At 39.8% G+C, this 576,716-nt stretch overlaps 8 protein-coding genes, 1 long non-coding RNA gene and 1 other non-coding gene across 29 annotated transcripts in view; 4 read left to right on the top strand and 6 right to left on the bottom strand.

Moving 5' to 3' along the window:
- Window positions 1-21,340, bottom strand: part of LOC133457864 (ephrin type-B receptor 1-like) — a 122,934-nt gene extending 101,594 nt beyond the window's left edge. The window contains exon 1 of the mRNA XM_061737233.1: window positions 21,247-21,340. Within this exon, the coding sequence (XP_061593217.1) occupies window positions 21,247-21,340 (94 nt within the window). The remainder of the gene's footprint in view (window positions 1-21,246) is intronic.
- Window positions 21,341-30,838: 9,498 nt separating this feature from the next.
- Window positions 30,839-80,653, bottom strand: LOC133457863 (glypican-1-like). Its single transcript, XM_061737232.1, has 10 exons — window positions 79,998-80,653; window positions 44,383-44,541; window positions 41,092-41,309; window positions 39,623-39,796; window positions 38,045-38,210; window positions 37,635-37,765; window positions 37,023-37,160; window positions 36,700-36,824; window positions 33,250-33,425; window positions 30,839-32,453 (listed from the first exon to the last, which is right to left on the bottom strand). The coding sequence occupies exons 1-10, from the start codon at window positions 80,143-80,145 to the stop codon at window positions 32,272-32,274; spliced, it is 1,617 nt and encodes a 538-aa protein (XP_061593216.1). The 5' UTR covers window positions 80,146-80,653; the 3' UTR covers window positions 30,839-32,271.
- A 21,782-nt stretch (window positions 80,654-102,435) lies between these two features.
- Window positions 102,436-177,654, bottom strand: LOC133457862 (glypican-5-like). The gene is made up of 11 exons (XM_061737230.1): window positions 177,412-177,654; window positions 175,350-175,511; window positions 170,211-170,758; window positions 168,306-168,488; window positions 167,064-167,224; window positions 166,369-166,428; window positions 163,849-163,971; window positions 149,696-149,816; window positions 133,102-133,243; window positions 113,225-113,322; window positions 102,436-105,015 (listed from the first exon to the last, which is right to left on the bottom strand). Exons 1-11 carry the CDS (start codon window positions 177,587-177,589, stop codon window positions 104,911-104,913), a joined length of 1,881 nt encoding a protein of 626 aa, XP_061593214.1. The 5' UTR covers window positions 177,590-177,654; the 3' UTR covers window positions 102,436-104,910.
- A 1,539-nt stretch (window positions 177,655-179,193) lies between these two features.
- trnar-acg (transfer RNA arginine (anticodon ACG)) lies at window positions 179,194-179,266 on the bottom strand. The gene has a single exon. It is a non-coding gene; the product is annotated as a tRNA-Arg (tRNA).
- Window positions 179,267-183,625: 4,359 nt separating this feature from the next.
- nasp (nuclear autoantigenic sperm protein (histone-binding)) lies at window positions 183,626-189,582 on the top strand. Of its 2 annotated transcripts, XM_061737228.1 has the most exons (14): window positions 183,627-183,786; window positions 184,129-184,179; window positions 184,272-184,385; window positions 185,799-185,879; window positions 186,271-186,374; window positions 187,077-187,135; window positions 187,202-187,272; window positions 187,347-187,420; window positions 187,519-187,707; window positions 187,891-188,063; window positions 188,193-188,273; window positions 188,351-188,422; window positions 188,794-188,919; window positions 189,413-189,582. In XM_061737228.1, the coding sequence occupies exons 1-14, from the start codon at window positions 183,749-183,751 to the stop codon at window positions 189,449-189,451; spliced, it is 1,272 nt and encodes a 423-aa protein (XP_061593212.1). In that variant the 5' UTR covers window positions 183,627-183,748; the 3' UTR covers window positions 189,452-189,582. The 2 variants fall into 2 exon arrangements, with proteins under 2 accessions (XP_061593213.1, XP_061593212.1); XM_061737229.1 differs by lacking the exon at window positions 188,794-188,919 and having other exon boundaries at window positions 183,626-183,786.
- A 66,961-nt stretch (window positions 189,583-256,543) lies between these two features.
- lrrc7 (leucine rich repeat containing 7) lies at window positions 256,544-374,227 on the top strand. Of its 11 annotated transcripts, none has more exons than XM_061738644.1 (33): window positions 256,544-257,043; window positions 315,160-315,362; window positions 323,880-323,997; window positions 324,265-324,343; window positions 325,060-325,149; window positions 326,162-326,218; window positions 326,939-327,002; window positions 329,696-329,770; window positions 329,886-330,030; window positions 331,605-331,677; window positions 331,940-331,957; window positions 335,926-336,055; window positions 337,516-337,631; window positions 337,889-337,958; window positions 338,987-339,086; window positions 339,306-339,430; window positions 340,998-341,216; window positions 344,203-344,314; window positions 347,172-347,373; window positions 351,699-352,202; window positions 353,035-353,259; window positions 353,344-353,572; window positions 353,974-354,324; window positions 354,792-355,028; window positions 356,102-356,173; window positions 356,427-356,639; window positions 360,068-360,235; window positions 362,360-362,476; window positions 362,664-362,865; window positions 363,752-364,011; window positions 364,470-364,562; window positions 368,294-368,368; window positions 370,939-374,227. In XM_061738644.1, exons 1-33 carry the CDS (start codon window positions 257,019-257,021, stop codon window positions 371,053-371,055), a joined length of 4,884 nt encoding a protein of 1,627 aa, XP_061594628.1. In that variant the 5' UTR covers window positions 256,544-257,018; the 3' UTR covers window positions 371,056-374,227. The 11 variants fall into 11 exon arrangements, with proteins under 11 accessions (XP_061594628.1, XP_061594627.1, XP_061594630.1 ...); XM_061738643.1 differs by having other exon boundaries at window positions 353,971-354,324; XM_061738646.1 differs by having other exon boundaries at window positions 353,971-354,324; window positions 370,748-371,033.
- Window positions 372,536-378,780, bottom strand: LOC133458597 (uncharacterized). Its single transcript, XR_009783959.1, has 3 exons — window positions 378,571-378,780; window positions 374,642-374,772; window positions 372,536-372,604 (listed from the first exon to the last, which is right to left on the bottom strand). It is a non-coding gene; the product is annotated as an uncharacterized LOC133458597 (long non-coding RNA).
- A 121-nt stretch (window positions 378,781-378,901) lies between these two features.
- LOC133458595 (disks large homolog 1-like) lies at window positions 378,902-520,328 on the top strand. 3 transcript variants are annotated; one of them, XM_061738656.1, is made up of 24 exons: window positions 378,902-379,113; window positions 381,515-381,685; window positions 383,768-384,599; window positions 385,458-385,554; window positions 462,080-462,133; window positions 466,485-466,535; window positions 468,607-468,731; window positions 469,446-469,615; window positions 469,968-470,104; window positions 470,500-470,644; window positions 471,997-472,129; window positions 474,131-474,287; window positions 475,021-475,123; window positions 494,180-494,294; window positions 502,668-502,850; window positions 506,816-506,879; window positions 508,063-508,078; window positions 508,970-509,011; window positions 509,364-509,414; window positions 510,133-510,234; window positions 510,650-510,822; window positions 510,916-511,025; window positions 511,311-511,402; window positions 517,156-520,328. In XM_061738656.1, the coding sequence occupies exons 1-24, from the start codon at window positions 379,095-379,097 to the stop codon at window positions 517,260-517,262; spliced, it is 3,249 nt and encodes a 1,082-aa protein (XP_061594640.1). In that variant the 5' UTR covers window positions 378,902-379,094; the 3' UTR covers window positions 517,263-520,328. The 3 variants fall into 3 exon arrangements, with proteins under 3 accessions (XP_061594640.1, XP_061594642.1, XP_061594641.1); XM_061738658.1 differs by lacking the exon at window positions 462,080-462,133; XM_061738657.1 differs by lacking the exon at window positions 508,970-509,011 and having other exon boundaries at window positions 378,904-379,113.
- Window positions 520,329-554,372: 34,044 nt separating this feature from the next.
- Window positions 554,373-566,420, top strand: meltf (melanotransferrin). Of its 3 annotated transcripts, XR_009783958.1 has the most exons (18): window positions 554,373-554,494; window positions 554,591-554,779; window positions 555,244-555,398; window positions 556,046-556,148; window positions 556,768-556,950; window positions 557,521-557,677; window positions 558,172-558,239; window positions 558,345-558,529; window positions 559,338-559,503; window positions 559,775-559,926; window positions 560,050-560,146; window positions 560,224-560,418; window positions 561,261-561,414; window positions 562,150-562,217; window positions 562,302-562,489; window positions 563,202-563,394; window positions 564,446-565,561; window positions 565,595-566,420. XR_009783958.1 is itself a non-coding variant. In XM_061738659.1 (17 exons), exons 2-17 carry the CDS (start codon window positions 554,731-554,733, stop codon window positions 564,511-564,513), a joined length of 2,181 nt encoding a protein of 726 aa, XP_061594643.1. In that variant the 5' UTR covers window positions 554,373-554,494; window positions 554,591-554,730; the 3' UTR covers window positions 564,514-566,420. The 3 variants fall into 3 exon arrangements, 2 of the variants coding, with proteins under 2 accessions (XP_061594643.1, XP_061594644.1); XM_061738659.1 differs by having other exon boundaries at window positions 564,446-566,420; XM_061738660.1 differs by lacking the exon at window positions 554,373-554,494 and having other exon boundaries at window positions 554,570-554,779; window positions 564,446-566,420.
- A 2,086-nt stretch (window positions 566,421-568,506) lies between these two features.
- Window positions 568,507-576,288, bottom strand: ncbp2as2 (NCBP2 antisense 2 (head to head)). Of its 5 annotated transcripts, none has more exons than XM_061737224.1 (2): window positions 576,237-576,288; window positions 568,507-569,422 (listed from the first exon to the last, which is right to left on the bottom strand). In XM_061737224.1, exon 2 carries the CDS (start codon window positions 569,352-569,354, stop codon window positions 569,049-569,051), a length of 306 nt encoding a protein of 101 aa, XP_061593208.1. In that variant the 5' UTR covers window positions 569,355-569,422; window positions 576,237-576,288; the 3' UTR covers window positions 568,507-569,048. The 5 variants fall into 5 exon arrangements, with proteins under 5 accessions (XP_061593208.1, XP_061593207.1, XP_061593211.1 ...); XM_061737223.1 differs by having other exon boundaries at window positions 568,507-569,388; window positions 576,241-576,286; XM_061737227.1 differs by having other exon boundaries at window positions 568,507-569,388; window positions 576,237-576,276.
- Window positions 576,289-576,716: the final 428 nt, after the last annotated feature.

Below are 576,716 nucleotides of genomic sequence, written 5' to 3'. Positions count from 1 at the left end.
ATTTTCCGCCGCTTATCCGGAACCGGGTCGCAGGGGGCAGCAGTCTCAGCAGTCTCAGCAGTCTCAGCAGAGATGCCCAGACTTCCTTCATCCCAGACACTTCCTCCAGCTCTTCCGAGGGGAGTCCGAGGCGTTCCCAGGCCAGCCGAGAGACATAGTCTCTCCAGCGTGTCCTGGGTCTTCCCTGGGGTCTCCTCCCGGTGGGACATGCCTGGAACACCTCCCTAGGGAGGCATCCAATACAGATGCCCAAGCCCCCTCAGCTGACTCCTCTCAATGTGGAGGAGCAGCGGCTCGACTCCGAGCTCCTCCCGGGTGACCGAACTCCTCACCTTATCTCTAAGGGAGCATCCAGCCACCCTGCGGAGGAAACTCATCTCGGCCGCTTGTATCCGAGATCTTGTCCTTTCGGTCACTACCCAAAGTTCATGACCATAGGTGATGGTAGGTGCGTAGATTGACCGGTAAATCGAGAGCTTCGCCTTTCGACTCAGCTCCTTCTTCACCACGATGGTCCGGTACACCGACCGCATAACTGCGGATGCTGCACTGATCCGTCTGTCAATCTCACGCTCCATTGTTCCCTCACTCATGAACAACATCCCGAGATACTTGAACTCCTCCACCTGAGGCAGGACTTCTCCACCCACCTGGAGAAGGCACGCCACCCTTTCCCAGTGGAGAACCATGGCCTCGGTCTTGGAGGTGCTGATTCTCATCCAGGTCTCAAACCGCCCCAGCACATGCTGAAGGTCCCGGTCCGATGAAGCCAACAGGACAACATCATCCACAAAAAGCAGAGACGAAATCCTGAGGTCCCCAAACCGGATCCCCTCCGGCCCCTGGCTACGCCTAGAAATCCTGTCCATAAAAATTATGAACAGGACCCGTGACAAAGGGCACCCCTGTCGGAGTCCAACATGCACCGGGAACAAGTCTGATCTACTGCCGGCAATGCGAACCAAACTCCTGCTCCGATCATACAGAGACCGGACAGCCTTAGCAGAGGGCCCCGGACCCCATACTCACTGAGCCCCCACAGAATAGCACGAGGGACACGGTCAAATGCCTTCTCCAGATCCACAAAGCACATGTAGACTGGTTGGGCAAATTCCCATGAACCCTCGAGCACCCTGCGGAGGGTATAGAGCTGGTCCAGTGTTCCACGACCAGGAAGAAAACCGCATTGTTCCTTCTGGTCCGAGGTTCAACTATCAGCCGTATTCTCCTCTCCAGTACCCTGGCGTAGACTTTCCCGGGGAGGCTGAGAAGTGTGATCCCCCTATAGTTGGAGCACACTCTCCGGTCCCCCTTTTTAAACAGAGGGACCACCACCCCGGTTTGCCACTCCAGCGGCACTGTCCCCTTCCTCCATGCAATGTCGCAGAGGCGTGTCAGCCAAGACAGCCCTACGACATCCAGAGACTTGAGGTACTCAGGGCACCTCCCGGTGCCCTGCCACTGAGGAGCTTACGGACCACCTCAGTGACCTCGGCTTGGGTGATGGATGAGCACGTCCCCGAGTCCACACTCTCTGCTTCCTCAATGGAAGGCATGTCAGTCGGATTGAGGAGATCCTCGAAGTATTCCTTCCACCGTCCAACAATATCCCCAGTCGAGGTCAACAGCTCCCCACCCGCACCGTAAATGGTGCCGGCAGAGTACTGCTTCCCCCTCCTGAGGCGGCGAACAGCCCGCCCGAATTTCCTCGAGGCCGACCAAAAGTCTTCCTCCATGGCCTCACCGAACTCCTCCCAGACCCGAGTTTTTGCCTCCAGGACTGCCCGAGCTGCGGCTTGCTAAGGCATCCTTTACTTCCGGTGTCCACCACCGGGTTCTAGGGTTGCCGCCACGAGTTATATCCTTTCACAAAAGTTTCATATTTCCTCAACGCTTAAGTATTAAGGAGACTGTGCTTATGGATGCCGGTTATTCCAGGACATTTCGCTCACCTTCCCTTTTTCCAAAGCAAAGAAGACTAATGTTCTGGGCTCAAAGAGTGCCTGTGTGGGTCACGGCCTGATCTGGCTTCATGGGCTATAGGTGCGAGGAGGTGGATGAGGCACGTGTTGAGAGGCTTGAGGCTTATCACCATGTTCCTGTTGTTTGTATTGGTTTTACCCAGACTTCGAACCTTTTTGTTAGTTTCAAAGTAAAATCAATATTCTTATAATTATGTGTTCAGCCTCCATTTAAGTTGTGACATGATTTCTGGATGAGGACACCTGTACTTTTTCATTTAAAAGGTTCTGATCTTAAATGCCACATCATGTGATATTTATATATGGCTTTTAATACTGCGTAAGCCTGAAATGAATGCAGTCAAATGACCAAAGCAACACATATACAGTAAGTAACTGCCAGTTAACGTGGCATGTGACCTGCTTTTTAGAGATCATGTCATTAAAAAAAGAAATATCAGCAACTTCCTCTGTCCATGACTGTCCCAACGCTTGGGTAAATTGAAAGAGAAGCACTGTTCTAGGGTCGACAGTAAGTATTTCTCCTTACTGTGTGTGCACATTTGTAATAAACCAACCTGAGTTCTTCATCTCGCTTAAGCACAAGTAATATTATCCACCTTCATTATGTTCTACATGAGTATTAGACTCTGTTAGAGTGCTAATGCAAAAGTAGCACTTTAAATTTGATCTTTTTGCACGTAGTGCACAACATGATTGAACATGTACTATTATAGATCCAATGTTCAATAAAATACTGAGAGGCCAATTTTGTACATATTTTTAATGAGTTGCCATGCAATAATACATGAACACCCATAAAAACCATTTAAGATGAGAGGTTTAACGTCAGCACCTGAGTTCAATAATTAGTCACTTGTTCTGTTAACAGGTAGAGCAATTTTCTGAGCTAATGAGGATAACTATATATATTTTGCATGCAAGCCGAGGTGAGCCAAGCATTCCCAAACACGTTCTGCTATGAAACTGATATATTTAGACTTGAGAGTGAAGTCTTTTGCTTGTTGTTCTCTTTGAAATAGGAACCTGAAGATCAGTGACTGAAGGGGTAATAAAAGCACAGGCAAACTTTTTAATTAAGTTTATTTAAACAATTCAAAAAGACAGAATTTTCAGGAAAATTTTCCCGATTTCATCTTCAGTTCCCGCCTCTCCTCCATAGCTTTAGCTGTAGCGTCATGTCATTTTGATCGCTGACGCACGTGTCATCTGTGACCTGAAGTTGCCGTTTGCCAAATTGTGAAGTGCTGGGCACTGTGTGTGCCATTGTGTGTGTGCATGAGGGTCATCGAAGTCAAGTGCTGGTGTCCAGTCAAGTGTATTGCTTCGCTCGAGCGCATTCACACACAAACAGTTTGGCCGGCTGTCACAAAGATGTTCCCACGTCTTCTCCCAAAGCGGCCCTGAGGACTTAAATACAACAGCTGCATCCATCTCCACTCCTCCTCTGCGAAACCCTTTTTCTCGCTCATTTATCTCATTCTCTCATATATTTGATCCTGAAACACAATTTATCAGTGTTCAAGCATAAATTCTGTCCCCAGCTGACTTTTACTCCTTGCTGTGGCCTTCTGGAATCATTTAAGTCTGAAAGAGCAGTGGCGAATATGTGAGAAGACTCAGGAGAAATATATCAGCAGACAACATCAAGCCAAGGAAACTTTTTTATGAAGCACTTTAGAAACCACCACCATTGACCAAAATGCGGTACATAATGACTAGGGGTGGGCAAAAATATCGATATGGAAATATATTGCGATACTTTGCTGGCTGATTCGAAATCGATATTCAGAATGTGAATATCGATTTTTTTTTTTTTTATAATAATAAATCATGTTTCAGATGAGTTGTAAATCCAGTACAACACTACTGTATACATGGGCTTAAATAATTTTGTTAATGTTAATTTCATAATATGTAATTAATATAAAAAACATGTGCAAATATGTTTTAACTTTAGTTTGTATAGTTAAAATAAAACAGCATGGATCATTTGAATTACATTGTTTTGACTCAGTTTGTCCCATGAATTATCACTATAATCGGATCTAAGTGCAACTCGAATTTTAAGATGTATAATGCCTTTTACAGTTTTCAGCGAACTATGTATTACATCACAATATATCACAAAATATGGATATCGCAATATCGTATTGTGACTCAAGTATCGTGATGTGTATCTGAGGTCCTTGGCAATACCCACCCCTATGAATGACATCCATTTAAAATAAAATATAGTATGTAAAAATAACTGACACAAATAAAACATGAATAAAAAAACTACGAAATCGAATTAAAATAAAATCAACATCTCAAGTGCTGGAGCTTGGTAAGGTAGGGCGTGGCAAGACAATTTAAAGATTTAAAAACAAATAAAAGGATTTTTAAAGGAACTCTAAAAAATTATATAAGTTTGCCTTTAACATTGCTGAGGCCATAACCATCCACCCTGATTTTTCTGTATAATTTACTTCTTGAAACATCAACATATTAAACAAGCCTCTTTATCCTTGCACTGAATAGCACCATGTTGGATATAACCAATAGACCTAGGAAGACGGCTTGAACACATCAACGTCGTTTCAGTGACAAAATCAGAAATGGCAGCTGTATTTAGCTTCATCATCAGACCCTTCCAGGCCAACCACGGCCAGTCAACAAAAACATATCCTCTTCATAATAACGCTTTAGGTCCTCATTCAGAGCTCAGATGATATGCTCAGAGGGTTCTACAGTGCTACAGGCTAATGACCAAAGGTTATGACAGCTAGTCATGGGCTATGCTCCCTGACAATCAAAAGACCATACCCCTTATTATACACACATGAATTGCTTTTATATACATTTACCTGATGTGGTACAAAAAAAAACAAACCTTGTAAAGTTTTTACAGATGTAAAGTCTAGCTATGAAAGCCAACACCGCATATTAGACCAGGTTGTAAATATATCCATTTCTGCTGCAAAGTTGAACATTTTAACAAGGGGGTCAATACAGATTTATCCTTTTTTGGAGTCAGACCCTAATGGTTAGTCGATTAACCGCAATTGTTCCTAATTCCTGGATGGATTCATCCCAGAAGTTAGAATATCGGTCTTTGTGTATTGCACATATTTTCTAATATTGCACTGAATTGTATGTATTTTATTTGATTAAATACATTTTTGACCAACAAGAATTAGTAGTTCAGCAAAGCCACTCTCCTGTATCTCCTCACATCAGCTGTGTCTGTGTCTGATCTAACTGCTGACACAACATCCAATTATCCAATCTATACCCTCATTAGGTGACATTACTTTTTATTGTAGAAGGCAGCAGCATTTGTACATTAATCATTAAGAGAACTAAGATATTGTATACTATACACACGAAAAAGAAAGCAATGTTTGCCAGACACTTTGGTCATTTTATCCTTTCTGACAGAGTTCTAGCTGAGTTAAATGTGTCAAGACAAAAAAAAACTGTTTCAATTTACACTAACAGATCATATGGGTTGATTTACACATTTCTGCTTATATGTACCACACATGGGGTTAAGGTGATTAAGGATAGAGATGGAAATGTGTTTCAAAATGAGGAGAGTATAGGGACAAGATGGAAAGAGTACTATAGAGATCAGATGACTGAAGAAAAAAGGAGAGAGGCATGGAAGGTGCAGCACCTTTAGAACAAGAAGTGCCGAGAATCAATAAGATTGAAAAAGGAGCAGATATAGAGAGTGGAAAGGCAGTTGGTGCTGATGATATACTGGGTGGAGGTACGGAAGTGTCTAAAAGAGACATGACAAGAGGGTAGCTTTTAACTCAATCAATTATATTTTCATATCAAAAATCATGGAGACTGAAAGAATGAATCAAATTTCAAGAATAAGATTTATAATATAGCAGCGGCTACATTATTAATTGTTATAATTAATGGGCAGCAGTACGGTTTCATCCCAGGAAAGGATACTATCGTTGGACTGTTTGTTTTAAAAGCATTATGACAGTGCTAGGCTAGGCTAGGCTAATTATGGTATTGCATGAAGTGGTAGAAATGTATGTTAGATTGGTACAGGACATGAATGAAGGTAACTTAACAGCAGGGAGGTGTGCAGTAGGAGTGAAAGACAGGCTTCCGGTGAAAGTGGGACTGCATCAAGGAGCCCCTTCTTCTTGCCATGGTGATGGATACGTTGACAGATGAGGTCAGATGGTATTCTCTATGGACTATGATGTTTGCAGATAGGTCAGTCACATCAAGACAGAACAAGTATCTGTAAATGATGGGAACCAGGTGGAATAGTGAGGGGAGAGGGAAAAGGTGTCGGAGTTTAAATACTTGCGGCTCAAATGTTCAGAGCAAGAGTGTGGGGAGTGTGGAAAAGAGCCAGTGAAGAGCGTGCAGAGAGAGATAGAGAGAGAGAGAGAGAGAGAAAGAAAGAAAGAGAGAAAGAAAGAGAAAAAAGTTTTAAAAGATGGTAGTGTGACCTGGCCTTCTCTTTGGCTTGGAGACAGCAACGCTGACGAAGAGAGAGGAAATGCAGTTGGTGGTGGCAGAGTTAGTCGTTTGGGAGTTGCAAATAATGACTGAGTTAAGAACAAATACATCAGAGGAACAGCTAGAGTTGGCCTTCTTGAAGGTAAAGTAGAAGAAGCTGGACTGAGATGGTTTGGACACGTAAAGAGGAGGGATAGTGAATATACTGGTAGAAAGATGTTGAGGATGAGAGTTCTGGAAGTGGGGAAAGAGCATCAATAGTTGGCCAGTGCAACATTAACATTAAGGTTGTGCATTGAAGTGGTTGCAATGGACATGGACACGACCAAACAGGTTTGTTTTCCTTTGCGTGTATGTTACAATAAAGAATAATTTACTCTTTACTCGACTAAAACTGAACATCACTTATGACCTGAATCTGAATGCTTTTTTTCTTCTTCTTCAGATTATTTAGAGACTATACTCAGTAACGATTCTCAAAGGACACTTTAAGCATACCTAATTGCCCTAATACAAGATTGTACACTTGTGATAATGAAAAAAGAAGTTTGGCACCTTTTTAGCCTATTTACTCGTGAAAAGGATGCCTATATCAGCTTTTAATTCAAATTCTAAACACTAAACTTTTTTCCGGCTGGATAACAAGCCTGCTAATGGCTATTCAGAATTCCATTAGGTAGTTAAGGTTTGTCCCAGCAGGAAAGACCTGACACTTATTGGCTTTTTCCAAACAGCACTGAACTGAACAATGGTTTAATCGTCTCTTTTATGTTTCTTTCTTGCTTTAACAAATCATCCATATTTCTCCCCAACCGTTCACTCTTACCATTTGTCAGGAGATTTTCTATTATGATAGTTGTCAAGCAGAATAAAACAGTCATTGATAGAATAAATAAAACCACCCACACCCACAACTCATCCCCCCCATCGCCAACTCTGCCATCGTTCCCCATAATATGTTACAAATTACAAATTTCCTTAACAATGAAAGCACAAAAAGGGTCGTAACACAGACACGGCTGATATGGGTGTGACATTTTGCCAGACACAGGCAGTATACGTGTCGGACCTGAACAATAGTCCCTCTTTCCTGCAGTCACTCTCCTTCTGTTCCTGAGCAGAAGCATTGAATGCCCCACTGCTCCAGCAGGGCGGCTTAAAAGCCAACAGAACAGACGCCTGTGGCTGTAAAAGGCCAGTGCGGACGAAACTGAACAAGTGTGAAGCCACAATAAATGAGCACAGATGCTTGGTTAATCTACAATAAATTCTGGTTTTAGAGGAACCGAAGACCATACAATTGGAGCACTGAAGCTATGACATTACACAGTTTGTTTGTTTTCTTTCAACAATACAGAGAATTAAGATTTGTCCAGAACCAAATTCAACACATATTGAAAGCAAAATAAGATTTAACTAAAATACTGATGTACAGTAGTTTATCTTTAACTATATGCTTCATATTAATATTATTATTCAAAAACTTAAACTTGCATTCCATTTGGTTACAACAGATATATTTTTAGCCTCTTAACATCTGCCAAATTCATGACAAGATGCTTTTTAAAGTACTGGTCATAAGATCAACTGGACAAAAGAAAGGCATATGTCCACTTTCTAATCACCAGTCAATCAACCAGAGCAGGTCTCATTTAATTACTTTCACTATCAGAACAAGTGATTGAAACCGGGCTTTAAAGCTGACAATTAGTCCACCAGTTGTACTAAAGTAGCTTCTGTGCAACTGAATCATCCAAAAACTAGCTGGGCCAGTCATACCAGTGAAATGGTTCCGGTACCGCAGCTAGTCAGAGCTATTTCCCCCGATAAAGAAAGCACCGAGCCAGGAGGAACGGGGCGGGGTTGGGATTTACGCAGTGAATCATACAGGAGTGTCCAAACAACTAATATGGCTGCAGAATTACTAACAACACATTGAATCAGCAAGTCTTTATTGCAAACCCCCCCCCCCCAAAAAAAAAACCACGGTCATCGATCAGCATTCCTTCATCACTGCACGACATTTTGGATGTCTTTTGCTGACTTGTTGTTACTCTGCCTACGTTACATACTCCACATGTCTAATTTGACTAATGAGTTGTGTGCCGGTCTAATAATGCAGCTTCTTTTGCATCCGTTGCTATTGCCGCCTGGAAATCAAAGTTGAATCTCGAGGAACCAGACTAATTCTTTGTATTGGGAAGGGAAATAATTAGTATTGCTGGTAAAAGGATCCAAACCCGTGGATTTATCCGAATAACAGCTTTTGAAAAGCTGTTCACTGTAGTGACCAGGTTAAAGAGGTTAGGTACCTTGATCGCCTGTCAGCGTCAATTGTGTTATGCAAGTTCTGCTTCTGCGTTACATGCATCCAATTACTTTCCTATAACACATGTGATCTGCCTGCCCCCTGAACCTAGCCATAAGGTTTTTTCACACAGGTGTTGACTATATCCGCATGACTTAGACATCCTCATTAAGCTGCCTTTAGCCTCTGGTCATTTAAATAGCACAAACAGAGGCGGCTTGCTACTGCATCAGTATGCACTATAAGTCATAACTGAACTTCGATTTACATGATGACATGTCAGCAATGGGCTGTATTCAAAGTACTTAAAATGCTACAGCCATGCTAATAATCAATAACTAACAGCTTAGTGAGTCTGGAGCAAGGTGGTGCTATGAGCTGGTTATTTTTCAAGTGCTTTAATAATCTTGTTGGCTGTGTCCAGTGGTGGACAGTAACGGAGTAAATTTACTTGAGTACTGTACTTAAGTACATATCCAGAGGATTTGTACTTTACTTGAGTATTAGATTTCTTTGGTACTTATTACTCTTACTTGAATACATTTCCAAGACAAATATTTTTACTTTTACTCTAGTAAATTTCTAGGAAGGCTGAAAAGTACTCGTTACTTTCAGGTCTGCTCTTTTTTCTTCTTCCCTAAAATCCTATTGGACACAAGCTGTTTTTGTCAAAGGAGGAGACCTATCACAGTGCACGCTCTCCACTGGGATGTACGTAAAGCGGAAATACGTCAAGCCTCCTCAAAACGATACCGCCAAAGTAGCCTGCGTTTGTCAAGACAGAGCCGCAACAAGTCAAGACAGAGCCGCAACAATGGCTACGCCTCAGGAGAAAAAAAGACAATCCGCTGAGTCATCTGAGTCTGATAATGAGCCGTACTCGGAGCAGGGACTTTCACAAAATCCTTGGCCGTATCTTAACTGGATGTTTGAGTTCGACCGAGTAAAAAACGAGGGCACGAAAAAACCAAAGACATTTATTTTCAAATGTTTATTGTGTCTGCCGAAGCAGAACTACCTCTCTGCTTCAACAACTCAACATTGAATTCTCAGAAACAAGAGTTAAAAGATCCTTAAATGAATTTAGAAAAAATATAGTAATTTACTGATGTGGAAAATAAGAAATGTACTCTTACTCTAACTCTTACTTTTACTTAAAGTAAAAGCATTTACTTTTGGATACTTAAGTACCTTTAAAAGCAAGTACTTTTCTAATATTTTGACTGAGCTACTTTTACTTGTAACGGAGTAAATTTTGACCAGTAGTATTTGTACTCTTACTCAAGTACTGGGGTCGAGTACTCTGTCCACCTCTGGCTGTGTCTAAAGTCATCCCCATACTCACTGTGTTGTTCACTGCCCTCTTGTCCCTATAAAGGGGAGTCCTTTTGTGGACAGTGAAGTTATCTCATCATGATGATGAGAGCGTGTTCTGCCGGTATTAACTATTAAACATGTTTTCCTCCTTTTTTACCTTGTGACATTGCAAAACTAAAACTCATCTAAACTGCAGTGTCATTTTCTTGCAGAAAGATGCAATTTAAGACCCCATTTTGGCTTTTGAGGACAATTAAATGAATATCTTTGAATATAAACTGGAAAAAAAGAACTGAGTCATTCATTGATAACCTTTGTCGTGTGGTCGCGCCATATCAGCACCAAAGCGATGCCTTTGTTAAGCTGCCATGGTTGCCCTTTGGTAATTCATGCAAACCAAAGAGCTCAGCACGAGCTCAGCACTGTATGAACGTTTGCTTGCAAGTAGCAAACCGCAGTCCTGGAATCAGCTAAGTAATGATGCCAATCAGTAACAGCAGTACACCGCACCACCTTCTACCTCACACAAACATGCCAGTTTGGGTCCATGACAAGCCATCATTCCCTATTCAGAGGTGGGTCGAGTGTGACCCCGTCATTCCTCCTCTGTGACTTATAAACAGGATGGCAATGAGCAATGGAGGCCCATCCGTTCCGCTCTGAACAGACGGAATAAAAATGTCTGACAATAAAAGTACTTCAAGCTTGCATCGTTAGTCCCACAACTCTGTCAGCATTTTTTTACTACTCGAAATTTAATCAAAAACACGAAAGTGGATTAAATTCTTGATGAGACACTAGGAGCTCGACACCTTTTCTGAGGTGAAATAACTGATGTGCCTTGTCCTCCCTGCATTTCTTTTTGCTCCAACTGTGATACAGTCCTTAATTTCCAGCACGGCTATGAGAGACCATATGCCAACGGCAGGGACCCTGAAGAGGCTGGCAGAGGGCCCACTCAAAACCAGCAACTAAATAATAGACCATTATGTTCAATCATATGCTGAGCTATAAAGGTATGAAGCTTAAAGCTGCAGTGTGCAACATGCAGTGAGGAAAAATGGAAGAGAATATAATCCTTCTTTATGGACAAAACCTGTTATTATCTGTATGCAGGTGGTCGGTGTGACTAAGGAAGATGCAGAAGACTGTAAGAGACAGATGTTAACAGATGATCTTGAAACCCCTAAGAGGAAAAGACCAAAGAAGAAAATTGAGTGAGGAGCAAGACAATGACTGATAAAATGAAGCATGATTTACCAACTACTTTTTTTATGTTACTGCAAGTGCAATAAAACCAGGTGCTCGTCCATCAAAGAGGAAACAAACATGTTGACCTCCAGGGTATGAAATACAGACCAAAAGCTTCAAGAGTCTCTGCTGCCGATGGTGGTGCTTTCATTACCCTAAAACTATCGATTCAAAGCAAGAAAATAAAATGAAACCTGATGATGAAGATTCTGACGTGGAAATATTCTCAAGATATATAACTAAAGCCACAAAATTAAACTGAAGTTTGTCAAGTATTCTAAATTTAGTTCCTCGAGATGAATAATTGTTTGCTATTTAACACTGGTAAAGTACGGTGATGCAACTGATGGAAAACATTGTTGAAATGAGCTGAAAATGTTCCCGTTTGAGCCTGGGTCAACATAACCACTGCCAGGTAATTAAGGATCCAATGTGGACTTTTGAAAGGCTCAAACATATGTTTGTGACGGATAAGGAAATCATAATTTGAATATCTTAAGTACCGGGTATTGGGTACACGTGATAACCCCATATCTTTATTTCTCAATAATTGCCTAATATAATTAGAAAGATATTAAAAACATGAAGCTGGATGTAATAATGAATCATTTGCAGTCAAGGTTTAAATCCGTCAGTCTCGCCTTGAATTTTTAATTGCACATCAGCATTACACGAAAACAATACGTTTTTTGGTGGCTTGTCATCACTTTAAATCTTCAAAAACATTTCTGCTACCTTGAGCAATCTCATATATTGTATTACTAAATTTGCTTGTGTGTGTGTATATGTGCATTTTCTTTTTTTAATTACTGAAGTCTCCCTCAAGAATGTCGAAAAAATATTCAGCTTTTGCATAAAACAAAGGGTAATTGAAGCCACTGCTTTCTGAAAAAAGAGAATCAATACGAAATATAACAGAGCTCAAGGAGTATTTCATTGTTGTCTGTCTGACACGGCTCAGTATTGATGTGACTCTTTGAGCTGCAAATTAGTTGGAGTGACAGTATAATGGCCCCCCGTGAAAGGAAAGAGAAATTTAGATAAAAACAAAGGATTCTTTCATTCCTTTATGCCCACCGGCTCACTGCTCCGAGTATCAATTATTGTTTCATATCAAAGAAATATGATTATTTAGAATGGTTTGTTGTGCGAGGAGTTAGGAAATACTGAGAAATTTGATGATCCATATGTTTTTCTGCAGCTAAAAAACAGTTTATGCTTTTTCAGATATGTCAGCTAAAAATATATATGGTGATCATAATTAAACATCAATACTGAAGGTGTTTTAGCTGCTGACCGTCCTATTTGAAATGGTATATTATCATCCATACAAGTATTGTGCTTTGATCCAAAGGACTATTTAGATTATACATTGCTAAATGTATATATTTATTTACAATTAAATGATAAAGGTTTATAATATTCTGAAAACCCTACAGTCTTGTGACTTTCAGGTTATTCATAGTACATCTCTTTACTTTGCTTTGATATTGACAGATTTTTTACATTTTTCCAAAAGAGATACTATGAATAACAATGTTATGTATTGATAATCCTGACATTTTAAACTAGTGAAATACTTTCCGAAACAGCTGCTGTGGAGTAAAGTGACCGACAGCAGCCAGGTTATTTTAGAAATCGATAAATGTTCTCATACAAAAATGAAATAAAGGGTTTGAAGTTGACATCAAAGTTGATATTATGAGCCTGCCTTTTAGCCTAAATCATTGAATAATGCGCCTTCAGCGATTAGTCAAAAATTGAATTGAAGGCAGCAAGAGGGTTCCTGGTTCAAATCCTGGCCTTTGAGTTTGCATGTTGTCCTTGTGCTTGCATTGGTTTTGTCCGGGCAGTCCTGCTTTCTCTCACCGTCCAGAAACATGAATGTGAGGTTGAGCGGTGGTTCTAAATTGCCCACAGGAGTGTCAGCATGTGTGGTAGGGCGTACCACTACCATTCGCCTGAAGATAGATGAGACTGACTCCAGCTTATCCCTGTGGCCCTGAATAGCACGAAGTAGGTATAGATTTCAAATGAATGAACTTCATTTTTCTGTATTTAGTCCTCAAATAGGAAGGGCAGCAGGTCGATACCCTGCCCCATCACATCACGTGTCCTTGAATGTAACACTGAACCCAATGTTGCCCTCATTGTCACTAATAGCGCCGTCATAATTGACGAGATATTCTATTCATCAATGTTTCTTTCGCAACATTAACCCGGATTTGTTTTCTTTCACCTTCACCTCTTGATTATTTTCTTTCCTGCTGGTAGGCGGAGCATCCAGTTAATCTGCAGGCACACACCTGACCCTAATCCTCTTCATTGTCTGCCCTACCAGTTGATATCTGAGCTCTCCACTCCCTGTCAGCCTGTTAAACTTCCTACTGGAAGCTCAGAGGAATCCACCAAGCCCTGAAATGTTCTAATCCTTGCTTCTTTTTTTATTTTCTTTAGCTCACACTTTGCCAGTGGCTGCCGTATGACTACCCTGTTTTTATGTTATTATTTTCTTTCAGTTTTTTGGAGTCATAAAATTGGCCTTTGAGCCCTGCATCGAACCCATCCTGCTCTTGAGTCTTCTAACCGTCTGAGCCCTCACGACACCACGTTTGACGAGGAACGCCTATCATTTCATAGCATTAAAATGGGTTTCTTACAAACATTGAGATCTGATGGATTTTTCGATGTTCATTGACTGATCATGAAAAGTGTTTTGTGCTAGAAGTCACTTAGCATGACCATGTAACTTGTAAGCTGGGTCATAAACTGGGAATAAAAACCACCTTTAGAGAATGTGTTAAAAATATATTTAGCTTTTCTCAGAAACAGTCATGTCTTATAAAGCAGACAAACAAGTTGTATCGTTTAGCTTATTGCATGAAAATTCACACTGTGTGAAGATTTATACTCAAGGGTGTATCTTTAGCATAATTTAAGTTACCCATCAAATCCCAGTAAATAATTGTATGTTTTGTTAAATATTCTATAACCACAAGAAACTGCAAGTGTCCAAGTGTCATAGCCTGCTGCCGTGGAGTGTCATGTCTTAATACCACCGTATGGGTGCTGTGAGTATGGGGTACTCAGTGGCACTATGGCACAAGTAAAAGCAACTTTCATCAAATCAAAAATAAAAGCAGCATCTTTAAAACAGGAACTGACGGAATATGTACCAGGCAAAAGTGTGTGAATATGCCTGCTGGCAGTTCTCTGTGTCATCCATCATCTGCATATCCATTCACATTAAGAGTGTGAAGGACTTCCCCAGTCAAGATCATTTCTACACTTGTTACAAACACATGCACACGCACTGTTAACATCCACGTTTAAAGCCAGATCTACGATGTTTAACCTTCAGCGTGGTTGACGTATGCAACGTGACATGTTTGTTATGCTGCAGATATAAAGGCCCGAGATAGTTCAGCCCTGAAAACAAAATAATGCGGTCACGTGTCACATGCATCACGGGTATGGAAGCATGAGATCAGTCTGATTTCTGAATGAAGTTTCATCTGGCAGCTATTGAATAGAAAAAAATGGCTCTCTGACCCTCGAACAGTAAATATCAACACGAATCAGGAGTTTCAGTGGTAGAGTCTGCACCTGACTAGATGTTTGGTTAAAACGCAGCTGACTTTTCCACCTCTCGCAGGGTTTGTTTATGAGATACGCAGCGTTAATACCAAACAGTATCCGCTGTGCCAGAATTTTCTTTGACTTTCATAATAACAGGGTCAAACGCTGCTTTATTGCTCTGCCTTCTGAGCTCTCTGAATAGGTAAAAATCCTGGGAGAACATAAAGGTCACGGAACAATGCAGCATTATAACAGCCAGCAGCAAAAGCCTACTTCCAGTTTTGTTTTGTTAACAGAGTTTCCAAGCATGCTCCCTTAACTCTGCATCCCCAGTCTTGTCTAAATCTGCAAAGCCTGCATGACTTCACACTTTCAAAAGAATGTTTGTGCCTTCCTTTGCAAACAAGAGATATGATCTTTTAGATCTTGAAGCGTACTGAAATTTAAAAAAAAAAAGAGTTTCAGGAAAACAAAACAAAAATATTTCAAGGGAATCATGCAAAACAGCTAATTATTAAGCTTTTTATAGAATTTCGTAGATTAAAAGCAATGACGGGTGAGCTCAATAATGCTGATCATCTTATCACACTGCGATGTTCTGCAGCCTTTGAGCTCAGCGTTCTCATGAATCTTCCTTTGACAAGGAACATCAGTAGACGGAGCAAACAGTCCAATAATCTGCAGTATTTAGTGATGGATGGACAAGACATACAATAATAAGACGCCGATAAGAGAGACAATAAGTCTGGGGAGCCACAAGTCTATAATGAAAGTTTGGGTTAAGATCAGATTGAAAAGCGTACTATTTTATTATCATGAATTTTTTCTTCTTTTAGCTGCTGTTTTTGTTGGTGTTTCTTTTTTTGGGGGGGGGGGGGGGGGTGCTCTCTGTTAGGTAGCATTTAGCTTCTTGGTTATGTTTAGGAAAAGTGACGGTGATGTGTTTTAAAACATGTACACTTCCGACAGTAAGCTACAGTGTTGGACAATGACATTGAGGAAAAATAAAAATATAAATAAGTGAATAAATGACCCCACTACCAAAATCATCCCAAGAGCACAATATGTTTCCAAAAAGAGACGTAATGTGCCTTTTTTTTCTTTTTTTTTCAAAAAGCTAATATTATTTCCTAAGTATCTGTGTCTTGCTGTGTTTAATTACAGTCCAACACTTTCCATTTCAACCATGTCTTTGTTCCTGTGTTCATAACGGCCATTTTTGAGGGGTGAAGTGAATCGGTCCAGCAAACCACCTCAGGAGTTTCCTTACAGAGAGGATGTGATTAGAGCACAAGTCAAAAACCCCCGAAACAATTAATGAAAATAAAGCCAACAAATATATTTACCAACGAGCCGATTAGGATCCGTCTTAGCTGATTAAAATATTTAGAAGAAAGCGAGCCTATTTTAATAGGATTTGAGCTGTGAGAACTGTGTAATGTTGGGCGAGGGCATGCCTCCAGCTGCCTCACACACTGCACGATCTGAAACTGGGTGGAGACGAGCACGGGAGGTTGGATAATTTTACTCTGATCTGGATCAGTAATGTCACAAAGCCCTGCAAATCTGAAACACTCACTGAATGATGAATTATCAGGCTCTGGCAGCACCAAAGGGCCATGGTGGTGGTTATTTTTCCAGCCAGTTCAAGACACTGAACTAAATAACCAGTTTTCTACTTTTCTATCAAAAGTCAACATTATAACTCTTATTACTATAAACTCTCTAAGAAATGTTGAGCTCAAAAATCATCTGACAAATGGAGTCATTTTCCCAGAGACTTACTGGAGTTACCTTATTCTGGTGTGACTTTTGAAACAGGAGACTGCGCATACAGTACATCCTTTTTTCTACACTATGTAGGGATTGTTGTCTTATATATACATATTTTGTGTCTTTACGATCCAAAGTGATAGCATTGTTTGTTGTCAGTTGTTTAATGTGAATCAATGAATAAAATTAAAAATTAAAAGAAGAATCGTGACACTACGTATAAAATACCATTTTCCTTGTCTTCCATCACTCAGGATGCGTTGGTTGCAACAAAGCACTTGCCAATAACTGAGCATGTTCCTGAATTTTGATTTCAGTTAAAAAACGTGATTAGAGGATTGTGATTTCATTTATATTTAGTTTGGGCACTTGACTGTTTTGAATTTCTGTCCCTTTTTTCATGAGTTTAAAAAAAAAAGCAATACAGTTCCCTGTGGTCTGGACATGAACACAGGCAGGAGCGCTGCAGGAACACTTGACAAAAAAAAAAAAAACATTTTTCTTTCACTTATCACACAAAAGAGCCTTAGTCCTGCACCCATGTACGACTTCACTGGGTAGCACTAGCTGTGGAGCTGCAATTTGGTTGGCTTTTCTCATCTCTGATATGGAAAAAAGACTCACACTAAATCCATAACATACTCAAGTTTGGTATCTGACCAGAAAAACTAAAAAATGCCACATAGTCAAGGGACCACTAAGAGAAGCTATGGGGTTGGCACGAATAATTTGGGGGCAAAGCTGAGCAAAACAGCTTGCAGCAGTTATCTTCTCCCCTGGTTAAAGGCTGATAGCCTGGGCCAACCAGGGGATATGAGCTCGACTGCCTCTAACTCATCGCTCTCATCTCTAACAGAAGCCGGGTCCTGCAGCTGAGCGACCTTCACCTCAGATTATTCTAGGACCCTTCAAAGTGCACGAAGCGGACCACCAGCCATCGGGTACAGGTTGCTCGGTCACTAGTCCTGGTCCCCCCCGAGCAGCAGCAACCCGCCCAGGTGCTGAGTCGAGCAACAGTGACTCCCAGCAGAGGTCCACTTGGCCTTCCTTCAGCTCTCATTTCAGATATTCAGGTAGCAACACCTGAGATGAGGATGTTTGAACAGCTTTGATCAGAGTGGATGTGAGCTTATATTAATTGGCATCAAAGGCTAAACATGAGCAAAGCCAATCAAGCTATAGCAGCTAAGTTGTGGTTACTGAGCTGAGGTGGGTGTGTCCCATCCATCAAAGCCTGCTCGTTACTCTCTTTTAGATTATAACTGTGGTTAAAAGGCATCTGGTTTCACCACCATGGTTGCATACAGTAAAATAAAAAAGTGGCTTCAAAGGCACTCTTCAGAAAATCTGTGGGTGACGTCACAGCGGTTTGTCCAACTCTTTTTATGCAGTCTGTATCCATCGCCAGTTTTAACGGATAGAGTATGCAACCCCTTATTCTATGTGTATATGAGCTTTTGGAGGGCTGGATCATTCTAACTTAGGCCACGTTTACACATAGCCGGGTATTTACAAAAACGGATATTTTCCCCTCTACGTTTTCAAAAATATCCTTGTTTACACGAACCCGCATGAAAACGCTGTTAAGGTGCTATGAGCAGCCAAACCTGCAGGGGGCAGTGTAACGAGAAGCGTAATGTCATGCAAGCCAATCGGAATCCTGGAAAAAAACGTCAACAAATGACACGTGTGAAGCCTGAATAATATGGTTCTGCGTTAAATCGACGGCGTAGCCTACGTACAGGGCGCGTCACCGCGTACCCTACGCCGTAGGTTCTGCGTTGGTGTAACGCGGAACCATAAATCAGCTTTGACTGCCAGTTACTTCCAAGATGGAACGAGAGTCTTTTGTTTGGAGTGACAGAGAAGTGGAGTTACTTTTAAGTGTGACTTTAGAATATAAAACAGGTAAATATTGACGGTGGCCAAACAAATTGTAAATACAGGTCGCACAAATGATGCTGGTGACGTTTCTATTGCATAATGTGACGATCTTAGCCTAAATCTCCGTTTTCCTCCGTTTACAAGCAAACGTGAAAACTGAGTTTTTGAAAATCTCCACTTTGGCTGGAGTTTTCAGAAATTATCGTTTTTGGGGGCTTTGAGCTCCGTTTTCGTGTAAACGAACGGTCAAAACGCATGAAAACGCCTCCGTTTTTGCTCCGTGTAAACGGGGCCTCAGTAGCTATATAGGAGTTTTTTTAATTGGTTGTGACTCCAGATGTCCAAATACATTATCTCAAGCACAATTAGATCATGTCACATCATGTTGTGATACTTTGAGAAAGAACTCTCTGATAAAAGTGAGATAGAGAAATGTGAATATCTTAGATCATGCACATTATTTGTGTCAACCAAAGAACCCGCTCCACACCAACAGACTGATTAGCTCATGAAATAGCTCATTAGGCACCTACTTACCATGAAAAAGCCACCACAACCACAAAACAACCCACCACCCACACTCTAGTTTACCTTTAATTGTTTCACCTAAGCCACCTACTTCTCTGCCTGCCAAAACACACACACACACACACACACAAACAAAACCCACACAAAATCTCAACAACATTTTGTTTAATCAAAATAGAACTGCCCTTCAACACATTTACATGTCTCATAACCGGCAAGACTCGGCACGGAGCCCATCATTTCACGCACCATTAAAACACAGCAGTGGACTAATCTAGCGCTCCCATAAGCAGCTACAGGAGGGGAGGCAGCACGGGGCTGGAGGAGAACATAGGAGGAGCCGGAGAGCAAGCAAAATAATGAAAAGGACAGATACTTGTTTGAAAAGTGGCAAAGAAAATGCTAATGTAGGCTGACGCTTGGGGTAAGGACTAGGCTGCAACAAGAGGTCACACTTAAGGAGAGGGAGACGTGGGTGATGTTTGAGCAAAACTGCAGGAGTAAGAGCAAGAAAATAATGTGTAGGTAGATACATCAACAACAAGGGATGCTCAAAGAGGCGAGGCAGGTAATATTTAGGGACAAATGAGGAGGATTGTCGTGGAGGAGCATCTGTATTTCGAATGTTTCAAGAGGTATAGGAAACAGACAAGACGCTCACTCCCTGAGGAGAATAAGAAGTGGATATATTTTAGATGAAAAAATAAGTGGGAAGGAACAGGCATAGCAGGAGAAAAGAAGGGGCAAGAGGTGGAACAGCAGGTGAAAAACTCAACAAGCCGAAGGTAATGTTGGAGGGATAAAACCGTAAGCAGCAGATGAGGAAATATAGGAAGAGGAAAAAAGGAGGTCATCCTTGAAGAAAAGGAGCAGGGTTAGGAGCAGATGAAGGATGGCTAAGCAGAATAAGCTCAGAGAGGAGCAGTGGCTGCAGGAGATGCTTGCAGAGTAGTAAAACAAAAAAACAAAACGGGAAGCAAGGGATGCATAGGGAGAGGGAGCAACAATAACACGCTTAAGGAGCAGAAGCAGCAGTTCCAGCACTGATAAGGGATCCAGCAGCAGCAGGAGCGTCGGTGTGCTGAGCTATGAGAATAGCAGGAGATCATAGTCGGAGGGGTGCAACCAAAGAGGCAGAAGGTGATGTTAGGTTAGGAGGGGCTGGGGGAGATGATGCTTCTGGGGAAACAGCAGGTGGAGCAAGAGGTGATGTTGATGGGAGGGGGATCAGTGGGGGAGGTGGGACCACCGAGCACCTGTGAGCCATAATTATGCTTCACTTTGCTGCTCCAGCAAACTGTGTGATAACAGAGCTGCATGCAGTGCAATCAGGAGAGGGAAACATGGAAACATGAAACATGCGGTACACACCACACGTTTTTATTAACCAAATCCACATCACGAGGACATTAAAGCACTGTGGGAACAGTTCCACAGGATTTATGGCCCAACATCACATCATGATATAAAACAGTAGTCAAGGATCGCCCAGGCTATTGAAATGAAATTGAAAGAAAGTATTTTCAGGCAAAATGTGCACAAGGATGTAGGCCAATAAACTATCACAACAGTATATCCAATAAGTGTCAATTTGGTTTAGTGGGCCTTCATATTATAACCCCCCAAACAACAGCTGGAAAACTTGTAGTAAATTACAAAAGGAAGATCACATGATCTCAGTAGCCAGTGGACAATAATATGTGCAATAATATCACATGTGCAATAATATATATAAGATGTGCAATATCTGTCAATCTACCTCACAACACTCCACCTGCTTTTCTGCACTGTTTAACTGTATATACTGTTCATATCCTGTGTTTATACATATTTTATACGTATCTTTTTGTATTTTTTATATATTTTTTATTTCTGACTTTTCAGTCTTTTTACCCCTCCCCTATATGTGTGTACTGCTGACGACAAATAAGTTTCCCCACTGAGGGAGAAAATAATGGATATCTTATCTTATCTTATCTTATCTTATATAACAACTTAAGTTTATCCAGAAGGAGATCTCAATTCAAAGTTAAAGCAACTACGTAAAAATAACTCAAATTGAAATCCTCTGAACCCCCCAGCTTTATCCAGTGTGTGCGTAAATGAATGCAAGGCTTCAGCTCCACAACCAACATGCCCACCTACCTTCCACTGCGCACACACCAGTAATCACACAGAGAAGCAACGCAGTCCAAGTGGCCGGCATGGCCAAAGTGACTCCCCGCCTGTCCTCTGCCATGATCCCACCGACAGAAAAATAAATATATGTAGACTATATATCTCTCTCTATATATATTTAAAAAGAAAAAGCCAAAGAATCACAGCGTGCCCCCTCCCCTCCAGGCGAACAGTCACATATCACTTTGCGTGTGCAGGACCGGCAGAGTCAGCGGGGACTGACGGGGAGATAAACTGCTGCCGGATGCTCTCTCGCAGCTCAGCGTCTTTTCTCCAACACCTCTCTGTCCAATCAGGAGGGAAGATGTCAGCTCGAAAACCAATCAGCCAGCCTTCCCCACCTGACCTGAAGCTGCGCGCCTGATGGCGAGGTGTCCCCGGCCGCGGCGCGGAGCCTTCACACGTGACGGAACAGCGACACCCAGTGGCTGGAAAAAGCGGCACAGCAATCAAACCCATCAGTACAGTATGTTAAAGGGGACCTATTATGAAAAACACCATGTCCTAACTGCATGCGAGCGTCCGACTATCGCGTCGCACTGCGTGACATCAGATGCTCTCTGTCCATCTCCCTCCAGCAGCTGCCACTTTATTGAGGTTTTTGTAGTGAAATGAGGAGGTATCATAGAGATAACTTCTCATTTCAACTAACTGGATCAGCCCCGGTCTGACCTCACCCCTCATTGCAATACATGAACTACCAATTCTAACTCTAATAATCATCCCTGGCATTATCATGATGTATTGTTTCATAGGGTATTATTATATTAAGTTATGAAATCTCATGGTTGTGGATGTTAAACTATAGTATTATTATATTGTTATATATAATAGTATGGTAATATCATTTGGTTATATGTTATAATATTTTATGAAAATTATGTTATATTAGGATATTACTATATTATTATGCTATATTATATTATATTTATATTTATATATTTACGATTATATCGTGCTACACCACTCTATATGATAATTATTTATTTGCTTAACTTATTTACTCTTGAAATAATATTGTCAATTTATGTATCTACTTTCATCACCTTATTTACACAAACACACACACACACACACACACACACACACACACACACACACACACAAACTGATGAAAAAAAAAAATAACTGGATCAGCCGTTTCTCATCATGACTGTTTCCTACAGCGCTGTCAACCGGCTTTCAACGCGAACGACAGGAAGAAAATAGAAGCAGGGCGTCCGACAAATGTTCAGCTCAAAACGACGCGGCGCAGCACCGTGTCGCACTGCGCAGCGCTGCAGCCAGTTATGACAGTCCAATAGAAAATAAAGCAATGGAATTGATTTTGTCGCTGATGCTCGCTCGCATCGCATGCAGTTAGGACACGGTAACTCCGCCGGCCGGAGCTTCCACCATTTTTTCGTAGCGGTGTATCGCGTCATTCAGGCAGCCAATCAGCACAGTGCCTGATTATCATAGCCCCACCCATTCAGAATCCCTCATAGAGAAGGAGGTTAGAGAATGGGAAGATAAAGACATGGCTCAGAGGCTGAATTTCTAATTTATTTAGCAAAAACAATCAAAAGCTTGTTTTTAAGACATTCAATGCCTGTTTAAAATAGGTATTAGATGCCATAATAGGTCCCCTTTAACTGGCCAGAGCGACATGTTTATGGTATGTGAGAGGAATAAAATGATGATTGACTGTTTGCGCAATCCTATTTTATCAGTTTCAATCTTTTCCACTTGATTGTACTTGTCTCACTGAGAAATGATTTCATTATAACAGTACATCGGTAAGAAAAACAACTGTGAGTAAGATAAATGATATAGCCCCAAACAAAATATTTGAAAATATTTGATGAATATAAGAACGAAGAACAAATGAGAATTCCAAGAAATTCAAAATGCTTACACGTGAACCTCCAGCTGACTCTAGAATACTGTTGATGTTGTTGATCAATATGTTTGTCTCTGCAGTGCTGGGCATCTTTAGATCGTTTTTATGGTTAGATTGCACAATGAATTTTAAATCTGACAGGGTCCTTTCATTCTATGTCTGAGTTTATGTTAAACAATAACAATAATATGAAAAAAATATCTTATTCTACACATATCTACCATGACTACATCATGGAGAACAATGAAGCTGTTTTTTTTTTTTTTTTATCTGTCCTGATTGACTTAATCAATATGATTAATTTCAATAAGGATTAAAAACAGTGGCTTTTATTAGTATATCTGTATGAGATCAGTTGTGCTGAAGGCCAGAGGTGTAATTGAGATTTACTGAGGCTTATAATCAACAGCTACCTGAACTCCATGGTTGTAGAAGTTCTTGTTGAAATAAAGAAACATCAGTTTGACACCCTGTAAATAATCAAACCTTTGTTAACCAGGCTTGACCTGACTTCCTCAGGGGTGCCATCAAAGAAATATTCTGGCATAATAAAATGACCTAAAGTAACCCATGCAAATCATTACTGCTCTCATACATCATTAACATTTACTTCCCATACTCCTCACTATATCGCAACGTCAACGCCGGGTTCAGTATGACTGCACACGACATAAATGGCCTATTACCATGAGTTTCTTTTTCATTATGGCGCAAGCTACCATGGAAAGGTTTTTGAAAAGAAAACCTACAAAATCTGATAACTCTGAATGTGAGACATCCACTTCTTCTTCCAGTGAAAGCTCAGCTGCAGCAAAACAAAAAAAAGAAATTTCGGTCACAGCTCCTTATTGTATGGTTTCTTCTTCCCCGGGGATCCATCATCTCTCCCTGTACGCCTGGTTTGTAGCATGAAATTGTCAAATTAAGCAACAGTTTCAAGCAAACTTAAAAAAAAATGCCTGACAACAAATCAGCAATCACTAACCAGTAAGGATACAGAATACTTAATTTGTTCTTAATTCTCAAGTGATGATAAATTGCAAAAGTGTGGGAGAAAGTGCCGGAGGTTAGCTATCTTGTGTCTGAGAAGCCACATACGATTGCTGAGTCTTATTCCCAGCATGCACGGCAACTGTCAACAAACTACTATGGCCACAGGCACCAAAATACATCGCAAAGCTTCCGCTGCCGGACTGCAAATTAATATGTCTGCAGATACCGAAGACGTGGTTTTGGGGGAAAAACATCAGATTTTCTTTACAATTTGATGACTGAACCGACATGAGTGGACTTGTTCATCTCTTGGCCAGTGTTCGATTTGTAGATGGGGACTTTGTCTGAGAAAATGTTTTTACTTTGCAAATAAACCCAAGAGAAGAGAAGATTAGTCGTGTGTCAACTGAGAGTAGCGAACGGGCAGGATTAAGTCGGAAGAAGTGTGTCAGCATCTGCACGCTGGAGGGGGTGGGTGGGGCGGGGGGTGATCTCGGGTGACCCCACAGTTTTCATACTCTTCAAAGGCTGCCATGACTCAAACACATTTGAGAAATGCTGGATTAATCAGATATTCACAGTCGGTCAGTGTTCTACCGATCCGTCAGGGGGTCGGGCCCTTTGGAAGATTTACTGTTACACAATAAGATGCAGCAAAGTACGTAAATATTTAGCACAACCTCATTTCCTTGGACATTTCTACTACTGAGACTTGGCCTGATACTGAAAAAATTAATCATTTATAACATTTTGTACTTTTCAACACAGTGAAAAACCTTGACTGTGTGCCTCATCCCTCCGTTTTGTAGCTTAAGAACTAAGACTAAAAAGGAAGAGTTGATAGTCTCTCCAGGAGAGACCTCCAGGGTTAATTTGATACATGGAGAAAAAAGGTTTTGCAGCATAAGAGAAAATGCCAAGACTATACCAGAGTATACAGCCTTGTGTTGCAGGGGATGAAGAGGATTAAGAGGATAACACCTACACAGGCATTTTCACTCATGTTTACTCACCTCTCAGGACTGTGTGGAGTAACATTTGCCTAAATATTCTCCTAGCACCCTTTAGCTTGGAACAATTTTCGTAACTCTCACTGGTACGAGCTGAAGCTGAACACGAGTTTAATCTGCCAGAGTGAAAATTCCCGTATCACTTACTGAGCTGTCGCCGGGACTTAAGCTTCAACCAGAAGAAACGAAATGCATTTTCATGGAATATGAAACCTTCAGATAAACTTAGAAATAATGTTTTGAGGGGTTTAATACTCTCTGGGATTGCAAACATGTTTTTGTTTTTTGTTGTTATTTAAAAAAAAAGGTTTTGTGATTTAATGCAAGAATACATCTGCATTTGCATGTACGCTCTCTTTATGTTCAGCTTTCTGCACATGCACAATGTGCACAAAAGTGTTTTGATGATTTGACGGAAGATGATTTACTGACTAGGCTTTGTTTCTGTTTTTCAGAATGTGCACACACAGCAGCAGGGGCCGTTTCAAGCCCTTGTCACATTAATGCTTTTTTTTCTAGCTTTTCATTGCCTTGCCTCTCAGCATGAGATCTCAAAAGAGTCCACAGCACCAATTTTATTCAATATTTGCTGGTGTGCATGCCGTATGCATTGACAGCTTTCTGAGAGTAGAAGCTCATTTAAGGAATTGCTTCTTATAAAAATGGGTTGCTGGAGGCTGTTAAAATATCCCCCCGGCTTCAAATGGACACCGGAACATTGATCTCAGTCCTTCTGGTTGCTGCACCAGTCTCTAAAATTAAGTTTACTCTTTTGAATTGCACCACAGGAGTTGAAGAAACACTTTGATAAGATATAACTCTGCCATGGGGGACTCAAGGAAAAAATTTCCACCACAGACAGATGGGTCAGACACAGTGCTGAGCGTCGTTTAATCGTCTTTATGGCAAGACCGAACGGTGCAAAAGTCGACTGTGCAGTGATAGGTAGCTGCTTCAATGTGCAGTCCTACACCTAAAAAATAATCAGCTCCGTTTATGCTTTAAAAGGAACCCTGGCTATTAAGACATGTAGGTCTTAAAAGATAAATGTTGGTATCAATTATAACAATGTGATATAAAAAACCTTGTTGATGTCTTCGTGATGTTCTTGCCTATTTGACGCGAAGTCTGCGCCTCCCGTTTCGTCAAAGTCCCGGGCCAGTCCCCTCAGCCTCTGGTCTGTCATCAAACGGTGGACCCAGCACCGAGGCTACGCCGGCTACGCAGGAGCCCACGCCGTACCCTACGCCGCACCCTACGCCGGCTACGCCGTAGGGTACGGCGTAGACGGCGTAGCCGTGGCTCTACAGCCTGCAGCGCACCGCCATCCGCTCTCGCCGCCACCGGTGTGCAGGAGGCACGTTTGGGTGGGCATAGCCCACCCCTCTCCCCCCCCTAAAACCGGCTTCGGTGCTGTGTCCACCGTTTGATGACAGACCAGAAGCTGAGGGGACTGGCCCGGGACTTTGACGAAACGGGAGGCGCAGACTTCACGTCAAATAGGCAAGAAAATCTTTATTTAATTTAATGACGCCAGATCTGGCTGGGGTTTTTATTGTAGCATCGGCTATCTGCTAGTTGAAACGTGTGGTCTGTTAGTCTATCTGGGTTTTATGGTGTTTTTATAGTTCATGCTGTATGGTGCTGTACTTTTTTTTTTTTTTACTTTTTTGTAGGTGCGCCGTCACCTTAATGTTTAGCTGTGTTTTGATCTGTGTTTCTGGTGCGCCGTCACCTGTTTAGCTGTGTTTTCATCTGTTTCTGGGTGTCAAAACAGTGGACGGGGGTTGGCAGGAGCCACCGTGTGACGTCACTACCCAGAATGTAAACAACAATGGCGACCTACGAGTTAAATTATATTTTCAAATTTTATAAAAACGGAGACATCAAAAAGGTTTTTTATATCACATTGTTATAATTGATACCAACATTTATCTTTTAAGACCTACATGTCTTAATAGCCAGGGTTCCTTTTAAGTTCCACACCCATCACAATTACAAGACATGTTTCAAAACAGACATGCAATGCAGAAAAGACGTCAGATATTTGCTTCCGGCTACCTCGGTCACAGTTTCCTAAGGCGATGATGCTCAGAAATTAAATGTGAACCCTATGAACCAAAACACCCAGCACTTCTTTATAACCTTAAGGCACCGGCACCAGGAAAATAAATCATTTATTAAATTCAAAACCCTGACTGGTGCTGTGTGGATTCTCAGTCATCCGGGTCATGGTAATCCTCAAAGGCAACTGGAATACTTTTTTTTTCTCAGTTCAAGAGAATGAATCCCAGTTGTTTTGGATTCAAGCTCTCGAGGATTACCTGACAAGTGATGAAGAGTAAGATGAGGCATGTCTGACTGTCACAGAGAGCTGTATTTTTATTCATAGCTGTGACATAGATAGATAACAAGCCAGTGCTTTTTATAGAAATAGTGTAACCTACTTTTATAGCATCTTGATTGGAGTGGAGTGATATGTGGGAGTAGATTAGGCTCCCGGTCCATCCTGCAGTTGAAAGTATCAGGTATCTGAATCTGGCTGAGCTGTCATTCAAAGCTGCTGTGGAAAGAAGTAAATGCTCTTGCTGTGTTATGTGGCCTGGAATAAAATTCTGCATCTGGACAGATTTGTTGGTGCTGACATCAGCAGATGTGCTTTTAGTGGGACGTGACCGTTAAAAGCTGCGGTTAAACATTTTGGAAAAGCTATTTATTTACTTTTTCTCTTGGTGAAGCTGTATCTAGTGCAAGGACTGGAAACAGAAGAAAATAGGAATCCTGGCTCCATTAAATCTTCTAAAGATCCACTTTTCATCAACTGATCAAACACTTTTGTACTTTTAAAAGATAAAGAAATGTATAGTTTTTCCTGTCATTCAGGTCAAAATGACCGATTCTTCGATTTGAAAATCCCAATCTTAATGCAAATCTAAAGTTACTCATCAGGAATTTTGCTTCAATTAAAAAAATACAATTTTAAAAAGAATTATAATTGTTCTTCCTTTAACTCAGATTTATTTTCAGATTTAACCACATTTTTTGAACTGTGGCTTTTTCTAAAGGGACCAGTTGTGCTGTCTTTTTAATGTATTTTTCTTTCTTTTTGTATTTTCAGTTTTTGGACCCCACTAAAGTAACTTTGCATGCATTAAAAGCATGCATTTAAAAAAAAAAAACCTATATTTGTCTCATACTGGTCATTTATGCAGCCATTCAGTTCATCCTCTAAGTCAAGCTGATTTATTTCCCAGTCCTTTAACCTCTCTGGACAGATGACAGAGAGATCAATCGCTTTTTTCTTTTCCACACAAAGCAAAACTCACTGAGCTCCCTGAGCCAGCAGCCAAAGGGACGACAAAACACAACTACTTTCAATCTTACCTTTGGTGTTTTGCCTCCATAAATCATATTCTAGTGCAAAACTCTATGCAATCTCAGGTCTGTGTCAAATCAAAATAATGTTCTTTTTCCCTCTGATAGTTTCTGCTACTGGCAAGAGGGTATGAACGCTGGGCTATGGAGAACTATGATGAGAGAAAAATAAAATCTATGTTCTGATTAAAAGAAGTCACGTGGATTTGGGAATTGCATATTAATTCTATTGGGTGTGAGGATTCCACAAAGTTCTAAATCCACTGATTCTGTCAAGCAATTCCTGATATATGGCCTTGAGATATACCTACAGGTAGATGTACCAAAATGTTTCATTTGACCATGTAAACATTCTTGGAATCTTGGTGTATGGTTCAGGAAGATTAGCTGTTATCTAAGAGACAGCTGAGGGTAACGAGTTGAGGAATCCCACCGTCACAGTGAATTGTAAAAGACACCAAAGAGTATGAAATCCCGTTCAAGCAGCCAGATGGTTTGGACCGGGATAAATCTGTGTAAATCTAATTGGATTTGCATTTGAAATCATGTCTGTGTGTGGTTTAAATCCAGTGCAGAAAGAAAAAAAAAAGCATTTCATATGATTTTTGGCATTTTAAATTGTCACATCTGTCTGGATATGCTGAAAACAGGGTTTTGGTTGGCAGTGTGAATATAGCCTTATAGGCCCTCCTGCCTGAGAGCTCACTTTTTTCTTATTCACTAGTTTTTGGAATCACCCAGTGGTGGACAGCTATGCTGCCTGTGTGGGCTGCCAGTGGCAGATAACTGTGTGAGGAGATAATTGATAAAAGCAGTAGGGAACCAAAGGGAAGCGCAATGAAACCTGATCTCACAATAGCTGCTAGTCCATAGCAATATAAATGCTCAAAAACTCCTTGGTGGCTACAATTTCCTGAAAATTAAACTTATAAATGTAGAGATGGAGCTTATGGGTCTTAGAAAGTAGAGATGGGCGGTATGGACTAAAAAATGTATCACGATAATTTCTGGCATTTATCCCGATAACGATAAAAAAATACAAATGATAAAAATACCAATACAAAAAGTGTCATCAACGGGAATTTTTCTTTCTTTCTTTCTTTCTTTCTTTCTTTCTTTCTTTCTTTCTTTCTTTCTTTCTTTCTTTCTTTCTTTCTTTCTTTCTTTCTTTCTTTCTTTCTTTCTTTTTTCAGGCTCATTTCTTTCTTTCTTTCTTTTTTCAGGCTCATTTCTTTCTTTCTTTCTTTCTTTCTTTCTTCCTTTCTTTCTTTCTGTCTTTCAGGCTCATTTCTTTCTTTCTTTCTTTCTTTCTTTCTTTCTTTCTTTCTTTCTTTCTTTCTTTCTTTCTTTCTTTCTTTCTTTCAGGCTCATTTCTTTCTTTCTTTCTTTCTTTTTTCAGGCTCATTTCTTTCTTTCTTTCTTTCTTTCTTTCTTTCCTTTCTCAATTTATCGTTTTTGCCGCGAGATGACAAATTCTTCCCGTGGGGAATTTTTTTGACGGTTTATCGTGAACGGTAAGATATCGCCCATTCCTATTAGAAAGTCTAAATTATTGTATGTTACTATCTATCTATCCATCCATCCATCCATCCATCCATCCATCCATCCATCCATCCATCCATCCATCCATCCATCCATCCATCCACTTCCACTTATCTTAAGTTTGGGTCATGGGGGCAGCATCCTAAGCAAAGAGGCTTAATCCATCCTGTATCCAGCCACTCCCTCTAGCTGTTCTGGGGAATACCAAAGTTTTCCCAAGCCAGATGAGAGATACATAGTCTCTCCACCATTTCCTAGGTCTGCCCTGGGACCTCTGTCTCGTTGGACTTGCCTAAACACCTCCCTCGGGTCCTTATCAGATGCCTGTACCACCTCAACTGGTTATGTGACCATGTCTACGTTCAATAACTGGAGTCTTTCAATCTTGATCTTTACATACAACACTTTCCTACGTGAGAATAAATCTATGTTTGGACAGTTATAAGAGGATATAGAGCAGAAGGGAATATCATTAAAACTGCTGTGGACCAGTCATGCAGGTATGAGACCAACAGTCCTTTTGTGTTCAGCACCTTAGTTTGTTTTTCTTCTTTGTTCATTTCCTTTGTACTTATGTCAGGGAATTAAAAGTCCAGAGATTTAAAAAATTACAAATGTAAGATTTTCTTTTTTTCCATTGTAGAAAGCTTTAGGGAGGGTCCCGAAAATTGAAAAAGAGAAGGGAAAAGAGAAAAGACAGAAGGCATTCCCTATCAAATTAAACCATTAATGGAAATAATCCTCTTTTACAATCAAACAGAGTTTAATGGATGAAATGCATCATTAAATACACTGATGATTAGAAACCAGCTTAATACACAGTCCCCGAGTGTGTAAATGTGTTTGCATGTACTACTTCTGCCATTTGTGTAAATCAGGATGTTGGTGTGTACCAGTTTAGTGTTGAAGACATACAGAGAGAGAGGCATGCTAGTTTAAACAACACATCACTCAGCAAATGTCGATGGAATTTTGAAAATACCTCCATATGTACAAAAACAGAGCATTTTCAGAGCTGATCATGTTTGGTATTCCAGTGATGCCTTTGCTTTAACACGACAACGTAAAACAAAACGAGTGGGTTTCACATGTTCAACATACCTTGGGCATTTTCTGCTGTGAGAACAAATGTGTAGAGTGTAGTAGCTTTGGTTTAACCTACAGTCATTGTCTGTTGATTTTACTTAACAGAAATGTGCATTTATCAGGCAGTCTTCGCTCACATTAGCGTTTTGAAATGTGTTCTATGTAGTGAGTACCTCCCTTAAGTCACTTTTAATGGTTGCAACCAGGCGTGTCAAAGTATTGTCAATTTCTGCCTTCATAAGACAGAACTAAAGACAGAAAAAAAATGTTTGTATGTGCTTGTTTTTTCGGCGCTTTGATAATACTTTTTCAATTTGTTTTACAAAAAGGTGATGAGTCTCGAAAAATGTGAACATTTCTTATTCTCACAAAATAAAAGTGAGGTGAAATCTTGCAATCACAATGTTTTCATATATTTTAGAAGTGTGATATTTTGTTTGCAATACTTCAAAAAGTTAATTACGACTGTATTTGTTTCTTGCCACCACGCCTGGACGACTACATCACAGATTAATTGGGGATTAATTGCCAACAGAGTATCATATTGTACATTCATGGCTCAATACTGTGCCAGTCTTTAAGGTTATGTACATAAAGATTTACAGCGTATGCAATGTTTGTTAAAGTAGCCAACCTTGACTCAAGTTACAAAATAAAATACAAAAAAAATAATAATACAAAAAAAAAAACAAAAGAAAAACTTAGAGTCTTGTTGAATGCATCACCGATAAGGGCACCTGGACACTGGAGCTAATTAGACATTAATTATCTTCATAATCAGACCCACTTACATCATCATTCCTGCTCTGTATTTCCTGACAGCATCTTCCACCAGCCATCAGTCATCGTCCACTCAAACCAGCTGAACAAACTAAATCACAGTCCAACTAAGACATATTCAAACTCAGCAAAATAAAGACTGCACTTAGTTGTTTTTTTTCTTTAGTTAAAGAAAAATGTCCACTTAGTGTCCAAAATGTCTTTTTTTTTTCTTTTTGGCAAAGTTCTGTTCCAGTCTTCCACCAGACAAGCCCCACCCTCCCTTCTCCCATTGTTCAGTCCCGCGCTGGCCCCCAGGGCCCGACAGGAGGCAGCGGCCGTCCATCATCGCTGGAGCAGCAGGACGGTCAGCGGGAGCAGCAGTAGGAGGCTGCAGATGGCGGGCTGAGGTGCGGCTGCAGCGCGGACTCGGTTGTTGTCTGGTGAGTAGGCGTACAATCCCGGTCTGCTCCGAGAACACTGACCACCGAGACACATCCCGCTTCCTGAGCCACTGATGTCATCGCCTGGAAGGATAACAGACGGATAATTAAAAACATACCTTCTTAAAAAAGAGATTTTCTTTTTTCCATTTCAGTTGCTCTTTACAGAAATAGACTGGCTTAAAAGTAACCAACTTATGCTTTTCGTCCATTTTTAAACAAGATTAAGCAAATACATATAGTCTGACTTCCAATAAAACTTACTGCAGAAGTGAGGTGTGTCAAATTAAATGTCAGTGTGGATCTAGATCAATTTAAAAACTATATTATTGGGCTTGGAGGAGACCACAATGATCTGAGCCCTCAGATTCAGAATTTTACTGTGACATTCAAGACTAGAATGAATATTTTAAAAGGTCCATGTGTAGGATTTAGTGTTATCTAAAGGTAGTAACCATATGATATATAAAAAAAAACGCAAAGGCTGCATAAACTGTAAAAAAAATAAAATGAAACATGGAACGAGGTTTTCTCCCTTCTGGTCAACTGTCGTCGCATGAGGACTCGACTTCCACAACCGACAAGAAAGACCCTTTGTGTTTTGACAAATGAGTTGCTCTCTAATGGAATAAACTCCTAAACATAGGTATGGAAATGATTCTGTTTTTACCATTAGATTGATATAAATGTTACGGAAAAACTATAATCAGACCTCTATTGTTTTTGGGCAGTATTTTGCCCTCAAATTCCAGTAATCAGCCGTGGCTGAAGTCCCGTAATCAGCCCCCTTCCAATGTTAGAGCATTCAGAAGAGTCCTACAAGAGATATTATAGACACAAAGTCCCTGAAATGTACACTACAAATGTTTGAAAGACCCACTTGCATCCTGGAAGTCCACATCATTGCCATCCAGGGCATTTTTCAGCCTGTTGCTCATTATTTTCAGTTGCATGATCTGCTGCCGGATGGTCATGTCTGGCTTCGTGATGTCGAGTTCCACCTCCGGGTTGTTGATCTGATTGGCCAAGCCATCACCCATCACCCCAGGAAGGTACCTAATTGCAGAGGAGAAGGAGAATTATTTTGTTATTTACGTCATGGGTCCAGTATATCATACGCATTTACAGTTCATGACTCTTTAATTACACAACATAGCTGGACTGGTGAGGATTAAAGTTGTGTGGACTGACAAAGGAAAATATTTGTGGCTCTCATGCATGTTAAAATCCACACTGTTTAGGGGCTGAGATGCAGTATATTTCCTCATGTGGATACCTTTGGCTGATTGACAGGGTACAACATATTTGTTGAAGGAAACCGTGATTATGATGTCACAAAAAGGTGAGGCAACTATGGTGCTGATTCATTGTTCAGCTCAGCTCTTTATGTGTGAAAACCCGTTGCCAACACTTCCCATAGTCGGCGTGTTTCATAGATGCGTTGAACATGCATAATGTATGATAATGTAACCGCAAATTAACATCACACGAGTTAACTGCCTCAGAAATTAGACGGGGGTGGGGGCTATAAAGCTCAGTTGTTTCTTTCTCCCGACCCACATATTTAAAAAAAAAAAAAATATTTTTCAATTTTTGTTTTCAAAACCAGCAAGACTTCCCCTCAGGCCGTTTTTAAGTATTTGAGAAGTACTAATGGATATTTAAAAAGGAAGTCATGAAACCTTCTGTAGTTCCAGAGGCAACCCTGCACAGTCTGATAAAACTGTTGTTACACTTCAACCAAATGTTGCTTTCAGGCCATCACCCCACTCACTGTGTTGGTCAATTACATATATGCAGCACTCGAGTTGTTAAAAAAAATCAGGGGGGATGGGGGATTTTATCACATGGGGACAGATAATTTGTGCAGATTACAAATACTATAATATATTACAAATAATAGCACTGACCAAAACACCTGCAGAAATACAGCAGGAATGACATGGCAGCACTTAAATGCAGCCTTCTGTAAGCTTTAAATATCCACTGGGCTTACATCAAATACATCAACACAAAAATAAAAAACAGTTTTCTGAACTTATCAATATGACTCTGTCCTTCACAGGAAAAGTAAAATGGATCACTGCAAAAACTCTAAATCTTAACAAGAATATTTGTCTTATTTCTAGTTAAAATGTCTCATTTTAGTAAAAGAAAAATCTCATTACACTTAAAACAAGACTCACCACTGGAAAAAACAACAATTTTCACCTGTTTCAGGTAGATTTTCACTTGAAATAAGTAGGAAAATCTGCCAGTGGAACAAGATTTTTTTGCTTGTAATGAGAAGATAAATCTTGTCCCACTGGCAGATTTTCCTACTTATTTCAAGTGAAAATGTACTTGAAACAGGTGAAAATTGTCAAATATGTTTAAATAGCAGTAAAACCACATTCATTGATGAAATGGCATAAGGGAAAAGGAGGGATGGCAGTTTTACAGGGGGGATGATTTTGACCGTTTTTATTTCAGGAGGGATGCCATCCCCCCTCATCCCCCCTCAACTCCAGTACTGCATATATGAGAAGTCAGCACCCCTTAAATGCCCCTCCTATCATGGTGGAGGAATCTACATGCCTTGTTGTCTGGTCCATTGGCCCTGGAGGTAGAGTATCTTCCTCAGGAAAACTGGTCCCGGGGGACAGGTGAAACTCAGTGCGACTCCCATGGAAAATAAAAGTTGAATGTTTCTTGCCAAGACTGGGTATAGCAAGGCGGTATCCTGGAGCTAAGGACGAGGGGAAGGGCTCGTCAGCAGTGCCTGGAGGCCAGGCCTTCATCAACAGAGTACAGCCGGGCTCCGCCCAAACCGGCTCAGCACCTGCAGGAGATTGCCTCCGGGGTTGTCTTCGTTGTAAAGCTGAGGCCAAAATTCTTTTCCGATATAACTGGGCAAAATTCCATAAGAAATTTGAATAATGTTGTAGGTTTTTCGCCCCTGCTGCACCTCTGCTTTGTGAACATGGGAGCAAACCGCGCTTTTTTTAGGAGGAGGGCCTGAGAAAGTTCAAATGTCTGGCTTTAAATCGGTAATGTGTTGCTCTTTTACGTGAAGGCCTGCAAGTGTATTTCAATACATCCTGAAACTAAAAGTCTTACCTTGAAAGGAGCATCATATGGGGTCTTTAAATGACAGTTTATGTAGGCTACTTGTCATATCAATTAAAGCTTTGAAGGCTGAATAAAATCTTTACGGACACTATACACTTTACACCACACTTACATTCAATATAAATAATTTTAAATTGTTATGGAATTTACCTAATGTTTCCATGCAGATACAAAGATCACAATACTAATTGATTATTTGCCGCACAAAGACACAAAGTTCATATTTTCTTATTCTCTCACACAATTAGCGATTCATCTGTATTTGATAGGGAATCACACACATTCATATTCCACATTTTCAGCATAGCAATAATTTTCTGACCATTCTGCTCAGGACAAATCTCATCTCTTGGTAGTAATGTAAACACTTTAAAGACAGAGATGTGGAGTGTGTGAGGTGTGGGGTGGGGGGGCTGTCAGGCTCCAGACTGACAAATGATCTTAGCAAAACAATCGTCACTGCACATCAATGTGGGAAAGGTTATGAAGTCAGTTCCAAACAATGTGGAGTCTATCAACCTGAAGCCTGAAAGCCTATTCACGGATGGAAAACATTCAAGGAAGGTGCCAAACTTCCAAGGAGTGGACATCTCAGGAATCTGACACCACTCAATGTTGAGGAAAAAAAAGAAAAAGAGAGAGGTCTCAAACTCTACAGGGCTCAATGAGCACGAGTTGGCAAAGTTGCATATGAATTAACCTCGGCACATCGAGGACAACGTCCTTTTGTCAGATGGAACCAGAGTGGAAACAAGTCCACATTGCACGGCACCACATTTAATAAAAACACATTTGTGTCTGACAGCTCCTAAACTATGGTGGTGCTGAGATAGTTTTGCTAAGAAAATGTCAGATTAGGGGAAAAAGGTAGGGAAAAAAAGTGTTGCAGTGCCTAATCAAGGTCAGGATCTCAACACCACTGAAATGATAACAAATCTTAAAACTGTAGTAAAAAACACCAGAATAAGGACAAAAACTGAGATTATTACTTCAAAATTTGTTTTAAAAGCTTTTAAATCATATGATACACTTAGTTTTTGTCATCTAAGAATGTATTTACTACATTGTAACAGCTATGATAATAAAAATAGCAGTTAACTAGTTTTTTAAATCACATCCTGTTATGTCACTTTAGGTTTTAAAGACAGAAAGCAGGCAGAATTTTGGATCATTTTTAAAACTGGCGACGATCATTAGTACGTAGTGTTCTTTTTCTCACCTGGCCTTCGTCATGCCGTTCCAGCATTTATCCTGACCTCCTACTGCTAGTTTGTCACAGAGAGCCAAAGGCAGCTGGATCCAATAGTGACGCATGTCCCCAAGTTTACTAGTAAGATCTGACACCTGGAAACAAAATACAGAAACATTTCATATTGTGCTTTAATTATCATCGATATCTTGATTTCAAATTTATTTTCTTTCATCTCTGGAAACAACGGACACATAAAATGTCAAAAACAGTTCATAAAGGCCAGATGTTTGCCCCGGGACATTTTCTGTGCTAACCAAAATCCGTAGCGGACACGTAGAGGAGGAACGCACCTGCATTTCCAGCCTGAGTCCAGTTGTCGGGGAAGGTTTGTATTCCAGCGCTGTCAAGGAGCCGCTCTTCCTCTTCTGCTCATGGGGGGTGGGACTTCCTGTTGCCAGTTCACCTGGCGTACCACACATCTGGTACACCTGCACACACCCAGATACAAGTACACATCAACACCAATGTGCACCAGCTGCTGTGAGAGAGTTCCAGGTTTGTAGGAGATTTTGAAGTCCACTAGATGTCACCACAGACAAGCCTTTCTTTTTAAAGCGTGGGGATGTTCGGGAGTTTTCTCGCCCTGCAATGCCAGATTCAGTTCTATTATCCTATTATACTCTTCTATTATCACCAGAGTCAGAATGTCTTTGTTGCAACTTACATGTTCAATTAAAACTGAATGCCATCATTAGTGCAAATGCATCTAAAATATAACAAAGAAAGACAAGGAAGAGAATAAATAGTTGTATATGTGGGCAACCAGTCAAACTAAGATAAATGATCCGATGAAGATTTACATTTTATCTAAATGTGATCTTGAATTTTTTTATAAAAATATGTATCCAAATGAAAGGTGTAAACTGGGTGATGGGCTGAATGGACAGAAAGAAGCGTCTTACTTTAGTTGTGAAAGCGTCCATATTCTCCTGCAGGTAGTGCACGGCCTCGTAGATCCGAGCAGGGATGGAGGACAGAACCACGTCCAGACTGGGCTCCATGCTGAAACTGGACGCCACCTGGATCATTGTGTCTGAGCAGGAGAACGAAGACAGAAACACTTTTCAAATGCATGAAGAGTGGCTTTTAAAGCTCTGGCCAGCATTTGGGTTGACTTTAAAATCTCAGAAATTATAAAAACGTCTCCTGACATAAATTATTGTAGATTCTGAAGATTGAATATTCTCTTCATGCTATTAACAGATCTGGAAGACTTTTTAAATTTCTGTTATATCATTTTTCTATGAAGTTAAGATAACTTTCACCAACCAAAGCAGCTGAGGCGTTACTCAGTTACTCTGACTTATCTCACCTATAAGGTTCTGCCACTCTGGATCCAGGTCGGCCTGGTTGGCCAAGCAGCCCTTCATGACATTGGAGCAGTAGTTGGAGCAGGGTTTGACGGAGGCCATGCCGTGACAGTGGGGGCAGTAAACCAGCTTCATCAGCGCTTTCAGGCACTCGGGACCCAGAGGAACCTGGAATTGGTACAATCACAAAACATGGGTTTCAGTCATGAAAGACACATATTTACGAGGTGTTTACAGGATGTTGCTGTTGAAAATGTTTCCCGATGAAGTTTACTTCTGTCCATCCCCATTTTCCTTCTACTCTAAAGGGTGACAAAGAAGACGGTAGATGGCAGTATGGCCACATTACTGCAAAAGAGACACAGGCTTAACAAGAAAGCGATGCCAGCCCAGCTTCCCAGTCTTTAAACTGTAAACAGGTTGTGTTTGAGGAGCAGAAGAGCTCATTTAACACTGACGCTGAGAAATCTGATAGATGGAGGCTCTGAACAAAGAGATGTTTGAGTCATTTATATCAGGAAATTAGAAATATTCAGGGTGTGTTTGAAAATGGTCCGCAAGAACAATACAAATATTTCAGTGAATCGTCCCACCAGTCAGACTAAGTTACATAAACCCAAACTGGTGTGAATACATTTAACGATAATGATAATGATAACGATACGATACGATATTATAGCAGTATTTTTTTAACAACCTTGAATGAGGAACATATGACTGGAAAAAATTGTCTTTTATTTGAAAGACACGAAATACAAAATGCTGTGCATTACAGTTTGTAATGCTTTATAACTGTTTAAGTTTTAAAGAGAAAGCCAGGCCAACCATTTTCCACAAACTGAACTAAAAGTAAATGTCAGGTTTGCATTATGATCTTCAGTTTCATGTATATGACTATTTATGAATAAGGTTTAAAACTTTGCACAAGCTTAAAGCTGTGTAAATCGGGTTCAACCATCAACGTGACAGGGGATCTATAAACTGGAGATTCGATAATATAATAATAGCTAAAGGTCATAAATTACCAGAAACAAAAAGAGAGAGGAAAAAAAAAAAAAGAAAATGTATCTTGGGACCACCAGCCAAGGTAAACAATTTTTTTTCTAAAGCTTTATAATAAGAAATGTGGGGGAAAAAAACAACAAACATGGTCACACCCCAGAATGTGACATCAGTATTGTCATCTCTCCAAATGAGAGCTTTTTTTCTGCTGGCAGAGTCTGGAGCTTGATTTGTGATGATCTTTGTGCTTCTCATTTGTAGGGTGGAGACATCCACTCAGGCAGTTAGGGCGTGACAACCACGCAGCTATCATATCTGAGTTCCTGGGAATCAGCCAGTGGATTTATACACATATACATACTGTACTGTTATCTTCCCATTACTTTAGAGGACTTACAATTAACTCCTGGAGACTTAACAGAAAGCGAACCATAAAAACTGCTTTGCAAAGCATGGAAAGTATTAATTTAGCACCAGGGACTCCATGTTTGTCTTTATAAGGAAGCAGCGTTACATCCCAACCACGTAAGTGTATAAATATGCCCCACAACTTGAGGACCATGAGTACACACACTCACCTGAGAGACCTTCCGTATTACATCTGCGCTGACTAACAGCCCCTGGACAAACGACCTGGCTGTCACAAAAGCCCGGATCACCTTCGCCTTCATGTCCCGAGGGATGTCCCCAAATGGCCGCAGCGTCTCGTGTTGCTTGGCAACACATTCAAGATAATCCTCCGATAAGCTGACCTGTCAGACGGAGGTGACAGGAAGAAACCCAGATGTGTTACTCCATATGCTAGTAAAAAGACATGAAAGGAACTTCTCAGCCGAGTCAAACAAATGCAAACCGGGTTGCATCTCTGACTAACATCATGTTTAATAACAAACTGTAAGTGCATGTTTTGCCTCTTTTTGTCTATTTACAGTATGAACCAGATCAGAAGGGACCCTAGACGGATCTGCTAGTTTACACGAACGCCCACCTTCTGGTTTGACTCACTGTAAATTGGTCATTATTATATTACCGTTGCCACTCCTGTCCTACCCCCGGGATCAGATTTTTTGCTTCTGTTTTCAATGTATTTGTGTACCTAGGGCTGGGCGATATGGACCAAAAGTCATATCTCGATATTTTCTAGCTGAATGGCGATACTCGATATATATCTCGATATTTTTTCTGTGCCTTAATTGGGGTTTCCACCAAAGCATTATAGCATAGCATCTCTGTTAGCTTCATTTTTTTCTGAGGCAAACCCTTAAAAAAACAGTCAGTTTTAATACAAAGCCTCGTGCCAAATGTCACACAGGTACCTTTGTTAACAGAGGTCTGCACAATATCAAAATGTATAAAACAAATGAAATAAAAATAAACTGCCTGCATATATAGAATAAAAATGCTTCTTGAATAAAGTAAAACAAATATCCCTTTCCTGCATAACAATTAAATTAAAATACACTGTGCAATTAATACAATGTAGACAGTAACAGGCAGACTTTTCCACTGAGGTTGACAGTTGTGCAAATAAGAAAACATTTGTGCAAATCTCAAATAAAACATTCAAGTCAATTTGTCACAAAATAAGCTATATCAAAATCATTTTAAAAAAAAATGTAAAAAAAAAAAAAAAAAAAAAAAAAAAACGCAGACCACTGTAAGTACCACCTGTGAAACTGTATCATCTCATCTGTGAATTCCTAATAAACAAAGTTGGAAAAAAAAAAAAAAAAAAGTAAAAAAAAAAAAAAAAAAATTATTTTTTTTTTTTTTTTAAATCGATATAAACGATATTGTCTCGTACCATATCGTGTTTGAAAATATATGGATATATATTAAAATCTCGATATATCGCCCAGCCCTAGACCCTAGACAGATCTGCTAGTTTACACGAACGCCCACCTTCTGGTTTGACTCACTGTAAATTGGTCATTATTATATTACAGTTGCCACTCCTGTCCTACCCCCGGATCAGATTTTTTTGCTTCTGTTTTCAATGTATTTGTGTACCTCACAAATCTAGCACGTTTAATCCAGCTTTACTCACATCTGTGGGAGCAGAGGTCTTAAAGGTTCGCTCCAGCAGGCGGGACCAGAAGTCAGACAGGTTCTCATCCAGGTTGAGAGCAGAGCCCCGATAGTACTGGCGCAGGTCGGCGTACAGATCTCCATAGAGACGGGTGTTCTGCAAGTACAGGGGACCGAGTGGAGCGAGAACCTCCTGCAGGGAGCGCTCCGACCGACCATGCAGCTCTGTGAAATAGGCTGGAAGAAGTGGATAAAGAGACAGTGAGAAAAGAAAAACACTCAGGGCCAAGCTGGCATGGCGCGACCTTATAAAGCTGACACAGATCCCAGCTGACAGTTGCCTCCTTATGTGCGGTCAACTGCGGTCACTGCAGGTAGCGACACAGACAAAAATATGCATCATGATATTTAAAAAGAATATTTAAACACAATTTTATGTGGCATATAAAAATGCAAACGTCGTAAGTCGTAAATACTAAGACACCCTTGGCTGATACATCAAGATGCAGCACGAGCTTTCAGCACAGGTGTAGACGTGCGTGGCACAAGGCAGGTGATGGAGAGGCTCCCGTCGTTACGTAACGAAAATGCGATTTACATAGGTTGGCCTCCAATGCGTGAAACCTCGCCCACAACTAACTCTGGCCGGAACAACTAAACACCATGTCCTAACTATCGCGTCGCACTGCGTGACATCTGATGCTCTCTGTCCATCTCCCTCCAGCAGCTGCCACTTTATTGAGGTTTTTGTAGTGAAATGAGGAAGTATCATAGAGATAACTTGATCAGCCGTTCCTCATCATGACTGTTTCCTACAGCGCTTTCGACCGGCTTTCAACGTGAGTGACAGGAAGAAAATAGAGGCAGGGCGTCCGACAAATGTTCAGCTCAAAACGACGCGCCGCATCGCACCGCGTCGCTGCGGCGCGTCGCTGCAGCCAGTTAGGACAGTCCAATAGAAAATAAAGCAATGGAATTGATTTTGTCGTTGACGCTCGCATCGCATGCAGTTAGGACACAGTAACTCCGCCGGCCGGAGCTTCCGCCATTTTTTCGTAGCGGTGTATCGCGTCATTCAGGCAGTCAATCAGCACAGTATCATTATCATATTATAAAAACGTTATCATAGCCTCCCCGCCCACTCAGAATCCCGCATAGATAATGAGGTTAGAGAATGGGAAGATAAAGACATGGTTTAGAGGTTGAATTTCTGATTTATTTCGCAAAAACAATCAAAAGCTTGTTTTTAAGACATTCAAGGCCTGTTTAAAATAGATATTAGATGCCATAATAGGTCCCCTTTAAGGTTAAGATGGATCATTCCTAGTGCAGGGAAGTTTTTTTTCTTTTCTTTTAAAATGAAATGTCAATATATGCCATGCCATATGTTTCAGATATTTCCAAGAACTGGTCACAGAAAGCCCTTTATAAGTCCAGGCAATAGGCCATAGCTCTATAATAATGCTGGCGCAAGACGTAAGCTAATGTCTTATGACATCGACACTTGTTTATGCTATTACTATAACCTATAAACTGCGGGTTGCGTATTATTTCCAGTATATCAAAATTTGCGGTTCCAGTCGCGGTCGGGTTGGCTGAACATGGGTCGTTCCTGCCTGAACGTCACTGATGGAATGACAACATAATTGGGAAGTGTCAGTTAACCAAGACCTGGTGTACCAATATGTGGACGTCACTTGTTTTGTTTTTTTTCATCTGTCGTGACGTTTACTTTAAGAGGGTATTTGTCAGTTGTGTGTGGAAGTAAGTTCCCAGCTGACTGTGTGCACTTGTGAACTCTTAGGCTAATGCTATTTATTTAGTTCTGCAAAGCTTTAAAGTCTTTAAAGCTTTGTTATAGATCATTTGTCCCAACAACATTTCAGCACTACTGTAAAATGCAAATCTGGTCAAGGTTATCAAGAACAGCAGCTTTTTCCAGGACACTGTTCTCCTTTACTGCTTTGTAGGGCTGGGCGATTTTGGACAAAAATAAAATCCCGATTTTTTTTCTCTGAAAACCAGATTTTCGATTTCGATTTCAATTTTTTTGGTAAAACTACAAAAGACAATGGAATAAATTGTTTCAAATATTTTATCTTTATTTTTAAAGAAAAATAGCAAACAAATTTCCCTATTGGGAATGAAGTGCAATTGAAAGATACTGTAAATCCTCCTTGAGTTTAGTAAAGTGACAACATTTACAATTTTCTTGACCAAACAAAGATGACTAGACCAGCTCCGTCTGTAATGCAGCCAGCTGCAAAAAAGGAAAATCGATTTTCCGATTTTCCTTTTTTTTAACATCGTCTTGATTAATAAATCCGATTTAGATTTAAAATCGATTAATCGCACAGCCCTACTGCTTTGTATGTTCATCATCCATTGTAATATCTGAATTGGTTTTACTGTTTTTAAACATGTTTTATCAGCTCCTTTGAAATGTCCTCTGCAGCTACATGGAAGCAAAGTGACGGAGAGGTCATACTGAGAGAATAAGGGAGTCAGAGAGCCGTCGCCGCAGAATAATGGTCTGGTTTTAGCCTCGTGCTTCAAAGGCTGCGGGCCGGAGCCAGATCGTTCTAAACCAAAACCAGATGGAAGGCCGTATTTCTGACACCGAGGTGGCCTGTTACCTTCAGACTAATAACGCCGTCCTCCTATTCCCACGGTCATTCTCCTGCCCTCCATTTGTCTTTTTCAGTGTGGGATTCTGACTCACTGTTTCCTCTCAGTACTGATGACACGTCGTCACTTGCTGCGTTTGTCTCTTTCCATGTTGTACGGAGTGGCACTTTTTCAGTCCTCTTCCTCCCTCGGCCCCGCTCTGTCTCTGATGTGCAGTGATCTGCAGGCTCAGCTCCTCAGTGGGTCAACTGCTCATTAGCTGGACTAGCCTTTGCCCCAAGGGACACCCCTCTGTTTACGTGTGTGTGGGAGTGAATTATTGCAAGTGTGTGTATGTGTGTGTGCGTGTGTGTGTGTTAATGTGTGTGTCTCTCGAGATCAGGGAATCGGCTTATCACGTTTCATTGTGTCTGGCTGACTCCGCTCTCATTATAACACCCAGTCAGGGGTCCCCTGGTCGCACAGGGCACACACAAACGTGTGTTCATCGACACACATTTCTGAAGCCACAATATTAAAGGCTGAGTGCAGGGAGGGCAGGTAGAAACCACAACCTGGCTAACACTAACATAAAACTGCCATGCCCCTTCCAGGACCACTTCTGAAGCTTTGCAGCTGAGCTAAAGCAGCAGTGTCTGTCTCCAGTATTTTGTGCCCACACACTGATAAAAAGCACGCTTACTGTCGAAGCTCCTGTGGAGAGCGTTGAAGGAAGCTTGCAGGGACCTGCCGGCCTCTCTGATCAGTCCCTCTGTCTCGCGGGCGCTCAAACCCGCCAAGTTCTCCTCCATGGTGGTGGTACAGCAGGTCGGACCCTGAGGACACGTCCGCAGATGTTCACCTGGAAAAGTGGGGGAGACACAGAATCTTTAATAATATTTCATTCTTATATGACCTGTCGATTTAGTAATTTATTGACTGACAAAATAGATTTGCTGGAAATCAAACGCACATCAACATACTGCTAAAGCAAAAAAAAAAGAAAAGTTTAAGACAATGGAAATGTAACTCCATATATTTAAGGATCATTTGTGTGACTTTATCACTTCGGTTGGATATTAAATGCCTCAAAAACCAATTAAAAGTCTTGAATGTAATTTATTTCATCTTTTGTGATAACTTCTTTTTTGTTTTAATTCAAATTTGGTGCCATTACCATTTTTTTTAATCTTTTTGTATTAACTTAAGATTACTTGGAGTGTATTTTAATCTCACAGGTAGAATTTACATGAAAAGAGAAATCAAAGAAAAGAAAAATCAAGGGCATTTGTTTGATGAATACTATTCAGGTTTGGATACAAGTTCAGGTCATTTTGTTGTCATCATTAAACTTTAAAGGTATTTTTATCCAACAAAAACAAGAGTGTAGAATTTATAATTAACACCAAGAAAACTATTTTACTTATAAATGTTTGTGCCTTAAAGACAGAGGAGGGAATTTCTGGATAACATTATCTCCATTGGAGCAAAAAAAACATCAATAAAACATGGAGTTTGTTCTAGCCCCCACCTCCCTCCCTCCCCTTCATTTTTCAAAATAAGGAAAACCTCTACATACTGCTCTTGATAAAGGCAGGGATAGTTACGGTGCGCTTTATTGTGTCTCACACAAGCAGCTGACAAATGTACATTCTCACAATGTGCTGCCCATAAGTGGTCTGAAGTGATGCGACTACATAATGTGCCTTTAAAACAAATGTATCCAAAATGTAATTTAAAAGAAATGCATCTCCATGAAATATATCAATTTGAAGGGTATTTTTTCAATCAGTGCAACAAAAACAAAGACACACTGCTGTTTTTTTTTTTTGCCAACAGCTACCGCCCACACACACACACACCTTATTTTCTTTATTTTTTTCATTTTAGTTTATGCTTTTGGGAATTCTCATACCCACCAGACAGGGTAAGAATGAAGATCTTTTACACACAAATATGGAGCAGACATACTTGAACACACACGCACCATGTCTGTCAGACAGCCAAGAGAGAAGTCTGCAGCATCAGTGTGTTGACAGACCGGAGCCCTCAGGATGTGTGCGTGTCTGTGTTTGCCCCCGTCTGAGAGGGTTAAGGGTGAGCGAGTACCCCACAGCTCTGTGCTTCACTTCCTACTTTTTAACAGGTCCTGGGCTGATGCCTACATACGTGCATGTGTGTGTATGTGTGGTTGTGTATGCGGGTTGCAGGGCAGAATGTGTCCACCGTGGCAAGTGGAGCAGAAGAGGAGACGCCTTCATCGTTGCTGCTCCATGAATCTTTCATTGGCACTTGATGTTGTGCGTGGAGTGTGTGATAACGGGGAGAAGGAGGAAACACTGGCAGCTTTATTACTGACAACCGCACATGATGTACCAATTGCTAGGTTGTTCATAGCTCCTTTTAGGAAATGATGATTACATTTCTCCTCACAAATTTAGAGAGAAGGTTTATTTTAAAATCTATGTTTCGGCTTGGAGTTTGAAGGCTCACAGATAGGTTCATCTGATAATTTGAGTAGGAAACTCATCTTATAAACTATTCTTTATTGAATAGTAGTTGGGTCTCACTGCAGGTCATTCAGTCTGAGAGGAGGTTCTTCATTTCTCTGATCTCAAACTCATAAAAGAAGGAGAAGAAAGGGATCTTTCTTATGATAACATCTTCCTCTTACAAGGCAGTGTGTCTCATTATTTAAAGTTAAAAAGACTTTCAAGCCCAAAAGAACCCAGACCCATTTCTCCTTGAACGCCTGCAGCAAGTGGTCGGGGCGGCAGAACGGACCACTGGCTCATCACCGCTCCGCCCCAGAGACATTTACACTGGACGACTACAAAAGAGAGCCAGCTACATCTCCAAAGACTTTGCTCACCCTGGACACGCGCTGTTCACCCCACCGCTTTCTGGTAAAAGATATAGACTGATCAAATCCAGAACCAATAGACAGTAAACAGTTTTTACCTCCCCCTTAGGTCAACTGCAATTTCTTCCCCACTAATGCACCTGAACATTATAAGAAACTGGCAAATCTGTTCACTGATGCACTAACCAACACTACGCTGCAATCTTATCCTGTTTTAACTTTATTGTAGTTTTAAATTCATTGTTTTTTTTTTTACTTTTTGCAGCTTAATTTATGAGTTAACAGTAGTCATTCTACAAAAGTATAAAAATATATCAAATGTTTTTACATTCATATTTGCAAACATACAAGAAAATGTTTCTTTTATTTCTGGATTAAGTTTTGCAAAAGGAATGTGTGTTAAATTTTGCAAAAATAAATGATTTCAGATGCTCAACGGTCTGTCTGACATCAACAATGTCTGATTCCCCCTTTCTTCATATAGAAACTCAAACATGAAGGGATGTGACTGCAGCATATGTCTTTCGGTACACCTGAGGCGAGCTTGAGAACAAATAATCTTTCTGTGCAGTTCATATATGGTTTATGTCTTGTATAATACAGTTAAGGTTACATTCGGAGGTGCAGTGGTGGGTGAAAATGGTTTTCCAAAATACAACTGAGCTCATATGTCTCATGCATAGGATGCATGCTAATGAAGTTGTTCACTGCCAACACTTTGTACTTGTATCCCTTAAATAAAGATTCACACACATTTGACTCGACTTTGACTAAAAAAGTTTGGAAGGTGAGTGAAATGGGAAAGCAGTTCAAAGCAGCTCAAAGAAAACATGTAAAATTCAAAAGAAAAGTACTTTTTTTTTAAGAATAAATGAATATGAATGATATTAACATCTACAGTGGTTAAGAAATTTAACATGATATCAAATAAGTCACAGTAATAACCACATTATATTTGTCTAAGCTGATAAAGATTCATGCAAACTACTACAATTTCTTGTCTCTTTATGAAGTATACACATTAAAACATTCACAGTGCTGTGAAATAGGTGAACTAACTGGAGTTAGAAAGTGGTCAAACCCCTTGAGCTGCGAGCTTAAGCATCAAACCTTCACAACGTTCAGGAGCAATTTCTGACCATTCCCCTGATTCAGCTCAGACACATTTATAAAATAGCTGGTGTGAACGATTCCCCTGAGGTCATTTCACAAAATCTCTGTCGGTGTAAGGTCTGGGCTCTGACTGGACCACTCCAGTAAAGTAGATTTCTTTCCCCTGAAGCCTTTTTCTTTGGTGGATTTACTTTGGAGGTGGTACCTCGGTAATTTTCCTGCTGTATCACCCAACGAATCCTCGGGCAGTAAAAAACCACTTTGACATTATCCAAAAAGATATTTTACTAACCTTGGGAATTAATTTTCCCCTTAACGATGGCAAGTGTTCCAGGCCCGGACTATGACCAAGACCAATTTGCTTCATGCAAAGTGTTGAGTTTTGTTCCTAAACAATTCAGCTTTTGCTTCACCAGTCAACAAAACACGTCCCCAACAAAGTTGCGGGTTGCCAGTTGCTTCCTGCATGGTGCTTTGTGGTTAATTAACTTAGACTCATGAGCAGAGACGTTTGCGACTCCTAGTGATGTCGTGAAGCATGTGGGTTGTGTCAGTAACAACTGTCAAGAAAAACAAACTAACAAACAAACAGCAATTAATGCTGCTTGGCAACATGTTTTGGAGAAACATACTGCAAGTTGCCATCTGGACAAGAGAAGGCCTTTCTTATTTTGACAAGACAATATTATGTTCGGCACTTAATATAAGAGCATGGTTCAAAACCATCACAAAACTGTCATCTTCTTGCTTGGAAATTCTTTCCACTAAAATCCTTTCTTCTCTTATACACTCATGCCCCATTTCAGAATCACTAAGGCAGCACGAAACTGGGCAACTTTCTCATACTTGGGAAGGCTGTAATTTGGCTTTTAATGTCATGGAAATCTGGACTTGAGACTTAAGAGATTTTTCTACACCTCTTTCACATATTACCGTATGTGCATCTTTGAGGGCTCATGTGCTCGAGCTAACGTCACCATTGTGTTGTTGGCTTTCTTTCCAACAAAGACAACATGGGTCATTTAAAGCAAACACATATGCTTTCCTGCATTCTTGGGTTTCTGGGTAATGGAAACAGCTGGCATCCTGCTATAAAACAGTAATTTATTTGGAGAGACAGAAGCAAGAACATTGGTGACTTACTAACACATGTTTCCAAAAAGGCAAGTTTGCAAATGTGCTCACGCAAGCATTAAAGTGCTTTACAGTAGCGGAAACAGCAGAGTCCAGCGTAGTGTTGCTGATGTGGGACGACAAAATGCATTTCCCAACGCTCGCATGACAGGAGTTGGGGAAGGTTCGTGCGTCCATGTGTTTGTAACTAAAATAAATACGTTACGAAGGAAATCACACTCCTGAGAGAGGTGAGATTGGTTATACTATAAAAGGAGCTCTGCTTCAAATAAGAGTCAACCTCAACATTGGATTTGGTTACTCAGAGTGTGTTTGCCCTTGGGCTTCGGCATATATTTTGTACACCCCACATCCCAAAGGATCAAAAAGACACACACAGATTTGCACTAAAAGGGACAAATCATCAACATAATTCATTCTCTAATGCCTGAGGCGTTTTTTTTCAGATAAGAAGTCAGTATAGTACAAAATAAGGAATCTGAATATCAGGAATAAAAAAAGTTAAAGTGCTTTTTTGTATTTTTTTTCTCTAATCACTTATTTGTTTTGTAGCCACCCCATGCTTAATCTCTGTGATGCTTGGAATATGTACTTTCATCACTTTAACAAGACATCAGGCCTTTCAAAATGTCTTTACCAAGGAAAAATCTGCAAACCAGACCTAAAATCAACTAATTTGTACAAAAAGAGATCTAACTGTCGAAGTCATAGACATAGACACACACCTCACACACCTCACACACCTAACCTCAGGGTCTACTTCTTCTCTGGTGTTGTTCGTGGTTCATGGATGGCTCAAGGCCCTACTCAGCCAAGATGTGGAATCACATCCATTCAAAGATACATTGTGATATAGATGTGGATGATACTCCAGTGAGAGAATCACATTTACACAAAATATCCACAAAAATAGTGCATACAATGTTCAAAAAAGGATTCTCTGCCCTCAGGATCAGTTAGATTGCATTATTACATCATGTTACACTCAGCTGCTCTCTAACGCTCTCTAACGCTCTCTAACGCTCTCTAGCGCTCTAGCGCTCTCTAACGTTTATTCAAATTCCAATGAGGAAAAAAAAGAAGTTCTTAACTCTTCTGTTTCTTTGGTGCTGTTCAAAAGTATATATTTATGCTGTAACTGCAAAATCCAAAAAACAAACTATGTCAAATGTGTACAAAATCAGCCATGCAAAAAGTAATATGCATTTGTGATACAGCTTAAAATAAGAAAAATAAAAACATGCAAGCCGGGTTCCCCCTTCTGGACCCACAAGGAGCACAGCCAGCCCGACTAATCAGTCAATAATCAATAAGGTGCTGTTGATGCACTAAGTCTCAGAAAAGAGGAGTAACTCCAAAAGTGTGTCAGCCTTCATGTACAAGGATAAATTGATTCCTTTGGTTTCTCCCAGCTGCTTCAGCGAGATGAAAGACCAGGTGAAGGACTTGGTGAGGCAAGTGAATCAAGAAGCCATAAAAACATGTCGATTCATGACTTCTGTGGCGATGGATTCACATGAAACAAGTACACGTACACAGTACTGATGCTGGCTTTTTCTTTTTCTTTCAGACAGCTCGAATGATAAAAAAGGACGGCCAGCCCAGACTGATCTGACTGCATGTATTTCCTAAACAAAAATGTAGCCACGTAGACAGTAATATGAGTAAGCAGGACATTGAGATACTCTGAGAGGCTTCATTAACACATGAATCAAGAACGAGGCTAACAAAGATTCACACCTCTGCTAAGCAGGGTGTAAAACAGCACTTTCAAACTCCAGCTGCTGTTTACTGGTGACATTATTAATAAATCATCAGCGAGGAAGAAAAATAGTGACATCACAGACTTCCAGCTCAGCTGTGTTGCAGATTAAAAAACAAAAAAGGCTGACTATCTACACTCAGCTGCTTTCTACAGTTTGGTTACGTGAGATGCAGAAAAAGAAAAAAGAAAAACCGACGGCCTGTTGTTGACAGCATTACTTTGTTGTTAAACTGCCAGCCCACCAATTCCTCCTCTCACCCGACATTTGGCCGGCATCTCCTGGAGCCAAACTGACAGTATCACCCACAACCGCTCCAGACTGTGCAGTCAAACATGCTGTCAGTGCCAAAGCCATTAAAACTGCTTATTAGAGGAACAACGCTTATTCATCTTGTTAGACTGGCATCAGCTCAGTTTGGGTAAATCCTTTACTATTGATTATGTAGAAGTGTGTGATGTTAAATTTATGAGAATAAACTCGTTTAATGGTGCTTACTATGCCAAGTTTCCACACAGAGTCCCACAATCCACCCGGGGCCAAGTGCTGCGTTAGAAAACCTGACGCTCATTCTGCCGCAGGGTATTTTGCACTTAATTATTAGTGAAAGCATTTAACTCAAAACTTGTTTTCGGGTTTTGCCTGCAGATGCATAACAGCCACCCTGGTTACTATGGAGAACACTTCAAAAGCACACACTGCTTAGCAACTCATTTCCTTTCTCCATCAAGAGCATCTGGCTCTCCCTTCCATCTCTGCGTCACATTGCTGCTCCGTCAACCCCCCCAACCCCCCCCCCCGACATTACCACCGGCAGCTCCAACATACCTGCGTCTATGTTGAGAACTTAGCTAACCACAGCACATGTGCGAGCAGGCCAAGTGATAACTTCCACCGCTCTGCAGGCTCACAGGAAGTCAACCAGTCAGGCAACAAAGAGCTAAATCAAGGCTGTGGCAGGAAATGTGGCGTGGCACAGTTTGATCTAAAATGAACTACACAAGCAGTCAATCCAAATGATACCGTTTAGATAATCCTGTCACAAGACAAGGAACTATTTAATTGAAAATGGATAAATAAATCAGATTTAGTCTGTTTACTGGTGGATTAATTTTACACGGCCTTCTGAGTGATCCATGAGAATATTTATTGGTTTGGCTTGTGGCTACAATCATAGAACTGGTATTCATCCTCTGCAGCCCAACAACAGCAATAAAAACAAACAGATGACAGCGAGAAAAATCAGATTTTTCTGCTTTATGCGTTGTTTACTTCTGCCTCATGGAAAATTAATTACACATATTGTAGATGTGAATCCATTATCCGACAGTTCACATGTACATTTTACTACTTTTTTTAAATATGCAATGTTATATTTTTGAATTACTTCAAATGATTGAAAAAAAAATGTACTTAGGTGGGATGTTTGGCTGTTTTCCTTTGTCCTCGCCATAACTGTGAAGGAAAATCCATGCAGACAAAGAAAAAGTGGACTATCATGATGTGGTCAGGACTCACTTGGGCCATGCTGCAGTGGTCCTGATGCTGAGCACATCACAACTCTCTCCTAATCTTCAGTTTATCCTCAGGAGGTCAATTAAATCTATCTTCCATCTCTCAAGCTTGTATGGAGAATTAATTGATTGTCTGAGTCTCCATTTTAATGGTGATTCATTGATCTTAAATATGTTTTTTTTTTCATGGAGTCACTATTAAACCCTTTCTAAACTAAACAGTAGAATAAATTATTTAGCTGTACAGAACAAAGCAAACATCTTGTTTTTTTCCAGCTCTGGGAGATCAACATGCAGCGCTTCAGATAATAAAGGAGATTTAGATAGAAACAATCTCAGCACTCAAGTTATTACTTGTTGACACAAAACAGCTAAATAGATGTTTTGTGTTATGGATTAGCTGAACATAATTGTTTGCTGTGTGTGCTGTACTAAACATAGTTTACAGCAGTGCGGTACAAAGTAGGATTAATAAATGCACAAGAACCAATTGTCCTCATTGTATGGGAGCTAAACAGAGCAAATCATAAATACACGGATATCCCCCCACGTGTGACCTGGATAAGGTGGATAAGAGAGATTTTCCAGGGAAGAGGCTTTCTTTCAGCAACCTTTTCCAAACAAGCCATAGTTACGGTTTTCAGTCTTTTTCTACGATACTAGCTGAGGCCAGTCGAGTCTGAGATAGGGCTGTTCGATTTTGCCCAAAAATAAAATCTCGATTTTTTTCTCTCAAAATCCGATTTTCGATTACGATTACGATTATTTTGTGAATTGACAAAAGGCAAAGAAATGATTTCAAATATGCTGTTTTTTTATTGAACATTTGCCCCATTGGGCTTTAAGTGCAAACTTTGCTCTTATTAGACCAAAAATGAATGAATAAAGTGCAAAACTCTGTAAAATAAGTTGAAAAAAAGTTTTAAAAAATATAATAAAATATAAAGTTTTATCTCTGAAAAAAAAAATCAGCAAATCAGCCCTTGCAAACATACAGTAAGTTATATGTCCAATTAAATAAAACGAGACATTTTCTAATTAAACTAAACTGGGTCTTTGCATGCTAAATAATAATGCAACCCATGAAGGAGGTAGAGGTGTGTAATGTCAGTCATTACATTTGCTATTCACATTTGCAACCACATCTGGTTTGAGGGATGCCCGGTGGCATGTTACAACGCCCCCTCCTACACTAAAGAGCCTCTCCGATGGGGAACTTGTCGCAGGTATTGAGAGGTATTTCCATCAATCATTAATATGTGTGCAGACAAGGTAAAAAAAAAAAAAAGTGAAAAATCGATTTTACGATTTTCACGTTTTAACATCGTTCTAATTACATAATCGCGATTACGATTTAAAATCGATTAATCGAACAGCCCTAGTCTGAGATCCAACTTCTGGGTTTTGAACAATTTCCTTGTGCATTGCACAGTCTGACCACGAGGAGAACTTGCTGGAGGTTCATTCTTGGGGAAAATTGGCAGCTGCATTGATTGTTTTCCACTTGTGAATATTTCTCATTGCATAATGATGGACTCCAAACGGCTTAGAAACTGTCTTCTAATCCCTCCCAGGTGACACAGCAATATCCTCCGCATGTTTGTTTACTCACAATGCTCCAGAGGAAGAAACTGCCAAAACTTCTGCTTTTATAGAAGCACTTACTCCACTGAGCTGCTGCTCATTAATTAATCAAGTGAATTTGAGGAGCAGCATGTGGCTGTCAGTTACTCCCCTTCAAGTGTATGGAAGCCCGCACACTTCCCACACTCAATCTGGCCTAGTTTTTGATCTATATATACATAAACGGTGTAATGTGTCATGTCACATGGGGCTTACGATCCATGTCTGTGGAAAAGCATTTTAATGTGTTAGTCATTATATGTCCCTTTTATAACTACATAAAGAAGACAGGTACTGTCACATTAATGTACAGATCATTCACGACGCTGAACAGTCAACCAGCATGATCACACACCTGTCAGTGAATAAATGAAAAATGGGGTCTGACAGCTGCCCGTGATGTATGCACATAGCACTGCAAGAGAGACAGACATTGATTGTTTAAGGTTTGGCAGAAAAGAAAAATTGTTTGCAGAATAGGTTTTTTATGCATCAAAAACATAGGCAGACAAAAGAGTTTATAAATGAGACCAAAAAAAAAGGCAACCAGTCTTTTTAATTACATGTCTTTAATCAAATATCTGAGTGTTGCTGGGCTTGAATTTCAGCTTAAACCAGTTTCCGCACCATTAAAAATACCAGATCACTTTCATTTTACTTGAGAAAGTAAAGGAAAGCTTTAAATGTCTGAGATTGTCGAGGCATCCAGCAGGTTAAATGAGATGTGAACATTTAATTACACCCTCGGCCGCAGCAGAAGTGCTCCATCACACATCCCACCTGCAACACGGCAAACTAATCTTTCTCAATAGTCGGGACGGTATACACCGAAGCTGAATAAGCACATTGTAAAGCAAAACTAAATCACAAGCGTTGAGGTGTTAGATCATATTTCAACCTGTTTTTGCTGCGCACAAAGGGATATAATTTGACAGCGCTGCCTGGAGCATTGCTCATGTCCACAGTGGCTGCTAGAACGTTTGCTTTGAGTATTTTCTAAGAGAAAGAGGGCAAACAATCGAATGAATTTTACACAAAATGATCAGAAACAGTTATGTTTCATCAGTCCGGGCACATGTTCACTCCCCCTGTGTCAGCTTATGTTGGAGGATTCTTCCATTTAAAACTAGGTTTCCACAATAAATGCAGCAGCAACAAGTAGGAATGGGCGATATTTTACCGTTCACGATAAACCGTCAAAAAAAGTCCCCACGGTAAGAATTTGTCATCTCGCGGTAAAAAAGATAAATTCCCATTAGGGATGGGCGGTATGGACTAAAAAATGTATCACGATAATTTCTGGCATTTATCCCGATAACGATAAAAATGACGATAAAAAAAATACCAATTCAATTCTACCTTTTTAACTAAAAAACTATCACCACATTCAGTCTTTGGAGCCCCCAAAACACTGCTCTAAAAGATACTAAATGATACTAAACTACACCAATTAAATTGAATTAATAAAAACCAAATTAAATTCCTTCCTTCCTTCCTTCCTTCCTTCCTTCCTTCCTTCCTTCCTTCCTTCCTTCCTTCCTTCCTTCCTTCCTTCCTTCCTTCCTTCCTTCCTTCCTTCCTTCCTTCCTTCCTTCCTTCCTTCCTTCCTTCCTTCCTTCCTTCACGTTGTGCGTGGATTTAACGCAGAACCATAAATCATCTTTACACAAAAACGTCATCAACGGGAATTTATCGTTTTTACCGCGAGATGACAAATTCTTACCGTGGGGAATTTTTTTGACGGTTTATCGTGAACGGTAAAATATCGCCCATTCCTAATTCCCGTTGATGACGTTTTTGTGTAAAGCCTGAATTATGGTTCTGCTTTAAATCGACGCACAGCGTACGTGAAAGAAGGAAGGAAGAAAGGAAGGAGCCTAAAAGAAAGAAAGAAAGAAATTAAGAAAGAAAGAAAGGAGCCTGAAAGAAAAAAAAGAAAGAAATGAGCCTGAAAGAAAGAAAGAAAGAAATGAGCCTGAAAGAAAGAAAGAAAGAAAGAAAGAAAGAAAGAAAGAAAGAAAGAAAGAAAGAAAGAAAGAAATGAGCCTGAAAGAAAGAAAGAAAGAAAGAAAGAAAGAAAGAAAGAAAGAAAGAAAGAAAGAAAGAAAGAAAGAAAGAAAGAAAGAAAGAAAGAAAGAAAGAAAGAAAGAAAGAAAGAAAGAAAGAAAGAAAGAAAGACATTTAGTGGCATTTAGTATCTTTTAGAGCAGTGTTTTGGGGGCTCCAAAACTGAATGTGGTGATAGATTTATAGTTACAAAGGTGGAGTTGAATTGGTATTTTTTTATCGTCATTCTTATCGTTATGGGGATAAATGCCAGAAATTATTGTGATACATTTTTTAGTCCATACCGCCCATCCCTAGCAACAAGTAGGTGACTGATGATTGTGTAATCATATTTTACTTTGCCAACTTCCTGCTGCAATGATGGTGGGAACCATTGAAAATAACACCAGAGCTAATTGCACATTGTTCTGCATTAGCTGAGTGCACACCTCTGAAGGACTGTCAGTCCAGGGAAACGGGATTCAAGCACCATCACCTGCATTTGCTTAACTATCTGCATGCTATTAAGGACTATTTTCTCTAACAGCTTCCTAGTGGTCATCTGCACAGAGATTTGAGACAACTTCAACGGCTGATTAACCCAGTGACATCAGCTGCTCTCTCAGAGAGTTTACCCAAACCACTGCTGAGCTAATCAGTGATTTTTCTCTTTTAAAGAATATACCAAACTGTTGATTAGGTCATACAAAAGGCTTTGGTATTCGTTTTTCCCTTCACTTGCACTGAGATCTCCCTGGACTTCATATTTGTGGCTCCAGTCAAACAGCTGCCAAATGCCAACTAGATTGGTTTCAATTATATTGAAACATTTTGCTTAAAATAGCAGTAATTCCTGAATGGTAAATGTCATATTTCTGTTAAAATTTGAAGTTAACCCTGAAAGTCTTGATGTGATTTAGTCAATGGTTTTCTTTTCTGGCCAATATATTGGTTATGAAGCCAGAGACAAAAACCAGACTTAAGATTGTGTTCAGTTAAGGATTTAAAGCGTATTGTCTCAACGTTTTTCGTGCTTAAAAACTTTCATTTGTTTTTTTATTAAAGAATGACAGTGAAGTTTTGTCAGTTCATGAACCCAAACATTAAAACATTTAAGGCAACATAGCTGCTTCTAAATAAAAGATCACACTTAAATATGTGCCTTTGCCTGCTGGGATAACAGTTTGTTTGCTTATATAATATTAAAGACAGAAAACATTGTGAAGTGTGACAAATCAACATTAAAGATGTAAAGATGTTGATGACTCGAATAAAGGAGAAGGGGAGGCAGCAGCATTGAGCATTGAACTATTGTATAATTTAAAACGGAAAAAACTGCACACAGCAGGATAAACAAGCAAGGAAAGCATGACCGGTGTTGCAAGGTGTGGCAAATTATGGGAGCAAGAAGGGACAAGACTATATATAGTCACAGTGACAGAAAATCAAGGGCAAACAAGACAGAAGTCTTAATAATTAGGACAGAAGAAAAGAAAAACCCATTTTCAAACAGGAAGTTGACAAAACAGGAGTCTAGCTTTCTTTTGTTTCAAGCAAACAAGATTCAAACGTCACCAGTGCCATCTGACCTCTGACAGACAATATCCATACCAGACCCAAATGCATGAAAAAGTTAAACTAATGTCAAATACAATGATACGTATTTGAAGATAGGTTAGTGACTGAGATGAAAGACAACCTGACTTATTTTCCTGGTTGATTCAGTAAGTCAGATGGTTTGAGAGGTGAATGAAAGGAGGAATCTATGTTAAATAGGAAAAGAAACCAACATTAAAGAGACGAGGTGGGCTCAGTTTCATCAGGCCAAACCTCATAACTCCTGAACTTGCCTGCCCAGGCCTTTTCACAGCCAGGTAAACCTTGAAACATATGACTCCGGTAAAGCACATCCAGTAAGATGAAGCACTCTTCTGAAGGACAGGTGAAACATCTTCAAGAATCAGGAAAAGAAGTGAACTTGGTTCCTATTAAAGCACCAAGGACGACCATGACCTAGAAGACATCTATTTGATGCTCCTCTTTCTAAACATTTTCACCTAAAACTGTTTAATAAAAACCTAAATTGTGAACAGCTGACTTAAATACACAACCAGCAAGCTGAGTCCTCAGTCTGCAGTTTTGTCTCACCCTCTCTCCCTCTCAGTAATTTCTCCGTCCTTTCATCCACTGTGCTTTCCTTTTAACTTTTTCCCTTAAATCAGTTTAACTTCTTCCATTTCTTACTCTGTCACGGCCTCATTCCCTTCATTCGCCCATCCCTCCCTCCCTCCTTCCCTCCCTCCCTTGTTACTTCCTTCTCCCCCGCTGAGATGAAAGTTTGTCACGGGAAGTGACCTCGCATCCTGCTATCGTGGCAGAAGCCCATCTCACTGTAACCGAACTGACCTCCGACCCTTTGGAGTTGTAACGGCAGATGCAAACAACCGGTACAGTGCACCCAAAACATGACACATTCCTCCGTGACGGCCCTCCAAATAAAATGTAAAATCAGCGATATAAGAACCTTGACTGCAACGCACGCCCTGAGCCTGCCCTCGCTCTGCCATCCCACACCACATCAAAGCCTCTTATTGCTGAGCAGTAAAAGTGGCGCAGTGGTTTGAATTTATTCCCTTCAGTCAGACATTTATTCGCTGTTTCCCTTTCTTAATGAGCGTCTTACAATAACCCTGTCACTTACTGCGGCAAATTACTGCTACCTAAATGAGGGGCTGATGGTGCGTCAGGGCACGTGTGTGTGTGTGCGTGTGTGTGTTTCCATCTCGCACTCCCTTCACCATTTAAGACCACCTGTATGTGATTTAACGTCCCACATGGCCTTCCTCCCAAAGTACACTTTTGCCTTTTTTTACTATCCGCTGAAAAGCAAAGGAGGGCAGAGGAGTGGAGCGGTAATGATGGGAGAGCAGAGGGAGATGGAGGGATGAGAAAGCGATAAAATGGAAATAAAAGGCCGAGGCGGAGTGACAGTTGATGGCGAAAGACGCAGGAGCAGAGAAGAGGGGCAAAAGAGCAAATGTAAAAGCAGCAATCAATTTCTGAGTCTAATAAATCTATAGTTTATTATCTTTTTCTTATTATTTTTGAATGTTATAGTTCAGGGGTCAGCAACCCGTGGGTCTAGAGCCGCATGCGGCTCTTTAGCGCCGCCCTAGTGGCTCCTGGAGCTTTTCAAAAATGTTTGACCTTTTTTTCCTTTTTTTCTTCTTTTTTTTCCCTTTTTTCTCTTTATTTTCTCTTTTTTTCTTTTTTTTTCTTGTTTTTTTTTCTTTTTTCTCTTTTTTTTCTTCCTTTTTCCTTTACTTTTTAATCTCGACATTTCGACTTTTTCTCGAAATTTTGACTTTTTTCTCAACATTTCGACTTTTTTCTCGACATTTCGACTTTTTTCTCGACATTTCCACTTTTTTCTCAACATTTCCACTTTTTTCTCAACATTTCCACTTTTTTCTCGAGATTGTACTTCAACATTATTCTCGAAATTTTGACTTTTTTCTCGAAATTTTGACTTTTTTCTCCACATTTCTCCTTTCACCATTTGCCTTCATTCTAAGGCTTATACAAGACCTTTCATTTTTTGTGGCTCCAGACATATTTGTTTTTTGTGTTTTTGGTCCAATATGGCTCTTTCAACATTTTGGGTTGCCGACCCCTGTTATAGTGGAATCCTTCTTGGTTTGATTAAAAAAAAGTTGCAGCAATTCAAAACAAATTTACCACAGTAAAACATGCAAACTGCCGTTCTGCTCATCTAAAAAAAAAATAACAAGGTTGTCTTATTCCTGCATTTTTTTTACAGCGAGCTTTTAATGGATTTGATCCTGAGAGAAGCCGTGGATGTCTTTATTAAATTCATGTCAAGCCCTCTGATGTGTATTAAGGGCCTGGCTCCTTTTTATATTGAAGACCTGACAGTTTCATGTTATTCCAACAGAGCACTTCGCTCTCAGACTGTAGATGTAATATAACTTGTGGTCCCTAAATTCAATGGGATTCTGACCTCCGGGTCTCACAGGGAGCAGAAGTGCTGCGCTCCTGGTTTGTTGCGGTGTTGCGCCGTCGTCAGCACGACTCCAGCTCCCACTGGGAACGTTTCAATAGTGGCGCACTTGCGAGCGCCGCACATTCAGCTGGATTTATAAGATGACAAGTTTACCCGAAGCTTCTGAGTTCACGGCAAGGTTTTCTCACCTAGTAATCTTCATTTTAAAAATCTATATCCCACCATGTACTGCCCTTTTGGGAATTACACCTATAAAAGGGATGAGTGGGCTTTTCAAGTTCAAGTTTGAACCTTTCCCCCTATGTAGTTCAAATCTTTTCTGAAACCATCTGAACTGACTGCACAGGGCCTCCAGAAGTTCATGTCCTCCTGGTTATCCCTGTCACAATGTTAGCGATTGAGACAATGCTGTCATTTTTTATTATAAAACCACATGTCTTCCTGCCAGTTTAATCTGCTGTGTGTGAACTGACGGCCAAAATAAACTACAAGTCTTTCTTCGCCCCGCTGACACCCTCTCAATCTTCAAGCTCAGGCTTTAAATTTTCCTTTTGATCTAGTTTACAGATAGGGTTGGCTCAAGTGACCCTAGTCATCCCTTTAGATATGCTGCCATAGCTTCTTTTTGATCCATTGCATCAAAATAGCAAAGTTAAAAACTGGATTTGGCTGAAATATTAAAGTACTCGCCTCCACATGGCAAAATAGGGGGAGTGATACAACAGCACGCAGATTTCTGGGAGTCCCGACCATGATGCACTGGACACTTTCTTCATTCTGCTGTGGATGCTCTGCTTATATGTATAAGCCATTATCACAGTTGTTACTTTTTTATTTCTCTTTGTGTTTGCGGTCTCTTTTCTTCTAGTCATTCCTTTCCCTTGTCACCTTGTGCATGTTTAGAACGGGGGGAATATACATTTAACTGAATTGCAAGGAAATAAAAATCCCTTGAAATGCCTTCATATCGCAACACCGACTATATTCATGTGGTAATTCCCCTTATTCTCTGCTGCGCCTTTTCAGGACACTAACACTTTTTAAGAATGAATACTGTGTGAATGTGAAATACTGTAATTACTGTCACCATAGCAGATATGGTTGTTAAGCAAATTTGACTTGAGGCAGAGCAAATTATTATAAAATGACAAGATGTAAAAAAATAAGAGGTAAAACAGAAAAAGAAGGCAGGGGGCCATGCAGTCATGGTTTGTTTCGTGTAATTCTTTCCCAAACTAAAATTACCTCACCAGCTGCAGCCCAGAGTGAGCATGCATGTGTTTGCGTGTGTTCACATGGCACCAGCTCCACCGCATAATACTTTAATTCTATGTCATTTCCATGGGTAGTTAAAGACTTTTAAACTACTACTTTCACTCTCATATACTGCAGAAAAAAATCTCCAAACGCGCCAACTAGTGCGTGCCGGGCACGGTGTAAAGGAGCAGGCATCTGTTTGTGTGAGTGTGCTCATTTGTGCAAGTATGTGGATAATTTTGGTAGAGGCAAAGGTCACGTCAGTTATCTGTAACTTCAGGGATTAGCCCGTTTCTGCAGCTGACTGCAGAGAGGAGCCCGCTTTGTTGTCCCGTGAAGAATCTAGAGGAGACTTCATGGAATAGTGATCGTTTCTGGACAAGTCAACAAGTAATGAGAGCTGGGGCTGCAAAGACAGGAACAAATATAGAATAAACCAAGAAAAAGCATGTGGTCTCTATGGCAAATAAGTGCATTAGAAAGCATGCTGTGAGGTAAGCACTGCTAACACATAGATTAACTGGCCAGGATAAGCAGGAGCTTAGACATCAGCCCTAATCCAGCAGTACAGTGGTAACAAGGTGGTACGTATGAATGTTGCCGTGTATGAAAAAGGGGGCAAACGGGGGCACATCAGTCACGGATCCTCCCGTCCCTGCCCTCTAGCAGCGGGAGGCATCAAATCCCTGCAGCCGGGCGAATATTAGGTCGCAGCCTGAGGTCGGTCGTTTTCAGGTCAAGTCTTCTGAATCAGAAGAAACTGAATGAGTCTGACATTGCCTGATTATGGCTGCGAGGTGAACGGCCACGTGGTTTTCCTCCTGAAGCCTCAAGGCAGGTGGGAAATTGAATGAAGCAAGTGCAGCTATAAGTCGGATATCCCTGCTGCCGCTGCTGCTGCTGCTTAAAGCAAGGAAGTCTTGTACCCTGGTGCATTTATTGAAATAAATAAATCAAGTCATGGGTACTCTCCTAGGGGAAACTAATTAAAATTGAATAAGTCAGCCACACAGGCTGTAACCCCAAAATATGTCACACTACACAGAAAATATATCCCAGAATGACCGAAGCTAGCAGACACATCAGCGATTACATACTGTATCGTTGACATTTAATAATGTCTTTAAGAAAAGATCAAGAGCATCTTCCCCGTATGCCGCCCTGCAGTCTGTGATGCTCTTTGTACTAAACCTGATTTCTGGTATCTTGACTGCCAGCTTGCACTGTTTATCATAGCTATAGTCATTTTGCAAAGATTAACTTGCCAGTTGTCCTTTTACCCTTGCGAGCTGGAAAGAAGTAGATGGCAACCCAGTCTGATTATCAAGCCAGAGGCACTTTTCACTCTCCGCATATTACATAAGTCAAAGCAACATAAAGGAACTTTTAGCTCAAGTTTTAGTCCCCGGTTGTACAGTGACATCCAAAAAACACTGATTTACTCGTGTTTGGTCTTTTGCTCGGTCACTCTCTCATTTTCTTGTCAGTCCTACTTATTTCAGTCTCTTATTCGTCTCTGCTGTGATGTCTACTGTGGGTCTGCTTTTAGTCTGATTCGATTTTTTTCCTCCATTTTATCTTAAAGGAGCTTGAGGCTCCTTTTAAAAAATGAGACTCTCTAGCGCCACCCTTCACCACGACGGCCGTTGGGGGTACTGCAGCCAACAGTGAAGCCGGCACGGGAGAACGGGGAGAACGCACATGCAGCGTCATGTGACGTCACATCTGCAGCCCAGCGCGGGAAATTCGGGACCGAATTGCAGCACATTTTGCAGCACACAGCCTGTTCAAGGCAAAGGAGAGATACACTAGAGGGCTCATTCTTTTGGGTTTGGAACGCTTCATCTGACATTATTACTAGAAAACTTAAAATGTATACGGATTTTTTTCATAAATCTTGCCACAATCCGGCCTCAAGCTCCTTTAAATGTTGCTACCAACAACTGCAGTACTAATGATGGAGCATAAACAAGGACTTGGGTTGTGACCAGGCTCTCCCAGGACTCATTGATACTTGGTTCACCGGGTCATCCGGGTCTAGCCGTCCTGTTAGCTTCATTTCTATTAGCGGGGTCTGAGGCTGGAATTGTAACAACAGGTCACTTTTCGGTCTTTTCACATGTTGTGTCTCCAATTACAGTGATAGAGATAGGGCTGGGAGATATGGACCAAAAGTCATATCTCGATATTTTCTAGCTGAATGGCGATACTCGATATATATCGATACTTTTTCCGTGACATAATTGGCGTTTCCCCCAAAGCATTATAGCATAGCATCTCTGTTAGCATCTCTGTTAGCATCTCTGTTAGCTTCATTTTTTTCTGAGGGAAACCCTTAAAAAAACAGTCAGTTTTAATACAAAGCCTCGTGCCAAATGTCACACAGGTTCCTTTATTAACAGAGGTCTGCACAATATCAAAATGTATAAAACAAATTAAATAAAAATAAACTGCCTGCACATATAGAATAAAAATGCTTCTTGAATAAAATAAAACAAATATCCCTTTCCTGCATAACAATTAAATTAAAATACACTGTGCAATTAATACAATGTAGACAGTAACAGGCAGACTTTTCCACTGAGGTTGACAGTTGTGCAAATAAAAAACATTTGTGCAAATCTCAAATAAAACATGTAAACAGATATTGCATCTCTTTGAGCAAATCTCAAATAATTACAACGAGTCAACTACTGTACATTTTACAGATTTTGTGCCAGGAAAACTAACCTGTCAACACTGTCAGGTTTCAGCACACAAAGGTATTTGTTGCCAGCGAGGGGTCAGCGTTGATGTACAGTCAATTTGTCACAAAATAAGCTATATATCGATATAAACGATATTGTCTTGTACCATATCGGGTTTGAAAATATATCGATATATATTAAAATCTCGATATATCGCCCAGCCCTAGATAGAGATATGATGGCAGTGAATGAGAAGAGAGGACTAATAATCGAAGGGGACAATCAGCACTGAGTCAACACCACCCCTCTTCCAGAAGTTTTTCAGGGCGGTTCTGTGAGTACCTAACCCAAGGCATGTACATGTTTTGGCTCTGTAAAGGTTCTTGGAAATTCTATAGGTGATGGAGACACATGTTGATGATTCAGCTTACCTAAAGCTACCCCAGACCCTTTAAGACCCTTTTAAAAGGCCTTAAATCCACATGGAAAGGTCTAAGACAAGAGTGGATGCACTGCTGCAAGGGGTAGAAGCCAATAAACTAAAGACCATTGGGCTGGATGTCCTCCTTGTTATCCCTGACAGGCTTCCTTTGACTGAGTGTGAAGATTAAATAAGCTAAGCCCCCCCCAAACCAAAGCCAGTTGTAGTGGGAGAAGTGGGAACGTGATCGGGAGTCAGTCTTTAATTTGAGGGATGGTTGCTTTGCTTCTTGAGCTACAGCTGCCCAATAATGAGTAATAAATCAAAGCATCCCTCTAATAATCATTTCTTACTTCTTCCGTACTTCTTCAAGTTAATGTCAGAAGCATGTCTGGGCCACTTAATCATTTACAAAGGTTACGCTGTTCTGTAGCTACCTAACAAGACAAAAACAAGTCATTTTAAAATATAATTTAAAATTGAACAGTAGGAGGCAAAAGCGTTGGTCTAACTTTGCTTATATTTTTGTTTGTCTGCTTTCTGTTTTATGTATCTACTGAAAACAAGGACAAGCCATCAGTGAAGTGTCTAAATTCAAATTAAGGCTGAACAAATGAACAACCAAACAAACAAATGAATACGTGTGATTGTATGAAGTAATCAGCCCACCAAGGACACCAAAAAGAAAAAAAGAAGAAAAAAACAAAAGTGTTCATCATTTTCTCTAAAATGGAGTTTGTCAAGGTCAGAAAAGACTGAAAATATTCAGTCAGGTATGTGTCAATCTGAATGGAGCCTCTGTGAAGCCGATGTATAAAAGGATTTTAATGAAAAGTGAAGAAAATGCAAAGAATCTGTTTTAATGTCACAAAGAGCAGTTCCTCCAACTTGAGAGATGATTCACAGAGGTTAATGTGTTTGTCTCTCATAGTACTTTGAGGGTAAAAAGCTGCTTCACAAAGTGCAGTAATGTATTGTAATGTTTTATTTTGTTAGATGCGCTTTTGTGCGTAGGGCAGTTTTAAGTCAACCGTGACCAACAGTATAAAAGGGAATCTTCAGACAGGGCTATAACTCGCTTCTCTAAAAGTCTCACGGAGGGGGTTCATTTGAGTCAGTATGGTACAGATTTTCATTTTTTTTTTAAATTATTCTTAGGAGAGGAAGTGCAAATGGACCTTGTTCGTTCTGGGAAGAAAGTATTCAGTCTTCACAGAAAATACGACTGAGAGGTTTACCTGAGCTCCGCTGGAGTAAATATAAGCAGCTGTTGAGCGAGTAAAATGAAATGTCCCGGTAGTCAGAAAGCTACAAAGCAGAAAAAAAGGAAAGTGGTTTGATTTTATGCTTGTCATCAACGGTCACAGACCGGTAAAAGAAAGAGAGAGAGCAATCGATAAGGCCACCTCTGCTAAAGACGGCGATGAGTTTGTCAATACGTTTTTATTGCCAGAGTGTTGGTGACCTGGCTTAACTAATCACTCATTCTCTGTTTCAATTTACTTTGTTTGTCCAATATTTATATTAAAAAGGAGTTGACATTGAAAGTTTAATTATTTTAGTGATGGGGACACCCCGTGGCAGTGGAAATACAATTGAAACTTCACATGAACTTCCCACCCAACATTATCACGGCTTTTAAACTTAATATATACATGCACCATCACTTTTTTATATACTTTAATGTTATGCTCAACAAAGACATTATAAATTATGGGAAAAAAGTGAATTTTTAAATGTAGCAATTTTACATTTGTGTACATTTCCAACAGCGTTATGTGATTCAAAATATAATCTCAAAAGTCACACGACACCATGCTAGATCTTTGTGTTATAGACTAACGACGGATGTCAATTGCACGCAACAAATTGCTCACATCACATGCATCCCATTTACTTTCTATTAAATGCAATGAGGCATGTTTATCGCATGTGCAAGGAATCCATGGCCAGTATGGGCAGCGTGTCAAAAAGCTGATGCTATTTACTCAACTTTATGCAAATGAGGGCACTTTATTCATAAAGTGCTTTAACGTGCCATAAGGCAACCAGAGTGCTGTACAAGTGAATAAATCCCCCAAAATAAAACCATAAAAGCAGTAAGCAATGACAATAAAATAAAAAATAAAAGGCAAAAGAAAATGCAAGGCCGACTGGTCTACTGATCACGCTTGCTGGAGTTAAAAGCCAGAGTAAAAATACGGGTTTTAAAGATTTAAAATCGTTGAGAATTCTAGCAGACCTCACAGGAAGCAGGAGACCGATCCGGAGCTTCCACAAACTTTCCAGAAGAATTCCAGAACCATTCCACAACAACTTGAAGTTTTTATCAAAAATAACGCTAAGATTCCTAATAAAAGGGTAGTTACCGTAGTTGATTTCATTTAAGCTAAGGAAGTTTGGCTCCATCCATGTTTTAACATCTTGTTGACTCTTTTGCCATTTCTCTATATACTGGCTCCACCAGATTTTACACATTAATTTTTTTGTTTTAATTGAGCCTAGTGGAAGCAGGTAGAGAGTAAATAAAACAAGGCTTAAAATAGAGCCTTGAGGTACCTCACGTCTAAGTGGGGCCTCTGTAGAAGAAAACTCTCCAAGTTGGACAGAATGACTCCTGTCAAATAAATCGGACTTGACCCATTTAAGTGCCGTGACCATCACACCACCGGAGTCTTCCAATCGTGATAACAAAATGTCATGACCCACTGTGGCGAAGGCAGCAGGGAAATCAAGAAGAAATAAAACAGTGGAAGCTCCAGAATCATTGGTTGCATTGAAACGGGCTGTTTCAGTGCCGTGAGGAGTTAAAGCCAGACTGAAACTTCTCAGGCCAGTCGGATATCCAATCAAAGTTGACATCAGCGTGTGGCTGTAGCAGGTTTCCCTCTGTTCTATGATCCTTCACCGCCTGCCGGCCTGCTGGTGCAGTGGGCAGATGGAAGAGGTTGTTGGGCTTTTCTCTTAAAAACTATAATCAAAGTGAGAATATTCGTGGTTGGTCACAGTTACGGTATGTGTTATTATGATTCCCAACTATTTTAACCATTAAAGGAGCATGAGGCAGGATTGAGGCAGGATTTATGAAAAAAATTTGTATACGTTTTAAGTTTTCGAGTAATAATGTCAGATGAAGCGTTCCAAACCAAAAAGAATGAGTCCTCTAGCGTATCTCTCCGTTGCCTTGAACAGGCTGTGTGCTGCAAAATGTGCTGCAATTCCGGACCAGAATTTCCCGCGCTGTCCTGCGGATGTGACGTCACATGACGCTGCATGCGCGTTCTCCCCGTTCTCCCGTGCCGGCTTCGCTGTTGACTGCAGTACCCCCGACGGCCGTCGTGGCGAAGGGTGGCGCTAGAAAGTCTAATTTCTTAAAAGGAGCCTCATGCTCCTTTAGGTATTTGCTTTATCTAGCCCAGGTTGCATATTTCAATATGATTAAAAGTGTGTTATTTTTCTGGTGTGTTTCTGTGCTTCTCGCCTGTAATGAGCTGGGATTGGCCCCGGCAGATAGATGGATGGATGGATGGATGGATGGATGGATGGATGGATGGATGGATGGATGGATGGATGGATGGAGTCTCTTTGATCCATTGCATCAAAATAGCAAAGTTAAAACCTGTATTTGGCTGAAATATTAAGGCACTCGCCTCCACAGGCAAAACAGGGGGAGCGATACGTGAAATCGCTCAAGTACAGTGGACATGCGGCCTAATGATGTATTATATATTCAGGAGGGAGACTGCATTGCTTTTCATCTAAACAGGATGTGACACAACATATCCTCAAAATGTCACGAGTCAAAGGTTGTTTTTATTTAGTTCACCGACTCTATCAAATAAACTTCTCTGTCATGTCCAGTGGCAACGTAGATAATAAAGCAAGAATCCTATGCAATAAAAAGTAAATGAATTAATAAAATGAAATGACTTCCGATCTGATACTCAGGAGGTTAAAGTGATTTCACACACAAAAAAAAGAAAAAGACTTGCTTTTTCTGGGCACAAAGAAGTAAACCTACTGTACAAGTGCACAGGGTTGGGATTTTCACAGAAGCAGGTCTAATTACAGGCCTGAGTCTTGGTCTCTCGCATGTACAAACACAAATGAAAATCCTAACTCGCACAGCGAGGGATCCTTTAGGTTCTTCTCGCCATATGTTTGAACGTATGTCTTAATTTTTTCTACTAAATGACAAGCTGTTCCTGTTGTGAAACACCAGGATCCCTGGAGAGTGAATGTAGCAGCATTACCTCTTAAAGATCTGACCCTTTTTAACCCCTCCCTCATTGTTTCACTCCACAGGCAAGTATCAAAGATGATCAAATCCCTCAGTTGAAGTACTGGAACCTGCTGCCAAGTCTGTCTATTCTACCTTGTACCATGACAGAAAAACAAGCCAGGGACAGCCAGTCACACACAATGAGATTGGCTCTGATAATGCTCTCCGCCGCTGATCCTATCAGCGGTGTGGATGTGAAGGCATGTGCGGGTACAACCTCTGTCAGGAAGCACTGGCAGCAGCCCAGTATCCTAACAAGTGAAGTAACAACACTGTGATTACACCTAACTCAGTGTAATTGTTTCTTTTTAAATACCACTCTTCCCTTGTTTTCCACTTATAGTCTGTCTGAACCGCCAGCTGCGCAGGCGGCACCAAAACAAAGTCATCTCATAAATCATTTATATCTATTATTTATATATAATATATGATGAGAAAGGGGATTTGAAGAAATGTTTCCCTTGACAAATAGTTGTTTTCTCTGCACAGGTCAACAAGTTAAATGTTTTACTTTTTTCATCAGGTTCTTTCTAAAGTTAATCTATATGACTTAAAATATTAAACGCCTTTTGTCTGGTCCCATGGCTGGGAAAAGTATTAACATGAGAAGCTGATTCAGGAGACCATATTTAATTAGCCCCTCTAAGGGAAAACAGTGTTTTTGCGTAGTAGGTAGGAATGGGCGATATTTTACCGTTCACGATAAACCGTCAAAAAAATTCCCCACGGTAAGAATTTGTCATCTCGGGGTAAAAACGATAAATTCCCGTTGATGACGTTTTTGTGTAAAGGAAGGAAGGAAGGAAGGAAGGAAGGAAGGAAGGAAGGAAGGAAGGAAGGAAGGAAGGAAGGAAGGAAGGAAGGAAGGAAGGGAGATATGAGCCTGAAAGAAAGAAAGAAAGAAAGAAAGAAAGAAAGGAGCCTAAAAGAAAGAAAGAAAGAAAGAAAGAAAGAAAGAAAGAAAGAAAGAAAGAAAGAAAGAAAGAAAGAAAGAAAGAAAGAAAGAAAGAAAGAAAGAAAGAAAGAAAGAAATGAGCCTAAAAAGAAAGAAAGAAAGAAATATATGAGCCTGAAAGAAAGAAAGAAAGAAAGAAAGAAAGAAAGAAAGAAAGAAAGAAAGAAAGAAAGAAAGAAAGAAAGAAAGAAAGAAAGAAAGAAAGAAAGAAAGAAAGAAATGAGCCTAAAAAGAAAGAAAGAAAGAAATATATGAGCCTGAAAGAAAGAAAGAAAGAAAGAAAGAAAGAAAGAAAGAAAGAAAGAAAGAAAGAAAGAAAGAAAGAAAGAAAGAAAGAAAGAAAGAAAGAAAGAAAGATAAATTCCTGTTGATGACGTTTTTGTGTAAAGGAAGGAAGGAAGGAAGGAAGGAAGGAAGGAAGGAAGGAGCCTAAAAAGAAAGAAAGAAAGAAATGAGCCTAAAAAGAAAGAAAGAAATATATGAGCCTGAAAGAAAGAAAGAAAGAAAGAAAGAAAGAAAGAAAGAAAGAAAGAAAGAAAGAAAGAAAGAAAGAAAGAAAGAAAGAAAGAAAGAAAGAAAGAAAGAAAGAAAGAAAGAAAGAAAGAAAGAAAGAAAAATTCCCGTTGATGACGTTTTTGTGTGAAGGAAGGAAGGAAGGAAGGAAGGAAGGAAGGAAGGAAGGAAGGAAGGAAGGAAGGAAGGAAGGAATATATGAGCCTGAAAGAAAGAAAGAAAGAAAGAAAGAAAGAAAGAAAGAAAGAAAGAAAGAAAGAAAGAAAGAAAGAAAGAAAGAAAGAAAGGAGCCTAAAAAGAAAGAAAGAAAGAAAGAAAGAAAGAAAGAAATTACCCTAAAAAGAAAGAAAGAAAGAAAGAAAGAAAGAAAGAAAGAAAGAAAGAAAGAAAGAAAGAAAGAAAGAAAGAAAGAAAGAAAGAAAGAAAGAAAGAAAGAAAGAAAGAAAGAAAGAAAGAAAGAAAGAAAGGACCCTAAAAAGAAAGAAAGAAACAAAGAAAGATAAATTCCCGTTGATGACGTTTTTGTATTGGTATTTATCGGGATAAATGCCAGAAATTATCGTGATACATTTTTTAGTCCATACCGCCCATCCCTAGTAGTAGGACATGAAAAAATGTTCTCTACAACTGATTACATACACTAGACGACTTTTTTTAAACAGCCCACCAATAATAGCAGTCTGCGCTGCGCATGCACCATCTAACACACACAGACAAATACAAGGTTAACATCCAAAAACAATTTACTTTATGCAAATATAAGCACATGGTGGTCATAAACACCTGCTTGTGCTGCAAAGCTGTTGAAAGACCTACGGTAATATTGCAACAGAGGATTTTTATGCTGCTGGAAGACTTCTTGTCTATTGAACTCTCAATCTTTTCCATATCATACCCACACAGACCCACACATACACACACGCTGTCTACACACCTCCACGGAGCATTAAGAGCGTCGACTCATGAAGGAGCCGAGCAACCGCAGAGTCCACCACATCAGACAAACGGCTCATCTTTTCATTTGGAAAACAGATGGATGCTCAACTCTTGGAGAGGAGGAGGGGAAGATCAACAGAGGGCCGGGAGGAGGAGGAGAAAGTAAAAATAGTCTGATAAGGTGGAGGAAGTGCACATTAAAAGGATGGGAGAGAACAAGGAGAAGAGGTGTGAACTGGAGCGTGGGGGGGAAGAGAGCAGGACGGCGCCGAGGAAGAAAGAGGCAGAGGTTACTGAGCAGCAGTACTGGTTTGTACCACATTGATTTTAGGTGCAAAGATTGATGCTAAAGTATCGAGCAGCTTCTGCTCTTGCCTCAAAGCTGTCTTTTCTCTTCTCCAACCACTCCCTTGATACGTGATCATCATAGAGATGCATGAGGGCTGTACGACTCTGACCTTTGCATCTATCAGCTTGACTTGATTATAAGCAAACACTGGAGGAATTTAATCTTCCCAAGCTTTACCTCACATTTGTTTTGCATAATTTGACTCCACGCCAAGAATATAAATGTGCATAATCAAGGTAGCTAAGTCCTCAACAAATCTTCCAATATTAATAGAAATAAAAGTTCTTGTCTCTCCTCTGTGATGGGACACACACAACTGTAATCCTATTCAGACATGTTTTTGGCTCAGGATGGTAATGTTCTGACAAATAAACAAGTGGAACATCAGGGTCAGGGTTAAAAACAAGGCCCATTATTATCATAGTATAATAATAATAATCATATTGCTAACTACTATTTTTTCCATATGACCTTATGTTAACAGAAAATTTTGGGGGCTTTGTTTTACTCCTTTAACAAACCATGAGGTAAATTTTTGTACCATTTAGAATAAAGAATATTCATAAAATGGGCATGGTTTGAGTGGTATGTTGTGATTGACAAGCCCTCTATCTCATATATATACGGAAGAGTATTAGGGCCATGCAGGAGAAAAAATATTTGAGAGGGGAAGATTTTTTTTTTATTGTGCACTTCGAGAAAAAAGTCGAAATTTCGTGAATAAAGTCGAAATGTCGAGATTAATGTTGAAATACAATTTCGAGAAAAAAGTCGAAATGTGGAGATTGATGTTGAAATACACTTTCAAGAATAAAGTTGAAATTTCGTGTATAAAGTCGAAATTTCGTGTATAAAGTTGAAATACATTTCGACTTTTTTTTCGAAATTGTACTTCAACATTAATGTCAACATTTCGACTTTTTTCTCGACATTTCGACTTTTTTCTTGACATTTCGACTTTTTTCTCAACATTTCGACTTTTTTCCAGACATTTCGACTTTTTTCTCGACATTTTGACTTTTTTCTCAAAGTGCATAATGAAAAAAAAATCTTCCTCCTCTAAAATATTATTTTTATTTTTCTCCTGCCTGGCCCTAATACTCTTCCGTATATATATATGCATAGTTTTCATGATTTAGAATCAAATCCATTGAACACTATTGGCACCCAGTTTTAGAAAATCAAAATACTGCACTTTTGAATATAAATTAGGTTATTATAGTAACCAGCTTTTGGAGAAAAAAAGAAATAAAGGAGGAAATAGATAAAATAACAGAAAGAAGATTGGCCATGAATGTTCTTTTGTATTTCAAAGTTCAGTCATCAATAGGATTTGATTATTCTTCTGTTTCCAGGGTCTTGTGTGCCATAATGGGAACATGACAACCTGCCTCTCTTTGGGTTAGGGATGTGAAATAATCTCAACAACACTCCCCAATACAGTTTCAGGACAAAATGAAGTAGCTTGAAGAGGAGAACATTCAAAGAAAATACACCAACCAGCACCTGACTAAATCAGGACTTGTAGACTTGAGTAGGTTAAAAGCATGTCCTTTGATTGACGTATTTACAGTTACACATTTAAAACAAGAGGTTGGGGTTATTCTAATCGATAACCCAAGGGATTAGGTTTTAAAAAACTCCCCAGAGCACAATCATGGAGGGAAGCCAAAACAGAGCAGACATAGCGTGAGCAAGCGATTCTTTAAAGACCTGATTCAATATTATTTATAAAATGATCTGTTCTGTGAATTTTTATGTTCCCTATTTTTATGACAATGTTGAGCTGGTGAGACCCTTACATTTACATAAAATCAGAGTGAATTGCAGGCCATATGGGAACGCTGTGCAGTAGTAGGAGGGGGCTGAGATGGGGCACCAGTTGGTCCAATGTGTGGGCTGAAAATGGTGAAGACAAAAAAAGCACTGGTCTTACTGTGGGATGGCTTAATTCCTAACAGCAAAACTGCTGAGGGGGCCCTCTGTTGATTCCCTGTGGACAGATCTACCGTACATGTGGGTTTCCCAGTTTTGTGGTGTTTATGGCTATGAAAACTCAACTTAGGACCCAAAAGGGCAAAAAGCTGCAGTGGGCTCTGCTTGGACAAACCCACAAGAGGCTCTTTCTTTCATTTTTTTTTTAGGATTATTAAGTACGGATTGCCCTGCCCATATAACTAACCCCAAGTGTAGGGGACTGCGCTGGTATATTTGCCAGATTTTAACATTGACCATGGCCTCTAAGGACTAGAAAGGTGAATCTATGGGTTACTAAACCTCCACTACAGAGCTGCGAACATTTCAGACAAAATTTAATAGCATTGAAGGTAGGGCTGCACGATTAATCGTTAAAAAATCGCGATCTCGATTCATGCTTGAACGCAATCTCATTTCCAAATGACGACGATTTATAAAAAAAAAAAAAAAAAAAAAAAAAAAAAAAAAAAAAAAAAAAATTTTTTAAAGATGGCTGCATGAAAAAAGGACTAGGCCTATGTTCTAGGTTGTTGTAGTCCTGTCATGGTCAACTATCATGTTGTCATGTTTGTTATATTTTGTTAATGATTGTGGATTACATTTGGAGAAACATCTACCTTTCTCATCACCTGACACATATTGCACATAAATATTGTTAAAATTGTTATTGTTAAAATTATTTAAAGACAAGAGAGATCTTTATTGTTTTTATGTTCAATGTCAGCTGTTACAGCAAAAAGCAGCCAGAGGAATAATTTGTTGCCTCAGAACTACAGGATCTGTTACAAGTCCCCTTTCTGAAAGGGTGTTCAACTCAGGGAGGAACAAATATTGTTCAAAATTGTTATTATTGTTTAAATTATTCAAGGTTTGTGTAAAGAAGACAAGAGATGTTTATTGTTATTATATTTTTGTTCAGCTGTTGCAAAGTTAAAGTAATAAGTGCAATAAATTTTATATTGGAAAAAAATCGTGAGAGAATCGTGATCTCAATTCTAAGCAAAAAAATCGTGATTCTCATTTTGTCCAGAATCGTGCAGCCCTAATTGAAGGACATATGAGACATCAGATGGGACATGTAAGATGTTTCAGTCATGAAACAGGGCTTTTCTTGTGTAACCTGTAATATATTCAGAGTATGACTCATACTACTGGAATATTGCTAGTCAGATGTTTTTCCTTCCCTGAAAAGTTATTTGCTCTCTTGCATAATGGGTTATCTTTAGGCATTTTAATAAGAAGCACCACCGAAGGATCAACTGCAGAACACAGGAGCCGGTATCAGCATCAGACTAGCTGTAGAACTTCTTATGCTTAGAGAAGTGAGGATGAAGGAGAAATGACAAAAAAGATATCAGCCAGAACAGACGCTCCCCTCTTCCTCTCATCCTCCTTCTTGTCTCACCCTCTCTCCCTCCACATCACCTCTTTCTCCTCGAGTCTGTCTCTGCTTCATGTTGCTGCATCAGACATCATGAAAGATTCACAGCTCTGCTTTTAAAAGCCAACCTAGACCTTCCCCTCACACACAAAAAGCTCACGCAAGGCTTCACATCATAGATCTGAGCCTGTCTGGAAAAACAGTGAAGAGGTGGTACTGAGAAGCAGACAGGCACCAGGCGAGAGAGACGGGGGGCAAGAAGGAGCAGAAGATTTATAGAGGATCCCAGCGACCCGATGGGTGTTTGCATGTGTTCGCCAAAGTGTACCCTGGGTATTCAGCGTTCTGCTTGGTGGCACATACTGCGAATGCTCGAGTGAGCATGTGATGTGTGGCAGATGACGGACAGTAACAGTTTCTTCCTACACGTCCAGTGATGAAACCATCTAAAGTGGCCCACTTCTTCTTGATGAATGTCCCCAAGGAGCATCAAATGAGTCTAGCATGAGATCAAATCAGATTTATAGTTTTGTAGGAGTATTAAGCCACCATTTGTGGTAAGGTACAAGGTTCCAGTAAGATGTGCCATTTGTACAATTAAAATGAACTACATCATAATAATTCTGTCTAAACGAGTCACAGATCATCTGGAAAATTAATGAAATAAAATAGCCAATATCCATCAGAAAGCCTGTTATTTTTTTGTTTCATAAACTTAATTTGTGTTCAGTGACATTTCCTCCGTCACATCAGCTTAGCTCTTGATATCTCTGATGTGCGCTGCCATCCACACAACCTCAGACCGATAAAAATGGTACTTGTAAAAGAAAGAAAAAGCAAGAATCTCAGTTGACGTGATTGGCAGGAACATTTTAAAGATCTATGATGCTCCAAACTTTGTTTGGAGCACCTTAGGTGATGGCCCATTTTAACAGTTTTAACTCTGCATACTTAGTCTCTGTTAGCGTATGACTCTGTTAAAATGAAAAAAATAAAATATTGAGGATTAGAACTATTTTTGTTGAGGAACCAAAACATTATTTTTACATACCAACAATGGATAGAAACACATATTCAAGATTGCCTTTGGGCTAAATGTGGATAACAACAGAAAAATGATAATGATAATGAAAGAATAATCATAGTATTGAAATACCGGTTGCTGCTTAACAAAGGCTCTATACATGATAATGAATGGTGCCTTGTTAAAGAGTTTCTGGCTCGTAACCAAACCTGTATTTTGTCTGTATCTGATGATAACTTGGTCTAAACTATAATATACAGCATAAACCAGCTTTCAAATCTCTCTGCTCTCTTCTATGTTCCTTCAATAAGAATGAATGTGATGGTGGATCAATAAGAGGCAACATAACACACACACACACACACACCTCCACGTAGACGTCCCAACCTCCCTATAAAGAACATGGAGTGTGCAGGTTATGTAGTCTGCTTCTGTTTCAAGGTGTCACTCGATCACATGGGTGTGTGCTGCTCCACACGGACAAAGCATGTGTGAATGAAGCTGAATGTCTTCCCTGGAGAAGGTGTTGGCTTTCACTGACTTTTAAACACAAACACACACACACACTCACACACACACACACACACACACTTCAGGATGAGCTAGTCTTTAACTATTGACCAGGCGAAGGCTACAATGTGTGTTAAAAATGCTTGCAGGCACAAAGTCAGATGGGTAGACAGCAGAAAAGATAGCTTCTATTCTCATATTCACATGCTTTCAGACCTATAGGACAAAGGATGTGAGCCAGGATTGAAAAGGAGAGGCTTTTTTTTAATAATTCTGGAATTTGGAGCAACTTCTTTTACATTATTTTCAGAAGTTTATATCTGCTGAAAATAAAGCATAATGCCCTTTAGATTATCAATATAAACTTAAAATTGCATTGTCATAGAATATGTTTTCTCCCTTAGCAGGTTGGTGCATTCAATGCCTTGCCTTTTAAATGTTTAATCCAGCCTATGTGTGGCATTGACCCGCCTCGACTGTAATGCAGTCTTGTTGAAGTCTGGATTTCTACAAATCTATATGTGCAGTGATTAGGAAAAAAACAAAAAATAGAAAAGCACATTGTGAGGATACATGACAAAGCTAACAGCATGTTTGGCCTGTAGGAGAAAAATTAAAAACTGGAGATCATCGTGTGGAGTTTATGGGCCATAACCATCCATCCATTATCTCTACCCGCTTGCTCCTGTTCAGGGCTGCAGGGGCTTACTGCAGCACTCTTCAGGAGAAAGACAAGGGTATACATTCGTCAGGTGGCCAGTCCATCGTAAGGAAGAAGACAAGCTAATAAATAAAACTTATAAGAAAAACAAGCACACACACGCTCGCTTCTACAGGCAATTTTCAAATGACAATGCATCAATATAAACATGGCAACTCAACATAGAAAGGCTTCACTTCATTAAGCTTCTAGCTGTGAGGCAACAAATGCCTTGTTCCAACCCAGGACCACGACCGTCTGTTATAGAAAACAATATGATAATACTTCAAATAAAGCCATCCCTTATAGGAAGGACATAAAGAAAGAGAAGGCAAAGAAAAGCTGTAAAATGGGAGGAAGACGTGACTCCCTTCGCCCCCTTACTCTCTTATCCTTACACTCTGAGCTGATGGGCTGGGGAATCCCTCTTCAATCTCAACCTTAAATCTAATTTCATTTTCAAAACAGTGAACCTCTGTGACGGTATTGCACAGATGTAATCTACCCACAGACAGACGTATAAACACTTCAAGGTATTTCAGTTGCACTGTGGATGGGTCTAGTATCAGCTAGCGAACAAAAGTCAGGTACTTACTAACCAACAAGCAGCTCGGCCTCCGGGCTTAAACATGTTATTCCCCATCAACTAACAGAAAAGAAAAACAGCCAGAACTTACTCTGAAGATATTTTGAACAGCTCCTGACTGGCAACAGATGGTTTTGTTTCTTGGGTTTTTTTTGTTGTTTTTTTTTATCAAATGATAAGTGTTTGGTCCTGCATTAGCCTGCTCCACGAACATGAACGATGCATGGCTGAAACAACTGGTCATGTACTTACTGCATTCAGACAATGCATGCATTCAGAGGTCAAGCACAGCTGGATGTTATTTATTTGCTTCTTTATTAACCTTTGAAAAACGGAGACCCAAGCAGCATGGTGGCTCGGTGGTTGGCACTGATCCCTATAAAAAATATAAAGTAAGAAGCATCCTGGTTCAAAGAGTGGGTGGATGGATGGATGGATGGATGGATGGATGGATGGATGGATGGATGGATGGATGGATGGATGGATGGATGGATGGATGGATGGATGGATGGATGGATGGATGGATGGATGGATGGATGGATGGATGGCCTTTTCAAATAGTTTCCAGCTCACATTTATGAGAAATGTTCTTGTAATAATCGATCATATTTCATGTTACATTAAAATCGACTTTAAGTTGTTGGTGTGTCTTTTTTTTTTTTACAGTTTTTAAAAGATGTCTGAGAGCAGAGAATTTTATTTTTAATTCAGTTGTCAGTGCAGTGTGACATGTATCATTTGCCGCTATTGAAACTTTGCTTTCAAAAAGAATGGCGGCTGCAAACACTCGAGCCAATAATGAAAGTTACAGTTTCATCCAAGCAATTTACATTCCATCTGGTGTCCATAACTGTGCAGAAGAGGCATCCCAGCAAATGAGTGAACTCGTAACTCTGTATGCAGGGGATTTCTCCAATTACATGTACTTTTACCAAAGTTTTTTTATAAATCAGAAACTCTACCCACTCTCCAGATCCAGGTAGAGGCAGAGCAGTCTTTACTAACCCGCCTGAGGTTTCTGAAAAGATTGAGGAGCTCCTTCTCTGAGGAATTCAGCTGCTGGTCTTTCTGTTCCTATCTTGGCATACACTTTAATGAGTTCTGGGAACTTCTGCTCAAACAACTAGAGGAAATCACAGTCCGAGTGGCTGAGGACCTGTGCTTTTGATCTGCCAATAAAAGATGAGGTTTTAATGGAAAGAGAGGAGCAGAGCTGTGCCAGGTCTCTTCAACAGTTGTTGAGGTCCCGACTGAGGGCTCTGTCTCTGTTAACCCGCCTCGCTGTCCACCTCCTTCTTTCACCACCTCGCCTGCCTCACAATTATATCCTTTATTTGCCGGCGTCTGTCTCATTCACACATCCACCCCTACACACACATCCAACATTAATAACTCGCTTGCCCAGACGGGAGCATTTTCATTGACACAACGTGAAATGACCTTCAGATTGTACACAGCTCATTCTCGCCTCACTTTCATCTCCGGCTCTGTGAGGCCCCTGCCTTCTGTCCATCTTTAGGTAATAACAGGAAGAGACAGTGAACGACTGATGATTGCCTTAAAGGAGGGAAGCGAGTTGATTTATTTTCCCCTTAAAACCAAGACAGTGTAACCACAGTTTGTGGACAGCGGTGGAGAGATAGAAGAGAGACGTTTATGTGTGAAGTGTGACTGACTGGATTCCAGGCTGACTGATTGCTTAACTGGCTGTAATTGACTGACTGATTGAATGTGAGATTACTTGTCTGGTTAGATAGCCGACTGACTGACAGGTCAGGACTCAGGAATAAAACAAAAGAGTGATTGTAAACCACTCCTATCCTTGTTGAAATCAACTGCGGCTTATGTTGGCGACATATCTGAGCATTAATGGATGTTGCTCCAGGCAAGATCAAAGTATTACTATATGCAAATGACCCAAAGGGCCAATTCAGCACCTCCTGAGTCGCACAAACACACACCGCACCTGCAGTCCCCATAAAGCAGACAATGAAGGGTCCAGGGAGGCATTACAGCAGCTTTTCAACACCCTGGAGCAGAAGGCAAGTCTTTCCTCCTGTATTCTATTTTTTTTTAATACAAATATGTTAACATATACAGTGCAAAAAATAGTAAATAAACATAAGTGCAACAAATAGCCCCAGAGCCTCCACCTGCAATTCTGCCATCAGACAATAAGAAAGCCCCAGTAATAGCCTGAGAAACACTGGGCTTGGGGTGCTCAGGAAGGGAAATGCATAATAGTGAAAGGAAAGGCTGAACAAACGCACAAAAGGACACGTGAACTGCAAACCAACAAGAGAAAATTAAAGCCAAAACTTGGCTTTTATACGCTCTCTTCATTTACTCTATAATTGAACAAAGCATTTTATATTTTGGTCAATGTCAAAAAATATATATGTGAATGTGTATATGAAAGGATTGCCACCATATAGGCAGCTACTGTAGATGCGTGAGATAAAGCCATGTGGACTGAGAGAATGAAAGAACAGTAGTCTATTTTAGAAACAAGGCAGGTGGTTGGTGCTTTAAAAAGTGACTTTAAAGGCTGATTTATGGTTCCTACGGCGTAGGCTCTGCGTCGATTTAACGCGGAACCATAAATCAGGGCTTAAATCCTGAGCAGCTGTTCAAGTGTGAGGTGATTTCTGCGGGCTCACCTGAGATCTCCGTCTGCGGGACCCCCACCAGGGTGAAGCCCTTCCCGGTGTAGAACTGCCGCAGATCGGCGCAGCTCCCGGCCGCCGCCGCGGCCACGGGGCTCGGCGCCGCGCACAGCAGCGCGCACAGCAGCACTGGGACACGCATCTTCTGGTCCTCCTCTTCCCAACAAAAACAAGATCCCGAGCACGAGTTCTCAAAAAAAAAGATACTTGTCTCACGGGCAGTTTTCTAGTATTTCAAGTAGTTTTTTTTCCCCCTGCAGCTCGTCCCGTGGAAAGTGTACAAAGAGCGGCTGAGGAGTGACAGCCACGCAGCGGCCACTTTCGGGTGCGACGCGCGGCTGTGGGTGGCAGGTACACCCCTCTCCTCCTCCTCCTTCTCCTCCTCTTCTTGTACTTCTTCCTCCTCCTCCTCCTCCTCCTGCTGCTGCTGCTGCTGCTCCCGTGGACTGCTGGCTGGGAGCTGCAGCGATGTGCGAGACAAAAGGCAGCGGGACGCGGACGGAGAGGGAGCGCAGGTGCCGCGGCACAAATCCGCGCTATCGCCTCATGGTGAGGAAAACCAGCCCCACAAAAAGTGGCAGCAGGGGAACCAAATGTGTCACTACAGACCGGAGAAGGGCTGTCCGGTGCCCCCCCAGTCTCTCCTCGGGCTTTGAGACAATGAAATGTGCGCTGGTAGGAGTGCGCGCAGCAGGGTGCTGATGCGCTCCCTCTCTTTGTGTTTGCGCGTGTGGGTGTCTTGTGCTGCAAGGAGAAAGCGCTGAACAACGCCGCCTGCAGATCTAAAACGTAGGACATCCCATATATACAGTATATATATATATATATATATATATATATATATATATATATATATATATATATATATATATATATATATATATATATATATATATTGCTCGAGGGTCATGTGGTCTCTGGAAAGCGCCTCAATCAATCAATCAATCAAATTTTATTTATATAGCACCTTTCATCCAGGTACATGAAATACAAGGTGCTTTGACATTTTGACTGAAAAATAAGCGTAATAAACAAAAAAATAAAAACTGGGAGACCAATGCACACTGACATACAATATAGTTAATTAAAATGAAAAAATGATAGAAGTTCAAGGATTAAGGCAAAAAAATAATCAGTCCACAACAATAAAATATAATAATAAAAACATTACAAGAAATAGATAAATAAATAAAACAAATACATTTAAAAAATGTTAAACAGAATAAAACTATCAAATTTGATGCTACATAAAAGCCAGACCAAAGAGATGAGTTTTTAGTCTACGGTACATTTAAAAATGTCCACATTTCCAGCTCCTCTCAGATCCTCCGGCAGGCTGTTCCACAGTTTTGGAGCATAGTGGCTAAAAGCAGCATCACCAAATCTCTATAGTTCTACTCTGTGGAACAGCTAAAAAGGAAGAGCCAGGATCTGAGGGGCCTTCCTGGTTCATAGAATAAAAACATCTCTGAGACAACTCCTCTTGTTATTGAATTGAGAGGATGATCTGGACCACACAAACTACTACTATAACTACTACTACTACTACTACGACTACGACTACTACTACTACTACTACTGCTACTGCTACTACTACTACTACTACTACTACTGTAATTTAGCAGACGCTTTTATCCAAAGGAACTTACATCTGAGAGAACAACACAAGCATGAAATCCCATGGTACAGCTGGATCAGTGCTGGTCAGACTGCTGTGAGGACACAGGTGCTGCCATGCCAGTGCTAGAATTTTATTTTATTTTTTTATTTTTTCCCTTCCCTCCCAACACAATAATCCCTTCATACAAGAAAGCTACGTCTAAAAAGACACCATCATGCGATCATCTTGTCATAAGTGCATGCAGCTTTCTCAGTGCTGCTCAAGACCTGTAGAAATCTTGTAACTAACAATAACAAACAATAGTTAAGGTCTGTCAGTCCTTTTTGTCAACTACTATCCTGACCATAGCACATGTGCGCCTTATTTCATCCTTTGAAAGACTTCGGTCTGAGTCACCTCAACTAGACGACAATGATCATCTTTATGCCATCTCTTTTAATAGTCTAATATTTCATTTACTTCTGTTTCGTTATAGTTTTTAATTTCTTCAAAAGTAAACTGCATTGGAGTGAGAGAAAATAGCTTGTATCAGGAAGGGCCTCTGATATGGGAAACAAATATATGAAGAAATAAAAAAATCTAATCAACATGCAGGTCATTCTTGACCAAAACCACAGTACAGAAACTGCCCTCGTCAGAATTATCAATGATCTGAAGATTAACAACGACAACCAAAAAGTCTCTATTCTGTTACCTCTCGACCTTAGTTCAGCTTTTGATACTGTGGACCATGTCATTCTATTTCAGCGCCTTAAACAGTGTTTGGGCCTCAGAGGCAACAGTTCTTAACTGGTTTTCATCATATCTAAGTGGTAGATCTTTCTCTCCCACAAGTGTCCCACAAGGGTCAATTCTAGGTCCCCTACTTTTCAATTTGTATATGTTACCACTTGGGTCCATCATTCGGCATCATTCAATGTCATTCTTATGCTGATGACACACAATTATATGTATCTGTTACTGCCAATCATTTGAGCCCAGTCGATGACCTCATTCAGTGCATTACAGATATCAAGTATTGGATGGAAACAAACTTTTTACAGCTGAATGAAGAAAAAACACAAATTACTTTAGTTGGTCCAAGTGCTCTGAGGCAACATATTCTCCCTTTATTAACTCCTCTGTCAGTAAAACCTTGTGAACTTGTCAAAAACTTGGGTGTTATGTTAGATGCTGATCTTAACTTCCAGAAAAAAATAGCCAATATGTCCAGGGCTGCCTTCTATCATTTTAGGAATATATCTAAAGTAAGATGCTTTCTGTCACAATCAGACTCTGAAAAGTTGGTTCACGCTTTTATCTCCAGTAGATTAGATTATTGCAATGCACTTTTTGCAGGACTAACAAAGCAGGTGTTGCATAAACTCTAGCTTGTTCAAAATGCTGCTGCCAGAATTCTAACAAAAACCAAGAGGTATGAACACATCACTCCTGTTTTATCCTCTCTTCACTGGCTCCCTGTTAAACAAAGAGTAGATTTTAAAGTACTTCTTATTGTCTTTAAATCTATGAATGGCTTAGCTCCCTCCTGCATGGTTGACATGCTCACTGAATACATACCCGACAGATCCCTTAGATCAGTGGTTCCCAAACTTTCTGTGCCCAAGGCACACCAAAGGACAAATAAAAATGTCAAGGCACACCTATTGTGCAAAATAGCCTTATAACACGTGTTATCACTAATATCATCTGTTTATCTGTTAAGTTTATTATTTACTAATGCCAAATAAGATATGACAAAGACAACTATTCTACTCATGAAATATTTATTAACAAAATACTTAAAATATTTAAACTTTATCAAATTGGGCTTCATCAAGCACACCCATTTCAGGAGGATTTTTTTAAATAGTTTTTAGATAAAGAGTTTGCCTCTGTATTATGGAATGAGTGCATTCAAAGTAGTATATAGTAAATTAAAATAATTATTTTTGTCTAGTTGTATACTATATTGCAGTAGGCTATGGTTGTCACAAAATCCCATGGCGCACTTGGACTTGCCTCAAGGCACACCAGTGTGCCGCGGCACACAGTTTGGGAACCACTGCCTTAGATCATCAAATAAGAGTCTTCTCATCATACCTAGAATTCACACTAGATCTGCTCATGGAGCTTTCAGTCACTACTACACTCTCTGGAATTCCTTGCCGCAGGAACTAAGGTCTGCTCCAACAGTGCCCTCTTTCAAAAGCAGACTAAAAACTTACCTTTTTGCACAGGCGTTTGAGTAAACTCTACATGGTTGGCTGGGTGATCACACTTTAGTTAAAATGGAATTATGGTTGTTATTGTTGTTTTTCTCTTGACATACCTTTGTCTGGACTATAAGCCGCACCTGTATATAAGCCGCATCCGCTCTATTTGTAAAAAAACAATAAAAAAAGATATACAAGCCGCACCTGTATATAAGCCGCATCCGCTCTATTTAAAAAAAAGGATATTTCAGCCGCAAATATTTATGTTGTTAGATTAGATATTTACTACATGTACAGAACCATTTTGAACTGTAAATGATGTACATGTTTGTACCTAAATAGATCCTTTCCTAACAGTGTCTTTTAACACGGCAGCAACTTTGCTGATTAAAACTGGACAGAACCAAGAGAAAATAACCAGTATTTATGTATCTATTTATCTGTTTGAAATCTGCTTCTACTTCTATCTGCTAAAGAAGAAGTAGCGTATTCTTCTTTGCATTTATTTTGTCTTAGTTTTTATTCTAATTCCGGTTAGAGCGCCCGAGCGGTGGAAGAAAAATCCACAGAATAGCCGCACATTTGTATAAGCCGCATGGTTCAAAACCTATGAAAAAAGTAGCGGCTTATAGTCCAGAAAATACGGTACTTTTGTCTGTTTCTGTTATTGTAAACCTGTAATTTTGTTTGTTTGTTTATGTATTTGAGCACATTGAGTCCATGCTCATCATGTGAAATGTGCTTTATAAATAAATTGCCTTGCCTTGCCTGGAAGGACACAACAACCAGATACCCATCTGATGGGACCTGATGGCATCTGTGGGAGGCAACCTAGCCGCACCGCACGACCCACAGCGTCCAAAGGGCCCATTGTTAACATCCAAGTATCAGACACTCCCGGACACCCTCAGATGTTTTGTCCTGACCCTGACTTGTCAGAGCTCTTGTGAGAGCGCAGGGATGGCGCCGTTGTGATAACAGTCTGGGTGGTTTATATCATATCTGCCATGTAGAACCCAACAACAGTTTTTTTTTTTTTTTTCCTGAAAGCAAACTGTAACTTTGACTCATTTGACCAACATGTGTCCGCTCCTCGTCTGAGATCAGCCCGTTTTCTACTGAGACTTGCTGTTTGGCCTCCATCTTGTGTAATACCGTCTCAGGTTACGTTTCTCCATGCAGTGGTGGACTGTGTTGAGCGACAATGGCTTTCAAAATTCTCCAAACGCAGCCTATGTGGCTGTATTTATCATTGTGGCGGGAGGGTTTCTCATGTGGTGTCGCCAGAGTGCTCAAAGGTCACGTGCACCCAGCAGCGGTTTCCAGCCTCGGACTTTACGCAGTGAGGTTTCCTCAGACACTGGGAATCTTTGTCATAGCAAATACGCACCGTGGTGTTGAAAGACAGGAGCTCATTCCCAGATTATTTTGAGAAGTATTGATTTCTTTGAACTGATTGATGATTCTTTTAAGCAGTTTTGAGCACCGTCTGACGAGAAAACATATCATAGATATGTGTGTCCACATCTACAAGTTACACAATCGAGGGTTTCAGATTTTGAGATGGCAATAGATCCTGGAGCTGTTGCTTTTGTTACAGCAGCTTCTTTGTGAGCCGACAAAAAGTTTACTGAAGAGCACTGGAATGTATTCAATTCAATTCAATTCAATTTTATTTATATAGAATCTATTGCAACACAAGTTGTAAGCGCTCTCCAGAGACCCATAACATGACCCCTGAGCAATTATTACATATACATAAACAATGGCAGGTAAAAACTCCCAGAGGGGGAGAAAAACCTTGAGCCAAACAGTGCCAAAGAAAAACTCCCCTTTAGAAGGGAAGAAAGTATGTAATGTATGATGTTTAATCACATTTCTTCTATTGCTATCCTTATATTTTGCAGCATCCAAACACAACTGTGTATTTTTAAACTGATACAGGACTCACAAGCGAGAATGGAGGGGAAATAAAGACCTGTAAAATGTGCTGAACATGTATGGAACGCATGCTGTGCTGCTTTAAAGCCTGCAGGATAACAGAAGGGAAGAAGGGAAAGTATGAAATGAATGTGAAATGTGTGATGTTGCTCAATGGACCGGCATACTTATGACATGTTACATTTAAAGTCTGGGTCTCAGTAAAGAGTCTTCCTTTCTGGGCAAAGACTGCGTTCACTCTGTGGGGTTGAAGTGATCCAACTCTGATTGTTTTTTTGTTGCTGTTGTTTTTCTCTCTTGGAAATTCTCAGATTGGTTTTAGGTGTCAGATGAGATATGAAGCAGATAGATGCATTTGCATTTGCTGTCTTAGCAGGAAAAACAAACACCATTTTCACTCTAAGAAGCAACTTCTACGCCCTTGAAAATGCAACAGTAGTAAACACGGGTGGACTGACTCTCCTTTTTGTTTTTCACATTAAAATGGGTTTTATTCTTTGGTGATCCTCAAGAATACCTCGAAAAGAGATGACTTGGATAATATGTCCTGTTGTGTCTCATGAAACTTTAAGAGGGCCACAACCTGCATTCATTTAAAACAGTTTTTCCAGGTCGGTAGCCAAGTCCATCTACTTTGTATGTTAATTCCCAGCTGATAACCGGTGTGCGCAGAGCCGGATTAAATAAATGGACTACACTAGGCAGACTGGGATTTTTGGGCCCCCCTCCATCGATGTTATTTATGAAACCTTAAACTTACCAAAGTTACTAATGAAACTTAATTCACATTTTACATAGCATAGTCATAGTCAAGTTGGTTCTTTGTATTCCAAAATAATTCATGTGTTGTATATTAGTCTATCAGACTATTTTTAGATTTTTATTATTTATACGTTATTACAACGCTCTATTAAATGCTATTAAATTATCCTTATCTTATCGATTGTGAGCATTTTGCAGAAAATCTTAATTAAATGTGTTGATTAAATTGAATAGTTAAATAAGAAGTCAAATCTACAAAGACCAATAAAATTTGCAGTAAGACAAAGTGTGCTGTAGTATGTATGTCTGTATGTGTATATGTATGTATGCGTATGCGTATGCAGAGCCGTTTGGGAGATTTGCGAGGCCCTGTGTGAAATGGCCGGGGGGGCCCTCGCGCGCTCGCTACGCTCACGCGCGCGAAATTTTTGGGTTTTTCGGGTCGGATCGGGTGTCTATATGCGCAATTTTAACTCTCCAATTAGCAAAATACTGGATACCTTCCCCTGCCTCATCATCATCTGGGCTTGCCTCGACGCGGGGCCCCACGGCTGCTTGAGACCCGGGCGGATCGGTGATTTTTGTAACAAATTTATCAAACGAGCCTTTCAGAGAGGCATTAAACTCTTCCATTTTCTTTTGTTTTTTCTTTTTTCATCCCCTGATGGAAATTTCCTGAATCTGTCTCGTTCTCTCGACATTGTGTGACAGTTTGTTCCAACTCCACCCGTCTGGATCAGAGCAGCTTGTGTCTGCGCTTGGTCTGATCAGTTGAACAACAGACACGCGTCATCATTGCACATATATTTATTGATATGCACAGACTAGTACACATTTAGGTCTGTAATGGAACGTGACTGTTGATATTTATAAGGGAAAAAAGGAAAAAAAAAACGAAAAAAAATTGGGGAAAAAAAAAAATGGCCCATAGCGCCAGGCCCCTTGGGGCGCGAGGCCCCTTGGGGCGCGAGGCCCCTTGGGGCGCGAGGCCCCTTGGGGCGCGAGGCCCCGTGCAGTCACACGGTTCGCACATCCCTTGCGGCGGCCCTGTGCGTATGTATGTATATATATATATATGTATTTATACTAAATATAGTAATAATGTACATATATATATGCCTTAGGTTTTTACCGGGATGTTATCAACCATTAATATGTGTGCAGACAAAAAAAAAAAAAAAAATTTTTTTTTTTTTTTTTTTTTTTGTCCCTCTGTCTGGGCCCCCCCTGTCAATCGGGCCCTAGGCACATGCCTAGTTTGCCTTTGCGTTAATCCGGCTCTGGGTGTGCGGTGTAAATGTAGGCATTAGATGGAGAACTATTAAAAATGTGATGCAAGCAATTCATTCAAAAAATGGATATAGGCATTAAATCAAGATCTGCTGTGCAACTACAGCTGATGGCTTAGGCGGATCATCCCTTTATATCCAATCCGGACGCCATCACCATCAGTTAATCTACTGGTTGCAAAATATTCCAGATGGTGTAATTTGTCCTTTTTATTTATCTCTCCATCAACTTTGAGTGTTTTGCTGACATCACATTCTAGATGTGTTTTAAAATATCAAAATCAATTGGTGTTGGTCTGAATAAATATCGTTATACTTGTTTTTCAATTTTTCAATAAATATCCAAAAAAAAATCAACAAATGTCAGATTAAATGTGTTTATAAATAAGTAAAAAAGTAAAAATCTGTGATCCAGTGGAGATGATTTTCATTGAAAATGATCAGACAACCTCTGGAAACGTCAAAGCCACAATGATCTGCATATATTTATTACCTTGCTGCAATAAAGTAATATATTGCAAATAATTTGTCTATAGCACACCTCTAAAACAGTTTAGAAAAAGGCTTTGATAAAAGATGGCTTTGATTGAAGGTATTGTCTCTCTAGACTTTGGATCCTCCAGCACAGAATTTCAAAGCTAAAAGGATTTTGTGGAATAATTCCTGACTGATGCAGAGCTGAGTCGGCCTGCAGCCCTCCAACATCAGACGAATCTCATTCTCTTCAAAGTTGAAACTGAGGTCATTTGTTGAGATTAATGGGCACTTCTTCTTCTCTGCAAGTAAATGCATGCAACACAGTGTGCACATATTCTAGGAGGTGATGGATGAAATAAGGTACCGTAATTGATCTAAAGCCAATATATCCCTGAAAGTGTTTTTATTAATGGGGGACAACATACAACAACAAAATTACTAGGTATTTTAGCTCACAGTCAGTTGCAATCATGTTTTCTATGGATTGAGTTTTCATTCATTTCAAAGTTATAATAATAATGACAGAATGGTTGCGACTTAATGGGTAGAGTGCATGAAAGAAATGTTCATAAAGCAAACCATTTAGTTTGAACATTAGACAATGTCAGAGGATTGTCATCTACAGAATTCAAATACATTCACTGGAACACAACTCTGCCTTTTGCAGGAGAGCAATAGCTCGGAATAGCTCGGAAAAGAAGTCTAAAATGTAATCATTTATAAGTTTAACAGTCGATAAATTCCAAGATTGTGCCAAAAGTTCAGTAGAGACTTTTTTTTAGTCTTTGCTGTATGAGAGCCAATATTTTTATGACTGCATTTGTTTATTTGTGAGAAGAACCTTAAAGTTATAAAAAAGATTAATTATAGCAGGTTTTTAGTTGCTGGCTAATTTTCATCTGTCATCCCAGAAAATATTATTCGATCTGAAACTCGTCTGGCTTCCATTAAGCACCAATTTCAAACCCATCCAGAACCTTTTAAGATGAATCTTCATGATCAGCCAACCACACTGAAGCTCTTTTGGCAGAATGGGAGCAAATCCCTGCAGACAGTTTATAAAGTCTTGTGGGGAAGTATCAAATCTGTGGTGCCAGATATCAGTTAAAGTGGCTTCAGAGTCGGATGCTAAACAAGCACATGTGGATGCTCACATCTGTGTCTGGGTGGAAACCGGTCTAATTAACAGAAAAATAAATAGCTACATCATTGCCTGAATTATCTTTGAGGAAAATGTTTTTCCAGTTTTCACTAAGTGTCTGTTAGTAATGGGGAATATTAGTGGGAAATCCCAGAGTGAAGTTGTTATGTATTTTAGTTCAAACGTGTCTGACCGCAGAGTTTAAAACCTCTCTTCCCAGTTGTCAGGCAGCCTTTTCTTTTTTAGTTATGGAAAAGAATTTGACTCGTCATCATAAAAAGTGTCTCAGTAAGCCCTGTGGTCATCCAACCAACTGGCATCACTTCATTTGTCTGGAATAACGACACGAACACCCAGTGCTATGAGTCAGATAGCCATTAATTTGAATGCACTGCACATGGACTCCACAACGTGGAGGTTTTCTCCCCTCCCAGCAGGAGTTTGCCAACATTTCCTACCTGAGAAGGACCTCGGTTCTGGGAGGAGATACAGATCACTCAAAACAAGGATAAATCATTCAATCATAGCTTTTCCCCTACAATTAAACACATTACGTATGACTGGCCTAAAATACACAGGATGAATACTGTTACTAATCATGTGCAATTGTTGTTAATTGGCGCCTTATTTAAAAAAAAAATGAAACGACTGTAAATAATAGTAATTTAGTGAGGCGTGATTGTATGTGGATGAATTTGACAACACATGCTCAAAGATATCTTTTTGAACGTATCACATTTAACTAGAATAGCACCCAGATATTGTAGTTTTATTTTTACACTGCAATGACTAAAAGGCTATTTTAAATTGGATTCAGAGGAAACATTTGTGAGTATATTATGGAGAACAGAATGTTAATTATAACCTAAACATCTGTGCCAGCTTACATTTCAATTAAATGGGGGAAACTTTGGCATGTGTGCCAACATAAATTTCAAACAGTCACCAGGAAACCGGCTTAAAGGGAAAATGTTTGCACTCCGCTTTTACCTAATCCTGCACACAGACACACAGTAATGCTCCGCTCCACACACTTAGAGTCATGTCAGGTTGAGTGTTAATCCGGCCAGTGACTTATTTCCTTAGTTGGATAAACGCTGCGAGGATTGTTGTTTTAGGAGAAGTTGGCACATGCCAGCCTGCTGAGTCCCGAGGAGAACTATGTCACCTTATATCAGTGAGGAAAATCTGACAAACATGCATACCAGACTCTCAGTGAAACACTGGTGTCTTTCTGTTTTTGAGATGTGTTGATACATCAACTTTCTGATGAGATTTTTTTTCTTTTTTCCTAAACAAACATTTCACCGTATAAAGGATCTATGAAGGAAATCAATGCCAGAAAGAAACACTGGAAACTGGTTTTAACTCATACGAGACATGTTTTCTTCTTTACAGGTTATGAATTCATTGCGAACAATGTGGATATTGTCTGTGAGCGAACACAAGTATCATCTTGACTGTCTCCTTGGCACCTCGAAAGAGCAAGATTTCAGTGTTGGCTAAAGCTACAGCGGCAGTTATTTCAAAACACTGTCAGACGCAGCAGGAAGCCAGCCTGTTTGCTACTTTTCATTCCCAGGTTACATAACAGAAGTAAATGAGACTTTTCTTCCAAATTCAGTCTTCAGCGAGTTTTGTATCTTTTGATTTTTATCTTCCGGAAGCATGGTGCGAAGTGAGCAAATGTCAAGTCCAGTTCAGGTAACTAAATTAGGCCAAATATTCATTTATCATACGAGGCCTCTTTTAACACCACCCGTCTAAATCTTGATGCTTTAATGCTCATTATTTTACAAAAATCTTCATCTTTGAGATCATTCTCACCTTACTCTCCATGCTCTCACACATCCAGTCTGCTCGTATCGTGCAGATACATCAAAAGGCTCTGCATTTTGAAGTGCATGCCTGTGATGCATTCAAGTGTGAAGATGTCAGAGAGAAAAATAATGAAAGACAAAGCAGCTTAGCCTGCTGCGACCTGTGTAGCGGCCTGTGAGCGTGTGCTGCATTGAAGTATTTTCTCTTCTGCTCGCTCTTACTTAAATCCCACATTTCCTTTTTTAGAAGATTTTAGACCATCTGTGCTCTTGAGTCACGCGTCAATCCGTCTGGGTGGCATCTGCGGCAACAAAGCTCAAATAAACTGCAACAGAGCAACACCAGTGTATTTTAGTTTCTTATACAGTCGACGATGCCACCCCGCTTGCTAGCAGATAGATTCTGTACTCACACAGGTACAAACACATAAAAAAGTGATGATTAAAATATAATGGTATACCTATTACTGTCAGTCTCAGATATCCATCATTAAACTTCTCAGCAATGACGAGGAAAGACAGGCATTATTGCATCCAGTTCAATGTAAACCTGCCACGACCTGAAAGCCCTCACATCAAAACTGATGGCCAATTTGTCATTTTTAAATTTAGACTGATAGAATATGTCGCTTTTGGAAATAGCTCGAGGAATGGCAATCTCTCTCTTTCGACATAATGGTCCAGACCGAAGCAGCTCAGCTACACGTCTGAACAAATCCCCCAGTCATAAATAATTATGCTGAGCTGTTAACCACACGAGAACTGAAGTGAACCTTTATAAAGATCTGTTGCTAAAGATTCTGCAGAACAGGTTCTTGTGGTGCATATCGGTCAGTGAATGCCCCCTTTGCCAGATTCTGATGTTGCTGTGTGACTTTGTTGAACTGTCGATGAACTGATAACTTCATAAAAGATCCCAAATTTAGACAAATCCGCTATCTTTTTAAAAATTTAACAAGATAGTTTTAGATTCAAAGCCCCAATCAAGTATTTATTTTGTTAGTTGTGCTTTCTTTTTACGTTTGCTTCCACATCTGGGCACAGTTAGTGATTGCCATACCTCCACCGCAGTTATCCCCTCCCTCAGTATCTAGTTATGATACTGACATGATCTAAATTATCTAGTCATAAATAAGTCTTAACATTTATTAGATACACACAGTGTCACTATTTTTTATTTTATTTTTTTTACAAAAACTAATAAAAAATGCAGAAGCTGTAGTGAAAGACTGAACATGCAACATCATTTATCAGCTTGTAGAAGCACCTTCAGCAGTAATAACTTGAGGTAATTATTTTCTGTGGGACATTTTCAGTTGCTGACATTGTTATGGAGGAATTTTGGCACAACCCTCTCTAAAACATTGCTTCAGTTTATTGAGGTTTGTGGGCAGCGGTTTTCTCCCCGGCGGCTCTCAGGTTCAGACCTAGATTTTGAATGTGAGATTGCGTCATCTTATTTTTAGTCATAATATCTTAGATTTGCATGGGATCATTATCCTGTCTCATGAAACAGTGCTTGTTAGACAGATAATCTCACAAATACTTTCGCATATCCAGAGGGGCCATCTTTGGTGGTTTGTACATCTGGTTAGAGTAATTTTGTGGAGCTTCTTTGGTTTGTTGTTGCTGTTATTTTTGGATTTCTGCCCTCGCAGTGTTTTTTGTTTAAATTGAAGGTCTTTGTAACTCGGATTCGGTCCAGTCCGGCCTCCCTCCTCACTGGGGAGACATGTGGACAGGTGAACAGACCGGATGGAGAGACGGAAGATGGACGGACAGACGGACAGCAGGGGAAAAGGAAAGACAAGACAAGGCATTCTCACAGGGCTGGTGAGACACAGGCACTAACAATCAGGATTGGCAGGAACAATGCAGTGTCAACAAGAAACTTAAAGGGGACCTATTATGGCATCTGATACCTATTTTAAACAGGCATTGAATGTCTTGAAAACAAGCTTTTGATTGTTTTTGCTAAATAAATTAGAAATTCAGTCTCTAAGCCATGTCTTTATCTTCCCCGTTTCTAACCTCCTTCTGCTTCTGAGGGATTCTGAGTGGGCGGGGCTATGATAATGAGGCACTGTGCTGATTGGCTGCCTGACGCGATACACCCATGGATGTATTAATAAAAACTGGATGGGAAATTGAAAATGGCCGCCCATTCATTTCAATGCAATTTGCTCTCTCAGCGCATACGCTGAAAAAGTTCCTGACTTCCAATGACGTGAATATTAATATAATATGTATTAATATAATATATTAATTAATGTATATTATTACATGTATAGTATTACATATATTATTAATGTATTAATATAATATAATTACATAATATATATTAATATAATACATCCGTGGAATGCACGGACACGCCCAGAAAGAGACTTTTCTTTGACTTTTCTGGCCGTTATATAACATTTTTGACGGATATAAAGTCCATGACTTAAAAATGTAGAATACAAAGATTAGTAATTAACTGTGATTACAGCTGGAGGTGTCCTGTGAACAGTTTTAGAGGCTTCTCTTTTACTATTGCGGTCTATGGGAAAAAAGCTTTCTGGGCCACATGGGATTTTTTGTTGCAGTACCGCGGCTGGCCACTGGGAAAAATCGGCGTGCCTTCTGAGTGCGAGATTCGGGGGCTGGATACACCGCTATGAAAAAATGGCGGAAGCTCCGGCTGGCGGAGTTAGTTGTTGGGGTGGTTTCACGCCTCGGCCAACCTATGGAAATTGCTCCGTCGTTACGTAACGACAGGAGCAGAATCTGAACGGCTCGTAGATCCACATCACACTGGACGGCTCATCCGGGCGGCTGTAGAGACACTGCAGAATTTGGTTGCTTTCCTCCTTCTCTGAGTTGGCAGGCTGAGGGGAGACCACTTTATATATGTTAAAGCAAGAAAAAATGTGTTTTTCATAATAGGTCCCCTTTAAGAAACCAAGAAATAGACTTTCAAAACATTCACTTTGATGTCATCTGTCGAACATAGCAAACCTAACCTATGCTGCTAAGCTCCCCACACCAGACACTTGCCCCCTCCATCGCCAATTTACATACATTTACAAGATGTTGGTTAGCAGATGCAAAGAAGCAGTAAACTGCAGCTTAATATGGCATGTGGGATTGCTAAATTATGGAGTATTGATAATAATTATAATGAGTTTAAAACAATGAGCGTGCTTTAGACAATTTGAACAGTCACACAATGGCACTTGTTTGGTATTATCACCCCGCCCTTTGTTTAACATGCTAAGCTAAAACATTATTAGAATAATCTGTCTCACAAGGGCTCATAATTATATGGAAATGTACAGTATTATATCCTTACTGAGATTGATAGGCAAGAGCAATTGTCTCTGTATAATGATTTTTGCTGTCTTTCCTCATTGGCATTTTGTTAACACAACCAGCAATGAGTGACGGCCAAACATCCTGCTTTTTTAAAGGTATTCAGTGCTTTTTTTACTACTGAAAAAAATAATAATGTGAATTTGACGATAAACACTTCTACTTAAGCTTTTGATTTATCTGAAAGCCCTGAGAGTTGAGTTAGTTCTTCAAAATCGTAAATACATTAGTAATATTTCATGTGTTGTTGTTCATCCGAAGTTCTATTGACCTCATTTTAAGACCTTGAAATAACCAAATTCTTTACAAATAATCCTGATGTGTAAAACATTAGAATGTGTAGGCTGCTCTTTTTTCTCCATGGATGAATTCTACCGTGTCTCTTTTGTTTCCTTCCACCTCGTTGTCTTTGTTTGGTACTGTTTATATAATTCAATATGTCAATAGTTCAGATATGTCCCAACCCGTTTCACATTTTGTTTTTACAAGTTAGTTTGATTTTGTGTTTTGGGACTTTGTTCAACTTTCTGCCAAGCAGCAATTTCTGTTTGTCAATATGTAAGTTAATAAATTTCATTTGAGTCCTTATCTGTCTGCTGCATGTGAATCTGGATTTGAGGCTGCGGCTTGTTCAAGTAAACAGCTTGTAATGACGTTTGCTTTGTCAATATGAATTGGCACGAACGGCCCGCTCACGGCAGATTAGATATGTTCCGGCAAAAACATGCGCTGATAACACCTATAGAATAGTATGGACACAGGAAGACTGGATGAAACAGGAGAGCTGATGAAGAAAAGAAAAGAACAGAATAGAAAGGAATAACATAGAATTTTAGTCATTTTGCTACGCAAGCACATTCTAAAGGCATTTCTAAGGTGTATTCTAACAAAAATGCTTATTGTGGCTATTTTTTTACGTTTTGGCTCTGGTAAACAATTGTTCAAAAGTGCGATGGATTGTGATAAGAAGCTGTAAAGCCTCCTGGAGGTTCTGCGCCTAAAGGTCTTATGCTGCGTTCCATTTACCTCGGAAGTCGGAATTTGGAACTGGGAATGACGTCACAGCCGAGCTATCAGCGTTCCAGTTACAAAGTCGGAAAACAAGTTTGTAGTTTGCATATACCACATGAAAAATGTGAAGTACACTATAGCAGCATATATACTGAACAATACTTGTATATGACTGATCTAGTGTGACCAAAACTAGAAAGAAGTGCTACTAATTTTTACAGAGCTCTCTTCTACTGTTTACAACCGGGGCAGCCATCTTGGAATGGTAACTCGGGGGTGGTGAAGACTCTCCCACTTTCCCAGTGGGAAATCCCACTTCGAGGGGCGTTCCAGTTGAAAAATCCGACTGGGAACTGGGAAATTCCCACTTCCGAGGACAAATGGAACGCGGCATTACTACATCTGCTTAATAGTGGCAGTTCAAACAGTCTGGACAGAATCGGAGGAGTCCACGACTGCAGCAGCGCTGAAGCAGCTCCCGGACCTGCCCGACCCCCATGGTGCTCTCACTGGTCCCTGCAGGGAGCCGTGCTCCACTGCAGTAGCACACTGTTTGATATGGTTTGTACCAATGTGCATATTAAGGGTCAGAAAAATACAAAGATGTTCCAGTTAGACTTACTTATTTCTCTCTCTGTGTTTACATCATGCTAAAAACTCTGCTTTACAGCAGATATTTCATATGCACCACCTTACAGTGTGCAGTATTTTTGCTGCTCTGTGCTCTTCTGGATGGAGATCTCGGATGTGGTTCCTAGGATCTGCTGGAGACACTGGCTCCCACTACCACCGCCACCACTGCTGTCTTCACCCTCCACATCTTCCCTATCTCTTTCTTCAACCCTTGTGACTTATTATCAAGATCCTTGCATCCCTTTGTCTTGATGTTGCTGCCACTTGGGATCGCGTCATCAATCACCAACGCTATCTTCTGGAGTTTGTTGACCATCACAATGTTGCGTTGTTTCTGGAGGTGTCTTGACTTTGAGACTTACAACCAGTACTCGAGTTGTAAAAACAATTCAGGGGGGATGGTGGATTTTATCATATGGGGACAGATAATTTGTGCTGATTACAAATAATATAATATATTACAAATAATAGCACTGACCAAAACACCTGCAGAAATACTGCAGGAATGACATAGCAGCAGTTAAATGCAGCCTTCTGTAAGCTTTAAATATCCACTGGGCTTACATCAAATACATCAAAACACAACAATAAAAAACAGTTTTCTGAACTTATCAATATGACTCTGTCCTTCACAGGATAAGTAAAATGGATCACTGCAAAAACTCAAAATCTTAACAAGAATATTTGTCTTATTTCTAGTTAAAATGTCTCATTTTAGTAAAAACATGTCATTACACTTAAAACAAGACTCATCACTGGAAAAAACAACAATTTTTTTGCTTGTAATAAGAAGATAAATCTTGTCCCACTGACAGATTTTCCTACTTATTTCAAGTGAAAATGTACTTGAAACAGGTGAAAATGTCAAATAAGTTATTTTTCTGGTGATGTTTCTAAATGTTGAAATAGCAGTAAAACCACATTCATTGATGAAATGACATAATGGATGGAAAGGACGGATGTCAGTTTTACAGGGGGGATGATTTTGACCGTTTTTATTTCAGGGGGGATGCCATCCCCCCTCATCCCCCATCAACTCGAGTCCTGCTTACAACCCATACTCAGTGCAGATGTTCGGTTACACTACAGCCGCTAACTTTGTTGTGTATCCTGTATAAGCTCTACCTGCCAGCGTCTTGCATCCCGCTATTATGTGCTAGTATGTCTCCAGGGCATCTTTGGACAGACTGTAGCTGGGGTCTTGTCTGGTGTGGTCAGCCCTGGCCTCTGTCGCTCTGCTGCTCATAGCCTGCTCTTGTGCTGCTGTGATTAATGTCTCCTGCTGTCCTTCAGGGCAGCCTTTTCCAGCCACTGGCAGGAGTTCTCAAAAAGTCACATGATCCCTAATATTCTGGTGAACCACCTTTCACTTTCAGTACACCATGGATGTGCTTAAGCACAGCTTCATTAACTTTATCCTATGACACAACTTTATTTTCCATCCATAATAAAAATAATTTCTCACCAAGATGTTGCTGAGGGGAAAAAACAGTCTTCTCCACAAGTATTTGCAGCGGGGTAAAGGTGGTGGCGACTCTGTGTGTGAAAATGATGTTTCATTCTCCTTAAACCACTGTTTCACAATTTTAACCACATGATAGGTGACATTGTCATTTCAGAATAAAAAAAACAACAACACTTTGTTGGAGAAATCTAGTAATTCAGTGTATTTGGACAGTAAACTCACCCCATTTTTACGGATATATAACACAGCAGAAACTAAATCTGAGCAACTGATGCAACCCCAGATCATAAACCCGCAGGCTCACATGGTAGACACTAGTCATGATGGATGAGTCACTCATCCTCCGCTCTTCTCACATTTTAGAACAGGGTAAATCTGACTCTTCTTCTTTGCCCCAGAGTTCAGTATTTATTCACTTATTAAAGACTTTTTTGTAATTTCCCCAACAATGAGTTTATTTTCAATACCAATTCATAAAAAAGGTATTTCAATACCTTTTGTTTTCTTCACATAGCATATGTGAAAACAGTTTACTCTGATCAAAAGGTGAAATGTTCTCTGAACACATTCATTCAAGATTATTTAATTCTTGCCACATATCTTCCTTGAAGATGATTGTTTGCCACTATTAATCCAAGTTCAAACAATACGTTGATTCTTTCCTCAATTTTCAAGGATTCAAGGATGCTTTATTGTCATACCAGTACATATGTGTGTTATGTGAGATGGTATACAGAATTTATTACTCAAGGTCCTTAGTTTCAGCCCAATATAAGAGAACAATTATATTAAATACAAAAATAGCACTTTCAGCAAATGTTGTTGTTTTTGTGTGATGCACACCAATAATAGAATAGAATAGAATAGAATAGAAGACTTTATTGATGTCCCAGAGGAGAAATGCAATCGTGCAGCAGCCAAACAAACACACACGCTCAACGGTTTATACAAAAAAAATTCAAAGAGAAATAACCAATAAATAGCTAAATAATAAAAAAAAAAGAGCAATATAAAATGTAGAAAAATTAGCAATGTACAAGAGATAAAATAGTAAACACAAAAAAACTGATAATATTTACATGTGCTAAAATACGTGAGGTATTTAGCGGGCAAAGCTATGCACTTTCAAAGAGACAGGTTATTGCACTCGGGTGGCTACAGTTGGTTATTGGTTATTATTGGCTGATTGAACCCTTATGAACCAGAGCAGAATCTCTTTCATAACCACTTAATGTGTCTTCTGATGTAATTGTTTAAGGAATTAAAAGTTGTGGGTTAAATAACTTGTTCCCTGCTGAAAAAAAAATTATCACAGAATGTTTTCAAATTGGAGGATCTTACCTATTTAATTGGTTAAATACAGGTAGTGATTCACTTATCTTTCTGTGCGAGACATTATTTACCCCCAAAACCGATATGATATCCTAGCTGTAGGCTCTTAGTCTCGCTGTCATGTCAGATAACGGAGACTGTGCTTTTGTTTATTATTCAGTAAATTAAAAAAAAAATGCAAGGGTGTTAAAATGACTTATATGATTCAGGTCTCTCCTTTCACACAGTAAATGAAGTTAAACCAGCCTTCAAGCAAGACACTTAATCCTTGATGGCCTCAGCAGAACTGCCCCGATGTTGCTATTAGAGACTGTGGACGAGGAAGCTGCCAACCGCTGAGGATGCTATCAGCTTTCCACATTAAATGAGTCCTAAACACCCGGTCCAAATTTAGACTACAATGTCATATTACTGACGTTTATCTATCAGCAACTGATATTCACGATTGTTTTATGTGACCAGAAGCATTCAGAAACAAAGGACTGTTCATATTCTCATGGATCAGATGCTGGGGTATCTAGGTAGTTTCCCTATTGTAGGATGCAGAGCTTTAATGTGCGTTTATTCATCATGCGCATGATAATAAATCATAGATTGCTGGATTTATCAACAAGATTGTTTACGTCAAGACTTATTTGTATGTAATCTGATGTGTCAGTAAATTGATGTGTGCCTTGAAAGCTGCAAATACTAGCTACATCAGATTATCAACTTAAACCTCCCTAATAACCCTGGGCAACATGCAAAACAATCAGAGCCCTGATTTTGTTAGTAGGGGCACAGAAGAAGGAAATTGTTCAGCAGAGAAAAAAAAAGTAAGCTTTTATGTAGAGGAGTCTGTAAATCTCCTTGTTGCTCTCTCTCTTTGCCTTAGATCATTCCTATATATTTTACTCAGCACTAGCTCACATCTAACCCCATCTGGCGTTAGATTTTCAGTCTTTGTGTTTGTACATTCAAGGATTTGTAGACTTTGCTGGCCCTTTGCCTTTTTGGATGAAATGCATCAAATAAATAATCAAATCAGGTCAGAGAGGTGGTAAGAAAAAAAAAAAGTGCTGAGGGTCGTGCAGAACATTCAGTATCGGTAAGTCCCAGATGTGCCAACGTAAGGATGAGGGATGGATGGGAACACTTTTCCCCAGTCTGTGTCATTTGAGCCTCCTCTCCCTCTTGCTGCATCTTCCTCTCTGTGGAAATTTGCATGCAGTTATGTCTTTATTTCCCATCATCCTGCGGCAGTTCTCTGAGCCAGCATAGCAGCCCGTGCCAAATTCCTGACCATGCCAATCCAATCACGGTAATCTCTCACAGGCCCAGAGGCCAAAGACCTGCAGCCACATTCCCATATAATATCTACTTAAGTTTCTCATCACTCCAGTCTCCTGCGTGTTGAAGCATGCTTTACCAGCACTCAGACAAAAAAAACTTGTGAAGAAATAAAACAAACAATGCATTACATCATTTTATGTTAAGATAAGCAGCATTTTTGTGTGGGACTCCAGTTCTATAAAAGTGCTGGGTGAAAATGTAAATGAAAACAGAATGCAATGATTTGTGTTGTTGAAAATGAAGAAATTTTCCATCTTAAGAAAATCATTTGAATTTGACAATCCTGAGCGAGCTTTGGAAAGATAAGGCATTTCTGGATCATGTTGAACTGTTGAGCTTCTTCTTTGCACAACAGAGCTCTAATCTACGTACCAATGTGAATTGCACACAACTGTTTTTAATGCAGTAATGCCTGATGTCTCTAAGATAACAGGTATCGACAGAAATTTCTCCAGATTCTTGTAATCTTGTCATTATATTATTCTCCATATGACCAGATGTTTAAAGTCTTCATGACTTTAAACTGAGGAACATCCAGCATCCTCTGAACATTGTTCTAATCCTGTTTCAAAATCTCTAAACAAAGTTGTTCACAGATTCACCAATCTCTGCCCATCTTTACTTCTCTAAGATGCTGTTTTATGAACCTAATCATATCACTGACCTGTGGCCAATTAACTAAACGACCGTAGTTGCAGCATACCCCTCCTGTGTTTTTATTTTAGCACCTCCAGCTGCCATTTTCCCAACTGTTTTGAGACATATTGCTTTCCTCAAGTTGAAAATGAGTTGATACTGTATTTTTCAAGGAATGGCATAAGATCTCAGTTTAAACATTTTATATGTTCAATTATGAATTTCATATTGATGTATGAGACTTGAAGATCATTGTATTCGGTTATCATGCATGTTTTAAACATCTCCCCAACTTTATAGGAATAGGGGTTGTTTATTTTATGCTCTCTGCTGTGGCCTGTGAGCAGATAAGTACAGCCAAAACTTTAATGAAGCCTGCAGCGCATCAATTCCTTTTTGTAGTATTATAATGCATTTTATTATGGTCTTTTATTAGTATTATATTTTAATGTATTCTGTCTACTTTATTCAAGATCTTAATAATGCAAAAGGTACCAAATGTGTTACTAAATTATAAGGAAAACATTTAAAAAGTGATGCTAAAGACATTTCCAGCTAGTACAATGGAATAAAAAAGATGGATCCTTGGATTTGATTATTTCAAACAGCATGAATATTTTGAAGCAACAATAAAGAGGTGGTAAAGTAGCCTATACATGAAACTATCAGATGGTAAGACATCTTCAATAATAATAAACCTACTTAAGGGAAAACACTGTATATGTCATAGTTAAAAATAGGACCACTTTTGAAACCCTTTTTTTTTCAACCATAGTATTTACTATTTCAAGTGTTTCCATATCATTAATAATTTGTGAACCCTGAAGTCCCGAGAAAGACAGATGATGTATATACAACCTGCTGCAGGCCTTCAGTGCAAAAAAACAGAACAGTAACCAGTTAAAAATGATGATTTATGAATGCAGTATTTCATATCTGAGGCATTAGAATCAAACAATATTAAAACAGGTTCCATAGCATAACTAATTGTTATCAGGCTGTTCTTAAACTATAACTGAAAGTTTCATTAGGCAGAAGCTCTTCCAGCCTCTTTTTAATGGTTTATTACAATAATTCCACTGAGTTGTTGGTCCATTTCAGGAGTAAAAGGTTCTCGTTTCTCACACATCGTCTGACGTGTCTCCTCCGCCAAGCTGCAGCTCCTAAAATGTCACATCCTCCCCAGCTTCCACCAGGCTCCAGCTCTATGGACTGGGGGTTAAGTTAAGTTCATCGCCCCCACTGTACGTCTGCGTATTCCTAGTGAGTAGGTTTTGATTAGATCATAGCCAACAAGCCAAAAGCCAAGCGTTTTATCATTAAGAAGGCACTAGCTGACTAAAACAGAGCTTCTAAAGTTCATTCCTACAGATTTTGACAAACACAAAGTGCCAAAGTTCAGTATCTTTTTAAAAACTGTTTATTTTTGGGTACAGAACAGGAATTATTAATGACAAAGCAGAGTAAAATGACACATTGTCATTGTAAGTGTAACATCAGTCATTGGTTTAATTTACACAAATCACAGATGTAGATATCAGGTAGTTTGTTGCATCCCGATGCTCCGCATGCTGCTGCACAACAATGACAATTAGGCTCACTAAACTAGCAGAGCTGTTAAACTGGGATAAAGCAAATTTAACGACTATTTACACAGCACGGGATGCTATCAGGCACACCAGTGTGCCTTCACAAACACACTCACAAATGTTGATCCAGTGTAGAGAAGGTAACAGAGAAAGTATTTAACAACCTGATATGGAAAGTGTGGCTCAAACTCGTGCAGATCCATTGCCACAAAAACCCCTGCATCTGAAAAGAGGATTTCTCAACAGACTGAACTTTAAACAACTAACTGTTAACTTTATTATCCAGTCCCATATAATCCAATGTGCTTTCTATATACTTGTAAGCTAAAAATACTTCTTGTTCAATGAAAATGTATTTATCTATAAAATGTGTATATGAAAAATATATATTTTTGCACTTTAAGATTTCTTTAAAAAGTTAGAACCTTACCTCGGCTTTACCACAGTCTGAGAAATGACAAAGTACTCTGCACTGATCGAATTTCTGTCTTCACTTATCTTGTTTGCGGTCTCTGTATGTGTGTGTGTGTGTTCTTTTTTGTTGTTGTATTTTTGCACACTGGACATTTTTGCACACTGGACGTACAAGGTTGTCCAACTTGAGCAGTGGAAATGGAAAAGTGGACCAAAACAGTACACAACAGCATCAATTTAGCACATTTGTGTAAAGATTGTACTGTAAAAACAATCGCTGACATGCGTGTTGCTTCAGCAAAAACCCGAATAACTCACACTCTTCAAATCTTAAGGTTATTTCATCTGTTGCTTTATATGTCAGTCAGTTCCTTCACAAAATCAGTTAGGTGAAGTGAGTAGTAGACACATTTTGAAAAATATTACAGTTCATATTCACAGACAAACATAAATGTGATTTACAATCTATGGCATTAAACCCCAGGTAACACATTTCCATATATATATGTGTATGTATGTGTGTGTGAGTGTGTGTGTGTGTTTGTGTTTGTGAGAGAGAGAAAGTTAATATATGCGGCACAGTGTGACAGACATTTAAGAGCCCCTTCAGTTGGTTCATTTACACCACTTTGAATGCATTTGATTAGTATTCCAGTTGTCTCTCTGGCTGCTGCGTGCATTCAGGAAGAATGATTCTAATAAATATGAATTACATTTGAGTCACATGTTTGGATCAGTTGTGCCCGAATCTCGCTCTTTTTACTCTCTTATTCTCTCTCTTTTTAATCTCTCATCCTCATTGGAGATATGCTAAAACTACAAGTCAGACATAGAAAAAATATTTCTGCATTTTTTAAAAATCTATTTATCTATTTACTGAGACGGAAGTCTCAAGTCACTCACATTTGGTAACTAGCAAGCCTTTGAAGGCACATGACAGTTCAACATTTGCATATGACTTGTTAAATTTTGCATTGTTCAAGTGGATAGTTGATGATCTTTTGTTCTCTCTTTTTTTTTTTTCTAGCCTTTTATTGTTAGGAACATTATTTTTAACCCCTGGGTGAAATGCAACTGAAGCTGAACTAAAAATCACTATGTCCCTCCTTGCATTGAATTTATAGTTTAATCCACTTGGGAAGTAGTCTTAAGATTCTGGGTTTTTTTTCCTCACAATTACCAAGACTGCATAATTTATTACAAACCTAGACATGGCAAAGAGCGAGGGCTGCAGTTTCCTGGGAGAATTTTGAGTGACTGTTAAACAGTTTAAACTCTCATCATAGTTGCTTCCGACTTAAAAAGAAACCACCCAGCTTGCATGAACAAAAGAATGTGCTTGTGTAGGGGGGAAAGACGGATGGTTACACTCTGCACCAGTCTGATTCAAAAGCAAAAAGTGTGGGCGTGTAAGCCCCTTCACTGCAGGAAACAACAAACTCTGAATAAGCAACCTACACTTAATCACAATCAAGTAAAGGTCGAACCGAATCAAATATCCCTTAACATCCAGGTGTTTTCTGTTCTATATTAATCTCTATGTACACAACAAGCCATTGTTATCTATATCTGAAATTCTTCTTATAAATATAAAATTTATATATATTTTTATTTACATCTGTCTTCAAAAAAAGTCAGTAGCGCTGTGCAATCTATCAGGTAGGAGTTAAATACAAATGAGGATGTGTAGAGGTCAGTACAGGTAACACAAAAAGACATATTATACAAAATCAGCAGCTTGTCGCATCAGGCCGGCCACCCAATGCAAAATCAATCAGAGCACTTGAGGTGCGCTCACTGAAACTCCAAGTATTCAACACCGCCACACCGCACACAGCTCGCGGCTGTCTTCACACATTTTCTGTCTTTCTGTCTATGGAGCTGTCTCTTCATGGTCAGCGCGGTTCCCATGGAGACAGCAGCATCAGCAGCATCAGCAGCAGGTTTACCAGGGTTAGAGGTTCAGAAGTCATCGTGTGGGCTGAGCCACGGACAGCCACCTGACAGAGGACATGGAATACGACATAAAATTATGTTATGGCTGCAAGTATAGCCCCAATATAAAAAAAAAGGGTTTTCTAAAGTGCACATAAAAAAAATCTTTAGTCTTTGAATTCATTCAATAAACCATATGACAGGTTCAAATAGAATTAAAGCTGCAAGCAGCGATGAACGGGCCCTCGCACTCACGGCCACCGCCCCCCATAAGCATATCAGAAATGACACCACCCACGACTCTCTATGTCAAACCATTCAAAAGTTATAGCAGAAAAAAGGAACAACCAATCAGAAGAAGGGGCGGGGCTAATTCAGGCCAATGAAGGTCAAGGATTCCATACAGAATCTGATGACACCACCCACGACTCTCTATGTCAAACCATTCAAAAGTTATAGTAGAAAATCGGGACAACCAATCAGAAGAAGGGGCGGGGCTAATTCAGGCCAAAGAAGGTCAAGGACTCAATACAGCGTCCAATGACACCACCCACGACTCTCTATGTCAAACCATTCAAAAGTTATAACAGAAAATAGGGAGAACCAATCAGAAGAAGAGGCGGGGCTAATTCAGGCCAATGAAGCTCAAGGACTCAATACTGATTCAGATGACATCACCCACGACTCTCTATGTCAAAACATTCAAAAATGTATAGCAGGAAATATGGACAACCAATCAGAAGAAGGGGCGGAGCTAATTTTCACCAATTATGGTCAAGGACTCAATATCGAGTCCCATGACACCACTCACAACTCTCTATGTCAAACCATTCAAAAGTTATGGCAGAGAATAGTATTCTAGGGGGCGCTGTTGAGCCGTTAGGCCACGCTCATTAATGCAAACCATGAAATATCAAATGTATCGCCAAGCCTGGCTTGCGAGCAAAATTTGGTGACTATCAAATATGGACCAATCACATGAAGGGGGGGCGCGCCTTTTGGTGTCTAGCGTCGCCACGGTAACACTTTTGAAAGAGAAAAGTAATGCGCGTAGTCGCAAGATGAAGACGCACATTTTGATGTATAACAAACCTGGGTGCACGTTACGGTTCGGTCCGTATTAATTGCCGAAGGAATGGCATAAATTGCGCCAAAATTACACAGTTAATTCAAAATGGCCGACATCCTGTTCGGTTTCGGCAATGGCGCCAAGAGACTTTTCTTTACGTTGCGACATGATACAGGTGTGTACCGATTTTCGTGCATGTACGTCAAACCGTATTGTGGGGCTTGAGGCACAAAGTTTTCCGGGGGGTGCTGTTGAGCCATTTTGCCACGACCATTAATGCAAACCATGAAATATCTAATTTATTGCCAGGCCTGGCTTGCGTGCCAAATTTGGTGCCTTTTGGGAACTATCAAATATGGACCAAACAGATGAAGAGGGGGTGCGCTTGTTGGCGTCTAGCATCGCCACGGTAACACTTTTGAAAGAGAAAAGTAATGCGTGGTGTCGCAGGATGGAGACACACATTTTGATGTATAACACATCTGGGTTCACGATACGGTTCGGGCCGTATTAATTCTCGAAGGAATGGCATATATTGCTCCAAAATTACGCGATTAATTCAGAATGTTCAAAATGGCCAACTTCCTGTTCGGTTTCGGCCATGGCGCCAAGAGACTTTTCTTTAAGTTGCGACATGATACAGGTGTGTACCGATTTTCGTTCATGTACGTCAAACCGTATTATGGGGCTTGAGGCGCAAAGTTTTTTCGGTCTGAACCAATCAGATGAAGGGTGGGTGCGCTTTTTGGCGTCTAGCGTCGCCACGGTAACGCTTTTGAAAGAGAAAAGTAATGCGTGGTGTCGCAGGATGGAGACGCACATTTTGATGTATAACACACTTGGGGGCACGTTACGGTTCAGGCCGTATTAACTGCCGAAGGAATGGCATAAATTGCGCCAAAGTGACACGATTAATTCAAAATGGCTGATTTCCTGTTGGGTCTCGGCCATGGCGCCAAGAGACTTTTCTTTAAGTTGTGTTCTGATACAGGTGTGTAGCGATTTTCGTGCATGTACGTCAAACCGTATCGTGGCGCTTGAGGAACAAAGTTTTCAAGGGGGCGCTGTTGCGCCATTTTGCCATGCCCATTAATGTAAACCATTAAATATCAAATTTTTCGCCAGGCCTGACTTGTATGCAAAATTTGGTGACTTTTTGGGCATGTTTAGGGGGGCAAAAAGGCCTTCCTTTTGTCAGAAGAAAAAGAAAAAGAAAAAGAAAAAAAATTCCTACAGATACAATAGGGCCTTCGCACTGAAGGTGCTCGGGCCCTAATTATTTTTTAACGTGTTTTCAATTTCCAGGTTCATTACACTTAGAAGTTTAAACAAATCTATACATACAAACGTATGTATGTGTGTCTCTCTCTCTATATATATATATAGATATATAGATATATATGTATATAAAATAAAAAGGTTCCAAAAAGACAAAGTACTAAAGAAAAAATTGGTTCTGCAAACAGCGTATTAAATGGTGCCAGGTGATGGTGTCAGGATCGCGTATGAAAAGAGTATCCAGTAAAGTCTAAGGGGTGGATATTTACTAGCGTGGGCCTACATGTGTGGTTGCAAATCATAGACAGTATCAATGAGTGTCCACTGCAGCAAAGAGCCAAAACCACTCTGCTCCGCTCTGCAAAAACAGTCCCCTAGAATGACGGCTAATAGTACTTACAGCTAGTGTCTTAAAATAGTGTCATATTTTAAGCAAAAATATCTAAAACTAGCAAAATAGTCTAAAATAGACTCTAATTTTCTCGACACTCGGAAATTAGCTTTTGCAGTGTAGAAGACATGTGAAACTAGTTAATTTCAGTAATGACCAACATAATGTACTCAAATTAGCAGTGAGTCACTAACAAGCCGATAATGAGCTGAAAATTAAAAATGGCACACTGTGTTTGTTTTGTCTCATTCAAATATAATTAAATAATAATAATAATTCTAAGTAAAATTTGTTTTAGGTTAGTTCCTCAATATATTCCATGATATTCTGTTTTATTCTAAGAACATACAGTATCTAGCTGCATATTTGAAGTAAGGTTGGGAATCAAGATAACATCTACTGATTCCAAGTAGGTTCACTCAAGTGCAAGGTTTCTTCTTTTGCACACTTGCTTCTCATAGTGGTGTTGAGCAACAACCGTGGTTCCTTCACGTGTCTTAAGCAGGGCAGTTAACAACAGACAGAGGATGGGCTTGACCCATCCACCTTTAATCCAGATCGCTCCCTTATTGACAACGGCCATGCCTCTAGGAGTAATTTTAGACTGTTGCAAAACTGCAACAAGTCATCTCCATTCCAAAGTGATTAAAAACTGTAAATAAAAGAAGATTGGCGTAAGACAATGGCTAACGTGCCTCTCTCTAAGGTTTATTGAGTGTGTTCTTGACATCTAATTCTTGATTTCTTCCTTAAATAAAATCTCATCATCTACATCAGAAAGCAAGAGAAAAGCATTTAGTCAGCGAGCAGAATCACTAAAATTGGCATCTAGAAACGACACTGATATGCTTCATCAGCATCAGTCTGATGGAGCGCAACATGTGACGGAGAAATCAATGAATTGCTTCAAAGTAATAAACGATGCCCTGTCGTCGCTATTTTGTAAAAACAAGAGACACAAAAAGTATTGAAAAACGGTGAAGTGGATGTGTTGGATCTGCCATTCAGACTCCTCCATCCATCCATTTTCCGCAGCAGCCTCAGCAGGGATGCCCAGACTTCCTTCACCCCAGACACTTCCTCCAGCTCTTCCGAGGGGAGTCCGAGACGTTCCCAGGCCAGCCGAGAGACATAGTCTCTCCAGCGTGTCCTGGGTCTTCCCCGGGGTCTCCTCTCAGTGGGACATGCCTGGAACACCTCCCTAGGGAGGCGTCCAGGAGGCATCCGATACTGATGCCCAAGCCACCTCAGCTGACTCCTCTCAATGTGAAGGAGCAGCGGCTCGACTCCGAGCTCCTCCCGGGTGACCGAACTCCTCACCCTATCTCTAAGGGAGCGTCCAGCCACCCTGCGGAGGAAACTCATCTTGGCCACTTGTATCCGCGATATTGTCCTTTCGGTCACTACCTAAAGTGCAGAGCTTTGCTTTTCGACTCAGCTCCTTCTTCACCACGACGGTCCGGTACACCAACCGCATAACTGCGGACGCTGCACCGATCCGTCTGTCAATCTCACGCTCCATCAGACCCCGAGATACTTGAACTCCTCCACCTGAGGCAGGACTTCTCCACCCACCCGGAGAAGGCACGCCACCCTTTCCTGATGGAGAACCATGGCCTTGGTCTTGGAGGTGCTGATTCTCATCCCTGCCGCTTCGCACTCAGCCTCAAACCGCCCCAGCACATGCTGAAGGTCCCGGTCCGATGAAGCCAACAGGACAACATCATCCGCAAAAAGCAGAGATGAAATCCTGTGGTTCCCAAACCGGATCCCCTCCGGTCCCTGGCTACGCCTAGAAATTCCGTCCATAAAAATTATGAACAGGACCGGTGACAAAGGGCAGCCCTGCCAGAGTCCAACATGCACCAGGAACAAGTCTGATCTACTGCCGGCAATGCGAACCAGACTCCTGCTCCGATCATACAGAGACTGGACAGCCCTTAGCAGAGGGCCCCGGACCCCATACTCACCGAGCACCCCCCACAGAATGGCACGAGGGACACGGTCGAATGCCTTCTCCGGATCCACAAAGCACATATTGGTTGGGCAAATTCCCATGAACCCTCGAGCACCCTGCGGAGGGTGTAGAGCTGGTCCAGTGTTCCACGACCGGGATGAAAACCGCATTGTTCCTCCTGAATCCGAGGTTCAACATAGATATAGCATAGACTTTCCCGGGGAGGCTGAGAAGTGTGATCCCCCCTCGCCCATGAACCTGAAGGTCAGTGGTTCGACCCTAGTTCCTCCTGTGTCCACCAAAGTGTCCTTGGGCAAGACACTGAATCCCCCAGTTGCTCCCGGTTGTCATGTGTCATGTGTGTCGTGTGGAAGCTACGCCGACAACCGGTGTATGAATGTGTGCGTGCGTGTGTGGGTGAATGTCTAGAGTGTAAAGCGCTTTGGGGCTGTAGGAGTACAGCTGGAAAGCGCTATATAAGTGTAAGCCATTTTTTTACTCTCCGGTCCCCCTTTTTAAAAAGAGGGACCACCACCCCGGTTTGCCACCCCAGCGGTACTGTCCCCTTCCTCCATGCAATGTCGCAGAGGCGTGTCAACCAAGACAGCCCTACGACATCCAGAGACTTGAGGTACTCAGGGCGAATCTCATCCACCCCTGGTGCCCTGCCACTGAGGAGCTTACGAAACACCTCAGTGACCTCGGCTTGGGTGATGGATGAGCACGTCCCCGAGTCCCAACTCTCTGCTTCGTCAGTGGAAGGTGTGTCAGTCGGATTGAGGAGATCCTCGAAGTATTCCTTCCACCGTTTGACGATGTCCCCAGTCGAGGTCAACAGCTCCCCACCCGCACCGTAAACGGTGCCGGCAGAGTACTGCTTCCCCCTTCTGAGGCGCCGGACAGTCCACCAGAATTTCCTCGAGGCCGACCGAAAGTCTTCTTCCATGGCCTCACCGAACTCCTCCCAGACCCGAGTTCTTGCCTCCAGGACTGCCCGAGCTTGCTTGGCCTGCCGGTACCCATCTACTGTGTCAGGAGTCCCAAAGTCCCATAGGCCAACATAGCCCGGTAGGACTCTTCTTCAGTCTGACGGCATCCTGTACTTCTGGTGTCCACCACCGGGTTCTAGGGTTGCCGCCACGACAGGTACCGGAGACCTTGCGTCCACAACTTCGAGCTGCCGCGTCTACAATGGAGGCAGAGAACAAGGTCCACTCGGACTCAATGTCCCAAGCCTCCCGCGGGATCTGAGAGAAGTTCTCTCGGAGGTGAGAGTTGAAGACGTCCCTGACCGAGGGCTCAGCCAGACGTTCCCAACAGACCCTCACAATCCGTTTGGGTCTGTCCAACTCCTCCTCCGCCAGCGCATCCAACTCACCACCAGGTGGTGATCAGTTGACAGCTCAGCCCCTCTCTTCACCCGAGTCCAAGACATGCGGCCGAAGGTCAGATGAAACGACAACAAAGTCGATCATTGACCTCCGGCCTAGGGTGTCCTGGTGCCACGTGCACTGATGGACACCCTTATGTTTGAACATGGTGTTCGTTATGGACAAACTGTGACTCGCACAGAAGTCCAACAACAAAACACCGCTCGGGTTCAGGTTGGGGAGGCCATTCCTCCCAATCACGCCTTTCCCGGTATCACTGTCATTGCCCACGTGAGCGTTGAAGTCCCCCAGTAGAACAATGGAGTCCCCAGTTGGAGCACCATCAAGTACCCCTCCCAGGGACTCCAAGAAGGCCGGGTACTCCGCACTGCTGTTCGGCCCGTAGGCACAAACAACAGTGAGAGACCTTTTCCCGACTCAAAGGCGCAGGGAAGCGACCTTCTCGTTCACCGGGGTGAACTCCAACTCTTTGCGACTGAGCTGGGGGGCTAAAAAGACTCCTGTACTTCTCTATTACTTCAAGCTTTTGAATCTTTTGAACCTTTAAGTGTACGAACGGCTGTATTGTTGAATGTTTGTTTACTACAGCGCTCAGAAATGCTCTCCTTTCCATTAATCTCCCTGCAGCCAAATGTCTCGCCTTTGTTTCTGACTTAGCATGTCTGTCATCATTCTGTAACAGTTGCAGACTTACACTGTTAGACCTTGTGATATTTCTACATCACATACAGCAGTCTGACCTGCATGCAGCTGCATTAAAAGGCGTCCAGGCTCAGCATTATAAAATGCTGATCAAAGAAGTTCTCGTTAAGTTGTATACCATGCACACACCCTGTAGGGCTCAACAACACGTCTGCATCTGTTGGTTACAGATGTGTGTAATACCGGAAGGTCCAGTTACCCAGATGAGACAAACCTGATCCGATCACCTGAAAAATATGCAGTATGAGCAAAGCAGTGGTTTTCTTTAATCTTAGGGATTTTATCGAAAATAAAAGACAAAAACTGTGGTAAAAAATATAGTTTTAATCTTGCTATTTAATGTCATGGAACAGTGGAACAAACTGGCAATGCCACTGGTAAATATGCCTACCAGTCTGAATTCAAAAGCCTAAATTCATTACCAAAAAAAACATCAGTCAGCGAGATTAGAGGGCAACAAAGAAGAATTCATTTTTATCATCAGATGGGGCCAAAAACACCCTGTGCATTTTGTTTTGATTACAACATAACAAGTGTCAACAGAGTAGTATCCATTTAAATTCTGTCAAACACTGAAAATTAAAGAGTCTGATGTTTTGAAAAAGCAAACAGAAAACGGGAAGAAGCCTTGCTCTTCAAATGCTGATGATGAATGTAAGAAGTGAAGTTATATATGTTTTATTGATTGTGTCCAATAGAACTTATTTTTATTTTATTCCTCTGTTCTCATTCGTTCATACTTTTATTTCTGATGCCTACCGTCTTATCTCTTTCTCTCTCTTTTTCTCTCCCTTCTCTGCCAACCTGTCTTTCTCTCACAAACAGCATTTTGACAAACTGTAGCCTTTTCAGTCTGATGGGACGTGTCCATCCTTGCAAGGAGTAAACATCAAAATTTGCCATCTCCTTATTTCAACACCATCGACATGCATTTCTTCAGCATTTTCCTTTAGAGCACTTTAGAGCTGGTGACTGGAACAAGGTTAATTTTGTTTCATCATTAAGAAGCACATTAATAGTTGTATCTTACTGTAATCAAATTAAAGCCTAATTTTACGTATGCCTCCTTGCTTTACTTCAGCTCACTGAGACAGTTTCTACTGCTTTGCCACCGACTGCTTGCGTTTTCCGGCTGGTAGACATATGCTGAAGGGATGTGAGGGTTTACAGCTGAAGTAAGTTAGTCAAGTATGTTGCCATGTACTGTCAGCCCGGCAGTTTGAGCAGCAAAATTACAACCCAAAATCAGTGGGTGTTGCTGGCGTGACTGCAGTGAGGCATTATTTTTGTAGACTTAAATTAAATCTCTTACATACTCTTTTTTATCAACTTTCTTACACTGACACTTCATGATTTAATATGCCACTGAAGAAGAAAACATATGACTGAACTGGCAGAATGTGACTTCTGTGATGAGAGCAGCAATGTTACTGTCCACATGTATGGAAAGGACCATAGCAGACCTTGTTCACTTGTTTTTACCAACCTGTGGAGGTGACCGCTGATGAGGAGGGAGTGGTTTATGATGATGATGAGGAGCAACAATCTTTGTTTCCGGACTGCGACCACTGGATGTCTCGTCCCCTGGATAATTGCAAAAACCATGAAAATAAAACAGTAAATAGGAAAGCAGATAATGTAAGCAATTAAGAAGCTGAAGGTTAAAACTGGCAGCCGCTCAAACTTGGTCCCAGTAGAGCTGTAAAAGCAGCACCACACACCGTATTTTATACGTTAAAAAAATGTGATACTTAGAGTTGAAATATAACTATGAACTTAAGATAGACGTAACAAAAAAATGTCACACCTGGCGGAGAAAACACACAATTCAATGCATGTATGGGTTATCCGTCAGGGTTTGCTTTCTGTCAACAAAGTCATTGTGTGTGTGTGTGTGTGTGTGTGTGTGTGTGTGTGTGTGTGTGTGTGTGTGTGTGTGTGTGTGTGTCTCTGAGACAGCAACTTGGGCCAATAGCATTTTTTAGCCCTCCAACACATGCGATCATTGGCTGATGTCTACACACCTGCTGCTCAAAGGTTTCCACCAAAAATGTGCTGAATGCAGTAGAGTAGTAAGAAGCCAGGGAATGTGTAGCAAAGTGCTGCTGCATCTCTACAGGGGAGTAAACACTCGCATTTACTTTATCTTATGATACGACTTACAGTAATTAATTCGGTAGGAGTTCACGAGGGTTTGTTTAGTTTTTTTCTTTTATGCTTAGCAAGGGCAGATAAATGAGCCCAAAAGATATTTCTGTTTTTATTCTCATGAATACATAGAAAAAAACGTTCATTATTTATGACTGTTTTGCTGCTGTTTAGACTTGAAAGATTTATGGATTTCAACCTACCCACCCACAGCTTTGCACAGAGCGCATAATATTACCTTACACGCAAACACACAGATATGTGCTAAATGTTGCTTCATTTAATGGGTATGTAGCCAGAATGAGCCAGCTGAATTATTATTCCCCGTACATGCACGCGTGTGCATGTGTTGTGTGTGGGGGGGGGGGGAGTTGACAGGAATCCATGTCCCTCCAGGGAGAAGCTCAGGTAAATGACTGGATTAGGACAGAAGGGAGATGGTGCTGCTGGCAAAATGCATTGACACACACAATAGCCGGAGACATCCTCATTTTCACCTGCGCCGTCACAAAAACACTCACAAAGCACTCTCTCTCTGTCTAATATCTTGGCACACACACACACACACACACACACACACACACACACACACACACACACACACACACACACACACACACACACACACACACACACACACACACACACACACACTCACGCAGGCATGCACGCACCTGCTCGCAAAGAAACCTGATTCTGTCTCTTACAATACATATTGTCCCGGAGTACAATAGACAAAGAGTCTTTTTCAGTCTCTGAGGAATGTGGCGAGTTTGTAAAATCTCAACTCACGCATATATTATATCTCATAATATCACAGGGAGAAAGCAGTAAAAACACCTTAAAAATAATATGAATGCACATGTACAGAATGGGGTAAAATCCAACAACACAGACATAACAATCTCCGGCATAAAGGCCGTCTGTACCGGCAGTTTTAGTGACTTCATCGGAGCAGAATGTTATCCAGTGAGCCATCTGTCCTTTATCGTGAAGGTCTGTGACCAATAGCAGCAAGGTGAAATATTGTGACACTGAGTTCATGGCTGACATTCACAGAGTTTGTGTATAATTCTCTGTGTTCGTGTGGGTGTGCGCTTGGTTCCATCTGTTCCCATCAGAACTGAAAACCTTGAGTCACATCTGGTTTGAACCTTTTTACAGATCATAACTGGGTTGCATAATTGCTGTTTATCCACAACAAGAGTAGTTTAATTCAATTTTAGTATGGTATTTGTTTGGCCTTCAACTGGCTGTAGGGAGGAACTGATGTTTTTTGTCCATTTCCATAAAATATACCCTATTCCCTGATATATGCAGATGTAATCTTGTTAAGGGCTTTACTGAAGGGTGAGTGCAGGAAAAAAACAAGCCTTTTTAGTTTCGCCATGTTGCATGCATGTAAACAATCAGATGTTTTGCTACTTTGTGGGGACATATCCATCTCTAACCACGGTGCTTCTCTCTCCCAGTCATGCCACTTCACAACACTCAAGAAATCAGACGGTACCTGATTCCATATAACATTCAACTCCTGGTTAAGGCCATCGTTTTAGTCGCCCTCAATCATTGCGATGCCCCCCTCAATGGCCCACTAGCTTGTGCAATAAAACATCTGCAAAAGTCCAGAACGCAGCAGTGTGTCCTGTCTTTAGTCAACCCAAAAGGCCACAGGTCACACCTCTTTCCTCTTAGGTACTTGTGGCTGCCCAAGTCAAACAAGAGAGACGGTAACTCAACACACTTGTTCATTTGAACTCCATGGTGAAGACTAGGGCTGGGCGATATATCGAGATTTTAATATATATCGATATATTTTCAATATTTTCAGTACGAGACAATATCGTTCATATCGATATAGCTTTTTTTTTTTTTTGATTTTGATATAGCTTATTTTGTGACAAATTGACTTGAATGTTTTATTTGAGATTTGCACAAATGTTTTGTTATTTGCACAACAGTCAACCTCAGTGGAAAAGTCTGCCTGTTACTGTCTACATTGTATTAATTGCACAGTGTATTTTAATTTAATTGTTATGCAGGAAAGGGATATTTGTTTTATTTTATTCAAGAAGCATTTTTATTCTATACTGTATATGCAGGCAGTTTATTTTTATTTCATTTGTTTTATACATTTTGATATTGTGCAGACCTCTGTTAATAAAGGTACCTGTGTGACATTGGGCACGATGCATTGTATTAAAACTGACTTTTGGGTTTGCCTCAGAAAAAAATGAAGCTAACAGAGATGCTATGCTATAATGCTTTGGGGGAAACCCCAATTAAGGCACAGAAAAAATATTGATATATATCGAGTATCGCCATTCAGCTAGAACATATCGAGATATGACTTTTGGTCCATATCGCCCAGCCCTAGTGAAGACTCATACCCCTGAACGAGCACTGAGCTTATCATAAGAACACCGACTGGCCGACTTACCTACGTTCAACAGTTACATGAACCTGGTCATTCCAAAAGCCGGCACCTCCTTTGGCCATAATTCATTTCAGTTCGCTGCTGCTAGTGAATGGAATCATCTGCAACAAACACTTAAACTTCACACATTCCTCCCATTCTCCTCCTTCAAAAACACACTCCCAACATTCATCTGTGATCATTGCACATGTTTTTACTCATATTTTTTATGTGTTGTGTGTTTTTTATATATGGTGTTTGATTGTTTCTTTCACTGTGATTGTATGTGTTTGACTCTTTGTGCTGCCTCTTGCCAATGTCGTCATTGTAAATGAGAAACTGACTTAAATAAAGGTTAAATAAATAATAATAAATAAAATAAAAAATAAATTGTTATCTCCATACACCAGGTGATCGAGTCAGTACTGTTCTCCTTTGTGGTTCCTCGAGCTACCAGTACCAAGAGAATTGTCACTCTGCTATCTGGTGAAATATGGGGTGTCGCCCAGGACAAGTGACCAGTCCATCATGAGGCCACGTGCCAACAAAGGAGACAAACAACCATGGACGCTCACTCCTGCAGTCATTTTACAATCAGGGATTAACCTAACACATGTTTTGTGGAATGATAAAGGGAGCCCGAGTACGTGGAGAAATCCCACGCAAGGACGAGGAGAACTTGCTGAAAAGCCCCTAGCAGGGATTTAACTATTTACTTCATTAATTTCATGATTACAATAAAGTGCTTAAGTCAGTGTAATCCAGCTGCTTTGTATGTACATGGTGCAAAGCTCCACCTACACGCACTTTGGGATGTGTGTCTCTTAGCAACAATCCACAGCAAGTGGCTGAATGGCTTGAAATATGTGCAATGGCACACGCTAAAACCTCAGACAGGTGAGTGATGAACAAGGCCGCTGAATGCATTCACGCAGTGCTTTTAACCTTTACTGCAAAGAGGTGTGTGACTGTTTACATGTCTGGGATAATAAGAAGTCAGGAGTGGCATTTGGAGGACCCTGTCAGTGAATTGATGTGGTAGCCTGCAGTATCCAGGTCAGGGCTATCACAGATAATACAAAGGTTTCAGCTTTGTTCTCGCCGTCCAGAACAGGAACGGCAAGCAACTCCATTCATGCGCGGATCGCATCCCCTTAGGAGCTGAGCTGACACTTTGCAGGGACTGACACAAATGGTCACCGACGTGGACTCTGAGGAAGACTGCCAAGAGGAAGCTGCTAAAAACATCCGGGCAGTTATCCGTCATTTCAACCATTTTCTACGCAGTTAAGTATGCCTGTTTCACCAGTGACTTGTTCATTTGGCTGTTTTTTGTAAAGCAATACGATAAAAATGGGACTGGAATGGAGGAAAGTGTACATCTGTAAGGGGTGACACTAAGCATCCTAATCAGGTGGAGCAGGCCCATAAATCAGAGCCGTGGTGACCCACAGGACACGAGCTGGCTGGCGAGCGACCAGACACACACACACACACACACACACCCAGACATGACTGCACCACACGCTGGGTTTCCATAATTTAAGAGGACATTTTATTGATCTACACTCATTTCATGTTGACTTCTAACCGTTTCACACAGACAGCAGAAGCTGCTAATATGGCGCTGCCTTGGTCTGTCTGGATGTGTCTAAAACATTAAAGCAATCCTTGAAAGCCTGTTGAGACGGAAACAAAGCAGATGTTTTTGGTGTGATGTGACCACATGGTGCGGTAAACATAAATGACAATATAGCCGTTGCGTGACATATCGCTGACACAGAACAGCACCACAGTTCATCTGAGCAGTCGTTGAGAGGAATGTCTCTGGAAAAACACATCACAAGAAACTGAAATGAAATGGAATAGGGTGCTGAAATCAAGTCTTTAAAGGATGACACTGTTGAAACACAGGTGATAAATCACAAGTGATTAATCAATGAAATCCCTTCAAAAAATAAATTGATGCCATAAATGATAATTACTGCTTTCCTGGCAGTGGGGCGGGAGAGCTGGACACATTTTGATGTGCATGTTCAAATGGTGCAACAGCCAGTCTGGAAGTCACAGCCACAGCTGGTCCAGAATGCTGCTGTCCAAGTCCTCACTAAGACTGATAAAGTGGACCACGTCGCTTCAGTTCTGAGCTCCTTACACTGGCTCCCTGTGCCGCAGAGAATAAACCTTAAAATACTTCTGGTAGTTTATAAATCACTGAATGGTTTAGGACCAAAATACACCAGAGACTTGTTGTTGCCATATCAACCATCCACACCTCTCAGGTCTTCTGTTTCAGGACCGCTGTGTGTCCCCAGCATCAGAACAAAACATGGAGAAGCAGCATTCAGCTTTTATGTTCCACAAAAAGCTGCAGGAATGCTGACATTCTCAGTTCCTTTAAATCAAGGTTAAAAACTCATTTGTTTACAGCTGCTTTTGACTCAAATATTTAAACCCTTCTGAATTTAAACAATGTTAATTGTCAGTAACTGTAACTCTACCGTTAGTCTTAGTTTAGTTTAGTTTATTTTCGGTCATGACACAAAAAAAAATAAATAAAAAACCAAGAGTAAAACTGACAACAAGAAAACGTTCAATTGTTCAAAGATAACATAACAAAAAAGTTTCCAGTATACAAATAAACAAATAACATCTAGACCGAAAAAGGGGTAGGCTGAAGCAAAGCTTCAGCTGACCCAGCGGTTCACTGGTTCAGGAATTATCTTACAGACAGGACCCAATGTGTAGCTACAGATGGGCACCAGTCAGACTTTATCACAATTTCCAATGGGGTCCCTCAAGGTTCTGTTTTGGCTCCTGTCCTATTTACAGTTTTTATTAATGACATTGGGAGGAATCTGAATAGTGCAAAAATCCATCTTTATGCAGATGACACAGTTATTCATTCGATCGCCCCCTCTCTTTCCCAAGCCATCAATGATCTCCAGTCTGCTTTTGAACAGCTCCAGACATCACTGACTGAACTAAAGTTGGTCCTCAACGCCAAAAAGACCAAATTTATGACTTTCACCAGAACCCGTTCAACCAACACCATCCATCCTGGTATACAAACTACAGGAGGAGAAACTATTGAAAGAGTACCATCATATAAATACCTGGGTATCTGGTTGGATGACAAACTGTCATTTTCAGAACATGTGTCTCATCTGGTAAAGAAACTGAGGGCTTTGCTGGGGTTTTATTATAGAAACAAAACCTGTTTTAACATTGTTGCCAAGAAAAAGCTGGTACAGGCAACTTTTTTAAGCACTCTGGACTACGGGGACATTATTTATATGCATGCTGCCTCCTCAAAACTTCATTACCTTGATACAGTTTATCACAGTGCTTTGCGTTTCATTACCAACTCAGCGTTTAGGACACATCACTGTGTTCTCTATTCTCTGGTCTCCTGGCCCTCACTGACCCTAAGGAGACAACAACATTGGATTATTTTTATTTACAAAGCCATTCTGAATAAACTCCCCACATATCTGTCCAACTTGTTGTCTCCAGTTCATAGTGTGTACAACTCCCGCTCTTCCACACGGAAGCTGTATAAAGTCCCCAGGATTCATACAGAACTTGGCAAAGCAGCCTTCTCCTACGCTGCTCCCTGGTCCTGGAACAACATTCAGAACTGTCTTAAACTTTCTGGACTCATCTCCTTGGGTGAATTCAAGGTTCTTCTCAAACAGAATCTAACAGAAATGTGCACCTGCTATTTTTAATGTAAGGTATTGTAATGTTGTTTGCACTGTTTGTTGTTGTTGTTGTTGTTAAATTGATTTTATTGTTGTTGCACCAGTTAAGCCTCTTGGCCAGGTCTCCCTCGTAAAAGAGATTCAGTCTCAAGGGATTTTCCTGGTAAAATAAAGGTTAAATAAATAAAAAATAAAATTATTATTTGCCTACCCTCAAAAAGATTAATTAAATTAATAAAATAAAAGCAAAAAGTAAGAGAAAGACTGCCCGTAAAACAAATTGCCTCTGTAGGGATAACAAACATTCCTCAAAAAAATAAAAGATTTTTAAAATAAAGGTGCAGTCTACATGTTACCTTCATCCTTAAAAAATCAAAGCAAATCACCAATTAAATAAATAAATACCCAAATCAACATCAAGCCACTCATTAATTTAATATAAGGAAATCATCCTTCTTTTCAATGATTTTTTAAATAAAGTTAAAGTTCTACATAATTTCAAATCTATATCTAATTTATTCCATACATCCACCGCTGCCACTGTAGTGCATCTTAGTATGGTGTTGGTTCTGATTGTTGATTTTCTGTATATACTCTCCCCTCTGAGGTTGTAATGGCTTTGTCTTAAATTGAACATATTTTGGATACAGTCTGGCAGCATGTTATTGTTGATTTTGAACATGAGCTGTGCAGTTTTGAAGTCCACCAGTTCATTGTCTAACTTTCTTTATTCTGCCATTGCTTTGTACCTTTTTATTTCTTTTCCTCTTTACTTTTTATGTTTTTAATACATAAAGCACCTTGAATTGCCTTGTTGCTGAGATGTGCGGTACAAATAACCTTGGCTTGCCTTGGTGAGCAGTTTGGAGATGGGATTAGCGGTGCAGAGACAGGTGACGGCCACTGAGAATGAAGAAAAAGCTAGAGTTTCTGAAGGATCCGGTTGAGTTCAAATGACTCTTCATGGCACATGGCATCATTTTTAATGGAATTTAAAGGTCTGTTTGAACAGTCACATTTTCTCTCTCCTGCTGAGCTGCAAACTAACAAAAGCACACAATCTGTGTGTGAAAGCAGCATTAGTGAAACTGTACCCATAAATAAATCCTAACAAACACTGACATGCACCAAGTGTTCCTGTAATAAAGCGTGCCACACTGAGCTTCCCTCCAGCTCAGTGTGGCACGCTTTATTACTGTTTGATTCTGAATTAATCCTCTCTGTTTTACTGGATCGTATGTATTCCTCATACTCGCATAGACTGTATAGCTAAAATACAGGTATTTCTCCTGCTCTTATAGACAGCTGCAATTGAGGTGATTAATGAAGCTGAGGATGAGTCGTTGGGTCACTGTAAAGTGCTATTAACAAAATATATTTTAAGCACTTATTGAATCAAAAGTCATTCAAAATCAAAATATTCTATTAGTCCCAGGAGGTAAATTAAGTAATGAATACTAAATTTGTGTTAAGTGTTATAACCAAGTCATTTTTAATGATAAAAGGAATATATTCATAAGAAAATTTAATTTTAAAGAGCTTTTTATTTTAGGAATTTTAATGTTTTGATTAATGTATATAAATAAATGCTTCTATATATGGCATTTAAATAATGTAGGCTACTTTATCTTTGTGACATAGAGACTTAAATATCCCCTTACAAAATTCTACTAATATCACATTTAGTGGTGCTTCAATTCTTGATGTTCTGACTTTGGCATTCCTGATCCATCCATCCATCCATCCATCCATCCATCCATCCATCCATCCATCCATCCATCCATCCATCCATCCATCCATCCATCCATCCATCCATCCATCCATCCATCCATCCATCCATCCATCCATCCATCCATCCATCCATCCATCCATCCATCCATCCATCCATCCATCAGGCATCAGAACGGCTTGTCCTAAAAAAAGAGGAAAATTCTCGACGTGGACGAGTGAGGGTGCAACGCGCCGGAACCCTCTAGCGGGGTCCGGGGGCATGCCCCCCCGGAAAATTTTGAAAAATAGACTCAAAATGGTGCATTCTGGTGGTCTCAAAGCTCCATAATCACATCTTTTATCAATGCAAGTATACACACAAAAAATCAGAATTTTTGCAAAGAATGATGCATTTTGATAACATAATAACACGCATTCATCATCATGGGTAATTCTTCATGCATGAATAAATCTTGAAATGAAGATAATTATATCTTAAACTTCTACAATGGCCAGAATCCCCCTTTCCCATCGAAAAAACTAGGGATGCACTGAAATTAAAATTGGAGGCCGAACCTGAAGCCGAATAAAATTGAAAGACTTGGCTGAATACTGAGTACCGAATAGCCTACAGAATGCGGTTGTTCACAGTTTTTCATTTACTTTGCCACCCTACGTACCCTAGGCCGTAGGCTCTGCGTCGATTTAACGCAGAACCATAATTCAGGCTTCACTCACTGCCGCAACGTGTTGCCTCCAGTCATTTCAATGAGAAGCACACCGCAAAACACTGCATTGCATATTCAGCGCCGCACAGAGGCTCCCAAATGGAAATGATTTTTGATTTCTGAATGAATGGATAGATACGTTGCTTATTTTTTGCATATAATTTTTTTCTTTTCTGTCCTGGCGCATCGCGTTTTCGAGTCCGTTGTTTGGGGAATTTTTTTTTTCTTTTTCCCCGTTCTGCGGAAACCGCAGAGCTGAGACCAAAATCCGCGGAATTCCGCGGATCCGCGGAAGATTCTGATGCCTGATCCATCCATCCATCCATCCATCCATCCATCCATCCATCCATCCATCCATCCATCCATCCATCCATCCATCCATCCATCCATCCATCCATCCATCCATCCGAGGACACCCGATATCATCACATCAGCATAACTGTTCTCTTCTCTTTCATGCATTCCTCTGTGCACATATGTGAAACGAAACCCCACTGGCAGCACAGCTTCTGGCTGATAAATGCAGACTGCTGTGTATGGGCTGCACATGTTTGTGTATAAGCAGATTGTGCACCACAAAAAAAATGTGAATTATGCTTTGATCAGTCCGTCTTCCAAGTGAAGAAGAAGAGTTGGCATCCATTTGGGTGTATAAAAAAACGGGTTTTCCACCATCTGTCTTGCTGCAGAAGGTAACTTAAGGTAAACTGAGTGTGTGTGTGTGTGTTTGTGTGTGAGGGTGGTGATGCTGTCCAGGAGACGTGATGATGAGCTAAACTGGAGAAGTGAACTGACAGTAAAGGTGGATATGTATGTACATGAGGTGTGTGTGAAACAGAGCGTGAAAGACAGAGTGTGTTAATGATCGTTTCTGACATCAGGCGTCCTGGGTTGTTTTGTACAGAACTGTCGATTCAAGGCCCCAATTATGACCAGGCTTGTTGGTCTCCAATTTGTATATACAACTGACATTTATTCAACCCCCCGATACCCCTACCGAACACACACACACACACACACACACACACACACACACACACACACACACACACACACACACGCATACATACACACACACACACACACACACACAGGCAAACAAATGATGCGAGGTGACCTTGAGAAGTGTCTAGTTATTGTGTGTGTAGGCGTGTAAATGTATCCCAAGCACTTCTAGCTGAATCAGTAATGAGCATTTCATTACTTCAGCCTCAGTTCCCCAGGGAGGAAATGCACACACTCACACACTCACACACTCACACACTCACACTAACAGAGCAGAGAGAGCCCACTCTCTGAAAGGCTGCTGCAGATTAAACCCTCAACAAGTACCTATCACAATCAAAGGATTTAATGATAGGAAAATAAGAAAAACAAATAGAAGTGAAAGAATGGTAACATACATTAAACTTGATGGTAACTAAACAATGAAATGGTCATCAGTTTGTATAATCATTTAACACATAACATATGTTAAGTGAAGCGATGAGTGAATGAGTCGACGCATTTTTCCTCTTTCACTTGATGGGAAATGATAATTGAGCTAATCTGGCCCTGCTTGGCATTTTTGTTTTTTGTGTAATTTATCATGAAGAATAAGTGGAAGAGCCAATTATACTGAAGTGCATGCAAAGGTAAAGGTCAGAATTGTAGTCTTTCCATGTTCTTGTTTTCAACAATATTACAAACCTTAACAGTAATGGATATTATGAGATCTCAGCTTCATGGTTTTATTAGCTGAGGACTGCGAGAGCTAAATCTTGCTCTCCAATATCAATCATTTGGCGGCTTACGTTGTGAAGACCACCTAATGTAAATTCTGATCGGCTGGTGACGAGGATCAATAATGCCAGAATTAATGTTCTGTGGAACATCTAAGTACAATTTATTGTCCAACTCATACTACTCCTGGTAGAAAGTACGGAGTCACCATTCCTGGAGCATGTTCACTCAGCTGTTTAATTTTGTTAAAAAAAGTAGCTTGACTAGGCTGACGGAACAGGTAGAAAGATGTAGGGTCTGAAAACCTTCCCTAGGGCCTTCCCATCTAGCCAACGGTTTCTTATCAGACAGCCTTTTGCACACAGTTGGTTAGCGGTACAAACAATCAGAGCAAAGAACAAGGTGACGTATGCAGAAAAGAGTCAACAGGAAAGTGAGATGTCTTTAAGAGTAATTTAAACATTTGCTGTAGCCTGTCTGTGAAACGACAAATACATCTACCTTGCTAAGGACGGAGCTGAGTGTTGTCTTTTGTTCAAGTTTTGTAGACAAAGACAATCTCTTCAAATGTTGATGCCAAAGCGGATTCAAAGGCCATTAATGCTCAGCTGCAGCTATCTATGCGGTGCAGACTGATTTGATTGGCTCTCCATGACTTCTGGGCATATTTAATGAGCTCCAACAGATGGTAACTAAACATACCTGCAAAGTCAATTCAAATTTGTTGAGGTACATCCAGATTTCTGGGCTGTAGCTTAAGATTGTTGCATAATTAAACATAAAAAAATAATAAATGCAAATAACAAGAATAATTCTATGTGATTGAACATTTGGACAATACTTTTCAGTCAATCAATTGAAAACACTTCACAGAGAGCCTTAATACCTTTCTTTTGGAAAGCTTTATTCACTCAAAGCCAACAAGAAAATATGGAACCTGATTCATGAACCTGTGAACTAATTAAAGGATTCTGAACCAAAGGCTGCGTCAGATTTCCCAGTTGCCGTCCAGCAGGTTCCCAGTTGGTCATAAATCATCTTTGCAGTCACAGCAAGGAGTAAAAATTAATATCTATCTGTATGACCTGTGTTTCCTTTAAATAAGCGATAAAAGCAATTGATGCTTTGACTTGCAGTGCCTTCCCAAGGTCACACTCTAAAAAGGCTAATCGTAGCCTCCGGAGAAATCATAAAACCTTTGGATACAATAATAAAAAAATAACTGTTTAGGCTGGAGCTTGATGGCAGCATAGGGACGTGTATGATTGGGGATGAATAAAGGATGATCCGAAGCTGAGTGACTCTTTGAAGGCGATACATCAACACAGCCAGTGAGTGTGTTGTGAGAAACTACAGCTAAACAAAGCAAGGACAGGATGTTTCTTTGAAAAGGTCAAATTTGGAAATAACGGCTTCCAGCGGAGAAGCAGGTTAATCAACAGATGATGTCTAATCAGTTTTGTGTGGGCAAACACGCTCAGGAGTGCAGGCAAACAGTGAATCTGACAGACAGGCGAGGATGAACAAGGATTAAAAGAGAGTAAACAGGAAGCAGTTGCATTTCATCCTTTTTCTCTCTGGACAAGACGGATGAAACAGGCGGCCATTATTCTTTCTCAGTGAGAGCAAAGTGAATGTATAATTCTTTAATGAGCATGCTCCCTGGGGATTCATAATTTGACTCTGCTGCTTATAAAGCACTGCAGCATCCTGAACGCGCACACACACACACGCACACACACACACACACACGCGCATACACACACACACGCACACGCACACACACACACACGCACACGCACACGCACACGCACACGCACACACACACGCACGCACACATACGCAGCGTGTGAGGATGTCATTTATGATTGATCCCCTCTCTCTCTGCACCTGCTGGTACCTTGTATTTCAGCTCCAATGCTCTTAATTTGTCTTGATGCTTTTGATAGAAGGCAGAACTGACAAAATCAAAATTAAATGTAAAAAAAAAAATACAAAAATGTCTCAGTAGTTAAATAACTATAAACATTTGTGCTACAAAAATCCATCTGTGCATCTTCGTCCGCTTATCCAGACCCGGGTAGCTTCCCTCAGCCCAGACTCTTCCTCCAGCTCTTCTGGGGGGGGGTTGCTCCGAGACGTTCCCAGGCCAGCCGAGAGACACAGTCTCTCCAGCGTGTCCTGGGTCTTCCCCGGGGTCTCCTCCCTAGGGAGGCGTCCAGGAGGCATCTGATACATACGCCCTAGCTACAGCAGTATGAAAACATGTTTTTAAGGCTATATAACTGTCAACTGTATTTATTTAATTTTGTATAACCCCTATTATTTTTTGGAATTCAATTTACAGTTTGACATTAATCTCGTCATGTTTACATTTTTATATATTTCAATATTTTTCTCTACATTCTTATATTTATTTCATCTAGATTTTTTCCAATATAATAACATTTTATTATCTTATTACTTTTATCTATTTTTAATATGTTCATTTATTCTGTCCATCATAAGAGTTACTACTTTTTTTAAATTTCTCAAAATATATTTATTGCCGTTTTCTTTTTACATTTCTCTTTCCATCTTACTTATTTATTTTTGAACATACATTTTTAATACATTTCTGCTTCATTATGCAAACGGGAGGCGGAGCAAGTGGGTACCTTCAAAGTAGTTAACGTCCCAGTAGAAAAGCACGTCTGCATAGACACTAAAGCAACTTTTAGAGCTCTTCTGACGTAACTGTTTTGAATTTTTTTAAATTTTCTTAATACCTGGGGACAAAAATATGTTAATGGCGTTGTTTGGGGGACAGCATGCTATGTCACAATAGCCCCATTTCACAATGCTAATTTGTTCCACCGCTGTAGCGCCTTTGTTCAAGCCCACTGTGCTGTGTGAATTGCACAGCAGCAGAATGGCAGAACGTTTCGTTCCACCACTGTTACAGCACCGGCGGTAACAAAGCCGTAACGGGGCAAAATGTCTCTGAGTTCAGGAACAGTTTTAAAAACGCCTGTGACAAGCAAGCAAGCTGACAAGCAAGCAAAAGATGCAGCGGGAACAAAGCAAAAAAAACCATCACGGAGCTCAGAGAAGCAGAAACTGGACTGACCATATTTCTAAGTTTGTCACCTGATTTGGGGCAACAGCTACAACAGCTACTCAGCAAACCCAAACGTTGCTGCTGTTGCAGCGTGGCCAAGCCCACACCAGCTGATCACGTCACAAACTGCAGAAGTGATGGTGAAACTGTAGCCAACACGGCTACGTCTCCCACAGGTTATGTTATTTCTTCATTAACCTTTTTTCAGCAGCATGTTAAATTCAGCACCGACTGAAATAATAATAACAAGCAGCCAGGGACCAATCATGTAAATTCCCATGTACAGGCCTGGACTGAAACATTTATCGATGCACATTTGCAAAACATATGATCTATATTCCTTGTGAATAAAAATTTGTAAATAAACAAACCCTGCAGGTTCAACTTTAAATTGTTTAACACGTCCAAACCAGCCAACATGTCTTTATTTCTGACCTGTCAACGTGAACGATTTATTCAAGACAGAATGCAGAAATGCAAACAAGCTGTTTATCATTTCATACTTATACAGCATATGGATTTTACTGTTTCCAACTGAAAAATGAGTAAATATAATCCAACTATTTGGAGTGAGGTAGAAAATATTTACAGAAGCAAAACAGTGGATGATGGTGGTACTTGAGTTTCATGTGCAAATGTTATTTTAACAATGGACCTCTAAACTGGAACATCAGATAGACACTTATTCGAAAAGAGAGATTTGCTTTGGGTGTAATTTTTCTATATACTTTTAAAGCATACGTCTGTTATTAGTTGTATGTGTATATGCTGTACTCTTACAGTAGTAAACTGTGCAGAAATAAAGCACAATGAAGAAAATGCTTCAGTCTGCATCGTCCAGCAGCTGCGTCGGTGGGAGAGTCTCTGCATTCATACAGTGTTTTACACCCAACTGCTCTCCAGTGCTGCTCGGACAAAGAGAGCACTTTCAGTTTATTGCACTGTTCAATTCAAACCTAAGGGATGACCCTACAAAGTTTTATAGCAACCAGTGAATATCAGAGGTCTTATTAGACATTTTAATGTTTTTTCGGTGTCTCTTCAAGCAGCTCTTGACTCCTATTCAAGTAGATCAGTCTGTTCTTATGTAGGAGGGGAAAAGACCCAAAAGACAAAATATCAACTAAAGGCTTTATAGATCTGGCCCCAGGGAGGTTTGCATGGAAGTAGGTCAATAAAGACAAATTGGTTTTGTCGTGTACAATATTCTCTTATAAGCCTATTATTTCTTGCATGTTCAGTGTGTCAACCTGACCCTATTTTACCCAGAAAGTGGCTGAACCTTTCCTAAAACAAAAGAATAAACCGGGTCATACTGAAAGCACAATGCACGCACTTAGTCAAGTGAGGTGGTATAAAACAAGCCCCTCCCTTCCTCTGGTTTTCCATCTCTTCCTCCTTTTATCTCCTCCTCTCTCTCCGCTGCCATGAAATAGGGACCCAAGGGAGAACAGACCACCTGGTAACCATGGTTGCAGGGATTGAGTGCCCCTTACAAGTACGCATTCAGACATTCTCTTACACACACACACACACACACACGCGCGCACACGCACACACACACAAATACCTCTTGTACTTGGTAGAGATTCAAAGAGTTTCTGAATATATTAGAAGTATGTAAAGGAAAAGAAACCAGCTTGCGGCTTTTCCGTGGAAAGGTTGAAAGCTTCCCAGACTGGCATTAGTGGTTTTAATATGACTCATGGACACCTGCAGGATATAGTTTAACACTCCCTTTACCCACCACCACATCACAGATTAAAGTTCAGCCGTTCTATTAACACAGGATTCCATTAGCTAAAGAGAAGAGAAATATAGAGAAAAACCAGAGGAGACCAACAGCTGTGATTACATTTACATTATTGACGTTATAGGACTCGGACATGTCAGGGCAAGAAGGAGAGATCGGAGGAGAGTTGAGGAGGGATCGCATCATTTGACGAGAAAAAAAAAAATCAATCGGTTTAATCTTCAAGAAAACATAAGGGAGGGAAAGAAATAAAAGAACTGTCTACAGGGAAAGAAAAAAAAACCTCCCCTGCAAAATGATAAATAAGTGATCCTTATACATAAATAAACTGAGAAGCGTATATAACTGTTGATGGTAAAACTCCATAGCAACTAAAGCATTCATTACTTCTGCCTGCTTATAAAAAAGCTTTTTTGTGTCTATGGGTATATATGGGTTTTTTTCTTTTCACGTGTAACTTTGAAAAATGGCACGTGTGTATGACCTTTTCTCTGAGTAACAATGCCTGTCAAACTACAACAGAGTGAGCGAATAATCTCCACCATTAGTTTCCAGCATATAAGTGAAACATGAATGCATAAAAAGCCTCAAATGCTTTTAACTGGTCCTAAGTTCAAATAACTGGATTTTTATTGTTATTATAATTTTTTTTTAAACAGATTTCAATCAAGAAACGGTGTTTGTCAAATGATTCTCTCGCTGTCTAGGATGAGATTAAGCTTAGCCTGATGTGGGAACTTAGATGAAAGAATAATAGGCTGCGTACTGACACTGCATGATAAAAATAACTTCTCACTATTAAATGCTTCTAATAAATAAAACAGAGAGGATTTCCACAAGCTTCGTTTCTCTTCCTGCCCGACATTCCACTTTCATCCAACATGTCTTCTCCATGTCCCATATTCAATAAAAACTAATTTGTCATGTTAAGTAATGACAATTTCCCCCCCTAATTTCTGTTCATATTTACAGGGCAGGAGTAGAAACAGAGATAACGCTTGTTCGAATGTTTGGTAAAGAAATTCCAGAAATACAGATATTTCTAAGTGGCTATTTTAAGCTTTTCCATCCTTTCTGACTTGTCTACAGTGTTGTTCAATGTAAAAAATACATAATTAAATCAATCTCTGCAGCAGTTAAGATTTAAGTCTCTTCAAAGAGTCATTGTGGAGGTTTATTTCCGTCAGAAGGAAGGATCTCCTGTAACGGATCTGAAGAAGCCTCTGACTGAATACACTGTGTTGTGAAGAGGATGCTCTGAGTTATCCACGATCTTCTTCAGTTTATGAAGTATCCTCCTTTACACAATCAGCTCCAGAGGCTCCAGAACAGTCCCCAGAACAGAGCCAGCCCTCTTTATCAGATTGTTCAGTTTCCTTAAGTCACTGGCTCTGATGCTACTCGCAACAGATGAATACTGATGTAGAACGCACCACAATAGACTTATAGAAGATAGTCAACATCTTGCTGCAAACACTAAAGGACCTAAGCTTCCTCAAGAAGTAAAGTTTGCTCTGTCGTTTCCTAAAAAACGGCATTAGGGTGAATTATCATTAAATCATCATCAACTTAGATGTGGCTGGAGTTAAAAGAAAAACAACAAATAAATTGTAATTGTTTGATCTAGTATTTGTATGTACAAGATACTTGGCCTTCAGGATGTGGAGAAAGTTTCTTTCTGGAGAGTTTTCACAACATAGACTCTCCAGAACATCATAGAGGGCAGAGCTACTTGTAAGGTCATATTCTCCAAGCAGCGGATACACACAACTGCAACAGCTTCAGCGATCTTTGTAAACTATAAAGTTCACAAATCCACAGCGAGAATCAATAATGTAAATCTATCCTGGTGGATCTGCAGCTACTTTACTAAGAATTTTGGTTTTGTTTCCATGAAGTCTCCACAGAAAATGTGTTTTTGGTTGTGAGGGAAGCTTGACCTGCCATGACTCAGTGGATGTTGTTTGTGTTTCTGAGGCGGCAATGGAGTGAATGTTGTCATTATTTTCTTTCCAGAGGACTCCTTTATTAACAGGTTCCAATGTGCCACTAGCTCTGCAGGAAGAGTAAATCTGAAAGTATGTGCTTTTACAAACTACACACTTATAGGCCTGATGCACAAGTGGTAAGTATACTGTATGTGTTGTGCTGGGAACAAACATCATGGGTATAGTGAGAATATTTGACAAGATTTACAGTTTTCTGCTCTGTCTCACGCTAGATAGAAAAAAAAACAACACTAATGCACTCTTATGCATCTTAATAAATGAAGATATCAATTGGTTATCATGCCAAAATGCCTCTACTGTTAGAAAATATGGACTTGTGATTTGTGGAATGAAGCTAGTTTTTTATTAGGCTGAGATTATTTTATGATATATATCTATATATATATGCAAATGGTGAATGACTCATAACAACATAATCAATGGTGTTGCACAATAGCAACTAATCCATGTACTGAATGTAATCTTTGTTGTTGCAGTTTGTTATTTCATCCAATTTCACATTTGGATCAGATTCTGGCTCAAACATACATGAAAGGAGTTGAAGCTTGGGTGTTATTTACAGGAAATCAACAACATGTATTATATTGTATATTGAAATCATGGCACAAGAAATGTGCACATTCAAGAGGCAATAGCATTGCCTATTACAAGCCTTTAGGAATTCAACCAATGAAAAAACTCTCGAGGCAAATGTGCTCATTTTCTCCCTGTTATTCTCAGTCCTTATGATTCTGAAACAGTTACGGGCTTTTGAATTTTGGTGGGTAAGAGGCTACTCTAAAAGTACCCGAGATTAAAATCTTACAGCTGAAAATGAGCATAACTGGGCTTTTTTCATACTTGCATGTAAAGACAGGCACATACACAATTAGAAGGCCATCAAAAATAATTTTCAATGTGCATCCACAACCCCACAACTGCAAACACACTCTCCTTTCATGCAAGAAGATATCTGTTTCTGTATTCCAAATGAAAACACAAGGTCTCTGTTTCAATGATTTAGAAGAAAAGAAGCCCCTGAAAGCAGAATGTTAAAGGGACATCACATATTTATGTGTCATATATTAAATATTGTCTGTACTTAATTAATTTTACTTCATTTTTTCTGAGACATGTAGCAGAGACAAAAAAGTTGTCTCTGTCGCCCTCGAACTGATAGCACAAGAAATATGATCCTAACATTGGCAACATCAATTTGATTGATGATAACCAACAACCTCTTCCAAAAATAGTCATAAAACATTTTTAGGCTCATTGAGAGATGCACGTTTCCACAGAAGTGTCATAGAAAGGTTAGGGTAAAGGGTGTAGCAGATGTAAATAGCAGAATTGGCCAGCAGATTGCATTAATTGGCAGTTTTGCCCCTCAGGAGTTTCTGTGGAGCAGCATGTTACACATATTTGATATCAACAACCAAGACATGCTTAAACTAACTAAAGTGATTCCAAAAAATAAAATAAATCCAAAACCAACCCATTCATCCATCTGTTTTATGTGCACCTGCTTTTTTTCAGTATGCAAGGGGGTCCGTCACTGCCACTGACCTGCAGTACAGCGTCATAAAGGACCCCCAAGTTACACCAGTCCCCGGCTCTCCCTATGACACCCATGTTTTTTTTTTCTACAAGAACCATGAGAAAGTCAAGAAAATAACTTATTTTTCAAACTCTGCTCTCTTGGTGACTTGGTTGTTCTTTATCTAGACTGAAAAGGAAATAAACTGCAGAAACAAGCAAAAGTTGGAGTGGAAAAAGTGAACGAGGAGGAGAGATGGACAACATATGGGAATATATTTCTCAGTACTATCCCTCCCTCTGGGCATGGTGCTGGTACAAGACATGTAGAGGCTGCAGCATCTTTAAACCTTCACATCCCCATGACCCATGTGTGCTCTTTTATTAATTCAATGAGTGTGTAGGAATACAGCATGAGAGAGCGTGTGGTGAGGAAACTATTTGATAAGACAAGGATGCTTTGGCGCATATGCGTCCGCTTGTGGGCGTATGTTTGCTCGTGTTTGTTCCTCTCTTTTTCTGTGCCAGTTTGGGTGTTTGCGAGCACATGTGACTCACCACTCTCTTCACCAGATGCTTCGCAGCCATCTTCATCATCGCAACTGTCGCCACTCCCTCCTTCAGTCTGTGCGCTTCCTCCATCCTCTTCCTCCCCCTTTCCTCTCACTTTGCTCACCCAGCCAAGTTCCACTAACAGCTCCTAAATGAAACGCACACATGCAATTATCCAAACACATAGAAACACTTACATTTGGAGTTCTAGCACAGCTTTTTATTTCCTGGGTGAATTTATTTGACAATGAGCCAGTTTTGAAAGACAGTTGCAGTCGCTTTAGGACAAAACCTACTGACTAACTTCTGAGCAGAAAGTCAAAGCCGCTGCGTGTATTATGATTCTTTATACCACGGTCTGTGTAAATACTCGATTCTGATTGGTTGGCAGGTGTAGGTTATAAATTATAATTTTTGTGATTTTGTAATTTCTTTTAATTTATTTGGTGAATTTAACAATTTTGATGACTGGGATGCAGAAGAGGAGAGAAAAGAAAATAGCCGAGTGGAGCTGAGCGGACTAGAATGTCTCCCGTTACCAAGGAAACTGAGTTATGGCTTGTTAAAAAACGTAATTTACCAGGTTACAACAGCTGCAGACGAGAGGTTAAATAGTCCGCTCAGCTGTGGCTTGTTATAAAACTTATGATTTCAACTGAAAACACATTAAAGCATGAATAACTTATTTAATATTTATGTTTTTTGGTAAATGACCGTGGTATAACCGGGATAATGGACTTCGCAGAGGCAAACCGTCCTCCGCAAACGCCCCCACGTCGTCCATATATTTCTGATAATGTACACCTCATCGGGCATTATTGCTTACATATGGAACACATGTTGAGCACCTTCATTAGTTGTTGTAATTTTGTTTCTTTCTTGGACTTTTCCCCTTGTGCATCAGATCAATATCGCCAATACCTAACATAACTGGGAAACCTCAATCGTAGTTGAAAAGTAAATTATTTGAACAAACACTTTTACGATGTTTAGTTCAGATTTTGAACTAAATACATTCAAGTAACTTTATGAATGTGAGGTTAAAGTGCCTACTCTGAGCTTTCATTTGAAGACAATCACATCCGGATTGTAATAACTATTTAGGGATAAACACAGCTCTTATTTGGAATTACACAAACACACATAACCAAGAATAAAACATTCATTTTGTGTATTCTGATGAGAATAGTTTGCAGTCAATCACCAGCTGAAGTCTGGAACCCATGGACATCACCAAAAGGGTCCCTCCTCTGTGATGATTTACCAGGACTTCATCTTTGAAAACATCTGGGATGCTTTTGCATTGGGTTGTGGGTCAGTGTCCATCTATACTGTGCAGGAATATCCAACCAGGTGCTGTATTTGGCTGAATCTGAGCAGACAGTATATCCTGATATGTCTCAAAGCTCAGCCGACTGCTTCTGCCTTCTATCTTGACCTTGAAGCCGGACATGCTCTGCTTCCGCATGGTGTACAAGTAACATTGTCTGCTTCATCATGAGCCAATATTTCCCAGTATTTTTTCACCCAACTTTATGTTACACTTTGATTTCACTGTCATTGGTCCTAAAGAATGCTGTTCCAGAACTGTTTTGGCTTTTTCTAGATGTTTTCTTGGCAAAGTGCAATCAGACATTAATGTGACCACTCCAAATGTTGCTACTATTTCTCTGACACATTTGATTTGCTTTTTCATCTAAAGCCGGGCATACACTGTGTGATTATCGGCTCGTTTTGAGACGATTTTCCAGTCGTGCGACTATTTTTTGGATCGGGACGGATTTCAACCCAATCGTTGGTCGTGCCTCGTGCAGTATACGTGGGGTAACGACGAGAGATTAACACCTCACGACGAGCTCCCGATCACGAATCGTGAGGTTGCAAGAAAATCTAGCATGTTTGAAATCCTGGTCGCTCCTCGTGAAGGTATCAACAGTTGAAGCAGCTACGACCCGATTTGCCTCATCCTTTCGCAGAGAGCATGCGCAATCTCTGATGTCACGTCAAAAACTATTATTTTTAGTTTAAGTGTTGCAAATTCACATTACAAATCATGTTTTAATAGCAGAAAAAAAAGACCGTATTTCCACGTACGGTGCGGGTCGCCGCGTCCCCTACGCCGTAGGCTCTGCGTTGGTGTAACGCGGAACCATAAATCAGCCTTTAGTGTGCGCTCTGTGCTGTTCTGAACACTTTATGATGCAACTTTTGCGGTATGCGTTCATTGTTGTGTCTAAAAATGATGCGCAGTGCCCACCCAATCAGAAACAGTACAGATATTTGGGGATTTTTTTATATATATAAAAAAATAAAGGATCCCCATAACCTTTGATCGGGTGGGCAGGACGCACGTTTGGAAAGAAAGCCCCAAAACCGGCCTCGAGTTCCAATACAGAGAGGTCCGGCGGGAGGATTATGATCGTATAGTGTGAGCAGACGGGTCGTACAGTGGGACACCATAAATCGTGGGCTGTGAACTTTTGAACTCCGCAATCTAGTCGTGCAGTGTGAGATGGGGCTGAATCAAACGATTTAAAATATTGCACAGTGTATGCCCAGCTTTAGGCATGGCATCTCTTGATTACAGATATCCTTCTTTTTTTTATTGATCTTTTTATAGGAAACAACATACAATGAAAACATGGAAATCTGTAGTCAAACACACGCATTATACATTGTCTCCTTTTTTTTTTTTTTTTTTTTAAAAAACACACAAAACCTAACTAAGGAACAGAGTCTCTGTAGCGTTAAATAATAAATAAACAGATGAGCAAGAAATGATCAAAGGAGGAAAGTAATGTATGAGCAAAAATGCATACAAAAAACAAATGCAGTGGTGAATGTAGATGCCCATAAGTGATATCCCATTAACTGGAAATAAATAAAACATGAAAAAAAAACAAATTAAGGAGATGAAAAGAAAATTAAGGGAGGGGGGGGTCAGTCGGTGGGTAGAGTCTTCAACGCGGTAAAGTGGTCTATGAAAGATTGCCATTTGCGAACGAATTTAGCTGCGTTGCCTTTTAAAGAGTATCTCACCTTCTCCAATTTAAGAAAAAACATAACATCACTAAGCCAAATAGAAATAGACGTGGACTTGGGGGATTTCCATAGAAGTAAGATACGACGTCTTGCTAAAAGGGATGTGAAAGCCAATACTTCTGACTGTGTGGGGCTGATATGTGAGGAGTCAACAGTGAGTCCGAATATTGCTAAGAGAGGGGCCATAACAACTTTTTTACCCAGAACTTTAGACATGATCACAGAATAATCACTCCAAAATTTCTGTAACCTAGGACAGGAGAAAAACATATGACTTAAATTGCATGGAGAACCCTGGCATCTGTTGCATAGGTCTGCAACATTCGGATATATTTCCGATAATCGGGATTTTGATAGGTGGGCTCTATGCAGCACCTTAAATTGAATAAGTTCAAATCTAGCGCAAGGCGTGCTAGATCGTATGCTACGGATAGCTTTATCCCACAGCTCCCCTGTGAAGTCAAGGCCCAACTCTCGTCCCCAACCCTCCCGAGCTTTATCTACAGAATGATCATCAAATGTCATACACAGTGCATATATCTTAGATATCAGAGACTTTTGACTGAGTTTCATTGTTAGAAGATCATCCCACGGTTGGTTAGCAGGAAGGGAAGGGAAGCATGGAAACAGAGCAGAGGCGCAGTGTCGAAGCTGGAAGTAGCGAAACAAATGGGAGGCAGGCAAATTGAACTTTGACCTCAGATCTGAAAATGTGGAAAAGACACCATCCTTATATAGATCCCTGAAGTGCTTAATGCCCCGGTTGTACCAAATCATAAAAGTGGTGTCTATTAGTGATGGAGGGAACAGATGATTCTTAGTAACAGGTGTATAGATGGATGGAGAAGCAAATTTAAAGTGGCGCCTAAACTGTGACCAAATCTTAAGGGAGGAAAGCACCACAGGGCTATTTGTAAACTTAGAGGGATTCAATGGTAAAGAGGAGGAGAGTAGGGCCGTTACAGAGGATGAAGAGAGTGACTGAGCCTCCAATCTGCACCATAATAACTCAGGAGACTGAAGCCAATAAATTTGTTTGTGAATATGCGCTGACCAATAGTAAAGCATAAAGTTTGGTAGTGCTAGACCCCCATTAAATTTAAATTTTTGGAGAAGCGAATACCTCACTCTGGGTGTCTTACCGGCCCATAAAAAGTTGGAAACAATTTGGTCAAGTGATTTAAAAAAAGATTTTGGTAGAAATAAAGGAGTGCATTGGAACAAAAAAAGAAATTTAGGCAATACAGTCATTTTCACTGTGTTAATTCTTCCTATCAGTGACAATGGTAGGGAGTTCCACCTCTGTAAGTCCGCCTTCACTCGAGTTACCAGTGAGGAAAAATTAGCGGTGAAAAGAGAGGGCAGAGTGCGGGTCACATTAATCCCTAAGTATCTAAAGCCTGACGGGCTGAGTTTAAAGGGGATATCAGATTGTTTGAGTTGTAAAGCAGAGGAGTTTATGGGGAAGCATTCACACTTGTGAAGATTGACCTTATAGCCGGAGAAGGATCCGTAATTCTTCAACAGAGATAATATTGGTGCGATGCTGGTTAAAGGGTCAGATACATATAAAAGGAGGTCGTCTGCATAAAGTGACAATTTAAGTTCCACATTGGACCTAGAGACTCCGCGAAATAGAGGAAGAGTTCTTAAAGCAATTGAAAGTGGTTCGACGGATAGAGCGAATAGCAAAGGGGAGAGAGGGCAGCCCTGTCTCGTGCCACGTGATAATGTAAAATAAGTGGAGTAGTTGTCATTGGTGTGAATGCTGGCCTGAGGGGAAGTGTAAAGAAGTCTAATCCACGATATAAACCTGTGTCCAAATCCGAATTTTTGAAGTGTTGCAAAAAGATAGTTAAATTCGACATGATCAAAAGCTTTCTCAGCATCAATTGCGATAACAACTTCAGGGAGTGGAGAAGAATCTTTAGAGAGAATCACATTAAGAAGTGTACGAACATTATAGAAGAGCTGGCGTCCCTTGATGAAACCATTCTGCTCCTCAGATATGATGCTAGGAAGGATCTTATCAAGACGAATTGCTAGTGCCTTGGCTAAAATTTTGACATCTACATTCAGTAAAGACAAGGGCCTATAAGAAGTGCATGATTCAGGGTCCTTGTCCTTCTTCAAAAGGAGGGCAATAGACGCCTGCATTAAAGAGGGAGGCAATGAGCCATAATCAAGGGACTCATTGTACATTGAAAGTAAAAGGGGGGCTAATTTGTCTTTGAATTTTTTGAAAAACTCAGCTCCGAACCCATCGGGACCAGGGGCCTTGTTGCTTTGCGTAGCTTCAATGGCGGCAGCAATTTCTTGCAAGCTGAAAGGAGCATCGAGGCCATTAGCCACATCCAAATTAATAGTAGGGACAGTGATATTATCAAGAAAGGAGGTCATTTCTGCTGTGTCAAGTGGAGATTCTGACTCATAGAGAGAGGAGTAGTATGATTTAAAAATTGTGTTGATGGCGATTGGATCGGTGGTAAGTGTGCCATTAGAATCTCTAATGCTGGGAATCAGTCTCGACGTTGCTTGCCTTTTTAATTGGTGAGCCAATAACCTGCTTGGTTTATCGCCGTGTTCATAATAGTTGGCATGAGCGCGTAATAGGAGCCGTTCAGAATCGGCTGTCGCTATAAGATCGAATTTTGACTGCAAATCAAGCCGTTGTTTCAGTAAACTCGGACTCGGGTTAACTGAGTTTAGTCTGTCTGTGTCCTGAATTTTAGATGTGAGCTCCTGTAATTTAGCCCTGCGGATTTTACTGTCGTATGCTGAATAAGAGATAATCTGTCCTCGCAAATATGCTTTGAGTGATTCCCATACTAGCGAAAAACTGGTAGAATCTGTTTTGTTTAATGCAATGAAATCATCTATTGAAGCAGATATAGAAACATTAAATGCATCGTCGGATAAAAGCAATGGATTAAACCTCCAGGGAGAAGAAAAACGGGGGCGCTCAGACCATGTTATATTCAAAGTTAGAGGGGCGTGATCCGAAATAACAATTGGGTGGTATACGACAGAAGTAACTTTGGGGAGAAGAGAGCCATCAACAAAAAAATAGTCAATACGTGAATATGACTGATGTACTTGTGAAAAAAAAGAGAATTCCTTATCTCCAGGATGTGAGACCCTCCACGGATCAACAAGCCCATTCTTGACTGTAAAATCGGTAATAGATTTTGACATAGAGGATTGAGTCAAAGTACGAGGATTCGAACGGTCCAAAGAAGGATTAATAACACAATTCAGATCACCACCCAGTATTGTAATATGCGTATTTAAGAAAGGGAGGTTGCCAAACAGCCTATCCGTAAAATTGGGGTCATCAAAATTAGGGGCATATATATTCACCAACAATACAGGGTTACAGTATAGAGTGCCCGCAACAATAAGATATCTACCATTCTTATCGGATATTGTCCTGGAGACGGAGAAATTGACTCTTTTGTTGATCAAAATTGCTACTCCTCTAGACCTAGAATCAAAATTTGAATGAAAAATATCACCCACCCAAGCTCGTTTGAGTCTGAAATGATCTTTATTTCGCAAATGAGTTTCCTGAAGGAAAGCTATGTCAGTGTCCAAGCGTTTCAAATGTGAAAAAATCTTTGATCGCTTAATTGGATTATTCACACCTTTCACATTCCAGCTAGTGAATGTAATGTTTGATCCAGTATCAGGCTTGCGCAGATTACGATCGTTCATAGGCATTCTCTGAGAGAAAATAAGACCGACTCACCCACCACCAGAGGAGATATAAGGAAAAGAGGTAAAAGGGAAAACCAAAACAAACAAAACTCAGGAGTATATACATACCTACAGAGACAAAAAGCCAACATCCCATAACCCCCGCCCACCCACCCAACGCACATTAGATGATCCCATCCCCAAACGAGGGAAACAGCCGTGCTGGCTTCAAAGGAAGCCATTCTCGAAAAGAGATGCTTTCGACTATAAAGCTAAATACAAAAACAAAAACAAAATTAGCTCCTGCAGAGTTAAAACCTTAAAAAAAATAAATAAATAAAATATGAGGCATATGAAACCATCAATCTGAGGCATTCTGACGATCGCTGTCTTGTCAGGGTAACAACAAACGGAAATTAAGGAGATCTTTGGCCTATAGAACAATAATATATACATATATGCACTCACACACCCACACAGACACGCACACACAAGCACACAATTTAAGAAAAGACAGGGGTGCGTGCATATTTTCTTATCAAGGCATCATACCAGAGAAATGATTAGGCCATCAATTTAAAACGGTGTTGTTCCCATTGATAGTTAGAAGAGAAAAGAAAAAAAATAAAATAAATAAATAAAAAATAAAAAATAAAAAATTACGACATAAAGTCCCATTTTCTGAATTGACTCAGTCACTCACCCCGGGCCAGAGTCCCGCACGGACATAAAGCTGGATAAATCGTCCCAGAAAACTAGCTGGTAGTCACTTTTTTTATTTTCCTGATGAATGCCAGGGCTTCATCTGGCGACGTGAAGTCCCGCTGCTGGCCGTCATGAGTTACACGCAGCCGGGCTGGATACAGCAATCCATACCGGACTCCTTCAATCTCCCGCAGCTGACGGCGCACGTCATTAAAGGCAGCGCGCGCCCGCGCTGTCTTGGCTGTGTGATCCGGGAACACGGAGATGCTCATACCCCGGACTTTGATCTGCTGCCGCTCTCTCGCCTTTCTCAGGATGTCAGCGCAGTCGGTGTAATAATGGAGCCTTGCCACTATTGCGCGGGGCCGCTCCCCGGGCTTCGGTCTCGGCATGAGGGTGCGGTGGGCTCTGTCCACCACCGGCTCTGCGTCGAGGGAGAAGGCTTCCGCCAATAGCCTGGAAACACCGGCTGCAGATGAAGAGTCAGGATCCTCCTCCGGGACGCCAATAATCCGTACGTTCTGCCGACGAGACCTTGACTCCAAATCCTCGCATCTGTCCTCCAGCCTCACATATTCTTTCGACAAGTGATCCACTTTTTTCTGGAGAGCAACGATGTCGTCTGAGCAGCTTGAGACGGACAGCTCCATCCCAGCGACCGTGGTCGCGAGACCCGCGACGTCCGCCTTCATGGATGAAATACTGCCAGAAAGATCGGCTTTAAGAGAAAGCAGCTCGGACTTAATGGACGTTAAATTCTCGGTAAGTGCTGCCTGAAGCTCTGACCGAAATATAGCTGCAACATCATTGCGGAGAGCGGAGAGGAGTTCGGTTTTAAGCCGGCTGAACTCCGCAGCTGGAACCTGCGCAGCGCAGGTGCTCTCCGGAGGAGGGGAATCACCGCGGGGCGAGGAGACAGCATGAGCAGCAGGCCGCGGGTTAGCTGGAGGGTTATTCCCCGCTTTGATGGACTTTGGAGGCATTTCCGTGGTAAGTTGTCGAAGTAACCGCGTTGAAAATAATTTAGTTAAAACCAAAGCCGTGGGAGTGATGCAAAAAGTGCCTATAAATGTTGAATTAAAATTAACTCTGCAGGAGCTCCGCTAATCACGTCTCACCCCATGTACAGCTAAGCCGGAAGCCCCCTGATTACAGATATCCTTCTGATGTATCTTACAGTATAGGTGCAGCAACAGCCTCCAAATCAACCCTGGATCTTTATCCTCTTTTAAAGACTTGTAATTCCTAAATTGTCTCTTAGATTTTGATATGAATACCCTAAAATTAATGCTGACTCTCTCAACTCAAAGCATTCATCTATTAAAGAATTTTAGCCTGAAATTGTTTTGGTAAACAACCAAAATAACAACATTGACCTAAAAAGCATCAGATATCATTTGTACACTGTTTGAGCTTGTTTGTGCACTGTTCTTTTACCATTTTAAGCCTTAAGGGCTGCTCACATGATGGCAGGCACTGAACTTGTTTTAACGGTATTTAAAAAGCTTTAGAATTACGTTTATTGAGTTCAAACGGTATTCAGCTTCAAAACTCACAAACATTGCAAATAAGTTACAGTACAAGTCAGCTATAGAGGCTTCTTTGATAAAAGATCAATAATAGTAATTGGTTACAGAAGCAATCACATAAAAATGCAAAATGTTGCAAATGGATGCCAAAAAAACAGAACAACAGGTTCATAAAAAGAAGCCAAGCTCATGTTGTCCCAGAATAATTCCACCTTTTTGTATGAATTTCCATGCTGATGCTGTTGCAACCTGATGTTTGTGAAAGCTCAGCTGCTGCGAGATCAGCATCCACTTAGTTTTTTTTTAATTCATTACTAGATTTGAATCTATTTCAGTGGAAGATTTTAGAACTTTATATCAAAGAAAAACAACACAAACTGTTGCTCCATGTCGGAAATGAAAAGGCCACAATATTTTTATAGCTGGTTTTCAACTCAACAAAACGCAGAGACAAGAAGAAAGCGTTATTGTCGTTTTATGTGCGTCGTATCTGATCTTTGTGTATTTTGAGATGGTTTAACTCTGCCCTGCAAAATGAATCATTTTAGCAATGAAACATTTGGTATAAGCTGTTAAATCTCTACAGTGATTCAAAATGTGATACATTTTGAGGAGACCTATAGATTTCTTTTCACAAAAGCAGTGCTTTAAATGTACAACAGTATGCATGCTTGCGACAGACTGGACAATAGAAATATAAATGTATACTGAATCACCTAAATAAAACTGGGGTACACCTTGATTTTATGATGTGCAACTGTGTTCAACAACAAAAAAGACAATGTTTTAAATGCAAATTGTGAGGATTCATCTGCGTTTTGGAGTGAGTTTTTTCTGCTAAGCACAGAAATTTGGGGGTAAACAAAAGGGACATCTGGCCTCCACTGTACAGTAGGTGTCAGGCAGTCGAGAAAACAAGGAGAACCAAGGTTAGTACATGACAGCATTTCCGACGGGACAGGAAGAGTGGTCAGACTGTGCAGTGCAGTGATTCACCACTGTGTCATCAGACTCTAAATGAGTGCTGAGAGAGGACAAAAATACATTACCTCAGTGTTTCCACCAAGAGTTTGACTAGTCATGTGGAAATTCAGAAATCCAAACAGAATTTTGTTTTGTGGAGTTGAAACTGCTCACTCAGACCATGAGGCCAACGAATGATATTATTCAAAAGTAATGACTCCATATGGTCAATCAGCTGAAGTCCTGTTTGTTTACAGGCCCCCTGAATACTGTGCAGATTTTTTTGATGATCTCAGTGAACTTCTGCCTCGGGGGCCGCTGTCCTGCATGTTTTTTGATGTTTCCCTGCATCAGCACCCCCTGATACAAATGACTGTGTCATTAACAGACTTGTGCAGACCCTGATTACATGCTGATGATGACCATTCATTTGAATCGGGTGGATTAAAGCAAGAGAAACATCTAAAACGTGCAGGACACCGGCCCTCGAGGACCAGGTCTATGGTCTGTGTTGATTTTAACATCCGTGCGGACAAGACAAGGGACTAAAGACCTGAGTAACACTCTGGACCACTTTGGGCTGACTCACCATGTAACAAAGGCCACCCACAATAGGGGGGACACTCTACATTTACTGATGTCTAAGGGTCTGAGCATTTCAAAGGTGACTGTGTCTGATGTGGGCCCGTCTGATCATCCCTGTGTTTTCTTTGAGTATAATTTCAGTGCACACAAATGTTTCAACAGCAGAGATAACAAAACGATGTACTGTATCACTGAAAACAGTAGTGAGATCTTTGATCTTTGAACAGGTCTTCTCTTTTAACACCTGCCCTGTCTGGGGGTTCAGTTAATGAGCTTGTCAATAGCTTCAATGCTAAAATGTGAAATGTCATTGTTGGATAAATTGCATTAAGATTTATTAACTCTTTTTGAAGCTTTCTCTGTTTGTATTCAATATGTAATTCATTCAAAGCAAAAGTCACCATGCACATCCTACTGTGTAATTCAATCACTCAAAGACAGAAGTCATCAACAGGATCTACCACAGGAGGGGGAGTTAACTCATTGATTTATCATTGATGGAGACTCACTGTTATCTGTTTGAGCTCCTTGTGCAAGTTAAGCTTTTACACCCTAAGTCTGTCGTTTCCTCTTTTTCATTGGTAAGAGTTTACAGAGAGCAACGTTCTCTAAGAGTTTGCAGAATGTTTCTTTGACACCTTTAAGAGATTTTGACAGAACATTTCTTTGAGCTTATTAGCAGAAACTTCTCCGACACTCATGGATACTATTGCTCCCACTAAAGCCGGGCATACACTGTGCGATATTTTAAATCGTATGAGACTGCCCCATCTCACACTGCACGACTAGATCGCGGAGTTCAAAAGTTCAGAGCCCACGATTTATGTTCTCACACTGTACGACCAGATGCTCGGATGCGACCCGTCTGCTCACACTATACGATCATAATCCTCCCGTCGGACCTCTGTTACTGGAACTCGAGGCCGGTTTTGGGGCAGGGGTGGGCTGTTCCAACCCAAACGTGCGTCCTGCCCACCTGATCAAAGGTTATGGGGATCCTTTATTTTTTTATAATTTTATATATATATATATATATATATATATATATATATATATATATATATATATATATATATATATATATATATATATATATATTTAAAAAATCCCAAAATATCTGTACCGTTTCTGATTGGGTGGGCACTGCGTATAATTTTTTGACACAACAAAGAACGCATACCGCAAAAGTTGTGTCTCGGCGGAGGAACCCGGCGTCCCAGCAAAATGAGAAGAGAAAAAGAGGTGTTCCGAACAGCAGACAGCGCACACACTAAAGGCTGATTTATGGTTCAGCGTTACACCAACGCAGAGCCTACGGTGCAGGGTACGCGGCGACCCGCACCGTACGTGGAAATGCGGTCTTTTTTTGCTATTAAAACATGATTTGTATTGTGAATTTGCAACACTTAAACTACAAATAATAGTTTTTGACGTGGCATCAGAGATTGCGCATGCTCTCTGTGAAAGGATGAGGCAAATCGGGTCGCAGCACTGCTTTAACTGTGCCTTCACGAGGAGCGACCAGGATTTCAAACATGCTTGATTTTCTTGCGACCTCACGATTCCTGATCGGGAGCTCGTCGTGAGGTGTTAATCTCTCGTCGTTACCCCACGTACACTGCACGAGGCATGAGCAACGATTGGGTCAAAATCGGGCCAGATCAAAAAAAAGTCGCACGACTGGAAAATAGGCTCAAAACGAGCCGATAATCGCACAGTGTATGCCCGGCTTAAGGTGAAGGTTATCTCTGGAAAGAGAAGGTCTCCATGCCAAAATTCTACACTGGTGAAAAATGAGAAAGGAGATGGTTGGAAGGCTGAGCGCTGATGGAGAAAAACAAAACTCCAGGTTTATTATGACATCTTTCGAGATGGGCAACTGAGGAATGCAAGAAAGCAACTGAACTTCATTCCACCGTGGCCTACAATGACTTTGTGACTTTCTTCACAGAGAAAATGTAAAATATTAGACAAACACATGCTACATCAGCATTAGCTTCAGGATATGTACTGTGCCCACTGAAAACCGGTTTAAATACCATGAACCACTTTTATCCCATTAACAGCAAAGACCTGGAGGATCTTACTTCAACTGAACTGACACCCTCTCAAAATGTTTTGTCAAAAAGGTCTCAAAGAATCTATCTTTACATATACATAATACATAATATCTATACATAATATCTTAATCTTTATATTGACTACCACTTTATACAATGTTTTTTTTTTTAGAAAAGAAACCAAAGGCGATAAACATGAAGAAAAAGTAAAAATTATGTTTTCAGTGATTTTATTTCTACCTTCAGCTGCCTTACACTGTCAAAAACATGTTATTATGTTTATGGAAAATCTTTCTAACGGTTCTGTTCATTACAGATCAGGTTCAATTGAGCTCTTTTTAAACTCTGGAGATAACCATTTGAAGCTAGTAGATAACCATGTGTTATCTACTAGCTTCTTGTGTGGCATCCTGGAGATCTCAGCATGAAGTGAAGTGATTTCCAATCTATAAAGTCAAGTCAGTGCCACTGGATGGCCAAGTTCCCATGGGAAGAGAAGCATAAAGAAAAAAGAAATTAATGAAGCCCCCCTTATCAATGCTGTCAACTGCTGTCACTTCATAAAAAAAAAGTCAATAAGATGAGAAGATGGAGGACTGGTGCATTTACGATGGAAAAACCCGCTCCCACAGGCTTGATTAGTCTAATCTTGATTGTCTGAGCATGTACACGCAAATGTTAATTGCAAAGATAAACGAGTGGCTACACTAATAAAATCCCAGTAGACGGGGACATCTTTGTAAAACACGAGCCGCTCCTGAAAAAGTCCCACAATGCAAATTGGTTCAGTGAAAGATAAGAGACCAGGGAAAAGAAAAGTAGAAAAAAATAAAAACATTGGCTGCTGAAATGATAAAAATTCTATGGGTGGTTCAGTGTCTTGTTTCATATCGTATTGCTCCTGTAATGCTTGTTGTGGGAATGTGTAAATTGAAAACATTACATTGCTAGAATTATGATTCACAAAGTGCATCCACTGATATGTGAGTGTTGGGTAAAGTGCCCAACCCCCACAGACAAAGCACTAAACTTGTTCATAAATAACCTACACATGCAGTTTGCTGCACAAATACAAAGAGATTGTCTTGTAATAAGCAAAAGACAAACCAATTACAAACCCTTTAGAAAGGATAATAGTTAAGCTTCATGTTGTGACCTCTGAGTCCAGCTGAAGGGCATTCAAAATCAAACAATCCTCATCAAACTGCTTTTTTTTAATCCATCCATCCATCCATCCATTTTCTATACCCGCTCTATCCTTTTGCAGGGTCACGGGGGTCTGCTGGAGCCTATCACAGCTAATTACCGGCGAGAGGCAGGGGTTCATCCTGGACAGGTCGCCAGTCTATTGAAGAATTTTTTTTTATCCTCAATGTGTTTTGGTCAGTCCTGACTCACACATGAATATTTAAAAAAAAAAATTAAATCCTCTTTAAATCACAGAAGACCATGACATTCATGAGCTACATTGAATTAATGAGCCTGAGAAATCTCATACATAAATTATCACATGGTGCGTGAGAGAGGTGCAACTGTGTGTATGGCGTGGAAGAAAGCTGACTTGGCATTTTCTCATTTAAACCAACAAGATTAATAGACCCAAGTCCAAAATCAGGCAGAGCAAAGAAAGGCCTTCAAAAGCAAGAGAAATAGAAATAAACCTTAGCATATCCTACCACCTGATTTTTCTGCATTTGAAGTAACAGAATTAATCAGGTTTTCATTACAAACTCCACTTATCGCTCTATGTCTAACCAACACTACAAGAAGAAAATATATTATGTTCTTTGTATTTTATATATTCTGGAAATACTTCTAAAGTCATTCATTTTGCAGGATTGTATGATTTTTATGAATCACCTATGCAAAGCATTCCAAAGGGCCAAATACTGTAAATCCAGTTTAACAGAGGAGTTGACCATTGTACTTCTTCCTACTTACATATTATAGTCTACATTTGTTTGAAATTCTGACATTTAACATTATTAGATTTGGCAGCCTCTTTCACCTCACCTCAAATAATGGTTGAATTGGTGTCATATGAATGTGAAGGCATATTGCAGTCATAAGGCGTTTTTAGATTGGATCCCGCTAATAACGCTGGATGATGAACGAGTGTTTAACGCGCATTGGCAATGTAAACGCAAGGCGTGTTATTTGTCACCTCGTGCCTGAAGCCGAGTCGAGGGGAAGGAAGCCGAGTCAGGAGGCGTTATCCACGAAACAAAACATAACCTGTGTGGGTGTGTAGAATGACGTATCATCCCGACATCACCAAGATTCATACACCGTCAGACGGGTGTCATTTTCTAAACGAGGATGGATGAACATTGGATAAGGCTGTTTTGCTTCTTGCAAACCCGGGGTTTGTCATTTTTGCGTCCAGTTATTCAAACAATGAACCATCTCCTGTTCTTCCGAACATGCACCGGTTTATGGCGTCCACGCCTCCGAGGCTGAGGAGCTCGCTGATCATCTTGTCTCCCCAGTTACTCATCTTGCAAATATAGATCCTACCTGTGACATCCTGCCGCTATTTTTACTTTCATCAGCTGTTTCCTTTTCCTATTTCCAACTTCTGACCAGAATAAAATGAAAGAAAATACCAAAATGAAGTAGATTTCTTTGTCTGGATATAAAACATTAGATAAGGTAATGGTGGAACATTATTAACTAATTTCTCTTAAGCGAGCAGCATAACCACTGATTGACGTGGGCTGTTAACCTCTTCCTCACGAGCACATCCACTACCAAATGAGATAAAGATCATTCCTGCCATTTTTAATCATACAAACCATGCTACAATATAAACCTGCAGCACAACAAACACAATGGAACGTGGCGTGCAGCTGCTACATGCTACAAACACCAGTCCGTTACTGGTTTCCACAGACTGAACTGTGTAAATATCACCAGTCTGCAACCAAACTCACTGACCCAGCAGTCAGAAAAAGAGTAGAAAACCACTTCACTTTCTACAGCCCCCCCTCTGGGGTGCTGCAGGGTTGCTGTGGTGCCCAGGGGTTTCACTTCTGATGTTTTTCCAGGATAAATCAAATTCCAGTCAAACCCTCCTTCTGTTCATGTAATCCAAAATTGTGACTATTCAAATTAATTTTTGCTCTCTCTGATCATTTGTGTTGTCAGTAGAAGTGTACAAAGGTCACACTATTAAGAACTATCCTGAAGAAACATACAATCTTGAATTAATTCTGATTAGATAATGACTGGAGTGATGTGTGTGATTCTAGAAATCAATCATCCAAATCTTTTGGTCAGCTCCTCAGAGCCAAAAAGAAACTTTTCAACCGAATCCTTTGAGGGTGAGTATCAGAGATAGTGATACAACTGAAGCCAAAAAGATTTATATTTAAAAAGAATTATTGAATTTAATAACATCTATAGCAAATAAAGTTCTATCATTTGGTACTTTAAAATCCTAAATGCTTACTACAAATAAAAAACTCTGAAAAACTCATATCCCTCACTTTTTTTTTGTAGTTGCTTTGACCTGAAAAATGTATTTAAGCGAGATATTCCAATTTGCAGGTCATTAAATGAGTATATGTTTAATATGTGCATATCTCAGCAACTAGAAGGTGTGTTTGAATAAACCAGGGATGAAAATAAAGGTAACAAATCTGAGATTCCAGATGTAAAAGTAAATGTACATACATATAACCAGGCAAGAGTACACAAAGATGTAACACAGCAGAAACTGAGAAAAAAATCAGAATCAGAAAAAAAAAACAGCTTCTTCTAAAAGACAATAAATTGAAATGTAATTGAGATGTTATCATTTTTAAACAGAACATATCATTGTACAAAAAGATGAACCTTTCAATGTGCAAAACAGAAAAACCCATGAAGTAGCTCAAGCAACATGAACATTCAAGCAACTGTCAGAATGTCTTCAACAGGGCAAAATGTCAACATCTGTGTGGGGAACATGCTGAATATTTTCATGAAAACATTAGAACTTGAAACAATGGGCTCTTCAAGGTGAGGCTGTGCATTTACCTTTGTTAGCTGCTCCAGTCTCTGCTTGGCCCCCTTCAGGACAGTGTCTGCATTACGGACAAGCATCTCTGGGTTCTCCCTCTGGGCCTCTAAAGAGCTGCCAACAACACGACCTGCATAGCTACAGACAGATGGAACATGAGATGGACATGCAGTGCTTCTGCTCCATTTTGTTACTGTGCACTTGTGCATTGCTCCAACACACGTTGTTACACAGACGTGATACTGCTGCGTTCAGGTAGAATGTTGAGATTCATGTCATGCGTTCGTTACTTTAGAGGTCTTTACTTTAAACAACTTCAAACACTTTATCCTGACACTATTCTATGCATAATCTTACATAACTTGCCCTTTCACATGCATTTAATTATTTACACGATGGAGACTTTCTTCTGAATCGCATGTCTCCACAATAGGCTCAACTAGGGTTGCCACCTTTCAGAAATAGAAATAAGGGACGCCCTGATTTCAGCAGCGCAGGAGCCAAAAAAAAAGCCCCAAAACTTCTAAACTGAATAAAAATGTGTTTATTTTATATGAAAAAACTAAATGCTTTGATTTAAAGTTTAAAGTGCTTTAATAGCATTGAACTTGCATGACTGTACAGACAGACAACCGTACTAGCAACTGAAATATCCTCCTATGCTATGTATGTCTACATCAGCCCAGATGTATAATATAGCCTACAGGTGAAGAATATGGTGTAAAAGTTAATTTATTTCAATAATTCAACTAGAATATGGTGTAAAGGTTAATTTATTTCAATAATTCAACTAGAATATGGTGTAAAAGTTAATGAAAATACGGTACAAATCGTGTCCCGTATTAGTTCAATACGGGACGCAACATTTTTTTCTCAAATAAAGGACAATTCCGTATTTTACGGGACGGGTGGCAACCCTAGGCTCAACACATCCATCCATCATCTGAACTTGGTCTTCATACTCCGTGTCCCGGGGGACTGCCGGAGCCTATCGCAGATCTCCATGGGGAAAAGGGAGGAGTCTCCCCTGGACATGTGAGCAGTGCATCACGAGGACCACAAGCAGACAACCAAATACACTCACACTCATTACTATGAGCAATTTGGAGTCATGTTTTTGCACTGTGGGGTCCCCCAGGGAAAACCTGTCCAAGCACAGGAGCACATGCAACTCCACACAGAAAGGCCCTCAGCCGGGATTCGAACCTGGACCTTCGAAAGAAAGTGAGTTTACCATGCTTTTATTATGGAAGATAAATACATTCACTGGAATGTGGATGAAGTCCAATCACATTCACTCACACATTTCAAATTCCTATGACTGTTTGTGTCCCCGAGGTTGTTTCTGATTAATTGGGTGGAGTACTCTGAAAGCAGATAGCACATAGCCTCGCAGACTGATACCTCTTTCTGTACTGGGCTGTGAGAAAGTATCACATCATTTCACTTGTTTGGGTTGTTGAGCTGATCAAAAGGAAGATTGATTGAGTGAAAAACTAAAAAAATGAGTCACATTTTCTCATGTTCCCAAACAGCTTTGCCCGCTAACACAATCAGCCACCAGCTCAGAAACCGCCACAGTCCACACCCTCACATGCACAACCGCACTCTGGCTATGGCGGCAGGGAAAAACGATTGTGGGAACCAAAGAGAAGACACACGGTGGATTAGTCTATAATGGCTCTACTGATGTTGAAAAGTTGTGTGGTGGTGACAATTCTGTCCCGTGGAGTCATTCTGACCCTGCTGGTCTGGGATCAGATCCCACCAGAATCATCGTAAAGCCCACGGAGCCTTTAATTATGCTTTCAAGTTCTTATTTTCTTACTCAGATCATGTGTTAAAACACATAATCCTAATGATAAACAGCAATGTTTTTGTAAAGGCCTTTTTTCCCCCTTATAAAATTAGGATTTCACCCATATCTGATTTTAATTTTGGGTTTATTGAATCTGACATCGATCTCTGACATCTAGTCTCAGATAAATGCTGATGGACTGGCTGTGTGAGATATGTCTGTCCAAAACAGTTTTTTGAAGGTTCACCAATTTATATATTAAATCTGCACACCAAGGGCCTGATTTACTAAGATCCTAAATAAAGAGTACTAAATTGCGTGTGCACTGAAAAAGTTTGCACGTGCTGTTGTTGTGTGTTTTGCGGGTGATCAACTAAGAATGCTTGCGCAATTGATAACAGGTGCAAACCGCAGTATTTAAATGAGGTGTTGCGTGTCTTCGGGTTTGCGCCATGGAGAGTCTGGATGGAAAGCAGGATAGTCGCAAGCGCAAAATGAAATTTGACGAGTTGGAGTTAGAGATATTAGTGGAAGAGGCAAATAAACACATTCATGAACTACAGCAAAGAAATTTAAACATTACCAAAAGAAACGCAATATGGGAGAAAATCTGCGATAGAATAAATGCAGTTGGTAAGACAAAAAGAACGGCAGATGAGGTTAAAAGAAGGTGGCAAGATATAAGGCGAAGATCTAAAGAAAAAGTGGCCTTTAATAAAACTTGTGCAACCATTTTTAAAATAGCATGCAGCAGAATAAAGACTCTCTCTCTGCGTATTCTTTGACCTTGGCGATGTCGCCTCCTTGCCACAATAACAGCAGCCATCGGTGCGTAATGCTGGGCAGATTAGCCCCTTCCTTTCGAACGTATTAAATACAGACGCAATCACAATCCCCGCAAAAACTTTCAGGCTTGGTAAATCTCATTGCGTGTGGTAAATGGACTTATTTGCATTTTCCCCTCCCAGTATTTAGCGCTTTCTGGCGGTTACGCCCCATATTGATTATTAATCAGGGCAAAAGTACTAAATGAACAGCGTGTGCTATTTTGCTCATTTGAGAGGCGCAGTCCTCTTTGCACGCTGTTAGTAGATCAGCTTGCACATTGGTTTGCGGGTGATGTCAAGTTTGCACACGTTTTTACGCACGCAAACCTTTAGTAAAATCAGGCCCCAAGAGTTGTATCTTTAATTTCAGTAAGGACAAGATTACAGATTCTCCTGGAAAAATGAGAGACGCAAAAACACCATGAAGAAGTGTGGAAATAAGCAAGCACTCTGGCAAATAAATTTTATCAGCTGAATAGTATAAATTTGGCATTATACTGGGGACAATTTTAACTATGACAAATAGAATTATCACCATCTTTGCTCTTGTGCTTTATAGTGAGATGTATTGCAGCAATGTTTTATGTTTTCCTGCCAATGTGAACTCACTGTTTGCTCTTTCTGATCACTGGTTATTACGTTACGCATGAAGTGAAGTTATCAGGCCACATGCAGTAGCTTGACTGGCACATGAATACATCTTACTTTATCATATGTGTTATCGCATGAATCTTTTTCAATATTGTAAATTAAACAAAGGATGTGACCACTTTCACCATGGAAAACGGTGAGACCGATTCTCAAGATGCATCAGTGAACAGCAAAAGATCAAAAGGTGAATTTCGGCTAATCTCTGTATATCTAAGGATTTGAATCTGCTTTTATTGTAACACGGGGATCAGAGAGAGCGACCGCCTGAGAAAAACAGGAAATGATTCAGGTATCAACATGTCCAGAACAGAGCTTTTCTACTTAATAACAGGATATTGGGCTGCGTGTAAACACATTAGCACATGTAATAAAAGATATACAACCCCCCGCTCCCCCCTGAAAGGACTTTCTAAAACCAAAAGCAGCAAACGTTGGAACACATGAGATGGCAGAGGAAGAGGAGGACATGAGAGAAGGATAGTGATGAGTGGGGATGAAAATAAGGAATAAATAAAGAGCCCAATTAAAAGCCGCAACCTCCTTCCCAACGGGGAAACCCCAACATTCCACAGACCCGAAGAATTCAGAGAACGGTTTCACCCCCACACATCTAAAGCATCTGTTGCTGTCAACACCTCACAAATATTGTGGCATATTTCATGTTTTCTTTTATCCTCATTAAAGCTTGAAATTTGCCCCTCTTCATTAATTACAGGGCTGCGTAGCGTGAAAGCGTGTGAATACAACTGCAGTACGAGGCCGTTATTGTAGCTTTGAAGCTACAAAAGAATACAAATCTTTTAAGGTTTTAGATGTGCTATGCAGATGATTTTAGGAATACACAAACCCTTAATGTGTTATTTATTCAAGGACATAGAAAGAAAGACACAATATGGCATTTTTTCCCAACATTCATCCGCAAACAAACACCCAGGGTTATTGTGTTTCGTAAGGGAAAAGTAACAGAGCTAATCATGAAAAATGTGGTGGTGAGTATTGCTATTATCTCCTCTAATGAATCTCGAAGCTTAGTGGTAAATATAAAACGGGAGACTGAAGACGGAAAAAGCAGAAAGTATGTAAATCGCATCCTCGTAATCAGGTAGTTGTAGGAAAACAACTTTAACAAAAGGATGGGTTTCATATTACGTGACCTTCTCAATATCAGTTTGAAATATGCAAATCAGTGTAATATATCTCTGTGTGGAAGAAGGGCTGAGACTTTTTTTGTGGTTTTGCATCATAGATCTTTAGGTCAAAGGGGCACGTTCAAAAATAACAAGTAAAAGTGGAGTCAGTTATCTTTCTGAAACAACTGAAGTCAGTAACATCTGGGTCAAATCTATGACAAAAATAAACACAAGCATGTAATCAATAATGTAAAATAAGGTAGCCTCTGAGCTGAAGCTACAGCACCAGGATGGTTTCTTTTTTGCCTCTAAAAGATATTGGTAATTCCAGATACATTGCCAGGTAATGCAACTTGGAGTTCATTCATGTGAGTATGACCATTTAATGTGTTAATTAATAATGTAGTCATGGGTCTTGAGCACAAAATCCACAGTGAACAGACTAAGAAGCAGACAGAGGCTCAGTGTGGGTTTTATGCACTTATCTGTAGTTTGTAACAAGACTGCGGCAGCTCCAGAAACAGCGACATATCTGCTGAAACCTCAACAGATATGTCCCTGTTTCTGCAGCCAATGCTTTTATAGAGACTGGAGGTGAGTGTTTCATTTAACATTCAACATGGATTACATTAAATGAGTAAAAATAAAAAAGAATGAATAAATACAAGTTCAGAATGGATGAACATCAAATCTCTGATTTTTCTTTTTAATCAACTTGCTTAACTTCTTTACTGCAGAAATAACATACGGTTCAACTGATGTATTAGAAACTTAAATTCAAGGCTTTTTGAAGTTACAGAGAATCATTTCCTCTCAGCTATTCATTATTTCCATTTGGTGAATGCAAAACCCTGTTTAAGCAGCAGAAGATGGTAATAACAGTATCTGCATATCTAAAGCGACTTCTTTTGTTGGCTATCTTCCGTCCCGGTGAATGTGCTGGAAACCGTCACTGCTCTGAGTGAGTTATTGAGAAGACTACAGACTGCCGGGCTGCTGTGTGCGCTTGACACCAGATGATAATATTGCAGAGTCTGTGCCACAAACGACTCGGAGAGGTGTGACTGAGTGACATTTAATAAGAGCTGGAGAGCGACAGACATAAATCACCAGCGCCGTACTGACAATGCTGCTCTGCTGTTGCCGTCGGTTACTGCGGGGCTGCCAATGGTAACACACACGGACTCGGCTGAGATTCATTCTTCCGTCTCTTGTCCATGCAGTTGAAAGAATCTCTGGTGTGACGCACACATGCAAACTTATCTCTGAGATGGATGGAAGAATTAAACTGTCTGCATTCCTGCGTCATTTTAACATCTCTTTCTCCTTCACACGGGCACATAATCACACCCATAATGACACTGACACCTGAGGCATATGCCTGCGCTGCTCGTTGTACAGGATGAGGGTGATGTATGCTGTGGTTTGGGTAGGTTTGCACCAGATGCACTTAGTTTCATGTTTTGAAGTCTCTGGTTTCATCTTCTCGCCCCCCAGGATAATGCAATCACTGACTTTGAACAGCATTCCCCTGACACCTCAAACAAAAGTGTCTGATGTAAATTGTAGTGTAAATTTTCACACATGAAAAGATACAAAAAAACATCAAAGATGGGGTGTGGCAGGTCTTTTGAAAAAGGAGCTGACGGTACGTCTGATCTCTTGGGATGACAATATGATGCTTCCCTCTTCTGGAGGTAACTAGCTATTACAGTACTAATGACTTCTACAGGTACAGATCAGTTTCTAACTTGTTCCTTTCCAGGCATTTATTAAATCCCTTTAAAAATTGTGGTTTTGTTTTCACCAAATATCATTCTTTTGTTGCTTCAAACAGCTTACATTAAGTCTTGATCCATTTTTATGCTAATTATTCCCTGAATTCATCCTTTCTCCTCCATGTCGACACCACTTACTGCTACATGTTGTAATAGTTGGAGTAATTTACGTTCAGCAGGAATCGTGTCTGAAGAAGACAAACCTATTTGTACACGGTTCCTTATGAGTCTGTGTATCAGAACATATAGATATTAGTCACGCCATTCAACTTTAACATTAAGATCAAACAGTTATTGAATAAAGATCACCCCCAACAAGTAAGCCCCACTCACACGGACAGTTTTTTCCACCTACTGTATGTAGCCCCAATGTCTCAATGACACAGAGGCAGAACAGCTGGTTCTGCAGATGTACCATTCAGTGAGGTGGTAACAGAAGAATAACGGGGGAAAAATAAGTGTTGCAGGAAGTGGCATTGTGGAAAGGTGTAACGTGGGCATGAGGATGGCTGAAAACTCCAGGCAGAAATCAGTCAGCCCAGGGGGTGTGTGCTGATGACACTCAGGCCCGGTGTCTGAAACTCCAGGTCCATTGATACGCAAGCTAAAGATGCAGTTACTAAATAAATGAATGAATTGAAACAAAAATACCAATGGGATTCTATCATAGTGGCTGGAGAAGAAGAGATTGGCTGCACTGCAAACCATCTCACTCAATTAGGGGCAGCAGGTGCTTTTTTACGCCACTGATATGGAGATGCAATCAAAGTGTAGACTTTCTTTAAGAGGTTTCACAGTAATATGGCATTCAGCATTTAGGAATTACAGCAATTTTCAAGGGGTCAAAGTATTTGGGCTATTGACCGAAAAGAAGTTGGCCAGGCGTGGTCCATTTCCTCATAACCTAAAGAGAAATGTAGCAGGTAAAAGAACTTGAGTTGATATCAAGTAATGAACTGGTATTATAAGAAAGGAAGAATAAAAGCACTGTTGAGCTCAACATCAAAAGGTCTGGAAGACCACAGAAGACTTGGATATTTATGAGATCCTTTCCTTGGTAAAGGAAAAGGCCTTTCACAACATCAATAGAAGTCAATATTACCTCAGAGGGGGTCGGTAGAGTATATCAGTGTCAATATCTACAATCAAGAGACGGCTTAATGAATGCAAGCACTGAAGGTTTAAAACAAGGTGAAACCCACTGCTAACATTTAAGAACAGGAAGAACATCACCCATGTGTAACCTGGACAACTTGTACCTAATTACACAAAATCTGTTCAAGTGTTAACATACCTAGAGGGATCTCTAAAAATCACTGCATTTCACATTCAGTTATAAGCCTTCCTTCCTGATTCTTCTTCTTGGTACCCCTTCATAAATTTCTTAGGCCCCCGGAGCCCCTCCCCTTTTGTGCAATTCTCCTGTAGGAGAGGTGGCTGCCATCATCATTTAATCCCTGTCATCCTATTATTTCTTATACTTTTTGTGTGAATCTTTCCTCCTATAATCGAACCATCTCGGTGATGATGTGATGATGGTAACATACTGATGGCTGTGGAGATATATTCCGGGCTTCACCGTTCATCTTCATTTTTGTTCTGTTTCATTTGTGCAGGAACTGGAGCGGGCAGATTTACATGGTGGTTGTTCTTTTTTTCTTTGTTGCTCTCAGGTATGTATAGATGAATGCAAGTGTACAATACTGTGAAGAAGATGTATATTGCTTCAGCGTAGCAAATATGGACTTTTTGTACAATTCTCCTGTAGGAGAGGAACTGGAGCGGGCAGATTTACATGGTGGTTTCTCTTTTTCTTTTTGTTGTTCTCTGCAAATAAACTGTTTCTCCGACAGATTACTGCGTCACGGCAAGTCAATAACCAGCACAGCGCAGAAACTCACCAGTTACACATGCTCCTGGATCAGGTCCTTTGGATCAGCAAAAACCAAGATAAACTTCCATCAGAATGATGGGAAAAGTATGACGAGGGAAAGGGACAACTCTTTCCACAGCATACCACATCATATTAGGGATGTTAACAATTAATCGATTTTCGATTAATTGCCGTTATGAAATTACCCGATTAAAATTAACGATTACAATTAATCTATTTATTTATTTATTTTTTTCGTTTAATTTCACCAGCTGGTATTACGCCCGGACCACATTTAATGCGACACAACGGCGCAGAGCCGCCGCCGTAGCCTACGGCGTAGGCTCTGCGTTGTTGTAACGCGGAACCATAAATCAGCCTTCACCCGGTACATACATAGGTTTCTCTAAACATCTGTCCCCGCTACAGTTTTAACTAAAAGAAAATGTGCTCCAATACAGCAGGTCTCATAACTTTATTTTGAACACTGCAGAAACTCTAACTTAAAACGTAACTAGAACTTAAAATTTGAAATTTCAAATGACACTATTATGGCTGCTGCTACTACTAATAGCCTTGAAGTGCACTTTATATTATATTCCTTGTGGTACAAAAATGTCTTTTTGTTACTTTTGTATCAAATAAATATTTGATTAAGGAATACATTAAAATGTCCTTTGTATTTTATATAAGCAAAAAAAATTATGTTTGTATCTCAGATGGGGGAAAAACGCCGCTTATCAACTAATCGATGATCGATCGATAAGGTTATCAACTGTCAATTAATGAAATAATCGATAATTTGCATCCCTACATCATATGTCAAACATGGTGGTGGCAGTGTCATGGTATAAGCATGTATGGCTGCCATTGGGACAGGTCCACTTGTGTTTATTGATGATGTGACTGCTGACATAAGTAGCAAGATGGATTCTGAGGCATATAGGGGGATATGCTCTGCTCATATTCAGCCGAACGTTACAAAACCAACCATTGCAGACAGATAAGGACGCTAAGCACACTGCAAAAGCAGCTCAAAACGTTTTGCAGGCAAAGAAATACGATATTCGTAGATGGACTGTCACCTGATCTTAACCTACAGGAGTACGGTTGACAGCACTCTGTGCTACTGCAGCACGGTCTGGTTTTCCAGTTGCACCGCTGGAAACTGAAGGGACTTGGCCCGCATTGTAAAGACTGCACAGTGGATTGTGGGTGCAAAACTTCCCAGCCTGGAGTCTGTCTATGCTAGCCAGCTGAGGAAAAAGGCCAGCAGCATCGCCAGAGATCCCACTCATCCAGGACACAGACTGTTTGTCCGCTTCCCATTAGGGAAAAGATTCCGAACATTAAAAACAAGAACCAGCAGACTGCGAAACAGCTTCTTTCCCAGAGCTGTTGCCCCCATCACGGCAGTTCAATTCAGTTCAGCTTTATTTATATATAACACCAAATCATGACAAATGTCATCTCAAGTAACTTCAAGAATATACTTAAGATTTCTGACAGTAACTGACTACAGAGGATTTTCAACCAAGTATTTAAAATTATGATTCTATTTATTTACCACTGTGTCCAAATGCTTTTGAACCTATTATATATAAATATTTTGCTTAAAAATAGCTATAATCATTACAAAAAATACAGTTTTTGTGAAATCACTTACATTAAAGTTGTAAGTTTACACTTTGATCACATTTTTATGGTTGTTTTTTTCTGTTTAAATCCATCGTGGTGGTGGATTTTGGCAAAAAAAATTAAAACCGAATCTGACGTAACTGTATAAGAAATAGATGCAACATTAATATTAAGCAAATATTAAACCTACTCCCCAGTTTCACTCTTATTCTCTATATAGATACATAATCATTTTCATTGCCTTGCCAGTTTGTAACCTCAAAAAAACTCATCTGCTCTCCTCTCCTCCATCATCCTGTCTCTCACTTTCTCATCACTCACTGCCTCTCACATACACACTCTCACCAGCGCAGACATTTGTAAGTGAAGTGGGTCAGAGGGCGGAGGAGATGAATGGAGATCTGAATAGAAGGATGGAGAGATGAATGGATGGCTGATTGAATCAGTGAATGGTTTGATGGATGGACGAACGAGAGAAGAAGATGTAAAGAGGTCAGAGAGGCTCAGACTGGCTGCAGTCCAACACAGGCCAAGGGCAACATCTCTTCAAGCCGTTTGAATGGAGCTTCGCTAAGCACTTTACAGAACATGAGAGGATTTATGAATATTTGATGTCTGACCTAACAAATTGAGATTGGGATTTGTAATTTCTAGCGGTGAAGAAGAGGACTCTTTGCATAAATTTTAGCTCCCCTAAGAAGCTTCTCAACTTCATTATACCACCTGGTATCTATAAACCATTTTTCCGTAGCAAAAAACAAGGTTTTTGACCAGAACTTTCCACAATGTACTGCACAATTGATAGAATTTTAATCACAGTTATTATCCCAGCTAAGAATTAATAAAGGGGCTTGGTCACGTTTCTTTTTAAAATACTGTTTCAAAATGAAACTAATGTGGATCAACATTATCATTTCAACCTGTCAAGAAAAATCCCCACTGTGTATGCATTTTACACAGCCATGCATGCTAACTGTCCTCCAGGTACAAACATCTGAAGACTCCACTGGAAATAACCAAGTTTGCATGTTTCTCTTATAATGTCTTCCTGCACATATGGGCAGTTGCAGTATCGTTATGTGAAAACTTTAGCTGCACAACAGCAAATATCAACAACAACAAAGTCAGCAGTGCGTGCTGCTTCGTCTCCCTGTCCTTTACACCATGTTGTCTCTTGCGCTGGTCCCACGGTAAAGGTTTGATGAATCAGGGAAGGAGGTGTAGTGACTCAGACAAGTAAATTACAGACACTTGCATACTGGCATTCTGTACACAAAAGCGTGCCACCAGTTTTATTCCATTGGCCTTCACATGCTGGCCCAAGCAAGATAGAAAAATCCCATACACAAGGTCTCTCCTTTTTTACGCCTTTTTGTCAACTCAAGGAAATGGACAAAAGAGGCGATCAGAATTTACACCCTTCTGGAAAGCACCTCTTACATACAGGCACCGATACCGGGGAAACGTTGTCCTTCCATAGTAAGACTGTGATGAACAGCATTTTCAAGCTGAAATCAGATCTGGATTGAATCAACATTTTTAAAATTTTGAGTTTAGTTTAGACTGAATTTCCCTGAGCACCGTAGATGCAATTCTTAACTGTAAGGGAAGGTCATAGTCTTAAATCTATTATTTCAATCGGTACCAAGGAAATAAAATAGGTTTTACCAAGTTAAGGTATTACGTTTCTTTTACATGATTGTTCATGATGAATGTTCCTCCAAAACCGGATGAAATGTTTTTAATCAAGAATTGGATCGACTGAATTGAACCCTTTTTTGAAATTGGTCCAATTCTGTTTTGATTTTTTTTAATATCAGCCGAGACCAAGAACTGGCAGAACCATTAAAAATGAAGTTTACTGGCCCTCACTGCAGATCTGATGGTGACAGGGCAGTGTGTGTGTGAGAGTCTTTTCGTTCAAAGTACTTGCAAGAATACATGGTCTGTTTCACATGGTTGGTACATGAATTATGATAAACTTCCCTCCTGAGGAGGATACACCAACACAGTCGTACATGTCCACTCGTGTGTGGTGTCTTCTAGTTACAGTAAGTATGTGCACAGTGAGATGTCAGATGAGCATTACCATCCCATGTTTTATGTGTATTGCAGGGGACGTGTTGGTATGTGTGCAGGAATGTGTGTGCGTGTGTGTGTGTGTGTGTGTGTGTGTGAGAGTACTGGAGTGGGATTGTGTGACCGTGTGTGTGTGTTCTCATTTGTCTTGTTACCAGTTTAAGCTGCCAATGTAATCACCATGAGAAAGACTCTGGAAACGAACTCTCTAACCTTAACAACCCTGTCAACCCCCCTACAACCCCCACCCCCCCATGACAACCACTGGGAGCGACAAAACCATACAGACATTTATCTCTTTTTTGCATCTGAAAACCAAACAGACTAATCATTCTTTTTTATTTATCTATGGAATCTTTGCCAGTTATTGTAACTCACTCAAAAACTCTGAAGACAACTGGGCCTGAAAAGGTCCATCATTCAGATTTATGAGGCTCCGTTTATGAGGCCTCGCTCAGGAAAGAATAATCCCATCTGTATTTCCCTCTACTGTCTCCACCTTCAAATTATGCTGAACTTAAAGTTGCCGTTGGTAAGTTTATTTTGTCATATTCGCTGAAGTTACCACGATTTTCTGATAATATTACATCAACTAGATAATCTGAGAAACAAATCCGCTCCATTGGAACCACCTGTAGCTGGCGATGCAGTTTACAAGTTTCCACCTGCCCCGTTGCAGCTCCTCCAATCACAGCCAGGGGGCGTGTTTGCCAAATGTCAATCACGTCCCACAAACACTCCAGACAATCCCCCTTCCCATCCCCTCCCCTGTGCCTCATGCGTCACATGCCATCGCTTGAGGAAAACTAGATCTGAAACGGTTGTAAGAGGTTTATTGAAACGGAGATCAAATAGCATCTCGGAAAAGTTGCCGATTTCTTCTTTGGTACTTATGCTTACACATGTAAACAAAGTAAGCAGAAGAAGACTGTTGCAGATAAGCAACACAAAAAGACAGAAACTGACTGTGCCGGACATGAAACTCGGGGATGAATACTGAAGTGGTGGAGGGAGATCCGGGACTTGAAAAGTTTGGATGTGGAACTAGCATTATTTCTTTTTGAATGGTAATAATTGATTTTTTTCTTGTCTCTTGACTAATTTTTGGGGCGTTTAGGAGCAGTCTTAGTGTAAGGTGTACAGTCATGCCTGCACATTGTAAAAGACGAAGATTGCGGTCAGAGCAAGGGCTAAGGTTAGTTTTATTATACCAATACGCTCTGTTGGCTTGCATTGATTTATTCAAACATTATTTGAATGTTACTTGTATATGTTGGTATGTGTCATATGTGTTGGTATGATATCCTTTAGTAGTATATATTAAAAGTGATGTTATGTAGATACAGTTTAGTCATATAAAACGTATTTACCTCCATTTGTTCTATTATTGCTTATTATAATACCCAGGTATCTGTTCTCTAATGCCACAGGTTTCCGTGGTAACGTAACTTCCTCATGCTCGTGCACTACAGCTCAGATGAAGGTTGGGAGAGGCTTGAATGTTGTGCGGTCATATTTTCTAGCCACTTAATGGATTTTTTTTTTTGTAAACAGGAAATTCTCATCAGTGCATATGTAGTTCACATATCTATTCCAACTTTGCACATCATAGCAATTTTACGATTTGTGAGGATTTATATATGATTTATAAATCCATTACATTCAACAGCAAAGCTGAATAAACTAAACCCTAAAATAGTTGTGATGACTTATTCTTTGCCAGGGGTTGCAGACTGACTGGTTAGATACCACCTAGTCTCTGCATGTCATTTCCTCTCTCCTTGATCCTGTTGCCTGTGACCTAGAAATGAATCTCAAAAGGACATACTGATGAATGTTTCAATTCCTGAAAAGTGGCTCTGGGAGGAGGGCAAAGATGGTTGCCTGTTTCTTTTTTTTTAACTTCCATTAAATATTGCAGACGACACAGGTTTTTCTAGACTCCTGCATACAAGTCATTTGTCTAGTATTCTTTCTCTGAGCGAAGGGACAGTAGAAACCTGAAATTCACCCATGAATCTTATGAGACCTGACAAATATCCATCCATCCATTTGACATACCTGCTTCAATCTTATTCAGGGTCATGGTGATGCATGTGAAGCACAAATCATCTGTAACTGATGTTTTGTCATTCCCTTTATTTCCCTATTTCTACTTCAACTGGAGTTCAGTGAAGAATTTGTGGAATATTTGTACTGTATAAAGACACACTGAAGATAATGAACTGTCTCTGAGAAAATGTCCCTCTCTGACTTTATCTAGTCTGGATCTTTGTAACAGTTAAATCTTGCATCACGACTGCCGATCAACATGCCTGGTTTTTGCAGGGTCAATGCTGCAAAAATATGCAAATGATATATCTTATTTCATTCATTCCATTCTTTATATTGCATACCTTTCCACAACATCTTGGCCACTCCAGCATGTGTGCTGCTCAACTTCCATTTCGCTTTCACAAAGCATCTCTGGCAGCTCGGAGAAAAACCGTTGGTACCGCTGGATAGAGCCCTCAAACTCCCTGAAAAAGGCAGAGAGAGATTCACAGCTGAATGCACGGGTTGCTTTTAGTAACAGTTTGAGAACTGTACCATACGCCCTTATTTTGTTTTAATTTAAACTTGTCGTGTCCAATTTCTCGTGAAATCCCTTCCAGCGGACTCCAGTGAGTTTCTGAAAGGTGTGAGCTCTCTGTATTAATCTGATAGTAGGATTTTCATTCAATGAGATGTTCTTTTTATCACCAATATATATATATATATATATATATATACATGTATTTATATTAGGGCTGTCAAACGATAAATTTTTTTAATCGCGATCAATCGCATGTTGTCCTTAGTTAACTCACGATTAATCGCATTTTAATCGCACATTTATTCACACATTTTTTTGCTGTTCTAAATTACCTTAAGGTATCTTTTTTATGTTTTTAATACTGTTAACAACATGAGAAAGGGAAAATATGCTTGCTTTATGTCAATGTTTATTCAGCTTTCCACAAAAAAAGCTTTTGACCTGAATGTAACATTCCTTCATAATAGGGCTGGGCGATATGGACCAAAAGTCATATCTCGATATTTTCTAGCTAAATGGCGATACTCGATATATATCTCGATATTTTTTCTGTGCCTTAATTGGGGTTTCCCCCAAAGCATTATAGCATAGCATATCTGTTAGCTTCATTTTTTTCTGAGGCAAACCCTTACAAAAACAGTCAGTTTTAATACAAAGCCTCGTGCCAAATGTCACACAGGTACATTTATTAACAGAGGTCTGCACAATATCAAAATGTATAAAACAAATTAAATAAAAATAAACTGCCTGCATATATAGAATAAAAATGCTTCTTGAATAAAATAAAACAAATATCCCTTTCCTGCATAACAATTAAATTAAAATAGACTGTGCAATTAATACAATGTAGACAGTAACAGGCAGACTTTTCCACTGAGGTTGCCAGTTGTGCAAATAACAAAACATTTGTGCAAATCTCAAATAAAACATTCAAGTCAATTTGTCACAAAATAAGCTATATCAAAATCATTAAAAAAAAAAAAAAAAAAAAAAAAAATGTAAATCGATATAAACGATATTGTCTCGTACCATATCGTGTTTGAAAATATATCGATATATATTAAAATCTCGATATATCGCCCAGCCCTACTTCATAAATACAAACACGATGTAGTCCCCAACTTTACACTTGTAAAGACTAACTTAAGATTCCTTGTTTTTTTAAGCAGCTCAATGTAAAACAACTAACCATATGCATCACAAACATTGTACAAGAAGTGCATTGGTCAGTTAAATTTTCCGTGTAATTATGTCTAACCTCATATGGAGGAAAATAAAAGGCTAAAAAAATATCCCCTTCTAAGTGGGATCAAAACAGGGGGATACAAAAAAAAATCACAAACAAATAAAGTGCACATGTAACAGCAGGGAGTGTAACTCAACCTATAAAGTGCAGTTAGCCTATAATAAGCTAATACTTCAGATTCTTTGTAACAGATCTCTCTTTGCTCATCTAATGTATTCAGGTGAGGAACCAGCCTCCTTCCCTCACATCTATCAGCGTTGTCTGCTTTTGACGGGCGGGGGACGGGGGGGGTGGGGGGACGGCTGCGCTGCACTGCGCTCTCTGCATCAGTCGTGTTTGGATGAGTGAGACTCGACGTACTTCGATCGTAATTCATTTCAAATCGACACTACATGCAAATAACTTTAGTCCAGCGAACCATCTGGGCATCTTTTTGAAAGTGAACTAGCCGTTCAAAAGTCCCTTTTCATTCTCCATCTTTCAGTTCACCATACTTTTCCTCAGGCTACGGGTGCCGTCGACGGCCAGAACTCATATAATGCGTTTTTTTTGTTGTTTTTTTTTAATCCTGCACGTTAATCACGCGTTAAAAAAATTGTCGGCGTTAAGAGGACGTTAAGTTAACGCGTAAATAGCACTTAAAGCAGCAGTACTATAGAAGAGAACCTGCACCACCATCGTATCAGTGGTGGAATTATTGAGCGACACAAACAACAAAGGACATGTATAAACAACTATGTAGGTCTCATACAAAGGGCAATTGTGTAAGCGCATCATAGAGCCATAAATAACATATTATGATTTATGGATCTATAAATCCTATTTTCCAAATCCTTGCGGGCAACTACATTAGCATCACCATCTGGTTGAGCTTTGATGTTGTCAGGGGTCACTCTGCTCTGTTATTCATTACGAAGGTGACTGCACAACGCTAAAATGGTCTTGATGAAACGACTAAAATCAGGGTATTTATTGACAGGCATAATGAAAACCTTTTTTTTTTTTCCTTTTCTTTTTTTAGATTCATTATATGTTTCGTTACATACATCTGTGTATCATCAAAAAATAACTTTTGGGGAAAAAAAGAAAATTCACCTTGACAGTTTTTTCAGGCTTCGACTCTTGTCTCCTTTGGAGCCTTTAAGAGGGAATGACCTGTGGACAAACACACGTTTCAAATAAATGGTGAAATATGCTTTTTTAAATAACATTAGTCGATACAACAGCTTTAAAAAGTTTTAAAAACAGATATTTTTGTCTCTGTTTCATTTTTACTTGTTTCCGACATGCTCTCTATCCTCTGGAGTGACTCACCTGTGAGCGCACGTAATGTGAGCACATCGGGGCAGAACTGCACCCAGAGTGATAAAGAGAGCAGAGAAAATTGTAAAAGTCTGAGACTAAGGCCCAAATAACTCAGAAAGTGCTCTCCAATACTCGATAAAACTCTTCATAACTCTCAATACTCAAAGCTGGTCACTCAGCGTCCATATACCATAGACTGTAAATATGTGTGTGAAACGCTGTGATTGTCTGTGGTCGTACTTTATACCGGTGCAAAGCTCTATTTCCCCTGCAGCTAAATAACATGGTTACGTTGTTGCACAATTCATAGTCCGATTAGTTGATTAACTGTTTCAATAATCAATATATCAATTGACTATTAAAATTGTTGTTAGTTGCCTAGTGATATAAAAAAAATACACTTTTATAACATCTTTAATAACCCGCCACAAATGTTACCAGCTGTGAAAAGGTTTGAGGACTATTATCAGGTGTATATAACTAACTTCCGAGGTTGCAACTGCAAATTCCGATGAAGCAGAGGAGGGGACGTCACAGTCGACCTCTTGGAGGCGGGTGAAGTCGCATGAGTGGACATATGCCAGTGGGAGGACCGTTCACTCGTAGTTATGGGACCAGGGGCCTGCGGACCGCACACCTTCTCCACCTGTGAGACAAAACAGTTGTTCTGGTGAATTTAAATGTACACTTCATGAAATGTCGGATAACCTCGAGTAAATGACTGATTGTTCATGTTCTGTGTCCCCAATCTGTTCATTTGAGCAGATTTGTAAACAAAGCACTGCATTAAAAGTCTCAGGAGTTTTAATGCACATGAGCAATTTTGTCAAAAATGTTTCTGGGTTTTCCAGATGTCAACTTGGCTTCCACACTTTATTCTAACTGTCATTTCTTTTTCCCATTATGAGAACAGTAAACAGTTACACTATCCATCAGGCAGATAGTCTGTTTGTTTTTGGTAGTTCTCAAGAGCAACAAGCAGGTATCACCGCAGCCATCACGCGGATGTTATAATCATCTTTTCACTTTAGACCTCGCATACATCGTTCACACAACTGTTGAAATTAAATGTAAGCCTGTTTGATGTTTCTAATGTTTAAAATGCAGCATAAAATATGTTCTTATAAGCCATAATTAGCAGTGCAGTTATGCTTATGATTGTTTGTTTACCTCTCAGGAATCTACTCCACTCAGTCCACAATGTTCCCTCAAAGTTGGACGGCGACTCTATCTCTTCCTCCAACGGTGTGTGCATGCATGCGTATGTGTGCCATCTGTTTGTCCACAGATTAGCCACGGAAACTTTCTCATCACTCTGAACCAAGCTGTATTCTGGGTATTGGTTGTCCCGCCAACCTCGCTCTTTGTCTGGCACTGGATCTGTATTCACGCTCACATACACGTTTGTGCGGACACACACAGACTCGGGGGAACCCCAGATTCTCTGGAGAATGAGGCTGTTTTTAGCCCATCTAGGTGCAAGGATTTTGTATCAACATCCCACCACCAGGCTTAAAGAAACCCACAGCGTTTCACACAGTCTTAATAAAAAATTGAAATGACTTTATTTTGAGGGAAATTAGTGGAGATGTTCTGTGTTTCTCATACATTTTTGTTTGTTTAATTGAATTAGTTGTATAGATACGATTATAAAGGGTTTTCAATCTCGAAGTAATTACATAGTTGATTGAAAGCAATCACCCGTTCAATGGTCGCATTTTGCTCACCGTGGCAGTGATGCGCGGCCCATGCAGCTGTGCGTGCAGTATGGCATCGTTCACGTGGTTTCGGACGGCTAAAAGAGCTAACTCCATGCTGTTCTGGTTGCTGCTGGTGGCTAAAGTAGCAGCTAACCGTTGGAGCAACACCACTGAACTTCCCCATGGGACTCCCAGCTCAGATACGCCGACCTAGAAGTAGAGAGATGAAGATGCAGCATAGGGGGTATATAAGATGACAGACAGATTAGATCCAGTAGGGCAGAAACATTTCCCCACAATCACACATACGGATATTTGATATTGACATTTGATCACATTTTGCCATCATTTTTTTTGTTGATGATGGGAAAGATGCACCACTGCATTAAGTCTTATCTAACTTATCCTCGGTATAAGTGATCTTTGACCACAGTTTATTCCCCGACCACATTTTTTTCCCCAAAGATAATCTATTTCCTATTCCTATTTTTTATTTCTTTTTGCTAGATGCATGAACAAATACTGTTCCCAGACAGAAAAAACCTCTTTATTTGCCAGTGTGAAAATGTGACCATTTAGACAGCCCTGTAAATACTATCAAAAAAGAACTCACCAGAATTCACTAATTTGTCCTAAACAAGAATACATGAAGTAGGCTCTTTTTCAATCCAATCTTTTTCAATCCCAACCAGCTTTCTGCTTCTGTAACTCGTCTCTTTCCTTCCCCGACTCTATGTCCAAACTGCTCACGGAGCTGCAGGCCTTGCCCACCGACTCTTGCCCCATATGGAACTGTGCATATTGAAATAAGTCCAGCCCTCTCGACCTACTATCCTGCCTCTGCAACAAGAGAGGCTGGGATAGAATCCACCTGGTGCTTTTCCTCCGACGATGACCGGTGGAACAGATCGGCAGCTCCTTTCTGAATGAGTGCTGTGGTTCATTGTTGTGCTTATTTGTTTTATTGATACATCATACGACCAGTGTTGTTATTAACGTTACCAGTGACAACATGCTAAACACTCAACTTTTCTCAATTGAAACATATTAATCACTACAGTACATACTGAATGGGAGGCCCTTACCTATTTGCTAAGATACCAAGACACAAATGACGGAGAATCTTCATCAGCATAACTTTCAAAGGCTTAAAAACAAGGAAACTGGACATCCTTTTCTTTTGTTTTTAAAGACGTTTCACCCTCTGCTGTGGAGGATTCGTCAACTTCGAACTAATGGAGCCTTCAGGACAGAAGGTGAAACATCTTCACGACCACAGTCTGATGTGGCAGTTATAGTTATATCCATGAGGTCTTTATGTTTATAAACACACACAGAAGCACACACATCTCAGTTTGATTTTTGTCTACTAAATTGTTTGTTCTGTGAAAATTAAAAGCTACGAATTTGCTGGTTATAAGCTACAGCTGATCAAGGTTAACAATCTGGAGATCCATTCAAACCATTTGAGTCCATCTATGTAGTTAGATCGTATGCAAATAAAAAAAACAAAAACAAAATAGTAAAGATTCTACATAGTGGCAGAAAATGTTACAGTTTTACGTTCTTTGTTCTAATTACAATTTTTCAAAAAACAAACGTGTAAATTATTGATCGTAGAAAGCGGTGGGTATTTTATTTTGCAAAGTTATACTAGATCATTCCACTTTTTTTTTAATTTGTATGATAAAAAAAACTCCAACTATTCGCCAACTTCTGTATATAACCAAGAAAATTGTTTTTACTAGTTTTTCATGAGATTTTATTTATTTTTAATGTTCTATCCAACTATTTTTGTTTTTAATAATGTAATGACAGACAAGCACATATCTTCATGGCATCCCATGCAAGCACAGTCCCGTGATGACATGTATCGGTGGCGATAGAACATTATACTAAAGCAAACATTCACACACAGATACAAAGACTTACCAGACATCCTCTCATAATGTTGACACACAGTCCGGTGCAGGGCCGTATCAGTGTTAGTCCTCTGCAGTGGGAACAGTACTGCATCTTCACCAAACCCCGCCCGCACTCTCGGGACAACGTCATCTTCTCTGTCGCATTCACGACGTCTCCGGCCAGTCGCAGTAGCCGGCTCAGCGCTCGACCAGGCCTGAGTGCGCGAGACAGGCTGCTGACGAGGAGGCGAGGATGGGGTCCGAACGGGACGACATCCTGCCGCGTCATCCGCAGACAATCATCGTGATTGGTGGAATGAACGGATTTGGACTGGGTTGACATGTGGCTGATCCCGGGATTGAGCAGACGGCGGTAGACTAGTGGGAAGAGATCATCGCAGAATCGTCGCACGGCGAGATCCAGAGAGGTATCGGGGTCTCCAGAAAGGTGCCGCTTGATGTCGCTGAACAGCTGAAACACAAGGGGGCGACAGTCGGATGCGAGGGCGGCGTAAGCGCTGTCAAATAGGGTGCTGGTCAAGTTAGATGTGAAGAAAACAAGTGACTCGAAGGTCTCTGAAACGAAAGAGAAAGACAAAGTTTGCAGTCTGGGCTAAGACAACACATCTATTCAGAATGTATCTGCATAAACACGGTCAATATCTGTTAGACCGCGCTTACTTATTCACTTCAGAATAAAAACTAAATATTTACGAAGGGATGGGAATTTACCAAGCAGATTAGCCAACACCATGTATCGTGGTAAGAAAGTTTGGTTCTATCTGCAAAAATGAAAAGCTTGCATAGTTGATTCAGTTCAACTGTATCTGTTCACTGTGCTCAGAATTTCAATATAGGGACAAAAAAGCATTTTTTGGCCTCACATCTACATTTAAACGTCCCATATTTCGTAATTCTGACCCCTATTCATATTGATGTTATTCCCAGTCATGTGTCACAGTGACAGAGACAACTGGGGGATTGTTTTTTTGGGGCTGAGCTTGGGGTTTAGAGGATCAATCATATGCAAATTCTGCTCATGTGGACAGAAAATCATTCAGGAAAAATAAAAAATTGCAAAAGCTCTAAAGAATCCTACTGCTAAATCAATCGTGTACCTTTTTAAATAAAATCTAGACAGTCTGTTAAAGCTTTAAATATCAGGAAAAGCATATTCTGGGACTTTTAAGCTAAGAACTTCCTTAATGTTTTGATTATTATTACTTTAAAAGATCTGCACCTATGATACAGTCATTTTTCTTACTTTACATGGTGACCTGCAGCACCAAAACAGAGGCTTGTGTTTAATATTCATGGAGATACATACAGTACATCTATATTCACGAAGATTCACATTTGTACTTGTATCTCCTTATTCCCCTGCCTTGCTCCGAGTGCTGTATATACTTTCAAATAAAAAATAATAATATATTGCAAAACATTAGGCCAGTGGTTTTCAGTGTTGTTGTCTTGTACCTCTTGTAAATAGTGTGACTTTGGCTCCATGTCTTATTTCAGAGTTGCAAGCAATTTCACGAAAAATTTCCCACCAAACCTTCTCACATGGTCAGAGTAAAAACACAAAAAAACTGAAACATATGTCCAACAGAACCTTTTCTTCTGTTCTGCATCATTAATCACAAATCAAAATATAAGCTTTTATAAAAATTCAAAAAACTGAAACAGATGTCCAACAGAACCTTTGCTTCTGTTCTGCATCATTAATCATCCCGTAAGATTCATGTGAAGCCCACTGGATTTAATTACAATAGGTAGTCTGTATTGAGTTTGTTACTATATTCTTATATGTAGTACAGAATACAGTATGCTCAGATAAAGCCACTTGTTTTTTATACAGGGCTACGTAACCCTTTTATAGTTTAAGTAAAACACTTTTGCTTTGCTTCAAACGCCCTGATTTTTGAATGTGCTTGACTGTGCGGACTAAATGTGTGAACTTAGTATGACAGAGCCGTTTTACATCCCAGCAAGGATGCACTTCACATTTGTTCATGGTGTTCATCCTTAAGACACTTAAAATAATAAGGCAAAATTAAGTAAATACATTAATAAACTAATTAATGATATCAGTGCTTTTGGGCGCTTTGCCTGCTGTTTATTTATTGAGTAAACTGCTTCATCCACCTACCCTAGAGAGACGTTGGATTCTGTAGATTAAACACACATGTAAGATACCTTCATATAGCACACATGTGCAGCAACTGCATAATACTGTTTAAGTTCTGAATATCAGAATATCAGTCATACGATCATGTCCTTAATGACCTTGGACTGACTTTGAATGACTGAATACAAATAAAAATAGCTCTAATTCAATTCATGCCAAGGCTCGTTTTCACTATCCTGTTATCTTTAGAGAGGTGATAATGAGAGGCCCAATCTCATGATCCACCGTGTTTCCTGCGTCAAACAACTCCAATAAAGAAGACAGCACCGTCCCTTTTCCAGAGGATATATGTCCACGATGAAAGACAACCTTTGTCTTTGAAAGATGCCAAATAAAAAAGGGTTATGTCAATCAGAAAGCATCCTGGCCCACACAGAAACCCTTTTACCTATGATTTTTCCAGGTCGGTCATGTTTGGACTGCACCATTTAAAGTTAAATCTCCAAGTGACGACAGCATTTAAGGGAATCTATTAATCACCAGTCAGCAAAGGTGATGATGGCTTTTGTGATGATGATTTTTGTGAGTTGTCTGAGGAGCTTGTTAGCTACTGGAAGTGGATGTTTTGCTGCAGTGGACTGAAACACTGACAGCGTATCACTTTTATGTGTTTGCATACCTACGTCCCGGCAATGGCAACCCAAATACAGACACAAGGGCAGAAGGGTCTTTGAATGCCATGAGTAACACATGCAGGCATGCAGGCATATTTAAACACACACACACAAGTAATCCAGCTGGTGTAAATAGAGCCTGACTATAACCACTCTGGGCTTGTCTCAGTTTAGGTAGTGGGTCATAATCACTGTGCTTAAGAGAGGGCATCCTTTGAGATCATGCTCAGCTGTTGAGGAATATCGGTGTCTTGCAAATAGTATTTAATTAATCAAAAAGCACTTCTCCCTCATTTGCTTGTAAGGCCTTTTCGTAAATACTAAAACATGATGATAATACATACTATTTCCGCACGCTGACAATTTGTCTGTTATTGAGAACATATTGTAGTGAGTCTGAAATGAAACTTTTGGACATATTGTCACCAAAGCATGTCACAGACATTTCTTACAGACCTTTTTTTTTACTATAAAAAAGTCTCTAGAAGAATCTGTCATTATGAATTGTTTGATTATTTTTTTTAAACTATTCCACTGTTTTGAGGAAGGCAACCCAAATGTAGGAGAAAAATAATAACAATATTGGAGAAGCAAGAGAAAAATAATCTTTTTTTTGCAAAAAAAAATGTTAACTGTATATTTAATAAACACTGCAAGTCACTACATGTTTTTTTCTTTAATTTCTGCAAAGTTAAAAAAAGGAGTGGAATATTAAGCACAACGTCTGTCCAAAACAAATAAAAATAAGTAAAGAAAAAGCCATATAAAAGAAAGGTGTGCAAATAATTAAACTCAAATTATTTGTTGTATTTTATGTACATTTAATAATCTAAAATGTGCTTGTATTTTCATCTAAATTCTAACTGTTTTCCACTGTTTTGAGGAAGGCAACCCAAATGTAATGTATCTCCTCTGAACTAAAATGCCTGATGCTTTTTCAGAAGATTATACTTAATTATAATTACATTCATTATAACATTTTTCAATGGTCACTTAAGTCAAGAAGTGACCTCTTTAATGATGAAATCACATAGTTTAATCCTGCAAAATTTCAAGCTCATGCAGGAAATTCTGGGCCCATCTCCCCTTCCTTTTTGTGGTCTTGGCCCCATTCCGCCCCTCTTTGTGTTATGGGTGTTTGGCATTAATTATACTCATGGATGATTTAGCCATCCATTCGGCTAAAATAGCAACTGAAACCGAGCCTCCGTGTATTCAGACGTAGCTCTGGCGGGGGGAGGATGGGGAAGGGCGTAGGATGGCAGCGAGACCAAAGAAAGTAAAATAGTGGTCCATGTTTGCCATGTCTGTCTGCTACGTTTCATCAACTCCACCAGGCTCATAATCTCTCCGCGCAGCAAGAGGAAGCCTCATGCGCTCAAACGCATACAAACCCAGGGTCTCACACACACTTTCTCACACACACTGGTGAATAGCGTTGAGAGACAAGTGGACAAGCAGAGTATTCTTCCTTCTATTCAGACCAGCCTGTTAGAGACCGGCTGTTGCCCAGGGCAACAACACTTTGCTGCGGATACGTACTGAATGTAAACATTCTTCATCCCTCGCTATCTCATTGGTCAAGAACAAAACCTGTTTATTGCAAACGACACAGACAGACAGAGAAAGAGAGCAGGGTGTTGTAACAACGTTTTCCGCTGCTCCCTCTGAGAGTTTGCTTCCTCAAAGACTCAATCGAACATCAGTTGTTTGTTTGGCTAGCCACTGCGGCGCCTCACAAAAAAAACTGGCCTCGCACCACCACCCTGACACAAACTAGCTATTTCATGATGAACACACAAAGTGAGAATGACAGAGGGGCCGCGGGCTCTTGACAGAACTGTTAAACCATCAAAATTGCCACTGCTATGAAAGCCAATTTGGTTAACGCTCTTGAATCGGCCTTTTGTATTTGACAGTTAGTGTTTGATGGTGATAAATCTAAGCGGCGAACTGTTGCTCATGTACGACTTCAAGAGAAAAAAAAACGGCTTTAATGAATGAAATTGGACTTGCATGTTTTTTGTTTGTTTTTACTATTTGTAAAAATGATGCAACATGAAATCGAAAATACACTTTTTTGAATTTCTAATTGCAGCTTCCTCAAAGTCAAGATGGTAAATGCAGAAACTTGTTCAAAAGCCTAAAAATACTGAGTTAAAATCATATTAAAAGAAAACAAAAAACTATTTGTGTACTTGAAATAGATTAAGATAAAAAAAGGAAACAAATAAAACATTTAAAAAGCAGTTTTAGCTTTCAGAGTGTTGTTCATGTGCATTTCTCCCTAAAACCAAAAATAATAAATTAATGTATGTATATATTCTTGCATTTTTAACTCGTTTACTTTTCTTTTCTTGCTTACCTTGGTAGGCTTTGCTGTTTCCAGCAATCAGGTACTTGAGTTCAAAGCTGTACGACCGCATCTTCTGCTGCGTCTCGCTGCGAACAGCAGCCATGTAGTTGTCCTCCATCTTACTGGTACAGCAGCTGGGCCCAGGATGTCCACACACTCGGAGAGACTCGCCTGACAAACAAGACATATTTGATTACCAACTTAATCACCACAGGGGAAGTTTTTCAATGAATCGCTCAGTGGCCGCCTGTAAGCTGCTATTCTAACTCTGTCCAAAGCTCACTCTTGTGAGTCTCTTCCTCACCTCTGCCATGATGTCAACTGTAGCTGTTTGAGCTAGTTTCATCAACAAACTGTCATTAAAGTGATAAAACGAGTCCAAGTATATGTTGGTGGCTTTTGCCAACACTAGGGATGGAAGATCATGAGAGCAAGGTAGTAAATATTCCCTCAAATAAAATCCCAAACTGACAAATTAATTGGGGAAGCAATCCTTTGTTAAGAGGACTCATTCTCGTTAGTTGGTGAGCTAACTCAAGAATCTGTGAGCCTTCATGGCCTCACAAAACTAAGATACAATGAGCCTTTTGGGCGCTGACAGCAAGACATGAGCAGTGGGCAACATTTCACACTCGCACCAACGTCTGTAGAGCAGTCTGATGTTGACAGACTCCCGTGAGCCTGGCTGCCGAGCAGCTGACTGGGATCAAGGGGAAGAGAGAAATGAGAGGAATGGATTTGCAGCTATGTGGCTCACATGAACACCAGACCTGTGGCACCTTGGCCTATTCTTATTATCACAATGGACAGCTTTACTGACATAGCTGTTCTTGGAAATGCTATGCTGCATTTCACATTCACATTTCAGACTGCAGGTTAGATTGAAAATGCACGTTTGAAGAAATTATATTAAAAAAATGTTTTATCAATACTAGTAAAATTATAATTAAATGATGATCCATTTTCATTGACAGAAAAGCCAGCCATCTATGTAGAAAATGTACGTAAAAGTTGTATCTTCCTCAGTCTTCTTCCTTGATAGAGGGTTTGATCCTTGATGACAATAAGAAACTACAAGAAGAATCCTTGTTGGCTTGAACTGGCAGAAACCCTTTTCGACACTGGTAAACTTAATATGGGAGTATATTTTAAACAATGACAAACATGACAAACTGCCAGTTTATGCAGTAATAACAGTTACATTTTGCAACTATTACAGTGCTTTAGCTGGTTACTTTGGCTACAGCAAATACAAAACCTGAGAAGTAATATAGTTACTGTTATTTGCTACATAAATTAATGAGGTAAGGAGTTTAAATATTTCAGTGTTGAATTAAAAGCCAATTCCTTTATCATCCATTCCACAAACTTTTAAGTCCCACAGGACAGACAAAACTCAAATCATGATGAGCCAAAGAGATTGATTAAACCGCTCTGGAATTAATCTCCCTGGCTATTTTAGGTGCAGTTTTTAGCAGAAATAGCCTTTCTCCCCCTTGTCTCATTAAATATCTATCTATGCAGCACAGAGATAATCCCTTCTTGGAATTTAGCCCCACATTTACAAAGCAAGTGGTCTAAGACATGCAAATGCGACAAGTCCAAACGAGGCTTTTCTTTTCTTCTTTTTTCTTAGCTGGATAAATTGAAAGCTGAATATTGCATCCTTGAACAGCAGTGTGGAGATAAAAACTGCAAATGAGTAGCATAAACTGTAGAACGTACTTGATAAGCTCATGTAAAAGGAGAAAAATAATAACAATATTGAAGAAGCAAGAGAAAAATAATCTTTTTTTTGCAAAAAAAAATGTTAACTGTATATTTAATAAACACTGCAAGTCACTACATGTTTTTTTCTTTAATTTCTGCAAAGTTAAAAAAAGGAGTGGAATATTAAGCACAACGTCTGTCCAAAACAAATAAAAATAAGTAAAGTAATAGCCATATAAAAGAAAGGTATGCAAATAATTAAACTCAAATTATTTTTTGTATTGTATGTACATTTAATAATCTAAAATGTGCTTGTATTTTCATCTCAATTCTAATATTATATTATTTAACAGATACTGACCTGTTCTTGGTCTTTCTGGCACCAGCTCCACTGGGCCTATTTGACGCATCATGTAAGCTGTCTTCACCTCATGGCAGCTGTCTGCGTTGGCTGATCTGGGGCCAGCCTCCGGCAGAGCAACGAAACACAGCAAAATTACCCAAAACAAGTCCACGTTTTGTAAAGTTGCGCGGAGCATCGCGTCATGTCAGTTGGACGGTAGAGACTGGGACGGGTAATAGGAATTCCTGAAAGTCCCACTGTGCAGTATCACTGAAAACTTCATCTGCAGCCACAAGCCTGTCTGGAGAACCACAGTCAGGCTGAAGGCTGATTTATGGTTCCGCGTTACACCAACGCAGAACCTACGGCGTAAGGTACGCGTCGACGCACACCGTACCTTTGCGCGTAGCCGCGTAACCTACGCCGTAGCCCTGCGTCAATTTAACGCGGAACCATAATTTAGGCTTGAGCGCCCTCCTCTCACCCACACTCCCGCCCTCGCTCATCTCAATTAGGCTGTTTAATTGGGGATATGCAATTAACATGCTTTTCGTTCCGCAATTTCTTCCATTAAAAAGTAAAATATGAAAATGAATATGGAAACGAAACAGGTGAAAATAATTGGATACACAATGTAAGCAGTACTCGAGTTGTAAAAAAAAATCAGGGGGGATGGTGGATTTCATCATATGGGGACAGATAATTTGTGCTGATTACAAATAATATAATATATTACAAATAATAGCACCGACCAAAACACCTGCAGAAATACTGCAGGAATGACAGCAGCAGTTAAATGCAGCCTTTTGTAAGCTTTAAATACCCACTGGGCTTACATCAAATACATCAAAACACAACAATAAAAAAACAGTTTTCTGAACTTATCAATATGACTCTGTCCTTCACAGGATAAGTAAAATGGATCACTGCAAAAACTTAAAATCTTAACAAGAATATTTGTCTTATTTCTAGTTAAAATGTCTCATTTTAATAAAATAAATCTCATTACACTTAAAACAAGACTCATGACTGGAAAAAACAACAATTTTCACCTGTTTTAAGTAGATTTTCACTTGAAATAAGTAGAAAGATCTGCCAGTGGAACAAGATTTTTTTGCTTGTAATAAGAAGATAAATCTTGTCCCACTGGCAGATTTTCCTACTAATTTGAAGTGAAAATTTACTTGAAACAGGTGAAAATTTTCAAATAAGTTTTTTTTCTGCTGTTATTTTCTGGTGATGACTCTAAATGTTGAAATAGCAGTAAAACCACATTCATTGATGAAATGACATAAGGGATGGAAAAGAGGGATGGCAGTTTTACAGGGGGGATGATTTTGACTGTTTTTATTTCAGGGGGGATGCCATCCCCCCTCATCCCCCCTCAACTCCAGTACTGAATGTAAGCAACCTCATATCAGGTTACACACTGTGATGAACTCGCATAGTGCGTAACAGATATTTTTTTCAAGTTGGATTCACCAAAACTTGACAACTCGGAGGCTTATCAGTCTAAACCAGGGCACTTGTGAATAATTTGAGGGAAACTATTTTTATTATCTTCACAAAGGTATATGTATACGTGCATGATCGAGGCTCGAACCCTCGGCGTTTGCATTGACGAAGCTCACATGATGCGTTCAGGCACCATTATTTTGTAATTAACATCGTTAAAATACTGATTAGCAAAGAAGTTATAATTTAATATAGTCATATTTGCGTACAGAGTCCAAACCGCGTACTTATTACGTAGTAAATAACGTTTTCTGACTTTTTTGAAATTAAAAGAAAAAAAAAATTCGAGCCAGCCAGGAGTCGAACCTAGAATCTTCTGATCCGTAGTCAGACGCGTTATCCATTGCGCCACTGGCCCGTACGGATCTATTTTTTTCGAGGTCTCTAAAAAAATTAAAACGAAAAAATGTTATAAACTTCTTCACATAGTTTTTATTTTGTGTCATTCGACTGAATTCACCACACAGAAAAATAGTAAACTCACTATTGACAAAGGGCGAAACGTTGTCGTTTTCTCCACGACTTCGTTTTGCACCGGCCATTCTTGACAAACTGAGTCGGTCCGCGCTGAATGTGCATGTAAATTGGAAAAAAGAAGAACGTATGATAAAGTCAGGAAACATTGTGCAGTATGAGTCAGCACGGACATGCTTTAAAAAAGAAAACTTAGTGGACATTTCCAGTCACTTTAGACGAAGTGCGTCAGAAGAAAATGTGTTAAAGTTTAACAAGGGCTCCACCTGCTGGGCATTCCGGGGATAGGAGTTTAGTTTAGTTTAGTTTATATGCACACAAAAATATACAAACGTTTTAAAAGTACAGACGAACAGTATGTAGAAAAAAAAGGAAATAAAAAAAGAAATACAATCTTCATATAAACATATGTTCGAAAAAAAGGAGTAGGAAGAAGTGTACACTTTTTCCTAGTTCCTACCCCTTTATAACACTATGGATTTACATTATTGCTATTACAGTATTATATCTACACAATATCCATATAAATATAATCTATATAAATACTCTGTAAACATGCATATTATTACATAATTATCCATATAAGTATATAGACAATATAAATATTACATAAATGTTATATCAATATCTAGAAAATACAACTATTATATACATCTATATAAATATACACTATATAAAACCTAGGACAACTAAGGAAAATAAGTTAAATTACTAGAAAAAAAAAGGAGGAATCTAATGAGGGTGTGCAGAGAAGTACTTAAATTGAATGGTTAAGCTTTGCTAAGTTGGGCTAGCAAAAATGTTGTGATTTGTTTTTTGAAATGATTTGTACTTGAGCATTCTCTAATATGGTGTGGTAAGGTGTTCCAATAAAGAGGACCTCTGAACCTAATTGAAAATTGGGAAAAAGCAGACCTGAAAAGGGTGGGATGGAGATTGTTTGCAGACCTAGTATTGAAGTGATGAATTTGGGAATTGAATTGAAATAAAGAATGAAAACAGTCAACAGTCATTTTTCATAGCCTCTGATTGTCTTATGCTTGCCATAATTATCTGGACTTAAAGTAGCCTAAAAGTGTCCTCTGTCGGGGCCAGAAATATACCATAATCTTTATTGCAAGCAATATAACATTACACAAAGGTAAAACGTTGTAATTTAACTTTTATTTCTAGTTCAATTCATACCTGATTGGTCAAATCCATGTTTGTTAGGGGTGATATGATCGCTGATTGGTGTTTGAACTCATATCCTGGTTGCATACGAGAACTTGGTTGGCTCTCACAACCACGAAAAACATTAACGTCGATTTAAAGGTTCTCAATTTGTTGCGGGTGAAGATTAATTTTCATGGAAAATGAAATTAAAATGAATAAATTAAAAATAAAACAATAGAAGGACACTTCTGCTCATGTAATGAGTTAGCCAGTATAACTCAAGGACCTAATCCATCTCCGGGAGTATTGTATCTTTTTATTGTTTGTTTTGTCTTTCTTTTCCTGAAAAGAAATACATCATATATCTTCGGTTTGGTCTACCATTCTGGTAATGATCCAGGTATCTGTACTCCTCCATCACCTCCACCTTTTAATTCAATTCAATTCAATTGTATTCATATAGCATCTATTACAACAGAAGTTATCTCTAGGCGCTTTCCAGAGATCCAGAACATGACCCCGACCAATTACTACATAAACAGAACATAAACAATGGCAGGTAAAAACTCCCCTAGTGGGAGAAAAACCTGAAGCCAAACAATGGCAAGGGAAAACCTTCCTATAGGAGGGTAGAAACTGTGAGCAGGACCTGGATTATAAGGAGGGACCTCCAGAGGTCAGCTGGTCAGAGCAAGAGAAGAGAAATCAGACTGAGAGAATGAACAACAGAGAAAGGAGAGACACAGACACAATGGCTAACTGGTGCACTACAGGGATGACTAGATGTAGACAGCAGACACTGAGGTGGTCAAGGGGAGGGACTGCAGGTCAGGATGTCAGTAGGTATCCAACAGAGACATCTATACAGACAGGTGGAAGCAAGCAGTGATCAGAGGGTGGAACTGCAGGGCAGCATGCAGCTCCTGAAGCTCTGGCTTGCAAACATGCATAGAAGAGAAAGGAGGGGGCAGGCCAGCACAACAAACTACAGGAACAATGGAAAATAATTATAGTAATGAGATACTCTAATTAATAACTGAGAAAGGAAAGAGAAAGAGGGGTGATGGGCACCGCTTAGCAGATTATGTTGGAGTCCCCCTGCAGCGTAGGAAAAGCTATGTTTGAGACGAACTGTTATTGTCTTGTCCTATGGCTGCAGCTATGACTACTGGCTCTAACACACTAAAGTTTACACAAACTATAGGCAGAAACGTCTTAAGTTTTAAAGGTTTTAGCTGGCTGGCTGGCTGGCTGGCTGGCTGGCTGGCTGGCTGGCTGGCTGGCTGGCTGGCTGGCTGGATGGCTGGATGGATGGATGGATGGATGGATGGATGGATGGATGGATGGATGGATGGATGGATGGATGATGGATGGATGGATGGATGGATGTATGGATAGATTTATTCATCCCTCATGGGGGAATTTCAGTTTCAGCATAGCTTCTCTTACAATAAAAGTTGTCTCTAGGCGATTTCAAGAAACCCAGAACAATTATTGCAATTAAAGCAATTATTAAATTTGTTGTTAATCAGAATCAGAAGACAAATGAAGACAATAAATGTGTATATAAACTGAAAATTTAGTGTGCTTTGTGTTTTCATTATAGGAATTACAAACATAGGAATGTCCACAGCATTTCAGTGTCAACAAAGGTCGGCCTATCAGGCTATGAGCACATAATTGTAGTTTGTAAGGGGTTGACAGGTAGTTATTTTTTCTCGTAAATCTGTCTTAAAATGTAACATACTGGTCCTCGGTTGGGCTGGTGGGACAGCGGGTGGCAGAAAATTTCCCGTATTTTTAAATCCGAAACTTGACAGGCACCCGCATGGCCCCAGAAACAGGACGAAAAACCCAAAATGCAGCTTCAAGTCAGCACACCGGCTGCAAAAGTGAGCGGATGAAAAAGGGGGACGTGAGCTGGAAAATAATATCCAACATTGAATGTGCATGCAAAACGCTGAAGTGGTGTTACCACATAAAGAGTCCGGAAAGGAGATTTGAGGATCTTAATTTGACTTTTATTAGTAACGTTGAGTTTTAACAATTTAAAAAAATCCAAATCGCAATTGCAAAACCTATGAGACTGTAAAACCAGAGAGCGAAAAATAACATTGTTTCAAATGTCAAACGTTTTATACATAATTTCAGAAGGTAAATAAGGTGTAAGTCACTTTGGATAAAAGCGTCTGGTACAGTATTATTATTATTAGTAGTAGTATTGTCATTATTATTATTATTAGTAGTAGTAGTAGTAGTAGTAATATTAGTATTATTATTATTATTATTAGTAGTAGTAGTAGTAGTAATATTATTATTATTAATATTATTATTATTATTATTATTATTATTAGTAGTAGTAGTAGTAGCAGCAGCAGTATTACTATTATTATTATTATTAGTAGTAGTAGTAGTAGTAATATTATTATTATTATTATTATTAGTAGTAGTAGTAGTAGTAGTAGTAGTAGCAGTATTATTATTATTATTATTATTATTATTATTATTAGTAGTAGTAGTAGTAGTAGTAGCAGCAGTATTACTATTATTATTATTATTATTAGTAGTAGTAGTAGTAGTATTATTATTATTGTTATTATTATTATTATTATTATTAGTAGTAGTAGTAGTAGTAGTAGTAGTAGTAGTAGCAGTATTATTATTATTATTATTTATTATTCATATTAGTAGTAGTAGTAGTAGTAGTAGTAGTAGTAATATTATTATTAGTAGTAGTATTATTATTATTATTACTAGTAGTAGTAGTAGTAGTAGTAGTAGTAATATTAGTAGTAGTATTATTATTAATATTAGTAGTAGTATTATTATTATTATTATTATTATTATTATTATTATTATTATTATTATTATTATTATTCATAGTAGTAGTATAAGTAGTAGTAGAAGTAGTAGTAGTAGTAGTAGTAATAATTATACATTTTTCTTCTAAATACATTTACCTTAAAAGAATGCATTATTGTTGTATTTTCTTTGTAACAATAAGTTAAAATAACATAAACAAATAAAAAGGGCTGCGGTCCCTTTAAGAGCAATCTCCCGCGTTCCAGCCACAGCGGAAGTGAGCGGAAGAAAGCGCTGTTTTTGGCGCTATTTAAGCGCGCCAACGAGACTGTTCAAGAGGTCTGTCTGTGCGGCGCTAACTGCAGAGCAGCTCATCCAGTCCGCGTCTTTCCCGTGATTTCTTGTCAAAATGCCTGAGGAGACATCCGCTGCATCGGGCTCTGCGAGGTAAGAGTCACTTATAATTTGTCTCTCTGGGGGAAAAACGCAGCTAACCGGGGTTTAGCTTAGCACCACGGTTATCGTCCGAGACTCTGCATTAAAGCGGCCAATTACACCAAATAGTGATAACTCGCACGTATAGACGGTGTAGCACTGTATAAACTGTCTGGGGTGTTGACGGTGTGGACTGATGCCAGCAGGATCTGTTATTACCACCACTGACCCCCTGGGAAGCTAACTGGCTAACATGCCCTAGAATGCTAACAACAGTCTTTCGCTACTTGTATAAACTCGAACTTCAAATTCACGGCTTGGGTTAAACTTGCTATAATCTGTATGTTTTTGCAGTGCGGAGGAGAAGCCGTGCTCGTCAGCAGCAGCTGCTGCAGAACCAAACAGGTGAGTGTCCATAACTTTTCTGCTTTCGTCAATGAATCCGAGCATCCACCAGTAACCTATTTATTTATGTCATATACTTGTTTCTCTTACAGCTCCGGGGATGTTATGGAGGAGGCAAAGAAACTGATCGGGACGGGGAAAAGGCACCTTGTGATGGGAGATGTGGTTTCTGCTGTCACTGTTTTCCAGGACGCCTGTGGCATGCTGTGAGTTCTGGGGGAATAAAAAAGAGAAAAGTGCCTAAAACAGTTCAACAGACAACCAGAGCTGGAATATTGGTCCCCTTTTGAAGCACAAGTGACACTAAATGGTTAAATTTGCTGCTGCTGCTTGCATTTTTAAAGATTTGTAAGGCAAGGCAAATGTATTTATATAGCACAATTCAACACAAGGTAATTCAAAGTGATTTACATTGTCATTAAAAGCAGCAAGACATAATTAGATGGTAAATAACAAATAAGATTGAAAAAATTAAGAATTAGATAAGTAAAATAATAAAAAGCACAAGCTCTTAAAAATAAGGGCAGTAGAGTACAGCAGGTAAGTATTTAATTTAAGAGTACACTTCAGTAAACAGTAATGTTTTTAACCCTGATTTAAAGGAGCTGACAGTTGGAGCAGACCTCAGGTCTACAGGAAGTTTGTTCCATCGGTGAGGAGCAGAATAACTGAACGCTGCCTCACCTTGCTTGGTTCCGGTTCTTGGGACACACAACAAACCAGATCCAGATGACTGGTACATTTTCGTCTACAAGGCCATACTTGGTCTGATTCCAATATATTTACAGTCATACATTGACCGTAAAGAATCAGGAGGCTACCATCTACGCTCCCAGGAGCGTCTACTACTATCTGTCCCTAGAGTGCATACTGAGCTGGGAAAGAAGGCCTTCAGGTATGCTGCGCCTTCCTCCTGGAACCAGCTGCAAAACACCTTGAATGTCAGAGAGCTGGTCTCACTTAATGCTTTTAAATCGCTCCTGAAAGATCTTGAAATGTCCAATTCTGCCTGCAAATGCTATGAGTAATGTCTACAGTGTTTTGTGTTTTGTTATGTGTCGTGTCATATGTCATGTTACTGTGTTGCTGCCTGTCTTGGCCAGGACCCTCTTGTAAAAGAGATTTTTAATCTCAACGAGTTTTTGTTTCCTGGTGAAATAAAGGTTAAATAAAAATAAAAAAAAAAAAATGAACCTCAGGGGTCTGGGAGCTTCATAGGAACTAACAGATCAACCATGTATTTTGGTCCAGGACCATTCAGGTCTTTGTAGACCAGCAGTGAGATTTTAAACTATCCTTTGACTCACTGGAAGCCATTGTAGTGATTTCATGACCGGTGTAATGTGGTCCAGTTTCCTGGTGTTTGTAAGGACTCTGGCGGCAGTGTTCTGGATCAGCTGCAAATGCCTGATTGATTTCTTGTTCAGGCCTGTAAAGATGCCATTGCAATAATCCAACCTACTGAAAATGAATGCATGAATGAGTTTTTCCATGTCTTGTTTAGACAGAATCCCCTTAATTCTAGCAATGTTCTGTAGGCCACTTCTACTTTGTATCCTATTATGTGGTTTATTTTTGCATTTTCTAATTTTCACCTTTGTTTCTGTTCAATATTAAAGGGCTGCGAAGTATGGAGACACTGCATACGAGTGTGGGGAGGCTGCCTTTCTTTGTGGGAAGTCTCTACTAGAGCTTGCAAGGTTTGTCATGTTTTTTTGTTTGTTTTACAATACAGGTAACTGAAAATGCATTGAGAAAATCCTCATGCAGATGAAGGAATGTAGTTTCTTCACTGCCCAAACACTTGCAAAGTTAACACATTTTTAAGTTCAACTGCAAACCTGAAAGTGGATGGCTGTATTAATGTTTGCCTTTAAAAGGTAAAAACCTTCAAATCCTTGGCAGACTGGTCTGTAATGCAAGTTTGAAGGTCAATGTTAACCTAAAAAAAAGTCACTACAACCTGGAAAAGTTGGTTTTCAAATGCCGCCCAATTGATCGGGTTTTATCTATAAGGAAGTATGCTGAAAACTAATGTTGCATCTTTCCGTAATATATGGACCTGACCTGTATCTGTCCTCGTTTTTATAGGATGGAAAACGGTGTCCTTGGTAATGCCCTGGAGGGAGTCCCAGAAGAATCAGAAGAGGACCAGCCCAGCAACCCAAATATTGAGAGTGCAGACAACCTTGATGGTGGGTATATGAAATGTTTGCCCAATTAACACATAATTCTGTTCAAGATGCAGATTTCTAACAGTTATCAACTGACTAAACTGGGGAATTCTGTGTTTTTTGTTTTTACTTTCTTGTGGCTGTAATCGCTCATTTATGCGTATTTAAATTATAAACGGTTTGCCGCTCTGGTGCAGAGAAAACTAGAGACGAGCTACGAAGGCAGGTGGTCGATGCAATGGCAGAGGAGAAAAAGGCTGAAACAGAGAAGCCGGAATCTAAAGATGAGATGAGTGGCGCAGAGGTGAAAGAAGAGAATGACGCAAAGGTCCCAGTCAAGCGTGCGGATGGTTCAGAGGAACCCTCTAATTTTCCTGGAAATGAGAAAGAGGGTTCAGTCCAGGAAGCCAAGATGAACAAAACTGAGGACCCAGATGTTCCTGTGCAAGCTGAGGCTGGAGGATCTCCAGGAAAAGAAGCAGTGGTGGAAGAGACAGAAGAGCAAAATGATGAAGAATCCAGCCCAGAGGCTGAACAAGACTCTGAGGGTAGAAGAGTTTTGGTTACAAAACACTACTGGTGTGTCTGGGCTTAGGAAAGTTTTGGTTAGACATCTGTTTCACAAGGTGAAGGGAGAAACTGGATTAAATGTATCTTGCACTTCTGGAACATTTTAGAGCGCTTTCATCAGGTTCCGCGTTCTTAGTATGTGTACTGTTTCAGGTGATGACGATTCTGATGATGATGACGAGGATGATGGGGATGGAAATGGCCAAGAGAAGGTAAGTCCCCATGTGAAGGTTTGCAGTGACTCAATCTCAGCATTTGACAACTTCTTTACCTTTCAGGAAGAGGATGATGTTGGGAATTTACAGTTGGCATGGGAAATGCTAGAAGTTGCCAAAGTCATCTATAAGAAGTAAGCATAGATAGGTATGTGTGAGAGAGAGGCTGGCCTTGTGTTATGGTTGTTAAATTTCTCCATCCCTACAGAAAAGAAGGTAAAGAAGACCAGCTGATGGCAGCCCAGGCATATCTGAAACTTGGAGAAGTCAGTGTTGAATCGGGTAAGTGACACAAAGCTCAGTCCCAAGTAAACTTTTAAATATAACTTAATCTCAACATTTTCACTTATTTTAAATTTCTCTTGCTTTTTAATCCTCAGGCAACTATCCACAGGCACTAGAAGACTTTCAGGAGTGTCTTGCCCTGCAGCTGAAGCACTTGCCTCCCCACAGCCGCCTGCTTGCTGAGACCCACTACCACGTTGCTACAACACTCGGCTACATGGACCAGTACAGCCAGGCCATACAGCACTTTAACAGATCGATAGAGGTGATCGAGGCCCGCCTAGGTAAGACTTTTTGGTGACTCCAGAGTTTCATTTTGTGAAAACGTATTATAAAACTTTTCAGTTGCAGCAGTTGGTGTGTGATTTTTTTTTTTTTTTTTTTTTTTTTGTTTTTCCTCATTACTCATGGTTGCCATCCAAGCAAGTGTAATTACCACATTCTATTATCTTGGCCACTTTGTGTAGCCAAACTACAGGAGGCTATAGAAGCGGCTGAAGGGGGTGATGGTGCAAAAGAGGAGAAAAATGAGGTTGAAGAGCTGAAGCTGCTCCTGCCTGACATCAAGGAAAAGGTGGAAGATGCAAAGGAGAGCCAGAAAATGGCCAATACTGCCTCGCAGGTTATCCAGCAGACACTAGTAAGTACATGACGGGATCATCATGGGTCTCCGAACATGGGAATGTAAAGCCGTGTTAACATCTATCAGAAGCTGTATAAGAAAGATTAATACAATTTCACTTCTGGGTAACCAACTCGTCTCTTGAAGGGTGGTGCCTCAACTTCATCATCAACATTCCTCCATGAAAATGGTGGTCCATCATCGGCTGCATTTGCCACAGCCAGCCAGGTAATGACTATGCTCACGCTATTGACTGTACATACAAAACAAATCTTGAGTAATCTAACGCAACATTCCTCTTTCAGAGCCCAGCTAAAGCATCTGAGAGCTCATCTTCAAAAGCGGTGTCTAACATTTCTCACCTGGTCAGGAAAAAGGTGAGACCCCCAAAATGGATGTCATTTTCTATTAATTGTAGTTTTTCTGCATTTTCTCAAATACTTTTTTAAACTACAATGGACAACATTGACTGGGCCATGTGTATTACTGGTCTCTGTAATGTTTGCTTCTCTGGTTCTAGGAATCTTGGCTTTTGCGTATTAGGTGATTTGTCAGTTTGTACTAGATTTGATTACAGGCTGACTTGTGCGCATGATTTGTGACATTAATATAACTGGCTCTGGCTGTTTCATTTAGAAAAATACACTTTTTTTTTTCTCTCCCTTCCCTTTTTTAAATACAAATTGAAATGTTTGCAGACGCATTCAGTCTCCTATTCTCCCCATGCCCTGGTTTTGTTTCCACACAGAGGAAACCAGACGAGGAGAGCCCAGTAAAGGACACAGATGCTAAACAAGCAAAACAGGAAACCACAGTTAATGGCAGCGGTGACTCTAGTGCCAGCAAAGGAGTTCAGGAGGGAAATTCACAGGAGGCGAGTGATAGGCCTGTTTCTGATTTTTATTTGAATCCTGCAATTGTGTTGTGATTCTGCTAATCTAGATGGACTGACTGCCCACCCAGTGCTTCATGTTAAGTTTCAGTCCTACAACAATCTTTAATGATGCACCATGGAACAGAATCCTTGTCTGTGAAGGTCTCGTCACAATCAGTTTTTCAGATTTTAATTTAAGGTGTGACCTGAACTGCTCATTTAGGCCGGCTACATAACTTCAAGACGGTGCTATACTCGGTGTGCTGAATTTTGCTCTATTGCAGTGTGCGTCAGTGGCTGGAGCAGACTGTTTTCCTGGAGAATCATGCTTGAATACGTTCGTTTTCAGACGAAACACGGAAATGTTTCTTGTGACTTAACAGCCAAGGAGGAATAACCTGCATTCAGCAGAATTCTTCTCCTGAAATTTAAACCTTTTCCTGGATCGTGGGTGTTCATTGAATACTTATATTTATTTTATTTCTCCCTGCAGCCTGCCAGCCAGTCGGCCTCTGTCGAGTCATCAGCGTGATCGTCTTGAACTTCTTCCTGAGCTCTGAAACCAGCAGTTTACCTGTCCAGACCTCCACAATTTTCTTTATGTAAATAACTTCTCCACATTTGTCAAGTTTTGTATACTTGTAGTAAAAATAAAAAATTTTGCAGGTGTATGCTTGTTTCAGTCTTGTGTTTTTTTTTTTTTGTTTTTTTTTGTCAGTTCTCATTTTATGGTAAATGCCTCGTTTGGGTGAAAGCAGAAACTTCAACTGCGGCCACGCAGTTTTCAGGGAATGGCAGACAGCATTATGGCAACCTCCAGTGGCCACTACAGAGCTTTGACATGGTGGCTGTTTTAAATTTATTTTGACAAATTTGACCCTTCAAAATGACTGCAGAAGTTATTTTGATTGCATCCAAAACAGACCACTATATTGTCCAAGAAGGATTTTAAACACACATGCACCAACAATATGTCTATAGTAACTTTAAATTTAGCCATTTGCAGCTGAAATGTGTTACAATCAATGCAATGAGTATTTCTGAATTTTTATCGGTACTCTAAAAAGTATTAACACTTTTGTTTTTAAAAGGTAGCCTGGCAATTTATTGGGTGTGTCCCAACATCATGGCTTTTTTTCCTTCGGGTCTAATTTATTTTGTTTACACCATTTTCCTTATGTTCCTGAACATAAAGCTAATGATCAATAGGCATAAAAATTGATAGCCTGGTATATTGCCATAGGAGAAAATCTTAATTTTAAATTGATTCAAACTGTATTGCTCACTAGTATGAGATTGATTAACTTTACTCATTAATTCTGTTACGTCTCCAGGGTAATGTACAGCCCTCCCTCCATATGCAGATTACAGTTTGAATAGCTCAAGTCTGGACATGTCTTAACTATATACAAGGAGACTCAAAGTAGGACAAGATGTGTGCATAATTTCAACTAAAGGCTATTTAAAATGGTATAAAACACAGCTTGTGTGTATTACAAAGTAATGACCACCAATATTAAATGTGCAAATAAAGACGGTTAGACTTTTAGACAGAGGCTGAAGCAGCTTGAGGCGTTTATTCCCCTCACCGTCTCTGCTGCTCCAGCTGTTAGAACGGATCGTGGCCTGTTGCTGCTCGTAGAGCGTTGTCCATTCTCAGTTCCTGTGACCCAGCTGATGCTCAGTCTCTAATGTGATCAAAATGGATTTTTACTTCCTGACACATTACACATCGACTGAATTTCCTTTGCCGCTCTTATGAAAATGTACCTGTATATTTTACCCGTCTTTTGTCAAAATGAGATATAACTCACACTGACATCAATCATTTGATTCCTGAGCCCATGATTAAAAACTGGCATTGTAGAATACAGAAGAGTAAATTCTTATGTATTTCATTGTAACGCATGCAGAAATGTATGCTTTTTCCAGTCTCACCCGATTATAATATTCAAGCATTAATATTTGATCAAAGGCCTTATAACGCTTGCAGTGCTTAAAATAAAAGGATATTAAAAAATGCAACAACTACATACAACTTCTTCCCTGATGTAATTGTAGGCATTATCGTTTTTTATATGTGGAAGGCTTGAATGTAGGAGGATGGAGAGATTCTCCTTGGGGCATGTACTCTAAGTGAGGTGGTGTAGAGCAGCACTGTCTCCAGCAGTTCACTGATTCTTCTACTGCTTTTTCCCAGCTTTGGCTCATTGACATTTCTCCGCCATTTGTTGTTCCTGACTTCTTACCTTACCACTTTGCATAATGGAGTTCATTTCACAACTTAAAAACAATTTATGTGGCAAATAAGGCTTTATACAACCTTATAAGAGCTCTACACAGCTTGCAAGCAAGAGCACTTTGTACTTTGTACTTAAAATTTGAAGTGTAGTTCCTCCTGTATTTTAAGTTTTTGTGTGCACTTTTTATTTTTTTATCTCTAACTCTGTGCAGATAATCAATTAATTAATTTACCCCTCTTTAACTGACCAAATAAACAAATTCTATGGTTCAGAGAGAAGTACGGTGGCCGACAAGGGCCAAACGCACTGCAACGGCCTAATGTGTCTCAGTTAAGGAAAACGGCTTCAAGTACAGAAACGAGACCGAACAGCTGACTGTAACGTTAAAATATAATAAACGTCTCGTAATGTACAGCGTTGTACAGTGATATAAACCACATTATATCACATTACCGTTCTCGCTGTATGTTTAAACCATGGATGTAAACACTGTGGTTCAGTCAGCTGTTCGGTCTCTCTCTACATCCCGTGTGTCTGTCCATTAAGCTGTTACGCTGAGAGCGCCCCCTGCAGGTTTGGTAACTGGTTATGAAGCGTTTTTCTTTTGAAGATGGTTCCTTGTTTTATATCGTTTTGTGCTTTGCATTGTTTCTCTATTTGCAGCGCGTTTGATGATGCTGCATTTGTCTTTGTTTTTTGCAGGACGTTTTTTCATTTGCACCACGTTCCTCTTTTTGTACCTCGTTTTGAGTTTATGAATTTGAATCGTTTCTGTACTTGAAGCCATTTTCCTTAACTGAGATGCATTAGGCCGTTGCAGTGTATTTGGCCCTTGTCGGCCACCGTAGAGAAGGGAGAGGAAGAATTCTTCTAACTGGCAATCTTGCACCAGGTTGTTAGTTTTTGGCTGTTTCATCTCCTCACCTGCAGCTTTGTCCCCCATGAGCTTCAGCTTTGCAATTGCAGGTGCTTTACCTCGTTCCCACCAGTGCTTTGTGTTTCTGAGTAACCTGGTGAGGTAAAACACAGTGGGGTTTTTTTCAAAGGGTGGGTGATTGCGCCAGATTGCTGTTATGTTACTCCACAAATGCACATGAGATCTGTGATACTCAGAAAAAAACCTTTATTATATTGTCTGCCCCAGTGCCCACAACACTTTTATTTTTTCCTTTACACATCCATAATACTTTTTTTAAAATTATTATTATTGTCGGACTGTGATGTTTTCCTATACTTGAGTGCAAATGACCAAATTGGACCTCTAAGCAAAATATTATTAATACATATTAAATAAAAAACTTCAAACTGAAATAAAGAAAAGAACAAATCCAAGTCACAAATGACCACTAACTAGGCCTACTCATCGTAAGAAAGTAACTTCCATCACATCAACCCCACACCAAAAACTATTATATTATAATATTATTATTATGACCATATATTGGCTAAAGTTTATCGCTTATATACGACCACCAACTGGTCATTTTACCCCTCTTTTTCAACAGAGGTGAAGCACAGGGTGAAAGCATAACAAGGTCTTTAATAAATGTTAATTAGGGCCGCTGGAAAAAAAAAAAAACGAATTCTCCGGTCTGAGATGGGAGACAGATTCCTGTCTAATGAGTGGTGGCTTAGTTGTTTGTGCCACAAAGTCATATTTCAAAAACATACCCACCTTCAAGTGAAGCACGAGTTTCCTCTTGTTTTGCCTTTTTTTTTTTTTTGCTTGCTCGCTCCTTATTCGTGTCGTCTTTTGGATTACATGTTGAACTCTCACCTTCTGCAGCTCTGCCAGAGCCTGCCCGCACGCGCGGCCGCCTGATTGGTCAGAGGTCGAGGGCTGTCAATCATTGCGCGGTCAGATCACAGGGACAAACGTAGACGCCTCATTGAGGAGTCGCGTGATGCGTCACCACGTCCGCCATATTGGATGTGGCAAATTTACCAGGACTGTCTCAGAAAATTAGAATATTGTGATTTTCTGTAATGCAATTACAGAAACAAAAATGTCATACATTCTGGATTCATTACAAATCAACTGAAATATTGCAAGCCTTTTATTATTTTAATATTGCTGACCATGGCTTACAGCTTAAGAAAACTCAAATATCCTATCTCAAAAAATTAGAATATTGTGAGAATCTTAATCTTAAACTGTAAACCATAATCAGCAATATTAAAATAATAAAAGGCTTGCAATATTTCAGTTGATTTGTAATGAATCCAGAATGTACGACATTTTTGTTTTTTTTAATTGCATTACAGAAAATAAAGAACTTTATCACAATATTCAAATTTTCTGAGACAGTCCTGTAGGCCTACATTGAAATGGACCGAACGTCATAGTGTTTTACAAAAAATGTTTTAAGCTAATTTCCGTCATTGATCCATTCACACACGAAAAATACTGTGTTTGGAAATCAAACAAGCACCAAAGACAACATTTCTATTCATTATTTTATGAAATATGATTATTGTTTTTGTTTTGCTCCCTTCTTTTTTTCTGCTCTTTGAGTCTTCTTTCTCCTTCCTTCTGTATTATTCTTCCTCTTTCATATCATGTAATTCCTGTATATAATATAACTAACTCAATTTAGTATATAAAAAAAAGTTTTAACTGTAGGAGTTTGGGAACAAAAGAGCTGAAGAACGCTTTTTGTGGACGAAGGAAAAACTTGTGTTGTTTATTTCCATCTCTCCTTTCAACTGCCCGTACCCAACAGTAACAGAACACTAACTGAAAGGTCATCATCATCGTTAATAACGGCTAGATCCTTCTGAATTCTAACCCACAGAAACTACAACAGTGTCCTGCTAGTGAGTGGTCACTACATAACTTTATTAATTGATCCTTTGTATGTCAGTGTTAATTTATTCAGTTTACCATAATTGCTTAAACTCTCTCTCTCTCTCTCTCTCTCTCTCTCTCTCTCTCTCTCTCTCTCTCTCTCTCTCTCTCTCTCTCTCTCTCTCTCTCTCTCTCTCTCTCTCTTTCAATTCAAATTGGCTTTATTGGCATGAATAATAATAATCTCTCTCTCTCTCCCTCTCTCTCTCTCCCTCTCTCTCTCTTTCTCTCTCTCTTTCAAATTCAAATTCGAATTCAAATTGGCTTTATTGGCATGAATGATAGTAATCATTGTTGTCGAAAGCATACATACAGCAAATCAAAAGACAATCAACATACGAAACACCAATAGAATTACAACAAATACCCAACACCAAATACCTAACACCTGCATACAATATATATATATATATATATATATATATATATATATATATATATATATATATATATATATATATATATATATATATATATATATATATACACATATATATACATATACATATACATACATATACATACACACACACACACACACACACACACACACACACACACACACACACACACACACACACACACACACACACACACACATATGTATACATATATATATATATATATATATATATATATATATATATATATATATATATATATATATATATATATATATATATATACATGGGAGGCAGGGAGACTAAGGATAAGGAGATTGAGTTGTCTGGTTGTGTTTCTCTCCATCTATGACATGCGCTGATGTATTTAGCGGCTTCTAAAGAACTTTCCTTTTTTTCTCCAATTAAATGTATGATTTTGTCCTGATCTGGAAGGGAATCAAAATCCTGGACTTGTTGTTTAATTTTAGGAAAGAACTTAGATCTAATGTTGTTGTAATGTTCACACTCTAACAGGAAGTGTTGTTCTGTTTCCAGCTGTCTGTGTGGACAGAGTCGACACAGCCGGTCCTCTCTGGGCTGCCAGGTCTGCCTGTGTTGACCCGTCTCTATGGCCAAGCTGTGAGTGAGTCTGTACATGGTCAAAGTCTTTCTGAGTGTCTGATCAGTCACGCTGGTCAGATAGGTCGCCATTGTATATTGTCATTTTAGAGCCAAATAGAATTGTAGTTTGCTTTGGGTTTTTGTGGTAGATGATCTCTCTCTTTCTCACACACACACACACACACACACACACACACACACACACACACACACACACACACACACACACACACACACACACACACACAAGCACACACGCACACGCACACAGTCATTAACATTCATTCATTAAACCACAGTATTTTTTTCTTCGTCTCACTAATGTAATGTACCGATGCTGTGGTAATAATTATTAAAAAGACAACATTTCTAACTTTTTTAATGTATTGTAACGAACTGTAATGTGTAATGTTTAACTGTTCAGTTTAGGAAGTGTTGTGTTGTCCAGGTGTCCGTGAACACCTTAGGTTACCGTGGTTACGGGTAATCAACGGAGGAGTAACAGGAGTGAGGAGTGAACAGTTTTTGTTGTTTGCCGTTGGTTACGGCCCACAGTAACCTGTGTAGTTATTTAATAAATAACTCTAAGCTGGGAATGTCTCGGTGAGTTTGTTCGAGACGCTATGTATTATTTGGAGTTTTCTGAATAAAGAGTACAAATATTTACATATAATGCAACTGATTCTGATAAATCGTTTTTATATTGACATTGATGAACATTTACAATGTGAACATGAACATACACACACACACACCTATACAGGGGTTATTTCTGAACATATGAAGACACACACACATATCAATTCCAAAATGTGTTTTGAAAGTGCTCCTCCAGAAAAAAAACACATCCTCAGACCCAATCTGGATTTCGTTTCTGATATAAAACGGTTGGTTGGTACAATTCCACGCAAAACATAATTGATGCATCTTCTCCTGTGGCTCCACTTTTTGCCCCATCCAAGATGGCGGCAGCGTTGACGTGTGATGCAGCGCTCAGTGAGGCATCTACGTGTATATATTTTTGATTACAGGTCTCTTTTCCGTCCTCCGCCTCATGGAAGCGCATGTGTTCAATATTATGGCAATATGTGGCCCCCGTTGGAAGAGGAGGCCCTATGCACCGCGCGTGTTCTGCGTTTAGGAGGGCTGGTGGAGAGCTGGTTGAGAGCTGACTGCAGCTGTGCTGCCTCCAGCAGAATCTACAGGGAATGCCTCCACCGACTAAATTCACTTTGACGGCCTCGTGAAAGGTACAGACTAAACCCTTACCTTAATCTGACTTTGACAATGATGGAGGTCAAGATGTGATCATCAAAGTTTAAACTTTCAGCTTTCTTTCAAGGTGTTTCACAGAAATTTTAACTTTCCCACTTAAGAATTCCAGTCCGCTTCAGCAAAGTACCTCAAATTCTATAAGGCTCAAAGACATTTGGACAGCTGACTAAAATGAAATTAGCTGCCCGGGTGTGGTCCATTTACTTTTTTTTTTTTTTTTTTTAATAACTTACATTTTTATTATAATTTCACATGTAAATTCAATTCAATTTTATTTAAAAAGGGACAGTGTACAGTTAAAACATAAATGTTGCCATCTGATGCACTGTACCAGATTATAGCTTTAAGCTAATTTGGATCTGAAGTCCCTTAGCAGGTCACAATAAAAAAATACAGTAACAAGTAATACAATAACAAGAGAAATACACGGATATTTAAAACACAATTTAAAACAACATGGCTGCACACATCTGCGTGCAATCCCCCACCCTGACACGCCCCCCACCCACCCATCCCTTATCCCACATACACACACCCAATAAATAAACAAAACAATACTGCAAACAAGTAACAGATTAGAATAACAATAATAGTAACATTAACAAACTGTCTGGAGATGATCCTCTATTCAGTCCACTGTTTCATTCTGCATTTGTTCAGTCGGTGTCACGTCTCATGTAAGTATTCCATTTTTCCCAGTTCTTTTTAAATACATTCTCTTTGATCCTTAAAAGATATGTCAATTTTTCCGTAACACAGATTTCCTGGACAATTTCCAACCACTGTTTCGGGGCATTTACAATGAGCCAGTTTCTTGTGGCTGCTTTTTTACTTGCTGCGAGGAACACTTTAGTCAAGTACAGATCTTCTCTCGTTACAACCTTTCCAATATTCCCAAGATACATTACTGGGCAAGTATTTGGGATTTCATATCCCAGAACATTTTTTACTACTAAATTTACATTTTGCCAGTATATCTTAATTTTTGAACAGTTCCAGAAGATGTGTGCATCGTCTGCCTCCACATTCCCGCACAGTCTCCAGCAATTTTGTTGTGTGGCGAGTTGCCTAGATTTTATTTTTGGTGTTATTAAATATCGAGTTAGATTTTTCCAGCACAACTCCCTCCATATTAATGAGTTTGTAGATGTACATTGTGTCTCGCACATGTGGTACCATTCATCCTCTTGTATTTGGATCTTTAGTTCTGCTTCCCATTTTGCTTTTATATGGAGGGTTGAGTCCCCTCTGCTCTCCCCCATAGCTTGGTAAAAAGCAGAGATGGACCGAGACCCCTTCTGTTTGTATGAATCCACAATGACTCCAATCACCTTGTTTATAGTTGCAACTGGCCTTATCTCTTTTGTGAAATAATCTCTTAACTGCATGTATCTATAGAAGTCTTTGTTTTCAAGGCCGTACTTTGTCTTTGTCAAATTCTATAAGGCTCAAAGACATTTGGACAGCTGACTAAAATGAAATTAGCTGTACGGGTGTGGTCCATTTACTTGTTTTTTAAGACAGTTGAAGCACCTTAAAAGTCTGGAGTTGATATAATTTGTTGGGTTGGCATCTGGCAGCTGTTTGGCTGGAGCTATTAATGTGAAGTTCAAGGATATCAGTGCAAGTGAATAGGGCCATGATTAGGCTTGGAAAAAACTAAGCAAAACAACAAAAACCTAAATCTATAGCCCCTTTCACACAGCCAGTTCGAGGCGGGAACGTTGCGCCTTTAAGCCGCCTCGCTGTTCTGTGTGAAAGTCACGGAGGCGGAATGGGGGGGCCAAGTGGCCCCACCAATAAGCCGGCAGCGGAGGTAGTCACAGAGCCGAAACGGGGTCTGTGTGAATGACACAGCCGGCATGCCGGCATGCCACTAGACGCTGACGCTGTCGTCACGCCTCTGATTGCGGAACGCCGGCATGCTGTGTGAATTTACAGACGGGAGCGGCGTTATGCCGGCGTTGTATGGTTCTGTGTGAACCAACAAAGGCGGCGTATTGGCAGGACTTCTTTACACCAATATTGCGGAATCTCTGTGTGAAAGGGGCTTATAAGAGGGAACAAAAGCGTTGCTATTTCTCTCATGTGTTGCCAAATCAACTGTGGACTCTTTTAAAAATGTTTTTGTGGCTCTAGTGGCCCTTTGTTAACATTATACAGAGAGGAAACAGGGGAGAGAGAGATGAAGACTGTGTACTATGTTATGCATCACAGGCTGGGACTTGGACTGCTGGAGTCCTCTGCGTATTGGCGTGGCTGCTTATCGTGGTGAGTTAAACAGCGTTCTAAAAAAAAAAGAAAGCAATATTGATCTCAAAAACATCCAAAGGTCTGGAGGCCCACACTCGAGTCCATAACTGGATGTTCACAGAATCTTTTCCCCACATATGGAACATTTTCCACATTCAACATAACATTTTCAGATACTCATTTTTATTCAGAATTGACCTTTTTAGCTTTTAGATTCACATGTAATTTGAAGCACTGTTATAAAAGTTTAAAAGCAGATGGTTTTTAGAACAGACATGTAGAGTGAAACGCCACGTTTGTTGTGTGCTTCTCTGAAGAACTAAATAAACTTTAACTGCCATCATAGAGTCAACCATTGGTGTGAATGTTTGAGAGCTGGGTTATTTCCATTAAATTATTATTTCATTAGCAAACAGGCCAACATACTATATGACTGCATGTGAATATTAAGTTATTGGCTCTAAATTAATCAGTACAAGCAATAAGCCTTTTTTTGTCTCAAACTGATCAAATGTATTTAAAATGTGTTTTACAAATACTCTGAACAAATCCATTTGAAAGGATTATTGGACACAAGAACATATAATAAAGGATAGGTAAATAGTCATTCTTTAAAAAAAAATGTACATGCATATTACGATGCAGGCTATATTCATTTAATTTCTCTGACAACCTTTAGCTGTCAATGCTGTCAATGATGAGTCTTAGAGCAGATTCACAATATTCAGTTATACTGTATTTAAAGCAGCACAACGTAACTTTCAGCTTTTCTGAGTTTGGCGGCATCTTCTGGACAAAAGCGGTAGTGTTTTACCAGAAAGAACACTACGTTTCCCATGAGTACCAGCGCATACTGCCGGAAAACTCCTGTCCCGTCGCTGCATTTGTTTTGATGAGAGGAGACTGGACGCTTTTCTGTTTCACCAAGTGAACAGACGGAACGCAAAAAAAAAGATGTTAAACTGCTGGAAAGGAACTGGAATTTACCGGGATACCTTAAACAAGGAAGCCAGGGAGCGGTATATGGAGAAAATAATGATTATTAACGGTCTGGATCCATATGAAATCTCTACTGAAGACCCATGTGTTTCAATAAATTCTTATAATAGTACAACATACAGTACATGTTTTGTATCCCTCTTACTTCTCTTTTCTTTTTTTTTGACTGCTATATTATGCTGAAGAGGCTCCGAGGCGTGAGCAATGTTTTTTTTTTCCTCGTGAGATTATTTTTTTCCTCTGCAGCTACAAATAAGAGTTAATATTTTTTCCTCAACAAACTAGTTTTATCTGAAGATTGGGGTTAATTGCACCGCAGAGAGCTGGCCAGCAACTGCGTTTAGCTCGAGAAGTGGGGAATAAAACCCGTGTTTTGATCCGAGCCGGTCTGTGTGAGTGTTTGTGGTTTAAGGCTGTTTATGGTTCTGCGTTAAATCGACGCAGAGCCTACGGCGTAGGGTACGCGGAGACACGCACCGTACGTTGCGCGTCGCCACGTACGACGCCGTAGGTCTGCGTCGATTTAACGCAGAACCATAATTCAGGCTTTACTGTGTGGAAGCCGGTGTTTGGTCGTTACAGCCGCGATCCAAAGCGAGCCGACGACTCTTTCACTCTTTTACTTTGTTATGTCAGATACTTGGTCTCCGTGGTTCTGCCTCCGAGCTGGAAACCGTTGAAAAGTTAAACCATTAGGATCTTTTCCCCACGACTGTTGTGTGGAGCTGCTGCATCCACAACGCAGCAACGGGTTACCAGGTTCTCCTGAGCTCTGCGCTCCACGCCCTGCCCATTTTCGTCTCGACTGCGAATCGGGAAGGAGGGGGAAGTGACGTATGCCGTAAAGCAGTCAAAGTCGTAACGATTTGTAGTTTTTTAGTGTGGCAGGGTTCCTACCATGCTCCTCAAAGTTACATAGTGCCAGTGAAGGTGATACAGACCCCTCAGACCATGACAGAGGTGTCATTAAACCTGTTGGAAGTTGATGTACCATCACAATGACTCTGGAAATATGATATTAAGGTGGAAAAGTTACGTAGTGTCTCTTTAAAACAATAATGTTTAAATGGATGTAATTGTAGGTCAACAAACAATCCATAAAAGTAAAGACTTCTGCATTTTGTTGTTCCTAGAAGAGTACATTACAATGTCGAAAAAAGTCTACCAATTGACGTATCTTATTGTTGTCAGTGTTTCATTCTGTGCATTTGCATTCAAGCACACACTTTTTAAACACTCATGTCGCTTCTTTAAGATGTTGACATATTTAAATTTGAGATTCTTTATATCCTGAAAAGACTTGCAAACATTGCACCAGTAAAGACAAACCACATGATTTTATATTTTCAAATTCCAACTTGCATCTTTTGCAAACTTTCCCTCTAACACAGCCAGGCATTTTAGTGTACATTCTTATGTGTGTGCAACAAATAAACTCCTTTGAGGGAATGTTGCTGCTGCTGCTGAGAGTTGAAATATTCAGCATCCATCCACACTTCTGACAGGCAGAGAGAAAGAGCAAGTTGAGGACTTGAACTCCTTTCTCTCCCTCACATCTCTTCTGCTCTGCAACACATACTCGTGCCAGTCTGTTGCTAAGCAACTGTAAAATAAAGCAGTAGGCTCTGAAGTCAGAGCGAGAGTGAGAGGAGATGAAGAGAGTTCACAAGTACTGCAATCCACTACTGTTTGTTTGGCTCTCTACATGATCCCACCACAGCTCTCGGTACCCATCTGTGGATCTGTGAGGACTTGTGACTTCTGGTTCTCCATCAGCCGTCCAATCAGGATGTGAGGCGGGCTCAGCAGTTCCCTAGGTTACCTATGTTGATTGACATCCAGGCTCCTGCAGCGGACCGCGCGGCAGCGTATCACTGATGCTCCTGCTCTCCTCCAGAGACAATGTAGAAATCTGGAAGATACAGAGAGACGGAGAGACATCACAAGAGCAAGTGGAATGCCAATTATTTAAAGTCCTTTTGCCGTTTACCTCCTGCTGTATTTACTGGAAAGATAAAAGCTGGAGTGCAGGAAGAAGCCGGCTGAAGGGAGAGGAAAGGAAGGATTCCTAAAGAAGGAGGATTTGTTGGTAAGAGAATCCCCACATCACTTTTCTCTGTCAGTTTCAGCTTTATCAGTCAGCTGCCCTAGTCATTGCTGAATTATGGGACAGCAGGTGAACATGGGGTCTTTTGGCTGTATTTTATGTGCGTGGGCAAGACAAGAGAGACAGATTTTCTGCATGCTGTATGCAGGAAAAAAAAAGGGTTAGATGTTGCTGTTTGAAACCTTCATCATATACGAAGCCTGTGTTACAGTCTCAGTTGTGCTCAGTGCTTTAGCTGACTCAAAGGCTGCTCCTCTTTATGAGGATATAGGAGCCAGAGGGATTCAAACGAGCTCTATCAGTCATTGCAGGGTTACAGTTACAGCTGAGGCCAGGATTTCTTAGGCTTGCCTACTGTATCTGCATAAGAGGAGGAGTATTAATTACATAACACTTCATCTATACTCTTGTGTCAAGGCTGTGCGGTATAATGCTGCCCCACTAGTCCAGAAAAGCTCCTCTGCTGTTTGACTTGTCTTCGTTTGCTTCTGTAACTTATAAAGGGAAGGGACTACCTCAATGACTGTACAGTACATACTGCAGCTTTATATCACAAGTCGGATGAAAAACAGTTTGGAAAGAGTACAGGCTTTCGGATCCACGGAGGTCGTCTTGCTCTAGGTGCTTGGCATGTGTTGCAGGGCCAGCTCTGCGTTACCAGGACACCATAAAATCTCTATTAGTTATTTCAGGTCAAAGCCAGTTCCCCTCTTCGCCCCCCCAGGATACGACTCCGCACCATTGGGAACACCATCGGACCGCTATCACACCCAGCATGCTCTCTCCAGCCACCTGGGGACACTTCAAGTGCTTTTAGTGCAAGCGCAGAAATGTTCTTCAACAAGCAAGCTTTACTTATTTATTTATTATTCATTTAGGGAGGGCTTTGGACCTGTTGAACTCTTCGATAATAGATTGAGTCTACAGGGAATAAGGCGTTTCAGTTGTAGACTGTTTACCTGACTGATGAGACCTTTTCCCAGGGACTGCGTGTGTGAGCAGACTCTGGTGAAGTTAGCCAGGATGAACTGCAGATAACCGGTTCACGATCAGAAACTGTGTCTTTGCCTGTTTGCGTCTGAAGTGTTAACACTACTTAAAGGAGTTGCTTAACTTTTTCACTTCATCGGTTTATTAAAGTGACATTATCAAGTCATTTAAATCACACAGATCTAAACTGGTACGCAAATATTTTTCAGACAGCATTTAAATGAAAATAATAATGGTATTACATTACAAATATATTTTGGACTTTACTTGAATTGTTTAGATCAGGGGTCAGCAACCCAAAATGTTGAAGGAGCTATATTGGACCAAAAACACAAAAAACAAATATGTCTGGAGCCGTAAAAAATGAAAAGTCTTGTATAAGCCTTAGAATGAAGGCAACACATGCTGCATGTTTCTATATTAGTTATAACTGGGGGAAGATTTTTTTTTTCATTATGCACTTCGAGAAAAAAGTCAAAATGTCGAGAAAAAAGTCGAAATGTTGAGAAAAAAGTTTAAATTTCGAGAAAAAAGTTGAAATGTCGAGATTAAAAAGGAAAGGAAATAGAAGAAAAAAAGAGAAAAAAAATAAGAAAAAAAAGGAAAAAGAAGAAAAAAAGAAGAAAAAAAAGGAAAAAAAAGAAGAAAAGGTCAAACATTTTTGAAAAAGCTCCAGGAGCCACTAGGGCTGCGCTAAAGAGCTGCATGCGGCTCTGGAGCCGCGGGTTGCCGACCCCTGGTTTAGATGGAAGACATTTGAGCAAAAACAAGAAGTAGAAGTCACTGTGCAGATACTGTATTGTCTCGTGGGACACACCTCCTCCTGAATGGAAACATTTCTGGTCCAACCACCTCTGTTATCTGACTCATGCTGCTCATAAAACTGCTCCATCCTTTCAATTCTCCAACATGGCAGTCCAACACATTTTTAAAATGTTTTTTCTGTATTCTGTTCCAGGCTTGACTTAAAAAATCTGTTAACTGTGTGGATTGAGTTCTGATATCAGTCCACCCAGTGCATTAAGATCAACACTGCAGATACCCAAATCATACAGACTAAATCTTAACAGCTACCGGCTCGGCTCGAGGCTGCAGGTTTCCTCTTTGCTGTCACGGAGAAATAATCAGATATTCCATGGCATTACCGTATCTACAGTTGGAGGTGTTTGGGTCTCTCAAGCTACTGCGTGTCTGCCAGCATGCGTAGGAGGAAACATTGCATCTTTACAGCTCTGTCTACTGCAGATATAAAGCTTGGGGATTTGTTCCTGCTTTATTAAGCTGTATATATACAGCAGTGCAGAGAAGGAGAGAGTGAGAGGAAGGGGAGATGAGTTAGTCCAGATTTCAGATTTTGAGCCCACATCATCGCAAGTATTTCACCACAGCCCAAGGATCCACTGGGATGGCCCAGAGCGGAGGGATGCAGTAACATCAGTAATCCTGCGATTACAGTTTGAGCTCTTCTAAACCTAAGACTTTCCCCTGACCGGGGCTGAGGGCTAAAATGTTGACAAGCCTGTTCACAAGATGACAACGTGTCAGCGACTGTGAGTGTGACAGTGTGGGAACAGGAGGCGTAAAGGTCGTTCCATTTTTAAAACTAAAATGTGCAGTGATGCGGTGGTTAGATTGCTGGTTTGAATCTCAGCGGAGGCCTCTTCTGTGTGGTGTTGCTCTGGCTACTTTCTGCATGGGTTTAGTCCAGATCCTCAGCTTCCTCCCACAGCCCAAAATCAAGCATGTGAGGCGATTGTTTATTCAAGGCTGTCGTAGGAGTGAGTGTGCACAGTTATGCGTTCGTCTGTGTGAGGCGCCGTGGTGGACTGGTGACCTGCGCAGGGTGTACCCCGCCTCTCCCCGCTGGGATAGGCTCCAGCCTTTCAATATCTCTTAACATGATGAAGCAAAAATAGACAAATGGATCTTCTTCTGTTCCTTTCAGCTGTTCCCTTCAGGGGTCGCCACAACGAATCATCCACCTCCATTTAACCCTATCCTCTGCATCCTCCTCTGTCACTAACTCCGTGTCCTCTTTCACTACATCCGTGTATTTCTTCTTTGGTCGCCTTCTTTCCGGCAGTTCCAACCTCATCATCCTTCTATGTTATATCCACTATCCCTCCTCTTTACATGTCCAAATAATCTCAGTCTGGCCTCTCTGACTTTCCTTCCCAATATTCTTACATGATGTGCCCAGTCCTGATCATATACAGCAGTGGTCCCCAACCCCCGGGCCGCGGCCCGGTACCGGGCCGTGGGTCATTTGGTACCGGGCCGCACAGAAAGAAAAAATAATTTCTGTAGCCCCGACTGATGATGGTTGACTCTCAAACTGATGGTTCACAATGTTTTTATTCCTTGGATGTAAATACACTGCAAACACACCTTAAGAGCTATAAAGGAATAAACTAAAATAGAGTTAGTCTTTCTCCATTCATATAAGTTTCATTTAACTTAAATACTGACCGACACAGCGGCTCGGTCGGTAATAACAGCTACCGTTAACCACAATACATGAGTAACCATGGCAACCAAACTCAATATGTACATAAATACGGCATAACATTTGCAAAGAAAACAAATCCTTATCAGCAGGTGCTTTTTGTGTCAGTTGGGCACCACTTCAGCATTCCTGACACTAGTTTAGTCTTTCAGACACACTTTCTGCAGCACTAAATAGCACTAAATATTGGTCTCCTTAATATATAACAAATAAAATAAAGGCCTGGCTTTAAATAACATTAATGAGACATAAAAACATAAAAACATTTTTTATAGAAATACTCATATTAAAGGTAATTTACAATTTCCAATATTTTATTTTATTTTTTTATTATTCATTATTATTATTATTATTATTATTATTATTATTATTATTATTATTATTATAGAGAAAATACCATTTTTAATGCCAATCTTGTCATTTTATTTAGTTTTTATCAACTACATCTTTAGATTGGGCCGTGAAAATATTGTCAGACATTAAACCGGTCCGCGGTACAGAAAAGGTTGGGGACCACTGATATACAGGACTGTCTCAGAAAATTTGAATATTGTGATAAAGTTCTTTATTTTCAGTAATGCAATTAAAAAAACAAAAACATACATTCTGGATTCATTACAAATCAACTGAAATATTGCAAGCATTTTATTATTTTAATATTGCTGATTATTGCTTACAGTTTAAGATTAAGATTCCCAGAATATTCACATTTTTTGAGATAGGATATTTGAGTTTTCTTAAGCTGTAAGCCATGATCAGCAATATTAAAATAATAAAAGGCTTGCAATATTTCAGTTGATTTGTAATGAATCCAGAATGTTTGACATTTTTGTTTTTGTAATTACAATACAGAAAATCACAATATTCTAATTTTCTGAGACAGTCCTGTACATCTTTGACGATCCCAAAGAGAAATTTTACCTTTTAACCTATGCTTCTTCCAACTCTGCCCTCTGTCTTTAATCAGTGCTACTGTTTTGTATATCTTTCCTTTCTTTTTATATAATCAGATGGATGATCTGAAGAAAAAAACTATAGTTTTTTTTTTGTCTATATTGCATCACAAAAGTGGGTCAGAAGATGCCACAACACACCCTGGAGTGAAGTCTTGTACAAAAGTTAATCTCACTGAATTGCTGACAGTGAGATTAGAGGATCCGTTCAACTTCTATCTCCACCTGATGATGAATAGCTAACATGCAGAAGTAGCTTAGCAGTTGTGGCTTGCACTTTGTATCCCACCGCCTCCAGTCTTGGAGGCGCTGGAACATCCAGTACATCCAGCGGGGACAGTTCAACAGAATCATTCATTTACAGGTATTGTTTCGATGTTGACTCGTTTTCACATCTCTTTTTTTTGCTATCCTCCGAGTTCTAACTAAAATATCTGGATATGCTTCACCTACTGGTTGCTACAGTTTCTCTCTCTGCGTGAAGTGTAAAGTGGGTCCCTCCTCTGAAACATGCTGCATGTTGCTGGCGAGCTTAACAGGGAAATTAATTTAAATGCAAGTGCAGGATCAGGCAATAATTGGCTCTACATGAATCAATACAAGCAAGCTTTTTCAGATTGTCACATATTACATTATTTATTTAAAAAAATCTGAATTTTTGTTGGTTGAGTGGATACATTTGGAAAGGGTATCAGTATTGTCAAAAATAAAAACAGAATTAAGTGTGATGTATTCCTTTTGAAATGATGACTTCACTCCTTAAGTAACACTCAGACAATGCAAGAAGAAACTAAACAGCCTTTAATTAAAATGGATGTGCAGCGTTCTTCTTAGTTATCGTCCCTCCATGGCTTAGTCGTGGTTCATGAACAAAACAAAATGCACGCCGCTCTTTATTAAGACAAAGTTAAGCTCCACATGGACTCCCACTCAATCTGAGGTGCCATGTAGATTAGGGAAAGACTGACAACATACACATTTCTAAGCATATAGATATTTTCAGAGCCAACCAGCTTGCTGCCAGGCCTCTAGTGGTGGTGAAGGGTTCCCTGAGCAGATTTGAGCCCGTTTATTAAAGGACAAAGAGCTTTGTGGGTAGTGAGACTACCTCAGAGGCCAAATAACATATATATGTGCGACTAGTGGATTTCCAAATGTCAGAGGGAGAAGTTGTTGGAGGTAACTAACTGTATACTAAACAAGGTAAAAACTATGACATGTTTTATAGGCCTTCTTCTCTCGAGGTCTTCATGCATCCTCTCACAGTCTGCAGACATGCATGTTCATTGACTGGCATTATAGGTGTGAGTATGAGGCTATACAGTTGCTTGTGTCCCCGTGTTAGTCCTGTAATGGACTGGTGACCAGTGATGGAGCCAGTTTCTCATGCAAAATCTTCAGGGAGAAACTCCAAAATAAAGCAGGTATACAAAATGAAAGAATGGTCTATAAAACCTAAAATGGACATACACATTTATTCTTAGCTGGTCATTTCTGCTGGACACGGGATCTGGGTGTTCTGTGCTGGTGAAAGTGCAGCAATGACTGAATTTTTAAGAACTGCTACTGCTGGTGAAATGCTGCTGTGTTTCAGCATAAACACATGACAGTAAATGGAGCTGTCTCTGGAAACATGAAAATATTTATTTAAATATTAAGCTGAGGGGGGAAATAAGGCAAAAACATTTGCATTTTTTTAAGTAAGATTGTCACTTCACTTATCAAGGAAAGCAGCAAATTCACTTCTGTTCCATTCAAAAATACTTTATTAATTCCCAGAGGGAAATAAGTGAAAAGAAAAAGTGGATTTATTTTTTTTTTTACATATCATTCATAAAATCTGATGTGATCTTCATCTAAGTCAGGGGTTCTTAACCTTTCTGACCTTGGGGCCCAATTTTTTCAGTACGGAGTGGCCCGAGGCCCGTTAAATATTAACACTGTATAGCAGCGAAGGTCCAGAACGTCATAATATATATATATATATATATATATATATATATATATATATATATATATATATATTCAAGTAGCCTCATAGTTGTATCAACATCTGCATCTGACTGTTATATTAAAAAAGTACATATTTGCCCATTAACATGTGTAACTTCAATTACACATTTTTTTCTCTTAAAAATAAAATAAATAAATAAGATTTTATTTTATTTTTCAAATGCTATCTTATTTTATTTCTTTACCAGCAGTTTGAATTTCCCCTTTTCTTTGTTAATTGTCTCAACACATTTTTATAATAAATTAATATAAACACATCTTAACAATTTAAAAGTTTTGCAGTTTTTCTTTCTTCCCTTAATCTTATGCCCTCACTTTCTGTCGTTCAGTGAGAGAACTGAGCTCTAATTTCTCCTGTCAGGACTTTAAATCTGGGCTCAATGGTGTCAGGTTCTCATGCACATGAGAAGGTGCTCATTGATGAACCTGGAACGATATTTAGTTTTAATTATGTTCACTGTGGAGAAAGCTGCTTCACAGCTGTATGTGGACCCAAATATGTTTAAGATGGTCAGCTTATTTTTCTGTGACTTCAGTTCAGACTTGAGTGGATATGTTTGATGAAAAACTTTGTGTTTTGTTTCAGTGGCGTTTCACTTTCGCACTTTGAACGCCACGGTCTCTGAACGCATGAGACACTGGTTTTGTCCCAGTGTGAAGACTGAACCAGGATGAATCTGTCCATTCCGGGTTGAACTTCCCTTTCCACCTGTTAGGTTTCTCATCTCTGTAAGAGTCAAGCTAATTACTTACTAAGTAACTTACTAAGTTTTATTTACATTAATAAGTTGTCAGGACTGCGCGTGTCGGATTTCATCCGAGCCTGATCAGCTGAGACGGCCGGGCAGAACCCGCAGCTCTCTGGCCGCTGCAGCAGAGTCACTTTCCGATGCTTTTGCGAGCCCGAACAACAGTCCAGTCCAGCAGACACATGTACAATCCTTCAGCAGTAACGACGGAGCCCACCGCCCGAGCGGCACCGACCTCCCCGGCCGCGGGGACGCGTCAGATAAATGATCACGCCGCGCTCGCTCACTCTGGACCCAAGTAATCGATCCCTGATCCTGGCGGATCTAAACCTACTCCGTGCAAAATGAAGGATTTTCTCTATAAATACACACCATTTCTCTTACTATTACACCTAGAGCTAGCTGAGGGTCTTCTTCTCCTCATTTGGTCGGGAGTTGCTATGCAGTCCCGCGGCCCCCGCGGCCCACATGTACAAAACAGATTTTTTTTCGCGGCCCACTAGATGGCGCTCGCGGCCCAAGTGTGGGCCGCGGCCCTATGGTTAAGAATCACTGATCTAAGTCACAATAATAGACAAATGCAGTGTGGTTAAACTGATAGAATAGAATGTCTTTTATTGTCATTTTACACATGTACAGTGAGCTATACATACATACAATGAAACCAAAAGCCTCTCACTCTTCAGTGCAACAACATAATTAAGTGATCTATTTACATTAGGTAATCTTTTTGCAAGGAGTAAGAGTAGAAAGAATACGTAATAAAATACTAGTGCAAATAGGAGTGATGTTAGTATGTAGATGAGACAGAGTTGCAAGGAGGTATTGTTATTGCACGTAAATTATTGCACGTTGACTGATGTTGCTGTTCCTGATATTGATAGTGGTATTTCTGATATTACACTGTGTGCTTGCCAGTGGTTAATAGCTGCTCTTACCATCACTCGCAGCAGGCGCTTCAACCAAGCACCTTCAGTAGCTCTGAATCAGACCTGCACAGCGTTCCCAAGGATTTTATTGACCATTCGTCTTTACTCAGACATGTTTGTAGGATCTCTGGCATGAACTGCTCTCTTCAGGTCATTCCCCAGTATCTCGGTCTGTGGTGTATTTACACTGTAATGTTGTAATGGTCATTGTTGTACTGGATAACCAAATATATGCTTCATTTGGTGAAGAGCCACCCCGACATTATCCTGTAGGATAACGATGATGTTACACTGGAATGATATTTTGGTGTTTTGAGGTGTGCTTTTTTTTTGTTGAGTTGTCTTCCTGAACAATTAAACTTGTATTTATCAGTCAATACAATTATTTCCTAGTAGTGTTTCAGATTGATGCTCTTTGGCGAACGTCAGGCACACAGCAATGCATTTTTTTAGAGCAGCAGCTTCCTCCATGGTGTTCTGGCATGGACACCCTGCCTGTTTAGTGATTTACATTCGGTAGACTCGTGAACAGAGACGTTTGCCGGTACAAGTGACGTCTTCGGTTCTTCTTTATCTCAGTGAGGATGCATTGTGCCTTTGGAGTCATCCTTGCTGGCCACCCACATTCACGAAGAGCACCCACAGTACTAAACTGTCTTTCTTTTCAACGTGTCCAGCTCTGGACATGTTGCCTGCCATTGTTTATGTAATAATTGCTCGGGGGTCATGTTCTGGGTCTCTGGAGAGCGTCTAGAGACAACATCTGTTTTATTAAACGCTATATAAATAAAATTGAATTGAATTGAATTGGACCAAAGGGTGCCTAAACACTTTGACATTACTTTGTATCAATTTTCGACCTTTTGAAGATCTAAATCTCATGATCATTTCAGAGATGTGTTTTCTTCTAAATATCAAGCGACATATTGAGCTATACCTCAAATCTTACTCATTAATTGGAGTCTAAATGTGCAAACTATTAATTCCAATTAGTTTTTATAGAAATAATTAGACTAAAGATTTGCTTACCTTTTCTTCCAGAACTGTGACTGTTTAACGGTGGTGTTCAATAAAGACATAATAGATGATAATTGTTTTATAATTGTATTGTGATTTAAATGGTCCCCTTTTTTATCTGCTGCAGACCCTATTTAAGTTTGTAAATGCAATTACTGCAGTATGATATGGATGAAAAAAACCAAAAGCATTTGGAGACAATGCTGCTGTTACACCAATTTTCTGCACGATTTTCACGTCTGGGTCATCGTGTATCCTTCCCTGATTCACCAAGCCCTCATCATATGATCGTCAGTGGGGGAAAACACAGAATTGTCTTAACAATTAGAGAACAACAACAACAACATGGAGACTGAAGAGCAAGCGTCGCTGACTTTGTTGTCCTTGGTATCAGCTGCTATGCAGCTAAAGTCTGCACTGCAACTTCCTACCTGCACACGATGAGAGCCATTGTAAGAGTAGTGTTCAAGGTTATTTCTAGCAGAGTTTTCAGCCTGTTTTTCAGTTGCGTGTTTGTCCAGTGAGAATCGACAATCGTGTGATATCTGTTCATGGTAGTGTAATGGGGATGGAAATGGGAATAGAGTTTTAATGATAATGTCGATGTGGATTTGATTCATTTTAAAATGGAAAATGCATTATATTGCAGTCTGTTTTCCCTGATTGCAGTTTTTTATATGATTGTGTGAGGAAGCATCCTCTGGTGGAGTTTAATAACAGTGTAAAAAAAGTATAATGTTTTTTTGAAAATAGTAGTTCAATCAAATATATAGGGATGCAGATTCAAAATAAGTTATTCAGAATAAGAATTATGACATGTTGCTATAGAAAAAAATATATCTTTGAGCCGCTGTCACACAGCCATGGGGTAAATGACAGTTGGCTCAACTTAAGGACTGATAAACAGATGCTTTGTCTCATTAAAGAGCTTCCCTGAGTCTGCTGTTAGAGTTGACCTGTTGGAGTGGAAATGATACATCATTGTGGTTGTTTTATACTTCATAAAGATTAGTGACTGACAGCAGAAAACACCCAGATACACTTCTCTTGTAATAAAAAACCAATAGAGCATGAGTATATCAATCAAGTTTAAGTCCTGACCAACATATACACACAGTAAAAAGGATTGCAATACAAGGAATGAGGGGAAAACCCACTGGAAAGGTGCTTTTTTGTGATTGATCTAATGCCGTGCAGATAAAGTATTTTCTAAGTAGTGTGATTTCAGATCCACTGTGCATCTGTACAGTTACTGGATAGTTGCATCATTCTCAGCAGAATTATGAAATGGTGAGAAATGAGCAAAGAGAGGAGAGAGACAAAAACACAAGGAGGTGGAGGACTAAGAAGGACAGATGAGAGAGACAGAGCTTGTCAAGCTTTGAAATATGATACAAATCCGTGAGACTTGAAGAGAATGACTCAAATTACAATTGTCAATTGTCCAACAATAAGCACTGAAGAAGGGAGAGGTCAAACTCAGTGTGTGTGACTGTCCTGCAGCTTCAGATAATCAGAATCTGTTGTTGTCCAACTGAATCAACCAGTGCGGTTACATCTAAAATACATCTAAATCGAGCTATTGGCAAGAATCTAGCTAAGGATTAAACTGGAGTTTCGGAGAATTAGTATACACACGCAGGAAGAGAATCGAATTATTGAGTGAGGTGCGTTTGACTCCGGGACGCCAGGTGGCGCTACACGCCCTTTAACATCTGCATTTTTCCGGTTAGTTAGAACAACAACACGTGACGATATGGACGCCAGCAATGCAGCAGCTCTTTTTCTTCTTCTTCTGCTACTGTGTTGTTGTCTTGCTGTGACTGCCGTTATTCTTGCTTCTGCAATCTCGTAATTTCTAGAAGCCGTGGTTTGCATATACTCAGGAAAAGTTCAATTTAGAACCACTTTATCAGGCTCTAATAGCTTGATTTCAAGAACTCCAGTTCGGTTCGACTACAGTCCGACTAAGGTGTATAGGCCTATATGACTTTTAAAACTTCAGTCGGATTAAAGCAATAATTCGAATTTCTGTTCTGTCATGGCACTGAAGACCACTCTGCTTTGGTTTTGATACTCGCTTTCAATAATCAGGCTTTCTGAATATCACTTCTTTATTCTGAGTTTCATGTGACCAAATCATCTTTTATAATTCTTTATAAACTGAGTTAACCTCAAAAGTAATCTGAAAGTCCCCAAAAAATACAAATGTAGTAAAGTTTAATGCTCATCCAACTAAACAGAGTCCACTTCAGTCCAATTATTATCCAATTGAGTCTTGGTCTGTAATAACTGTCCTCATAAAATACCATTCTTAGTTTACATGAAATCTTTTTAGCCACAAATTTAAATGCATGCATTGATTGCTTTACCTCTCACCTCTGCTTTTGTTGTTACTCGTAAGCAAAACTTCTTGCTTCTCCGTAATTCCAAGACTTTGCATCGCCATCCCTGAATATTTTCTAGCTAGAAAATATATCCTATATATAATAGGATATATAACCTATATACACCGCCCCCCTCCCCCCCACAAAAAAGAAAAGAAAAATGGATATGTATGTTGGTATATATTTATATATATATATTAATTAAATACATATATGTGACATATTTAAAAATATATCATATATATATATATATATATATATATATATATATATATATATATATATATATATATATATATATATATATATGCTTTAGGTTCTTACCAGTATGGTATAAACCATTAATATATATGCAGACAAGGGAGAAAAAAAAGAAATATATCCTAATTTTATTTTCAGATCCGTTCTCCATGCAAATCATATTACAGGCAAATTATTTGGACTGAGTGATGTTCCCTGGTATGCTTTGTGGCATGGTGGTTAAGACATGTTGCATATTCCACCACCGGTGGTTGGCTGATTAGAATTATAGATGACTGAAAAGGCCTGCTGAGAGCCCTTTGAGTCTGGTTTGATTTTACATAATATTTTACATCAGTCAACTAAACAGCCACACTGGTACAGCGGGGATGACAACAAACAACTGAAATAGCCACGAGAGACACTAACAACACAAAGGTAAAACCTAAAACGACTCCTCGATTACCACAAAGAGGAACTGGAACGAGCCACTAAATGACTACAAAGTGACGGCAGAAAAACAAAACTACAAAGATTGTCATAAATTGTCACAAAACAACAGAAAAACAGAGAGAAAAGGCAAAATAAAACGCATATATAGACAAATCGTAACACAAAGGAGAAACACTTAAAAAAACACTTTATAGACTTTTTTTTTAAAGTCTTACAGCATTTCAGTTTTGGTCAAAGTGTGCCTATAGAAAGCCAAGAAATCTACAGAAAACTACAGCGCAAACCCACGAAATAGCCATACATATGTATTTTTGTCACATGTAAAGATGCAAAAGAAAACAGACTAACTAGTACAGACACAAAACGACAATACAAACCACTTTCTTACTTACACTCAGACAAATCAGGCGACCAAAAACTCAGAATCAAGCCAATGTACGTGAGGCTGAACTGCTAAAATGCCTGACTGAACATCTAAAAATGTAGCTGCAGGGGTGGAAATCCACCTGATTTATGTGTGCGCCTCTGCATCTAATCTTATCCGCCAACATAAACTCAAAACCCACTTAGAGAGACTGCAGTTTAGAGAATAGAGAAACAACAAATGTCTTAACAGATGTTCGCTCAGTGTGATGTTTTATGGTCAATCTGGTAGGATGCTGCGCTGTTATTGTCTCATGTTTGTCATTTTGTCATGTTTGTCTCAGCAATGCAAAGCTAAGTACGAACATACTGGTAGAACGTTCACTGTTCAAACAGATAAGTTTGGAAGTCACCAGAAATCCTAAGTGTTTAAATACATTAATGAACAGCACAAATGTGAATAATCTATGGGGTTTAGGAATGTTTTTGTAAAATGTGATGGTCTTCACCTAAGAAGAGGATAGAACTCCAGTAATGAATATCCTAAATTAAGAAGTTTTGAGAAAAAAGTTTGACCTCCAAGTTCACTCTATCCTTGTTTTCAGTCTGTTAAATATTTATGCGTGCATTTTGACATACATTCTGCATGCATGCATTCTGAATATATTCAAGTATTTAAGTTGGAGGATTCTTCATTTCTTGCACTGTGTTTGTGTCTTTTGTAAAACAAAAGAATCTGTGATCTGCTAGATCAGAAGAAAGAATGCATGGTAAACAAAGCAAGATGATCAAGGCGTTGTGGATCAATGACCACGTAGCTCCCTAACCTAGGATTGTGGTTTGATGTATAAACTTAACCAAACAGTGAATTAAAGAACACACACAAAACAACAACATAAAAGTGTGTAAAACTAAACTTACACTATTTGTTTAATCTATAACGAAAGAAAAAGTACTGGAACATGCAGGAGACAAACTGGTTAACCAGTACCATCACCCAGCCTCAAAATATCATCCTTTTAAATTATTTTTTTTCATTTTTGTTTTCATGGTTCTCAAAATGCTATGGACTGTGCTTCTAGACCAGGGGTCGGCAAACCAAAATGTTGAAAGAGCCATATTGGACCAAAAACACAAAAAACTAATATGTCTGGAGCCGCAATGAATGAAAAATGAAAAGTCTTGTATCAGCCTTAGAATGAAGACAACACATGCTTAGTTATAACTTGGGGAAAATTTTTTTTTTCATTATGCACTTCGAGAAAAAAGTCGAAATGTCGAGAAAAAAGGCGAAATGTCAAGATTAATTTTGAAGTACAATCTTGAGAAAAAAGTCGAAATGTCAAGAAAAAAGTCGAAATGTTGAGAAAAAAGTCAAAATTTTGGGAAAAAAGTCGAAATGTCAAGAAAAAAGTCAAAATGTTGAGAAAAAAGCTGGAATGTCGAGAAAAAAGTCGAAATGTCGAGAAAAAAGTCAAAATTTCGAGAAAAAAGTTAAAAAGTCGAAATGTCGAGATTAAAAAGAAGAAAGAAAAGAAGAAAGAAATAAAGGAAAAAAAGAAGAAAAAAGGAAAAAAAGAAAAAATGAAGAAAAAAAGGGGAAAAAAAAAAGGTCAAACATTTTTGAAAAAGCTCCAGGAGCCACTAGGGCGGCGCTAAAGAGCCGCATGCGGCTCTAGAGCCGCGGGTTGCCGACCCCTGTTCTAGACCTAATAATATTCAGTCTGGATTGTTAAATAGCTAAGTAGGTGTTGAGCGCAAATTTTTTTAGTTTCACAATAAAGTTTTTCTCTAATCTGTTCCTTACACTTATGTGTGTGGCTCAGTTAAGTTTTTAATTTGTTAAAAGCGCAGTCACACATCTTTCTATGTCATCATATTCATTTTCCACATCCCATGAGTGTTTATTCTGGTTCAAATGCTTACATTAAAATACAGAAGAAGAGAATCTATGAACTTTCATGAAAGAGATTACTATTTCTTCTGTAATGCCGTGCTGCGTTTTTCCAGAGACATCATGGGAATGTGCTTTGTTAGGTCCATATATTAGTACATATTACATCGTTGTGGCTTCATCATTTGAAGCTTTTCTTTATGAGTTCATAATCCCTGTCATGCCCCACGATCCCTGCCTGAAAGAAAACAACAACCTTGGGATCCATTACCGTCTCACTCCTTATTGCAATGACACAACTACATTGTCGACTTGTTAGAAAAGCAGCTCTAACACATGTTCTGGTGAGATTAGTCTGATGTTACAGCCCAGCCTGACCTCGAAATCATGCCATGTCTACGTTTGCATTGTTTGAGACTGTGAGACTGAGATTGTTTGAGACTGTCATGCATGCTCAGATATTGCAATCGCCACACGTTATGTTTCCCTTTGGAAATCACAGTACAGAACATCTTTGTTTTTTGAAATAACACCAAATGTCACAAACCTGATATTGAACTACCGGTTTGAAATCCTAGAAGGAGTTAAGTGGCATTTCAACACGGACTGGAACGCCAGAGAGCCAGGTTTGGGCCTAATTTGACTCAAAATCGTTCAAGGACTTTTCATTTGGATTGAGTTGGAGGATTAGAGATGAAAAAAAAAAGGGTTTGTTTAAATATCATGAAATACTTGTTTCCAGGATGGCATAAAGAAATGCTCCTGTGACACTATGATGCTTTGAACATGTGGACAACCTTGCCAATTATATGTTTGTGTGAGGATGAGCAGTCATTTTTATGTCCATGTGCACTAAGAAGAAGAAAACAGTGGTATCCTGGAATAGGAGTCAATTGATTAAGCTTTGCGAGAGTTTTGTGAGCAGCCAAGAGACTGTGATATTTTAGTTTTCCTCTTCACGTCTCTTCCCGTGTTACCTTTTTATCTTCATTTCTTTCTCTCCTCTCCTCTGATGAGCTGCAGCTCTGCGGGTTACCATAGCACCCGGGAGAGAAAAAGTCAACCCACACAGAGTCTCCTGCCTACCACTCATTCTCGTCCTCTTTCTCTCTCTTACATTCTGCCGTCGTGTCTTCCCTCTTGCTCTCTCACTTTACCTCTTGCGGCCCGTTATCCCGTTATCATTTCTTAATAGTATTTACTTTGCTTGATAAATCTCTGCATGTGTGTTCACCTGAGTGAGGGGGAAGACTTGCAGAGGCTTGTTTAAGAATATGCAGATATGTCCTGCCAAACATGACAACTCAGCCTCACTTGTCCACCCCCACACACAGGATGCCCATGGACATTTTCACGGAGATCCGCCGGGAGAGACGGGGTTAGGATCGAGGCCTTCCAGACTCTTCAGTGTTGATGAGGGCTGCCCCACACACGAATACACACTCAGACCACAAACCGATGTCCGCTTTCACTGTAGTTTTCTTTATGTCTCTATCCCTGTCAAGTGTTTTCAAGTGCCTCTGTAATAATTGCATGGAAATATGTGTGCGTCATTGTTTGAAAATTTGTGCAAATGTATCTATTTATCAATTCTCTTTGCGAGAGAGAGATTGACTGAGTCATCTGGGAGCCTTCCAAACCACAATTTAGATAAATGGGGCTGTTTCCAATGAAGAAAAGCATCAGTGTCATCAAGCCTCAACCACATACCCCATCAGCCACAGCATGAAGAACAGTGATAGGTCAAAATGACTAAAATTGTTCATTTTGTTCCTCCAGCTGCTGCCGCTGCAGCGCTGACCCGGCAGGAAACCATTAGGGTATCAGAAAAAAGGGCTTAGAACAGGGGTCGGCAACCCAAAATGTTGAAAGAGCCATATTGGACCAAAAACACAAAAAACAAATATGTCTGGAGCCGCAAAAAATGAAAAGTCTTGTATGAATGAAGACAACACATGCTGCATGTTTCTATATTAGTTAGAACTGAGGGAAGACTTTTTTTTCCTCGAGAAAAAAGTCGAAATGTCGAGAAAAAAGTCGAAATGTCGAAAAAAAGTCGAAATGTCAAGATTAAAGTTGAAGTACAATCTTGAGAAAAAAGTATAAATGTTGAGAAAAAAGTCAAAATTTCGAGAAAAAAGTCGAAAAGTTGAGAAAAAAGTTGAAATGTCGAGGAAATAGTCAAAATTTCATGAAAAATTCGGAATGTAAAGAAAAAGTCGAAATGTTGAGAAAAAAGTCAAAATTTGGAGAAAAAAGTCTAAATGTTGAGAAAAAAATCAAAATGTTGAGAAAAAAGTCTAAATGTCAAGATTAAAAAGGAAAGGAAAAAGGAAGAAAAAAAAGAGGAAAAAAGGAAAAAAGAAAAAGGGAAAAAAAGAAGAAAAAAGAGAAAAAAAGGAAAAAAGACAAAGAAAAAAGAAAAAAAAAGAAGAAAGAAAGGAAAAAAAAGGTCAAACATTTTTGAAAAAGCTCCAGGAGCCACTAGGGCAGCGCTAAAGAGCCGCATGCGGCTCTAGAGCCGCGGGTTGCTGACCCCTGGCTTAGAAGAAGGTTTAAATGACACGTCAAAGAGTCTGTGAGCCCATAGAAGTGGGGTGTGGAGCCCGCCAGTCGCAATGCAGGTGTACACGCTGCTTTGGATCAATGGGGCTGCTAAGAAAGATCAAGTCAACTATGAAAGCAACAGAAAGGGCCTCCAGAGTGCTGTGGCTCAAGAGGAGGGAGTCTTGTGCCAGTGCTGCTGGGACACAAATCAGGGTTTAATCATCCCTGAGAGGGTGAATGATGTTTAAAGGCCCAAAATACCGATGACCACAGGAACGTCACTGAAGATGTGTATGAGGCTGCATTACTGGCATATTGGCACGGAGGTCTTCCCCCAGTTCGCTAAGTTCCCAGACACCAATCTGTGCAAGCACCAACTCAAAATCAACGCGGCTCAGAGAGTCAATTGGTGTCATGCCGGTACACAGTGTGGAGATCTCTGCAAGAGAGAAGGAGGCTGGATAGTTCTACGCAGCGATGAATTAGTAATTATTGCATTGGGTCCTCCATTGACATGCACCATGAATTAAGACTGAGCTCATGATGGGACTAAAGGAAATTTTTAATCGCTACAGTGATCTTATTTTGATATTTAATACGGGCTGGCTTTTCCTTGTTTTTGCATTGGTTTGCTCTGGGTGCTCAGCTTTCTTTCCACAAACTAAACACTTCCTTGTGGGGTTAATTTGGGATTTTAAATCATGTTGTAGCATGTCTATCGCACAGTTTTGATGAGCTCCAGGTTCCCCAAAAAGGATAAAGCAGGTCTTGCAAACGAATGGGGACATATTCTTTATTTTAAATAGTTAACACAATACACAAAATTATTATTTGCTGGACTTACCTTGTTTCATTTGTTTTGGAATATTGAGAAATGCAAATGTGAAGGTTTATTGCATTTTCTGAACACCTTTTATACATTAATGTTGACAACATCTACACATTTATCTAAAACAATAGTTATCTTAGTTTAACCAGCAATATTAAGGAAAATACACAAGAAGTTCTGCAGCACATTTTGACGTTCAGAAAAGATCAAAGAAAAAAAAAAGTAGTTTGAGTCATGCATCTCAGATTTCATAAATCTATGACTTAAGTGTATGCAGCTGGTCATGTGCACATGATATAAACACACGTGCAAAGGGCCTGAAGTAAACTCAGGTTGATGTTTTCCTGTTAGCTACCACTAGTCTTTTTGAGAGGAATCATTTAGGAAAGAAAATCAGATTTATGAAGGTCACAGAAATAATGGTTTAGGCTAAAAAGACGGCTGGAAACCAGGAGGGTTAGAATAATGAAGTTATTATTCTTATAATTTTAACTTCACAATAAAATCTAACTTAATCGTTTTTTTTCCAGGACAAAACCGAATTAATCAACACATGCTGGCATTTTTTGACACTCGTGGATACGCAGTTATAATGCCACTTGACTAGAACATTAGGGAAAGTTAATATAAAATGTTCCTGACATTTTTTAAACAGGATTTGGAAGGAGGTGAACAAATAATAACAATTGTGAGTGACCATAGCAGTGGAGAGAAACCATGATGTAAAAAAGATGAGACCAGCCTGCTTTGGCAGCTTTCATATTCTTGGAAACCATCTGCTGTCTGCTCCATTTACTATTAACTGTATTAAATAATCTATGTGGTCAGAGCAGAAACGTTCACCATGGTTGTAGAATTTACCCATTCCTGTAAATCAAACCAATCAATGAATTATCTATTTTGAACAGAAGATTATAAGATGCCTCTACGATTGCTCTTAATAAGCATTGTGTGAAGTCTCATCTTCTTCATGAATTATATTTGTCTTAGATTCTGTATTTCTTGCATCCAAATGTCTGTACTTTAGAAGGTTGACCTGAGAAAAAGCTTTGCTAAATGTGGCACATTTTCTTAATCTAGCTTGAAAATACAGAAACATGAACTGCTGTTTGTTTTTAGAAAGTTACTCGCATTGTCTTTAATCTTCTTGAAACATCCCTCATCCAATAATTCCAGAGGCTTCTCCTTAAGCAATACTATACTAATACGAGTTTTTCTTGGCACGAAAGTAAATTTCTGAGCGTCTCTGTTGCAAACACAAGCACTTTATTGTTTTCTGTAGATGATCATTTAATGTTATTACATCCCAGCTGTTTTGAAGTTGACAGTCATGGTGTTCGGGCTTAATGAAGGTGCAGTAAATATGTCCCTGTTTTTCAATACAACACATCCATACATAGAGGTAAAAAAAAAATCTCAGAATATTCCTATAAGCAGTTTCTTTATTCATAAAATGCTGAATGTGATGTTAATGCCTTTAGATGTGCAGACAGTGAGATGGTCATAGATTACACAGCACATAAAAAAGCAGTTTCTGTACATGCAGCCGAAATGAGCAGTGATCTGCATGGAGATTCATGAGTGACATGATGGAAATGACAGCTCTGAAGGGTTCATTTAAGTTTTACAATGTTGCAGGCTTCCATGTAAATGAGTCATTGAGATCCGATTTATGGAGAAACTTAAAACGTATATGGTTATGACAGACTGAAGGACTTTGTGTATCAGCTGTCACTACGGGGCTTTAACGACTCCAGCTTCTTGTAAGCTGACTTTTTCTCCTGTGAACAGGGAGGACGAGAGCCCTGACAGCAGTCTGTTTTTGTGTTGTTCCTGGTTGATCTTTGTGAAGAACAATGTGGGTTTCAAAGCACAATTGAGACAGCTCCTATTTGTCATGTACGTGTTATGTATTAGGTTTACAGTTCAGATTTGAATCAAGTTTAGCCTTGGGTCTGGCTCAGGCCTCACAATGATAGAAGTACGAGTGTGTATGTGTCCTTGGGCATGCAGCAGGTGGAGCCCTGATTCCAGATCTGGCCGTCACCAGTAGTGATCGCTGTGTGGTATCAATGAGTTTCTGGCTGAAAACTTAAGATTGAGGTTTCATACCATATAAAACACAATAAATCATGAAGTACTCTGTAAAATGGCATGAATATTTTAAAACTGTTTTAGTTGAAGTGTTGACAAAGGTTAGGTGGCATCCAGATTTTGTTGAAGTTGTTTTCCTTCAGTGTGCTTAATCCTGCAGCTGAGATTCTCTGCATAAAAGCTGAGAACTTTGTGAAGAAAGTGGTTCAAGTGGCAGATGGCGAGAAGAAAAGGACTGAAGCTGAATTTTAAAAATCACATGGGACGAGTCAAAAAAATATTTCAATTTATGTTTGAATTTTGGTCTTGCACAAATAATGCACATAACAGGTCTTGACAGGGATCAAATAGGAGCTAAATATATAAGTGAAAAAGATTTAAAAAAAATCAAGGTTATGCCAGCAGACATTGCACACATAACTGCTGCAAACAGTGCCATAGTTACAGTTCAGAATGGAATTTGCAGTTAAATGCGTTGTTTTGCTACAAAATGCTACAAAAACAGTCCGTCAATAATATAAGCACCTTTGCATATCCATCTATTTTCTGTATCTGCTCCATCCTATCAAAGAGTCTACTCCGTCTTCATACACCCTTGATAGGTCACTACTTCACCAGAAGGCCCCATAAAGACAGTTCTGAGCAACCATGGATGTTCACTCTCAATGTAAAACTACAAACCAAGATAGCCTACATCTACAGTCCGTGAGAGGAAGAACACACAGCATGATGAAAATCTAAAAGCAAATTTGTCAATGAATAAAGGAATGAATTACTTTACAACTATTCACGTCATTAATATTAAACCGCAGACAAAGACAAACAAACAGACAGATAAATAAATAGATGGACTCCATCGCTTCCTTGCTCTTCTCATTTGTTTCCATGGTAACAAAGCTGGTTGTTCAGCTGCCCACTCAACCTCCACTGCACTCAATCAGACCATCATGTTCACTTAGTTGTACGTATACACTCTCAATAACTCACATGATCACATTCAGACATATAGGCCACAGCTGGACTGAGGAATATTAGTGACAAAGTTACATTTAGACACATGCGCACACTGAGAGCGTGAAAATAAAGAAAGATCTGAAACCCCCCCCCCCCAAAACTGCACTCACGCACACCTTTCTGTTTATCTGGTCTCCATAAAGGTATAAATGCATGAGCACATGCATGCAGACTCATTGAGATATGGTGTGTATGGGGTGACTATAGCCCACTCAGAGCACCGCAGAGACAAAGACAGAAACAGAAATACCAAAGTAGGTTAGAGCACAGCATTCTGGGATAGCAGGATACCCCCTGGGCTTCTGCAAGAAGCTCTCTTCCTTTCTCCTTCTTGCTGTTTCTACTTTCTTTCTTTTGCTCTTTCTTTCTTCCATTACATTTCTTTCTTGTTGAGGTTTGTGTTATTTTTTGCTGTTTTCTCTTTTATTTGTTTAGCCTTTTGTTATTAAGATGGCGATATTTCAAAGATTCTTAGAGTTTCACAAGTTAATCTGTTTTGAACCCTGTTTAGCTGTGAGCTTTTATCTTCTTGCAGAGGTTTTATCTTGTCTTCAGCACTATCGCCTTCATTTTGATGTATTATAACAGATTCCTGTTCCACTTTCTGCCACTGTGTGGAGTCATAAGCAAACATCACTTCCTTGATCCATCCGGGATGGGGACCGCTAAGAGTTTGTTACCCCTAGAATTGAGAATTGATGTATGAAGGTAGAGTTAAATGTTAGATATTGCAGAAAGTGTAAACATAGGGTTTGACTTGAATCCATATATTATTTTGTCCTGGTATTTGCAGTCCATGTCACTTTTGAAAAAAAAACTTCCAGAACTGAATGAATGAAACTAATTAGCTATGATAATACTAATTGTTATCATAAATGCCATTATATAACTAACATTAAGTCAACAATACCTTTCACTCAACCTTCTGGCTGACAGCACCATCCCCTACAACTCATGACAAAATGGCAAGCATGCCATGTTATCATCGCAACTGTATAAACTGCAAGCTGTACAACAAAAGTAACTTTCATGAAAAATGAATGCACATTTGATCAAATAGGTGATCAGTTTTGAGGGAAGCAAAGTTAGTTTGTACACAGTCTTGATTTTTATTTGTAGTGCAACTGCACTTGATGTCAATGTGTCGGACACTCTGGGTTTCTGATTTATGCCACACATTTCTTTGGTTCAGAGAAGGTTGCTCAATCATGCAACCAGATGTTTAGTCTTGTGCCAAATTATACAGCATGTAGTTGCCAATTTACTGCTTTTGGATATGGTTCAGGTTTTTAGTGGCCCTGCCAACCGGACAAAGTGTAGTTTAATACAATGTTGTCTGTCCTATTTAAACTTTCTTAATACCATGTGTCAACGCCTATAAATCAGCACATGCCATTTAACAACAATGTTTTTATTTAAAAAAAAATCATCTGTCAGTTCCTGGTGGTACTTAATAGTTACTTACTTACAGATGTTACTGGAGGCAGCATTTAAGGAGTGAAATATGTCTCAGACATACAATGTAAATATAGATTTGGACACAAGTCACTGTATGAGGTTATATTCATGTCTGTGCATTTTTTGGCTACAAAACACTTATTCAAAACTAAACCGATCCAGATCCACACTAGAGTTTCAGGAAAAATCAGCCTCGCCAAGATCTGTGTCACAACAAAGGATACGTTGTGACACAGAAGGGGAAGTCATAAAGTTATTGGTTTGAACTACTTTATGATTTCCAAATGCATCAGGTTTAGTTAATCTACATTAGATCCAATAGCTGAATTTACAAACTGCTTCAACCATTTGGACTAAGTTTAAAAGAAAATCTGCACAGGAGGGGGTGGACTGTGGATTCAGTGTTGGTTGGTAAAACACAACTTGAAAACAAACATTACTATGTCAAGAGAGTTGGTAGTGCAATAAGGTTTCTCTAAAAGAGTTGGGGTTCCATGGGCTGCAGAAACTTTGGGACATGATGCAGCGGGTAGAGCTGGTGCGTTTACAAACTGGAACAGGAGCTGCAGCAGATCAAAATCTTTTTATTTAAATTTTTTGTTAAATTTGCCAGAATAAAGTTGATGCCAAGTGGAACTGTATGAGAAGTTTCATTTTTTGAAATTAAGTAATATTTATGTGGATGCAGCCTCAATAAAGGGGCCAGTTCGATCTGGAGCAAGAGAGGGCAATACTCTCTTAAATAAACATCCTGCCCCCTTTAATCAAACTTTTAGAAATTGACAAAATATTTGATTATCCACAAGCTGAATATAGACAATATTTACTACAGTAGCTGAAAAAAAATCTGCTGTAAAAGGCATAAAGGCGATGGTAGGTATCATCTCTTTTCTTCCATATTTGTGTGATTGTGTGCAGGTTAACGCAGCACCCTGCAGAGACCCGCCCCCTCAGCTAAACATCCAATCACTGTTAGTATGCAAATGAGCCAATTTCAGGTTTCCCAGTAGTTAGAAATGAGCTGAACAATAACTGGAGGATTTGAGGAAACAGCAAATCTATGTCTTTGTCTCTGTCGTCAAAATTAACAAAAAATAAATAAATCTGTATGTGTATATTCACCTGGGGAATAGTGCATTGTTCTTCTCAGTTTAGTCTGTTAGAGAAGTGTTTCTTTCTTAATTCCACTGGTACAACTATGAGCCTGTCTGCTGCAAAGAACTGTCCTCCACAGTTTTCTCCTTTCATATATTGATGAAATCACAGTAATTTTAGTAAAAATGATTCACTTTCCACTCTTTTAAACTGCAGCATCCAGCGGCTCACAAATGGAGAGTTGATGCTGTGAGGTGCATCCTTTTTCAAACTTTTAAACTGTGTTGCTGCTCCTGCTTGTACCAACAGCAGTAAAACAACAAGCACATCTTCTCCCAACAACTGCTGTCCCAAAGCAACCTGCTCACCTATCCAGTGTCTTCAATCCTGCCTGTAACATGCATGGCTGGCGTACATTTTTGTGCATGCTTCTATTTCAGCTGTCGGAAATATAGCAGCACTGTTAAGGAGAGGCATGTAGTTTTTACTTTAACTGGTTTTAACAACTGGAAAGCAGGACTTAATCAAGCCAAGGGGCTACAGTGGTATGTGTCCAGCCACATGAGCATAAAAGAAAGTCCACAGCAGAGGGAGGTGGACTGTGGATTCAGTGTTGGTTTGTAAAACACTACTTGAAAACAAACATGACTATGTCAAGAGAATTGGTAGTGCTATAAGCTTTCTCTGTGTAAAAGAGTTGGGTCTCCATGGGACTGCAGGAACTTTGAGAGATGATGCAGCGGGTCATGACGGTGACATTGCTTCAGGACTTTTTCTAAAACTGATCAAATATACCTCAAAGAAGGATGACATGCTAGCAAGCCCCACCCAAAATGCAAAACACAAAAATGCTAAATATACAGTTTACAGAGTTTGGTTTTATTAATTACCTAATTAATTCTAGTCCCATTCATTCACTTGCTTTGGTTGACATATTACATAGAAAAGAAAATAAAGTGACTGGCAGAGGGAGGGAGAGGGAAAATGGATGGAGCAGGAGGATGAAAAGCTTGCTGGCTGGAAGATCTGTTATGAACTCCAGAGAGAAGTTAAAGAGTTGCTGGCTTGATCCCCAGTGCTTGATTGTGTCCACTACAATGCTGTGAATTACAATAAAAGTACCAAGGGACTCTTCTCCCTCACTAAGGCATGCTTGATTGTTTCCAGGTTTTTATTTTTGTAAGTAATTAATACGCATACATCCCTTCCTGTTACTGAAGCAGTCGGCCATTTCAGTTAATTTATTTTAGTTTACATTTGGTGCTAAAGTGCTCAGTGTTTGACTTTTGAAGATGTTAGCAGGTGAAGATATTTAAAGATAATATTCAGGAAATCTATGAAGGATGGAGAATGAAGACAAGTGAAGTCAAGAAAGAAAGAAAAAACATGAAATAAATGTAAACAAAAAAGGCACAATAAGAAAGGGAAAAGAACTAATAATTGTAAATTGTGAGGAGGGGAAATCAAATGAAAGGAAGAAGAAATGAGAACGAGTTTGGGAAACAACAAAGTGGCAGAGAAAACAAAAGAAAAGAGAAAGAAAAACATACTGTAAGTGGAGGTAAAGGATGAGTAAAGGAAAAAATTAGCAGAAATGAGTGGAAAGGAGAAAGCAGGAAGGTAGAAAAGGTAGAAAGCAAAGAGGACATGATGTGTGAAGAATGGAAAAGGAAATTAATGGAAGACTAAGAATCAACAGAAATGGTAGACACTGAGATTCATGGCCTTGGGTGACACCCTAAAATCATTTCTTCTCATGTGGCTCATACCCTGCCTCTCCTTATTTCTTCACGTCCTCCCTCCATCCTCATCTTCCTTTTCATTTGCCGGCAGATGACGGTATGTATGGCTCGTTATCTGGTTGTCTCTCATCATCTTCCCCTTTCATCTCCACAATAACGCCACATAGGCGCTACATTTAAGAGCGAGTGCATGCGTCAGGGTCTTTATGTAGATTATGTTGTCGTCTGTGTGTCTGAATGTCGTTCTAATATGTGAGCGTCCCAGAAAAGGCGGACCTCGGGGAGTTGTGCTCCACTTTCACGCCTTTATTAATTCACCCTTCACTCCCACTCTGTTTGCCAGTGTTGGAGGAAGAGGGAGAGAGAAAGAGGGCATAAGAGGAACGAGAGGACAAACAAGTGATTGTATTCAAAGAGGACTCATCCTCGAGTTTGTTGTCTTGTTAGTGCTCACATTCAAAAGTTATACAACAGTAACTTGGATTAAAAAAAAACAAAAAAACAGGAGCAATTTGTGCACACTATACTGTATGTTGCCCATAAAAAGTGTCCAGTTTTCAACAATGATCCCTTAAGTCCTTGAAACCTGCAGCTCTTTTTCATACAGGAGGCAGAGGTTTGGTTTTCTCATACACCAGCCACACACATATATGTAAATATACAGTATATATATACATTGAAATATGTAAAAATATTAATTATTATGTTGTTTTTGCCTTTATCACTTTGAGCATCCAAGTGTTTTTAATCCAGATGATGCTGCAGGTTGCCATCCTTGTCCCTTGATGTTATCATGGTCCTCCAAAGGCCCAAATAAAGCAATGTCTTTATTCTTCAAAGTTTCTTTTTGTTTTATTTGTGGCCGGGTGGAGAGGTTGCCGGGACACGCACCTGTGTCCCATCCACCTGAGTGGCTGCCACGCCTCCACCCGGCCTGCCTTTATAACGCAGAGCTGGAGAGCAGGAAAAGGTCGGAGGAGCTGCTGTCATGGGGTGTGCTTGTGCACTGTGTGTGATTTGGGTGTAAATAAACAGGGTCTGCACTGAACTCCGTGTCTCTCCATCCTTCGGGCGGGCCCCCGTGGCACGCACCCTGCCACATCTGGCTCCCAACGTGGGGCGTTCGAAGGTGGACGAGAGAGGCATGGAGCGGGCCCTGGACGCGCTCGCCCAGGCCATGGCGGGCATGACGGCCATGTTCCGCGACCAGGGAGAGCGGCAGCTGGCCGCGATGGAGGCGCTCATGGCCGCGGGGAGACCCACCCCGGCGCCAGCAGCGCGGGAGGAGATGCCAGCGCCGCAGCTCAGCGGCCGGGAGGCAGGAGCTGCGGGCCGCCAGGCAACGGCTCCCGAGACGGCGGGACCGACGGAGCGACCCATCCCTGCACCCCGTCTGAGGTTCGCCGCGGCAGCGCTGGTGGCGGAGCTTAGGGGCCGCGAGGCAGAAGCTGCGGGCCACCAGACGACGGCTCCTGGGATGGAGTCAGCGGCGGAGACGGAGGGGGAGGCGGAGTTGGCTGGGGAGGCGGCTGCGGAGGCGCAGCCGCCAGCGACGGCGGGTCCCGCGGAGACGGGGCCGGACCTGCGGCCAGAGCAAGGTGTGGGGGAAGTGGCGGTCCTGGAGGCGGACCAGCAGCCGGCGCAGGGCTGCGTCACCAAGGAGGGCGTGGTCCGGGACGCACCAGCTCCAGGACGGGGCTGCGCCGTGAGGGACGCGGTCGTGGACGCACCGTGTGGCCCGAGGCCACCATGGGCCCGGCCCCGAGAGCGTCTTCCACGGCGGGCGGGCCGACGCCGGGGGCGACCCCCCCGGCCGTTGCGCTGGTCAGGCCGACGCCAGGGACGACCCCCCCGACCAGGAAGGCCCGGAGGGGTTCCGGGCTTCCTCTCCCGCTCCGAGGGGGCGGGGGGGAGTAGGCTCGTTCCGGACTGACCCCGGCTCGAGATTGGCGTTGGGGGTGTGTGGCCGGGTGGAGAGGTTGCCGGGACACGCACCTGTGTCCCATCCACCTGAGTGGCTGCCACGCCTCCACCCGGCCTGCCTTTATAACGCAGAGCTGGAGAGCAGGAAAAGGTCGGAGGAGCTGCTGTCATGGGGTGTGCTTGTGCACTGTGTGTGATTTGGGTGTAAATAAACAGGGTCTGCACTGAACTCCGTGTCTCTCCATCCTTCGGGCGGGCCCCCGTGGCACGCACCCTGCCACATCATTAAATACAGAAGTCATTATTTTGGCCTCACTGTGCTCCCAAACATACTTTCTGGCACCTGGATCAGTCTTTAGGTCTATGGACTGACTGAAGTGTGGTGGATTCTTTTTTTTAGGTTTATCTGCATCCATTGCTCAATAAAGTTGGGCTCCAGAAAGTTTGAAGGGCAGGTCAACTTCTTGGCTGTACATGAAAACAGACCATCCACATAAATGCCTGCACTCAAGGAGTCCTGTGAGAATATTGCACTGTAATAATGAATTATTACTGACTGAACCTGCCAGTGGTTTTAGTGGAGCTGATCGTATTTCTGAGTCTAAGTAATGAGTTATTCAACTTTCCTGATCTTTTTTATTTCTAAAATTTATTTTTTTATTTCATCGAGACAGATTTAAACACTTTGGTAGCCTATACTTAAGAGATGCTTGATAAACATTGTGTACACCACCTTTCATCCAGTTATAAATGGGACGGCAGACCGTGAATAGGAGGAACCAAGCACAAAGGATAGATAGATAGACAAATGGATAGATTTTAAAGTTTTATATGGATAAAAGTATAACAGTGAGAACATTTCTCAGTTGCAGAAGATACAGCAGATTTTTTCCATCTTACTCCTCATGAGTACACGCAAATGTGCTTTTTAGACTTTAGACAGGTTTTCTGAGCGGTAAGTAAAGAGCATGTTCACTAACAACTTAAGAAATTATTAAAATGTTATGAGGTACACAAGCTTGTTTAGCTTTGGGGAAAACAAGCAGTAGTGTTCAGTGAATATCACATATAGAGTGAGTCAGATGCCTTTTTTTTCTTCTCATGCCAGGAACTACATTCATAATGAGAAGAGGTGCGTTGGGACATGAATGATTCACTCCAGCAAAGACTGATTTACAGAATGATAGTTTGTAATGTTTTCTTTATGGTATGCAGTCTTTTAGTTCATAGTAAGAGCTCAGACAGCACACAGAAATGCTGAGAAATAATGTTCTTGGCCCCGCTAGATTGCTGCAAGCCTCTGTGTGCATAAATAACCCTCATATCACATTCACACATCATTGAATGTCAATGATTGCTTGGACAAACTGAGATTCAACAGGCTGTTGCTATTTCTGTTATCTCATTAGTTTGACTTATCATTCATTTCACTGGCAATAAAAAATTAATTTATACTTTGCCAAGCAGTACTGACAGTTCATTTGAGGATACTTTGGATTAATGAACTGCCTGTGAACAAGGAGGAATGCTGTTCAGGTTTGTGTTGAGGGCACAAGCAGTCATGTTTAATCATAAACTACAGCAAACCCATCAGATGGAACATGTTGTTGGATGTTAAGTTTGATTCAAGGGTAATACTTTTATGAAACAATAAGAAAAAGAGTTGTTCATCCAATACTATGAAAATATTTACCAGCCAAGAAAAAACAATGGGCAGTGAACTGCAAGACTACAAAAGACACTTTCGTAGTCTTGTTAATCTCCCAAAGTTTCTTCTAGAAAAACCATTTTCATATTTCAACACACACTCTATTTATGAAGCTCTATTTATGCAGCTCTTTTTAAAAATAAAAGAAAGATTTCCATGGTGGATCTGCCTTTTATTGTAAATTTGTATATAGGCAAGAAATTAAGATAGAAAGATGCAGCATGCAACGGTTAACGGGCCGGACTTGAACTTGGGTTTATTGAACGAGGGCTGCAGGCATCATGGGGTGCTGCTGTGCCACTCCGAGACAGTTTTCTGTGTGCAATTACTGTGATTACTGACCTTCAGGATTAGGTTTTAATGCAAACACTGTTAGGTTCACTTCTCAGTCAATGTCCATTTAGCAAAAGAGAATTATATTGATGATACTGTTCAATCCAATCAAAAAAATAATAATTCTATGAATAATAATTAAAAAAAATCTATACCTAATATGACAATTAAAAATAACCACAAACTATGACTCCATAAAATTGGTATAATTAGTTATTTTTTAAACGGACAAAAAGGGAAGTCAGATTTTGGTAAAACCCGTTCATTCACAGATCTTAGACCCAAATCACTGTCAAACTTCTTGTGAACTTCGTTGAGTTTGTAACTTTTAAACTAATGCAAATTACATTGATTCAGTCCAACTGCTTGCAGTGTGTAAGAACATGAGCAGAAGTAGGATCCCAGGGTCAGTCATGCGGTACAGCATATGGATCTGCGTGATGTGTTGCATTCATTGGCAGTGGGTTTTCATCTCTTGATGAGGCTCATTTCCCAACTCTTTTCTTTCCCCATTTCAACCTTTTCCAGATTTGACCATTTTTCTCCAACATTTATGTCAAGTTAACTCAAATGCAACAACTGTGGCAGTCTCGGATAACAGAAGGTCATTAATAGAGGGGATGGATTCAAACATGGCTCTCAATTTATCCCTGTGGACATTTCAGTCTGCAGGATATTGGTTTCAAAATGTAATGAGCATGTAAAACCTGTTGTGTACATAATTCCTAACGGTTGTAGGTGAATGGGTGAGGGTTGCAAACGATCAACTAAATAAGGATAAAGTACGGCAACTTGATTCTTTTTTTTTCTCTCTGTTCATGCAGGACCACCATATGAAGAAGACAACATCTAAAGAGTCCACTTTAGGGGACAGACTTGGAGTTTAACAGAGAGAAAGATTTTCCAGCTGAACGAAAAACACAAATATGGTCAACAGAGTCACGTACCCATAAGGCCTTGGAAGGGCCCGTGGGGTGGAGTTACTGGGAGGCAGCGATGAACCTGACCAACCACAGGCCGTCACCTGGGGATGTAAGCTCCACCTACCATTGATATCCAGGGTGACTGACAGGCGGACCAGCACCTCCTACACCGGCATCTGAACCCTCATTGGCCCACAGACCAGGTAGGAGTTGTATTTGTCAGTGTCAGACGCTTCTCTAATTGTCACATGACTTTTGAGCAAGAGGATGAAGTGCTGGAGAAAAGAAATGGAAAGGTGGTGTTAAAAGGGTTTAAAAAAAAAGAAAATCAGAAATATATCCTGAACATGTTTTCATGTCAGCCAACAGCCAGCAGTGTTGTGCATGAACGAGTTCTATATGAACGCATTCAATTCAACACGTTCATTTCTGTGAGAACGTTGAACTGAACGCAACATATTTGCAAATAAAGAACTTGAACGTGAACTTGTTCATTCTGAAGATCACGAACTGGAATTTGAACTTTTTAGATTATGTGAGTTTCAGCTTCACTGTTTAGGTCCAACTATTACGGAATAATCCTCCTTCTCATTTCAACAGCGGGCAGCGCACACATTTAAAATACTCGACGAGACAAGGACTTCACACTACATTACCCACAATGCAGCGCACACACTAGCATAACAACGGGCACCAGCTCCATGGCAACGGTGGGCCGAGCCCGGTGCAGTCTTTATAATGACCAGTGAAGAGAGAGACGTCCACCTGCGCTGAGAAAACAAGTCAGAGCATCTGCCTCGTCAACTTCACATTTGAAACGTCATGTGGAGTTAAAGCATCCGCCCAGTGTGAGAAAATATCTGCGAGTCCTGGACAATCAAAAAAAGTCATCAGGAAAGACCAAGAAGACCCAACAGCCCCAAACGACCCCAGTCCCACTGCTGCACCTTCAGAGGGTTGATTTCCCTGCAACAGGTAGACACACTGATACTGGACTACATTGTTGGAGATTTACAGCCTCTGAGTAAAGTTGAAAAGCCACTAGGACAATACATGATTGTATACAGTGAACGGTTTTAGGATCGGGGGGGCGTTTTATTCGTACTTCTCACCTAAAAATATTGAAATGAACTGAATTTGAACTAGTTCAAAATGAAAATGGTGAACTATGAACGTGAACTGTTCATTTTTAAACTATGTGAACTGAACTTTGAACTAGTTCATGTGAAGTATGAACTTGCACAACACTGACAGCCAGTTGCCAAAACTGTTAAGAGACCGTATTTCTGCTTTTAATAATAATGAATAATGACTTGGATTTATATAGCGCCCTTCAAGGCACCCAGAGCGCTTTACAGAGATCATTATTCATTCATACACATCCTCACTGGTGGTAAGCTACGTTTGTAGCCACAGCTGCCCTGGGGCAGACTGACAGAAGCGTGGCTGCCATATCGCGCCAAACGGCCCCTCCGACCACCACCAACATTCATACACATTCATACACATTCACACGGGGCAAGGTGGGTAAGGTGTCTTGCCCAAGGACACTACAACAGCAAACTGGTATAGAGCGGGATTCGAACCGCCGACCTTCCGATCATTGGACGACCCGCTCTATCACCTGAGCTACTGCCCTGACCTTTTGTGTTGGAATGACGTTACTAGTGAAAAAGCACCATCAAATCCTGTAAAGAACAACATATTCAACAATTAAAGCGTCCACACGTTTGTTGTGGCGGTACGTGCATAGCTGCCGTCAACCTGCAGGCTTCAAACTGAAAGCTTTTCTGACGCTTTTGAATCACATTCATAAAGCGGTTTGACAAACATTTTTGCAAAGAGCACCATTTAATTCTTAACTGAACTCACAGACCAGCAGCATAAAGTCCTTCTGCAGACTTTACACCCCACAAATTCATGGATGACACAACAAACCAAAAAAAAAGCCTTTCTGACCTGAAAGAAACAGCACTTATGGGGTACATTGTGGAAATGGATGTCTCATATGCCACATACTAGCAAGCACTCAGGATATTCAAATCTCACAAGTAAAAAATAGTAATGTGTTTCAATAAAATAAAAAGCTGTAGAGTAGCATGGTTTTACTTTCCTCACACCTATTCTGCATGTTGGAGTGTCTTGTTGCTTCGAAGTCATCCACTATAAACAAGAAAAAAAAGCAATTTATTTATCAGTAGTTAAAAAGAAAAAAAAAACAGCCATCTGGTTCTTACCAGGTTTTTCAAAATTGGGTAAAAACAACATTGGACGGACAACAACGCATGAAATAAGTGTCTGTATTTGATTATTAAAAAATAATTGAAAATTTAGAAGCAGTGTGTGAAAAATCTATGAACATCCTGATTGTCTCAGGAAAAATGGGGTAAATGGTCGGAGTCCATGTTTCTACAGGGAGAAGAATTATCCATCACAAAAAGAAAACATTTAAGACTGTTGCTAATCTTCCCAGGAGATGACATCGAATCAAGTTCACCCCTAAGACAGACTGTAAAAAGCTCAGAAGAATTTAAATAAAGAACCCAACATCAACATCTCAGACTGCATGACCTCAGTTTGTACGCTTGATTTTAAAAGTACAATTAGAAAAAGACTGAACCAGCTTTCACAATCACAGTAGAGGGAGATCCTGATTTCAGACCCACCGTAAAAGGTCCTGAACAGTAAATAAAACAAAAAAAAACTGTTTAAATGTGTAACTCAGTTGCTTAGATGTATTTTCTTTGTGTTAATACGAATTAAACACATTTCCAAATCACTTAATTTCTTTATTTCTGTGTACTTTTTTGGCAGGACTATACTTTACAATCAGTGGTGATTTGTCAGATCAAAAAGGGATCAGTCAGTAATTAATTCAAATAACTGCATCTCCAAAGCACCTAATAATAAAACTATGTAGACAAATGTCCTCAAATGCATTTCAAACTATTTCTTTTATAATGGTTTGAATAAGAATAACGTATTAACATGAGGAAAAATGTGTGTAGAAAGTATCATAGCAACACTCCAAAATTATGTTTTATGTTGTGAATTTTCAGAGTAGCCTTTTTATTTATTTCTTTATTTTTTTAGAGGTTCTCCACAAAACAGCTCTGAAATGTGGAGACATGAATACATGACCTCTTGTAGTTTTCCTGAAGTGTCAGACTATGGGTCATTTTAGAAGATCCCTTGGGTTCTGCCGATTGCAGGATTGGGCCCTTGTGGCTTGGCCTGGTTCTTTCACAGCCATTAGAGGTTGGAAGTGAGGAGAATAAGGACTGGGCCAGAAACCTCAGCTCTTTGTTGTGTTGCATGAGATGTTCCTGAGCAGGTCTGTTTGTGTGATGGAGTTCCCACTGTCCTGTTACCACGGTGGTGGGGATTTCTGATACACATATTGAACACATTTGCAAATATTACATGGTTACGTTAGACTAATGTTAAATTCACATTTCTTTATCTCCAGACTATATTTATTGGCATAGCAGCTGCTAGCTCTGTCTTGAAGACCATAGGACATGTTTTTATTCCAGTCGAAGGCTTTGATAGCTTTGCGACCTGCTGTTAATCTAGTGGTGGGGAAAAAAAATCGATATTGCAATATATTGTTGCGCTCTCTGTCGCAATAAATAATCGATAAACTGACGGCAAATATCAATATTTTATTACAACACACATAATGGATTTACGCGATGTCACCGCACTATTGTTCATGCACTTCAATTTGTCCAGCTGTACAGTGTTTACATTTACAAGACTAGGAGGCAGTGAGGTACTATGCAAAATTCAATTGCTTACTGACTTTTTCAGTATTAGAAACAAAGCAGTGCACTGTCCTGGTTTATATAAAAACATGTTATTAATGTTCATGCACTTTAATTTGTCCAGCTGTACAATGTTTACTATGGAGGATTTTTTGTGCCAAAATTAAATAAATAAATCATGAAATGTAAATGTAAAACTGTCAGTTTCACTCGTCAAACTTTTACAGTTTTACATTTACATTTCATGATTCAGCAACACGAAATCATTAATTAAATGTGTCATTAATTAATTAAATGCTGAAATAATAAATATATATTTTTACTTAAAATGTATTGTATTTTAATTAATTAATGACATATTTAATTCTAATTTTAATTAATTAATGACACATTTAATTAATTAATGATATATTTCATTCCCATTTTAATTAATTAATGATGTATTAATTTATTTAATTTTGGCACAAAAAATCCTCCATAGTTTACAAGCCTAGGAGGCAGTGAGGCTCTATACAAATGCACTTTCTTTGTACATTGTAAGTTTTGGCATTGAATAAATGCATAACTACAGACGTTTTCCTTTTTATGGGTATTTTTTCTTTTTCAGTCACATACTGTATATCGTAATATATCGTTGATGACATTTCTTACAAGTTACAATATATCGAATATTGTAGATATCGTGAATTGTGATATTATCGTTACCGTGGGCCACATATCGCCACAGTAATGAATCGTGAGTTACCCGTGTCGTCCCACCCCTATGTTAATCATTTATGTTTAATTTGTTAAATTATTGAAACTCAAAAATCGAAATTGTTTCAGTCCTAATATATAACATTTGTATATTTTTTAGTGGGTGTTTGTGTGGGCACACATGGGGCAAGTTAGGTTATCAGTTTCATTGTGTGTTTTCCACCCTCTGTCCTTCAATTCTCTTCTTCTCTCCTCTCTCTCTCTGTTTTTCTTTATCTCTGTCTGCTGTTGCTATGGAAACCCATTCTCCTCATACCTGTTTGCTCAGGCAGGAAAGGGAGGCAGCCATTTGACTTTTGACTCATGTGGTCCCATCAGAATCCCGAGAAGGCATCTCAGACCCATCAACATTTACCCGTTGCATGTCATAGCAGTTTGAAATTAATAACCCATTCTTCTTTTATTTCCACTTTTTTGTGGAATTTTGTGTACTTTTCATAGAAAGATGTTCTATGAACTCTACTGGCACTACCTTAACAACATGTTGTGTTTTACTTAAGATGTGCTGGCAGGTGTATTTTAAAGGCACCCCACTCCTGGAAAGACTAAAATACTTTTGGTTATACTCTCTCAGCCCTTGTGCTTGCTTTTAACCTGATATGAGCTTTTCCTATCATTTCTCTCTCTCTTTTACTTTCTCTCTGACACACACACACACACACACACACACACACACACACACACACACACACACACACACACACACACACACACACACACACTAATGCCTGTCAGTGTGCGGAAAGACCCAACACTGGGGATTAAAAATGGACAGCACAGCTGAAAAAGAGAACGTGTTCTGGGAGCAGAATAAAAGGGCAAACAGACCGGCGGAAAGTGCAGCTAAATGCTCCATAATAAAACATAATGTTTCTGTTTTTTGTTTTAAATTTAAAAAGAAAATTTCAATAAAGCACAAAAATTGTCTGCACATCAGTTACAACTATTCTTTCCAAGTAGAGTTTAAAACTCAGAAAATAGTTGAGGGGAGACAATACAGATCAAAAAGACAACATTTATATGATTAGATATAAATATAATACAGAAATTATGTTTAAATATACACAACGTATTGCATAAATTAAAAACCCTATGAAATATTCCTGATAAAGTAATGAAAAAAGAATCATAATGGGGAATTTAAGATCTCCTAGTTTATTTTCTTTATCTACTTATCATTATGTATAATTTATAATGTATAATGGGAAGTTACTGGACTGATGTTAAAGTCTTAGACAATTCCAACCTGATTCATGAGAAATTTGTGAAAAATTCAAGAAACCTTTTGGTTATAAATCATCCAGAGAAAAGTAAGAGTAGGTTGTCTAGATAAACTTTCTTTCCAAAAGATATCAGTATATCAAAGCCATCTGTGATATACTTGGCAGCAGTTATTATTTCCCCCCTTTCTTTTGCTAGAAAAAGGAAAAATAAGAACCTGATAACATAATCTTTTAGAAAATATTTTCCCCTCAGACGTAATTAATGCAAGAGATTAGAGTAGAGTGATTCACATAGAAAAAAATAAAATACTTTTAGATTTAAGATACAGTTTATGGTATTTGTGAAATTCTACATGTAATACTCAAGAATTTTGCCTGGCATTTGTTGGAATGAGTTCTTTTGTGATTTTATTTTCTTCTCTGTAGAAAAGGACAGAAGAACTACAGGGAAAGGTTCGGTAAGTCCACAGTAACTGGAGTAGTAGCAAATTAATCCAAAGGGGCTCAATCTTCTGCCTGAGCTAAACTGAGCAGAGGTAATGGTGTCTCCTTGCAACTCCTGCATGACTCACTACCGAAACATCTGAATGAGAAAACCCTATCTTAATCCCACTTAAGAAAGCAATTTAAAGTTTCTCCAAGCCAGGAGGAATGGTGCTGAAAGCAATTTATAAAAAGCTGTAATGTAAGAGTTTATAAATCAGCCTCAATATAGGACATACAAAATAATTTGATTCGATAAAATGATTCAGAGCTGTTTCTGTTCTTATGAACAACAAAGTCCTGAATGTGTGACTTATACTACGATCTCTTTGAGCCATTTCGGCACTGATTATTTCAGCCACCACAGACGTTTTATATGCATGACTTGCTCCATGACTAAATAATAATATGTAAAAAATACACCCAAACATTTTTGGTGCAGAAGAGTGGAGCACTCGCATATATAAACCACAGACATCTTCCAATCACATTCAAAATGAGCAAATATTTAAAGATTATTTATTTAAAATATTAGCTATCTTGTGTTTGTGGTGAAATTCAATTGAATCTAGGCTGAAAAAGATTTGCAGACAACTGTGTTCCTTTTTTTTCTACATTTTACACATCATCCCAACTGTGTCACAGACTTGTGCAGATCTTAATGACAAGCTTATGATGATGTTTTCATCTGAATCAGGACTGAAACATGGAGAGTAGCGGCCTTTGAGGACTGGCATTGGACAACCCTGACCTAGATGACAGATAAATCTTTGAGGCTCTATAATGAATCATTATGAGAATTTGTGTACATTACGGCAAAGAAAAATAATTTCCATGTGGGTTTCAAATATGTGTCAACAGTCTACTAAAGTGGACTATTATGCTTGTGTGTTGAGCAACAAGACAGATAATGATGAATGTCCATAGTGTCACAGAGCAATCATATAAGGTATGTGATTGTGATATGAATAATTTGTGCCATCCATTACAATTATCATATTTACACGGAATTTCTTTTTCTTCTTATCCTCTTGGCTGCTCCCTTCACGGTTGCCACAGTAAGGGCCAATCCCAATGTTCACCCTACTCACTACCACTAGCCCTCACCCACTACCACTTCACCCTCAAAATGAAGCCACAGGCGTGGGGCTTTGTAATCTTCCCTAGGGATCGGGACACCACTTGCTACATCACTGCGTGGTTTACGTTCGAGTACGTAAGCGATCCTGGGCATTTCACAGATTTTTGTGAGATCAGGTTGAAAACAATATTTTGAGTTAGTTTCTGCATACAAATGATTACATTTCTAGCAAGAAATATATATTTTACTTTCATAATATTCACTCAGTGAATGTACATAATCACTCGCTTGCTCGTTGTTGCGAAGTTTTTTCAGATCTCGCCAGAATAAAGGCTGATTTGTGGTTCCGTGTTAAATCGACGCAGAGCTTACGGCATAGCTTACGCGCCGCGTAGCCCTACGCTGTAGGCTCTGCGTTGGTGTAATTCACTAAAAAATTAGAAATGTCCGCCATGTTTTTTTGTTTGATTCAGTATGCAAATGATGACGTAAAACATTCTGGGAAATTTTCTCTGGCCCTCGGTCGGCGAGTCGGCATCTGAAATCCCTCGCTCTGAAGGGCTAGATTCATACCCCCTACCCCTCGTTATGCCCACTACCCCTACATGCAAAGAGGAATTGGGACACCACTACCCTCACAGGAACGCGCAAAATTTAGGGGTAGGGCGAGGGGGTGTATTGGGACTGGCCCCAAGTCATCCGTATCCATCTACACCCTATCCTCTGCATCCTCTTCTCTCACACCAACCAACCTCCTATCCTCCCTCACTACATCCATACATCTCCTCTTTGGTCTTCCTCTAGACCAGGGGTTGGCAACCCAAAATCTTGAAAGAGCCATATTGGACCAAAAACACAAAACACAAATATGTCTGGAGCCGCAAAAAATGAAAAGTCTTGTATAAGCCTTAGAATGAAGTCAACACATGCTGCATGTATCTATATTAGTTATTACTGGGGGAATGTTTTTTTTTTCATTATGCACTTCGAGAAAAAAGTCGAAATTTTGAGAAAAAAGTCGAAATGTCGAAATGTCGAGATTTAAAAAGGAAAGGAAAAAGGAAGAAAAAAAGGACAAAAAGAAGAAAAAAAAAGAGAAAAAAAGAAGAAAAAAAGAGAAGAAAAGGAAGAAAAAAAGAGGAAAAAAAGAAGAAAAAAAAGGAAGAAAAAAAGGTCAAATATTCTTGAAAAAGCTCCAGGAGCCACTACGGCGGCGCTAAAGAGCCGCATGCGGCTCTAGAGCCGCGGGTTGCCGACTCCTGCTCTAGACCTTCTGTCTTAGCATCCTTTTCCCAATAAACTCACTATCCTTCCTCTGTAGATGTCCAAACCATCTCAATCTGGCTTCTCTGACTTTCTCTCCAAATCATGACCGTCCCTCTGATGTGATCATTCCTGATCCTATCCATCCTTGTCACTCCCAAAGAGCCTTGATATTTTCATTTCTGCTACGTCTAGCTCTGTTCCTGTCCCTTCCTCAGTGCCACTGTCTCCAAACCATTCAACATCGCTGGTCTCACCACTGTCTCGTACACCTTTCCTCTCATTATTGCTTAATCAATTCCCCTTCGGGGATTAATAAAGTACTATGAATTGAATTGATACTCTTTTGTCACACATCACTCTCAACAGCTGTTCCAAACGGCCTGCACGCGTTTCTTTCATCTTTTTTCCACGCTCTCTGTTGCCATGGACTGTTGACCCCTACTCCTTAAAATCCTCCACCTTCTTTATCTTTTCTCCCTGTAACCTCACTGTTCCACTTGGGTTCCTCTCATTCACACACGTATTCTGTCTTGCTGCGGCTACCCTTCAGCCCTCTTCTCTCCAGTGCATAAGCTTTCTCTAGATCTACAAAGACACAAAGAAGTGCCCTCTGGCTTTCTCTGTACTTCTCCATCAGCATTCTCAAAACAAATACTGCATCCGTAGTACTCTTTTTTTTTTTTTGGCAGGAAGCCATACTGCTGTTCACAAATGCTCACTTCTGTCCTTAGTCTAGCTTCTATGACTCTTTCCCCCAGCTTCATTATATGGCACATCAACTTTAATTCTCTGCACTTGCCACATCTCTGCACGTCTCCCTTGTTCTTAAAGATCGGCACCATCACAATTCATCTCCATTCCTCAGGCAGCCTCTCACTCTAAGATCTTGTTGAACAACTGAGTCAAAAACTCTGCTTAGTTCCACCTCTCCCAGACATTACCATACCTCCACAGGTATATCATCAGAACCAACTGCCTTTCCACTTTAATTCTCTTCAATACTCTCCTAACTTCACCTTTTCTAATCTTTGATATGTTGGTGTCTACAGTGGCCACCTCATCTACTCTTTGTTCTCCCTCATTTTCCTCATTTATAAACTCTTCAAAGTACTCTTTCCATTTTCCTAACACACTTCTGGCTCCTGTTATTAAATTTCCATCTTTGTCCTTCACCACCCTAACATACTGAACATCATTCTCATCTCTGTCTTTCTACTTCACCCACCAGTAGAGATCAGTCTGTCTCTCCCTCCTTACTGTCCAGCCTAGCATACAAGTCATCATACGCCCTTTGTTTGGCCATTGCCTCCATTCTTATAAGTGACCCTGTATTCCTGCCTCCTCTGAAAGAAAGTGTTCACTACAGCCATCTCCATCTTTTTTTCAAAGTCTACCACCATCTGTACCTGTGTATTCTGGTCCTGGATACCAAACCTGCCAATCACTCCCTCATTCCCTCTGTAGTAGTAGTAGTAGTAGTGTTTATTTCGAATATGAATCATATAAAAAATGAAAGAAATAAGACAATCGTCTTAACATGAGACATAACAAAGTACATATTCGAAAGGGAGTGAGAAGAAGTAAAACTTATAAACTCTCACCCCCTCTCCTTAAATATGACTAGCTAACACATGCGAACATAACATTATGCAAACATAATAAAAAATAAAAATAAATAAAAAAAACAAAAACAATCAAAACAAGACAATAAAAACATTGTAGCAACATAAGCTACTGACTACTGTAAGAAAATAAGGATAAAAATAGATAAATAAAAAATAAACACTGTATCATTGCACCCAAGCATTTTGCTCATCCCTGTACCTCTGAAAAATAATATCTTTGTATTTTATTTTAAACGGTTTAATATTTGGACATTGCTTTAATTCCATTGAAAACTTGTTCCATAGCCTCACCCGGCTGACTGAAACACAAAAACCTTTCCTGTTTGTGCGTATTAATGTGACATTAAAATTACTTTTGCCCCTTAAACCATATCTTCCCTCATGAATACTAAATAATTTCTGTATATTTGTTGGTAACAGATCATTTTTTGCTTTGAACATTATTTGCGCTGTTTGATAGCCCACAATATCCATAAATTTGAGTATTTTGGACTTCAGGAATAATGGGTTTGTGTGTTCCTTGTAGTCAGCATTGTGGATTATTCTTATTGCTCTTTTTTGCATAATGGTTAATGGCTGTAGAGATGTTTTGTAATTGTTGCCCCAGATTTCTGCACAGTATTGAAAATATGTAGCCTGCACAGACATGTCCATTGACGTCTGCTCCAATCACCACTCCCTTTCACCTCTGGGGATACTCTGCATCACTTCATCTAACTCACTCCAGAATTTCTCCTTCTTTCCCAACTCACATCCTACCTTTGGGGCAGAACCGATCACAACATTAAACAACACACTTTCAATTTCCAGCTTTAGGCTCATCACTCTGACTCTTCTCCCCCTCCATAACATTCCTAACAAACTCCACTTTCAAGATAACTCCTACTCTATCCTCTTTCCATCAGCACCATGGTAGAACAGCTTAATTCCTACTGCTAGGCTCCTTGCCTTGCTAATGTCAACCACCTCTAGATTTTCTTGTCATAGTCCCTAGTTTCAAAATCCCCCACTCTCAGTCCTAGCCTCTTGACTTTCCTCTTCTCTCTCTGCCTATGAGCACACCTTCCTCCTGTCCTCCTTATTCGACCCACACTAGGGCTGGGCGATATGGACCAAAAGTCATATCTCGATATTTTCTAGCTAAATGGCGATACTCGATATATATCTCGATATTTTTTCTGTGCCTTAATTGGGGGTTTCCCCCAAAGCATTATAGCATAGCATCTCTGTTAGCATCTCTGTTAGCTTCATTTTTTTCTGAGGCAAACCCTTAAAAAAACAGTCAGTTTTAATACAAAGCCTCGTGCCAAATGTCACACAGGAACCTTTATTAACAGAGGTCTGCACAATATCAAAATGTATAAAACAAATTAAATAAAAATAAACTGCCTGCATATATAGAATAAAAATGCTTCTTGAATAAAATAAAACAAATATCCCTTTCCTGCATAACAATTAAATTAAAATACACTGTGCAATTAATACAATGTAGACAGTAACAGGCAGACTTTTCCACTGAGGTTGACAGTTGTGCAAATAACAAAACATTTGTGCAAATCTCAAATAAAACATTCAAGTCAATTTGTCACAAAATAAGCTATATCAAAATCATTAAAAAAAAATGTAAAAAAAAAAAAAAATTAAAACGATATAAACAATATTGTCTCGTACCATATCGTGTTTGAAAATATATCGATATATATTAAAATCTCGATATATCGCCCAGCCCTAACCCACACTAATCCAATTTCCACCAGCCCCCTGCATCGTTGTTTGTTTGGCGCACGTTTTACACTGGATACCGTACCTGACCTAACCCTCTGCATTTATCTGGGCTTGGGACTGGCACAAGGATGACACTGGCTTGTGCCCACCTTAGGCTGCGTTAATGTTACACGTAACATTACAACCTTTTAATCAACACTTCCTGGCTGTACCCCTTACTTTTGCCAAAGAGAGGTGGGATAGGCTCCAGCCCAGTGACCCTGAACAGAGAGAAGTGGGTGAATAATGGATAAATGGATTATAATGTTTAAAGCTTTCAGTGAATTTTCTGCTGCCAAAGTCAAATGAAACACTGCTGGAAACAGTTCAAACTCACAGGAAAAAGTTGGACTTCCAATGTTTGTTTAACAATGGGATGTACTTAATTGTAATCTCAGTTCTAACATCTCTAACATCCATTGTTGGACCAGAAACACACTCCGGATTTACCTTTTACCTCTCCCTTACCAGATTAGAACTGTGTTTAAATTATTGAAACATTATATTAGTCCTGAAGAAACCATGTTACATGTTCTGAAAACACACAGGTGTAGTCGAAACATGCCAATGTAAAGGAAAGGTATTAATTTCTCTGAAAAAGAATCATAAACAAGACTCAAAGAATATCAATGAATACTAAACAATGCATTCTTATTCTTTGGGGTGGTAAAAAGTGAGTTACTGAGTCTGCTTTAAATATTTTGCTACTTCCAATTTAAGATCAGTATGTTCAAGTGATGCCCCCCTTGGGGATGAATAAAGTATTTAGAATTGAAGTGAACTGAATGTAACTCCTCTTAGCCCACAGTCGTCTATCAGTGGCCTCATCAGTGAGAAAAGAAATTGTAAATTTCAACCTAAAAACTTCTTTATACATTTGAATTGAGAACATTTATCTAAAATAGGAAAACAAATCATAAAGTTATCTTTCCCAGTCTAAATACTTTCTTTATTTTGAACTGCTTAATATGATTTAACTATAGCCTGGAGCTCAACTCAGACTAATTGTGCTAATTTGTAAATAAAGATTTATTATTTAATACATTTCCCTTTGGGAAGTAATCAAGTATTTTGAATTGATCTCAATTTGAATAAAAAAGATTAGAATATAATAGAATAAGATCGAAGCACCGACAAGAAAAAGAAAGAGTCATTAGGTGACCTGTGTCAACAGCTCTACTGATTAAAACTTTATCGCGTCTGTTGTGTCAGACACAAGTGAGATGGATGAGTATAAAAAAAATCAGTTAAAACACTTTCTGTGTAGATACACTCTTACTGTTAAATTTCTCTCTGCATAGTTTAAATTGTATTGCACTAAGTGGGTGTTATTAAATTATTTAAAGTTATACTTCAGCGGATCTAGAAGTGGGCTAGCTTCTCCTGCACCCCAAATAAAGTACAACTTTTTACACTTCCGTGGATTTAACACTGGAGATAAATGTGTTAATAATTGAACTTCTGAGCTGTTTTCTCCTGTCTCCAGCACTTGTGCAAAGTTAGCCTATCCCTGTCACCTTCTACTTAATGTCAATATGAGAGTGCCACCAACTGTCTTATGTAACTTCAGAAGCAAAAAGGCATCTTTCCCAGACAATCTAGTGAATAAATACAGTCGGTAACAGTTGTATGCCTGTGCACTTAACCTGTGAAAACATTTTGGAAAAACATAGTTCCCCATCTCTTCTATTCCCATCTTCACCTATATGTGTTCTCTTCAGCTTTTCTCACTTCCTCCCTTCAGGTATCATGATTTCTTACTATGAAAGTGTAAGAAGGGTCTCCATAGAAACAGTAGAGCTTTGGTGAAATGAGAAAAAAAGAATGCGAGAAGCAAAAAAGAGATACTGAAGGCGTTTTAACCAAGAGAAGGATGGAAGGAAGGAAGCGTGAACCTCGAGGTTTCCAATTTACATCTCCCTATTGTTCTGTTCTTCCACCTGCTTTTTATTTTTTCTCGTTGAGTTTCTCTCTGTTCATGCGACCGGTCCTGCCTGTGTTATCTCTAATTCTTTAATTCTGTCTCTCTTTCCCAGAGTTGGGGGCCGGTAATATTTTAGGGCTCCAATAAGCATGATTTCTGTACTAAGCACGGGAAGATGGACGCTTGCTTGAGGTAAAAGTGCTTGTTGGCAGCGTTAATTACTTGGTAGAGCGAGTATCTCCTGACTGGAAAGCCATTAAGTAATTTCCATCCTGCAAATTCATAAAGACTGAATATTTTTAATTTTATTTCACCGGAAATGCTGAAAGTGCTGCAGATTTAAAGGACTTGGGATGTGGAGATGCACATCGCAGAACACCCAAAAAAAGAGAAGGAAACATATGCGGCTGTAAGGTACACTCTGGGAGGATGGGAAGGTGTGTGTTTGTGAAAGTGTATCTCTGTTAAGCTCATTCATGTATTCATCGGCAGGCAGAAGCGCTGACGTAAGTGAGAAGAAGCAGAGGCATTGAGAGAACGTGAGAGAGAACGTGTGAGATACAGAATGAAGAAAAAGAAAATCATAAATGAATTCCTAGAGGCTATTCTGTCCATCTTGAGCACTACAGTGACTTTTGATAAATCTATCAAACACACAGTAGAACGTATTAATAATGCATAAATAATAAAATGATTTATAAAAAAGAGAAGAAATAACAGAAGGAGATTGTCCTCAAAAACCTATAGAAAAGATAACGGGGAAGAAACAATTACTTTCGCTTATCTTCCCAGCAGTCCAATATTAACAGAAATTGTATTCTCAGACTGATATCTTTGCATTTAAACTCTGACATGCAGACTAAAGTAAGTAATTTACAGGAGAAAAAAAAAAAACTCTTACATCTTCTACTAAAGCCCTCTGTTTTTGTCTGGCTGTGCTGACAAATGAACGACAAAAAACTGAAAAAAGTGCAAATTTCACAAGCCACAGGGCAAGCAAATAATAATGAGGATAATGATAACGATAAAGATTGATTGGGAAAAATTTCTGACTTTGATCATGTCATTACTTGTAATCATTCAGGAGCTTGTCATCGCTGTGAACGGCTGGTGGTTCTCAGAGCCAATCAGCTGTAACGCATATATTTTCATAGCAGTGAATTGCTGTTAGACCACTGATCGGGGAAAAAAAAGAGTATTCTGGATGGAAAGTAAACGTTACCTGAGAATGGCTCTGTAAAACATGTTTCACTTGAGTGGGACTGTCCTTCAACGAACCAAAGCGTCAGTTGTGGCAGAAAGGTTTTGAAAGCAGCCCAGAGTATATCTGGAGGTCATGTAAGATGCACAATACCTGCATCTCTGTATGAGCTGATAAGGGTTTTAAGATGAAGCGACATGCAACAGACTGAATGGAACATGGAGGAAAGTCAGATATGCCCCAGTTGCACTTTTTGTTATGGTTATCATCTCTTAGAGTTTTCTCCAAGTCTGTTAAAGATGGAAAATGTAAATATCTGTTAAAACCCACTGAGCTTCATCGTTGAGATGGTTGTATGGTTGTATGGGGGTGTGAGCCTTTCTTTCAGGCACAGTTTACCTGGCAACACCTCAAGGGTTACATATAAAGGCTCTGCGTAGGCGTGGAATCCCTGATCAAACTGTTGTGAAGCAATGACGACATTTCAGGTAGCTACATTGGAAGTCTAGTTAGTGGAAATGTCTTTCATCAACATATTGGGTAAGGTCACAGGCCAGGTCAGTTTAAAGATCACTTAAACTCCTTTGAGACTAGATAAATAAAGGAAAACATTGTTCCATACACCAGGTATCTTTGTTCCATGTCGTTTGCACCATGCTGTGCTTCCAAGAGCTCTGCCAAGGTTGTTACCTTCTCAAAATGAGGATATTTAACTTCAGCATCACTTGAAAATGATGAAAATTGAAGATTCTGAAATACAGCCCTGTTAAAACTGCTCACTCACAGCTTGAAGGTTCCTGGTTCAGATCTAGGCTGGAGCCTTTCTGTTTGGAAATTACATGTTTTTTAGGTGTTTGTAAGGGTTTTCTCTGGGAACTCTGGCTCACTCCCACAGTCCAAACACATGTGTCAGCCTCATTGCGGACTCTTATTTGCCCACAGGAGTGAGTGTGCCTGTGTGGCTGTTTGTCGAAGCGTTTCCCTGTGATGGGTTGGCAACCTGTCCAGGTTGAGTCCGCCTTCCGTGCAAAGACAGCTGGGATAGGCTCGGCAGACCCCTGTGGCCCGGACTAGGATAAAACCGATAATAAAGAGGGAGACAAAAGGCTTGAGGCAGGAAAAGATGGAATACGGAAGATGAAAGTAGAAATGTATTTTCTGTTCAAGCACTAACTGGTCTCACACAACATGGGGATAGGAGTTGAAGAGACAAAACTATTATCACAAAGTAAGTTTAGGGCATACAGGCTTAAAAATGCATTGTGAATAAACATCAAAACTGGAACTGCAAATGGTGTAATGATGATGAAACAGAAAACCAGTTGTGAAATTTATAGAAAAGAGAAATCTTGAAAACAAATGTAGAATTCCTGAAAGTATTTGATTTGGTAAAATATAAGGAAAGCTTACCATTGCTTTTATTTGTCATTTTAGAAGAAATGGATTGATTTGCAATTTTTTCCTTGAACTGATTGAAAGTCTGTAAGCCCTATGCAGTGATCTTCCCAGACCTTAGGGTAGAGGGAATCCTTGGTTGTTCTCCCCCTAAGTCAGGCTGCAGGGTTTACCAAACAATGTTGTGATTTGTAGTGTATGAGTGTGAGATGCATGTACCGAAAATGTGTAAGTTAGAGTATCTGTATGGGCAACTTTTATAGTTTTCACTTCCCTTGCTTTCTTTCTTCTTTCATCTGCCTTGGTGGCTGAGATTTTGTTGTTTGCAGGTACATGTGTTGGTATGCCTGTTAGAATCATGCTAAGAAGGACTGAGAAAACTTTTTCCCATCTAGCCAAGCTGGGATCACTCTGTCTCCACTTTTTTTCCATGGTCCAGGGTGGTTGCAGCCCGTTGCTCGGGTATTGCTCAAAGTTACATGGGGTAACATATTCAGGGGATCCATGGTGGGAAGCAGCAGACAGTGGTGAGAAGGTTTCTTTCAGTCAAACGGAAGCAACAACATTCCTTTGTCCTTTAGGGCATATCCCATGGTCTTGCATCGTGACATGATAATGGGAGATGTGATACAGTAGACGTAATAGTCCACTGACAGCGGGGAAAGAGAGAAATGAGAACATGAACTGCAGAATTCTTATAATTTTAATTTTGGCATCAATAATTCAGCATTTCACAGTTAAAGTCTGACCTCACGCGCATAACTGGATCATGACATGGTAATAATGAATATGGCAAGCCAAGTGGCAAAGATAGCCAATGGGCATCGGGAAGATTGCCATGACAAGTGTGTTTTGTGTCTAGGCTATCACAACCCAATCCTAACCATAGATTACACACATTACATTAAGGCCCTGTTTACACGGAGCAAAAACTGTGGCGTTTTCATGCGTTTTGGCCGTTCGTTTACACGAAAACGAAGCTCAAAGTCACCAAAAACGATCATTTCTGAAAACTCCGGCCAAAGTGGAGATTTTCAAAAACTCAGTTTTCACGTTTGCTTGTAAACGGAGGGAAACGGAGATTTAGGCTTCACAACGTCACATTATGCAACAGAAACGTCACCAGTATCATTTGTGCGACCTGTGTTTACAATTTGTTTGGCCACCGTCAATATTTTCTTGTATTTTACCTGTTTTATATTCTAAAGTCACACTTAAAAGTAACTCCACTTCTCTGTCACTAACGAAAGACTCTCGTTCCGTCTTGGAAGTAACTGGCAGTCAAGGCTGATTTATGGTTCCTACGGCGTAGGGTACGCGGCGACGCGCACCATACATAGGCTACGCCGTCGTTTTAGCGCGGAACCATATTATTCAGGCTTCACACGTGTCATTTGTTGACGTTATTTTCCAGGATTCCGATTGGCTAGCATGACTTTACGCTTCTCGTTACACTGCAGGTTTGGCTGCTCATAGCACCATAAAAGCTACTTATGCAGGTTTGTGTAAACGAGGATATTTTTCAAAACGTAGAGGGGGAAATATCCGTTTTGGAAATACTATGTGTAAACATGGCCTAAGTTTTATCATACATGAAGAGATTGGTTCACTATCGACCTGAAAGACACACACTTTGATATATCCATTAGGCAGGGGCGCTAGCACTTTCTGAGGTTTGGTTTCAAAAATGTAATACTCAAGTTTTGGCTGCTGTATTTGATACATCTTTTCCAGACATTCACTTTGTCAGGTTTAGTGCTGACCCGGTGTTAAAGACACTAATAATGGCATCTACAAAAAAAGTACAGAGAGAATAGAGTAAGGAGAGATATTCATTGCATCCTACCCCATAAGTCTATGTAGCAGCACAACTAAAGGGTTAGCGAAGAGTCACCCAAGTCTTAAGTATAAGCCTAAACTCCGTGAACCACAAGCAAGCACAGTCTGAGAGCAACGTAATCTGTTGAAAATAGACTCCAGAATAGTGACTGTTGGCCTGACCTTGGAGAGGCAGCAGGTTTTCATGGCTTGCATCAGTCACTTTCAGCATTAGTCTTAAATTCCTACAACTTTACCAACACCAGCCCTCGAAGCTGGACTTTTGAAGGTTTCAGTTGAATGAGAAAATCCATGTTTTTATTTGTGTTTCTGCCATGAAAAAAGCCAAGAAAAAAAAGTTGGTACTGTAGCATCTGTGTTTAAAACTGTTGTTAATTTTTATTTTTTTCAAAATCTCACTAAACACATAAATCAAGCTGCCATGAGTTACTGCACGCTAGTTACCTAGCAACACCCATTCACAAAATACCATATTAGGCACAATGCAGCATTGAGATTCAGAAAGTCAGAGAGGATATTATCTACATTTTTAGAGAGAAAATAACTATCCAGGAAATATGCTGATGTGAGATTCAGAGGTTTGAAATCACACACGCAGGGGTTAGTTTGGTTACATTTAACAGCACATATGACTTTAAAGTTATCACTTACACTCACTTACATGCTACATTTTCTTGTAAACATGCATCATGTCCAAAGTTTCAATCAATAACTGTATTTACATCTGTTTCACGTACACTATATTCAGTACAGTATCCAACACTGATGCAGATCACTGTGCTGTTTAAATAACAGCGCTAACCCAACATGTAATCACATGTATTCCCAAACTTTCCTCAGTGTGTCTCTCCATCATCGGTGAATCACCTGGTGATCGTAAAAACTAGGCAACCAACTAGCGAATTAGTGGTTTCAGTGGGAGCAGGCTAAGACAGGGCCTCCTCTCACACCTAGTACATATCGGATTTTAATCCTTCCAATCCAGACAGTAATGCAATACAATGTAGTTGCTGTGCACAAGAAGGTTTTATGAGCTGCAGCTACTTATATCCCAGGGGGGATAGATAGATAAATAAATAAATAAGATAAAATAAATAAATCAATAAGCAGAGACTGATAAAACTGTTTCCATAGCAACCATGGATGTTTCATCTTGGCAGAAAGACAACTCTCTTCTGCTCTTGATGTGTCAGTTCCACTATAATCAGTTACAGTTTTATTCTTAGATCGTCATGGACTAGATACCCAGAGTAGCTGATAATACGATGCTTGAAATATAACATGGATCCCACAGTCTGACATTGCATTTTAAATATGAATAAAAATGGCCACATAAACAACGTTAATACTTCCTAATACTTGTTGATATTGTGAAAGTAATGCTTTCAATATTCTTGCTTTATTCTGGAACTTTTTAGAGGTTATTTATTCCTCAAATAAAAGTTTTAGATAATACAGTCACTTATATCAAAAGACTTGATAGCTGAACATTTTTACATTTTCCTGTTTGTGGCGCCTTCTGAATTGTGATCAAATTGATATGTTTTATTTATTGATTTATTTTTGATTACATGATTATTGTTCATGCTTATTTGTTATTTTTTCCTTTTTGTTGTCTGTTAACATTAGAGAAACCACATGCTCTCACCAACCACTTAATTAGGTTTATTGGTGGTACCAAATAAAGGTGCCGGTGACTGTGTAATGCTAATTGTGAGTCACCTTATTTGGGTCTTAAGCTCTGCACCCAGCACGTCTAAAGGACATAACTTTTTCAGACCAACAAAGGCCAACAATTACGAGACACTTCTGGAAGGGTGAAGGGCAGAGGGATGTGATCTCACAGAAATATGCACCGCCATTGCTTGTGTGACTGTTTCCATGCTCTGGGGCAGTTTTAAAAGGATCAGATCAGCACAGTTGGTGGCCCATTACATGAATGTATTTACACAAGTACTTTCAGCCCCATAGCAAACCTTTTATTCCATAGTTGCCAACTTTCAAAGCTCTTTTAGTCTGATAATCGCTTGTATGCTGTGGCTGCCACTATCAGTTAAAAAAAAAGAAAAACCTATTTACTTAAATGTATCTCAAACCAAAGTTTCTGTTTCATCAAATCTAATGGCAAGACAACTTGAATTGCTGGCTGCTGCGCTAAAATGCATGCACAATGCAATCGTTGAGTATAGTCTTTCAAAAAGCTTTGCTCCCATTTCAGATTTTCAGTCATTCAGGGTTGGAACTGCTCTTATTTTCAGATTTAGTCATCAATATATGTGTTAGTGCCTGTCCTTGCTAACCTGGTAAAGGGAACTGCCTCTGTGTCATAGTGATGGGTCTTAAGGGGAGTGCAAAAATCAAAACATATTCTTTAGAAGCCATCTTGGAAAGTTGGAGACCATAAGATTTTCAGGAAATACTGCTGTATTTACATGAGACAGTGACTTCAGAGAAAAGGGTTCTGCTACAACATGCTATATGTGCCTTTGATATCTTTGGTGAGACTCTGCTCTTCATCCCCCCAAAAAAATTTAAAATAATGAATTTCAACAATGTACCTATTGGGCATCATTAGCCCTCACATTTTATATCCTCAGTATTGAAATTAGATTATGCGCTCATTTTCTAGCATTTATACACGGTAGCTCGACATTTATGGTAATGTTTGAACATAGATGCATTTTTTCCGACAGTAAAATGAGCTTAATAGATATCTGCATGAATTATGTCACTATTTTTGTATTCTAGTTGTTGTTTATATATACATGTTATATTATAATCAATGCAGTGACGTCATAGTATTTGTGACTGATTGTCAGATAAGGACAGGGGTTCAGTGCTGCAGACCTTGCCCTGGAAATGATTTGAATCATTGATCACAGGCAGCATTTTTCTGAAATCCAAACCTCAAGATGTGATACGTTCTGATGTTACCAATCCTTCAGTGTGTCTCTTTATTCTCCTTGCAAAATCTTGTTGCCAAATGATTTTGGCTGAAGCTCCCCATTCTGGCTCAAATTGTATTTGTTGCTTGGCAACATTAACTTAGTGATCATATTCACATAAAGTTACAAAGGAAGCTTCAGGAATGTAATGACACAAATATTTATCCTAGCTCTGCACCAGGCTTTCAGTTCACTGTGGAACATCCTGCTACCTGCAGGGCCTCATCTCCTACGTTTATTGTCTCTCTGGAAAGCAATTGTGTGCACATGTGTCTGTGTGCATGCGTGTGTGTTAGAGATAGTCCTGTCTCAAGCTGCTTTTGACTAGAGCTGTAATGATTCAATTCGCTCAGCTTTCACACTGTGAGACACTTATATCTTCAATACCCAGGCAACGTAAATCATCACAAATGCAGGTTTAACAAATGTTAAACTTGCATTAATATAATCTATCCTTGACTCTTTAAGTAAGCTTGAAAATTGATCCTCACAATAATATAAAGCACGTAGATCTATAGTCAGGTGCAGATGTGACCCAGAGGGGTCTGAAGTACTACATGCCTCGTAAAAGTCACACAGAGTTTGGAGAGGGCTGCAAATTGGTCTCTGAAATGGATGACCTCGACAAATCAGCAGTTTTGTGACTTGTAGTAGATCTATGTTTGGCTCTCTTAACCAGATCAGCCCAAAATAGAGACTTTGGGCCAAACCTGACAATGCAGCACTGAAAGTAAAATACATTGTGTTGACTTTGCTTCGACACTTTCATGTGGACATTTGAATCCATGTATTGCAAGCATTGTGTGGTTGGGACACAAGTGGAGGCTAAAAATAAGAACAAATAAGAATTGCAGCTTACTGGTCTGTAACCAGGTTGTAATTCAAATGAACCGCACAACCAAGCATGCATGTAATTTCTGACAGCCGTGAATATTTAATGCTGGTGTTTGACAGTAACTGAAACAATGAAAAACTGCTTCCTAAGAAACCATCTGGTGCAGTTAATTTAAACCAGTTTGGGGTGTTTCACATGAGAATTTCATGTTCATGAATATTCATGTTCTGGATTCGTATTGTTGGGTAATAATAATATATATATTTTTTTAAAGCATTCTGGCTGAGGTCAAAAAGTTAAGCAGCGCTACCAATTCAGCATTTAAGAAGACAATTTGGGGAAAAGCATCTGTTTTTTCAGATATTGGTCGTATAATGTAGCACAGCAGCAAGTGTAGGACTGCACAGCTGCATTCAGTGTAGGAAAATCCAAAAGCTTATTTCATTGAAACGAGTCAATATCTCCCCAAAAACACAAAAGGTTTTAATGAAAAAAGTATAAATCCACAAGCCCTGAAAATGTGTTATTTGCAACCCTTTCAACAATTCATTTTTTTTTCAAATATATCTTTCCAGTTGTGCTGTCATCCATTGTTTCACAAGAGACTAGCTCACTGTGGGAAGTTTTTTTTTTTTTTTTTTTTTTTTTCGTTTTTGTTTTGAAAAACATAATTCATAGGCTAAAGAGCACCAATTCTCTAAAATTAGTGACTGCTTTTGCCAGGTAACAGATGCAGTTCTAGATACTGAAACTGAGGTGTATCTAATAGACTTTGATGTGACAAGGAAGGTAGCAACCAACTTGCAGAGGAAGAGGGATGACTTGCTGTGTGATACATTGAGGGACTGCCCAACGTCCTGTTTACTCACAGACTGTGTTTAAACTCTCAGTCAATCTTGGAAAATCCCAGTACTGCCATCTGGATCTAACTGGAGATTTATCCAGGCGATGCCAACTGGCACCAACAATACTATGTCACAGTTACAGCAGAATGAAGTAGAGCTACAGAGTTAGAGGTCTGTTTAGTCATAATTTACTAGCCACACTGAAATGACTGAAAACACGTTCTGAAAACTATCCAAGATTTAATCTGCATGCCAGATAATTTGCTAATAATTTAGAGAGAGCGGTGGCCAGAACTTGACAGGTCTTCATTTGGAATGGTCAAAGATCCCCATAGTTAATTGTTGCCTTATGAACGCGTGACAGTGTTGTGGTTATCACCGTTACTTCACAGATAAAGGGATTGTAGTTTTAATCTCAAATGCGGCGTTTGTGAATGGAGATATCATCTTCTCTGTGTGCTTGGTTTTTCTCTGGGAACTCCAACAACCTCACACACTCCAAAAATATGTATGTTAGGTTGACCAAGGACTAAACTGGCTGTAGTAGTGAGTGTGTGTGACTGTGCATGTTTGCTTTCCTATTATTGAGTTGAATGTCCAGATATGTGCAAGTCACTGCCAACTCCACTCCTTTCTCTTGATCTTCTTAAAATCAACATTCATATCCTTTTTCTTGTTCAAATTCAAGTTGAAGTGGTTGCTCCCATGGTATACAATGGAGCATGTTACCCAACTGACGCGTGGAGTGACTCAAATGTTTTGGTTTACTACTGAGCAGCTCGTTCAGTGGTATGAAAAAAGAACTGTTGTTGGACCAAGAACTAGATTAGCTCTCTGTTAGTAGACTTTATGTACTTTTTGTGCAAAAACTATTTGTGCCATCGCTCTGAAAATCCACAGGACTGTAGTTAAATTCAGGGCCTACAACTTTCTAAATCGGTTCAGAATTTTTCGAGTAAAGGTGTGCGAGTGGTGAGGCCCCAAAGTTCTCCCAATGCGTTCCGGATGGCGCTAAAAGCGCACGTTTTTGCATGTTGCGCAAAAACGTGCACACCAATCGCTAATAAAAGTCATAGCACACGATTCCCGCTTAAGGCGCACGTTTCTACGTTTTTACTTTTTGCGTTTTCTCTGCGGGACTGGTTACGCGCCGAAGTTTGTCCGGGAAATGAATAATAAGATGAAACGCACACAATAACAATAGTGCCTCTGGCTGCGCCAAGAGCTATTGCATAGCTATGGAGGGGACTTTCTGTGTGAAAACCTTGTCCAAAGATGCTCCAAACAAGGTTTTGGACAAATAAGGACGACTTTTCACCAAGGACCATTTAAAAGGGGATGGTACGTGATGTAAAAAAATATAAAGTTGTTAATAAGGTTCAGTTAGAGGAGAGGGTTTACAAATTACAGTGCATGTGGGGGAAAACCTCATTTTATGGTCATCCAGGATTAACACTGCTCATACACTGCAGGGTAAGATTAAATCAATCTACTTTTAATTAGTCTAATTTGAAAAGGCATAACTTCATATCTAGTTCACTTCCACATCTAGCTCTACACAGCAGACAGTTCATAACATAACTTCAGGTCTACTATTAGTTACCACTAATATGTTATGCCATAATAGGTCCCCTTTAAAAAGCACACAAACCTGCACGTCCGTGCGCAGGCGCAAACGCACCTTCCCAGGCGCCCTGGATCCATCTTCATCCATCTCTCTCCCTCCTCCCCTCCTCTCCTCTCTGTTCTCCCTCTCCTCTCTCCACGGGGGGGACAGATGGGAGGAGACGCTCCCGCTCAATGGGTTTTATTTGATTTCTCCCCTGCAGAAGGGTTTAACGGTGCCGGGGAAGGAAACGCGGGACGCACGGCCACGGCGCCGATCGCGGATCCTTCAGTCCGGTGTGATTTTTCTCTCAGCCCGCACGTTGACCTCCTCAGGCGTGCCCGAGTCTTATTTATGTATCTGTTTTGCATGGACCGCGGAGCTGTGGCTGGGGGGCAGCGGGTGTCTTGTGCGTAAGCGACTTGGATGTAAGTGGTCGTGAAATGAATCACGCCGCCTGGGTAGATGCGCTCATCTCCTCCGTCCTCTGTCCCCGGGGTTGTTAAAGATGCGGCTGGTCGCGCCGGTACCCGTCCTGCTCTCCCGCCGGCTGCTGGGCTCGTCCCTGTAGACTGATCTTGTCCGATTCCACAGGGACCACCAGGGTGAATATTACAAAAAAAAGGAACTGGATCCGACACCAGCACCCTGACAGATGGATAACTATTCCACTTTACCACGTAAGGCACCCCTGACAAACACACAACCCGCTGCAATATTTGTATTCAGTCTGTATCCTTTCATGGATTACCACATCAACTTGAAAGGATACGCTCCTCCTTGTGCACAAATGTTTGCTCAAAATTTAAAAGCTGGCTTTTCATGGTTTCCTCATGTATGGCATCATTTATAAGCACTGTGGCATTGTTTCCCCACTTATATCTCTATAATATCCATTCATCCCTTTTTTAAGACTCTCATCCAGGGCCTTTGAAGCTATGGTATGAGCTAATGAGGCAACCATGACTGCAGGAAGAGGGAATGTGTGGTTGTGTGTGTGTGTGTGTGTGTGTGTGTGTGTGTGTGTGTGTGTATGTATATATATTTATATATATGAGGATGATATATGATGCAGTGTCATATACCTTCCTGCCTTGGCATGTAGCTCCGAGCTGTTCTGCTGTCACACCATCATGCTTTTTGACATTATCACACACTCACACCTGTTAAATCCACCAGCCTGAGGTATTGTTGCATATTACCCTATCGTGCCCATTAGTTACCTCTACCAATTTGTCACACATGTCGAGGGTTGTAATGACACTGGCTTGTTAACCATCCAGTTAAGGGGTTTATTGCTGCACTTCTGCCTTGTATTATTTGAATCGTAATCTTCCCAGTTACAGTGTGTGCTGAGATGTGTTTGGTAGTATTCTCATTATGTATTTCTGAACTGCAGGGCACTAAGGCAACATGCAAAAAAAAGAAGCTCCTTTTAATCAAAGAGAATATTTAATTAAAATATTCAGTGCAACATATTTCAAAGCTTCTCTGTCTGTGATGCTCCAAAGATGACTCTATTAATACATTTTTCTTCTAAGAAGGGCTTTGCAGTCTCTGCTAATAGCCTTATTTTGTATAATTTTGCAAACATCAAATGTGTGTTGTCCTATTTGTCTTTTTTTGGGGGGGCTGTATAAACCTCAGCAGCTCAGGCTGTGTCTCTGTGTAAATCAGACATGTATGCTACTCGGCCTCATTTCTAGAACATATTGTGCTGTGCCTTCCCTTTATGGATATCTTTTCTGACGCTTTAAGGAGACTGTATATTGGTTCTAAGGTGGTTCTTTCTGTTAGAACAAGTATCAAAGCACCACTTTGTTACACAGGTGACACTGATGGTATTTAACGAAAAATACATTTTGCATAGGTTTGAAGGATTTTATTCATATCACTTTTATACTACTCCACTGCCTTTTTAAGGAGTTGTTCTTTCTCCTCCATTGCCTTTACTCGCCATCTCTGCTTAATTTGGAGAAAGTTTTCCAGATAACACATATGGTGTGGATTTGGAACATGATGCATGTTTAATTAAAGAAAATCATCAATGTTTCCCTGAGATGAATACCATAGAAATTCAACTTTCCGATCCATTTGTTTCAGGAATTTATTTAATCAGCTTTTTACAAGGCAACTTGCAGTTTGTGTTTTTCACAAATATATATTAGTATTTTACTGTTTGCAAAAATTAGCTGTCAATAGTGGACAAAAATGCAGAAATTCACAGAATGAAATACTGAGCACATCAAATTGTAAAGACTCTCTGTTTCAGCGATTACATGATTTAAGTAATCAGAAGTTTTCATACTTGTCAGTCGCTCTGTTTTTTTTCAATTACAGTATTATCAGAGGGAATATTGTGTTCGTGCATATGGCAGCTACTCAGAGTCGACAGTTTCCACGGCCTAACGAGCTAGCATTCCTCCCTGGTTTCATTTTGTAGCGGGAGAAGTCAGAGAAATTTACTGACACAGCTGTAACCAAACCTGCGTGCAGGGTTCATTTTATACAACAGGATTATGTGCTCGGAGATTTGATGGAGTTCCAGATGTGATGTTGAAGTCAAAGTCGTGCGAGGTTGATAGAAGTTTGCTAAGTGTAGCCAGCTCTGTGCTAAGATCAACAGAACCACATGCGAACAATGAGACATCCTGGTTGACAGTGGTCAAAATTATGTGACTGAAGTCTTGTTTTCAAGAATGTGCAGCTGTTTGTGATCTCTTTGAACATCTTCTTTTTCATTAACACTTGATTTCTGGCATCCTGAAATATGGCTTGGCAGGAAGTAAGAGCGTGACAAGATTGACAACCTACCACCTGATCCCTACGGATTAAGTCCTGCTTCTGTTCGGTGTGATGACTGATACAGTAGTTCTTTTAATCCTAGCCCTTTCCAGGCCTTTGCTATATGTGTCGGTCTGAAAATCCAAAGCCTGTGATTTGTCATGTTGGTTTGCAACTTTTTCAAAACCCATCTGTTTGAGACTGCTTTCTCTCTGACTGATGCATTGTCTCATTTGAACTTGTCTTCATATCTTGTATATTATGGTTTACTTTATGGCAATGTATGTCAGCGTACGATATTTTATTTTATTGTTGGTTTCTATCTTATGTACGGTGTCCTTGAGTGCTAGGAAGTGGCCATAAATGAAATGTATTATTATTGTTATTATCTTTAATTAAGCTCCATATTATTGTTGTACTGCAGACATTTATTTTCCCATAAACCTTATTCCTGGAATAGGTTTTTATATTCATGTGACGGGGGTTATTAACTGCTGTAGGGCAGAAATGTTGTTTTATGTTACCGTACATCTGTTATCTATAGCAGCTTGTTCTTATTCCGGATCACGAGGGTCTGCTGGAAGCTGTCCCAGCTCTCTTTGGGTGAAAAGCAGGGGAAACTCTGGACATGTCCCCAGTCCGCCACAAGGCCACGTTATACAAACTACTACACTTGCTCTCACTCACTTCTAAGGGCAATTTAGAAAAATCCACACTCTACAAAGAAAGACCCCTGCTGAAATCTTAACCAGGAACCTCATAGCTGTGAGGCAGCGGTAGTCACTAAGCCACAGTGCTGCCTGTATTATGTTCGCATATATGAATACAAAAACATATATTCAGATATCTACTATTTAAAAAGAAATCAATTTTTTAAACATAGAATTTTTTAAAATATTGATTTCTTTTTGTAGAATTCATCAAGGGAGTTAAATAATGATACAAAATAACATTGAAATATTGAGATTGTTGTAGACTCAAAGTACTTGCTGTATAATAAAAATACTTTAAGCGAAAGTTTTAAAAGAACGATTTTTAAACTGTTGACCAGATGTACTTGATTTATTCGATAATAGGAATATGATTTCCAAATTTTATCTGTGGCTTCTTTGATAACTGTATAATGTTGGATTATTTTCAGCCCAGGTTCCAGAAAATTCCATCACTATTTTACATTTTTGGGAACTTTTTCCTACACCGAAGAGCTGCAACCACATCATAAATTGCATTTGAATACTGCGTTCCAAGTGAATCCTTTCCAGAAACGTGTTGTAGTTCAAGGAAAGAAAACGTCAAATAATAACTCATAAAATGTATTCATTTTAAATTGTACTGCAAGTACAGGTGTTTTTAATGCAACATCCAAACGTCAGCCAATCATGCCTGGTTCAGTTAGTTGGAAAGACACGGGTACATGATGAGATGCGATGTTTGAGGACGCTCAAGAATAACTCAACAGAGATACTGGGATATTGACAGGATAGCGTTGAATTGAAAAAATAAAAGTTAATTTCTGATTGTTTCACATGTACGTTTTAAGTCTGAAATAACACCAGCAACCTGCAGGAATGTTTTTTACAGTTATACAGGTGGTTTAATTCCTGGTTTGACTGCTTTGTAGGCTAATCCACAAACAGAGAGAAGCAATGGAAAAAAAAAACATAAAAATCCAGCAAAAGACTCCGGAAGAAGTTCCTTGTGGGAACAAAAAATCCCTGGCCGGTTTAAGGTCTGTTTGCTGTTGGTCAGATTGTAGCAACAGCTGGCTTAGATAGTCGAGGTCATGAAAAAGCTGTATTGAACACTGAATCATTTTGTTTTCTTCAATCTTAACCCTAACCAGATATTTCACATTCTGAACTTAACGAGATATTTCATTTCACCTACGCGATCGGTGTTGCAGCAGACCTGGAGAAACCTTTGACTGAAGCCACTGTTGCTGCATCACTGTCTTGTGAAGATGCTCATTGTTGTTCTTTATGTTTCTTTCGTTTTGTGAAGCATCCTTCTGTTCACAATCACAGAGGCTCCAAAACAGTTCCCAAAACAGAGGCAGCTTTCTTTATAAGAAGGACTTCTCAGTGCTTACTCCATCTCAAACACAAAATACTGTAAATGTTTGAGAAGGAGAAGCAATGCTCATATTTGAACCATTTGTGGGATTGAAAGCTGAATAGATAGGACAAATATTACAAAGACAACTTGGGACACAAAATCCTATCACCAATCTCACTTTTCATTTTACTGTAGCTACATAGTGTACCCATTTTAGTCTAACAATAGAGCAAATAAGTTCTCTGATGACAGTCTAAATTAAGCATTCACGGGACAAGTGAAATATAAGAGGCTTCAGAGTCCAAGACATGATAAACGCATTAATGGTTCCTCCTCAAAGAACAAACGTGCAGGCAGACATAGTAGGAAGGTTTGCTCGGGTTCTCACTGCAACTCCACCAAATTTCTGACAGGACACTGCTGCTCCTGCTCCTGCTCCTGCTCCTGCTCCTTCTCCTGCTTCTGCTGCTGCTGCCGCCACTGCTCCTGCTCCTGCTGCTGCTGCTGCTGCTGCTGCTGCTGCTGCTGCTGCTGCTGCTGCTGCTGCTGCTGCTGCTGCTGCTGCTGCTGCTGCTGCTGCTGCTAGTTGCCTAGTGACTGTATCTATGTAACTCGCTTCCATCGTCATGGTGATGGGCCAAGGGAGAGAGACCCAGTGAGAAAGGGAGACAGAGATACCAGTACATCTGCAGTGTGCGCGATGATGAGGAGGAGGGACCATCACATTTTCAGGGGTGATGAAGAAGATTATGGTGCGCTGATTGTGACACAGTGGTGTTGTCAGATGTGCTGGCGGCACGATTCAGGGCGTAGAAAATCTTTGTTAAACTGGCTGCATTTCATGGAAAATTGTCTTTGTCAGACGTGCCGGAGTATTGCCAAAATATGAAGACAACAGCTGCACATGAAGGTTGTAGTTTCAGCCATGATTTTAAGAAAGGTTGATTGTTTTCATGATGGATGGATGGATGGATGGATGGATGGATGGATGGATGGATGGATCACTATAGATTTGTCCTAATTAACCTATTTAAGTAAAATACAACTTAGTTCATTTATTTCTCAAAGTGTTATGTTATGCTCATTTTTGGCAACCTAATTGTAATCTCTAGTAATTCTAGACTACCTTTGAACCCACCATAACTCTGTAAGCACTGAATTATTTCTCAAGCAAAAATCATAAGGAGAGGATTTTCCTGAAAATGGGCAGATCTGGCTCAAGTCTTTTTTTTTTTGGATTGATCGATATCGTGGAGGCTTCCCAAAGGGCAGAGCTAGTTAGTTTTGAATGCACCCAACTCCTGTTCCTGCCAGACACACACCAAATGAGATCATATGGTAGCAGGCAACACAATGAACTGTGACGGCAAAAATTACAGGTTTCTGTTCAGTAAGAACTCATCACCTGCTATTGTGTTACACTACAAGTTGTGTTATCTTTCACCCACTGTCCATATGTTTTTCATTATACACCTGTGGTAATCAGTGTAAGAAGTGTGGGAATTGCAGTATATGTCGACTGAGTCAGAAAAATTAAGCAAAAGAAATTAAAAATCTAATATTGCTGTTGCCATTGGACCTTTGACTCCATAGTTGCCTTCAAGTGGGTGGTGTATTATTGAGTAAAATTGATCCGTTTTTTGTGCATAACATGTAGTGCTCTCAATAGAATTTCTTTCTTCCTCATATTAAAAGTTCAAGACTCAGCAAATATGGATACAACACAACAAAGTTTACACTCAACCTGCGGTTTACATTCATGAGCTTTTTGGGTGGAAACAAGCACAACTTTCCAATTTCCATCCATCCATCCATCTTCTTCCGCTTATCCGTTCCCGGGTCGCAGGGGCAGCAGCCTCAACAGAGATGCCCAGACTTTCTTCACCCTAGACACTTCCTCCAGCTCCTCCGAGGGGAGTCCGAGGCGTTCCCAGGCCAGCCGAGAGACATAGTCTCTCTAGCGTGTCCTGGGTCTTCCCCGGGGTCTCCTCCCGGAGGGACCTGCCTGGAACATCTCCCTAGGGAGGAGGGACATGCCTGGAACACCTCCCTAGGGAGGAGGGACATGCCTGGAACACCTCCCTAGGGAGGTGTCCAGGAGGCATCCGGTACAGATGTCCAAGCCACCTCAGCTGACTCCTCTCAATGTGAATGAGCAGCGGCTGGACTCCGAGCTCCTCCCGGGTGACCGAACTCCTCACCCTATCTCTAAGGGAGCGTCCAGCCACCCTGCGGAGGAAACTCATCTCGGCCGCTTGTATCCGCGATCTTGTCCTTTCGGTCACTACCCAAAGTTCATGACCATAGGTGAGGGTAGGTGCGTAGATTGACCGGTAAATCGAGAGCTTCGCCTTTCGACTCAGCTCCTTCATCACCACGACGGTCCGGTACACCGACCGCATAACTGCGGACGCTGCACCGATCCGTCTATCAATCTCACGCTCCATCGTTCCCTCACTCGTGAACAAGACCCCGAGATACTTGAACTCCTCCACCTGAGGCAGGACTTCTCCACCCACCCGGAGAAGGCACGCCACCCTTTCCCGGTGGAGAACTATTGCCTCGGTTTTGGAGGTGCTGATTCTCATCCCTGCCGCGTCGCACTCGGCCTCAAACCGCCCCAGCACATGCTGGAGGTCCCGGCCCGATGAAGCCAACAGGACAACATCATCCGCAAAAAGCAGAGATGAAATCCTGTGGTTTCCAAACCGGATCCCCTCCGGCCCCTGGCTGTGCCTAGAAATCCTGTCCATAAAAATTATGAACAGGACCGATGACAAAGGGCAGCCCTGCCGGAGTCCAACATGCACCGGGAACAAGTTTGATCTACTGCCGGCAATGCGAACCAAACTCCTGCTCCGATCATACAGAGACCGGACAGCCCTTAGTAGAGGGCCCCGGACTCCATACTCACTGAGCACCCCCCACATATGGCACGAGGGACACGGTCAAATGCCTTCTCCAGATCCACAAAACACATGTAGACTGGTTGGGCAAATTCCCATGAACCCTCGAGCAACAACTTTCCGGTTTATTCCACCTAAAAGAAATCCAGTGCTTTACTGAACCGTTTTCATTCAACAGTATTCTGATATATAACAAACATATTTGCTATATTGCTGGCCCTAAAAAACTGATCCATGGTCAGTCAACTTGCCCAGAAAACCAAAAACACTGAGATACTTCATGAGAAGTACTAACCTCTGCCTCGACCTCTACCTCGATAAACATACCCTATAGTTGTAAATATCTACTTTTAAAATGTATGCTGAAACTCTTGTTCTCACAGATGTGAGAGAATAGAGAATTTGACCATATTAGGAAATTCAACCCTATATGACATAATACAGAGCCAATGTGAGAAAAACTTTCTAGAAGGAAGTGATCGTACCACCTTCAAAACTGGATGTTTTGAGCAAAAAAAATACTTCAACATATGGTTTACCTCAGATTTTTGTAGCTCCAGTCAAATTTGAGATGACAATTAACCAGAGCAACAGATGAGAGAAAAACATACCGTAGAGAAGCACAATTTTAAGTAAAAACAAAAAATCTGTGATTTTGACATTTCTGGTATTTGGATTAATATTAATTCATTATGAATTAAATTTGGTTTGGATGGATTATGTAAAGTAAGGGATTTTAAAACTACTTGGACTCTGCAAACCTTACACCTTGTTGTATCAGAACTCAAACCCCTTTTTCAGCAAGGTTTTGTGAGGTTAGAGCCTACATTCTGGTGTTAATATCTCGTGACATTTTACAGCCATCTTTTTTCCAGCTTGAAAAAGAAGATGTGAAGTAACCTCTGTGTTAAATCTTATGGCTAATACATTCCAGTTCTGCACACATTTCTTAACATGAGCAAATCCATGTTAAGAAACATTTGCAGGATTTTAGAGAAGTAAGGCGAAGAGGAGAGTAAAGCTGAGGGGGAGGGAGGAGGAACAGACAGAGACATTATCCTCTTCGTCACAGCACATACTGTACTGTAGGTTCACAGAGGCTGCATGAAGCTTCTCCAAACTCTTCTCTTAAAGGATAGCTTTATCCTTTACATTTTCTTCATTTATTGGGTCTAATGTGATTTATTTTTCCACAGCAAGTATATATTTATATCGGGAAAGCTTTTCTGTCCTCTCTCCAGTCATGGTGACAGCGTTGCCATGGCTGCATCATTCACATTGTTCACCTAAGGATGACATAATTATTTGGCTCAAGATTTTGGATCTTTCACAGTCTAACATAGAGATTAAATTTGATGTGGGTAGTTTTTTTTTTCTCTCCATTATAAGCTTTTTAAGAGAATTATAAGTATTATCTGTCAGATTTTAATTTCATGCAACAGTCAAATCAAAAATAATCAAGTATTTGAGTAAATTAAGAATAGCATAATTAGACACAAAATAATTCCAACCCAGGCCTTGACATTAAACCGGAGATAGTATTCATACAAAGTTTTTGTAGAGATCCTTTGAAAAATGCATCAGTGTAATTCTAGTTAATATAATGAAGCATGAAATTGATCTTTCCTATTCGCCAAAATTATATCCTTAATAACAGAATGCTTGCCGCAGCAATGTCATATCAGTCCTTAGGCTTCACTATGATGCAGTGTCCACAACTGTGATCCACCAGGCGGCATCTTATTTGCGATACATTGACTGGACAGACTGCGGTGCTTCTGGTGTGCTGCTGTCGCAACAAAAAGCCTCTCCACATCTAAAGTGACAGCGAGAAGAATACTCAAGAAGATGACCTGTCACACACGAGAAGGAAGGCAGGATACTGTAGCTGGGATGTTCCGAGTATTATGCCTGAATAATGCAGCTGTTCAGGAGTTTGGAAAGTAGGACAGGGGTATGGTAGGGCAGACACATAGCAGCCTCTCCGCCGGTTTACGTAAGGTACAGCTGTTTAGGTGAGAGTAATATGGGGGCAGTGTATTTTGTACAAAAAAGTCTGGCAAAAATCTTAGGACACTGTGCATTTATGAAACAACGTGGCAGGACTGCAGCGAGGTGTTTCACACTGCAGAACAAACTCGCTGTGATTGTGTACCTGGAAGTAGTGGAGTTTTTCACACTTGACCGATGTGACACATGGTGTGACCTCGAGCTTCTGCTGACTCAACAGGGTTGTGTGTGTGTTATCGTGTGTGTGTGTGTGTGTGGGTGTCTGTGTGTGTGTGAGTATTTCCATTCGCGACTGTTAACGACTTCAGGTTCAGGTTCGGCATGGTGATAAATCATTCTCACAACTGTATCATTTATACTTTTTAACACTTATGGTTCCGCCATTTTTAATCAGATTTTTACCAAATATGATAACATTATAACATGAACCAAATTTTGTAGAAAAGCTGCCACAGCTATAGGCCTTCTTGAGAATCAGTGGGTTAAATTTTATGTTCTCGGGTGATTGTTTCTTAAGATCAGCAACGAAAACAGCTGACCTAAACTAAGTGGTTCAACTTTCAATATTCCAGCAGAAAATCTGGCAAATGAAACATAAAAATTGGAATTATGTGGAATAAACTAGATTGCACTGTAAATGGGTGAAAATAATAATTTTAGTTGGAATAAAACAGATGATAGATCGACTGAGCGTTACTGTTTTTAATTGAACTGTATTTAACTTGTTCACGTTCACTGTAAAGTACTTAGAGAAAACTTTTGACACTATGAACTGTCACTATATTAATCAGAATAAAATAACAACAGGCATTGTCGTGAATGGAGTCAATGAAAATACATAGTTAAAATTCCACAAAATCGCAAATGATATAAATTTTTTTCACTTTGCAGATACAAAAAGCCCCAAAAATCCACTTTAGGAGTTAGGATTGTCAAATCTGGCACAAAGGCTGTGACAAAAATGGGAGACAGACGAGAGGATCTAGGTCAAAAAATAATTTATTGTAGAAAAATATGAATCTCTGAAGACAAACCACAGCCTGTCCGAGGGATGTGCGCACAAGCAGTGCTGCCCGCTCCCACCAAGTCTAATCTGGAGGCAAAACAAAAGCCCCACCTGTAACTGGCTGGAAACCGGGCTTTTAACACCAGCCAAGGTGTACTCAAACACAAAAGAGACACATGGTTTGTTTAGGTTTCGACACCAAAAACTTTAGAGCTTTAGATATACATGTAAATATGATTTGGGTTCAATTGAAGTTTTTAACAACATTCACGTTATGTTTTTACGGTAGACTGCAGTCCTCTGAAATATCCACATTGCATCTCCCTTCTGTAATAAAGGTTTTAGTGAAAAAAAAAAACAACCTGTGTCCAGTCTAACCAGCAATTATCCATGCTGGACCTTCCTATGTGATTTCTTGCGTGTGTTGTTCTCTCAGATGTAAGTCGCTCTGGATAAAAGCATCTTCTAAATGGTGGTAGTAGTGGTAGTGGTAGTGGTAGTAGTAGTAGTAGTAGTAGTAGTAGTAGTAGTAGTAGTAGTCGTAGTAGTGGGGTGAGTGCTGAAAGAGGGCAGATGAACTCATCACAAAGAGGAAGAATGACGATGCATTGATGAGAAACAGCAAATAGCAGCATGGGATATTTTTAGACTCAGTGTTACTCCAACCACAAAGCAGGTTTATGTGCACCATAACTTTAGTCTCTTCCAGCAGGACAGGAAGAGTCAACATTTTAGGTTGCTCCATGTATATTTGATGTGTTTGTTGCAGCAGAAAGCCACAAAGAGTATACCCAGTATCATGGCAGCAAATTCCCTAATTTATAGTTTCTTAGGGTGATGAAACTTACCCAAAGGATATTATTAGTAATGCAAGCAATGCAACATAATTTCATATTATTTAATGTAAAAATATATTTTATCTCTTTAAATAAATATGGATTAAACACATCTTTATGTGATAAGAGGCTGGAAAATTGCAAAACAAATTGGAATATGTGTAATGGTGAAGGATATGGGCATGCCTGACCTGCATTTTAAGGGTGTGTTCAGATTTGGGAAATTTGTTTCAATTTCGGGGAACCCTGGTGTGGTTGCCCTGTTGGCGTGGTTAACTTCATGTGTGAACGCTGACCTCTGAACATTTGTGCATGCGTGTTTTCGTTTTAGTCTCTCCCATGTTGAAATGTGAACAGAATTTTTTACTAGCAAACCAAACCAAATATATCATTTTCTACTTTTGTCTGGACCAAAAGAACCAGACGACACCCTTGAATGCTTTGTAAAAGTCAATTTCTGCTTCTGACATAGGCTACGTTTACATGCAGTCAAAATTTGGGTTATTGCTAATATTCCGATTACTGAAACATTCGGAATATTCCGTTTACATGGTAATTAATCATTTGGGATATCTCGATCAAACCAGCGATGCACGGAGAACATCATGACGCAATTACCGTCATTTCCGCTTCTTATTCCTGTATCCAAATTCAAAACAAATGCTGCTTCGTGCAACTTTTCACTCACCTTCTTTTAAATCTCGCTATCCCGGTACTTTCTACCGTCTACAAATGCCTAAATATTCATATCCTTCATTACATTTATAAAATGATTAGTCTCCTCCTCACTCCAAAAGTGTGGCGTGGTCTTGCGTTTCTCCATGTTTAGAAGTACGTCCTTGACTCAAAAGACTCCTTGCGAACAGAGCATGCACAGAAAACAAATTCATGTTCCGTTTGATCGGGATATTCCGTTTGGCGTTTACATCACCGAATATTCGGGTTTTAAAAAGAGTAACCCGAATATGAGCAAATTCGGGTTATTCAAAGGGGTTATTGGTGTTTACATGGCCGTGCAAAACCGGGTTATTGCTAATATTCGGGTTTTAAAAGGGTTATTGACTGCATGTAAACGCAGTCATAGTTTACAAAAGGAATTTCAAAATCAAGAGGTCAATTTAACACTCAGTTAAGGTCTTGAACCAGTGAGTGAAGCAGCACAGATTAACAGAATATCATGAAACTATGACAAAAATATATTACATTTGTGTCTTGAGGCATGACCTCATTGTTTGATGATGTCGAAACAAAAATATCAACTTGGCCCCTGCAAGGCACTCAGGGTTAGGCAAGCCCTTTGAAGAGCTCAGGGCCTTCGCTCTGGTCACTTTTAACCCTTTAACCCTTGCAAGCGCCTTGCAAGGGTTGAAGAAAGGGTGGCTCACAGTCATGCTGAAAGATGAGTTGGAAATATATATATATATATATATATATATATATATATATATTCTTTTTTGATAAGGAACTCTGGTTTAGACATGGGCGAAAGGGTCAGGTCTATTTCTTTATTGGTCCACATGTAGCTCTGGGCGACCCACTCTTCTTTTAATGGAACAAAAGCTGGGCATTACAAGTCCAACTATGTCACGATGTTTAGAAGTAAGTAAGAGAGCAGCAGCCCTGAGGCTGAGTCTTTAAAAATCCTCTCAACCATTTCAGACTCACAGCATTTACCATGGAGGTACTTTGAAGCAGCCAAGTCTATTAATAATGACCATTTCATTGTAGCAAAAATAACCACAGCCTCTATTAATGGACGAGGAGCGGAGATACTGAAAAAACAGAGAGAGAGAACATTATCTGCAGAGAGCGAGACACATGGTGGGAAATGCAAAGCTTCGATTAACAGCCTCAACACGCTCTTATTGTGCCTTTTTGAGTGTTGTACTCGCCAGCAGAGAAAGTCAGTGGAGAAACTTTTGGAAAAGCAGAGTGCAGAGGGAGCCAAAAAGGCAGCGACAAAGATGGGAGAGTGGGAGTAATCTTGACAGCATCTGTCTGCTGTCCCGCTCTGTCTGTCTCAGCTCAGCTGTCACGGCTATCAGACAGGAAGAGACTAAGAGATGGATTGTCTCAGTGCCTGCTTGGCCTCGCTGCTTTCTGGCATTTTGTCATCTCAATAGGACAGTGGTTTTCCTGTAATCTCCTCAGTGTTTATATATTTGGGCTCTTTGTGAAAGGAGAAGCCTGATATTCATGATAATGTCATTGCTTTCCAATGACAAAACCCACAAGGAACACTGCAGAAAAATCCACTAGTTGTTAAAACCAACCCTGCCACTCTCCTTCCCAGTCTCCACCCATGCATTCCTAATGAAATTCAAATCTTAATAAAATATTCTAAAATATTCTGTTTAATTTTTAACTATAGTCTTGAGCAGGTGTCACTCGTTGTCTATTATTAATTATTTCTGGCAGCAGAGCCGGATATATGAGACTGACTCTAACTTCACTGCATGCACTGTGATTCAGTGATGTATTTTTACATCAGATCTGGGCCATAAAAGAATCAATTATTATTATGTTATAAATTATGAAAGATTATTTTCTCTGCTTGATATTTTCATCAGATTTGTTGTCTGGTAAAAAGCCTCCCCCTCTACTGTAGATCAGTGTAGTCTTCAATGTCATCTTGTCGTCCTCCACATCACCGGCTGACGTGCAGTTTTTATTCAGAAATCTTCAAGACAGGATCATTTAGAAAAAATAAATCATTGATGTTCTTGTATTAATTTCAATGTTTTGGGATTTTTAGTAAATTATTTTCTATTTTTTATTAGTCCTATGTTTTAATCTGTGCATAAAAATTCAAGTGAAAGTTAAATAAAGTGTGTATTGTCATTGCCCTTACGTGAAGAGGCTACGAATTACTACCTTTTATACCAAAAAAGTTTGTTTGGTACATTAACATCTGAATCAAAACCTAATGCATTAACCTGGAAATCTGATCCTCCCATTTTTAGAAATGTTCCCATACCATTCTCTCTTTCCGATGCTGATACCTATCACTTGGCTTTGAGTATCAGCCAATGCTGAATAGTGTTGCGATACCAGTGGGGGTTTTTATTGTTTTACTTTTTTTTTTAAATGCCATACTAAACGTTTTCTGTTCAATTAACATAATATAAAGAGTAACTGTTTAATATATAGAGCAGCTTTAGAGTTATATTTCTAAACTGGAAAACTAGTGTCGCTCCAGATGTTGAATTACAAAGTGAAATTTAACATTTTCAATGACCAACATGGGCTGTTCATGTACAGTATAGCAATGGATTCTACTGTTTTGCCCATTGTTGTTCTTTTTTGGTCTGGAAAGCCCAGCCTTGCATAAGGAGTATGTCACAGTTTTCCTGACAGGATTTAACGTGATACATGTTTTGGATGATGCACAGCCATTAATACTCACCAATAACTATACCCTTATGTATTTGCGACTCTGCCCAACTCTATCCATTTTATCTACAATAAAAACATAAGCAATGTTAAAGGAGCTTGAGGCCGGATTGTGGCAAGATTTATGAAAAAAATCCGTATACATTTTAAGTTTTCTAGTAATAATGTCAGATGAAGCGTTCCAAACCCAAAAGAATGAGTCCTCTAGTGTATCTCTCCTTTGCCTTGAACAGGCTGTGTGCTGCAAAATGTGCTGCAATTCGGTCCCGAATTTCCCGCGCTGGGCTGCGGATGTGACGTCACATGACGCTGCATGCACGTTCTCCCCGTTCTCCCGTGCCGGCTTCACTGTTGGCTGCAGTACCCCCAACGGCCGTCGTGGTGAAGGGTGGCGCTAGAGAGTCTCATTTCTTAAAAGGAGCCTCATGCTCCTTTTAAAAGTAAGGATTTTTTCCCATTGATTGAAAGTACAATATGAACTTATTTTGACTTTGATGGCTTGCGTACACTGCAGAAAAGTCCGAAAATAAGTGGTACTAAAAGGAAATGTGTGAAGGGACCCCCTACAACTATTAGTTGTAGGTAATTAGTTATATTGAGCGACATGATTGGGTATAAAAAGAGTCTGAGAGGTAAAGATGTTCAAAGGGACACCAACATGTAAAAAATATGTCTACAAATTGTTAAACAATTTCAAAATAATGTTATTTAGCGTAAAATTTCACATACTTTTATCATCTACAGTACGTGATGTCTTAAAATGATTCCAAAAATCTGGAGAAATACTGTATTTGGTCTTGTGTGTTCTGGTGGACGAAGCTGAAATCAGTTTTATAGATGTTTAGCCCCTCACTGCATTAGAAACAGGCATGATTGTAATACATATTACTGCAAAGACTCAGGAACATTTCTGGGAATCACTGTCCAGGAACATACTTCCCTGCTACCATCACCAGGTTAAATCTCTGCTGTGCAAAAAACAAAACAAACAACAACAATACCCTCCCACCCCCGCCCTAAAAAAAACCCAAAAACAACAAAACAACCAAAAACAAAACAACAAAAAACCCAAGTCTGTTTGGGAATTATGGACATCATGTCCTCTACAATAAAGATAGCGACTATCTGGCTTGTTACCTTTTTTTCCAACATAGCACCGGCATTACTTTAATATAGCCTTTAAAGATTTATTATGGCACAAAAATGTCATTTGTGAGGTTTGTTATAAACTGTTTTTGCTTTTGTATGAGTTTGTAGTGTGTTTGTTGACAATCGCGTGTGTAATTTTATATTTGAAGATTACTCCTCCTTGAAATTCATGCTGCTCTGAAGGTCTTTGAAGTAGTTTTTTTCCACTCAACATGATTTTATGACTTTTCTTTTGTTGTCTGTATTTGCTTTTTTAACTTTATCTTTTTGTACATGTAACACAGATGAACTCAGATCTTGCATGGTAGTAAAAATAGAAATGCCACAGATAAAAAATATTCTTCTGCGTAAAAGCCAGGCATTTTTGACCATATATAGTTTAAAGGGGACCTATTATGGCATTTAATGTATATTTTAAACAGGCCTTAAATGTCTTAAAAACTATCTAAAGCTTGTTTTTTCTACATAAATCAGAAATTCAGCCTGTGGGCCATGTCTCTAGTTTTACCGCTTCTAACCCCTTTTTCTGTGAGTGATCCTGAGAGGCGGGGAGGCTATGATAATGAGGCTCTGCGCTGATTGGCTGCTTGAATGACGTGTAGGAGGGGAGGGAAAGAAGCCTTGCTCCGGGCAGAAGAGCAGCGGCTCCGTAGACAAAGCGTGTCCCATGCCAGGGAGCTTCTGCGATTAAAATCAATTCCATTGCTTTATTTTTTTTGTATTGGACTGTCCTAACTGGCCGCGAGTTTAACGGTTTCAGTGTGGACAGAGAGCGTCCGATGTCACGCAGCTCAACGCGATAGTCGGACGCTCTCATTCAGTTACACGGTTTAAACGGATCTTAAAGCCTCATTTACAGTTCTGGGTTAAATCGGCGCGTACCCTACGCCGTAGGCTCCGCGTTGGTGTAACGCGGAACCATAAATCAGCCTTTAGTCCCCTCGTCTTCACACAGGAAGATTTAATTGAATTCTAAACAGGTACACCACGGTTATTTACTCCAATTTCTCAAGACAAATGAATCATGTTAACTGTAAAGAAATCACAACACTGAATTTTCACAAATGGCAACTTTATTGTTAAAAAATAAAACATTAGTTGTATATAAATAACATTAATGCACTATTGCTGGCTCAAGGAAGGACCGTGCATCTTCTGAAGGTGTCGTTGAACAGCTTCAGATCTGAAACCATGGACAAAAGAAAAATGTATTACGGTACCCGTCGGGGCTCCTCACCGGTCCGGTCCGTGAGCAGCTCCGGCAGCTCCGGAGCTCAGCTAAATACTTAGCCCATGCAAAGATCATACTCATAGACAAATATAAATAACATAAAAAAATAATGTCACTTAACGCTGACTCGTGTGCAGTTGCCGGGTCCGTACTGCTGGTACTGATCCTTTTATGAGGGTAAATGTCGATGCAAAACCTCATTTTTACTGTCCCTCGCTGTGGAAACAGTCACCGCTTCTAAACAATGGCTGAAGCTCCAGCCGGCGGAGAGAGTGGTGGGCGTGGTTTCAGCAGCGGAGGCCGACCTATGGAAATCTGCTCCCGTCGTTACGTAACGACGGGAGCAGATTCTGAACGGCTCGTAGAAAGTCACATGACACTGGAAGATTCAGCAGGGCGGGGTGAACAGACCTTGCAGATTTATATGGGATTTCATCTTTCCTGTGTTGGCAGGGTGAGGGGAGACCACTTTATATATTTTAAACCAAGAAAAAACGTGTTTTTCATAATAGGTCCCCTTTAAGACTTGTTTTTATATATTATAATTAAGAATAATTTTACTGGGTTATAGACATTGATTTTTTTTTTAAGCTTTTAAAGGAGGAGATCATTTTCAAAATGTTTTTTTAATCAAAACTTTTGACAATTTATTATTGTTTTTATTTCATGATCATATGTTAGAAACTTCAATTTGCAAATTGTCAACGATCTAAAGTTAACTAATAACTGTATATAATTAAATGTAAAAAAAACATTCTCGTGTTTTCCATCTCAGTAACTCAGGTGTTAAATCTGTCAAACTCAAACGCATACAGGAACGCATTTTGACATGGAGGTCAAAATACATTGCTGCAGATTTGACTAATACATTTAATAATATATGAATAGCACTTTTACGGAAAATCACCATCAAGTTGTTGGGAGGCAAAGGTCTATTATTATGCTTTTATGTTGATAGGGTTTTTATTTTTATTGACGAGTGCAGCATTGTAATCATTTATCATGTAATGTGGCATTTCAGTGATAATTTTGCTACCATTTATTGCTTTCCCGCTATGAATGTTGGCATCAATATTCCTCCAAAGAATATATATTAAAGAAAAAATATATAAACATATTGTGCTGAAAAAAATCATATAATCAGTGCTATTAAAAGCCTTGTTTAAATGATACCTTGCTGAATACATTTTTTACATCATTTTCTAGCTGAATGTTTTGTTGTTTTGTTTTTTTATCTTTACATTTGAGAGAAGTCCCCAGGCTCCCCGTAGGCATTGATGTGTGAAAAATGTTATTAGCTCCTCTGCACGTGACTGAGGGTAGACCTCAGGCCTGAGTGTTTGTGTTCAATACACTGTGTCACCGCAGACTCTTGTGACTCAGAACTCTCGTACACATGCATGAATGGGTGTCCATGCATGTGTACGAGAGCACTTAGTGTGTGGAGCGTGACTGCATAAACCGGGAGAAATCGGGGGAGAGAAAAGTGCAAAGAAGACTGATGAGTATACAGTTTTTTTTTTCCAGGTCTGAAAATCCTTTCCATTGATCAACTTGTTCACCTGGATCCGGTGTGAATCAAACAAACGAAGGTTTTTCATGCTACAACTCTCAAGACAACTGAATAAACTGCTTGCTGAATACTGTCCTTTTGGGAAAAATATCAACTTTTAAAGAAGGGACATTTTTTTCCTGAGAACTCATTCTGATAATCCGACATAAAGCATTAATATCAGTATTGCATCACAGATCGTTGTACCTAACTAGGCAGCAGCTGCTGAACTACCCAAGAGCCACGTACTGTACTCTGAACAACAACCCACATAAGCTTTGTGCTGCCTCTTATCTAACTCATAAATATGAACACTCGTGTACAGTAGTTCTACTTGGATCACAGTCCAAACAAGCTCGGAGGAAGAAAGCAGCTCATTTCCTGTTCAGCTACAGCACATTAAGCAGCAAATAGCTAGAAATATCACTGCAGTATGTAAAAATTAGGGTCTCTTCCTTGTATTTCAATCTTTTCATGTGTGTGTGTGTGTGTATATATATATATATATATATATATATATATATATATATATATATATATATATATATATATATATATATATATATACACACATACATACAATATGGTACAAATACTTTATTACTAGTAAAGGTCCCACAATCACACTGTTTCATAAGATGAATTAAGTACAGTATAAAAAGCACAACAACGTAACTGTACTTTAATTTTTTTTTCTTGTATGTTCCCCACCTCTTAGTCATTGTGTCTGTATGTGTAGTGTGTAGCATAACAGTGCATGTGTGCCAACTCGCATAGGTGTAGGGGTCTGCAGGCATCCGTAGCACTATCTGAATGGGATCTGTAGTATAACTGCCCGTTCACATGGCCTGAACATGCAGGTTGGAGCAGTTCATTTGTGCCTGACTTGCTCTAACTTGCTCATGACCAAAAAGACAAATGGGTACTAGATGCAATTCACAAAAATTCAAAGAAGCTGAAATGGGTTTTTTCTTTTTTGATTTGTCATTCATCCTGTTTTTTTCTTTTTTTTGGAATTTGAAATGTCTTCTGCAAAGGTCATACTATATATGTCTGAATGTCGTCTGAGCGCTGTAAATCCTGATTGGGAGGTTTGATGGTGTGGAGATATGTGGGAGTGAAGAGTGCAACCCTCGACAGGCTGTCCGGAATTTGCCCACGTCGCTGTGGCTATGGCACTGTGTTGAAACACAGAAACAGAGCGGCTTGCTTCGTGACTAGGAGGTTTCGCATCAAGTGTATTCTCACAGAGCTGCGTGCCTCCTCACAGTGACTGTTCTCCTCCAAGCTCTCTCCCTCCAAACGGGGAATATGTTAGTGGTTACTTTTCACTGCAGCAAGCTTTGTCTTCTCATTGCTGGTGTTTGTATTGTGTCACAAAAACAACATTAAAACCATTTCCTTTGCTTTGTCCCTTTTTGGCACCAGAAATTGGCTGAGCACACAGAAACAGAACAGATGAGGCATTTGCTTTTTGTGGCAAAAGTGTGTATTCATTTAGCAACATACTGTCCTACAAACACATTTGCTCTTTTTAGCCTGACTTGTGCAAAACATGCATTCATGATTTTCAAGCTTCACCTTCTGGATTTTTACAGGGGAGTTTCGCTCCTCAGCCTCCCTGGTAAAGTCAATGCAGAGGTGCTTTTGAAGAGAGTCCGATCGATTGTTGAATCTCGGATTCAAGGGGAACAATGCAGGTTCCTTTCTGGAAAGGACCACTGGTTCAGCTCTATACACTCACTGGGATCCTCAACGAGGCACGATAGTTTACCCCAACCAGTTCGCAAAGGGATTCTTTGATGGGGTGCTCCAAGATGATACAAAATGATTAGGTACTGGGTCTGAGAGTATGGGGTGCTGGATCCATTGTTATAACAGTTTTGTCTCTTTACAAACAGAGCGAAAGCTTAGGTAAGGTGCTGGTAGTACGTTGGATTCCCTCCTGGAGGGAGTGGGACTCCGACAGCATTGCTCTTTGTTACTTATTTTGTTCTTTACTTTTATGGACAGAATTTCCAGCTGCAGCCAAGGGTACAGTTTGATGGTCTCAGTTTCCATCTTTTCTTATGTGGATGATGTTGTCCTTTAAGTTTAATTGACTACGTTTACATGCAGTCAAAATTCGGATTATTGCTAATATTCCGGTTACTGAAACATTCGGAATATTACGTTTACATGCGTGAGCAAACAGGGTTATCCCTGTATACATGGTAATTAATCATTTGGGATATCTGGATCAAAACACCGACGCGCGGAGAACATGATGAGCAATTACCGTCATTTCCGCTTCTTCTTCCTGTATCCAAATTCAAAACAAATGCTGCTTCGCGCAACTTTTCGCTCACCTTCTTGTACATCTCGCTATCCCGGTACTTTCTACCGTCTACAAATGCCAAAATGTTCATATCCTTCATTACATTTATAAAATGATTAGTCTCCTCCTCACTCCAAAAGCGTGGCGTGGTCTTGCGTTTCTCCATGTTTAGAAGTACGTCCTGGACTCAAAAGAACAAGATTCCTTGCGAAAAGAGCATGCACAGAAAACAAATTCATGTTCCATTTGATCGGGATATCCAGTTTGGCGTTTACATGACCAAATATTCGGGTTTTAAAAGGAGTAACCCAGGAGTCATAGTCGGGTTTTTTAAAAACCCTAATATGAGCAAATTCGGGTTATTCAAAGGGGTTATTGGTGTTTACATGGCCATGCAAAACCGGGTTATTGGTAATATTCGGGTTTTTAAAGGGTTATTGACTGCATGTAAACGCATTGAGCCAATAACTTCAGCTCTCACTGAAGCAGTTTGAGGCCAAGTGCAAACCGGCTGCAATGAGAATCAGCACCTCCAAATCTGAGACCATGGTTCTCGGTCTGAAAAGGGTGAAATGCCTTCTCGAGGTTGGGAGTGAGCTGCTGCCTCAATTGAAGGAGTTTAAGTATCGTATGGCCTTGTTCCTGAGTGAGGGGTAAATAGAATGGGAGACTGACAGGCGGATCACTGCTGCATCTGCAGTAATATGGACTCTACTGGTCTGGTGTGGTGAAGGGAGAGCTGAGCCAAAAGACAAAAGACAAGGCTCTCTATTAACTAGTCGGTCTACAGTACGTTCCAAGCATCACCTATAGTCCCAAGCTGCCGTGGCTAAAAGATTAAGAACGCAGATAGAAGCAGCTGAAATGAGATTCCTCTGCAGGGCGCTTCAACTCTCCCTCAAGCTCAAGTCCCACCAGGTGGAGGATGGCTGTAAAACGGCAGCGCTGCGCCGGCTGTTGTACGGCCCTTCCAGTCAGTGAGAGTGATGTCAGACAAGGATCCACGGACTGATTTAGAAGCATCTCAGACAATACTGTCCATACTGCTCCATTAAAAATAGGCATGTTTTTTTTAAATCGTGAATCAGACTGAGCCTCCAAGGTGGACTAGTTTGTAACAAACTGATTTTAATCTTAGATTTTCTCCTGTTTCGGCAAAAGGAAAGAGATAATTGATCTATTACAGGCTTGGTACCAGTCAAGTGTCAAAACAAGAGCATTTACTTTAAAAACCAACTCTGTATGTGGTTTTATTTAGAATTGAATAACTCTCATGTCAGTGTTGTATTTGGCTGTTCAGAAATTCAGATCGTATCTGGGAGAATTTCTTTTCCACCCATCTTCATTAATATATTTGTTGCAGGGCCATGCATCAGACATTTTAATTAAAGCATGAACAGTTTGTGAAGTGCCTCTGTTATCCAATCTGTCAAACATTCACTGTGAGTCAAAAGCTTGCTTTGTTTTGGGAATTTACCACAGCATGTAGTAAACTCTGGTTGCCAAATTTTGGAGGGTTGACTGTATTGTAAAATAAATTCTGCTGGGAAATTTAACTTGAAAACATTTTTATGGATTTTTCTTCTTTTCCCATGAATGAGAAGTTGTCACTGTGGTTAAAGTACTCATTGAACACAGCCGTAATAACAAATAATAATAATATTAATATTAAAAATAAAATTAATAATATTAATAATACATATTTTAGTTTTTTCTGTATTTAGAGTCATCTTGTCTCTTTTTGAAAGCTTTCATTTCATGTCTGGGTTTGTGGTAAAACTGCTGACTTTACTGACCCGTCACTGAGAAAGTACATTAGGTTCACACAAAGTCATATTATCAGATAGATGGTTAAGATGCTAATATTGCTTTCTGTTATCTATTTAACAAATCTATTTACGGTTTGGTGTACTATTTTATACTGAAACATTCACCAGTTGAAGAGAATTGTTTATTCCGTATCCAAAGTTGTGCAAACTCGGAACCGCTCAACACAAGACCTTTGCGTCACATGCTGCACAACTACCCTCAGTTATGTTATGCTGTGTTTGTATTCAATGCACAGAGACGTAAAACATTCCAGTGTATAATGGGTGTTGAAATGACTTCCATAGACTATTCATTTTCTTCACCTGAGGCGTTGGTTCAGCGCAGTTGCATGAAACTTGTCAAAATGGTGCCCTTACCCAGTGCTTTAATTAGTGTTTTATGGTAATTTGGGGCAATTGAGCCCCCAGTTCCTATGGCAACTGCTCAATATGCAATTTCCACGGACTGTTAAGAAAAACATTCAGGATAAAACTTACTAAAGGGGTGTTTATGCAAATGAAAGCTTCCATGCAGGAGGAGCAAAAAACTTTCCAAAACCCACTGAGGTCGACGGAGTTGATAAAGGAGGAGAAGCCGTAACTGAGATCTCACAGATTAAATTCCCTCTGCAGACAGTGTGCACCCTTGCTGAACTGACCTTGAGCAAAACTGTAAACCCAATCTGATTGCTAAAATGATAAACTTGTAAAGTGGAAAAATATCAGTGCAGCGATGAGAAGGAAAGGCGTATTATCTGTCCCCATTCAGAGAGGGGAGGGAAAACGGGAGGATGGAGGAGTGACAGAGGCAGCAGCAGGTGATAGATGGAGTGAACGCATGAACAGAGATGCAGACAGTCATGCACAGCTATCAGCTGGCAGTGAAAAAGAGAGATTGACTCCAGGCCAAAGCAAGAGAGAGAGAGGAAGAGAGAGGGATGACATAAAGATGGAGCGGTTGTTCCGGATAGCAGCAGGTCTCACAGTGTGTACAGAGAGTTTTTCAGGTGAAGGTGAACCATTCTCCTGCAATCGGGACTGTGTGATCTGTATTCATCGGGTGGCAGGGAGAGAAAACTGCACACAAAGACGCATTTGTGAGCTCCGTAATGAATTTCTCCACATTCTCAGAGTCAATTTACAACCATAATTCTATTGTATTGGTTGACACACCATTTTTTCAGCATCATTGATCAATGAAGTAGGCCGCCTAGTGTATTAAAGCCAGACCTGTCCCTCAGAAGTTCCTGGAAACCGAAGCAGAGCTAAAGAAGAGGTGAATACTCCTTTTTTCCAGGTGGCTTTAGACATGAATTTAAATGAAAATGAAAATTTAAATGAAGGGAATTGTTTAATTCCAGAAATGAAGTGTGACTATGTTCACTGGTTATATCCAGTCTCACTTCTCAAAAATTGTAACATACTTGTGCACTTTCTCGCCTCTTTCTCACAAATTTAAAAATAGCTACAATTTTAAAGTTTCCAAAAATAGTTTACTTTGCAAAGTGCACTATGGTCGCCATCATATTAAACTGTCACAAAAGAGACTTTACACAACTGTTATGTTCAGAGGTGCTTATAAGAAGATTGGTACTACAATGAAGATTGCACAGATAAGAGAGGTCAAGTTAAGAGAGGACAAGGAGGTGTTCAGGAAGAAACTGGAGAGCAAGTTCCAGTATAACAGAAAACACAATGTGAGAACAGAGGTGATTCAATTCACAGGCTTTAAGTAAAAGAGCGATCGGATGGTTGGAAACCTGGACAGAACCAATGAACCAATGAGGAGGAACTATTCTATCGTCGAGACTGAACTAGAATAAGGTTGCAGGGCCAAATGGTTTCAGCTCGATTCAAATGTCAAGAATCGATTTGATTCCGATTCTTAAGATTCAAAATCGATTATCACCATTTGATTCGATCCGATTCGATTCGATATTGATTTGGGTTAGTGTTGCCTGGATTATATGACTGTAAAATAACTATTGAAATAAGAAAGAAATATAAGAAATAAATAACTCAAATAGGCATTTCAATATCCATTTAAAGTGCAAAAAAAGAAAGAAATTGCAACAGCTCAAGCAGTAAACAAATTATTTTAGCTTGTCTGATTTATTCTGTCACCAGACACACAGCTTGCCATGAAGCACCGGGCATTTTTCAGGTATTTCATGACAAACCGTGTCCGATAACAGAGAAACCAAACAAGCTATAGTAAATATAGATAATATGAACTTCATTGAACTAATATAACATTTAGAAATTTAAGCTGAAATGTCCAGCATTTTCTCTAAAGAAAATTTAAATTTAGTAAAAAAAAAAAAAAAAAAAAAATCGATCTTTAGACATACAAATCGATTTTTAGGAATTAATATGAGAATCGATTTAGAATCAGAAAATCGATTTTTTCAACACAGGCCTAGTCCTGCAGGTCTGTGCAGACCAGCTATATTTAATTCTGCATCAACTCTTAACCTTAGTCTGAGCCAGGAGAACGTTTGTGTGCTGTGTAAGACATCCTACCTTGTTCCACCTAGAAAAACAATCAAATCTATCTGCCCACATCGACTATTGGCTATTTGCTGTAACATGACACATCATGAAGGTCGTATATGGACTTTTATTGGCCAGCCTAAATAAGCGAATCAGCTCCTTCTACTGCAGTCTGCTTATCATTGCAGGGTTTGAGTTAAAGATGCCATCATACTAGGGATGGGCGGTATGGACTAAAAAATGTATCACGATAATTTCTGGCATTTATCCCGATAACGATAAAAATGACGATAAAAAAAATACCAATTCAACTCCACCTTTGTAACTATAAATCTATCTCGTTCTCAGATCCGCCATGTTTGTTACACAAAAACATCATCAACGGGAATGTATCTTTCTTTCTTTCTTTCTTTCTTTCTTTCTTTCTTTCTTTCTTTCTTTCTTTCTTTCTTTCTTTCTTTCTTTCTTTCTTTCTTTCTTTCTTTCTTTCTTTCTTTCTTTCTTTCTTTCTTTCTTTCTTTCTTTCTTTCTTTCTTTCTTTCAGGCTCATTTCCTTCCTTCCTTCTTCCCTTCCTCTTTTCTCCCTTCCTTCCTCCTTTCCTTGTTTTCTCCCTTCCTTCCTTCCTTCCTTCCTTCCTTCCTTCCTTCCTTCCTTCCTTCCTTCCTTCCTTCCTTCCTTCCTTCCTTCGTTCCTTCCTTCTTTTTTCCCTTCATTCCTTCTTTCTTCCTGCTCTCTCCTTCCTTCTTCCCTTCTTCTTTTCTCCCTTCCTTCTTTTTTCCCTTCCTTCCTTCTTTCCTCCTGCTCTCTCCTTCCTTCTTCCCTTCCTCTTTTCTTCCTTCCTTCCTTCCTTCCTTCCTTCCTTCCTTCCTTCCTTCCTTCCTTCCTTCCTTCCTTCCTTCCTTCCTTCCTTCCTTCCTTCACGTACGTTGTGCGTGGATTTAACGCAGAACCATAAATCATCTTTACACAAAAACATCATCAACAGGAATTTATCGTTTTTACCGTGAGATGACAAATTCTTATCGTGAGGAATTTTTTTGACGGTTTATCGTGAACGGTAAAATATCACCCATTCCTACATCATACACGTTCATCTTGGCAAAACATACAGCTCTGTAGGCATATCTTTGATTTCTCCAATGCATTAAACATGATTTAGCTTTACAGTGCCATGTAAGAAACTCCAGAAGACCCACGTTTACGCCTCCATAATCACCTGGATTACTGACTACCTGACAAACGGACTACAATTTGAGAAGCTGAAGGGTTGTTTGTCTGGCTCAGTGGTCAGCAGCACACCAGCACCACAGGGGACTGTACTCTCACTCTGTGCACCTTTCAGTACAACTGCCAGCTCCAGAAGTACTCTGATGACTCTAATGTTTGAAGAGACCAAAGTCTCAAAACAACCATTGACCCACAGCGTGTGCTTTTTTTCTGATATTTGAATCCTCATTGTTATGCTTCTTTTAATAATTTCATTATTTTTGTTCTGTTTTCAGCTGATGCCATAAAGCACTTTGAGTTGCCTTTATGTATGAAATGTACTAAACAATTAAATATGTTTTGCCTTGTGGGCTGTAATACTGGTGGACAGGAACAGTGTGGGAACGAGAATGTGAACAAGACAAAAGGAACGATTTGATTTGAGATTTTAAAAAGGGACAGGAATTTAGCCAAAGGCTGTTTTCATCTTCAGAGAAGAGATAGATGAGGTGGAGGAGTACAGATGCCTCATTGGTCACCTAGACAACAGATCAAACCGGAAATCCATCACTGATGCTTTGTACTAGAAGGGACAGGGCAGATTTAAGTTATTGAGGGAGTTTAGGTCCTTTAATGTTGCAGCCAGATGGCGCATTATCTTTATACATATTGTCTGTGGTAGAAAGTGCAATCTCATCTGTAATCTTCTGTGCTGAGGCCAGTGACTTGTGAGAGAAACTGATAAAGATGCTCTGTGCTGGGGTCTGGTCGGTTGTTGTCTCTAGCTTTGTCGTGTGTTTTGATGGCTTGTGGCAGCAGCATCCACATGTTTCCATTTAACAATCCCTTCTCACCAGGTGACATTACCGGTGTACTTAATATATGCTCCACAAACCTTAAAACTGGCCCTTCATCCGTCAAAATGTTCATTCCCTTTTGCAAAAAATGTCACATTTTAGATTTGATAATGCGCTTTAAACTTTAAACCATGTCAGCACTAATGGACGTGCTTTTATATTCTTACCTCGCAAGCAACTGATGCCAGAATCTGTGCAGCATCTGTAGAAAATCCAGTCCTCAATGTGAAGTCTGATTCCTTACTTTTTTATGTGACATTTGATCCAGTCCATTGGGTATGTGCAATCACGTCATTATTACATCATCAATGTGAGGGGCACACACATGGGCTACAGTTAGTATCTGTGAACCTTTGTAGCCCAAGTAGATATTCAACCAGCTGCTCACACATATGCTATAACAGCGTTTCCCATGTTAATATGTCAGTGTTATTTTCAATGTTTCTTTAAAGTTAAAATAAGCTTGAGAAAGATGTGATCAGATTTGTGACCTTGCCACATAAGTCGTGACTGGAGACTTTCTCATTGTGTGTGTGTGTGTGTGTGTGTGTGTGTGTGTGTGTGTGTGTGTGTGTGTGTGTGTGTGTGTGTGTGTGTGTGTGTGTGTGTGTGTGTGTGGATGGGTGTTTTCCCTCCCTCTTTTATTCTTGGACTTAATTTACTTCGCACACTGCATCTGCTTCCCCCTTGGGAGGACTTACATTTTGTTTTAAATGACTAACAGGATTAAAATATTCAGTAAAACCCCTCCCGCCGAACCACTATCAAGAGGACCATATTAATTTAAGCGTCTTACAATTCCCAAATTCCCATCCCACTACCCCAACATGCCATCCCTTCACACCAAGATTCCATCACCTCCATCAGACACAGACAAACACAGATACATCCTCAATAACCCCTTTACCTTCCACAAACATCTTCCTACCCCCAGCCATTTGAGTATAGATATTACAGATATTATACAGAAAAAAAGAAGATAAAATAAATCAATCAACAAATCAATAATCAAATATAGTGAACAAACAAAGATTGGAAAAAAGATAAGAAGTAATATCACAAAAAAGATGAACTAACAAACAGATGAAAAAAGTAAAACCATGTGGAGATAAATGGGGAAAGAGGAAAAGAGCAGAGGAGTTTGTTCGTTGGTGGAGATATGATAATGGCAACAATGATCAGCACTGATTGCATTGTATGATGGAAAAAAGAAAGCAAAAAATGCATATTTCACAAGAACAAAATAGTCTCGTCTCATCTTCTGCATGTGGCTCATGTAGTGATTATAATTCACAGTTAGAATAAACAGTAAATGGATTCCATTTTTCATTGAAGTCTTATTTGTTGCGATTCTTCAACGCTACCTTTTCTACAGTGATGTGTACTGTGAAAAGGTTGGTCCAGTGTTTGATATGGTAGTTCTATGTAGATTTCCACTTCTGAAAGACTGTTCTCTCGGCAACGGTAAAAGAAACAACAAACGAGTAGGCCTACTGGCGTTTTTGTGTTTAGTTGGGAGCTTTGCTGTGTGGTGTCTTCCAGCGGTACCCTGCGATGCAAGATGGTGGAGACTTTGTCAGTGACTGTTTACCAAACAGAGTAAACAGGCTGATGGAACCAAGAGGGAAGTGTAAATAATTATCTGAGAGTCCCAAAGGTGCATTGTGAACAAGTCTCTGTCTGTCCAGAAGTCAACCTTAGAATAATTAAAGGAGCTTGAGGCAAGAATAAGAAATGAGACTCATTAGCGCCACGACGACCGTTGGGGTTCCTGCAGCCAACAGCGAAGTCGGCACGGGAGAACGGGGAGAACGGGGAGAACGCGCATGCAGCGTCATATGACGTCACATCCGCAGGACAGCGCGTGAAATTCCGGTCCGGAATTGCAGCACATTTTGCAGCACACAGCCTGTTCAAGGCAACGGAGAGATACACTAGAGGGCTCATTCTTTTTGGTTTGGAACGCTTCATCTGACATTATTACTAGAAAACTTAAAACGTATATGGATTTTTTTCATAAATCCTGCCTCAATCCTGCCTCAATCCTGCCTCATGCTCCTTTAATAGAGACTGGAAGAGGTGTAACTATCCTTTTTCACAGTGAAATATTAAAAAAGGACATTTAAAACAAGACTCAAAACCCAGTCCTTTAAAGATTTTGGCTTTGGACACTTAGATGTTTGTATATTTGTGACAAAGTACTTTCAGACGACGCAGACCAGACAAGAACGGGTACATCCTGTGTTCATGCAGAGTTCATATTTGGTCTTCAACATGTCATTAGGTCAAATTAAATTCTACAAGTACTTCCGTTTCTTTGTCAACAGTTTCCAGACATGGTGCTGGCTAGGGCTGAACGATTTTTGAAAATAATCTAATTGCGATTTTTTTCCTCAATATTGCGATTGCGATTTAATATGCGATTATTTTTTTCAAGGTCCTGTTCTCATGTATTTTTCAACTACACAAGCAATAAATCAGTCTCTTTTACAATAAACATTGCCAGATTTATTTAAAGCACAGATTACAATAATAAAGAAAACAAATCTGTGCCTTTACCTCTTTAACACGTCTACACATGGGTCGTTCTCTCTGAACCCAATCACACGACACCAAACCGGGTTAAACTTTAGGCAAAACGAGGCGTAGTTTGATAGAAAAACACAGAAAAACTCCCACAGGGAACAAAAAACCTTCCTCACAGGCAGTACTCGAGTTGTAAAAAAAAATATCAGGGGGGATGGTGGATTTTATCATATGGGGACAGATAATTTGTGCTGATTACAAATAATAAAATATATAACAAATAATAGCACTGACCAAAACAGCTGCAGAAATACTGCAGGAATGACAGTTAAATGCAGCCTTCCGTAAGCTTTAAATATCCACTGGGCTTACATCAAATACATCAAAACACAACAATAAAAAACAGTTTTCTGAACTTATCAATATGACTCTGTCCTTCACAGGATAAGTAAAATGGATCACTGCAAAAACTCAAAATATTAACAAGAATATTTGTCTTATTTCTAGTTAAAATGTCTCATTTTAGTAAAAAAAAAATCTCATTACACTTAAAGCAAGACTCATCACTGGAAAAAACAAAAAATGTCACCTGTTTCAAGTAGATTTTCACTTGAAATAAGTAGAAAAATCTGACAGGGGAACAAGATTTTTTTGCTTGTAATAAGAAGATCTCGTTCCACTGGCAGATTTTTCTACTTATTTCAAGTGAAAATTTACTTGAAACAGGTGAAAATTGTCAAATAAGTTATTTTTCTGGTGTTATTTTTCTGGTGATGACTCTAAATGTTGAAATAGCAGTAAAACCACATTCATTGATGAAATGACATAAGGGATGGAAAGGGGGGATGAGAGTTTTACAGGGGGGGATGATTTGGACTGTTTTTATTTCAGGAGGGGATGATTTTGACCGTTTTTTATTTCATCCCCCCTCACCTCGAGTAGGCTACTGCTCACAGGGAACTCAGAACGTCTTCATAAATAACTCAAAAATCACAGAGAGAAAAAAAACCACCAGCAAACTAACAAACAAACCAATAAAGCCCACAGAGTTAACAAAACGAACCAGCAACTCGCAGCCGCTCTGTAACTTCTCCGGAGAGCTGACGGGCTGCAGGCGGTTTAAGGCTGATTTATGGTTCAGCGTTACACCAACGCAGAACCTACGCCGTATGGTACGCGGTACGCACAACTTACGGTGCGCGTCGCCGCGTAACCTACGGCGTAAGCTCTGCGTCGATTTAACGCGGAACCATAAATCCGGCTTCACAGCGCGACTGCCCGGCCGGCTCGTGCTCGGCGCTGCGCACAGCGCCGAGCACGCCGACTCCGCGCTCATATATTTAATACATTTATAAAGCCCATATATTTATAAAGCCCTGCCTGGCCGAGCCCTAACACTGAGGCCATGGTAGATACAGTAGGTTACAGGCGGACACACGGCACTGTTGACTTTTTTTCCCTGCCGGCAACGTGACCAGATCACGTGACCAGATCACGTGACTGGTCAAATCGCAGCCTTTGCGGTTAGAAAATCTCGTTTTATCACATCGCGATATTATCGCAAATGCAATTAATCGTTCAGCCCTAGTGCTGGCTAGATTAGTTGGTTGAGCAGGCGCCCACATTTTGAGTACAATCCTTGCTTCACTGGCCTGACTTCAAGTCCTAGCATGCGGCGCTTTCTGCATGTGTTCCCCCCATTTCCTGTTTTTTAATAAATCAGAGCCACCAAACAGAAACAAAAAAAAAAAACACCCACAATATGCTGCTTCAGGACATGCTGCTGGGAAAGAAGACATCCATGTCTGTGTTTATGTGCAACATCTCTGTTTCTTAGGGTTTCGGGCAGTGTTGGATGAGCTGCTGGGATGCACCAGCATGGCAAGGTGACCTCAAATCACATATGTGCCCCCCACTACACACCACCACCCCACCCCCCCAACTCCCACCCCCACCCCAATGCATCACACCCATGCCTCTTTTTTCTGTCGTTCTTTTTGTGCAAGGCTGAAAGAGTTCACTTTAAACTAACTGAAGCCACCATTACTGGCTAAATCTCTCAAATCAGCTTCAGTTAATCAGCTTTACAGCTTTACCACAATCTTACTTTCACTTTGCTATTTTGTTCAGAGATATATGTTCTGTTGTTAAAGAACTGTAATCCCTTATATGCATCTGAAAAACATGGTGTTTTGGGATTTAATCAACTAAAATTAACCACTGTCTCCAAATTCAGGTGGACTACATATTTTTAAATGCTCAATCAATCAATTCAGGTGGACTACATATTTTTAAATGCTCAATCAGCCATCCATCTGTCCATCTTTGGGTTTAAATCGATTATTACATGGAAAACTCTTATTACACTTACAGTGGCGTGTTACAGTATACAGTGACTTGAGTGAAGTTATCTACACTTAACCTCAAAGTAAACATGCTGGGGCAGGGATGTTTGGACCCGAATGACAAATAGTTAAGTGGTGGACGGTCCACAGTGATTTTATCTGTAGGTTTTATACAGCTCTTTACAACTTGCTTGTCATTTCTAACATATCCATTCACACCAACAGTCCTAACGTTTAAATTTTATGTATGCCCCCAGGGGCACTTGTTAAGATGGAATATCAGTTGCACATTCGGTATAGAAGACAAGTCACAACCCTTTATAAACTTTGACATACAATGCTTTTTTGTTTTTTTGTGGGGTTCAGTTGCACAGGGTGACACTGAATACATCTACAACGTTCTTCTTGTTGCTTACACAGTAAAAAATGTAGATAAAAAGCACATATCCACGCAATTTTTTGGACTGTTAATTTCACTGTTTCCAGAGTGTGCAGGAATGGCACCTGGAAGGTTATTGATGCTGACAAAACCTTCATTTTGGGAATGGTTTTCAATCATCATCACAATAAAAAAAAAAAAATGTTTTCGGGATCATAAACATTTGCTGGAGTCTCACAGAAATGCACTGAAACAGAGACTGGACAGAACCCGTTCATCAGCACGCAGCGTGCCGTGTGTTGTCAATAATCACAATGCTGACATTATCAAGTAGATGCACAGTCTCCTCATTAAAGTCTACGCTTCACTCACACGTGTGTGAATTGACCAGGATGTGAGGTGTCTGTACTGGTTCTATGATTGATGTGCCAAAGCTGAAAATAATTGTGTAGTCAGTCTTGCTGCCAGATGGAGGAGACAAAAGTTTGGCACTGCAGACAATTTTGGGATTGCTTGATAACTGCGTGCAGAGTAGAGATCTGCCGAATGTTGGTACGGGCAGCTACTGAGTTCTGAAACACTGATAAAAGTTGTCTTAAGAGCCTAATTCTTTTGTAATATACCGTATGATGATGGTATTTCCGTTTGGTTTACATATGCAGACACTCGTGACTGGTATTCAACTCCACTCATAATGTCATTGCCAAGACCTTGAACACACAAATGTAAATGTTTGGTTACTTAACTTTGTTTTGATCATTTTGTTTAATTTTGGTTAGGTAATTAGGTAAATCGGCTTCTGTGAAAACACAAAGACCATTTTCAGAAAACAGCACAAAAAGCCTTCCTTATCTCATAATGATTCAAATCAGAAAATTGTCTTTGGACGACTTTCTTTCTCTCAAACAGACAATGATACGTTTTTTTCTTTCTATTCCGCACTTCCTGGAATTTTACTAATGGACCTAGTTTGAGATTCTTCCATACAGACGGACCAAAAACATTGTGCTTGATTTAAGATGGCTTCTCTTTCTCTCGTTTAGAAAGAGATGGGGTGGAGGAAGAGAAAAAGAAAATAGTTACATGGAGACAGATGGAGGTAGAGTGCTGAGAAAGAGAGAGACCTGAAAAGGGAAAGGGAGAAGACAGAAAGAGGAGATGTGTCAGGGCGTCTCAGGCTGTAAGAACTGGGCCACTGAGCATAACCCTGGAAGAGCGCGGAGTAGAAAAAAGAAGAAAGGACTGGCCTGGAAATAGGGAGAGGAAAGTGAGAGACGACAGAAGGGAAGGAGGGGGAATTGCTCAGAGGAATGACTTCTCTCTGTTAGCTTTACAGATACTCAGGAACAGTTGGAGGAGTGAAGCCTTAAAATGAAAAACCAAATAAGTCAGTCTGGAAATGTTTGAGAACAGCAAGCTACTTTCTCTTGACAATGACATCACTCTTCATAAACAAGCAAGCAGTTTTACAGTCGAACTTCCTATCTTCAAATAACGATTTGACTTAGTCCAACTTCTAGTTCCTCCCTTTATTTCCAGTCATTATTATTCCTAACTGCGCAGAAATCTGATAAAGACATACATCTATGGACAAATTCTCAGTTAGTGTAACTGCCAAAACGGGGAGAAAAATCATTTTGAAGGGTCATATGTTCCCTCAGGCTCGTCCCTTTTAAACTTTTCTTGGGCCAATGCTCATACACAGATTTCCATTTCCAGGTTCAACTTCTTTTCCTCTGTTAAATCTTCTGCAATTAAGTTATTTCAACATTTTTTATTCTAACTTACATGCTTAATTGTCTTAGCTTTAGATTAACTTTTACTTTGTCGTGTAATTTCCCAAAACATTAGATAACTGCTATACTTTTTCTTTGATCTGCAGAGAGTACTAGGTCCATGAACTATATAGGGCTGGGCGATATGGACAAAAAGTCATATCTCGATATTTTTTAGCTGAATGGCGATATTCGATATATATCTCGATATTTTTTACGCAGCGTAATTGGTGGTTTCCCCCTAGGGCTGGGCGATATGGACCAAAAGTCATATCTCGATATTTTCTAGCTAAATGGCGATACTCGATATATATCGATATTTTTTGTGTGCCATAATTGGGGTTTCCCCTAAAGCATTATAGCATAGCATCTCTGTTAGCTTAATTTTTTTCTGAGGCAAACCCTTAAAAAAACAGTCAGTTTTAATACAAAGCCTCGTGCCAAATGTCACACAGGTACCTTTTTTAACAGAGGTCTGCACAATATCAAAATGTATAAAACAAATGAAATAAAAATAAACTGCCTGCATATATAGAATAAAAATGCTTCTTGAATAAAATTAAACAAATATCCCTTCCCTGCATAACAATTAAATTAAAATACACTGTGCAATTAATACAATGTAGACAGTAACAGGCAGACTTTTCCACTGAGGTTGACAGTTGTGCAAATAACAAAACATTTGTGCAAATCTCAAATAAAACATTCAAGTCAATTTGTCACAAAATAATCTATATCAAAATCATAAAAAAATAAATAAAAAAATAAAAAATAAATTAAAAAAAATATTTATTTTTTTTAAATCGATATAAACGATATTGTCTCGTACCATATCGCGTTTCAAAATATATCGATATATATTAAAATCTCAATATATCGCCCAGCCCTAGAACTATATGAGCTAGATATCCCCTTACACACGTCTTTTTAATTATACTGAAAATCACTAACAATCAAAATTTCCTGGCCACTTTAAAGTAAAACAAGCGCTATCGATGAGTTTTGATCACTGTTGTCTGAAGCTTTGTGAGTTCTTTGTTCCATGTGGTCTATACTCGGAGTTCAAGACAGTTGAACAGACTAAAGGATCCTGATTGAGATCGACAGATTCTGACCGATTCTGTGTGAATTCAGGCAGTCACATAATTATGTGTATATGGCTTATGGGGTTTAAAACCTGTCACTTCAGCTGAAGGCTGGAAGCCGCAGTCACAAATCTTTGTATTTTGTTTACCACCTGCTTGACTTCTATACGGTTTGAACAGTGTGTTGGATGTATATATGTGCAGCTTTAACAGTCCTCTCCAGACTTTGGTCTGCTCACTGTTTTTGTTTGTTTCCAACTCTGTTTTCTATAGTTACATCAACACATTGCATCGGGTATAATTAACATCGTGCCAGATGTGTCTCGATCAATCAGACTTCATTCAGGTGGAACAGAAAACTTGCTGTTGTTTAATTGATGTAGAAAACACTGACAAGAAAATCAGTCATTTAAGACTGCACACAGCATACGATGACCTTGCTGCCCACCCTTGTCTAGGGAAGCCCCTCCTCGTGAATGAAATAGCTTATCCAATCAGATGATTTGACTTTTGAAGAGTCATTATTCCAACTTTTTACAATTGCTGCCTCAGCAAAAAGCAAAAATGTATGCAGTAAAACTTTTTGAAGAGGTCATTATTGTATTCCCTACTTTCCTCTATTGATTACTGTCAGTTAATTAAACTCAGGAAGGAGCGTGTCATCTAAAAACAGGGGGTCCGGATTGGTGCATCTTTGCTCTTTGCAGGTGATCTGGCTGGCATCATCGAGCCAAGAACTTCAGTCTCTGCTGCAGTTCACTGCAGTGCGCAGCAGAATTGAGAATTTCACTTCCAAGAGTATGATTTTTAGTCAGAAAAGGGCGAAAACATGAATAGGGGAAGAATAGAGCGGGATATTGACAGAAGGAGGTGGAGTGTCTGCAGTCATGCAGACTTCTTTACCAGTCTGTTGTGGTGAAGAAAGAGAGCTGACCCAAAAGGCAAGGCATTCTTTTTAACTGTCAATCTATGTTCCAACCCTCACCTATGGTCACAAACTGTGAAACAATGCATGGTGGGTACAAGTGGCTGAAAGAAGACATTCTGTCATTAAGGAGAGATTCAGAGTTCTTCCTCCTCCACACTGAGACGGGACAGTTGAGCTAAAGCTTGAGTTATGGTTCTGTGTCAAAACGACGCCGTGCCTACGGCGTGTGGTCTGCGTCGATGCGTACGTCAGTGACGCTGTCACTGACGTGCACCTCCCGAAAATTGTAACTACGCGTCGAGGCGACGCAGACCACACGCAGACAGAGAGGGCTGTGATTGGTTCGCTTGGAAGCAACGCATATCCGGTTTGAAGCAGTCTTGAACTTTCAGCGCTCTTTTCTTCGTGTATGTGTGATTTTTTTGTTTTGTTTTTTTGCACAATAGTTGTCTTTAACTCTTTGATTCACTGTGATCGGACAAAGTCGGATAAACCATTCAGGAAAAGATCGCTAACTAGCGGTCACGGGGGGTACTGCACCGCGGCGAAATGGAGTGACGGAGAAGTCCGAAGGGTTCACGACGGCGTCACGGTGACACCTGGCATGTGCAACTGGGAAAAGACCTGAGGCAGGCCAAGGACATGCTGGAGAGATCATGTCTCTGGGCTGCCTTGGGAGCGTCTTGGTATTCCCCAGAAGGGCCAGAGGATGTGGCTGGAGAGACAAAGGTCGGGGCCTCTCTGCTAAGGCTGCTGCCCCAATGATAAGTGGAAGTTGTTGGATGGACTGATGGATGGATGGATGGATGGATGGATGGATGGCATCTTCATTGTTCTGTTCCTGCAGTCTCTCTCAAAAAATATCCAGTATACATAATAATAATAATGGATTTACATTTAGATTGCACTTTTCTGGGAACTCAAAGCACTCAAAATGTTTTCATCATTCATTCACCCCTCATTCATACTTGGTGGTGGTAAACGACATGTGCAGCCACAGCTGCCCTGGGGCAGACTGATGGAAACTTGTCAGCCAATCTGCACCTAACAACTTCTCCGACCATCACTGGAACATTCATACAACATTCACACACCAGTGATGCCCTTAGTGGAGGCGAGGAGGGAGAAGTGTCTTGCCCAAGAAAACAGCATTAGATGACAGGGGGCAGCAAGGTTCGAACCGCCAATTCTTCAATTATTGGATGACCCGCTCTACCACCTGAGCCAATGCATATATTTAGATATACTACCGGTCAAAATTTGTAGAACACCCCAGTTTTTCTTGTTTGTTTTTGAAATTCATGCATTTTCTCATTGGGCTCTAAAATGAAAGCATAGAGCATTAACAATTGACCTTTATAAAGAAAAAGCAAGATAAATCATGGAAACAATTTATGAACCAAAATGTATTCTGAACTTTTGACTCATCAAACTTTGAACACACTTATTCTTTTAACTATAGAAATCAAATATTCTTCAGAAGGTTCTTCTCAACTCTGTTGCAGAGGTTTCAATAAATGCGTGACTCTTGTAGGATGCTTTTTTTTTAGTCTTCTGTCCTGTTCATCCCAACCAGCTCGATGGGGTTTAAATCTCAAGACTGAGCTGGCAACTTTATGTTTTCAAGCTTACTATCTTATTCCTTTTTCCTTAAGGTCGATCTGACATAGCTTGGACTTATTTTGGGTCCTTTTCTTGCTGTAGGACGAACCCCTGACCAACTAAGTGCATACTAGATAGTACTGCATGGTTCTCCAGTGGTCTGCCATGGTAGCCGTTTCTGTTCAAATTGCCCCTTAATCTGTACAAGTACCCGACCCTGGATCCAGCAAAACAGCCCCAGACCCCCACGCTTCCACCTCCATGGTTGACAGTTGATGTCACACATCCATCCATCCATCTATCGTCCGCCGGGTCGCGGGGGCAGCAGTCCCAGCAGAGATGCCCTCCCAGCAGAGATGCCCTCCATGACTTCCTTCACCCAGACACTTCCACCAGCTCTTCCGAGGGGAGTCCGAAGCGTTCCCAGGCCAGCCGAGAGACATAGTCTCTCCAGCGTGTCCTGGGTCTTCCCCGGGGTCTCCTCCCGGAGGGACATGCCTGGAACACCTCCCTAGGGAGGCGTACAGGAGGATCCGATACAGATTCCCAAGCCACCTCAACTGACTCCTCTCAATGTGAAGGAGCAGCTGCTCTACTCCGAGCTCCTCCCGGGTGACCGAACTCCTCACCCTATCTCTAAGGGAGCGTCCAGCCACCCTGCGGAGGAAACTCATCTCGGCCGCTTGTATCCGCGATCTCGTCCTTTCGGTCACTACCCAAGTTCGTGACCATAGGTGAGGGTAGGTGCGTAGATTGACCGGTAAATCGAGAGCTTCGCCTTTCGACTCAGCTCCTTCTTCACCACGACGGTCCGGTACACCGACGGCATTACTGCGGACGCTGCACCGATCCGTCTGTCAATCTCACGCTCCACCGTTCCCTCACTCGTGAACAAGACCCAGAGATACTTGAACTCCTCCACCTGAGGCAGGACTTCTCCACCCACCCGGAGAAGGCACGCCACCCTTTCCTGGTGGAGAACCAGTGATGTCACACACTGATGTATAATTCAAATCTGTAAATTATTTTTCAGTTTTGGTTAACTTTTTTTATTTATTTACTTCTGGCAGTTTAGCACTTAACATTGTACCATTTGAAGCTAATGAATGGAATTTAATTGATTACATTTTAATTTAAAAAAAAAACAGTAAAAATTGGAGTGGTCTAAAACTTTAGACTGGTAGACTCAATTAAGTTACAATTCCTTAGTGGATTGTACCCTGTGATGGACGAGCGACCTGTCCGGGGCGACCGCTGCCTTTCCTCTGAAGAGAGCTGGAACAAACAGATCCCAATGACCCTGAATAGAAATAAGGCAAGGCAACTTTAGCTGTATCACACATTTCAGCAACGAGGCAATTCAAAGTGCTTTACATGATAAAGAGAGAGAGAGGAAAAGAAAAAGGGAGGCATAATAAACAAAAGTTAGACTTAGGCTAGAGTTAAAGTATAGATTTTAAATTAACATAGTTTAGATGTAAATTCCGAAGGGCTTAAATAATTCAGTCAATGAGTTTTTAACCTTGATTTAAAGGAACTGAGGGTTTCAGCGTTGCTGCAGTTTTCGGGAAGTTTGTTCCAAATCTCTGGAGCATAAAAGCTGAATGCTGCCTCTCCGTGTTTTGTTCTGATTCTGGGGACACAGAGCGGACTTGAGAGAACTGAGATGTCTGAATGGTCGATATGGCAACAACAAGTCTCTGGTGTATTTCGGTCCCAAACCATTCAGTGATTCATAAACTGAACAGAACAGAATTGTTTTAAAGTATATTCTCTGAGACAGGAGGAGCCAGTTTAAGGACCTCAGAACTTGAGCGATGTGGTCCACTTTCTTCGTTCTGATGAGAACTCGGGCAGACCATTCTGGTCTGATTGACTTTTTAAGCAGACCTGTGAATATACTGTTGCTGTAAATAAGCAGGGATAGATAATGAATAGATGAGTAGAATACATACTATATGATAGTTTTGGCTTGTTTCAAGGTGACATGTGCTGTTCTTCTTTTCACATGCTCCACATTTATTACAGTATTATTATGTCATCTAAAACAGGACCAAAAATCATAAAAAATGTTGCTCCAGAGAGGATAACAGCTAGTATTTATTGTTTTTTTCTTGATGAACGACACGCTATGCGATAAATTTGCTGCAGTAGCCCAGATTATGTTCCTGTCCTACAATATGACTCCCTGTGTTGTTGCTTGTTCTCTGTTACGCAGCGCTTCTTTTTTTTGTTGTCTCCTTTGGCTGGAAACACCTTTTCCGGTCATCTTGTGGCAGAACCCCAAGGTTGTGTAACAGTTTGACCCACTTGGTATATTTGTGTTTTTGTTCATTCATGCATCTGAGCATAATTGATTGCCACATCTCGGGTGCAGGAGAACTGTCAGCTGTTCTGTGTTTTGTTGTGTCGGCCAATTGTTATTTTTAGTGTTGTTGTTGAGGGGGTCATTGGGTTTTACAGACGTGCCACCTGGAGCCTCACCACCGGGCACCTCGGGCTGACAGCAACTGTGAAAACACTCGGGGAGTGATCCAGCGAGACTCTGCTATCATGCTCTGAGACGCCGTCCTCGTTAGAAAAATGAAAACATCCAAACACAGACTCACGTTCCATGACAGCAGCTCTGGAACGATGTGAAATCCAAAGCACCTGACCTGAGCTCGTCTACCAAGACTCTAGCGTGAATCTTAGAGACGAATCTTTGCTGACATTAGTCAAGCTGTTTTAGCCATCTAAACTTAACAAGGCCTAAACTACAGGGCCAATTCAGAGGAACTTATGGCCTATTTTATAGCTGCTAGGCCCCATTCATTCCATGTGACTTAATTGGCATTGCTTAATGATAATTTAAATGTATTCACATTTTTGTTTGTGATGCATTCAAAGTGTAAGAGCTTGCGGTTCTTAAGCAGAAAAAAAGTCCACAACCTGTACCATGTTTTGTTTGCTTGTGTTTTGGTTGGAGGTTAACAGATGAGAGTGATGAGAAGACTTCTTGTTCAGTAGGCTTCATCACACACTCTGGGAGTATTCATATTTCCCATGAAGCATATTTGTGTTAAAATGCTTGAGGGTGCACAGCGGCACAGAAAACGTGATTCGCAGGTAACAAGCAGCTGATTAGGGATGCATTTGTTATGCACAGTGAAAATAAGCATAACCTAAATGCCTAATGTAAATGTGGTTATAGTAAAAAACGAAGTTTAGAAATTTCCCCCTAAACGTGAGTTTAACTTTTTCATGTTGACCAATATTTCCCTAACGATTGCATTTGAGACATACTGTGTTTAGAAATGAGAGCCGCTGGAATTGTCTATGCTTAGTCTTGTTAACGTGACATGTGGCTTGAGGATATTCTAAATTGCTTTGGATTTAAGCATTAAAATACCCAGATTATCAAGCTCAGTGCTCATTATCAAAATCATTCCCGTAGAGATGCACCTCTCCTTCACATGGCAATATCACTTTCTTATTCCTCCGCAGCAGAGTGACTTCTGACAGCGCTTTATTGAGGCATACGTCTGCTGATCTCTGCTTAGGAAAAAAGCCTGTCTTTTTCAACAGAACATTTGTCAATGATTAAGTTGCTGGCTCAGAACAGAAGCCAGCCTGTTTGCTTGCATGTACATGTCGGTGCAGGTAACCGCCTGTTTATTGAATACTAAGAGATAAAACAAAATGGTTCTATTTAGCAAATTGCCTTCAACATACAGTTGTGGCCTCATGCACATGCTTACACACGGTCACGCTGCTTGGAGATTTGTCTGACAACGTGGAGCACCGGGATGCGAAACAAGACTTTTGCATTCTCTTCTTCTGTCACTTTCACGAGTAATTTTAAAACTAGATGAGCCTTTATGTTCCTCTGTTTTTTCCGTTAATTCATGCGCTGTAATGTGGCAGCGTGTGATTTCTCTTTTTCCTTTCAACTGTTAGTGAGTGTAGCGAGCTGCTTGAGCTCTGCAGCCTACTCTGAAGCACTTATTCAGGTGCTATAAAAGAGTCTGATACATCTGAGACTACGTTAAGCGTCGCCAAATGTGGCGCGATCGCCCACTGAGTAAATGCTCTGTTTTATGACAGAGAGAATGAATAAAAATACACCCAGCTCCTTAGAGACGGTCTCTATGGCAGTGGTTGCTATGGCGATGGAGAGGCTGCACGTGAAGTGGTGGCTGTTGTGCCACTCGGGGCACTTCACCCTCTCCCGCCGGTTCCTGGAGGACAGGACGCACACATTTAGACGCAAACACATCCGGAAGCTTGAACAAAGAGCAGAAGGAAGAGAAAAGACACACGACCACTTTAGGTGAAATTCGGGACTCGTACCAGGGACACTACGTCGACTGCTCTCATGCAAAAGGCAGAAGGAAGCAAAAGGAAAACACATTTGCAGCCGGTACTTTAAGCTGGTAGTTTAAGTTTTTTTCTAAAAATATAAAAGCATGTGCAAAAGAGAAGGCAAGTTCAAAATACGATTATAAATAAGGGATAATTATATTCAAAATGATAGTAATCCATCGTTAGAATAGATCTGAAATGGCTTTAAGTACGACGGAGTATAAGGGCCAAACAAAAAAACAAAAAAAGGAAATTACGAGAATAAAGTCATAATGCAATGAGAATAAAGTCGTAAAATTACGAGAATAAAGTCATAATATTACGAGAATAAAGTCGTAAAATTATGAGAATAAAGTCATAATGTTATGAGAATAAAGTCGTAAAATTACGAGAATAAAGTCATAATATTACGAGAATAAAGTCGTAATATATTATAAATATATAAATATAACTTCACAAGATGCTCAATATTCCTCATTTTAACACAGGGAGAAGAAGCTCTTCCTGTTAGAGTTCTCATAAATTATATTCTCATAATATTACAACTTTATTCTCGCAACATTACGACTTTATTCTCGTAATTTTACGACTTTATTCTTGTAATTTTACGACTTTATTCTCGTAATATTATGACTTTATTCTCATAATATTACGACTTTATTCTATTACGACTTTATTCTCGCAACATTACGACTTTATTCTCGTAATTTTACGACTTTATTCCCATTATATTATGACTTTATTCTCGTAATTTCCAATGTTTTTTGTCTTAGTTTGGCCCTAATACTCCGTCGTACTTTAAGAAAGCAGTTTGATAAAAAATAAATCAGAATCAGAACAAAGAAAAAAAGAAAGCAGTTTTATTTATTTTCCCATGGATTGTTCAAATGTTTATTTTTGTAATCGGAGCAGGTACAGTATCCCCTGCTGGTATAAAAAACAGATGCAGGTATCAGGCAGTGGCTTCACTTTTCAGACATGTAGGCTGTATCTCCACAATGTTGGACTATACGCTAAAACCCAATAAAAACAAGTGTATTGAAATTTGAATTCATTTAAATTCTCACTCAAGGTTTACAAATTAATGAATATTTCTGGAGCTCCAGAGTAATGAGTTTGGCTGTAGTATTTTGAAAATCAACACCATTTTTCGAAGGTTGCCAATCATGGCTCCTTTGCTGAAGAAGCTGCTTTTTCCACACTATGACTGAAGAGGATGCAGCATTTATTGTCCTTCAGTTCTGTCACAAAAAAAATTGTTGCAACATGCAGTACTGATCATTTTTATTAACAAGTTCAGGGACACCAGTATCACTGACTCATTGCTATGGGACTCTCAGTTGTTTTTAATTTAGTTTTGATTTGGCAAGATTAAAACTGTCAGTTTTTTGCTGGACCTGTTAAATTATGGTGAAGTTTGGTGATGAGATCAAGAAGAACTCAGTGTACTTCAGAAGGATCCATCATCCACAGACCCCGAAATTGTTCAGGTGAGCCTAAACGTTGTGTAGTTGTTTTGAATCAGAGAAGAGGAAGAGGACTGTACATTAATAAATATAATCTGCTTTTCCCTGTCCTTTTCCCTGGGTTTTGACATGCAATTTAGCATTTTAGCATTCAATCTGTGTAGATTCTCAATCATCCAGGTAATGCTAATCCCAAATGCTTGAACAGATGGCAACTGGACCTCTCTCTGTATCTCTTCATACATCCAGTTATGCTCTGTTTGAGCCCTTATGGTTATGGTATTAGCACAATTTACGACATTATGAATGTGAATTGTTTTGCACTCATGCCTGTAGATGTGTGTTTGGGTCTGTGTGTGGGAATGAAGGTTGCAGCTACGTATCTTATCCAAAAAAGGAAAAGAAAAACACATCCAGTTTTAATAGCTTCATCATAGTACGGATGCAAAGAGAGCTTTGCACATGCACTGCTTCCTCTGCAGAGCCAGTCTGCTCTGTCATGCTGTTTCCATAGCTGCAGCGAGAGCCATCCCAGCCAACCACACTCACTTCCTAGTTTGACCCTGTTGGTGCCAGCTCACTCTTACTCTCCTCCTACTTCTTTCTTCTCTTCTTTTACACTTGTTTTTTTTTTTTTGTTTTGTCGGGAGGGGGGGCGGGGGTGGTCACCATGGAGACTGAAATTTGGACATACATCATCATCCTTACATTCATTCACAATAACAGAACACTATGTGTTGCCAAAAATGAAAATTTAAAGGTATTGTGACATCATTTTTAACATGCTTTTAACACTATTAAAAGTCTTGGCCAACATCCCTCAAATGTGTCTAAAAGAGTGTAACAAGAAAAACTTCACTCTAGTACTCTTTTCCTGGCTTTTTATTACAGTGTTTTTTTGCCCCGTGAAAAATGCTTCCTTTCCCCCCTTTCCTGTCAATCATTGCTCCGCTCCTCCTCCAAACCTCCTCCTCCTCCAGCCATACGCTCACAGCGGCGTCGGAGAGTTATGCCGCGTTCCATTTGTCTTCGGAAGTGGGGATTTACTAGTTCCCAGTCGGAATTTTCAACTGAAACGCCCCTCGAAGTGGGATTTCCCACTGGGAAAGTGAGAGAAGCTTCACCACCCCCGAGTTACCATTCAAAGATGGCTGCTATTCCCAGTTCCGATTTCCGAGGTAAATGGAACGCGACATTAAGCCGAGAGCGACAGGCGAAGCATGCACGGAAAAGCAGGAGGGCGAACCACAGCAAACAATCATAAAAATAAAGGCATGCAAGCAGCACTGTCCCCTTATCTTAAGTCCAGTCAGTGGCCGCGGGTCTTCTTAGCAGTTTTCCTCCGGTGATTAGAACAAAAGAGGCTCTAAACAGCTCCTTGTTAAGCCTCATTTATGGTTCCGCGTTAAATCGACGCAGAGCCTACGCCGTAGGGTCAGCGTATGGTGCGCGTCGCCGCGTAACCTTACGCCGTAGGCTCTGCGTCGGTGTAACGCAGAACCATAAATCAGCCTTTATGGTGCGCTGGAGAGGAGCGGAGGCAGGGAGCTGGGTGGAGGGGGCGGTGACTTAGCGGATCTATACGTAACGATCCGCCACCAAACCAGATGAGCCGTTTTTGCACAGTTATGCGGAAAATCCCAGAAAGCACACAATACACTGAATGTTAAAAGTTTGTTGTTTTTTGGGTGTAATTGATGTCAAGACACCCAACAAAACACAAAAAATCAAGAAAAATGTGTTTTTCATGTCACAATCCCTTTAAGCTTTTACATCTGCCCCAATGCCAAGAGACTTTGCTAAATTTGGCTTCTTGTGATTGTGTTACTTTATTGTCTTGTGGCGTGAAATATATTCTGTATGAGTTAAGTTAAGAAATGCATGTGCCTGTTCTGTCTCATCATCTTTTTTTTGTGGTTTGTGCCATGCTGTGAACTCTCCCATTCATTTCCAGTGTTTGTCACCATCCCTGCCATTGTAGTACTGGCCTAATTCTTATGGACAACGTTCTCTTTCTCTCGCTGCTCTCTTGACGAAAAGGCTGTTATTTTTAGTCGACTGTGTCTTGCATATTTAGCTGTTGCATCAATGGGGTTTGAGGGCACAATCAAGCAGCTGCATTTCAAGTAGCTAATAGGAACAGAATGTTTAACAGCCTGTGTGCTGATATTTAACCATTGATTTAGTCATATCATCAATGACAAGGTCTGCTTTTTCACGCTGAATCATTACGAAAGTCTTAAAACTTGTTACTTGTGCACATTTCAGTTGTGAAGACAAATGTTTTAGCCTGTGTTTCTTAATAATCACGTCAGACAATTGCATCACTACGATAATAATATAGTAATAACAATACATAGAAAATGGAAAATTGAATTAAATTGCAGCCCGTTGGTCAGTTCAGCTGTGGTCATAGTACTGATGTATTTGGGACATGCTGCTCCATCGGTCTCTTGGCTGAGATGGCAAGAGGTTGATATGAAGATGCAGTGCTCATTAAAGAGATTTCTCATCATGCAGCTTTTAATCAATGAGCAGAGTCTTCTGAAACGGTTTTGCACTAGCGCACGCGCTAAATACATACCCTGTACAGTTCTCTAGGTATACAAGTGATCTAGGTAAAAGTGATATAGATTATTGATATGTCTTTCATCTGGAGAATTTAATAAAGAAGATGCAGCGCAGAAGGATGTGCTGGCTTGTAACAAGCCTGGGTTATTGTTAATTTTCAATATTTTTTTTAAGAAATGGTGGATGTATTAAACAAACACGTGTGCTTATGTAGGGCTGTAATCCCTCAGTCGACTGGTCTATTTATTAGACGATGCAATCTGGCTATACTAAAATTCTGATAGGTCGACTTTAATTCACCGTAATTTAATTTAATTTACCAGGGGGAAAGTACCAAGTTCTAAATTCGACAGGCTGTAGTGTGTAATCAATTTCAGGGCAAATCATTAAAGCCCAATAGTCGAATTTTAGCCGAAATTTGAGTTTCTTTGGTTGGTTACAGTCCTGGCTTATGTTACACCTTTACTGTTTTTATCAGAAAATACACCTCAGCTATTAATAGGAGATCATGACTGTTTACAGTCTCAATGTGGCCAAAATGGAAACAAACTTTTATCCACTTGGTAGACTTACATGTTCAATTACCATAAAGACATTGTTGGATCTCTTGCTTTTTTGATGCAGAGCTGTTTTTGTTTCCTTCTCTCAGTTATTCTTGTGAAACTAGACTTTTATCTAGATATTTTGTCTTTTTTTTCTTTCTTTTCTTCTTTAACCACTAATGGATAATGAATACAATTGAAATGCGTTTTTCTTTTGATTCACAACCTCTGTAAATACAATCCCACCCACCCCCTGCTGCTGAACAAACCCTGTTAGCTCCTAATGTGAGCGATTAGATGTTATGAATGCCCTCAAAAGCACTAACAGGCGGGTTTACACATACGGTAGACAAACAGTGAATCCCAGCTGGCCTCATTACACCTGCGCTGAACGGGACTGCGGATAAGGAAGCATCAACTGGATAGTCCAGCCCTTTTAGATAAACACTCCTGAAGGATCTGCAACCCTTTTTTGTATCAGATTTCACAGGGCTTGCAACAACCCGGGGCAGATAACAAAGTGTACTCAGTGAATTCATCTGGTCTCACGCAGAGCTGGACATGTGTGAGTTTATAGACCGATAAAGCTGCAGGGCAGGTCTTATCTCGGAGCCTCCTGGTGATCCCCTGTCTGCTCTCTACACCTTCTCATTTTCATGTCGTCCCCTTTCTTCTCTCCTCATTGAGCCCCTTTTGACTCTCTCTCCTCTGTTCATCACACCTGAAGTTAAACTTGGAAATAGACGAGGCAATCTGAGTAGTAAAAGGTTCACTTTATCTGAAAGGGATGGCTATACAAGTATTGCTAGTTGTCAGTAGATTGAGAGTAGTGAACATTTGGGTGTGAAATTGTGAAGCTGCATGATGAATCCTCACTCAGGCATATTAATATACATGATTAGACTGCTAATGGCATATTTAGCTTTTAAAATGGAGTTGTGGAATGGAGGAATGTCATCTTTGTCACTTTTGTGTGCGTGTGTGTTTGTGTATATGTATGTATGTGTGTGTCAAAGCAAGTTGAGCCTCAGCCTGCTGTGACTTGGGTGACTGCCGGTTTGCAGAGGATGGCTATGTTGCCCATCTGCCATTAGTTTTACACCTCATTTGCAGCTCTGAAAATGTTGGCCTGACAACATCTGCGCCCTAAAGTATGATGTTTTTCACCAGATTAGAAGAGCATTTGCATGTTCCTTATGAAGATGTTTCTCTTTTTCCCACTGGCCCTCAATGATGTAAAGAAACGTTCACCACACTGAGGCATGTTCATGACTTCTCTTTCAATGCTTTCATTAAGCCAAATACAGAATATGAACCACTAACTTTCAGGATTATATTGAGACAAGAACGAGAACACACGGTTTTGTACGAAATCTGTCCTGTATGTATGACGCATGTGTGATATAGTGCTGGGCGGTATGACCAAAAATTTATATCACGGTATTTTTCAAAATTATATCGGTTTCACGGTATATCACGGTATTTTTTTTTTCATGCACAACTGGGTGTTAACCACATGTTCTAATGATTTGGAAAGGAATTGCTGCAGTAAATTGGCTTAGAATGGCCTATTTTACTGTCAAATCAAATCAAATTAATTTGATTTAGGCATGCTTTTCAAAGAAAAAAATCTTTTACAAATTGACATGGTAGAAAATATTTATTGAACATAAAAAACTGAAAATTTTTGTTGTTTCTGTTGTTTTGGTTCCACCTCCTGGAGAATGTTAGGTAAAATTCTTATGTGGTTACTTTTTGGTTGGCCAACGATTTATGTTTGTGGTGCAACTGTTACGGGAGCGGCCAGTCTATTTCCTTATATTACAACGCCGTTATTAATTGTTCATTTTTTTCCCACTTATTCCACCGAACACCGAAAGTGTTTTTTTGTCATTTTCGGCCGAACAATTTCGGTTACCGAACAATCGGTGCATCACTGCTGCTAAACAGTCCCCTCACAAACAGTGTCCAGCGGTGCTACGTTCCCAACGTTGTGTACGCTACTGTACATACTCACCGGTATTACGGTATATGAAAAATTCATATCAGAAGAAAAATAAACACCGGTATTCGGTATGAACCGGTATACCGCCCAGCACTCTATATATATATATATATATATATATATATATATATATATATATATATATATATATATATATATATATATATATATATATATATATATATATATATATACATATATATAACTGTATTACAGACTCTAGACCCAATAGCAAGACATACAACATAAAAAACAAATACATAAACACATACAAACATACTCTTATTCATGAGAGTCTTAAAAGGCACCCATACCAATGTTTCCATAGATATGATTGATATCTGACCGAACTGCACCTGGGGCTTGTGAGCTTCATTATAATACAGTTTTGTGACTCATCAAGTATGTATGTTACGATCTGTGTTTTATCCTGCACTGCTGGCTATAACACAAATTACCCCCCTGGGGGATGTTAAAGATAATCTTAATCTTGATCTTGAACCTAAATCCTGTAGCAGTGGCTATGTTTGAAACAGTAATAATATCCGAATAGAGGTGGATTAAACACGGTTGTATTTTTTGTGTGTGTTGCCAATGGAAGAATTAGATTTGGGTTTATTATCTCTGCAGAAAACATGTTGTATTATAGCTTCCAGTGAATGAGGAAAAATATTTAACGTTATGGACAAATTTTTGCAAATGAGAAAATGAAATGGCAGAATTGAACATGCCGCTGAAGTCCCTACTTACACAGCTCATCCACATGAGACATTTATAGTTAAGATATCTTTAAAAGTTGGGAGGAAACTGGATAAACAGAAAACTTACAGAGGGATGGGAAGAAGATTCAAACTCCACAGCTTTAATCCTGAAGTAGCCGTGGTGCTCAGGGCCTGTGGTTCAATATACCTTGTGGTGTACATATTTGGATCAATGTTTGACATTTTAAATTGTCAATGCTTCGCATTTAAATGCAACTCTGACGACCATTCACTGCATTGAAAACAAAGCAACCACCGGTGATGCAATGTACTTAAACTACTGTTTCTAAGCTCTAAAAAGCACTTTACGATGTGATTTTCGTTTACCCAGTCACACAAACACACAAACATCTCTGCTATTATATAAACACTAGATACAGCAGCACTTGGAATTTTGACCCTTGAAGACAAATTATTTTCCGATCTTACGGTAAATGGAAAAGTTTGAGACGAGAGAAGGCAAATGAAACGATGGTTTTGTTTTTATAAAGGGAAATAAAAGTATTCCTGATTTTACACTCAAAGTATTCTAAACTACAGCAACAAACCCCTGTCAAGCTGAACAGAACACACAGTTGTTTAAAGTTGGTTTTATTTTCAAATGTGCAGTTTTTAGCTAGAAAATTCTATCCTTGCATCCAAGCTTTCATTCTTTGCCTTCACCTCAGGAACAGGGCTGAGAAAGACTGGAACCAATCCCAGCTCAATATTTTTAAGATACAGGGTCAGCACTTTACACCAGGGCCGATATGGGCAGAAATATGTGCCACTAGAAACTGAATTTGAATCATTTATATTTGAATTTGAATTGCTCAACTTGAATTATTGCATTAAAAAACTGAATCTGAATCACATAATTTGAATTTGTATTGTTTAATTTGAATCATTGCATTAAAAAACTGAATCTGAATCACATTATTTGAATTTGTATTGTTTAATTTGAATCATTGCATTGAAAAACTGAATCTACATTCCGAAAAACTGAATCTACATTCAGCTCTCACAATTCAAATTCAGTTCTTGAAATTCAATTTCAATTCTACTGTGCCAGACATCCGGGTCTTCTGGAGGAACAGCAATCGAGTGCAGATACAAAGAACTCGGGTATCAGTCACGTGACGTTTTTTGTTGTCAGGGCCATCTGGAGGACCGACCGGGGACATTCCAGCCCCCCGGTCTCACACTCAAGGCACGCCGATTTTTTCCAGTGGCCAGCCGCGGTACTGCAACAAAAAATCCCATGTGGCCCAGAAAGCTTTTTTCCCATAGACCGCAATAGTAAAAGAGAAGCCTCTAAAACTGTTCACAGGAACCTCCAGCTGTAATCACCGTCAATTAATAATCTTTGTATTCTATATTTTTAAGTCATGGACTTTATACATACCCATACCTGCCATTGGGCTGTGAAAAAGAGGGAGATTTTCTGGGGTAGCGGTTGGAATGCTCCACTCACAACATCCACGCCCTGATAGAAACAAGACCACTTTTAATGAGCTTTAAATCCATAGCTACAATGGAATGTACTAAAATGTACCTCCCAAAATTACTCTACAGCCTTTTTGGAGCCAAATATGCTTAATATTAATAACAATAAAATACAATATACAATTGTACATACAAAAAACAATGCTGTCAATAATGTCATCTTCTAAACCACACACATACTGAATCACACACTGAGGTGGTGGTGGTGTGTGTGTGTGTGTGTGGGGGGGGGGGTTTCCTGGGTTTCCCCAGGTTTCCGGGGTTTTCTGTGTGGCCATTTCTCCTGCTTTTTCAAAAGGTGCAAAAAACACTTTTTGTCATCAACAACATCAACAACAACAACTTCCTCTGTTTTCCAGGCTACTGGTTCTTCACCTGAGCTGTCAGATGACAGCATTGTTTTTTGTTATTATTGTATGTACAATTGTATTTTATTGTTATTAATATTAAACATATTTGGCTCCAAAAAGGCTGTAGAGTCATTTTGGGAGGTACATTTTAGCACATTTCATTGTAGCTATGGATTTAAAGCTCATTAAAAGTCGTCTTGTTGGACTTCCGGTGACGTCATGAAGTGAATAGCAGCTTAGAAACTGTGCTCCGTCGGACAATACTTTTAAATCAGTGACAACAGTAATTGCCGTCCACATATCAGAAAGAATACACGATGTATTCGTCTACGAGACAAAAAGCTTCCAGCAAACAAGAAAATTCGAAAGAAAAAGATGATAAACAACGGAGGAGCCCCTCTAACGTCAGCTTGAATGCTGCCAGCCACACGAGCCACACGGACCAACACGAGCAAGGGTTGTTGGAGGAGCTGAAACAACTTCGAAGGGAAAACCAAGAGGGGCATAACCAAACCAAAAAGTCCCTGGACAGACTGGAACAAACAGTGGCAGACATAAAAGAACAAATGGGCGAACATGGAGAGAGAATTAAAAATTTGGAGGAACGGGCCGGCATAACTGAAGATACGGTGATGCGCCAGCAGAGGGCGCTCCGATACCTGCTTCACCGGGATATCGAACTTTCAGCCACCTGCGACGATCTCCAAAATAGACTAAGAAGAAATAATATCAGGATCTTTCAAATACCCGAGGGAAGTGAAGGAGGGAACATGGTGGGATTCGTGAAAGATCTACTGCACAAAGTGCTGAAACTACCACCAGAGCTGGATGTCAGGATCGAGAGAGCGCACCGCTCACTGCAATCCAAACCTACGGACCCGGCGGCTCCCCCCAGGTCCATCATTGTGAGATTTCTGGATGCTGCGGTTAAGGATGCGGTTATAAAGCAAGCATGGAGCCAGGGGCAGATCTTTTTCCAAGACAAGAGAATCTTTTTTGATCAAGATTACTCCCCTGAACTTCAAAAGAAAAGAGCAAAAGTCCGCGAAGTCATCAAGCAACTCAAAAAGAAAGGCGTGCAGGCAAATTGCATGTACCCGGCGCAACTGAAGCTCAAGATGGATACGGGAAATAAGACCTTCTCCACACTGACGAGGGCTGCGGCGGTGCTGAAGGACCTGGGAGTGGAGGTGCGATGTGGAGAGAGGGAACGGGTCGAGGAGGAATTAAAGGAGGAGTGGAGGAGCAGCGCAAAGAGGAAGGATCGGGGGATGTTGACGTCAGACCTGAAGATCTTTCTACAAGGAGAAGATTAAACCACCTTTAACTGCCAAGGTAGTCAAAAAAAAAAAAAAATGACTGAAATGCGACAGTAATTACAGTGATAAAGAGACAATGAATACATATAAGGCTAAGTCACTAGTGTAAAGATATGTATTGTTGTTATTTTATTTACAATTCATATGTTAAGTCCAGACGGATGCCGGTTGTTGTTTGTTTTGTTAGTTTTCACCATGAGTGGATTACACTCATTTAGACCTTTCTTACATTTAGGTGTAATATTGGTTTTATTTGCACTTTATGTGTTTTTTCCCACAGAGAGGGTAGGTCACACCTCTCTGCCCCAACACCAGCGGGGATCGGACACAGTTTGGGTTAAAACTCTGTGTTCGATTGGAAATTTGGAAGTTCGATTTTATTTTATTAAGGTTCTTTGTGTTTTTTTGTTGTTGTTCCCCCTGTCACACATAGTTGACCATAAATTGTTCATGTGCATACAGTCTAGGCAGAATTTTGTATATAACATACGTTTAAATACACAGACATGTAACTTTTGGTACAATCCAGACAATGACTTATTTGAATTTTGTTAGCTATAATATAAAAGGAATCAACAACCCAATTAAAAGGAAAAAGATCTTAGGGCAGTTAAAGAAAATGCAATGTTCTGTGGCGCTGATTCAAGAAACACATTTGTCTGAATCAGAACACTCAAAGTTAAAAAGAGAGTGGGTGGATCAGGTTTACAGTGCATCATATGGGAATGAGAAAAAAAGAGGGGTGGCTATCCTATTTAACAAATCTATGTATTATAATAATGAAAAAACTTTTCAAGATAGTGAAGGCCGCTATATTATGGTGGTTGGAACAGCTGCGGGACAAAAAGTAACTATTTTAAATATATATGCACCAAATGAAGACTGCCCACATTTTTTTATGAAAATTGCAGCTCTTTTGGCGGATGAAGGGGAGGGTATTATCCTAATCGGGGGAGATTTCAATTGTACATTAAATAATAAATTAGATAGACAACCCATAACAATGAAACCCCAATCTAAAATGTCAAAAGCTCTATTAAATATGATGAGAGAGCTAGGTTTAGTGGATGTTTGGCGCTATTTACATCCGAAGGATAGAGACTTTACATTCATGTCTCATGTACACGGTAGTTACTCAAGGATAGACTATCTCCTCACTTCAAAAAAGGACATATACAGAATAAGAAACAGCAATATAGGATCAATAACAATTTCAGATCATAGCCCGGTCACTATGGAAATTAATTTAGGGTCTAACAATCATTTTAAATTTTGGAGGCTCAATGTCTCATTATTAGCAGATATTCATACAAAAAGGGAAATTCAATTAGCTCTGGTTGAATACTTTGCCCTGAATGATAATGATACTGTCTCTCCTTCGGTGTTATGGGATGCAGGAAAAGCCACAATAAGAGGGAAAATTATATCTATAGGGTCGCAACTTAAAAAACAAAGACTAGCGAAACAACTTGAATTTGAGGATGAGATAAAAAGATTAGAGAGAGAACACAAAGAAAATAGAAAAGAGGAGACGCTCAAAAAGTTGAAAGAGGTCAGGTTGAAACTGGATGAGGTATTAACATACAAAGCAGAGGGGGCTTTCAGGTACATGAGTAGAAAATATTACGAAATGGGAAATAAGGCAAGTAGACTACTGGCTTTTCAGCTTCGAAAGGCCCAGTCCAGTCGCGTAATCCCAAGAATTAGACACCCAGAAAACAATCAGATTGAAACACACCCAAAAGAAATATCACAAGCTTTTGCAAAATATTATGAACAACTATATAAATGTCTGATCCTAGAATCAAAGACAGAGAAAATTAAGGGATTTTTAAGCCCCTTAAAAATGACCAAATTGACAGATGAAGAAGCGACAAAATTAGTGGAGCCAATTAGAGAAGATGAAATAAAAGAAACTATAGCTAAACTCAAAAACAACAAATCACCGGGAGTAGATGGTTTTACGGGAGAATATTATAAAGTTTTAGTGAGTGACCTCGCCCCGGTGTTATGTAAGGTATATAACTATGTTCTGAATTCAGGAGATCCCCCAGACTCGTGGTCGGAAGCTATTATCACAGTACTACATAAAGAGGGGAAGGATCCCTTGCAGTGTCCTAGTTATCGGCCCATAAGCCTTTTGTGTGTGGACTATAAAATATTAACGTCAATTATAGCAACCAGAATACAAAAATACATAAAGAAATTAATTAAACCGGACCAGACAGGATTTATTACAGGACGCCATGGAACAAGTAATATAAGGAGGGTTTTAAATATGCAGTCAATAGCAATTAAAAATAGACAGTCTTCGATGCTTCTCAGCCTGGACGCTGAGAAAGCATTTGATAGAATTGATCTGGAATTTCTTGAACATACGCTATTGGAAATGGGCTTTGGAGAAAAATTTACCAGTTGGATTCGTTTGCTTTATAAAGATCCCAAGTCGAGAGTGAAGATTAATGGTCATTGCTCTGATTTCTTCAGGGTGGAGAGGGGTGTGAGACAGGGAGACTCGCTGTCGCCGATCCTTTTCGCGATTAGCATTGAACCTCTAGCAGAGGCTATTCGCCAAAATGAAGAGATTCAAGGGCTGACGGATGAGGAGGGGTCGGTTCATAAAATAGCACTTTTTGCGGATGACATTTTGGTTATGATAAAACACCCACTTAACTCTATTCCAGCACTCATGCGTTGTCTTGGTGAATATGGGGAAATCTCAGGTTACAAAATTAATCAAAATAAATCAGAGGCAATGATGATCTCGGGAAATTGGCCCGTGCAACTAAATAATGTTGTCTCTTTTCGTTGGTCCAAGCAAGGATTTCGATACTTGGGAATTGTCATCACACCCCATCCCACGCAACTATTCAAAGCCAATTATGATAAACTACTTACACAAATAAGAGGTGACATGACACGTTGGGAGATCCTTCCTCTTTCTCTATTTGGTAGGGTTGAGACAACAAAAATGAATATACTTCCGAGACTCCTGTTTTTATTTCAAGCTTTACCAGTAAAAGTTCCAGTCTCTTTCTTCAAGACATTAAATAAATTGATCTCTAAATTCATTTGGCAGAACAAAAGACCCAGAATAAGACTGAAAACCTTGACCTTAGCAAAAGATAAGGGGGGTTTGGGCCTGCCCGATTTAAAAAACTATTATTGGGCTGCTCAGGTGGCTGCAATAGTGTCTTGGATAACGAAAGACGAGGAAACGGGTTGGGTTAAGATAGAGCAAAGTACGACAAAGGGGATCACATTAGGTGTACTGCCGTTTATTAGTATTAAATCTATTAACAGACTTAAGATTGAGAATGACTGGATCAAACACACCCTGAAAGTGTGGGATACAGTTAAAAAATGGTTAGGGGGCCCAAATTCAATCTCGAGAGCCATGCCGATTTTAGGTAATCCAGAGTTCCCCCCTTCAATAGGGGATGGTGGGTACCGAATATGGGCCAATAGGGGACTTATCACAATAAATCAATTATTTGATGGTACGGTGATTAAATCATTTAAACAACTTCAGGAACAATTTGGACTTGTATCAAATGATTTATACAGATATTTCCAAATAAGACACTATCTGACAAGCCACACGGAGAGAGAGACAGTTAGTAAAAGTCCAAATAAAATTGAACAATATTTTATTTCTATAATAGAGAAGGGTATCCCAAATAAAAAGCATGTATCTCAGATATATAAAAGAATCTCAACGGATACACAAAACACACTGAATATTAAGGAAAAATGGGAATTGGAACTAAATATTATAATCGAAGATAGTCTGTGGGAAGAATTATGTATGGACAGTCACAAGGGATTAAATAGTCAATTATGGAAAGAGTTTGATTGGAAATTAAAAATGAGATATTTTAACACTCCCCTGAATATTTCTTTGTTTGTCAAGACACCTTTGATTGAAATGTGTTGGAGGAATTGTGGAGGAATTGGGGATTACACACATATCTTTTGGGATTGTCCAATAATTCAGGCGTTTTGGAAAAATGTCGAAGCAGAAATAAAAAATATTGTCAAGGTAAATGTTCCTCTGGATCCTATAGTGTATTTGTTGGGAGCTGTAGCAAAGGAAACGTATAACGCAGAACAGCGATATATACTGCGGATTTTGTTACTGATTGCCAAGAAAATGATTACTGTGAATTGGAAGGACAGTAAATCACCGACAGTAACACAGTGGAAGCAGAGACTGAAGCAGGTATACATCATGGAACAGATGACCGCAAGGCTACAAATGAAAATGGACACTTTTGACCAAAGATGGGGAGATGTTGTGTTGTATTTGGATACTGATAGAAATGGATTGTAGTAAAAGAAGGGGAATTGTCTTAATAAGTAATCTTGCTGTCTGTATTAATGTCGACTTAATATGCACTTTTTGATTGTCTGTGTAGGGGGAAATGTTCTGTTATTTGTGAAAAAGGAAAAAATAAAAAGTTATAAAAAAAAAAAAAGTCGTCTTGTTTATCATGGCGGGGATGTTGTGAGTGGAGCATTCCAACCGCTACCCCAGAAAATCTCCCTCTTTTTCACATCCCAATGTTGGCAGGTATGGGTATGTATAGTTTAGTTTAGTTTAGTTTAGTTTAGTTTAGTTAAGGATCCCCATTAGAAGCACACAAATGTGCCTCTAGTCTTCCTGGGGTCCTGAACATAAAAATACAGTACAGTGCAGTCATACAATAAAAAAACGACAACAAAAACATTTAAAAAAAACAATTAATGTATAAATGTAAATGTATAAAGTCCATGACTTAAAAATATAGAATACAAAGATTAGTAATTGACGGTGATTACAGCTGGAGGTTCCTGTGAACAGTTTTAGAGGCTTCTCTTTTACTATTGCGGTCTATGGGAAAAAAGCTTTCTGGGCTCCATGGGATTGTTTGTTGCAGTACCGCGGCTGGCCACTGGGAGAAACCGGCGTGTCTGCTGAGTGCGAGACCGGGGGACTGGAATGTCCCCGGTCGGTCCTCCAGATGGCGCTGACAACAAAAAACGTCTCGTGACTGATACCCGAGTTCTTTGTATCTGCACTCGATTGCTGTTCCTCCAGAAGACCCGGATGTCTGGCACAGTAGAATTGAAATTGAATTTCAAGAACTGAATTTGAATTGTGAGAGCTGAATGTAGATTCAGTTTTTCGGAATGTAAATTCAGTTTTTTAATGCAATGATTCAAATTAAACAATACAAATTCAAATTATGTGATTCAGATTCCGTTTTTCAATGCAATTGTTCAAGTTGAGCAATTCAAATTCAAATATAAATGATTCAAATTCAGTTTCTAGTGGCACATATTTCTGCCCATAGGGCCGATGTCAATTTCAAAATTTTAGAACTTAATTGTAATTGAAAGATTTTCACTCACCACATTTCACACAAGTTTTCCTTCTTTTTTGTTTGGTTTAATTTACCATAAAAACGACCAAAACCTGCCATTATTAAAGAATACAAACTTATTGCTGAAAGATTTAGAGAAAATGTTTCAAATTTTTGCCCAGAAAAGTGCGTATGGGTTTTAATGGAGCCAACATTCTTTTTAATGATTCATCCTGGTTATGCAAAAACAGTTTATTGTCAATCAACAATGTACCACAGAGAAACTAGATGACGCTTGTAAGTTTCAAACCCTCGGAAGCAAATTAAACAACACTTCCATCCTTGCTTTTGTTTTCCCTCACAGTTCAGTGTCTGGAGATGACCACTAAACGGAAGCTCATTGGCCGGCTGGTGCCGTGCCGTTGTTTCCGTGGTGAAGAGGAAGTGATCTCCGTGTTGGACTACTCCCACTGCAGCCTGCAGCAGGTCCCCAAAGAAATCTTCAGCTTCGAGAGAACTCTGGAGGAGCTCTACCTGGACGCCAACCAGATTGAGGAGCTACCGAAGGTAAAACTCATCTACTTTTCCACCCTCTCCTGCTCTTTATATTTGATTTTTTATCTGAAAACAATGTAATTAAGTTTGTTGAGGTATCTGCTGGAAAATCTTAGGATATTCATAGAGACTCATCCACGCACTGCTTCTCACGACCAGTCTGTAGTACTCATGCGTCAACTGAAAGCTGAACATGTCCTGCTCTGTCATCCCAATGGATGATAGTGAATAGAAAATAAATCCTTTATGGTCACAGTTTTTCTCCTGATTAGTGCATTAGTACAAAAACGAAAAAAAAAAACATCACATTTCTCCAGGTTAAGAGTCTGGATGTCATTCTGGACAGCACCTATGTTTCAAGTCCCATATCAATAATGTCACTCGGTCAGCTTACTTTCATTTAGGTATTTCTTGCCTGCGCCCGTCACTATCCTCCTCAACTGCTGAAATTCATTCCCTGGTCACATCCCATTTAGATTATTGTAATTCTCGCCTCTTTGGTTTGCCTGCCAAATCCACCCATAAACTACAACGGGTTCAAAACTCTGCTGCCCGTGTCACGACTGGAACTCCCTCCATCAGTCATGTAACAGCCGTTCTGCAGCAACTTCACTGGCTCCCCGTTCAACGTCACATCATCTACAAAATCCTTCTCATCACTTTCAAGGCCATCAACACTCATGCCCCTCCCGATCTTTCTGAAGTCCTTCACATCAAAATACCCGCCAGATCTCTCGGGTCCTCTTCCCACCCGCCTCATCCTCCAACCAGGTCGCCTGGTTACCATGGGCTCGAGAGCATTTAGTCGCTCAGCCCCCCCCACCATTGGAATTCCCTCCCATGTGACATCCAACACTCCACTTCTACTTAGGGCTGGGCGATATATCGAGATTTTAATATATATCGATATATTTTCAAACGCGATATGGTACGAGACAATATCGTTTATATCGATATAGGTTTTTTTTTAAATGTATTTATTTATTTTTTTAATTATGATTTTGATATAGCTTATTTTGTGACAAATTGATTTGAATGTTTATTTGAGATTTGCACAAATGTTTTGTTATTTGCACAACTGTCAACTTCAGTGGAAAAGTCTGCCTGTTACTGTCTACATTGTATTAATTGCACAGTGTATTTTAATTTAATTGTTATGCAGGAAAGGGATATTTGTTTTATTTTATTCAAGAAGCATTTTTATTCTATACATGCAGGCAGTTTATTTTTATTTCATTTGTTTTATACATTTTGATATTGTGCAGACCTCTGTTAATAAAGGAACCTGTGTGACATTTGGCACGTGGCATTGTATTAAAACTGACTGTTTTTTTAAGGGTTTGCCTCAGAAAAAAATGAAGCTAACAGAGATGCTATGCTATAATGCTTTGGGGGAAACCCCAATTATGTCACAGAAAAGATATCTATATATATCGAGTATCGCCATTTAGCTAGAAAATATCGAGATATGACTTTTGGTCCATATTGCCCAGCCCTACTTCTACTGCCATTTTTTAAATCCCGGTTGAAAACGTGTATGTTCCTGTCCAGCTAGCACGAGTCGGCTACAGTGCGTACGGGGACACGTGGGTTGGCAGAGAAATGGTGGACTTTATTGGTCGCCAGACACACACACACGCACGCGGTAACCGTCGTTTCCGGGTCTCCGTTTCACCTGCGTCTCCAGGGCCCGCACACTACTGAAGTACACAGGCAGGTAGAGAGATTGATTAGACGCACCTGTGCACAATCAGCTGTTCCAAACCGCGTCACCTGTGCGCTACTCCCCCGCACTCCCTCTCTCCCCCGCAGACCACGCCCCAATCCTACACCCTGCCACAGCATCCTTTTAGGCCCCGTTTACACGTTGCAAAAACGGTGGTGTTTTCATGGGTTTTGGCCGTTCGTTTACACGAAAACGAAGCTCAAATTCACCAAAAACGATCATTTCTGAAAACTCCGGCTAAAGTGGAGATTTTCAAAAACCCCATTTTCACGTTTGCTTGTAAACGGACATTTAGATGTCAGAACGTCACATTATGCAACATAAACATCACCAGCATCATGTGTGCCACCTGTGTTTACAATTTATTTGGCCACCGTCAATATTTTCTTGTATTTTAGCAGTTTTATATTCTAACGTCACACTTAAAAGTAACTCCACTTCTCTGTCACTCCAAACGAAAGACTCTCGTTCCATCTTGGAAGTTACTCGTGTCATTTGTTGACGTTTTTTTTCCAGGATTCTGATTGGCTAGCATGACTTTATGCTTCTCGTTACACTGCCCCCTGTAGGTTTGGCTGCTCATAGCACCTTAACAGCGTATTTATGCAGGTTTGTGTAAATGATGGTACTTTTCAAAACGTAGAGGGGGAAATATCCGTTTTTGTAAACATGGCCTTAGACTCTCTATGGAATTGTTCCATCCCTGGTATCCCTTATCATTGTTTTATTGTTTTTTTTTTAATACTGTATTTTATTGGTGCTTTTTGAGTTTTTGATGGACTGATTGCTCTTTTAACTTTCTACGGTGACCTTGAGTGTCTACAAAGGCCCCCCTAAAAATAAAACAAATTATTATTATTATTGTTACCATTATAAAACAAAAACTGAATCAGCAATACACCATATACTGTACATATCAAGCATGAAATACAACTTAATTTTTATAATATAACTTTTTTTGGTAGTTTTTACTTGTGTCACAGTGGTGGAGCACATCATTAAACATTAAATATGTTGCAGTCTTATTGTTAAGCTGAGTGTGGAAGACAATGTTTATGAGTCCTGTAGTTCTTTCCATGAAAGTGTTGCAGAGTTTGCCTGAAGGCAGCAGCTGAAATAAGTTATGTGCTGGAGCCTGAACATCATTTATACTGTTTTTAGCTCTGTAGAGGTAGCTGATTTGAGGAATGAAGGGTTGCTTTTTACTTAAATCAAAATGTTTCTGTCTCTCATATAAATGAGACAACCACAGAGTGAGCTTTGGCAGTCATGGAAGCGATCATTTGCGTTGGCATACACCCCTCTGTTCAGTTGTCTATCTCAGGAGCAAGTAAGGCCCATCTTTGCCTTGACAACCAAAGCACTGCTGCAAAGCTTGCTGCTGCTCAAAAAAAAGAAAAGTACCTTGAATGCATTCTTTTGTTGTAAGTCGCTTTGGATAAAAGCGCCTGCTAAATTTATGTAAGACATGTAAATACTGACAGGGTATATAAATAATGTGCAAATCACACTCTTATATTACAAACACTCCAGTTTATCAGAAATGTAGATGTTTTTAAATAATTTTTTAAGTCAAATGTTTCCCCGTTTTGCCTGATTTGATCTCAGCTTTTTGAGTCCAGTTTTTATTGCCTCTTCTTTTTCTGTTGTTATTATTATTGTCGTCATCATTGTTGTATATTTATAGTGGAACTGCTCTGGACAGCAGCTGGGCCAGTTTAGAGACTTTATCCATGGTGATGTAATAATGCAGGATGTGGTTTTTCATTGTTTTTGCAGCACTGGTACATCAGATATTGTTAGGCTCATCTGTGCTAAAATATGCCATCCATCCATCCATCCATCCAGGAACATGGAGTCCAAATTAGATCTATATTGTGTGCAGTAAAGGTTGTAAAAGGCTGTTTAAGACTAGATTTGTTTGATTATTATATGAACCATGGGATGAAAGAATATGTCATTTCCTGGTCATGTATTGGCATCCTTGGCTGTCAGAGATGCTCAGAAGCCCCTCTTTAGGCAGGACTGAGACAAAATGCTCTCCTATATTTCAAGGAGAATTACAGGTGCTGTTTATAAGAAGGATGTCACATATATTGATATCCTGCCCTGGTTATATGACAAAGATGTTGAATTGGATTTCTAATTTTAGCTTGCATGGAGGAAACCATCTAATAAGGCTGTGTGAGAGAAATTGCATTTAACTGAAAGAAAACATGTGCCAGGATCGTATAGGCTTTTCACTGACTGGCTTTTACTTAAGTAGTACCTCTTCTCCTGTGTGCATGTGAGTCAGTGTGAGTGAAGAGGCCCGGTGTGACCTGTTATCTCAGAGCAGACCATGCCTGTGATAAGCAACGTAGCTATTTACCTGAAGATGAAGATGTTGCAGTGTAAATGTGGCTATATCTTTGCAGGTCAATACAAAATAGGTCAAAACAGGTTGATACAAATGGATTGAATATTTTCTTCAACAGACAGAAATACAAATTCTGTTTGTAGTTACTCTCACTGGATGGAGTGATTTAGTTCCGCCATGGCATTCATTTTGTAGAAATCCCTCCACCTTGATGTCCACTTACCAAAATATGCAGCTCTGTGCAAATAATACTGGTCCAGTTCTGTGTCACCTAAAAAGGCAAAGCACTGTTACATGTTACTGCTCTCAGCATAGGGTATAGAAAACTGGATATACAGTCACTCACCACTACAAAAATGAAAGTGCCAACCACATTCTGCATGTTTCATGTGCTACAGCAACAACTGTAAGAGTTTATTCCCCTGCTTGCAACCCAGATATATCAACCACAGAGAAGATCTGGTGCATCATGAAACATGTTAAAGGAGAACCAAGGTTGGGAATTAACTTCTATGCCCACCTGCCACCGTAGCATTTATGGAATAATACAGTACAGTACATGTAGAACCAACAAAGCACCAAATTATCCATATGAGATTGCGTTTTACTTTTCTTATACATTATTATTACCTTTTAATCTTCATAAAACAATTGCAGTTCCTGTTCAAAGAAAAAAAAAGCTCTCTTTTTTGTATCATTGATATCTTTCTAGGTTTCTGCTCACTCTGCACCTCTTTTACACCTTTTTATGTAACACCACTTTGCAAAAATTGTGATTTTTATTTTTTGAGGAGTGGGATTCACTCAGAAAGATTTTTCTTTTGACTCTTCATACATCTAGTTCTTTTTCTTCATAAAGGTTTTTTTTTTCATGATACTATGCCTGTAAAAATGCTATGTATCATTTTTGAGGTCTTTAGCCATGGAAATCATGAATTTGAAATGAATGAATCAATGAATTTGCCTCCTGATTACAGATTTCTGTGTCGGCCGGAAAATGTTATTGTGTGAATATAAATGACTAAAGCTTGGCATCGACATACTACAGGGTGAATTAGTGATGGAGAAATGTGGCCGTATCTGAATGATGTCTGGAAATCTGTGGCCATGAGATTTGGAAACTGATTCGTTGTCACAATCTTCACCACAGGGTTACTATCATGCTTACACAGTCACATTTAATCACATTTAATTTTATGTTAATTTTGGATAAATAATAAAAATGTCCTGCGATCTTGTTAGTTTAATAAAAATGTCATAATTATTTTTGAATGTCATTTAATTTGGCTCCTTTACGTGCACTGTCTGGAATACACAGTTGCCCATTAAGTTGGAATAAAACATGTTTTTACCTTTCCTCATTAAATGATTGTAAATGAAAAGCTGATTGTTTCTGAAAACAACATTATTCCAACTTAATGGTTGAGCCTGTATTTTAAAGCAAATCAAAGTTGTTCTTTCTGCTGTTATCATCTTGGTTTTTACTTTACATTACATTATACAACATTTAATAGACGCTTTCATCCATAGCGACTTACTACAGAGGAATACAATCAGGCCACAGTAACATAGTTTATCTTCAAAGTCGTGCCCACAGCCTTCCATCCATCACCTTTACCCAGTTAATTACTAGTCATGGTCACCGGGGTCTTCTGGGGTCTCAGCTCTCTTTGAGCAAAAGGCAGTGGTACGGTGGACTGGTTGCCGGTCCATCACAGATAAACAAGCACACACTCACTCCTACAGGCGATGTAAACTTACCAGTTAACCTGACATACATGTTTTTGGACTGTTGCAAAAAACCAACCTCGGCACTGGGAGAACATGCAAACTCCACAAGGAGTATGGTGCTTCTTTATGTCATTTCATTCTCGACTCTGGTGACATGATATGTTCCGTTATAGACGTAACTGACGTTTGCATAGACGTAACTGACGTTTGCATAGACGTAACTGACGTTTGCCTAGAGTAACTGACTTTTGCATAGATGTAACTGACGTTTGCATAGATGTAACTGACGTTTGCATAGATGTAACTGACGTTTGCATAGAGTAACTGACGTTTGCATAGATGTAACTGACGTTTGCATAGACGTAACTGATGTTTGCATAGAGTAACTGACTTTTGCATAGAGTAACTGATGTTTGAAGCGATGTAACTGACGTTTGCATAGAGTAACTGACTTTTGCATAGATGTAACTAACGTTTGCATAGACGTAACTGACGTTTGCATAGACGTAACTGACGTTTGCATAGACGTAACTGACGTTTGCATAGATGTAACTGACTTTTGCATAGATGTAACTAACGTTTGCATAGAGTAACTGACTTTTGCATAGACGTAACTGACGTTTGCAGCGACGTAACTGACGTTTGCATAGACGTAACTGACGTTTGCATAGATGTAACTGACGTTTGCATAGATGTAACTGACGTTTGCATAGAGTAACTGACTTTTGCATAGACGTAACTGATGTTTGCATAGAGTAACTGACTTTTGCATAGACGTAACTGATGTTTGCAGTGACGTAACTAACGTTTGCATAGATGTAACTGACGTTTGCATAGAGTAACTGACGTTTGCATAGATGTAACTGACGTTTGCATAGAGTAACTGACGTTTGCATAGATGTAACTGACGTTTGCATAGAGTAACTGACGTTTGCATAGATGTAACTGACGTTTGCATAGAGTAACTGACGTTTGCATAGAGTAACTGACGTTTGCATAGACGTAACTGATGTTTGCAGCGACGTAACTGACGTTTGCATAGATGTAACTGACGTTTGCATAGATGTAACTGACGTTTGCATAGAGTAACTGACTTTTGCATAGACGTAACTGATGTTTGCATAGAGTAACTGACTTTTGCATAGACGTAACTGATGTTTGCAGTGACGTAACTAACGTTTGCATAGAGTAACTGACTTTTGCATAGATGTAACTGACGTTTGCATAGAGTAACTGACGTTTGCATAGATGTAACTGACGTTTGCATAGAGTAACTGACGTTTGCATAGAGTAACTGACGTTTGCATAGACGTAACTGATGTTTGCATAGAGTAACTGACTTTTGCATAGACGTAACTGATGTTTGCAGTGACGTAACTAACGTTTGCATAGAGTAACTGACTTTTGCATAGATGTAACTAACGTTTGCATAGAGTAACTGACTTTTGCATAGATGTAACTAACGTTTGCATAGACGTAACTAACGTTTGCATAGACGTAACTGACGTTTGCATAGACGTAACTGACTTTTGCATAGATGTAACTAACGTTTGCATAGTGTAACTGACTTTTGCATAGATGTAACTGACTTTTGCATAGACGTAACTGACTTTTGCATAGACGTAACTGATGTTTGCATAGAGTAACTGACGTTTGCATAGACATAACTGACGTTTGCATAGAGTAACTGACTTTTGCATAGACGTAACTGATGTTTGCAGTGACGTAACTAACGTTTGCATAGAGTAACTGACGTTTGCATAGAATAACTGATGTTTGAAGCGAGGTAACTGACGTTTGCATAGACGTAACTGACGTTTGCATAGAGTGACTGATGTTTGAAGCGAGGTAACTGACGTTTGCATAGAGTAACTGACTTTTGCATAGATGTAACTGACGTTTGCATAGACGTAACTGACGTTTGCATAGACGTAACTGACATTTGCATAGATGTAACTGACTTTTGCATAGACGTAACTGACGTTTGCATAGAGTAACTGACGTTTGCATAGAGTAACTGACGTTTGCATAGAGTAAATTACCTTTGCAGCGACGTAACTGACATTTGCATAGATGTAACTGACGTTTGCATAGAGTAACTGACGTTTGCATAGAGTAACTGACGTTTGCAGCGACGTAACTGACGTTTGCATAGAGTAACTGATGTTTGCAGCAACGTAACTGATGTTTGCAGCGACGTAACTGACGTTTGCAGCGACGTAACTGATGTTTGCAGTGACGTAACTGATGTTTAAATTTAAATGGAAAACTAACAGTTTCCACGTTCTTCTCTTTTAGCTATATATAATATAATAACATATAACATTATTATAATACATTCTCAGCATATCATGGAATGTATGTATTTCAGTGCTCTAAGCGTGTTTTCATGAATGTGATTACGTGATTAGGAATGTCTTGAAATTTGCTATATTTTTTTCTTCACAGGACACCACTCTCAGTGGTTTTGCTTTTACTCTAGTGTGTGTATTTTTACCCCCTGAGGGAGCACCGTATGGGGGAGATTAAAATGTGCAATATTCATAGAAAATGCAGCTAAATGGACCAGCTTTTCTACATCATTAAGTGGCGCATGCCTGAAGCAAACTTTATATGTTCTGTCGTTTGTGGCTTTTTACTTAAGGTCTGGATGATTTCTTTTTTTTTTTTTTAGCTGTTTATAAAATTAATTTGTCTTTGTGGTTTCTCACAGCAACTCTTCAACTGCCAGGCCCTGAAGAAGCTGAGCATGCCTGATAATGACCTGTCCAACCTGCCTACCACCATCGCCAGCCTGGTTAACCTCAAGGAGTTAGACATCAGTAAAAATGGTAACAATGTCATCTAAATATAGGAGGAAAAGTAGGAATTCACTGCTTTTCTTACATCTCATTAACACTTCAGAAGATATTCATGAACAGAAAAGAATTGTAATTACAAAGGAAGGCATAGAGCTTTCTTCACCTATTCAATCGTTTAGGTAGTCTGGAATATAGTTCAAACAACTTTAATAAAACACAGTATAATACCATCTTAACACCGGCAAAAATAGCTAGACCTCATGTCGTCTCACCACATTTCCTCTGACGGTCTAACAGGAATCCAGGAGTTTCCAGACAATATCAAATGCTGTAAAGGCCTGTCTGTGGTAGAAGCCAGCGTCAACCCCATCACCAAGTAAGACAACAACATGCATCTCAAAACTTTACCCGCAGCATGTTTCTTTGGGCTTTGCAATGATCATGGCAAATGAGAGCAATTCTTTTTAAGATGAAAAAAAGAAAGAGACTGAGAAATAAGTTGCAAATTATTCTGAGCACACGGCTTCTGGATAATAGCCTCGGGGGGGAAAAAAACACTTCCTAAACAAGCCTAAAAATACATTTTTATTACGCACTTTAATTTTGGTTAATCTATGGAGAATATGGAAGACATAAAAATGTGTGTTGACAACCAGTTTGATGGAATTCGCTTCAAGATGTGAAGGATTTCTTTTAAAGACTGGAGTGAATTTTTCTCTGCTAGTGCTTAAGAGTTCAGCATGGCTCTTAAGTACAGACCCAAATGTCCATAATTTACAGAAATCCTTAAAAGTTTAGATGATCTGCAACAGTTGTTTGTAGCTGCAGACGTACACCATGCCCCCCTATGCTCTTGTCCTATTGGCTTCTATTGCTCAGTTGAAGATCTTCATACTTCTAACTACTCTACTAGGGTGTTAGACGAGTTATATGCAGCCCAACAATGGTTAGCTGTTTCTGACGAGGTTGTTACGGGGAAATTGCCTGTTTTATTCTATTAAAGCGATTCTTCTTCACTCTTATATTGCATGTCCTTGTGTTTTCTTTATTTTGTTCAGTTTTTCTTGAACTATCTTTCTCTTTATAATCCAGACTCCCCGAAGGTTTTACACAGCTCCTGAATCTGACCCAGCTCTTTTTAAACGATGCCTTCCTGGAGTATCTGCCCGCTAACTTTGGCAGGTAAAACCATGCGTGTGTGTTTGTTGAGACTCTAGTGGCGATTAGTGCCTGATAAAAATGTACCGATTTATGTAGAGTACCTTTTAACTCTTAAATCACAGACTTTATACAGAACATTGGAAAACCCCTCCAAAATGTCACCTGTAGGTTGTTGAAGAGAAGCTTTTCAGACCTATGGGTGACACCATGTCACCAGGAACTGACTCTGCCCAACTGGTTTCCCCAGAATGTGCAAATGTACGAAACATGCAAGCTTAGCAGCCAGATGGAATGAGCCCACTTTAACTAAGTTACCAGTTACCTGTCAGTTCTCCACTGGGGGCGTCAGTGGAACTTGATTTGCTTTTGAAACCAGTCCCTAGTGGTCATTCAGAGAACTGCATGTGACTTAATGTTGATGACTGATTAACAGCCTAATTAAAAGCCAAATACCGTTTCTTGGTTTACCTGACTGTAACATGAAGAAAATGATTTTGTATCATGTTATACATGATGTATTACTGCAGAATATGCGTGGTGACACAGCCAGTAATTCATTTCTGTTTTTGGGGCAAGAGCGTTAATTGATTCCTCACCAATTTTTCATTTATTCAGTTATTTTTGGTCTGAATTTCATTACTTCTGAAAATAAATTTTCCGCTCTTTCTTAAAACCTAATAGTTTACTTTTTAGTTATGAACAGTTCAATATATCTGTTTTGTTTTACCGGTTTAATAATTTTGTAATTTTAAAAGGGACAGTTACTGAGCGGTAACTGGACATAAATAGTGACAGACACCATCAAATCACAACATGTCCAAGGTAGTTTTCAGCTGTAGTGCTGAGAAATGATATAATTACTATTATATCATTGTCATTAGAAATGAATAACAGACTTTGGCACCAAGTTCAGATTTGATGAATTAAGTGGGGTTCATTATCCTTGTTTCATGTTATTTTCCTTGACTGTTGCAGCTGATAGAGGACAGATAAACAGAATTAAGACTTGGCTTATGTGCCTTCTGTTTTTCAGACTCTCCAAACTACGGATCCTGGAGCTGAGGGAGAACCACTTAAAAACCATGCCAAAGTAAGACAAGCTACCATATGTGTGTTTGTAATGGAGCTTCATCCTTATTCTGCAACTCACACACGTGTACACATCAGCCTCCGGAGCGTGGTCTTGCCTTTCCAAGCGCACAGATTGAAGCTGTTTATCCTTGGTTCTTGAATACTTAACATAAGATAAGATGAGATAAGATAATATAAGATCAACTTTATTTATCCCAAAGGAAATTGTTGAATATTTCTGAAATGCATTAAAATGTTAAGCATTCAGCAGTGGATTGTAAATGGGGGATTATGCTGATGCTTTTTGAGCAGTCAGAACATAAAAGAACAGTAGTTTTCCAAAAAAGATAAAGATGATATAAAAATATGAAAAATGTAGAATATTTGAAGTAAATCTGTGCCCTACCTCAACATGTACTCTAAAATTGGTCAGCATTTGTTCTTGTGCACTTTCTTAAGGACTCTTTTACTTTGAAACTGCTGTTTTGTGGCTAAACTTTACTTTCTATTGCGCAAGCACCTGTTAGAATCGTTGTGGGTTTACCTTCATCGCAAAAACATTACTTGTCTGTTGACTTTTGCTGATAACAGTCATGCCATGAAAGATTTAAAAGTGTGATATTTGGTTCTCTGTTGATACTTTATTTAATAAAACATAAAGGACAACTATCAAACTTAATGTTTTGCTTTGAACGGAATCATTAAAAGGGTTGTTTCTGTCCAAAATCTTTTCTCTCAGGTCCATTCACAGACTGACACAGCTGGAGAGGTTGGATCTGGGTAGCAATGAGTTCTCTGACATGGTGAGATCAATTTCCGTGACATTTCAAAGGTTAAAACAGTAACTAATTGAATAAGAAACTGAACTACTGAAGAATCTAAAGCTCTTATCACACTGCCAGTAAAGGGTGGGGAACGTTTGCTTTTACTTTGTGCCTCATCATCCTGTTTGTAAGGTATGTGGGTAAAATCGGGGGTCAGAGGCAGTGAAGCTTGTCATGAAACATAATGGACTTGTGAGTACGAGGGAGACCGCACAATAGAATAAGCCACTCTAGATAGAGGCGCTGCTGTCACTGTACTGATTCTGTAACGCCAACATTCAACCATAAAGATGAACTCTAATGCAGTGTGAAAGAGCTAAATGATAATCATATGATAAGGTCGCCTTTTTCTCCACAATGCAGTCCAATCTTTTTTAAAAAGGGATTAAATTTTTTCAAACTTAAAATAGTCCTGTATGATAGTATGAAGCTGAAACACTAAAGATTTAATAATCATAAGTCACATATACTATTTTAAACACAGAACATTGTAACGAAAGGAAGTGAGAAATGTGAGCACAACTCATCCAAAGGAGGAAATAAAAGTCAGGAACATTTAAGATGTCTCACTTCAGAAGACTCCTCCCTACAAGACCCAAGTGTTGCATGTGGTAAATCCTCTATAGATGAGGCGCAGGTTAACCTGATGGAAGAAGGAGCAGGAAAAGAGGAGAAAGAAAGCACTACGTGGGGCCAAAACGATATGATTTCAAATCCAGACAGGAGATTGACTCTTCTGCATTCATACTGTACAACAAAACATTGATGCTTCTTTGTGTCATCCAAAAGAAGTTTCACTGATGTGATATTTTGTCACCTTGCATCTGGTCTCCATAATCAACCGCTACTTGTTTTTTTTATGTTGATTGATTTTTATGAAATTTAGATGTTTTGATATGTTAGAAACTGGATCTCATGGTAATTGCTATTTAAAATAAGTTGCTGTGACCTGATCTACTGTGCAGACTTACTGAATAACCACAGATTTGATCGTGTCACATACAAACGTTTTAGTGTGTGAATTTGCAGAAAATATGCAGACTCACAGAAGTCAATTTATCTCAAGCAAATGAACTTTGATGAATAATACACTGCACAGGCTTAATGTCCACACAAAACATTTTAAATGTCAGAACAAAGCAGGTGACAGGCAAAAACTTGCAACAACAAACAACAAAGGCACAGAACAGAGCCATGATAGAAAGGTGAGAGGGCATGGTGGGAGAAGAGCAGTTTCAGCATTATTTACTTTCACCAATCTTGGTATGAAGACGTCGTTAACCTTTTTTTTTTAAATATTTTTTTATCCCAATTTTTTTCCCATTTTATCACCCACTGCTCCTACCTAAGTGACAGTTCTGGGCATTGCTCCCTCTACCAACCCCGGGAGGGCGCTGCACTGAGCTCAAGTCTCCTCCTTACTTGAGGAGTGAGCAGGCCGCTTCTTTTCACCAGAGGGTGGGGTTTCTCCATAGCGCGTGGAAGGATCACGTTATTCCCACGTTATTCCCCACCCCATCTGGCCAGAGGGGGCATGTATAACCCAGGACTGCTGCATGTTTTTGTGAGGGTAGCTCACATTAGCTACCCAAGGGAACACAGGGAGAACATGCAAACTCCACACAGAAAGGCCCTTTCGCCAACCCCACCCAGGGTGAAGAGGCAGGAAAAGAAAAGTTTTATCCTTGGCTAGTTGCCGCAGGGGAAAAAAGCTGGACTTGATCACTGAACTAGTGTGTGTATTAAAGGTACAGTTGATGTCCAGTTTTATACCTAGGCTTGTTGCTTTGACATGTTTGCTTAAAAAGCCCATGTCGACGTGCAGTCTTTATGTCATCAATGCACTCATACAATTGTTTAGCAGGGTAAGCTTTTTCATCCTGCGGTGGAATATAAATGGAATGAAATTCCATGTTTTCGGAGAACTGATCCGAGCGGAAGCAAGTATAATGAAAAAAGAATAGGGCCGAGAATAGAACCCTGAGGCACTCCGCATGTGAGAGGTTCCCTGGAGGACCCTGCAGCTCCAAGACGGACACAAAGTCTCCTCTCAATTAAATAGGATCTGGACCAGGTTAACGCAACCCCCCAAATACTCAGCTAGCTTTCCAGGCGAGACAGGAGGATCTGATGGTCCACTGTGCCAAAGGCTGCTGTGAAATCCAATAAAACCAAAACAACACAGTGACCAGCATCTGTGGACAAAAGAATGTAATTGAAAACCCTCATCAGAGCTGATTCAGCACTGTGGCAGGTTTTATATCCAGACTGGAGCACCTCAGGAATGTTGTACTCTTCTATAAAAGTTATCAACTGGTAGTAAACAATCTTCTCAAGAAGCTTAGAAAGGAAAGGGAGCAAGAGATGGGCCCAAAATTTGAACTTTTGGAGGAATCTAAGCCATGCTTCTTAATCAGTGGTGTTACTACCGCATGCTTAAAACTTGGGGGTACAATCCCATTGACTAAACTGCCTTTAAAGATATTGAGCATGTAAGGGGCCAAGGTAGAAAAAGGCTTCTTTTAAAAGATGAGGTTGGATTGGATCATTAGGAGACTCAGTTAACGTAATACGTAGCTGTTTAATATGAATAGCTATATAATTGCAGTTTTATTTGTTTTTGCTGCATGTGTTTAGTATTTGATCATGTCTATTCCTGTTTTGCATGTTAGCCAGAAGTGTTGGAACAGATACACAACTTGAAGGAGCTGTGGCTGGATAACAACTCTCTACAGTCGATACCAGGGGTAAGAGCGTCACAGGGATGACAGTTTAACATCTACCCCTTCTGAAAGACTTTTATCTGTCTATTTTTGCGCTATAATTTTATTTTTTCTCTTCCTCACCCTCCCCTGACTGCAGTCTATAGGGAAGCTTCGTCAGTTGCGGTACATGGACCTGGCTAAGAATCGTATTGAGACATTAGATACGGATATTTCAGGCTGCGAGGCCTTAGAGGACCTACTGTTATCCTCCAACATGCTGCAGCACCTCCCTGACTCTATAGGTACGTACACAAGCACCATGCTCTACTAGCTACTAGGGGTGTATCGGTACACAGAAGTTATGGTTTGGTACGTACCTCGGTATGGGGGTCACGGTTCGGTACAACAGGAACAAAGCAACAGCTATGTGTAAGACTAGTGTTTTTTTAATTTATTTTGAATGTATGTGCAGGCCAGCTGACAGTCTTGCCTGGGCTCGGGACAAAATAATCTAAGATGGGCCCCCCTGCGCCCGGATCTCTCCTTCTCCCTCTTCCTCTCCTCTCCCTCTGCTCTTCAGGTTTTTATACAAGCTAATGGACGTTAACATTAGAGCTAGCCAGTTAGGTTAAGTTACAAGGCTGGTAAACGTTGGCTGCGCTGTTTCTTACCTTGCTCTATGCTGACTTTATTAATTCCAGCTTCACCGTCACCACCCTTTTTAAAATATTTGTGTAGAGAATCTCTGAGGCCTCTATTTTCTTCTTCTCTTTTCTCTTCTTTTCTGAGCACCAGACTTGTGCTGACCGGACATTTTGACCATTCTAATGGTTGAATTAAATGATAACATCAAATTTTGATCAGCGGCCAAAACATTTTTGTGTTGGGGGTTCTTGACCACAAGGACAGTTAGGAAGAAAACAAATAACAAGCTTTTATGTAACTCAAATACTACATATTTTTTCCACAAATAGGCATGATTCCATAATTTAATGAGAATAAAAAAATAAATAAAAAAAATAATGAGGGCCCAGTTCTGGGCCCCCCACCTACCCTGGGCCTGGGACAACAGACCCGTTTGTACCCCCCCCTATCGGCGGGCGTGTGTATGTGTATAATATTTCCATACTGGCAATTGCTTCTGTGCTTTTTTTCTGGCTCCGTCTGTTTTCATCTTAAGGAGCTGCTTTTGAACAGGGGGCATAAGTTTTTGCACACGTCTTTTCCCTCGCGTCAGTGATTGGCATGTTGGGGTGATGCCTTCTTATGTGCGTTAGCATGTTTGATGTATTGCCAGTAGCACCTCAGTGAAACAACACCGACAGACGGTCTTTGTCCGGTCCACCACGTGTGCCATCCCTGTTATATTGCACTGGGAAAACCAAAGTGTTTTGAACAAATATGTTTTTCCTCATCTTTTTCAACTCATTCGCGCGATTTAAACGAGGCCAGCGGCTCTTCTAACTCCACACTCTCCATTCTTCTTCTTCTGCTGCTGCTGCTGCTGCTTCTCCCTTAATGTCGGTTGCTGGCAGCTTTCAGGCTCACCACCTGGATTGACGGGAGGACTCAGCCTTTTTAAAGTGTCTCTCAGACGTATTCGTCGTGCGACTGTGTGCACCGTACCGTGACGCCCTTACTGTGACGCCCGTACCGTGACGGGACGAATACAAATACCGTTACAACCCTACTAGCTACACTAAAATACTGTATAAGTGCTGCACGGAACGCACTAATTATTGTCTCTAAAGCTAAAACAGATTTACAGGAAAGCTAAATGCAACTTTTGTTGGTAAATTATAAATACTTGAAAAGGTACTTTGACAGGTTTCAGAGGACAGTTTGCAGATGGTTTCTGTGTTTGGATTTGGTGCAGGAATGTTAAAGAAGCTCACCACACTGAAGGTAGATGACAACCAGCTGACCTCACTGCCTCACACCATTGGGAGGTAAGATATTTACACACGCACTCACTGAAAAACTAAACTAAAACTTAAACTAGAGCCATCCCAATACACAGTAAACCTTGGCTTTATACTTTTTTTATATGACTTTTTTTTGGATAACGATATAGCTGGGTTTCTGGCACGGGCGGGTTGTAGTTTATCTTGTTTTTTAACTTTTTTTGTTATTGTTAGCAGCTGTGTTATTATGTTGGCTCACGATTGGGGGGTTCTGTGTGTTGTGTTTGCTGCATTGCCGTGGCGTTAGCCCGAAGCCCAAGCAGGGGTGAGTAACATTAGCCTCCTGGATCCAGGGGTGTGTTCAGAGACAGGCAGCTCTGCCATTGCTTTGCAGATACAAAAATAACAGCTTGTTACCACATGTTGTCAGTGTGGGAAGCAGTTTATATTCCTTTGAATTGTATACAAACATAAACATGTTGTTACATTTCCCTCATGTCCAGACAATTTGACAAAATATTTGAGTAAAAATCATATTATCATTGGAAGTAGACTGACACCTGCATGAAGGAGATGAAAATGGCTGTTATTTAAAATTACGGCGGTAATGTCTTCAAAATAAACCTTATTATTAATTTCCGTTCAGAACCAATACTGATCAATGCATTGTGGACCTAACATAACATTTTTATTTTCTTATTTTAGAGGAAACAGTTTAAGAATCTGTATTTAAAAGTGATGCCACATTCGTCTCTTTTCTGTAAAATCAGGTACTTTAAAAATGATAGTTGCGACCTTGCAGATGTCAGTCAGTTCTACATATAACATCAATTTAACACTTTGTGGAAGATTTGTATCTGAATGCAATGAGAGGTTTTTGTCATCCTGAACAAGTCCCAGATTTGAGCCTTTATAAGTGCAACACCAAAGCAGAAAAAGTTGGGACACTACAGGAATACAAAATAAATACATAAAAACTACAAGGATTCTTACATTTGCTCTGACTTTTATTCAATTGCAGACACTATTAACCCAAGATATTTCATGTTTTGTCTCATTAACTTTATTACTGCATTTCAGGCCTTCAACACATAAAAAAAAAAAAAAAAAAAGTTGGGTCAAATGCAGTCCAGGGCTGGTAATGAAATAAAATGTCACACTCTTTAAGTTTCTGTCTCCAGTATTTTCATCTTTAGTTATCATGTCTTTGTTAAGATTCAGTCTTGATGTTTGGCTTCTGCAAAGCTCACGTTTTGTGTTTCATTAGTATTTGCTCTATTTCTGGTTTTATTTTGAAAATGCATTTCACTCGTTTGATGTCTGATTTTGGTTTGCTTGTCTGGACTTTTCTAATTTTCTGTTGTAATTGTTGTAACCTGTGTCTCATCAGTCCCTCTGTGTCCAGTGTATAGTCCTGTCTCTCCATCTTTCTTTGTCCGACATTCTGATTTTGCTTATCCATCTTGTTGCTGTGCTCCGCTTCTGTGTATTTAACCTGTTTTTCAACATATTCTCTGTGTCTCTTGCTCAAGCCTCACTTTTCCATGGATTTCTGTCAAATGGTCTACATGGAATTAACCTGCTCTTGCAGTGTTTTCAGTGTCAGTGAAGTCAGTTTTAATTACAGTCTACTGCAACCAATCCTAACATGAAAATAAAAAATAGCTTCAAATGATCTCAACATGCTATAAACGCAAAATCCATGAAAGGCTGAGTCTTCGTAGAGCAAAGATGGGCAGAGGATCTCCAGTTTCTCAATAAATGTGTGAGGAAAATCCCTGAAACATCTGTGATCTCTGCTCTCTCAGACAGCACTGCATCAATAACTGTCATTCTTCCACAGCTGATATGATCACATGAGTAAGGGATTACCCCTTCCCAGTGATGGTAGAAACATCTGTGAACTTGGAGGCATGTGGGATGGACAGTCACAAAGTGGAAATATATACTGCGGTCAGCCAAATCTGTATGTCGAGTGTATATTTTTGGAAAAAGAAAAGAGACCATCCAGTCTGTTATCAGCAAGTCCCAAAGCCAGGCTCTGTGGTGTTCGATGGGCTGCATCAGTGCCCTTCCAAAAGGTCATTTACACTTCTGCCATGGCAGCAACAGTGCAGAAAAGTGGATTTTAGAGCAACTCTTTTCCTGGGATGATCATTTTTTCAGCGAGACAATAAAAAAAACAACACATTTTTCATAGAATATAAAGGCCTGGCTGAGGAAGAAGAGTGTTCAGGTCCTGGTGCGTTCCTGACCTGTCTCTCACAGAGGATGTGTGGAGTATTATATAGGGCTGTAAATTTGAATGGCAGCATTATACATTTGTGAAACCTGCACTTTCTCAACTTCTGTGTTTCAACATTGAGAGCAGGACAGATAAACAATTGAAAATAAGTTCAAATCAAATGTGAAATATCTTGGGTCAATATTGTCTGCAATGGAAAAAGGTGGTTAAAGTAAAACTAAGAAAAGTAAAGCAAACAACTTTTTTGTTGTTTGGGTTGTTGTGCTGTAGTTTCATTACTTCCTTTAAAAAGTTCCCTTTCTTACCCATGTAGAGTTTAAATTAATTGTTACGCTTGGTGAATATAAACCTTTATTATGCTTATGTTTATATCCTGTTTGTACTGTGTGCATATTCCTATACAGAGTAAGTGACTTTTAAACATCAGTGAGACGTGTATTCACTTGAAATTTAAATCTTTACCATAGCAAGTATAACGCTGCTATTAGTTGTTTCAGTACAGTTTGATAATGTGTATAATTGACAAACATGAAAACTTAAATTGGCTGTTAAATTGCTGTGTTTTTTCTTTTGATGCTTACTATTTTCCCAGACATGTTTTACTTTAAGTGTTTAATCCTATGATTTTACTCTCCTCTCCTGCTTGCTCTTTTATCCAGCTCTGCTTATCCTGATGTAAAACTAACTCCTTATCTTTGCTCTCACTAAGAGCAAAACACCCCACTTAAACACAAAGGCACAAATCTTTTGAAAAGATTTGTTTATTTCATCCGGATGCTTTGAGAATAAATTCCATAAATAATGCTTTGACGACTGAAATAACGGGATATGTGACCTTTGCTTAAAGCCCGGTATGGGATGCAAGGGCCTTCTCCTCTCTTTTCCACTCCTCTCTTCACCTGTCAGACCGTATGGTGGCCCAGATGGTCTGGCCAATTGGGAATAATAATAGCAGACTAATGCAATGCTAGTAGTGACAGGACATTAGTGTAACATTGTTGTTTCATTAGCATTAGCCTGCTGTTAAAGTGATGCCAGGCCATTGTAGGGCAGGCAGAATATCCTGTAGAGTGTTTGCAATGCATGGCAGCGTATGAAGATACATCCATCCATCCGCTTTCTATTCCCAATTACTCGTATGCGGGGCCACAGAGCTCTGCTGGAGCCTATCCCAGATCTCTTTGGGCAAAAGGCAAAGTCAAGTCTCTGAGCCGCATATGGACAAACAATCACACACTTACACTATTGTCAGACTAGAATCATCAGTTAACCTGACACACATGTTGTTGGGTGTGGGATGAACTCGGGGTACCAGGAGAAAACCCACGTAACCACGGAGACAACATGCAAACTCCACACAGAGGGGGATTAAAACCGGCAAAGTTCTTGACCAAATTAATATAACATTTACATTTATTCATTTACTGACTAACAAGGTGACCATTTCCCTCTCTATATGACACATAATCAACATTTCATAGTCATTTTCAACAAATCCAGTGAAAACATTTTAACTAACCAGTGTAGCTCTACTCTCAGGAGCTTAATTAATCCAAAACCCACACAGAAATCATTACTGATGGTTTGGTTTATGGATTTAATTGCTTTAAGAGAGTTTTAAATGCTTGATATATATATACACTTGATATATTGGTGTATTTTTTGGGATTGTTTTCATCTGCAGACTTATATAGATTTGATGTGTTTTTTTTAATAGCAGGAAAGTACGTGGATGTTATTTTAACAACATTTTATCAACATTTAATGAAGAAAACTAAATGAAGCTGCTAATTTTAATACTGCAGTACAAAGAAGTAAGATATTAAGTTAATATACAATATTGGATATCATTGCTCAATGCATGGTTTAAGTCTTTTCATAGGATTTGTTGACAGTTATAAAAATAATAATGTCAAACAAACTGAATATAATATATAATCGCTGACTACAGATTGTATAGCTTGCAGAATGATTTTCTTCGTTTTTTTTGTTTGTTCTTTTTGTTTGTTTTCTATGCCCCTCTGTTATACTGTATTTCTTTCATCCAGTCTGTCTCTGCTGGAGGAGTTGGACTGCAGTTGTAATGAGCTGGAGTCGTTGCCTCCGACCGTCGGCTACCTGATCAGCCTGAGGACCTTTGCTGCTGACGAGAACTTCCTCGCAGAGCTGCCTCGGGAGGTACCGGCATCACTCACACTGCACTCCAGTGCCGGCACTGTTCATTTTTAGAACTGAACAAAGTCTGCGACTGCTTTTAAATCCCGTAAATCCCACAGATTTTCAGTGGAAAATACAAAAATACGTGCTAAAATAAAAGCAGTTTTGAGTGAGAACTATACATTTACTGTGAAAACAGTTCATGTTTACACTTGAGACAATTGACCATCAAAAAATTGGTATTTTAAGCCTCTGACAAGACTTGAAAATGTAATTCCACTTAAGTGATGGTGGAGACAAGCTCTACAGATGAGATTCAGTGATTGCAGCAGGATGTTTTCATATAATGTCAAAATTATGGTTTTACAAAATATAGTTAAAGAGAAAAAGTAACTCACCAGCAGTAGTGACATAAGCTGTTGTTACTTACATCATGAGAAATTTAGTAGCTGTTCATGATCTTCATGCATGCGATTATGCTAATATTACGTATGAGGACATAATTGTAAAAACAATCATCTGTTCCTCATTCATTCTTAAGATTAAGTAAAAAACACCCTCTAATGAACAGCAGTGCACGAAATATTCACCATGCCATTCCTTCTTTGGGATCAACTAAGCCAATAGAGCGAAGCATTTGTGAAAAGCTGATTTCCAGTTAATTCTCGCTTAGAGTATAAAATAAATCATTCAAGACAGATGCCAATCTTCTCAGGAGTGGACATCCAAACACCAGAAGGTCAGACTGGGTAATCGTCAAAGATATGGCAAATACCTAAAGATCTACATCTCAGGCTGTTCAGACTTCAGAAAGTAGAGTTAGAAGAGGACTGCACAAGTGTGGTTTGTTTGGAAAGATCACAAATAAAAAGTCATCACATATTAGATTTGCAAAGATGTATGTGAATAAACCATAAGGTGTCACAATAATGCTTTCATAATAGATGAGAACAAAGTGGTGATGTTTAGCCATAATGCACAGTGGCATCAGAAGTATCAGAGTATCAGAAGAAGCACCTTACACTCTCCTTCAAGTATGGTGGTGGAGGGGGGATTTGGACTTCAGCACATGTCCAACTCGACTCTGAGCTCCTCTGTCCAGCAGCTAAAGCCTGACCAAAATTAGGGCATGCATCAGGGCAAGCACATGAGCAAATCCAAAACCAAACAGCTGCAAAAAAAAAAAAAGGCCTTTTAGTGTTGTGAGGGCCAGATACATTTTTTTTCTTTTTTGTGTCCTTCTGTAAAGCTTTTGAACGGAGAAGGGTTGTGCTTTATTTTGCATGTGAATGAACAACACCATAGAATTAATCATAGCCATCTTAATGTCTTTAACATTCATACGTGTAGCACCACCTAAACTGCGGATAAACCGTGCAGAGTGAGTTGATTGCATGTGTCAAATGTGCTGGATTTTGTTCAGCAGTGACTGTGATTGGATGGATTGTTTCTGTGTGTGTGTGTGTGGGTGTGTTTTTCAGATTGGTAATTGCAAGAACGTGACGGTGATGTCACTGCGGTCCAACAAGCTGGAGTTCCTTCCTGACGAGATCGGACAGATGACCAAATTGCGTGTCCTTAATCTCAGCGACAACAGGTACACGATCACACAGCCAGGCTATGACTCATACGTGACAACACACACACACACGAACACACACACACGCAGGCAACACTTTCTCAATGGCCGTCGTGGTCTATAGCTGCTTCCACGGGCTGCAGTTGCCTTGGGAATGAGTGAGTGTGTTGCCATGGTTACGTGCTCTGCAGGCTGTACAGTGCGTGGGCAGAGGAGACATCTCTCTTTTCTTTCTCTCCCCTCCCTCTTTTCTTCTGTTTCTTCTTCCCTCTCAGGTTAAAGAATCTACCATTTACATTTACTAAACTAAAGGACCTGGCAGCTCTGTGGCTCTCTGACAATCAGGTACCTGTCTCCCCTCCTACTTTGACCGAGAGACTGTACCTGCTAATTACAATATACATATATATATATATATATATATATATATATATATATATATATAGTTGTCAACTGAGTTGAAGTTCAGTCTCACTTGAAACACTTTTATTTAAGATGTGTTGCTGTCTATCTTAGTCAATTTAAGCTATTAAGCAAAAAGATGATATGGATCAGGCAGTGAAAGTAATTGCAGTAAATTGACTGTGATTCACTTTATTACCAATTGATTATGTAACAGATATCCACTTTTCCATGCCAGATGGAGCAACTATAATGTGTCTTTCAATGGATTATTTTATTTTTAATTATATCGTGTTGTGTCAGATTGAAGCGATTCTTTGAAAGTGTTAAATTCCAGGATAAGGTATGGCAACAGTGGATGCTTATTTACCAGGTAAAATGAGGAATAAATTAGAATTTCAATTTCTGAAATAGTTGTGCAGACTGACATTTATATTTAAAATAGCCACTTATGCATTCGTGCGCTGCCTCGAAAGTCAAACTCATGCTCATTCATGCCATTTCATGCATTAAATCAGTTAACACTGATCATGGAGTTTCATTTAAAATGACATTAAAGTGTCATAAAGGGTATAATAAGTCATAGTCTATAATGAAATCTGAGGAATTTAATGTATTACTCTATTCTGATTTACTATCATTTCTATTGACATCACATTTACAGTTCAATAATGCGTTCAGACAGCAAAATTGAATGTGTAATCAAATGTCATCTAAATTAAAAAGGGATTTTTCTTGTTGGCAAATTGATTTGCTAATTCTTTCTTAGTTTTTTTTTATTCAAACTAGAGACTTTTTGTGAAAAGTGCTGTTTCTCTGCAGCCAGTCAGGGGGTGATTTAGATAGAGTACAAATAAATGTCTGCTTTCAAGAACATATTTTAGGTTATCATTAGTAATAAAGGGACGGCCACCATCCGGGGAAGGTTCCTGCATGAATACTAATCTGAACATTTGTGTGCCTGTTTGCAGTCCAAGGCTCTGATCCCGCTGCAGACAGAAGCCCATCCAGAAACCAAACAGAAGGTTTTGACCAACTACATGTTTCCTCAGCAGCCGCGACACGATGAGGGTACAAACCGTGCTTGTGTGTGTTTGTCATGTAATGGTCAAATGTTGAGTCAGAGTATTTTTAAAAAAGACACTCAAGGTTTTCTGGTATTCCGGTATAAGCCTTTCTTCCATTATATGATGTTACGTGCCTCATGTAGACTGGTGGCTTTTGAGTTTCTATGACACATTGGAAGTCGTTACCCTTGAACATTTATAACTTCTCTCTACGCGTGTGCAGATTACCAGTCGGACAGTGACAGCTTTAATCCTACTCTGTGGGAAGAGCAGAGACAGCAGAGGATGACTGTGGCCTTTGACTTTGAAGACAAGAAAGAGGAAGAAGACAACTCTGGGAAGGTCAAGGTCAGCCCTTTTCCTTCCTCCATTCCTTTTGGGTTCTCTTACTTATTAAGTGGGTCGCACAGAATGAGGGAGGCAAGATTTTTCTGTTCATTTTTCACAAGGACAGCATCTGGAGGATGTCCAGCTCTAAATTATTATTGTAAATAGCAAGCAAATGTACTAAGAATAGTTTGGCTTATTTAGAAAATGTGAGACTGTCTCATAACCACCCACTGCTTCGTGGAACTCATTACATAAACACCGTGGAAATAACAGGCAATTTGAATCAATTAAGCTTCAGATTCTGATGGAGTTTTAAACTTGTTAAACAACTATGGATCATCTTTATTATTGAAGAAGACAAAGAAGCGATCTCAATTGGCTGCATCTCTTTTAGAGTTATACATCAATATATACATTTTGTCAAATAATGATTATGGAAATGCTTAAGTTTGATTATGGATTGTTTTAACAGTGAAGGAGTTTCTTAATGGGAACATTTAAAAACCTAACTGTGATTGTTTTTGGGCAATCAATGAGATGTTTTGGATATACTCAGGAGGTTATGAAAGAACTCTAGAAATACAGTCATGTGAGCAGTACTCGAGTTGAAGGGGGATGAGGGGGGATGGCATCCCCCCTGAAATAAAAACAGTAAAAATCATCCCCCCTGTAAAACTGCCATCCCCCCTTTCCATCCCTTGTCATTTCATCAATGAATGTGGTTTTACTGCTATTTCAACATTTAGAGTCATCACCAGAAAAATAACACCATAAAAATAACTTATTTGACAATTTTCACCTGTTTCAAGTAAATTTTCACTTGAAATAAGTAGAAAAATCTGCCAGTGGGACAAGATTTATCTTCTCATTACAAGCAAAAAACATATTGTTCCCCTGGCAGATTTTTCTACTTATTTCAAGTGAAAATCTACTTGAAACAGGTGAAAACTGTTGTTTTTTTCCAGTGATGAGTCCTGTTTTAAGTGTAATAAGATTTTTTACTGAAATGAGAAATTTTAACTAGAAATAGAACAAATATTCTTATTTTGAGTTTTTGCAGTGATCCATTTTACTTATCCTGTGAAGGACAGAGGCATATTGAAGTTCAGAAAACTGTTTTTTATTGTTGTGTTTTGATGTATTTGATGTAAGCCCAGTGGATATTTAAAGCTTACAGAAGGCTGCATTTAACTGCTGCTATGTCATTCCTGCAGTATTTCTGCAGGTGTTTTGGTCAGTGCTATTATTTGTAATATATTATATTATTTGTAATCAGCACAAATTATCTGTCCCCATATGATAAAATCCACCATCCCCCCTGATTTTTTTTTTACAACTCGAGTACTGCATGTGAGTATTATTAAACCCAAAAGAATTAATTGCAGCATATCTGTAAAAGGAAACTGAGCAAACCTCCGATGAGATGTGATCAGTGAAGTCACAGGCGAGGCGTCTTTGCTGTTTTCCTTCTGGGAGAGCAGCAAAACGTCAATAACAAAGGATGAATTCTCTGAAAAATTCTCTCGATGTGTTCAGAATAATTTACTTTCTGGTGACATGGCATTCCTTCTCTCCATCCGTATAGGTGGAGATTAATCTCAAGCGCTATCCGACACCCTATCCCGAGGACCTGAAGAACATGGTCAAGTCCGTGCAAAGTCTTGTGGGTAAAAGTATACATGCCGGGCACGGGCACCAGCACCAGCTGAGCACGGGCACGGTCACCTCAGCGGGAGGAAACATGGAGCATACGCACCTCAGTAAAGAGCCGTATGAACCACCGTGGCCCCTGCCTCCTAAAGAGGTACGACACATACGAACATACGCATGCAGACCCGTGAACACGACTCGCAGGCACGCATTACGCAGCTCAAATGTACTAACTGCTTTATATGCCGGTCAAGATGTCCCCCAGCACACAACTGGTGCTGGTTGTGTGTTCAAGTGAGGAAAAGTTGCACATATTTATTATTTACGTGGCTCAAAGGGTGATAACTGAGTACTTTAACAAGATAATTGTCAAAAATGCTTAAATACATAGCATAAGCTAAAATATAAGCAGAACATTGCTGAATTTTCCTTCCCTCCTGAGAGTGTGGTAGATTAACTACGCCAGAAATATTGGTCTGTGGTCAAAAATCATCAACTGCATTTGTCAGTTTGTCCACTTCTGTGGTTTAAACCTTAAAACCACATGGATCTACAAACAACAGAGGATGTGAGCTCTTTTCAACGGCAACAAATGCAATCTGCCAGGAGCGGCAGAAAATTGGCATATTAGATGTATCATCATCTTTATATTTTCATCACATGATGGAAAGAATCAAACTGTTTGCCAGGTGACAGACAGAGAGATGCAGGACTTCTCTCAGTCTCAGCTTATGGACCAGGGATCAATGCATAACTCTGGCATCGACATTCCCAAGAGGAAGGACAAAGAAGATTTAACGGAAAGCTCTGAGGTTTGTCAAACACTGTTTATATGGAGAAACGCACACATGTGATTAGGGCTGTTCGATTTTGCCCAAAAATAAAATCTCGATTTTTTTCTCTCAAAATCCGATTTTCGATTACGATTACGATTATTTTGTGAATTGACAAAAGGCAAAGAAATGATTTCAAATATGCTGTTTTTTTATTGAACATTTGCCCCATTGGGCTTTAAGTGCAAACTTTGCTCTTATTAAACCAAAAATGAATGAATAAAGGTCAAAACTCTGTAAAATAAGTTGAAAAAAAGTTTTAAAAAATATAATAAAATATAAAGTTTTATCTCTGAAAAAAAAAATCAGCACTTGCAAACATACAGTAAGTTATATTTCCAATTAAATAAAACAAGACATTTTCTAATTAAACTAAACTGGGTCTTTGCATGCTAAATAATAATGCAACCCATGAAGGAGGTAGAGGTGTGTAATGTCAGTCATTACATTTGCTATTCACATTTGCAAGTTTTTTGCAAGGAACACGAGCCGGTCTACCGCATCTGGCTTGAGGGATGCCCGGTGGCATGTTACAACGCCCCCTCCTACACTAAAGAGCCTCTCCGATGGGGCACTTGTCGCAGGTATTGAGAGGTATTTCCATCAATCATTAATATGGTATCAATCATTAATATGTGTGCAGACAAGGTAAAAAAAAAAAAATTTAAAAAAAAAGTGAAAAATCGATTTTACGATTTTCACGTTTTAACATCGTTCTAATTACATAATCGCGATTACGATTTAAAATCGATTAATCGAACAGCCCTACATGTGATACAGTTATATTATTTAAGTCACATTGTTTTAAGAGTACAGACAGTTTGGTTAAGACTTTTACCTATATTTGTTCTATTTTGTAGATTTGACTTTATGTTGATTTTTTTTTTCTCCTCGCACACACAAATCCAAGCAACAAGTAAAAGCTGACTTGTGCCTTTTTTTCTTTATTATGAAATACATTTATGAGCCATTTACATTTACCTGTAGTCTATTAAGTCACCACTGTGTTCCCAGATATTTGTTACCAAAGATCGGGGTTTACAGATGAGATCACCACATCTGGACACTTTGCTTTTGGACAATATCCCCGCCCCTCTCTGGGTGAAAACAAAATTTCACACTTGAATGGCCGTTACTCATACTTTTTAGGTATTTAAAGATGATAAATAAGATCACAGTGTTGATTTGTAGCTTTTTGGTGCCCAAATCATAAGACCCCACAGGTAAACAGTCACTACAATCACCAGAATTATGTAGGAAAACTTTAATTTACTGTGATGGAGGAAATTCCTTCAGTCTGCCTCCGTCAAAGTGGACAAATAAAACCTCCACGGTGCCATATCCCAACATCTACAGCTGAGTTACTGAATCTTCAGGTAATGTATTTCAGACACTGCCGTTCTGACTGAAGCATCACATTTGACGACGGAGACGTTTAACACCAGAACAGGTTACTTTTTTCCTTACTTTTTTGACCACAAACCAGAAGTAATAACTGGCCAGTTCCCACACTTTCAAATGTTCTTTCTCTGTCGATTGAAGCCACAAAGCTCCTCTTCTTCTATCCTCTCTCTTTAACCTTTGAACCCCAAGCTACTTTGCTCTTACTTGCTTTCTCTTATCCCCCACATCTGGGGACTTTAGGGTTTTGAGGGTTAAGGAAGTAAACAAAAACATAAATTGGCATTATTTTCATCATTTGATGAACTAAACACTACTCAGCACCTTTTAGGCACAATATCACTCATGTTTCCAACTCCGTTTGTACTTTTACAGCGTTTGTTTTCACCCAAACAGGGGGTGTGGTCACCCAGCGAAGGGAAGAAAGAAATGAAACTCCCCTACAGCATGTAGCCTTCCTGTATTTGTATCTATCAATAATCATCTTTCATGTGGTATTGGAACAACATAGATACATTTTGGCAGAACATTTTAGTACTGCAACATACTTCAGTCCTGAGGTAACAATAAAACATGAACAAAAGCATATACGGTTGAAAAATGTTGCAAAAAGATCTTTTTAGTATCTTTAGGTGTGCAAAATTCCTGTAAAGAATACAAAAACTTGCTAAACTATGCAATAAATATAGTTACTGTACCTCCCTATTGTTTGATGAAAGTACCGGTTGTGCTCTCACTATTGTGCAGAGCAAGCAGATTCAGGACAAAGCGATCATTTTCAAAGTTATTCTTTGTTAGATATCGTCCGTGAGTGTGTTACCTCAGCAGTTAAGTAGGTTGTTAAATGCTTCCCGCTGCATTATAGCCAGCTGATGTCAACCGGCGTGTTTGTTTTTTCTTCCCCAGGACTCAATGGGAGGCTCTCCCAACGACATCCGAATCTCTGACATGAGGCCCACGCTGGTGGAGCCACCGATGTACAAACCAAAGGTGGTCCTCCTTGGGAAGGATAAGAAAGGTATAAAGATTATGAGTATCATTTTAAAGCTACCCATCCATGGACTTCATGGAGTCAAACATGCATGCGCTTACACCGACACATAAAGCTGTACATGATAATTTAATGTGGTCTTTTGTAAGGAACTGTGGGGCCTGTTGTAATAGTGTCCATTAATTAGTCACAGTGGCAAGGAGATTAATTTCAGAACATTACTGAGAGAGGGAGGGAATGCTGAGGACCTTTACTGTGAATCTTGGTCCCAGTCTGGCAAGAGCAGCGTTTAGTTCCTCCTGTTTTACTTCTTCTGCCCTGAAGGCTTTTGTCTAATGTGAGGAAAACAAAGCAAATATGAGCCCCTAATTTAGAAGAAAAAAGAAAAGAAATCTGTTTTAGGCTCTAATAATTCAGTGACGTAATCACATCTTTCAGTTTATAATCTACGCCCCGCTATGAACTGCTGTCCTCCCTCAAAGCTGCATCGCCAAATCCACTCAAACAAACTCAAATTCATTTTCACCTTGGCTGTTTTGGTTGAGTGTAAACTGCATACAAAAATGTGATTTAGTTTATTTTGTCGAAATGCAAAACAGTTTAATTTTTTTTACAAGAAGGAATTTATAGATGATGCTTTACGTCTTTTTGAAACTGTTGTTTCTTTTGATGCAACCTTCTTTCCATTTTTTATAAAGCGTCTTGTATCAGTGTAGTGTACTTAATGTCGTCCAAACGTAAACATGTTGCATGCATGTGAATCTTTTATTTATTTTTGTTAAGATTGGTGTCTCCATGGGTGCCTTTTGTGTGTCTCATCACTAAATAACACAGGGACAGATTTTAGAAGAACATGGAGTATTTTATTTTGCCATTTTTCTCAAATGGCATCTGGCCTTTTATGCCTTGTCTGAGTTTGAAACCATGAAGCCGCTGAGGGAGCACGACTTCTACAGGAGAACAAGGACATTTCTCCCACATGCACACAGTACCTGGAAAAAGGCTTCATCCAGTTAGTTACACTCCATTAGATTAAAAGAGAAAACAGCTGGTTTAAGATGTTGTCCGTTCAAAGAAACAGACAACATCACGCGCTCCTTTTTTTTTTCAGTATAGCGTTCCTTGTAATTTCTGGAGATAACTCAAAAACCTTTGTTTAATGCTCTTTTATTTTGAAAAACACATGAAAGAAAACAAACTTTTTCTGTGCTTAACAGCATATATTTGGGTTTAGAACTGACTACCATCTTGAAAACAGTAACATAACAATCCTGTCATTAGGATGCAGTTTACTGGTTTAAGTGGCCCCGTTCTGGTTTTTTTCCTCCTATGTGGCACAGACACGATGGGACCACTGCACATCTGAGCGGTAATAAAGAGCATGGACTTGGACATTCTCAGATCCGCTTCATGCCTCATTTATATCTGTAAATGAATCTGATATGTGCACTTGTCTGTGCCCTTTGACACAACTCGGGCATCCTTGAATATGCGACTGTGGCAACAGATGTAAACACAGGTGGACAATTTGAAATATGTCTAATCCTGTGCTGACCTCCAAGAATGCTCTGGAAAGCAATAGCTTAGATAATATCTCCAGTTGTGTCTTTCACAGCTTCTAGAATAACGAGGCTGACTCACAGTTTCCATTGTTGCCATTAACCTTTACTGAACCAACTGACAACACGGTGGAATAAATGCACACGGACGGTGGAACACTGACGAGACGTGTCAGTACACTAATAGAAACACTTCAGTCTACTACACCTTCTAATTCACCTGTGATTATTTCAGCTGGCTGCGTTCATTGAAAATAGCACCATGTTATTTTCTTTTTTGCGCTCGAGCCCATCTCCCCTTGCTCGCTGCTTCACCGACTAACCAGAGTAAATGCACATATCTGATTGGTTGCTTTTGAAAGATGATGCATTCAAAAAGAAAGAAAAAAAAAAAGAATAAATATAGGTATTAAATCGGAATTGTCTAAAAATATAACATTCAGTGAGTTGTCTGCAGGGTAGTGTGACATTGCAGACCAAAATCACAGCAGAAGTGTCCACCCTCCCCATCTTTATCCTCACCCAACGTGGCCTGATACTGCATTGGCTGTGCCACTGAAGTGGATCGCAATGTGTTTTAACAGTGATTTTAAAAGAGAAGAGGCACACTTTGCTGAAGGAAGTGGTGGAATATAGTTAAGTGTGACTTCATCTCCTTAAACTGGATGTTTTTTACAGAGCAGTAAAAGACAGAGTTGAAAAGGGAGAGATTTTCCCAGCATAACTGTAGTATTGTCACCAAGTATGTCACATTTATTTTACTACGGAAAAGGATTAGAGCTACTGAAGAAAAAAAAAATAGAATTCTGAAAAAAAAAGTCAGAATTCTGACATTTTTCTCAGAAGTCTCTTTCTTTCTTCAGTGGCTTTAATCCTCTTCCGTAATTTTACCCCTCAGGAAATTGCCAACTTTTAAAGAATAAATGCTATGCTCAGTCTTGTCTTCTTCACTGCGCGAGTATTTCTAATCCTGCTTGTGTTGTTATCATTATAGACTTAAAACATTTTTATCACGATTGTTGTTAAACTATAATTGCTCTAATTATTTGAGATATTACGCTCAAATCTCTTAGCTGCTCATAAAACTAAAACCACTAAAGTATGTGTTTAATTGCCTGTCTCTACCCTTAAATCAATACTCTTACGAACAGTGTCTCTTGAGATAGTTTTGGAGAAGATCCATGGAAAGACGCAAAATCTTGAAGGTTAAGCTGTTTCTTTCATCCGTGTGAGGAGCTTCTCAGCAGAGCAAGAGGCTGTCAGAACGGGATGTGACATTTTCACCGAACAGAGATGCTTGTCTTCCTTTGTTTGTCTTCATCCAGAGTCCACAGATGAAGACGTGGATAAACTGCACTGTCTGAACCACAGCGGCTCCTCAGCCACCTACTCTGACTACTCCCCCTCACAAGGCTCCTCGGGCTCCTCCAACCCACCGGCCAACACGCACTCTCACTTACACCAACACAACCCGGCCCTGCCGGCCCCCAACAAGGACCAGGCTCCTCAGAGCCACTGGACCAACAGGTAACCGCACACGCCTGCTCCTTGTTCTGTTTCCTCATTCACCTCATCATGTCTCCGACTGCTCATCGTCTCTTCTCTTCCATTCCCATCCCCACTCGCCCATCTAACAATCTCTTCATCCATTATTCCTTCCCTACATCTTTCTGTCTCTTTTAATCTCCGTGCTTGCTCCATCGAGGTCAGACGGAGTGATTAGGCTGCAGATTTCTGTACGGGATACTCTTTCTGAGCTTTCTTCTGTGTAAAACTTTACAATGAGGTAAAACAAAAAATGCTTTGTTGCCAGAGAACAAATAACAAACAAGCAAGGGACTTGCTGCCAGCTTAAATTTAACTGAATGTACGAAACGCAGTAAATGTATTTCAGAGTACTCAGTATGATGGGGAATTAATCTTAAGATAATGATGTAATACTGAAATTCTCTTTGACACAAGTCATCACCTAAAAAGATTTCAAAATGTATTTTGAGACAATACAATTGGTTAATAACAAAAAATGTAATACCACTGTCAACCTCATAAAAGAAAGGTTTACGGATATCTGAATGTATTGCCTTCCTTTTATTATTTAGTGTAATTGTTAATGTCACAAACTACTTGCACTTTATTGTAGCTTTTTTTGTGAAGAGAACAACTTTATATTTTTTGGATAATGATGCCTATGTATGTTTGTTTTTTATATTATTGAATGATGCCTGTCATTTATTTTAATGTTATTGTATTTTCTGGAATTGAAATAAAGTTTCATACAAAAAAAAAAGTAATCACCTAAAAAGGACAAAGAAACAGCAAAAATAGTTTAAATAGTAATAAAATATTAAAGGTTTAGTACAATCAAATATATTAACTGACTAGTTAGAACCCAATGATTGTCCAGGATCTTTTCTGGTAAAGCTTCAGTTTCTAGGGCATAGGTGCCCTTTAGATCAGTGTTTCTCAGTTTACTTCCCTGCATGTTTTAGGTGTTTCCTATAATGTCAACACACCTGAATCAAATGAATGGATTGCCTCTTTCGCTTGGCATCAAGGTCTGCATTAGTCTGTCAGTGATCCCTTAGCTTGAGCCAGCTGTGCTGAGCAGGGAGAAAGCTACAGACCAATGACCACTGGAGCCGAGAAACGCTGCTTTAGATCCTACATTTGATGGGTTTGGGGTGAAAGTGGGTCTGCGTCGAGGGTCGGCCCTGAGCCCCTTCTTCTCTGCCGTGGTGATGGATAGGTTGACAGATGAGGTCAGGCAGGAGTCTCCGTGGACGATGAGGTTTCCTAGTTGACAACGTGATCTGCAGCGAGAGTAGGCAGCAGGTGGACGATAACCTGCGGAAGGAAGTGGGGATATGCGCTAGAGAGAAGAGGAATGAAGGTCGGTCGCAGGGAGACGGAATAGATATTTGTAAATGAAAGGGGAAGCAGGTGGAATGGTGAGGTGCTGGGAGGAGAGATGAAGACGGCGCAGTAGTTTAAATACTTGTGCTCGAATGTTCAGAAAGGGGATGGAAAATAGATGGAGAGTGGGGGCAGGGTTGGAGTGGGGGGAGAAGAGTGTGTGGTGGGGTTATCTGTAATCAGAGGTGTCAAAAGTATTCACATTCATTACTCAGGTAGAAGTATAGATACTAGAGTTTAAAAATACTCCTGTTGAAGTTGAAGTATCAACTCAAGTTTTTTACTCAAGTAAAAGTATAAAAGTACTGGTTTCAAAACTACTTAAAGTATAAAAGTAAAAGTAATGTAAGGGGGAAAAAGCCATTAAGGACAAAAGCCATTGAAAATGAATGCATCTTAGTATAATGCAAATATATTAAAGAACCATATATGTGTACGATTGAGCATTAACATGTGTCTCAGAGAGCAGGAGATATGATGACTAGTTGCCTATAAGTAATGGTGCAAAAAGTCAAACTTCAGAGACATGTTATCATTTATCCTAACCTTTATTGGAATGTACATCCAAGTTTAGTTGCAGGAATCTGAGGGAACGGATGTAAGAACAAAACTGGACAAGAACATCTGAAACAACCACAACCAAATTCACTCTATCCGGATTGAGCAATTTAACTGGATAGTTTACAGATAATTGCGTGGAAATGTAAGGAGTAAAAGTAAAAAGTCATCTGAAAAATAATTACTCCAGTGAAGTATAGATAACCAAAATGTCTACTTAAGTAAGGTAACAAAGTATTTGTACTTTGTTACTTGACACCTCTGTCTGTAATAGAAGAGGAGCAGCAACAGTAAAGGGAAACTTTTACAAGACAGTAGTGAGACATGCCCTTCCCTATGGCTTTGAGACAGTGTCACAGCCTGAGGGACAGGAAGGAGAACTGGAGGTGGTGGAGATGAGGATGTTAAAATATTCTTTGTGAGAGACAAGGATGGATTGGATTAAGAAGCAGTACATTAGAGGGAGAGCAAGGTTTAGACATCTCAGAGACCAAAGCAAGGAGACTGGACTGTGATAGTTTGGACAAACAAGAAGGAGGGATAGTGAATACTTTAGAACAGGGGTCGGCAACCCAAAATGTTGAAAGAGCCGTATTGGACCAAAAACACAAAAAACAAATATGTCTGGAGCCGCAAAAAATGAAAAGTCTTGTATCAGCCTTAGAATGAAGACAACACATGCTGCATGTATCTATATTAGTAATAACTGGGGGAAGATTTTTTTTTTCATTATGCACTTCGAGAAAAAAGTCGAAATGTTGAGGAAAAAAGTCAAAATGTCAAGATTAATGTTGAAGTACAATCTTGAGAAAAAAGTCAAAATGTCGAGAAAAAAGTCTAAATTTCGAGAAAAAAGTCGAGATGAATGTTGAAGTACAATCTCAAGAAAAATGTTGAAATGTTGAGATTAAAAAGGAAAGGAAAAAGGAAGGAAAAAGAGAAAAAAGGGAAAAAATGAAGAAAAAAGAACAAAAGAAGAAAAAAAAGAAGAAATAAGGAAAAAACAGAAAGGAAAAAAAAGGTCAAACATTTTTTTTAAAAGCAAAGAAAAATGGGAAGACCAAAGAGGTGAAGGACTATATGCAATTGGTGGATGTGACAGAGGAAGATGCAGGTTAAGGTTGAAAGGAATGATGCTCTCTGGTGACCCCTAAAGGGGAAAAACCAAAAGAAGACAAAGGATAAGAAGGATTGACCATTACCTGGTCTCTGTGATGGACTAGAGACCTGTGAAAGGTGGAACTCTGTTTCTCATCTAATAAAGGGAGTGAGAGACTCTAGCTTCCATGTCAGCCTGAGCCGGGTAAAATGGAGTTAAAAAAGATGAATAGATGGACCATTAACTAATCATACATTTCCTGATGGCTAACCAGTAATTATCTCCTCATCATGTCATCATTTGTTCCCTGGTTACAAAGTAAACGCCCAGATATATAAAGTGAGCAAAATAAAGAGGTCAATTCAGGTTTTTAGAGCACTTCAGATGATTTAATATCAACACATTTTTGACGAGACACATTATATGCTGGAAGAGACATTTCACAGATAAGAAATGAATAGGTATTATTTTAATAATTGTATGTAAGCCAGCTTTTATAGTTCAATAAAATAGCTACAGCAAGTTAATCACACTCTGATTTAATGTAGGTGTACTCCGTTTAATACACAGCTATTCAAAGTGGAATTTCTTGCTTAGTCATTTGTAATAACAAGTGTCAGAACGGTTTTATTTTACTTCCTTGGGAAAGAAAGCAGTAAAATGTACACCCGTCATCATGAAACAGCAAAACTGTGAGAAAGTTGTTGACATATTCCTTCCAATAAGCTTCAATCAGTAGTCCGATAGCAAGCGGTACCAGATAACTTTACAGGGATTTGGCTTCATCTGTTACTTTTTGATAGCATAGCCTTCAAACGAGAATATATTCCATCACTGGAAACCTATAGTCTCTAATAACATTGAAATGATTGTTTTCTTGCTCACTGTTTCCATGGTCTCGTTGTTCTGAGGAGTTCCTGCAGGCTGAAATGCTCTGGTATTTTTTGACATTAAAACTGTCATTTCACGTGCCCCGGGGTGAGGTGCAGATCTCAGCCTGTACACTTTTTTGGGCTGTAATTGTAAAATATGGTATTTGCAAACCGCACGGGCCTCCTGAGGGAGTTTGAAAACCTTGGTATTTTATGTTCATGCACTCAAAAGCATTAATTACAGCAAACATGTTTGTTAACCCAGTTGGAGAAAGTCCTGCTTTTCTCATTGCAAATTTGTTCTGATATATACAACACATTTTTATGTAACATCGCATTTTTTGTGTAATTCAATTCATCTTATCATCCGTCGCTGTGCAATTATTGCTGTACATTTTCTGTCTTTGTAGACTTGCCCAGTCATTCCCAAAGCCTATTGACTCCAAACCCCTCCTGTCTCAAAGAGAAACCCCTCCGTCAGGAACCCTGCAGCAGCGCGGAGACCGGCGCCCACTCAGCGAACCGTTTGACTGGTCTGAGGCCCCTCACTATGACAACACAGGTTTTGATGCCGAGGAGTCTCCCCTGGACCCTCCGTCATCCAACACCAGCCAGGGAAATCCACCGCTGGGTTCCAAACCGCGGAGCCAGTCGACACACGGCCGCCGCCCGCTCCTCAGGCAAGAGCGGATTGTAGGAGTGCCCTTGGAGCTGGACACCCAGACGCTTCCCTACCACGGCAACCAACGCTCCGCCCCGGACAATGACCCACAATCTGGACCTTCCTCTCAGAACCCCTGGCAGAACTGGACCAGGACCCCCAGCCCACTGGAAGACAGAACTGCTTTCCCCTCCAAGCTGGACCTGACACCCAGCTCAAGCCCCAACCCTGACCGCAAGGACATAGACCCACGGTAGGTTTGGATGGTTTGGACTGGTTGAAGGTGTTTTTCTCTTTGTTTCGTTGTTTTTTATCACATAACCAGAATTAAGCCAAACTTATATGGGCTCAAATTAATGCCATAAATATTTTGTATCTGTAAATAAACTTTGTACTTGTAGAAATATTTTGTGCGTGTGCAAAAAATATTTGTACTTGTAGAAATATTTTGTGCGTGTGCAAAAAGTATTTGTACTTGTATATACAAAGCTACAAACTACAAAAATAGAGACATATTTTTTCATCAACAAAACAAATTAAAAAAAAAATTCAAATAACAAAATAACATATTTGAACCATTTTTCAGACAATAAAATAACAATAACAATAAAATGTAATGTAATGTATAAATTCATAGTTGTAAAAAAAGTTTGTAGCTTTTGTAAAAAAGTTTGTAGCTTTGTATCTACAAGTACAAATATTTTTTGCACACGCACAAAATACTTCTACAAGTACAAATATTTTTTGCAAGTACAAATATTTTTTGCACACGCACAAAAAGTAACAAAGTTTATTTACAGATACAAAATATTTATGGCATTAATTTGAGCCCATAAACTTAAAGCTTGTGTGTGCGTGTGTGCGTGATGTGTGCGTGCGTGCGTGCTAAATCAGCGTTTAGACTCTTTGCCTAGAATAAACTTGAGATATTCAAATTCGTCTCCAGATTTTGAGCATTGTTACAATATTTCACCTGTTCTTGCATATATATATATTTTTTTTTTTATGCCTTTTTCTGTTGGTGGCCCTACCTTTAAATCGCAAAACATAATCATTGCATTGTAATTAATGTTTCCTACTTGAAGACTGGAACAGAATTCGGGGCCTTTGCCGGGAAGTTGGACGTATCACGACAGTCAGGGGGAGCAGAACAGGAAGGACCAGCTCAGTGTCGGCGGGGGCAACAAGGTGACGGTGGTGATGAGTAAAAACTCCGACCGCCTGTCCCCCATGATGAAGGAGACGAGATCCAAGTTTAAGAAGTCTCAAAGCATAGATGAGATTGACATTGGGTCCTACAAAGTGTACAGGTAGTTTATTTATTTACACAAGTCCAGTAAGTCCAGGGGGATTTCCTGCACGATCGGAGCTCAACTGTTCTTGTGTCTCTCCAGTATTCCCATGGAGAGCTACAGTTCATCCATTGAGCAGCAGACGAGTTTGGACCGTCAAGACCTGCCCGGTTCTATGGAACAGACCAGCATGGCGCGATCCCAGTCCGCCCCCATGTTAGATGATGAGCTGGGCTTCCCAGGACATGGCAACCACAACCAGTCTGGACAGAACCAAAAACCTGCCATTCCACACAAGGCCTATCACTTTGACCAGAACTACAACCCCCAGGTCAGGCGTTTTCTGTATTTGTTTTATCATTGCTATGAGGGCTGGGCGATATATCGAGATTTTAATATATATCGATATATTTTCAAACGCGATATGGTACGAGACAATATCGTTGATATCGATTTAAAAAAAATAAAAATATATATATATATATATATAAAAAATGAAGCTAACAGAGATGCTATGCTATAATGCTTTGGGGGAAACCCCAATTATGGCACAGAAAAAATATCGATATATATCGAGTATCGCCATTCAGCTAGAAAATATTGAGATATGACTTTTGGTCCATATCGCCCAGCCCTAATTGCTATGACAAAATGTTATGCTGATAAACCAAAACCTCCAAATTCAGAACAGAGATGTTTGTGGACTTACTGGTAACCATTCTAATCCAGCAGGTGACCATGGATCGTCGGGTCCCTCCCCCCTTCCCTAACACGCCAGATTATGTCAACCACTCATCAAAGGCTTTGGACTACTTGAATCAACCGGGAAAGACGCTTCCCAAGGAGCTAGTGAGTCCTCGGTATCGTGCGTATCCACCGCTGGAGATGTTTTCTTTCCCCCAGTCTCCAATCAGCCCGGACGGCCCGCCCAGCCAGCAGCAGCAGCCGATGCCGTCGCAGCGCTCCAGGCCAGGCTTCCTGAGGAGAGCAGATTCTTTGGTGAGCTCTACAGAGCTCGCTTTGTTTCGCAGAGTTCATGAAGCCCAGCAGGAAGCTTTGCAGGAGTCTCAGTACAGACAACAGGTAGGGCCCAGAAGCAGATTTCTGCTCATTTACATTACATTTACATTTACATTTACGGCAAATTTGTGTTTCCTGAAGGTTAGACAAATAACTGAAAAATAATGACATAAAAACACAATTTTCTTAAAACTGTACTAATATCTGTAAACTTCACAGATTATTTTGTTTTAATTTAAATGCATGCAAAAATTAAATTACAGTGAACAAAACTATGGTTTTATGATTGCCTTGCTTTATAGAAAACAAAATGGAAAAAAACAAATCAATTAACTAAAGACACTGAACTTATAAGTTCATGAAATACCTATTTTTTTGTATCAGTGAGTGATTGAACTGTATTCAAAAAATGAATAAAAACAAAATAAAATTGAGATTGAAATTGAAAAAGTCATCTCACTTGGACATTATTCATATTCTGAGATTGAAATTGAATCTTAAAATTCTATCTTCCTATCTGCTATCTTCAGGTGGACCCCCCTCATTATGGTCGGCCTCTTGCCTACTCAGCCATGGAGCACGCTGCCATCACCAACATGGCTGACAACCAGATGATGCACAATAAGAGAAATGGTCGCTATGACGATGACTATCCCACTTACCAGGATCAGAAAAAGACTATGATTGGTTATCCGACCAAGAGCCTTACTCAGCGCCGCCCTCTGTCGGCCAGGAGCTACAGTACTGAGACCTACGGAGCATCTCAGGTCAGACTGTTATTGATTACGTGATGGTGTAAGCTGTTAAAGCCTCAAGTCGTTGTCTTTTAGAGCGGTTAAACTTGGAATGCCACAGAATTCTCCATCAAAGTTTACGAGTCATGTTACAGCTTCAACGACTCCCTGTCATCCAGGTCGTGGTAATTCTTAAAGCTTTGAATCAATCCAACTGAACTTCCTTTTCTTAGTTGTTGAGGAAGCTTCACCTTCCAGCAGAAAGCATCATCAGCTTGTATGGAATAAGATGTTGTCATTAATGGTTAATCTAGCAATAATGGCCGAAGTTAATGACGATACCGGCTTCTCTTGTGTAAGATGTAGTAAAAATAAGTGTGCATCATAGATTTCCAAGGTGTTTTTTAAAAATCTGTTGTTTTTTTCACAACAAGTTTGAGGTCCATAGAGATTTAACTTGCACTATCGCAAAAAAAATCCTTATCTGAATCTGAAACAGTGATCAGTGGAACTGAAAATTAATTTAGTCTTTTCATAAATAAGTGCACAATTTCATCTCTTTTTTTAAACCGTGCAATAAAGTATTAATTAGCTATTTACTGCGACCCACACCAGTAGAGTTTGTACCTTTTCAATGAAAATTACAATACTTATAATACTTTAAACTTGGGTCATAAAGAAGTCTTTTGAATTGATCCAATACGTACAATAAATAACTAGGATCATCTGCATCAGTAGCTACGAAAGGTCAGACGTTTATTTGAGAGAAGGTGAACAGAGTAAAATAGATTAAAATAAAAATAGTGATAATAATTCTCTGAGACAGTCATGTGTGTGAGGCTGAGGTTTAATATCGTGATTTGGAGAGGAAGGGTCAAATGTTTGAAAATGGTTTGTGTATGAAAATGTTAATACTGTATTACAAGAATAAAATGACTGGATGCACATGAGGGAAGTTTTAACCAATCTATGGAGAACTGAAAGTTAATCCTGGCTGGTTTTGGTGTTTTCTTTCAGTTGATTTGGGGGGGAATGAACTTTGAACTCCAAGATGTTAGCTTTCAACAAAGCTACAAATATTCAGACTTGTTCTTTGTTGTTTTAAGTGGATGGAGCCAAAAGGCATCGGATTTCTCCCAAACTTGGAAAAAAAAAACCCAACACATGACTCTTGCAAGGTCAGCTTGTTACTGTGTTTATATCAAAATTACATGATACAATCAAAACGGACATAATCCAAACTAAACAAATGTTGTGGCCGAAGGCCATGGTTTTACACATACCACACGTTTTACACATTTTCCAAAATGTCAGTGATGGTTCGACTGTAGTGTATTACAGCTTTTTCCCCATGCACGCCTTTGTTTGTATTTCTTTCGTTGCAAACTTTGTTCTTTTCTACCATTTATTTGAATATTCCCTATTTGTCAGGCCCGTCCAGTGTCGGCTCGCCCCACCATGGCTGCACTGTTGGAGAAAATGCCACCTGACTACACCCTGGCAACTTGCCCTGAGAAGCCATCTGAAGACACCATCAAAGTAAGACCCGTCGTACCGCAGAAGCCCGAAGACATCACTTCCAAGATGCCTGCCGACTGGAGGCAACAGCTTCTCCGGCACATCGAGGCCAAGCGACTGGACAGGGTATGTCGATACGATGGAGAAGTCCCTTGTAAGAGAAAAATGGCCAAATGCACACGCAAACACCGAGCACATGGAAGCCCTCCCTGTCTGTATCTATGTCAGTCTTTGTTGTAAGGTTGACCAGATTTGTGCCTGGCTGCATGTGTGTGTCAACTTCACACTGTCACTGTGTCAGCCTTTATTTATTATTGCACACTCACAACTGGATATGTGCTTTAAAAATCACATTTCCTCATATAAATTGCAGTTAATCCTCCAATGTGATGAACAAGTGAAAAGTTGCAGACAATCTTAATTGACTGTTTTTAATGTAGCTTGCTGTATAAACTCAGACCAACAAAACAAGTGATGTTTAATTCAACACACAGCACTTATTCAGAATGACTTTTACTTTTAAAATAATCCGAATGTATCTTATTTACACAAAATTATACGTACAATCATCTATCAGTGACAAGGATATTTAAATGTGGCTATCTTGACACGGATCCAGGGCACTGAAATATTATAGAAATAACATTTAGGTCAATATTCTCATGTGTTTTCATGACAGATGTTGAATGATAAGATCCTGCACATAACACTTTCATGTCAGTATGCTAAATATAAAACTAAAAGGCAATAGCTCTGAGTGGCAAAACTGCGAGATGTCCCTTGAGGGACAAAGTGACGCTTCTCCAACACTGTTTATAGTGGAGACGAAATGCTGCTTACCTCAGCTGGGGTTTATAGTCCTGCGATGTAAGTTATACTGCGAGGACCTTCCATGACGTCTTCCATCATGGAAGCAGAGGCCTGGGAGTTTAACAGTGATTCACCTATTATTGGGTTTTAGATTGCTGAGGCAGTTAAATAACCCTTCTTTTGCAGGGCCCTTGGGGTGGATAACAATAACCCTTGGTTTTCTAAGGTCCTGGATAATGTTACCCTTCTGCTATTGGGCCATTTAGTTTCCATACAACCAGACTGAGAGCTTGGTTTACATTGCTGGAAGTAAGTCAGACTTGTTCTTGGTGGGTGTCGGATGCTGCCAGGGTTGATCTTGGTCACTGATTCTTTTCAAAAACAGCATTTCCAGATGCAATGAAGGGGCAAAAGGTCTCTAGTTTAGTATTTTTAAGATGACATTTGTGGGTGGTTTTTTTCAGGTTATGTGTGCTTTCTTTCCCGGGATGAGAATTGTTGTCCCAAGTGAAGAAGCTGAAGTGTCTTGTGGTCTTGTTCATGAGTGTGTTTGAAACAGCAAGAGGCCAACCAGCAAACTGAGGCAATATCTGCAATGATGTGGAGGTTGAACAGGCTGGTCGAGGTCGTAGGTGATCTGAGGAGAAAAGCCAAAGCTGTTGGTTACCCAGTTGAGCTACAGTCAAACCTGCATACCTGGTCAAGTGCTTTGGGTAGTTACCAAAATAATGAGACCCCAAAGGCAAGCAAGCAAAATAATCTTTTTGAGGATGTTTGGTCTCTTAGGAACAGAGAGTCAAGGTCAGTCATCTGGAGAGCAATCAGAGTAGGGTCACTTCTGGTCAAGCTTTCCCTAAAGCCGAGGACACACCAACCCGACGTCGCCCGCTGTCGGCCGACTGCTGTCGGCCGACTGCTGTGTCGCCTTGCGTCGCCTGTGTCGGGCTGGGTCGGGCTCAAAAAGAAGCAGTTGGACACACCGCAAAGACGACACCCAACCGCCAACTAGCACGTACGTTCTGCGCAGTCTGCGTTTCAATTTGCTGCGATGTTTTCGGAGAAGAGCCGCCGGTCCAGGGCGCAGCAGCAGCTCACGTACAGACGTGATCGCCAGGTCAACCTGCCGTCGTCCCGGGGAGAAACCCGCAGGTCAGTGGAGAATTACCGCTGGCTGAAATAAATCATTTAGGAAGATAAATGTTGGTTTAATAGATGAAATCTAACAGTTGTAGCTACGCCTGTTAAGAAATTTGCTCCGAAAATGTTGGGATTTCTGCCTGCCTGCCGGCTCGGGAGCTGATTTATGGTTCCGCGTTAAATCGACGCAGAGCCTACGGCGTAGGGTACGGCGTAGGGTACGGCTTATGGCGCGCGTCGCCATAAGCCGTACCCTGTAACGCAGAACCATAAATCAGCCTTTATTCTGGCGAGGTTTGAAAAAGACTTCGCAACAACGGGCAAGCGAGTGATTATATACATTCACTGAGTGAATATTATGAAAGTAAAATGTATATTTCTCGCTAAAAATTTAATCAAAACGCATTTTTATGCAGAAACTAACTCAAAATATTGATTTTATTCACTAAAAAATAAGAAATGTCCGCCATGTTTTTTTTTTTGACGACGAAACGCATTCTGGGAAATTCTGGGAACAGCCAATCACAGAGTGAGCTGTTTGACCGACTGCCGACGCTAAAAAGCTGCCTACTGGCGGCCGACCTGTGGCGACGTGCGGGACACACCAGGAAAACTAGGCCGACAGACGCGCACCGACGCTCATCGACGGCCCGGCGGCCGACAGTCGGCTTGGTGTGTCAGGGCCTTAAGATCTAATGGCTCAATAACTTCCCTGTTTTGGAGAAGTCCCGCTAGGAGGAGCCCCTGGAGCAGACATAGGACCTAGGTTAAGGAAAGTTCCAACAGAACTGGGAGAGGTGACTGAGAAGGAGGTCTGCTCAGTCTGTGTTGGATAAGTGCAGATGGATGGACTGAGGGACTGATGAGTAGTGATGAGTCTACCTTTGGTTAGGGGCAACTGACCCTTGTTTCCAGAGTTCAGCTCCAGCTTCCAGCTTCATATCTACCACTCAGACCCGAGAGTTATCATTCCCCCCATCTGACTCTCAGCAAGAAAGCCATTGAGCATTTTTCCTAAATGTCAAGTTCATTATTTTTGCACTGTTGACTCAACAGAAGGGATTATTAAGACATGGAAAGAGGTCTGGAATACGCACTGAAAGAAGCTCATCGTAAAATCATGAAAAAAATAAAGTGTCACAAGTACAGTCTCATCACAATGAAAGCAAGAATTGGCTTTGACATTTGAGATGTAAAAGAAATGACTCATTGAAATGCGTCACTGCTCAGTGGGTAGAAGTTTAACATTTCACTATACATAATTGATATTGATAGATTTAATGCACTTACTGAGCAAAGTGTTTTTTAATATCCATATATGTTGCTTTTCTGAAAGATTTCATACAAATATTGAATTGAAGTGGTCCGCCTGTGGTTGCTTGTACGGCACAATGTTCTGTGTGTATTGACTGATCACTAGCTAACATTTCTCTGTGCTTTCAGCAACTATGCACTGTTGTTGTTGTTTTATCGGTGTTCCTGTTGTTTATTTGTTTGTGGAGCTGTGTTGGCTCTCATTGTTGGCTCCACCTCACCCCCCCCACCCCCCCACTCCCACTCCTCCCCCTCATTCACCCATGTCGTGTAATGTTGTCTTCTCCAATCAGAGTGGTGTCCTAAAGCACAACACGCTCACGCTGGGCATGCTCTGTCAGGGCGGGGGTCACGGCCAGGGGCGCAGCAGCACTTTGAACTTTAACCTTTACAATAACACTAAGCATGAGCCCCCTGCTGGCCGCTGGCTGCCACTACCTCCTCCTCCGTCTGCCAACGCTGTGAGTATCCCTCTGAAAACAATCAATCCCTGCTCACTGCTGTTTACCAATGCTTAGCTCTGTTTGCAAATGGGCAATGCCCACCCAAGGTCACAATAGAGCAGGGGTCGGCAACCCAAAATGTTGAAAGAGCCATATTGGACCAAAAACACAAAAAACAAATATGTCTGGAGCCGCAAAAAATGAAAAGTCTTGCATAAGCCTTAGAATGAAGGCAACACATGCTGCATGTATCTATATTATGCACAAAAAAGTCAAAATTTAGAGAAAAAAGTCGAAATGTTGAGAAAAAAGTCGAAATGTCGAGGAAATAGTCAAAATTTTGTGAAAAAAGTTGAAATGTTGAGATTAATGTTGAAGTACAATCTTGAGAAAAAAGTCAAAATGTCGAGAAAAAAGTCAAAATTTCGACAAAAAAAGTCTAAATGTCGAGATTAAAAAGGAAAGGAAAAAGGAAGAAAAAAAGAGAAAAAAAGAAGAAAAAAAAGAGAAAAAGGAAAAAAAAGAAGAAAAAAAGGTAAAACATTTTTGAAAAAGCTCCAGAAGCCACTAGGGCGGCGCTAAAGAGCCGCATGCGGCTCTGGAGCCGCGGGTTGCCGACCCCTGCAATAGGGGATTTCACACATTGCTGCTTTTAAGTGGAAACATCTTGACAACAGGACAACAGCTTTGCCTGTCTGTACTGTAGTCATTGATTTTTATGAACTCCCTCTTCTACTTCTCAGTTGATATAAAGAATGGCCAACTAGGAGCATCCGTAGACCTTGGTCAAACCTGGCAATTAGCGTGTGATCGGCCCTCATTTCCAGTCATTTGTGATCTTATTATAAGCGTATCGGATCGCATCAAGCATTACACTACATATGTTTTAAGTGACCATTTGTTATCAGCCTTAATTTCCCCATCTGACCAATATTTAAATAAAATATGTAAGTTTACACCAAAAATAGAGAGATTACTAAACATCACTTGTAGGTCTAGTCTAGTTATGTTTCCTCAACAAGATTATCATACATTCAGACATTAACATCTTTTAGAACTATTAGCAGCTGCACATTGGCACGTATTTCAGACTATTTTAAAATATGCAGTGGATTTGATTTGATTTGACATAAGTAAAAAAAAAAAAAAAAGCCCAAAAAATGGTTGACTGAAGCTTTGTGTGAGAAGATCTCTGAGAATATAAGACATGCAAGCTTTTCAACTCCCGTGTATTTATACTGATCCAGTCGTTATGCAGAAATGTGAGGAAAACCATGAAACACTGGAAACTGCTCTGCTCTGTATAAGGGAATAAATAATAAATAAATCTACTACCTCTAAAGTAGCTACTAAGTTTAGTCATCATTTTTGTTAGTGATGGTTTCCAAAATACATATTTTTATTTAGCTTCTTCTACAAATAAGTTATACATTCTTGATTTATGTTGTTGTGTAAATTGTAGATGAATCTTGCATGTGTCATGTTTTTATGTGTGATTGTTTTGTAATTGTGCTGCATCTTCTGTCTTAGTCAGGACTTTCTCATTATTATTATTATTATTATTATTATTATTATTATTATTATTATTATTATTATTATTATTATTCTCTGATAAAAAAGCAGGTTTAAAGAAATATGTAACTTCCCAGTAGACATTTGGGAAAAAGAAATATCACAAACAGCAATTGGAGGTTTTTGTTGCATTCAGACTTGATTCTACCCAGGATTCATTATTTTAATGCACTAGACGAGCAAGAAAAATGTTGGTATGATGACACTTGTGACCTGACTGTTATAATGGATGTTTCATAACCATATATAACTTGAGGTGAAGGAAATAATTTAAGGTTAATGATGGGTTGTCAGCGGTTTTCAAAAGGACATAAATAAAATGTTCAAATACTGTTTTTATCACATACTCCAGCTGTCTAACCCTGGTAAACAATATTCTTGTTCTTACTGCAGAACAGAACTTCCCAGAGATGGGAGAGCATATTTACTGATTTCCCTTTTAGCCCTGTTCATTCATAAAACAGTAGAATCTCTCCTAACTTTAAAAAATGAAGCAGACAAAATCTAATCAATGAATCTAACTCAAACTGAATATTTCTTTTTGATCAATATTCCTCTTGTGTCTCTCAGACCCCCTCTCAGCAGGCAGCTATGGATAACGACCAGGAGGGGGTGTCAGGGAGCAACCACTGGACTCCCTACTCACTCGGCAGGAGGGACGTCCCACCTGACAACCTCATGAAGAAGGTAAGAGGTGACTGATCAGGGAAGCATTTATTTTTATTTTTTGTCAACAGTCCATAATTAGGGATCTTCAAATTATGGAAGAGACAAAGAAGTAACCCTCTGAAATGATGACAAAGTTATGAGCATGGCTATGAGGAAAGAATAATGTGTTGTGCCATGGCTCTGAGCATCTGTCCTCTTGTCACAGGGTGGACATTCACACAACCCTTCCCACCAGTCACACAACACCATGATCGTCACCTCCTCTAACGCCGCTACACCTCATCGTGTCATAGGGCAGCAGGGTTATGATGGGATGATGAACAAAGGGGGGCAATACCAGCAAGGCATGTCTCTGTCACTGGTTTCTTCTGGTGGGCCGGGGCAGTACCAAGGAAACATGTCTCAGGGTAAATTATAAATACAAATGTTGTCCCTTTTCAATTTGGAAATGTTCCAAAGTTATACATTAGGGCTGTTCGATTTTGCCCAAAAATAAAATCTCGATTTTTTTCTCTCAAAATCCGATTTTCGATTACGATTATTTTGTGAATTGACAAAAGGCAAAGAAATGATTTCAAATATGCTGTTTTTTTATTGAACATTTGCCCCATTGGGCTTTAAGTGCAAACTTTGCTCTTATTAAACCAAAAATGAATGAATAAAGTGCAAAACTCTGTAAAATAAGTTGAAAAAAAGTTTTAAAAAATATAATAAAATATAAAGTTTTATCTCTGGAAAAAAAAATCAGCAAATCAGCACTTGCAAACATACAGTAAGTTATATTTCCAATTAAATAAAACAAGACATTTTCTAATTAAAATAAACTGGGTCTTTGCATGCTAAATAATAATGCAACCCATGAAGGAGGTACAGGTGTGTAATGTTAGTCATTACATTTGCTATTCACATTTGCAAGTTTTTTGCAAGGAACACGAGCCGGTCTACCGCATCTGGCTTGAGGGATGCCCGGTGGCATGTTACAACGCCCCCTCCTACACTAAAGAGCCTCTCCCATGGGGCACTTGTCACAGGTATTGAGAGGTATTTCCATCAATCATTAATATGGTATCAATCATTAATATGTGTGAAAAATCGATTTTACGATTTTCACGTTTTAACATCGTTCTAATTACATAATCGCGATTACGATTTAAAATCGATTAATCGAACAGCCCTATTATACATTTAAGAATTCCGAGCAATGTTTCTCAAATCAATAGCTTGCACAATAACCAATCACTGAAAGTTTCATCTTATAGTCAGATGCTACTAGCCTCTTTTTTTCCCACACAGCAATTCCCTCTCCCGGCCAGGCTTACCCCAGCAGCGGCCATCCCATGGCCCTATCCCCGTCTGGGAATCAAACCCAGTACAACCCTCACACCTCCCACCAGCCCCCCCTGCCTGCTACCAACCCCCAGTACCATGGCAACCAGGGCATGGTCCATAGCAACCAGGTTGTCATGACCACCCACACTAACCCACGGCCTCAAAGCGCTCGCTGCCTGTTGCAGACGAAAGGCCAGAAGAGCACAGACGGGTTCCAGGAGCAGGTATGTCCGCATGTCCACCTGTCTGCCTGCAGCAGCCACACCACATGCTATATTGGAGGTCTATTCGCTGAAAATAGTTGAAAACGTTCCTAAAGGCACATAACTGACAAAGTGAATAAAAGGCCTCTGAGGTGTTACTTTACACCTGGATTATTTTACTATATCAGTTCGAGTCCACCAGCCTAAACAGCCGATCTCCCTCTGGGGTTTTGTTGCCGTTTTTTGTATGAAAAGACTAACATTATGCAAAAAAGAAAATCTCTGTTAAGCCAATTTGTGGCTCGGTTATGCCTGCCTAAAGGATGAAGACGTCCAATATAGCGTCCAAAATGTGTAACACGGCACATCAAAGCACTCTTCCACATGTTTATGTGCTTGCACAATGATTTTCACAATCTGTGTATTTCACTTTCAGTTGTCTGTCCTTTTTTTCTTTCTTTTCCTTCCCTCCTCTGTAGTTGTGTGTGAGAATAGAGAAGAACCCTGGTCTTGGTTTCAGTATCTCTGGTGGCATCAGTGGCCAGGGGAACCCCTTCAAACCCTCCGACATGGTACGAAGTGACCCGGCCCGCCAGCCAATCACAGCCTCCTCGGCTTTACATTCAGTTACCATGGAAACTGCTGCTCGTTTCCCCGGCGTTTCATCTATCTGTCTGACTGCGGCACAGCAGCTGACTTGATTAACTTTGATTGTTTATCAGTCTCTTAGAAAACAGCAATTTAACTCTGGAGTATTTCATTAAAGTGCTTAAGAAATCTGAGGCGTGATGGGATTTTCAAATTGTCAGAGCTCAGATGTTGTAAAAAAAATATTGTTTAAGTGAGCATTTCCTAAGCCTTTCTAGCCTCAGTAGTTATGATGATACGTGAGTTTGATTATCTATGAAGTGTGCTCATTGATGTTTTAAAAATGTACTTGCATCAGAAAACATAGAAAAAGAATGTTTCTTAAAATTTGTACAACACGTGTTAAACTCTATTATTTCTACTTCTGAGTTTGATGGAGTCTGTCACTGTGTGCCATGTACAGAGAGCCTGTTGGGGATGCAGATCCCCCAGGCCCGCTGCGCAAGGTAGTCTGTCCTAGAAACATGCAGCTATAGTCAGTCTGCAGGAGCGAGGCTGCTCACAGAGCTCTGACAGTTATTTTAGGAAGGCTGCTTACTTCTGGGACGCCGTGGGTGATTTCAGATGTTCAACACTTTGATCTGGGGATGGAACGTATGACAGATTTTACTGGCTGTTATTCTCAGTAGCTAAGGAACTGACGAGACAGCTGATCTATTAAAAGAAAGCTTGGGCTCTTTAAACATTCAGCCTCCACACAAGCCCGTATGACAAATGGTGAGGGCTGAGGTCGGGGGTGGAGGCTGATTACGCAGAAACTGCCAATTCATCATTTAACTTTTAGTTTAAGCATACAACTGGTGATAAAGTTGCTGACTGGTACAGTTATTGTGCCTTTTCCCATCTCTACTTGTATCCAAAATGCTTTCACAAGCTGCAATTTGTCCATTATTAATGCTCTGTGAAAGAGGCAGCAGATGGAGACGGCACAGATGAGCAGATTTTGTTCAATATTCGTCAAGATAATCATGAAGTATGTAAGAAATAATATGTAAGGTGTACAGATATGATTGCATATCGATGTATATCCAACGACAGCATGGTAAAAGACATATTTGGGGACACTTTTGATTAAAATGTTTTCTATCACCACACATCCTGCAGTGACTGACTGACAGTGAAGGTGACAGTCACGGCTGATCATCAGGGATCTGCAGTGATGTCAGCTGACACTTACCAGAGTCACCGGAGTTATGTGTAGTTTAAATGCAAATGTTTTAAAGTGGATTTCAAATTTCAATTTAAAACATTGAGATGTGACATGTTTTTTTTACTTTTCTTGAACCACCAATGAAGCCTCACAGAGTTCTGTTGGATTTGATGGAGAATATGTGATCCTGTTGGCGTACAGTAGTAGTACCAAGATACAAAGGCAGGCAGTATCTTGGTTTTGTCCTCTTTGACTCTTCGTAGTCCATTTACACGAGGCTCGTTCCTTGCCTTGCCAAAGCTGTTAACAGTTCCTCTCAAGTTTTATCTTTGATAGTCAGCAGTTTTAGCTCAGAATAAAGTAGATGCTTTTGATTTCTGTTCTGATAATTTTCTCTGACCTACATGGGTACTTATTTTAGGTTAGGTTGTCAAAGACAGTCCACATATGCATTTGTGACTATTTTTATCTGAGAATGCACTTCTAGTTTTAAAACAAGGACTTTACAGAGCCTGAGCTAAAATATTTGTGAAGGATTGTTTTGAAAACAGCTTTACTGCTAAATTATTAATCAACTGTTTTGACGAATGGAGCCACAGCTGCTTCACGGTGCAGTAGCGCCCCCTGATGGTCAGCTTCTTATTTGCACTCTCCACTTTATCAATATTTATTGTGAGGTTATATACTTTAAGCTCTCTAGATTAATGAACTGTCTTCATAATAAAATTAATATTATGCAGTTTGAAAACCAGCTTTGAAAAACTGAAAACATGCAGCATTAGAATATGTTTTGAGTGAAAGAATAGACTTGATAATATCAAAATATCAGGAAATTGTCATTTGAAAAAGAGGAGTATTTTTAAAAAGTCAGAAGTCTAAACATTTCATAGGTGTACATTATATCTTACCTAATTATTTTTTTTGCAGAAACTTTGAGAAGTCATTAAGTGTATGAAAAGTAATGATTGATCTTTTAAGCTTGACTTGAAGGTCTAGTTGAAACCCTCTTAGGTGCTGGATTATTTTCATTTACAACAGAAAGAAGACACTGACTAACTTCTGTATTTACTGGCTCGAGATTCGAGACCTTGGTATATCACCTTTCCTAGCCCAGTTTAGGAATAAAATAAGAAAGTTTTAAGGATCTGAGCACGGAAAAAGTTAGTTTTTGCTTTTTTTTGCCAGATCTGGGTCATAAACATTTGAAAATTTGAAAATTCAAATGAATGTTCCTGCCTGTTGAAGATATACTGTTGTTTCATGCTAAGTTGTTACTTACATCAAATCTATCTAACTGTAATTTTTTGGAGATACATTTCTAGATAAGCTGCAAAAACCTCATCCTCATCCTAAATGTGAAATTTGGCCATTTTCTCCCAAATTTTCAAGAGATTACCCTTTGAAAACTGGAGGTTTTTGCAGGACACTACAGCTTTGTGTGCGACTGCTTTATACTGTGTAACTTTTTAAATGTTGTGAGTAATGCTGTACTATTTCAGCTGCTAATAACGTAATTTGTAAATTACAGTGAGCTCCATATGAATTTCACATATTTTTATTGAGTAATGCCTCTCGGCCCCTGGCTAAATTTACTTACCTCAAAGAAATAGCAATACTGTTATTGCATGTATATGCACCACTCTGCATGCCAAATTAAACCAGTTGTAAACCACATTATAAAACTGTTTTGCTGTATGTATGAGGCTCACTGTATGAATGTCAGTGTTGCCACATATAACTCTTACTAACATGCAGTATATGTGTTTGCTGCTGCATTCACTCATACACTGTAGAGTGTCAGTGCTGCTGCACTGCCACTACTACATCGTATTGTTCTTTGTTAAATGGTGACACTTCCCTGTGGCACATTTATCTGTTTAGCTCACGATTGTGTGTTCAACATTTGCACAACTTGTTGAACCATGTTCAGTCCCTAGAACGGCATTGTCCAGCACTTTCTGTGTTCAAAAACATCTTTCAGCTCTTAATGAAAAGATGTTGGTGTTTTTACAATCTCTGCCTTGGGTTATTGAGAGAAAATATGGGGATTCAATTTCTTTTGATTTTCTTGCTACCTGGTTACTCTCTTTAGCCAGAACTTATCCCACACCTTCTTTTTCCTACATTCTTTAAATACTTCCTGTAGATCTATTTTATATTGTTCTAAAACCATGTCTAATCCTTGCTCTGTGAAAATAGATGATTTTTTGGGGGAAGGAACAAATCAATCAAATTGCAAATTTTAGCATATGTTTTAATAGAAAGTCAAATGCGAGTGCTATCATACTGTAATGACCAATACTAGCAGTTTTGTTTTAGGTGGTATTTTTTGCATAATTTGCATTCCTCTCTAAATTTAGAACTGGCCAGATATTTTTGGCAGAAATGTTCACTTTATTTTATTTTATTTTTTGTGGGGGATATTAAGATAAGCATGACAAAGGCAAAGATTCTAAACCATCGTGTCCCTGTGTTGTCCTAACGGTGTATCATTTTGACTTATAGGGTATCTTTGTTACTAGGGTACAGCATGACGGGCCCGCAGCCTCCGCCCTGCAGCCTGGAGACAAGATTCTGCAGGTAACGTCCTCCCACTTGTCATCAAATGGACCACAGTCAGCAACATCCTCCCCTCCTCCACCCTTTCATAATCCCTAAATAATGAGGCAGGGCATTCAGCAGGACAAAAGTGCGAGTGTTCAGCAATTTGCCTATCAAATACAGTTAGTTTGACATACTGCAACTCTCCAAGTGCACCGCAGTCGCAGATGTGCAGCAAAGGTGATCACAAGTCAACTCATTAGCTGGTTTTCTCCAAGGAGTGTAAAAGATATGAGCATTTGCTCGGCTTTATAGTCTGCCTCTGCGTGTGTCCCATGCTGAGATGAGGACCGACCTCATCCTCTTCCCTCCTTGTCTCACGCTCTTTCTGCCATAATTAACTGGTGAGGCCCATGAACCTTTAACGTAACCATCACACAGATTTTAAAAGTATCAAACAATGTCATTTTGCTTTTATTATTTTGATATGAACCTAAAAACGTGACCGAACTTATGTGAAGGTATTAAGACACAATAATGGCAGAACCTAGTTTTGGTGATTTAACTGGTTCCAACTACCTCTGTAGTTGCTCTTCCTTTCGTTCAGAGTGCCTTGATATTGAACAAGCATGAACTGAAACTCCTGTGATAGACTGGCGACCTGTTCAGGGTGTAACCCCTGCCTCCTGCCTGTAATTAGCTGGGATAGGCTCCAGCAGACCCCTGTGACCCTGCAAAGGATAAAACGGGCATAAAAAATGGATGGATGGATGAAGTGGAGGTCACATTTTAACGGAAAGATTTGGGTCTACTCTTTGTCTGTTCTGGGGGGATGAAATGAGCGGTGCAAGCTAGATATAATTTATTTAGAGCACTTGAGAAAGACGAAAACATGGGTAAAGGGATGGATTAGCACACACTGGTAGAAGGGATTGTCTGTGCTACAGAAAAAGTTGAAGCTGAATAAAAGATCTTAAGCAATGAAAGAAAGAAGTAGCTGCTTGTTCGTATTGGGATGTGGTATATTATGTGCATCTCCCGAATCTCAAAGAGTCTCCCTTTTGGGATTCTCATCCATGTAGCAACTTAGGATGCTTTTTTCCATTATGTTAAAATGTATAGAGGCTATAAGAATGTGCAATAAAGTGTCTTGTATCCCTTTTTCAGCACAACATAGGCATATTATTTATATATTTTTTTTATTTTCACCAACTTTACAAACAAACCTTAACAAAAAGTACCGGTACTCCCAATTTTCCAAAAAAGCTGTTAGTTTTTTTTTTAAATAAACAGATCAAAGTTAACTTAGAAAAAACAAAACAGACAAAAAAATAGTTTGGTGAGTTTTGTGCAAGTATTGCCATTTTAGTTTTTTTTTTTTTAATCCATACAAAATTAATGATAACTTTGACTGGACAACACATAAAACGACAAACTTTTTTTTCATTTTGTGAAGCTACAGGATGCGACCTATAAAAACATGACACATGATCACCATATAAAAGTTGTCCTTTATTCCCATGGCAATTTACCGAGGGTCTGTATCTGTAGATCCGTGCCGTGAGAGCTCTAAGGGTTAAATACCGATCCGTCCTCAGGAATAGCCCGGGGATTTGTTGGCAAGTGTCTTTGCTGAGTCTTTGAGTCATTCACACATAATGATCAAGTGCTGACCTCCTACTGCCTGCCAATTTAGAGATTCAGATGGTAACTATGAACTGTTGGTCCTGAAACCTTGTTTTAATCAACAGTAGTAACAGGTTCCATTTGCAAACCTGGAAATGGAACCTCTGACACTGAAGACCCAGAGTAAGAAAAACTTCAGACATCCTGTTTCTGGATGTTTATGGAATTCCAATCAATCCTAATGTGGTCATAACTGCTGGTAACAAAAGGCTGAAATCAACTCCTCCTAGCTGCATTAAGGCTGACTTGCAACATGTTATTCTTAAAATAAGTATAAAGCAACGTGTACATTTTAAATGAACAAGTGTAGAATTATGTCTTGGCACACTTTGCAGGCCCATTTTCACAGAGGCAAGCCCAGCTGTTTTAAAATCCTCCAGCTCGCATGTAAATCCTTTTAATTAAATCAATAAACACAAATCAAACCTAGTGAAAATATATTGCCCTCTCTGCATTTTATTAATATTTGATATTTCTCATCCAATTAGTTCTATCATTGAGTCCAAAAGCACAGAGATGTAGTAATTCAGTCTAGCGATGTATTGGTGATGGTTTAATGAAATGAGATGTCATAGTTTGTAGAAAACATTCACTTTCCTTCATGTAGCATAACTTTCATACGTTCCTGCCCTTCTCTATTCCTCTTCATCTTCTCTCCACAGATGTGCAGTTTAGCTGGATGAACTCATCTAAAAGCCCCTTTTTTTGTCTTTACCCCTTCTCTCTCTACAGCATGACTGTGTAGCTCCTCCTCCTCTCTCTCTTTCCCCCAACAGTGATGTGTTTCTGAGATAATGATGGCACTGACCCTCCCTCCCTTCACAAGCACTCACACGTACACATGTGTATGGAGAAACTGCAGCACACTCATACAAGCACACTCGCACACATGCTGTTGATTGTGCTGCGTGTTTGCCTTGCAGGCTAATGGACATAATTTTTTACACATGGAGCACGAGACAGCCGTCTCTCTGCTGAAGAGTTTCCGGCGGACGGTCGACATGGTGGTTCTGAGAGACAGCAGCACGCGCCAGAAATAGTTTTCTAGCAAAACATTCAAATACAGCAAAGCTTCTCTTCTCTACTCATCGCCATCCAAAACCGCCCCACCTGCCCTCTGCTGGAGGCTTGTGGAACTGTATATGAGCCGCCTTCCGCCCCCCCCACCTTCTTTTTTACCTATTTTGAAAATCATACAGACATTTATTTGCCTATTGCTGGACCAAAGGCAAATACCAGTGCCAAATGTACCATAGAAACAGATCGGCTCTTTTGTCTACCGGAATATCAGGATATCAGGAACCTGATGGACGGCTGGACGAACCACAAGAGGACTCTACGCTATTGAGTCCCACTACAGGGCTGCTGCAGTTTGGATTTTGGGGTTGGTTTGTTAATTAGGCAGTCATCTGATTGGCCACTCTAATTAGTTGTTGTTGTTCAGTTAATTTTAGAGTATTTTGGTGTTCCTTTACTGCCCTTTTTTTGCTTTTCATCATGGATTTTAAATGATTTATTCATGTAGCATCTTGCTCCTTTCCCTTTTTCTTCACTGTTTGTTTTCTTCTCTCTTATCTTCTATTTTTTCCACATCATTCTTTGATTTTTTATCTTTTTTTTTACTGGTTTTTGTTATAGTCTTCCTGCTGCCCTTTGTTCTGTTTGCAGTTTTGTTTTTATTTAGTTTTACCTAGTGTACCTAGTGTACAGAAATTGAAAACTTAAGACTCTCTGCCTTGTATACTTGTACAAAGATTCGGCTTTCTAAAGCTACACTCTCAATGGGGCCTAAACGGGCCCTAAAAGTTTATGATTAATATAATTCTTGTTGATAAACTATATTCTGAATTCTCACCTGTGTTCCTACAGGGATTGTTTCTCCATATGGATGATTTTCTAAAGTATATCACTATTTTATCTGTATAGAAAAACACTTTTCATAGTTCATTATTGCGACTCGCGTTACGTTTGAAAAAGCTGTTGCTTGCACAGCTGCATTGAAAAGAGCTAAAGCAATATTTCTGAGGCCCCGCCTATTGAGCTTTTCAGCAGAGCCGAACTTGTCCTGCAGTGCCATCTATTGAGCAAGTCATGTTAATGTTTACACACACACTGCCATGCACATGAACCAACACACTTGAAGACCTCCATGGCCCAATGTACAACACATATGCACTGATGCATAACGACTCCCAGTCTAATACTCAGACTGATTGTGGAAAAGTTCTATTAATATAAAACCTGTCACACTTTTAAACATCTATTATAATATCTGTGCCATCTTTATAAGCCCTTTCTTCTGCTATTCTCACAGAAGTGTCACTATACTTTTCTAGGTGTTTGAGTTATACAACAAAGTCACCGCTTGCTTTTGTAAAACTGATCACTGACACCCAGCCTTTCTTCTATTAGTCTCCGGACATCTAAGTGTCCAGTCTGGTTGCTCATGCTTTGTGCCATGTAGACCCTCTACCACTTCTTGATTTTGTTTACACAGGTTCAAAACATCAGCGTTTTTACCTTTTTTGTGGCTCAGATCTGATCTGCACGCAGTGTATCAGGAAACTGGTTTTTAAATGCTCACACAGCCTAAAAAAAAAAGAACAACAACATTTTTTTTTAGCCGCGTATGCTATCTTGAAGTTTCCTGTCGCTGTCCTGACCTCTGGTCTTTTCTGGGGGAAGATTCCACTCAAGAATCAGTCAGGTATGACATCCAGTTTTAGTGTCTTGATAGTTAAATCTGCACTGATTTTATGTCCACCTCTTCAGGGAATGATCTGATCTGTGTCACAACAGTTTTTAGTTGCACTTGAATTTTCAAAATAACATGTAACCTGAGAATATGTTTATTGCCACTGGGTGTGCACAGAAGTTGAGATTTGCATACGTAAAAAGGAAATATTGAGCGTTATAGTGAGGAAAAATGGGGCTGTATTTGAGGTTGGCTCTGCCTCAGATGTGAACGGTACGGGATGTCTCTGGCCAAAGATTGACGGTCAAATTAGAGATGCTATCTATTCTATCCATAGAAGTAAAAAAACTAACATTGAAGAGGTTCATTTTCTGCCTTTGTGTGAATGCAACACTTGTCCTGAAGACATTTCCGAGCAGTGGGGCTTTTTTTTCTGTTCTGTATAAGACCTAATGTTTTAGCCAGAGCGACACACCACTCACTCAACGTCTTTTGAATTTACTTGACATCCTGTGTCCACTTTGTGTCAGCCCCTCGTTAAAGTAGTAACATATTAGACTTCCATTAATTCAGCATTAACGACACAAAATGGCACAGTTTAATTAGGTGGTTGAAGGACTGAACTACAGGCATCCACCCGACCCTATTTAGAGTTTGAAATGTGAAAGATATTATAATGATAACAGAGAAAAAAGTTTGATAATATAATTATTTTTTACTACATATTTCAGGTAATTCTTTATAAATATATTGATATACCTTAGCTTTGCTCCAAAATTGTGATATTTTATAAAGACACTTGTAACAAAGTTATGGATGGATGTACGCACAGTATGACTCGGAGATCTACACATGTACTATCCAAAACTGTATAAAATGTATTTCTACTGTAATTGTGAATTTGTGTTATACAAATATATATTATATATATGTATATGAATATACAAACTGTCATTTTATATGTGTTTAAACAACATAAGAGCCGAACACATGAGGGTGGTGTCGATGTACATAAGCTGTGAATGAAATCGGATTTAAAAAGACTCATATTGATTGTGAATGTACCCCATGCTTTCTGCAGTACCTACACCTACCCAACTTGAATGCTGCTTCTTCTGTTGTGTGACAAAAAGTACTTTGACCTCTGAAGAAAGAAATACTGTCAAGTTTAAGTTGGTTAGTTAAAAAGAACTATTTATTTCTTTATTTATTTGCACATGCAAGCTGAAATCCTTCCAGTTTTAAGTTTGAGTATTGATGCGGGGAAATGTAATTGCTAAAGTATATATAATATATATCATGTGTTTAGAATGCATTTTGCAGATGCTATCTGTACATATTATTTAAGATACACTTTTTACAAAAAACAAAAAAACAAATATATGTATAAAATTGAAAAAACGCTGTGCAGCGATTACACCGGAGCCATTTTGGGCTTTGGGACGTACCATTTTTCAGTATATAAGAAGTGTTTTGAATAATGTACTAAAGTCTCTATTGTACAAATAATAAAAATGTCACTATTGGTAATGTTTTCTTCTTATGGTCCATTGCGCGGCTCTCTGTTTGCTCTTATGTCTGCATGTTTATTGAGACAAAGAATCAAGGAGGGGAAGGAAAATAAGAGGGGATTAAGAAAGAATTAAGAGACTTCAATACAAACCTGATGCAAATGAAAAGAAAACAGGGAAGTTCAGAAAAAGGAAGGACAAAAAGGGGTGAAAGGGAAAAGAAAAAAGGCAGAGCAGAAAAGAGGCAGATGGAGGTGACGGGGATGGAAGAGAAGAAAATAGGAATTCATGAGAATAAATGAAAAGGGAAATAAGAAACAGATGGTGGGTGATAAAGAATATAGATATGAAGCAAGTGAGTGAGTCAATAGAAAAACACAGGATTAAAAGAGTGATAAAGATCATGTGAGTGGTTTTAACTCAGCAGAGCATGTCCTCTTCGCTGCAGATGCTCCTTTGTCTCCCTGTCCATTAGTTTAACAGCCTGGATCCTTCTTCATCCCTCTTCATCCGCCCATCTCATCTTTTCTCGACACTTATCTGCCACGTGGCTGTAGATCACACAGGAACAATTTATCTCGCTGCCTCACACAACAGCTTCCAAAGGTATGAACGCACATCAGTGGGAAAGGTTTTTACTATAATTAGCTACAAGCACAGCACATAAGCGCTTTGTTTCTTGATGAATGGTAAGTAAAGTAAGTTAGAAATTAAAATGGAGCTTCATCTCACACGAACACAAAAAGCTTTGCTTTCAGGTCTTAGAGAGATGTTTAAACTTGCATTGTTGTACTTGATTTTTATTATTCTCAGCACATTGTAACCCGTTAATAGCCTTTAATGCCAAAGAAATGAAACAATCAATCCATTGTCAGGCCAGATAAAATCCACCCCCCTTCATTATTCAGTATAGTGCAGGGGAATACATTTGTTTTTTAATTTGAAAATCATAAATAGTTGAATGTTTTTCATTTTTCTTGTGAAGATTTTTTTTTTTTTTACATTTGTTCATTTTTGTCTAAAATCCATCACTGGGAAGATGTAACAAATACTAATGTCAGATATATATACCCCGTCAAATGTTTATTAGAATGTTTCTGACACATTAATGCACTAGTAATTACATTCAAATGATGAATATCTAATACTGTGAGCAATCTTTCAGAGTCCTCAATTTTAAATAAAATACCGTGATGCCACCACACTTCTCGATGTTTTGCTGCACAGCTGTTCTGTAACTTTTGATAGTCGCTTCCTCTGCCGATAAATAAACACATTGCTGCAATATACACACAGGAAGAGAGCGATATCACAAAATTTTCTTTTGTCCCCCATGTACCATTCCCCTCTGTTCTCCTGGCATCAGTACCGCCTGTAGAACATCTCTGCCGCAGGCCAACAATAAACAATAGAGCCTAACATCGCACTCGTGCGCACAAACACAATGACATCCCTTTGTTCCCTTTCCTATTTTACACACTGCTCTGAAGCAAAAAAACATACTTCTGTGTGCTGAGGGATCAACCCACTTCCACAATCATGCATGAATTTCTGCCCACATTGATTCCTACGTATACTGTGCTGGAATCTGTGTGCCCGTGTTTGTGAGTAAGAGATGCAGAATGAGTTTGTTTTTTTTCTGCACCCAACAAAATCAGTCAATAAGCTCTTGTGATCAGATCGATGACAATAGCACAGACTATGACCTGCATTCAGCTGCTGCCTGCATATGTGTGGTAAACCGATGAAGTGTTGCTACAACTGCTCTACTGTCTAGCCTTGAGGCACAGACACAGTCAACAGTATGCATCCAACATGCAGGAACTTTGCTTTTGTAATCTTACCTCCCTGTCATGTCTCTATTCTCCAATAACTGTCTTCACAAGGTATTTACTGCGTGGACCCTTTATCTGAATGTTTATATTGTCAGGAGAATTACATTATGATAATAATGATAACGATAATTCCAGTTGTACAATTATTGTCCATCCAAGTACAGTCCATCATTGGGGGAAATCCACTTGGTCGCCAGAGTTGGGTGGGAAAATCAATGTCACTTTCCTGTTATCAACAAGTATGTAAATAGGTCTGGGATGTATTTCACTTACAGTGAGAGCTGAATTGACGGAGCTCAAATGAGTCCCAATTGTTGAAATGAATCATCATTCTTAAAATCAGAAACACTTTTTTTTCTGATTCTCAGCTCTTCAGTGTGCAAATAAAAAAAATGTGGATGCAAACACTGGCAGCTCAAACTGGCAGAATGGTCCAGCAGGCTAAGGAGTAAATCCTTGGAGGATCAGTGGGGTGGGGGACTCAGAAGCCATGTTTAAACCAAGCTTTCATCTCATGTAATAAACAAAAAGCTTAAAACATCAGAATACTACATAGAATGTTAAAGCAAGAATGCTTCCAGATCTGGAAGCGTTCCACTTTCTTATGTACACCTGGTCTACCTGATATTGTGATGAGTGTACAAATATTGTGTGGTGTTTAGTGGCTTTACACTGTACGAGCAGTCTTCAACAATATGTCAGGAATCGTAAGGAACAATGATAAAAACTCATTGTGTACGTATTCATAATTCAGAAAGTGCTGAACATTTTAAGGTGCAATTTCCTGGAAAACATGTAAAAATGTTAGTCAATCATTCTGCACTTATTTTCACACATCCAGTGAAATACTTTCCTTATTATCGTATTACCCTGAGCTGACATGGAATGGTGTAAAATGCTTAATCAGAACAGTTTTTTTTTTTTATTTCATTCCACTTTTTCTCTTTGTTTTGGAGGGGACAGCAGTGGCTCATCACGTTCTGCATACTGATTTAGCGTAGTTACAGGTTTTACACTGGATGCCTTTCCTGACAGAACCCTCCCCAGTTATCTGGCTGTGAAGCCGGCTCTCTTGGTGGGTGGGGCAGTGGGGGAAATGTGGCTTTATTTGGTGTCTTTCAGGAACATTTCTGGTACTTGTGGCTGGGGATCCATCCAGAAACTTTCCAGTTGGAAGGCAACCAGCTCAACCCACTATGCCATGGCCACCTGCTAAACCAGAACCGATCATTTGAAATACAAGCAATCAGGATATTATATTAAAAAGTCATGGGAATTAAGTTCCTGAGAGGCTTTAGCTCGTACTTGCTGTATAGGAACAAAACTTAAAGATCCTGGATCCTGTCAGACTGGGATCCAGGTTTAAATATGCAGGACAACAATTTAGATATACGCAAAACAGAACCGGGAACATACTGTGTATATCAATCAACTCTAAGCATTATTTTGGGTGCAGCTTTGCCCTCAACTTGAATTGGCACCATGCTGCTGATAAATGTGTGAAATGTCACACAAGAAGGTGTAAAAACCCTGACAGATCCAAGCCAATCAGTATGAGCTAACCATGACTACGGAGTAGTTTTCACCCAAACATGACACCTTGTTTACCATGATAACACCACCAGACCCACACAAGGGTGTATCTGTCCAGAAAGCAAGTCACACCTGTGACATTTCAGTGGATGCCTTCATCTTAAATACTTGGTGTGTGTGTGTGTGTGTGTGTGTGTGTGTGTGTGTGTGTGTGTGTGTGTGTGTGTGTGTGTGTGTGTGTGTGTGTGTGTGTGTGTGTGTGCGCTTGCATGAATAACATGAATAACCCTCAGGGGAACAGCAATGTTTGACAACAGCAGTAAGAACAAATACAAAGGGCTTAATACAAAAAGAGTAAAACTGTGGAACTCATTAGACAACGACCTTAAATTAGCAAACTCAATAAAAGCATACAAGATATTATTCAAAGCAAAGGTAATGGACACATATATAGAAGCACAATAAGCAAAAAAAGAAGAATGTACAAGAATGTGCATGACATGAAATGACAACCTAAATTGGTTTTGTCAGTTTCTTTAGCATCTTTTCACTTTCTGTTTTCAGAGCTATCATTATTATTATCATTATTATTAATATTACTATTATTACAGTTTTTACAGCTATTATCATTATTATTATTGTTACTATTATTATTATTATTATTATTATTATTATTACTATTATTATTATTTTGTGTAAACTCATGATACTTAATTTGTTCTTTTTGTATATTCTATTATGTTAAAAGGTGGACAAGATAAGCTTTATGCTTCAAGCCCAGACCTTTCGGTCAAAATAATCACAATGTTGACCAGGGAAAAACCTGTGGATGGATTTTTATGTTTGTGATTTACCGAAATAAATATTAACTAACTAACTAACTAATTAACCCCATAAATAAACCTGATCTAAAAGCACGGAAAGGAGCTTATGTGTATTTACTGCAAGAGTTAGATGACTATCTGTAAACCTAAATCTTACCTCAGCTCTGACTGGATTAGGCTTGGATTCAAAGCACACCCTAGAATAGAGGGGGCTTTTATCCGCAGCGCACAATACAGCTGTTTAACATGACAATGCCTGCAGGACACGGGCTTCCTCTGAAGCCTCTACCTGCGTTCATGGCATTCGGAGGGAGCGCGGATGTGCGCTCAACCCACGGGGACCGTCCGACCGGTCGGACAACGTTGACACAACTGAAAGAAGAAATTGAGAACTAGTTTGGCCAAAAAAAAGACAGAGGCAGGAGAGAGTCAGTGACTAAAAAAATAAAAAGTCAGTCCAAATCAGGCCATACCAGTTCTGCTGCGGGTACTAAAGTCCACGCAGCGCGTCTCACCGCTCCGCAGCTCCCGGCTCTGGGTTTTTTTTTTTTTTCCTGCTTTGAACACTTGGTGAAGTTGTTTCTTTCGTGCACAAGGGCGGGTTGTAGTCGGTGCTGCGGGGGCAGGTTGGTTTGGTGCCTGAGTTCGAAGGGACGGACGCGCACATCTGTAACAGCGACCATGCCGGTGCGACAGAAAGGTAACTAAAGCCTAAATTATGGGTTCGCGTTAAATCGACGCAGTGCTTACGCCGTAGGGCACGGCGTAGGGTACGCAGCTCGTCACGTACCCTACGGCGTACGCTCTGCGTTGGTGTAACGCGGAACCATAAATCAGCCTTAAAACGCGGTTTGCACTAGTCGTAGTGTTTATCTTCTCGTGTTTTTGTCGTAGTTTGACCACAAATATTCCCTTTCGTTCCTGAAATGAAGCTCGCCTTGCTCGAAAAGCTCGTTACAACACGAAGTTTGTTTAAAAGACCCGAAATGTAAGTTCTAATTGCACGTATGCCGCGTTCCATTTGTCCTCGGAAGTGGGGATTTCCCAGTTACCAGTTGGTTTTTTCAACTGGAACGTCCCTCGAAGTGGCATTTCCCACTGGGAAAGTGGGAGAGTCTTCACCAGCCCCGAGTTAACATTTCGAGATGGCTGCCCCGGTTGTAAACAGTAGAAGAGAGCCTCGTAGCACTTCATTCTAGTTTTGGTCACACTAAATCAGTCGTATACAAGTATTGTTCGGCATATATATGCTGCTATAGTGTAATTTACATTTTTCATGTGGTATATGCGAACTACAAACTTGTTTACCTACTTTGTAACTGGAACGCTGATAACTCGGCTGTGACGTCATTCCCAGTTCCCAGTTCCGACTTCCGAGGTAAATGGAACGCAGCATAAGCAAACGATGTTAGGTTGGTAATTCATAAAAAATGAATTAATTTGCTTTGAAAGTTGTAAAGGTATGAAGCAAATGGTGTGCGGACTATGTCGACATGTTGTACGTTATATCATGTCTTAATACATGTGTTAACAACACATTTATGAGTGAAGGAGAATTAATGTTAATTAAGGGGGAAAAGCACGTGTAAAGTTGAACGCTGACACGTAAAGCTTGATGGGAATTTAAAGTGCTTCCGGTTTGATCAGCTGTCCACAGAGGCTGTTGCTCTTTCAGCATAAATAGTCATCTTTAGGTGTATAAATCAACTTGTAGCCTATTCAAACAAATCATATTGGGAGAGACAATAAAAAAAGACAACGTTCTCTCTCGGTAAAGAGATGAGATATAGCTTTACTGACAAGTTAATTGTTCCAGGTTCCCAAGTAGTAAAAATAACCATTTTGAAATCATTCCTTGTGGGACTTTTTTTTTTCTTTCTTCAAATTGGAAGCAAGTGTTGAAATAAGAGCAAATCAAGCTTAAGAAAAATAAAAGCAAAAAAGGGCACCTTTATTGTTTAAACTTAGCATTTGATGCTGATATCCTGTTTGCAGCAGATGAGTTACTTTCAGGTGATTTTCTTGAGTTTTTGTAACTTTGAGGAAGACTCATACAAGACCCAGGAGAGCCCAGAATGAGCGGAAGTCATGCAACTACACACTAAAAAATCCTAGGTTAAAAACAACGCCATGTTGGCATTTTTAACTTTTTCTAAGCCATGATTTAATAAAGGCTTTTTATATTTTTCTAACTTCTTGAGTGCCTCGGTTTTTCTAAATTGTTTTTCAACAGTAGTTCATTTCACCCAACTACATGGGTTGTGTATTTTAACCCAACTACATGGGTTGACAAAAATAACCCAAATAATAACCCATAACCTATAATGACCCAAAAGCGATCACACCTTTCATAACCCAGCAGTTGGATTGAGGAAATAACCCAAAATCTTTTAGTGTGTAATGCAGAGATGCCACAAGAGGAAGATGTCTCCTGCAGTTTCAATAGACATTGATTGTTAAAGAGAAATGTGTTGGGTTTTTTTTTGACTACTTATGGCGTTTTACTGCAAAACAGATATTTTCAATTCAGTAATAGATATCTGAGACTGAATTGCACTCCACTCATTTCAGTTAGAATAGAATACTTTATTGTCAGTGTACCTGGGTACAGTGAGATTTAAAGCAGCATCACCTCTCCAGTGCAAGACAAATAAGAAACAATAGTGCAAACAATAAGAAATATAACAATATAAGAAATATAAATAATATAAAAAATATAAAAAAGGTTAAGGTGCATTTGAATAATGAAGACCTGAGATTCCATTTACAGATGAACGTATATACACATGTAGTGGAATATTGCACAGAGTCCGGGAGAAGTATTGCACGGTAAACACAGTAACGAACACAATTCACATGCTGTTCAGGGTGATTATGGCTTTGGGGAAAAAGCTGTTTTTAAGTCTGTTTGTTTTTGACCTGATGACTCTGTAGCGTCTTCCTGAAGGCAGCAGGTCAAACAGGTCAGAGCCGGGGTGGGAGCTGTCTTTAATGATTTTTTTAGCAGCACACTACTTCACCTCCATACTACAGGGTGCTTGGGGAATGATGTTTTTCATGATGTTAAAGTTGTGTGTTATTTCTTCATACGTTGCGATAAGATGCTCAGCGAGCCCTGGAGCTGCTCCAGGAGTATCGGCTCAAGCTGGACCAGAGACAGCAGAGCCAAAGCCTGAGCAAGAAGGGCCCCGTGGAGGAGGACCGGCAGCTGCAGCAGTCCCTCGACAGAGTCATCAATGTATTCCAGAGCCAGCTCTTCAGCGCTCTTCTGGGTAAGAACAGCTGCTGTGGGCTGCTTTTTTCAGCTTTTTAAACTGTTGTCTTCATTATTTTGCCCGAGAAAAGAATCTGCATGTATAAATGCCACATACACGTGTAGTATTTCAAAGTTCAGCTTTGCAGTTAGGCTGCTGTGAGATTAGGTTGGGCCTCGATTGGGACATTTGGAAGTGAAAATCTGTCTTCTTGAATGTCCTCTGCAGACAGGGGTTCAACTGCTTTAAAGGGAAAACAAGTAGCATAGGTTTCTTTCTTCAGAGTCTCTCTCATGTTTACAATATTGTCAAACTGATTCATCACAGGATTACTAACCAGATATGTGCTATCAGAGCACACGGATATAGGTGTGTCACGAGCTGCTCGTAAAAATGGCACACATTTGGTGATTGTGTAAGCATGTACACTCCTCACATGAGTTAATAGTCAAAACAGGGAGGCTTCCTTATTATTTTAAGCTTCTTATTAACAGGAAATTGTAAGGCAAACATGTGCATGAATGAGCAAGAAGACAAAGGGGTTAAGTCCATGCCCCAACTGCTTCAACTTACCTTTTTTACAGAAATGCTTCTCTCTCTGTTTACCTCACGCAATGTTAATGCTGTAACATGAACACTTCTTGCTGACTTTGACCTTTGACTGTGTTCTCTCCTGGGTTGTTAAAGTTGTATACTGAAACATATAATTAAATATCTCCCATTATCTGTAATGGATTATGTTTGACCTTGTTCATAAATGTGTTTCTCTGCACCATCTCTGATGGTGTCATACATTTTCTCGATAGTCTTTACTCTTTTTCTTTAATTTTACAAGTACCCATTAAAATTAATCATATCTACACCCCATTATCTCACCCACTGTATCTGAGTTCGAAGCCTGAATTGGGCATCTTCATAAATGTGGGATGATGTAGAATTTTTCGCAGAAGTGACACACAGTTCCTTCTTTGTAAAGAGGGAGAAATAACCTTCTGACCCTAAAGGTTATCCTGATATAGTCTGTTTGGTTTGTGTTGTTTCTTTAAAATAAGAGAAACGACTGAATGAACTGATCTTATTTGAAGGGGAGATCCCTGGATATACCAGGAGCTCCTGTTCTGAGAAAGAACAGTATTCTCATGTCGACACTAGAGGGCGACATTGCCATGTTTTATTTAACATATTTTACAGCACTGTGAACAAGTGAGACTTTGGGGGGGGCACAAAGTTTACTTGTATATACACACACAAACTATATATATATTAGGGCTGGGCGATATGGACCAAAAGTCATATCTCGATATTTTCTAGCTGAATGGCGATACTCGATATATATCTCGATATTTTTTCTGTGCCTTAATTGGGGTTTCCCCCATAGCATTATAGCATAGCATCTCTGTTAGCTTCATTTTTTTCTGAGGCAAACCCTTAAAAAAACAGTCAGTTTTAATACAATGCCTCGTGCCAAATGTCACACAGGTTCCTTTATTAACAGAGGTCTGCACAATATCAAAATGTATAAAACAAATGAAATAAAAATAAACTGCCTGCATATATAGAATAAAAATGCTTCTTGAATAAAATAAAACAAATATCCCTTTCCTGCATAACAATTAAATTAAAATAAACTGTGCAATTAATACCATGTAGACAGTAACAGGCAGACTTTTCCACTGAGGTTGACAGTTGTGCAAATAACAAAACATTTGTGCAAATCTCAAATAAAACATTCAAGTCAATTTGTCACAAAATAAGCTATATCAAAATCATTAAAAAAAAAATATATACATTTTTTTTTTTTTTTAATCAATATAAACGATATTGTCTCGTACCATATCGTGTTTGAAAATATATCGATATATATTAAAATCTCGATATATCGCCCAGCCCTAATATATATATATATATATATATATATACAAAATCAAAATACAATCGTATCTTCAATTATAATTATGTTGTTTAACTTTATTCATAAAATGCACTCATTGTACACTTTTTTATGCAGTTAACTTTCATTCACCGTTCCCATATTTTATCATATCTCCTTTACAAAGATGTAATCTCTGCATTCATTAATCGTGGCTCTGATTTCTCCAGATATCCAGGAGTTCTATGAGTTCACCATACTGGGAGACACCAAGGGTTCTGTGGACCAGGTTGATAGTCCCGGGAAAGTCCCTGCTCCTTGCAACCTTTCAGCAGAATCTCCCGCCCAGCCACAGCCCACCTCCGTCCCTGTGAGCCCCCAGGCTCCTGGTGAACCATCCCAACCTAAGCCGATAACCCCCAAGCCAAGGTCAGTCAAGTCTCGCGCCCCCCCAGTCCCATGTGCAACACCTCCAACAAAACCATCTTCTCCTGAAACCCCGTCCAGTGCAACTCAGTCCCAGCCAGCCAAAGTCAAGTACCGTGCTCCTCCTCCACCGGGCCAACCTGGAGTCTCTGTGTCTCCAGAGGCACAGCCTTCTAAACCGTCCTCACCCTCAGTCGTAGCATCTCCCAGTATCACTGTGAACAATGTGGAAAGCCCTCCTGGTACCCCTAAAACCTGTCCCGGAGTGAGTGGAACGAAGCCCCATGTTACTGCCATCAACTCTGAGACTTCTTCAGAAACATCTGCAAATCCACTTCTCGAGTCTCCGGGCTGCAACATGGCGACCGTGTCTGCTCTCGTCTCCAGCACCATCCAAGGTCTTGTGACCCCAACCACTCCGGACAGACCTACTCCCACCAGCACGCCCAGCGGCAGCCCTGGTCTCGGTGCAGCCACGGCTGCTGTCTCTGCACCACATTCCACCAGCGAGGACCCAGGATCAGGCAAAGCCACTTCCAGTACGAGTCCAACAAGTCCCAACAATGGCACATTTACCTTTGGTGGTCAAAGCCCAGCAAGTCCTCCTCCAAAGCCAAACAGAGTAGGCAAACAGAGGTATGTGATTTTGTCTTTATTTCACATGAATAACAATAGGCATCAGAAGACTTTTGGACTGTGGACGTAACTTGAAGTGATCAGAAGAAGCATAAGTGCTGTAGACCTATGCACATGGATTACTGAGTGAGAAGATATGGTTAATAGGTTGCATGGTGGTTGTTTTTAAGTCATAATTTGCTCTTCCAATGTCTTTATTATAAGTATCTCATTTGTTAAAAACAGAAAAAAATGTAAATCAGTCATTTAAGGCTTAGAGTAATGAATAAATGTGTTTAATTTGTATTTTAAAAAGTCCTATCTTTTTGTTTCTGTATATGTGCAGACACAAAATAATATTATCTGTCAAGTGTTATGATTTACAAAATCAAAATAAGCAAATGCTGCAATGTTCAAGGGTACATACAGGACTGTCTCAGAAAATTAGAATATTGTGATAAAGTTCTTTATTTTCTGTAATGCAATTAAAAAAAACAAAAATGTCATACATTCTGAATTCATTACAAATCAACTGAAATATTGCAAGCCTTTTATTATTTTAATATTGCTGATTATGGCTTACAGTTTAAGATTAAGATTCCCAGAATATTCACATTTTTTGAGATAGGATATTTGAGTTTTCTTAAGCTGTAAGCCGTGATCAGCAATATTAAAATAATAAAAGGCTTGCAATATTTCAGTTGATTTGTAATGAATCCAGAATGTATGACATTTTTGTTTTTGTAATTGCATTACAGAAAATCACAATATTCTAATTTTCTGAGACAGTCCTGTATTTATGGAGATGGAACAGAATAATAACTGACAGTTTTCAGGGCTCACCTACAGACACCCTCTCTCTCTGATTTCTGTACCCAGTCCAACCAGCCCCGGGCCAGTAAAAGTCCCCTCCACGAGCCCCGGCTGTGGTCCAGCCCGCTCCGGGACACCTACAAGTCCACCGACCCCCAACAAGGTAAGACATCTCTCGTCTTTATGTGTTACTGCCTGAGGAAACCTGCAGGAACTATCTTTGTAGTTAATAGCAGAGTGATAGCGATTGTTTCCTCTCCAAAGCTACTTGATAGTAAGTGTCTAATTGTAAAAGTCTTGAGTACAAGATAACTGTTCTTTGCTGTTTCTGTGTTAAAAAAGTGTTGTGAAAACTATGTTGGTCAGTTTTAGCAAGCTTCATGATCTTAATAACCTAATGAAACTCTGACGTGGTTATAGATTAGGTGATGCTGTATAGGGATTTGTTTCTTTGTAGTGCTGCAGTAAAGCATGTTTTATCCACAAATATGTGTCAGGCCCAGGTTCTAGGGTCAGACACATGCTTTTATCCTCTTGTCCGTAAGTGTTTAAAGCTCAGTATCAGCATTTTGTTTAAGCTAGATATGAAAAACAGTCTTTTAACTTGTGGATATGAAGAAATTGAACTGTGTCACCTTCTGAATGCAAACAGACTCGCTGCTGTCACATTAGATAAGGACAGGCATTGTAAGGCAAAGGTACATCATTAAATGATAAAGAGTTTGGGGCTTTCATTCTGAATTTCCCTGGATGCAATGCTTCGTGTCTCATTCGTGCTATATGGAAATGGTTTTCATGTAGGACGTTTGTGCTCGTGACAGCTTGTATAATCCAGTACAGTGAATGCTTGCGGTGGCCGCAGCAGGTAGGATTACTCTTAAAGAGAACCTTTATGCAGCCTGGCTGGATAAACGTCGGCATGTATTGCATCTGATGTGATGAGAGGAATCAGTTCAGTGCAGTAACATTTTCTTGTTCTGTATTAGTGTATGTGGTTTTTCTCAAGTAGGAACTTGATCTTTTTCTCGTGGGTGGAATTTCTTTTGATCGGCTGTCGATTGTACACGTCTTCGGAAAAGATGCTGATATCGCTGATGTTGTTGTACGTGCATCTGGAAACACTTCTCCTTCCAGTTATAATCTGCTTGTAATGTGTTGGAATTGATGTCAACTGTGGATTAATCCAATGTTTGTTATAAAGCAACTCAGTAATAACTGCAAACTGGACCTTTTATTGTAAATAGGTATTACAATCAACGAGTGAGCTGTTATTAATTTGTCTATTTAATCTTGTTAAAACAGGAATGGTCCAATGGGAGCATCTTTCCTTTCTGACACCTACACAGACCCAAACAATAATAGTAGAGTTACAAGAATGATTCATTTTGATCAAATTCTGCAATCACAAGCATAACAGCGCCCTCATTTTACCGCAAATGTATCATCAGCTGTAGTAATGCTGTGAACACAGGGAGCCTGAATCAGTTAAAATGTCACCACAGTGTGATGCTTCAGTCTGCATTTGTAGCTCCGAATTCGGTAACATTCACAAACTTGAAAGTAGAACATCAATTGCTATACCGCTGTCTCTGCTCACTGAGTCTAATCCGTCACTCCTGCCAGAGCCCTGACCTGGTAAAGCAGCAGAAAGTCGAGTGTGTTTGTAGTATGAGTTTGTGTGCTTGTGTGCTTGTGTGCTCCTGTCTGTGAGTACACGTCTGTTTGACAGTGTTTACCTGTTCATCCATGTGTATGCGTATCTGCGGCGGTCTCTAGATGCCGCCTGTTTCTCTGTGCGTGGAGAGGGCTTCGCGTGCTTACGCAGACATATATATTCTGAGCCATGCACTCTTTGAGGTCAAAATGGGGCAAAGCGGTCGCATAAGACGAAGACAGCAGCCGGGAAACAAGAGAGCGGGTGGAACCGCACCGGGATAGCTGCCATGTTTCTGAGTCGGCCTCTGCTTTAGCGGAGAAGTACACTCTGCTCCTGAGGAAAGAGCAGGTGGAGATGGCGAGCGGAGTGAAGGAGGGGAACGACTGAGGGATGAGAGAAGAGGAGCATACGCAGGCAGGCAATCAGGAAAAAGGATGCTACCAGCAGAAAATAAGCGGCTGAGTGGTGGAATGGAGAAGTTGCAGCTGGAAGATGTTCTGGTGAAAGTTTACCAGGGGGACTGTTGAGGATGGACTGCATCTGTATCCTCACTACTAAGGTGAGACGTAAACACTGATTAGTTTCATTTAGGGACTGTAGTAATCCCATCCTAATCCAAGCATTTACATTATAGATGGCATTTGTGCAATGGATCATAAGATATACTTCTTGCATAATTTATATCCTATGAAGATGGCATACTTTAGATATGGTAGATGTTTGAGCTGTAGTTGTATTAAAGTGCTTTATAAATTAAGTTGAGTTGAGTTGAGATTAGGCATGGGGCGATATACGATATAATCGTATATCGCGATAAAAAACGGCCGCGATAACGTTATCGTGGGGTACTGTAATTATCGCCATTTTTTTTTTTTTTTTTTTTTTATTTATTTATTTTTTTTTATTTTTTTTATTTATTTTTTTTGGTCACACAAGGCTACCAGCCAGGTAGAAGCCAGTGTTATTTTTTTCATGTATTTTATTAATATTATTTATTATTATTATTATTATTTATTTAATATTTTTTCAGAGAGTAGTACAATCCGTGTGCATTTGACTACTGTGGCACTTTATTTTCACTCAATCTTTGTGTTGGCCATGCAGCTTTTGTTTTGTATACTACAGAGCAGTGCCTTTATTTTATTATTTTTCCAGAGAGCCGTACTAAGTAGCAGGCAGCCAGCCACTGTTAAAGTTTCAGAGAGTAATACAATCAGTGTGCATTTGGCTCTACTTTGTCACTTTATTTCTATTTGTCACTTATTTCTTTCGACTCTCAGGGAAGTATTTTCTTACAAAAAAAGAAAGTTCAAATAAGTACCGGTACCGGTACTATAGTTTACACTTTGTAATGCATAACATTTACAGTACACTATTTGTTCTCTACCTCAAGTGTCACTGTGTTGAGAATGATTTGAGAATAAATGTTCTGAAGGAACTAGTGGATCCACGGTTAGTGTTTTTCCTTGCATTTTAAGAATTTTATAAGCGACACGCTAATATTGTGATAATATCGTAATCGTGATATTTTTGTCCACTAATATCGTGATATGAAATTTTCATATCGTCCCATGCCTAGTTGAGATAGTCCTTAATTAAGAATCACACTTCATCCTCTAAACAGAGTATGCAAGTGTGAAATGAAGCATGATGGAGGTTTGGTTAATGGTTAGAAGTGCACCTGATCATAATTAGCCACATCAAAGTAGGATAGATTGTTCATTTTATAGATGGCTTAGGCAATTTATGAATTAACTGATTATAAGGTTTTAGAGAAAGGGGTTGTGTTCTTGTGAAGTATCATTGATGAAAGTGCCGAGCTGTTGCTCAGCTGTTGGTCTGACAACATGTGACATCCAGAGAGACAAGAATCTGGGTTGATAGGACACATACTTCAAAAGACTGGCAGGCTTGATGTGTAGGTACGTGACGGATGCACTAGTTGACTGTATGGCAGACTGCTCTCCAGGCAGGAGATAAAGCACATCTAAAAACTAGGCTGTACAAATTAAGCACATGCATTATGCACATATGTGCCATCTCAGACATGCTTGGCCCATTTAAAAGCAATAAAATTAGTCTGAGCTGGGTTTTCTTCAGTCGCCACTGTTCCAACAATTGATGGATGCAGAATGAACTGTTACTTGCACATTGAAAAATGGCAGCTAAGACGATAAAGCATGAATGTCAGGGTGTGTTTTGAACTAGGTAATTTATGAACTGGGTTTTGCAACCTTATCAAGAATTAAAAGAACAATGAGATGTGACCATGTAAAGAAAGATGACATGCAATAATAAATGTGGTCGTAACGATGACATGACACACTTTAGAAAAATCCCACCTTTAAGGCATTTATGGTATTGGATTGCTGGAGTTTGTAAAGTCTTTTTGGTACTTTTAGTTCCAGGTAGTGGAAGTAAAGATAGAGAGACACTGTTAATACAGGTGAGAGCTATACATTCCCATTACTCTATAGACTTATGGTCTCCAAGCAGGTTTTATCTTTGGCTCTACAAAGTAAGTCAAACCAGAAAACTTCATACAATACATACTTATTTCAATACATTGGCATTAAAAAAAAAAATAATTTTTACGTAAACATCTGAAACATACAGTAAAGAAGTAGATATACTTCAACATCAAAGCTGTGATTCTGTTTACATGTAGCTAACTTTCTGGTCCAACTCCTGTCTTATCATTATCAGTTTCTCTGCCCTTTTTGGGGCTGCTGAAATTGGGGGAGAGTCTTAGATATAGAAATATTAGAGACCTCCTGCAAAATCAGCATCACGCTTGTCTGACAATCTTTTTTTTTTTATCTCAGAGTTCAGCAGATTTATTTCTGAACCAGGAAAATCGTGATTAAATTCTTGTATTCTGAGCTTAAGTTTAGCGGTTTGAGTCTCAAATTAAACATTTTCACTGACATATATCAATACCTGTGTCAAAATGGTTTCAACAGGTAATTAACAACAAGGATAATAACATATTTGGCACCCTGCCAACTGAATGCATTTGTAATACAGTAACTGTATTGGTAAGACCAGGTCTACTAGAATATGGCTCAAAAGATTTCCATTTCGTACAATGCATTCCCCCATGTGTAACTTCACTGCACATGTACTGCAAAGCTGAGGCTGGAGTGTGTGGTGTAAGTTAAATTAGTGATCTAGAAAGGTTAAGACCGCCACCTTTCTGACATTGGCAACTAATCGTGTCTCAGCATTTCATTAGCCAATTAATCTTAGCAGTACACGCGTCTGTGAAGTAGCTTGTCACGCCCACGGGGATCAGGGATCCCCTCCTAGATTCAAATGCTTCACCTGGTTCACTTCATGAAAATAAAGAGTTCAAAAGAAGAGGGTGGCCTGACCTCCATGTTCAGGGGTCTGTGTCAAATGTTGTTTTTGCATCTTTGCTCAACTTTCCTGTTTAATATATTTTCCACAACAACAATGACGTGAAGTAGAGCTTATGATGGTCAAAAGTAAACGTGCTGTAAAAGAATTATGTAAATGTGAAACTGATATCTCAAAATACACAAAAAAAAAAATGCAGAAAATAGTATATAAAACCCGCCTTCAAATTTTTACTGAATTATAAGCGTTTCTGCTTCCGGAGAGTGTTGCCAATTACATATTCCTTGCACTTTTCTTTATGTAGAGATTTTGATAAATTTACTCCAATTGTTTTTGTCTTCTCTGATTTAATGTAGTTTTTAATCCCATGCTGCTTTTATGAAAGAGCAATTGTTGTTCGGCCTTAGTAAATGTCACTGCCCTGCAAGAGAGCAAGAGTTCCTCCTAAGAGGCTTATCTGCTAATAGACTTTACAAAGGTGGAGCTATTTAAGGACAGACAAAGAAGAGGGAAGCGGAAATAGAATAGAAATAGAATAGAAAAAGAGACAATATTTAAATTTCTGAGTTACATATCCAGCTTTGGTGTTTTCTTTCTTTTTCATTTGTTTTTTTTTGCCTGACTTTGGTTGACAACTACTGCATTCCACCAATGCGTGCATCAGTGCCACTATCCAGCTGGTATGATGATGTAACTCTGAGAAAGGGGCCCAACAGATGAATCAATGGAGACGGCATGAGAGCAGAGAAGATGAGGGGGATAATCTCTGCAGCAGCTGCGGGACAATTCAACCCAGAGATATGAACCTGTAGAGGACTGACAGACTGATGCAGGGCTGCTATCACAAGTGACCTTAATTCATGAGAAATATAGCCAAAAGTTAAGCGTCTTCATGGCTTTGTAAGAAGATTGGACTCAGAGTAAGGACTGCCTGTAGTACAGCAAACATCTATTAGACAAGTCCTTGAAAATGGACTACAGCAGCTCTGCAGCCTCAACCAGGGTAACGTATTTTCCCTTAATTCATTCTTCAAAATGTTTGGCAACGATCAGCGTAGAGAGCGTCACTAATGAATGACGGAAGGAGCTTTACTTTCACCCAAAATATCTTGCGTGAATCTTGTTTATTTTTTTGTTAGTTCTGTTTAATACATACCATTTTAGGCTGCTTTTAAAGCTTGTTTTGAATTGAACACATGTGTGTGTTTACATGGAATTTGCATATGTATTTTTTACATATGTCAGTCTCCTCTCATACTTACTTAAATACAATTAAAATGCACTAATTTAGTTATTTTAAATTATTTTTATTGTTTGTATTTTAATTGTATTTAGCCAGTTAGCATACAAACGTGTCTTTGGTTCAATACGGCAGCTTCACACACATGTAAGAGTGGATATGTCAGAGGTGCTGCAAAGCCCCAGGACTGGGTGACCTCCAAGACTAGCTGAGGATTTAAGGGGAATCAAACCAGGCTACGAGGTTGCAGCTTTCACAGTGATAACTACTTGCTAAATGCTACACACAGTGCTGGTTCTGCTGTCCAGTTCCTCCTGCTTAACGCTGTGTTGTAATCTTCACTGCAGGATCATAAAATAATATCTCTTGATCCGTTCTGAAAAGGGATCAGCTGTCCTGGGAGTAAAATATTGGCACTCTGGTGGGGTACGAAAGTCTCACGGGCAGACGAGAGTGATGTAAACATGTGAATGTCCTTCCGATTCAGTAGGGGTTATGACCGCGAGAGAGAGGTCACACCTACACAAAATACAGACAGGGCAGGGGCAGTTATGGCATCATCACATTTTATGACATCCTCTTGTTTGGTCTTATGTTTGTCATATTTGTAAGTTTTTTTTTTCTTTTTTCTTTTTTTGGTTAACCTAATAGGCAAGGAAGCAACATTACAGTGTTTCTACACTTCATGCCATGTTTAGGCACATCCAGAGCTGCAAATCCTATTAAGCAGATGACTAATCTTTGTGAACATACATGTTAACACACGTATACAACAAGGCTGGAAACCAACGCAGTTTTCTTTTGGACATTAAACGTTATTTCTAGGAAACAGGAAACTGAATAATTAACAGACAACTGTATACTGGTGTTTTCGTTCTGCCAGTATAAATGCAAAAGTTGCAGTAGACATTGCAGTATAGAGAGAATGACAGCAATCATGTTGTTTTCTCTCAGAGATTTACACAATCTTCTTCTAGTTGTGCAAGTCAGCAGATCATTAAAATCCATATAATAGCCACATCCAAACCGAGTTTTCATTATATCACCTATGTTGTTATTGTGCTGCTATTATGGTATTGTTACGCATAATTACAGCCCAGAGACAGTCATATCAAAACCAGTTCCCATTCCCCTCCTACCACCACAGAGCAGCCCTCCAGTATATGTTCAGAGGTCTTACAATCTCAGTCTGTTACCTTCTGACAACAGTGACCGGTACCTACTGTGAATGTCTCTATTCTTTCGGAAAAAAAACAATGCTTTTTTTTATTCTGTGGATTTTCTGACCTCTGGTGTCCCACTGAACTAGTTTTCTGCAAAGTGTGTTAGAGTATCATGCTCTGTGGGCAAATAAATCTTCAGTGTAGCACTGATTTGATGCTGAAGAGTATATTATTTTTGCATGAAATAACAAAATGCCATCATGCTGCTGTAACAGTGCTCTACTTGGCCCTTGATATTTAACATGTAAGCAAGAATTTACCTGATTTAGGTAAACCTACTTCAGATGAGTTGAGTGTTACTTCAGTGTGAACATGAAACTCAGGGAAAATCTTACATTGAGTATGAAGGACTTAACGCCTCTAATCTGCTTCAAGTTTATTGCAGGACGTAGAAATGGATCATTTCTACAGGTGCATGAAAATATGACAGTTAAAAGAGAAGTAGTTTTTCTAAATCTCTCTTTCCCTCCCTACATCTATCTATCTATCTATCTATCTATAAAAACAAAGTCTAGATGCTGCGGTATCTGTGTTTTACCACTTAGTGGCAGTGCATGTATGACCAAAATAAACAAATGATGTGTTCCCAAATACTGTATTTCCCTGCAGTGACACTGACACTGATCTGCATTTAATATTCCACTACATCAGCAGTTGACTTGTTTATTGGGTTTTCTTTTTCATGTAAAATGTTCAATAAATAAGTCTTTTAAGACTGATATTTAAGACAGTTGGTATTTGCTGCTGGGAGCTTTCAGCAGCAATCAGGCGCTTCTCGTGCAGTATTAGAGGGAGGATGACAGATGTAAAGAGAGTAACGTTCACTCATGTGGACACGGAAAACACAGCTGGTAAAAGATGATCATGTGACCGGATTTGAAATGTTGATAAATGCCGTCACCTCTAATTGGTCCGCGTGTAGAATGGGGAATCCTCGGTGATTGGCTAATAGGGAACGTAAGAGGTTATCACGCACAAATACACACAGTGTAGTTATTTCTGTGCTGGCTGACCTACTAATGTTAACATGTAGTGCATGGCTGCTGGGCTCATGAGGTAGCATCCTCTCTCTCTCTCATTCCCCCCTCCTCTCTTCCATTTGTCATTTGTTTCTTTGCTTTTTACTATTTCTTGTGTTCTCCCATTGTTTTTATTTCTCTTTCTCTTCCGCAGTCTGGTCTGTCATACCACTTTACAGACCAGACTGTCTGTGTGTGTGTGTGTGTGTGTGTGTGTGTGTGTGTGTGTGTGTGTGTGTGTGTGTGTGTGTGTGTGTGTGTGTGTGTGTGTGTGTGTGTGTGTGTGTGTGTGTGTGTGTGTGTGTGTTGCATATGCGGGCATCGACATACATCTGCAGATGTCCATCTGTTTCTAACCTAAATGAACTGACTGGAGCTCGCTAAGACAGCAAAGTAATCACAAAAAGCCTCAACATTTAAAGAGCTGGCACCAACAAATCCTATTCTGTTCTGAACGATTCCAATTTGAGATTTCTCTGTGAATCTAAATCTCTGATTGGTACATAAATTCACAATTAATTTTTGATAATGTATATAATGTATATACGTCTGATCATTTCAGTTGAGGTCATTTCAGTTTATTCAATTCGGTAACACTCTGTTCAGTTCCTTTAAAATCAGTTCATTTGAATTCAGTTTAGTTAATTTCCTTTTACTGAAATTAAATTAAAAATTCACTTTAATTCCCTTCAATACCACTTTATTAAAGGGAGGGTAAGAGATTCCCCTTGACTTCTAATCCAGGGCACTCTTTGTCACTTTCAGTGAATGTCTCTTTACCATCTGCTGGCTGTAAAGAAAGCCTTGGTTGCGTAAACTGTAAACAAACAATAGTGTTGGCAGCCAGCACTTAAAAGCCAGACTGTAGAAGAACTGGACAACCCTCTGTGACCCTTGTATGGTTGCTCAAGGGGGCTTTTGAAGCCTCTTTTTCCTTGTACTGCACGAGGTGAGGTTCCAAAAGAGAGCAGCCAGAGGAGCTGCAGAGCTGCTGTTGAAAATGTGCAGCAGGACCTCCTGTTTCTGATGGTTTGGTGACAACATCAGCAATTACCTGGAATCAGCTTAATGCAGCGGATTCCTGGTAAGCACAAGCTGCCTTTCCCAGGTCAACCCACAGCTTGTCATGGGAGTCTGTTAACAAAAAATAAAAAAAGTAAAAACAGTATAAAACGAGGATTCTCCCTAAAATATTAATGGCTATGCTTTGTCTGGTCTTTATTCAGGACAATACAGTGCTAAAAACGAGCAGAAATGATGACAGGGAGCCACTGTCTGTACCAGCTGCCAATCAAAATTCCACACAGTTATTGCTTTACATAATTTTAATTTTACCTGATGTGGTAGACAAATATTTTGCCCCAGGGACAGTTGTCATGCGAAGGAAATGTAATTATTGCTATGGAGACCAGAACCACTTTTTGGAACCAGGCTGTGAATATTATTTGTGTTGTAAAGTCGAACAAATTTTTATTTTATTAGTTACATCACCTACGTTTCTGATAGGCCTGTGTTGAAAAAAATCGATTTCCCAATTCTAAATCAATTCTCATATGAATTCCTAAAAATCGATTCATATGTTTTTTAATTTTTGGGTTTTTTTTTTATTTATTTATTTATTTATTTATTTATTTATTTATCTATTTATTTATTTATTTATAATTTTTTTTCATCATTACATTACAACTTTTGGTTATTTTTTTGTTTATCCCCAAGATATATTTCATTACTTTATATTCTGTCTTGGGGTTACATTTGCAAAAAATGCTAAAAACCAAATGCTCAAAAATTAAAAACCAAAATAGACCGAAAATGGAACAAATAAAAACGGAATGTGGGAAAAAATAAAACCGATTTCATCCGTCTCTGTTTGTGCCCTGGATCTGTTTGGTAATTCTGCCCCACGATGTTTCTGAAAGCAGTTCTATCAGCATTCTGGGAGGTGATTGGTCCTAACAGCATCATTAGCTGCCAATACTTGCTGTTTAATCTCAATATAATACTAGTAGTAATATTTTGCATAACTACAGTCATATAATTCATGCAACAGCTCAAAAAACAGTTTTAATAACACTAACCCAAATCAATATCGAAATCGAATCGAATCGGATCGAATCAAATCTTGATAATCAATTCTGAATCTTAAGAATCGGAATCGAATCGATTCTTGACATTTGAATCGATCCCCAGCCCTAGTTTCTGAAGAGTGGTTTAGAAGGGGTATAAGGGTATAGAAATACATTTTTGTTTCATATAAATTCTCCTCACGTAGTACGAAATGACCATAAATAAGGTTGTAGTTTTTAAAGAAATGTTTTTAATGACTGCATTGTGTAGCAAATGTGCAGCATTCTCCATTATAGTTACCAACTTGTGCAGCACTCAGTCTTTACGGTGCAATCAGTGATATTAGAAATTATACAATGATATTATAGAATAGAAGAGCCAGGTGGCTTACCTCCTAAAACGTTTGAAGAGGGACTGTATATGCAGGACAAATTAAAAAACATCCCAAGTAAGACAACAAAAATGACTTGTCTGCCTGGATCAGTCTTTGGGCTTATACACATGCTGCCCGCTGTCTTGTCTACTTTTCTTTTGTAATATTTTCTCCAGTGACCTCAAAAACACAGTGTTTTCTCTTCACCGCCTGAATTCTTCCCCATTGTTTGATTCTCTCCATCCTCTTCTCACCCATACTGCGTTGTTTATTTTCAACTTGGGGTGAGAAGGCAAAGACAACCACAGCGACACTGCTGTGTGTGCTGGGCTCTGTTTGCATGTGTGTTACAGGCCAGATGGCCCAGCCATCAGCATCAAGAGTCTCGCCCGAGGAGTGAGCTTTAACTTGTTTGACTTCTGCTTCCCTTTATTTCTCAAAAGCCTCCTCCTTGCTTCTCTTCAACTTTTGCTCTGATCGTATAATTGAATTTATGCAAGTTTTTATACAATTATAATGAAGGATCAACCAGGAGTGGGGTCAATTTAAGTTGATGCAGAAGTATTTAAATAAAAATGACAAAAGTGCTAAACCAAATGTGACTGAGGAAATTAACGCAGCAGTGTATGTATGCGTGCACTTTTCTTTGAGATGTCATGGATTTTTACTAAGGGTGATGTAACAGCATTGTCTATGCTCTAATCCTCGACTCTGGGGCCTGGTTGTCTCTCTATCTCTCTCTTACCACAAGTGGCAGCTGGTGAATTAAAAAAAAAAGCCGGTGAGGGCAAAACTGGTGTCAAGATACATGTGGCAATGAATTTTACACTAATTGGCTATTTGAAGCTAGTGTTAATTTTTTTATTTTTTTGTGTAACTAAGAAAATTTTCCCAATGAGTTTATATTTTGGCATGGAAATGTAATATAGTAATATATAGTACCTTTTGGTTAGTTGGTACCTTTTGGTTAGTTGTAAAAGGTATGTTTTAAACAATTCAGTTCATGATTGCATTCTATACATTTGCTTTTGGACACTGATGGTAAAATTAATGAAACTGTAAATCCAGTGGTATATTCCCAGTTTTTCCAGACAAATCAAACATTAGCTCCTGGATTGAAGTTGAAAACACAGTCAGCTCAGGGTCTACGTGAGGGTTTGCATAAACCAGTGGTTCCCAAACTTTTTTTGCCAGGCTAGGCCCCCCTTTTGTACGTAACAGAATTTTCGAGCCCCCCCTCGACCCCAACACAGACACACACATCTTTTGCATTCAAATGTGACTGCAATTTATTTCATATATTGAACATATGTGCGAAAAACCTGTCCATCTCTGTAAAAATGTATTTTCAACCTGTCCAGCTCACAGAGATTGAAACAACAACAATTCAAACAGGAGCCAAAATCTGAACATTTGCTCTACAAAAATTACGCCTTTAATCCCCACATCTTTTCAGTGATGTGAGTGGGCTTGCTTCGTGTGTGCAACACATTTCTTTTTTTGCTTTTTTACTGTACAATACAGTATGCATTACTTTCAACATATTTTTTTCCAAAAATAACAATCTCCCTGAGGAAAAAAAACCAGAAGCAACAGCTAAACAAATAATCAAAATTTCAACAATTGCTCTGCAAAAATGTCAGCTTTAATCCCCACCCCTTCAGTGACTGTGGGGTGGGCTTGTTCATGTTACAGATCCTCTCAAACCGGGGTTGCAGGTGAGAGATTACCACTTGCATCTTCCTTCCAGTAGCACCGGGTAGTTGTGGGGCCTGAAGCAGCAGGTCCCCGGTTAGATTCCCGCCGGCCAGACCATTACTTTATGTCATTCTCCTTCTCTCCTCCCCCTATTTCCTGTCTCTCTCTCACGGCACATATGTATTGAAGGCAAAATCTTAAAGAAAAAAAAAAAAAAAAAAAAAAAACTTTTTTTATTTTTTTTATTAATCTACCTTCCAACCTCGCCGCGCCCCCCCTGCAATAGTGCCGCGCCCCCCAGTTTGGGAACTCCTGGCATAAACTTACTCTACCTTTAATGTCTACCCATACCATTATTAAAGAATAAATGGGTCTCTTTTGTTCTCAAGAAGGCTTTGTTGCGTGACAAAATGGTAACATTTACATAATACTGATATACAAGGACACATCAACACACTGACACTGAAAGTGGTTCAGTAAAATTATTTTACAATCTTAAGTATAACAATAAATGTAATATTAACTGTAAGTATTTACTATTCCAGTGGAATGGAATAGTAAATACTAACTCATAACTCATAACTCATAACACATACACGTTGTGACCTGTGAATCACTTGGGTATCGCTCATTCGCCGGTCTGGATGGTTGAGGGAGCAACGCCTGAGGCTGCTGCAGCGGAGCAGAGATCTCCATCCACCTCCCAGTGTCACACTGCCTCCGCTGTTGAAATTTATTTCGGGTGTTAGCTCAATAGCCCTCCAGAGCTGCTGCAACAAGCTCTGTGTGCACAGAATTTGCAAACAACTGCATCAACAGAACTAATTTGGCAGAATGTCCTACTTTTGGACGTTGTTTTTATGTCCGCAATAATGAATGACTGTTGGAAAATGAAAAAAAGGAAAATATTTAACTGATAAGAGATGCATATGAGGACAACAGGAGGCCATCCTGCTCTCCACACTGAACCCTGCACCTTCTCACCTGTCCATCAGGTGTCACTGTTGAAGCATTTTAATGCTTTTTATTTTTTAGTTCAAAGAAAACAATAGAAATCATACAAATTGTATAGGAATTTTGCAATTTTTTCCACCAAGTACTTACCCTCACCAGCACTGCCTCCTCTACAATCCTATTTTAATTTTATATTCCATTATCCCCCATTTAGGATTCTAACCTCATTTGCCTCTGAGGATTGCACTCCCCTGTTCTCCACCAGTGTTATATTTAGTTAAATCAGTTTTAGCCCTTTTGCTCTTGTCAACTCTCCCTTTCCCCTGTATAATGCTCTAACCTTTATGGTGTATGAATATTTACAAAAATATATGAATAATACTTAAAAAATATAAATAAAAAAGGATTTATGTTGAATCTAAAATGTCAAAATGGGTGATAGAAGACATTTTTTTGGTTTCTGTGAGAAGGTCTTTGCTCTTTTTCTGTCTTTATCTCATTTATCTTGGTGTTAAGAGGCGGGCCGAGAGAGTCAGTGGAGCGAATTGAGGGAGAGCGAGAGAGAGGGAGAGGGGCAGTGATAGAGAAAGAGAGGCAAACACTCACACAGAGACAGAGGAGACATAGGACTGGGACTGCTGCTGCTTCTGAGGACATCACAGAACACATCTATGCTGACACACACACTTATCTACTGGCACATTTCTTCATGAGGACTCACAAAAAGGCTGACACACATATGCTGACAACACCAACACACTGAGCACACACACACACACACACAGACACACACACACACACGTGCTAACACATCCTGACACTCTCTCCCAAACATTGGAACACGGGCAGCCAGTCACCATGTCGCTCTCTGCATCCTGACCAGCTACAAGGATTACCCTGATGAAGATGATGATGCTGAGAATGATGAAGAGCATGAGAGAGAGGATGCAGGCCTGCCACAGCTGAGGACCGTAGTCAGGCGGTGGGGGGGCGGGCTGGGGGGCGGAGGGGGGGGCAGCAGAGTGGGGGCTTTTTGGGATGGGATGGAGCACAGTTGATACAGCACATGCATGTGCATGTGTGTGTGTAAGCATGAGCGCTTGTGTGGAGGTGTGTGAGTGTAAAAAGTGTGCATGAAAGGTAGGATGCCCCCCCAGCGTGGGACCAGCTAGCTAACGTTAGCCACATGTTGTGCCACTGCAAAGTAGCATGCACCAACAACACCATATCTCTGATGTTTGGATGCAAGGTAGGTAGTGACTTTTGCGTGCATGTGTGTGTGTGCCTGTCTGTGCCTGTCTGAGATAGTTAGGGAAACGTATTGTGGGTACTGAGTAGAGTTGAAGTATTGCACAGTGAGAGAGACTGAAGAGGAAAGTATGTGCTGTGATGGTAAAGGAAAGAGGTTGTGAGGAAAGCTTACTTGTTGAGGTTAACTAAGGTGAAAAGTAGTAGCCTGCAGCAGAGTGTGAGAGAGGCTCGGTGTGTGTGTGTGTGTGTGTGTGTGTGTGTGTGTGTGTGTGTGTGTGTGTGTGTGTGTGTGTGTGTGTGTGTGTGTGTGTGTGTGTGTGTGTGTGTGTGTGTGTGTGTGTGTGTGTGTGTGCCTGTGTGTGTGTGTGTGTGCCTGTGTGTGTGGGTTATCAATGTAGAGTTAGATAAAAAGGAAGGCAGATCTGTGCTCTGTTGCCTTATTCCAAATAGAAGTTTATAGCCAATATCTTAATAATAATAATAATAATAATGAATTTAATTTATAATGCACTTTCCATTCGGAAATCTCAAAGTGCTTACAAGAGGAAAGAAAAAAAAAAAAAATAAAAATAATAATTTATCAAATTATCAAAGCTGGCATATGCTTTGTTAAAAAGGTGAGTTTTAAGTCCTCTCTTGAAAGTGTCTTCAGCATTAATTCTTCTTAATCTATCGCTAAACATTATTTTAGTGAATGCACGGCAAGTTTATTTGAAAAGCATATTTCATGTACAAGACAATTTAAGTGATTTAGACAATTCAGAGTTCTAAAAGTTGAGGTCTGAAGTGAAAAGCATTAAGACAAATCTGCTGGCAATATGCAATGTGGTATTCATTTTTTTCTTTTTTTCATTTGTATAAAATCACACAAAAATAAATATGTTTCAGTTTCTAGAGTAGAGCATGTGCATGTCACAAAATGAGTGAAAGGCAATATTAAACGAGATGTGAATCTGATTAAGTAGTAGAATTACTGTCTACACCGGACAAACTCTGTGTTGACATCAACTTTATTTATCAATTCAGTCAGCAACGAAAAGCTTTATAACCAGGTAAAAAACAGAGTGCAAACAGAGTAAGAAGAAAAAGAGAAAATAGTGCAACAAACAGAGGTCCCGGTCCAGATGGACCGGAGCCTCTTGCCAAAGGGGAAGGTCTGATAAAGGTTGTGCCCGAGATGAAAGGGGTCGGCTGTTATCCTGGCTGCACTTCTCCAGGTCCTGCTAGTAATTAGGTGGAGTACTATATTAGCACCTGGTATACCTGCCAAAAAAGCATGTCCTTTTTGCGCTTGGGTGGCTGCGGTATTGTTGAGCAGAGGACACAGAGGTGATGCATTTTTTGTTGGTTTTCATTTACACACCAGAACATTAGTTTGAACTGCAACATCTACAGAAGTCACCTACGTTGTTTTTAAGTGTTTTTGTAATATAAAATTGGCCAAGATGGAGTTATGGATCATGTTTTTTTTGCCTATTGAATGATTACTGAATAGAAAATCATTCCAAACAATTTTCCCTTAATACTGTAACTGGACTTTATGTTAGATTTCCTCAGTCAGGTTTGATTGTTACCCATATAAATGTATATATATATATATATATATATATATATATATATAGATATATATATATATATATATATATATATATATATATATATATATATATATATATATAATATTATTATATAATATTTGAATGTGATTAAAGTGAGTGAAGTACAAAGAGTTTCATCGATGAATTTATGAATTTAGACAACAATATAGATCTGTAGCTGGGCCAAAGAGTGCAGGATCAGTTTATTTGAATTGATCAGTAACTCATGTTTGGTGTTATGTTTTGCTGTTGTTGCTCAACTGCAAGCTCCCACTTATTGATGCATTTGCTTGTTTGTGACTCAAATATAATGTGTTTGCACAGATTTAGTCCAGTTGAGTCAGCAGTTAAACTTCATGACTCAATTAATCAGTTAATCATGGCTTAATAATGTAGCTTCATCTATACTGAGGGTAGAAGGGAGCAGTGGAAAATAATACCTCTGTACATGGTGCACTGGGGTTTGTTGAAGACGTTATTTTACTGACTCTAAAGCATGTGGCCCGACATGATACCAAAATGTGATGCACAATATTCTTTTTGTTTTTAGCTTAGTATATTGCAATATTGTGTGTGTTTTCAGAAACCATTATGTTATTGCACAATCTGAACATCTGTTTCTCTGTCTTTGCAGTCTACAACAAGTTCCTAATGTGTCTGGTCACTGATCTAGGCACTGAATAAAACACACTAGTGAATAAATGTGAATTAAAGTTTCTACGTGGCTGTTCCTTACAGCAGTTGTGATGTTTCCATGGTCATGCGAGGGGGTTGTTAGATCAGTCTCAGCAGATGGTAGCTCATCCAGGTTGCTCTTCCTCCAGGTTGGACTCGGGGCTAGTGTCTAGTGGGGCTAGTAGGGCTGTAATGCTCTGATTGATTTCATTAACTGTGAGGAGTTTTCTCATGCCTGTAATATGCCTTCTGGAATCGCCCTTTCACACAGCACTCATTTGTATCTCAGTTGTGCCACTATTACTACTTTCCAAAGCAGAAAAGAGAGATAACAGCAACAAAACAAAATTACACCCTTCTGCCTCTAGGACTTTCGCACAGTAAGTAATAACAGGAATGCAAGGAAATGTAATGAAATGGCTGTGGCTTTACATTGATGGGAAGAAGTTTAATTCTCCTCACTAGACAGTGGTATGAACCCCTGCATAAAAAAAACCCAAAAAGAGCAAAATGGGCAAATGAAAAACACAATATTTCTGTTTCAGCATACACACTCAAGACTTGTTTCAGTCATGGCACAGGGTGAAGCCCAATTAATCTATACAGTTCAAATAAAGTAATGTTTGAATATAATTGACACGCCTTTGTGTGCCTCCCCCTTTTCAACAAGCGATACTAGAGAGTGTGATTCAATTGCAGGTGAATCACACTCCGCAGCCTCCCTGTTAAGGTTTTATACAGAGGAGCTGGAGAAGAGACTCAAGTCATTAGTTAAACCTCAGATCCAGAAGGCATCATTAATCACTACCCCCAGTGTGGATTCAGTTCACACCGTAAAATGCTTAACCAGCTTTAAACCCTTGCTAGGATCCTCATGACAATTTGTCCAACTGGTCCACATAGGCTTTGTGGAGCTGGAGAAAGTATTTGACTGGTGATTTTGATTAGTGTTCCTCAGAATATCCCATGGGTAAACACCTGGAGCGGGGGGGGGGGGGGGGATTCTGGAGTCCAACACAGAGGCAGAGAGGGGCATTAACGATGTATGCATTCAAAGTTTCTAGCTAGTCACTGGGTTTTTTGAGAAGTTCCCGACCGTGATCTTTTTTTTTTTATGAAGAAAATAAATGGTTAAAAAGAGGAAGGAATCTAGTAGTGTGTGTCAACAAATTTGTTGGTGATGGATATTTCTGTCACTCCGTGAGGTCATTTTGAGTACACTCACTTCTTACCAGTATTGTGTCTGTGCAGTTTGGGTTTGACTGCCATACACAGCTGCAAAGATGTTGTTTTGAGAACTGTATGTTATTTTGTTTTAAGAGCACGCAGACAGCTATGTTCTGTAAAACGACTGTACTGGCAAGTCTCTGTGTCACTCCTGCACTCAAACTTGAGATGTATGTTTTAACCCTTTAGCCTGCAAAAGATAATTATATAATTATATAATTTGAGCCACATTTCCTAGTCTTTATTTTAGAGTGCTATTATATTATTTATTTTAATAGGATATACATCAGTATTCAGAGGGACATTTCAGAACAGTCCAATGTTTTGTTCTTGGCTGTTTTCTAGTTGTGTGTTATGTGTTATCCTGTTATCCTGTTGCAAGGCCTTTGACCTGCAACTAAGACTAAACTTTCTTACACTGGGCAGCACATTGGCTCCAAAATGCCTTGATAGTTTTTAGATCTCATTGCACCAAGACAGCCTGTACCAGACGCAGCAAAGCAGCTCCAGAACATAACCGAGCCTCCTCCATGTTTCAGTAGCTACAGTCTTCTTTGACTGCTCCATTTTTGTGTCTATAAACATAGAGCTGATGTGACTTGTCAAAAAGCTCCAGTTTTGTCTCATCTGGCCAAAGGACATTCTCCCAGAAGCTTTGTGGATTGTCAGTATATAGTTAGACAAATTACAGTCTTTTTGTCATGATGCTCTTTCAACTGTGGAGTCCTCCTTGGTTGTCACTGTGGTCTCATTATTGTACATCTTTTCTAGGGGTACCAACTCATATTTGCCCTGGCCAGTTTGTTTGTTTTTTGTTCAGTGTTTTGTTGAACCAAATTTTAAAACAATGTCTGATTTTATTTTATTGTCAGTTTTCAGGTCATTAGTATTTATAATATTACATTTGGAGATTATTTCAGTGACCATTGTGGGATTTGTATTGTGTAAATCCATATTTTGACAATATTCCCTGCATAGTTTTAACACTAAAACAGTTCCTTGATATCCATAACCCATTATTTAATCAATGCCATCACGCCCCTCAGTGTGCAGCTTTTCTTATTACATAACATTTGGCTGTACAAGGAAAAGCTTAAGCTAAAAGAGACAATCATCATCTTGCAAGTACTCTGGAACTGTTGAGTGGAAATTCAACATACAGTATGAAATATTAAAGTCCTCACTGCCCCAAAAACCTAAGAAGTGGTTTGCTTGATGTGGAGGAAATATTGGTGCACTTGGCTGCGTTTATGAATAGCCATTTAACACACCGCTAACCCAAAAATGCCTTTATGAATTGATAAATGAGCCTGTCTCAACAAGATCAGAAAACTAGGCAAGGTCTGGTGGTATGAACAAGAGACAAAGAAGGAGATTGAGGCTGAGAGGAGGGCGATCAGTTTGCTCATGGATGTACAGTACTACCTTGTAAGAAAGTGCAGGTAGACCTTAGGACTGGTTTTGTACATGAGTATTTGCATTCCTGAGAATGCTGCTGTTGACTGTGCAGCACGTAGGCTATACTTGTCTGTATAGACTCCACTGCTGTCCTATTAGATCACCTCATCGTGAAGGCCTGTTACATAGAGGCTAGAGAGAGAGAGAGAGGGAGAGAGAGAATTAGTTTACGCAAATGTCAGCCCCAGTAGGAGATGCATAAATCAAAATATTAGTGTATCTTATGGATACTACAAAGTTGTACTGACAGAAAGATTTCTGGGAGATGGTTGTGTTTAAATGATCAGTTTGCAGACTTATATCTTTACATCTTTTGTTCACCTGAATCCCCTTTTATGTTAAATAAGTAAACAAACTGTTGCAGCTCTAAAGAAGCAAAAAGAAACAATCTTATGTGTGTGTGAGAGAAAGAGACAAGTCACGTTTCCATTACTCCAGGATTTGCACAAAAAAATACTGACAAGTATTGCAAAAACCTTTTTACACTTTCATGAGGTGGTTTTTCCAGGCGTATCGATAATCCAGTTTATGGCAAAGGTGTAATGGAAACCCTTTTTGCGCATTTGAACGCCTCTGGGAGCACTGGATGTGAAGTCTAAAGTTGTCAAAATACAGTTTCCAGTTGTTTTTTTGCCTCATTAATATGATGTGGTTGTGCTATGACACCATGTAATTGTTTTGCATTACCGCATTACATAAGGGCTTTGCCTCTGAAAATCATTTGAATGATCGTCTGCTGCCTTAATCCTCCGTTGACTATTTTCGCAATGGCAACAATAATTTGTCAAAGATAAAAGATGTTTTTGTTCATCTTTTTGAAAATCGAGATATGCTTCTACATTGTTTGCTACAAGTTCTGTGCATGAGCAACATTTAGAGAGTATTGGTAAAGTGTACACCACAATCTGAGTATAAATGCCAGGGACACCATGTTGTAAAAGATTGATACAGTTATTCAAGGGGCAGGCTCAATCACGCACAGTTGGTTTCCTTTTGTTGTGTCAAGTGGCTGAAACAAGACAAATTTACATTTTATTCTTTAGAAACGACAAATTGCTTCAGTTTTGCTTCAGAAAATTATTTGGATTATAAGACATATTCCCTTTGAATCACGGCGCAAGGGGGAAAATGTGTATTTCCAGTGACTTTGTAATGCTAGCATATTAAAATAAGTTTTGACTTATTTTATTGAGATTTAAATAATGCAATGAATTGCACAAGTATTTCACTTGAGCTGACAGGGCGAATAATAATCAGAACTTTTCGAATTGAAAAGACACTGACGGCTGTATAATTTAATTAAAATCATGTGTGAATGTAAGATACATGTAGAGGGACAAGGAGGATGCATGAACGTAAATGCAGAGCAGTGAGGAAAAAACATTAAAATACATTAGAGTGAGCTTTTACCTTGCCAGCAATGTGTCCATTTCTGAATGTGTTTAGGTGCCTGAGAAGATAAATCAAACTCACCTTAACTAGGTCAGGCATGTGAACACATTCAAAATAGATGAATCTCTTCTTCTATTTCTGCGGAGGTCTGTGTTTTTGTCCTGAAGACACTTAGCTGACTGAAACCTCTATGAAGTCATCTAAAAAAAAAAATCTTCATTGGAACCAGACGCCTGTACGCTCCGTTCAAAACCTTATGTCATATATTGTAGATGTAATGTAGACATTGATTCTTTCAGATTAAACATTTAAATACAATTTAGAGAAAGGAAGCATTTCATTCATGTTATTCTGCTTGTTTCATGCAAATGTGCCCTCTTGCTGACTTTCCATTTGTATTCTTAATATGCATTTGGAGTGAAAGCATTCAAAATTAAATAATTGAGTGTGTGAGGCAGAAACAGTGACAGTGTTACAGGTGGAGCAAATTCATATTTTTATTATTTGTAATCACTGTAACAATGTTAGGTAGAGCTTTGAAAAAAAGAAAAAAGAGTAAAAAAGTTTATCTTGTGTGTTGAGTAAATTTAATCATGTTACTGCCACTATGTCATAGTTGCTAATTGAATGTGATCATCAGCTGTTAGCAAGAAATACGTGCTTTGCTGCATTCCTATGAAGCATTAAAGAGAGTGTGACGTGTCAGATGGAGAGGATGGGTGGAAGCGGAGGAAAAGAGAGAGATGAAGGCACGTGTGTGCGTGCGAGAAGTTCCTTACGGCAGAGGATCCCCTGCTCTTTCATATCTCACCAAGCGTGACTAACCTCTGGCTTTACTCTGACTGTGCACACAGAGACACACACACACAAACACACACACATAAACTAATGCATACACATGTACCAGGATGCTGAATCTGCTCCCAATCTAGTCACGTTTCTCTGGCTGTGCAGAACTGGCTGATACACTAACACATGACAGCCACAGTTTGCATACACATCTTTATTGTGTGTGTGTGTGTGTGTCTGTGTTTGTGCGTGTGTGTGTGGGGGTTTGTGTGTGTGTGTGTGTGTGTGTGTGTTGTCAGCAGGCAATCTGCAGGCACAGTCCTGATTAAGAATGCTTGGGTCTCAATAGTCAAGCTTGCAGCAAAATGCACAAATAGACTAGAACAGTTTCTTGTCATCCATTCAATTATATTACAGGAGCTTTTAGTTTCATGTGAAAACAAATGTGCTTGAGTGAGTGCCATGTACATGTGCACGCAGAGGGCAGGAACAGCAGTGTTGTGACAATAGTGTGAGCCAGCGTTGCCTCATGGTCTTAGTGCCTTTCATGTCAGCTGCTGCTCCTCGGGTTATTTTGAGGTGCTTCTGAGTAATTAACAAGATGACAGCGAATGTAAAGATCGCAGTGAAAAGGCAGATGGGAAATTATACAAGGGGAAGGGGTGATGCAGGTCAGATCAGTTTTATTTGGTCTGAGGAGCGTGTACTCACTCTCCCAGCCTAAATGAGGTTAAAGCATGAAGCAGCTAAAGCAGGGGAAGCCACGTCTATTTAAATTCACAGGAATTAGCTGTTGTAGTCTTCTGCGCTCACCCGTGCAAATGAGCTGCATACTCTCCCTGCCTCAAAACATTTCTTGAGTGGATTTTACATCTTATTTCTGACCAAGCTGACATTCATCTGCAGGGACACATGATGAATTAGTCCAATGTTTATTTAATGCTCTGGTACATCCTTGTTCTTCCTGCAGCTATTTGGTTGTGAAAGCTTTAATGGAGAAATATTATTGATTAAAGTCTTGGAGGTGACTGATACATGAGTTTTGATGCAAATACACAAGAAATGGCTGCTTTTGTTGTTGTTGTTTTTACACCCTGTACAAAACTCTCCCGATTCCCCTTGTGAGAGAGATGTTCAAATATCACAGTGAGAAGGTACAATGTTGTGGGTCTGTTTCGGCTGTCTGCTGGCTACCTAGAAAGAAGTCAAAAGGTCACAGTAATGGGACTGTCTGTGTGACTGTCTGGCTCTCTGCAGGGGAAGCTAATCTAGCTCATCTCTGAGCTACAGGCTGTGTTTGTAGCTCAGAGATGAGTGTCAGTTTAACCCTTTTACCGGTATTCTCAGCTCAGTAATGACTCAATGCAAACCTCATATACAAAGTGGCTTCCAAAACTTTGCATCACCGATATGATCTAATCCTCTTATTTTGAGTGATGGCATGAAATTTGATTTCTGTTTTGTAAAAAAACAGTAGATACGAAGTATACCAGCACACCTTTAATCTATTCTCTTTATAGCCCCAATTATGAAAAAGTTGTGACAACATGAAAAATGCAGAAATCACTATTTCTTTGCGAAAGGTATGAATCCAACTTTTTCATATTTGATGCCTCTCATCAGTTTAATTAATTAATTTTTTTAATGAATATGCATTTTGACATTTTACCCCCAAACCCGTTGATACTTTTGCAATTTAATGCTAGTAAGATGAAATTTAAGACAATTTTTCTTTTCAAACATTGCATATCCACAAATGATTGTTATGTTGATTTGGAAAAAAGAAAAGTTTATTTGTGGAGCACAGATGGGCAGAGGATCTCTAGGGATATTTGAGAAAATCTTTAAAATATTTGAAAACAGTGTTCCTCAAAGAAAGATCAGAAGAGATTTGCAGAGTTCTGCAGTACATGATATCATTAAACAATGCAAAGAATCTGGAGCAATTGTAGTTTGCAAAGGACAACGACACAAGCTAAACACTTGATATATGATCCCCCAGAAAGGACTAACGACAACTGTCATTCATCAATATCATATTTTTTAATCCAGGAAGGGTTGAAATAAAAATACTGGGTAAACTGTCAGAATAGTTCAGCAGGGCGACCTCGGGGTTGAGCTGACCAGCAAGACAGTTAAGACTGACCGCTGGGAGGCTGGGCAGACTGGCCAGCCCACTCAGAGGGTTGTTCTCAGGGCAGAGAGGGTGTCAAGACTGGAACATCATCAGAATGCAGCAGGAAATGTAATTGGGATATTACTGTAAAATATTTCAAGTTGAATTGGGGATCAGTTTGTGTTTCTGTAGAGGGGGGGGGGGGGTATTATGTCATCAAGCCGGCACTGAAGAGAACCTTAAAGAAAAAGAAATCACTGATGAAGGCATCACTAATTACGGGGAAATGTTTGGACAGACAAAGCAGAAAAACAAGCTGGTTCAAGTAAGATCAGAGGAAAAATAAGGGTAACTGGATTTTTTTTCTTTTGCTTTTACAGCACCTAATTTTTTTCAGATCTAATACATTTTCTCATGTTCTTACCTTGATCAGCGCTATTACATTATATAACACCGTTGAACCAGTAGCTCAGTTTTACATTTACAACAGGTTTAAGAACCTACATCAGGGTTGGGGATTCCCGGGTCTCGAGGGCCGATTTCCTACTTGTATTAGATATTTCCCTGCTTCAACACACCTGATATGCATTAATGGATCATCATCAGCTTGTTTTCAAGGTCTGCACAAGTCTGTTAATGACAGTCATTCGCATCAGGGTGTGCTGAATCAGAGAAACATCTAAAACATGCAGGGTAGCGGCCCTCGATGACCGGATTCCCCTCCCCTGCTCCACATCCCCCTTCTCCCCATTAACCTGCAATTCCCTCCACTGTAGCCTGTATGGTAAGGCAGAGAAAATGTTGAATACTTTATAAAGAATGTAAAAAGAAGGTAGAGAAAGTGTGCGAGAAAGGGGGATGGAGACAAGACAGAGGGAATAGTGAGCGTGAGTGAGTGAGTGAGTGAGTGAGTGAGTGAGTGAGTGAGTGAGTGAATGAGGGGAATGAGTGTTTTTTTCCTATTCCGTCTGAAAACTTCTGATTCAAGTCTGTTGTGTATGTGGGTCTGTGTGTGTGTGTGTGTGTGTGTGTGTGTGTGTGTGTGTGTGTGTGTGTGTGTGTGTGTGTGTGTGTGTGTGTGTGTGTGTGTGTGTGTGTGTGTGTGTGTGTGTGTGTGTGTGTGTGTGTGTGTGTGTGTGTGTGTGTGTGTGTGTGTGTGTGTTGGTGCGTTCATGCATGTGCAGTACAGGAAACTCGGAGAAACAATTACTTCCATGCTGGGTGTGCACCTGGACAGGCTTCACACAGAACTTGTACTATAAAAACATCTCATTACACATGCATGTGTGGACTTAAACTCACGCCCTAATAGTCACTTTCAGGCTGATCTCCTCTTTTTCTGCAGCTTTGCTAAATCTTATGATCTAATTGTACTTAAAACCTGTCTTTAAACTAACTTCACTTTTCTTTCTCTTTCTTTCCATCCAACTTCCTACATCTTACCTCCCAAATAATTGCTTTATCCTTTCCCCTACTTTCATTTGTCCTTACTGCTTTTTTTTTTATTTTCCAACCTTGAAACCTGGTTTCCTCTTCCTCCATCCTCCTTCTTTCTCACTATAGAAATATCGGTATCAAGAAGAAGAAGGGGCATCACCGGGTGTCCCAAGACTCCACCAACACCCTTGTCACCAGCACCCAATGGGAGTAGCCAGAGAGCTGAGGGATGGAGGGACCCTGGAGAGGGATGGAGGGACTCTGGAGAGGGATGGAGGGACTCTGGGGAGGGATGGAGGGACTCTGGGGAGGGATGGAGGGACTCTGGGGAGGGATGGAGGGACTCTGGGGAGGGATGGAGGGACTCTGGGGAGGGATGGAGGGACTCTGGGGAGGGATGGAGGGACTCTGGGGAGGGATGGAGGGACTCTGGGGATGGATGGAGGGACCTTACGGAGGGATGGAGGGACTTTAGGAAGGGACGGAGGGACTTTAGGGAGGGACGGAGGGACTTTAGGGAGGGATGGAGGGACCTTGGGGAGGGACGGAGGGACCTTGGGGAGGGATGGAGGGACCTTGGGGAGAGAGAGAAGGACCTGGAGGAGAGACAGGGGATGTGCTGGGATGATGGAGCGAGAAAGGGAACGGTCACTGGGGAGGGATGGATCGCTCGGTCGCCACAGTGACCTGCGCGGTGCAGAGCTGGTCCAGGTGGCGGAGCGGCAGCTGTCTCAAATTCAACATGTTCATGGATACGTCAGTCATACACACATCACACCTGCTCAGGTAACTAAGTCTATAGCTTTCTTTTTTTGGCTTTAACGTAAAATCGTAACGTAAAGACAAATACAAACCTGTTGGTCACTGACACTGTCAACATGTCTACAGCCACATCTTGCAAAGCCACCTGCTTCTCTCTGTTATAAACACACTCCTACTCAGACAAACGTAAAATTCACCAAAAAGATAAGGACAGCATGTTTTTCCATGTGTTAAATTGACTGTTGAAAATGTGGTTTATTTGGAGCCAGATATTCTTACTGTCAAAACTGGGGGGTTTCCAGATCTCATTTCTATTGGGAAACACTATTTAGCTTTTATTTCAGAAACATCATATTACCCTGTATTTGTGTGAAAGTCTTTGAAGTGATGATCTCAAAAACTGCAGTTTTCCCTGCAAAGAAACATCCATGATCGTCATTCTTAAATCGGCTCTAAGCACCTGTGACTTTTATACTAAACTTTGTTGTTGAACAATTAAATGAAAAAAGGCAATATCTGCAGGTTAAGTATTGCTAAGGGGAAGTGGGAGACTAAAGACAATTTTGAACTTTCAGCACAGTTCAACTCATATTCTAAGCAGGTGGACAGGAAATCCAGCATGAATGCACCAACTTCTTGCTCTTATTAAATAGAGCTATAATACCATGACATCTATGTCCATTATGAATGTATGTAATTCATTATATATTGCCTTTGAGAAATACTACAAGGTGTAATTCTGGTTGTTTTGTAGGTGAGCGTGGGCTAGAATCTTGTACATGCGGTCACTTACAATCAGCTGCTGCTTTGAACTCCATTAGATCAAAAAAATATTTAAATACAGAATTGCAAAGGTCTGTATTTAAATGAATGAGAAAGACTCTGGCCTTCATTCACTGTCATGAACAGACTCTTTCCATGTACCGAGAGGATTGTGTTGTAGACCTGTGCGTAGATACAACTCAGTCAGGTGCTTGTCCAGGTTCATAGTAATGTGGCATGTTTTTATTCCCATTCTTGCACTCTGCACTATCTTTGCCCCCCTTCCTTCCCTCTTTTGACACTTTCACCCTCCTGCACATTTATAACCACACAACATAGACTGGTAATGTTGTTATTTTGGTCAGTTACACTTTATCTGTGTCCAAATGAGCGATTTTAATTCTCGTGCTCATAGCTCTGACTGAGCAGAAGCTCTCACACACCTGCAGCTGCACTGATCAGTTACACAGTATCAGTTACCTTGTTATGCTCCATAATGTGTGTATGTTGCCTTTTGTTTTTCTCCCTGCATTATATCTCTGTTTTGGAATAATCTTGGATAGACTGGATTGAATCAAAGATAAGATTTGTTTGTTTCTTTTCTTTTATAAATGGCATTAGACTGAATTAGATGATATTATAATTGAATGGTAACGTCATTAAATTGAATTAGACTCTAATTGAAGGTAATTGAACTGTATTTATTAAATTACATCCAATTATACTTGGATTGAACCGAGGAAATGGATTTAATTTGACTGTATTTAATTTAACGTGACTGTAACTTGCCTGCTGCCTCTTTGAAGGGGGATTTAGTGATCAATAAACTATATGGGGGTTTAACAGGCATAGTTATAATTGTGATGGGGTTTTTTTTCATTACCAAGAATCTGGTGCAAGCAGGCTCATGGTTTATTCATAAGGAAATTTTATTCTAGGAAATGCAAATTAAAAATGACTCCCTCCTCCTTATGGTTGTAAAGAAGGGGATCAATTGGCCATAAACATGGTAGTTTTTCCTTGGGATGCTCTCTGGATTTTCACCAGCATGCTTATATTTCTTTTACGCATAAGCCGAGTTCTCAAGAAACTTTTTTCTTCCACTTTTTATTCATTCATTTTGTTTTTACTTCTTTACTTTTGTTGTATCATCACCCTCTCTACCAGCAGTACGCCATCTCTTTCTCATTTCTGGCGTATGTAGGGTATTGAATCTATTCTTATGTTTTCAGTAGTAGCATGTGTGCTTGTGTGTGTGGGTAAGTTATGACAGCTCTCAACACGCTGCTGGCAGTCGCAACTGAGGAGTGTGCATATTTGTGGTGCGTCAGCTCCAAGTCATTATATGCTGTCACGTGACTCAGTTGTCAGTCATCACTAGTCCAAAGTTTGTCCGCCGGGAAAGCTTTGGACAAAGCGAAGTGGTTCATTATGTCTGCGTCCTCAAGGAAAAGTTGTTTTGCAGCTCCACCTTGTGACTGGGCATCACCCACCTCTTCCAAAACACAGCTGTTCTGCTGTAATTGCAAAGGTGCTTGTTCCTCACAATACAGCAACATGCACGGCTATATGTTTCATTCATGTGTTTATAAAAATGCGCCATTATGGATAAATCTTTTGGGGTTTTTTGCTTTTATTTATTCATCAGTGAGTCTACAACAGCATGCAGTGATGCACACTACTGTATTTTGCCTGTATACTCCATGGATACATACTGGGGCCATATTTTTGGATACAGTTTCTATCCAATTTCTGGTCTTTTGTGACCACATCTTAAGACTTTCATCCCCTATTACTTTATGACATTGAGATTAATGAATTTCCTGACCTTTAACATTCTGTTGCATCATTATCATCAATTCTGCAGATTGGTCTGAACAGGAGCACCTTTCCTCTCTGTCTGTGATAACAAACTCCCACATATGTGGCCATGGTGCATGTTTGCGTGTGCATGATGCTGCTGGCATGTTTTGGTTTTTGGTTTATTTTGAGAACTCCTCCTTACCAGATGGTGTGTGTTTATCTGAATGTGTGTATGACCACAGGTGCTGGATCTGGCTTCCTTCTGCATGACAGATGGACCTGCCATGTTGTTCGCCCCATGTGCACGTTCCCTTCACTTGTTCTCTTTCTCAGTCCCTGTTCTTACATATTCACATGCACGCAACCACAGAAACCCAACAGTGAGCCCCCCCCCCTCCCGAAAAAATCTATAATTGGACATACTGTAATCAGCTGAAAAACATTTTATTTATTAACTGTTGAAATATAGTAAGTTTGTTGTTTTCAGATGATTTACTATGGAGGTAGATTTGTTTCTATATAAATATTTCTTTCTTTTTGAAGCAACTTTTGATTAAGACACAAATGCCAAAAACAACATTACTTCAATCAAAAAAGTTGCTTCAAACAAATAAAACGCCACTTCTATCAAAGAAAACATTTCCAATCAAAGAAAAACAGTGTTCAAATGCATTTTTTTGAGTCTCAAATATTTTTTTGCATTCAAACACTTTTTTTCTTTGATTGAAATACATTTTTTTGATTGAAGTGCTTTTTTTTAATTGAAAATATATTTTTTTAATTGAAGCAATCTTTTTTTTGATTGAATAATTAAGAAACAAATCTACCTCCATAATTTACATGCTAAATGTAAATCATCAAATGTGTTCCACACATATTTATGCAACCAAGGTGCTTCACCTGTTCCTATAACAACACACAAGCCAGTGTTCCCATACTGCTGGTACCAGGCTTGAATAAAGTGGGTGGGTTGTGTCAGGACGGGCAAAACAAAAACCTAAGTGCGAAAGAAAAATAAACAAACAAACAGAAACAACAATACACAGAATGTGATTTGGTAATCCTGAATCAGTTAATTAACTCCATACATTCATTCATATACCCACGTAATCCTAGACAGAGTCACAGAGGATTGCCGGAGCCTGTGATTTGTCTTGCTGAAAGAAGCAAGACATTTTCTGAACATGATATCAATGAGACAGTTATAGATATGCAAGTAACTAACCCTAACCCCCTTTAGTCCAGAGGATGCAACGTCCATGAATTCTCAAAAATAATTTCCCCTCTTGAATCCTGTCTAGTAGGAATGGGCGATATTTTACCGTTCACGATAAACCGTCAAAAAAATTCCTCACGATAAGAATTTGTCATCTCGCGGTAAAAGCGATAAATTCCCGTTGATGACGTTTTTGTGTAAATATGATTTATGGTTCTGTGTTAAATCCATGCACAACGTACGTGAAGGAAGGAAGGAAGGAAGGAAGGAAGGAAGGAAGGAAGGAAGGAAGGAAGGAAGGAAGGAAGGAAGGAAGGAAGGAAGGAAGGAAGGAAGGAAGGAAGGAAGGAAGGAAGGAAGGAAGGAAGGAAGGAAGGAAGGAAGGAAGGAAGGGAGAAAAGAGGAAGGGAAGAAGGAAGGAGAGAGCAGGAGGAAAGATGGAAGGAAGGGGAAAAAAGAAGGAAGGAAGGAAGGAAGGAAGGAAGGAAGGAAGGAAGGAAGGAAGGAATGAAGGAAGGAAGGAAGGAAGGAAGGAAGGAAGGAAGGAAGGAAGGAAGGAAGGAAGGAAGGAAGGAAGGAAGGAAGGAAGGAAGGAAGGAAGGAAGGAATAAGGGAAGGGGGAGAAGGAAGGGAGAAAACAAGGAAAGGAGGAAGGAAGGGAGAAAAGAGGGAGGGAAGAAGGAAGGAGAGAGCTGGAGGAAAGAAGGAAGGAACGGAAAAAGGAAGGAAGGAAGGAAGGAAGGAAGGAAGGAAGGAAGGAAGGAAGGAAGGAAGGAAGGAAGGAAGGAAGGAAGGAAGGAAGGAAGGAAGGAAAGAGAGAGAGAGAGAGAGAGAAAGAAAGAAAGAGAGAGAGAAAGAAAGAAAGAAAGAAAGAAAGAAAGAAAGAAAGAAAGAAAGAAAGAAAGAAAGAAAGAAAGAAAGAAAGAAAGAAAGAAAGAAAGAAAGAAAGAAAGAAAGGAAAGATAAATTCCCGTTGATGACGTTTTTGTGTAACAAACATGGCGGATCTGAGAGCAAGAGATTTATAGTTACAAAGATGGAGTTGAATTGGTATTTTTTTTATCGTCATTTTTATCGATATCGGCATAAATGCCAAAAATTATCATGATACATTTTTTAGTCCATACCGCCCATCCCTACTGTCTAGTTTGCACCTCTGCTTTTCGACCAAACAGAGTTGGCATAACGTCCAGCAGGTTCCCGTGACCCTGAATAGGAACGAGCAGGTATAGATAACAGATTAATGGATTAAATCAAATCTTTATTTATAGAGCACTTTTCACACAGTCAAATCCAACACAAAGTGCTTAATGGCAACAGGATGGATGGATCACTGATGTTAACTTGTATTGCAACAAACTGTTCACTGGGAATGGGTTTTCAGAAATCTAAAGCCTGAATTATGGTTCTGCGTTAAATCAACGCAGGACCTACGCCGTACGGTACGGCGTAGCCTACAGCGTAAGGTACGCGGCGACTACGTAGTCTCTGCGTTGGTGTAACGCGGAACCATAAATCAGCCTTAAGAGATTCCGTAATCTTCCATCCATCAACTTCAACTTATCCAGGTTTGGGTTGCAGGAGCCCAAGTAGAGACGTTTGCAAGCGGGTTGGTGTGTGTGTGTACATCTGCGTGTGTGTGTGTTACACAATTTTGAGCTCTGTCTGTACATTGTAGGTAGAATCACCTGAGATTCCTTTTGATGACGAGGCGTGGCCTCACGCAGAGGGAGAGAGGCTGAACGAAGTCCCAGCCCCGCCTTTCTCCTCCCTCTATTCAGAAAGCCACTCCTATTACCAGGTAATCCCGCCTCCGTGCCCGTTGCATGCGCTCACAAACCCATTCATTCGTGCTTCCAGTCCTTTCTCATTCGTCCAATTTATGCCAAATGAAATGTATAGTGAGGTGAATTTGTTTGTTCTTTTATTTATTTATGAATTGGTGGAAAATATAATATTTTTTCAGTTTTTTAATTGCACAGGAACATGTAAACTTAATGTTACATGAAAAACGTATTCATTTGACAGCATTAATAGGACGCTTCTCTTATGTGCATTTGGAGCTCATGTGCCAGAGGTCCCAGTGGCAGATGGCAGAGGGAATCAAATATGAAAGGAAAGTAGCTCCCTACATGTTTATATCTTTAGAGGAGGGAGACACCGCTTGATGGGAGGCAGGACTGAACAAGCATAATATATTACATGAATTTATCAAGTCCACTTATGGTGGACAGAAAGGAAAAAAAATGCCTTTGTTCTCGTGAACCTTCTGGTTTAACTTTTCATGACCATGTAAAAGTAAAGTAGCTGAATGCCATGATTGTTGATGTGTTCATGGGACGGTTGGATATCTGGGTCATTTGAGGAGGAAAGGACTTCCGTGTAAACTCCATTATCCCAAAATGTTTAAATTATAGCATTTTTTCCACCATTGTCTACATTTCATGGTCTATTAATTTTTCTGAAATATTTATATGTTATAGTTAGTTTTAGAGTTTATAGCTCTTTGAAAGTGAATTGAAAAGTACTTGAGGGTCTCAAATACAGCCTTCCCAGTTTAAATGTACTTCTAGTTTGTAAACTGCAGAGGGCAGCAGAGGCCCAAAATGCTTACAGTTCAACAGTGTGTTGTTCCTTCAAACATACATAGCTGATTGAAATTTATCTTGAAATCAATACTTTTAACCGCAAACGTAACTTTAATAGAGAATATTAAAGGCCATTGACTCAAATATCAGGAGTTGATATAATAAAGCTGCCAGGCTTTATAGTTGACTTAAGGTTAACACCAACATCGATCTTTTACTACAAACAGCTCCCTGGTAAAATATATGTGTTGCAGAAAATGAATTAGATGGAACAATGGAAAGTTATTTATTCTGTTTTGTAAGCCCAGATATTACAAGAATTGCTGAGTCCATTCGGGAGCCCTTGTTGCTTTTAGTCATTCAGATAATGCAGACAACCAAGAAGGGGATAAAAAGAGAACTAGGGAATAGTAGGAGATGGGTTTGAAGAGAGGATTACACGCAGACAGATGCAAATATACTGTTTGTATTAATTGCTGGATGCTAATCATCCTGTCACTCTGTTCCTAAACAATGTAGAGATAGTTCAAACATTCCAATTACTCATTGGGTGGGAGGCAAAGTACAACTCCAAATTATGAAGAAAAAAAAGGGAACATGGAAATGTTTTGTGTTGTGGACTGAATTTAATTTGTTAATACAGATCTATCTCCACATTTCACATCCCCAAAAAGCTTGCAAAAACTGTTGGGGCGAATGATTAGCTATAATTTGTAATACCATTGTAAGACCTCTTTTATTTTGTACTCAGTGTGGGGACATACATATCCAATGGATATTTGACCAATATACCAGAGGCAAGGCTTTTGAAGATATATCTCTATTTTATTATTATTATTATTTTGGCTAGGTTTCAGGATGAAAAGTAAAAAAACATTTTTGTTTTAAACAAAAAAATTCTTACGATGTGTTTTCAGAGAGAAAAGAGGAAGATAAAAAGAACTGGAACACACTACTCTATATTAGAACTTTTTATGTGTTGGGAGAATGGCAAAGGATTGTCAAAAGTTTTAATTCATCAGGCATCTGAACTTCCTTCTTCTTTCAACCTTATAAAATGTTGAAGTCTTATGCAAATCCCTGACCGTCCCATCACGCCTGTGGGTCATTAGAGTCTTTTGTCTACCATCAGTTGTTTAGCTGGTTTTGTCACATGAATCAAGGTGTGAATAGTTGTGAAATTGTCTGGGTTGGAGATTCACGGCTGCAATGAAGGTGTCTGATATGTGAAAATTGAGTCCCCCTCCTCTATTCAAGGTTGGTTTTTCATGTTTGGCATACTGTAGGTGGCTTCTTTTACCGTATGTCTTTCTCCAGAATGTATACATACTGTATGTATGTATACATGTATACATACACAATTAAAATTGAAACGCATGTGGAGCACTGAATCTTGATCTGATGAGGTGGCTCTCGTTTGTGGTTCTGTTGTTTAGTTTCACTGCTGTAAAGGTTTGGTCTCTCCTCACTCCACTGGACTGTGAATGCAACGCCACTGACAAAGAATAAATAAATAGAGTAAAGAGATTTAAGAGTGAAGAGAGCCCGGCTTTTGGCTCGGTTCCCTTCACCACAGCAGATTGGTACAGAGTTGGCATTACAGCATTTCGACGTTACATTGATCTACCCGTAAATCTCCTCCTACATTCCATTTAACTCATGAAGACCCTGAGATGCTTTTACTGCTCTGCTTTAGGGTGCACCTCACACCCAGCCTGCAGAGGGCGTAAAGAATGATGTTTGTTTTCAGATGCACTGGTGCCTCAGAGATATTACGAGTCTCTTTTTCTCTTCTTTTCTTTTCTTTTTTTCAAATTCTGTGTTTGGAAACTTTTTCAAATCACAAAGTTAATGTTAACTATCAAAATGACAATGTTTTTTTTTCTAAAAACAATACTTGCTAATGAATATTTTATAATTTAACTTTTTATTTTTCAAAGAAAGTGCTCCCTGGCATTGTCTGTTATTTTTATATTACTAAATGTCACATAACGTTTGTCAAATACACGGTTGCCCATAAGGCAATGCAAGGCAAGTTTATTTGTATAGCACAACTCAACAACAAGGTGATTTAAAGTGCTTTACAGACATTAAAACATACATAAAAAGCATAAAATTTAAATAAAAAAAAAAAGAAATAATTAAAACAATAGATTTTTACAAAGACATTAATAAATAAATAAAAAGCATTTAAAGTTGTTTTTTTTTGTTTGACATCTTTTAATGAAATGCTCGTAAATGAATGAGTGTTTTTGGAAACAAAAGTATTCCAACCATATGGGCAACAGTTTATGTTGATTTCCACTGATTTGATTGAGTTATTCAGGACGTTACAAGCGAATAGCTGGAAATCCAGAGTGTAGATTTATTGCTGGATGCTAATCATCCTGTCATTCTGCTCACAAACTCCCCCATAAACAATCCTAACTTCAGTAATACAGTAACTTCATTAAATATGTCTGTGGAAGGTAAAGTACAAATCCTTAAAAATTGGGATGGGATCAAAATTTAAATTGAAGGGGAAAAAAACATCTAATTTTTATATCCTTGCAGTTTCATTAAAACCAAATGTTGCTTTTTTTGTCGTCAACTTTACTTTCATTTGTTAGAAATGTAACTTATAACAAAAAATGCTGCAGGAATTTCTCTAATTTGGGGTTGTACTCGTTCTTCCACTAATCCAGTGATGCTAATTAAGAATGAGCATGTGAATTACTGTGAGTGACTGACCAGTCAAACAGCAACTGTTTTGTCCATCCCTGAAGAACAGAGCTGCCTCTGTCTTCCTGACTTAAAATGATTTTGTTATGTTATGTATGAATGAATGAATGAATAAATAAATGAATGAAAATAACACACAAGTCAAAACAACAAAAAAATAAAATAAATCAATGTTACCATGTCCGAAAAGGAGTAGAAAGAAGCATGTGCTTATCTAATCCTAGTCCTTCTCCTTTCTCAGTATTATCACAAGAAAATAAATAATGTAAGTAAACAAGTGACTAAATGATGTGTGGAAACACCTGGGGCCTCATGTACAAAGGGTGCGTACGCACAAAAACATGGCGTACGCCCTTTTCCACGCAAACGTTCAGATGTATCAAGAGTGAAATGGCCGTGGAAATGTGCGGTGCCCGACGCCAACTTCATGGCTGGCGTACGCACGTTTCCACAGCTATTGGTCCGTTGGCGACACTTAGTGGTGATGCTGGGAAACTGTTAATAATGTGAAAACAATTAGCCCTCAGAGTGATGTGCACATCAGAGACAAACTGATGAACAATTAACATATTCAACTGTCTGCAATTACACGAGTAGATATAAAAGCATGCGCAAAGTGGTGCAGAAATACCGTTAACAACAATGGCAGCTTTGGCAGTGTTAGAAGATATTGCAAATGGCGCAGTAAGAAGAGAAAGAATATTTAGCCAGTTTTCCTAATGTAATCGGGGCTATCGACTGCACACACATTGCTATAAAAGCACCATCACTGGATGAATATGTGTACGTTAACAGGAAGCATTTTCATTCCATTAATGTACAGATTATATGATTAATTTATGTTATTTGTGAAGTTATTTCTTGGAAAAAGGGGCTGATCAGATAAGATTCTTCTTCTTTCTGCTTGCTTTTCATTCACGAGTTAAGAACATTTGTATTTGTATTGAATTATTTTATTTTTTTGAATGAAATAAAGAATATTAAAAAAAAAAAAAAAAAAATGTCACAGGTGTTAAACTGAATCCCAGAGGGACCGGTGTCCTGCATGTTTTAGATGTTTCACTGCTTTAACACACCTGATTCTAATTAATGATCATCACCAGCTTGTCATCAAAGTCTGGATAGTTCTGTTGATGACACAGCTCCTTGTATCATGGTGCATTAAACAGGGAAACCGGCCCTCGAGGGCCTATTTAAATACATTTGCATATTTAAATGGGGGCGTGGACAGGGAGGAGTTTGGTACTCCTACATGTGCGCTCAATTCCACGTTGATTGGGATGTACAAAGGAAATGTGCTTGGATTCATGCCTACGCACAGTTTCATACATCTGGATTTTTTTGTGCGTAGGACGTTTTCTGGATTTAAGCGTAAGCCATGTTTCAGTAGGAAATCCACGCAAGTCTTTGTACATGGGGCCCCTGGTGATTGTCAAAGGCATATATGTATGTATGTATGTGTGTGTGTGTGTGTGTGTGTGTGTGTGTGTGTGTGTGTGTGTGTGTGTGTGTGTGTGTGTGTGTGTAAATATTGAATTTAACATTGTCATGGATAAAAATACTTAAAAGGGAAAAATCACAATGAAGATACATTTAACAAACTTTTTTCATTTTGAGCCACTCATCCGCTTGAAACAATGATTCTTCGGTGTCGGTGGAAATGCATCCACGCAAAGTTTGAGGCATTCCTCGTGTTGTAAAGGATGACATTTCGGGTGGTGGAACAAATTTGTGATAGTACTTTGTGGCAACGATTTTATGGCATTTCTTGCGATTACTGCGTTCTGTTGAACGTGTTCCTTGCAAAACCTGAACCACTGCCAAACGATGGATCCAGTACGTTTTTTCTTGTGAATCAAATCGTCCGTCTCACATTCGGTTTCCATCCTTTTACACTTGTAAATTAGCGTGATGCTCGTACTTACTTTTGCTGATTGCAAACAACAACACGCATGTGTGCAGGAGTTTTCTGGGTGGGTGGGGGAGTGCAGTGTCTGCTGCTGTTTGCAGGGCAGTGGCAGCGAGTGAGTGAAGGCAAACTATGAACACATGTAGATGGCTTAAAACATTGCAATGACAGTTTATGCTCAATGTTTACTATTTACTCTATACAGTATACCATCAGCCTGACTGCACGTGTGTCCACCGTGGGTCTAGCCTTTAGTCACTCTGCCACTCGTCTCTGGAACTCCCTCCCCGAGTCCCCCCTGACATCAGGAATGTTTACCTTGAGTGCAGTGAATGGTGCCTTACAAATAAAACGTATTATTATAGTAATTTTATATGTCGCATGTCAAACATTTTGTGATTCATCAAGTATATCCGATATATCGCCCACTCCTGTATGTATGTATGTATGTATGTATGTATGTATGTATGTATGTATGTATGTATGTATGTATGTATGTATGTATGTATGTATGTATGTATGTACCGTATTTTCGCGACCATATGGCGCACTGTGTGGAAAGGCGCACCCTCAGTTTTGTGTGTCATTTTTGGTTTTAAAACACACATACGGCGCACCGACCCAAAAGGCGCCGTCTACGGAGACGGAGCTGCACACACACGCGTTGCAAAACACACGCGCTAAAAATACAGCAGAAGCAAAACTTAGTTTGATATTTTATTTCACTTTTCACATCAATCAAACCCTTCAAAGGTTCATATTCTGTTTCTGCATTAAAGAATTTAAAAAAACCACCGGGTTGCTGCACAAACCTGTCTCAGCCACTGATCATCTCCTCATCCATCCAGCCCTTTTCATTTCACTCTGGCTGGAAAAGTCTCTTTAGGGAACGCTTTTCTTTTAAAAATCCCGACCGCGGCGGTCCCGGGTCCCGCTCCCCGTTTGCTCCCTCGCGCTGGACCGGGTCCCGGGTCCCGGTCCGCCCCCCCCCCCCCCGCGCTGGTCCCGCGGCGGACCGGGTCCCGGTCCGCCCCCCCCCCGCGCTGGACCCGCTCACACACACGCGCTGTCGGGGAGCCGGTACCGGGGTTTGTATCCGACAGGAGCTCCGTTAATTCAGCTGCTCCAGTCCGAATTTCCAGACCTGTCTCAGCTTCTTGATCATCATCATCCCTTCATCCAGCCCCCTCTTTTCATTCACCCTTATAATGACTCCGGCTGGAAACCTCTTATGCAAAGTTTTTCTTTTAAAAACCATAAGTTTCTGTCCATCAGCTGCGCCAGTCCAGCACCACATAGCCTACATGAGAATCTGTGTGTCGCGCCGCGAATACACACACGCGCATGTCGGGATCCGGTACCGGGTTTGTAACCGACAGATTTGGCTGCAAATCTCGGAAAGTGAAGCTGATCTGACCTGAGACAGACCCCAGAAATCTCTGCTCTTAAAGCGGCCGGGAACCAGGTCATCGGACCCGCTTGGGGAACCAGGAAGTCGGCTGCAGCAGCGACCATCACCGCGCTGCTGCAGCCGCTGCTTTAACCGGGGAATGTGGACGGTTCCGACCGGCCGGCGCTGCAGAACACTCACACACAAGTGTGCTTATTTAAATAGAGCGGAGCAAAACTTAGTTTGATTGTATTTTATTTCACTTTACACATCAAGCAAATCCTTAAAAGTCTTCATCATCTGTTTCGCATTAAACAGCTCAGTGGATGGTCTCATTCAGCTTCACCCGCCCCCTTCTCTTTTTACCTTCTCATGGTGGCCGACCTGACATTACCGTAATTCAGGTAATAGACACGGCGCACCGTTTCTTAAGGCGCCCGGCACATTTAAAAAAAAAAAAAAAAGTTGCGCCTTATGGTCGCGAAAATACGGTATGTATGTATGTATGTATGTATGTATGTATGTATGTATGTATGTATGTATGTATGTATGTATGTATGTATGTATGTATGTATGTATGTATGTATGTATATATATGTATATATGTATGTATGTATGTATGTATGTATGTATGTATGTATGTATGTATGTATGTATGTATGTATGTATTGATTTATCTCCGTGACCCTAAAAGGAATAAGTGAATACACTGTTACAGCGGTTGGATGTATTTATTAATGTATTCATTAGTAGATCAGTAAAAATACAGCTGTGAGTCACCCACTGATTAACACATCTAAATATAGTATTTGTAATTACATCCGATGTCAACGAAAATGGCCAGTCGTCTAGTGATTCACTGGGTCTCACTTTGTTGGCATCAACCTTACTAGCGTTGAAATTGTAAGTGTGGACAGCTTGCTGCTTGAAAAAAATCAAAGAAGCTTAAAATATTTTAAAAGTCTCATCACATTTGAACACTTATTTTGGTCATAACAAAAGAAGAATTCATAATTTTCCCTTTAAATTAAAACAAATGTCAATATCAATATAAATCCATAAATGTTGTGGGTATTTTCTTCTTTTGATTAATTTATTAATAAAATGCCACACAGTCGTAACAGTATATTGTTTGTAATGCTGATTCCACCCCCATTCTCTACTTTGCAGTAGTCTACGTTTGATTGAGATGGCAGTTTGCTTGCTCTGCAGAGCCTTATGTCTCTTCCTCTTTAAGTAAATTACTTACCAGGAGAGCTTTACTTGACATAGCTCTGAAAAATGGTCCTTACCAGAATCAGAACCAGGTCTAATGGAAGGGCTGGGGCGGAGCCAAAATCGCAAGGAGCTGATGTAATAGACCACGCTATAGATCTGCACACTGTCTTGTTTACAATCTCACTGCATCTGGTCCCCTTATGGATATTCACATCAAGGAAATACTTTTTTGTCACAGTTTTATTAAGAGCCATATAAAAGAACCACTGCTAAAATGTAACTATATCTAAACAAAAAGTTTCACTTGTTGGTCAACCACAAATAGTGTATTCATCTGACAGACATTCTGTCACTACCCTTGTGCACATCAGTAAAGGATTGAAGGAAAAATTGGTCTCTCTCAGCAGTCGACATTAAACATGCATGATGTGTGCTTTTATTTAATTGGTACTGAATTATTAATAGGCATTCATTGGTTGACATTTGACTGGCGGGAGAGCAGGAAAAGGGGAAAGAGACCGCACATCAAGGATTCTGGTCAGTATGTCATTGAATTGTTGCTGTGTCAGCTGACATGGCTATATACTTTTTTTTGCCCTATGTACTTTCCTTACTATTAAATTTCTATATACTTCTCATAGTTCCAGTCATAATTGATGATAATGATGGATGGATGTTTCCTGTTTTTTTTTTGTGTGCTACGCAATGGGTCCATAATTTAAAGGATTTATTTCTCTTAGGTCATGGATTACCTAACACTGGTGATTGAGACCATAATGTCTGTAGAAAACCTTCAACAAAAGTGCCAGATTAAAGGAGAAGTAAGATGATTTTGTCATAGACTTTTCACTAAATTTGTCCTGTTTGTAAATGCTTTATCGGCTGTTGTTCTGAACGCTCAGTTTTATAATTGTTAATCGTTCTCTTTTGGTTTTGGAGGTCTGAGTAATTAGCTAGCACCATCAACGGCTTTAGCAACAGGATGCCTCCATAACTTACATTAATTGTGATCCATCCATCCATTTCCTGTTCCTGCCTTACCTTGTTCAGAGAGTGCCTTGAGATGGCTGTGATGTTAATTGGCGCTATGCAAGTAAAATGAATGGAATTGGATTGAAGATTAAATTGAGAGGTCACTAGTCCATCACAGTGATATTAACGCTTACATTACTCGAAGCGTAATTCATATTCTGTGCAATGGTGGAACTGTTTCCAATCTATTTTATACTTTGAATTGAAAAATAAAAATATATTCTGAGAAAAAAAAGTGGATTTCAGAGTAATATAAGGCCTTGAGGGTGATTTTCTCCAATTGACTGAGGAATTTGTGTTATGAATGCAAACAAAAAACTAATCAAAACAAGCTACCTTCAAAACAGCCAGTATTAAGTGTTTTACTGACTCCTTCAACACGTTCTGGCAAATTAATAGTCAGAAATATTAAGCAGGAAACTCACGCAATATCAAATTAGTTTGTGAAAGGAAACTAAATAGGAACTGTGATCCATGGCGCAATCAGTGGCTCCCATTGGTTCACTGACTTATCAGTCAACCCGTCACTGGCCCAAACACAATCTTTATACAATTAGCTGCTGGCAAATAGACTGCATTTATAAAGCACTTATAGTCTTGTTGATCTACCATGCATTTTACAGGGAAATCCATGTTTTGTTGTCACAATAACACGTTGACACACTATACCTTGCTCACAGGACCTGCAATGTGGACAGGAGAAACCATTTAGTGAGTTCCCATTACCACTAGAATTCAGATTCAGATTCAGATTCAGATTCAGAAAACTTTATTCATCCCCGAGGGGCAATTGCAGGACAACTGAGCAGCAAGACGTTGAATTGCTCAAAACTTAAATACCACAACGGAAATCTATATATCACAAAGAAAAACTTGTAATGGAAACATTTAGAATTTGAAAAAAAGTGTTTGGAAACACTCTTTTCGCGTCACTGGATGTGGTGTGATTGTCATGTGACCAAACCATATGACCAGAAAGCTTTGCCTTTGAAGAATAATTTGAATGATGATCCACTACCTTCGTCTTCTGTTGACTATTTTCACAACACAACAGCGTAACAATTTCTAAAATGTACAAAAATGTAATCCTCTTTAGTTTTGGATGAATTATTGCCACAATAATTCATCCAAAACTAAAGAGATTACATTTTTTAAAGTCAAGATTTTTCTTCTAAGTTTTAACAAGATTTCTCACAAAACAAGATTATAGGAGAGGTATGCTCACGAAAAGAAGTTTCGTGAGAATTATAGTGATTCACAACACACCGTTCAATGAAAACACTGAGCCACCCACAGTGGTATCTTGCTGCAATTTCAGCATCGTCCCTTTTGTTTTGTGAAAAGGTATAATGTAAATCCACCTAATGACTGATTTCTGGACTAGGGGAGCAGCAGTCGCCCCCCCACGACATGGATGAAGCTGGTTCTTTTTTTGATAACAGTCTGTAGGACCAGAGGACGTTTTGTCTGCATTGATCCTACTTTTCAAACTTAACAGTGACATTATTCTTTTATATGAAGTCTACAGCTGCCTTGTGCTACAAGTTAAGATCAGCACACTAATATGGCAATGTTAAAATACAAATGTAGAAGATATAATTCAGACATTAGTAAATTTGATTTTGAAGTTACTTCTGGGATATTTTAAAGCCAAATGTCTGCAAAAAATATCCAGGAGATGTGCCAAATTTCATCCAATAACTACTGGGATTTTCAGTCTGGAGGGAGTGCCAAAGTTGTAAGTATCAGGCCGAAGCCAATGCAGGAATCAGAGATGTCGCAGTTCATCGGCTGACCACAAGGGGCTGTTGACCAGCATGTTATGGAGGATATAAAGGATATCTTATCTTATCTTATAATGTTCCACTTTGCAGCAGAAATGAACATATTTATAGAATTGTTAAAAAATTCGTAGCTAGATTTCACATCCGTGACAGTTGTACACGGGGGTTCATTTTTTGTACCGTATGGGGTAAGATTATGTAAAGTATCACATACAGTACAGACCAACAGTTTGGACACACTTCCCCATTAGTTTGAATGAGAAGGTGTGTGCAAACCTTTGGCCTGTACTGTATAATTATAATTAGTGGTGTGGGGTTTTGATTGGAAGCTGATGTACCCAATGGCTAGCTATCAGCATTTTTTTATTGGTCATCATTTCTTTTACAAGCTTGGCTAGACTACTAATAGCTTACTCAGCTTCAGCTCTGTCCTTTGGTCATTTTTGTCACTAAAATTATATTTGAAATGGAATATTCCACTGCAAAACATTCACTGGCAACTGCACAGCTCCTCCAGCTTGGATCGGCTGAAGGAGCCAGCAGCCCTGGCTAAATGATTGACATAATGTGATGGGGAAAAAAGTGTTTCCCATACTTGATGAAACCCAATCTGCTTAGAGCAGCAGAATATAGCTTTGGCCAACTACAGGTGCAGACTAGTACTCTGCTCAAACAAAAGAGAAAACAGAAACAGTGAGAACACCAATGTTTTGTCTACTATAAAGTATCATCCTCTATGCTTCAAAATCAGTATGCTGCTTTGTTTCATTGTCATTCTGCATCGAGAGGCCTGATGTACCGGTATGTTCTGACCCTTTTGAATGCAATTGTTTAATTAAATCTACTGAAATCTGTATCATGTCTAAAGTCTTATTCTTGGCAACTTAGACACTCAGTTTTTAGTCCAGTTATTCACCTAGTTGGAAAGAGCGTGTGAAAGAGGTTAAGCAGGTTTTTCCACGACACATGAGATGGACATGTCCAGCTACTGTAGCTTCCCGGGACTGTTCCTTCCGGCTATTTGCAACATGGAACTAGGAAAAATGAGGCTTGAAAACTACTCTTTAAAAAACCTACAGTATGGGTGATGTCATGGAGTGCTTGTCTATATTCTGGAGTCAAGACAACAAAATGCACATCTGCATTTTTACTGAATGAGAAAAAAAATCCTTACTTGGTTTGTTTGTTTGTTTTTATTTAGGATCCCCATTAGCATTAGCCACAGCATTAGCTATTCTTCCTGGGGTCCGACATACACACAACACACAAATTAACACTTAATACATACAGACATACATTATACATGACAAAACAAAACAATAATAGACACAACTCCCTTAATCACAATCTATACAGAGGATAACCACATCACCATCATTCTCAGACATACATACATAGAAATGAAATCAAATAAAACACCTTTATAACAAATACCTGCCTGGAATGACCTTATCTAGAATTATTTGACCACTTTTCACCTTATTAAGATAGGGTTTACACTACCTATAATTATATTTCAACCTTCACTTTGTTCCTTCTAAATGACAAATCATCATTCATAAAATTTTAAAAGATATTGTTTTAACTGAAACTTAAACCAATCTTTGCTACCTGCATGTGAAATATAAACTGGTATAGAGTTCCACCCAACCATGGCTCTGTAAAAAAAAGTTCTCTGAATCATACCTGTTCTCACCCTTGGCAGTATGAACCTGCTTTCTGATGTCATTCTAGTATTGTACCCATGCTGAGCAAAATGATAATGGAATCTGTCATACAGTTGTTTCGGAGAGCGTGTCACCAGTATATTTCTCAGAAAACTTAACATAACATACGTAGACCTTTGTCTTACGGATAACCAGCCTAGTTTTTTGTGCATGCTGCACACATACTTGGTAACCAGTACTAAGAAGAATTGCTGTTCTGACAGTACAATTGTATTCATGCAGGAAGGTTTTTGGATGGATTTATGGATAGATGGATGGATGGATAGATTGATAGATAGATAGCCTATATATCTGTTTGTATGACTGGCTTAAAGGAAACAAATGGAGGACGTTTCATGGCATTATTTACAGAAGCTAAAAACAAAGAAATGAAAAATACAATTCAGTTTTTTAGGGGAACTGCTTAAAAAAAATCTCCTAATTTATTTTTCTTTCTGTATGTTTCTCATGGATGAGCCATCTCTTTTCAACAAGCTGCCATGGGACATTTCATTTATTCAGATCTTAGGAAATAAGGCATTAGTCAGCCAGTGCTAGGTGTATTTCAGCCCTTGCAAGCTGTTGCCATAGAAACAGTTCCCAAGGAAACACAGGAAGAAGCTGTGACAGGGGTCCCACTCCACCTGTGGCTAATCCTCTGGGAAGCTAAGATAACTGTGTTGGATGGCTGTTTAACTCAAACATCAGTGCATAATATGTGATGTGTGTTGGTATAGCTGTGGTCGTGAGGTGGTATGTATTTATATTCTGGCTTCTTATACACACCTGTACTGATTTTTACCAGGCTGTCTAGTAAAGTGAATGCAAAGAAGGACTTTATGCCGTACTTGAAGGTTGCAGTTAAAACAGTTACTGGCCTGGCTGCCTCTCCTCTCCACCCTCTTTTAAGTTCTATTATCTCAGTTCGTACCCAGCAACAGTCTGTTGTTTTTCATTCTGGAGTCACAGTCTTTCTGTGTGTGTATCTGTGTATGTGTGTGCGCATGAAAAAGAGTGAGTTGGTGAGTTACTGTGTGGGAGAACTGGGTGCTGCTGCAGTGTCTGGAAACAGCCTCGGGAGAAGATCTCTATTTCACACATATGCGCAACACGCACACACACGTACACACGCACACACACGTACACACGCACACACACGTACACACGCACACAAACAGAAACAATCAACGCGTTGCCAAGTGCATGCATACATTTAGTCAGACATCTGGAATAATGTTTTAGGGTCAATTGTCACAGTTAAATTGTTCTTTTGTTGTCAGTATTGCCTCTTTTCCTTTTCTCTTACATACAAAGGCATACACACACACACACACACACACACACACACACACACACACAGACACACACCAGCATTTATCTTGTTATTTGTGTAGCTTCTACTAACACTGACTTTGTCCGTGTGCATATTAAACTGTTTAATACCTTCTGTATGTGTAACCTGCAACAGGCATGTGTGTGTATGAATGTTTTAGGGTGTGTGTGTGTGTGTGTGTGTGTGTGTGTGTGTGTGTGTGTGTGTGTGTGTGTGTGTGTGTGTGTGTGTGTGTGTGTGTGTGTGTGTGTGTAATGTTACTGGCTGACTAGAAAGCAGGGCGGGGCTTGTACCAGTAATGATATCTGACAGTAAGGGAGGGTGAAGCATCGGGTTGCAGCTCCAATAAAAGCCTGGAAAAATAAATTCGCTAAAAGATAGGCAGCGACAAGGAGAGATGTGGGAGGAAGAGGAGAGACAGATAGATTCTTCCAGCCATCCACCTACTTCAGATGCTCTCCTCTTTGCCTGCATCTTTCCACCTCCTTCCCTTCATCTGTTCAGCCACCCATCACTCCCTGCCTTCCTCCTTCCACCTTTAATGGGAGCAGGCGCAGTGACAGGGGGGAGATTGACTGGTCATCTTCTTGGACTAAGAGAGGACGGAGGGAGGGAGATAGAGGCAGGGTGGGGAAAGATGGAGCGAAAGAGTGAACTCCTTTGAATAATCAATCCTCATATCCTGGCGTTGCTTGGCCCTCACTCCCCTCACTCTGTCTGCACTTTAACAAGAAGAGCAGAAGAGAAGAGATTTTGGACTATCAGAGATGAAGATTTTGGACACATTGCATCGTTAGAGAGAAAATGGGATGATGGACAAATGGATGAACAGAAAGGAGGCACATGGACTGATGGAGGGACAGATGCACAGACCCTGACGGCCAGACTCATGCTCCAACTCAAAGTGGACTCTGTCTACCTGCCCTGGACTCTCTCCCTCCTCCTCCTCCAGCTACTCCTCCTCCTTCCAATCTCTCCATCTACCAGCTGTTCTGTCATCCCTGAGGGAGCTGAAGAAGATAACGGAGGAAAAAAAAGCAATAGTCTTAAAAGAAAGCTGAAAAGAGAAGATAAAAACATCCAAAATAGCAGCATAATCTTCTGAAACTGGTGATGGAAAAGAGAGAAGTCGGACTGTGAATTTAACCGCAACAATTTGGATGCCGGGGAAACAAGAAGAGCCAGGAAACCATCAAAGGAGATAAACTAGAAATGAAAGAGTGGAGCGGTGCTCCAACACAAACTCTAACTTGCCTAAGGGAAGACTAGATAGCAGAAACGATGAACTACATTTTTGGGAACAACACCCTGTACCCCCGCAGTTCCAGGGTGGGCGGGGCATCTGGGGGTCAAGGGGCGGGTCATGGAGCCAAGCAGAAGATTGGGCCCAAGCGAGGATCGTCGGAGGAGCTGGCTCCTCCTCATACATCATCTCCCTCCACCTCTTCACCTGCCTCCTCCTCCCCCTCCACATCCTCCTCTCGCTGGGCGCAGCTCCTCACCTTCTTTTCCAGGAGGAGCGCCTTCACTGATTGTATCACAACTAGTCAGGTAACACATGCGTCACAGACACAGTCTGTGTGTGTGTGTGTGTGTGTGTGTGTGTGTGTGTGTGTGTGTGTGTGTGTGTGTGTGTGTGTGTGTGTGTGTGTTCTCTAGTTTCTTGTTTCTCAGCCAGAAACACAGAGGTGATTGGAGCAGCTGTCAGGCATTAAATGAATCAGTTCTCTGTGGTGTAGATTTTCAATAATGTTGTCATGGAAATGAGCCATGGCATAGTGTATAAAACACAGAAACCTAAAGAGCCAGCGTTGCCATGGTAAAGCCATCATTTAGCTGAACATTTCCCACACTGCCCTGAAATCAAAATCCTACCTTTCAAACTTTTGTGACATGATAAGAGTAGCTCCCGTGACCCTATATAGGAATAAGCAGGTGTATAAAATGAATGAATATTTTAAGGCTGGGCGATATGGACCAAAAGTCATATCTCGATATTTTCTAGCTGAATGGCGATACTCGATATATATCGATATTTTTTCTGTGCCATAATTGGGGTTTCCCCCAAAGCATTATAGCATAGCATCTCTGTTAGCTTAATTTTTTCTGAGGCAAACCCTTAAAAAAACTGTCAGTTTTAATGCAAAGCCTCGTGCCAAATGTCACACAGGTACATTTATTAACAGAGGTCTGCACAATATCAAAATGTATAAAACAAATGAAATAAAAATAAACTGCCTGCATATATAGAATAAAAATGCTTCTTGAATAAAATAAAACAAATATCCCTTTCCTGCATAAAAATTAAATTAAAATACACTGTGCAATTAATACAATGTAGACAGTAACAGGCAGACTTTTCCACTGAAGTTGACAGTTGTGCAAATAACAAAACATTTGTGCAAATCTCAAATAAAACATTCAAGTCAATTTTTCACAAAATAAGCGATATCAAAATCATAAAAAAAATGTAAAAAAAAAAAAATATATATATATATATTTTTTTAAATCGATATAAACGATATTGTCTCGTACCATATCGGGTTTGACAATATATCGATATATATTAAAATCTCGATATATCGCCCAGCCCTAGAATATTTAGAGAAGATGCAGATAGATGTAGTCTCATGTAACATAGAGCATATATGATAACCTTAAGCCAAGACGCACACGTGCCATGTCGGTTGACCCCAACTCCTCTGTTTTAAGATGCACAATAGGTGAAACAGTGGACATATTTTTAGTGTAGAGAATATAATCAACCATGGAAACTAATGGTATGTTAGACAGAAGCACTTCTATTAATGAGTGAAATGCATTACAGCCATCCATCCATTACCTATATCCGCTTATTCCTATTTAGGTCCGTGGGGATGCGCTGGAGCCTATCTCAGCTCTGTATGTGTGAAAGGCAGGGGTACACCCTGGACAGGCTGCCAATCCATCACACTCACACTCACTCCTATTAGCAACATAGAATCAACAACTATAAAACTATGCAACCATACAAATAAAAATAAAACATTATAGCACAAAGCCGCTATCAGACAAACTGGCCTGGACTGTGAGGTGATGTGAAAACCTGCTGACGCCACAAATCTTCCACAATTAAGCTTAACGATTTTGTCAAAACGGACTAAATCAATTAATTAACGATTTAAATCTTCTTGCAGACCCCATTACATGGATTTTAGAACTATTAACGAAATGTTTACACAAATATAGAGCATAGTTTGTAAAACGGACATAAATGTACACTATGCATTGTAATAAGTAAACTTTTGTTTTAATTTAGCAGTATGTGTTAAATTTGTTAGATGTGGTAGGTAGAGCAAGGTACAAAAAGAACCACTTGCTGGTGTGCATCTGGATCACTTTCAAATATTACTATTCAACATCTTAGGCTTTAATAGGGAAAGAAGTAGCTACTTTTAATGTGAAGTAGGGCTGGGCGATATGGACCAAAAGTCATATCTCGATATTTTCTAGCTGAATGGCGATACTCGATATATATCGATATTTTTTCTGTGCCATAATTGGGGTTTCCCCCAAAGCATTATAGCATAGCATCTCTGTTAGCTTCATTTTTTTCTGAGGCAAACCCTTAAAAAAACAGTCAGTTTTAATACAAAGCCTCGTGCCAAATGTCACACAGGTACATTTATTAACAGAGATCTGCACAATATCAAAATGTATAAAACAAATGAAATAAAAATAAACTGCCTGCATATATAAAATAAAAATGCTTCTTGAATAAAATAAAACAAATATCCCTTTCCTGCATAACAATTAAATTAAAATACACTGTGCAATTAATACAATGTAGACAGTAACAGGCAGACTTTTCCACTGAGGTTGACAGTTGCGCAAATAACAAAACATTTGTGCAAATCTCAAATAAAACATTCAAGTCAATTTGTCACAAAATAAGCTATATCAAAATCCTAAAAAAAAATATATATATTTTTTTTAAACAATCGATATAAACGATATTGTCTCGTACCATATCGCGTTTGAAAATATATCTATATATATTAAAATCTCGATATATCGCCCAGCCCTAATGTGAAGCTATAGTGGTGTTTTGATGATCTTACTACAGCACTCAGCCGCTGTCCCTCTGCATGCCTCATATTTCCTGTTTGGTTTATTGTCCCCAGGCAGGTTGCAGGTGCATCAGACTGTGTGTTCAAGTGCAGCTTTTCTTCACTAAAATTGTTCACGTTCTTCTCTTAACTGACTCCCACAAAGAGAGGGATACTGTCTGAATCTATTTTGGACAGTGTCATCAGAGAACTAGATGTGTAAATTACTTAAAAGGATGTGTCTTCAGGTCCTCTTGCTCATTTTATTTTTTCTTATGGTTTTATAGGACATCTTTAAAATTAATAGCCATTTTGTTGGCTTTTAAAAGCACGAGGTCTTTTCTAGATCTCTCTAGTATTAACAGTTGCAAAAAGATTTTCACAGTTATTAGATAGAAAATGGCGAGTAATGTCCATATTGAGTTTAAACATGGATTTGTTTTTAAAGCTGAAGACTCCTGAATGTGTAGGTTGCCACTCTGTGCCCCACCCTGCAGCACTTTTACAGATAGCAAAAGATTAATAGCTCAGCCTATTTAGATGTAACCTACCCCTAACAATATTGGCCAACATTTTCCCGAGGTGTTGCTATTTTCCCGTCTAAGGCACTTACTGCATGAATGATAGACCATTACATTGCACGGCTGCTTACCTTGTTGATGGGACAAAGAGGGGCTATTTCTTTACCCTATTGATGCAACCGGATTTAATCAATTGAAGGAAGCCATTAAGTCATTTTAAGCATGTACCTCATGTACATAGAGGACCAAGTTAAAGAACATTTGTTACAGACAGGATAGCGTTACCATCCCTGTCCTGAAATAAGTGAAGAGTCCAGCCCACCAGATTACTAGTCAGATCACCAGATTATTGCTCACGTCAAACTGTTGTACAAGCTGTGGGGTTGGATTAGAAACAAAGGAAAAGTCCACAATAAACGTCCTGGATGTATCCCTTTAACCTCAAGATGTTTGGAAAGCATGTTAAGCATGGTTATTATATACTGCTCAAAAAAATAAAGGGGACACTTGAACAATAAATGTAACTCCCAGTCAATCACACTCCATTTGCACCTGAAGGCCACACGCACTACTTAGCCTTATTTTGACATATTTTAAGGACATTACATCAAAGTTGGACTAGCCTGTAGTGTGTTTTTCCACTTTCATTTTGAGTGTTACTCCAAATCCAGACGTATATGATTTCCATTGATCATTTTTGTGTGATTTTTTTTTTTAGCATATTCAACTATGTAAAGAACAAAGTACTAAATACGACTATTTCATTCATTTAGATCTGGGATGTGTTTTTTCTTTTCCCTTTATTCCTAGCATAGAACTGGACAAAAATAATATTGTTCCAATGATTAGCCACATGTTATGTCTGCAAATATTTGTCATAAATATGGTCCACCATATACCTGAAGGTCAGTCATAAAGCACCAAGTTTATAACCATCCATCTATCATCTTCTTCCTCTTCTTCTTTTCCGCGGCCGTTCCCTTCAGGGGTAGCCACACATTCTCCATAACTCTCCACATCTCCCTTGTTCTTAAAAATCAGCACCAGCACACTTGTCCTCCATTCCTCAGGAATCCTCCAACCCTCTAAGATCTGAATGTCTCGTCAAAAACTCTCCTGCCACCTCTCCTAGACACGTCCATACCTCCACAGGTATATGATCAGGGCCAAGTGTTTGAAGTCTGCACCAGTCACCACTCTCTCATCTCTGGGGATACCCTCCATCACTTCATCTACCTCAATCCAGAATTCCTCCTTCTCTTCTAAGACCCAATCCCAATACACCCCCTACTTTCTTCCACTAGCCCTCCCTCACTACCACTACCCCTAAAAAAGAAGCCACAGATTTTAGGGCACTTGAAATCTTCCCAGGGGCCTGTCCCAATACACCCACTACCCCTACTTTCAGCACCACCCCTAAAATCAGGAAGCTGAGAGCCAAAAGCTGTTTTAATTTCAGCTGTAGCGCTGTTAATATGCCACTTTATTAAGTTTTAATAATTTTTCAGGCGTAAAAGTAACCATTAAGATCCCCAACCTGGGCTCAGTTTATCCAAATAACGCCTGTTAAGAAATTTGATCTGATGTTTTCGGCGATGAGAAGAGCCGCCGGTCCGGGGCGCAGCAGCAGCAGCAGCAGCAGCAGCTCACGTACAGACGTGATCGCCAGGTCAACCTGCGCCGTCGTCCCGGGGAGAAACCTGCAGCTCTGTGGAGAATTACCGCTGGCTGAAATAAATCATTTAGGAAGATAAATGTTGGTTTAATAGATGAAATCTAACAGTTTTAGCTACGCCTGTTAAGAAATTTGCTCCGAAAATTTCGGGATTTCTGCCTGCCGGCTCCGGAGCTGATTTAGGGTTCTGCGTTAAATCGACGCAGAGCCTACGGCGTAGGGTACTGGGGTAGGGTACGGCGTACGGCGCGTAACCTACACCGTAGGCTCTGCGTTGGTGTAACGCAGAACCATAAATTAGCCTTTATTCTGGCGAGGTTTGAAAAAGACTTTGCAACAACGGGCAAACGAGTGATTATGTACATTCACTGAATGAATATTATGAAAGTAAAATATATATTTCTTGCTAGAAATGTAATCAAAACGCATTTTTATGCAGAAACTAACTCAAAATATTGATTTTATTCACTAAAAAATAAGAAATGTCTGCCATATTTTTTTTTTTTAATTCAGTCCGCAAATGACGACGAAAAGCATTCTGGGAAATTTTTCTGGCCCTAGTTCAGCTAGTGAGCATCAGAAAACCCTTGATCCGTAGGGCCAGATTCATAGCCACTACACTCGTTTTCTCCACTACCCCTAGGTGAAAAGAGGAACATCACACCTTCAACTTTTAGCTTCAGACTCATCATTCTGAGAGTATTTTCACCCACAAGACATTCATTACGAGCTCCTTCTGCTATATAACTCCCATCTCATTTCTCTTCCTATTCACACAATGATAAAACAACTTCAACTTCCTAATCTTCTAACCTTGCTACCTTTCCGCCTGGTATCCTGAACACCATCCGTCTGTCATATTTAACCACTGATTTCCATTAAGGTCCTGTGCCTATGGGATAGGCTTCACCAAACCCCCAGGACCTGGACAGGTTCCCAGTCCATCGCAGGGCCTCATATAGAGAAACTACCAGATGTTGGCTTCTTCTCCTGGAGAAAAGCCACACAAGCACGGAAACATGCATGTCCACACAGAAAGGCCCCTGCTAGGAGTTAAACCAGGAATCTTGTTGGTGTGGGGCTTTAGTAAAAGCAACTGAGAGCTTTGGCTGTTCAGTGTTTGAGTTAAAACCCTCTAAAAAGTGGTAAATTGTTTGGATAAGCGCATTTCGTTTGTTGACGTTGTTAATTGTTTAGTGCTAAAGTAGAAGTACCGGTAAGAAGATCATATACCAGCCTTACTTTAAAAAACAAAACAAACTAACAAACAAACAAAAACAAAAAAGAAACCCAACTCTAATAGCCTTGTGGAGGGTTTTATTGTCACAGGAAATGGGACTGGAGACAGATGGACAGGGCTGGGAGATACAGCGTCAGACTGAAACAAAGAAAGAGAGTATTGATAACTGATTCTGAGGGGAAATCTGATCCGATTAACTCTCTTAGTAAATAAAATATCAATCCAGCCTTCAGGAGCAAATTTAATTGAGGGGAAACAAGCATTCTTCAGAAAGTATAAGGCTATATGATATATACTGTCACAATAATTCATTACATATGAATACATATGAATGTACAATAAGTATCCAAATCCTAGCCATTAGTAGAAAAGGGTGGTGTTACTGCTCACACTGAATTGAGCTTGTCAGATGTTCCAACTCAGCAACATCAAATTATTTAAATGTATTCAAATGTAATCATGGCAGATTGCGATTATAAAAGTGTGAAACAATAATCTATCTGCACTTTTGGCCTGAAGAAGGTCTGAAAATGTAATATCTGCATATATAATGCAGTATTTTTAACCTCTTGATTAATCTGGGAAGCGAAAATGTAATTACTTGGCATCTCACAGAAGGAAGCCGTGTTTCAGGACCTCAGGTGTCAGAAATGGATATCCATGCTCTATCACATTTACGAATAAGAATAAGAATTCCTTTATTCGTCTCACAGTGGAGAAATGTCTTTGTTACAAATGCAGCAAGAGAAAAAGTACCAAAATAGTAAATAGAAAAATAGTAGCAATAACATAAACACTATAAATAATGTACAGCATATACCTATATACATACATATATACAGTAAATAATTTATACCATTGCACACAAATATGATCGGTTCATATTATTATATTATTTATAAATACAGATCAAACTAAATCATCTCCAAATGATATAGCCAGTGGTTTTTAGTCTCTCAACATAAACTGTTTGCGTTCATGCAACCATAAGCTTCTCATATGTGAGTCATATTTAGTACTTTGACTGAAACTAAAGCTTCCAGTATCAAAATCTTGTAATTTACTCTCTACTTCTACATATTTATATCTGTTTATAAAGGCTCCCTCTTGTTCACCGTCAACTGAGAAAGGCTTTTGTTTAATGTAGAGAATAAACCAGTAATATCTAATGTCCAGATTGATGGATGGATTTTGAAAAGAAAAGTGTGTAAAAGCCATCTCATGAGAATTTCAAATATAGTCTGTCCATGCAGTAAAGTTCAGCGTTCTCCTCCCCTGTCATGTTCCCTGATAGAATTCAGCTTTATCCTCCTTATGTACAAAAAAAAACAAAAAAAACAAGTCAACTCCTTGTGTATCTTGAAGGATACAAATGTGCCTGTTTTGAACATTATTTCAAATGTGATGTTCTTTAAATCTTTAAATCTGTTGCTCCAGTTTTTTTTCCACCTCATCACTGTTGTATCATACAATTGATCTGCAGAAAAGTATAGTGAAATACAAACCGGACCCAGATATTGTCTTCTATTCTTCAAAAGATATAATAATAATACAAATTATAACAACAATAATAAAGTATGTTATTAAGACACTGTTGTTTTTGAGACACAACAGAAATTGTACTCTTTTGTCTTACAATGATTTTTCAGGATACTGTATACAGTATATCATACAGTAAATAAATACTGCATCAGTATAAACTTGGAAACATAAACCACCAGGGAGCCGTAAATGATTGTGTTGGCTGATTCTGATCAGCAGCAATATGTGTATATTTAAAAAAAAAAAATGTTTTGGTGCAGTCAGGAGCAAAGTTTTTTTGTTTGTTTGTTTTTTTTAGTTTAGTTTTTTTTTTAAAGGTTTTGGGGTTTTTTTTTCCAAAGAAGCTTTGACTGAATTGCCTCATCTTTTGAAGAGGAGCAGGTGATGTGGAGGAGATTTCATGAGTGGGTGGAGCCAGTGCACAAGTTTACAGTCTGGACCCTTGGTATCCATGGTAGCCAGTGAGCTCAACCTCTGATACTGGTTAACGCAGCGAGTGGCATCAGCTGTTGTCATGGTGATAGTCCTGCCATGATAACCAAGTCGAGCATTTCTGCTCGTGTTTGTGTGTGTGCACGAATGAGTGTGAGTAAAGGAGAAATGAAGACGAAGTATGTGTTTGTAAACTTACATTCATGCACGTGTATGTATGTGTGTGTGTGTGTGTGTGTGTGTGTGTGTGTGTGTGTGTGTGTGTGTGTGCGTGTGCGTGCGTGCGTGCACATGCACATGCGTGCGTCTGTGTCCACTGGTGCATTGTCGCAACAAGTAGTGTATTACATTTGTAATGCAGAGTATGTGTGAGGTGTTGCGTCATCTTCTGTGTGTGGGATGAAGCTTGCATATTAGCTCTCTCCCACACACACTCTCACACACACCACGAACAGACGTCGTAATACAGACACACTTTCTCTGCTCCCTCTCCATCAGTCTCCTGTTTCCAGTGTGCTCTGTATATTCTAATAAAATCCATACTGACCACGAGCAATCAGTTGATATGACCACTAAAAATTGAGGGTACATGCTGCATAATGACACCTCCATCTATCCTGCTACTAATACTGTGGAACGGTTTGACAAGAGTGAATGGAACAAGCTTCCTAAATAAATATAGATTAAGATTGCCCTGTAAATGAAAATCATTGCATTTCTATAGCATTGTTCATCTCAAATATGTTTTTTTTTTCTCATTTTAATGCTTTTACAGCAACAATGTCTGCTTACACAATATTGGCAGGCAGAATGTTATTATTAACCTTGTCTTGCAGTCGCACGTGGAGGTGCTGCTGTAAGTGACAGGCTTGTGACAATGCTGTCTTAAACCCTCACTTTGTACACAACACATGAATAAGCACATTTATTCATATGTAAGGGATTCCATTCCTCTCGAACTGTAATTGCAATCTCCCCTTTTAGATTAATCAGCATGTTTATTCAAACTAAAATTCAGTGATGTCCATTAATTAAATTCATACAAAGAAATGATAGCAGCATGTGTCCTCCAAGCATGAATAGGCTGAGATTTAAATATAATATATTCTCTTCTCTTAAACTGATTGCGTGAGATTACCTTTTGAGCATACAATATAAAAGAAAACAGCTTATAAAAGTGGTTGTTGTAGTTCTGGCAAGAAATTAAATCTACTTTAACCATTATGGGATCCAGCATATGAGGGGTGCTTGTTAGTTGGATATTGTCAATTTTCTACTAAACCATATTTTGTACATATTCTACGCTGCACACCACATACTACATCAATCCCTATTTTTGCATCTGCTTATCTGGGTTTGAGTCACAAGGACAGCCTATGCAGAGAAGCCCAGACATCCCTCTCTCTGGCCACTCCCTCCCTTCCAGGAGGGTACTGAGGCAGGCCGACTGAGATATCACCTCTTACATGTGTCCTGGGTTTCTCTCGGGGCTTCCTCTTGGTCCGACATGCCTGAAACACCTCTGCTGGGAGGCAACCAGGACGCATCTTAAAGGGGTAATGTGTAATATTGAAATGTTTAGATTAAATTCATACTCCACACTCAAATCAAAAGGGGGGCAGTATAGCTGCGCAGAGTAAGTCGATAAGCCCCTCGTGTACGAAGCGAGAAAAAGGACAGTCCCTCCTCGTCAATTCTATGGAATCAATTTAATGTCAAATGCATCGCGAATCAAAGCCCAAAATCCTATCATCAAGACTCAGAACCTGTAATCAAGAAATCAAGATCTCTACCCAGGCGTGCAATCCTTTTTCACAGTTAGTTTCCTTTTTTGCCATCAGTTCTAAAACCATTGCTGTTTCGAAACCTGCCATTCTCACTTGCACTTTTTCTTGTTACAGTTAAATCAGCGCCGCGTGAATCTACTGTGGGCAGGCCCTTATTGATCTCAACATAGTCGACATAGTCGAGATCAATAAGTTAAGTGTTAAGTGAAACAAAAATCAACAGCGGATTAAATACCAATGTAAAAGGTTCCGCATCAGACTTCATTTCTTTGCTGTCCATGAACTGTTTTTAATGGGGGAAAGCACTGTCAATATTTACCCTGGTTTTTGTCCCGTTTTTATCTGCTCTTTTTTCTTGTACCGGGTGGTTCTGGTACTGGCAAAGTTCTCTTCCTGAGAGCTTCAGCCAGCCTTGCTGTTTCTGTTTACCTATAATAAAATGGTAACTTGGGGGCAGTACCTACATGAATGACAACAAGTACAAGCTACCGTGCAACTTTTTCCTGGCATCATGTTGTACTGAGGCCTCAATGTTGCTCACTACTGCGAAACATGGCAGAAACTGGTATTACGAGACTGGACCGATTGAAGCACGCTAACTCGACAGATTTCGGTATTTCAGTAACCAAATACTTAGTCATCATTTTTGTGACTTTTTCCTCATTGTCTTGCTGTTTCTAGGGTATTCTGGGCTATTTGAATCTATCTTACACTTTGCTCCTTTAACCTCAGCTAGCTTTTCTCCATGTGGAGGGACCAGCCCCCGAATCTCGCACTCAGAAGGCACGCCGATTTTTTCCAGTGGCCAGCCGCGGTACTGCAACAAAAAATCCCATGGGGCCCAGAAAGCTTTTTTTCCCATAGGCCGTAATAGTAAAAGAGAAGCCTCTAAAACTGTTCACAGGACACCTCCAGCTGTAATCACCGGCAATTACTAATCTTTGTATTCTATATTTTTAAGTCATGGACTTTATATCCGTCAAAAATGTTTTATAACGGCCAGAAAAGTCAAAGAAAAGACTCTTTCTGGGCGTGACGTCACGGCTGACGTCACAGCCGTGTCTGTGCATTCCACGGATGTATTATATTAATATATATTATGTAATATTATTATATTAATACATTAATAATATATGTAATACTATACATGTAACAATATATGTAGCAGACCTTGGATTTGAAGAAAGGTAGAGAGTCTCGACTGATGCGTAAGATTTGTTTTATTGAAGTCGCATCCAGAATCATGCCGACAGAGTCCATACGACACCGTGAAAACTATATAGAAAAAAGGATAAACAATTCATAAAACTAGTTTCCACAGCGCATATAAAAAACTCATGAATGAAACAGTTCTTAATTTAATAATACAATGTTAAAAACATACAACTATATCTAATTGTCAAAAGAAACAACCAGAAAACAAAACAAACATCGTACCTCGCTGCGCTCTCCAAGGAATGCGAAACAAACAAACTGCTTTCCTCTCGCACAAACAGACCCAGAAAAGGTGATTTTCTGTTCGTCACCATCAACACCAAAAAATGTATGGACTGACCAGCACAGGGCCACAGATGACAAAAAGGGACCCAATCCTGTATGAAAGCCCAGGGAAGTTTTAAGGTTTACCCGGCTGTCAGAAGCCAGCTGATCATCAACAGCTGGAGCCGCCCGCCGGACCTTTTAAATAATGTGGGCGGATTTCCGGTCAATTTACATACAAATCATATTAAATACAATATATACACAAAAGAAATTACAATTTTAAGACACATCCAAAGAATAATCAACTGAAATTATACTCATAACAAATCCCCCGTTTATCATAAAGAAAAATATATCAACTAAACAAATTGGCTCAATACGGTCCTTTACACTCCCACCAATCATTCAATCCGAAACCTTTCCATATTTATGAATGATTTAAGTCTTCAGGACCATTTAATCCTTAAAACGTGCAAATTAATGGTTTACTATGCTAAGGGCCAAATGTACATGTCTGCGTACGTATGTTTCCCATGTCATTCTTCACTTTCCAGGAGCAGCACCAATTTCTGAACTGCTCTCTCCATGATGGTGAGCTTTTCCCCTCAACAACCTCACTCATCCTCGCCAGCAGCTCATCCCTCTCTTGAGTGAGCTGTTCAATCTCATCCTCAAGGTGTCGTACCTTATTAGCTCCCTGTTCCTTCAGGGCTTGATATTGTACAACAAAGTCCTTTGTTTTCTCACCCAGTTCCGTCTCTACGGTGCGAAGCATATCCCCCATGCGGTGACACTCAGCTATGACGGTGTTTCGCTCTCTGATCAGTTCCTCACACTGGTTTATCAAGTTCTGGTTCAGGTTTTGACGCCCCTCGCTGTGCTGGGAGTTTTGGTCTTGGGTTGAACTGGTAAGTGGCTCTACATCTTGATCTTGCCGGTGATGATTAATGACCATTACACCTTCAGTAGAAGCACCAGCCTTGGCCATTTGCATCTCATGGGTTTTGAACTCCAGCTCCTCTTTTCCGATTTGAAAGTCTTCTTTGGCTCTCTCCAGCTCTGCCTCAAGCTCACCCTTCACATTACTGATCAGAGTGAGCTCATCCTGCGACATGGTGTTCTGGGCTTGAAGATCATCAAGTGTTGCTGTTACCTTGCTGATCTCTCTTTCTTCTCCTTCGCCATTACTGGAGTCAACTTGACTGGCTCTAGACAGCTCCAGCATTTTGGCAATCCCAGAACCACGGGCAGGTTCCTGATCTTCCTCTTGAACATCCTGCAGGAAGCTTTCTTTGAGGGCAGGCTGCTCAGTCAGCTCCTCGTGGAGCATCAGGAGACGTTCCCTCTCGATCTCACAGTCCTCCTCCAGAGCTCTCATTTCCTCCTCGTGCTGCAGACTCTTCTGAGCCAGCTCCTGGTGTTTACATTGGGATTCCTCGATGGTGGTTTCTAGGACTTTGATCTTCCTTTGCCTGTCGAGGTGAGGATTTGCGGCTCCTATTATACTCCAACCCAGCTCAGTTTTCTGTGCAAATGGTTCATTCTCACTGCCTCTAACAACTTCAAGGGGAGCTAAGGCTGAAGGACAGTCGTATCCGATCAACAGCCCTACCTCACAATCTTGAAGCGCTGGCAACTCGTTGGCAAGATGTTTGAGATGTGGCCATTGCAATGCTGTGGTCTTTGTTGGAATAGAGGACACATCAACAGGGATAAAGTCACGTGTGTATGCTTGTCGTAGTTGCAAGTGGTTTCCACGATTAAAGCTTCGAACTTGCAAACCACAGACGCTTTGACTTGGTATTACTGTATCTATGGCAGTCATTGTACTGAGTTTTAACTGGAGTGGTCGAGTCATAACATTTAGCTCTTTGATAAGACTTTCCAAGACAAAAGATGAGTCACTCTGCGTATCAAGAAGAGCGTATGTGAGAATTTCCTTCTGAGGTTCTCCACTGAATGACAAGAAGACTGGGACGATACTAGAAGTGGCAGACGCCTTACGGATGAGTCTATGTGACAAGGCTTCATGAACTTCCGTACTTGGTTCTTCTTCTGTGGGAGCATCTTCTGCTGTGTCTCCACTCTGCCTTTCTCCCACCATGTGCAGGCAAGTGGGATGTCGTCGACCACACATTCCACAGATATGTCTAGTTCTACACTCCTTTGCAAAGTGTCCTTTGCGTAAACATCCAAAGCAGAGACGATTTTGATGTATAAATGATCTTTTTTCTCCCATTGACTGAGAGGCAAAGAGAGGGCACTTAGCGATGCCATGCAGCTCTTCCTTACAGACAATGCATGGTAGCCTTGACTTAGAAACAGAGTCAGAAAAATGTTCTGACATCTTGAAAGTCGGATTTTTAGCTTGGGCATTAGTGCTAAGGGACTTTACTCCTTTGGGAAATGTATCATCTGATGATCTAGCGCTAAACAAGAAGGGTGAGGCAATAGGATTACAGGCTATGCGAGCCTCCTTCTGCACAAACTCAGCAAAGTGTTCAAAGCTTGGATACTCTTCAGATTTATCAAGCTCTTCCACAGCAATTCTGCTCCATTTGCGCACAACCCAGTCTGGTAACTTCTTCAAAAGCTTATGATTTTCTTCGCTGTCATTTAAGATAGACAGCCCTTTAACATGAGGCATGGCCTCTACACAGCCTTTTAGAAAGTCAGAAAAATCTCTGAGAGCAAGGGGGTCGTTTGGACCTATTTTAGGCCATTTCATCAGCTTATCTCGAAAAGCTTTCTGAACAACGAATGGATTGCCGTACCTGTCCTTTAAAACAGACCAGGCACCTTTATAAGCATCTTCAGAGCTCCGATAGAAGAATCCCTCTACAGCCTTACGTGCCTCACCAGCAAGGTAGCTTTTCAGATACAGCATTTTTTCACTTGCAGGAATAGGTTTAGAGTCAATCAAAGTTGTAAATGACACCTTAAAGTCCACAAATTTCAAAGGATCGCCAGCGAATGTGGTAGGCTCAGGAACGGGGAGGCGATTTAAGGAGAGTGAATTTGCGATTGTTTCAGCAAAGATGGCTACTGTGTCTAGATGACTATTCAAATTCATAGGAGGAGTCACTCTAACAGGGGCTGGATTGTCAGGCTCATCAGCAACATCACCTTCAATTTGATTGTATGTTTGAACACGAGCCGCAGCCACTTTAACATCCATTTCGACTTCCATCAGTTTCAGCCTTGTTTTCTCCTCCTGCAATTTCAAGTCAACTTCCGCCTGCTTTTGCTTTAATTGTACCAACAGTTGTGACTCATGGAGTTTCCAATCACTCTCCAGTTTGCTAAGTTTAGCTTGCTGGACTTGTATCTCCAGCATTGCTTTTGCTTGCTCGCATTTAGCTGCAAGATCTGCTTCTGCATCTGCTCGTTTTGAGGCTCTAGAAATGACTGACAAGTTATCTTCCCTTTCATCAATAACAGTCTCTGTGTTAGTTCCACCAAAGATCGACCCATGATCATCTCGATTTAAAATCATTCTCACTCTTTGTTTCTCAGTTTCAGGGTTAAAGGTGTTTTGATCAAGGCCTCTGTCCAGTCGTCTACTCACGAGGTCAGCGATCTCTGTAGTCAGCGTATTACAAGAATCAATTTTCTGTATAATGTCAGGAGTATTAAGAGAGTTTCGCAGGAGTGGTCCGTAACTTTGGCTTACTCGATCATATCCACCTTGAACTCGTTTGTTTATATCTTCCAAATCCTCCTTGACACAGAATTTCTTTAGCTTTGTCCTGGCTTCTTTAGCGATCTGCTTCCAGGATTCATAAGCCTTTATGAATGCCGTTATGTGCCATTTAGCTCCTGCTTCACGCATTTGTTTACCCTTTTCTGTGAGCTGCCGCTCACGGCCACTGGGGGTCGCTTCTTGTGCGTCATTAGGCTTTTCATTTTGATTTCCCTCCTTTGATGACATTATTTAATATGATTGATCACTTGACTAAAGGCAAAATAATGAACTATAATATGAATGTAGCTCAGGTTACGATTTAAGCATTAAAACCCCCTACAGAATTGTAGAATTGAATTATCAAAAACAAAACCGAATCATGTAGTCTGAGGGGAATTAAGCTCACTATTTAACATTCAATAAATCTTTACCATATACTACGATTTCATCCCAAAAATTATTAACATCGGATTTCACAAAGTCAACATATCAGTTAACTGCTCGTGATTTGCATAGACCGTCCATATATTTAAAATCAAGTTTCAATCACAAACATTTGAATATTTTCACGTGGCAAACACTTTCAAAATATCATCAAGCAATTGTTACATTTGTTTTCTGAAAGTCCATTCCACCCTTTTCAGTCCGTTTGGGAATAATCCTTTTCAATGTTCAGTTCGTCGGGTGCGTTTATTAAACACCGTCTCTCACCATGCTGGGTTCGCTGCTCACGCCGTTGACGTTTCACTCACCACGCCGAGTTTTCACTGTAGCAGACCTTGGATTTGAAGAAAGGTAGAGAGTCTCGACTGATGCGTAAGATTTGTTTTATTGAAGTCGCATCCAGAATCATGCCGACAGAGTCCATACGACACCGTGAAAACTATATAGAAAAAAGGATAAACAATTCATAAAACTAGTTTCCACAGCGCATATAAAAAACTCATGAATGAAACAGTTCTTAATTTAATAATACAATGTTAAAAACATACAACTATATCTAATTGTCAAAAGAAACAACCAGAAAACAAAACAAACATCGTACCTCGCTGCGCTCTCCAAGGAATGCGAAACAAACAAACTGCTTTCCTCTCGCACAAACAGACCCAGAAAAGGTGATTTTCTGTTCGTCACCATCAACACCAAAAAATGTATGGACTGACCAGCACAGGGCCACAGATGACAAAAAGGGACCCAATCCTGTATGAAAGCCCAGGGAAGTTTTAAGGTTTACCCGGCTGTCAGAAGCCAGCTGATCATCAACAGCTGGAGCCGCCCGCCGGACCTTTTAAATAATGTGGGCGGATTTCCGGTCAATTTACATACAAATCATATTAAATACAATATATACACAAAAGAAATTACAATTTTAAGACACATCCAAAGAATAATCAACTGAAATTATACTCATAACAAATCCCCCGTTTATCATAAAGAAAAATATATCAACTAAACAAATTGGCTCAATACGGTCCTTTACAATATACATTAATTAATATATTATATTAATACATATTATATTAATATTCGCGTCATTGCCCCGGGGCATTATGGGAGGCCCCAGAGCATCATGGGAGGTGACTCAACTGCGCATGCTCTATGGGCCCGTTAACGCGGAAGTAAACCCGGAAGTCAGAAATGTTTTCGGCGTATGAGCTAGCTGAGCAAAATGCATTGAAATGAATGGGCGGCCATTTTTGATGTACCATCCAGTTCTATAATACATCCATGGGAGGGACAGTTACCCTACCTGCTTAATAACCAGATTGCTCACCCTGTCTTTAAGAGAAAGACCAGTCACCCTATTGAGGAAATCAATTTCATACGTTTGTATCAACCTTTTTTTTTGCTATTTTCAGTCTGTGCCCACAGTTCATGGTCACTGGTGAGGACAGGAACCGGGATCAACCAGTAATCAAAGAGCCTTGTATTTTAGCTTAGCCCAGGTGATTTTAGCATGATAAAAATGGATGCTTTGGCTACTGATATCCATCTCCTTTTAAAACTATAGCAGCTGGGATCAGCGGGGACTGGAACCCAGAGCTGCACATGTTCATGAGCTCTGAAAAGAGTCATGTCGATAAACAAGCTTAGGTCAACTTTTTTGCTTGCTGCTGGATAAAGAATCCTCCGTACCTGAATCCTGTTACAGAAACCTGTCCTTGTAATTACTTTTTATATCGTATTACAGTATTGGTTGTATCCCTTAAATCTCTGACAGTGTTGACCGGCATCTCCGGATACTGAGAACTCCAGCTCCAGCTTGGCAGTCACAGTAGACACCCAGATATCAGATAAAGCCTTTGGTAGCCTCATCTTCAGCGGACACTGAGACCATTCTGTCAGCAGAGCTAACATTACTGCCGCTTTGTTTCACCCCGACACTTTGAGGTACAGCTAGTCAAGTCAACAGAGCACAAGCTAGAATTTCACCTGAAAGAGCAAGGGTCAGAGGATGGCACACAACGATCAGGATAGAGAGCGTATTGTGGTCTGAAGAGAACAATGAGTAAACCTCTTAGTCACTGTTGAACTTTTAGTGTGAACCTGAGAAAGTAATTTCACTGAACAGTCCCATAAGTGGCATCACCTCCTGAGGTTAACAATGATTTTGAGAGGAAGAGCCTCCTCTGACTGTTGAAGATGGAGCTTCAAATATCTTGACCCCACTAGTGTCCCACTACAGCTTACAATGTGACAATCCTCCTTATGATATTTGAAATAATGACTGAAGGACCACAATTTGTTATATATAATAGTGACTAAAATCTCCATAAAAATATCTATTTAACAAAAACTACAGGAATATAACAACCTCTTAAATCTTTAACAATACCACAAGTAATCTTGTGTTTTATTACATTATCTTTAAACTGGTCTCGAACAGAACCAAAGCTTAAAAGTTATAGCTTAACGGCAATAAATATGGCAATATAATAACGATATAGCAATATAATAAAATATTTTTGCCCTCTAATGAATATTTAGTTTACATTTTAGATGATAGACAAACATTTTATTAATAATGTGACTGCAGCTGAAGGTGCAGTTATGTGGGTTTATCAGCGTATAAATTGTAAAATATCACTTTGATTCTTTATCTCTTGTTTCACAATATTCATCTATCTGCCATTGTGTAAATATAAAAAAAAAAAAATTTTAAAAACATAAGTTTCCAGGCCTGCCCACAAAACAAATCCCATTCTCTAGGAGAACAGATATATTCTGCCATGTTGTGTGTGGCTGCTGGTGTGATATATGATAATGAAGATCTCAAGCTGTAATGTCACATGTCTGATCCCCCACTGGTTCCATGGAGACCACACCACTCCTGCGCTGACTCTGCTGCAGTTTCTACTGGGCCTTACACTTACAGTAGATAATGCCAGTGTATTTGCACATACTGTGCAAGTTGTTTTTGTGTGAATTTCTGCGAATTCAAGCTGAATAAAAGAAGTAATGTCAGTTCCATCAGTGCCATATAGCAATTGTAAAAATGTTTGTCTGGAACTTCCTTTTTATGAATTAAATAGTAATATAGATTATTACAGTTTTTAGTTGTTGTTTTGTTTAAAATTGTATCATATATTGTAAAATATAAAATAATTTCTACTTCTTGAAGTAGCTCATCCTAAGTGTGAAAACCAAGTACAGTTATGGTAGGATTAAAGCAGCCTGTCAACTAACCGCCCAGTTTAAAAGCAAAAGCTGGTTTACTTTTTCTCTTTGCTTCATAGTATATACGTTTGTGGCATGAATTGAAGATGCGTATGGCTGTGTGCGTTTATTTCCATCACTTCTATGTGAGTAAAAACCTGAGATGCATTGCAGCAATAACTGGGGGCTGTCTGTCAGTGGCAATGCTGACAGTTTACGTTTGCAAATTACCGTACTCACATTCAAGGAAACGGCTCCCCACTGATGTTCTCCACTGGTCTGTGGAGTCTACGGCCCCCTGCTGATGATGTTCAGTAGCACACTTTACAGAGAGAGAGAGAGAGAGAGAAATGAATTCTCACTTTTCTTAAATGATAATTCATTCAACAAGATGTTGTAACTTTACACTCGGCGTACTTGTATATAATAGTTTAAATTTAAAAGCATCTTGTGTTAAAAGATTAAATTACAAAACTTCAGTAAAGGAAAGCATGAGGGAAAAAAAGAAAAGAAAAGAAAAGAAAAGGGCACAGTCCTTCAGTTGTGAACAGGAAACTGCTGCCTGAGATTTATTTGATTATTTGAGAGCTACCACCATCCTAAATAAACCCGATCATGGCCATCTGTCAACCGACTATCTATATTGATTATAGAAATCACATCACATTTCTGTTTATACATTTTATTTTATTCTATCCCTTATTTTATCTCCATATATTTGTTTGCTTTTATATTTTTATTTTTATTTTTACTGTATTGCACCAATCACCACAACAAATTCCTTGTGTGTGTTAACAAACTTGGCAATAAACCCCCTTTCTGATTCTGATTCTGATTCTGATTCTGATCAGAAAAGCAGAATCTGTACTTGACACATGAGGATATTCTTGGAGAGTCACATTGGTCTAACCAAGAAAAAGAAAGATGATCATATTGGAAAATACTGTACATAATCAATAATTCAGGCTCAGTCAGTGTAACATTGTCTATAAAATACTTCACTGCTGTGTCAAAAGGAATTATTAGGGGAAAAAAAGTAGATGAAACTGAGCAGCGTGGACATGTCGGGGCTTTTGTGATGTTTGTGTTTTATAATAGGAATTCTTCTCCCATTCCTCCCCTTTGATATAAGTGGAGCCACTGGAGTCGGGCCAAATTGGTTGACAGATTAAGTGGTTTTATCTGATAAGATCGGGTCAAACTCCGGGCCTAAGCTTCTGGTGAAGCTTCGAGTTTTTTTCATTTCTCATATTCTTGTTTCTGTCTTTACTACCCCACCCCCCCCTTTTCATTTTCATTTGTCAGAAGCCTGAACCCCTTCCTACCCCTCCCTCTCTTACTGTATTAGTGCTGCCTTCATTTAGTGCTGTGATGCTAACAGCCCATTCTCCCTGCTCATCCTCCCCTGACTGAACGGTTTGCCTGCAGGGCTAGCAGCACTTTACACAGGAAACATGCACACCCACATGCACACACGTGCACACACTCACTCACTGAGCTTTGTCTCGACTGCCCTTACTCTTTCTGCATCGCTCAGTGGTTTTTTTTACACTGGTGCTACTTTTTAATGTACTTAATGTGGCTATCTGGCCCTCTTCCTCCTTACCAGCTTGGTTTCAGGCAAGTTGTGACATATATCATTTGACATTATAAAAAACATAAACCTCAGAGCTATAATTAGATAGGTGTGCGCGTACATCTCCGCAGCTTGAGGTACAAATAAATGGCAGCTAATGTTCTTTCCTAAATACCAGCTGCAGGCAGCCAGAAGCCACGTGTTATTGGATGGTGATAACGAGGAGCCTTTTCCTTGTTTCTGAGTTGATGTCAAACCATATTCATTTCAGTCTACAAGAACATATACTTGTGTGTTGCAGAGAGCGTTGTATGTGGTCTTCATAGCTGATTCGTCTCTTTTGTGAAGGTGGGAAAAAGCTCAAAAGGAAATCAGGGACATATGTATGCAGTCTCACATTTTCCAGACAAATGCAAAACAATTAAAACCACCTGTTCAGATTTCCACATATACAGATTATGCAAAAAACTTGAGTGAGTGTTGAAATTAATTAGAAATGTATATTTAAGCTATATTTAACCCTTAAAACACTATGCAATTTCTGATCATGCCAGAAGAGACTCTGAAGGCAACAATCATGAAACAAATCTAATGAGGAAAGCCAGTTTTAAGAAGCAGGAGGCTGGAAGGGAGGACCCCAAATCAATAGCTGTCCCCAGGAGACACTGTAAATCACTTTCACTTGCTGAATGGTTCATTTTAGGTACATAAAATGCATTTTAAAATTACTTGGTTAGCTTTGGGAAAATGTAAAATATATCCTCCCTAAATGTCAACATGTTTTTGCACCCAGTCACAGCATCTTATAACAAAACATAATGCGTAAAGCAGAACTTTTCTCATATTTGCTTTTGTTTTGAGACTGGATCAGGGTCTGCTATGAGTCTTGTCTCTGTTTTTGTATGTGTGTTAGATCAAGAAAAACAGTACAAGCACAGGGAAGTAGGCCAACGCATAGAGGCACACACGAACACTGTATTACTGCCGACCCAGCGTGCCTTGCAATGCCTTAAAAGAGCAAGACAAAGGTTGATGGAAGCGACTGCACTCCACCAATCACAGTTGTCCCTCCAATGTACTCATACATACACTGTCACTGGGCTCTGAGTGCCGTATCGCTGTCCCTGCTTGCCTATCGATTAGTCATGCCTGGCTGCTGTCATGTGCAGGAGTCCAGGGAAGTCCCTAATTGGCCAGTCCGGGAATGAGAGAGGCAGAGAGAAGCAGAGTAGGGCAGACACTGTCAGAGGGAGGCAGCACAAAAAGATGAGAGATCATAACAGAAATCATAAAATGCCGCAAGACGGGAGAAGGAAAACGGAGACGATATAATGATTTCTCACTTTTATTCCTGCGGGATGGAGGAAAAGACCACCAATCTTTCAAGGAAATCAACCAGGTAAATCTAATCTGAGTTCAGTCTCTGTTTTACGGTCTCTACTTTTGGGATATATGAACGTCTACAGTGGCCAACTGTTGTGAGGAAAGTTATGTTATACGGTATCATTGGTGATTTACTGCAAATGCCTGATCGCTGGAGTGGAGCTTTGTCACCCAGACGGGAATCTTGCTTTGGAGTGCTTGAACTTACATCCAAGCCCAGAGAGGACTGACAGGAGCAGTAAAACCACTTGGATGTGTTGAACCTCCTTTATGGGACTCACCTTTGGTCTTCCAGCTGAAGGTAGAAATCAGAGAAGAGAACTGTCAAATATCACTCAAATGGAAGATGCTTTGCTTTTTGAAGCCATGTGGTACTCTAATATATCAAAAAGAAGAAACAACACAAATAAGCAAGCAGGAAGGGCTTTTTTTGATATTATTTTATCCCAAGGGGCTTTACATACTGATAAAAATTGATATATATGGCTAAAATTCCAACTTTGCACTGGACGCAGAGAAGGATTGGTTGATCTTCAGAGGTATGACCTATATATTCAGACACAAATGATTCGGAAGAGCTGCTATCTTTTTTAATCTGTGTAAGGAACACGTTGTGGAAAGAGAGGAACTACAAAGATAAATGACTGGAGGATCTCTGTGTGACTTTTTATAGATTTTTGTAGCTATGACCACTTATTTCAACAGTCATGAGTTTTGTTGTAGCCCCAAAAAGCCCAGCGGTGGCTCCTCAAAGGGCAAATCTGGCAAAGGGAAGGCCAAGTCAGGCAAGAGCCACCATCACACCAAGCAGAATCAAAATTTGTTGCAGGCGCCAAATCATCAGCTACAGCCTTCACCGCTGCACTCACCAAAGCACCATGCCCATTCACCAAAGCATATCTGCCATCCTCCAAAACATCTGGTTCCATCTCCTTCTCCCAGCTACTATCACATTGCACAGCTGCCTCCGAATCACAACCTGGCGCTTCCATCTCCGGCATACCAGATGGTGGCACAGTCACCGAACAGCTTTCCTTACTCGCCGAGCCACCAGCAGATTCACCTGTCTGCAAGTCACCATCAGCTGCAGCATCACGCTCAACACCAGCAACAGTGCCATACAGCAGCATCGCACGGTCACTTGTTTCCTTCACCGTCGGCTCATCAAATCTATCACCAGCAGCAGCTCCATTCACCCAGTCACCACGCTCTGTTCCAACAGTACCAGCACCATCAAAGCTACCCAAGTCCTCTTCCTCACGCCTCCCAGTCGCTTTCAATCCATCCTTGCCAATCAGCCCAGCTCCCCTTGTGTTCAGGGCTGGGGGGTTATGGGTGGAGCACGCTGCCTACCAACATCGCCACCAGGGGCTCTAGAGGGAAGTTTCCCAACCTGAAGGACAGCATGAAGAAGAGTCCCACAAAGAGCAAAGGGAAATTTGCTTGCAGCCCATGGCCCAAGGACACTTATATATGGACTACACACTCAGTATCAGCACCTCCCCACGTGCCGTTCACACACCTCTTTCCTCAAAGACAAGCCCATGTACAGGTAGGTTATAGAATGTCTAGCAATGTGCATCAGACCAGTGATCATGGAAAAGCGTGTGTTTAACACATTGTTCCTGTTTACTCCTGATAACTTATAAAGATTACTCACTTTCAGAGTAAACAAGAATAAAAACACTTGGTTAGCCATTAGAATTGAGCCTATCTACAAATAGTATACATACTAGGGCTGTTCGATTAATCGATTTTAAATCGTAATCGCGATTATGTAATTAGAACGATGTTAAAACGTGAAAATCGTAAAATCGATTTTTCACTTTTTTTTTTTTTTTTTACCTTGTCTGCACACATATTAATGATTGATACCATATTAATGATTGATGGAAATACCTCTCAATACCTGCGACAAGTGCCCCATCGGAGAGGCTCCTTAGTGTAGGAGGGGGCGTTGTAACATGCCACCGGGCATCCCTCAAACCAGATGCGGTAGACCGGCTCGTGTTCCTTGCAAAAAACTTGCAAATGTGAATAGCAAATGTAATGACTGACATTACACACCTCTACCTCCTTCATGGGTTGCATTATTACTTAGCATGCAAAGAGCCAGTTTAGTTTAATTAGAAAATGTCTTATCTTATTTAATTGGAAATATAACTTACTGTATGTTTGCAAGTGCTGATTTGCTGATTTCTTTTTTCAGAGATAAAACTTTATATTTTATTATATTTTTTAAAACTTTTTTTCAACTTATTTTACAGAGTTTTGCACTTTATTCATTCATTTTTGGTTTAATAAGAGCAACGTTTGCACTTAAAGACCAATGGGGCAAATGTTCAATAAAAAAACTGCATATTTGAAATTATTTCTTTGCCTTTTGTCAATTCACAAAATAATCGTAATCGAAAATCGGATTTTGAGAGAAAAAAATTGAGATTTTATTTTTGAATCGAACAGCCCTATTGGTTAGCCATTAGAATTGAGCCTATCTACAAATATTATACATACATGCTATAGCTCTAGGGAACTAGACTTTAACGGCATCTGAAAAAGAGTTGAAATTCCAAAAAGGTGGAACATATCTATTGTGAGTACTATTTCAAACAGTAAATGAAAGTGGAACTTGAAGGGAAAGTCTAAACAATACTGTTGTAAGCAACTCCGAGCTATAGTATGTTCTCTAGATATCTGATCACACAAGTATGAAAACCTTAGAAGTATAGGTCGCATTAATACTGTTGCTATTATCTTTGCCAAATTTCTCTTTGAAGTGAAGTGCAGAAATCCTGAGGGGCTTCTCTGATAGTTTCTGCACAAATCTTCACTCAGGGCTGTCAGCTGAATTATTAGTCATAGCTTGCGTAGAGTGAAGAGTGACTCTTTGTTCCTTGAGGGATCATGCAAACAATTCAGAAATACAGACAAAACAGTTTATGCATTTAATGAGAGGTTTACTGACTTAGCTCACAATTAAGAAAGCGGTTAGTTGAACATCACGACACAGTGATGACCAAAGTTTGACTGTCAATGGTCAGGTCTCCAGTGAGCGCAATCGTTCCACGTGTAACAGTTTTGTTTAACTGTATATGAGCTCAGAAAGAGAGTACACCACAGCAGCTGCCTGTTACTCACTGTTAGTTAGGTCATCACCGTACTTGATGGTGCAGTGATCAGAGATAGCGGGTCCTGATAGTCTGATTAGTGTGATTAGGCTGGCCGTTCTGATTTGATTAGAGTCCCGCTGCATCTGATTAGCTCATTAGTCAAATGGATTTTCATCGCCCATTACGAAGACAGTGGGCAGTGATGGCAGTGGAGTACTGTACGAGTGCGTGCAGCAGTCTACAGCACTCAGCGTGAGCCGGTGTTCGGAGGTGTGGACTGATGCAGAGTGATATTGATTCAATCTAAAATTGTTCAGCAAGGGTTTATGCAGTATAGGGAACACACATTTCAAATATAGCAGATTTTATGGAGCATTTGGGCTCACTATATGTTCTTAATCACTTTGTGTTATTTTGCTTTATCTTAAATGTATGTGTGAGTGTCTCTATGTCTGTGTTGCAGTGTATTGATTGATTATTTAACTAACAGCTGGTGTGCAGTCCTGGCTTTTATAGGATTCTTGATTTCTATTTATGCAACTACCTTTGATCTGCTAACTGATAATTGAATTATTTTGCTAATGTGTTAAAAGCTCATTAGAGGACCGTGCATTAACTGAAAATACATTTTTTTCAGGTCTGCACAATAGGAATGGGCGATATTTTACCGTTCACGATAAACCGTCAAAAAAATTCCCCTCGATAAGAATTTGTCATCTCGCGGTAAAAACGATAAATTCCCCTTGATGACGTTTTTGTGTGAAGCTGAATTATGGTTCTGCGTTAAATCCACGCACAACGTACGGGAAGGAAGGAAGGAAGATGAAAGAAAGAAAGAAAGAAAGAAAGAAAGAAAGAAAGAAAGAAAGAAAGAAAGAAAGAAAGAAAGAAAGAAAGAAAGAAAGAAAGAAAGAAAGAAAGAAAGAAAGAAAGAAAGAAAGAAAGAAAGAAATGAGCCTGAAAGAAAGAAAGAAAGAAAGAAAGAAAGAAAGAAAGAAAGAAAGAAAGAAAGAAAGAAAGAAAGAAAGAAAGAAAGAAAGAAAGAAAGAAAGAAAGAAAGAAAGAAAGAAAGAAAGAAAGAAATTAGCCTGAAAGAAAAAAAGAAAGAAAGAAATGAGCCTGAAAGAAAGAAAGAAAGAAAGAAAGAAAGAAAGAAAGAAAGAAAGAAAGAAAGAAAGAAAGAAAGAAAGAAAGAAAGAAAGAAAGAAAGAAAGAAAGAAAGAAAGAAAGAAATTAGCCTGAAAGAAAAAAAGAAAGAAAGAAACGAGCCTGAAAGAAAGAAAGAAAGAAAGAAAGAAAGAAAGAAAGAAAGAAAGAAAGAAAGAAAGAAAGAAAGAAAGAAAGAAAGAAAGAAAGAAAGAAAGAAAGAAAGAAAGAAAGAAAGAAAGAAAGAAAGAAAGAAAGAAAGAAAGAAAGAAATTAGCCTGAAAGAAAAAAATAAAGAAAGAAAAACAAGCCAGAAAGAAAGAAAGAAAGAAAGAAAGAAAGAAAGAAAGAAAGAAAGAAAGAAAGAAAGAAAGAAAGAAAGAAAGAAAGAAAGAAAGAAAGAAAGAAAGAAAGAAAGGATGATGAGATAGATTTATAGTTACAAAGGTGGAGTTGAATTGGTATTTTTTTTATCGTCATTTTTATCATTATTGGGATAAATGCCAGAAATTATCGTGATACATTTTTTAAGTCCATACCGCCCATCCCTACTGCACACACACACACACACACACAGACATTCACACATACTTCAGCTGGTCTAAGCGACCTTCCCTCCTGTATACTGTGTGGGAGCATGAGAGCGCTGACTGAAAGACTTAATCACTTGTCTCTTGGTCCCTGCTGGATAAGACAAACCAGGAATGGTCTGAATCTCCTCCTAAGCTGTGCTGGTCTGAACCAGGCCATAATGCCATGATAACAGCTGCTGTAACTACAATTATGTAACGAGCAACAATCACTTACACACAGCAATAGAGCACTGTCTAGATATGGACATTGTTGGGGTTTTATTTTGCTTTTCTTTTTTTTTTTAGCACATTTGCTCTTACGGCTCTTTCATGTAGCACTACACACTCACACGCATATTGATATTACATAAGTGCGTGGTTCGACATGGTGTGTCAATGGAATCACCAGCTGACTGACCAACTGAAGTTGTCACTTTGTGAATGGCAACACATTTACAGAGTACTTAAAAAAAAAAAGAAAAAAAAAGGCATTGAATTTGTACGGTTGGGAATATTAAGAATTCAGGCAGTTATATAACTGGCAATATCAAGAATTTGAATATACAGGCAATTTCAGATACGTTTTTTTCTAGAATTAGGGACAAAAACCAAAGACAGAGCGAGAAAACATGTATTGTAATTGATGCTATATATTAGGAATGGGCGATATTTTACCGTTCACGATAAACCGTCAAAAAAATTCCTCACGATAAGAATTTGTCATGTTGCGGTAAAAACGATAAATTCCCGTTGATGATGTTTTTGTGTAAAGCTGATTTTTGGAAGGAAGGAAGGAAGGAAGGAAGGAAGGAAGGAAGGAAGGAAGGAAGGAAGGAAGGAAGGAAGGAAGGAAGGAAGGAAGGAAGGAAGGAAGGAAGGAAGGAAGGAAGGAAGGAAGGAAGGAAGGAAGGAAGGAAGGAAGGAAGGAAGGAAGGAAGGAAGGAAGGAAGGAAAGAAGGAAGGAAAGAAGGAAAGAAAGAAAGAAAGAAAGAAAGAAAGAAAGAAAGAAAGAAAGAAAGAAAGAAAGAAAGATAAATTCCCGTTGATGACGTTTTTGTGTAACAAACATGGCGGATCTGAGAGCAAGATAGATTCATAGTTAAAAAGGTGGAGTTGAATTGGTATTTTTTTTATCGTCATTTTTATCATTATCGGGATAAATGCCAGAAATAATCGTGATTCATTTTTTAGTCCATACCGCCCATCCCTACTATATATATATAAGACTGAATTGACATGAATTGAAGACGGAGCACTTGAGTAGATGGTCAGCACCGTTTCAGACAGAACTCAGTCACTGTCTTTTATTTATTAGTGTAAATAAATATTACTTTTTGTCAAATGTGTTGCTACTGTTCTGACTCCCACTGCTAAATCTGGACCTTGTAGAATATTTCCAGTTTGAGTAAAGAAGTAAAAGTCATCTGGACCCATGCATGTTGTGTCACTACAGTCTCATTCAACTTTCATTGCAGCTCTTGGTGAAACCTCATCGTCTGGTTTAGGCCGGCTGGGTTTGCCACGTAGTGACTGACTGTGCAGTTGCCCTCAAATGTTTGTGTCCGTAATTTACATTTTTAAATCTTTCTACCCTTTAATCACACACGCAGATGATGACAGCTGCAACTGTCAGGATGTTTGTATCCCCCGGCCCCTCCCTCTTTCTCTCTGAACCTTCCTTCGCTTCTGCCCTCGCACCATTGATATTTGTCCTTTTTTTTTAATTTGCAACTTCTTGTTTATGTGCATCTGTCTGCACCCTCTGTTCCTCATTGTTCTTGTGGAGCAGGCAGCTTTTCCTCCTCCCACTACACCTATAATCCCTCTGACCCCCCCACCCCCACCCCCTCTCTTCCCATGTGGGATCAAGCATCCAGTCAGCTTGACTGGCAGACAGTCGCACATGTGGCAGAGAGAGACAAACATGGAGTGAGATAATGTGTGTGTGTGTGTGTGTGTGTGTGTGTGTGTGTGTGTGTGTGTGTGTGTGTGTGTGTGTGTGTGTGTTAGGGAGAGAGAGTGAGGAGATAAAGAGTAAGGGGGATGCGAGGACGAGATTAGTGCAGGGGGGATAGATGCTGTCGCTGCTCTGTTGCACATTTACATTCTGAGGTCTGGCCATTTGGTTTAGCTTGTTTGTTTTAGCTGGCTTGTTTGGTGAACTGTTTTTTTTTTGGCTGCAGAAGTCGGAGCTCTTCCGTGGACTGGTAAACTCATAGCTGGTGGAGAGAGGAGAGGACTAGCGCTTGAGGCGGTGAACTTGTAGGCACTAAATGTTTTTGCGTGAGAAAGTGACAAGGAGATAGGACGTTAAAGAGCGGACTTATGAGATTCATCCTTAACTTGCAAAACAGAGGAGGAAAAGGCACACTTTGGCTATTATCAGCTGCTGCAAAAATGTGTCCTTTGCTTGCCGATGATCCAAGAGATAGAAGATAATGCCAGTCATCTGCAGCTGCTCCACCACTAGCTGTTTCAGCCCTGATCTGTCAAGGCCAGAGCTCTAGAACGAGGACACGGAGAAAAAGGAGCTTAGAGTAAAATCACTTTGGAGAAGGGGGAGGGAGAGAAGAAATGGGGGAGACACTTGTTTCCACAATGGATTTATAAACTTTAGAGAGATCTATATTGTTGGCTTAATGAGTGAGTCTCAATTTGGATAACACACATTTGGATAGTTAAGCAAAATATAGAGCAGTGGCAGAGTGATTTTGTGGGCAGGACTGAATCACTATGAGTACTTTATGGCACTATAGAAGAGATCTGTAAAAGTGTTAAATAGTGTGGTTTGTATTGTGGTACATTAGTACTGTCCACTATAAGGCCTGAGCAGTATGTCATGTGGTGCATGCAGTCGCTCCATGGTGGTAATTCATAGCAGATGTACTCAACATGCTGTACCAAAACCTGAGACGAGTAAGTCTTCTTCTCTGCTCTCCGCGCAACTTTCAACATTTCTCGAAAGCCGCCCTTTGTTTTCACCGTACCTTTGCCTGAATTATAAATGATTAAAAAGTCTTGTTTTCTTTCACAGGCCAACCCCCCTCCGGTGGTGGTCAACACCGATAGCGTCGACACTCCTCCATACGTGAGTGCTGCTTTGAATACAGTTTACTGATGGCATTTAAGTGGTAAAATCCTGGAAGGTGCTTTTTGTTTAGTGTTTTTTGATGTGATTCCAGTGAAAAACCAAGGATTTTGCTTATACTGCATAGAATTAAGAAAGTTCTTCTATTCTATTTGGTGTCCGAGGTTATGTGAGGACCATAGTACACTGATTTTGGCATGTTGGTAGCTGTGTTTAAGCCAATGGTAAATTAATGCGTTGTGCATTTCAACAGATTTAAAGAGACAGTGTACATAATCTTTTTTCTCAGAATTTGCCTTGAAAACTTGCATTACTTAATGCAAACATGGATTGGTTTTTCTTTAATCTGCTTCATGTTATCAGTCTGATAAAACACTACTATTGCTGAAAAGCACATGGCTAAAAAAAACCAACCAGGCCATATAGACCAATCACAAGTCTTGACGTCTTGACGTAACTCCACCGTATAGAAACTTTTCTGAGCGTGTCATCTGAGGCAGGAACACGTATCCGATGTAACGTTTCGGCTGAGATTTGAGATTTCTGCCCCTGGAAAACAAGTTCTTTAAATCAATATGTCTACAGATATTGCAAGCTATCATTGAACATCAGGGGTCATTTAAGGCTTTGTGGACCTTCCAAAAAAGAAGAAAAAATATGTTTGCAGTTCTTTAAATATTTTTACCCAATAAATGAGCGCAATGAAGACAGAAACATCCTGCTTCAAACAGAATGGTCAAGGTAGAGTTAGATGAATCCAGATGTCATCTTACTGCAACCCAGCTGCAGCAGAGTATCAGTGTGAGTTGTTAGATAAGTTTATTATGTAATTACCGTTGAATTATTCCCGGCTGGACTGGAACTGAAGTAAAACACAGTGAGGAACAGATTTCGGTCATGTAAATATGGTTTTTGAGTTCCCTGATATTATAGATGTCTGTTCAATGGTATTACAGTTAAAAGCCAATGTTGTCTGCAGGCTAAAAATCATGCAAATTAACTTTTTCATCTCTTTTCTTTTTAATACAAAAGTAGATTGTGCTTTTCATCATACTCAGATATTACCAGCTTTGACATTTTAGAAATGTTATAGTTTGGGAGCAGTTGCAATATGTTTTTCTATATCATATTTATAATAAAACATATTGACTGCGAGCTGGTTGTGTGCTAGTCTGAATCAAAACCAAGTGTTTTGAAGATAATAGCAGATGCACAGTCCATGATGCTTGATGGAAGACTGTGCCCTCTGTTTGAAACAGCAGAAATTTCAAATCTAAACTAATCTGAGTGCACAGAGACACAGATTACAGCCAGGCGGATTAAATGGGCCACTGGGATGCCAGTCGACCACTGTGTTTGTGTGTTTGCCTGCTCGCCTGCGGCAGCTGTATTTGCAACAGAACACTCATCATCCAGTATAAACCCAGTGGAACACAAAATATATATGTTAGTCTGCCCAGAATTATCTGTGTGTGCTTTTCATTCATCCCAAAATGTAGATGTTGATATGTTTTATAGTGAAGGCAATCCAGGAGGAGCTTTATGATTGGCAGTTCATTGGGGATGCTCTTAAGTGTGACATCAGAGATGCATCATCATTAAGTACGCATTACGAGTTTAATCTTTGGGATTTAATGCGTCATTCATAAATGTCTAAATTCATATTTGTTATATTTATGGCAGCCTATCTGACCTGATCAGAATTCTTTTTTTATATAAATCTGATAATCAGCTCAAAATTGTTCAGTGAAATGTATTTTTATAGCACACTTTCTTAGATAACCAAATCAATAGAATGCAATAACATTTTTACCAAGAATACAATTTAGCATAAAACCAAACATAAAAATAGCATTAATGGAAATAGCATCAAATTAATCTGAAACTAAACGCTGTTCTTCAAGTATTCCGCTTGTTTTAAAGGTCTTTAAATAAAGTAACTTTAAATAAACCTTTACAAATAAGCAGAACAATATGGCTATACCTGGCAACACTTAAAACATGTTTTGAAACTGACCTGCAACCAATGCAGAGATTACAAAACTTGAGGAATGAGTGAAGTACTGTGAAGTAGTGTGTGTGAGTGGGAGGAGAAGAAAAAAGTCACCATTCATCCATACAGAGTAGTATACAGTATGTTATTCACACTAGTATGGCATTTGTCTTTATATGTCACAGCAAAAATGATGCTCTGGAAGCTGGTCATGTGACTATTGGGACTGGCTTTTACTGGTGTGGCGCACTGCATTATGGGATACGAAGTGTGAGGTAGAATGGTCAGTTTGCCATCCATCCATTAACGTCTACTTATCCTGATCCTGGGTTACTAGAACTTATCGCGATTGCCTCGCGCAGATTTCCGAGAGGACATCAAAGCAGTTACATTCTGGTAATTTTTCCAGAAGTAGCACATTTTCCAGGTATTTTTTTTACATACTGCAGGTCTTGTAGTAGTTTGCATCTCTCATAGCGGGTCCTACATTTTCTTATTATCAGTAAGTAGTAGTAATTGTATGCAGTTTTGAGAAATTACTTAACAAAGGAATGGGATGCAAAATGTCAGTCACGCAGTCCAAATATTTGAACTGAAAGAATTTGTTTACGAAACATTAGAATGCTTCACTGTAAAACATGATCACAACAAGGAAGAAAATCAGTGCATGGCATACTTATCAATCTTTTGTATAGGCGTGTATTCCCTACCTTTCCTTGGCAAGGCCCTTGACCCCCCCAACTACTCTCCGGGCGCTGGACAAAAGGCGGCTCGCTGCTCGTGTTGATGGGTTTAAAGCAGGACCAATTTCAGTGTGATTTGTGAAATTTATACTGACACGATAACGATTATTATTGAAATTATTTTAGAAGTAGAGCAGATAAGTTGACATTGAAGGAATTATTGCGTTTGAAAGATGCCCAACTAGCATTATTCCTGTGGTGCAACAGTTTCATTTTGTTAGTAGTAACATCTGCTGTTTGGGATGAAGGCTGCAAGATGTCTGGCATGCATCAGGCACCTGTTGAACAACTCGTAGTATGCTAACATCACAATTTACTGGTGCAGTGTTCAATGTGTCAGTTATATGCTGCCCATTAGCTTTTGCACTACTTACATGTCACCCACTGAAAAAAACAGCGGATAATCAGCTGTCCTTGCAGGACACTGGGTTTACAATGAAAACACTTGTGTGAATTTTATTTGTTGCTGCAAGACAAAACATTTACAGCTAGGCTGTTACCTCATACTTAGGTGTAAAGAAGGATTTTCTGAAAGTGAATGAAAGTTTCTTCATAAAATAGTTGTACTTAAAACAACAACTGTTACCAGTGATTTTTTAAGTGATTGTTGTTTTTGATGTAAAATACAACAAAAGTGTAAAAGCAGTGGTAACATATATAAATAAATGTAGTGCTGCATATATGTTTTGTCAAGTCTTGCACGTACACAACTCTGGCATTGTACTGTGGATGTGACTTGTGCAAACTGAGTATGTGTTTGTTTTGGGCTCGTTGATGTTTGTACCTGACTGGGTCACTGCATAGAATTGCCCTTTAAGAGAGCAATAAAGTGATTCTGATTTTGATAAATGATCCCTTTCCTCAACAACTGACTAAATTACTGCCTACAAAAGATAGCATAACATTATGACCACCTGCTTGAGTTGGTCATCCTTGCAACCCCATCAGAGCTCTGACCAGTCAAAGTCTGGACAAAGAACATCTGAGGGTGTCTGGTATTAGAATTTTAGCAATAGATCATTAATAGTCTGTGGGTTGTGGCATGAGGTGTCTGTGGATTAAGATGGTTAAGATGCCATCAGGCCTCATCAGATTGGTCTCTGGGGTGTTTGGAAATGCCTCAGACTCTTTGTTGTGTCCTTTCAACTCTCTCTAAAATAATTGTTGAAGGGTCCACTGCTGACCTGCTGGGGGAGGTAACTAATGTGGGGGAATGATTTTACCACATTGGGGGCTTAAATTGATCTGCAGAATTTTTAGGAAGGTGGTGAATGCAAAAATAATGTTCATTTGAATGCAGGTTTTCTTTGCAGAATATTGCATTGTTACAAGATGAGCGGTGTTTACTCACTTTACCCATCAGTGGTCACCATGTTATGTATACCATGTTATATCGGTGTATATGCTTGTAGTATTATAACAAATCCTCACTGGGATCATTTTTACCCCATATTAAGCACTTTTATCCCTTATCTTGAGACGTACATATTGCTTTAAATGATTCTGCACTATTATAGAAGCATTGCTGTTATTTTTATTTTAGTTAAATTAGTGATTCTTAAAATCAAGTAAAGGACCTGAGTATTAATGAAATTACGTCATCTCTCTCTGACAGGTCAATGGAACAGAAGCAGACTATGAGTATGAAGAAATCACACTGGAGCGGGTAAGAATATGCAGCATCTACACCGTCAGAAAGCATCGGTACACATGACAAAATAACTATCACATCCCTCAACACTGTTGCATAAAGCTGCTTATTGATGGAGAAGATATGAAACAATAAAATGTTACATATTTAAAAAATAATCAGGTAACATACTTCCAATTTAAAGCATAGATTTATTACAATCTGACATTTTGATAGCTATTATTTTTTATCATGATAATAATTACTGTTGTTCTAATTTGCCACGTGTCACATCGTCGTGTCTGGTGAATATTCTGCTCTTTTAGACTGTCAAACATTGTGTGAATGTACATATTATTGTAAGCTTTTTAGTTTAAAAAAGCTAAGCCTGTTACTACCACATACATTTAAGTATAAAACTTTCATCTGCTCTGTGTAAGAAGCTGTAATCCTTGATTATCCTTCTTATTTACCATCATCTCATCATTTTTCTTTTCCCCTACTCAGCCCGAGTGTTTGTCCGATACTGCTGCCTTTTTTTTACCCCCCAGTCCCTTGATTTCTTATCTGTCCTTTTCTGCTTTCCTCTCCTGGTCCTCTACAACCCCTCTTCTCTCATTATATTCCCTTTTCTCCCACCCCTGAGGCTGTCTCTCCGTCTTCTTCTATTGCTCTATTCTCCTGTGACCTGGTTCTGTCTGCTTGACTGGATCTGCTTTAAAGTCACCCTGGACATACATGCAAACACAGGCACAGGCATTACCCGAGTATTAAACCCATGACAGAGAGTGAGTAGTGACTGAAAGAGGCACAGAGCCATGGATGTCAGCGGATAATGTGTTCAGTTTGCAGAGGTGATTTCTGTGTGGAACATGCTCCTTGCTCATATTTAATATTTTAGTTTGACGAGAGCTGAGAATATGGAAGATGTTTTGGAAATAAGTGCTTATTGGTGATGACGACAATTTTTAGAAATGATCCTCTATAAGTTAAATATAGTGTGCTTGGGTATTAGCGATGTGTGAGGTTTTGGCAAAAGGAAGTTTTAATCCCGTGGACAAATTACTCCGTTGTGATTAACAGCATCTTATGTAACCCATCTAACTGTACATCGGGGACATCTCTCTCTTATTTATTCCAGAAAACATTTATGCAAAATGTTAAATAACCGCTATCATGCATATTCACAAGTTGATCATTTTGTGTACAAGTTTTGTGCAACAGTTAATTTATCAAACGTCTGTGTTGCCACATGAATTCAGGAGTACTTTGAAAAGTCGTCGTCACAAAACTGTATATGAACTCGACAGAGAAATTGAGTAATCTGAGCATACGCTCGTCTCAGATGGACAGAAAGACATTGGACATGAATTATTTGAGTTTGCTTTATAGAGAAAAAGAGCAGTGAGCTCTTGGTGGCAAAGATGAGAAAGAAGACTGAGGGTGTCGTCAGTTAAAAATGCAAACGCCTGCATCTCTGATGGTATGAGCGTTCATGTGTGTCATGAATGACTTTCCTGTGTATGAAGCTGCCTTTGATTTGGAGTGATGTGTTGAGTTTGGGAGAGCCATGTGAAGAAACAAGCAACAGCTTCAAACTGTTAAGTAGCTCACACTGGACACAGATTCCTCCTCTAACGCAGCGACAATTAGCCAAGTTTGAAAATATTTTAAAAGAGCAATTAAAAGAAAGACTGGCAAAGAATGTCCTTGTTAAAAGGTTTTGCTGGAATCAAATGTTACATTTATTTATATTTTCCATGTATATTATACAGGACTGTCTCAGAAAATTAGAATATTGTGATAAAGTTCTTTATTTTCTGTAATGCAATTAAAAAAACAAAAATGTCATACATTCTGGATTCATTACAAATCAACTGAAATGTTGCGAGCCTTTTATTATTTTAATATTGCTGATTATGGCTTACAGTTTAAGATTTAGATTCCCAGAATATTCTAATTTTTTTAGATAGGATATTTGACATTAAACAGAAAATCACAATATTCTAATTTTCTGAGACAGTCCTGTATATTATATTTCCCCAGTTGAATAAGGGTTAATCATAATAATAATGAATAATAGTAATGTATATGTGTCTATCTGTAGGGTAACTCGGGCTTGGGCTTCAGTATTGCTGGAGGGACTGATAACCCCCACATTGGAGAAGACCCCTCAATCTTCATCACAAAGATTATCCCGGGAGGAGCAGCAGCACAGAATGGACGACTCAGGTACAATACAGACATTACTTTTATTAAATATGAAGATTATTGTTGACGTGCATTCATTTAGTGGTAGGCAAAACCTGAAGTCTTACCAAAACTTCAACGCTTGTCTTCAAATCCAACCTCAGACACAATTCAAGTCTTATATGACAACGTCAATGTTTAATATCACTCAGGTAAACTTTTTATCCGCATTTCATATCAAAAATCTATTGTATGAATCTGTGTTTGTGTCACCTGGCAGTCCCAAAACAGATAAATATTGATTAAAGGTTTTCATAGCTAATGCTCTCTTTTCATCTTTGAACTGGAGTCTCAAGAGCAACTCTAATTACTCCGACTCATTGATTCGGAGTGATGTATTGAGTTTGGCCAAGTCATTTGAAGAATAAACTGTCTGTCTTGTATCTCAGCCCAGAAACTGAATGTGTTGTCATCAGCAGTTTTTAAGAGTCACTTTCCTGCTTACAGAGGAGCTTCAGGCACCAACAGCTGTCTGACGGAGTCAAACATTTCCTATAAGGGACTCTTACTTCCCTTAACTTATCAATTAAAATAAACTTTCATGAATTTTTTAATGAATCACTTTATCTTACTAAAAACGTCATGCATTTATATTTTCTCCTTTTCTGTCCAGAGTTCAAACAAGACGTCATAGTCTGTTTTCCTCGTTTAACTTCACATAGAGATATCTTTGCTGTGTGTGATGTCGCTGTGCAGGGTGAATGACTGTATAGTCCGGGTGAACGATACGGACGTCAGGGAAGTGACTCACAGTGGAGCTGTGGAAGCTTTGAAGGAAGCGGGAGGTCTGGTCCGACTGTGTATACGACGCAGGAGGAGCCTCGCTGAGAGGATCCTGGATATCAAACTGGTCAAAGGGCCCAAAGGTGAGAGAATTGCAAACACAACAAACAGTCACTTAAGTTATAAAGCACATATTTACAGTAGTTTGGTTGTTTTATATTAGTACATTGGATTTACATTTAAAAGAAGACTGTTTAATGCTATATCCTAAAAAAAGAAAAACATCAACGCCTCCAAAAGTGAAAACATAAGAACGTAAGACCGTTGCATTATTCTGTTATTGTAGCCATATTTCAATTCTGAGTCTAATTATTATCTTACATGTATATAAAGTATCAAACAATTAAGGTTGTTTATTTAGGTTGTTCAATTGGGAAAAAAAAAAAAAAATGATGTAATCTGTTTTTGGATTTTTTTTTGTTTTGATTTCCTCAGGTTTAGGATTCAGTATAGCAGGTGGAGTCGGGAACCAACACGTCCCTGGTGACAACAGCATCTACGTGACTAAAGTCATTGAGGGAGGGGCTGCACACAAGGATGGACGACTACAAATAGGAGACAAACTGGTCGCTGTAAGAAAAATACATTTTTCCTTCAATTTACTCTATTAATTATTGAGTATGTACACGCAAAAGTATGTATGTTTAAAATAAGGAAAATAGAAGACAGTCCCAAAGTTTACTTATTGGTGTTATTATGTAATATAATCTGGTAACTGGACTAAAATCAACTATGTCAAAAATGCATTTTAGAAAAGACATAAAAACAAAACAATTTCACAATAGATTTCATAGATGTAATTTGGCATAATTCGTAAGCAAAATGAATTACATGCACTGAGTTAAATAAAGGAAAAGTAATATTGGCATATTAAGAATGATTCATATCATTCAACAATGTGTATTTTATGTGTTGTACTTGTGTGTCTGTGTATTTGCTTACTATGTATGTGTTCATTTCTTCACAGGTAAATGCCGCCTGTTTGGAGGAAGTAACACATGAGGAGGCAGTCGCAGCATTAAAGTCAACTCCTGATGTTGTTTATCTCCGCGTGGCCAAACACACCTCCCTTTTTATCAATGACAACTTCCCTCCACCTGATGTCACGAACTGTAAGTACAAACTTGACAGCTGTCACTTCATGCTAATATAAAGGCAAGAATGAAAGGTTTGCTTTTGCCCATTGTTCATTGTTCATTGTTCATTGTTCATTGCATAACATGATAAAGCTTTTAGAGCCAGATGGTGTTGAATGATGAAAATGCAGTGAAGACCAAAGCTGAGTTTTTTGCTTACACGCAAAAGGAGGCTTAGAGTCCTCAGAGTTACTCGCTCATGAATCATGACATCTCAGCCCATCATCGCTGTAAACAGCCAAGATGATGTTTGTTTTTGTTTCTTATGGTTCGCTTGCCATTGGAACTGTTTTTGTTTAGGTGCAGAGCCCTTTACACATCATGGTGCCACAATCAATTTCACATTTTTAAATACATTAATTCAAATATTATGTCCACCAGCGTGTGCAGCTCATCCTTTGCATGCCACCAAAACAGCCACAATCTGTCTACACATGAAATGTACAAGACCTCTGATGATACTGATACTGATGTTGTCATTTTTATTTTTTTTATTTTTTTGACATACAGGACTGTCTCAGAAAATTAGAATATTGTGATAAATGTATTTATTTTCTGGATTCATTACAAATCAACTGAAATATTACAAGCCTTTTATTATTTTAATATTGCTGATTATGGCTTACAGTTTAAGATTAAGATTCCCAGAATATTCTAATTTTTTGAGATAGGATATTTGAATTTTCTTAAGCTGTAAGCCATGATCGGTAATATTAAGATAATAAAAGGCTTGCAATATTTCACTCGATTTGTAATTAATCCAGAATGAATGGCATTTTTGTTTTTGTAATTGCATTACAGAAAATCACAATATTCTAATTTTCTGAGACAGTCCTGTATATTCTGTACATCCCGGTGTTAGGGTCATTCGCTTTGCTTCTATGAGAAATCATAATGTGCATGACTATCTCACAGATGAATAGCACATGCTTCACATTGGGCATTCGGCAGGACCATTAAATCATCCCTCTGGATAATTAAAAAATGTTTTATAAAATTGAGAAAGAATCTTTGGTAGCATTATACAGTTGCCCATAAAGATGGAGTAATTTTGTTTTCAGAAAGATTTCTCCTATTTACTCCTCTCAATATTTAGTCATTTCATGATAAGAAACTGTTTTATTCAAATTTTATGGGAAACAGTGTAGATATATAGGAAAAGAAAACTTCAGTAAAGTCCAAACGTCATACAGTTTTATGTCAACATAATCTATGATCATTCTCAGTGTACCTCGTCATTTTTTTCATACGCACAATCATTTTCTAATGTAAGTGACTCAAATTCAGGAACTGTGACAAAGGAACGGTGTTGTTTTGTACTGCTGCAGCATATTCGCCACACCCAGACAACCATGTAAGCCCCTATATGAGCGGCAGCCAGTCTGTAAGCCCGGCCCCTCTGACGACACCCAGATACTCCCCACTGCCTCGGACCATGACTGCAGACGATGATGCCAACAGGTGAGAGTTCAAATCATATTTCTCTATATTTGCACAAACTAAATCATTCTCTACCCCTGCTTTTTCCTGGTCATGCTGGTCTTTGAACCTATTTCTACTGTCATTATTATAATTCTAATAATGTTGCTACCTTTTAAAAACAACTATTGATCATGTAATATAAAATAAAACATTTTCTTAGGAACATTTTTCTGGTTTATCTCATATAAAATCTGTTATTTTTTCTTTTCCCCTCTGTTTTTCTGTGCTGCTTATCCCCTCTAAGCTCTTCCGTGACCTTCAAAGTGTCCTCAATTGCATGAAACTATTAAATACATTTTTAAATTTTTTTCTTTTAATTGTAAAGGTCCCATTAAACACTCGGTGACCTCTGTCCTCTGCCCAACGTGCAGCTGCTTGTGTATGTGTGTGTGTTTTTGGCAGTAAAAGGCAGATGGCTTTGTGAATTTGGTCTGACGTGTAAACTCAGGTCACATATGTGCAAGTTTGCACACACACACACAAACACAAGCAGATACGTGGTCAGTGCTGCTCTACTATCTTTAATCCATTTTAATGGAGGGATTACAGCCTATCACAGCCCTCGTCATTCGACTGGCATCACCGTGGCTACCAGAACATAATTCAATTCGTCATAGACCTTTAGACCAATGAGCGTGCTTTGATCATAATAAATCTGATAAGCCCTAGCCAGGCTGCAGGATGCTCATTTTGACGTCCGCCCTTTCTTTTTTTCTCCAATGATTTTTTTCTTGTTTTTCCTTCTGATTAGTCAGGCAAACACTGTAGTAGATTAGGGATTTTTATAAATGGCCAGAGAGTGAGGACAATACTCTTTCATCCTTAGGTGATTTCAGGCCGCATACTTGAAACTGATTCAATGTTTTCTATGTTTTGAATACATTGTCTTTTAGTATATACCTTATCTATTAAACTGTCATATTTTTCCCCCTAAAATGAATATCTTTGTAACATTTTGCACTCGAAATTTTTAAATGAGGCCAGAGTTTGCTACGGTGCTAAAGCCTATGTCCCCAACATATTTTGATCAATTTTCCTGGATTTTAGCTATATTTAAACCATTGAAACTGTATTTATAAATAAAAAAAATTTCCAATGTAGTCATGTCACATATAGCTGATTTATAATCAAGTAATAGTATAATCAGAAAATGTCTGTTTAATAAGAAGAAGAAAAGTTGTGGTAGTGCACTTGTAGGGTTGTAGTTGTTCAGACTGCAGCGTTAATACAGAACTGAGAAAGTGCAATACTGCCATCTGCTGGTGAACTAGGAGAATTAGTATTCCTCCTTGGAATACTAACCAAATATCACATCCAATTTAACACATTCACAGTGTTAGTTAGTTAGTTAGTTAGTTAGTTAGTTAGTTAGTTAGTTAGTTAGTTAGTTAGTTAGTTAGTTAGTTAGTTAGTTAGTTAGTGATTTATTCCGAACATGCAAATTATATATAACGTAAATATGAACAAGCAAAACAGAAATAATAATACAAAATGTTTACAAAACAAAACAAAATAAAACAAAAAAACAGCATAAAACAAAAAAACAGCACAGTAATTTCACTTGCATGTCCGAAAAGGGGTGGGAAGAAGTATAACTTATTTAATCCTGCCCCTTCTCCATAAAATATTAACAATATTTATTTATGTCCTTCTTATTTTTACATTACTCTTTTCTTAATTATATATAAATATATACATACACACACACACACACGCACACACATACATACTGTACGTACATAGAGTACATACAGTGTACGTTGGTACATACATTATTGACACTGAATTAAGCATGAATTTCTCAATGTTTTTTTCTTTAGTTCCTTCAGTATAAATTGTAAAAGTTATTATCCATTACTGATTTATCACAACTTACATACATATATAATATCATCAAACTACTTAACTATGCTTTCAAAACTAGGTTTCAGTGATAATTTTTTGCCCTGATTCAGTATGTCTGTCGTGTGTTTTCTCTAGGGAACCCAGACGGGTGGTGCTGCAGAGGGGCTCTACAGGTCTTGGATTTAACATTGTTGGAGGGGAGGATGGAGAAGGAATCTTCATCTCCTTCATACTTGCTGGAGGTCCGGCTGATCTGTGTGGTGAACTTAAAAAGGGAGACCGCATCCTGTCGGTACGAGTTAAGACGTCAAACACAATCACTGGAAAATAAACACAATTACTGTCACCATTCAAGATTTTTATACATATAATAATGCTTTTATTACTGTAGAGCTCAAACACAGCAGCCCATAAAAGAAGACATCTAGTCTGTTATTTTTCTCAAGAGCCCCTCCCCTGCCTCTTAGGTGTTGTGGAGTCAAACGCCTCAGTTTGTTAATGCAAGTCTGAATTAATTGGTTCCATCCACAGAAATATAGAGATGAAGACAGGTTTCATTTAACTGGTATTGAATTTTTATTTTTATTTTAGCATATTACCTGTCAGCCAGCAACCAGTGACAGCTAACAGGGAATGTGTGTTTTGAGCCTTCAAAGTATGAATTTATTGAAGCTATATTTTCTGACATGCGTGTGTCAAAACTATTTTTTTTTTTTTTATGCGTCTGTGCCGTACTTTCTGTACTTCTAAAATGAGATATATGGTTTTAATTCTCTTCAGAAGGGATTCCGTCTGGATTAAATCCTCAGACTGCTGAGATGCTGACAGTCTCTGCAGAATTACTGTATTATTTATGAAGAAATGCCAGTTCAGAAGGAGAATGTTATATTCATCAAACAGGGCTTGACAAAGTACACAAATGTTACGTGTGTGTAATAAAGATTGACTAAGATGTGTTTGAAAGGATGTGTTCTACATTTATTATTTATCAGTCTGAATATTGGTGTGTGTGTTTGTATATGTAGGTAAACGGGGTGGACTTGTCCAGTGCAACACATGAGCAGGCTGCTGCAGCTCTGAAGAACGCGGGGCAGAATGTTACCATAGTAGCACAGTTCAGGCCGGAAGGTGAGTACCCAAATAATTCATATGATGACGTGAAAATGCCTCATTATATGTTGAAATGGTCTTGTTGGACTGAACATGAACTTTATTTTATTTTTTTCAATACATCACAATATTACAGATCAAGGTTCAAGGTTAACTTTATTATCCCCAATGGGCCATCTGGTTTTGCAGCCACCAGCAATGACAATCAACAGATCTGTCTGAGCTTTACTGGTAATGCCTGAGTTGTCCACTTTGTAGTAAAACCTTAAAAGTTGTTGTTAAAGACAAAATTAATCATGCGAGGACACAATGTGAAATAAAGGTAGAAAAGGCAACATAAAAGACTTGATTGCATTTTGCATCCCAGAAAGAGCACAACGTTTGATGGCACGGGAGCATCCCAACAAAGTTTCTGGGAAGTCTTTTATATATTTACACACCATTCATATTTCATAATTCAAACTCATTTTTCATAAATGCGTTGAATAAATGTGATGAATAAATAAAGAGAAACCGAAAAGAAATTCTCTTAAACCAAGTCTGAGCCCCCAGACAGGTGTTCGAGAGTCCAGCCCAAATTGGAAAAACTGCCACATAATTCTTGCTTTCTCAGGTGCAAAAATTAAAATTTGTCCTCACAATGATAGACTTGCACACAGACTCTTAGTATTCTACCAAATAAGCACTGGCTATTGGTCCATTGTGAGTTACTGAGAAGGGCGTAACCAAGGAAACCAGGTTACAAGTGCTGATTTGCTCAGCTAACGGTGTGCTGTCATGGTGAATGCTGTCATGGAGGGTGGTGAGGGGCCTGATGGGGCCTGAACATGTGATGTGTTTGCGTGATGCTCTTCCTAAAATCATCTATCATGTATTATTAAGTCAACGAATCCATCTGGAGTGTATTATGGGTGTGACCAGTTTATTACACACAGGATCACAGGATCTTAAAAAGTCTGGCTTTGTTAGCCAAGTATGTTTTACATCCATGGAAAATGTTTTGATTACATATTTCATTAATAAATCACTTCAAACGTTATAAAACACTGACATTTAGTTTAAAAAAGAAAAACAACAACAACCTCCAAAGCTATCCAGCATGCAGTATGTGTGTTTTTAGAGGTCAGGAGGGAAGGCTGAAGGATGTAAAAGCGTCAAAACACAAGGATGAGCCCATATGGTAATACTTCTACAGTTAATTTTTAGCCAGGCAATTTCATTTCATACAAAATACTAAAGTATAAAGGGTGAATATATTTTCACATGATTCAAAAAATTAAATGTATAATGTCCTGATAGTTTATGGACATTGATATTAACCTCTCCACACCCGCCCACCCACCGGCAGCAGGTGATCAAATAAGTCTACACTTCCATCAAAACGGACATACTATACGTCGTTAGAAAGGGTAGAATCTCCACAATTCATTCATTCACTTAATTTTGCAGAAATCATGAGCACCAAACCATAAATCATATATATTTACCAGCATGGTAAATGTGAGATACAAGAAACACACGGAGACTCCCTGCCTTTGACGGATCCTTACAGCCGTATTATGTGTCCATTCCTCAATTATTCATATTCCAGTTGTCCATAAGAATCCACTGATCAAAAGCATTAAAAATGTTTTTCATAAAATTATTCTAGCTTGTGAATATCGTCCTGTAAAGTCCATTTGTTTACCGTCTACCAACTTTGTTTGTCAGATAAAATCCAGACTTCATCGGGCATATAAATATTTTCTCCTCGTCCTGTATGGTGTTGTTGTGTATGCTAAATAGGCAAAATTACTTAAAATATATGGGTGTCAAGAGGCTACGCATAAATGGCCAGAAAGATATAGTTTTTCTTATTTCGTTTTTTACTAGATTAATGGAAAATCTTGTAAAAGGTTTAAAGAAACTGTCAGCAAGAAATATTATATTAAACCTTTGCCAAGCTAGAACATTTGCATCCGCTCCAAAATATATTTTTATAAGGCATTCAGTGCAGATATAATATATGTAATTCAAACTGATCATAATCGTATTCATGTATAGTAGGGTAAAATCTTTTTGGATGTCGAGATCACTGTCAGAAAATAATTAAGTTATCAAGATGTCAGCAGTACGCAAATGTTGTAGAACCCTATGATACCTCAAAGTACTGTGAAAGCAAACCATGAAAGAGTCCATACATGATGCTGACCATTATTGTACATAGATTATGAATTAGTAAAGGTTGTGTAGGCATTATACATGAATTGCTGTTTTAATGCCAGCACACAGTCTGTGGTTCAGTTAATATCCTAAATGCTGTTTCTTTTTAACAGCTACATATATATATATATATATATATATATATATATATATATATATATATATATATATATATATATATATATATATATATATATATATATATATATATCCCGGAGAGAAAAGAAACCCATCTAATAATACTGATGACAAATTGTAAATTTTTTTGCATAATTAGTTTTTCTCATAAAGAGTTTTGTTATATTTAATTGTGTACTGTCATTGGAGTTCTGAACAGTCTTAACTTGCTTTTACTATTGATTGCTTGGAGAATATGTGCTTGTCTAAATGTGTTCCCGTCAATAAACACCACAGAAACTCCGGCACACAATGGTTCTAAGAGCAATCAGAGATGAGGTGGACCTTTATGTGAAAATATGATGACACTCCTTAAATAGCACTCAGTTCAATAAAACAGTAAGATGTATATGGTAAGTGACTGATTCATTTGAATTTTACAAACCAAAGAAAGTTGTTTTTTCTTTTTCTTTTTTACCTTCCTGTTTCCTTGCAAGGAAGCAGTAAGAGCTCTAGGGTTATGTTGGGTGAACACAGTAACAAAGTATATATGTCGATACTACAAAACAGCTTTTAAACAAAATAACAGTGAAAATTGTAATGTGGATTTCCCGCATCCACTGCAGATCGTTGAACAGGATCAGCACCACAGACAGCTCCTTAAATGTCTAAAGGGTCTGAAAGGAATACTCTGCCAAACTGTGCCAAGAAAGGGGAATCAAAATGTTTATTTGAGGCTGTAGTTCCAGGTCTCTGCCATTTATTTGAATGTTATTAAAGCAAATTCACAGGCACACCTTTAACCAGAAACAAAAATAATGGAAATACATGCCCATATAATGAATTGGCATCCTATAAGAAGTTAACACCAAATATTAATAATCAGTCAAAACCACCTCATCATCCTGTATTTAAATATACTTCCTATTATTGATTGAGCCGGTAGCACACTGACTTGGTGGTTAGTACAGTTGCTTCACGGCTAGGAGGTTCCTGGTTTGAATCCTGGGGACTCTTTGTGACGTTTACATTTTCTCCCTTTGATTCCTTAGTTTTTCACCAGGTACTCACGTTTCTAGGCAACTAGTGATTCTAATTGCTGCCAGGCTAATTGTGACTTGTGACCCTGAACAGGAACACATGGGTATAGATAAAAGATGGATGGATTAATTATTGAGTGTGTCTGCTGACACTTGAATAAACCAAGATCAAAAGGACATGAAGGTCTTTTGGTTTGGTCCAGTTCCACTCTGGTGTTGGACTGGCATTCATACAAAGACAACACTTGATGGGTATCATAGAAGGACTACCCCCCACTTAAGTTATTTTGCTTTAGGCTTTCCAAAAATAATCCATTAGGAAAGATGATTGTGTGTCTGTGTCGTGACTATCCTGCAGACTTTGTTAGTGACTGTTGAATGAACTCTGTATCAAACCTTCTGTCCATGCTGCGCTTTGGTCAGCGTTATGTGTATGTGTGTGTATCTGAGGTCCATGTTTGTCCTATTCCCGTGGCGATATCATGCAGCTCTCACTCTGTTTCACACACACGCTTCCTGGCAGTGAGAGAGGAACTCATAACAACCTCCACCAGGAGAGGAAAATGTACTGTGTATGCAGGTCTCCTCCTGTTAGTTATATTAGGTATGCTGCCCACTTTAGCCAAACACGGTACAGTCCTGCACAGCACTGAACGCGTGTGTGTGCATGTGCGCGAGAGAGAGAGAGAGGGAGAGAGAGAGGGAGGGAGAGTGATGTTTGAGTTCAGCTGATGCAGCAGATATAGATCTGTGTTTATTTGAAGTATAGCAGATGGAGTGGGATTATCTGTGTTTTGTTTTGTTTTAAAAAAAAGAAAGAACGAAAAAAAGCCTTCATGCAGCATTATCACTGCAGTCATCTCTGATCATGTTTCAGGCAATTAGAGCAAATTCATATGCACTTGACCAAGTGAGGCTGTTAGAGTAGATTGTGTCCTTAACAACCTAATGTTATTATTTTACTAACGGTTTTTGGAGAGCTAATGTCCATTTCTCGTCCATTATGGCTCAGATGGTAGAGCAGGTCGTCCAATGATTCATGGATTGACAATTCAAATCCCACTCCCCCAGTCATCTGTCTTTGTGTCCTTGGGCAGGACACTTCACCCCCCTCGCCTCCAGTGAGGGCATCGCTGGTGTGTGAATGTTGTATGAATGTTCCGGTGATGGTCGGAGAGGCCGTTGGCGTGGATTGGCTGCCACGTTTCCATCAGTCTGCCCCAGGGCAGCTGTGGCTACACATGTAGTTTATCACTACCAAGTATGAATGATGAGTGAATGAGTAATGGAGCGCTTGTGAGCGCTTTGAGTGTGCAATCCATTATTATTATTAGCAGGAGATCCAGGTTCTGATTTGAATAGTTGTTATCCACTCACTCTGTAATGCACATAGCATCATGAAGATAAAGATACGAGTGAAGAAAATGGATCCTGTTTTCTGGCTGTAATAAATCAGGAATTTACTTTCAATTTATTGAGAAAACAAATATATGAAATGAGGTGATGATACGTAAAAAATAGTTTTAGACACACTGCAAATTGTTTTTTGTGACCTTGTGCTCATATGTTCCTGACAATAGTACATTTTCAGCAAGTGGCACCAACTGCAACAATGAAGTACATCACAGGGCAACCAGGAATGTCACTGCCAAGCACACCTTTTCATTTCTATTGTAAACAATTTTCTTCCCCATGAAAATCTAAAAATGGCTAGACTAAAATCATGTACTGTTATCACTGTTACTGTCTCAGAGATGAGGACATGTGATATTCATGATGTTTAGGAGAAGGGACTGAGATAAAGTACCTAAAATGTATCTGAAGTTAAGTTTTGTGTTTTATTATTTATGAGCTGTTGTAATACCATCTGGAAAGGAATGATTCTATTTGTGATATTTTAGATATTAACCACTCCTTTAACATTAGCAGGGTTTTATTGCCTTCACATTTCTTTACAGCTATTCTTTACATTTGTGCTGTTCCTTCATTCCTTCATGTTTTGCCACTGAAAATCCATCATCTGTTAACAGTAAGATTTTTTTGTTTGCTGCATATTTGTTATGTTCCCTTTTTACCAATAAACCATAAGTAGCACAGGAAGAATTGCAATGAAATCCAGAGAAATTTTGAGCAGGCCCATTCTGTTACTGGTAGGAACATTGCTGTACTTTTGGTTTTCTCATTGCATCATAGCTTTAATAATAAAAAGAAGAGAAAAGCAAGAGAACTTTAAATTATAAAAGCGCAGCAACTGAGCATGTTTCCTCGATTTCATTCATCCCTGCCAGAGTTGTGACACGTTTTGCCTGATTGCAATTATTTAAGCTAACCACATTCATTATGTATGTTTTTATAATGACAACTTTCACCTACAGTACATAGAAATAAATAGAAGAAGCTACCATATATTATTTTCTACTCTTTAAGGCATTTTTTTTTCATCTCTGGTCCTCAAGACCCACTTTCCTGCCTGTTTTAGATGTTTCTGTGCTCTAACACACCTGTCCTGCATCTAAAGCATGCAGGACAGCAGGTCTTGAGGACTGAAGAACACTGCTTTAAGTTTTAACAACTGCCTTTTTAAGATGTGCTGCCTTTATTTGTCTTTGTTTGAATTTGAATGCAGTGTTCCTCATTTCAAGTCCTCAGGTGGTACTATCCTCCATGTTTTAGATACTTCCCTGTTCCAAAGCATCTGGCTCAAATTAATGGCTCCTTGAAAGACAGATCTTGATGACATGTTGATGGTGATGCATACATTTATATCAGGGAAACATCAGGGCCATGGCCCCTAAGGACCTGGACTCAGGAATAATGATTTAATGGCACCTGAGAGCAAAAATGGCCTTTTGTCATTTTAACACATTTCTGTTGATGTTATGAAGCTAAGTACAAGAAAACAGAACATTAGGGTTTTGAATAAAATAGAGGGACGGATGTGGCTGACAAAATCATCACATCCTCACCACACTGTGGTTGGTATGAGGCGACCATATGCCAAATGTGTCACTGTGCACTTAGGCAGAATATCTCTTTTGTATCTCTTTTCAAAGGAAATCAGTCCAGAGGTCGTGTTGTTTGTTCAGATTCAATTTAGCAAACCTAAACTATGCTGCTTTATTCTGTTTATAAAGTATAAGTTTTCTCCTGGCAAACAAGCCATACTTGTGTTTTTATGAATGTCGCATATAATCTAACTACAATCTCATCATAATAATTCAGTGGCAACAGACAACATTCTGTAAAGGATAACTAAATTTTGTGAAATTTCATTCGTAATAGGTGTTAAAATTCCTGCATTTCAATATGTCATGAGTCAGTTGAGCAAAAAATGTCAAGTTTTGTATACAAAATTGCAAATGTTAGCATTACCAGCTGGTATGAGCTGGCTGACTCTGAAATACCCAATAACATTGTTGAGGCCAAAACATATGAATGGACAATGTTCATTAAACTTCAGAAACACATTCACTGTGACAAGTGAAAACAATTTGCCAGGAGAGGGTTCTGTGATTAGCACATTTAGGTTACGCTAATACATTTGGTGTTTAAAGTGAAAAATTCTTCTCACATAATATTTAATTAGATGAAACAACTTTTTAATCTCAAGTTCTGCTACCGTTGCTGTACATCATCTTCAGCTGTATGCAGCTATAATTCAAGTTATTGTTTACATTATTTGCACCAGGTGGCACCTTCCCTCTGTGCTAGGTTTTTATACACTGCTTTTGCATTGTAGCTTCTTCTTCTTTCTTTTCTTTTATCATTGAAGACATGTGTTGTTGATCCTCTGGAGGTTTTATTTACCAGATTTAATGCCCTGGTAAAGAGCAGAAGATTTGATATTTTTCTGATATGTAAACCTTCTGGATTATTGTTCATACTCTTTATGCTACTTTAACAAACCTCAGCTTGATAAGGGATCAGCGAGTCAGACAGACTAGACAAAATGTCCAGCATAGTAGTCCCTTCTGCTCTTGTACTCAGCTGTTGTGGAGAAAAGAGATAACAGTTTAACATGAAGGATGATGCTTCATTATATTAGTACCAAAGAGGATGACATCCCTCTCAAAACACCAACTGTTGGTGATTTCCCACAACTGGCCTTTTTACAGCTCCCTGCTACGTCCCGTGTGTCGTATTGTGTTCTTTGAGAGCTGCAGCCAGGTGAGCTGCCCCAGCGGTGGCTGGTTAGGGACAATCAGCTGGCTACTTTATAAAAGGAGGAGGAGAACACCACTCTGGTGCCAGCTGTAGTGGATGTATGAACATGCAGGACCTTTCAGTGGAGTGTGTGGCTTTGGGGATGGGGAAAGCCTTTGTTGCCTTTTGGTTGTTTCTGTTAATTGTTATGTTCTTGTTTTCAGATTTGGATTTTGATGTTCTTTTGGGCAACATTTAATTGTTTTAATTAAAACTAAATTACCACCTGGTGGTTTTCTGGGTATCGTTTCCTCAAACCTGGGTCTCATTAATGGTACCGCCTAACACCTGGAGACACACAAGGCATTGCGCTTCTCTTTTTTTTCATGCATTAAGGACACATGAAGGAAAACAAACAGCCAGTGATGATTGTGCATTCGTGTCGAAAGTTTTCCATTGTGGTTACAAGGCTCATTTGCAGGATTATGGTAACTCGGGTTTCTCAACATTTCTGACTCATTTGCCTGAAAACAATAGAAGCGATAAGTAATACACTTGAACAATAAAATGTCAGTCACGCAGCAGTGTCTGTCTAAGGTTAGCTTTTATTAGTCACTTACTGTAGCATAGTCATAATAGACAAGAAGCTTATAGTATTATTGTTGTGGAGGACATCCAGTTGAAATTACTACCCGGTATTGTTGCATGCATCAGAAAATTCTGCATTCCCCCTCCAGTCCTCAAGTATCCAACACACATGGTTGGTTTCAGCTGATCATAGGCATATCTGGGTTTTCATTAATAAAAAACTAGTTGTTGCAGTAGTGACCTCTATGCATTGCATGATAGTCCTCTTGCTCCCAAGTTTCGTGATGTGGGTTTGTTATGCCTCCTGGTTCCCAACAGCATTAGTCACTAGGATTATACACAACCATCGAAGACGCACACTGTCACACACAGGGGCGTTGTCTGTCAGCAGTAATACTGAGGTGATGCAGGGAGGATTATCTTCACTACTGTTAGCCTGCTTATTAAACTTTGTGTGTGTGTATGTATATATATATATATATATATATATATATATATATATATATATATATACTGTATACACACGCGTGTGTGCACCAGTTGTTATGCAGCAGATTAGCAGATTAATAGTAGCTCTGTTGCTGGGGTTTTATATGTAAAGTTGCCGAATACATCAGTAGAATTATTTTACAGCTTCACTTGTTTATTCTGTTCTTTCTCTTCCACTTCTTCCTTCATCTCTCCGTTTACTCTCCACCTGTCAGCCTCTCTGTTTCCGAGTGTTTTAGGTGTCTGTGGTAATGGTCTGACTCACCAGCTACAGGGTGTGTGCTGGGGATTTCAGCCGTCAGTTTGCTGACTGATTTGAGATTGGCGATGTGTTGCCTCATCATGGTGGTGCTGAGGTGCTGAAAATCAACCATGTTTTACAGTTTTGATGGTATATTTTGAATTTTGTCCATTTGCTTTGGAGTATGGCTTTGCTTTCTTTATTTTGTCGTTCCCTTATTGTTCACTCTCTCTCTCCTGCAACCTGATCAGTCAATCAATATCAGTATAGATCTCTTTACTGTATAGTTTCAATTATGGATGAGCCTCGACCAGCAATGCTATTTTTAGAGTGCATTATAGCCCCTTAAGCATTTCACTTTTCTACACAAGTCCCATTGTGCAGAGGATTTGGGCTTTTTTTGCTTTAAATATATGTATTGGGGCGAATAAGATATGTGAAGGTTTTGGTTCTGGTAACTTTTTACAAGCACATTATTCTTGTGTTTACTTGCAAACTGATGTTAATGTCAATATATCTAGTCACACCCTGAACTAAATGATCTCTCAAAGATTAGATTTCATTTATCTTGAATGAAATAACCTCAAAAACAGATGTATAGTAAAGTTTTCTTTCCAAACTTGACCCCTGTCTGTGTGCAGAAAAATTTAAATGTGTCATTTATATTCCAGCAACATGGTTTCATTTAAAATGAAAAAAACAGAAAACTGCAGTTGCAACAACAACAACACTCACGATGTCAGTTTAGATGCTAATTTCATGTAAATTAGCATCTAAACTGGCATCTCAGGGGGTAAGGTTCCATCTGATTTGCCCAATATATTATTTAGAGACATCTACAGAGTGAATGCATGGCACTAGGAAGAGAGCAGACTACTGCTCATACGGATTTTTTTTTTCTTTCTCTTTGGCTGTTTTCGTATTGATTTATATTGATATGTTGATATTGTTGTAATATTTTTTTAATATAGCCTACCGTTCAGCCGTTAACAGTACTTTACTGTACATCCATCTTTCCAAGCTTACAGTATTCTTCTACCATGCCTTTATTGTGCTGTTACTGATATATATACATTCTTAAAATGGTCAACTAGCAGATGATGCCAGAGACCATCATATCCATTCTTTGTGTAGTTGTTTTTGCTTTTTCCATGCTTTGTCTGATTCCCAATGTGTTGGTAAGAACTTAATTTAAAAAGAAAATTGGATTTTTTTCTAACATGCAACAAATATTTAAACTTGTTACTAGGAATGGGCGATATTTTACCGTTCACGATATACTGTAAAAAAAATTCCCCACGGTAAGAATTTGTCATCTCGCGGTAAAAACGATAAATTCCCGTTGAGGATGTTTTTGTGTAAAGTCGAATTTATGGTTCTGCGTTACGTACGTGAAGGAAGGAAGGAAGGAAGGAAGGAAGGAAGGAAGGAAGGAAGGAAGGAAGGAAGGAAGGAAGGAAGGAAGGAAGGAAGGAAGGAAGGAAGGAAGGAAGGAAGGAAGGAAGGAAGGAAGGAAGGAAGGAAGGAAGGAAGGAAGGAAGGAAGGAAGGAAGGAAGGAAGGAAGGAAGGAAGGAATGAGCCAGAAAGAAAGAAAGGAGCCAGAAAGAAAGAAAGAAATGAGCCAGAAAGAAAGAAAGAAATGAGCCTGAAAGAAAGAAAGAAAGAAATGAGCTAGAAAGAAAGAAAGAAATGAGCCTGAAAGAAAGAAAGAAATGAGCTAGAAAGAAAGAAAGAAATGAGCCAGAAAGAAAGAAAGTAATGAGCCAGAAAGAAAGAAAGAAAGAAAGAAAGAAAGAAAGAAAGAAAGAAAGAAAGAAAGAAAGAAAGAAAGAAAGAAAGAAAGAAAGAAAGAAAGAAAGAAAGAAAGAAAGAAAGAAAGAAAGAAAGAAAGAAAGAAAGAAAGAAGGATAAATTCCCGTTGATGACGTTTTTGTGTAACAAACATGGCGGATCTGAGAGCGAGATAGATTTATAGTTACAAAGGTAGAGTTGAATTGGTATTTTTTTTATCGTCATTTTTATCGTTATCGGGAACAATGCCAGAAATTATCGTGATACATTTTTTAGTCCATACCGCCCATCCCTACTTGTTACCAAGTTTATTACTTTGAACCATTATTTAATAGACAGAAGTCTCATCGTTTGGATTGACATAATTTGGGGTGACTATGGAGTGAATATGATCCATACTCTAGCAGTCTAGAAGATAGGGGAGACATTAATCAGCCATCTATACATTCTGTTTCCAAGTCATTTGTGGTAAATATAGTGCCTGTAGAAAATAGTGATTATGAAGCCATTTTTTTCAGTTAGGTTGGCAGTCACCAGTAAGAATTGTGCTGTCAGTTAAAAGAACAGAGGAAAGGGCGATTATAAAGGGGGATATTGGTGCAATGCACACAGGCCTAAAGGTGTGATCATGCTGTATCTAGTGGGTTTCTGTTAGATAGCACTGTTAGCACTTAAGTTGCACACAATGCAGAAACGCCCAGCTGCTCAATGGGGTAACAATGGTCCCATTGGGAGAGAGGAGAGGAAAGGAGAGGAGAGGAAAGGAGAGGTAAATGAAGGAGGCAGGGAATATGAGCCCCAGAGCCATTAGTCTCTGTCATCACCCCCTCCTCCTTCCTCTTTTCCCAGTCTCCTCCTCCTCACTTTACCCCTTTCCATCACGCGCTCCCTCTCTCTCTTTTATTTTGTTTTTTCCCTCTCCTTCTTTGTGTGTGTTTGTGCGTGTGCATCTCTTGCTCTTAATCTGATGAGGCTGCATTGAGGGGAAATCTGTTGACCGAGACGGTGAAGTGCTGATGATGCTGATGTATAAAACTTCATAAGTGCATATGTTGATGTGTATTATGACTCTTGAGGGAATTTCATGTCCGTGTGATGGAAGTACAACAGCTTGTGTGATAACTTGGTCACTCATGTTCCAGACTTACTTTTAGTCAATCTCATATAAGACAGAACTATTTACTTCCAGACAAAGAACAAGAAAACATTCAGTCTTTACAGGAGATGGAGAGAAGAAGCAACAGACAAAGACACAAACATAAACAGTAAAGACCAGACACACGTCCTTATGAAGATAAATGTTTATGTCTCTCGTTCTTGCAGCTTCTAAATAAAATGACTAAAACACCCATTTAAGAACAATGACTTGAACCATCACTTTCCAAAAATCAATATTCAAAATAGTGTGTCGACCTTTACTCTGGATGTGTGCAGAGTGCATGTGTATGCGGTGTGTATGTGGTGGCGAGCAATTCCCTGGGCCAAAGTAGGGCAGGAGAACCTGGCATCAACTCAGCTTCCTGCATGAGTGACCTGAGGAAACACTGTGTGTGTTTGTTTGCAAGCTTGTGTGTGTGTGCGTGTGTGTGTGTGCGTGTGTGTCTGTGTCTCCGCCCTCCAGCAAGCTGCTGTCAAAGGGGGAGGAGCAAAATGAACGCACGAGCGAACGAAGCAGAGAAAGAGGAATTTAGTAGAGAGGGAGTTAGCATCTGTTGTTTCTCTAGCAGCTGAGCAGCTCGAGACTGATTTCACACAGACACACGCTTGCTTGTTGTTTTTTTTTTGTTTTTTTTCTTCACACATATTCTGCATACTTGCACACACACTCTTTTATTGAGACTTACACTTTCATCCCTCCGCTCTGTCTCTCTGATGTGCTGAGTCCAACGTGGAGCTGGTGTAAGGTCTTTTCCAGCACCTCTCCTCTTCCCCTCATTCACATCTCCAGGCTCTGAGATTCAGACCTCATTCTCACTCACTGGTACAGTGATCGGAAAGCCACTGTGTCAGCATCACATCGTGGACGCTGAGGCTGCCCGTCTACCTGCAGTGTGTGAGTACAGCTGAGAGGCTGAGAGGGAGTAGAGCTGCTTAACATAAAAACCTCTTGCCACATCAGTGTTTATAGGTGACATTTTTCAACTTTAGGTACTTTGCAGAATGATAGAAAAGCTAATAGGAAACAAGAGACTTAATATCAACTTCTGCTTTATCAACTGTTGTTTTATTGTGACCAAAAAAAATGCTAATACTGTTAAAATCACAGTTCCAGCCACTCAGCTTTATTACTTAATCCTTAAATTGAAGAGATTATCACAGCATCCTTCTCAGCACAGTCTTTGTGTCTCAGGACTCAAGAGCAGTAAAATCTCAGCTGCAGCTCAATCTTTGTTCTAGGAACAGCGACTCTCTGTTGCTTCTCAGTGTCTCTGCTTTTATTTCATTTCTTATTTTTTATCAATCGATGAGATATAGTTCGCTGCATTAAAGCTCATCTAAATCCTATCTATCATCTGTTTCTCCCCCTCAATTCCCCAATTTGTTTTTATTTTTGTTTGATTTTCTCTCAAAAAAAATTATATCAGGTCATTTTGATGTTTGACATGGAGGTTCAAATTGAAACAAAAGATTTAGTTTTTGATGCAATAGAGCTCTTTTTGCTATATTGGGCTGAGCAATATGAATTTTGAAGGTTTAATAGATTGGTCCCTCAAGGGGAAGTGTTTTGATAATAATAAACAAAGGAGTCAATTTGTTTCAGTACAAGGTCATGTTGATTTTAATCCATCCTCTTATGGAAAGGCATGACATTCCTTTTTTCTTCCTCTTCTTCTTCCAGAAAATCTGTAGTTTGTAATAAATGTGTAACTGTGGAGTAAGCAATGTTTCGAATCATTTTACCCTGACTATTTCACTGATTTCAAATGCTCGGAACCTTGTGCTTCTGTAGCATCCGCTAGTTGTTAGTATTAAGGTACAAAATGAAAGGAACAGCTGAGAAATCAGTGGGAAATCAGCAGAGATCTGGATGTTCTGGGCTCGTTAGAGAAGCATGGAAGGGTGAAGAAAAATAGAATGAAAGACAGACAAATGATATTTTAGGTTCCCGATGAGTGTTTGTGTCTGTGAGTGCATGACCGTATGTACCTTGAGTGTTATTGAATTACTTGTGCTTAATTAGATTCTGAACTCCACAATAGCACATGCACACACCCACAGACAGAGACACAGAGACGTCCTTCTGACAGGCTTTTTCTGGCTTATTTCTCCGGGTTTTGTCATCCATGTCTTCCTTCAGAGGTTTCTGGGAAGTTGGATGGTGTTGAGCAGAGTCGAAGACAGTCAGTAAAAATTGGTGTCTTAGTGACTCCGGATCAAAATATTACAGTTTACTGTCATACAGAGACAATAAACTAATTACTCACTGATGTTCTCGTAGTTTTCTGCTGAACGAATAAATCATTATAAAAGCAATGATTGTACATGAACTAAAACATTTTATAATTCGTTTTCACATTTGGAGAATGTCGGTAATTATTGCCAGTTCATAATTAAAGAGACATAATGACATTTTGTAGCCACTAGAAAAAAAAGTGGGTCAGAAACTTGAGTGTTTTTGCTGCATGTAGTAGGAGGACACTCAAGCACTGGGCAGTTGTGCTGAGTGTACGAGTAAAACGTTGCACTTTCGATTGACTGAGCAGTCAGTTGCTCTCTTGTAATTTATCACTTGTCATTGAAGGGAGACAAATATAAAGTTTCCTGAGACAAAAGTGCTGTACGGAAACTCATCTGTGTATTTGGGAGTCGACACAAGTTTATGAAGTAGCAGTACATATCGTGAAATTGCTATAACTGCTGAAAACCAATCACGTAGTTTCTGGAAAAGTGAATGCATACTTAGTTTTTGTAGCTTTTCAAGATACTGTATTTGTAACTTTTTAGTGAAAAAGTCAATGAATATTTAAGCACCTCTTAAAACCTGTTCCAGTGATGCTGCGTCACACCATCACTGAGCCACTTGAACGTCACTGTGTGAAGTCGTCATGCATGTTTAAACAGCATTCAGTTCACAGTCACCTATTTTCCATCTACAGCAGAATATGAAAGCAGAGAAGCAACATCTCACTAATGTGATTCAGACTCACGTATTCTTTGTATGTAGTTGTGTGTGTGCGTGGTTATGCTAGAGAATTACACGTTATCGGAGGAAATAATAGCGGACGTGTATTATTAATGAATTATTTATTTAAGTAAAAACAATTGGAATTCAAAAGAGACTCTGTTTCCATCAGCAACCGAGGATGTGTTTGTCATAATTATACATTTTAAAATGAGAAAGTATACATTTTGCATAAATTGTAAGTTCTAAATATGTCAGCCAACAGTGCCATCGATGGTCGTATATACTGTACATGATTCATGACAGTAAATAATGGGCAGAACCATCATAATGTCACACAGATATTGATGAGCTGCCTTTTCAAGCTTTGGCCTTCAGCCATTGTTGTCTTTGTTGTCGCCACAATTGCATGAAAACTGACACATGAAAGCGACTTGATAAAGATATATTTCTTCCATCACTTTCATTCAGACACCATGGTATAAAGACGCAGTGGAGATGCCCTTTGTTTCCTGCCTCCACTTTCCAGCTGTGCATTCACAGCGATCCCATGAGGGAGCAATATTGCCACATTGGTGTGCACCTTCACACAGCAATGCAGCTTTTTGTGATCTATTTTATTATTATTATTATTATTATTATTATTATTATTATTATTATTATTATTATTATTATTATTATTATTATTATTATTATTTACCGGTACTTAGTTTATTTAAAAGTGAAGTTTAACCTAGGTTATTCATGGCTACAAGATTGATTAGTTTTGATCCCTTGTTCTCTTGAGTCTAAGTTTAAAAGTTGTATAATTTGAACTTTCGCTTATCTAACAAGGAAGAATATTCCAGTAGTCAGAGGCCCTTACAGAGAAGACTGTCCCCAAATATACTATGCTTACGTTGTACAGTACATTTTCCTAGGAGTTGCTCTGGTTGGCCTGCAGCTACCATCCTTCTGCTTCACAAATTCACTCAGAGAGGGAGGTGCAAGTCCAAGTGATCTTAAAAAATCAGACAAGCATCTAAAAACTATAAAATAATTAAATTAATTAAATAAAATTAAATTGATTATACTTCCTAACAATACGGTAATAGTGATAACTGATGGGTTTTTTGTCAAAGACTTCTATAGTTTGCTTATAGAAAATCTTTCTCTCTTAAGAGTTGCCATATTGGCTTGAGACCAACTATTTATGAAAAGATAGTGGAATGCATGGAGGTTAACTGCATCTATTGTTAAATATGGTTGTATGTGCATAAAGTTTGCCAGGTTGAATTTGATGGTTTTGGTCACCTTTTTAATTAGTTTTTTGAAGGTTAATTTAGAGTATAAAATGAGTCCAAGATATTTAAAATCAGATACCACCATGATCCATTTAAGAAATCAGGTTGGTGTACTGTGGCATGTTTCTGCTAGAAGAACATACAAACAGTTATTTTTTGTATGTGAAGGTGTAAGCATGAGTGTCTTAAACAGTTAGAAATAATTACCAAAGTTGCAGTTAACTTAGCTGTAGCATGTTGCTTGGTTTTTGCTATGTACATAGACAACTGCGTAATCAGCATACATGTGGATATACATCGCAGATCATTAATGTAAAGGCTAAACATGATAGGACCCAGCACTGACCCCTCCGGTACTGCTATATTACAGTTTCAGTAAGTGGAGTAGGTGATACTAAAGAGTATGCTTTGTTTTCTGTTAAAGGAGCATGAGGCAAGATTGAGGCAGGATTTATGAAAAACATTTGTATACGTTTTAAGTTTTCTAGTAATAATGTCAGATGAAGCGTTCCAAACCAAAAAGAATGAGCCCTCTAGTGTATCTCTCCGTTGCCTTGAACAGGCTGTGTGCTGCAAAATGTGCTGCAATTCGGGCCCAAATTTCCCGCGCTGGGCTGCGGATGTGACGTCACATGACGCTGCATGCACGTTCTCCCCGTTCTCCCGTGCCGGCTTCGCTGTTGGCTGCAGTACCCCCAACGGCCGTCGTGGTGAAGGGTGGCGCTAGAGAGTCTCATTTCTTAAAAGGAGCCTCATGCTCCTTTAAGTAAGTAAGAAGTCATCCATTTAATGGCATCTGTTGAAAAATGTTAAAAATATCTTTGCCTAGAAAGGTCTAGAAAGACTGCGCCTACCTTACCACCTTTGTCCAATTTAGATTTCACGCTTTCCAAAAAATAACAATTAGGCGTTTTCTGTGGAGTTGTTGGTGCGAAGTCCTAATTGGTTTTAATGCAGTGAGGTATGGCCTAAATTTAGATGTGCTGTCAGTTGTTCGGCAACCCATCTCTCAGACACTTTGGATACCACTGGGATAATCCTAATTGGTCTATGAGTTGACACAGATGTTTTATCACCAGACTTATAAACAGGAGTTATGACTGCTATTTTCCACATACTGGGAAATGAACCATGCTTTACGGAAAGATTAATCATATTGAGCAACGTGACAAGCTAAAGCATCCTTGTGTGATATTAGGAATAGTGTCCAAGCCATAGGCATCTCTTGCTTTTGAATTTTTCAAAGAGGTAATGATTCTCACCACTGCTGATTCAGATATCTCCATTATTCTGAAAAATGTGTTTAGTATCATCAATGGGGACACATGGTGTGATCCCATTCGGTAAGCTTTGGGCCAGCTCCTCAACTGAGCGTATAAAAAAAACAAACATTAATCTGAATAGAATTGAATAATATTTCATTTATTCCAAATGAGAAAATATGCTGTTGCAGTGCAAATTACTTAGGGATGTACATTTGGGAAAAAAGGCAAAAGAAAAGAGAGTCACTTTGTTGGTGGTATATAGCCAACTAAGTCTCTAATGTCTTTGAGCACACCAACACATGAACACACAACTAACTGCTTTCTTCAGCTGAAGCTGGCACTTAATCAATGCTAACAAATGCTAACCAGCTCTGCAGGCAGCTCTTCCAGGTTGCTAAGCAAAGCATCAGGGTTTGCTGAGTATGTAGTGCTCCCAAGTTGAGAGGCAACATTGTTTATACACACATTCTTTTCACATCATCTTTAACTTCCTCGTGGACTAAGACTATCCACTAGGTGAGCTGCCAATGGGCTGTCTCTCACCATTCCCTTCATGTGGTGCCTGATTTCATCCTCTGTGATGAGTTTCAGGTCCCATATCGTGTTATGCTTTTACGCATTGGCTTCTCACATCACTCATTTCACCCTGGTGTTCCTCTGCTATTCATTATGCCTCAGAAGAGAGGGAGAGTGAAATGTTACACCTCTCCACCTGCGTGCCATGAACACATGACATCTGTGAATGGGGCTTCTGAAGACATTATTGATCCATGAAATTATTTTCAGAAAGATCAGCATACTGACCAAGTGTGGATATGGCTTATGAGACAATAATAACATGAAGAGTAATTTATTGAATTGATATTTCCTTAGACAACTTCATTTGTTTGGTTGACTTTAAATGGAGCTAATATTCAGATAAAGTCTGTGAAGGATCTGTTGACATGTCGGTGCCTGCTTGTCCACCAGTTGGTGTGTGAGAATGTGCCGAGGCTGTTTTGTTTGAAACAGAGTACCGTATTTTCTGGACTATAAGCCGCACCTGCATATAAGCCGCACCGCTCTATTTAAAAAAAAAAGATATGCAAGCCACAGATGTTTATGTTGTTAGATTAGATATTTACTACATGTACAGAAGGATTTTGAACTGTAAATGATGTACATGTTTGTACCTAAATAGATCTTTCCTAACAGTGTCTTTTAACACGGCAGCAACTTTGCTGATTAAAACGGGACAGAACCAAGAGAAAATAACCAGTATTTATTCATCTATTTATCTGTTTGAAATCTGCTTCTACCTACTTCTATCTGCTAAAGAAGAAGTAGCGTATTCTTCTTTGCATTTATTTTGTCTTAGTTTTGATTCCAATTCCAGTTAGAGCGCCCCGAGCGGTGGAAGAAAAATCCACAGAATAGAACCTTTGTATAAGCTGCATGGTTGAAAACCTATGAAAAAAGTAGCGGCTTATAGTCCAGAAAATACGGTAGTTGTGCTCTTGAAAAATAGATAGATTAGATTAAACCTCCACCGTATTTTCAGACATTTCTTTAATGCTGCGTTCTTCTCCTTCACCTGCTGAGCAGAGATGATTGAAATGTAAGAAATGCTGCAGCCACTGTGATAGCTAATAATGCTAATGATAGCTTAAACTTCATCCTGCTTAAGTAATTATTGAGTTAGCATCTGTAAAAAAAAAATAAAAAAGGAATGGGAACATGTAATAAAGGAGACTTGACTGCGGTCTGCTGGTTCTAACCATGTTTTTTCTCTCTCTCTCTGTGTCTCTGCAGAGTACAGTCGTTTTGAGGCAAAGATTCATGACCTGAGGGAACAGATGATGACCAGCAGTGTCAGCTCCAGCTCCACGTCGCTCCGCTCCACACAGAAACGCACACTTTATGTCAGGTACCACACACACGTACAGTGGACAGAGGAAACTGATAGTCCAGTGTCCGTCAGTGTGACACGGCGATTGGAAGGTCTTATCTCAGCTGTCTTCTCCACTTGTAGTGAATTGGAGAAGCTGAAAGAGAGGTTATCACGTATTAAATCACAGTTAGATTGTGTTGCGAATACTGTCTCACACAAATGCATCCACTGCCTGTCAGCTCTGTGTGCCTCTGTCCGTCTGTCCTTGTATCATTCTTGTCCTTTCCTGTCCTGGTTGTTTACTCTTCTCTGAATCACCGCCTCCATCCTTTGTATTCATCTGCAGCGCCCGGATGCCATTTCAGACCTAAACACACGACACTGGTGATGTCTTTTCTTTGCTAGTTTCACACTATTTGAAATATCGATTGCACACTGGGTCTCTGGGTCCACAGAAGTCAAACAGGAGCGATTGGAAGATCAATCACATAGAAAACAAAGACACCAATTACATTTTAAAGAGTCAGTCGAACATTTTCAAAGTAATTTTGCCAGAAAAGTGATATTTTGATAACACAGACTATAAAAAAAATTACTCAAACTTTTTGAATATACACATACTCTGTAACAGCCTGATAACAGAGAGAAAGCAGATTTACATTTTTACATTACCTTGGACATCCAGTGACTTTGAAGCCCTGTAGAAGCCTTAAGCATAAAGATTCTCTTGCTGCACATCAAGAGAGTTGAATCTTTTTGAAATGGCCTCAACTGTAATGTTGTGCAAACGGCACCAGAGACCTGGAGCCTCATGTTCGAAACGTGCGTGGATTTCAACGTGAATCCATGCGTGGAATTTTTGAATACACAAATAAAAATTCAGATGTTCAAAACTGTGCGTACACCCAAATCCACGCAGGTTCCTCTGTACATCACAATCAGCGTGGATTTGAGCGCCCATGCGGGAGCACAACAGCCCGCCCTGTCTCCTCCTTCAAATACATACATTTGAATATGATAATGAGGATAATTATCCATTAAAAACCGCTCATCTTAACAAGAAACTTGCAAAAACATCGGCTGTGAGCTGGAAACAGTCCTGTCAGAAGTTGAGGCCTGGAAAAAATGTATTTGGGGGCATTTCTTCCAATTTCAGCTGCATTGCATTATGGGTATTGTTGTTCTTGGCTTTGTGTTGCATTCCGTGAGTTGTGGTTTTGTTATGATCGTAGGGGTTTGTGAATGTTTATGGGCAGCATTAGTGCATCATTACACTCTTCTTTTCTTGTTTGTATTTTAAGAACCGACACCAGAACTTAAGTTGGTGGGACGAAAAACGGCTCTTCGTTCAGCTTTACTGTCATGTATTATATACTGACGGATTAAGACCAATGTACACGTTTATTGAGTTTTACACATTGTGGATGTCCACGATCACCTCTCTCATAAGTATAACAATGTGAACAATATAATGCGTTACTACCAAGCAAACCAATCACAACCCTCTCGGTCTGCGTTGGGTCTGCGACATCTTGACACGTAGTTACAATTTTTGGGAGGTGCGCGTCAGCCACGGCGTGGCGTGCGCCGTGGGGTGCTCATTGCGGCGCAACCTGCGGCGCACGGTCAGCGTCGATTTAACGCAGAACCATAATCCAGCCTTTAGTCCAAGACAAGTGTCAAAAAGATACTAGTCCTAGCAGGAATGGGGTTTGCAACACTAGTCCTGCTAATACTAGAAGGTTGCTAGGAGAGGTTTGAGGTTTAGAGGCGAGTGCTGCTAACACTAACCTCCTGCATGAATAGTTTGAACCAAATAGATACTGCAATAACAAAACAAGCTTGAAGTTGTAAAAACTCCCCATTTCCTGTTTCCACCTGTCCAGCAGTGAGCGTTGCACATGCAACCATCTCCATCCATCTAACCTTCTAAGACATAAACGCTTCAGTCGTCCTACAGTTACAATCTGACCCAGTGTAGAAACCCGCCTGAGTGATATGTGATGTGCAGCAAATGTGTCGTAATACTTTAGCGATTTCCTGTATTTGGAGTGAATGCAGATTTTAGTTTACGTCACAAACAAACAGCAAAACAGCATGGGCGCCGCTGGAACAGATTCTTTTTTCATCAAAACGGTGCATGGATCTCTGAAAGGTCCTACTATAATGTAGATGAAAGGAGCATCTGGCCTGAACTGAGTGCAAGTGGCCTGGAAGGAAAAAAGCAGCTCCCAGCAACATCTAATTATGACCCAAATTACATATACATACTATTACACACACACACACACACACACACACACACACACACACACACACACACACACACACACACACACGGAGCCAGTACAGGCAACCAGAGGCCAGAGGTCACAATTCAGTAGCCTGGAAACAGGAGATCAGCAAGTGTTTAGCAAGATTCATTAAAACAACTGGTAACATGGTTTACATTACTGTCTGAGAAAACGAGCTGATTAATCCATTTTTTGTTTTATGTATAACCCCATTAATATATTATGTTGTCTTTAATTTCATCCAATTACATTTGTTATGCCTCATTAAAGTGAGACGCCATGATCCACTTCATTAATTATAGGTCTAAGGGTTAATTATAAGGAAAGATTACATTGCTGCTTCCCAACATGCTTGTTAATTTTTAAAGTTAGCCACAGGCATGATGATCATTAGCATAAATCAAGTTTTTCAATGTTCATTTGGCTCTGGCGAATAGCGAAGAGAAACGATCTGTTGACTGTTTAGGTGATTACATCGGAAAAGGCCTCCATTAAAATGTCATCCTTTAATGGTTAGAAATAACTGTTATTCCATTGGTATAAACTTTGTTTTAATAGGCCAGGTATGAGAGAATATCTAACACCTTATCTGCAATCTCTCTCGAAACAAAGGGAGCGGAGTGGCCTAGTGGTTAGGGCTTCGGGCTCAGGATCCGAAGGTCGTGGGTTCACTTTGGCGTCACTTTGAAAGATGCTTTACTCTCGGCTTTCCTCACTTCACCCAGGTGTATAAATGGGTACCTAGCTTTGCTAGGGGAAGTATGCAGCGATAGACTAGCCTCCTATCCTGGGGGTGGTTACCACCTGTTCATTTGCGCTACAGAAACCGGAGATAAACACCGGCTCTATGGGCCACAAGGCTCGAAAAGGACATACTCTCGAAACAAACAAAGCTTCACTTACAGTGAGTTTCAAAGAGAGATATTCAATTCTGACAAAACAGACCGTTATGGCTGATAATCTGCAGCCGTCTCAGTGGCTCTGTAAAACTGTAACGTCAAGTCTAACGCTAGGTTTTGCTAGGTAAGTCAGGTTTCTTTCCTGCAGTAAATAATTAAGCTACCATGCTGATATTTAACACTCTAAATGATTTATAATCATTGATCTAACAGAATCAATTTCCTGTGTGTTAACAGATTAAGTGCATTGCTTTTGTTTATTTAGCTGGCATCAGATGAGAGGTTGGTAAAACCCTGGACAGGTCACTGGTCCGTCAGAGTGCAGTGAGGAGTGCTGCTAGTTTGAGCCACAAGCGCTTTCAGTCTAAGAGCACAGCTGGAGAGACAAAGCCTTCTTTAGATTAGATTTCCAGGTATTTAAAGGTCATGAAGTTGACTAAAAACTGTTGAAAGTTTTGGAAAAGTTATATGCTTTATTTTTGTTGCCTGCAATGACTCAGACTAATATAATCCGCGTGCCGTACTCTGCACATCTAAACTTTAGGTAGTAAAATGGTAGTATTGACCTCTAACATGGAATAAATGTAAATTTCAGTGAGCCATTAACGTCAAGGTCATGCCTTTTTTTGTTCTGATGAGACATGAAGAGTTTGCATCGTTAAGGACAAAGAGATAATGCAGTTCTCTGAAACAGATGCTGGATGATGTAGTTGATCACATTTTCAACCCCATTGCGTGCAGGTCATTGTTAACTTGGTTTAAATAACTGTTTGTTTGTTTTAACTCATTTAGAACATCAGCAACTTTCCATAGCTGCAATAAAGTAAACGTCTTCAGTCCATCAATATTTAGGGACACAAATGGTAAAAAAAAAAAATTAATTAATATGAGTATAATATATATATATTCAATGTAAAATACCCTTCGGAAAAACTGTTGATGAATCAGAATTAAAATCAGAAAAAAGTTTATTGCCAAGTAGTTTAACACACACAAGGAATTTGTTGTGGTGATTGGTGCAATACAAAAGAGCAAATAATATTAAAGGAAAAAATGTACAACGAGTTGGTTCTAAAGTGCCGGAGTAATGAGTCTGTGGGAAAAAAATGTACATGAGTTGACCTGGGACGTGCGTTAATGTGACGCATGTTGAGTGTTGTCATTCCTCGTATATGACTGCAGCACCTTAGTTGTAAACTCGGACAAAATCTCAGAGTAAATCTGAGCCAATGAGTTGATTTTGGAAGGAAAAACAAACACTAAGAAGGACTCTACATGTAAAGACCCACTGACGTTTTCATGTGTGACACAACTGCCATGACACCTCCTGTAAAATAATCAATACACTTACTGAATCTTTAGGGCACTTCTTGTTTCAGTTTCAGGCCAGGATCATTTCAAGGTTACTATGTAGAATACTGTAGTAATCCCCCAATGATCCGCATGATGAATCACTGTCAGAGAAGCACTTCCTGTATCTGGGTGCTTCCCAAAATAACCAAACCAGCCTGTGAATTTAAAAAAGAAAGTCTTAGACTGGTAGCTTATTGGTCAAGTTCTGGTTGCTTGTGTGTGACACGTAGGGTGTTTGTGGCTTTAGGCTGTTTAGGCTGTGCATGTACGGTATGTGTGTTAAGTGTCAGGTGTTGTACCATGCACGTGTGTATCATGATTATGAGACAGGTTAACCTTTACTCTTTCCTCAGTGGAAATGTCACTGACGCAAAGTGACACGCAGGGCATACTGTCCTTTGCGTGAAGGTTTATTTGCAAGTGTCTCCTGGTCTTTCTTCTCCTCTGCATGATTTTAAATTCACACCATTATGACCTATTTTAAACACACTGCATGGTTATCAAACCGTACAGTGTGTTTAAAATAAAAGAGTGATAAACTGGCCAGGCTAATAAATGAATTAACAAGGTTCCAGCAAGATACGTGCTACTGCATCTGTATGTTTCTCTAATTCCATGAAAGGTCTGTAAAACTGAACAGTACTTTTTTAGTACTGCAGCTTACTGTTGTAAAAGCTGTTTATTTCAGCTGGCTATTGATGTGGCAGTCAAGCTTGGGTTACAGCAGGAATGCATCCTTATACTACCACACATCTTAGTATCTTACTCAAATGTACTGTGCCACTTCACAATATAATGTTTACATGTAAAAAAGCATTTATAATTCTATCTTGACAGCAATTGGATGCAAAACAAATATTTGAAGAGTCTGTCACACAGTGTTGACTACGTTAACAAGCTGAAGTGTGTTCATCCCTACAGGCATAGTCTGCATTTTAAACGGAGTGTTAAGTTTAATTTGCTTTAAAAGTAGGTGAAGAAAAAAAACAAATAGTTCTCAGTCAGTCGTAACCTGCTGATTTTACACTTATAAGTGTGTATAAAGCAAAATCTGATGTGCTGATTCTCCACGAGTGCTTGTGACTTGGTTCATGGGTTTGTGTTGCTGTGTAATGAAGCCAGATACCCGTCTCCTCTGTATGGATTCAAGGTGCACCTAATGATTTTGTAGCATTTTCAACAGTTACCAGACAACGCCCCCTTTAAAATTGAATGTAGTGCTTTCAGATGCTTGGAGGCTTCTTTGAATTTAATGTGACCTGACATTTATCGTTAGATCTCTGTCTTGTTAAGTTGCAAGTAAAAATTGAGACAAAGTTGGGGACTTAACAAATAATATTCATGAACATTCAGAAGCACGAACAGATAATTTGACACTACCAGTCAGGCATAGTTAACTGCTATATTGACACACCCTTGGAATTTGAAATGCATCTCTTTAAAATGATTTCTTCTGAATATTACTTCATGTGAAAAGCTGATTTTATTTGTGGTAACTGTCATTGGTTTAGTGTCAAATTTGATTTAGATTTTTAATATTGTGACTGACAAAGTAAATAAAGGCAACCAAACAAACAAAGCTCCATTTGGAAAATAGAATCAGAGAATTAAAGCCATCAGGCTCGTTAAATGTGCTACTGGGACTGCCTTTGTCCATGTCTGTTACAGACAACAACATTTTAAAAAGCTATTTTAAAAGTAGAAAAGTCCAATGGTTGTTTTTTGTCTGAATTTTATCATGTATCCTCTTTCTGTATTCTGTGTTTTATCTTCTTAAGTGAAGCACACATGAACACTGACACTCCATCAACATCTGGCTCTGAATTAAACTTTACTGCTGTTTGAAGAATAAGTTGTTGACTAAAAAAAACAACTCAAAACATTTTTTTACAATGCCCTGTTTAAAATTGTAATTGTGTTTCTGTCTCAGACACATTATATTAATTAATGTACGTTGTCTCGCTGGAGTAATTCCTGTGAGATTTCCACTCAGGAATTAAACCAACTGTAATACCGAGAAAAGGTAATTGAATCACAGACGTGTTTACAGCTGCAAGCCTGATAACTGTGCACATCGTACATAACCTGCTTGCTGCAAAACCATTTGGGATGTGAGGAATGATCCTACTTATTGCTTTACTCTATTAAATAGTTCACCTAACTACTCATCATGTCAGGAAGCAGTGAAGATTTAAAAACACACATCTAGCAGGTCCAGTAACAGAGTCCAAGGCTGCTTTCATTTCTGCTCCGTACTGCACTAGTTCATGTGTTTCCCTCTTGAGTGAAATAATTAAATATCAGACATGATATGGTCAATATAATCCTAGCCATTTATTGCTCTGCATGACCTGACAGAGACTTTGAGATTGTGAGTCACGGTAATGGGATGTTTAGTTTGAGTTTTGCTCAGTTTTCTTGGTTTGTGAGCGTTTCAGTTGTTTTTGGCTTTGCTTCACTTCTCGTTTTATTTTTCTTCTTGTTTTATTTTTATTTTATTTATTGTCTTATTTATGTATGTGGATTCTTGTTTGAACCTCCTTGTTCTCGTCAGTCCTGATGTTAACGCCTGTATCTAATCGGCCCCCGTGTTTATATGTTGTCCTGTTTTTCTTTCTTTTCCTGCTGGTCTGTTCTCTGCTCCTGAGTTGAGTCCGTCTTGATCGCTGTGTTGCTCCCTCTGATCCTCTGCGTCTTATTGGTCTTCTCTGTTTTTGGATTGTTTTTATTTGATCATACTTTATATTTGGAGCCCTTTGCTCTTGCCGTGAAAGTAAAATGACTGCGTTCATTACTCGTGCCTCTTGCTCTTGTGCATTTGGTCCAACACTTCATCAAACCCGACAACATTTGCATGTCTGTGTACCTCTAAACTCTACACAACTGATCTTTCCCACACCACAGCTGATTATTTATGAAGTGCATGGTTGCATGAAAACATTTAGTTGCTTTTTTTAATTGATAATTATTCGTTAGTTTTTTTTTTTATTAACAACATACTGAAATTTGAACTTTGTCCTTTCACTTAATAACTTTATTAATTACTGAATAAAACCGTATTTCTTTAGGACTAAATCAGTATATTACAGACTTGTTAGTGACTATTGTGCAGCTGTGTTGTTCTGTGTTCACGTCCTTCTTTATTAACTTAAACACGAGAATGAGTTAAACATGAGTGGGCATATTTTTGATCTGATATCAGGTTCTCTTATCAGCATGTCTGCAAACCTATCCATCTAATTCTCTGTCACCTCCTCCTCCTAAGTCAGTGTTGTGTTTTATTGATGAAGGCAGTAGGGACTTTAGGGTACGCTGGTTATTTCAGCTCTAGTTGCGATGCAGTCACACACGCACACACACACAGACACACACACACACACACACACACACACACACACACACTCACACACATCGCTGGCCTACTTTCACAGGTCTTTTCCCTCTGGATGAGTTTGAATCTTTGTGGTCACATCAGTGTTCACTCACACACACGCACACACACACATAAAACATACTCTATGACACATAGACTGACAAGCACACACGCAGATGTTTGCAGCTGCCTAACCATACAGCGAGGCATGTCCAACAAGGTCATACATTTTATCGTGTACACAAGATGTCCTCGGAGGTTTCAGCTTATTCAGTCTTATTTTGTTGAATAATTTTATCTGTATATGACTGTTACATATTTCAGCCTCTAAATAATTGTTTAATGCAATAAATCATCTTGTAAACTGTTTCATGTTATCTCTAATCTCAATGATTATGAAATTGTCACTGGTGTAGCGACGTTAATGACCACCCTGTGTGCTCCTGCTCTGTTTTTACTGAACTCGGGGTTTGCTTCTGTCCATTTTCAGGGCGTTGTTCGACTACGATGGAAGCACGACAGATGTGAACACACCCAATACGGCCCTGCCCTTCCGATTCGGAGACATCCTCCATGTAAGCAGCGCTGGCGAGGAGGAGTGGTGGCCCGCCCGTCACCTCAGCCCCCCGCCCCCGAACTGCCCTGAAGTCGGGGTCATCCCCAGCCGCAGGAGGTCAGAGCTCAAAGTGGGGGGTTTGATTTTAGCGACTCTTACAAGACGGGGGAGCATGGGATTCAATGATGGGAGGATTCCTCCCGATGTTCGGAAGTGAACTTGTTTCTCATCTGTTTCGCTGCTTTTCTTCCAAGAAGTACAGCGAAACAGGTACTTAATGTGGTACAAAGTATGTACTAGGTCTGTTCGATTAATCGATTTTAAATCGTAATCGCGATTATGTAATTAGAACGATGTTAAAACGTGAAAATCGTAAAATCGATTTTTCATTTTTTTTTTTTTACCATGGCCGGGTTTCCCAGATCAGTTAAGTAGTTCTTAACAGCGAAAGACTTCTTTCAAACCTTCTTAAGGAGCCTGTGAAAGAAAATCGCGTTTCCCAGAGTCGCTCTTAGCTTAAGTATCTCTTTCATTAAGAAGGAAATGAAAGATGCTGCTGACCCAGTCTTTACAACCATCTTAGTGAACAAAGACTCACAGATCCAGCCGCGTCAGGCAAAACAATATTACACCAAGCAATGAGATATTAAAACAATGCACCCCGCACAAGTTTTGATCTATTTTATACTTTAGATTTATATTGTTTAGCATTTATTGGTGACAGCAAAGGGGGGAAAAAAAAGAAAAATAAGGAATAACAAGTGTGTTCCTGTATATGCTTTATGCATTACGCACAAATAAAACGATCATCATGAATATCATTTATTTGATGATTTGGCTGCTATACATCATGTTCTCGCTGCAAATCAACCGCGTCACCGTGCGCGAAGCAGAACTGTTTTTATGAACGCATTCGTGCGTCAGCACTTCAGTCCCCTGGACGTGCTGTCGGACCGCGCTGTCCAGGCAGCCGGGACACCGGTCCTCCTGCGCCGCGCCCGAGCGCATCTATGTGATGACAGGGAAGCAGCAGCTGATCAACGGGATCCTTTGATGAATCGTTCATTACAGTCTCAAATATAATCAATGGTGTCGGTTTATATTAAAGAATCTTTTTGCCCAGAAGAAAAAAGAGCGAAGACAACGACCCATAACTATTTTCTTCTCTTGAAAAAACCCACCTGCGGGATGCAGCAGCATCAGAAGAGCAGGAATACGTGCGTGGCGGGGATGATCTCTGCAATCTGAAGCCCTCTATAATTGTAAAAAGAATTTCACTTATCACGGGTTCTTTTTGGAACATAACCCCTGCGAAAAACCAGGGATTGCTGTAATTCCACGTTGCGATTTGCGAAACTCGCCTTCTCTTGGCTCATGTTTTTGAACGCACACACTCGCCCACCACGTTTCCTCCCGGTTTCTGCGTGTGGGGAAAAAAAGCCTCACTGTAGCCAGAAATAACGGAGTAACGCACCGTTTGGATGAAAAAGGGTCATTGAATTATATTTATCATCTTAATTTTTCATTATAACGCACAGGCAGCAGGGAATTAGTGCATTAGGTAGCAGTGCTGCGTGTGAAAATGCGCTGATAGTGATCGGTGATCGATTTGCCTGGCATCGATTGATTTGGTTTCAGAACCGGACAGCTGCTCCAAAGAGCTTCTGAAAGAGCGAAACTAAAGAACGGTGTTAAGAAGTCATCTGGGAAACACCCATATCTTAGGGTTCTCTCTTAGTTCAAACCTTCTTTGAACCTCTCTTAAATCCTTAAGAGAGGTTGGATCTGGGAAACCCGGCCCTTGTCTGCACACATATTAATGATTGATACCATATCAATGATTGATGGAAATACCTCTCAATACCTGCGACAAGTGCCCCATCGGAGAGGCTCTTTAGTGTAGGAGGGGGCGTTGGAACATGCCACTGGGCACCATTATTATTTAGCATGCAAAGACCCAGTTTAGTTTAATTAGAAAATGTCTTGTTTTATTTAATTGGAAATATAACTTACTGTATGTTTGCAAGTGCTGATTTGCTGATTTTTTTTTTCAGAGATAAAACTTTATATTTTATTATATTTTTTAAAACTTTTTTTCAACTTATTTTACAGAGTTTTGCACTTTATTCATTCATTTTTGGTTTAATAAGAGCAAAGTTTGCACTTAAAGCCCAATGGGGCAAATGTTCAATAAAAAAACAGCATATTTGAAATCATTTCTTTGCCTTTTGTCAATTCACAAAATAATCGTAATCATAATCGAAAATCGGATTTTGAGAGAAAAAAATTGAGATTTTATTTTTGGGCAAAATCGAACAGCCCTAGTATGTACTAAATACTTCATCCTGAGCTGGATGGATGAACAGACTTTGTTTTTTTAGTGCATGAATCCTTTAGGTACAATTGAATATCAGGGTTGTGGTACATCTATTATGTTCAAGTATGCAGATCCATGTTTTACGTCATCATGAAGGAATAACTGCTTTTTTGTCTCTTGTTTTGTTTTGTTCACCAATCAAATGTGTTCGGTCTGGATCACATAAGTAAAAGGCTCAAATGTATTTTAACATATTCCATTCTCATTTAATCTGACTGACAAAGCTGTGTGGTGAAACATTGAATTTCAGCTTCTTATTTCCAGTGTACATTTTAACACAGCAGCTCTTTTCTTTAGAGTTATTCAATAGTTTCAAACAAAATTCTAAAAAAAAAAAAGTTTCTAGTGAATTTGACTTTTTCTTACTCATAAGTCCCAGCATCTCCCCATTACAGCATATTCTGAATTAGTTCTGGGGCCGATAGTGTAGGATAATCGCTTCCTATCACTTCTATCCTTCATCTATCCCCCTGCGGGGGAGATGACAGACAGATGTTAATACCTTTCCGGGGTGTCACAAGTACACTATTTAGAACAAGCTATGTTGCCATCTGTGTCAGGGGGAGATGTGACATGGCGGGAGGGATGTTTGGTGTGAAGAAAGGGAGTGATGAAGGGCAGTGAGCTTGTGAAAAGGAGAAGAAAGGATCTGAGCTGACGAGGAAGTGTTAGTGAGCAAAAGTAGCAGGGGCGGTATTGCCCATCAGAGGTCTGATGGAGGGGTAATAAATAAAATGAGATATTAGGTTAAAGGTTGCGGCATTGGTGCTAATCTGAGTGAAGTGCAATGAACGTCTCAAAGCAGAGGCAATAGAACATATTAAATGCTGAAATTTCACAAGAAGAAAAATTAATTAAGGGTCTTAAAATATATCAAGAGGAGCTTTGGTATCATGGGGCTTGGTAAATTGGAGGATATTACAGTGAATATTGTAGATTATTAGACGCTGGTGCTCTTTGGTAAATTAATTTGAGCCTATAAAAGTGAAGAATTAAAAATTTCCTGAAGTTACTGTTTCTAATTATCAACCACACTGCAGCTGTCATCAGTAACAGTTGTTCAACTGTTGTCCATGAGATGAAAAAAAGGCTAAATGTGCATTATATAAAACTGCATAAACACATCTGGCTCTTCAGCCTGAATTAACAAAATGATGCTTCAGCAGAGAGTCAGGTCCAACAGATTTTTTTTTCCCCTTATTTGAAATTCTGGTGTTGAATGTGACCATTAGCAGGAAATGGTCCTGCGCAGGAAATGACAAATCTAAATTTAAACCCAGGAGATGAAAATGTCTCCACAGCAGGAGCAAGCACATTTTGCACTATGGATGAAGTATTTTGATCTTGACTCTGCATTTCATGACTTTGCGTTCGTTTTAAGGATTTCACAGTTTGGATTAGTAGACACCGCTATGCCATCTGCTTTTTACTGTCAAGTTTCATCATATCTGGTTATTTAATTACAAACTCACAATTCTAGTAAACCACACAATTGCATTTAGAAAAATGTGACATTTTCTTTGGATTATTTAAATATTTAGAAACAAATCTAAAACATGGGAATTAAAATAGCTGTAAGCTTTTAGGATGCCAGATGTTTAAGATGCATCGTAATAGTAACAGTTTCATAGTTTTGATGCCAGCATTTTCTATCTGCATGTCTTTTTATGTTTTTTTTTTCTTCTGTCTTTTGTTTGACTCACAGAGCAGAGAGGAAGGAGAGATCAAGGTTAAAAACAGTACGAGTGACCAGGTCTCAGGACAGATCGGTGAGTATCCACGGTTCCTATTCCAGTGAAAATCAAGATCCTAAAAAGCCCAATATTCATTACACTTTTTCTGTAAGGCACAAGTATCAGTGCTTTTATCAAAGTGCAAAATGTACTTTTTTTTTTTTTTTTAATCTTTTTATTTCACAATAATTTTCACAATTCACATTTTCACATGCATGATTTCTATTATACCCACATTCCTACCCTCCCCATAATTACCCTAGGGAAAAAAAAACAAAAAAAAACCATACATTAAGGGAGAACAAAATGAAATAAATAAAAAAATAAATAAAAAAATATATAATGGCAGCAACAGCGATATCAAACTATATATACATACAAACATACATACATATAAGGCACAAGTTTGAAAATAAAGATACTCATTGGTCCCCTTTGGAAAAATTATCCAGTTTTGAGAATAATGGGAACCAAAATTCTTGAAAAATATGAGCACGGTTGTATTTTTCTAAAGTTAATTTTTCCAATGGTAAAAAAACTGACATGACCATAAGTATAAGTTAGTACTGTAAATATACAGGAGAGGAGGAGATTTCTTTGCTCTTACGCCTAACATAAATAAGTACCATTTCAGTTCAAAAAATGTGGTACTAACCAGAGTTTCAACTGTCCATCACACATACACACATATTATTTCCAGCATCTTTGCAGTCATTTAACTGATTGATAGTTCAATCAACACATAATTCAATCACAGCGTTCCAGTTTCTTTCATTGGTTTCATCACTTCTTCCTCGGGGATGTGCAGGCAGGTCAACTGCCGTATTAACTAAACACAAAGTGCACTTTGTTTCTCAGATATTTGACATCTAAAAAGTTCACAGGCGAGGCGGCACCGTGACATTAATCACAGCCCACACAGCGGGATGATGGGCGCCGACACACGAGTTTAACACAAGCTATTGATATCACTGTGCTGTCAGCTCGCTCTGCCTCTGTTTTCTTCACACCGTGTGAACCAGCACCTTTGCATGATGAAGAAATGATAATTGAATGCTCTCACACATAGCACACACACACACACACACACACACACACACACACACACACACACACACACACACACTGTGTATCCCTTATAGACAGACACTTAAATTTCTATTGCACACTGTGAGTGTGTGTGTGTTTAATTAACACTCTTTTCTTTGTCTCCCTGTAGGATCAGGATGATAAAGGTAGGCACCCTCTCCATCACTGACACCTGCTGGACATTATGTGTACTTTAAGCATCTAATAACATCGTCTTCTGTAATATTTGACATAATAATAATTTAAGTCTGACATTGGAGGGAAAAAGACATATTGTAAAAGACTTGTTTATCTGTTACAGTTACTCATTAGATTACACTGTTAGTCAGCTGAGAGACGTAATTCACCATGCGCTTATCACTGTCCCTGTGTAGAGTTTTACACATGATGGCTATTTTCTAACCACATGTAGTCGCTCCAAAATTCAGCCTGTGTAGGTTGCTATATAATCCGCTCTGTGCTTATGTAAGAATGCGGCCAATTCAGAAAAAGACAGCTCCTCATATTTAATCTCACTGTTGGTTTGAAACCCAAAATGTCTTACAGGAATGTGCAGCACAAGCTGGAGGCAAGCATTTAGAAATCAGACATGTAGGAGGCAGAGAAGCTCTGTAAATGATCTTTGGTTTGTTGGGTAAATGTACAACGCTGAAACATTTTATTTAGGTTTCAGTGTAGAGGTGTGGTAAAATAGAAGTCTTAGAAGGTGTAGCTACAGAACTACATCTTCAGGAGTGGGAGTACTTTTGACGATGCTTTGCAGACATCAGTAATTGCAGTATTTGAACACCACAGTGGATAAGCAGATGAGGAAAATGGATGGATGAAACAATCATGTCCGTCATTGCTCTGTCATTGTCTGCGTTTATGTTTGTCTTTGTGGGTGTGTGTGTGTGTGTGTGTGTGTGTGTGTGTGTGTGTGTGTGTGTGTGTGTGTGTGTGTGTGTGTGTGTGTGTGTGTGTGTGTGTGTGTGTGTGTCTGTGTCTGTGTCTGTGTCTGTGTGTGTTCCTGACTCTGACCTGTCTTGTCCTTCCAGAGCTGGTAACCTCTGGCACAAGCGATAGTGAGAGTAGTTCCTGTAAGTGTGGACCCCTCCCCACCCTTGTCTCCTCCTCCTCTCTGTCGCTGCTTGCTCTACTTCATCTTTTTTTTATTATTATTTGGTTTCAATCTCAGCTGCCTCAAGCAGCTGCTAGTCTGTATGTTTTCCTCTGTGCGTGCTTGCAGGTGTCATGTGTATGTGCTTTGTGGGCTGCGTCTTTGTTGCATGTGAACGTTTGTGTGCAAGATACCACTCTCTGCTTCTCCAGGGCTGTTAAAGAAAGTCAGTTCCAAATGTTTAAAAAAAAGCGTGAGAGTGTGATGCGGCACCAGTAACACAACCACTGTCCCTCTAAATGTGTCCTTGATTTGTGTTTGTATCGGAACAGCTGGCCAGGAGGAGATCTGCCTTACATACCAACCTGTCATGCAGCAGGAAGGTCAGTGCTTAACTCCACACTGGACTCTATTTACTCTAGCTTTATTTAGTTTTGATGTCAGCCGCTCTCAGGAATTATTCTTCAAGCCAATTACCAGCATGTTGCATACAGACTCTAAATCCCCTCGTAGATGTTTGAAGGTCATGGCACATGAAATTCTGTTTTCATCTATTTGGCCTTTTTCAAATTAATCTGTAAAAAGTAGTTAGGAAAAAAGGCTTATTTATTAAAGATTAGTGTTTATTAAACATATAAACAGCTAGTCTCGTATTGTCATAGAAGGTCAAACTTAGGCATTGGTTTCTATTGTGGTTGGTTGGGTTTTGTTTTCTTGTAAGTGTTTTTTATATGCATGCCCTTGATGGTATGCAATACATATACTGTACCATCAAGGGCTTATAAACCTGTTCCCCGGACCTCCTTGAACTGTGTCTGGGTGTGTGTCCGACAAAGTTTTGCATTATAACCCGATTAGACAACTATTACTCCCTTATCATGTCACTGACTATAATGTTGGGGCCGATTGGGACCTGATGTCATGTCAAACCATGTAAGATATTTTATGTAATTCTAAACTGCATTGATATATTTTGGGGGGGTCATATAGTTGAGATCAAGCTCAGTTTAAGGGTGCTAACATTTTGAAATGTTGGTACCACTTACTTCAAAAGATATGTTCTGGTGGGAATAAACCATGCATCTGTTTGCTCATTTCTAGTAAATTACACACGGCCAGTCATTGTACTTGGACCAATGAAAGATCGGATCAACGATGATCTCATCTCTGAGTTCCCGGATAAATTTGGCTCGTGTGTCCCACGTGAGTGTCTTTACTTCAAGATGAATCACAAGACAGACTTGTGAATGATACTGAAACTTCTGAAAAAGCAGTCTTATAACATTAACCTTGAAATGTACCATAAAAGCCATAAGATGATTTTTATGATGCTGACACGTTAAACTGATGGCGTCATGTCGTTTTGGTCAAAATTGTATGAAGTCATTGTAAGCTACCATTGAGCTTATTTTGGTTTTCATACTGAAATAAACTTTTTATGAGCTTTAAACAAAAAAAGAACAAAATAATTGCATTTTTATTATTTAATTATTAAATGTGTATAAATAATCTACAACTAAGTGAGATGTGAATATAGCAGCTGTCTGAGCCTCATCTTTGGTTGTAAGAAAACATTTCCTTTATTCATCTGTATCTGCGTCACACATGTGATCCTCAGACACAACACGGCCACGACGAGACTACGAGGTTGACGGCAGGGATTACCACTTCATGTCCTCCAGAGAGCTAATGGAGCGAGAGATTCAGGAACACAAGTTTATTGAGGCGGGGCAGTACAACAACCATCTGTACGGAACCAGCATTCAGTCTGTCAAAGAGGTCGCCGACAAGGTGAAACACCACATCTATGGAGGAGAAAGTATGGGGGGAACGAGAGGAGAAGTGGTCGGTGACTGATTATCTGACTTCATGTTTCCCCTGCAGGGCAAACACTGCATACTAGACGTATCAGGGAACGCGATAAAACGTCTCCAGATGGCAGGCCTTCATCCTATTGCCATCCTCATTAGACCATGCAATGTTGAAAACATCCTGTAAGTGTTGTCACCACCATTTACCATAAACAACGCACTGTATTTGAACTGAACAGTCTCATCAAAAGATGCATTCAGGGTTTTAAACACGTTTTCAACTTTCATCAAATTGTTAAGGTCTCTGAGAACGTGTCTTGCATGCTGAATAGAAAAATGTGAAGCTCAAAGATCATTCAGAATTTTGAAAACAACACAGTATGCCTCCTATAAGTTTCACACTAAAACAGCTTTTGATTTATAATTAATGTGTACATTATGTCTCTTTCACTGCCTTTCCATGTGCAGAGAGATGAACAAGCGTTTCACTGAGGAGCAGGCGAGGAAGAACTTTGACAGAGCTGTGAAACTGGAGCAGGAGTTTGCAGAGTTCTTCACTGGTCAGTTAAAGCAACTGCAGGCGCGCATGTGCACGGCACACACGTAAAGCTTTCCAACATGCAGCACCTGTGTCCACAGGCAGCTCTTTTAAGGCTGGAAGCACCCATGAGCTCATTTTCAGCCCAATCCTCTTGAGCACATTTTATTTCAAAGGTGCAGAAGCACTGTCTAATTTAAATCATTCACTTCAATAATCCTTCACAACCAACTGTGTCTCCTGGAGTTTCATATGTAGGAGGGCAGCTGGAATCATGCTGACTGCAAGTCAGAGAACGTGATTTTTAGTGCTACATGCTTTGTTCAGTTGAAAAATAGGAAGCGATGGCATCTTGAAATCCAACTCTGTGGTGATAAGCAAACTGCAGTAGGTCCTGAACGGTACTTGTTTGCTTATTCAGTCTCTCCGCAACCTTCATGATGACGTGTGGTGTTAGGGCAAGAGGTCTACAGTCATTACAAGCAGATGGATGGAGGTTTTTGAGTCCCGAAACAAAGCAAGATGTCTCCCACAGCACTGAAACCTTCTCCTGTTCCAGACTGGTCGGAGAGATGCTGTAGGAACTGGTAACTGTAGGAAATTTTAAAAACTGGTAAAATCAAGAGAATCATATGAATAAATAAAAGGTTGTTGTGTTACCTGGCTATTACTGAGGGGTATTTAGAACACATCTCTTAATTAAATTAGTTTCATTTATTTTTTCATTTTAATATTATTAACTATAGTAACATCTATGGTGTTATGGGTCAATTTCGACCCATATACATTTACCTCAAGGAAATGGAAAAAAAAGTATTTTTTCAGCAATAGAACTTTAACAAAATTGTCACAAGTGATATTGTGACCCTGCAGGCCAGTAGTCAAATCAAGGACCACACGTTTTCCTTGGTTCTTCTCAGGGATGCCACTCGCAGCTTTGCCTGTGTAATTCTGTAGGTTCCAGGCATAGCTTGTTTTTGGCATCGAAGGCTGCCCAGATTTTTATGCCGTACTTCCCTGGCTTAGTGGCTATGTATTGCCGGAAGGGGCATTTTCCTAGGAAAGGAAGAAGACGTTCATCCACTGTCACCTCTGCGTTGAACATCAGTAGAGGGAGCTGCACCCATTTCTCCCAGACATCCCTGATGGGGGCAAGCTAGTAGGAACTGGACCTGGTTCAGCCTCTCCAGGTTTCTCTTCACTTGACTGCTAGAGACAGACATGGGGGAGAGGAAGTGGGGGGGTGGATTATCTCCTGATGTAGCTATAGAAAAACAAATAAAGCCGAACTTAGATCCATTACTGAAATGAAATATGTGACTGTTGAGAAGTGACGGGGACGCTGTGAGCCGAGAGAAGGTTGGAGATCTGTTTGGCTGGGAGCAGAGGAAGAGGAACTGAGAAGATGAGCTTCTCTCTGAGCTGAACCTATTAAAGACCATATTGAGTTCATGGGTTCTGTCTGGACTTGCATCTCTCTGATTCCTCTGCTGTTGGAAGCCACTGGTCCTCTTCCTCCCTGACCACACTTCCTGAACATTGTTTTCTTGGAGCTTGCTCTCTCTCAGAAGGTCTTTCAGGTCACTGGTGATCCAGGATTTGTTTTTAGGGAAGCAGAAGCACCTCACCATTCTGGAGGCGATGGTGTTGTCCACCGATAAGATTATATAGCCCGTAACCCACTCAGTCATGACAATGATGTCATCTCCGTAGCCTAAAAACACCCCTCACAGTTCCTTCATCATCCTGTCACCACCTCTTCACAGTTCCTTTGGTCACAGTTTACTTCAGAACAATGGGTTGACAGGTGAAGAAGAGAGAGGCGGGATGATGATTTGCTTTGCCAAGAGCAGGAGAGCAGAGGAGCTCAGTGCATCTCTGACAGTTACATTTAATACAAATTCAAAGTTTTATTTTCTCTGGGTGATAATAACGAGGATTAGGTATCATGGGCAGTGTTTTTATTGAAAGTCCTGAGACCACCCCCCCTTTTTTTTTACTCCCTTGGTTAATACCAAGTTTGATAAAACCCAAAAGCCACATATAAGCGTTTTAATCTTCCAATAAAGGTATTTTTTTTGTTTGTTTGTTTTTGTGTGTGGGTTTCTAAACTTAAAGGTATAGTCCCTGATGTTTGAGAGCTAGCAAGATTTGAAAGTGGCACCTCCTTTAAGCCCCACCCCCTCCTCCCCCTCCCGTCAGCGCTCTGTCCAAAGCCACGCCCCCACAAAATTTGGGGAACGCGCATTTGCAGGAGTCGAGTTTTCCAGGACATTTTGGACAGCTTGTAAGCGAGGACGGTTTTAGGGGGGGGGCAGGGGTGGGCTGTGCCCATCCAAACGTGCATCCTGCCCACTCAATCAAAGTTATGGGGATCCTTCATTTTTTTATAATTTTAGTTTTTTATAAATAGAAAAAAATATCACAGGATATCTGTACCGTTTCTGATTGGGTGGGCTCTGCTCATCATTTTTAGACACAACAATGAACGCATACCACAAAAGTGGACCCGACGTCCCAGCAAAATGAGCACAACAGAGAAGAGAAGTGTTCAGAACAGCACACAGAGCACACACTGAAGGCTAATTTATGGTTCCGCGTTACACCAACGCAGAATGGTGCGGCGCTCTGCTACTGCTACCAGTAGCGGACAACCTCCGCCGCAGAATCGCACTTTGGCTTTCTTTTTTTAGCCTTTTTAGCAGGGCGAGCCGTTACATCTGACGTGACCGCCCGACCACTAGCCGGCGGTTAAGCCGGGAGCGGCGGGGGCCATCCGATGTCGGCCGCGGTTGCCAGTCGGTCTGGAGGAGCGGTGGTGGGGGGGGTTACACTGGGACACTCTGAGCCGAGGAAGACCCGTGGGAAGTGGACACGGGGGGCTGGGGGCAGTTCGAGACGAGAGTGCGCATGGGACAGAGGGGGGCGTGGGCGGGACTTAAAATGAAGGCATCTGATTGGTTCTTTACCCCCTGCCAAGCCTCTGATCCTGGACCAATCAGTTTCATTCGGTGTGCAAACATCAGATTGGTCAGAGTTTTTACAGGACTAAAGCTGTCAGAGAGGTCGGATGTTTTTCTTTCCTTTTTCTGAACACATTATTCAATGGCTACTCTCAGGATGGAAGGACCATTTCACCCAGTATAACAATAAATGTTTTTGAATACGATTACAGACTATACCTTTAATTGTTCAGTGAGTGAGACATGAGACTGATGAATGCAACACTGTTTGGATCAAGTCACAAGCCTGTCCATGTTCTCTGTCAGTACGTACACATGCAGCGATTCAAGCTGGTTGCAGATCTGATCAGATAATGACATGCAGAAGATTGGATCAACTTGTCTGAGTACACATGCTGTTCTGAGAACAGACTGGATCAGATTGAATAAGCCACTGTAACCAGAGCATGGCTGACTCCGTGACGCTAGGTGGCGCTGTACCCGAGGTAACCATGGTAACCATTTCAACAAAGAGCCACTTCCGGTTGACCTCTGCTTAACAACAACAAGGAAGGAAAAAGTGCATTCTCACTGCTTTCCTATTAATAATCTGTCTAAAACAGCCTTTCTCAACCTTTTTTCAGTCATGACACCTTTCAAAAGTGAATAAAATCTCACGACACCCCAGAGTAAAATATAATTAAAAACCGCGCTGCATCGCTCTGACTGTAAATGCGAATCTTACACCGTGTCCACACTGCATGCGACGCGAGCGAGCGTCAGCGTCAAAAACAGTTCCATTGCTTTATGTTTTATTTGCACTGTCTATACTGGTTGCGAGCGACGCGGCGCGCCGTTTTGAGCTGGACTTTTGTCGCACGCCCTGCTTCTATTTTCTTCCTGTCGGTCGCGTTGAAAGCCGGTTGAAAGTTGGAAAAAAAAGGTGAAAGCGCTGTAGGAAACAGTCATTTCAATACAAGAACCTCAATAAAGTGGCAGCTGCTGGAGGGAGATCGCCAGGCTGGAAGGTTCTGATAAAATAATAAGATATAGCCTAACAAGAATCTTATCTTAATCTTATTTGAGCTTAATTTGTGCCGGATCCAACAAGATCTGGTACCTATTTGATCATTTCTCGTGTCCTCTGCTTTTCCCCACATCCCAGTAATGATGTGACATGTTTGCTGCATTTAACACCACGAACACGCCGCTCACTCCAGCTGTTCGCTGTTTCATTGCGTCACCTCACGCCGTTATTTTGTTGTTTTTTTCCCCACTTTGGTCGGACGGTAGACCTGCTTATATTTTCTTCCTGCCGCCTGCGGTGAAAGCTGTAGGAAACAATCATGGATGAGGAACGGCTGATCCAGTTAGTTGAAATGAGAAGTTATCTCTATGATTCCTCCTCATTTCACTACAAAAACCTCAATAAAGTGGCAGCTGCTGGAGGGAGATCACCAGAGAGCTGGCAAAGGGAGCGCACGGGCGGTTGGTGGGGAGAATAAAAGGAGAGTCTCGGGCGGGTGAATAAAGGCAGATTTATGGTTCCGCGTAAAATCGACGGCGTAGCCTACGGCGTATGGTACGCGGCGACGCGCACGTTCGGTGAGTGCGCCGCGTACCCTACGCCATAAGGTCTGCGTTGGTTAACGCAGAACCATAAATCAGCCTTAAGGCTGCAGGCGGCGTGTGAGCAACGGATGACTAAGAGGGAGAATAGTTTCTCCAGGAGTGGAAGCAACGCCGGGCCAGTTATGCCACAGTTTGCAGATGGATTGTTGATCCGTGGGCTAACGTGTTTGCTGGGACTATTTTGCGAGCTTTTGCAAAAGCGTGCATTTCCGAGGCGCCGCACGGCACGGAACGAGACTCTGACAGCGAGGAGTTCGGACTGGCACAGCTGATTTAGCGGAGCTCTTTAATGCAAAAACAGAGGATGAGACTTAATGGGTTTGATTAATGTAAAAACTGAAATAAAGTAGCCTACAATCAAACAAAGTTTTGCTCCCGCTGTATTTTTAAATAGCACCTTGTGTGCGTGTGTGTGTGTGTTCTTGTGTGTGTGCCTTTTCGGTCGGTGCGCCGTGTGTTTCAAATACAGAAATGACACAAGACTGAGGCCTTTCCACACGGCGCCCGTATGGTCGCGAAAATACAGTATTTATATATGAAATGTCAGAATAGGAAATATTTTGACGACACCCCTGAAGCAGTCAAACGACACCCCAGGGTGCTACTGAGCAGCGTCGTCGTCTCCTTTCACTTCCAGGTGAATCCCCTCCCCCGGGGGAAAACCCCACCCGGGGGAAAATCTCGAGCATGCGCAGACTGTAATATCTATGTCCCCGTTCACATGGCATTAACAAGGCGATTGCGACTGGCTTGGGACTGGCTTATCTAGGTGCTGCAAGTAGGTTGACGAATCCGGTCTGATCAGATTACTTGACTGACTTAAGGTGTTCACATGCAGTTTAAAAGTCAGTACGATGTGTGCAAATGATCTCCAACCAGGTTGAATCGCTGCATGTGCACGTACTGTGTGATTTGAAAGTTGCACATGAGAACAGAAACACTGCTCATGTTTTTACTGCCATGTCATGAACAACTTTAACAGTTGTTCTCACGGTACTACAGAACTGTAATAGACTACTACAGTAGACTTATTTTATTTACATATATACATATATTATCGGAAAATATCTGTGGGGTTCTGGCCGATTATTTATACATACATATATATACAGTATATATATAACATACATATGCTTGTGTGTGTCTGTGTGTGAAAAAAGAGTATTCCTCAAGTGTTTGTGCTTCTCTGTCTCCTCTGCAGCAATTGTCCCGGGCTCATCTCTGGAGGAAATCTACTCTCAAGTGAAGCAGATCATTGAGGAGCAGTCTGGTCCTTACATCTGGGTGCCCACCAAGGAGCGACTCTGAATAAAACACATGCACATGCAATATACTCATGCACACACCACTCTCTCAAAACGTCCCACGTCTAATTTTCTATTATCAGCCTGCTTCTTCACTTGTACATTGCGACACACACACAAATACACACCTATATTCACACAAGCACACGAATTTGGCCAATCTGGGACTATCTGGGACTCATGTCTGCCCAGCAGCGTACTGGTGGATCTTCCCACAGCTCAGTTCCTTAATGTTTAAGGAGGTGGTTCAAATCAAGGCAACATGTACCATTATCTGATTTATTTCATTACTGTTCTTCTTCTTATTGTTGTTGTTGTTGTTGTTTTCATATTAACAAAGGGTAATGCATTCATGTATGGGTTTGTAATGATAATATTGTCACCACGAGGCAGACTTTTGCACGCTGTAGCTTTAAGAGCATGTTTTTGGGACAAAACCTTGAACTAATTCCCTTCTGTTCATCTGTCTATCTGTCTCTTCTCACAGCATCACTTCTTTTTACAGTTTCTCTTTCTTGTTTCTTCTCTTTCATACCTCATCCCCACACCTTTCCTCTCTGTTTTCTTCTTTTTTTCTTTTTTTTTTTTACTGTCCACAGCCTTCAGATGAACTGAATATGATTATTGTAACTACAGTGTCCCCCAGCATTTTGGCTTTCAGGCTCCCATGTACCTATAGAGAAGCTTCTATTTTATGACGCCGCATGAAAAATAAAATCTAAATTAATTTAAGATTTTTAAAACTGAGACACTTGTAAAGAGTTATATTAACAGGCAGACATAATCAACTTAAAAAGAAAACTACATTAGATTAAAATGAGGTAAATTAGAGTAGTATAGTACTACAGTATGTTGTTTTTCAAGGGTCAAAAACAAACCACGACTGATGGTGAAGACTGTTCTGAATCTCTGGCACTATATTTTTCACAATTTCTGAGAGTTATATTTAAAAAGAAGTTTTCACTGAACGCAGATTTATCGGACATGTCACATAAGTATGTTCCATTACGTCCATTTGAAACATTTGTAACTGTTATGTATGTTACATTTGTTAATGTCTGTAAGTAAACTACAAAGTACTTGTGCCTGAACACCGTCCCCCCGCTAGACCCACCCTGCAGAGTCGCAGGACATTTGTTTCGTATGAAACCCTGGCTGTCTAAACGAAGATTCACTCACTGTACATCCTCAGTGGAAATGTTCAGTCATGATGTTGCTTGCCTATTTCACTCATGGTAAATGATTTATTATTTAAAAAATAACATATAAGCATGTAAACATGGTTGAAACTTGATTTCTTTTCTTCCTAAGTAATTTCATCCTGTAAGAGAGGAAAATGCAATCAGAGACAAGGATGTGGCCTTCATCTGCCTTGTTATTCATTTATTTTCACAGTTTTTGAGTTAAAAAAAGCAGTTGAAAACTGGTTTAAAAAGTCATTAAAAATGTATTAAATCAATGCACATTCATTTAATTGTTAATTATTATCTATAAATGCGTGCAACTAAAAGAAGGAAATAGAAGTCAAATAAAATCTAAAAGAATAAATCAAATGATTTGATATTAAAGCAAATGCGAGTACAGGATAAAGACATTTCCTCCTGACTAGTAATTCAGTTGCTCCAAAACAAGAGTGTGATTAATTTGATAGATGGATTTATTTTTTTAGGGAGTGTAAAGGTTTCTGCTTTTATCTTTCATCTAATTTCAAACTTGCGCTCAAGAATGTGATAAATACAGGCCTGGATTTTCTCTTAAAGAAACGGGTATGTGCTCTCCAAGTCTTAATCGCACACAGGCTCCTCTGCCTTTCTTTCCTCATCTTCCTCCATCTCACACCTTAATCTGTGTCTTCCTGTATCGTCCACGTCCACAGTGGCATCAGTTGAGCTGTCTGACATTTAAAAGTGTACCACGTCCTTCATCAACGCCATCGTCACAACCATCGTTAGAGCTTTCCGTCTTACTTAGTTGCGCTAATGAGGGCTGGTTTCCTAAACGCATCCTAACCAACAGAGCTGATACCACCTCAGTGTTTCTGGTTTTTGACCTGATCATATGACACGCAGCTTTCTTTCAGTGATATTAAAAGATGTGAGCGAGGAGTTTTTTAGTGAAGGTTTCCCCTGTTATCTCAATTGCTGTATGTCTAATATGTAAAGACATCAAATGTACTCCGCTGATGAAAGCTTCTGTCATGATCAAATAACCTTCTGCATGGCTCTTTTTTCAACAGTTTTTTTCTTTTTTTTTTTTCTTTTCATGCTGTATTTGAAAGTTTGAGCCATCAGCCTCAACACACAGATACGACCTTTGGAACGAGTTCCACGTGTTAACCGCAGCACTCCACATGCGACTGCGAGCTAATGAGGGTTCATGTCTGTAAAATCTCCAGCTCGAGGTTGTATCTTCATGGGGGTTTTCATGATAGCAGAGAAAATTAACATCTGTGGGGACCCCCTGCCTGGTAACAACTAAAAACTGCAATTCTGAGTGTTGAGGTCACAAACCAGACTAACCTGAAACGTTACTGTCGAGCGTAACATCAGAGATGGTTTGGTGAGGCAGCCCCTGTGTGGACCTTGTCAGCCAGCGACTCCCTATCTCCGCCCTTTAACCCCCCGAGGCGACGTCTCCAAGCTGACTGGAGACCAGAGACGTGCAGAAAGGCAGTTCTGTCAACAGATAGCTTTTAAACCCAAATAAAGAGTAGTTTTGAAGATGTTGATGCTTCCTCGCAGAATGTTGAGCTAATGTGAGTTTCCTCCCACCTGTGCTCCCTGATTCCAGTAGACGAGTGGTTTTTGTGAGTTGACAGAACTGGACTCCCTGTATGAATCTGGCTGTGTTTTTAGCCAGGGGATCATGCCACTGTCTGTTAGAGTAAAGCACTGATGCAATGAAGCTATCACAGAGATGGATATATATATATATATAGCATATTATAATATTTATCCCTGTTCTAACTGCCTATTTTGGTACAAAAAAATAAATAAAAATAAAAGTCTTTATTGAGATTTATTGAACTCCCTTGACCAATGATCAGAGATGATTATTCTTGTTTTGCTTTGTGGAATGTGAATGAATGTGAATATTCTCCAATATCTGTAAATATTAATATATTTTATATCCTCCCACAGCCCCAAAAACATGCGCCGAGGCTGATGGGTGACCCTTAACTGACTGGAGGAGTGGTTGTGAGCATGCGTGGTTGGATGTCTCAGTGTGCTCCTGTAATGGACTGGCAACCAGCTCAGCATGTTCCCCACTTCTCCCCGGGTGACAAATGGGACAGATGCCGTGACCCGAAATGGGAATGGGTTTGGAAAATTAATGAATAACTGAAAAAAAGTCACACATTTATAGTTTGAGCAAACCTTTTAAGTTTGCTCTTCGTTCTGGGATGTTTGAGTAGGCCAGGACGAACGCATGGACACTAAAGTAAGCATAAAAAGGAATTAAAAAGAAAAATAGTTGGAAGAATTATGCTAACATTTTTCTTTCTGTAATTAAGATGTTCATATTTTCAAAGCAATAGTGCAGTCGTTTCATGTTAGAGGGACACACATTTTAGGATAACCCTCTCTTTAGGCAGTGTTCAGGTGATGTGATGGTATTCTTTAATTAGAATAATTCTAATCAAAATGATTGACTTAATTCTTTAACCATATTTGAAAAGATTCTGACACCTTTATTGAACCCAGGAATGGCAAAACAACCAGCAGTCCATCACACTTGCAAGTTCCTAAGCATGTCAAGTCCACTTCAATGCAGAAAATATACAAGATACAGTAAGTATTTATGAGGCTCATATTACAGCAAGATAATTACAAATCTGTATTGTCATAACCAATAACCTAGCAGAACAGATAAAAGATTTGGAGTATTGATTGTTTTTCCCAGAGGTATGTGATAATGAACGATCAAACGCACCACTGTGAACTCGATAGAGAGAATGTGATCAACTTGGTTAAAGATGACTTTTACCTTCTGGACCACCTGAGTCTCCCAGAGGAAACACGGTTTGGAAGAAACGCAGTCTTGGAGCCTTCACAACCCTGCAGGTTGCCCTTAAGGAATTATCTTTTGAACCAACTGATAAAAGAACGATAAAAGTTAGATAAAATCCTCTTACGCCATTAAAACAACTCGGCTATTTCATCACACGAAGTCTCCGCTGACCTCAGCTGAAAATATACATCAAACTTCAGCTTACAATATCCAATTCCAAGATGTTTAAAATGCTAAAAAATTGAAAAATATTTGCTGTTTAAAACACTGACTTTATGTTCTGGCTAGTATCTGGAATAAATGATCACTTCTTTATTTTTTGAAACACTTTGGTTGTCATGACTATTTAACAAACTCAGATAAAGCAGCACCGTGACTGACTTGTGAACCCTGAAGATGGAATAAAAGGACACGTCTCCAGTAAACTTTACGAGAAATCTGTTCTTCTGTCAGCTATCTGTGTATGATACACAGAAGGGGGGAGTAAACCTGTTTTTACAGTCTTCTTGGACATTTGTCCATGCACCAAAATCTGCTGGACTGTCAGTAAGAAAATTCAAAATCAGCATGAGAGGCTGGTCTGGGAGACAGAAATAAGGAGAGTCACAATCAATAAATGAGGCTGCATTTTTTTTTTAAATCTGAATAAATATCTACAAATAAATGTTTTTTTTATGATATCCATGTTTTTCCCATTAACTTATTATGTATTATTCATTATGACCCTGACCAGCTGACTAACAACAGTCTTTAAATAGTATTTTGTGGAATCTGGATGATTTTTTTCTCGTGAGACAGTTTGTAGTGTAACATAAACTTTCTTCCCCTCTCATTTCCTCAGCATTTTTTTTATATATATTACAGTTCTGCATTATCTCTATTCGATTTTTTTTATGGCATAACGTAAAATGTAACATTTAATGATTTTGAGCCTTGAAAATGTAGTTATTCTTACAACTTTTAATCATGTATGACAATGTTCATGCCATGCAATAACCTACTGTAGGGATGTGATTGTAAAAATAGACATAAACATTTCAAGTTTTTTGTTTTTCTTTAAATCAGACTAAAAATTTAGCTTTGTTATAAAACTGCACAAGTTTCACCAAAGCATCTCTGTAGTCAGTGATTATCTCCACAAGACACTTTTAACCTTTGTAATTATCAAAGTTCATGCCATCACACTTCGGTTCAGCAGGTTCTTCCGATCATAATCCAGTTACAGGGCACAGATATCCTGCTGTAAACCGTCTGACTGATATATGTATCATAAAACCAATTACAACTGGAAAATTGTCCCACTTATAATGTAAATGGAGCAGAACTCTCCATAAATAAAACTTTTCTTTCTAAAGCTCATTTAAAAAATACATTTTGTGTCAGTTTCCTACAACCACCATAAAAGAGCAGCTGTACATGAACAATAAGAGAAGCAAAGAGAGGAACAAAAAACATTCAGGTGATGTCTTTTTAAAGAGGGGGAAATATAGGCACATTCAAATTTTTCATTGACAAAAAAAACCCAGGAGACACATTTTGTATTTTAGAAAGTCGGATTCGCTGACGTTAGTGGCTGGAAATAGCACCGGGATGACACCACAGCTCAGCTGTCGCCTCCGTCATCCTCACCCCCCGTATATCTGGCGTGTGAATGTTGCAGCAGAGCAGAACTGCTATTCCTCTTCATGATTAACTGTACAAAATGTGCGTTTTATTGGTACTGGATGGAAGGTTGGGAAATCTAGTCCCAAATATCCATGCTGTTAAAGTTCTTATCTTTATCTGTCTCATGTTGTTGTAAATGAACCACCAGCTCAAAATGAACAAGGGCTAAAAACATAATGCTTGAGGAGAAAGAAAGTTTTATGTTTGATGAATGTAACAAAACTGCCAACTGCCAACTCCATGATAAAAAAATCTTATCTTAATCAGAGTTATTACAGCTTTTATAGCATGCTTCCTTCCTGTTTTTCATCAACATCACCAGAAATATTTTATGACCACAATCTTGTACCCTCATATCCTGAAGCATCGTTTCAGAGGAAGGGTCATAGGTTGAAGTGAATGTTGATGCATTACCTTGCAGATTGTACAGAGACCTATCAAACCGGTCTGCAGGGTCTGTACCTACTTTTAAGAGCAAGCTAAAGACTCAGCTATTTGAGGAGCATTTCTGCATCTTAACTTCCCTGCTCATCAGAATGAGTTAAAAGATTCGTCCAGCTCTTTGCATGACTCAGCACTGAGAAAGCTGCATGCACTTATAAGGAGATGATTGTATGATGGACTCTTTTAATATGTAGTTTTCTTGTATAAAGGGACGTTAGGTGGGAAGGGGATCCTTAAAAAAAACAATAAAAAAGTCTGACCAGCACTTATCCATGCTGGACCCTCTTATGTGATTTCTTGCTTGTGTTGTTATTGCAGATGTAAGTCGCATTGGAAAAAACGTCTACAAAATGACAGTAGTAGTAGTAACAGTAGTAGTATTCATCTTTTTATTATGTTATTAAACAGAAAAAGTGCACATTGATCAACATTCCTGAACTGAGTCTTTTTGGTTTTTGTTTTATCTGGAGTTTCTGGGTAAGTGTTTTGGGCAAACAATAAAAAAAAGTAGGAATAAAATATATTGACACAAGATAGCATGACCTCATGAGAGGTGAAGTAACCAGCAAATGCCACCATGGTACTTGAGCCGCTTGAGTCAATAACGCTAAGACTTGGGAAGGTATTTGTCATCAGCGTCTGACAACTTGCCTCAGTTGTAGATTAGCTTTATTTGATCATTATTTGGGCGAGACAGTTTAAACCTTTTTTGGTTCAATCAGATAAGCATTGTGTGGTTTGTAAATAAAGCGTTCTCTAATCCCCTTTTTGGAAAAACAGCAAGATGGAAAAACAAACTGGAACTGGAATTAAATAATCCAGTAAGTGAATATTTGTCATTTCCTGGAACATTACTTCCTTGATTCACTTTAGAAAAGATACGGTAGTATGAAAATAATCAAATTCATATGAATAATATCATATTTAATAAAGGATCTTCATACATGAATAGCAAATGTAGAATGTCAATAATAATTAAAGCTGCAAGCAGCGATGAACGGGCCCTCGCACTCACGGCCACCGCCCCCCATAAGCATATAAGAAATTACACCACCCACGACTTCCTATGTCAAACCATTCAAAAGTTATAGCAGAAGAAAGGGACAACCAATCAGAAGAAGGGGCGGGGCTAATTCAGGCCAATGAAGGTCAAGGACTCAATACAGATTCCGATGACACCACCACGACTCTCTATGTCAAACCATTCAAAAGTTATAGTCAGAAAATATGGAGAATCAATCAGAAAAAGGGGCGGGGCTAATTTTTACCAATTATGATCAAGGGCTCAATACCGAGTCCGATGACACAACCCACATGTCTTTATGTCAAACCATTCAAAAGTTATGGAAGAGAAAAGTATTCTAGGGGGCGCTGTTGAGCCGTTAGGCCACGCCCATTAATGCAAACCATGAAATATCAAATGTATCGCCAGGCCTGACTTGGGTGCAAAATTTGGTGCAAAATTTGCTGACTTTTTGAACTATCAAGTATGGACCAATCAGATGAAGGGTGGGCGCGCTTTTTGGCGTCTAGCGTCACCACGGTAATGCTTTTGAAAGAGAGAAGTAATGCGCCTCGTGGCAGGATGGAGACGCACATTTTGATGTATAACACACCTGGGTGCACGTTACGCGATTAATTCAAAATGTTAAAAATGGCCGACTTCCTGTTCGGTTTCGGCCATAGCGCCAGGAGACTTTTCTTTAAGTTGCTACATGATACAGGAGTGTAGCTATTTTCGTGCATGTACGTCAAACCGTATTGTGGGGCTTGAGGCACAAAGTTTTTTCTGTCTGGACCAATCAGATGAAGGGGGGGCGCGCTATATGGTGTCTAGCGTCGCCATGGTAACGCTTTTGACTAAGAAAAGTAATGCGCATTGTCGCAGGATGGAGACGCACATTTTGATGTATAACACACCTGGGTGCACATTACGGTTCGGGCCGTATTAACTGCCGAAGGAATGGCATAAATTGCGCCAAAATTACACGATTAACTCAAAATGGCCGACTTCCTGTTAGGTTTTGGCCATGGCGCCAAGAGACTTTTCTTTAAGTTGCGACATGATACAGGTGTGTAGCGATTTTCGTGCATGTACTCAGATATATTTGAGTTTCAGTTTCACCGTTAAGGTCCAATTATTAAGGAATATATTTCACCAGCAGGTGGCGCACATTTAAAATACTCAACGAGACGATGACTTCACACTACATTACCCACAATGCAGTGCACACACTAGCATAACAACGGGCACCAGCTTCATGGCAACGGCGGCCCGAGCCCGGTGCCTATTTACATGACCAGTGAAGAGAGAGACGTTGCAGACGCAGCGTCAGAGAGACGTCAGGTGATGATCATTATCTTTATCTGCAGGAATTTTACACATCGTCTACCAAAGAGTCCGACGGTAAAAATCTAACCTTTTTGTGCAAATTATGTCCATCTGCGCTGAGAAAACAAGTCAGAACTTCTGCCTCGTCACCTTCACATTGTAAACGTCATGTGGAGTTAAAGCATCCATCCAGTGTGAGAAAATATCTGCAAGTCCTTGACAATCAAACAAAGTCATCAGGAAAGACCAAGAAGACCCAACAGCCCCAAACGACCCCAGTCCCCCTGCTGCTCCTTCAGGGTTGATTTACCTGCAACAGGTAGATAAACTGATAATGGACTACATTGTTGGAGATTTACAGCAGTTTTAGGATAGGGGGCGTTTCATTCGTACTTATCACCTAAAAATATTGAAATGAACTGAATTTGAAATAGTTCAAAATGAAAATGGTGAACTATGAACGTGAACTGCATTTTTAATCTATGCAAACTGAACTTTGAACTATAGTCCATCAGAGTTATGAACTTGCACAACACTGCTGGTGTCTAACAAAACTAACCCATTCTCCTCATTCAGCTATCAGAATGGAAGAAATGTTTTTTTTTATTATTTGTTTCCTTAATACTCAGATTACCAGCAACAACAGGCCAGAAGAAGAGCATGAAATAAATCTGCCAAAGTGGCTTGAAGAATGAGGCCACTGTGATCTCATTCCTTCCCCATCAGAAGTACTTCTGATGGGGAAGGAATGACCCATACAAGGAAATGGCAAAAGCAAGGGAAAAAAATATATTAATGCGGTTGAGTTGTTTTGATCGGTTAAAACGAAACCAATTAAACCCAATTATAACTGACATTAAATCATCTTCGCCCACACATTTTGATTGTGTAATACATTGTCAACAAGCTTTACTGACAGTTTCGGCAGAACTTCCGCCTTCCTTTAATGAGTTTCTGCAGAAACTGTCAAACCACAAAGCTATCAATCTCAAGACATAATGAACACAATACAACTATGAATGAATGAATTAATTAATTGATTAATTAATTAATTAATGTAAGCTTTATTCCGAACATGAGTAAACATAAAAATAACACACGAGTCAAAATAGTCAAAATAGTCAAAACAACAAAAAAATTAAATAAAACAATATTACCATGTCCGAAAAGGAGTAGAAAGAAGCATCTGCTTATTTAATCCTACCCCTCAGAGGTGTGGACTCGAGTCATGTGACTTGGACTCGAGTCAGACTCGAATTACGAATTTGATGACTTTAGACTCGACTTGACAAAATGTTAAAAGACTTGCAACTCGATTTGGACTTTAACAACAATGACTCGTGACTTCACTTGGATTTCAATTCAATTCAATTTTATTTAAAAAGGGACAGTGTACAGTTAAAACATAAATGTTGCCATCTGATGCACTGTACCAGATTATAGCTTTAAGCTAATTTGCATCTGCAGTCCCTTGGCAGGTCACAATAAAAAAATACAGTAACAAGTAATACAAGAGAAATACACAGATATTTAAAACACAATTTAAAACAACATGGCTGCACACATCTGCGTGCAATCCCCCCACCCACCCATCCCTTATCCCACATACACACACCCAGAAGAGAGCCCAAATTAATGGTTACAGAGCTGAGCAGCTTTTAACAGATTTTTCAAGTTGGCTTTAAAGACTCTGAGAGAGCTACTGCTCCTTACAGTATCAGGTAAGGTATTCCACTGTTTTGTGGCTCTTACAGAAAAAGCTGATTGCCCAGTTACAGTGCGGCGAAATAGTATAGTGCAATCTAGTATTGAGGATATCCTAGTGGACCTGATGGAGCTTAACGAGCGAGTGTGAACAAAGTCACACAATGGCTGTGGGGCCAAACCATTTAAAATTTTATAAACCATGCACAAATTGTGACCTAAATGAATGACCTAAATGACCTAAAGTGCTCAAAGCTCAATAGGTTCTGTTTCTCAAGTATTCTACAATGATGGTAGCGAATTGGCTTTTTGTCTAATGTTTTTAAAATGTGTTTATATAAAGACTCCAAAGGTTTCAGGGTAGAGTCACCAGCCTGCCCCCAGCAGGTGATACAGTATGACATATGGGACAGGATCATTGCGTCCATAAATATCTTGGCTGCATCCAGAGAAAGACAATTTCTGATGTATTTAAAATTAAGTAGATTACATTTTATGATTGTAGCCATTTTTTGACATGTTTCTTAAAATTTAAATATGAGTCTAGAGTCATGCCAAGATATTTCAATTCAGTAACTATGTCAATCCGTTCACCTTTGACGAGGACCTCAACATCAGGGAGTTGAACCAAAGTTTTAGAAAAAAACATGCATTTTGTTTTGTTTACATTTAAATTCAAACATGATTGATCAAGCCGAAGAGTGATTCTCTCCAGTGCAGTTGTTAGCTTAGCAGCTCCCAAGTCAGTTGTATGTACATATACAACAGTATCATCTGCGTACATCTGCAGATCGACATCATCACATTGTTCAGCAAGATCATTGATATAAAAACTAAACAATAAAGGACCTAATACTGATCCTTGTGGAACTCCCATAGTGCATTTCATGTAACTGGACTGTGCATTGCAAACTTTGACACATTGCCTCCTGTTTGATAAATATGACGACATCCAAGCTAGAACTCTAGGAGAAAAGTTAAATTTAGAGAGTTTTGATATTAAGACACTGTGGTTCACTGTATCAAATGCTTTACGCAAGTCTAAAAATACAGCACCAACTACTCCTCCTTTATCGAGCCGTGATTTAATTTGCTCTATTAAATGTAAGGAGGCAGTCTCAGTGGAATGATTGGCTCTAAAACCAAATTGCATGCGATTTAGACCAAGGTTGCTGGTGTTAAGAAATGATTTCAGTTGCTCATAGACAACCTTCTCAGCCACTTTTGAAAATACTGGCAATATGCTTATGGGACGATATACTAGCTTCAAGGCGGCCTCCAGATTTAAAAACAGGTGTGCCAATGGCACATTTCCAGTCCTCAGGAAAAAGACTAAGTTTAAAAGACAAATTAATTAAATGAGCAATGGGACAAGATAGATTATCCTTATATGACTTAACAAACTTAGTGTCAAAATGAAAAGCATCTCTAGCTTTAGAACTTTTCAGAGAGCTGATGATTTTCTGCACTTGTGACACATTTGTTTCTACCAGTTCAAAGGCTGGGGCTGTTGTATCTAATGGGGCAATATCCAGCTTTCTTATTGGACATTTTTTCCCAAGTTCACATACAGATTCAAGAAAAAAATTATTAAGAACAGAGGCAACAGCACGATTATCTTCAATTAACTCTCCCTATACTTTTAACATAAGATCGCCTGCAGATTTAGGTTTCCTCCTTGTGAGATTGTCTATATTTTCCCATTTCAATTTAATGTGGCCTCTTGCCTCATTTAAAATATTGACATAAAAATGGGATTTATCTAATCTTAGTTCTCGGATAACTTTGTTTCTCAGACCTTTATAAACCAGCATATCAGTTTCTCTTCTGGTTTTAATTGCCTTCCTCAGTGCAGTATGAAGGGTGGGCGCGCTTTATGGCATCTAGCGTCGCCACGCTAATGCTTTTGACTAAGAAAAGTAATGCGCGTTGTCGCAGGATGGAGACGCACATTTTGATGTATAACACACCTGGGTGCACGTTACAGTTCGGGCCGTATTAACTGTCGAAGGAATGGCATAAATTGCTCCAAAATTACGCGATTAATTCAGAATGTTCAAAATGGCTGACTTCCTGTTCTGTTTCGGCCATGGCACCAAGAGACTTTTCTTTAAGTTGCGACATGATACAGGTGTGTACCGATTTTCGTTCATGTACGTCAGACCGTATTGTGGGGCTTGATGCACAACGTTTTTTCTGTCTGAACCAATCAGATGAAGGGTGGGCGCGCTTTTTGGCGTCTAGCGTCGCCATGGTAACGCTTTTTTTTGGGCTCTAGTGGCCCTTTTATTGAGATGCAGACTGGAAAGGGGTAGAGAGAGAGAACGGGGAAGACACGCAGCAAAGGTGCGCGGGCTGTATTCGAACCCGCGACCGCTGCAGGAGGAGGACTGTAGCCTCAGTATATGAGCCGCCGCTTAACCCACTGCGCCACCGTGAGGCCCGCCATGGTAACGCTTTTGAAAGAGAAAAGTAATGCACGTAGTCACAGGATGGAGACACATATTTTGATGTATAACACACCTGGGTACACCTTACGGTTCGGGCCATATTAACTGCCAAAGGAATGGCAGAAATTTCTCCAAAATGACGCGATTAATTTAAAATGGCCGACTTCCTGTTCGGTTTCGGCCATAGCGCCAAGAGACTTTTCTTTAAGTTGCACCATGATACAGGTGTGTACCGATTTTCGTGCATGTACGTCAAACCGTATTGTGGGGCTTGAGGCACAACATTTTTTCTGTCTGAACCAATCAGATGAAGAGTGGGAGTGCTTTTTGGAGTCTAGCGTCGCCAGGGTAATGCTTTTGAAAGAGAAAAGTAATGCGTGTTGTCTATGGAAGCATATGAGGGACTATATTCAAATTAAAATGCATTTGCGGAAATGCTTATTCATTTTAAGAATGTGCCCGCATTATTTGAGTCAAAAATTAAATTGATAATATTGTAGCGACCCGCTACACGGCCCCTTTAAGAGTGACTGAAGGTGGGACTTACGGGAGCCGTTATGTTGCTAGGAGACACAGGTTGAACCGTTAGTTTTTGGGTTAACTGGTCAGTTCGGACTGTTGGGGTCTGGAGGATGAGTGCTTTCTGACTTGTGTCCGGCTGAAGCTGTCTAATATACCTGGATCTTGGAAATACCTGACCTTTTCCCTCTGCTGTATGGAGGATTTTTTGTGCCAAAATTAAATAAATAAATACATCATTAATTAATTAAATTGGGAATGAAATATATCATTAATTAATTAAAATTAGAATGAAATATGTCATTAATTAATTAAAATACAATTCATTTTAAGTAAAAAAATATATTTATTATTTCAGCATTTAATTAATTAATGACACATTTAATTAATGATTTCGTGTTGTGTGTGAATCATGAAATGTAAAACTGCATTTAATTAATTAATGACACATTTAATTAATGATTTCGTGTTGCTGAATCATGAAATGTAAATGTAAAACTGTCAGTTTCACTCATCAAACTCAGTGGGCGGAGCTAACGCAAATCTAGTGGAATCCACTGCTTTGGTCTGAAACTGGAGGTAGAAGAGGAAGCCTTTCTAAACATGACAGCTGTGAGTTGCGTGTTGTAGAGAGTTGCGTGATGCAGAAGCAGGTATCTGCTGTGACGGAGCCGCTAGAGCCGGAGGAGTTCTGCTCAGAGCTTCTTCAATTAAACTTGCTGCTTCTCTCAGCAGCTCTGGGCAGGATTTTGACATTTTGTACACCTTGCTGTTTCAACGTTTGTGGTTAGAGGACCGAGGTTTCAGTGGTTGCCAATAACATTTTGGAGTAGAGTAAAAATGTTGGAGTAGAGTAAAAATTTTGGAGTAGAGTATCCAAACCAACGTAGAGGTGAATAGCGCCACCTAGTTTATCGGAATGTGTCCACAAGCCCTGCAACAATCCATTATGTGGATTCGATTTGCCTTGACTTGATGTGCAGGGGAACCAATGAGGTGTTTGGAATCCGCCCACTGAGTTTGACGAGTGAAACTGACAGTTTTACATTTACATTTCATGATTCAGCAACACGAAATCATTAATTAAATGTGTCATTAACTAATTAAATGCAGTTTTACATTTAATGATTCACACGCAACACGAAATCATTAATTAAATGTGTCATTAATTAATTAAATGCTGAAATAATAAATATATATTTTTACTTAAAATGAATTGTATTTTAATTAATTAATGACATATTAATTCTAATTTTAATTAATTAATGACACATTTAATTAATTATTGATATATTTCATTCCCATTTTAATTAATTAATGATGTATTTATTTATTTAATTTTGGCACAAAAAATCCTCCATAAAATAATGCGGGCACATTCTTAAAATGAAAAAGCATTTCCGCAAATGCATTTTAATTTGAAAATAGTCCCTCATATGCTTCCATAGTTGTCGCAGGATGGAGACGGACATTTTGATGTATAACACACCTGGGTGCACATTACGGTTCGGGCCGTATTAACTGCCGAAGGAATGGCAAAAATTTTGCCAAAATGACACGATTAATTCAAAATGGCCGACTTCCTGTTCGGTTTCGAACATGGCGCCAAGAGACTTTTCTTTAAGTTTAGAGTTTAGAGTTTAGAGTTTAGAGTTTAGAGTTTATTAATTTAGCACAATTAGATGCATAAAGCACTGCGCAAGGAGGGAACGAAGTTCAATAGCGAACTTATACAAGGTTCCACCCCTGTCAAAAAAAACAAAACAAAGGACAAGCAGACAGCATGCATGAGCTAAACAACAACAAAAGACAAAGATCAATAACAACAGGAATTCAAGTACTTGAAACAACTAATAGTAAAAGACACAAAGAAAGAACAAAAAATGTGAGGAAAGCAGTACAATGAGAAAGAATATATAATTAAAGGTCGATAAAATTAAAGGTCGACTAGAGAAAGTAAATTAGGTTCCTGTGGAAAGTAAAAATTCCTTTAGGTTTTTTTTGAAAATGCATTGGGAGGAGGTGGACCTCAGTGAAGAGTTTAAGTCAGACCAGAGCTTGGGGCCTCTATAAGTAATGTTGAATTGGTGACTTGAGGTTCGGGAGGACGGTATAGATAAGCTATTGTTACTAAACCTTGTTTGATATAAGTGAAAGTCTGTTGTCAGAATAAAGAAATTGTGAAAAGTAATAGGCAGATCTTGTTTCCTGTATATAAACTTATGAATAAAAAGGCATGTTTGATAGGCATTCACCTTATCAATAGGTAAGAGCCGATACTTTAGAAAAAGAGGCGCTGATGGCGCATATCTAGAGGAGTGGGAGATCAATCTCAAAAACCTCTTCTGCAATAAGAGTAGTTTTCTTAGATGAGTCGGATAATTAGCTGCCCAAACAATGTTACAATAATTTAAATGAGGGAACAAGAAACTATAATATAGGGTTAAGTAAGCTGAGGAATGAATTAAAGGGAGGACTTTCCTCAAAATGCCTAGCATCTTCATGGATCTTTTGGAGACGAGATCAATATGATTACACCAGTTGAGGTGTTCATCTAGAATAACCCCCAGAAATTTGGTTGAATTGACTTGAAGGATTTCATTACCATTTATTAGAATTTTGGCTAACTCCTTGGGATAGAACTTATTAATGTTACAAAAGACCATGAAGTTGCATTTATTGACATTGAGGGTCAGTTTGTTAAGTTGGAACCAGTGGGCAATTGAAGAAAGTTCATCATTTGCACATTTAATCAGAGTGGGAAAATCCTCATGAACAGCGATGAGATTAGTGTCATCTGCGAACAGGACAGGAAGAAATGTTTTACACATCATAGTTGCGACATGATACAGGTGTGTAGCGATTTTCGTGCATGTACTCAGATTATTTGAGTTTCAGCTTCACCGTTAAGGTCCAAATATTAAGGAATATATTTCACCAGCAGGTGGCGCACATTTAAAATACTCAACGAGACGATGACTTCACACTACATTACCCACAATGCAGTGCACACACTAGCATAACAACGGGCACCAGCTTCATGGCAACGGCGGCCCGAGCACGGTGCCTCTTTACATGACCAGTGAAGAGATAGACGTTGCAGACGCAGCGTCAGAGAGACGTCAGGTGATGATCATTATCTTTATCTGCAGGAATTTTCGACATCGTCTACCAAAGAGTCCGACGGTAAAAATCAAACCTTTTTGTGCAAATTATGTCCACCTGCGCTGAGTAAACAAGTCAGAACTTCTGCCTCGTCAACTTCACATTGTAAACGTCATGTGAAGTTAAAGCATCCGTCCAGTGTGAGAAAATATCTGCAAGTCCTTGACAATCAAACAAAGTCACCAGGAAAGACCAAGAAGACCCAACAGCCCCAAACGACCCCAGTCCCCCTGCCGCTCCTTCAGGGTTGATTTACCTGCAACAGGTGGATAAACTGATAATGGACTACATTGTTGGAGATTTACAGCCTGAGGAAAGTTGAAAAGCCACTATGACAATACATGATTGTAGTGAACAGTTTTAGGATAGGGGGCGTTTCATTCGTACTTCTCACCTAAAAATATTGAAATTAACTGAATTTGAACTAATTCAAAATGAAAATGGTGAACTATGAACGTGAACTGCATTTTTAATCTATGCAAACTGAACTTTGAACTATAGTCCATCAGAGTTATGAACTTGCAACAACACTGTTGGTGTGTAACAAAACTAACCCGTTCCCCTCATTCAGCTATCAGAATGGAAGAAATGTTTTTTTTTATTTTTTTGTTTCCTTAATACTCAGATTACCAGCAACAACAGGCCAGAAGAAGAGCATGAAATAAATCTGCCAGTGGCTTGAAGAATGAGGCCACTGTGATCTAATTCCTTCCCCATCAGAAGTACTTCTGATGGGGAAGGAATGACCCATACAAGGAAATGGCAAAAGCAAGGGAAAAAAAAAATCCATTGCATGTGAGGACAAAACACTCCTGTTACAAGTTGAGGCCGGAAAAAAATATATTAATGCGGTTGAGTTGTTTTGATCGGTTAAAACGAAACCAATTAAACCCAATTATAACTGACATTAAATCATCTTCGCCCACACATTTTGATTGTGTAATACATTGTCAACAAGCTTTACTGACAGTTTCGGCAGAACTTCCGCCTTCCTTTAATGAGTTTCTGCAGATTCAGTTTCTCTGATTCATTAATAAATACATTAATTAATGAATTAATGAATTAATTAATGTAAGCTTTATTCAGAACATGAGTAAACATAAAAATAACACACGAGTCAAAATAGTCAAAACAACAAAAAAATAAAATAAAACAATATTACCATGTCCGAAAAGGAGTAAAAAGAAGCATCTGCTTATTTAATCCTACCCTTCAGAGGTGTGGACTCGAGTCATGTGATGTTGAGAATTTATTTGAGAGTATATTATTTGTTAAAACGGGTTTTGTTGGAGAATAAATAAGTTAAAGTTATAAGATAATAATTCATTAAAAGAGATGTGTATATTTTAAGTTAAAACCAGAATTATCTTATTTTCAGTTTATTTGGTTGAGAGGACATTAAACGGACTACCTTTCCCATGATGCTTTGCGAAGCAAATACAGGAAGAGAACGTGATGACGTCAGAGTCTGCTGTTGCGGGAAGAAGATGCTGTACCTCTTTTGAATAGCTGCACACGCTGTAATGTTTTGCTGACCCTTTTTATTCACTAAAGAGTTCAAATTGAGCAAACGTCTCGCTTCGTCCTTTCTCCCGTTGCAAGAGTAAAAGCTGCAACATTTTTTGGTGCCGAAAACCCGGAAACAGGAGATAATGGCGGACGAAAATAGAAACGCCGAGGAGCGACCGGACGGCGGGGAACAACGTATTGAAAAGGTGAAAAGAAAACGTCGGACAATACGGAGTTCCACCACGAGACTCCTGAATCAGATGGATAGTGAATTATTAAAGGAAGACCCGGACGTTGGCCGTGTGCGAGAGATGCTGGCCGTGCTGTCGGCAAAAGAGGACGGGCTGCGGGAGCTTGACGGCATCATGGAAGAGCACACTTTGCTGGAGGACGTGGAGTCGGAGATTGAACAAGCAGAGGATTACAGAGACCGCATTATCGGTATGAAAGCGCGAGCTCATCGAGTGCTCAGAGCGCATGAGACTGTGAGTGATCCCCGACCTGCTAGGCTAAGTGATGCTAACACCAACTCAGCAAGCTCTCAACACAGCAACCCGACTGTAAGACTGCCAAAGCTGATGATCGAGAAATTCAACGGAGATGTAAGTTCCTGGCAAGAGTTTTGGAGCCAGTATGAGACTGCTATTCACAGTAATGACACTCTTTGCAAGAGAGAGAAGTTTACATACCTGAAAACTTACCTCACAGGAACGGCTGCAAAGGCTGTAGCAGGGCTCACACTGACGGACAGTAACTATGATGCTGCACTTGATATTCTCCAGAGCAGATTTGGAAGAAAAGATCTCATTGTGAATGCTCACATGTCAAAGCTGTTAAATCTGACTCCTGTGAAGAAATCATCTGATGTTAGTGCTCTAAGGCAGTTATATGATGAATGTGAAGTTCAAATTAGAAGCCTAGAGTCACTGGGAGTGGTATCAGACTCATATGGGGGCATGCTGTGCCCAATACTGCTCCAGATGATGCCAGAGGACATGGCTCTTGAGTACAGCCGTCAGAGGGGAGATGAGGATACTTGGAAGGTGCCCCATGTGCTCAAATTCCTGCAGAAAGAGGTTCAGAGTCGAGAAAGAGCTTTGCAAATGATGAGATCATATAACCAAAAGGAGAACCAGACAGTTCAAAAACCATGCAGCAAATCATATTCATCCAGTGGGTTTAAATTCAATAAACCAAGTACGACATCAGCAGCTGCACTATACACTGCCAACCAGAAGATGCCAACCTGCCTGTTCTGTGATAGCGCTGAACACAAATCAGAAAACTGTCCAGACCATCAAGTGTCAGCACGTAAAGAGAAACTGAAGAAACTTGGCAGATGCTTTGTCTGTCTGGGACGTAAACACATCGCAAGGTTCTGCAGGTTAAAGGGCGTGTCATGTGCCACGTGCGGAGGCAGGCATCATGTTGCCATTTGTGAGAAAGATGAAGCACCCCCACCTGCTGTCTCTTCCAACATGGACACTGTGATATCCTCAGTAATTCCCCAAGCAGAAGCAAGGAAGCCTGATAACGAGAACACTGTGCTGCTACAAACTGCCAAGGCATGGGCTGTAGGGCCCACAAGCAGGAAGATGGTCCGCTGCTTGCTAGATGGAGGCAGTCAAGGGAGTTTTGTACACGAGAATGTGGTGAAGGCGCTGCAGCTACCTGTCACAAGACAAGGGACAATTACTCTTCACACATTTGGCTCCTCTGCTCCAACAACGGTGAAACGCAACATAGTGAAACTCAGCTTGGAGAACATCTGGGATAAACGGCAGAGAATTGAAATAGAGGCAGTTGTGACCCCCAAAGTGTGCACAGCAGTGATGAAAGTCCCTGGTGAACATATACAGAAAGAAATGATAAACAGAGGACTCCAACTTGCAGATTTCCCTGGAGATGATAAACCTGAACTTTCTGTACTAATTGGCTCAGACTACTACTGGCAGGTAGTATCAGGCCGATTAGAGAGACTAACACAGAGCCTGGTGGCGCTGGAGAGCACCTTCGGCTGGGCAGTGCAGGGCCCAGTAACAGTGTCCAGCATGACAGAAACCACATGCATGCACATTCAGCTCAGTGAGGATGCACAGATTGACAAGCAGCTGCATGCATTCTGGGAGCTTGAATCCCTGGGTATCACAAGTGAGAAGCCTGAGAGCCCAGAGGATGAGGAAGCATTGCAGCGGTTCGAGGAAACCTCCATCATCAAGGATGGGCGTTACCAAGTGGAGTTGCCGTGGCGACCAAACCATCCTCCACTCCAGGACAATTATCGCATCGCAAGAAAGAGACTGGAGAGTTTGAAACGGAAACTAAGAAAAGATGTTACACTCTACAGCAGATACAACGATGTAGTGGAGGACTACTTGAAACAAGGAATGGCTGAGGATGTGACAAGGGAGCATACGTCACCAACAAGCGGTGAGACATATTACTTACCTCATCACGCTGTATTGAGGGAGGATAAGCTGACAACAAAACTGCGGGTCGTGTTCGATGCTTCATCCCATGAAGAAGGAAGTCCCTCACTGAATGACTGTCTCCTAACAGGTCCCAATCTGAATCCAGATCTGATGAGTGTTTTGATCAAGTTTAGACTGCATGAAATTGCATACATGGCAGACATCAAGAAAGCATTTCTGCAGATATCACTCTCAGAAAGAGACAGGGATGCTGTGAGATTTCTGTGGTTCACAGGACCACCCACAGAGGAGAAGGATGAGAAGCTGCGTGTGCTGAGAATGACAAGAGTGGTGTTTGGAGCTTCCTCAAGCCCGTTCTTACTCGCAGCCACTATAAGGAAACATTTGGGACAGTTCAAGTCGGAGCAGCCCCAAGTGGTGGAGACCATCAGTTCCTCACTTTATGTGGATGACTTTATTTCAAGTGCAAGTGAGGTGATGGAGGCCCATAAAGTGACAACATCAGCAAAGAACATCATGTCTGCAGCAGGCATGGAGCTTTGTAAATGGATGACGAACTCCCCTGAGCTCAAAGAAAAATGGCAGGAGAGCTCAATGGACTGCACTGCACAGCTAGAAACCCATGGGTCAGTGCTGAAGGTTCTGGGTCTGGTCTGGAGACCAGAAACTGATGATTTTGTTTTTGACCTCAGGGGGCTGCTGGATATTCTGAAAGACAGAAAGAACACAAAACGCAGCGTCCTGCAGTCTTCTGCGCGCATTTTTGATCCTCTAGGATTCTTGACTCCCTTTACCATCAGGATAAAGTGCATGTTCCAGGAAATGTGGGAGAGAGGGCTCAAGTGGGATGAGGAACTGCCACATGATTTGACAAAAAAATGGGAACAGTGGTGCTCAGAGCTCCCACAACTGCACCAGCTGTCAATCCCACGGTGGTACAAGATTCACATACTGCAGCAGAACAGTCAAGATTTAAAGCTGCATGTGTTCTGTGACTCAAGTGAAAAGGCTTACAGTGCAGTGGCTTATCTGCAGGGAGAAACAAAGGATGGAGAAGTGACCGCAAGCCTGGTAGCATCCAAGTCCAGAGTGGCCCCACTCAAGAGGATGACACTGCCACGCCTGGAACTGATGGGAGCTGTAATAGCAGCCAGGCTGGGGAGCACACTCATCAAAGCACTGCAGCTGGACAGAACACAACTCAGACTATGGACAGACTCAATGATAGTTCTACACTGGATTCGTAGTTCTGCTAACAAGTGGAAACAGTTTGTTTCCAACAGGGTGACTGAAATTCAGTCTCTGACTGATCCACAATCATGGTCTCACTGCAGCGGAAAAATTAATCCAGCTGACCTTCCCACCAGAGGTCTAATGGTGAAGGACCTGAAGCAGAGCACATTGTGGTGGAGCGGACCTTGTATTCTGATTTCACCTGAGCAGTCAGAGAGCACTCAAGAAGAAGTTCAGGAAGGTGAGCTGAACACTGAACTCAGATCCAAATTCCAGGTTGCTGTACAATTTGTCAAGCAAGACACAGAATTCCTAAAACCAGTGTTATGTCTGGAGAAATACAGCAAACTCAAAACAGTGCTCCGAGTAACAGCTTGGATAAAGAGGTTCATCACCAACACCCGCTCAAGCACAAAATTGAGTGGTGAACTAACAGCAGAAGAGCTGGATGAAGCGGAAAAATACTGGATAAAGGTGATCCAGATCCAGATATTCAGTCTGGAAATTGATCTTCTGAGAGCAGGAAAACGCCTTAACAAAGACTCCAGAATCCAAGAGCTGAAACCATTTTTGGATGAAGATGAGCTGCTCAGTGTGGGAGGAAGGCTCCAGCATTCAGAGCTGTCTTATAGAGAAAAACATCCATGGATTTTGCCCAAGGACCACAGATTCATAGAAATGTTGGGACAGTATCATCATGAGAAGATGATGCACGCAGGTGTAAGAGACACTTTAGTGCAAATCACAGAGAAATATTGGATTTTGAGAGCACGGCAGGTGGTCAAGAAAGTTGTGTCAAGATGTGTACTCTGCAAGAAGTTCAAAGCAAAGGCAGGGCAACAGACGACGGCGCCGCTGCCAAAAGACAGAATAACCGAGTCGCCACCATTTGAGATCACCGGTGTGGACTTTGCAGGGCCGCTTTATGTCAAAACACAGAACTCCATGACAAAGTCATACATCACACTCTTCACGTGTGCTGTAACCAGAGCAGTACATTTAGAGCTGGTCTCGGATCTGTCCACGGAGAGCTTTCTGCTAGCCCTGAAAAGATTCATCTCAAGAAGAGGATTATGCAAAGTGATCTACTCGGATAACGCCAAGACATTCAAGCGGGCTGATCAGGATTTAAAGGAGCTCTGGAAAAGCATCAAAAATCCACAGCTACGTGAGTTCTTCTCAGAGAAGGGCATCACCTGGCGGTTCATCGCTGAAAGAGCAGCATGGTGGGGTGGATTCTGGGAGAGGCTTGTAAGGTCAGTAAAAATCATTCTCAGGAAAGTGCTTGGCAGAGCTAAACTCAGGTTTGAAGAAATGTGCACCATTTTGACTGAAGCTGAAGCTGCTATTAATTCAAGACCACTCACTTATGTCCACAATGATGTGGATGAGCCGCAGCCGCTGACACCTGCTCACTTCTTAGTGGGTCAGAGACTGACTTGTCTACCTCCTAAGTCATTTCCAGCTGATGCTAACCATCCAACAGCCAACAAGGAGCAGATGACCAGGAGGTGGCGGTACAGACAAAGAATTATGACCAACTTCTGGAACAGATGGAGGAGAGAATATCTTCTGGACTTGAAGTCAGCACATCGCTGTGACACCCCACGGTCTTCGCCACTGAAGGTCGGGGATGTTGTACTCATCGGAGACGACAACACTCCAAGGCAAAGCTGGAAGCTGGGAAGAATCGAGGAGCTGTTTCCAGGTCGTGATGGCCTGGTGAGGTCATGTGCAGTTCGCACTACTTCGGCGACTGTACTGCGGAGACCCATCCAGCTGTTATATCCTTTGGAAATTTAGATAAACTGTAGTTTATCGGGGGGGAGGATGTTGAGAATTTATTTGAGAGTATATTATTTGTTAAAACGGGTTTTGTTGGAGAATAAATAAGTTAAAGTTATAAGATAATAATTCATTAAAAGAGATGTGTATATTTTAAGTTAAAACCAGAATTATCTTATTTTCAGTTTATTTGGTTGAGAGGACATTAAACGGACTACCTTTCCCATGATGCTTTGCGAAGCAAATACAGGAAGAGAACGTGATGACGTCAGAGTCTGCTGTTGCGGGAAGAAGATGCTGTACCTCTTTTGAATAGCTGCACACGCTGTAATGTTTTGCTGACCCTTTTTATTCACTAAAGAGTTCAAATTGAGCAAACGTCTCGCTTCGTCCTTTCTCCCGTTGCAAGAGTAAAAGCTGCAACATGTGACTTGGACTCGAGTCAGACTCGAGTTACGAATTTGATGACTTTAGACTCGACTTGACAAAATGTTAAAAGACTTGCAACTCGACTTGGACTTTAACAACAATGACTCGTGACTTCACTTGGATTTCAATTCAATTCAATTTTATTTAAAAAGGGACAGTGTACAGTTAAAACATAAATGTTGCCATCTGATGCACTGTACCAGATTATAGCTTTAAACTAATTTGCATCTGCAGTCCCTTGGCAGGTCACAATAAAAAAATACAGTAACAAGTAATACAAGAGAAATACACGGATATTTAAAACACAATTTAAAACAACATGGCTGCACACATCTGCGTGCAATCCCCCCACCCACCCATCCCTTATCCCACATACACACGCCCAGAAGAGAGCCCAAATTAATGGTTACAGAGCTGAGCAGCTTTTAACAGATTTTTCAAGTTGGCTTTAAAGAATCTGAGAGAGCTACTGCTCCTTACAGTATCAGGTAAGGTATTCCACTGGTTTGTGGCTCTTACAGAAAAAGCTGATTGCCCAGTTACAGTGCGGCGAAATGGTATAGTGCAATCTAATATTGAGGATATCCTAGTGGACCTAATGGAGCTTAACGAGCGAGTGTGAACAAAGTCAAACAATGATTGTGGGGCCAAACCATTTAAAATGTTATAAACCATGCACAAATTGGCAAATTACCTAAAATTCTCAAAGCTCAATAGGTTCTGTTTCTCAAGTATTCTACAATGATGGTAGCGAATTGGCTTTTTGTCTAATGTTTTTAAAATTTGTTTACATAAAGACTCCAAGGCCGCGTTCAGACTGCCAGCCGATTTTTATCCCATCCAGATTGAAACTGGATGACTCTTTTGAAGTCTGAACAGTCCCAAACCGGATGAGATCCGATTTTTGCAAACCAGATCGAAACCACCTCCGGGAGCTAGTTTCTCTTGCATTCATATCGCATTTGGGCAGATGTGTCTCAGTCTGAACAGCTCCAAACACTCAGATCGGATATGACTCTCCGTGACGCCACTACGCGACGCCAGACCAGACCCATGCGCCAAACCACCCATTTCCAGTTGTGGAGCTACTCATCCTTTCGCAGAGAGCATGTACAATCTCTGATGTCACGTCAAAAACTATTATTTGTAGTTTAAGTGTTGCAAATTCACATTACAAATCATGTTTTAATAGCAGAAAAAAAGACTGAATTTCGGCGGGTTGCCGCGTACCCTACGCCGTAGGCTCTGCGTTGGTGTAACGCGGAACCATAAATCAGCCTTCAGTCGCGCTGTGAGCCTGAACCTGCAGCCCGTCAGCTCATCAGGAGGAGAGGTTAAAGAGCGGGGCTGCCAGTTGTTCATTGCTGGTTCGCTTTGTTAACTCTGAGCTTTGTTGGTTTGTTTTTTAGTTTGCTGGTGGTTTTGTTTTGAACACTTTTCTCTGTTTCTCATTTTGCTGGGACGTCGGGTCCCTCCGCCGAGACACAACTTTTGCGGTATGCGTTCATTGTTGTGTCCAAAAATGATGCGCAGTGCCCACCCAATCAGAAACGGTACAGATATTTTGGGATTTTTTTATATATATAAAAATATTTAATTATAAAAAATTAAGGATCCCCATAACCTTTGATCGGGTGGGCAGGACGCACGTTTGGGTGAGTACAGCCCACCCCTGCTCCAAAACCGGCTTCGAGTTCCAGAACACAGAGGTCCGATGGGAGGATTAGAGTGAGATGGGGCAGTCTCATACGATTTAAAATATCGCACAGTGTATGCCCAGCTTTACAGGTATGGAACAGCATGTGAGCTGGCTCCATATTGTTATTGTTTTTTATGTCGCAATTACATGACGTCACACAATACTGGGTGACGCCTCCGCTCCGACGTCGTTGCTACGGCAACCCGTCAGATCAGTCAATGATGTGGCCCAGTCTGAAAGCCAGATGCGAGTTGGACACTTGCTAAAAACAGTGTGGACGGTCAGCCTTGAAAATCGGATATGAAAAGGAATCAGATATGAATCAGATTTGTCTGCAGTCTGAACACGGCCCAAAGGTTTCAAGGTGGAGTCACCAGCCTGCCCCCAGCAGGTGATACAGTATGACATATGGGACAGGATCATTGCGTCCATAAATATCTTGGCTGCATCCAGAGAAAGAGAATTTCTGATGTATTTAAAATTAAGTAGATTATATTTTATGATTGTAGCCATTTTTTGACATGTTTCTTAAAATTTAAATTTGAGTCTAGAGTCATGCCAAGATATTTCAATTCAGTAACTATGTCAATCCGTTCACCTTTGACGAGGACCTCAACATCAGGGAGTTGAACCAAAGTTTTAGAAAAAAACATGCATTTTGTTTTGTTTACATTTAAATTCAAACATGATTGATCAAGCCGAAGAGTGATTCTCTCTAGTGCAGTTGTTAGTTTAGCAGCTCCCAAGTCAGTTGTATGTACATGTACAACAGTATCATCTGCGTACATCTGCAGATCGACATCATCACATTGTTCAGCAAGATCATTGATATAAAGACTAAACAATAAAGGACCTAATACTGATCCTTGTGGAACTCCCATAGAGTGCATTTCATGTAACTGGACTGTGCATTGCAAACTTTGACACATTGCCTCCTGTTTGATAAATATGACGACATCCAAGCTAGAACTCTAGGAGAAAAGTTAAATGTAGAGAGTTTTGATATTAAGACACTGTGGTTCACTGTATCAAATGCTTTACGCAAGTCTAAAAATACAGCACCAACTACTCCTCCTTTATCGAGCCGTGATTTAATTTGCTCTATTAAATGTAAGGAGGCAGTCTCAGTGGAATGATTGGCTCTAAAACCAAATTGCATGCGATTTAGACCAAGGTTGCTGGTGTTAAGAAATTATTTCAGTTGCTCATAGACAACCTTCTCAGCAACTTTTGAAAATACTGGCAATATGCTCATGGGACGATATACTAGCTTCAAGGCGGCCTTCAGATTTAAAAACCTCTGGAGGTGGGTTGACGGCCCTCGCAGGTGCAGGTTGGTTCGGTGTCCGGGTGGTGAGAGTCGCTGTTAACGCCTTCAGCTGTTGTAGTATTGCCGTCTGCTGCTGGGTCAGGCTATCCACCGAAGCCTGCAAAGGCTGGACCTGGGCGTGGAGGTTCTGCACGGCCACAGAAGCCGCCTCCAGCTGGTGAGTGTGGCTATTTGTTACCTGGAGCTGCTTATCTAAAGCGGCCTGCAATGAACCACGCTCTGGGTCGGCTGGGTCCATCTTGGTGAGTTCGTACTGTTAAGGATTCTGTCCTTGGACCCAAGCGCACGACACCAGACAGGTTCAAGTTTAGCCCAAAAAAAGGCGTAGTTTATTTTCAAGAACAAAAAGCGCTGCCTCCTTAAATGGCAGGGGAAGAAACTCACTGTAAGAATACAGGAACAAAGTAAAAAACTCCACAAAGTAATCCAAGGGAAAAAGTCCTCAACAAAAACCCAAAAAGTAATCCAATCCTTCCAGGAACCCACGACCAGACACAGGAGTGACAACACGAACTCACAAGGGTCTGCCAGCAGTTCTGATCCTTATAAGTGCTTCCTGTAATTGACCTGATGCGCTACAGCTGCGTCCAGGTGCGCTCCTCTGTTGGCTCAGCTGCGCCACCGGGCTCGTCGCTGGGCGCGCAGATCTCTGGCTGTGCGCTGCGCAGACTCTGCTTCTGCAGCGCGATCGGGCCGAGGGGAAACCCCAGCAGGCCGAGCCATAACAAATGTATTATATTTACATAAGTCTTCGTCTTTGAGTGCAAAATACATTTTGAAAACCCCCACATTTTCAAATTGTGCGGCCCTTTCCATACAGTCCTTTTGCAGATGTGGCCCCCGGCCGAATCTAGTTGAATACCCCTGCTCTAGACTAAATGTTGTACAACAAAACAGAAAAAGAACCAAAGACAGATTTAGGATTTGAATAGAGATGAAGGTTTGTGTCAGAATTAGATGTAATATTCTGCATCTTTTGACTTTTCATATTCCTAGTGATGCATCTGGAAATGGATAGCGTTGAATGTATTGTATGACCCTGTCTACAGGTCAGGTTTTTTTAAGAGGACTAAAGAGTCCGAGGATTCAGGACAACTTCCTGCTGAAACAGATGGCGAGCCAACTACCCTGAAGAAAGATCAGCACCGAGGAGATATCCACGTACACATTCATTCACACGCACATGATACACTTACATTACACAAGGATCCTTGGAATCAGGTGACTTGCAAAACCTGGAACAACATTTTTTTTTTTTTTTAAGGGCCCCAACGGACACTCTTTTTGTTTTAGTGTGCACACTACTTTTTTTTTATTTTTCTACTGTTTGGATAACAATTTTGGTATCTTTTAAATTACTTGTTCACTGAAAAAATTATAGGAGTGGCTACTCAACTGTTGTGTGCCTGCCTCATTATTGTTGCTCAGTACCGTGGCTGCTCTCGAATTTAGCGTTTTCTGATCCTGGTCCAAGTCTTATAACTACTCCAAGTTGTTATTATACTGTAATTCACTTTTATAAGTCTAAAGTGGTTACAGAAGTGGCGAGCCAGCCAGGAGACATTGGATTTGAGCATCAGTATTGAGGTAATGACCAATATGGATTTCATACATAAGTCTGGTGTCAAAATTCCAAATGCAGTTATTGTCAGTGGAATCACTCAGGTAGCTGAACAAGATGAACAAGTGATTGACTTTCTAAAACAGTATGGTAAAATTGAGAGAATAGTTTTTGTTGATGATTCACAGTCCGAGTTCTTTCAAAACCTGATCGTTGAGTATGCTAGCGGTTCAGCCTTAGAAGGTTTAGAACCTCACTTACCGTACACTTGCACAGCGCAAGATGACCCCACCGTTGTCTATGAAGTTAAGACACTCAGTAGCTCGTACGCTACCAAGGTTGGAAGTAACGTTACCAAGACATACTTAGCTGAGCTCAAGCAACTAGCTAAGATGAGTGGCAAAGACTATAGCGCGGTGTTGAAATAAATGATGTCTCATATCGGGGAAGATGTTGAAGCCATGCAGCCCACAACTGAAGAGCCCTCCCCCACACATGTTGAGACCACGGTTTTGTCCCATAAAGAGCCAGAGTCCCACACCTCACTTTTAGATGTCACACCAAGCATGAACAGTGCCACTGACCATGTTCCCCTTACCAATGGAAAGAGAGCACCGTCCCTTTCATTGAGTGACTTGAACCCACCTGACGTCCATAAAGTCGTGGTCAAGCATATTGTACGGAGACAACAAGATGTCCCACACACCCAATCCCAAGTGAGACTCCGCTCCTTCTCCGGCAAGACTCCCAGACCTAATCAAGAAACTGATTATGAAACATGGCGGATACACATTGAATTGCTTCAAAATGATCCTAGCATGTCTCCCCTGCAAATATCCAGGAAAATCCATGAAAGTTTGCTCACTCCAGCGGCCGATGTAGTTAAAGGCTTACGGCCTGAGTCACTGCCTGCAGCCTATCTACAGCTCCTGGACTCAGCCTTTGATACTGTGGAAGATGGAGAGGAGCTCTTCGCTCAGTTCCTGAACACCCTCCAAGACCCAGGTGAAAAATCATCCACTTACCTTCACCGGCTCCAGTTAGTCTTAAACAGAGCAACAAAAAGAGGAGGAGTTACACCTGAAGAAGTGGACAAACATCTTATCAAGCAGCTCTGCAGGGGATTTTGGGATTACTCCTTGCTCAGCGCCCTGCAACTGGAGCAAAAGAAGAGCAGCCCACCCCAATCAACCACCAGGGGGTAGTGAAGATGCAAGGCAAGACGCCTCAAGTCATTCCAGCCGGCGAAACTGTAGTGGTGGAGGGAGTTGCCCTCGTCACTGGTCTTCAGGAGGAGAAATCCGTCGTCATTGAGTATCCATCATCGTCCCCCTTGCCAGGGGGCCTGCTGGTAAAAGCTGGTCTTGTTGATTTCCCCCAGCTACGACCCCATAAGCTGCCAGTCGTCATAAGCAATGAGTCTGACCATGATATCGTCATTCCTGCCAAGTGCACTATTGCAGAAGTAAGTGCTTATCAGACCATCTTGTTAAAGGAACACAGTATAGCCAAGCAATCAGAATCCCTTCAGAGACCCCCAGAGACCCAGTCAGCTCAAGAAACCACCTTAATTTTCAATTTTGGTGATTCCTCAGTCCCACACGAATGGAAGCAACGCATCACTCAGCAGCTCAACAACATGGCTGATGTGTTTGCGCATCATGACCTGGATTTTGGCCGGACGGACCAGGTGCGACACCATATAAAACTCTCGGATGAAAGTCCCTTCAAACTGCGTGCCCGACCAATCCACCCAAAGGACATTGAAGCTGTCCGGAGGCACATTAAAGAGCTTCTTGATGCGGGAGTTATCAGGGAGTCAGAGTCTCCATTTGCATCACCCATACTGGTAGTCCGGAAAAAGAACGGCCAAGTCCGGTTATGCATTGATTATAGGCGTCTAAACCTCCAGACTATAAAGGACGCATACAACCTTCCAAAGCTGGAGGACACATTCTCAGCTTTAAATGGTTCGCAATGGTTCTCAATTCTCGATCTTAAATCGGGGTACTACCAGATTGAGGTTGAAGAGGCAGACAAACCGAAGACGGCTTTTGTGTGTCTGCTCGGATTCTGGGAGTTCAACAAGATGCCTCAAGGGGTGACAAATGCCCCCAGCACATTCCAAAGATTCATGGAACGGTGCATGGGGGATATGCACTTGAAAGATGCGTTGGTATTCCTTGATGACGTCATAGTTTTCTCCAGAACCCTTGAGGAGCACGAAGAAAGACTCATGAGAGTGCTAACTCGTCTCAAAGAGTTTGGGTTGAAGTTATCCCCAGAAAAATGTATCTTCTTCCAGACATCAGTCCGCTATCTGGGTCATGTTGTCTCCAGAAGTGGCGTTCAGACAGATCCTGAGAAGATTTCAGCTCTGAAGACATGGCCGGTCCCCAAGACCCTACGAGAGCTAAAATCCTTCCTTGGTTTCGCTGGGTACTACAGGAGGTTTGTTAAGGGTTACTCCAGCATCGTAAAACCTCTCCACAGCTTAACCTCTGGCTACCCACCTCTCCACAAGAAATCAAAAGCGAAACCAACAGACATAAGACAGAAAACAAACCAATACCATGACCCAAAAGAGCCCTTCGGGGCTCGCTGGACGCCAGCTTGCCAGCAAGCCTTCGAGGCAGTCATCCAGAACCTCACAACAGCCCCTGTCTTAGCCTTCGCTGATCCCCAGAAACCCTATATACTGCACACCGACGCCAGTACCACCGGGCTCGGTGCTGTGTTATATCAGGAGCAAGATGATCAACTCAGGGTCATAGGCTATGCCAGTAGAGGGCTGTCACGAAGCGAGAGCCGTTATCCAGCGCATAAGCTAGAGTTCCTGGCGCTCAAGTGGTCAGTTACGGATAAGTTCAGCGACTATTTGTACGGCAACCACTTCACCGTTGTAACCGATAGCAATCCGCTAACTTACATCCTGACCTCGGCCAAGCTTGATGCGACTAGCTATAGGTGGCTAGCAGCGCTGTCCACATTTTCATTCAAACTCCTCTATCGTCCAGGAAGGCAGAACGGAGATGCAGATGAATTATCACGCGGACCACATGGGGTGCTAGCAGATGATCTAAAGTCACAAAAAGAGAGAGAACGCATACGGCAGTTCACACAAGATCACCTCTCCGATCCAACTAACATCGATGCAGTTGATCAGTCTGTTGTGAAAGCAATCTGTGATAGACAGCTCACCTACGGGTACATAATTAAAGCTGCAAGCAGCGATGAACGGGCCCTCGCACTCATGGCCACCGTCCCCCATAAGCATATCAGAAATGACACCACCCACGGCTCTCTATGTCAAACGATTCAAAAGTTATAGCAGAAAATAGGGACAACCAATTGGAAGAAGGGGCGGGGCTAATTCAGGCCAATGAAGCTCAAGGACTCAATACAGAGTCCGATGACACCACCCACAACTCTCTACGTCAAACGATTCAAAAGTTATAGTCAGAAAATAGGAACAACCAATCAGAAGAAGGGGCGGGGCTAATTTTCACCAATTATGGTCGAGGACTCAATACCGAGTCCGATGACACCACCCACGACTCTTTATGTCAAACCATTCAAATGTTATGGCAGATAAAAGTTTTCTAGAGGGCGCTGTTGAGCCATTTTGCCACGCCTATTAATGCAAACCATGAAATATCAAATTTATCGCCAGGCCTGGCTTGCATGCCAAATTTGGTGCCTTTTGGGGAACTATCAAATATGGACCAATCAGATGAAGGGGGGGCGCGCTTTTTGGCGTCTAGCATCGCCACGGTAACACTTTTGAAAGAGAAAAGTAATGCGCGTAGTCGCGGGATGGAGTCGCACATTTTGATGTATAACATATCTGGGTTCACGATACGGTTCGGGCCGTATTAATTCTCGAAGGAATGGCATTGCTCCAAAATTACGCGATTAATTCAGAATGTTCAAAATGGCCGACTTCCTGTTCAGTTTCGGCCATGGCGCCAAGAGACTTTTCTTTAAGTTGGGACATGATACAGGTGTGTACCGATTTTCGTTCATGTACGTCAAACCGTATTATGGGGCTTGAGGCGCAAAGTTTTTTCTGTCAGAACCAATCAGATGAAGGGTGGGCACGCTTTTTGGCGTCTAGCGTCGCCACGGTAACGCTTTTGTGGTGTCGGAGGATGGAGACGCACATTTTGATGTATAACACACTTGTGGTAATGTTACGGTTCCTTCGGCAGTATTAACTGCCGAAGGAATGGCATAAATTTCGCCAAAATGACACAATTAATTCAAAATGGGTGACTTCCTGTTCGATTTCGGCCATGGCGCCAAGAGACTTTTCTTTAAGTTGCGCCATGATACAGGTGTGTACCGATTTTCGTGCATGTACGTCAAACCGTATTGTGGGGCTTGAGGCACAAAGTTTTCTAGGGGGCGCTGTTGAGCCATTTCGCCACGCCCATGAATGCATACCATTAAATATCAAATTTTTCACCAGGCCGGTCTTGCGTGCAAAATTTGGTGACTCTTTGGGCACGTTTAGGCAGAGGTGGCAAATCCGGCTTCAGAAAGTAAAAGTCCTACCATGTATTTGTTCTGCACATTCACTCAACCAGCTGATTCTAATCAGCACAGCTCTTCAGCCAGGTAGATGAGCTAATTAGTGAACTCACCTGGTTTTAGTGAATGGACAGAACAAATATATGGCAGGACTTTTACTTTCTGAAGCCGGATTTGCCACCTCTGCGTTTAGGGGGGCAAAAAGGCCCTCCTTTTGTCAGAAGAAAGAAAGAAAGAAAGAAAGAAAGAAAGAAAGAAAGAAAGAAAGAAAGAAAGAAAGAAAGAAAGAAAGAAAGAAAGAAAGAAAGAAAGAAAGAAAGAAAGAAAGAAAGAAAATTCCTGCAGATACAATAGAGGGCCTTCGCACTGAAGGTGCTCGGGCCCTAAAGATGACCTGTAATCAGTGAAATAGTATGTTATGTGCACATTGTATTTTTTACTTACTTTTAACCAAGTAACGCTATAATACCACTCACCTTAACATTTTTTTTTAATTTATTTATTTATTTATTTTTTTACCTTGTCTGCACACATATTAATGATTGATACCATGACGGTAGAAACCAAAAGTATATATATGTGCATTATTACTATATTTAATATATATACATATATATACGCACACATATGCGTACACATATATAAATATACACATACAAACCCAGTGTTTTTTTTGTTTTTTTTTCCTTTTTTGGGGGTGACGACATCCACTGCCAATCCAGGAAGCAGGAACACACGGAGACACACGTCAAGCACTGGAAATCTGCAACAAAAAACCACAAACAAAGCACGAAACCGGCACGGAGCCAGCCAAAACAATAACGGCAATCGACCTAAATCTTGAGATCTGATCGTCGCAGTCTGAGCTAAGCTATCGCTACCGCTACCTAAACCCAAAAACTAGAGAGCCAGCATGCAGGTGAACAAGCCAGTGTGTATGTCTATGTGTGTGTGTGTGTATGTATATGATCACGCGTGTGTGTGTGTGTGTGTGTATATGCATGTGACTAAGTGACTATATGTGTGTGTGTGTGTGTGTGTGTGTGTGTGTGTGTGTGTGTGTGTGTGTGTGTGTGTGTGTGTGTGTGTGTAATAAACCAAACAAAGTTCCACCTGAAGTGTATCTATAGTGGGGGGGGGGGGGGGGGGGGGAGCAACCCCGCCACCCGCGAGACCAGAGGCCGACACGGAAGAGCCTGGAACCCAGGCCACCGGCAACCCCACAGAGGGGAGAAGTAGGAGGGAGGCAACCCACCACCTGCAAGACCCCCCCCCCCACCCGGCGGCGGCCGAGGGGGCCCGCGGGTGGGGCCCCCACGGCGCGGGAAGAAGCAGCCAGGGATCCCGCGGCGGCGGACCGCGACCCAGGCAATCCCCGGCCACCCGGTCCGGGCCGGACACGCGGCCAGGAGGCCCCCACCCTTCAGGCCAACGACCCCCACCCGGCAGGGGGCCAGAGCCGCCCCGGCCGCCGACGCGGGCAGGCGCACCCGTCCCCCACGAAAGTGGCCCTCCAAGACCAGAGGGGCGCCCCGCCGCAGAGGCAGCGGGGGGGACCGGAGACGGGCCCGGAGAGAGGGAACCCCCCAACAAGGCAACACCCGTGCAGGCCCGACAACGGAGGGCCCCAGACCCAGGCATCCCATTCATTCATCCATTCAACTATCCGATATCTATACTAATAATAATATGATATACTATACATAATAATAATAATAATAATAATAATAATAATAATAATAATAATAATAATAATAATAATAATAATAACCATCTTTGTATAATATAATAATGATAAATTATTAAGTTTTGATGTCCTGCCAATGGAGGCCCGAATCCTCCATGGCAGGACCCTTCCATACTGCATTCTCACCGACACAGACACACAATCACGCACCGTTTCCCCCTCCCCGGAGGAGTCCAGCACCGCCAGAAGGCGCCCCAGGCTGCACGGCGAGCCCCGCCAGGCCCGGGAATCCCGACCCACCCATCCCAGGCCGGTGAGGGAGCGCGGGTGATGTGGGACCCCCTCCCGCCCCTGGTGTTGAGTGTATGTGATTAATGCCATAAAAACAGGGAGGGGGGAGGGCCAAGTATCGATTTGACCTTAACATTTTATTGAAAAGAAAAGGGAATGCTTTAATGTATGTTACTCACCAGATAAACACCACTATAGGACCAAAAATATCAAAACTAGCTCAAACTCAACAAAATAGAAAAATAAGTAAATAAATAAAATGTTGACAAGATAGTGGCATTTCTTTGTAAGGGATCAGACATCAATATGTTATTTAAATAGCACTCATTTAATCTTCAAAGCATTAAATACACAATAAAGGAAAAGGAAGGAAGGGCAATAAAAGGTCATATGAATTGATGCTAAATGTGGACGAGACAAAAGAGATGCTGACTGACTTTAGGACTAGACTAAATTGATTCTACTTCTTGAGGCTGCTGAGGACCTTCAGCAAGATTGCAGCAAGATTCTTAAGATATTCAAGCAGACTTTTTCTGGCCAGTGCTCTCTGGCCAGTGCTTCTCTGCAGTCTGACGGATGAGCAGGAACGCAGTCAGGGACACAAATAGATTAAATAAAACGAATTAAGAAGACTGGCTCTGTCATTGGCTGCAGGCGGGAGACATTTGAAGCTGTGGAGGAGAAGAAAACACAGAACAAACTGTTGTCTATCATGGATAACTACCCACTCCACAGGTACCCGGCATCATCTCAACAGCAGATTGTACTCTGGACTTAGTTCATTATGTTTATGTTTAATTAGCCTGTTTGTTTTGATGGATTTATTGTTTTTATGAGCGTGCCTTGCGTCTGTAACCCTGGGAATTTCCCAGCTTGGAATTAATTAAGTCCAACTATCCATATATTTTTTTAACTGAGTTATACAATGTAAATGCAGCAAGCATTGTTGTGACATAGGGGTTACATTAAATTAATGATGCAATGATATTAAATAAAATAATTTTGAATAACTGTCCTCCAGTAAGAGTGTGGGTGAGCAGGATGAGGAGACGCGAGGTTCAGACAAGGTTCATTGCTTTTAACAGCTTCAGGGAAGAAGCCATTTCTCAGTATTTTCATGTGATGTCATGGTCCCATAGGGTATTCATAGAGGACACATATGGGTATTTAAGACACTAAATATGTCATTTAATTGTCCCGTATTGCCTGCCAGAGGGAATTAATTGGAAGTAGAGGAAAGCCAGCACTCGACAGACAACAGGCCTGATAAATGTCTGCAGTAGCCATGACAAAATCGATTTCATTTTGCTGCTCCTCTTATGAACCTATCAACCTGGACCAGAGTGCATCTGCTTTCATCAGAACACAGGACCTTCCTCCAGAGTCCAATTATTGTGATTTCCAGTAGCCTATTGAAAACTTTAAAAATATTTTTCTGACCACATCTCTTCTTCAGAGATGATGACTCACCATTATCGGTTTAGTCTTTAATATTCCACTGGACAGTTCTTTACCCTGACTTAGCAGTTTCAGCTATTTTATTTAGGGAATAAGAATCAGGCTATCCTTATCAGTTGGGAGGCACTGACATATTTGCTTGGTTTGAGTCAAGAGGTAACTTTACATATTATTCAACACAGGTATACAATTACAACATGCAGTGAAATGCTTCATGGTCATGAATTGATAACATTATTAAAACCCAGGGGGAAGGTTGAAAGGTTGCAAATTTAAAATATAAACAAGGTAAAGGACAACTTCAACTTTTCAAAATTTCCCCAGAATAGTGTTTTTAAAACTGGTCTAAAAAGGATTTCAGGGGAAATAACTGATGTTTAGTAAAACTTCATTACATTTTACTGTTGTGGAATCTATCTTTACTTTAGAGCCTGCACATTACAAAAGGTATTATTTTACTTAGTACATCTTTTTCTTTCGAAAAATCTGATACTCCTTTGTATGAACAGGTTAAATTACGGCTGACCTAAATATTAATAACACTATCAACTGTTGCACTTTCGCATTATATTCTAATTCTTCATTATGATTTATAGAAAAATGTATACATTGTATGTATAAAATATTCTTTATTTTCTTAAAATTAGGGTTAACTATGTTCTTAAACTTTTAGTAGCTCATGACAAAGTTAATCTTTTTTTTTTGCATTGTCAGCCTCTTCACACGTGCACAAAGAAGTCGGTGGTATACTGTAAGCTGGTAAACAGGTTCCTTGTGTTTGCATTTTTCAGCAGCCAGAGCAGTGAGTCAGTCACTGTGAGCCTCAAAGTGTTGGCCTGAGTCCATCCTTCTCACTGGACATCAGTGGAAAAGCCCCACACGGATGTAGGACAGGAGTTTGCGGGAAGCAGAGGTGGAGTCCAAACTGTAAAAAGGCCCCTCTGTCTGGGCTCTGGTCTGTGAGTCAGCCAGGCACCAGGAGCAGACGTGTTAGACCAGGTAAAACAGGCACACTTCATAAACTCTACACTCAGCCTCAAATTCTCCTTGAACGACAATTTGCAGGCGACAAAGCTGTAAATCTGTATCTCACAGAGCCATCCGGGCATCATACAAGGACTTTAAACCAGATCCTGCAGACAGGCGGAGGACTTTGACTCAGGCGTCGACATATAAGTGGAGATCACCGACAGAGAGCATTTCATCTCAAGCTGTACAGGAGAAAGGCTGACACCATGGCCAAGTGGAGGACTCTGGGAGTTTTACTCCTAATACAACATACTGGTAAGGAAAAAACACTTTTAAGAAATACAAATAATCTAAAGGTAAACGATTTTTCATGAGTTTCATGAGAAGTTACTGTACATGAGAGTCTTTTGAGTTAATATGCATTTCTTCACCTAAAATGAGCAGGGTAATAATATCAGTAAAATATTTGTTGGTTTTTCATGTATTTTACTGTGTTTTAAAGGGTAAGGCAAAATAAAGACCAAAAAGAAACACCATTGATAAGGTTTCTATTATCAAGGTGAATGGAATATACTGCAGTGGAATCCAAACAGATGATAGCTGAGTTACCTCTGTGTGTTAAACCTGATAAGAAAAGACAAACTGCAACATTTTCAACAAAACATGGCTTTTTCAGATCCCTCTTGTTAACAAGTGTGCTGAAGCACAGGCCTAAAACTAAAATAATGTGTACATAAATCAACTCAGTCTGTCTGTCACATTTGTTTTTACCCCATCAGTGTTCTGCCAGAGCGACATCAGGTGGTGCACCGTCTCCGACCCTGAGCAGAGGAAATGTCAGGCCATGTCTCAGGCTTTCTCAGAGGCCTCCATTCGACCATCCCTGAGCTGCGTCCAGGGGAATACCGTCGAGGGCTGCATTCAGAAACTGCAGGTTGGCTTTGAATAATATGAGCTTGATGTCATATTTAAGGTTTATTATACTCAACCTCTGTGTTCCATGATGTAAAGCTCGACTCATAAAAGCAACTGAAATGAAAAAGAATAAAGAATAAGGAAAAAAATGTTAAATAAGGCAAACTACTGTTGCCCATAAAATTTAAACAAAACATTCTTTTACATTCTGTCAATAAAAGCAATATTTCTGGAAAAGTGATATTCAAAGGAATATTTCTGGAAAAAATTATTAGTCCAACTTTATGGGCAACAGTGTAGATAGAAAGTTGCAATGAAGTAGTTAATAGATTAACCGTTATCGGAGAGCACCAAACATGCTGAGTTGCTTTTGATAAAGGCACAGTAGGAGTTTCCTGATAAGGTGTCTTAATTTCTTGAAATTTTCATTATGTAAAAACTCTCAAAATGCTTAATTTTAACAGAGTTGCCTTACGTTTGTTAAAGCATTAGCTCTTAATAAATAACTTTCAATTTCCCTAAAAACATTGGGTATTTATGTTACTTCCCTTTTTCCACACGAGCCGGTCGTACCAAAGAAAAATAAACATTGTAATATCATTGGTTGTGACCGTTTTTGTAATTGTTCTTTTTTTTCCTTTCTTTCTTTTTTTTGTGTCTCTGAAGAATAAAGAAGTGGATGCCTTGTCCATGTCCGCTTCTTCCATCTACACTGCAACCAAGACCGCCTCCATCAAGATAGCTGCGAGTGAATCCAAAGCTGGTGGTGGTGAGACTCAACTTTTGACTCAAAATGATAACTGAGAGAGAAAACCTGGAGTCTTGCAGTAGCTGTACTATACACAAATAGTTAGTGTATGAGCTTTTGCAATCCCTAAACATTTGTCAAGCATTGGCTAATGTGAATGTAGGGATACCAGAGCTAGCATTTCCAAAGGTAAAATAAGAACCTGGACTAAACAAACAGTAGATTCATTACAGATAAATTGTGGAATTATAACCTTTTTTTAAGTTTTTGGAGTCAATTTGTCCAGAGCATATATTCTGACTAACGAAAGAAAGGACATATTTTGCAATCTATTTATAATTATATTCTTTTTCTGTATAAATCTCTGTTTAAACATCTTGAGAATCCCCTCTTTGATGTGTCATGTACTGGGTTTTATAATGGCCTGGGTTAATCTGTAACAGAGAAGCTTCCGGAATTTCATTTATTGGTTATGGCACCTATAGCTCTGATTATTATCACTGTATTGCATGTAAGATATTTCAAAACTGGAATGGCAGGCTGTACCTTGATCTTCTAGATCTTATTTCTGTTCCCTGAAGATAAGGATGCAGAGCGAACAGCACGTTGACCATTTCGCTATGTGCTGTTGTTTCCTCAGACACAACCACCTACTACGCAGTTGTGGTTGTGAAGAAAAACAACCCTGGCATCAACGTACACAACCTGGCAGGAAAGAGGAGCTGTCACACCGGGAAAGGCCGAACTGCTGGCTGGAATATGCCAATAGGATACCTCATAGACCAGGGCTACATGTCTGTGATGGGCTGCAACATCCCAGATGGTAAGAAAGACCTGTAAAAGATTTCAATATGTGCTTTGCTGGGATGAAAAGCACAGTCATTCTTCCAAAAGTAAGACAACCCCCCCCCCCCCCAAAAAAAAAAAAAAACAATAAAAAACACTGAAGTGTTTCAGAAATCAAGTTAGTTCATTCTGTCAATTAATTACAGCTATTTATTTATACACCAAAAAAATGGGCACCATGGAAAAAATGGAAAAGGGTACTAAATCAAGCTTTTGCATTATTGTAGGGAAAAAGCTGTTACTGATCAGAATGCAAAGCAGGAATGGGAGTGACAGAATAAACTGTGGATAAGCCATGGCCTAACATGGCGTTACCTCATAATGTTACATACAAATACAGGAGATTCTTGGTGTGTGATTATGACGCTTGATTTCACCACAACAAGGTCATTCATTTGGTTCCTTGTGGAAGATTTTTTGATGTTACAAAAGTCATAAGAAAAATACTTTATTCTTATGTGATTAAAAAAAAAAGGTTACAAAATATAACACATATAGCACTTGATTAAGTGCATATAAAACATCATTACTGTTTGTTTGTGATCAGGTGTGGCACATTTCTTCAATGGGAGCTGTATCCCTGGAGCTAACATGCCCGGTGACCCTGCATCCCTGTGTTCGCTGTGCAAAGGAGACGGCAAAGGAGGCCACAAGTGTGAGACAAACAGCAATGAGATGTATTACAGCTACGACGGAGCGTTCAGGTAACACCCATTCATTCACATACTTATGCAGTTATAGAGGAGTTACTATTTAGGTTTACCTGTACGATTTTGTCCATTATGGGAATAGGGTTTTGCAAAAACTGTCTGTTAATGTATCCTGTGTGAGCAGTGAAAATGGTGAGAGTAAATTAAAGTCATTTTTGTTAAAAGACCAGGCACTGGAACAAAAGTTCTCTGCACAAAAGATGGAAGCATTTATAAAACCCAAGCTAAGCAGCTGCTAGTGGTTCTCAGTAAAGTGAAACATTTCTCATATCCTTCTAGGAATGTACTCCTAGTGGTTTTAAAGATTAATTAAGTGAAAAGTTATATTTGTATTTATTTTGGATCTGGTGCTCTGGGAAATGCAGCTGGACGGTCTTCAATGCTTGTGTTAAAAACCGTGCTCTCAAATGAAATCAAAATAAAAGTTGGAAATACAAAACTAACATTTTGAAACGTCAACATTAGCTTCTATGACTTCGCTTTTGCAGGTGTTTGGTTGAAGATGCGGGACAGGTGGCATTTATCAAACACACAATTGTGGCGGAGAACACCGATGGTAATATTTTGGTTATTAGCTGGTTATGATAGTAACTGATGAATTATTCATTCATAATCCCAATGTTCTACAAGTCCGTCAGTTGACCAGCTTTTACCTTCCCAGGTCAGGGCCCAGTCTGGGCACAGGGTCTGAAATCGACTGACTATGAACTGCTGTGTCGCGATGGCACCAGGGCTCCTATCAATCAGTGGCAAAGGTGCCACCTGGTTCGAGTCCCATTCCGTGGCGTGGTGGTTAACAGTGACATCACTCCCTCTGTGGTCTACAACATGTTGAAGGAAGGCCAGGTATATCTACGAATGTGTTCAACAGTAATGCCTTATCCCCACTTGTCACTCTATGAAATACCGTTCATGCCTCCCTAAAGGTAAATAGAAATGGTGAAACTCACCACTTGTGACACCAGGGAATGCGGGTGAAGTTCTTGTGGCTTATGATGACCGCAAATTCTCCAAAACAGTAACTTAATCAAGGTGTGGTTCATTTGAAGGAGGCCTAGTGAAGTAGTTGGCCACTAAAGAGCGGTTTTCACCATATGACCATAACACGGTCACTCTTACAAACAAATATCAAGCTAAGCTGAATGTCAATAACTTCATCAATATTACTTCTGACAGCATGAGAAAAGCTGACAGTGCATGACAGCGTTAGCAAATTTTAATTTGCGTAACTCCCACGACCGCATGAGAGTTGACAGCCTTTAGACATACAGAGAGACAAATAGTTAGGTTTAGATGTTAAAAGATTAATGATTACAAATAAAAAAACACATGGTTAGTCTAAAACATTGACAAATCTGCCAGAGGTTACTATAAGAACAACACAGTACCCATCTCTACTTATCCACTTTGGACAGATGGACAAACTTGTAAAGCTCATCATATTTTCTTCTTGGACTGGGGTGGGGAAGCAGACCTTTAACTTAACAAAAGTGCAGTATGCTTAGATATTGAACCCAATGATGAAACATCCTCACGTTGCGTGCAAGTGTAATAATAAATCCTATATGATACGATAGATATATAATGATCTATAAGACTCATTATAACGACCCTATTGGTGTTGCATATTTCAAAAGTAACATCTTGTTTTCAGGAAAAATCGGGCTTCAACATGTTCTCATCTGTGAATTATGGCGGGGGAACTGTTCTTTTCTCTGAATCGACCATCAAATTTGAGGGGCAAGTGACAGAAGACCCGCAGAAGTGGATGGGTGACAGCTATTATAACGTGCTGAAAGCCATGGGCTGTAAAGCTGAAGGTAAGGCATGTTTGTCAAGTACTGATGTAAATCTGTGATGAGGAAAAGTACAATAGCCCTGATTATGTGGTTATGTGTACAAATCGTATTTCATGTTAAGAAAGAAAGAAACTTTGGTTTTACCCAAACATACCTTCCAATTACAATCACTGACAAACTTATGATACTGTCATATTTTTTTTATCATTTCGACATTTTACGACAACAGTGAAACAAAAAAAGATGAAATGTGACATATGCCTAACTATTCATTTTTCCACCAACATAATAGCGATTCCCAGTCTTCTGCGATGGTGTGTGATGTCCAGTTCTGAGCGGCAGAAGTGTGCTGACATGGCCACAGCCTTCCAAAGCAAAGGTCTAACCCCCAGCATCTCCTGTATCGATGGTGAATCTGTGACTGACTGCATGGATAAAATCAAGGTAGGTGATGCTGGTTTGGCTACAGTGTTGTTCTTTAACCTCCTATTAAAACCCGCTCAGAAAACACTACTTTGCAGCAAAGGGATGAAATTATAACTTTTCTTCCTTCTCATACTTATGCAGAACAACCTGGCTGATGCCGTCACTCTGGATGGAGGTGACATCTACACGGCAGGCAAAGACTATGGCTTAGTCCCCGCTGCTGCCGAGAGCTACACAAGTGAGACACTCAGGTAGAATTGCACTGTGTGCTTGCAAAAAACAGTGAGAAACTCATGCTTTGCTCTTCTTGTCTAGGTGACGGTGACGGTTCCAATTACTATGCAATTGCAGTGGTGAAAAAGACTAGCACTGACATCCGTAACATTGACGACCTGCGCGGCCGTCAGTCTTGTCACACTGGATATGGTCGCACAGCTGGCTGGAACGTTCCCATCGCTATGCTGATGGAGAGAGGCCTGATCAAACCTCACGAGTGTGAAATACCTCAAGGTCAGTGTCAGTGCATCTGTGCATGTCACAGATGTAAGCAGATGGAGTCAGTCAGACCTTTTCTAAACCCACCGGACAAAAGTAGTTTTTGGTTTTCTGCTTTTTTTTTTTTTTAAATTAGCCTCTAAGACCTGGCATCCACATATGTGAACATCAGATCTTGGATTGTCTTCACAATAATTTAATTATGCCCAACAAGGGCCTGAAACAACAAAAACTAAAAAATGCTTAGGGGTTTAGGATGTTAATGAATAAATAAAAGTAATTTTTTTTTTCTTTTCCTTTTTTTAAATGAATGTTTTGATTTTTTTTAACCAAAAAAGTAGCAGGTTTATTTAAGTTGCTTTTTCTGGGTGACTATTAATCAAATACCAAAATTGTTTAGATAACGCAATATAACCTTGAATTATTATTATTTTTTTTTTAAATGCTTAGCTTTTATCAACAAATTTTCTTTTTCCGGAAGGTAAAATTAACTCAATTCTGAAAATCAACATAGGTGCCTTACACTATCTGCAATGCCAATGTTTTCAGTAACCACTTCATTCCTTTCTCTCTCTCTTTTTTTAAATATGAGCATTAGCAAGAAACATATTTTTTGTAAAGCAATGTAAAGAAATGAATTTAAATCCCTTGCATTGGACATCCCCATCATATATTCCCCACAAAGGCATTTCATGGTAGTTTTGCAGTTCAACTCAACCTCAACTACATAAATTGACTTCTGCTCGGAGTTGAAGCTCCTGTAGAGCTACAGGTTGCCACACATTAGATTAGAGATTAAATAGATTAAATCCTGCCAGACAATGACTTTGTATTTCCCCGTCTTCCATGATGCTCAGCGGTGGGAGATTTCTTCAAGCAGAGCTGTGTTCCTGGAGCCAATCAGGACGGTTTCCCTGACAACCTGTGTGGTCTGTGTGTGGGAGACACCTCAGGACAGAACAAATGCCAGAAGGGAAAAGACCTGTATGATGGATATGATGGAGCATTCAGGTACAAAAGATACCCCAAAGCCTTCACCTCGACACCCTCGACACATGTACTGGTGGACCTCCAGTGATTAGTCACACAAGAACAATGTGATATCATTTTACAACGTTTGTACTTTGACAGAAATCACTGTTTATTTGTTTGTCATTTTCTGAGTAAAAAATACCAGATTGAGTGGGAACCCATGGCTGTGGCTGAACATGTATGCAATAGGAGTCACAATAGTAGAACCCTGAAAACCTTTTGTCTTTTACACAATCTTCATCCAAGTGGCTTGATTCCATTGTTTCATCTGGAGTCCCATTCGTATCGTGGCCAAAAGATGGAAATATTCGTACAGAGCAACAACAGCTAGAGACTTAGACGGAGAGTGAGATTGAATCCAACATACTAGAATACTGTGTTTCTTTTTACAAACAAGACAGAAGTAGCCTGATCCAAGCTTTATGTTCTTCATGATCTTTATGAATTACTTTCTGATGACACCGCACATCAGAGTACTGAGATCTGTAACTATGGTAGATGGTTCCTGCAGGAATGCACTTCTATGTATGATATTTTCTAGGATTCCTGTACTTTATACATTAATGAGTAATCTGAGAATGTTTCATGCTGATCTATTCCAGGAAAACTCTGCCACTTTTTATTCAGGAAACCTGAATTAGATGCTCATTTATGTAACAACGCCCTTCTCATGTATCAAATTATATCATATTGTTTGTTTACTTTTTCTTTTAGGTGTATGGCCCGTGGCAATGGCGATGTGGCTTTTGTGAAGCATTCTACTGTCTTTGGAAACACTGATGGTAAAAAAAAATAAAAAAAAATGACTCCAGTATTTTATTTTACAGAGCCAATAAATATAGCTAATAGTTTGATTGTTTTTCTAGGTCAAGCATCTGGATCATGGGCTAATGGTCTCCAATCAAAGGATTTCCAACTCCTCTGTCCCCATGGATCCAAAGCAGAGGTCTCACAGTACAAAAGCTGTAACCTGGCCAGAGTTCCTTCTCATGCTGTTATGGTACGGCCTGATACCGACATCCACGCTGTCTACGGACTCCTGGACCGTGCACAGGTTTGTGTTCAAATCTACGCTTTATATGGGAATGAGTGAAACGGGAAGTTCACAGATGAAATATGGGGATCCCTGAATCTTCCATGGGATTAAACTTTCTTAGTCTTAAAATTTTATACAAAATACACGTTACACTTAAAAAACTGTGTCTGAGCGAACCACAAAACATCTGGACCATTGTACTGGTAGGACATTGTAAATGTTTCACCATTAAACTTTTAAAAAAGGTGAAAAGAGCTTTTTTTTTTTTTAACTTATTCCGGAAATAATAGGCATTCAATCAGAGCTGTAATCATAGTTTTATTGGTTCAAACTCCAATACCTCTTGGTACAGCCTTTGAAAAAGCAATTGCACTATCATTTGTATCATTTCAAGTTGAGGAAAGAATTTAAAAACAATTGAATTGAAGCTAAAAAGAGTTTATATATTTTGAAACCCACGAGTTTCTTCTACTTCTACTCCTGTGACCTCAGTGCTAACTAGGTGAAAATGCAGGTCTCTGTATGAAGAATAGTGTTTCCATTTGTTTGTTTAATAGAAATACAGTAGTGTTTTGTCTGTTCAGACTAAGTAAACTTCACAGTTGGATAAGTGGACATCACAGACTAGCTGGAACGTTGAAAAAAATCAAAGTTGCAGATAACTCTGGTATTTATTGAGTTTCTCTTTTTCTCTGTACCTATGCTTTGTCCATTTATCTGCTCTCTGCAGGAACATTTCGGCAGTGACACAAACCCTGGCTTCAGGATGTTCGACTCTCAGGCCTACACAGGCACAGATCTCATCTTCAAAGACTCCACTGTTCGCATGGTGGGGGTTGGCGACAGAAAGTCCTACCAGGAGTGGTTGGGTCAGGGCTACCTGGACTCACTAGTCGACCTGGACTGCAACTCATCCAGCACCGGTAAGAAGCACAGGAAAGGGTCATTTGATATTTGGACCACAAGTTTCTTGCAGCCACTATAATATGAACATGAAGTTACAGCTGCGACACGAACAAGGCAAAACTCTTATCTGTCCAATATCGGGAGTAAACAAAATTGATACTGTTCAAGTTAAAGCACTTGTTGTGGAAAAACCCATTAAATGCTCGTTAATATGTTCTTTCCAACTAGGTGAATAACTGGACTGAAACTGAGTGTCTAAATTACCAAGAATAAGACTTGAGGAAAGATCCAGATTTCATTAGATTTAATTAAACAGTTGCATGCAAAAGGGTCAAAACACACATGAGGCGTCTCGATGCAGAATGACAATGAAACAAAGGAAGCATAATAATTTTAAGGCATAAAGGATGATTAATTCTTACAATTTGAGTAGACAAAAACATCTTTAAGGTCAGTGTTAATCTTTTTGGGGCAGACTACCAGTCTGCACAATTAGTTGGGCCAAGGCTATATTTTGCTGCTCTAAGCAGTTATGGTTTAATCAAGTGGCCAAGGCAAAATTTTCCATCACAGCACTACAGAAAGTTTTTAATGTAAAAATATCTATTATGATTTAATTTGAAGGAATATCTTGTTGTTTGTAAGAAGTGTTGTCCAGCTCTTGCTGGGTAGTTAACGAACAAAATCCCTGGGTAACGTTGGACTCCCGTCCCAGTCGTCTCTTGAGAAAGCTGTGTAATGTGCCACTTTGTCACAAACCAATAACAATGAAATTAGCTCAATGAGATTAAAGAAAGTAATAATGGAGGAGAAAAAAGCAAAAGAGGCTGTGTTGGGCCATCATTTCATTTTTTTTTTTAAAGAAAGAAATGGTGTGTAGAAACGCACCATAATTCAATATGAGCTTACTTATCTATTAAAAGAATAAATAAGCTAGGAAAAACAAATACATGAGCTCATATTGGAAAACTAAAGAGTAGTGCTTTTAAGCATCAAAATTATATCAAAGCTGGCTTTCAGATATTCAGTTGTAAAACCACCTCTCTTATGTTCTGCTTGTACTTCCAGTTGAGTCATCTGTGCGGCTGCTGCTGATGGCCCTGCTCAGCATCATTCTGACCACCGTTTGGCTGTGAAGATATTGCTGGTCTCCTCTCCTGCAACATCTTTTTTTCTCTCCCTCCGCTCTCAGACTTGTCTGGGTCTTCCTCTGCTCCTTTCCCTCACATTAACATGAAAGTGTAACCATTGTGATTGCTGTTCATTGAGCTCGCATGTCATGGCTTCAGTAGTTTAGCCCTGCTTTTTCTACCCGTCTTAATTTTACATTATGAGGATAGCGTGTTGAAACTGCCGTTGGATTTTAAACGCTACTGGTGTTAAAGCAAATGAAGCACAGGGGCCTTTTATGGCAGAGGTGTGAGCAAGCAAACCGCCAAAGTTTCAGCCTGTGCGAACGTGAATGTTGCCTCCACTTTATTTACTGAAGGTGAGCTGCCATATCAGTGAATATGCTGCCACCTGTTACATTACTCTAGTGCTTCACTGCTATTTACTCTAAAAAGCCTGTTTCATAAAGAAGAGACAGTCAGACTCTTCACCTCATGGAAGCCACTAAAAATATTTCAAGTTTACCTCAAGTTAGAAAAGATTTCCTCTCTGATACCTTTCAAACTGTATTGACCTCACCTGATATAACTCCAGGCTCTAGATCAGCTCTCTGTTGTCGAAGGCTTTATGTGAGTACAAGGTTGTTGTTCTGCTGCTGCTGCACACTCTGCGAATCCTGCAGGTAAACATGGGCTTTTCTTGTCTGAGGCTTTTATGACGTCACACTAGTGAAAGTGGATCGATTGCATTCACACAGGGCCGTGTTGGGTATAAGTGACTCAGTGTGTTTCCATAGGCTGCATCCGCTTCATGCGTTCTCCTCAAATGTTTCAAATTAATATGATAATTCAATCAAAAATTCAGCATCACGTTGACATTTTTTGCTGTGTATTTGGTCTTATTTGACACTTTTGAATTTGAACAACTTTATGAGCATGTGGTCCGTTACCCATGCTTACAAATGCCTGCTATGTGATTTATTGCTTGTGTTGTTCTCTCAGATGTAAGTCGCTTTGGATAAAAGGGTCTGCTAAAGGACAGTAGTAGTAGGTGTAGCAGTAGTAGTAGTAGTAGGTGTAGCAGTAGTGGTAGTAGTAGTACTGGTAGTAGTAGTAGTAGTAGTAGTAGTAGTAGTGGTAGTAGTATTAGTAGTAGTTGTAGTATACTTAGTGCTTTCCTTCCATTTCTCGTACTTTTCACTAATTTGCTCAGAAACGGAGTGAGTTAAACTGACAGCTTTGTCAGGCTCCGTCCGATTTGGGGAGAACATGAAGACCATGTCCTATGATTTATGTTGATACTGAATTGATTTTTTTCTTGCACAGGTTTGGGTCAAATAAGTAGTATAAGAAATGACGCAACCTTTAAGTAATTCGTTTAACTTTTTTGACTCAAAAATGTTCAGATTATTGTCGAACCTCAATTAGAAAACTGACTCATTTTTGGTTTGGGTAGGCTTTTGCCTCAGTTTCTTTAGTCATGCAAAAGTTTTAAAAGAACTACCGGTAGTTTAATTTGGGCCATAGGTAATTGTTTTTATTTTTACAATTAGCGTTTTACAATCGAGTCTCTTACTCAAACAAACTCACTCCAGAAAAGCCTCATCTCAATTTAGGCTAATCAATTCTCTTCTTATATTTCCTGCAATGCTATAATGTTGTTTGTTATTTTAAAATGTCAACCTGATGTGTATTTTCTTATGATGAGAGATTTATTTTTTATATGAAGTTCAGGTGCCATATCAGTGCATATGTACCGACTCATGCTGTCAGAGTCTAATCTTCTCTTCCTTCTAATAGAGATTTATTTCTGTGTGAAATAACTATGTGACTAATATTTAGTTGCCAGGCCAGTGTGTCTGCATAAGTATTACCTCATAAAGCTACAGTCTATGCTTGTTCAAACTAAATAAATGCATTCACAGCAAACCTCACTGTATGGTGTGATTGTTATTTGGCATTCCTTTTCTGCATAACTGTCTCCCTCATCTTTGTCACGTATCACCTATTTAAAAAAAGAGATTTACCTCAATCATGCAAACAGCTTACATTTTTCTGACTAGTCCACAATTCACTTTTCAGAGTTATTATAGACAAGTAATAATTTCTCGGAGGTCATGTTCTGGGTCTCTGGAAAGCGCCTAGAGACAACATTTGTTGTATTAAACGCTATACAAGTAGGTGAAAGCAAATTCTCACATTGGGAAATAAATAAACAAGAATCACTGTTGCTACCACAGCCAAAACAAAACAAAACAAAAAAAAACTTAATTAGGGTGGATTTCTTTTTTTTTTTTAGTTTCGCTTCTTGTTAAATGTTTGCTTTTGTTGACAACTGAAGTCGTTGTCTTTGGACCTGGTCAATCCTTAATAATTCTAGATGGCATTATTTTGACTTCTAGTACTACGAAGAGGATACTTGTAGTTACTTTAAACCATAATTTTCCTTTAAATAACACATAAAACTAATTTCTAGGACTGCCTTCTTTCACCTTCATAATATAAAAAAAAAGGAAAACCCTATCTCAGTTATATGGAATAACTCAGTTATATGGAATAACTAATTCCCCACTCTTAGCTTCCTGTTCAGCACAAGACTTAGAATTCCTCTCATCAAAAACAAATACTTTCATATCATTCAACTATATTTATATAGCATTTATTACAGTGAAAGTTGTCTTTAGGCACTTTCCAGAGACCCAGCACATGACCCCCAAGCATCTATTACATAAACAATGGCAGGTAAAAACTCCCTCAGTGGGAGAAAAACCTTAAGCCAAATAGTGGCAAGGAAAACCTCCTCTTTAAGAGAGAAGTAACCTTGAGCAGGTCTTGGCACATAAGGGGGGACCCTCCTGTTGAAGGCCAGCTGAATAGAACAGGAAAAAGGAGATAGGAAAAAGAGATTGAAGAACAGAGAGAGGAAAGACACAGATATATTGTCAAAGGTGCAAAAGACAAGATATATTAATATTAATTATCCATTAGCAGGAGAACTAAGAATTGTATGGACATATTACTCATACATGGTTAGTCGTGCACTACAGGGATGACTACATAAACAGATGTAGACAGCAGACACTGAGGTGGTCAGAGGGGACTGCAGGTCAGGATGTCAGTAGGTATCCAACAGAGACATCTATACAGACAGGTGGAAGCAGCAGTGGGAGGATCAGAGGGTGGAACTGTAGGGCAGCATGCAGCTCCTGAAAGGCTGGCCTGTAAACATGTAGAGAAACGGAAAAGAGGGGGCAGACCAGCACAACAAACTACAACAATGGAGAAAAATTGTGATTATGAGAAACTTCTAATAAATAACTGTGGATTGAGCTGAAGAAAGGAAAGAGAGGAGATTGCAACAGAGCACGTTGTTCTCAAACTGAAGTTTCCAAACCCCAAATGGGAGGCAAAGTCTTTGATTACCAGCATCCTGTTTTGTGGGAACTAGCTACCAGTTAGCTAAGATGCTAACAGTGTAAATACTCTCTGGTGGTTGACATTTCTCTGGCCAGTTATGAATGTAAATTAATGAAGATGTTGACGCAATAAAGTCAGTCCCACAAAATATTGATCACTTTTAAATTAATATGTTAAAAATCACTTTTCTTCTTTCTGTGTGGAGTTTGCATGTTCTCCCCGTGTTCCCCTGGGTAGCTAATGGGAGCTACCCTCACAAAAACATGCACACAGTCCTGGGCTCTACTGCCCCCTCTGGCCAACCAGGGCGCCAGATGGGGTTGGGAGGATCTGGCCGGAATAATGTGATCCTTCCACGCGCTACGTCCGGCCGGAGAAGCCCCACCCTGTCTGGTGAAAAGATGCTGCTGCTCACTCCTCAGGATAAGGAGGAGACCTGAGCTCAGTGCAGGGCCCTCCCGGGGTTGGTAGAGGATGGCAATGCCCAGGACTGTTAGGTAGCAGAACTGGGTGATAAAATGGGGAAAAAACCGTGATAAAAAAAAAAAATCACTTTTCTGTTGGTCAACTTAAAATATCTGCAAACTCAGTTTGACAAAAATCTACTATAAATACTCTTTATTTATACAGCAACAACATTTCAAACCATATTCAATATATACACTGCATTCAAAAATGTATACATGATTTTTTTACAACAGAACTGTAAAAGCTCTCTAGCCTGGTGTTGTAGGTTTATTATTGCACATTGAAGGAGGTGAATGAGGTGCAAATAAAAGGCAACGATATAACTGATTAACATGAAGACGTCCCTGATCAGTCCATTTTAATGAAGTACTTTGAAGACGTGCGCTTAACCCACAACAGTTCAACAGTACAAATTTTCCATTACATTTGCCACAGGCTGTCTGAGATATTAAATATGTGCTTTAAATTATCATGTATTCCCAGAAATGTGAAAGCATCTTTCTGATCACATCATGAATCAGGATAGTAGATCACTGGAGACCTGTTCACATCAGCACCACCCAGCCTCTGTGGTGACCACCTGGTTGTTGTCGTTGTTATTGTTGGAGCAGATAGTATCTCCTTTATTCCCTCAGTCCAAAACTTGACCCCATCAGATGTTGGCGATTTCTGGCGCTTTATTTCTTGATCTGCTTGGATCCTTCCTTCCATCCATCCTTGACTTCGCTCACAAACGTCTCCCCCACCTTCTTGAGTCGGCCCCTGATCTCCCCCAGGTCCCCGGGGGCCCTGCCGGCCTCCTGCCGGACTTGCCGCAGCGTCTGGGATCGCAGCATCTTCTCCGAGGCGTCCCGGCCCGCGATCTGAGCCTTGGTGATGGCGTAGGCGGTGAGCTGGGCCGCCCTGCGGATCGGACGAGACTCCGCCAACTTCTCCACCACGTGAAGGTTGTTGATGAAGTACGCCAGCATCCGGGACAGCATCGTGCGTGCAGTTTCTATTCGCTTTGGCCGGGAACTGTGGCAGGTGAGATTCTCGTTTATTTCTAGCCCTGTAACGACACCAAGGTTTAAATTCACTTCTGAAAATATATACACTGTTTATGTGACGACATCAGGGCTTAATTTGTGCCGGATCCTGCAGGAACAAGATCCGGTACCTATTTGATTGGATCCGGCCCCTCCTCTGTCAATCAACATCTGTAAATAAACTGTATCTCATTTTATCCATATTCTTTCGATGTTTTATTTCTCAGTGAAGTTACTCACAGATCGCCTGTTTGTCTATTTCAGATGCATTTAATCAGAAAAAAGAGAAGAGGGCCCTTTTCTCTGCGCTCTCTCCCCCATCTGCTACACTGTGCGTCCCGTGACCGTCTCTGTCACCAAGCGGCTTTCCCAGATCCAACTCAGCCTGGATCATTTCTCGTGTTCTCTGCTTTTTCCTCACATCCAAGTAATGATCTGACATGCTGACATGTTTGCTGCATTTAACACTGCTCGCCCCTCACTCCAGCTGTTCGCTGTTTGATTGCGTCATCACGCGCCGTTGTTAGTTTTTTCCCCCACTTAATCCACCGAACACTGAAACGGTGCGTCCGAAATGCCATACTAAACAGTATATACTAAAAAGTATACTTAAGTTCGGCACACTTTTGAGTAAATATCAGCAGTATGCATTAATTCAAACGTACTATTCAGAGCCACACGTCACTTCCTGCCGTTGGGAGGAAGTGACGTGTCACAGCAGCAGTAGCAGCTCCGCTCCGCTATTTCCTGTTTATCCTGGTCGAAACAAGATGACATTATATAATATTATTATATATGAATATTATAATATTAATATTATTATATTTAATATTATACTTATGACATATACGTATCACTTAGCAACCAAACACTGCTGCTTTGCATTGTGGGAAGTTTCTCCTTAGCTAGTCTCCATCAATCCACACTAATACATTTCTCCGGAATGAGTATGGATAGTACATACTATTGAGTACGTACTAATGTTTCAGACGCACTAAAAAAAATCTCACATACTGTTTTTGCATACCCATTAGAGCGGAAGTATGCAATTTCGGACGCAGACGAAAGTAGTGTTTTTTTGCTATTTTCGGCTGAACAATGTCGGTTACCGAACATTCGGTGCATCACTAACGCTGCGCTTTGTTGTGTGTAGTGAGTGTATATGTGTGTGTAGTTCAGCCTACAAGTGCTGCGCGCTCCATATAGTTAGAGAACACGTCAATCAGTTTAAGTTTGCTTTTTCTGATTGTAAATAAAACTATCAGCCCTAAAAAAAATAGATTATTTATTAATTCAGGATTTATTGAATTTAAAGAAATAGTTGAGTTACAGACATTATTCGTTATGCATAGGGCAAAAAGAAAAGTATTACCAAGTAATCTACAGCAGTTGTTTGTTTTTTCGAATCCAGAAGTTATAGATCATAGAAGGAAATATAATTTCAAACATCAGTATGCAAGGACCACTCTCAAGCAGATGTGTATATCGGTTGTGGGAGTAAAACTGTGGAACTCTCTACAGAATGATTTAAAGGAATGTACAAATTTACTTAGGTTCAAAAAAATGTATAAAGATAAAATATTTAAGTTATATGATCATGGATAGGCTGGGACTTAAACAGTACTATTGATATATGTGGTTGGTTTCTATTTAAGTGTATATTTTATTGTAAATATTGGTTACATTGACTGTTCTTTTTGTTTTGGTATTGAATAAGGGGCAGGTAAAATAAGACTTGTCTTCATCCTGCTCCTTTTCGGTCATGGGTGTGTAGATTGAAGTGTACAAATGTACTACTGTAATATTGTCAAACTAGGCACTACCATGCACGAAATAAATAAATAAATAAATATCCATTGAAGGGAAACGACGTGAACAGGAGAGGAGAGACCGAGAGAGAGAGACAAGCAGCTGATCCACGCACATTACATGTGCAGCCTAAAGTACCTCCATACATGTTCATGATAACTGAATAGTAGTAGTAAATATTTATTTCGGTCAATCACAAACAAAAATGAAAAAAAAAAAAAAACAACAAACAAGATAACACAGGTTTTTCCCTGGTCAACATTGTGATTTGACCGAAAAGGTCTGGGCTTGAAGCATAAAGCTTATCTTGCCCACCTTTTAACAGAATAAAATATACAAAAAAACAAATGAAGTATCATAAGTCTACACAGAATAATAATAATAGTAATAATAATAATAATAATAATAATAATAATAGTTATAATAATAGTAATAATAATAATAATAACAATTAAAGCTGCAAGCAGCGATGAACGGGCCCTCGCACTCACGGCCACCGCCCCCATAAGCATATCAGAAATGACACCACCCACGACTTCCTATGTCAAACCATTCAAAAGATATAGCAGAAAAAAGGGACAACCAATCAGAAGAAGGGGCGGGGCTAATTCAGGCCAATGAAGGTCAAGGACGCCATACAGAATCTGATGACACCACCCACGACTCTCTATGTCAAACCATTCCAAAGTTATAGCAGAAAATCGGGACAACCAATCCGAAGAAGGGGCGGGGCTAATTTTCACCAATTATGGTCAAGGACTCAATACCAAGTCCCATGACACCACCCACGACTCTCTATGTCAAACCATTCAAAAGTTATGGCAGAGAAAAGTATTCTAGGGGGCGCTGTTGAGCCGTTAGGCCACGCCCATTAATGCAAACCATGAAATATCAATTTTATCACCAGGCCTGGCTTGCATGCAAAATTTGGTGACTTTTGGAGAACTATCAAATATGGACCAATCAGATGAAGGGGGGGCGCGCCTTTTGGCGTCTAGCGTCACCACGGTAACGCTTTTGAAAGAGAAAAGTAATGTGTGGTGTCGGAGGATGGAGACGCACATTTTGATGTATAACACACTTGGGGGCACTTTACGGTTCGGGCTGAATTAACTGCCGAAGGAATGGCATAAATTTCGCCAAAATGACACAATGTATTCAAAATGGCCGACTTCCTGTTCGGTTTCGGGCATGACCCCAAGAGACTTTTGTTTAAGTTGCGCCATGATACAGGTGTGTACCGATTTTCGTGCATGTACGTCTAACCGTATTGTGGGGCTTGAGGCACAAAGTTTTCAAGGGGGCGCTGTTGAGCCATTTTGCCACGCCGATTAATACAAACAATGAAATATCAAATTTATTGCCAGGCCTGGCTTGCATGCCAAATTTGGTGCCTTTTGGAGAACTATCAAATATGGACCAATCAGATGAAGGGGGGGCGCGCCTTTTGGCGTCTAGCGTCACCACGGTAACGCTTTTGAAAGAGAAAAGTAATGTGTGGTGTCGGAGGATGGAGACGCACATTTTGATGTATAACACACTTGGGGGCACTTTACGGTTCGGGCTGAATTAACTGCCGAAGGAATGGCATAAATTTCGCCAAAATGACACAATGTATTCAAAATGGCCGACTTCCTGTTCGGTTTCGGGCATGACCCCAAGAGACTTTTGTTTAAGTTGCGCCATGATACAGGTGTGTACCGATTTTCGTGCATGTACGTCTAACCGTATTGTGGGGCTTGAGGCACAAAGTTTTCAAGGGGGCGCTGTTGAGCCATTTTGCCACGCCGATTAATACAAACAATGAAATATCAAATTTATTGCCAGGCCTGGCTTGCGTGCCAAATTTGGTGCCTTTTGGGGAACTATCAAATATGGACCAATCAGATGAAGGGGGGTTGCGCTTGTTGGCGTCTAGCGTCGCCACGTTAACACTTTTGAAAGAGAAAAGTAATGCGTGTAGTCGCAGGATGGAGACGCACATTTTGATGTATAACACATCTGGGTTCACGATACGGTTCGGGCTGTATTAATTCTCGAAGGAATGGCATATATTGCTCCAAAATTACGCGATTAATTCAGAATGTTCAAAATGGCCGACTTCCTGTTCGGTTTCGGCCATGGTGCCAAGAGACTTTTCTTTAAGCAGCGACATGATACAGATGTGTACCGATTTTCGTTCATGTACGTCAAACCGTATTATGGGGCTTGAGGCGCAAAGTTTTTTCTGTCTGAACCAATCAGATGAAGGCTGGGCGCGCATTTTGGCGTCTAGCGTCGCCACGGTAACACTTTTGAAAGAGAAAAGTAATGCGTGGTGTCAGAGGATGGAGACGCACATTTTGATGTATAACACACCTGGGTGCACGTTACGGTTTGGGGCGTATTAACTGCCGAAGGAATGGTATAAATTGCGCCAAAATTACACAATTAATTCAAAATGGCCGACTTCCTGTTCGGTTTCGGGCATTACGCCAAGAGACTTTTATTAAGGTTGCGCCATGATACAGGTGTGTACCGATTTTCGTGCATGTACGTCAAACCGTATCGTGGGGCTTGAGGCACAAAGTTTTCTAGGGGGCGCTGTTGAGCCATTTTGCCACGCCCATGAATGCAAACCATTAAATATCAAATTTTTCGCCAGGCCTGGCTTGCATGCAAAATTTGGTGACTTTTTGGGCACGTTTAGGGGGGCAAAAAGGCCTTCCTTTTGTCAGAACAATAAGAAGAAGAAGAAGAAGAAGAAGAAAAAGAATAATTCCTGCAAATACAATAGGGCCTTCGCACTGCAAGTGCTCGGGCCCTAATAATAATGATGGTGATGATAATAGTAATAGTAATAATGATAATAATAATAGCAATAATATGATAATAATAATAATGATAGCTCTGAAAACAGAAAGTGAAAAGATGCTAAGGAAACCGGCAAAACAAATTTAAGTTGTCATTTTATCTCGTGCATGTGTGCATTCTTCATTGTTTGTTTATTGTGTTTCTATATATGTGTCCATTACCTTTGCTTTGAATAATATTTTGTATGCTTTTATTGAATTTGCTAGTTTAAGGTCATTTTCTAATGAGTTCCACAGTTTTACTCCTAAAACAGAAATACATCTTCCCTTTGCGTTTGTTCTAACTGTTGTTGTGTCAAACATTGCAGTTCCCCTGAGGTCGTGTTTGCCCGCTCTTGGCTTGAACAGTTCCTGCATGCAGCCCGGAAGTAAATTGTTGTAAGCCTTGTATATTATAACAGTGGTGTTCAGATTGACTATGTCTTGGAATTTAAGTGTATTGTTATGAATGAAAAGCGGGTTTGTTGGTGCAAGATACTCAGCCAAGTTTACAATTCTAATTGCTTTTTTTTGTAAAATATAAATGGGTTGAGTTATTGATTTGTACGTATTCCCCCACACTTCCACACAATAAGTCAGGTATGGGAGTAGTAGGGATCTGTATAGTACTTGTAATGATCTTTTATTTACAATACCTTTCATTTTATATAATATAGCTATTGTTTTAGATAATTTTCTTTTTAAGGTATTAATATATGGCTTCCATATGAGTTTTTCATCAATAGTTATTCCTAAAAATGTAGTAGTGTTTGTTTGTTCTAGTTTTATGTTATTAATAATTAGGTTTATTGGAGCATTTATCATTTTGTTGCCAAAAACAATGAATTTGGTTTTACTGATATTTAATGATAGCTTATTTATTTTAAACCATTTATTCACTATGTTGAGGTCCTTCTGTACTACATGCAGGAGCTGCTCCAGATCTGTACCAGACAAGTACAGGCTTGTGTCGTCTGCAAATAAGACACACTGCATTTTTTGTAGGGCTTTACATATATCGTTTATATATAGGATAAATAATTTTGGCCCTAGTACAGAGCCTTGAGGAACTCCAAAAGTTATTTGTAAGGGTTCCGACTCGACTCCGTTTAGGCTAACAAATTGCATTCTTTTATTTAGATAGCTTTCCAGCCAAGAGAGGGCAATACCCCTGATTCCATATCGATATAATTTTTTTAATAGTATTTTATGATCTATTGTGTCAAATGCTTTTTTTAGGTCAATGAAGACCCCCACAGTGTATTGTTTATTGTCTATTGCTTTAGAGATGTTTTCTACCAGTTCTATAACTGCCATTGAGGTTGATCTGTTGGTTCTGAATCCATATTGGTTATTACTTAGTAATTGGTGTTTTTCAATAAAGCTATCAAGTCTTGCTACAAAAAGTTTTTCTAGAATTTTAGAGAATTGTGATAAGAGTGATATCGGTCTATAGTTTGTGTATAGTTGTTTGTCTCCACTTTTGTATATTGGTACTATTTTAGCTATTTTCATTTTATTTGGAAAGATACCTGTTAAGAGTGATTGGTTGCAAATATGGGTAAAAGGTTTTACAATAGTATCAATTATATTTTTGACTAAAGTCATGTCTATATCAAAAATATAATTGATACTATTGTAAAACCTTTTACCCATATTTGCAACCAATCACTCTTAACCAGTGAATGAATAACTGCAAGATTACATCGTACAGTATATGAGATGTGAATATTTTAACATATACATACATACATATATATATATATATATATATATATATATATATACATATATTTTTTTTTATTATTTATTTAACTGTAATGTCATTTGTTGGAGTTGTATTTGTCTGAAAGTTGCCAAAGACATGAGAATTCAAAAAAGGACAATAAAACTCAGAAAATGTAGTTTTTTTCCTTTTCTTCCATCCAGTTATTTCAGTATATTAACATACCCAATGATATATTCTCATCCTATATGTTCATTCAGCTGTAATATGCAGTAATAGTCTATAAACAATGAAACAGTCACTGCTGCAATTTCACCAGTACTTTACGCCCCCCACCCGCTAGGATACGGGACCTTTCCTCTCTCTGACCTGCCAACGGTACCCGCTCAATGTTCCGGGACTCTTCATGGACAAATTAAGCACTGGACGACATATACATTGAAAGAACTTCTCACATGGGGCTAAACTTACTTACAGATGATCCAAGTGACCGTCGACTTGCATTGAATGACACAAAGCGGATGTTGTGTAATAGATGGTGATTGGTGGACGTGTCACCGCCACCTAGTGGACTGGAGGTGAGGACAGAAAATTAACAACAAGGCTCTTTTTCTTTTTTTATTTACAATAAAAATAATCAGAATAAGAGAGATGTTTATTTGTAATTTTGTTATTTATTTATTTCAAAACAGGGACAGTGCACAATAAGACATTTATCTTTTGCAAGAGAATATGCATTATGTCAGGTTGTAGCAACTTGCTATTTTCCACCTGTAGTCCCTGGGCAGGTTGATGGAATAGTACATAAAAATTAGTATAGAAAAAGAAAAAATAAGTAAAAGAGCAGAACAAAGCAAAAAGACCATAGATAAAATAGATAAATAAAACAAAACCTACTTGCCAAGTAGTTTAACACACACACGGGATTTGTTGTGGTGATTGGTGCAATAC

Source organism: Cololabis saira, chromosome 13 (genome assembly GCF_033807715.1).
Source record: "Cololabis saira isolate AMF1-May2022 chromosome 13, fColSai1.1, whole genome shotgun sequence".
Classification (NCBI taxonomy): Eukaryota; Metazoa; Chordata; class Actinopteri; order Beloniformes; family Belonidae; genus Cololabis; species Cololabis saira.
Note: the sequence above shows the minus strand (reverse complement) of the source record. Positions and strands in the feature narration are given on the sequence as shown.

Bases quoted from the DNA above. Each gene is read 5' to 3' on its own strand.
- LOC133458595 (XM_061738656.1), top strand. The intron at 470,105-470,499 runs GTAAGAAAAATA...ATTTCTTCACAG, and splicing joins TAGGAGACAAACTGGTCGCT to GTAAATGCCGCCTGTTTGGA. The intron at 511,403-517,155 runs GTCAGTTAAAGC...TCTCCTCTGCAG, and splicing joins GTTTGCAGAGTTCTTCACTG to CAATTGTCCCGGGCTCATCT.
- nasp (XM_061737228.1), top strand. From the start codon at position 183,749: ATGCCTGAGGAGACATCCGCTGCATCGGGCTCTGCGAG. The intron at 183,787-184,128 runs GTAAGAGTCACT...ATGTTTTTGCAG, and splicing joins GCTGCATCGGGCTCTGCGAG to TGCGGAGGAGAAGCCGTGCT. The intron at 187,136-187,201 runs GTAAGTCCCCAT...TTTACCTTTCAG, and splicing joins ATGGAAATGGCCAAGAGAAG to GAAGAGGATGATGTTGGGAA.
- meltf (XM_061738659.1), top strand. From the start codon at position 554,731: ATGGCCAAGTGGAGGACTCTGGGAGTTTTACTCCTAATACAACATACT. The intron at 561,415-562,149 runs GTACAAAAGATA...TTTTTCTTTTAG, and splicing joins GGATATGATGGAGCATTCAG to GTGTATGGCCCGTGGCAATG. The intron at 563,395-564,445 runs GTAAGAAGCACA...TTGTACTTCCAG, and splicing joins CTGCAACTCATCCAGCACCG to TTGAGTCATCTGTGCGGCTG.
- ncbp2as2 (XM_061737223.1), bottom strand. From the start codon at position 576,269: ATGCAAGTCGACGGTCACTTGGATCATCT. The intron at 569,389-576,240 runs GTAAGTAAGTTT...CACCTGCCACAG, and splicing joins GACGGTCACTTGGATCATCT to TTCCCGGCCAAAGCGAATAG.
- lrrc7 (XM_061738643.1), top strand. From the start codon at position 257,019: ATGGATAACTATTCCACTTTACCAC. The intron at 326,219-326,938 runs GTAAGACAAGCT...CTTTTCTCTCAG, and splicing joins CACTTAAAAACCATGCCAAA to GTCCATTCACAGACTGACAC. The intron at 368,369-370,938 runs GTAACGTCCTCC...TTTGCCTTGCAG, and splicing joins CTGGAGACAAGATTCTGCAG to GCTAATGGACATAATTTTTT.
- LOC133457863 (XM_061737232.1), bottom strand. From the start codon at position 80,145: ATGCGTGTCCCAGTGCTGCTGTGCGCGCTGCTGTGCGCGGCGCCGAGC. The intron at 37,766-38,044 runs GTGAGATAAGTC...TCTCCTGCTCAG, and splicing joins AGAGTGGCAGAACCTTATAG to ACACAATGATCCAGGTGGCG. The intron at 33,426-36,699 runs GTGAGAAAAAGA...CTCTGCAATTAG, and splicing joins AACGGCATGACGAAGGCCAG to GTACCTTCCTGGGGTGATGG.
- LOC133457862 (XM_061737230.1), bottom strand. From the start codon at position 177,589: ATGCTCCGCGCAACTTTACAAAACGTGGACTTGTTTTGGGTAATTTTG. The intron at 163,972-166,368 runs GTGAATTTTCTT...TGCCTTTTTCAG, and splicing joins AGCCTGAAAAAACTGTCAAG to GGAGTTTGAGGGCTCTATCC. The intron at 105,016-113,224 runs GTTGGTAAAAAC...GTCCTCTGTCAG, and splicing joins ATCAGCGGTCACCTCCACAG to GTGGCTGTCCGTGGCTCAGC.